This window comes from Oncorhynchus masou, chromosome 28, assembly GCF_036934945.1.
Source record: "Oncorhynchus masou masou isolate Uvic2021 chromosome 28, UVic_Omas_1.1, whole genome shotgun sequence".
Taxonomy (NCBI): Eukaryota; Metazoa; Chordata; class Actinopteri; order Salmoniformes; family Salmonidae; genus Oncorhynchus; species Oncorhynchus masou.
Window position 1 is genome coordinate 50,353,352 of NC_088239.1, and position 576,716 is coordinate 50,930,067.

The window sequence follows — 576,716 nt, forward strand, 5'->3', positions numbered from 1 at the left end:
TCCAAACTGGCAGCGACTACAGGGCAAAACAGACCATAAGGACATGTCAAAATGCTCAACCATTTAAGGTTTAAAGACGCACTATGCAGAAATCACACCGCCATTTCCTGGTTGCAAAAATTCTAATAGTTTGTTTTGTCATATAAACTGAAATTAGGCAAACAAGTATAGTGAATATAGAATCATTGTACCATCTAAACTGCTGTGAAATATATTTTCCATAACCAAAACTATTGTATTTTCAGCTGTTTGAAGCTGGTATACAAAACCGAAAGTAAAAGATTCAAAAACACAACTTATGAGTTATATTGAGTTATATATAAGTTATATTGGTGCAGCATTCTCACTCACGGGTGCAACAAAAATATATTTTTACAAGGCACACCTCAAAATATGTTAATGAGACAGAAACAGCAGTGCTGTGCACCCACTAGTGGTCAAAAGGTTTTTTTGTACAGATGGAACGCTCCAAAGATACTGTACAGTACTGTATTCTGTGGGGTGGAATTACAGTGCCATTCGAAATACAGCAACACTTTCCCTGCCACAACATTTTCCCACAATGCACCACAATTTACAGTATGCTGCAGAAAAATGTTTCAGATTATTTTACTGTTGATAATACCCAAAATGTGCATATAATTTACAGTTTTCAGTTACAGTGTATGTGTAACCTCCTTGGACCATAACAATCCTCACTTGCTTGTCTGTATTGTACAGTAATGTGACAGTAACACATTCACACATCATACATACACCACAAAACCTTCAGACAGACTCAACAGGGGTGTTTCAGGAGAGGAATTTCTCTACCGACTCCAGCAGTTCAGTGGAGCAGTTTAAACTCTGCAGGCCCAGTAGCAAGTTCTTCTCTCGGGTCTGTGCTCCATGCTCCTCCCCCTTATAGTCCCCCGTCGTCTCTGACGAGGGGATGATGATGATCTGGGAAACATTAGAGTGTCTGTGTTTGTTGTGGATCAGGGTCCTGGGGATCCTAGGGGGTGAGGCTGGCTCCACCTCAAGGGCTGACTGGGGGACTCTGTCCTGAGTCTTCTCCTTGTCCTGCTCCTGCCACCCCTCTCCAGCCTCCTCTCTGGTCATAAGGAGGGGCACGGTGGCCATGTTGACAGATTCAGACACCAGGTCGTGGTCACAGCTGCTCAGTGAGCCCCTATCACACTATGAGAGCACCAAAATAAATGGGTTGTGAATTACATTTTTACCATCCTCATAATTTTCAAGTGGTGACTTCTCAACCATATAACATTTTGAAAAACTCCTGTCTAGGCCTCTTGTTCCGTTGCAAATGATTGCAAATTGCGTAAATAATATATAAATAAATACATAAATAATGTTAAACCACCTGTGAACCTGAGTGTACCAGGTACCAGCTGTTACTTAAATGTTGTATTACACTGTCAGCCTGACAGATTCGTCTCATGTTCAGAAAAAGCATTACAGCGCCCCCCAAACGTGTGTTTGAGTGACAGTTCGCCACAGAAACCGTGCAAAGTTCTACCCAGCCACCAACTCCTAGCTGGACCTCCAACCTTACCTTTTCCTGACTGTTGCTGTTCCTTATCTTGGCCCGCTGCTGGGATGACTGTCTGCACTCCTTCACCCTCAGAGCTCCAGAGGAGTGGCTGATTCTCAGAGACTGGCCCTGCTGGTCCATGGGGTCCAGCTCGACATCACTCCTCATCTGCTGTGGAGGTTACACACAATACGGGTCCAAGTCAGCCAGGTCATCCAGGTCCAAGTCATCCAGGTCCAAGTCAGCCAGGTCCAAGTCATCCAGGTCATCCAGGTCCAAGTCAGCTAGGTCCATGTCATCCAGGTCCAAGTCAGCCAGGTTCAAGTCATCCAGGTCCAAGTCATCCAGGTCATCCAGGTCCAAGTCAGCCAGGTCCAAGTCATCCAGGTCATCCATGTTCAAGTCAACCAAGTCATCCAGGTCCAAGTCATCCAGGTCATCTAGGTCCAAGTCAGCCAGGTCCAAGTCATCCAGGTCCAAGTCAGCCAGGTCCAAGTCATCCAGGTCCAAGTCATCCAGGTCCAAGTCATCCAGGTTCAAGTCATCCAGGTCCAAGTCAGCCAGGTCCAAGTCATCCAGGTCATCCAGGTCTAAGTCATCCAGGTCCAAGTCAGCCAGGTCATCCAGGTTCAAGTCAACCAAGTCATCCAGGTCCAAGTCATCCAGGTCATCTAGGTCCAAGTCAGCCAGGTCCAAGTCATCCAGGTCCAAGTCATCCAGGTCCAAGTCAGCCAGGTCCAAGTCAGCCAGGTCCAAGTCATCCAGGTCTAAGTCATCCAGGTCCAAGTCAGCCAGGTCCAAGTCATCCAGGTCCAAGTCATCCAGGTCCAAGTCATCCAGGTCCAAGTCATCCAGGTCCAAGTCAACCAAGTCAGCCAGGTTCAAGTCATCCAGGTCCAAGTCAGCCAGGTCCAAGTCAGCCAGGTCCAAGTCAACCAAGTCAGCCAGGTACAAGTCAGCCAGGTCCAAGTCAGCCAGGTCCAAGTCATCCAAGTCCAAGTCATCCAAGTCCAAGTCAGCCAGGTCCAAGTCAGCCAGGTCCAAGTCATCCAGGTCATCCAGGTCCAAGTCATCCAGGTCCAAGTCAGCCAGGTTATCCAGGTCCAAGTCAGCCAGGTCCAAGTCATCCAGGTCCAAGTCAACCAAGTCATCCAGGTCCAAGTCAGCCAGGTCCAAGTCAGCCAGGTCCAAGTCATCCAGGTCCAAGTCAACCAAGTCATCCAGGTCCAAGTCAGCCAGGTACAAGTCAGCCAGGTCCAAGTCATCCAGGTCCAAGTCAACCAAGTCATCCAGGTCCAAGTCAGCCAGGTACAAGTCAGCCAGGTCCAAGTAAGCCAGGTCCAAGTTAGCCAGGTCCAAGTCAGCCAGGTCCAAGTCAACCAAGTCAGCCAGGTCCAAGTCAGCCAGGTCCAAGTCATCCAAGTCCAAGTCATCCAAGTCCAAGTCAGCCAGGTCCAAGTCAGCCAGGTCAAAGTCATCCAGGTCATCCAGGTTCAAGTCATCCAGTTTAAAGTCAGCCAGGTTATCCAGGTCCAAGTCAGCCAGGTCCAAGTCATCCAGGTCCAAGTCAACCAAGTCATCCAGGTCCAAGTCAGCCAGGTCCAAGTCAGCCAGGTCCAAGTCAACCAAGTCATCCAGGTCCAAGTCAGCCAGGTACAAGTCAGCCAGGTCCAAGTCATCCAGGTCCAAGTCAACCAAGTCATCCAGGTCCAAGTCAACCAAGTCATCCAGTTCCAAGTCAGCCAGGTACAAGTCAGCCAGGTCCAAGTCAGCCAGGTCCAAGTCAGCCAGGTTCAAGTCACCCTAGTCAGCCAGGTCCAAGTCAGCCAGGTCCAAGTCAGCCAGGTTTTTTTTGGGGGGGGGTCCTTTGTGTTTGGACAGAACTGTAGGAGGTCCAGGATATAGACCTCCTGCTGTTCAGCTGTGATTGTGCAGATTTAACACTTCCAGTCTAAAGTGGAACCGGCAGGTACAATAGTGCTGATTTTGCCAAGGCACCCTCCCCAGACCAGTGGACCACTGGACACACAGCTCTGAAGGGGCTCAGAAGGACACCCATTTCCCCTACAGACCTCTCCCGATGGGTCCACAACATCAAACACACACCGCATCAGAGCATCATACCCAGAGCTCCTGGTGTGCTGCTGGATGCATGTGTGTGTTAGCCAGTTAGTCAAGAGCCCTGGGGTGTGTCAGGGAGTTGTCTTGGCACCAAGAAGGCATTTTGGTCTTTTTCCTCACTCAACAGCTGAGCTCTAATTCAGCATGTAAACACAAAGTAAAGTTATTGTGTGTTACGCCAATGACGCATAATACACGTCATAATGCTGGAATCCATAGTGGTGAAACTGCCACGTCTGTTTTCTATATTACAACAACAAAGACGTTACTTCAAACTAAAGCACTGTTTTTCTCCTCAGACATCATTACACGCGATATAGAACAGCAGACTGTACAACCTTTTCTTTTTACCATGAAGCTGGATGTTCATCTCAAAACAAAAACAGTAACAAATGTGCCTGGGGCAGCCAATGGCGCTATTTCACCTTTCGCAGCTTTAATCAGTTTAGGAGAATACATCTTAATACTGCTCCATTAAATGGTATTTGTCTTGTGATATTGTTTACATAGTAACGCAGTGAAAAGATCTCACACGCGATGGTTTAGTCCAGTTCTCTCTAGAGCAGGTATTCCCAAACTGGGGTACGTGTACCCCCAGGGGTACGTGCAATGCTGCCGGGGGTAGGCCAAATAAAAATGTGAAAGATTTTTTTCCTTTTTTTCCCTTCACATTTTCTAACAGTACATTTATATTTTCCAACGGGGCTATATTTGGATGAGGTTTTTTTAATCGCCTGAGAAGCCTCGTTTCACTGCCAAAAATCTAATTAAACCATCTAGTGTTCAGCGAAATAACAACACACTGTAAAATACAGGTAGCCTAGTCAAATAATTAACATCCAATCACAATCACCCACCGTTACTTTCTCGCGGGAAACCTTCACTCATGCGCCGATATTTAGAAACGAAACGTGACAATTTGAAAAATAAGCCACAGGAGTTTTTTGAGCGAGAAAAAAAGAGGACTTTTGAGGAGTAAGACATGTATAAAAGAAACAGATACCATTAATATGATTGGCTAGAAGCATCTTATATGTTGAGCGACCGAGTGGCTGGGACAGGCAAGCACCATTCTATTGTGGAGTACTTCATTCTTCCTGCTGCCGTGGATATGGCTGGGACAATGCTGGGGGGAAAGGCCAAAAAAACTATACAGACAATGCCTTCATCAAACAAACACTGTTTCACGACACATCAGTGACATGGCAGGAGATGTTTTGAAACAATTTCTGCTTCGCATACAAGCCAGTGAATTGTATGCGCTTACAGGATGAGTCAACAGACGTGGCGGACCTGGCACAGCTCCTGGTGTATGTCCCTTTATGTTTATGGGGGGTCAATTATGGAAGACATCCTCTTTTGAAAACCACTGGAAATATTTTTTAAGTACTGGACAGCTTTGTGACATCAAATGGACTTTGGTGGTCAAGATGTGTTGGTATCTGAACTGATGGCACAAAAGCCATGACAGGGAGACATAGTGAAGTGGTAACGCACATGCAAGCAGTTGCTCCCGACGCCACTTGGGTACATTGCAGCATCCACCGAGAGGCTCTTGCTGCCAAGGGAATTCCTGACAGCTTGAAAGACATTTTGGACACTACAGTGAAAATTGTTAACTTTATTAAAGCAAGGCCCCTGAACTATGTTCCTCACTATGCAATGATATGGGCAGCGATCATGTAACGCTTTTACAACATACAGAAGTGCGCTGGTTATCGAGGGGCAAAGTATTGACAGATTTTTTTGAATTGAGAGACGAGCTTAAAGTTTTCTTTAATGACCATCATTTTCACTTGTCTGACCGCTTGTATGATGACGAGTTTCTCACATGACTGGCCAGTCTGGGTGATGTTTTGTCTCACCTGAATGATCTGAATCTAGGATTACAGGGACTCTGCAACTGCAACTATTCAACGTGAGGGACAAAATTGAGGCTATGACTAAGAAGTTGGAGCTCTTTTCTGTCTGCATTAACAAGGACAACACACAGGTCTTTCCATCATTGTATGATTTGTTTGTGTGCAAATGAACTCAAGCTTATGGACAATGTCAAATGTGATATACACTGCAGTGAAGCACCCGAGTGAGCTGGGTGTGCAATTACGCAGGTAATTTCCCGAAGGAGACGACACAAACAACTGGATTTGTTATCGGTTTCATGCCCCACCACCAGTCCACTTACCGATATCTGAACAAGAGAGCCTCATCGAAATTGCAACAAGCAGTTCTGTGAAAATGTAATTTAATCAGAAGCCACTGCCAGATTTCTGGATAGGGCTGCGCTCAGAGTATCCTGCCTTGGCAAATTGCGCTAAGACACTGATGCCCTTTGCAACCACGTACCTATATGAGAGTGGCTTCTCGGCCCTCACTAGCATGAAAACAAAATACAGGCACAGACTGTGTGGAAAAGGATTTAAGATTGAGACTCTCTCCAATACAACCCAACATTGCAGAGTTATGTGTATACTTTCAAGCACACCCTTCTCATTAACTTGTGGTGAGTTATTCACAATTTTTGTGAATAAGTTTTATATGTAAGATGGCTAAATAAAGAGCTAAATTATTGATTATTATTTGTGCCCTGGTCCTATAAGAGCTCTTTGTCACTTCCCATGAGCCGGGTTGTGACAAAAACTCACACGCATTCTTATGTTTAATAAGATAGTGTGTTTGTGGCTGGCTTACAATGATGGCAAGAAATAACATTTGAGAATGATCTGACCCTGGTGCTAGAGGGGGTACAGCTGGAGGTTGAATGTTTGAAGGGGTACAGGACTATAAAACGTTTGGGAACCACTGCTCTAGAGCACTGTGCTTTACAATGTTTTTCTTTTTTGTGATCAACATTTTAATACATTTTCTCAGAAACATACTTACAAAATAACAGATTGTATTACAGAAAGCAGTACATTGTTGCATTTGATTGTTTCTGTTTTTGTAGACTTGACTCCAGCCTTTGTGTATGCCTGGCAACATGAGACATCTATTCTCTATACTCTACCTCTACCCCCAACCCCTCCACTCCTACCACCCACTCCTCTACCTCTACCCTCAACTCCTCTACTCCTACCACCCACTCCTATACCCTCAACCCCTCCACACCTACCACCCACTCCTATACCTCTACCCTCAACTCCTCTACTCCTACCACCCACTCCTATACCCTCAACCCCTCCACTCCTACCACCCACTCATATACCTCTACCCTGAACCCCTCCAATCCTACCACCCACTCCCCTATCTCCACCCTCAACCCCACCACTCCTACCACCTACTCCTCTAACTCTACCCGCCACTCCTCTAAACTAAACCACTCTACCTCTACCCTCCACCCCTCTACCTCTACCCTCAACCCCTCTACCCCTACCACCCACTCCTCTACCACTACCCTCAACCCCTCCACTCCAACCACCCATTCCTCTACACTAAACCACTCTACCTCTATCCTCAACCCCTCCACTCCTACCACCCACTCCCCTATCTCCACCCTCAACCCCACCACTCCTACCACCTACTCCTCTAACTCTACCCGCCACTCCTCTAAACTAAACCACTCTACCTCTACCCTCCACCCCTCTACCTCTACCTCTCAACCCCTCTACCCCTACCACCCACTCCTCTACCTCTACCCTCAACCCCTCCACTCTTCTACCTCTACCCTCAACCCCTCCACTCCTACCACCCACTCCTCTACCTCTAGCCTCAACCCCTCCACTCCTACCACCTACTCCTCTACCTCTACCCTCAACCCCTCCACTCCTACCACCCACTCCTCTACCTCTACCCTCAACCCCTCCACTCTTCTACCTCTACCCTCAACCCCTCCACTCCTACCACCCACTCCTCTACCTCTACCCTCAACCCATCCACTCTTACCACCCACTCCTCTACCTCTAGCCTCAACCCCTCCACTCCTACCACCCACTCCTCTACCTCTACCCTCAACCCCTCCACTCCTACCACCCACTCCTCTACATCTACCCTCAACCCCTCCACTCCTACCACACACTCCTCTACCTCTAGCCTCAACCCCTCCCACCCACTCCTCTACACTAAACCACTCTACCTCTATCCTCAACCCCTCCACTCCTACCACCCACTCCTCTACCTCTACCCTCAACCCCTCCACTCCTACCACCCACTCCTCTACCTCTACCCTCAACCCCTCCACTCCTACCACCCACTCCTCTACCCCTACCCCTCAACCCCTCCACTCCTACCACCCACTCCTCTACCACCCACTCCTCTACCTCTAAACTCAACTCCTCCACTCATACCACCCAATCCTCTACCTCTACCCTCAACCCCTCTACTCCTACCACCCACTCCTCTACCTCTACCCTCAAACCCTCCACTCTTACCACCCACTCCTCTACACTAAACCACTCTACCTCTATCCTCAACCCCTCCACTCCTACCACCCACTCCTCTACCTCTACCCTGAAACCCCTCCACTCCTACCACCCACTCCTCTATCTCTACCCTCAACCCCTCCACTCCTACCACCCACTCCTCTACCTCTACCCTCAACCTCTCCACTCCTACCACCCACTCCTCTAACTCTACCCTCAACCCCTCCACTCCTACCACCCACTCCTCTACCTCTATCCTCAACCCCTCCAATCCTACCACCCACTCCTCTATCTCTACCCTCAACCCCTCCACTCCTACCACCCACTCCTCTACCTCTACCCTCAACCCCTCCACTCCTACCACCCACTCCTCTAACTCTACCCTCAACCCCTCCAGTCCTACCACCCACTCCTCTACCTTTACCCTCAACCCCTCCACTCTTACCACCCACTCCTCTACCTCTAGCCTCAACCCCTCCACTCCTACCACCCACTCCTCTACCTCTAGCCTCAACCCCTCCACTCCTACCACCCACTCCTCTACTTCTACCCTGAAAACCCTCCACTCCTACCACCCACTTCTCTACCTCTACCCTCAACCCCTCCACTCCGACCACCCACTCCTCTACATCTACCCTCAACCCCTCCACTCCTACCACGCACTCCTCTACCTCAATCCTCAACCCCTCACACCCACTCCTCTACACTAAACCACTCTACCTCTATCCTCAACCCCTCCACTCCTACCACCCACTCCTCTACCTCTACCCTCAACCCCTCCACTCCTACCACCCACTCCTCTACCTCTACCCTCAACCCCTCCACTCCTACCACTCACTCCTCTACCCCTACCCCTCAACCCCTCCACTATTACCACCCACTTCTCTACCTCTACCCTCAACCCCTCCACTCTTACCACCCACTCCTCTACCTCTAGCCTCAACCCCTCCACTCCTACCACCCACTCCTCTACCTCTAAACTCAACCACTCCACCCCTACCACCCACTCCTCTACCTCTACCCTCAAATCTTCCACTCCTACCACCCACTCCTCTACCTCTACCCTCAACTCCTCTACTCCTACCACCCACTCCTATACCCTCAACCCCTCCACTCCTACCACCCACTCCTATACCTCTACCCTCAACTCCTCTACTCCTACCACCCACTCCTATACCCTCAACCCCTCCACTCCTACCACCCACTCATATACCTCTACCCTGAACCCCTCCAATCCTAACACCCACTCCCTTATCTCCACCCTCAACCCCACCACTCCTACCACCTACTCCTCTAACTCTACCCGCCACTCCTCTAAACTAAACCACTCTACCTCTACCCTCCACCCCTCTACCTCTACCCTCAACCCCTCTACCCCTACCACCCACTCCTCTACCTCTACCCTCAACCCCTCCACTCTTCTAACACTACCCTCAACCCCTCCACTCCTACCACCCACTCCTCTACCTCTACCCTCAACCCCTCCACTCTTACCACCCACTCCTCTACCTCTAGCCTCAACCCCTCCACTCCTACCACCTACTCCTCTACCTCTACCCTCAACCCCTCCACTCCTACCACCCACTCCTCTACCTCTACCCTCAACCCCTCCACTCTTCTACCTCTACCCTCAACCCCTCCACTCCTACCACCCACTCCTCTACCTCTACCCTCAACCCCTCCACTCCTACCACCCACTCCTCTACCTCTACCCTGAAACCCCTCCACTCCTACCACCCACTCCTCTACCTCTACCCTCAACCCCTCCACTCCTACCACCCACTCCTCTACATCTACCCTCAACCCCTCCACTCCTACCACACACTCCTCTACCTCTAGCCTCAACCCCTCCCACCCACTCCTCTACACTAAACCACTCTACCTCTATCCTCAACCCCTCCACTCCTACCACCCACTCCTCTACCTCTACCCTCAACCCCTCCACTCCTACCACCCACTCCTCTACCTCTACCCTCAACCCCTCCACTCCTACCACCCACTCCTCTACCCCTACCCCTCAACCCCTCCACTCCTACCACCCACTCCTCTACCACCCACTGCTCTACCTCTAAACTCAACCCCTCCACTCATACCACCCAATCCTCTACCTCTACCCTCAACCCCTCTACTCCTACCACCCAATCCTCTACCTCTACCCTCAAACCCTCCACTCTTACCACCCACTCCTCTACACTAAACCACTCTACCTCTATCCTCAACCCCTCCACTCCTACCACCCACTCCTCTATCTCTACCCTCAACCCCTTCACTCCTACCACCCACTCCTCTAACTCTACCCTCAACCCCTCCACTCCTACCACCCACTCCTCTACCTCTACCCTCAACCCCTCCACTACTACCACCCACTCCTCTACCTCTACCCTCAACCCCTCCACTCTTACCACCCACTCCTCTACCTCTACCCTCAACCTCTCCACTCCTACCACCCACTCCTCTACCTCTACCCTGAAACCCCTCCACTCCTAGCACCCACTCCCCTACCTCTATCCTCAACCCCTCCAATCCTACCACCCACTCCTCTATCTCTACCCTCAACCCCTCCACTCCTACCACCCACTCCTCTAACTCTACCCTCAACCCCTCCACTCCTACCACCCACTCCTCTACCTCTACCCTCAACCCCTCCACTACTACCACCCACTCCTCTACCTCTACTCTCAACCCCTCCACTCTTACCACCCACTCCTCTACCTCTAGCCTCAACCCCTCCACTCCTACCACTCACTCCTCTACCCCTACCCCTCAACCCCTCCACTATTACCACCCACTTCTCTACCTCTACCCTCAACCCCTCCACTCTTACCACCCACTCCTCTACCTCTAGCCTCAACCCCTCCACTCCTACCACCCACTCCTCTACCTCTAAACTCAACCACTCCACCCCTACCACCCACTCCTCTACCTCTACCCTCAAATCTTCCACTCCTACCACCCACTCCTCTACCTCTACCCTCAACTCCTCTACTCCTACCACCCACTCCTATACCCTCAACCCCTCCACTCCTACCACCCACTCCTATACCTCTACCCTCAACTCCTCTACTCCTACCACCCACTCCTATACCCTCAACCCCTCCACTCCTACCACCCACTCATATACCTCTACCCTGAACCCCTCCAATCCTAACACCCACTCCCTTATCTCCACCCTCAACCCCACCACTCCTACCACCTACTCCTCTAACTCTACCCGCCACTCCTCTAAACTAAACCACTCTACCTCTACCCTCCACCCCTCTACCTCTACCCTCAACCCCTCTACCCCTACCACCCACTCCTCTACCTCTACCCTCAACCCCTCCACTCTTCTAACACTACCCTCAACCCCTCCACTCCTACCACCCACTCCTCTACCTCTACCCTCAACCCCTCCACTCTTACCACCCACTCCTCTACCTCTAGCCTCAACCCCTCCACTCCTACCACCTACTCCTCTACCTCTACCCTCAACCCCTCCACTCCTACCACCCACTCCTCTACCTCTACCCTCAACCCCTCCACTCTTCTACCTCTACCCTCAACCCCTCCACTCCTACCACCCACTCCTCTACCTCTACCCTCAACCCCTCCACTCCTACCACCCACTCCTCTACCTCTACCCTGAAACCCCTCCACTCCTACCACCCACTCCTCTACCTCTACCCTCAACCCCTCCACTCCTACCACCCACTCCTCTACATCTACCCTCAACCCCTCCACTCCTACCACACACTCCTCTACCTCTAGCCTCAACCCCTCCCACCCACTCCTCTACACTAAACCACTCTACCTCTATCCTCAACCCCTCCACTCCTACCACCCACTCCTCTACCTCTACCCTCAACCCCTCCACTCCTACCACCCACTCCTCTACCTCTACCCTCAACCCCTCCACTCCTACCACCCACTCCTCTACCCCTACCCCTCAACCCCTCCACTCCTACCACCCACTCCTCTACCACCCACTGCTCTACCTCTAAACTCAACCCCTCCACTCATACCACCCAATCCTCTACCTCTACCCTCAACCCCTCTACTCCTACCACCCAATCCTCTACCTCTACCCTCAAACCCTCCACTCTTACCACCCACTCCTCTACACTAAACCACTCTACCTCTATCCTCAACCCCTCCACTCCTACCACCCACTCCTCTATCTCTACCCTCAACCCCTTCACTCCTACCACCCACTCCTCTAACTCTACCCTCAACCCCTCCACTCCTACCACCCACTCCTCTACCTCTACCCTCAACCCCTCCACTACTACCACCCACTCCTCTACCTCTACCCTCAACCCCTCCACTCTTACCACCCACTCCTCTACCTCTACCCTCAACCTCTCCACTCCTACCACCCACTCCTCTACCTCTACCCTGAAACCCCTCCACTCCTAGCACCCACTCCCCTACCTCTATCCTCAACCCCTCCAATCCTACCACCCACTCCTCTATCTCTACCCTCAACCCCTCCACTCCTACCACCCACTCCTCTAACTCTACCCTCAACCCCTCCACTCCTACCACCCACTCCTCTACCTCTACCCTCAACCCCTCCACTACTACCACCCACTCCTCTACCTCTACTCTCAACCCCTCCACTCTTACCACCCACTCCTCTACCTCTAGCCTCAACCCCTCCACTCCTACCACCCACTCCTCTACCTCTAGCCTCAACCCCTCCACTCTTACCACCCACTCCTCTACTTCTACCCTGAAAACCCTCCACTCCTACCACCCACTTCTCTACCTCTACCCTCAACCCCTCCACTCCGACCACCCACTCCTCTACATCTACCCTCAACCCCTCCACTCCTACCACCCACTCCTCTACCTCTAAACTCAACCACTCCACCCCTACCACCCACTCCTCTACCTCTACCCTCAACTCTTCCACTCCTACCACCCACTCCTCTACCTCTACCCTCAACTCCTCTACTCCTACCACCCACTCCTATACCCTCAACCCCTCCACTCCTACCACCCACTGCTATACCTCTACCCTCAACTCCTCTACTCCTACCACCCACTCCTATACCCTCAACCCCTCCACTCCTACCACCCACTCATATACCTCTACCCTGAACCCCTCCACTCCTACCACCCACTCCTCTACCACCCACTCCTCTACCTCTAAACTCAACCCCTCCACTCATACCACCCACTCCTCTACCTCTACCCTCAACCCCTCTACTCCTACCACCCACTCCTCTACCTCTACCCTCAACCCTTCCAATCCTACCACCCACTCCTCTACCTCTAACCTCAACTCCTCCACTCCGACCACCCACTCCTCTACCTCTACCCTCACCTCTTCCACTCCTACCACCCACTCCTCTACCTCTACCCTCAACTCCTCTACTCCTACCACCCACTCCTCTACCACCCACTCCTCTACCTCTACCCTCAAACCCTCCACTCTTACCACCCACTCCTCTACACTAAACCACTCTAACTCTATCCTCAACCCCTCCACTCCTACCACCCACTCCTCTATCTCTACCCTCAACCCCTCCACTCCTACCACCCACTCCTCTACCTCTACCCTCAACCTCTCCACTCCTACCACCCACTCCTCTACCTCTACCCTGAAACCCCTCCACTCCTACCACCCACTCCTCTACCTCTATCCTCAACCCCTCCAATCCTACCACCCACTCCTCTATCTCTACCCTCAACCCCTCCACTCCTACCACCCACTCCTCTACCTCTACCCTCAACCCCTCCACTCCTACCACCCACTCCTCTACCTCTACCCTCAACCCCTCCACTCCTACCACCCACTCCTCTACCTCTACCCTCAACCCCTCCACTCCTACCACCCACTCCTCTACCTCTACCCTCAACCCCTCCACTCCTACCACCCACTCCCCTACCTCTACCCTCAACCTCTCCACTCCTACCACCCACTCCTCTACCTCTACCCTGAAACCCCTCCACTCCTACCACCCACTCCTCTACCTCTATCCTCAACCCCTCCAATCCTACCACCCACTCCTCTATCTCTACCCTCAACCCCTCCACTCCTACCACCCACTCCTCTACCTCTACCCTCAACCCCTCCACTCCTACCACCCACTCCTCTACCTCTACCCTCAACCCCTCCACTCCTACCACCCACTCCTCTACCTCTACCCTCAACCCCTCCACTCCTACCACCCACTCCTCTACCTCTACCCTCAACCCCTCCACTCCTACCACCCACTCCCCTACCTCTACCCTCAACCCCTCCACTACTACCACCCACTCCTCTACCTCTACTCTCAACCCCTCCACTCTTACCACCCACTCCTCTACCTCTAGCCTCAACCCCTCCACTCCTACCACCCACTCCTCTACCTCTAGCCTCAACCCCTCCACTCTTACCACCCACTCCTCTACTTCTACCCTGAAAACCCTCCACTCCTACCACCCACTTCTCTACCTCTACCCTCAACCCCTCCACTCCGACCACCCACTCCTCTACATCTACCCTCAACCCCTCCACTCCTACCACCCACTCCTCTACCTCTAAACTCAACCACTCCACCCCTACCACCCACTCCTCTACCTCTACCCTCAACTCTTCCACTCCTACCACCCACTCCTCTACCTCTACCCTCAACTCCTCTACTCCTACCACCACTCCTATACCCTCAACCCCTCCACTCCTACCACCCACTGCTATACCTCTACCCTCAACTCCTCTACTCCTACCACCCACTCCTATACCCTCAACCCCTCCACTCCTACCACCCACTCATATACCTCTACCCTGAACCCCTCCACTCCTACCACCCACTCCTCTACCACCCACTCCTCTACCTCTAAACTCAACCCCTCCACTCATACCACCCACTCCTCTACCTCTACCCTCAACCCCTCTACTCCTACCACCCACTCCTCTACCTCTACCCTCAACCCTTCCAATCCTACCACCCACTCCTCTACCTCTAACCTCAACTCCTCCACTCCGACCACCCACTCCTCTACCTCTACCCTCACCTCTTCCACTCCTACCACCCACTCCTCTACCTCTACCCTCAACTCCTCTACTCCTACCACCCACTCCTCTACCACCCACTCCTCTACCTCTACCCTCAAACCCTCCACTCTTACCACCCACTCCTCTACACTAAACCACTCTAACTCTATCCTCAACCCCTCCACTCCTACCACCCACTCCTCTATCTCTACCCTCAACCCCTCCACTCCTACCACCCACTCCTCTACCTCTACCCTCAACCTCTCCACTCCTACCACCCACTCCTCTACCTCTACCCTGAAACCCCTCCACTCCTACCACCCACTCCTCTACCTCTATCCTCAACCCCTCCAATCCTACCACCCACTCCTCTATCTCTACCCTCAACCCCTCCACTCCTACCACCCACTCCTCTACCTCTACCCTCAACCCCTCCACTCCTACCACCCACTCCTCTACCTCTACCCTCAACCCCTCCACTCCTACCACCCACTCCTCTACCTCTACCCTCAACCCCTCCACTCCTACCACCCACTCCTCTACCTCTACCCTCAACCCCTCCACTCCTACCACCCACTCCCCTACCTCTACCCTCAACCTCTCCACTCCTACCACCCACTCCTCTACCTCTACCCTGAAACCCCTCCACTCCTACCACCCACTCCTCTACCTCTATCCTCAACCCCTCCAATCCTACCACCCACTCCTCTATCTCTACCCTCAACCCCTCCACTCCTACCACCCACTCCTCTACCTCTACCCTCAACCCCTCCACTCCTACCACCCACTCCTCTACCTCTACCCTCAACCCCTCCACTCCTACCACCCACTCCTCTACCTCTACCCTCAACCCCTCCACTCCTACCACCCACTCCTCTACCTCTACCCTCAACCCCTCCACTCTTACCACCCACTCCTCTACCTCTAGCCTCAACCCCTCCACTCCTACCACGCACTCCTCTACCTCTACCCTGAAAACCCTCCACTCCTACCACCCACTTCTCTACCTCTACCCTCAACCCCTCCACTCCGACCACCCACTCCTCTACCTCTAAACTCAACCACTCCACTCCTACCACCCACTCCTCTACCTCTACCCTCAACTCTTCCACTCCTACCACCCACTCCTCTACCTCTACCCTCAACTCCTCTACTCCTACCACCCACTCCTATACCCTCAACCCCTCTACTCCTACCACCTACTCCTATACCCTCAACCCCTCCACTCCTACCACCCACTCATATACCTCTACCCTGAACCCCTCCACTCCTACCACCCACTCCTCTACCCCTACCCCTCAACCCATCCACTCCTACCACCCACTCCTCTACCACCCACTCCTCTACCTCTAAACTCAACCCCTCCACTCATACCACCCACTCCTCTACCTCTATCCTCAACCCCTCTACTCCTACCACCCACTCCTCTACCTCTACCCTCAAACCCTCCACTCTTACCACCCACTCCTCTACACTAAACCACTCTACCTCTATCCTCAACCCCTCCACTCCTACCACCCACTCCTCTATCTCTACCCTCAACCCCTCCACTCCTACCACCCACTCCTCTACCTCTACCCTCAACCTATCCACTCCTACCACCCACTCCTCTACCTCTACCCTGAAACCCCTCCACTCCTACCACCCATTACTCTACCTCTATCCTCAACGCCTCCAATCCTACCACCCACTCCTCTATCTCTACCCTCAACCCCTCCACTCCTACCACCCACTCCTCTACCTCTACCCTCAACCCCTCCACTCCTACCACCCACTCCTCTACCTCTACCCTCAACCCCTCCACTCCTACCACCCACTCCCCTACCTCTACCCTCAACCTCTCCACTCCTACCACCCACTCCTCTACCTCTACCCTGAAACCCCTCCACTCCTACCACCCACTCCTCTACCTCTATCCTCAACGCCTCCAATCCTACCACCCACTCCTCTATCTCTACCCTCAACCCCTCCACTCCTACCACCCAATCCTCTACCTCTACCCTCAACCCCTCCACTCCTACCACCCACTCCTCTACCTCTACCCTCAACCCCTCCACTCTTCTACCTCTACCCTCAACCCCTCCACTCCTACCACCCACTCCTCTACCTCTACCCTCAACCCCTCCACTCTTACCACCCACTCCTCTACCTCTAGCCTCAACCCCTCCACTCCTACCACGCACTCCTCTATCTCTACCCTGAAACCCCTCCACTCCTACCACCCACTCCTCTACCTCTACGCTCAACCCCTCCACTCCTACCACCCACTCCTCTACCTCTACCCTCAACCCCTCCACTCTTACCACCCACTCCTCTACATCTACCCTCAACCCCTCCACTCCTACCACACACTCCTCTACCTCTAGCCTCAACCCCTCCACGCACTCCTCTACCTCTACCCTGAAACCCCTCCACTCCTACCACCCACTCCTCTACCTCTACCCTCAACCTCTCCACTCCTACCACCCACTCCTCTACCTCTACCCTCAACCCCTTCACTCAACCCCTCCACTCCTACCACTCACTCCTCTACCTCTATCCTCAACCCCTCCATTCCTACCACCCACTCCTCTATCTCTACCCTCAACCTCTCCACTCCTACCACCCACTCCTCTACCTCTACCCTCAACCCCTCCACTCAACCCCTCCACTCCTACCACCCACTCCTCTACCTCTACCCTCAACCCCTCCACTCCTACCACCCACTCCTCTACCTCTACCCTCAACCCCTCCACTCCTACCACCCACTCCTCTACCTCTACCCTCAACCCCTCCACTCCTACCACCCACTCCTCTACCTCTACCCTGAAACCCCTCCACTCCTACCACACACTCCTCTACCTCAACCCTCAACCCCTCCACTCCTACCACCCACTCCTCTACCTCTACCCTCAACCCCTCCACTCAACCCCTCCACTCCTACCACCCACTCCTCTACCTCTAACCTCAACCCCTCCACTCCTACCACCCACTCCTCTACCTCTAACCTCAACCCCTCCACTCCTACCACCCACTCCTCTACCTCTACCCTCAACCCCTCCACTCCTACAACGCACTCCTCTACCTCTACCCTGAAACCCCTCCACTCCTACCACACACTCCTCTACCTCAACCCTCAACCCCTCCACTCCTACCACCCACTCCTCTACATCTACCCTCAACCCCTCCACTCAACCCCTCCACTCCTACCACCCACTCCTCTACCTCTAACCTCAACCCCTCCACTCCTACCACCCACTCCTCTACCTCTAACCTCAACCCCTCCACTCCTACCACCCACTCCTCTACCTCTACCCTCAACCCCTCCACTCCTACAACGCACTCCTCTACCTCTACCCTGAAACCCCTCCACTCCTACCACCCACTCCTCTACCTCTACCCTCAACCCCTCCACTCCTACCACCCACTCCTCTGCCTCTACCCTGAAACCCCTCCACTCCTACCACACACTCCTCTACCTCAACCCTCAACCCCTCCACTCCTACCACCCACTCCTCTACCTCTACCCTCAACCCCTCCACTCAACCCCTCCACTACTACCACCCACTCCTCTACCTCTAACCTCAACCCCTCCACTCCTACCACCCACTCCTCTACCTCTAACCTCAACCCCTCCACTCCTACCACCCACTCCTCTACCTCTAGCCTCAACCCCTCCACTCCGACCACCCACTCCTCTACCTCTAAACTCAACCACTCCACTCCTACCACCCACTCCTCTACCTCTACCCTCAACTCTTCCACTCCTACCACCCACTCCTCTACCTCTACCCTCAACTCCTCTACTCCTACCACCCACTCCTATACCCTCAACCCCTCTACTCCTACCACCTACTCCTATACCCTCAACCCCTCCACTCCTACCACCCACTCATATACCTCTACCCTGAACCCCTCCACTCCTACCACCCACTCCTCTACCCCTACCCCTCAACCCCTCCACTCCTACCACCCACTCCTCTACCACCTACTCCTCTACCTCTAAACTCAACCCCTCCACTCATACCACCCACTCCTCTACCTCTATCCTCAACCCCTCTACTCCTACCACCCACTCCTCTACCTCTACCCTCAAACCCTCCACTCTTACCACCCACTCCTCTACACTAAACCACTCTACCTCTATCCTCAACCCCTCCACTCCTACCACCCACTCCTCTATCTCTATCCTCAACCCCTCCACTCCTACCACCCACTCCTCTACCTCTACCCTCAACCTATCCACTCCTACCACCCACTCCTCTACCTCTACCCTGAAACCCCTCCACTCCTACCACCCATTACTCTACCTCTATCCTCAACGCCTCCAATCCTACCACCCACTCCTCTATCTCTACCCTCAACCCCTCCACTCCTACCACCCAATCCTCTACCTCTACCCTCAACCCCTCCACTCCTACCACCCACTCCTCTACCTCTACCCTCAACCCCTCCACTCTTCTACCTCTACCCTCAACCCCTCCACTCTTACCACCCACTCCTCTACATCTACCCTCAACCCCTCCACTCCTACCACACACTCCTCTACCTCTAGCCTCAACCCCTCCACGCACTCCTCTACCTCTACCCTGTAACCCCTCCACTCCTACCACCCACTCCTCTACCTCTACCCTCAACCTCTCCACTCCTACCACCCACTCCTCTACCTCTACCCTCAACCCCTTCACTCAACCCCTCCACTCCTACCACTCACTCATCTACCTCTACCCTCAAACCCTCCACTCCTACCACCCACTCCTCTACACTAAACCACTCTACCTCTATACTCAACCCCTCCATTCCTACCACCCACTCCTCTATCTCTACCCTCAACCTCTCCACTCCTACCACCCACTCCTCTACCTCTACCCTCAACCCCTCCACTCAACCCCTCCACTCCTACCACCCACTCCTCTACCTCTACCCTCAACCCCTCCACTCCTACCACCCACTCCTCTACCTCTACCCTCAACCCCTCCACTCCTACCACCCACTCCTCTACCTCTACCCTGAAACCCCTCCACTCCTACCACACACTCCTCTACCTCAACCCTCAACCCCTCCACTCCTACCACCCACTCCTCTACCTCTACCCTCAACCCCTCCACTCAACCCCTCCACTCCTACCACCCACTCCTCTACCTCTAACCTCAACCCCTCCACTCCTACCACCTACCACCCACTCTCTACCTCTAACCTCAACCCCTCCACTCCTACCACCCACTCCTCTACCTCTACCCTCAACCCCTCCACTCCTACAACGCACTCCTCTACCTCTACCCTGAAACCCCTCCACTCCTACCACACACTCCTCTACCTCAACCCTCAACCCCTCCACTCCTACCACCCACTCCTCTACCTCTACCCTCAACCCCTCCACTCAACCCCTCCACTCCTACCACCCACTCCTCTACCTCTAACCTCAACCCCTCCACTCCTACCACCCACTCCTCTACCTCTAACCTCAACCCCTCCACTCCTACCACCCACTCCTCTACCTCTAACCTCAACCCCTCCACTCCTACCACCCACTCCTCTACCTCTACCCTCAACCCCTCCACTCAACCCCTCCACTCCTACCACCCACTCATATACCTCTACCCTGAACCCCTCCACTCCTACCACCCACTCCTCTACCCCTACCCCTCAACCCCTCCACTCCTACCACCCACTCCTCTACCACCCACTCCTCTACCTCTAAACTCAACCCCTCCACTCATACCACCCACTCCTCTACCTCTATCCTCAACCCCTCTACTCCTACCACCCACTCCTCTACCTCTACCCTCAAACCCTCCACTCTTACCACCCACTCCTCTACACTAAACCACTCTACCTCTATCCTCAACCCCTCCACTCCTACCACCCACTCCTCTATATCTACCCTCAACCCCTCCACTCCTACCACCCACTCCTCTACCTCTACCCTCAACCTATCCACTCCTACCACCCACTCCTCTACCTCTACCCTGAAACCCCTCCACTCCTACCACCCATTACTCTACCTCTATCCTCAACGCCTCCAATCCTACCACCCACTCCTCTATCTCTACCCTCAACCCCTCCACTCCTACCACCCAATCCTCTACCTCTACCCTCAACCCCTCCACTCCTACCACCCACTCCTCTACCTCTACCCTCAACCCCTCCACTCTTCTACCTCTACCCTCAACCCCCACCTCCCCTCCACTCTAACACCCACTCCTCTACCTCTACCCTCAACCCCTCCACTCCTACCACGCACTCCTCTATCTCTACCCTGAAACCCCTCCACTCCTACCACCCACTCCTCTACCTCTACGCTCAACCCCTCCACTCCTACCACCCACTCCTCTACCTCTAACCTCAACCCCTCCACTCCTACCACCCACTCCTCTACCTCTACCCTCAACCCCTCCACTCCTACAACGCACTCCTCTACCTCTACCCTGAAACCCCTCCACTCCTACCACACACTCCTCTACCTCAACCCTCAACCCCTCCACTCCTACCACCCACTCCTCTACCTCTACCCTCAACCCCTCCACTCAACCCCTCCACTCCTACCACCCACTCCTCTACCTCTAACCTCAACCCCTCCACTCCTACCACCCACTCCTCTACCTCTAACCTCAACCCCTCCACTCCTACCACCCACTCCTCTACCTCTAACCTCAACCCCTCCACTCCTACCACCCACTCCTCTACCTCTACCCTCAACCCCTCCACTCAACCCCTCCACTCCTACCACCCACTCATATACCTCTACCCTGAACCCCTCCACTCCTACCACCCACTCCTCTACCCCTACCCCCTCAACCCCTCCACTCCTACCACCCACTCCTCTACCACCCACTCCTCTACCTCTAAACTCAACCCCTCCACTCATACCACCCACTCCTCTACCTCTATCCTCAACCCCTCTACTCCTACCACCCACTCCTCTACCTCTACCCTCAAACCCTCCACTCTTACCACCCACTCCTCTACACTAAACCACTCTACCTCTATCCTCAACCCCCACTCCACTCCTACCACCCACTCCTCTATATCTACCCTCAACCCCTCCACTCCTACCACCCACTCCTCTACCTCTACCCTCAACCTATCCACTCCTACCACCCACTCCTCTACCTCTACCCTGAAACCCCTCCACTCCTACCACCCATTACTCTACCTCTATCCTCAACGCCTCCAATCCTACCACCCACTCCTCTATCTCTACCCTCAACCCCTCCACTCCTACCACCCAATCCTCTACCTCTACCCTCAACCCCTCCACTCCTACCACCCACTCCTCTACCTCTACCCTCAACCCCTCCACTCTTCTACCTCTACCCTCAACCCCTCCACTCCTAACACCCACTCCTCTACCTCTACCCTCAACCCCTCCACTCCTACCACGCACTCCTCTATCTCTACCCTGAAACCCCTCCACTCCTACCACCCACTCCTCTACCTCTACGCTCAACCCCTCCACTCCTACCACCCACTCCTCTACCTCTACCCTCAACCCCTCCACTCTTACCACCCACTCCTCTACATCTACCCTCAACCCCTCCACTCCTACCACACACTCCTCTACCTCTAGCCTCAACCCCTCCACGCCACTCCTCCTACCTCTACCCTGTAACCCCTCCACTCCTACCACCCACTCCTCTACCTCTACCCTCAACCTCTCCACTCCTACCACCCACTCCTCTACCTCTACCCTCAACCCCCTTCACTCAACCCCTCCACTCCTACCACTCACTCATCTACCTCTACCCTCAAACCCTCCACTCCTACCACCCACTCCTCTACACTAAACCACTCTACCTCTATCCTCAACCCCTCCACTTCCTACCACCCACTCCTCTATCTCTACCCTCAACCTCTCCACTCCTACCACCCACTCCTCTACCTCTACCCTCAACCCCTCAACCCCTCCACTCCTACCACCCACTCCTCTACCTCTACCCTCAACCCCTCCACTCCTACCACCCACTCCTCTACCTCTACCCTCAACCCCTCCACTCCTACCACCCACTCCTCTACCTCTACCCTCAACCCCTCCACTCCTACCACCCACTCCTCTACCTCAACCCTCAACCCCTCCACTCCTACCACCCACTCCTCTACCTCTACCCTCAACCCCTCCACTCAACCCCTCCACTCCTACCACCCACTCCTCTACCTCTAACCTCAACCCCTCCACTCCTACCACTCCTCTACTCCTACCACCCACTCCTCTACCTCTAACCTCAACCCCTCCACTCCCTACCACCCACTCCTCTACCTCTACCCTCAACCCCTCCACTCCTACAACGCACTCCTCTACCTCTACCCTGAAACCCCTCCACTCCTACCACACACTCCTCTACCTCAACCCTCAACCCCTCCACTCCTACCACCCACTCCTCTACCTCTACCCTCAACCCCTCCACTCAACCCCTCCACTCCTACCACCCACTCCTCTACCTCTAACCTCAACCCCTCCACTCCTACCACCCACTCCTCTACCTCTAACCTCAACCCCTCCACTCCTACCACCCACTCCTCTACCTCTAACCTCAACCCCTCCACTCCTACCACCCACTCCTCTACCTCTACCCTCAACCCCTCCACTCCTACAACGCACTCCTCTACCTCTACCCTGAAACACCTCCACTCCTACCACCCACTCCTCTACCTCTACCCTCAACCCCTCCACTCCTACCACCCACTCCTCTGCCTCTACCCTGAAACCCCTCCACTCCTACCACACACTCCTCTACCTCAACCCTCAACCCCTCCACTCCTACCACCCACTCCTCTACCTCTACCCTCAACCCCTCCACTCAACCCCTCCACTACTACCACCCACTCCTCTACCTCTAACCTCAACCCCTCCACTCCTACCACCCACTCCTCTACCTCTAACCTCAACCCCTCCACTCCTACCACCCACTCCTCTACCTCTAGCCTCAACCCCTCCACTCCGACCACCCACTCCTCTACCTCTAAACTCAACCACTCCACTCCTACCACCCACTCCTCTACCTCTACCCTGAAAACCCTCCACTCCTACCACCCACTTCTCTACCTCTACCCTCAACCCCTCCACTCCGACCACCCACTCCTCTACCTCTAAACTCAACCACTCCACTCCTACCACCCACTCCTCTACCTCTACCCTCAACTCTTCCACTCCTACCACCCACTCCTCTACCTCTACCCTCAACTCCTCTACTCCTAACACCCACTCCTCTACCTCTACCCTCAACCCCTCCACTCCTACCACCCACTCCTCTACCTCTACGCTCAACCCCTCCACTCCTACCACCCACTCCTCTACCTCTACCCTCAACCCCTCCACTCTTACCACCCACTCCTCTACATCTACCCTCAACCCCTCCACTCCTACCACACACTCCTCTACCTCTACCCTGAAACACCTCCACTCCTACCACCCACTCCTCTACCTCTACCCTCAACCCCTCCACTCCTACCACCCACTCCTCTGCCTCTACCCTGAAACCCCTCCACTCCTACCACACACTCCTCTACCTCAACCCTCAACCCCTCCACTCCTACCACCCACTCCTCTACCTCTACCCTCAACCCCTCCACTCAACCCCTCCACTACTACCGCCCACTCCTCTACCTCTAACCTCAACCCCTCCACTCCTACCACCCACTCCTCTACCTCTAACCTCAACCCCTCCACTCCTACCACCCACTCCTCTACCTCTAGCCTCAACCCCTCCACTCCGACCACCCACTCCTCTACCTCTAAACTCAACCCCTCCACTCCTACCACCCACTCCTCTACCTCTACCCTGAAAACCCTCCACTCCTACCACCCACTTCTCTACCTCTACCCTCAACCCCTCCACTCCGACCACCCACTCCTCTACCTCTAAACTCAACCACTCCACTCCTACCACCCACTCCTCTACCTCTACCCTCAACTCTTCCACTCCTACCACCCACTCCTCTACCTCTACCCTCAACTCCTCTACTCCTAACACCCACTCCTCTACCTCTACCCTCAACCCCTCCACTCCTACCACCCACTCCTCTACCTCTACGCTCAACCCCTCCACTCCTACCACCCACTCCTCTACCTCTACCCTCAACCCCTCCACTCTTACCACCCACTCCTCTACATCTACCCTCAACCCCTCCACTCCTACCACACACTCCTCTACCTCTAGCCTCAACCCCTCCACGCACTCCTCTACCTCTACCCTGTAACCCCTCCACTCCTACCACCCACTCCTCTACCTCTACCCTCAACCTCTCCACTCCTACCACCCACTCCTCTACCTCTACCCTCAACCCCTTCACTCAACCCCTCCACTCCTACCACTCACTCATCTACCTCTACCCTCAAACCCTCCACTCCTACCACCCACTCCTCTACACTAAACCACTCTACCTCTATCCTCAACCCCTCCATTCCTACCACCCACTCCTCTATCTCTACCCTCAACCTCTCCACTCCTACCACCCACTCCTCTACCTCTACCCTCAACCCCTCCACTCAACCCCTCCACTCCTACCACCCACTCCTCTACCTCTACCCTCAACCCCTCCACTCCTACCACCCACTCCTCTACCTCTACCCTCAACCCCTCCACTCCTACCACCCACTCCTCTACCTCTACCCTGAAACCCCTCCACTCCTACCACACACTCCTCTACCTCAACCCTCAACCCCTCCACTCCTACCACCCACTCCTCTACCTCTACCCTCAACCCCTCCACTCAACCCCTCCACTCCTACCACCCACTCCTCTACCTCTAACCTCAACCCCTCCACTCCTACCACCCACTCCTCTACCTCTAACCTCAACCCCTCCACTCCTACCACCCACTCCTCTACCTCTACCCTCAACCCCTCCACTCCTACAACCCACTCCTCTACCTCTACCCTGAAACCCCTCCACTCCTACCACACACTCCTCTACCTCAACCCTCAACCCCTCCACTCCTACCACCCACTCCTCTACCTCTACCCTCAACCCCTCCACTCAACCCCTCCACTCCTACCACCCACTCCTCTACCTCTAACCTCAACCCCTCCACTCCTACCACCCACTCCTCTACCTCTAACCTCAACCCCTCCACTCCTACCACCCACTCCTCTACCTCTAACCTCAACCCCTCCACTCCTACCACCCACTCCTCTACCTCTACCCTCAACCCCTCCACTCCTACAACCCACTCCTCTACCTCTACCCTGAAACCCCTCCACTCCTACCACCACTCCTCTACCTCTACCCTCAACCCCTCCACTCCTACCACCCACTCCTCTGCCTCTACCCTGAAACCCCTCCACTCCTACCACACACTCCTCTACCTCAACCCTCAACCCTCCACTCCTACCACCCACTCCTCTACCTCTACCCTCAACCCCTCCACTCAACCCTCCACTACTACCACCCACTCCTCTACCTCTAACCTCAACCCCTCCACTCCTACCACCCACTCCTCTACCTCTAACCTCAACCCCTCCACTCCTACCACCCACTCCTCTACCTCTAGCCTCAACCCCTCCACTCCGACCACCCACTCCTCTACCTCTAAACTCAACCACTCCACTCCTACCACCCACTCCTCTACCTCTACCCTGAAAACCCTCCACTCCTACCACCCACTTCTCTACCTCTACCCTCAACCCCTCCACTCCGACCACCCACTCCTCTACCTCTAAACTCAACCACTCCTACCACCCACTCCTACCACCCACTCTACCTCTACCTCTACCCTCAACTCTTCCACTCCTACCACCCACTCCTCTACCTCTACCCTCAACTCCTCTACTCCTACCACCCACTCCTATACCCTCAACCCCTCTACTCCTACCACCTACTCCTATACCCTCAACCCCTCCACTCCTACCACCCACTCATATACCTCTACCCTGAACCCCTCCACTCCTACCACCCACTCCTCTACCCCTACCCCTCAACCCCTCCACTCCTACCACCCACTCCTCTACCACCCACTCCTCTACCTCTAAACTCAACCCCTCCACTCATACCACCCACTCCTCTACCTCTATCCTCAACCCCTCTACTCCTACCACCCACTCCTCTACCTCTACCCTCAAACCCTCCACTCTTACCACCCACTCCTCTACACTAAACCACTCTACCTCTATCCTCAACCCCTCCACTCCTACCACCCACTCCTCTATCTCTACCCTCAACCCCTCCACTCCTACCACCCACTCCTCTACCTCTACCCTCAACCTATCCACTCCTACCACCCACTCCTCTACCTCTACCCTGAAACCCCTCCACTCCTACCACCCATTACTCTACCTCTATCCTCAACGCCTCCAATCCTACCACCCACTCCTCTATCTCTACCCTCAACCCCTCCACTCCTACCACCCAATCCTCTACCTCTACCATCAACCCCTCCACTCCTACCACCCACTCCTCTACCTCTACCCTCAACCCCTCCACTCTTCTACCTCTACCCTCAACCCCTCCACTCCTACCACCCACTCCTCTACCTCTACCCTCAACCCCTCCACTCTTACCACCCACTCCTCTACCTCTAGCCTCAACCCCTCCACTCCTACCACGCACTCCTCTATCTCTACCCTGAAACCCCTCTACTCCTACCACCCACTCCTCTACCTCTACCCTCAACCCCTCCACTCCTACCACCCACTCCTCTACCTCTACCCTCAACCCCTCCACTCCTACCACCCACTCCTCTACATCTACCCTCAACCCCTCCACTCCTACCACACACTCCTCTACCTCTAGCCTCAACCCCTCCACGCACTCCTCTACCTCTACCCTGAAACCCCTCCACTCCTACCACCCACTCCTCTACCTCTACCCTCAACCTCTCCACTCCTACCACCCACTCCTCTACCTCTACCCTCAACCCCTTCACTCAACCCCTCCACTCCTACCACTCACTCATCTACCTCTACCCTCAAACCCTCCACTCCTACCACCCACTCCTCTACACTAAACCACTCTACCTCTATCCTCAACCCCTCCATTCCTACCACCCACTCCTCTATCTCTACCCTCAACCTCTCCACTCCTACCACCCACTCCTCTACCCTCAACCCCTCCACTCAACCCCTCCACTCCTACCACCCACTCCTCTACCTCTACCCTCAACCCCTCCACTCCTACCACCCACTCCTCTACCTCTACCTCTACCCTCAACCCCTCCACTCCTACCACCCACTCCTCTACCTCTACCCTCAACCCCTCCACTCCTACCACACACTCCTCTACCTCAACCCTCAACCCCTCCACTCCTACCACCCACTCCTCTACCTCTACCCTCAACCCCTCCACTCAACCCCTCCACTCCTACCACCCACTCCTCTACCTCTAACCTCAACCCCTCCACTCCTACCACCCACTCCTCTACCTCTAACCTCAACCCCTCCACTCCTACCACCCACTCCTCTACCTCTACCCTCAACCCCTCCACTCCTACAACGCACTCCTCTACCTCTACCCTGAAACCCCTCCACTCCTACCACCCACTCCTCTACCTCTACCCTCAACCCCTCCACTCCTACCACCCACCCACTCCTCTACCTCTACCCTCAACCCCTCCACTTCTACCTCTCACTCCTCTACCTCTACCCTCCACCCCTCTATCCCTACCCACCATCCCTCTACCCCTACCCTCCACCCCTCTCCTCTACCTCTACCCTCCACCCCTCTATCCCTACCCACCATCCCTCTACCCCTACCCTCCACCCCTCTCCTCTACCCCTACCCTCCACCCCTCTCCTACACTCCACCTCTAAACTCCACCCCTCTCCTACACTCCTCTACCCCTCCCCTCCACCCCTACCCTCCACCCCTCTCCTACACTCCTCTACCCCTACCCTCTACCCCTCCACCCCTACCCCTACCCTCCGCCCCTCTACCTTACACCACTCTACCCTCTACCCCTACCACCTCTCTACCCCCCAACCCTACCCTCCAACCGTTCAGAAGCACACTAACTCACTGTGTCTCCGGTGGACATAGATGACACTCTATGGAACTTTGTCCTGGAGGTGGAGGACTGTCTGCTGAGCATGGAGTCCCTGAAGGAGGACTCACTGTTGGACACAGAGATCAAGTCCTTCCTAGGGGTCTGGGCCAGGCAGTGCAGACAGGGAACCTTCTCTGCCAGAGTGTCTCTGTATGGGAGAGTCAACAAAAAAGAAAGGAAAGGACAGGGTAAAAGGAGGAGAGAGGCAAGAGGAAGGAGGGATACAACATCAAGCGTATTGTACACCAAATCTCCCTATTGTCATCACCAAAGTCAGATGTAACAAGTCAGTTGTTATACAGTGCATTCGGAAAGTTTTCAGACCCCTTGACTTTTCCCACATTTTGTTACATCACAGCCTTATTTCAAAATTGATTACATAAATGTTTTCCCTCATTAATCTACACGCAATACCACATAATGACAAAGCGACAACACGTTTTTAGAAATTGTTGCAAATGAAAAACAAAACAAAAAACAGAAATACCTTATTTTTGTAAGTATTCAGACCCTTTGCTAGAAGACTCGAAATTGAGCTCAGGTGCATCCTGTCTCCATTGATCATCTTTGTGATGTCTCTATGACTTGATTGGAGTCCACCTGTGATAAATTCAATTGATTGGACATGATTTGGAAAGGCACACAACTGTCTATATAAGGTCCCACAGTTGATGTCAGTGCATGTCAGAGCAAAAACCAAGCCACGAGGTCGAAGGAATTGTCCTTAGAGCTCCGAGACATGATTGTGTCGAGGCACAGATCTGGGGAAGGGTACCAAAACATTTATGCAGCATGGAAGGTCCCAAAGAACCCAGTGGCCTCCATCATTCTTAAATGGAAGAAGTTTGGAACCACAAAGACTCTTCCTAGAGCTGGCCCGCCTGGCCAAACTGAGCAATCAGGGGAGAAGGGCTTTGGTCAGGGACGTGACCAAGAACCCGATGGTCACTCTAACAGAGCTACTCTGTGGAGATGAGAGAACCTTCCAAAAGGACAACCATCTCTGCAGCACTCCATCAATCAGGTTTTTATGGTAGAGTGGCCAGATGGAAGCCACTCCTCAGTAGACAGCCTGCTTGAAGTTTGCCAAAAGGCACCTAAAGGACTCTCAGACCATGAGAAATAAGATTCTCTGGTCTGATGAAACCAAAATTGAGCCATCCCTTTGGTGAAGCGTGCTGGAGGCAGCATCATGCTGTGGGGGTGTTTTTCAGTGGCAGGGACTGGGAGACTAGTCAGGATCGAGGGAAACATGAACAGAGCCAAGTACAGAGATTCTTGATGAAAACCTGCTCCAGAGCGGTCAGGACCTCAGACTGGGGTGAAGGTTCACCTTACAGCAGAACAATGCATGAGTAGCTTCGGGACAAGTCTCTGAATGTCCTCTGAGTGGCCCATTCAGAGCCCGGACTTGAACACGTTCAAACATCTCTGGAGAGACCTGAAAATAGCTTGTGAGGATCTGCAGAGAAGAAAGGGAGAACCTCCCCAAATACAGGTGTGCCGAGCTTGTAGCATCATACCCAAGAAGAATCGAGGCTGTAATCGTTGCCAAAGGTGCTTCAACATAGTACTGATTAAAGGGTCTGAATACTTATGTATATGTGATGTTTCAGTTTATTTGTAAACCTTTTTTACCTGTTTTTGCTTTGTAATTATGGGGTATTGTGTGTAGGTTAATGAGGGGGCGGGGGACTATTTAATCCACTTTAGAATAAGGCTGTAACGTAACAAAATGTGGAAAGAGTCGTAGGGGTCTGAGTACTTTCATAATGCCCTGTAGGAGCCCAATCTGGACGGCCAAGCCCAATCACACCAAAGGATCCCTAGGGCAAGTTGACAAAACAACCGTAGGTTATGAACAGTTAGGAAAGTACTTAAAATGGTGTTTTGAGTTCTAACCTAGGGGAGGGACACATTAAGACCACTATACTCACCGGTATTTGGAGTGGATGATGGCATAGATGAAGGGGTTATAGATGGCTGAGGCTTTGGCTATGACAGCAGGGACGGCCTTAGAGTAGGGACTGAGGGCACTTCCATAGCTGAAAGGAGAGGTAACATTTAGAGGACACTATAAGCCTCACAGATAAAGTAATCGAACCCCCTCAGGTCTTACGGACATTTGGCAGTAACTTGTTCTGCTCTGCTTCCACCCTCTAAATAGAAGACTGGAGTCTGAACTCTGTGTTTGTTCAGTATGTCAGCAGATGGTCAGTCATGCGTCAGTCCACGCCTGTCTGTGCCTTGGTCAGTCAGTGGGTGTCTGTTTGCACTGCCTGCCTAGTTGGCTCCTGTGCAGCCTGTTCGTATGGCTCGGCAGTGACCCAAAGGTGTTGTGGAGTGAGCAGGAGGAATCATATGCTTGATTATCCCTCCTCTCCGACAGACTGCACTCCATCACTTCACATCCACTCTCTTCACCTCTACTCTCGCTGCAGTACGTACAGTACGTTCCCCACACAAAACTCAAAAAAACATCTATTTAAACTGTCTCTGACCCTGACAGCGTTTGAAAACTCTCCAAACAGACTCTCACCTCGTCAACCCATAGGTGCCTGCCGTTCCGAACCAATCCAAGCCTCACTTTAAAATAATTTGTGGGAGTCGGAAAGAATGTATCCCATATTCTTCTGCATTAACCAAAGATCTGCAGTAACTACAGTCCAATCCTCAACTTCATATCTGAATCAACAGTCAGAAAAACATTTTCAAGACCCCTGATCCTTCATAATATCCAGATCACAAGCCCTCTAACTATTGCTCAAGTATCTCCACAACTAGATCTGGGCTGCATAAAGCATCTCAGAGGAGAAGTGCTGATGTAGGATTAAGTTTCAAGTTTTAATTTACACATTCATTAGCTATTTAGCAGTCTTATGGCATGAGGACAGAAGCTGTTCAGAAGCCTGTTGGTGTCAGACTTGATGCACCGGTACTGCTTGCTTGCCATGAGGAAGCAGAGTGAACAGTCTATGGCTTGGTTGGTTGGAGTCTAACGATCGATGTGGATGGGGGCTTGCTCGCCCCCTCGTTTCCTGTAGTCCACGATCGGCTCCTTGGTCTTACTGACGTTGAGGAGAGGTTGTGGTTCCCGGGCCCACACTTCGAGGTCAGCGATGTCCCTTTAGGCTGTCTCATCGTCGCTGATGATCAGGCCTACCACAGTTGTGTTGCCAGAACTTCCAGACCCAGTGACCTAAACTTGGTGACGAGCTTGGAGAGGACAATGGTGTTGAACACTGAGCTGCAGTCAATGGATAGCATTCTCACATATACGTATTCCTCTTATCTAGGTGGGTGAGGGTAGTGTGGAGTGCAATTGAGATTGTGTCGTCTATGGATCTGTCGGGGCGATATGCAAATTAAGTGGGTCATGGGTGTCTTGAATGAGGGAGTTGATATGTGCATAACCAGCCTCTCAAAGTACTTCATGATTACAAATGGGAGTGCTACAGGGCGGTAGTCATTGTGGCATGAAGCCTTAGAGTTCTTGGGAACAGGAATGATGGTGGTCATGGGGATAACAGACTGGGACAAGGAGAGGTTGAAAATTACTGTGAATATACTTGCCAGCTGTTCTGCGCATGCTCTGAGAACAAACCCTGGAATACCATAGGGCCAGCGGCCTTGCGGGTATAGACCTGAATAAAGACTTTACTCACGTAAGCCTCAGAGAGCAAGATCACCCTATCTTCTGGGTTGGTGGTGGCTCTCACACCCGACACATGTTATTGTCAAAGGGTGCATATATTTGTCTGGTAGAGCGGCATCGTTGGGCAGATCATGGCTGGGTCTTCCTTTGTAATCCACAATGGACTGTAGTCCCTGCCACGCTCGGCGGGTGTCGGAGCCTGTGTAATATGATTTCACCTTATTTCTATATTGTCCTTTTGCTCATTTGATGACTCTGCCGTAGCCTCAGGGTTGTCTGCCGTGGCCTCAGGATTGTCTGCGAAAGCCCTGTGCGCGGTAGCCCTATACGTTAGTTTAGCTCCAACCTCAGTGTTAATCCAGGGCTTTTGATTGGGTAACCAGCAAACCTTAACTGTGGGGAGAACGTCGCTTATGCATTTTCTAACGAAGCTGGTGATGGAGGTGGTTAGCTCATTGATGTTATCGGCAGAGTCCTGAAACACAGTCCTGGATCATAATCTCTGATTCTGGAGACCATTTCTCAGTGGAGCGAGTCACAAGTAATTCCTGTTTGAGATTCTGCTTGCAGACAGGAAGCAGGAGTACGGAGCCAATATCTGATTTGCCGAATGGTGGACAAGAGAGGGCCTTGTATGCTTGCTTGTAGGTAGAATAACAGTGGTCTAGGACTTTATCGCCATTAGTCGTGAGGGAGACGTGTTGATGGAAGTTGGGCATCACGTGTCTTAAGGACACAGAATTAATATCACCCATAACCAGAAAAGCAGCTTCTGGATGTTTTCCTGCTTGGTTATACTGTAGCCTCGTACAGTTTATTAAGTGCCAGCCTGTTATTTTTCTTGTCCTGAGGTGGAATGCACACAACAGTCATGATAACAGCTGACAACTCCCTCGGGAGGTTAAACGGTCAGCATTTGACCATCAGGTATTCCAAGACGGGTGAACAATGGGCACTTCCACCACGCTCGAGTCAGCACACCAGTTGTTGTTGATAAAGAGGCAAACCCCCTCCCACCTCGATTTCCCTGACTCCTCTTCCTGTCGTCACGGTAAATGAAGAATCCATCGAGTTGGATAGCCATGGGAGGGTGTCCGAGAGCCATGTTTCAGAAAAGCAGAGTCCCCTTGGTAGCAAATCCGCGATTGGTGGTTATCCATCTTATTATCAAGTGACTGTACATTGGCCAGTAGAATGGGCAGAGGAGGTGGCCAGTTCACCCTTCACCTTAATCTCTCCAGGATCCCCCCTCTTGCCTCTGTAACGTCTGCATTTCCTCTTGGCCCGTAAATTGGGTCGGAATTAGAGAAAGAGCCCAGGGCAGATGAGTTGAAGTTGAAGCCGGAATTGAGGTAAGTAACTGCAGATCTGATGTTCAAAAGTTCTTGTCGGGTCGTAAGAAATGAAAAAATTGAGTAAAAATGAACAACAAAAGAATCACAAAACAGCAAAGTTGGATTGGCGCTTGCAAAACGTCCGCCATCCAGGACAGGGCCATCTTTCATCAGATACCCCAGTCCATGTAATCGTATTCATAATTATCAAAAAACAGGCAAAACTGATCCTAGATCAGCCCTCCTACTGAGACACTTTGTGAATATGGGAACTGAACCCCATTCAAATTCATATGTAACACCATAGTTACCCAGCCCAGGCGATGAGGGTGACGCAGGCGTAGGGAGACCAGGACATCACATACACGATGATGACTACAAAGGCAATCTTGGCCAGCTTCCACTCAGTCTTGATGGACTGCTGCTGGATCAGGGTGGACTTCCTTACCTGACTGCCCAGCTTCTCCATGTCTCTGTGGGTATCGGAGAGGGGATGTTCAGGGTGTCAAAGGAAGATAGACAACCAGAGGTCCCCATCATCTGGATCTGTGTTTTGATGGTGTGTGTGTGCATATGAGTGTGTGCTTGTGTCCGTGCATGTGTGTGTGTATATATAAGTACAGTATACAGTTGAAGTCAGAAGTTTACATACACCTTAGTCAAATACATTTAAACTCAGTTTCTCACAATTCCTGACATTTAATCTGAGTAAAGATTTCCTGTCTTTAACTTCCTGACTGATGTCTTGAGATTTTATTTCAATATATCCACATAGGTTTCCCGCCTCATGATGCCATCTATTTTGTGAAGTGCACCATTCCCTCCTGCAGCAAAGCACCCCCACAACATGATGCTGCCACACCCGTGCTTCACGGTTGGGATGGTGTTCTTCGGCTTACAAGCCTCCCCCTTTTTCCTCCAAACATAACGATGGTCATTATGGCCAAACAGTTCTATTTTTGTTTCATCAGACCAGAGGGAAAAAAGTGTGATATTTGTCCCCATGTACAGTTGCAAATCAGTCTGGCTTTTTTTATGGCGGTTTTTGGAGCAGTGGCTACTTCCTTGCTAAGCAGCCATTCAGATTATGTCGACATAGGACTCGTTTTACTGTGGATATAGATACTTTTGGACCTGTTTCCTCCAGCATCTTCAGAAAATCCTTTTCTGTCGTTCTGGGATTGATTTGCACTTTTCGCACCAAAGTATGTTCATCTCTAGGAGACAAAATGCATCTCCTTTCTGAGCGGTATGACGGCTGCGTGGTCCCATGGTGTTTATACTGGCGTACTATTGTTTATACAGATGAACGTGGAACCTTCAGGCATTTGGAAATTGCCCCCAAGGATGAACCAGACTTGTGGAGGTCTAAAAAAAAAATTCTGAGGTATTGGCTGATTTCTTTTGGTTTTCCCATGATGTCAAGCAACGAGGCACTGAGTTTGAAGGTAGGCCATGAAATACACCCACAGGTACACCTCCAATTGACTCAAATGATGTCAATTAGCCTATCAGAAGCTTCTAAAGCCATGACATAATTTTCTCGAATTTTCCAAGCTGTTTAAAGGCACAGTCAACTTAGTGTATGTAAACCTTGCTTAGCAAGGAAGTAGCCACTGCTCCAAAACCGCCATAAAAAAAGCCAGACTGATTTGCAACTGTACATGGGGACATGACCCACTGGAATTGTGATACAGTAAATTATAACTAATCTGTCTGTAAACAATTGTTGGAAAAATTACTTGCGCCATGCACAAATTTGATGTCCTAACCGACTTGCCAAAACTATAGTTTGTAACAATAAATTTGTGGAGTGGTTGAAAAACAAGTTTAATATGCTCCAACCTAAGTGTATGTAATCTTCCGACTTCAACTGTATGTCTATGTGTGTGAATGTACCAACTCACCTACTACCGGTGCGTATGGCCAGGAACATGCAGAGGTAGCAGTAAGAGATGATACCCAGAGGGATGAAGAACACAAAGACGCATAGCATAAGAGTGTAGCTCCTATTGGCTGGTGTGGAGGTCACATAATCCCACGTACAGGAGGTCATCAGGCCCTCCGGGATATAGGAACCTGGATAGGAACAATGGTTTAGTTTGAAAGATCACATAAACGGTTGCTAGCCTGGTCCCAGATCTGTTTGGGCTCTTGCCAAATCCACTGGTGTCATTGTCTAGCAAAACATGGTATGACAATTCCATAAGGAGTTGGCAAGAGAGTAGAAACAGTCAGAAAACTGGCAGTCCCAAAATGACAGTATTAGTGGAGGGAACTCACTCCACCCCAGGAGAGGCGCCAGGCTCCAGGCCAGCGAGTAGAGCCAGACTATGACAATGACGACAGAGGTGCGGCGTTTCGAGGTCCAGTGGAGGGCCTGCAGGGGCTTGGTGATGACAATGTAGCGGTCAATGGAGATAGCCAGCAGGTTGATCATGGAGGTGATCCCAAATAAGGCCCCACAGAAGGCGTACATCTTACAGCCTGAGCATAAATCATTTCACAGAGACAGATAACAGAAATCTTACAATCTGAGTAATCTCAGAGATGGAATTTCCACAGAATTACTTTGGTGAGTGTTTTTGTTTGGTTTGTACTGCATAATTCATCTCAAAATATCAAAGTAGCTGAAGCCTTCAATTATGACAATTGATCTGATGCGGTTATTTTACCAAATTTATGGAATGAAGGTAAAAGTACCTGTTTCTCCAAACACCCACTCCTTGTAGAGACAGTTGACAAAGAAAATGGGGGACTGTGTGACGGCCATGAGGAAGTCACTCACTGCCAGGTTCATGATGAAATAGTTGGGAGGAGTCCGAAGCTTCTTGTTGCTGAAATATAGAACAAATAAACATATGCAGTGTTTGTTTAAAAAATGTTTTATTGGTTGTTATTAGCTTACCGCTCATTTAAGCTTTTACCTTTCACTTTATCACTAAAGCTTAATCATTATCAAAGAATAGTTTCTATCCAGATAATGAAATCAAGATCAGGTCAGAAGGCAACGATGCGATGCTGTACTTTCCCGTTAGTTAAAAGTGAAACCACTGATTTAAAGAGAATTTCCCCTCTCTGATGCAAAAACTCAAGGCAAACATACAATTTTGGAGAACTCTCCCAATTTCTCTGCTCGGGAAGAAATAATGCCATTAAAATGGTCTTCCTCCCACAACTGCTCTACCCATACCAGAACATCCCAGTATTCATACCTAAATCCTTTCAGAAACAACTGGACTCAATTATCAATCCTTTCAACTGGGATTATAAAACACACAGGATAGCTAAAGAACACCTCTGTAAATCCAAGATGGAAGGAGGATTGACTCTCCCAAATTGTATATATTTTATTACTGGACCGCTAAACTCTGCGTTGTTACGTTTCTGTTGTATGACGTACCTCCGTCATCCAGCTGGCTTAGTATGGAGCGGGAGGAGTGTCACCCCTTCTCTATTGGTGCTGTGATTCTGTCTCCTGTCAATCAGGAGATGTCACTTTATTGTAACAATCCTATTATACATAGCACAGTCCAAATCTGGAAGCAAATTAAAGTCAACTCTGAGCATAGACCAATGTCATTCATGCTCCCTGTCACCAGGAATCCCTCCTTTGCCCCCTCTAACCTTGATAACACCTTTGAGCGATGGGGAGAGCTGGGGATAAGTACCATAGGGGATTTATATATAGAGTTGATGAGGGAAACTTAGAATCTTCCCAGAAGTAATTTTTTTTTCAGATACCTACAAATTAGAGACTATGTTAGAAAACACCTCCCAACATTTGGGAATGCTAAACCTTTCCATGTTTGACGGATGCATAAAAATATGCCCCACCTCAGATAAACTGATATCTAGTCTATATGATGCTTTTCAATCTGTTAGCACACCTTCTACAGATGCCATTAAGGCAAAATGGGAGGAAGAACTAGGGACTGACATTTGGGTGTCAGACTGGGAAGAGAGCTTGGAGTATATACACACACCTGCTCCATTAACTCCAGACATCGTCTCATACAATTCAAGGTATTACACAGATTACACTATTCCAAAACTAAACTGCATAGGATATTTCCTGATACATCCCCTACATGTGATAAATGTCAGGCTGCGCAGGGTACACTACTCCACTGCTTTGCCCTATGCTCTAGCTTGTATGGTTATTAGTGTGGAATTTTTAGGATCCTCTCTGAAGTTCTGGAGACTTCAATAGACCAAGACCCGCCTCTGATAATCCTGATTCCCTAAACGGATTAACCAACCCCCAAAAACAACTAATCTCTTATAGTCTCATTTCGGCAAAAAAACTAATCTTGTTTTTTTGGAAAAGGAGGGAAGCGCCCTCTACCAAATTATGGCTCAGTGAATTGGCAAACACTGTACACTTAGAAAGAATTAGATATATTCTGAACAATAAATTATCAACATTTAATCAAATCTGGCAGCCTTTCCTCTCCTACTTGGACCAGTCGACGCTGTGAATATGTACTTTTTAACGCACTCTCAATTGTAATATTTTAATCTACCTTTGGGCAGCATGTGCTGGCCTTGCCACCAGAGAAGTCGGGAGGGGAATAGGGGGGAATAAGTGGGGGGGTGACATCTGCTCTCTTTCTTTCTACCTGTTTTTCTACTTGTTTTGTATTATTTGTTTTGTACCCAGAACTCTGGGTCTTGTTGTTCCTGTCTGCTCTTTTATGTTTAGATACGGATTGTATACCTATACACCATTCTTGTGTGTGTTCAATAAAAATATTTGAAACCCTGTCTCAGGATAGGTGGTTGAAGATATCCCTCTAGTGGTGTGGGGTCTCCAGTATTTATGCTATAGTTTATGTGTTGGGGGGCTCTGGTCAGTCTGTTATAGCTGGAACATTTCTCCTGTCTTATCCGGTGTCCTGTGTGAATAAAATCTCTCTCACTCTCACACACTCACACACAGCCCAAGGACCATGCCTCATGACTACTTGGCTTGATGACTCCTTGCTGTCCGGCCATGGCAACCCACATTGTCCGCCTGGTCGTGCTGCTGCTCCAGTTTCAACTGTTCTGCCTGTGGCTATGGAACCCTGACCTGTTCACCGGACGTGCTACCTGTCCCAGACCTGCTGTTTTCAACTCTCTAGAGACAGCAGGAGCGGTAGAGATACTCTGAATGATCGGCTATGAAAAGCCAACTGGCATTTATTCCTGAGGTGCTGACTTGTTGCACCCTCTACAACCACTGTGATTATTATTATTTGGCCCTGCTGGTCATCTATGAACATTTGAACATCTGGGCCATGTTCTGTTATAATCTCCACCCAGCACAGCCAGAAGAGGACTGGCCACCCCTCATAGCCTTGTTCCTCTCTAGGTTTCTTTCTCGGTTCTGGCCTTTCTAGGGAGTTTTTCCACTTGCACTTGCTGTTTGGGGTTTTAGGCTGGGTTTCTGTACAGCACTTTGTGTCATCAGCTGATGTAAGAAGGGCTTTATAAATTCATTTGATTGATTGATTGAGACTCTCACTTTACCTCTCCGAAACCAACGTTTCCCACTTTCTGCCAACAATTGTAATTCAGTATGTAGAGTCTGAGTGGGTGAATTATCATTACATGCATGCATGACTGTTATTTTGATTACAGTTTCCCATTAATCCCACCACAAACACAATTCGGCATAAGTGATGTTCAGCGATCAGCCATCACCTGCTGACAGCCAGCCCCCTCCTCCTCCCTACCAGACCAATCCCTCGCGCTCTCGCCTTGCCTCGCTCAGAGTCCATGCATTCACTATTATCCCGTCCTAGCAGCATGGGTCATCCCCTACCTAGAAATACCTCAGATTTTCCAAGAAACTAGACAGGCTCACAGCATGAGGGGAAATCAGACCGGTCAGCCCAATACAAATACAGAGGGTCAATCAAAGAGAGTATTTCAATAAATGTCCCATGGCATGAAAACAATCCCTGATTTGGCTTGAGAATGTTTGAATGGGTGAGTGAGTGCCCTCTGCCCTCCCCACTGTGAACATGGCCTTATTTTGTACAAATCAAAGAGGACATGTGATCCAATCACCTCAATGGTCTCCATAGCCATCTTTCTCACAAAGGAACCCACGGCCTGTCGGTCACTCACACATTACTAACAGAGAGGACTTTGGTGTTTGGTGTTTAGAAAAGTAATAATGCTGTCAAGCCTACTCCTGCTCCCTCCCTCCGGCGCTCAACGTCGCCAGTCTTCTAACCACCGGCCATGACAACCCACATTGCTTACACCTGACAACCATCATTGCGCACCACTGCTCCCTATCGTTAGGCACACCTAGACTTTATCACCAAACGGATTACTCTCCCTTCATATAGCCCTCACCAACCTCAGTCATCAGGCAGTATTTGTCACACCCTGACCATAGTTTGCTTTGTATGTTTCTATGTTTTGTTTGGTCAGGGTGTGATCTGAGTGGGCATTCTATGTTGTGTGTCTAATTTGTTTGTTTCTGTGTTTGGCCTGATATGGTTCTCAATCAGAGGCAGGTGTTCGTCATTGTCTCTGATTGGGAACCATATTTAGGTAGCCTGTTTGGTGTTGGGTTTTGTGGGTGATTGTTTCCTGTGTTAGGGTTTGTGCCACGCGGGACTGTTTTCGGGTTTTCACTTTGTTGTTTTGGTTACGAGTTCATGTTCAGTTTTCTAAATAAAAAACCATGGACAACTACCGCGCTGCGGTCCGCCTCTCCTTCGACACAAGAAAACCGTTACAGTATTGGTTCTGTTATCATGTCCAGACACTGTGCTTGTTTTGTAACGCGTCGGTTTTGTTATTAAACTCACCAGCTGCAGCTGCTTCTTCACTCCTTGCTTCTTCTTTACAGAATACTGCCTCAGAAATGATGGAAGCAGCAGATAATTACACCATCTTCCAGACAGTCCAGGAACAGGGTCATCTAGTCCACAACCACCTTGACTACAGTGCTCTCTATTTTTTCCTATCAGATGGGAGCCCCCACTACCTAGAGGTCCAAGGTTGTCCCAATCATTTCCCTGCTGTGGAGTGGGCTATGGCCACCTGGGAGAGAGGAGGAGCTGGGTTCCTATGAGATGTTCTGTTCAGTGCAGTCTTCAACCATCCTCCAGAGGGCAGAGAGGGAGGTGAGCGACTTTTCCAACTCCGGCAGGGTGCCCAGACTGCTGCAGTGTATTCCATCACCTTTCGGACTGTGGCAGCCTTCGGCTGATGGAATGAGCAGGCTCTCCAAACTGTATTCCTCAGTTGACTGCGCAAAGAGGTCCAGACGGAGTTGGGATGACAACATATCCTTTGATGCTCTCATAGCAATGGCCATCCGTCTGGATAACCTTCTTCTGGAGCGTCGGTGTCCCCCTCGCCACTCACCTCCCTCCTTTGGTTGTCCTGAGGCAGAGCCTGAACCCATGGAGGTTGGGGCCACACACCTCTACGCGGTAAAGGGTAGCACCACGATCCTGGTTGTTGTGGATCGGTTTTCTAAGTCCTGTCGTCTCCTCCGTTTGCCCGGTCTCCCTACGGCCCTACAGACTGCCGTGGCCCTGTTTACTCACATCTTCCGGCACTACGGGGTGCCTGAAGAAATAGTTTCTGATCGGGGTCCCCAGTTCACGTCCCGGGCTTGGTGGGCGTTCATTGAGCATCTGGGGGTCTCGGTCAGCCTGACCTCTGGTTTTCACCCCGAGAGTAATGGGCAGGTGGAGAGGGTAAACGAGGATGTGGGTAGGTATCTGCGGTCGTATTGCCAGGACCGGCCAGGTGAGTGGGTGAGGTGCGTTCCATAGGGAAGAGATGGCCCAGAACTCACTTCGCAACTCCTCAACTAACCTTTCGCCCTTTCAGTGCGTGTTGGGGAATCAGCCGGTCCTGGTACCGTGGCATCTGAGCCAGACAGAGTCTCCTGTGGTGGAGAAATGGGCGAAGAGCTCGAAGGAGACCTGGGAAGCCGTCCACTGGTACCTGAAACGGGCCGAAGGGCGGCAGTAAGCGAGCGCTGACCGCCACCGCAGTGAGGCCCCAGTGTCGACCCAAAACCTGCCCCTCCGCCTGCCCTGCCGAAAGCTGGGTCGGCGGTTTGCGGGGCCATTTAAAGTCCTGAGGAGAATAAACGAGGTGTGTTATAGGTTACAGCTCCCCTTTATTACCGTATTAACCCCTCGTTTCATGTGTCTCTCCTCAGGCCGGTGGTAGCTAGTATGCTTTAAGAAGCTGAGGTGCGGGAGGTCCCTCCGCCCTCCCCTGGACATCGAGGGGGCCCCGGCGTACACAGTGCAATTCATACTGGATTCCAGGCGTCGGGTGAGGGGCCTGCAGTACCTCTTGGATTGGGAGGGGTACGGTCCGGAGGAGAGATGCTGGGTGCCGGTGGAGGACGTCTTGGACCCATCTCTGCTGAGTGAGTTTCACCGCCTCCATCCGGATCGCCCTGCACCTCATCCTCGAGGCCGGCGTTGGAGCGCTGCAGGAGCCGTGCGTCAGGGGGGGGGGGGTACTGTCACGACTTCCACTCCTCTCCCTGTTCGGGCGGTGCTTGGCGGTCGTCGTTGCCGGCCTACTTGCTGCCACCGATCCATTTTTCCTTTGTGTCTGTCTGTATTGTTTAAACCTGTGTCCTATTAGTTGATTTCGGTGGGTTTATTAACCTCCGCTGCCTGTTAGTCTTTGTGCGGGATTGTTTGCTGTGGTTACTGTGTTAGTTTTTTTTTCTTTCACACGGCAGTTGTACCGGTTTGGTATGTGTGTAGGGGTTTCTCCCCCGTGTGAATCGGTTATTTTCCCTGTGTGTGGCGACCTTGTTTGGGCATATCCCCCCCCCCCCCCATGTTGTTGTTGAGTTGGGACTTTCGGAATAAACTATACTGGGATTTCCTTGCTCTCCTGCTCCTGATTCCTGCACCTCCCTCCTTCAAGGAAGCACTTAACAGATGCCATGGCTTTAGAAGCTTCTGATAGGCTAATTGATATCACTTGAGTCAATTGGAGGTGTACCTGTGGATGTATTTCAAGGCCTACCTTCAAACGCAGTGCCTCGTTGCTTGATATCATGTGAAAATCAATAGAAATCAGCCGAGATCTCAGAAAAATAATTGTAGACCTCGACAAGTCTGGTTCATCCTTGGGAGCAATTTCCAAACGCCTGAAGGTATCATGTTCATCTGTACAAACAAAAGTATGCAAGTATAAACACCATGGGACCACGTAGTCATCAGACCGCTTACGAAGGAGACGCGTTCTGTCTCCTAGAGATGAACGAACTTTGGTGCAAAACAATCACAGAACAACAGCAATGAACATTGTGAAGATGCTGGAGGAAACAGGTACAAAATATCTATATCCACAGTAAAACGAGTCCTATATCGACATAACCTGAAAGGTCGCTTAGCAAGGAAGAAGCCACTGTTTCATAACCGCCATAAAAAAAGCCTGACTGCGGTTTGCAACTGCACCTGGGGACAAAGATCATACTTTTTGGGAGAAATGTCCTCTGGTCTGATGAAACAAAAATAGAACTGTTTGTCCATAATGATCATCCTTTTGTTTGGAGGGAAAATGGGGAGGCTTGCAATCCAAAGAACACCATCCCAACCGTACAGCATCATGTTGTGGGGGTGCTTTGCTGCAGGAGGGACTGGTGCACTTCACAAAATAGATGGCATCATGAGGATGGAAAATTATGTGGATATATTGAAGCAACATCTCAAGACATCAGTTAGGAAGTTAAAGTTTGGTCGCAAATGGGTCTTCCAAATGAACAATGACCCCAGGCATACTTCCAAAGTTGTGGCGAAATGGCTTAAGGACAACAAAGTCAAGGTATTGGAGTGGCCATCACAAAGCCCTGATCTCAATTCTATAGAACATTTGTGGGCAGAACTGAAAAAGTGTGTGCGAGCAAGGAGGCCTGCAAACCTGACTCAGTTACACAAGCTCTGTCAGAAGGAATGGGCCAAAATTCCCCCAACTTATTGTGGGAAGCTTGTGGAAGGCTACCCGTAACGTTTGATCCAAGTTAAATAGGCAATGTTACCAAATACTAATTGAGTGTATGTAAACTTCTGACCCACTGGGAATGTGATGAAAGAAATAAAAGCTGAAATAAATCACTCTACTATTATTCTGACATTTCACATTCTCCAAATAAAGTGGTGATCCTAACTGACCTGACCATTTTTACTGAGATTAAATGTCAGGAATTGTGAAATTGTGAAAAACTTTGTTTAAATGTATTTGGCTAAGGTGTATACAAACTTCCGACTTCAACTGTATGTGAGAATGCGATTCATTGACTACAGCTCAGCGTTCAACACCATACTCCACTCAAAGCTCATCAATAAACTAAGGACCCTGGGACTAAACACCTCCCTCTGCAACTGGGTCCTGGACTTACTGATGGGTCAGCCCCCAGGTGGTAAGGGTAGGTAACAACACATCCGCCACGTTGATCCTCAACACAGGGGCCCCTCGGGTGTGTGCTCAGTGCCCTCCTGTGCTTCCTGTTCCCTCATGACTGCACAACTTCAACACCATCAATAAGTTTGGTGATGACACAGCAGTGGTAGGCCTGATCACCGACAAGTCAGCCTATAGGGAGGTCAGAAACCTGGCCATGTGGTACCAGGACAACATCCTCTCTCTCTCTCAACGTGATCAGGACAAAAGAGATGATTGTGGAGTACAGGAAAAGGAGGACAGAGCACACCTCCATTCTCATTGACAGGGCTGTAGTGGACGAGATTAATAAGAGCTTCAGGTTCTTGGTGTCCACATCACCAACAAACTAACATGGTCCAAACACACCAAGACAGTCGTGAAGAGGGCACGACAAAACCTTTTCCCCCTCAGGAGACTGAAAAGATTTGGCATGGGTCCTCAGATCCTCAAAAGGATCTACAGCTGCACCATCGAGAGCATCCTGACTGGTTGCATCACTGCCTGGTATGGCAACTGCTTGGCTTCCGACCACAAGGCACTACAGAGGGTAGTGAGAACGGCCCAGTACATCACTGGGGCCAAGCTTCCTGCCACCTAGGACCTCTATACCAGGCGGTGTCAGAGGAAGGCCCTCAAAATTGTCTAAGACTCCAGCCACCATAGTCATAGACTGTTCTCTCTGCTACCGCATAGCAAGCGGTACCGGAGCGCCAAGTCTGGGTCCAAGAGGCTTCTAAACAGCTTCTACTCCCAAACCATAAGACTCCTGAACACCTAATCAAACGGCTACCCAGACTATTTGCATTGCCCCTCCCCCCTTTTACACCGCTACTACTCTCTGTCATCATCTGTGCATAGTTACTTTAATAACTCTACCTACATGTACATATTACCTCAACTAGCCGGTGCCCCTGCACATTGACTCTGTACTGGTATCTCCTATATATGGTCTCTCTATTGTTATTTTACTGCTGCTCCTTATTTACTTGATACTTCTATTTCTTATCCGTATTTTTTTAAACTGCATTAATGCATAGGGGCTCGTAATTAAGCATTTCACTGTTGTATTCGGATCATGTGACTAATACGATTTGATAGATATATTGTCCTTGTTCAGCCACAACTCTGAGAAACAGTATATTACAGTTCTTCAGGTCCCGTTGATAGGACGGGACCTGAAGTTCCAGTTTGTTCTCAAGTGATTGTACGTTCGCCAATAAAAGGCAGGGTGGAGGTGGTTTACGTTCTTGCCATTGTAGTTTGTCAGGTTGCCAGCAAGTCGGCTTCTCTTACGCCGCCTGTTTCTTTTCCTCGTCTCTGGGATTAGGGCCTAATCTGAGGTGAGCAGTAAATCCTGCGCCTCCGACTCGTTGTGGTAGAAATCTTCATCCACATAGATGTTAGTGATCACTGTTCTGACGTCCAGAAGCTGTTTTCCGTCATAGGATGCGAAACATTATGTAAAAAAAAAAAGACACAAAATAGCAGAATTGGTCAGGAGCCCGTAAAACAGCAGCTATCCATTCCAGCGCCATTCTGTCTGGAAGAGGAGGAAACGACGAGGTAATTCCTCCAAGGGTCCCAGCAACAATCTTTAACAACAACCAAAGCAAAAATTTAATCAAAACATATACATCACAATCAGGACGTTGGGGCTCTTTGGAAAAAAAAAAAAACACATTCTTAAACCAATTTTTTTGTCCTGTCCCCAGACAACGGGGCGGCAGGGTAGCCTAGTGGTTAGAGCGTTGGACTAGTAACCGGAAGGCCTGGTTAAATAAAGGTAAAAACAAAACAAAAACAGGGGACATCTGGAGAACATTTCCATTAGGTCCCTTAAGGGTTTTGGCGTGACGTTGCGTGATCATCCCAAGGGAATGTTCTCTGGGACTCTTTGTCTAATTCCCAGGACTTCATAGAGGACCATGTATGGATCTTTTTAGGATGTTAATTTTACTAATCCTTAGGACATCACATTATGGTCCCAAGGGAATGTTCTCTGGGGGACTTTTTTCTAGTTCCTGGTTTTGGGCAAATCCAATAAAACACATGACTGAGTACCACTCTCGATATTTTCAAGTATAGTGGTGGCTGCATCATGTTATGAGTATGCTTATAATTGTTAAGCTTCTGACGAGCGCTCAGGTAGAAATAGACAACATATTAGAATGGGATATCACCGTAGAGCTATCAACCGAACAAAGTGGATCACACATTTTTTAAGCATTCAAAGAAGTAGTCTGTGCATATGACTATCATAGGTATGTCATACCTAAGTGGAAGAGAAAAGATATCTGCGCTCTTAGATCAGATGCAAATTTCTGTCATTTATTAATGTGCTAAGCTTTCGGTCAAAGCAGTAGTAGACTTAGCTACTACCTCAGCTCTGTCAAAGGTCTGTGATGGCAGAAAGCTTAGCACATGAAATGACTGGAATTTGCATTTGAACTGAGAGTGCTGAGACTTTCTTCTTCACTGGTCTCTTCTGGAAGTCTAAACAGTATCCTGCGACGTCTCAACTCTGTCACCCCATCGAAGTTGATATTGAAAACGGTTAAGGTAAGGGTTAAAGTATTCTGTTAACTCATAGCCAAATAATGGATCAATTGGAGAGAAAAAAAAGACACTTAAAAACCCCAACCTCAAACAGACTTTAAAAAAGGAATGTCTATTGTCCATTAAATCTATTTTCCTACTGCATTGTCATTAAAAAAAGGTTAAAACATTTAAAAAGACAATCAGTGGGCTACATTAATATTTAAAATGACTAGTATACGCCCACATCATTCTTTTAGGGTACTCCCACATCATTGTCAGGGTACTCCCACATCATTCTGTTAGGGTACTCCCACATCATTCTGTTAGGGTACTCCCACACCATTCTGAAAAAGAAAAGCTGCTTTTTAACATACTTAATTACCATTTTGTGGAAGGAAAACTATTTCACTCATATTGTAATTCATTATAGGTCATATTTCATAGAAATCTTGAAACACTGGATAGTTACTTTAAGGTTAGGTAAGGGTTATGGTTAAGGTTAGGGTAACTGTAGGGGTTAAGGGTTAAAGTATGTACGTCCCAAGGATCCCGGCTAGCTCTAACCCTTACCGTCCTGCACCTGAGCTACTTTACCCGAGTAGTAGAATATGTACTGTAGATTTATGTCATGCCTATGAAGGGTCACAGTTCCAAGAGGAATGTATTCTCTCGTAGGTACGAGTCTTGCCTGGCTACATAAAATGTATGCACGCACGACTAAGTCGCTTTGGATAAAAGCGTCTGCTAAATGGTATATATTAAATTATTACCCAGCAAGGTTGGGGAGTAATTTACTACATGTAATCAGTTACATGTAATCGGATTAGAAAAAAAGGAATTAATCAATTATGTTCCCAGAAAAACATTATAATTAGATATTTTTGAAAAACTAGATTACTTCTTGGTTTACTTTTTAAATTCAGAAAGGATGCTTGTGAAAAACATGACACAATTCTGTTTTCTAAATAACCAGGTTTCCATCCAACCTTTATATGCCAGTAAAGTTCACATGGAAACAGCTAATCAATTTTATCGGTAAACATTCCAAATGTCTACAACTAAATATTCAAGACAAGGTGGGTTCCTTTTGTCTCGGTAAAATTAATTATACGAGAAATGGCGGCGGAAACGCCTTTATGCGCAAATATAGATATAATAACCTCCATATTGAAGTAAATTTGAGTCATTCTGATGATAAATTGTGTGGTCGTCCCACTACGACTCGGGAAAGCATACAGTTTATTAGGTTACAGATTAAATGCATTAAGATGAACGTCACAGGGTGGTGAAAGTGCGCGGTGAAGAGTTTGACGCTCCTTTCCAATAAATATTGAGGGTCTTAATCTGGTGACATAATCATCGATGCTTGGCTGCCGTTTTAATTTGTCAATCTCTCTCTTTTGTCCATAACAATCTCAACATGTAGGCTATACCCGCACTGTATTTGCGAGCTGTTGCATAGAACGCACGTGCCGAGACCAGAGTGGCACATTCTGTATATAACGCAACCCTTTTTGTGTTTAAAACCATCAGTTGAGTTGAGAATGCTGTGGAGGACCATTTAAATTCTATATATTTTATTCGGTACATGGGGGTTTAACTGCAAAAGTACATTTTTATGCACACTACGCTATCACGCAGAGCGTTCTATCCAAAACAAGTGCATTTGATGGAAGCACATCTCTGGTGGGAAAATGCGCATATTGTTTTTATGCACCTTTTTGAATATGTGCACGAAAATCTGTCTGCAAATGTAATTCCAAGCTAGATATAGACATTCAATTCATCATTGAAAAAAAGTGAAAGTTTAAAGTTTGTTCCACCTGAGCGAGTCTGACCAAAAGTCAGAGACCACTTTGATGACAGACCAAATGCGTTTATTGGATCCTTTTTGTCTTGTTCTGATGCCGCTAAAAGGGAAAGTAATCCGATTACTTTTGGGTAATCAAAGTTATGTAACTGATTACAATTTCAGACAGACCGCTGTGCCAATCGGGAGTTACCTAAGGCACTGCATGTCAATGCAAGAGGCGTCTCTACAGACCCTGATTCGATTCCAGGCTGTATCACAGCAATTTGCCCAGTGCCGTCCGGGTTAGGGTTTGACTTGCCAAGTTAAATAAAGGTAGAAAATAAAAATGACTATAACCAATGACATTTAGAAGGTCACCGACCCAACCCTGCTACCCAGACTCATTGCTCCGGCCAAATGCCACACCACGCCCTCAAACATTTATTTATTCTCCGCAATGAGTCTGGATTTTACTTCCTCCCCGATCATTCTAGAATTAGAACACATTCGGATCGTCTGATTAGTCCCAGAACCTGATGGGTTGGGACAGAGCCAGAACACACGTGGGTAAAGCGACGTTTTGAAAATGACCGGAAATAAAGCGTGTGACGCGACTTCCACTTTTGGACGTTAACTAGGCTGCATTAAGATATTAACTCCTCTCCACATTTACTGGATTGGTTGAACAGTGCAGAAAACATCCCAGGACAGTTTTATTTTTTCTTGTCAGGACCAGAAAGAAAAAAACACCTGTTATATTAGGTTAATTCGATTCCCAAACCTAATAAGGATAGTCTTTATACAGACAACATTAGTCTGTTGAATAATGATAGGAAATTATTTGCCCTTGTATTTGCTGAGATTGAAATAAGGCTTGCATCATATAATTGATGAAGAACAATCTGGTTTTATGCATGGTCGACACATTAGTAAAAACATCAGGCGGATCTTAGATATGATTGACTATAATGACCTCATCCTTGATGATAGTTTTCTTATGTTTGTTGATTTTTTTATATAAAGCTTTTGACACTGTAGAACATGAGTTTATGCTCAAATCAATGTTTTTGGGGGGTTTGGTGACTTTAAAAAAAAAAGCAGTCCAAACTTTATATAGTGGTTGTACTATTTCTGTAAAAATTAGCTCACGGGACATCCCAAAGATTTGACATTGGACATTCAGCATCAATTTTTATTGTTTACTCAAATTATTGCTCTTCATATCAAGAAAGGGGATTTAAGGTGTTTCAGCACTTGGCAATGAATTTAAACAATGTCAACTGGCTGATAATATCACCATATTTCTGAGAGACAGGAATGAGGTTTCTAAAGCAGGTTCCAGTATTGAAGTTTCTGGTTTGAAACAATTTTTAAAAAATCAGTCTTATTTCCACTCAAGGATTGTGTTTTACAGGAAGTACAGTGCCTTGCGAAAGTATTCGGCCCCCTTGAACTTTGCAACCTTTTGCCACATTTCAGGCTTCAAACATAAAGATACAAAACTGTATTTTTTTGTGAAGAATCAACAACAAGTGGGACACAATCATGAAGTGGAACGACATTTATTGGATATTTCAAACTTTTTTAACAAATCAAAAACTGAAAAGTTGGGCGTGCAAAATTATGTTTGGGTTATGTCTTGTTATCACTTGAATTATCCCCTAACATTGTAACGGACTTAGATAAGATTCTTCATAATTTTATTTGTCAGAACAAGCCTCACCATCTACGAAAATATATTCTCACTAATACCCAAGAACAAGGAGGTTTTAGATTGCAATACTCTAAATATTACTTTTGAAATAAATTGGATTCTGAAGTATATTAAGAACCAGAACAGTATTTGGAATGTCTTCTCTAAGTATTTATTTGACTCTGTTGGTGGTTTAGAATTTTTGCTTCAATGTCATTTTGATGTTGATACAATCCCAGTAAAATTGGCCAAATTCCATAAGCAGGCAATTTGAGCTTTTATGTTAGCATTTCCCCCTCACAGATACTTTCTATGGTATAGCAAAGATATACAATTTAAAAATAAGTATTTTCCATTACTGGTTTGAGAATTAAATTATTTTGGTTGGTGAGGATGGATATCTACTCTCATATGGGGAATTTCTTGATAAATTAAACATTTCAATAACCCCGAAAGAATATGCAATTGTTTTTGATGCGATTCCAAGTGTCACATTGTTCGTAATAATGATGGTCGTACCAAGGCGCAGCGCACTTCGAGTTCCACATATTTTAATGAAAGTGAAACTTACGCTAATACAAAACAAAATACAGAATAAATGAACCGTGATGACAATGTAATGCGAACAGGCAACTAAACATAAACAATATCCCATAACCCACAGGTGGAAAAAAATGCTACTTAAGTATGATCCCCAATTAGAGACAAAGATAACCAGCTGCCTCTAATTGGGAATCATACAAATCACCAACATAGAAAACCAAACCTAGAACCCCACATAGAAAATACAAACTAGAACAAAAGCCCCTAGTCACGCCCTGACCTACCCTACCATAGAAAATACAGGTTTTCTATAGTCAGGACGTGACAGTACACCCCCCCCCCCCAGGACGTACCTGACTGGGAAAGCGCACTTGAGGGAGAGTGCGAGGATCAGGAACAGGACGTACCTGACTGGGAAAGCGCACTTGAGGGAGAGTGCGATAATCAGGAGCAGGACGTACCTGACTGGGAAAGGGCACTTGAGGGAGAGTGCGAGGATCAGGAGCAGGACGTACCTGACTGGGAAAGCGCACTTGAGGGAGAGTGCGAGGATCAGGAACAGGACGTACCTGACTGGGAAAGCGCACTTGAGGGAGAGTGCAATAATCAGGAGCAGGACGTACCTGACTGGGAAAGGGCACTTGAGGGAGAGTGCGAGGATCAGGAGCAGGACGTACCTGACTGGGAAAGCGCACTTGAGGGAGAGTGCGAGGATCAGGAACAGGACGTACCTGACTGGGAAAGCGCACTTGAGGGAGAGTGCGATAATCAGGAGCAGGACGTACCTGACTGGGAAAGGGCACTTGAGGGAGAGTGCGAGGATCAGGAGCAGGACGTACCTGACTGGGAAAGCGCACTTGAGGGAGAGTGCGAGGATCAGGAGCAGGACGTACCTGACTGGGAAAGGGCACTTGAGGGAGAGTGCAAGGATCAGGCACAGGACGTACCTGACTGGGAAAGCGCACTTGAGGGAGAGTGCGAGGATCAGGAACAGGACGTACCTGACTGGGAAAGCGCACTTGAGGGAGAGTGCGAGGATCAGGAGCAGGACGTACCTGACTGGGAAAGCGCACTTGAGGGAGAGTGCGAGGATCAGGCACAGGACGTACCTGACTGAGAAAGCGCACTTGAGGGAGAGTGCGAGGATCAGGAGCAGGACGTACCTGACTGGGAAAGGGCACTTGAGGGAGAGTGCAAGGATCAGGCACAGGACGTACCTGACTGGGAAAGCGCACTTGAGGGAGAGTGCGAGGATCAGGAACAGGACGTACCTGACTGGGAAAGCGCACTTGAGGGAGAGTGCGAGGATCAGGAACAGGACGTACCTGACTGGGAAAGCGCACTTGAGGGAGAGTGCGAGGTTCAGGAACAGGACGTACCTGACTGGGAAAGCGCACTTGAGGGAGAGTGCGAGGATCAGGAGCAGGACGTACCTGACTGGGAAAGGGCACTTGAGGGAGAGTGCGAGGATCAGGAACAGGACGTACCTGACTGAGAAAGCGCACTTGAGGGAGAGTGCGAGGATCAGGAGCAGGACGTACCTGACTGGGAAAGGGCACTTGAGGGAGAGTGCAAGGATCAGGCACAGGACGTACCTGACTGGGAAAGCGCACTTGAGGGAGAGTGCGAGGATCAGGAACAGGACGTACCTGACTGGGAAAGGGCACTTGAGGGAGAGTGCGAGGATCAGGAGCAGGACGTACCTGACTGGGAAAGCGCACTTGAGGGAGAGTGCGAGGATCAGGAGCAGGACGTACCTGACTGGGAAAGCGCACTTGAGGGAGAGTGCAAGGATCAGGCACAGGACGTACCTGACTGGGAAAGGGCACTTGAGGGAGAGTGCGAGGATCAGGAACAGGACGTACCTGACTGGGAAAGGGCACTTGAGGGAGAGTGCGAGGATCAGGAACAGGACGTACCTGACTGGGAAAGGGCACTTGAGGGAGAGTGCTAGGATCAGGCACAGGACGTACCTGACTGGGAAAGGGCACTTGAGGGAGAGTGCGAGGATCAGGAACAGGACGTACCTGACTGGGAAAGGGCACTTGAGGGAGAGTGCGAGGATCAGGCACAGGACGTACCTGACTGGGAAAGCGCACTTGAGGAAGAGTGCTAGGATCAGGAACAGGACGTACCTGACTGGGAAAGCGCACTTGAGGGAGAGTGCGAGGATCAGGCACAGGACGTACTGGGCTGTGGAGGCGTACTGGAGACCTGGTGCATATAGCCTGCACCAATGGCACAGCAAGTGCGGGGAGCTGGCACAGGACGTACCGGGCTGGGAGGCGCACTGGAGACACGGTGCGTAGAACCGGCACACATTGTACCGGAATGATGACACTCTTCACACGGTGAGTATGAGGAGTTGGCACAGGACGTACTGGGCTGTGAAGGTGCACTGGAGACCTGGTGCGTATGGCCGGCATCAATTGTTCCAGAACTTTAACACACTTCTCAGAACAAGTTTTCTGTGGCCTTCCTTCCCGACTTCGTTGCTGTCCCTCCTTCAGTGATTCTGCCTGCTTCCATGGCTGGCTCTTGTCTCCTGCTATTATGTTGTCCCAAGACTAGGATGCCATTATCTCCCGGGCACACTGCTTGGTCCTTTGTTGATGGGATATTCTGTCACGTTGTTCGTAATAATGATGGTCGGACCAAGGTGCAGCGTACTTCGAGTTCCACATATTTGAATGAAAGTCAAACTTAAGCTAATACAAAACAAAATAAAGAATAAACGAACCATGATGACAATGTAGTGCGAACAGGCAACTAAACATAAACAATATCCCATGACCCACAGGTGGAAAAAATGCTACTTAAGTATGATCCCCAATTAGAGACAACGATAACCAGCTGCCTCTAATTGGGAATCATACAAATCTCCAACATAGAAAACCTAGAACCCCACATAGAAAATATAAACTAGAACAAAAACCCCTAGTCACGCCCTGACCTACTCTACCATAGAAAATACAGGTGTTCTATAGTCAGGACGTGACACCAAGGGGGTTGTATCTTTTTTAAATTCCTCTGTGGTTGATGTAAGTAACAGGTTTACATGAAAATATATTAATTGGCAATATTAACATCAAAGATAAATGTAGTAATAAACAGATGAGGAATATTGTTTGTTATACTACTATTCCCTCAGCCAGATTCTTTTGGTCAAATATCTATGGTGATATACCATAGATATTGGGGGAAAGCATGGAAAATTGCTAACAAATATTATATCAGTAACCAGGTAAAGGAAGTTTCATTTAAAAAGTTACATAGAATTTATCCTGTAAAACATGTTTGGAAAGATTCAAGCTGAATATTGATTATAATTGTGATTTCTGTGGAATGGAGGAGACCATTTTGCATGTGTTTTTTTGCCTGTGTTTTATAGTAGAATGTTTTTGGGATTGACATACAGAATTTTGTTCCAAAAGAAATATGACCGGTTGTACAATTTAATGATTTTGATATAATGATTTATTTCAGAAATTCTGACATTGATAAAGATGTAGTATATTTAATTCAACTGCTAATAATATTAGGTACATTTTCATATTCATAAACTCAAATGGTCTCAATCAAAACTATACTTTCTTCACTTTATAAATTAATTTAAACAATATGGCACTACTTTAACTAAAATGAAAAACAAAGGCAATTAAAACGTGTTGTATTATTAATGAATATGATTTGTTTGTTTAGGATTCCTGGCAAATAGTTTGCATGTGACTAATCCTCTTTTGTTCTATATTTGCTAATATTTTTTTTAAATCAAATCAAATCAAATTTTATTTGTCACATACACATGGTTAGCAGATGTTAATGCGAGTGTAGCGAAATGCTTGTGCTTCTAGTTCCGTCAATGCAGTAATAACCAACAAGTAATCTAACTAACAATTCCTAATCTACTGTCTTATACACAGTGTAAGGGGATAAAGAATATGTACATAAGGATATATGAGTGAGTGATGGTACAGAGCAGCATAGGCAAGATACAGTAGATGGTATCGAGTACAGTATATACATGTGAGATGAGTATGTAAACAAAGTGGCATAGTTAAAGTGGCTAGTGATACATGTATTACATAAGGATGCAGTCGATGATATAGAGTACAGTATATAGGTATGCATATGAGATGAATAATGTAGGGTAAGTAACATTATATAAGGTAGCATTGTTTAAAGTGGCTAGTGATATATTTACAACATTTCCCATCAATTCCCATTATTAAAGTGGCTGGAGTTGAGTCGGTGTCAGTGTGTAGGCAGCAGCCACTCAATGTTAGTGGTGGCTGTTTAACAGTCTGATGGCCTTGAGATAGAAGCTGTTTTTCAGTCTCTCGGTCCCAGCTTTGATGCACCTGTACTGACCTCGCCTTCTGGATGATAGCGGGGTGAACAGGCAGTGGCTCGGGTGGTAGATGTCCTTGATGATCTTTATGGCCTTCCTGTAACATCGGGTGGTGTAGGTGTCCTGGAGGGCAGGTAGTTTGCCCCCGATGATGCGTTGTGCAGACCTCACTACCCTCTGGAGAGCCTTACGGTTGAGGGCGGAGCAGTTGCCGTACCAGGCGGTGATACAGCCCGCCAGGATGCTCTCGATTGTGCCTCTGTAGAAGTTTGTGAGTGCTTTTGGTGACAAGCCGAATTTCTTCAGCCTCCTGAGGTTGAAGAGGCGCTGCTGCGCCTTCTTCACGATGCTGTCTGTGTGAGTGGACCAATTCAGTTTGTCTGTGATGTGTATGCCGAGGAACTTAAAACTTGCTACTCTCTCCACTACTGTTCCATCGATGATGGGATAGGGGGGTTCCCTCTGCTGTTTCCTGAAGTCCACAATCATCTCCTTAGTTTTGTTGACGTTGAGTGTGAGGTTATTTTCCTGACACCACACTCCGAGGGCCCTCACCTCCTCCCTGTAGGCCATCTCGTCGTTGTTGGTAATCAAGCCTACCGCTGTTGTGTCGTCCGCAAACTTGATGATTGAGTTGGAGGCGTGCGTGGCCACGCAGTCGTGGGTGAACAGGGAGTACAGGAGAGGGCTCAGAACGCACCCTTGTGGGGCCCCAGTGTTGAGGATCAGCGGGGAGGAGATGTTGTTACCTACCCTCACCACCTGGGGGCGGCCCGTCAGGAAGTCCAGTACCCAGTTGCACAGGGCGGGGTCGAGACCCAGGGTCTCGAGCTTGATGACGAGCTTGGAGGGTACTATGGTGTTGAATGCCAAGCTGTAGTCGATGAACAGCATTCTCACATAGGTATTCCTCTTGTCCAGATGGGTTAGGGCAGTGTGCAGTGTGGTTGAGATTGCATTGTCTGTGGACCTATTTGAGCGGTAAGCAAATTGGAGTGGGTCTAGGGAGTCAGGTAGGGTGGAGGTGATATGGTCCTTGACTAGTCTCTCAAAGCACTTCATGATGACGGAAGTGAGTGCTACGGGGCGGTAGTCGTTTAGCTCAGTTACCTTAGCTTTCTTGGGAACAGGAACGATGGTGGCCCTCTTGAAGCATGTGGGAACAGCAGACTGGTATAGGGATTGATTGAATATGTCCGTAAACACACCAGCCAGCTGGTCTGCGCATGCTCTGAGGGCGCGGCTGGGGATGCCGTCTGGGCCTGCAGCCTTGCGAGGGTTAACACGTTTAAATGTTTTACTCACCTCGGCTGCAGTGAAGGAGAGACCGCATTTTTCCGTTGCAGGCAGTGTCAGTGGCACTGTATTGTCCTCAAAGCGGGCAAAAAAGTTATTTAGTCTGCCTGGGAGCAAGACATCCTGGTCCGTGACTGGGCTGGATTTCTTCCTGTAGTCCGTGATTGACTGTAGACCCTGCCACATGCCTCTTGTGTCTGAGCCGTTGAATTGGGATTCTACTTTGTCTCTGTACTGACGTTTAGCTTGTTTGATAGCCTTACGGAGGGAATAGCTGCATTGATTGTATTCAGTCATGTTACCAGACACCTAGCCCTGATTGAAAGCAGTGGTTCGTGCTTTCAGTTTCACACGAATGCTGCCATCAATCCAAGGTTTCTGGTTAGGGAATGTTTTAATCGTTGCTATGGGAACGACATCTTCAACGCACGTTCTAATGAACTTGCACACCGAATCAGAGTATTCGTGAATGTTGTTATTTGACGCAATACGAAACATGTCCCAGTCCACGTGATGGAAGCAGTCTTGGAGTGTGGAGTCAGCTTGGTCGGACCAGCGTTGGACAGACCTCAGCGTGGGAGCTTCTTTTTTTAGCTTTTGTCTGTAGGCAGGTATCAGCAAAATGGAGTTGTGGTCTGCTTTTCCGAAAGGGGGGCGGGGCAGGGCCTTATATGCGTCGCGGAAGTTAGAGTAACAGTGATCCAAGGTTTTTCCGCCCCTGGTTGCGCAATCGATATGCTGATAAAATTTAGGGAGTCTTGTTTTCAGATTAGCCTTGTTAAAATCCCCAACAACGATGAATGCAGCCTCCGGATAAATGGTTTCCAGTTTGCAAAGAGTTAAATAAAGTTCGTTCACAGCCATCGATGTGTCTGCTTGGGGGGGGATATATACGGCTGTGATTATAATCAAAGAGAATTCTCTTGGTAGGTAATGCGGTCTATATTTGATTGTGAGGAATTCTAAATCAGGTGAACAGAAGGATTTGAGTTCCTGTATGTTTCTTTCATCGCACCATGCCTCGTTAGCCATAAGGCATACACCTCCACCCCTCTTCTTACCAGAAAGGTGTTTGATGCGTGGAGAACCCCGTTGGCTGCACCGCATCGGATAGCGTCTCTCCAGTGAGCCATGTTTCCGTGAAGCACAGAACGTTACAGTCTCTGACATAATTAATTATGTTTGGGTAAATTCCTCATTGGCTTGTTCATACTCTGATTGGTTATAGATGATCCAATCGCTGATGACTTTGGTTTGTACAATTCCTCTCATCACCACAAATGACATTAAAAGATGGCAGATTCAGACTGAAGTGTGTAGCGATCGATAGAGCAGCGGAAGAATTCCCTGTGAGTCGTCAGGCAAGTATGTATCCACACCAATTATAAAACACTTCCTGATTTGAGTTTAGGGATAAGAACTAGCTGGACAATGCGTGCCCACTGTCTGTCACCCACCATTAGCACGCTTCACTCTGTCGCTCCCAGCACCAGCGAAAATAAGTATTGGTGTCAGAGCAGTACCATGTCAAAACACGTAACACTCAAGAGCACACCACCACCACTCTTCATATTGTTCAATCAAACATGAAAAAACAACACCTGTCATCCTGCTGCAAGCGTTGAGATTCACTTTCACTCAGTTAGCCAATGATGAACCAGGTCCAGTGATTTATGAAAAGTGACTATTCTATTAGGAGGGGAATTCAGACCCATGTCACACGCATGTAAATGGTAGTCAATTCCCTTTTTATTGGGCTCCCGAGTGGCACAGCGGTCTGCATCTCAGTGCTAGAGGCCAATAGGGCAGCGCACAATTGGCCCAGCGTCGTCCGTGTTTGGCCAGGGTAGGCAATCATTGTAAATAAGAATTTGTTCTTAATATTTAAAAAACACCCTTTTTTTCAATTTTCGCCTAAAATAACATACCCAAATCTAACTGCCTGTAGCTCAGGCCCTGAAGGAAGGATATGCATATTCTTGGTACCATTTGAAAGGAAACACTTTGAAGTTTGTGGAAATGTGAATTGGATGTGGGAGAATATAACACAATAGATCTGGTAGAAGAAAATGCAAAGAAAAAAACAACCAGTATTTTTCTACCACCACCTTTGAAATGTAATGGAAAGGTCATAGTTCTAGCTATCACTCTGGTTGTAATTCTGACAGTGTCCACAAGATGGCATCAGTGTATGTGCAAAGAATGATTGACCTACAAGACTTTTAGTGTGAAGTCCCCATTGACATTTAGTCAAATCGTGAAGGAGACATTCACATTCATATTCCATTTTTCTGCAAGAATATTGTCAAATCTGTATACTTGGACTTTGATTTAGCTTTCCAAGTATTAGTAACCATATTATAAGCTCAACATTTGCAAAACAACCAGATTTCATAACTCTGAATACCCTTATAATTTTTGTCCAAAATGAAAAGGCATGCTGTCGTACAAGGTTATTACCTACATTTTATGCCATATACATGGTTTCCAGATACTTCCGTAAAGCCCAGCTCATTGGCTATCTAGCTAGCGTTGTTTGACCCCGATTGATGCTTATACAAAGATATAGCTGTTCAAGTGATGGCCGCCCGTGTCATCGGCATGCCATAAAGTTGTCGCTCTCTGACCAAATATGGTGTCTTATAGGCTATACTACACCCCTAATGATATAGTAAAGTCTTGTTACCTTCTAGGATCCATGAGGAATAGATATGAATGTGATTTGACTCATTCAAACAACGTTTAGGGTGAGATTTTCACAGATTCCTTCCTTTGCAAATTGAACGAGTGGAAATACAAAATCGATCGTGCAGGCTATATGTACCTTTTTAGGATATGAAAAATGATTTTATCTAACAAAACAACACTTTATGTTATCTCTGGGACCCTTTGGATGATAAATCAGAGCAAGATTTCAGAATGTAAGTACACATTTATCAAACCTTTCGCATTAAAAAAAGGGCTTTGTTGTTAGGAGCTCTCCTCAAACAATAGCATGACATTTTTTTGCAGTAATAGCTACTGTAAATAGGACAGTGCAGTTATATAAACAAGAATTGAAGCTTTCAGCCGATATAAGACACTGTGTATGTACCGATGTGTTGTTTCTCTATAATCTGCGATCTTGAAAATAACGCGCTGCATGATAAACAACTGTCCCGTTGACGGAACGCTGATCCTTGACTTGCCTAGTTCATTAAAAAAAAGCTTTCTCTCTATGCATATTGTCACCTTGAATGTAAGCATGAGGAAATGCATGTGCCAGACAGTTCTACATTTGGGGTGGAGATCCCAGAAATGTAGGTGTGGCAGTGGTGTCTACAGATACGCGTATTTTGACTTTAAATTAATTCCCTCATAATTACACCACCGTTACATGCAAGGAAAACATGAATAAGGTCGAGCAACCTATCAGTTCCAAGTGGACAAACATAAACTCAATTTTTTTCTGATAAAAATAACACCAATCTCCATGCACTGTATTTTGTAGATTTGTAACAGATATTGATAAAAGCTAAGTAAATAAGTAATCTGTTTGGATAAGGGGATTGTACACTGAATATTAACTTAACATGCAACATTTTCAAAGATTTTACTGAGTTACAGTTCATATAAGGAAATCAGTCAATTGGAAATAAATGCATTAGACCCTAATCTATGGACTTCACAATGACTGGGAATACAGATATGTATCTGTTGGTCACAGATATCTTTTTTTTTAAGTAGGGGTGTGGATCAGAAATCCAGTCCGTGTCTGGTGTGACCACCATTTGCCTTATTCAGTGCAACGCATCTCCTTCGCAGAGAGTTGATCAGGCTGTTGATTTTTTGCCTGTGGAATGTTGTCACACTCCTCTTTAATGGCTGCGCAAAGTTGCTGGATATTAGCGGGAACTAGAACACGCTGTCTGTCTTACATGTTGATCCATAACATCCCAAACATGCTCAATGAGTGATATATCGTGTGAGTATTCAGGCCATGGAAGAACTGGGACATTTTCAGCTTCCAGGAATTGTGTACAGATCCTTACAATATTGTGCATTATCCTGCTGAAACATGAGGTCAATGGCAGTGGATGAATGGCACGACAATGGGCCTCAGGATCTCGTCACGGTATCTCTGTTCATTTAAATTGCCCTAGATAAAATGCAATTGTTCGTTGTCCATAGCTCATGCCTGCCCATGCCATAACCCAACCTCCACCATGGGGCACTCTGTTCACAATTCTGACATCAGCTAACCGCTTGCGCACACGACGCCATACAGTGGGGCAAAAAAAGTATTTAGTCAGCCACCAATTGTGCAAGTTCTCCCACTTAAAAAGATGAGAGAGGCCTGTAATTTTCATCATAGGTACACTTCAACTATGACAGACAAAATGAGAAAAAAAATCCAGAAAATCACATTGTAGGATTTTTAATGAATTTATTTGCAAATTATGGTGGAAAATAAGCATTTGGTCACCTACAAACAAGCAAGATTTCTGGCTCTCACAGACCTGTAACTTCTTCTTTAAGAGGCTCCTCTGTCCTCCACTCGTTACCTGTATTAATGACACCTGTTTGAACTTGTTATCAGCATAAAAGACACCTGTCCACAACCTCAAACAGTCTCACTCCAAACTTCACTATGGCCAAGACCAAAGAGCTGTCAAAGGACACCAGAAACAAAATGGTAGATCTGCACCAGGCTGGGAAGCAGCTTGGTTTGAAGAAATCAACTGTGGGAGCAATTATTAGGAAATGGAAGACATACAAGACCACTGATAATATCCCTCGATCTGGGGCTCCACGCAAGATCTCACTCCGTGGGGTCAAAATGATCACAAGAACGGTGAGCAAAAATCCCAGAATCACACGGGGGGACCTAGTGAATGACCTGCAGAGAGCTGGGACCAAAGTAACAAAGCCTACCGTCAGTAACACACTATGCCGCCAGGGACTCAAATCCTGCAGTGCCAGACGTGTCCCCCTGCTTAAGCCAGTACATGTCCAGGCGCGTCTGAAGTTTGCTAGAGAGCATTTGGATGATCCAGAAGAAGATTGGGAGAATGCCATATGGTCAGATGAAACCAAAATAGAACTTTTTGGTAAAAACTCAACTCGTCGTGTTTGGAGGACAAAGAATGCCGAGTTGCATCCAAAGAACACCATACCTACTGTGAAGCATGAAACATCATGCTTTGGGGCTGTTTTTCTGCAAAGGGACCAGGACGACAGATCCATGTAAAGGAAAGAATGAATGGGGCCATGTATCGTGAGATTTTGAGTGAAAACCTCCTTCCATCAGCAAGGGCATTGAAGATGAAACGTAGCTGGGCCTTTCAGCATAACTATGATCCCAAACACACCACCCGGGCAACGAAGGAGTGGCTTCATAAGAAGCATTCCAAGGTCCTGGAGTGGCCTAGCCAGTCTCCAGATCTCAACCCCATAGAAAATCTTTGGAGGGAGTAGTCACCTGGTAGTCACCTGGAAGAATACATTTCAATTAACAAGTATGCCTTGTTAAAAGTTCATTTGTGGATTTTTTTCCCCTTCTTAATGTGTTAGAGCCAATCAGTTGTGTTGTGACAAGGTAGGGGTGGTATACAGAAGATGGTATTTTACCAAAAATGGCTAAGTCCATAATGGCAAGAACAGCTAAAATAAGCAAAGAAAAGTGACAGTCCATCATTACTTTAAAACATGAAGGTCAGTCAATCTTGAAAATGTCAAGAACTTTGAAAGTTTCTTCAAGTGCAGTTGCAAAACCATCAAGCGCTATGATGGAACTGTCTCTCATGAGGACTGCCACAGGAAAGGAAGACCCAAGAAGAAGAGATTTGCTTGGGCCAAGAAACACGAGCAATGGACATTAGACTAGTGGAAATCTGTCCTTTGATCTGATGAGTCCAAATTTGAGATTTTTGGTTCCAACCGCCGTGTCTTTTTGAGAGGTAGAGTAGGTGAACGGATGATCTCCGCATGTGTGGTTCTCACCGTGAAGCCAAGAAGTAAAGTGATGGAGTGCTGCATCAGATGACCTGGCCTCCAAAATCACCCAACCTCAACCCAATTGAGATGGTTTGAGATGAGTTGGACCGCAGAGTGACGGAAAAGCAGCCAACAAGTGCTCAGTATATTTTGGAACTCCTTCAAGACTGTTGGACAAGCATTCCTGGTGAAGCTGGTTGAGAGAATTCCAAGTGTGTAAAGTTGTCATCAAGGCAAAGGGTGGCTACTTTAAGAATCAAAAATCTAAAATATATTTAGATTTTTGATTACTACATGATTCCATGTGTGTTAATTCATAGTGTTGTTGTCTTCACTATTATTTAACAATGTAGAACATAGTAAAAATAAATAAAAACCCATGAATGAGTAGGTGTGTCCAAACTTTTGACTTGTTCTATAAATGACAATTGTTTTGGATCCATTTTACCTTATGAATGCTAGAAACAGATTTCAGCATAATGAAAAGCATGTAAGCATGACAGATATTTCAGCCTCTTTTCCACAGTTAAATATAAATAGTTTTTCATTCTAGGCCTACGGCTTCATAATTGTGGGGGGTGAAATTCAAAGACCCAAGCCAAGGCTGTATCTTATGGAAATCTGTGTGCACTGACCATAGCACGGAACCTACCGAGTTGATTTATACTGTCTAGAATGTTTTAATTATATTCCCAGGCTTTTCTTTTTTTCATATGAAATATCACTATTGGAAGCCACTGTCAGTAATACCCACATACATAATAATGGTCCCTTTCGTCTTAGTGTCCTTCAATTTGTAGCCAATTTTTTTTGCCTTACATCATTAGATTACTTTCTTTCTTCTATCATGTCCCAGATAGCAATGAGGAATCAGCCCAGAAGCGGCCCTCTCCTGAAGGGTGGAATTTTTTTAATTGGCCCGGAATCAGGTGTCGGACTCTGCCCAGAATCAAAATGAACGACTGCCCAGAATCGGCCCAAGTACATCGGGCCGTTTCCATCTACCGGAATGCAGCCGACTTTGCCAGGCATCTCACTAGCATCCCCCCAGAAGCAGCCCGATGCTAATTTAAATAAATGCATACAATATTACAAGATTTAGTCATTTTAAATATTACTATTTTACATTTTATGCATACAAATTATATCCATCCACCCCCTCCCAAAAATATGTCGGAGGAAACACTGTACACCTGGTGACCGTGTCAGCGTGCATGCACCTGGCCCGCCATTGGAGTCGCTACAGCACGATGGGACAAGGACATCCCGGCCGGCCAAACTCTCCCCTAACTCGGACGACGCTGGGCCAATTGTGTGTCGCCTCATGGGTCTCCTGGTTGCGGCTGGCATGAGTATCGAACTAGCATCTATAGCAACGCAGTTTGCACTGCGATGCGGTATCTGAGACCGCTGGGTCACTCGGGAGGCTCCCTCCACAAAGTTTTGAATGCCTTGCACAAAGTATCAAAATACTAATATACTACTTAAACAGGATTGTTAAAGAATTTAATTTAAATGTTTATTGTATTTTTTGATCACAGAAAATATGTGAAACTAAATAAATAATGAAATGTTATATAAAGCACCCAAGTAATACATTTGGGCCATATAACTCACAACGGAATTGGCCCAAGCTCAATCTCGCATTCTAGCCATAAGTAATAATGCTGAAGGCGGCCCAGACCCGGGCCACATGACGTCTGCCTAGTCTGACTCTCAGCCGCGTGCCCCGACTCTCAGCCGCGTGCCCCGACTCTCAGCCGAGTGCCCCGACTCTCAGCCGAGTGCCCCGACTCTCAGCCGAGTGCCCCGACTCTCAGCCGCGTGCCCCGACTCTCAGCCGAGTGCCCCGACTCTCAGCCGAGTGCCCCGACTCTCAGCCGAGTGCCCCGACTCTCAGCCGAATGCCCCGACTCTCAGCCGAGCGCCCCGACTCTCAGCCGCGCGCCCCGACTCTCAGCCGAGCGCCCCGACTCTCAGCCGAGCGCCCCGACTCTCAGCCGCGCGCCCCGACTCTCAGCCGCGCGCCCCGACTCTCAGCCGAGTGCCCCAACTCTCAGCCGCGTGCCCCGACCCTCAGCCGAGTGCCCCGACCCTCAGCCGAGTGCCCCGACTCTCAGCCGCGCGCCCCGACTCTCAGCCGAGAGCCCCGACTCTCAGCCGAGCGCCCCGACTCTCAGCCGCGCGCCCCGACTCTCAGCCGCGCGCCCCGACTCTCAGCCGCGCGCCCCGACTCTCAGCCGCGCGCCCCGACTCTCAGCCGAGAGCCCCGACTCTCAGCCGAGCGCCCCGACTCTCAGCCGCGTGCCCCGACTCTCAGCCGAGTGCCCCGACTCTCAGCCGCGCGCCCCGACTCTCAGCCGCGTACCCCGACTCTCAGCCGAGTGCCCCGACTCTCAGCCGGAATCGGCACACATCCGCTGTGCTAGCTGGGGTCTGTGTGGTTGTTCGTCAGAGTCGCCAGTAATAGTGGATAATATTAGGTGAATGTTTGAGACATGTAGTCTATTTGAGTCATTATGGAACCAAGATCACACATAGCAGTTTAATGTACTTGAGACCCTATTGAATGAAAACTCCACCAGAGAATCTGATTTTCAGCAGTTGAATTACGTTTATTCAGTGCATGCAAGGGAGCCACACCTGCACAGCCCATAACGTACTTGTATAAGGTAAGTCTGAGTACCAACTACTGAGAAGTGCTTTAAATCAAAATGTGAAAAAAATGCATTTCTTTCCTACGTCTGAATCGGGCCCTTGCTGAAGAGCTGAACACAAACTGTTTTGAGGAATTTAAACGGACAGGATGGCACAAAGAACAGGCATATGAGGACAAATCGGAGAGCTAGATCCAAAGGGTGTGAAAATCTGCGATGATGCCTATTCTCATGCCTGTTCCCACAAAAATCTTCAAATGTCCTCTTTAAATACCTTGCATGGTCAAATCTATCCTGGAAATAAACACTTCGTTATTACTTTGGTGAATCAAATAAGAGGTTTAGAGGAGAAAAAAAAGGAAACACTTCAGCCTGGGTGCCAGTCTGAAAGAGAGCAGAAACAGACTGGTACCCAGGCTAGAAACACTTGCCCTCTCCCCTCCAACAGGTGATTTTCCCTCCTTCATTCCCCTCTTCCCTCAGGTACTGTGGCCTACCTGAAGAAGGCGTACATCACCAGGGCGTTCCCACCGACCCCTACTGCTCCAATCACCACGACAAAGCAGGCCACGATGTAATGAGCGTGGTCTGGCACATCCACCTTCCGGAAGAAACCTCGGTCCATGTTGTCCATGCCTGACATGCCTGGGACAAAGAGAGAAGCAGACCTGACTCAGTCCATATGAACAACGTAATGGACAATACAACACTTTCACTAAACCACTTTCACCACAGAGCTCTCCCTCTCTTTCACAACATCTGTCTCTGTCTCGCTCTCTCTGTCTCTCGCTCTCTCTCAGTCTGTCTGTTTATTACATAACTGTCTTCCATGTTTTGCCTGGGCTCTATGATATCAGTAGTAAACATTGACTGTTTTCCATCCGATAGAGGATGGAACAAGGTAGTAAGACAACAGCTCTCAGAATTAATCCAAACATCATATCTGACCTCCCATCATCCTTCAGGTGAAATGTGTCCTGTGGTTCAGATCTGGATCCCTTCCAGGTAGAGCCTTGTGGCTGAGTTGCTGAGGTGTAGTCAACATACTATAGCTCTGCCCAGACAGGGGTTCCTTACTCATTAGTGTGAAAGCATTGATCGGCTGCAAGCCACTGCACAACAATAACAATCAAGAACCTTTAGTTATCATGGATCTAAGTGCTTGTGACAAGCAACCATTTGGAAAGAGAATTTAGGAGAGACTGCACATACTATGAGCAAAACTTCGTGTTTGGGCATTTTTGTCTTATAAAAGTTTGTTACTTTTGGTGATAAAATTATACAATATGTGAAATCATAGACTTATGAAGTCAAAGACTATTTACTTTAATGCAGCATTTTTTTGTCACTGTTAATTAATTATAATATTAATCACTGGGTTATGTCCATCCATAAAGCGAATGATTAAAGGAAGTGATTAAGTGGTGGCATTTTGTGATGATGAATATAGCCATGCAGACCCTGCAGTGTGTTGGCTTGGCTCTGGTTGACCGCAACCCCATTGAGGTACTGATTATAAGAGGATTTGTTTATTCATGTTAATGTGATCAAATCAAGACTGCCCACAGAGTCACGCAATGTAAAGCCATGTCTAGGGTTGGGGAGTAACAGATTACATGTAAGGGATTACAAAAAAACGGGAACTATGTTACCAGCAAAAAATATTTTAATCAGAGTACAGATACTTTTGAAAAACTAGATGATTACTTCGAGGATTACTTACTTTACTAAATTCCGAAAGGATGTTAGCGAGAGAGAAAAAAAATCATTGACACTTCTCTGTTTTCTCAATGACATTCAAATCACTATTGAAAAAAGGCTCAACTTTAAATTTATACCACCTGAGCGAGTCTGACCACAAGCCATAGACCACTTAGATGACACCAATGTGTTTGATGGATCGGGGAAAAGAGCAAGTTTCAGTCCAAGATATGTCTTCCAATGGTATTTGAATAAACGTTTGGAGGTCAGGATGACAGCAGTGGTGTAGTCTACGGCGATACGGATATCACTTACTATTGATATCTACATAGCGCATTGATGTGAATCACACTACTGCTCTTTCATTTAGCTATCTGCTCCTTACGGATTGTAGTTGTTGTGGAACGCTGTTCACAAATCTAACTGTGTATTTGAACCCAATAATGGTTTAACTCAAGAAGTTTAAACTGCCTACTAATCATTGTTTTTGAAACCAGTGGACAGCCAGTGAAAAATGCGCTCTTGCAACTGCTGCATAGTGCGGATCACAGCCAATGGAACAAAAGTGGGGTGTTCAATCTAATTTATGCTGATAAAAACAAAATCCATAGGCTTAATGGACACATGCTCAAACTCGCACACTTATGATAGATTTAAAGGAGCAATTTGTAGTTGCTACATACATTTTTGGACTTACAAATTATACATATAGAGTGGGGCAAAAAAGTATTTAGTCAGCCACCAATTGTGCAAGTTCTCCCACTTACAAAGATGAGAGGCCTGTAAATTTTCATCATAGGTACAAATCAAATCAAATCGAATCAAATTTATTTGTCACATACACATGGTTAGCAGATGTTAATGCGAGTGTAGCGAAATGCTTGTGCTTCTAGTTCCGAACTTACACTTCAACTATGACAGACAAAATGAGAAGGAAAAAAAATTGTAGGAATTTTAATGAATTTATTTGCAAATTATGGTGGAAAATAAGTATTTGGTCAATAACAAAAGTTTATCTCAATACTTTGTCATATAACCTTTGTTGGCAAGGTTTCACAAGGTTTTCACACACTGTTGCTGGTATTTTGGCCCATTCCTGCATGCAGATCTCCCCAGATGTTTTGGGGCTGTTGCTGGGCAACACAGACTTTCAACTCTCTCCAAAGATTTTGTATGGGGTTGAGATCTGGAGACTGGCTAGGCCACTCCAGGACCTTGAAATGCTTCTTAAGAAGCCACTCCTTTGTTGCCCGGGCGGTGTGTTTGGGATCATAGTCATACTGAATGACCCAGCCACGTTTCATCTTCAATGCCCTTGCTGATGGAAGGAGGTTTTCACTCAAAATCTCACGATACATGGCCCCATTCATTCTTTCCTTTACACGGATCAGTCGTCCTGGTCCCTTTGCAGAAAAACAGCGCCAGAGCATGATGTTTCCACCCCCATGCTTCGCAGTCGGTATGGTGTTCTTTGGATGCAACTCAGCATTCTTTGTCCTCCAAACACGACGAGTTGAGTTTTTACCAAAAAGTTATATTTTGGTTTCATCTGACCATATGACATTCTCCCAATCTTCTTCTGGATCATCCAAATGCTCTCTAGCAAACTTCAGACGGGCCTGGACATGTACTGGCTTAAGGGGAAAGTAATTTAAAAGTAACTGAATGTAATCAGATTACGTTACCGAGTTTGGGATATCCAAAAGATATATTACTCATGACAGTTTTGAAAAAGGTAACTGGTAATTGTAACGGATTACATTTAGAAAGCAACATACCCAACCCTGGCCATGCCCCCTCCCTTAATGTGTAGCCATTCAGCTAGTAGAGCAGAGTGGTGTGGGTGGGCACCATTCAACTGCTGTTTATCTGACTGACTGACGGAAGCCCCCTCATCAGTGTGGCTGTCCAAGAGTGTTTCACAGTAATCTCAAGAGGCAATAGTTATTTTACTAATAGCGCAATCGGCACCTTTTGTTTGTATTTTAGAAGCCATGTGTTTCAGAAGCTCTCCAAAGATGTGTGTTTGGGGAGGTGGGCAGATGTGTCATGCTCAAAGGGGGCACAGGGGCACGCGCCCCCTCAGATCTGTCCTGTTTATTAAAAATATTTTTGTTGTTGTTTCTCTGTAATATTACTATCCACCTAGCAATTTTATGAAGTTGGCTTAAGCTAGCCCAGATAGGTTCCCAATCTCCCAACTTCATAACTTACTACCAAGAAGCTATTTGAGGCTGTCAAATTAGAGTAGCTAGCTTGGCTAACTAGCTTAGCTGGCATGCCTGCTGGCAAGGTTGGTAGCAAGCAATTACTAAACAATTACTAACCAGGTGCCTCACAAGTCCTCAACTGGCAGCTTCATTAAATAGTACCTGCAAACAACCAGTCTCAACATCAACAGGGAAGAGGTGACCCCGGGATGCTGGCCTTCTAGGCAGAGTTGCAAAGAAAAGCCATATCTCAGACTGGCCAATAAAACTAGAAGATTAAGATGAACAAAAAAACACAGACACTGGACAGAGGAACTCTGCCTAGAAGGCCAGCATTCCGGAGTCGCCTCTTCACTGTTGACATTGAGACGGGTGTTTTACAGGTACTATTTAATGAAGCTGCCAGTTGAGGACTTGTGAGGCGTCTGTTTCTCAAACTAGACACTCTAATGTACTTGCCCTCTTACTCAGTTGTGCACCGGGGCCGCCCAATCCTCTTTCTATTCTGGTTAAAGCCAGTTTACGCTGTTCTGTGAAGGGAGTAGTACACAGCATTGTACGAGATCTTCAGTTTCTTGGCAATTTCTCACATGGAATAGCCTCCATTTCTCAAAACAAGAATAGACGAACGAGTTTCAGAAGAAAGTTATTTGTTTCTGGCCATTTTGAGCCTGTAATCAAACCCACAAATGCTGATGCTCCAGATACTCAACTAGTCTAAACTAGGCAGTTTTACTGCTTCTTTAATCAGTACAACAGTTTTCAGCTGTGCTAACATAATTGCAAAATGGTTTTCTAATGATCAATTAGCCTTAGCTAACACAACATGCCATTGGAACACAGGAGTGATGGTTGCTGATAATGGGCCTCTGTACGCCTACGTAGATATTCCATTAAAACTCAGCCATTTCCAGCTACAATAGTAATTTACAACATTAACAATGTCTACATTGTATTTCTGATCAATTTGACGTTATTTTAATGGACAAAAAATAGCTTTTCTTTCAAAAACAAGGACATTTCTAAGTGACCCCAAACTTTTGAACGGTAGTTTGTATATATATATATATACAATACCAGTCAATAGCTTGGACACACCAACTCATTCAAGGCTTTTCTTTATTTAGACTATTTTCTACATTGTAGAATAATGGTGAAGACATCAAAACTATGAATTAACACATATGGAATCATGTAGTATCAAAGAAAAGTGTTAAACAAATCAAAATAAGTCATTAAGATGGCGCTGGAGAAGAAGGCAGACGTTTTATGTGCCCCCAGCCGATTGTGTTTTTTTATGGTTAATTTATTTGCAACTTATTTTTTTACTTATTTTGTACATAATGTTGCCGCTACCATCTCTTATGACCGAAATGAAGTTCTAGACATCAGGACTGCGATTACTCACCACAGACGAGCAGAATCCTTTTTTTCATTTCATGACTCGACACGAATGATATACTGCTTCCTCGGGAACAGACCCCGATCCCTGTGACCTGCGTGAAGAGGAGGTTGAGAAGGTAGTGCTGAAGGTCGGGTTGCCTTCTGAGAATTCATAGGCGATCGAATAAACCCCCACTTCCCTCCATTCTGCTAGCAAACATGCAATCTTTGGAGAATAAAATCGACGAGTTACGCGGAAGATTAAACTACCAATGGGACATTAAAAACTGTAACATCTTAAGCTTCACGGAGTCGTGTCTGAACGACGACAATATCAACATATAGCTGGCTGGTTATACGAGTAGAAGAACAGCGGCGTCTGGTAAGACAAGGGGCGGCGGCCTTGGTATTTTTGTAAACAACCGCTGGTGCACGACATCTAAGGAAGTCGCGAGCTATTGATCGCCTGAGGTAGAGTTTCTCATAATAAGCTGTAGAACACACTACCAACCGAGAGAGTTTTCATCTGTATTCTTTGTAGCTGTTTACATATCACCACAGTCAGAGGCTGGCACTAAGACAGCATTGAATGAGCTGAATTCCGTCATAAGCAAACAAGAAAACGCTCACCCAGAGGAGGCACTCCTAGGAGCTTGGGACTTTAACGCAGGGAAACTTAAATCAGTTTGACCAAATTTCTATCAGCATGTGAAATATGCAACCAGAGGGAGAAAAAACTCTGGACCACCTATACTCCACACACAGCATACAAAGCTCTCCCTCACCCTCCATTTGGCAAATCTGACCATAATTCTATCCTCCTGATTCCTGCTTACTAGCTAAAATTAAAGCAGGAAGCAACAGTGACTAGAGCAATAAAAAAGTGGTCAGAGGAAGCAGATGCTAAGCTACAGGACTGTTTTGCTAGCACAGACTGGAATATGTTCTGGGATTCCTCCAGTGGCATTGAGGAGTACACCACATCAGTCATTGGCTTCATCAATAAGTGCATCGATGACATCATCCCCACAGTGACCATACATACAAAGCCCAACCAGAAGCCATGAATTACAGGCAGCAACCGCACTCAGCTAAAGGCTAGAGCTACCGCTTTCAAGTGACACGAGCCTACCAGATGAGCAAAACTATTTCTATGCTCGCTTCAAGGCAAAAACACTGAAACATGCATGAGAGCACCAGTTGTTCCGGAAGACTGTGTGATCACGCTCTCCGCAGCCGATGTGAGTAAGACCTTTAAACAGGTAAACATTCACAAGGCTGCAGGGCCAGACAGATTACCAGGAGGTGTACAGCGAGCATGCGCTGACCAACTGGAATGTGTCTTCACTTGTGTCTTCACATTTTCAACCTCTCTCTGTCCTAGTCTGTAATACCAAAATGTTTTAAGGAGATGACCAAAGTCCCTGTGCCCAATAACACTAAGGTAACCTGCCTAAATTACTACCTACCCGTAGCACTAACGTCTGTAGCCATGAAGTGCTTTGAAAGACTGGTCATGGCTCACATCAACACCATCATCCCAGAAACCCTAGACCCACTCCAATTTGCATACCACCCTAACAGATCCACAGAGGATTCGATCTATACTGCACTCCACACTGCCCTTTCCCACCTGGACAAAAGCAACACCAATGTGAGAATGCTATTCATTGACTAGAGCTCAGCTTTCAACACCATAGTGCCCTCAAAGCTCATCAATAAGCTACGGACCCTGGGATTTAACACCTCCCTCTGCAACTGGATCCTGGACTTCCCGATGGGCTGCCCCCAGGTTGTAAGGGTAGGTAACAACACATCCGACACACTGATCCTCAACACCCCTCCGGGGTGCGTGCTCATTTCCCTCCTGTACTCCCTGTTCACTCATGACTGCCGGCCAGGCACAACTCCAACAGCGTCATTAAATTTGCAACGAGACGGGTCAGCCTATAGGGAGGAGGTCAGAGACCTGGCCATGTGGTGCCAGGACAACAACCTCTCTCTCAATGTGATAAAGACAAAGGAGATGATTGTGGACTACAGGAAAAGGAGGACCGAGCACGCCCCCATTCTCATCGACAGGGCTGCAGCAGAGCAGGTTGAGAGCTTCAAGTTCCTTGGTCCACGTTACTAATAAACTAACATGGTCCTAGCACACCAAGACAGTCTTGAAAAGGGCAGGACAAAACCTATTTCACCTCAGGAGACTTGGCATGGCTCCTCAAAATGTTCTACAGCTTCACTATCGAGAGCATCCTGACTGGTTGCATCAATACCTGGTATCGCAACTGCTCGGTCTCCGACTGCAAGGCACTACAGAGGGTAGTACGAACGGACATTGGGGCTAAGCTTCCTGCCATCCACAACCTCTATACCAGGCGGAGTCAGAGGAAGGCCCTAAAAATTGCCAAAGACTCCAGCCACCCTAGTCATAGACTGTTCTATCTGCTACCACATGGCAAGCGGTACCAGAGTGCCAAGTCTAGGTCCAAGAGGCTTCTAAACAGCTTCTACCCCCAAGCCATAAGACTCCTAAACATCTAGTCAAAAGACTACCCAGACTATTTACAGTGCCCCCCACCTCCACCGAGCCCCTATTTACACCACTGCTACTCTCTTTTGTCATCTATGCATAGTCACTTTAATAACTCTACCTACATGTACATATTACCTCAACTATCCGGTGCCCCCGCACATTGACTCTGTATTGGTACCCCCCTGTATATGGTCTCGCTATTGTTATTTTACTGCTGATCTTTAATTACTTGTTACTTTTATCTCTTATTCTTATCCATATTTTTTGAAACTGCATTGTTGGTTAGGGACTCGTAAGTACGCATTTCACTGTAAGGTTGTATTCGGTGCATGTGACTAATACAATTAGATTTATTTGAAAATATATTTTAGTTTTTTGATTCTTCAAAGTAGCCACCCTTTGCATTGATGGCAGCTTTGCACACTCTTGGCATTCTCTAAACCAGCTACATGAGGTAGTCACCTGAAATGGATTACAATTAACAGGTGTGCCTTGTTAAAGTTAATTTGTGGAATTTCTTTCCTTCATCATGCATTTGAGACAATCAGTTGAGTTATGACAAGGTAGGGGTTGTATACAGAAGATAGCCATATTTGGTAAAAGACCAAGTCCATATTATGGAAAGAACAGCTCAAATGAGCAAAGAGAAACAACAGTCAAGAGAATTACTTTAAGTCATGAAGGTCAGTCAATCAGGAAAATGTTCAAAACTTTGAAAGTTTCTTCAAGTGCAGTCGCAAGACCATCAAGCACAATGATGAAACTGGCTCTCATGAGGACTGCCACAGGAAAGAAACACCAAAAGATACCTCTGCTGCAGAGGATAGTTAATTAGAGTTAACTGCACCTCAGATTGCAGCCCAAATAAATGCTTCACAGAGTGCAATTAATAGACACATCTCAACATCAACTGTTCAGAGGAGACTGCATGAATCAGGCCTTCAGGGTCGAATTTCTGCAACGAAACCACTACTAAAGGACACCAATAATAAGAAGAGACTTGCTTGGGCCAAAAAACATGAGCAATGGACATTAGACCGGTGGAAATCTGTCCTTTGGTCTGATGAGTCCAAATATGAGATTTTTGGTTCCAACCACTGTGTCTTTGTGAGACGCAGAGTAGGTGAATGGATGATCTCCGGATGTGTAGTCTCCACTGTGAAGTGTGGAGGAGGAGGTGTGATGGTGTATGGGTGCTTTGCTGGTGACAGCGTCAATTATTTTATTTAGAGTTCAAGGCACACTTAACCAGCATGGCTACCACAGAATTCTGCAGCGATACGCCATCCTTAGTGGGACTATCATTTGTTTTTCAACAGGACAATGACCCAACACACATCCAGGCTGCGTAAGGGCTATCTGACCAAGAAGGAGAGTGATGCAGTGCTGCATCAGATGACCTGGCCTCCACAATCACCCGACCTCAACCCAATTGAGATGGTTTGGGATGAGTTGGACCGCAGAGTGAAGGAAAAACAGCCAACAAGTGCTCAGCTTATGTGGGAACTCCTTCAAGCCTGTTGGAAAAGCGTTCCAGGTGAAGTTGGTTGAGAGAACGTCAAGAGTTTGCAATGCTGTCATCAATGCAAAAGGTAGCTACTTTGAAGAATCTAAAATCTATTTTGATTTGTTTAACACTTTTTTGGTTACTACATGATTCCATATGTGTTATTTCATCGTTTTGATGTCTTCACTATTATTCTACAATGTAGAAAATTAGACAAGTAAAGAAAAACTTCTGTGTCCAAACTTTTGACTGGTTCTGTATATTATTATTTTTGTATTTTTTTGTGTGAGCCTGCTTTGCATGTTATTTTAACATTAATTCGTGCCACACATCAGTTTGCAAACAATGTAAAAAACTAAATAATTGAGTTAACAAAGCCGCATGCAAAGATTGTCTCTTTTTTACTTTCTTGAGTAAGGTAGCTCCAAAATGCAGGTGTTTCAGCCTAGCTCAGTGACTGCTGTGGTGGTGGGTTAACCAGCAGATAATACAGAGCGTAGGGGTTGGTAATGTTCTCTCATTGCGCGGTGATTGGCTCAGTGATCTGTCCCTCATCGGGACACTATTTCACCGCAAAATCTATGTGGAGAGTTCGAAAATAGATTTACATTAGGAGTGCTCATTCAAGAAGGCTCAAGGTCATAAAATGATGTCAAATCATGTTATATCTACATAGCTTTAAGTGGACTGATCATGTCAACATGTTACTTTCAAAATCTTAGCTAGCAAGCTAAACAAGCAGTCATTGTCATGAATCAAGTTGACAATCTACTGGCAAATCCTTTTCAATCCTTGTCATATGAAGATAAATTATAGATACAATGTATTGGTGCTCATTGGCCATTGGACATAAACATTACACAACAAGTTGGAAATCACAAATTCAAAATTAGTGGTTTGGAAGGAATCAGTGGCTAACTTTCCAAAGCAATCCCTAGCCTGATATTCAGTGGACTGGGTGTGTGGTCCAAGTCTGGGTTTAAGGGTCTCATGTCCAAGCTCCCAGTTGTCTTGAAAGCACCATAAATCCAGGGAACGCCAGGCTTTGATGACAAAATGTGCCCACATGAAGTGTGCCTGTTCAAGTGAGCACAGAACATCAAGGTGAGTCCAAAAATGTCTTGTAGGCTGATGCATAATGGTGTAATATGCCAGGGAGATATGTATACTGTAGCTTAGAAAGTAATACTAAGTGTATGTTGTGTAGTAAGCTGTTAGTAGCCCATGTGCCTCACCCTAATAGTTTGGTCCCTTTCCCCCTCTTAACTTAGTCTACGGTTCTGACTTGGTGGTGCACATGTAACCTATAGCCTGTTTTAGAGAAATGTAATCATTGAATATTGTAAGAGCTTTCATTGTCTGCTTATATGCCCCCTGTATTTATCCTACGGCTCTGAATTGGTGTACAGGGAGAATACTCTTAAAAACGGCTCATGTTCTGAATTCTGTCGCAGTATATTTCAAAAGTGCTGAACAAATAGTTATATTGACTACATCCGTCCTAACTCTCTCATTAATGTCTTAATCAAAATTACAGATTATCTCTTATCTGCTCATCGTTCTCTTATGCCATAGTTTCTATGTCTCAAATTTTCCGTAGAAAACACGTTTGTTTAAGCAAGTCAATCATTCCATTTATGTTTTTTATATTTTACATTTTTTAAATTGAACCTTTATTTAACAATGCATGTCGCAGGCAGTGAAGGACGCTGAATTAACTGTTTCGCTGCCAAATCAAATTTTATTGGTCACATACACATGATTAGCAGATGTTAATGCGAGTGTAGCGAAATGCTTTTGTTTCTAGTTCCGACCATGCAGTAATATTTAACAAGTAATCTAACAATTTCACAACTACCTTATACACACAAGTGTAAAGGAATGAATAAGACATATGAGATGAGTAATGTAGGGTATGTAAACATTATATAAAGTGTAATTGTTTAAAGTGACTATTGATACATTTATTACATCCAATTGTTTTATTATTAAAGTGTCTAGAGATTTGAGTCAGTATGTTGGCAGCAGCCACTCAATGTTAGTGATGGCTGTTTTTCAGTCTCTCGGTCCCAGCTTTAACGCACCTGTACTGACCTCGCCTTCTGGATGGTAGCGGTGTGAACAAGCAGTGGCTCGAGTGGTTGATGTCGTTGATGATCTTTCTGGCCTTCCTGTGACATCAGGTGGTGTAGGTGTCCTGGAGGGCAGGTAGTTTGCCCAGGGTGATGCGTTGTGCAGACCTCACTACCCTCTGGAGAGCCTTACGGTAGTGGGTGGAGCAGTTGCCGTACCAGGCGGTACGGCAAAGTTTGTGAGTGTTTTCTGTCACAAGCCAATTTTCTTCAAGGGTTGAGGTTGAAGAGGTGCTGTTGCACCTTCTTCACCACGCTGTCCGTGTGGATGGACCATTTCAGTTTGACCGTGATGTGTACACTGAGGAACTTAAAACTTTCCACCTTCTCCATTGCTGCCCCTTCGATGTGGATATGGGGGGTGCTCCCTCTGCTGTTTCCTGAAGTTCACGATCATCTCCTTTGTTATGTTGACGTTGAGTGAGAGGTTATTTCCCTGACACCACACTCTAAGTGCCCTGACCTCTTCCCTGTAGGCTGTCTCGTCGTTGTTGGTAATCAAGCCTACCACTGTAGTGTCGTCTGCAAACTAGATGATTGAGTTGGAGGCGTGCATGGCCATGCAGTCGTGGGTGAACAGGGAGTACAGGAGAGGGCTGAAAACGCACTCTTGTGGGGCCCCAGTGTTGAGGATCAGCGGGGTAGAGATGTTGTTTCCTACCCTCACCACCTGGGGGCGGCCTGTCAGAAAGTCCAGGACCCAGTTGCACAGGGCGTGGTCGAGACCCAGGGTCTCGAGCTTGATGACAAGCTTGGAGGGTACTATGGTGTTAAATGCCGAGCTGTAGTCGATGAACAGCATTCTCACATAGGTATTCCTCTTGTCCAGATGGGTTAGGGCAGTGTGCAGTGTGATGGCGATTGCGTCGTCTGTGGACCTATTGGGCGGTAAGAAAATTGGAGTGGGTCTAGTGTGTCAGGTAGGGTGGAGGTGATATGATCTTGACTAGTCTCTCAAAGCACTTCAGGATGCCGGAAGTGAGTGCTACGGGGGCGATAGTCGTTTAGCTCAGTTATCTTAGCTTTCTTAGGAACAGGAACAATGGTGGCCCTCTTGAAGCATGGGGGAACAGCAGACTGGGATAGGGATTGATTGCATATGTCCGTAAACACACCAGCCAGCTGGTCTGCGCATGCTCCGAGGACGCGGCTCGGGATGCCGTCTGGGCTGGCAGCCTTGCGAGGATTAACACATTTAAATGGTGTACGGATGATGGCGCCAGAGGAGATGGCTGCCCCTTCTGCGGTGCCGTTGTTTTGGTTTGCCTACTGGGATCCGATCCATTGTCCTGGGTGGTGGTCCAAACATAGGATCCGCTTCGGGAAAGTTGTATTCCTGGTCGTAATGTTGGTAAGTTGACGTTGCTCTTAAATACAATAGTTCTTCCCGGCTGTATGTAATAAGACTTAAGATTTCCTGGGGTAGCAGTGTAAGAAATAATACATAAAAAAAACAAAATACTGCATAGTTTCCTAAAAACGCAAAGCGAGGCGACCGTCTCTGTCGGCGCCATTCTATTTGGGTAGAGGACTACTGAAAAAGACAAGGCTCTGCTGATATCCAGGTGTAACGGTGGTAAGGATTCACTCCATGGTGCTGAAAAGAAAGCTCTGCTGTTGGGACAGCTTTATGTAGGCCCAAACAGTTTCTGGGCACCGTTTGTCACAGTTTTCGTGCAATTAATGCATTGTTTAGTGTTGTGTTGTGTAGGGGCTTTGCTGGCATATTTCGCCCCACCAAGATTTACATGCCAAAATTGCTACTGCCTACACTACTATATACGCTCATCTGCCAGTTTATTAGGTACACCCATCACGTACCGGTTCGGACTTCTCTTTTGCCTCCAGAACATCCTGAATTCTTTAAGAATGGATTATACAAGTCTGAAACTTTATTTTCTCAATTGGTATTAAGGGACCTAATGTGTGCCAGGAAAACATTCCCCACACCGGGTACATCACCACCACCAGACTGTACCAGGCAGGATGATTCCATGGACTCATGCTTTACGCCAAATCCCGACTATGCCATCAGCATGACGCAACAGGAACCGGGATATGTCAGACCAGGTGATGTTTTTACACTTCAATTGTCCAGTGTTGGTGATCACGTGCTCATTGGAGCCGTTTCTTGTTTTTAGCTTATAGGAGTGGATCCCGGTGTGGTCTTCTGCTGAAATAGCCCATCCGTGACAAGGACAAGGATTTTGCGTTCCGAGATGCCATTCTGCACACCACTGTTATACTGTACCGTTATTTGTCTGTTTGTGGCCCGCATGTTAGCTGGTACGATTCTTACCATATTCCTTCAACCACAGGACTGCTGCTGACTGGATGTTTTTTTCACACTATTCTCAGTAAACTGTCGATACTGTCGTGCGTGAAATGCCCAGGAGGGGAGCCGTTTCTGAGATATTGGATCCGGCATGCCTGGCACTGACGATCATACTACGCTCAAAGTCACTTAGGTCACTTGTTTTGCCCATTCTAACATTCAATCCAACAGTAAGTGAATGCCACAATGCCTTATATAGCAAGCCACGCCCATGTGATTCACTGTCTTTAGCAGCGATCCATTTTCGTGAACGGGGTGGTGTACCTAATAACCTGTCCAGTGAGTTTTGGTAAACCAAAACATAAATATAGAAAAAAAGAGTTGCCTGGTAATGTGTATGTAAAATAGAAATTGTGTGAGCAATAATATCAGTGAAGACCACCACCTCTTCCAGGGAAATAGGAGACACTACATTTCCCTCAGCCAGAATAATTATCTCTAAACCAATTTTGGATGGGGTGAAATGCTAGTGCCTGGGAATACAATTTAAAGTTTGGTACAGGTAGTCCTCCTATTTCTTTCTCTCTTTGTAAGTGTGTTCATTTTATCCGGGATCGTTTACCTTGCCATACACAGTGAAACCGCACTATACATTTTATCCCAGTAGCCAGAAGGGGGAACCATGGGAAGCATTGAACTACAGAAATTAAGCCGTGGCAATATATACATTTTGACAATAGATATTCTGTCGTGGGTGTGGAGTCAGATGCAGGAGACAGAGAGTGCGAGGCTGTGCTATTTAATGTCCAAAAAAACGCAACATAGGGTGCTCACAACCAAAATATACGACCAGGAACAAACACACTCCTCTACATACAAAACAGAAGGTCACAATAATCAATCCCGCACAAAGAACCAGGCGGGCCGGCTGACTAATAAAGCCTCACTAATTATACCCAACTCAAAACAGGTGTACTCAATAAACACATAAGGAGGGGGAGGAAAGAATCAGTGGCAGCTCGTAGGCCGGCGACGACGACCGCCGAGCACCACCCGAACGGGAAGGGGAGCCACCGTAGGTCGGAGTCATGACATTATTAAAGCAACTTGGATATTATTCCATCTACTGAGTCAGATTGAATTGATTTGAGTGCTCTGTTGAAGTTTCTGGCAATGGTTTAATCTAAGGAAGGAAATATATCTACTCCCAAATATTTAAAATGGGAAACGATTGGGATTCCATAAGTAGAGAGGGAGTCCTCCATCAGGGTCTTGAGAGGCATAGGGCTGATTTGGTTGAATCCATTTTAAAAGTTAGGTATCTATGATCCTTAATGTGTTTGGGAGCTATTGAGATACATTGTCTAGATATTGCAAAATATTGTCTGTGTACAAATAAAGAGATTAAGTAGATTCTCAGGAAATGTGTGTTATTTCCTTCGATTCATGAATTGCCTGGGCCAGGGGTTCCATGGAGTATATATAAACAGAAACATATTCAAATTACAAGTCAACTGACCATTTTTTTTATATATTTACAATCAGCCACTTGCTGCTATTTTATTTACTTGCACAAAGTGTTGCTTTTTCTATATCTGCCCACATTGACTGAAAAACATAACATATTACAAAACCCCATCTGTTACAACACTGAACACAGTGAGTGATGGTCTGACTCAAGTGTGTCACATCAATTCAGGGATCCATGCTGTGCTCATTGATGTTGCAGCACATCTCTACACTCAGGTTGACGTCAGAGACACTTTCTATCACCTTAATACCTTCCTCCTGCTCCTCCTCCTCAAAACAAAACATTTAGCAAGCCAGTCTATATCCCAGGCTAAAGGTAAACCAAAACATTTAGCGAGCTGGTCTAAAACCCAGGCTAAAGGTAAACCAAAAACATTTAGCAAGCCAGTCTTAAACCCATGCTAAAGATAAAACCAAAACATTTAGCGAGCCAGTCTATATCCCAGGCTAAAGGTAAACCAAAACATTTAGCGAGCCGGTCTAAAACCCAGGCTAAATGTAAACCAAAACATTTAGCAAGCCAGTCTATATCCCAGGCTAAAGGTAAAACCAAAACATTTAGCAAGCCAGTCTAAAACCCAGGCTAAAGGTAAAACAAAACATTTGTTGAGCCAGTCTATATCCCAGGCTAAAGATAAACCAAAACATTTAGCAAGCCAGTCTAAAACCCAGGCTAAAGGTAAACCAAAACATTTAGCAAGCCAGTCTATATCCCAGGCTAAAGGTAAAACATTTAGCGAGCCAGTCTAAAACCCATGCTAAAGGTAAACCAAAACATTTAGCGAGCCAGTCTACATCACAGGCTAAAGGTAAACCAAAACATTTAGCGAGCCAGTCTATATCCCAGGCTAAAGGTAAACCAAAACATTTAGCGAGCCAGTCTAAAACCCAGGCTAAAGGTAAACCAAAACATTTAGCAAGCCAGTCTAAAACCCATGCTGAAGATAAAACCAAAACATTTAGCGAGCCAGTCTATATCCCAGGCTAAAGGTAAACCAAAACATTTAGCGAGCCGGTCAAAAACCCAGGCTAAAGGTAAACCAAAACATTTAGCGAGCCAGTCTATATCCCAGGCTAAAGGTAAACCAAAATATTTAGCAAGCCAGTCTAAAACCCAGGTTAAAGGTCAACCAAAACATTTAGCGAGCCAGTCTATAACCCATGCTAAAACCAAAACATTTAGCAAGCCAGTCTAAAACCCAGGCTAAAGGTAAACCTGTCACGACTCCTACCGAAGGTGGCTCCCCTTCCCGTTCTGGTGGCGCTTGGTGGTCGTCGTCACTGGCCTACTTGCTGCCACTGATTCTTTCCTCCCCCTCCTTGTCTGTTTATTGGTTACACCTGTTGTGTATTTGCTGATTAGTTGGGCGTTATTAGTCAGCCGGCCCGCCTGCTCTTTGTGCAGGATTGTTTTGTGTAACTTGTGTGCACGTCTGTGGGTTACATGTTTCCCATTTCGTGGGTTTTGATGGACAATTTAAGTCCCCGTGTTTGGGGCGTTTGTTTTGTTGTGCGCCCTGTGTTTTCGTGGGGTTGGCTTATGTTCGCCATTTTGTGCATTAAATTAGCACTACCCTGAACTCTCTGCTTCCTGCGCCTGACTTCTCACCCATTACACCCAGAACGTTACAAAACCAAAACATTTAGCGAGCCAGTCTAAAACCCAGGCTAAAAGTAAACAACAACAATTGAGTACTTCTTTGAAAGAAAGTCTGTATTTGTTTGAGGAAAATATTATGTTATACAATGTTTCATTCTGTTTCAATTGAATTGTGTTATAAAACATATTTTACGAACTTTCTGTTGCATGACAGTGGGCAGAGTATGTGTATTCTCACTGAAAGGCAAATAAAATAATGCAGTTGAAAGCAGAATGTACTGTGCTTTAAACATGACTTGTCATTTTACTGGGGTTGATGTTAAACTTGAAGCAAATTGATTAGATCAGTGGGAAACAAGCAGGAGTACTAGGACCCCTGGGTGTACTTGGTCTATACATAGGAGGTACTTGAGAAGACTCATGATATCATAGGCCGACTGGTAAAATGCACATGAGGGGATACTTCAGGGGTATTCTGGACAGAGCAAAATTAATTTGGTTGTACAGTAACTGAAAAAAGCTGAATATATCTATGATCCTAAATGCATTTGGGAGCAATTGAGATACATTGTCTAGATATAGTAAAATATTGTCTGCGTATAATGTGAAGTAGATCAGTAGATTTTAAGGAAATGTATGTTATTTCCTTCGCTTGAGCTGGGCTAGCGGTTCCACGGATAATAAAAATATCAAATGCGAAATTAGATCGCCCTGTCTGCTGCTTCTAGTGATTCCGAATGGAGCACAGCAGATATTTCAATTCTGTTCCAAGACAGACCAGAGATATGACCATTATAGATATCAAAAGTTTTTCTGCAACGAGAGATAACACAGCTCAAGGAGCTGTTGTTTCTGATGAAGCATTTAAGACATGTAATTATCCGCTCCCCCTCTATGGCACTCGAGGGCGCCAAGCAGCCCATCATTACGCACACCTGTCACCATCGTTATGCGCATCAGCGCTTCATGAGACTCACCTGGACTCTATTACTGTATCGATTGCCTCCCCTATATCTGTCACTTCCTCAGTTTCTTCCTCATGTCTGCCTTAATGTCATTGTATTCCCCGTCCAGACGCTGTCCGTGTTTTGTTTCATGTCCGTAATTGATTAAATGTCCACTCCCTGTACTTGCATCTGGTCTCGCAGAGTCTGTCCTTACAGTAATAGTTGGTGGAGGTTATCCGAAAATAAATGTTTTTTAACAAACCCGCTTTAGTCCGGGTGGGCCAATTTGGGTAATTATGTCTCGAGACAGGACAACAACATTTTGGAAAACAGTTTTATATCTGTGTTTATCATAGATAGGGGGTTATAGTGAGAACACAGGGTGGCATCCTTAACTTTTTTTAATAAAAGAGAAATTAGTGCTGTATTCACGTCTTTCCAAAATGTGAATGGCGATATTCATCATTTCGAACAATAGTGGACCTTATTTATTTAAAAAAATGAAATTTGCCTTTATGCATTGAGTTGAGAGAGATTTGGGCTCACAGCGATGTGACTTCTTCTGTTGTGAGAAGAGGAGTTCTTAATTATTTTACAAAGGACTTATTCTTGCTTGGTGTGGATTTACAATCAGAGATGTACAGTTTTTTATAGAAGCGGGATAATATTTGATTGATTCATTTGGGTTCTGACAGTAATTCCTCTGTTTTAGATTCAATAGTTACTATATCAGCTAACTGTTCATTACTGCGAAGTTTGTTGGCCAATAAACGACTAGGACGATTACCATGTAAGTAATGGCTAACTCGATGGATGGTAAATTCTTCTTTATGTCTGTCTCATCAATAAATTAAGTTCTGTCTTGATTTTGAAAAGAGTAACTGGTCTGAAAAGAGTGTGTTGAGAACACTCTAACACAGTTAATGACATTTCCATTTCAGATGTATTTTTTAATTGCAATTTATTCAACCAGGTGCAAATGCAGCTGCACAATTTTTTATAAAACTTCAGTGGCATCCCATAGAATCCAGGGGTCGACTGAATTTTGATTGATCATTATGAATTAATTTAGTTAAATTTCAAATTAATCAGAATGTAGGATTTTGTAGTAATGAAAGGTTGAAATGTCATCTTGTGGCTCTTTTAGTAGATTCTAAGATTTGAAGTTGGCAGCTGTTTGTGTGGTGATCAGACAAGCTCATATTAAGTCAGATTTCTATTTTCTTGATGAAAGAAAATACAGGTGTAGATAATTGTATGAAATCGATTTGCGAGAATGTTTCCTTTGCTTTAAGAAGATGTGCTTGCCGGGCATCAATGATGTTGTAATCAGAGAGTATACAGTATGCTGGAGAGCCTTGGTTGCATGTGGACTGTAGTTATTAGATTTGTCTCGCACGTCCAAAATGTTGTTCATGTCTGTCCGTATAACCAGATGGAATTCAGTTAATTATAACAATATGGTGTTCAGAGAATCAAAAAACGCAGGATCATATGAATTTGGAGCATACACATACAGGCTATAGTAGTAGGTGCAAAGGCGCACCGGTTTGAGTGTGTGAAGAAATGCAAGGCTGCTGGGTTTTTCACGCTCAACAGTTTCCTGTGTGTATCAAGAATGGTCGACCACCCAAAGGACATCCAGCCAACTTGACACAACTGTGGGAAGGAATTGGAGTCAACATGGACCAGCATCCCCGTGGAACGCTTTCGGCAGCTTGTAGTGTCCATGCCCCGACAAATTGAGGCTGTTCTGAAAAAAGGGGGTGCAACTCAATATAAGGAAGGTGTTCATAATGTTTTTTTGTACACTAACTGTATATATTTGTTTAGGACTTATGTTATTCATAAATAAATAAAGTGAAACACAATAAGTAAGCATTTACCCATTCAGACTTGTACATTTAAATTAGTAGACTTGATGACATATGTTGGGTAATAAAAGAAAAGGAGAAAAGTAGGCAAGATATAACAACTGGTATGCAAGCCTAAACAGTGGATGGATGGCTGTACTGTAGGAGTAATATCCCTTGAGCCATAATCCTCATTATTATTATTAGCAATATGGTTTAAATGACCATAAACATAAATGTACCCTAAATTTGTATTAAGCATTTAGGTGTTCTATACTACATTTTAAGTCGCGTAAAGGGAAGGGGACACTGATCAACAGGAAGAAGAAATGAGGAATTGTGTGGTAGCCCATATAGGACTGGCCATCTATCCTAAACAGTCGTACAATAAAAAGAGCAGGGGAATAGCTTCCAATTTATATTGCCATATTTAGGCCACATATGGATGCAATGTGCTGTATCCCCACAATGAAGCAGCCCCAGTCTGTATGACACTTCAATATATTGTTCATTAATTGACGTGGAGTCCTTATTGTCTAGATGTCCTGGATCATAGGCAATATAGTAAGAAGGAAGTCCAATGTTCTGCAATAATAGTATTAATAGTGTTCCTTTGACCCAAGTGAGGGGGTGTCCTCATCATTGTCTTATGCTGAGGGCAGCATCACAGCCATAGGCTAGGCTGTGTGGTTGTGCATGGATAGCATACCTTGATATTGAGCCAGTCAGATTGGGGTTAGCCTAGATCTGTCGGCTCGTTCCCATGTGTGTTGGGCTTGATGGGTTTCTCGAAGAAGAAATGTGAGCTTTATAATGGCCAGGGAATAGGGGAAATAGTCTAATTCAAATAATTCCAGACTTATTCAATGTATTTTTTTAGAAGGGATGCCCTGCAGTGTAGTGGATCAAAGAAAGTTTTACAGAATGAACATAGCTTTCAACTCGCAATACTGCAAACATTTTGAAGACAGATTTGATACGAGCTTCATCTTCAAATCACAAAATCCATCAATCAATCTATGTTAGCGGAGAGAAAATGACTGTGAACCAATCATAAATAAGTCAATTGCACATACCTGTTGCCCTAGTGATGTCCTCCTCCTCCTGTTGAGTGTGTTAGTGTGGACTGGTGGAGATGGGTGACTTTGGCTGCGCAGCATGTATAGGAAGTGCTGGAGAGAGCAGACAGACTGGAGGTTTAAATGTTGTGTAAGGTTCTAGACCCCAGCTTCTCTCTCTCTCTCTCTAATTCCTGGGTTAGATGGAGCCTGACGTTTGTTCAGGTACTCTGATGATAATCACCCAAAGTTACAGGAATCAACTGCTCTGCTCTCCACGACTCTGCTCTCACCTCAGCCTCCTCTCAGCCAGCCAGTCAGCCAGTCAGCCAGCCAGCAGAAAGATTAACAGTGAGAGAGCAGGAAAGCAGCCTCCCCCACCCCGACTCCTCCCCTGCTTCCCTCCCTCCCCTGTCACTCTGCCCTCTGTTCTCACGCTGGTCATGTGTTACATTGATTTCCAATGTGCTTTTGGCAATATTTCTCATTGTTGCATGTAACCTTTAAATCTTAATTAGTTTTGGATTAGATTAGTTATTCACTTACTACGTAGACTTTGACTGAATTCCATGATGAGGACATTTGTGAGGAGTGCAGGTCTTGGCAGTGCTGCCAAGGAGAGGGGGTAGTCTGATCATGTTAGGCACAGGGACTACATTTCAGCAGGGGTCATTAAACTCGTTTTTCAACCACTCCACGAATTTCTTGTTAACAAACTATAGTTTTGTCAAGTCGGTTAGGACATCTACTTTGTGCATGACACAAATAATTTTTCCAACAATTGTTTAAAGACAGATTATTTCACTTTTAATTCCCTGTATCACAATTCCAGTGGGTCAGATGTTTATATACACTAAGTTGCTGTGCCTTTAAACAGCTTGGAACATTCCAGAAAATAATGTCATGGCTTTAGAAGCTTCTGATCATAATTTGAGTCAATTGGAGGTGTACCTGTCTATGTATTTCAAGTCCTACCTTCAAACTCAGTGCCTCGTTTGCTTGACATCATGGGAAAATCAAAAGAAATCAGCCGAGACCTCAGAACAAAACTTGTAGGCCTCCATAAGTCTGGTTCATCCTTGGGAACAATTTCCAAATGCCTGAAGGTACCACGTTCATCTGTACAAACAATGGTACGCAAGTATAAACACCATGGGACAACGTAGCCGTCATTCCGCTCAGGAAGGAGACATATTCTGTCTCCTAGAGATGAACGAACTTTGGTGTGAAAAGTGCAAATCAATCCCAGAACAACAGCAAAGGACATTGTGAAGATCCTGGAGGAAACAGGTACAAAAGTATCTATATCCACAGTAAAACAAGTCCTATATCGACATAACCTGAATGGCCGCTCAGCGAGGCATAAGCCACTGCTCCAAAACTCCCATAAAAATGCCAGACTACGGTTTGTAACTGCACATGGGGACAAAGATCGTACTTTTGGGAGAAATGTCCTCTGGTCTGATGAAACAAAAATAGAACTGTTTGGCCATAATGACCATTGTTATGTTTGGAGGGAAAAGGGGAGGCTTGCAAGCCAAAGAACACCATCCCAACCATGAAGCACGGGGGTGGCAGCATCATGTTGTGTGGGTGCTTTGCTGCAGGAGGGACTGGTGCACTTCACAAAATAGATGGCATCATGAGGTAAGACAATTAGGTGGATATATTGAAGCAACATCTCAAGACATCAGTCAGTAAGTTAAAGCTTGGTTGCAAATGGGTCTTCTAAATGGACAATGACCCCAAGCATACTTCCAAAGTTGTGGAAAAATGGCTTAAGGACAACAAAGTCAAGGTATTGGAGTGGCCATCACAAAGCCCTGACCTCAACTCTATTTGTGGGCAGAACAGAACCTGACTCAGTCTCACCAGCTCTGTCAGGAGGAATGGGCCACAATTCACCCAACTTATTGTGGGAAGCTTGTGGAAGTCTACCCAAAACATTTGACCCAAGTTAAATAATTGAAATTCTCTCTATTATTCTGACATTTCACATTCTTAAAATAAAGTGGTGATCCTAACTGACCTAAGACCAGGAATTTGTACTGGCATTAAATGTCAGGAATTGTTTAAATGTATTTGGCTAAGGTGTATGTAAACCTTCGACTTCCCACTGTAAATCCTGTCTTAAACCTCCTTGCCATACCCAATATTCCTTGGTAACACAGTGATATAAAGTCATTTCAAGTGGCTTAAAAATACAGTGACTACAGTTTTAGATTATGCCACTTTTATTTATTTGTATTTATTTATTTAACCTTTATTTGACTTGGCAAGTCTGAACCTCTTGAAACTCTGGGGGCGCTATTTCATTTTTGGATGAAAAACGTTCCCGTTTTAAACAAGATATTTTGTCACAAAAAGATGCTTGACTATGCATATAATTGATAGCTTTGGAAAGAAAACACTCTGAATTTTCCAGAACTGCAAAGATATTGTCTGTGAGTGCCCCAGAACAGGAGCTACAGGCAAAACCAAGATGAAACGGCAACCAGGAAATGAGCAGGATTTTTGAGGCTCTGTTTTCCATTGTCTCCTTATATGGCTGTGAATGCGACAGGAATGAGCCTGCCCTATCTATCGATTCCCCAAGGTGTCTGCAGCATTGTGACGTATTTGTAGGCATATCATTGGAAGATTGACCATAAGAGACTACATTTTCCAGGTGTCCGCCCGGTGTCCTCTGTCGAAATTGGTGCGTCATTTTCAGCTGCTGGTATTTTTCCATGGGATTCTGAGACGAAAGCAGGCTTCCACGAACGGCATATCAATGAAGAGATATGTGAAAAAACACCTTGAGGATTGATTCTAAACAACGTTTGCCATGTTTCGGTCGATATTATAGAGTTAATTCGGAAAACGTTTGACGTTTTCGTGACTGAATTTTCGGTTCGTTTCGGTAGCCAAATGTGATGTACAAAACGGAGCGATTTCTCCTACACAAAGATTCTTTCAGGAAAAACTGAACATTTGCTATGTAACTGAGAGTCTCCTCATTGAAAACATCCAAAGTTCTTCAAAGGTAAATGATTTTATTTATTTGGTTATCTGGTTTTTGTGAAAATGTTGAGTGCTAAATGCTACGCAAAATGCTAAGCTAGCTTGCAATACTCTTACACAAATGCTTGATTTGCTATGGTTCAAAAGCATATTTTGAAAATCTGAGATGACAGTGTTGTTAAGAAAAGGCTAAGCTTGAGAGCAGGCATATTATTTTCATTTCATTTGCGATTTTCAGAAATCGTTAACGTTGCGTTATGCTAATGAGCCTGAGGCTGTATTCACGATCCCGGATCCGGGATGGGTAGTATCAAGAGTTAAGAACCAATTCTTATTTACACTGCACTGCCCACTTACCCAGCATGACACAGGATCACACAGTTCCAGACTGGTATCAGACTGACTGGGTCAAGCCAAGAATGGAGGAACAGGTGCAACAGAGAACTGCATTGGTCAATTACCTGAAGGCAGGACAGACAGGAGAGTATGTATTGAACGGCACCTGTAGCCCACTAAGGCTGTCTGGCTCTCAGCTAGATAGTATGAGCTATATAAGCATACATGTTGTATCATTGCGTTATGTAGGCTCAACAACATACTGTATCATTCCTAGACTCCATTCTCCATTATATAACTACTGTAAATGCGGAACACCACCGATAATTCACTTCTAAACAGCGCTGTTCTTCTCTCTAACTCTGCGTGCCTTAATCAGATCTGAGTGTACATAGAGCTCCAGGGCCCAAGGAAGGTGAGAGCAGTGTGGCCCAGCTTGGCTTCCTTCCAGAGGGGAGTAGGGACCGAAGCGCTCCAGCATGGGGATTCAGGGAGAATCAGCCCTTTTAAACCAGCATCAGGCCTGTTAAATGAGCAGCCATGTGTGAGGAAAGGTTAGTCCTGGGAGAGGAACAGATAAAAGCCTCCCCACTTTTATCAAGTCACGCCCAAGTGAGCAAGCAGCTGCCGTTCCACTCCCCAAGACCCTTTTCAGACCGCTTTGCTCAAAAACCAAAATACTAAACTCGATTATCCTGGGTTCACCACAGGTCAGAACTCGCTAAAGGGTGTAAAAAGAGTGCCTTCACCACTTGTAAAAGAGATAGCAAGTTCACGATGTACAGGGTTTGTCAGGACACAAGAGACTGTGGATAAAGAAAGGTGTTATTTAAACTCCACCCCTGAGGACAGTAAAAACGGCTGAATTCATTCCATTTTCGAGGGAATTTGATTTGTTGCAAATATAACATTTATCACCAGCTCCAGTGCTTTAGAATGTTCCATTCACAAAAATACCAATGCCACACTTTTTTCCACAAAATAGTTTTTTTCCCCACTGGATGACAACTACATTGCCTTCAGAAAGTATTCGTACCCCTTGACTTAGTACACATTTTGTTACGTTACAGCCCTATTCTAAAATGGACGATATTAGAAATGTTCCTTATCAATCTGCACACAGTGCCCCATAATGACAAAGAAAAACAGGTTTTTAATGAATAAGTATTCAGACCCTTTGCTATGACACTCAAAATTGAGCTCAGGTGCATCATGTTTCCATTGATCATCCTTGAGATGTTTACACAACTTCATTGGAGGCCAACTGTGGTAAATTCAATTGATTGGACATGATTTGGAAAGGAACACACCTGTCTATATAAGGGACCACAGGTGACAGTGGATGACAGAGCTAAAACCAAGCAATGAAGTCGAAGTAATTGTCCCTAGAGCTCAGAGACGGGATTGTGTTGAGGCACAGATCTGGGGAAGTGTGCCTAAAAATGTCTACAGCATTGAAGGTCCCCAAGAACCCAGTGGCCTCCATCATTCTTAAATAAAATAAGTTTGAAACCACCAAGACTCTTCCTAGAGCTGGCCGCCCGGCCAAACTGAGTAATTGGTGGATTAATCTTGGTAAGGGCCAAGAACTAGATGGCGCTGACAGAAATGGTCTCCTCTGTTCGAGTTCTTAGGAAACTATGCAGTATTATTATTATTATTAGTATTAGTATTATTTCTTACATTGTTACCACAGGAAATCGTCTAGGCCCCTTTTTTCTCAATTTCCGCCTGAATGACGTGTCCAAAGTGAACTGCCTGTTGCTCAGGCCCTGAAGCCAGGATATGCATATAATTGGTACCATTGGAAATAAAACACTTTGAAGTTTGTAGAAATGTTAAAATAATGTAAAAGAATATAACACAATAGATATGGTAGGAGAAAATCCAAAGAAAAACCAACCAGATTTTTTTTGGGGAGAGAGACCATGCTCTTACAATGGAAAGTATAAGGGCATACTGAATTCTAGCTACCAGGATGCAATTCCTATGGCTTCCACAGGGTGTCAGCAGTCTTATTCCAAAACTAATAAGAACTATCAGTTTTAGTACAGTTTTAGTACAGGGACACAGTCTTCTATCTCAAGGCCATCAGACTGTTAAACAGCCACCACTAACATTGAGTGGCTGCTGCCAACACACTGACACTGACTCAACTCCAGCCACTTTAATAATGGGAATTGATGGGAAATGATGTAAATATATCACTAGCCACTTTAAACAATGCTACCTTATATAATGTTACTTACCCTACATTATTCATCTCATATGCATACATATATACTGTACTCTATATCATCGACTGCATCCTTATGTAATACATGTATCACTAGCCACTTTAACTATGCCACTTTGTTTACATACTCATCTCATATGTATATACTGTACTCGATACCATCTACTGTATCTTGCCTATGCTGCTCTGTACCATCACTCATTCATATATCCTTATGTACATATTCTTTATCCCCTTACACTGTGTATAAGACAGTAGTTTAGGAATTGTTAGTTAGATTACATGTTGGTTATTACTGCATTGTCGGAACTAGAAGCACAAGCATTTCGCTACACTCGCATTAACATCTGCTAACCATGTGTATGTGACAAATAAAATTTGATTTGATTTTGATTTGATTTCTTGGAAATTCGTGTTTGGGCTCGCCTTGAAGACAAGATGCACCTGCTAAAACATGAACATGCTTCTTTCCGTAAGAAATATTATAGTTTGATTACATTTTAGAGTATCTGAGGAGTAAATAAAAATGTATTTTGACTTGTTGAAACAAAGTTTAGGGGTAGATTTTCGGATTCCTTTCTCTGCATGTTGAACGAGTGGATTACTCAAATCGATGGTGCAAAAACAGACTTTTTGGCATATAAAGAAAGATTCTATCTAACCAAACAACACTACATGTTAAAGCTAAGACCCTTTGGATGACAAATCAGAAGAAGATTTCCAAAAAGTAAGTGAATATTTAATTTATGAAACCTTTATGATTTTTTTTATGAAACTTGTGCCGATGGAAAAATATTTTGATGTGGGGCGCCGTCCTCAAACATGGCATGTTTTCGCTGTAATAGCTACTGTAAATCGGACAGTGCAGTTAGATTAACACAAACTTTCAACCGATATGAGACACTTGTATGTACCTAAATATTTAATATCCATAATTTTTATGAATATTTATTTGAATTGCTCGCCCTCCAGTTTCACCGGAGCTGTCCCGCTAGCGGGACGCCTATCCCTTTAAGTCTTATTACATACAACCGGGAAGAACTATTGGATATAAGAGCAACGTCAACTTACCAACATTACGACCAGGAATACGACTTTCCCGAAGTGGATCCTCACCACCCAGAACAATGGAGATAATTCCAGTAGGCGATCCAAAACAACGCCGCCGGAGAAGGGGCAGACAAAGCGGCCACCTGGCCAGGCTCCGTAGACGTGCACATCGCACACTGCTCCCAGGTATACTACTAGCCAATTTCCAGTCTCTTGACAACAAGGTAGATGAAATTCGAGCAAGGGTTGCCTTCCAGAGAGACATCAGAGATTGTAACATTCTCTGTTTCACAGAAACAGGGCTCTCTCGGGATATGTTGTCGGAATCGGTTCAGCCACCGGGCTTCTCCATGCATCGTGCCGACAGAGATAAACACCTCTCTGTGAAAAGGAAGGGCGGGGGTGTATGCTTTATGATTAATGACTCATGGTGTAATCATAGCAACATACAAGAATTCAAGTCCGTCTGCTTACCCAATCTAGAATTTCTTACAATGAAGTGCCAGTCATTTTACCTTCCAAGAGAATTCTCGTCAGTTATAGTCACAGATGTGTACATTCACCCTCAAGCAGACACCAAGACAGCCATCAAGGAACTTCACTGGACTATGTGCAAACTGGAAATCATACATCCTGAGGCTGCATTTATTGTAGCTGGGGATTTTAACAAAGCAAATTTGAGAACAAGTCTACCTAAATTCTTCCAGCATATTGATTGCGCTACGTGCATGTTCAATACCCTCGACCACTGCTTCTCTAACTTCCACGATGCATACAAAGCCCTCCCCCGCTCTCCCTTTGGCAAATTCGACCACGACATCATCTTGCTCCTTCCGTCAAAAACTCAGGATGTACCAGTGACGAGAACCATTCAATGATGGTGCGACCAATTGGAAACCACGCTTCAAGATTGTTTGATCACGCGGAATGAAATATGTCCCGGTCAGTCTCAGAGAACAACATCGCCCTATACGCTGACTCTGTGAGTGTGTTTATAAAGGAGTGCATTGGAGATGTTGCACCCACTATGACTATTAAAACCTACCCTTACCAGAAACCATGGATGGATGGCGGCATTCGCGCAAAACTGAAAGCGCGATCCACCGCATTTAACCATGGAAAGCAGCTTTTCCCTCCGCAAAGCAATCAAACAAGTGAAATGCCAGAACAGGGACAAAGTGGAGTAGCAATTCAATGGCTCAGACATGAGGAAATCATGGACTCCAAAAATAAATCCAGCCATGTCAAGGACACCGACGTCACGCTTCCAGACAAACTAAACACCTTCTTTTCCCTCTTTGAGGATAATACAGTGCCACCACCGTCGTGGTCCGCTATCAAGGACTGCAACCCCCCCCCCTCCCCCGTGGCTGATGTGAGTAAAGCATTTAAATGTGTTAACCCTCGCAAGGCTGCTGGCCCAGATGGCATCCCTAGCCGCGTCCTCAAAGCATGCTCAGACCAGCTGGCTGGTGTGTTTACGGACATATTCAATCGCTCCCTATAGCAGTCTGTTGTCCCCACATGCTTCAAGATGACTACCATTGTTCCTGTACCCAAGAAGGCAAAGACAACTGAACTAAATGACTACCGCCCCATAGCACTCACTTCTGTCATCATGAAGTGCTTTGAGAGACTAGTCAAGGATCATATCACCTCCACCTTACCGGCCACCCTAGACCCATTTCAGTATGCATACTGCCACAACAGGTCCAGAGACGATGCAATCGCCATCACACTGCACACTGCCCTATCCCATCTGGACAAATTGAACACCTATGTAAGAATGCTGTTCATTGACTACAGTTCAGCATTCAACACCATAGTACCCTCCAAGCTCATCATCAAGCTGGAGGCCCTGGGTCTCAACCCCGCCCTGTGCAATTGGGTCCTGGACTTTCTGACGGGCCGCCTCCAGGTGGTGAAGGTAGGAAACAACATCTCCACTTTGCTAACCCTCAACACTGGGGCCCCAACAAGGGTGCGTGCTCAGCCCCCTCCTGTACTCCCTGTTCACCCATGGCTGTGTGGCCATGCACGCCTCTAACTCAATCATCAAGTTTGCAGACGACACAACATTAGTGGGCCAGATTACCAACAACGACGAGACAGCCTACAGGGAGGAGGTGAGGGCACTCAGAGTGTGGTGTCGGGAAAACAAACTCTATCTCAATGTCAACAAAACAAAGGAGATGATCGTGGACTTCAGGAAACAGCAGAAGGAGCACCCCCCTATCCACATCGAAGGGGCAGCAGTGGAGAAGTTTTAAATTCCTCGGCGTACACATCACAGACAAACTGAAATGGTCCACTCACACAGACACTGTGGTGAAAAAGGCGCAAAAATGTCTCTTCAACCTCAGGAGGCTGAAGAAATTTGGCTTGTCACCCAACACCCTGACAAACTTTAACAGATGCACAATCGAGAGCATCCTGTCGGGCTGTATCACAGCCTGGTACGGCAACTGCACCACCCTCAACGCAAGGCTCTCCAGAGGGTGGTGCGGTCTGCACAACGCATCACCGGGGGCAGACTACCTGCCCTCCAGGACACCTACAGCACCCGATGTCACAGGAAGGCCAGAAAGATCATCAAGGACATCAACCACCCAGCCACTGCTTGTTCATACCGCTACCATCCAGAAGGCGAGGTCAGTACAGGTGCGTCAAAGCTGGGACCGAGAGACTGAAAAACAGCTTCTAACTCAAGGCCATCAGACTGCTAAACAGCAATCACTAACTCACAGAGGCTGCTGCCTACATTGAGACCGAATCACTGGCCACTTTAATAAATGGATCACTAGTCACTTCATACAATGCACCCAATTTGTAAGTCGCTCTGGATAAGAGCGTCTGCTAAATGACTTAAATGTAATGTAAATGTAAATAATGCCACTTTAATAATGTTTACATATCTTACATTACTCATATCACATGTACTGTATATAATACTGTATTTATTTTACCATTTATTGCACCTTACCTATGCCGCTCGGCCATCCCTCATCCATATACTTACATGTACATATTCTCATTCACCCCTTTAGATTTGCGTGTATTATGTAGTTGTTGGGTAATTGTTAGATTATTTGTTAGATATTACTGCACTGTCGGAACTAGAAGCACAAGCATTTCGCTACACTCGCATTAACATCTGCTAACCATGTGTATGTGACAAATAAAATTTGATTGGATTTGAACGCGATGGTCACTCTGACAGGGCTCCAGAGTTCCTCTGTGCAGATGGGAGAACCTTCCAGAAGGGCAACCATCTCTGCAGCACTCCACCAATCAGACCTTTATGGTAGAGTGGCCAGACAGAAGGCACTCCTCAGTAAAAGGCACGTGACAGCCCGCTTGGAGTTTTCCAAAAGGCACCTAAAGGACTCTCAGACCATGAGGAACAAGATTCTCTGGTCTGATGAAACCAAGATTGAACTCTTTGGCCTGAATGCCAAGCGTCCCGTCTGGAGAAAACCTGGCACCATCCCTACGGTGAAGCATGTTGGTGGCAGCATTATGCTGTGGAGATGTTTTTCAGCAGCAGGGACTGGGAGACTAGTCAGGATCCAGGGAAAGATGAACAGAGCAAAGTACAGAGATCCTTGATGAAAACCTGCTCCAGAGCACTCAGGACCTCAGACTGGGGGCGAAGGTTTACCTTCCAACAGGACAATGACCCTAAACACACAGCCAAGACAATGCAGGTGTGGCTTCGGGACAAGTCTCTGAATGTCCTTGAGTGGCCCAGCCAGAACCCAGACTGGAACCTGATCAAACATCTCTGGAGAGACCTGAAAATAACTGTCCAGGGACGCTCCCCATCCAACCTGATAGAGCTTGGGAGAAACTCCCCAAATACAGGTGTGCCAAGCTTGTAGTGTCATACCCAAGAAGACTCTAGGTTGTAATCACTGTTAAAGGTGCATCAACAAAGTACTGAGTAAAGGGTCTGAAAAATCACCTTTGGCTGTGATTACAGTTGTGAGTCTTTCTGGGTAAGTTTCTGAGCTTCTGAGCTTTGCACACCTCAATTGTACAATATTTGCACATTATTATTTTCCAAGGGGTGTGAATACTTTCTGAAGGCACTGTAACTGACACTACAAAATGCTTTTGTTTTTATAAGAAATATGAGTTTATCTGCAGCTCTGTTGATGGGTAGCTCTGTGGACCGGTTTATTTTAGGCCAAACACAGCCAGTCTATGGTTGTGATTACCAGCTGATCCACTGGCAGAGGTTTATCATTGCTGAAACAAAGCCAACTAGTGTTCCTGGACATAGCGGAGACAAGAAGCCCTGTCCGAACGCTGCATCATGAAAGGAGCTCTCCAGGCATCTTACACGCATTTCCCCCTACTGCTACAGCACTATGGGCTGTGAGTGTCTGGGTCTTTGGGCTCTACGGGCCCTGGTCAAAAGTATTGCACTATATAGGGAAAAGGGTGCCATTTCGAATGGCATTTAGACTAATTAGAGGTCAAGGACACAGCCAGAGGAAAGTCACATAAGACTGTATGGCCTGTAGCATTAGGTTGTTATGTTATCTTAATGGTGTGGGGCAGAATCGCAAATATAGCTTTGTTATATTTGCCATATCATCATAACCATTTTATATTGCTGTTGTTACCACCTCATGTTTTAGGTCCACAGATGGTGCTGTGATTACATCCATGATTACATGTGAATCTTACTGGTCACCCCAGCCACAAGTAACGCTGAATAAAAACGTGTTTTTTTTATCATTATAAAGTAACTGTATATCATTCATCCCTGATATCTGATTTCATGAAATAAATGCCTCATCTGTGCTAGTGACATATGCCATTGCAGCCTGCTTGGGACAGGTCTCCCTCCCTGCTGTCTCTGCTGTGGGTAACAGGCCATCTGATTGGTCTGTCACCCTCTGCTCTGGGGCCACTAGGTGTGAAAGACAGCTATAGCCCACACATACACATCATCTAGCCCACCACAGCAGAGGTCAAATAAATGCACTTTAACTTACTGACTTAGGTTGACGTTGTGTGTGCGTGTATGTGTGTGTGTGTGTGTGTGTGTGTGTGTGTGTGTGTGTGTGTGTGTGTGTGTGTGTGTGTGTGTGTGTGTGTGTGTGTGTGTGTGCGTGCATGCGTCCCTGCGTGGGTGCCTGTGTGCGTGCGTGTGTGTGAAAGTCACAAAGGAAAGGGTGTATGTGTGGGGGGGTGAATTCTAAGAGTAAGGCCATATTCTGAGAAGATGCAGCAAGATGTAAGCGCTTCTGAGAAAAGGCATTGTAACTTGGGTATGTTGTGGTGAGACTGTGTTTTAATTTGAGAACCACTGAGGGCAGGTCGGTGTGGGTGTAAAGTTTAGGGAAAGGGAACCTCAGATTTCTTTACCACATTTCCCAAATGTGTTGAAGGTGAGAAGCCGAACTGACAGGTAGGGCACTGCAAATGCCTGCAGAAGAAAGTCATTTGTAAGTCTACATTTTAACATTTACATTTTAGTAATTTATCCAGAGTGACTTACAGTTAGTGTATTCATCTTAAGATAGCTAGGTGGGACAACCACATATCTCAGTCATAGTAAGTACATTTTTCCTTGATAAAGTAGCTATCAGCAAAGTCAGTGCTAGTAGGAAAAGATCAAGTGTGAGTGTTAGTTTACGAAAGGCAAGAGTGATAGTGTAAGGTGTGCGCTGAGAGTTGGGAAGCAAGTTCAGGGAGCGAGTGTTTTGATAAATAAACGCAACTAAATACAAAACAAGAAACACAAACAACGCACAGACATGACACTGGAACAGAAACAAGGACGCCTGGGGAAGGAACCAAAGGGAGTGACATACAGTGCCTTGCGAAAGTATTCGGCCTTAAGTTAATACTTTGTAGCGCCACCTTTTGCTGCGATTACAGCTGTAAGTCGCTTGGGGTATGTCTCTATCAGTTTTGCACATCGAGAGACTGATTTTTTTTCCCATTCCTCCTTGCAACACAGCTCAAGCTCAGTGAGGTTGGATGGAGAGCATTTGTGAACAGCAGTTTTCAGTTCTTTCCACAGATTCTCGATTGGATTCAGGTCTGGACTTTGACTTGGCCATTCTAAAACCTGGATATGTTTATTTTTGAACCATTCCATTGTAGATTTTGCTTTATGTTTTGGATCATTGTCTTGTTGGTTGACAAATCTCCGTCCCAGTCTCAGGTCTTTTGCAGACTCCATCAGGTTCTTCCAGAATGGTCCTGTATTTGGCTCCATCCATCTTCCCATCAATTTTAACCATCTTCCCTGTCCCTGCTGAAGAAAAGCAGGCCCAAACCATGATGCTGCCACCACCATGTTTGACAGTGGGTATGTTGTGTTCAGGGTGATGTGCTGTGTTGCTTTTACGCCAAACATAACGTTTTGCATTGTTGCCAAAAAGTTCAATTTTGGTTTCATCTGACCAGAGCACCTTCTTCCACATGTTTGGTGTGTCTCCCAGGTGGCTTGTGGCAAACTTTAAACAACACTTCTTATGGATATCTTTAGGAAATGGCTTTCTTCTTGCCACTCTTCCATAAAGGCCAGATTTGTGCAATATACGACTGATTGTTGTCCTATGGAAAGAGTCTCCCACCTCAGCTTTAGATATCTGCAGTTCATCCAGAGTGATCATGGGCCTCTTGGCTGCATCTCTGATCAGTCTTCTCCTTGTATGAGCTGAAAGTTTAGAGGGACGGCCAGGTCTTGGTAGATTTGCAGTGGTCTGATACTCCTTCCATTTCAATATTATCGCTTGCACAGTGCTCCTTGGGATGTTTAAAGCTTGGGAAATCTTTTTGTATCCAAATCCAGCTTTAAACTTCTTCTCAACAGTATCTCGGACCTGCCTGGTGTGTTCCTTGTTCTTCATTATGCTCTCTGCGCTTTTAACGGACCTCTGAGACTATCACAGTGCAGGTGCATTTATACGGAGACTTGATTACACACAGGTGGATTGTATTTATCATCATTAGTCATTTAGGTCAACATTGGATCATTCAGAGATCCTCACTGAACTTCTGGAGAGAGTTTGCTGCACTGAAAGTAAAGGGGCTGAATAATTTTGCACGCCCAATTTTTCAGTTTTTGATTTGTTAAAAAAGTTTGAAATATCCAATAAATGTCGTTCCACTTGTTGTTGATTCTTCACAAAAAAATACAGTTTTATATCTTTATGTTTGAAGCCTGAAATGTGGCAAAAGGTCGCAAAGTTCAAGGGGGCCGAATACTTTCGCAAGGCACTTTATATAGGGCAGGTAGTCAAGGAGGTGATGGAGTCCAGGTGAGTCTGATGATGCGCAGGTGTGCGTAGCGATGGTGACAGGTGGGCGCCATACGAGCAGCTTGGTGACCTAGAGGCTGGAGAGGGAGCATATATTTATTGCTAACAATAGCAGATTAAAATACTTTTGGACAAGGAGTCTGTGTTAAAAGCTTAGAGGGTGCAGTACAATAAAATGTAATATTAATAATCCACAATTTATGTTCTAAAACCTTATATGCACATCATGGGCCTGGAACGCTCTCACAGGGATATTTGGTACCCACAGTAGGGTTGTTCCACCAATTAGATGCCTTTTGAGTAATGTGATTTCAGATCATTTTAACATTGTCGTAAAAAGTACATGTTCAACTTAATAAACAACAAGTTTTCCCATCTCAAAAGGTTAAATAAAACAATGACTATAGTGCCTATTAAGTGCCAAATATAGTAACAGTTGACTGTAACAGAGTTGACTGTAACAGGGTTGACGATTTCATCATTAAATAGTCATAAATCTAGGGATTTGAAAGGCAATTGAAAATAATCTTCACAAAAAAAGTTACAAGTTAAAACATCTCTGTCTATCTATGGGCAACACGGTCTGCAGTGTGGGAAAATGACCCATAAGTAAGCATTTCCCTGTTAGTCTACATCTGTTGTTTACGAAGCATGTGACAAGTCCAATTGGATTGACTTCCAACACAAAATAGCAGAACATGGCCAAAAATAATAGAACCAGCTCACCTGCTTTTACACTATGGCTTGACTATTAGATGTTTAATGTTCTTCTGAAAAAAATATTTAAAAAGGAATAGTTTCCCTCAGTTCGCGTAACAGGGTTGATCTTAAAATGAGGGACAGATGTAAATGAATAATCTTCAGAAATGACTAGGGCTTTACAATGACGGTGAAACCTTAAGTGGGTGAAAGCCCCCATGTAGTCTTTGTAATTGTATTTTAAAATCATCACTGTGTCTCTAATAAATCACTGTGTGTGTTTGTTTAAGGATCCGCCCCTTTAAAAAAAAACAATTCTAAAATGACATACCCAAATCTAACTGCCTGTAGCTCAGGACCTGAAGCAAGGATTTGCATATTCTTGATACCATTTGAAAGGAAAGGAAAGGAAGTTTGTGGAAATGTGAAATTAATGTAGGAGAATATAACACATTAGATCTGGCAAAAGAAAATACAAAGGAAAAACAATTGTTTTTTGTATCATCATCTTTGAAATGCAATAGAAAGGCCATAATGTTTTATTCCAGCCCAGGTGCAATTTAGATTTAGATAGATGGCAGCAGTGTATGTGCAAAGTTTTAGATTGATCCAATGAACCATTGCGTTTCTGTTTAAAATGTTGTATCAAGACTGCCCAAATGTGTCTAATTGCTTTATTAATAACTTTTCAAGTTCATAACTGTGCACTCTCCTCAAACAATATCATGATATTCTTTCACTGTAATAGCTACTGTAAATTGGACAGTGCAGTTAGATTAACAAGAATTTAAGCTTTCTGCAAATATCAGATATGTCTATGTACTGTGAAATTTTCTTGTTACTTACAACCTCATGCTAATCACATTAGCCTACATTAGTTCAACCGTCCCGCTGGGGACCCACCAATCCAGTAGAGGTGTTGATGAAAATAAAATATATTTTTATCATTCATTTCCCTGTGCCTTCTTTGGCCCTTGAAATACTCAGTCTGATGGTGTGGGTATTCTGAATTTTTTTTGAATATATTTACATATACAGCCCTAATTGGCTGATAGGATGGTCTAAAGCCCGCCCCCTTAACCAGATGAACAGTCATTGGTTTAATATAATCAGATCACATTGTGATGTCATGATGTGGGCCAAAAGATCCATCACACCTGAACAGGCTGAAATTCCAGGCATTTCTTTCAAACAGCTCTTACACAAAATGACATTATCATAATTTTCCCAATTTCAAACTGATGAGGGATCGGCAACATTGTAGTTACTCCACAAATGTAACCAAAATGACAGACTGAAAAAAGGAAGAATGTACAGAATAAAAATATTACAAAACATGCATCCTGTTTGCAATCAGGTAATAAAGTAAAACTGCAAAAAATGTGGCAAAGAAATTAACTTAATGTCCTGATTACAAAGCGTTATGTTTGGGGCAAATCCATCAACACATCACTGAGTACCACTCTTCATATTTTCAAGCATGCTGGTGGCTTCATCATGTCATGGGTATGCTTGTCATCAGCATGGACTAGGGACTTTTTTAGGGTGGATAAAAATATACAGAATAGAGCTAAGCACAGGCAAAATCCTAGAGAAAATGATTGCTTTCCAACAGACACTGGGGGACAAATTCACGTTTCAGCAGGACAATAACCTAAAACACAAGGTCAAATACACACTGGAGTTGCTTACCAAGACAACATTGAATGTTCCTAAGTGGCCTAGTTACAGTTTTGACTTAAATCGGCTTGAAAATCCATGGCAAGACTTGGAAATGGCTGTCTATCAATGATCAACAACCAACTTGACAGAGCTTTTTATTTTTTTATTTAACCTTTATTTAACCTTTATTTAACGAGGCAATCTTGAAGAATAATGTGCAAATGTACAATCCAGGTGTGCAAATCTCCCAGAAAGCCTCCCAGCTGTAATCGCTGTCAAGGTGATTCTAACGTACTTACTCAGGGGGTGTGAATACCTACGTAAATTAGATATTTCCGTATTTCATTTTCAATACATTTGCAAACATTTCTAAAAACATGTTTTCACTTTGTCATTATGGGGTATTGTATGTAGATGTGTGAGAGATTTTTTTTTAGATTTAATCCATTTTGAATCCTGGTCGACAGCACCCCCACCCCAAAACATCTTCTCTCAGCCACCTGTCACTCTATCCTTGTGACAAACACATCTTGGGCCAAATGAGACACTACCGACACTCAAGCTATGGATGGATAAATAAGTCTGCCAATGACGGGGCATTATCGGTAAGTTGAGCCGCTACAGTAGACCAGGGTCAAATACCTTCAAATATTTCAGGTGCGCTTGATTTAGCTGGACCAGAATGCACTTTTAGGACTATTCCAACGCTTCCATTACGCCAAGGAAGTGAAGTGCATATTTGAAAGAAAACAAATAGACCCACGACAAATATCAGCGCCTGAGTATGAGCATGAGTCATTGTTCTGTGAGCTTATTGCACCCTTGGTTCTCTCAGATGCTATTTCCTACTGCACCAGCTGTTTTTCCAGCCCAGCCCCAGAGGCAGTCTGAGAGAGTGCCACAGAGGATCACCCATCAGCAGTATCATCCGGGTCTTAAACATCTCTAAGGGGGCACGCTGCCCTGGGATACCAGGAGGATGAGAAGAAGAGGACTGATTCAAGGCTACACTTCTCACCACCCCCACACCACATTGTTCCTGTGACTCCCTACCTCGCTCTCTGTGTGTGTGCGTGCGTGTGTGCGTGCGCGTATGGATGCGTGTGTGTGTGAGTCAGACCTGGGTTCAAATACTATTTATGGCATTTCAATGACTTTGATAGACATTTGGAAGTAAGTATTTAAATATTGAAAATACTCAAATAGACGCATTTAACCCAGGTATTTTAAAATAGTATTTGAAGTAGTTGATTCGGGCCACATTATTTGAAAATACTCAAATACACAGAAAATAAGTATTTAAATAACAACTGTATTTGAATCCAGTTCTGGTGTGCGTGTGTGGGGAAGCACAGACCAGGGCTAGGCGATGGACCAGAGCAGAGAGAGAAAGAGAATAGGTTATTGATCGGGTGACACAGACTTTTAATTAGACTGACCAGGCAGTCATTGACAGATACTGAATAGCCTTCAGGACACAGGCTGCATTCACACAGGCATGCCAATTCTGATTTTTTTTTTCCACAAATTGGTCTTTTGACCAACCGCATCAGATTTTTTTCAGAGGTGATCTTATTGGTCAAAAGACCAATTAGGCTGCATTTACACAGACAGCCCAATTCTGAAATGTTTTCCACTAATTGGTCTTTTGACCAATCACATATTTTTCAGAGCTTATCTGATTGGTCAATAGACCAATTAGTTAAAAAATATATCCGAATTGGGCTGCCTGTGTAAATGCATCCATAGTGAATAAAAAGATCAGAATTGAAAAAGATCTGATGGATGTGAAAAGATCTGATGTGATTAGTCAAAAGACCAATTAGTTTAAAAAAAGATCAGAAATGGGCTGCCTGTATAAACGCAGCCATAGTCATTCTGATCATTCAGTCAGGAAGGTATGGTGGGGTAGAGAAACCAGTTGAAAGATTTTATGTGATTTAAAGGAATTACTTATTACTAAACCAATTACAACACATCCTTATTCAATATAGTCCTGGTTACATACATTATTATAATGAAGTAGAAATCCATGGTAGATTGTCATGTAAAATATGGTGATTTTCACTGTAGATACCATGAGAAGCGCTTGGCAGCAATCTCAAGTGGACAGCTTGTATTCAACAACTCAGTGGGGTTCTAATCAATATTCTGTCCTAGCAGAGCCAGAACCAGAGGGTTACTGGTGCACCCGCTCCGAATACTGGTCTATCATTAAGTGAAACATGTTATCTAATAGCAGTGGTGACCAAGCTGTCATTCATGTTAGGGACTGATACTGTGCTGTCAGTATAGATTAGTATGGATTTAGCTACAGCCAACGGCAACGCACAGCCAATTCATGACAGATTATCAATAAGGAAACTACCAATGACAGGAAGCACAGTCAGCAACAGGTTTAAAACTGATCGTTACTGAGACGTTTGGAATTCATAACTCAGGACACACATCTGTTCGAAGCAATTTACACTGACATTCTGGAGAACATATTAGCCAATTGTATCTATCACAGCAGCGTATACTAAGCATTTCAGACTGCTGTGCCTGGCTGAATAGTTCCGCACAATAATTTGAGGAAGTCAGCTAACTTCAACATTAACAGTCCATTTGCGTAACCATTCAACCATACTGCTACTGTTGCTGGTAAAGGAAACCCCGGGACGGAATCACTGTATGCACATAACTTCTACCCGAAGGACTCACGTAGCAGTATACCATCTGATCATCTTAATTCAACGATGGATCTCTATCGCCAAGCCATAGGAAAGGACACTGTAAAAGAAAGGAACCATTAACCTGAAACTTCTCAGTAGCATGTGCCTATTGTACACCAGAGAATAACACATAATGGTGAGTGGGTAAGGAGTCGTGAGGTCATGGGAGTGGATGGTGGTGAAAATGGAGGAAGAGTGCCCAAGTCTCAGCCTGGGAAAACCAGGGGTTGAAGAGAAACAGAAACAGAGAGAAGGGGAGAGAGAGAGAACGAAGCCAGAGCTATTGGGCTGGAGAACAGAGGAGCTCCTGAGGAGGGGAGGAAGGAGAGGTTTAGGAGGAGTGTCAGATGGGATCACCACAATGCAGTCTCTCTCTCTGTAGTTACACCCAGAGAGGATCATCATCATCATCATCATCATCAGTTTAAGCACTCTAGGGCAAACCCCATGACAGAGAGAGCAACAGACGTAAACCGTCCGCCCGCACAGCATACAGCCACAAACAAACAAAACAACTTTAGAATCAGCTCTGTCTCTCTGAGATTTAACACAGAATTCTCAGACACTATACCATTTCTCTGAATTTCTTCTCCCCGTGACATTCAAGCTTAAGGCTGTTTACTTAAAAAATATACACTGCTCAAAAAAATAAAGGGAACACTTAAACAACACAATGTAACTCCAAGTCAATCACACTTCTGTGAAATCAAAACTGTCCACTTAGGAAGCAACACTGATTGACAATACATTTCACATGCTGTTGTGCAAATGGAATAGACAACAGGTGGAAATTATAGGCAATCAGCAAGACAGGAGGTGACCACAGACCACTTCTCAGTTCCTATGCTTGCTACTGATGTTTTGGTCACTTTTGAATGCTGGCGGTGCTTTCACTATAGTGGTAGCATGAGACGGAGTCTACACCCCACACAAGTGGCTCAGGTAGTGCAGCTCATCCAGGATGGCACATCAATGCGAGCTGTGGCAAGAAGGTTTGCTGTGTCTGTCAGCTTAGTGTTCAGAGCATGGAGGCACTACCAGGAGACAGGCCAGTACATCAGGAGATGTGGAGGAGGCCGTAGGAGGGCAACAACCCAGCAGCAGGACCGCTACCTCCGCCTTTGTGCAAGGAGGAGCACTGCCAGAGCCCTGCAAAATTACCTCCAGCAGGCCACAAATGTGCATGTGTCTGCTCAAACGGTCAGAAACAGACTCCATGAGGGTGGTATGAGGGCCCAACGTCCACAGGTGGGGGTTGTGCTTACAGCCCAACACCGTGCAGGACCTTTGGCATTTGCCAGAGAACACCAAGATTGGCAAATTCGCCACTGGCGCCCTGTGCTCTTCACAGATGAAAACAGGTTCACACTGAGCACATGACAGACGTGACAGAGTCTGGAGACGCCGTCTGCTGCCTGCAACATCCTCCAGCATGACTAGTTTGGTGGTGGGTCAGTCATGGTGTGGGGTGGCATTTCTTTGGGGGGGCCGCACAGCCCTTCATGTGCTCGCCAGAGGTAGCCTGACTGCCATTAGGTACCGAGATGAGATCCTCAGACCCCTTGTGAGACCATATGCTGGTGCGGTTGGCCCTGGGTTCCTCCTAATGCAAGACAATGCTAGGCCTCATGTGGCTGGAGTGTCAGCAGTTCCTGCAAGAGGAAGGCATTGATGCTATGGACTGGCCCGCCTGTTCCCCAGACCTGAATCCAATTGAGCACATCTGGGACATCATGTCTCGCTCCATCCACCAACGCCACGTTGCACCACAGACTGTCCAGGAGCTGGCGGATGCTTTAGTCCAGGTCTGGGAGGAGATCCCTCAGGAGACCATCCGCCACCTCATCAGGAGCATGCCCAGGCGTTGTAGGGAGGTCATACAGGCACGTGGAGGCCACACACACTACTGAGCCTCATTTTGACTTGTTTTAAGGACATTACATCAAAGTAGGATCAGCCTGTAGTATGGTTTTCCACTTTCATTTTGAGTGTGACTCCAAATCCAGACCTCCATGAAAAATTTGATTTCCATTGATAATTTTTGTGTGATTTTGTTGTCAGCACATTCAACTATGTAAAGAAAAAAGTATTTAATAAGAATATTTCATTCATTCAGATCTAGGATGTGTTATTTTAGTGTTCCCTTTATTTTTTTGAGCAGTGTATATACGTTGTCTTTGCTCAAAAACTATACATATGTTATATATTTTCACCCTGATAAATACATTCTTATATCCTTGTGCTTGAGGGTGTGAATTGAATTCGTCAAGGGATAATAAAAAGCTGTGTATGCTCTTTGTGCAGTTGAGTAGTGAACACCCCAGGGCAAAGTCTTCAATAACCTATCCACCAACCGTTAATCTGGCATGTCTTCTCAAACAGCTATGACTGTATACACATTCACACATCTAGTCTTCTCTTGAGTTGGGCTTGGGGATTGAACATCTGAGCTTGTGGTTGTGTGAGCCTCCTGGAGGTCTCCCCAGCCTGGTGGGTCCTGTGGCAGCCCCACGCACCAGGCTGTCTCTCTGTCTCCTCCTTACAGGTGCTCCCGTCTGTCCAGAGCTGCTAGAGTCTCCCGTCTGTCCTGAGCCGCCAGAGCCGCCAGTCTGTCATGAGCCGCCAGTCTGTAGAGCCGCCAGTCTGTCATGAGCCACCAGAGCCGCCAGTCTGCCAGGAGCCGCCAGTCTTCCAGGAGCCGCCAGTCTTCCAGGACCCGCCAGTCTGCCAGGAGCTGCCAGAGCCGTCAGTCAGCCAGGAGCCGCCAGAGACGTCTGTTACGCCGGCGATGCCGGAATCGGCCTTCACTCCGGAGCTGCCGGAGTCGTCCTTCACCCTGGCGCTGCCGGGTCTCCCGCCTGTCCGGCGCTGCCGGAGTCTCCAGTCCATTCGGGACCCATTTCTAGGGTCCCCAGTCCGAGGTCGGCGGAGTGGGTCGCCATGATTAGGAGGCCACGGAGGCGGACAATGAGGTGGAGAAAGACTGGGGTGGGGTCCACGTCCCACGCCAGAGCCACCACCGCGGACAGATGCCCACCCAGACCCTCCCCTATAGGTTCAGGTTTTGCACCCCACACAAACTGGACACTAAAATACAAAAACGGAGTGACTACCATTTGCCTCATTCAGTGTGACATATCTCATTTGCATAGAGCAACTAACATAGACAATCACCCAAAAACAAACAGTGAAACCCAGGCTACCTAAGTATGATTCTCAATCAGAGACAACTAATGACACCTGCTTCTGATTGAGAACCATACTAGGCCGAAACATAGAAATCCCAAAATCATAGAAAAGCAAACATAGACTGCCCACCCCAACTCACGCCCTGACCATACTAATTAACGACAAAACAAAGGAAATAAAGGTCAGAACGTGACAGTACCCCCCCCCCCAAAGGTGCGGACTCCAGCCGCAAAACCTGAACCTATAGGGGAGGGTCTGGGTGGGCGTCTGTCCGCGGTGGCGGCTCTGGCGCAGGACGTGGACCCCACTTCAACACAGTCATTCTCCGCCTCATTGTCCGCCTCCGTGGAATCCTAAACACGGTGACCCTCGCCGCCGACCTCGGACTGGGGACCCTAGAAATGGGTCCCGAATGGACGGGAGATTCCGGCAGCGCCAGGGTGAAGGATGACTCTGGCAGCGCCGGGCAGGCGGAAGGCTCCGGCAGTGCCGGAAAGGAGGGAGGCTCCGGCAGCTCTGGACTGAGGGGCTCTGGAGCCTCTGGACTGACGGGATCTGACGCCTCTGGATTGAGGGGCGGAAGCTCGAGCAGCACTGGAGAGACGAGGCGCACTGTAGGCATGGTGCGGGGTGCCGGCACTGGTGGTACTGGGCCGAGGACACGCACCTCAGGGCGAGTGCGAGGAGGAGAAACAGGGAGTACTGGGCTCTGGACACACACAGGATGCCTGGTGCGGGGAGCTGCCACCGGAGGGCTGGTGCGTGGAGGTGGCACTGGATAGACCGGCCCGAGAAGGCATACTGGAGGTCTCGAGCACCGAGCCTGCCCAACCTTACCTGGTTGAATGCTCGCCGTAGCCCGCCCAGTGCGGCGAATTGGAATAGCCCGCACTGGGCTGTGCTGGCGAACCGGGGACACCATGCGTAAGGCTGGTGCCATATGTGCCGGCCCAAGGAGACGCACTGGAGACCAGATGCGTAGAGCCGGCTTCATGGCACCTGGCTCGATGCTCAACCTAGCCTGGCCGATACGAGGAGCTGGGATGTACCGCACCGGGCTATGCACCCGCACTGGGGACACCGTCCGCTCCACAGCATAACGCAGTGCCTGACCAGTACGACGCCCTCTCTCACTCCGGTGGGCACGGGAAGCTGGCGCAGGACTCCTACCTGCCTTGGCCACACTCCCCGTATGCCCCCCCAAGAAATTTTTGGGGCTGCCTCTCGGGCTTTCTTGCCAGCCGTGTTCCCTCGTATCGCCGGTTCCTCTCTCCGGCTGCCTCTGCTCTCCTAGCTGCCTCCACCTGTTCCCATGGGAGGCGATCCTTTCTCGCCAGGATCTCCTCCCATGTGTAGCAACCCTTGCCGTCCAAAACGTCCTCCCATGTCCATTCCTCCTTCTTGCGCTGCTCCTGCTGCCGCTGCCTGTTACCACGCCGCTCGGTCCTTGGTTGGTGGGTAATTCTGTCACGATCGTCGTATGAAGCGGACCAAAATGCAGCGTGGTATGTGTTCATGATGATTTTTAATAAAAGAAAGCACTGAACACTGAATACAAACTATACTAAAAAATAAACTAAATAACTACCGTGACGCTATAATGAGAACTGTGCTGACACAAGCAACTAACATAGACAATCACCCAAAAACAAACAGTGAAACCCAGGCTACCTAAGTATGATTCTCAATCAGAGACAACTAATGACACCTGCTTCTGATTGAGAACCATACTAGGCCGAAACATAGAAATCCCAAAATCATAGAAAACAAACATAGACTGCCCACCCCAACTCACGCCCTGACCATACTAAATAACGACAAAACAAAGGAAATAAAGGTCAGAACGTGACACCTAATGAATTTAAATTGACTGATTTCCTGATATGAACTGTAACTTAGTAAAATCTTTGAAATTATTGCATGTTGCATTTATATTTTTTGTTCAGTATATATACTGTATATATACACAGTACCAGTCAAAGGTTTGGACACACCTACTCATTCAAGGGTTTATCTTTATGTGGACTAGTGAAGACATAAGAATTATGAAATAACGCATATGGAATCATGTAGTAACCAAAAACGTGTTAAACAAATCAAAATATCTTATTCAAATAGACACGCTTTGCCTTGATGACAGCTTTGCACACTATTGGCATTCTCTCAAGCAGCTTCACCTGGAATGCTTTTACATCTTGAAGTAGTCAGACCCCTTCACTTTTTCCCCATTTTGTTACGTTACAGCCTTCTAAAATTGATTAAATGTTTGTTTTTTCCATCTCATCATTCTAATCAGAATACCCCATAATGACAAAGTGAAAACAGTTTATTTTTATTTTTGCAAATACTGAAATACCTTATTTGCATAAGTATTCAGACCCGTTGTAATGAGACTCGAAATTAAGCTCAGGTGCATCCTGTTTCCAATGATCATCCTTAAGATGTTCCTAGAACTTGGATTCCACCTGTGATAAATTCAATTGATTGAACATGATTTGGAAAGGTACACACCTGTCTACACAAGGTCCCACAGTTGACAGTGCATGTCAGAGCAAAAACCAAGCCATGAGGTCGAAGGAATTGTCCCTATAGCTCTGAGACATTTCTGCAGCATCATTCTTAAATGGAAGAAAGCGTCACGTCTGCAGGAAACCTGGCACCATCCCTACGGTGAAGCATGGTAGTGGCAGAATCATGATGTGGTGATGTTTTTGAGCAGCAGGGACTGGGAGACTAATCAGGATTGAGGGAAAGATGAACAGAGCACAGTACAGAGAGATACTTGATGAAATCCTGCTCCAGAGCACTCAGGACCTCAGACTGGGGCAAAGGTTCACCTTCCAACATGACAATGACTCTAAGCACACAGCCAAGACAACGCAGGAGTGGCTTCAGGACGAGTCTCTGAATGTTCTTGAGTGGCCCAGCCAGAGCCTGGACTTGAACCTGATCAAACAACTCTAGGGAGACCTGAACATAGCTGTGCAGCGATGCTCCCTGTCCAACCTGACAGAGCTTGAGAGGATCTGCAGTGAAGGACAGAAGAAACTCCCCAAATACAGGTGTGCCAAGCTTGTAGCGTCATACCTAAGAAGACTTGAGGCTGTAATCACTGCCAAAGGTGCTTCAACAAAGTACTGAGTAAAGGGTCTGAATACTTATGTTGTTTTGATATTTAATACATTTGCAAAAATGTATTAAAAAAAGTCAAGGGGTCTGAATACTTTCAGAATGCCCTGTATATATATATATATATATATATATATATATATATATATATATATATATATATACACATACATACATACACACACTTCCGTTCAAAAGTTTGGGGTCACTTAGAATTGTCCTTGTTTTTGTCCATTAAAATAACATCAAATTGATCAGAAATACAGTGTAGACATTGTTATTGTTGTAAATGACTATTGTAGCTGGAAACGGTTGATTTTTAATGGACTACCTACATAGGTGTACAGAGGCCCATTATCAGCAACCATCACTCCTGTGTTCCAATGGCACGTTGTGTTAGCTAATCCAAGTTTATTATTTTAAAGGCTAATTGATCATTAGAAAACCCTTTTGCAATTATGTTAGCACATCTGAAAACTGTTGTCCTGATTAAAGAAGAAATAAAACTGGCCTGTTTCTCAAACTAGACACTAATGTACTTGTCCTCTTGCTCAGTTGTGTACCGGGGCCACCCACTCCTCTTTCTATTCTGATTAGAGCCAGTTTGAGCTGTTCTGTGAAGGGAGTAGTACACAGCGTCGTACGAGATCTTCAGTTTCTTGGCAATTTCTCGTATGTAATTGCCTTCATTTCTCAGAATAAGAATAGACTGACGAGTTTCAGAAGAAAGGTCTTTGTTTCTGGCCATTTTGAGTCTGTAATAGAACGAACAAATGCTGATGCTCAACTAGTCTAAAGAAGTCTAAAGAAAATCTGCCGTTTCCTGCTTCAATAGCAATTTACAACATTAACAATGTCTACACTGTATTTCTGATCAATTCGATGTTATTTCAATGGACAAAAAAATAGCTTTTCTTTCAAAAACAAGGACATTTCTAAGTGACCCCAAACTTTTGAAATGTAGTGTATCTATATGGGGAATGGAAATTATGCAAACAGTTACATTAACAGATTGTGGGTTCTATCTGCAATATTAAAGCTGATCTAACCTCCTACAAAAAAACAAACAGTCTCGAGAATGTGTTGACAGTTCCTTTTCTTTCAGTGGTTCTCAAGAAAAGCTACAGTACAAGCAACTTGAGGTAAGACCATGAGAAGTGGACTGCAGCCACAATGCTTTACTGTTTTGTTCTGTGGTGTCCACAGGATCTCAGGCCTCTAGGAACAGCTCTCAGGGAAGCGATCTATCAAACCCACACTGGCTCACATCATACTGTCCTTGTAGCTTCTGATTGTCAGCATAATCATAATGAGTCGGAGAGAACATCTCAGCATCTTTGCCCAGGCTGTCAGTCTTTGTCTCTCTGTATGCCTCCCTCTCTTTATATCTCACCTAAATCTGTGTTCGACATTTGTATCCCCAGGTAACTGGAATGTGAGGTGAGATGGGAGTAGTGGGGTAAGATGGGGACACCACTTTGCTCACGGACCCCTGGAGCCCCCCCCCCCACCCCAGAACCAGACAGACTGTCTCCCTCTATCTGGGCTCAGTGATGGGAGAGCAAAGTGATTTAGAGCAGACCCATCATTACCGCTTGGTAAAACTGCACAGATAACATCGTATTATTAGCTTATCCAGCTGAAATACAGAACACCTTAATTAACTCTGGCAGTCTGCTTAACGACAGTAAATGACAAGGATCTCGCCATATACACACCTTGTTAACAGTGGACCTGGGATGTCATCGTGACTAAAACTGAAACGTCAGATCTCGGCTATTTATACTCCCCGGTTACAAGGAGAGGATGAGGAGAATGTTTTTCCAGCTGAGTACATGCTTTTGCCTTATATAAGTTGATCAGCGACCAATGCATTCTTTCTGTCATTTGCAAGTGTTCGGGTTGAGGTATTGTTAAGCTGGCAACACTACTTTGTACAGTATGAGTATTATACAGTATGAGTAGTAGGAGTATTGCACTGAGTATTGTACCGCATGAGTATTATACGGTGAGTATTGTACAGCATGAGTATTATACAGTGAGAGTATCATACACTGAGTATTGTACAGAGTGAGTATTGCACAGTGAGAGTATTATACACCTATAATTGCACATCCTGAGTATTGTACAGTGAGAGCATTATACACTGAGTGTTGTACAGCATAAGTATTGTACAGCGAGAGTATCATACACCGAGTATTGCACAGCGAGCATTACGCAGCGTGAGTATTATACACAGAGTATTGTACAGCGTGAGTATTGTGCAGCGAGAGTATTATTCGCTGAGTATTGTACAGTGTGAGTATTGTACCGTGAGAGTATTATACACTGAGTATTGTACCGTGAGAGTATTATACACTGAGTATTGTACAGTGTGAGTATTGTGCAGTGAGAGTATTATTCACTGAGCATTGTACAGCGTGAGTATTGTACAGTGAGAGTATTATACACCGAGTATTGTGCAGCGTGAGTATTGTGCAGTGAGTGTATTATACACTGAATATTGTGCAGTGTGAGTATTGTACTGTGAGAGTATTATACACTGTGTACTGTACAGTGTGAGTATTGTACAGTGAGAATATTATACAGTGAGTATTGTACCGCTTGAGTATTGTACAGTGAGTATTCCACAGCGTGAGTATTATACACTCAGTATTGTACAGCGTGAGTATTGTACAGTGAGAGTATTATACACTGAGTATTGTACAGCGTGAGTATTGTACAGTGAGAGTATTATACACTGAGTATTGTAGTGTGAGTATTGTATGGTGAGAGTATTATACATTGTGTACTGTACAGCGTGAGTATTGTACAGTGAGAATAGTATACAGTGAGTATTGTACAGCGTGAGTATTGTACAGTGAGTATTGCACAGTGCGAGTAGTATACACAGAGTATTGTACAGTGTAAATATTGTACAGTGAGAGTATTATACACTGAGTATTGTACCGCGTGAGTATTATACACTGAGTATTGTACAGCATGAGTATTGTACCTTGGGAGCATTGTACACAGAGTACTGTACAGTGAGAGTATTATACACTGAGTATTGTACCTTGTGAGTATTGTACAGTGAGAGTATTATACACAGAGTATTGTACAGCGTGAGTATTGTACAGTGAGAGTATTATACACAGAGTATTGTACAGCGAGCATTACGCAGCGTGAGTATTATACACAGAGCATTGTACAGCGTGAGTAATGTGCAGTGAGAGTATTATTCACTGAGTATTGTACAGTGTGATATATTGTACTGTGAGAGTATTATACACTGAGTATTGTACCGTGAGAGTATTATACACAGAGTATTGTACAGCGTGAGTATTGTACAGTGAGCGTATTATACACTGAGTATTGTACAGTGTGAGTATTGTACGGTGATAGTATTATACATTGTGTACTGTACAGCGTGAGTATTGTACAGTGTGAATATTATACAGTGAGTATTGTACAGCATGAGTATTGTACAGTGAGTACTGCACAGTGTGAGTTGTATACACTGAGTATTGTACAGCGTGAATATTGTACAGTGAGAGTATTATACACTGAGTATTGTACAGCGTGAGTATTGTACAGTGAGAGTATTATACACTGAGTATTGTAGTGTGAGTATTGTATGGTGAGAGTATTATACATTGTGTACTGTACAGCGTGAGTATTGTACAGTGAGAATAGTATACAGTGAGTATTGTACAGCGTGAGTATTGTACAGTGAGTATTGCACAGTGCGAGTAGTATACACAGAGTATTGTACAGCGTAAATATTGTACAGTGAGAGTATTATACACTGAGTATTGTACCGCGTGAGTATTATACACTGAGTATTGTACAGCATGAATATTGTACCTTGGGAGCATTGTACACAGAGTACTGTACAGTGAGAGTATTATACACTGAGTATTGTACCTTGTGAGTATTGTACAGTGAGAGTATTATACACAGAGTATTGTACAGCGTGAGTATTGTACAGTGAGAGTATTATACACAGAGTATTGTACAGCGAGCATTACGCAGCGTGAGTATTATACACAGAGCATTGTACAGCGTGAGTAATGTGCAGTGAGAGTATTATTCACTGAGTATTGTACAGTGTGATATATTGTACTGTGAGAGTATTATACACTGAGTATTGTACCGTGAGAGTATTATACACAGAGTATTGTACAGCGTGAGTATTATACACTGAGTATTGTACAGTGTGAGTATTGTACGGTGATAGTATTATACATTGTGTACTGTACAGCGTGAGTATTGTACAGTGTGAATATTATACAGTGAGTATTGTACAGCATGAGTATTGTACAGTGAGTACTGCACAGTGTGAGTTGTATACACTGAGTATTGTACAGCGTGAATATTGTACAGTGAGAGTATTATACACTGAGTATTGTACCACGTGAGTATTATACACTGAGTATTGTACAGCATGAGTAATGTACCTTGGGAGCATTGTACACAGAGTACTGTACAGTGAGAGTATAATACACTGAGCATTGTACAGTGCGAGTATTGTACAGTGAGAGAATTATACACTGAGTATTGTACAGCGTGAGTATTGTACAGTGAGTATTACACAGTGAGAGTACCATACACCGAGTATTGTACCGTGAGTATTACACAGTGTGATTATTATACACTGAGTATTGTACAGTGAGAGTATCATACACCGAGTATTGTATAGCGAGTATTGTACCGTGAGAGTATTACTCACCGAGTATTGTGCAGTGAGTATTGTAAGGTGAGATTATTACACACTGAGTATTGTACAGCGTGAGTATTGTAAATCATGAGTATTGTACAGCATGAGTATTGTACCTTGGGAGCATTGTACACAGAGTACTGTACAGTGAGAGTATTATACACTGAGTATTGTACAGCGTGAGTATCGTACAGTGAGAGTATTATACACCGAGTATTGTACAGTGAGAGTATTATACACTGAGCATTGTACAGTGAGTATTGTACAGCGGGTATTATACAGTGAGTATTACAGTGTGAATATTATGCACTGATTATTGTACAGTGTGAGTATTGTACAGCGTGAATATTGTACAGTGAGTAGCACAGGGGTATCTTCCTAACAAGCAAGGTTTCCGCTGTGAATCTGTTGTATAGAAAAAGGTACACGGCACGTTGCTAGACATGCTAGATGGAAATAGAGCACTCACAAAAAAAACGATGTTCTTTTCAGTAGGAGAAGGAGTAATTGTTCTGAGAATCTTAAGACCGTTTTCATCTGGAACGGCAGAAATGGCCTTAAGATTCTCAGAACAGAAAACAGAACATTTGCTCTTTCTCCTACTGAAAATATGATGATTTTTTTCAGCAATTTCTGACTGACATCTTTTTGAGTGGAAGATGTGTATGAACATTTCTAGGAAATGTTTATATGTCCTTCGCCATCACTTTCTATTGAGCGATTGTTCCCCTATGGCAGACAATATAACAAGGAGTGTATATATATATGTGTTTGTATGGAGGAGTCTGGCAGACTATTTCTGGCCCAGTAGGTGGTCAGTTGTTTGGGAAAATAATGTTTCAGTTTTTAGACTTTTTTCTCTGTTATGACAACACAAGAAAGGTAACTTTAGTGGTACACCTGTCAAGACAATATTACCACAATATTTCTCAATGTAAGACAATCAAATATAACATGCTATTTAAAATGTTTATGTTTGTAAAAAGGCATGTCAGGACATGTTATGGCATTTGTATATATTTCCACATCCATAAAATCTTCTGCATATTGCAATACATATACATCCTATATATTTCCTTTGACAGATATATGGTTACAATGCAAGTTGAAAGTTGTATTCGTCAGATGTACAGGATACACATGGTATACACTGTCCAAGGAAATGCTTACTTGCAGGTTCCTTCTCTACAATGGAACAACCATAAGAAATAATAATAGTTAAGAATATAAACATAAAGTAAACACAATGCATGTATTACGGGATTAAATACATAAAACAGCTGGATAGCAGTATCTGACAGTACAAAACCCTACACCCCACCTCAGTATCAGGCACAAAGAGATTCTAGAAGGCTGTTTCATGCCTCTACTGCCCATGAGATGGGAATCCCCCCCCCCCCAAAAAAAAATCAATACATTTTCAAAACAATGGAAATTCTTTACAGTAAAAAAACAATACATAATAAAATATTTGCAAGTTTAACCATCAATTGAGTGTTTGGGTTCATCCCAAGACATACAGTGAATATGAACATAATTATAAAACATGATATAGTCTGCTCATGGTCCCCCCTGTAAATGAGTCCCCTCTGTAAATGAGTGCCCAGGGAAACGAGGTTAGCAGCTGTCAGGGCCGGCATGTGTTGATGTTCTTGCCGGCGGCAGCATCCTCCACCAGAGACAGGTGGTAGTCAGTAGAGAGGGTGAGCTGAGAAATGCAGCCCACCAGGCCCCACAGGTACTGGCCATGGGTATACAAGCCAACCTCTTTCATTCCACCTGCAGGAACCACGGCATCATCATCATCATCATCATCATCCTTAATATTATTTTCAACATCAATATTACCACCATATCATTCCCACCACCACCCCTGCTATCTCCAACAGCACTACTGACCCAGGTACACCATGCTGTTGGTATTGAGCTGTCTCATGTTGCCTGGTGATCTCCCTGTACTGGTCTCATAGTGGTCCACTGTCAGGCTCCCATACTGGCCATCTCTGATAAAGACACAACCTCATTACATCACACCACCAGAAAACAGACTCCACCAAATCGCTGTGTAAATGCAGGTAACATAATTGTTTGTCAACACGTCAATAATTCAGAGCCAAAGAAAGGCTGGAATAGTGAGAGGTCACCTGACTGCCTTGACCTGATGCCATTGTCCATCACTAAAGGTTCCATTGATCATTACTATGGCAACACCACTTCCAAGGTTATAGCTGAATAGAAAGGGTCAACGTTAGAGAGAAGCATGATCTCCCTCTCTCTCTCACAAACACACTCTCTCTCTCTCTCTGACCTCTGGCATATAGCCTCCATTGTTTACGGGGCTACCTGTACCTGAAGATGAGAGCCCCGTCCTCCAAGCCCAGAGAAACAAAGTCACTGTTGGCTCTCACAGGAGTGTGGCCTCGCCATAGCAACAAGCCATCCTGAGCGGAGCTCCTAAAGCGCAGCAACACATTTGTCCTGCAGCCTGACACCCTGATACAGAGATAGTAGTCAAGAGTGAAGAGATAAAAGTATTATCCACTGACATGGTTAGTCGATACATAATGAAATATGCAAATAATCTGGAAAATCGAAGGGGCATACCTCTTTAAAATGTCCTTGTTGTTATAAACGAGGTAGCTTCGTCCAATAAACTGGGGAGTCTCAGTTGCCTCGGTTACTAAAGGATGTACAGTGTCTTCAGAAAGTATTTATACCCTTTGACTTTTTCCACATTTTGTTATGGTCACAGCCTTAATTAAAAAATTATAATTTTTTTTCTTCTTCTAATCCATCTACACACAATACCTCATAATGACAAAGTGAAAACATGTTTTTAGATTGTTTTTTGTAAATGTATTAAAGATGAAATACAGAAATATGTCATTTACATAAGTATTCACAACCCTCAGTCCAGAATCACCTTAGCGATTACAGCTGGGAGGTTTTTCTTCCAGTTCTGTCAAGTTGGTTGTTGATCATTGCTTGTTAATTTGGACTTATGTTATTGTCCTGCTGAAAGATGAATTAGTCTCCCAGTGTCTGTTGGAAAGCAGACAACCAGGAATTTGCCTGTGCTTAGCTCTATTCCGTTTCTGCTCAAAGGGATATTCAATGTTTTTGTAACTTTAAAAAAAAATTTACCCATCTAAAAATAGGTGCATTTCTTTGGGAGGCATAGGAAAACCTCCCTGGTCTTTGTGGTTGAATCTGTGTTTGAAATTCACTGCCCGACTGTGATACCTTACAAATATTTGTATGTGTGGGGTAGAGATGAGGTGGTCATTCAAAAATCATGTTAAACACTATTATTGCACACAGAGTCCATGCAACTTATGTGACTTAAGAAAATTCATACTCCTGAACTTATTTATATTGAATATGTACTGATATTTCAGCTTTTCATTTTTTATTCATTTATGAACACATCTAAAAACATAATTCCACTTTGACATTATGGTGTATTGTGTGGTTGCCAGTGACACAAAATCTCAATTTAAATCAACAAAAAAATTCATCCTGTAACAACAAAATGTGGGAAAATTCAAGGGGTGTGAATACTTCCTGAAGGCACAGTAAAGGGGAACATGTACTTACCCACAATTTCCACTAGATGGCACTACAACTTTTCACATGGACATTCAAATCAATAGGGTGTTTCCAATTAAAAGTAAACGCCACATGCTTTCACATGATGTTATACAGCTTATTGTTATAATATGTCATTGTAGAACCGGAGAAACATGACACACAGTGAGACTTACAGTTCATGCAGTAAGTTCCACATTCTGCTCAGCAATACCATGGTCAGAGAAGAGAGAGGGTGAGAGGTGGGTACACTAGAGATGTGTGCATGCAACATACACATGCATTATATAGTATAGCAGTGAGAGGTCTGACCTTGTAGACAGTGCTTTCCAGTGTATCCCAGGGGACAGTCACACTCATACAAGGCCTGTTTTGGGCGGCACGTGCCCCTGTTGGCACAGGGGGAGTCTACACAGGGGTGCAGGGAGTTCTCCATGTTTACCCCTTCAGAGAAGTCCTGGGGCAGACGGATGCTGCGCTCATTAAGAGTGATCTGATAGAGATGGGAAGGGCAGAGGAATATGGAACAGCCAATAAGGATACAGGAGGGTGGGAGACAAATAGTTAGGGCATAACTATGTAATGTATCCCCGGCAATCATTATGTACAATACTGTTATAGAACCACATAGCTTCAGTAAAATGTCACTAAGTGTATTTGACAGCGATGAGATTAGAAACCTTTACATTTCCTATGGGGGAGACATGCCCTGCAAACAATAATGAGTCGTTGGGACGTCCCCATGACGTCAGGAAATGGTTGCCTAAAGGCGTCAGGACGTTGTGTCATGGTCCGCTGGAGGATTTTGTCTAGTTCCCGGTTTGTCCCGTTTTAATTTAAAAACATTTTTTTAACCGAGGCCACACACACACACACACAACCTAGTTTCATTATACATCACCCCTTGTTACTGTTGCCAAGCCCATCAAGGCCCTGATTGGTGAACAACTGATCCAGTCACAGCTCTTTGTCTTTTGGCAATGCTGGGGACACAGAGTGCTTTCACATACAGTTCTCTCAACTTATATAGTTGACACATTTTGACATATATTATTACATTGTGCATGTATTTTTCATCCCAAGAATGTCTTAAAAGCGGCTAACCGGGAACTGTGAAAAGGTCCGCCAAAGAACGTTCACTTGGGACCGTCACCTGATGTTTAATTTGTAGTTCAGTTTATTCATTCAACCATTTAAAAAAACAAGCACACATACAACTAGAAAACGCCATACATGCACATGAGTTAAATCACGGAGGATAACACACAAAGTCTGGCACTTATTTCCATTGTGTTCCTCTTGAAACAAGATGGCTTGGCAAGATCGAACACGGTTGAACACAGTATGACAGCGAGATAATGAAACAAAAAAGAACATCTATTTCATCATTGCAGTTACATCATAGGGGTCATTCACACGGACACAGAAGACATCAAACAGTTGTTTTACTTTATTTTTAATGCTGCCCAGAGGGGGAAGTGATTTTTATGTGCAGAGGCAACCCCTTCCACTCCAGTATAGAAGACAGTGCCCTTCCCAGCATTACTCCTGAACCTTGATAAGCACACATTAGTGACACCTGATCTGGGGCCTCATTTATAAAACAGTGCAGAGGATTCACGTCAAAGGGTGGAGTACGGACGAAGCACAGAAAGGGCTTTTATGCACAAAAATATTCTGATTTATAACAGTGCGCGTCCAACGCCGGTTACCTTCATAAATCACAATCAAGTTGAAATTTGGCACATGTCAGCGAGCGTCTTGTCCCACCCTTTTGACACCCAAATCAAATCGTATTTTCTTTGTCACATACACATGGTTAGCAGATGTTAATGAGAGTGTAGCAAAATGTTTGTGCTTTTTAATTTAATTTTATTTATTTAACCTTTATTTAACCAGGTAGGCCAGTTGAGAACAAGTTCTCATTTACAACTGAAACCTGGCCAAGATAAAGCAAAGCAGTGTGTCACAGACAACACAGAGTTACACATGGAATAAACAGGTCAATAACACAATAGAAAAAAAAGAAAGTCTATATACATTGTGTGCAAAAGGCATGAGGAGGTAGGCAATAAATAGGCCATAGTAACAAAGAATTACAATTTAGCAGATTAACTCGAGTGATAAATGAGCAGATGATGATGTGCAAGTAGAGATACTGGTGGGCAAAAGAGCAGAAAAGTAAATAAAAACAGTAAGGGGATGAGGTAGGTAGATTGGGTGGGCTATTTACAGATGGACTATGTACAGCAGCAGCGATCGGTTGGCTGATGTTTAAAGTTGGTGAGGGAAATATAAGTCTCCAGATTCAGCAATTTTTGCAATTCGTTCCAGTCACTGGCAGCAGAGAACTGGAAGGAAAGGCGGCTAAATGAGGTGTTGGCTTTGGGGATAATCAGTGAGATATACCTGCTGGAACGTGTGCTATGGGTGGGTGTTGTTATTGTGACCAGTGAACTGAGATAAGGAGGAGCTTTAACTCGCATAGACTTATAGATGACCTGGAGCCATTGGGTCTGGCGACGAATATGTAATGAGGGCCTGCCGACTAGAGCATACAGGTCGCAGTGGTGGGTGGTATAAGGTGCTTTAGTAACAAAACAGATGACACCGCCATGCAGTAATATCTAACAAGTAATCTAACCTAACAATTTCACAACAACTACCTTATACACACAAGTGTAAAGGAATTAATAAGAATATGGACATAAAAATACATGAATGAGCGATGGCCGAACGGCATAGGCAAGATGCAGTAGATGGTATAGAGTACAGTATATACATATGATATTAGTAATGTAGGGTATGTAAGCATTATATGAAGTGGCATTGTTTAAAGTGGCTAGTGATACATGTATTACATCATTTTTTTCATTATTAAAGTGGCTGGAGTTGAGTCAGTATGTTGGCAGCAGCCAGTCTGTTAGTGATGGCTGTTTAACAGTCTGATGGCCTTGAGATAGAAGCTGTCTTTCAGTGTCTCGGCCCCTGCTTTAATGCACCTGTACTGACCTCACATTCTGGATGATAGTGGGGTGAACAGGAAGCGGCTCGGGTGGTCGTTGTCCTTGATGCTCTTTTTGGCCTTCCTGTGACATTGGGTGGTGTAGGTGTCTTGGAGGGCAGGTAGTTTGTTCCCGGTGATGTGTTGAGCAGACCTCACTCCCCTCTGGAGAGCCTTGCGGTTGTGGGAGGAGCAGTTGTCGTACCAGGCGGTGACACACCCCGACAGGATGCTCTCGATTGTGCATCTGTAAAAGTCTCCTCAGCCTCCTGAGTTTGAAGAGGCGCTGCTGCGTCTTCTTCACCACGCTGTCTGTGTGGGTGGACCCTCTGTTTGTCCATGATGTGTACGCCAAGGAACGTAAAACTTTCCACCCTCTCCACTACTGTCCAGTCGATGTGGATAGGGGGGTGCTCCCTCTGCTGTTTCCTGAAGTCCACGATCATCTCCTTTGTTTTGTTGACATTGAGTGTGAGGTTATTTTCCTGACACCACACTCCGAGGGTCCACACCTCCTCCCTGTAGGCCGTCTCGTCGTTGTTGGTAATCAAGCATACCACTGTAGTGTCGTCAGCAAACTTGATGATTGAGTTGGAGGCGTGCATGGCCACGCAGTCATGGGTGAACAGGGAGTACAGGAGAGGGCTGAGAACGCACCCTTGTGGGGCCCCAGTGTTGAGGATCAACGGGGTGGAGGTGTTGTTACCTACCCTCACCACCCGAGGGCGGCCTGTCAAGAAGTCCAGGACCAGGTTTGGCGAGTTTGGAAGGTACTATGGTGTTACATTCTGAGCTGTAGTCGATGAACAGCATTCTTACATACAGTGGGGCAAAAAAGTATTTAGTCAGCCACCAATTGTGCAAGTTCTCCCACTTAAAAAGATGAGGCCTGTAATTTTCATTCTAGGTACACTTCAACTATGACAGACAAAATGAGAATTTTTTTGTGCAAATTATGGTGGAAAATAAGTATTTGGTCAATAACAAAAGTTTCTCAATACTTTGTTATATACCCTTTGTTGGCAATGACAGAGGTCAAACGTTTTCTGTAAGTCTTCACAAGGTTCTCACACACTGTTGCTGGTACTTTGGCCCATTCCTCCATGCAGATCTCCTCTAGAGCAGTGATGTTTTGGGGCTGTTGCTGGGCAACACAGACATCATTGTTGGGCAACATCATTGTCATGCTGAAAGACCCAGCCACATTTCATTTTCAATGCCCTTGCTAATGGAAGGAGGTTTTCACTCAAAATCTCACGATACATGGCCCCATTCATTCTTTCCTTTACACGGATCAGTCGTCCTGGTCCCTTATCAGTGGTCTTGTATGTCTTCCATTTCCTAATAATTGCTCCCACAGTTGATTTCTTCAAACCAAGCTGCTTACCTATTGCAGATTCAGTCTTCCCAGCCTGGTGCAGGTCTACAATTTTGTTTCTGGTGTCCTTTGACAGCTCTTTGGTCTTGGCCATAGTGGAGTTTGGAGTGTGACTGTTTGAGGTTGTGGACAGGTGTCTTTTATACTGATAACAAGTTTAAACAGGTGCCATTAATACAGGTAACGAATGGAGGACAGAGGAGCCTCTTAAAGAAGAAGTTACAGGTCTGTGAGAGCCAGAAATCTTGCTTGTTTGTAGGTGACCAAATACTTATTTTCCACCATAATTTGCAAATAAATTCGTTAACAATCCTACAATGTGATTTTCTGGATTTTTTTCTCTCATTTTGTCTGTCATAGTCGAAGTGCACCTATGATGAAAATTACAGGCCTCTCATCTTTTTAAGTGGGAGAACTTGCACAATTGGTGGCTGACTAAATACTTTTTTGTCCTAACCCACTGCCCAGACGGGTTAGGGCAGTGTGCAGTGTGTTTGGGATTGCGTCGTCTGTGGACCCTTTGGGCCGGTAAGCAAATTGGAGTGGGTCTAGGGTGGCAGTGATATGGTCCTTGACTAGTCCCCCAAGCACTTCATGATGACGGAAGTGAGTGCTACAGGGCGATGGTAACTGAGCTAAATGACTTTTGTTTTCTTGGGAACAGGAACAATGGTGGCCCTCTTGAAGCATGTGGGAACAGCAGACTGAGATAAGAATTGATTGAATATGTCCGTAAACACACCAGCCAGCCAGCATAGTTGCCTATAAATAGTCAATGAAACGCCCTAATTAATATTCAAGACAATGATGGCAAATCACGACAGAAAGGCTAAAAAAAGACATTTCACCCAGTGTGAAATGGAAGTTCTTGTAGGAGAGGTTGAAGCAAGACAAAATATATTGTTTGGTGGACACAGTGTGGACATTACAAATGCCAAAAAGGCTTTAGATTGGCAGCATGTGGCGGACATTGTAAATGCTGCAGGCTCAGAAGGTCGTACCCTCTCAGAAATAAAAAAGTGGTCCGACATAAAAGTGGAGGCCAAAAGGCGCAGTCTTCTGAGTGGAGTAGTGACGGAGGTGGAGGGGGACACAACCATGCAAGACACACCGGATGATCCAGGTATGTAATGACAATTCCCTCCTTTCAAAAGAGTCAACCAAATGCATTCAAGTTGTGTTTAAACATATTTACACAAACAATTGTGACATTTTCTATTTATTTTTTTAGTCGCTGCGTGTTCCAGCGGGGGTCGGTGGCGCTGCAGCCGAGTGTTCCAGCGGGGGTCGGTGGCGCTGCAGCCGAGTGTTCCAGCGGGGGTCGGTGGCGCTGCAGCCGAGTGTTCCAGAGGGGGTCGGTGGCGCTGCAGCTGAGTGTTCCAGCGGGGGTCGGTGGCGCTGCAGCTGAGCGGAAGCCGAGTGTTCCAGCGGGGGTCGGTGGCGCTGCAGCCGAGTGTTCCAGCGGGGGTCGGTGGCGCTGCAGCTGAGTGGAAGCCGAGTGTTCCAACGGGCGCTGCAGCTGAGCGGAAGCCGAGTGTTCCAGCGGGGGTCGGTGGCGCTGCAGCCGAGTGTTCCAGCGGGCGCTGCAGCTGAGTGGAAGCCGAGTGTTCCAGCGGGGGTCGGTGGCGCTGCAGCTGAGTGGAAGCCGAGTGTTCCAGCGGGGGTCGGTGGCGCTGCAGCTGAGTGTTCCAACGGGCGCTGCAGCTGAGCGGAAGCCGAGTGTTCCAGCGGGGGTCGGTGGCGCTGCAGCCGAGTGTTCCAGTGGGCGCTGCAGCTGAGTGGAAGCCGAGTGTTCCAGCGGGGGTCGGTGGCGCTGCAGCTGAGCGGAAGCCGAGTGTTCCAGTGGGCGCTGCAGCTGAGCGGAAGCCGAGTGTTCCAGCTGGCGCTGCAGCTGAGCGGAAGCCGAGTGTTCCAGCGGGCGCTGCAGCTGAGCGGAAGCCAAGTTCGCCCAGCCCCGGCGTCTCTACTGCACTTCGTGTGTAACAACCCTCCAGCGGCCGTGTCCTCACATATGCAGTCCTGCAAACGCAGAGAGACTATAGACGCTATTAACGAGGTTGCCAAGGAGTTGCAGTGAGACAGGCACGGCTTGGTTTCTGCCGGTGCTTCTCTGTAAAGCTGGGCCCACTACAGCACAGAGATCCAAGAAAACAACGCTTGTTAAATCAGAACCGGCTCATAAGCCACTCATCATCGGCCAGTAAATCTGGCTGGTCTCTGAAAAATCACTCTCTCCGAATTCTTCCAACAGAGCCAAAGCAGCCATTGTGGGTCATTACACATTGTAATTGCATGCCTTTTAATACCCACCCATTTGATGGTCAAAGCTACCCAGTTGCGTAACACCTTCAGGTGTGGTAATTACCCTGATTTTAACTGACAATGACAGGGCCATTATCACATTGACAGTTCTGTGCAACAAACATGTGATAACAATAAATGAAAACTGTGTACTCGTATCTGCCCGACTGAGGCATCGAAACATGCCTCAGTTTAAATGTAATTTGTCCTACTGTTCACATTATTTATGAGAATACATTTAATAACGTGCAAGTATTGTTTAATAATTACAGATACAATTAACTATGATTCCCGATTAAACTGTCCAGCATATTTGAGGGGTTATTTTGCAAAAACAGATGTCTGTTTGTATTTATTATCCTAAATCATGTTTTTTGTGTGTACTCCAGGGAGCTCTTCATATATAATATGTGAGAGGTAATATTTAGATTTATTTTACACAATGGTATCAATTTCAAAGCATTTCTTGAGTGTCATCCTTCTGCCATCGGAGTCGCAGTTTCTAATTTTATGTGCGTACGTATGGGTCAAAGTGCCAGTGGAGGACCGCACATTCAAGTTTGTTTTTTATAAATCCCAAAGTTTGCTTAGAAAGTGGCATACACCTTATTTTCTTAATCAGTTAGAAATCTGGGCGCATAACCATAAATACTCCCGTAAACCAAACCCAGTCTAATCTGGGACACCCTAGCCTCAAAAGGCAGCCAATTGAGTTCTTGAAAGCAGCTCCTGCCTATGTGAGTATGTGGACTCCCCTTCAAGACTATCCTGATCAGCTTATTCTGGGCTATCTGGAGCTTCCCCTTCAGAAGCTTAGATAAGCCCCCCCCAAAACCAGGAAGTACAAGCGAGTCAAAATGGCATTGAATGAGGGCAGTGGCTAGCACTTTTATGGAGTCCTTTTCAAGCAGCTTGGACTTTCTACCCAAAAACTTAGTCCTGGCATTAACCTTCCCTAGCACTTAAGTGGGACTGCTTTAGTGGGAACGTACAGGGAACTAGACAAAGGTCCCCCAGAGAACGTTCCCTTGGGATCATTACGTAGTGTTCTTAGAACGTCACTGGGATAACGCCGCACCGAAACCCTTAAGGGACAAAATGGGAACGTCGCCGAATGTCCACAGGACATTCCGTTTACTGGGTGGTGTCATATATACCTACCAAACACTGGGGGCTCATTGGTCTGTGGTACCTTTTGGATACTGCCAGTGAAGTGGTGGAGCAAGGCAGCACCAGCATTGATCTTAGTCCTGGGGTTGGTGTGTTCTGGAACGCCCCCGATGTACAGAGGACCGCTGCACCTGATCTGAGTGAATGCTCCCTGAACAACAGGAGAGAGGAAGCCAAACCTACATTTACTTCAATCTACATTTACTTAAAACAACAATCAAAGATGACCAAATTCACATTTCAGAATTCTTCTAATTTACAGTTTGAATACATTATGATCAGTCTTTACAGAAATGTTCAGTGTATGTTTTCAGCAGGCTCCATGAAGGTCTGTACCTCACCCAGGCTGTGTGTGGGCATCTGGTTATCCACCTGCAGGATGCCCTCTCTGCCCGTCCTGGAGACACGCAGCTCATGCCACTCGTTCATTGTGAGCGTCTCTTCACTCCTGCACATGAACGGATACATCAACCTTACCAGTGCTTACCAGACACACCATTTCTCCTATTTGGTTACATTTATGTAATGCCTTGGTTCTGCACATAGATGGTCTTTACTCAGAATGTGCTCCACAACGTCAACATGTTGAAATATTTTTTTTTTTTATGTGCATGCTATCTCAAAAACAGGACTCTCCCACGACTAAGCAACCCTACTGTTATCCCTAACCTGATGGTGGCTGTCCCAGAGCCACAGTCGAAGCTGAACTCCAAGTATCCTCCCAGCAGACTGATTGACAGGAAGTCTCTACTGGCTGAGTCCTGGCTGTAGAGCAGAATGCCATCAGGAGCCGTCGGCCTGAAGGTCACCTCAAACTCCATCCAGGACAGGTAGTGTCTGGAGGACCGAGGCCAGGGGGCGCTGGCGTACGACAGCACAGACGCATTAAAGTACGGCACAACCAGCTGGAAGCCTGGGGGATACATGGAAGGGGTTACAGGTAAGGTGTGTGTAATTACAGTAAGTTCAAGATTTTAAAGAAATGTGGAGATGTGGTAGCTACTCACTCTCCTGGCATAGAGGACCCCTATAACCCAGTGCGCACAGACATATGTACCCATCTGCATGGCTGGCAAAGCAAGTTCCTTCATTGGCACAGGTGACCCCTTCACAGACACTGGCACTGCATTCACCTACAGGGTGAACCACATACACCATAGTGTACCAGTCATTTAAAAACAGTCCTACAGACATTCTGTCATACTAGAGGCATAGATAACAGATGTTTATGAAAGTGATCAAGAGAGCGAGGGAGAGAAAGACAGAACGAGAAAAGAGGAAGATATATATTGAAAGATAGAGTGTAAAAAAAGAAAGACAGAAAAAAAGACAGTCAGTCCACAAATGGACCAAAACAAAAATCCCCCCCCCCCCTTTTTCTCCATAATCTAATTTATTGAGTCAGCTCATTAGGGACTATTGTGTCTGACCACTTTGGCATCTCCCTGCTGGCATTCATCAAATCCTATTGAACTAGAACACAGACTTCCTTTCTGTCTCTCTGAATAATAGGAGTGATGAGGAGGAAGCCTTCCAGGCTGCCATAGAAACGCATCTCACCAACCCTAGGCCAATCTAACCAGACGCAGACCCACACATCAAAGCTTTGTCTGCTCAGTCTAAATGTGCACATGTTGTGCACAACAAGGACTGCTGTGTGTCACAATATCTACTGAACAACTGACTCAAGATGACAGGATATTCAGACATCAACAAGAAAGAAGGCAAATTGGCCAGTGACCAGGAAGTTGTTGGTTCCGACAGAAAATAAGACATGACAAGGGGCTTCAGAACAATTAGAAGTTTATAACCTACTGTCATTAAAAACTTGTATGTTAATCATTGATTGACATGTTACTTGCTATGACCTTCACGCAATAACATAAATAAGCAGGGATAAACTCACCAAACAGAGAGAGTAAATGAGGTGAGAGATTATGATGGAAACATTAATGTATTAGAATCCAGTGGCTTCAGTTCAATGACTCACCCACATCCGCCCCACTAAGAGCCCATCCCATTGGCCAAGGCCTCATGTCCGTCACCCTGCTGTTGATACTTAGCGTCTGGATACACCCCTGGAAACCCCGATTGGTCCCTGCTGTCCTGGCCAGCCAATAAGCATTAGGGGAGCCGCCCACGTAAAGAGGGGTTCTGAATGTGATCTTATTGTAGTCCCCCTGTAGGATCAGAGATTAGGAGATACACACCCGGACAGGGCCGGGCCGCACATAGGGTTATTACATTGTATAATGTGTATTTACCAGTAGTAGCAGAATGAATTGTCCTCACCTGTGAGTGTCCTGTGACAGGTGTGTCATTGTCCAGTCTTAGCCAGCCAATCGTACCCTCCCTACCGACAACGACACTGTGCCACTGGTCCAGTGCCACCCGACTCCCACTCACTATCTGAGCAGTGCCTGTGCCACAGTTAAACCTGCACACACAGATAGAGGTGAGGTGAGTCAGTCCACCCACCTAAAGTGGAGCTTCCCATGTATGAGAGCATTCACCCACCTAAAGTGGAGCTTCCCATGAATGAGAGCCAGCGAGGTGAAGTCACCACTACCATGTTCATTCTCCCCACAGAACAACAGAAGGCCATTCTCTGAGTCAGTCTGTGGGGTAACAAGACAGAGGTGAGCGTCCATTTGTTTTACATCCTTTAGAATACCATGGCCTTTTATTTGGGATGCACACAATAGCTTTACAGCTTATTTCTATGAAGGAACTGCAACACATTCAGAATGAAACAGACATCAACATTTTACCTTAAACTCAAGCATGATCTGAAAGGATTGATAGGAATTCTTCAGGGGCTCAAAGGCAACATGGGAGAAGCCGTAAAACTGTGGATATTTCACCACTACAACTGGAGGTCAAAGAAACCAAGAACAAAAATAAACAAATAAGCTCAAATTCAGTAGCAAAACAGAGAGACTAGTGTCCATCAACTAAGAAATAATAGTCCATTAGAGTGGTTCTCTTGTCTCACCCTGAGAGCAGGCGTCCCCTCCTCGGCCCAGGGCACAGTAACAGCGAGATCCCCCACTTTGGTAGTCATCTACACACACACTGTTGAGAGAACATACAGCGTCCTCACAGGCCAGGTCATACAGCCCCCTCACCTGTCCCTTCCACTGGGACCTGGGGCCGGGAGGGGTAGGGGAGAGGGGGCCAGCCGGGGTGGAGCGGGCCGGGAGTGGGGCTGAGCTAGGGGTCGGCAGAAGGCTATCCAGGCCTGGAGACGAGGGGAGGGCAACTGGGTTGGTGGTAAGGGTGTGGTTGGTGGGAATGGGTGTGGTTGAGGTGGATATTATAGTGGTTGCATTGTTAACAGTGATGATGGTGCCAGAATCAGCAGTGTTCTCTCTAGAAGACATTCCTCCTCCCCCTTTGTGTGAGATGGGACTCCATGTTCGGGACCTCGGCAGAGATCTTCGGTCTTCTTCTGGAGAGAAAAGTGGCTGGGGCAAAGACAGTAGGACACACAAAAAAGAAAAGATACTTGGACGTTTGGCAAATAGCTAGCGAGAAACATAGTGATTGTGAAGCCTGCATGACACTGTCTTTTACCTCCTGAATGAGGGCCCCATAATCAGAGTTCTTAACATCAGTCAAATCCACCAGATGAATGTTGTCGTTGTCAGGAGAACCCTGACCCAAGCTCCCGCTGCCCCCTTCCTGCACACCTAACACAAGAGACATGAATAAATGACAATCACGGACTTGGACGAGCAGTTGGTCAAATCATTAATGAAGAGTTGCCTCCCCACACTCACTGAAGGTCCATACTGGGTCAGTGATGGCACTGTGTGGGCTGGCTCCGTAGACATTGACTGCCTGGACAGCAAAATGGTACTGAGTGTCAGGATCCAGGCCTCTCACAACCACCGAGCTGCTGTTCACTGGATCCTTTAGGGACGTCCAATCAGAGTCCAGCTCTGGTCTGCATGGTATCACAGGTAGAGACAGACTCTGAGGTAACGGTATAAGTAACTGTGAATGCATTGGACTTGTTAAAATCAGCCATTACAATCTGACTGGGTAGTGTGTCAAAGACAGGCGGGTAAGGGATAGGTTAGGAACTCTCTTACACACGTTAGACAACATCCACGTGTGAGACAGGCGGTTCCAAAACACCCGCTTGCTTACAGTAATTGCGTGCTCATATTGCCATTGCTGAGACAGGTTGAAACATAGAATTGTGAAGGTCTGAACAACAGCCTGTCAGTGAAACTGAGCTCAGCAAAATCTAGACAAGTGAAGTATGTTTGCGTTGCCCTTGTCCACAAAGTCATGCTGACTACAGCCTTCATAAGTATTATACTGCCTTTGTCAACATCCTTCAACTCCGGTCACGTAGTTTCAAATGATAGTCAGTATCCATCCTCTATTCACAACAGATTCAAGCGAGAAATTCATTCAGATGCCCTCCAGTCATTTTAGCCCTCTAGTCATCTTGTTAAAAGGACAGAACAGTATCTAGCTGGATCCAGACACACATCGTCTCTCTCTCTTTTGTATACTGTATGTGTGTGGTCTGTCCCTGGCTCTGGATATCTGCTATCTGCCAGCTCTTTAGACGAGAGATGAATTACTCAATAAAAATCCTACGGTACTTCACAGCATCATTAACATTCCATGTTTGGTCTCAACACGGAAACAGGCTGCACGCAAACATTTACTCCGTTTGCTGTTCAAATGACTCCTTTTTGGAATGTCCATTCAAATCTATCGAAATGTTTGACTAATTGACTATTTCTGTAGTTCTTCTCTAAATCCTTGTACCCATAGAAAAAGAAAATGCACACAGCTCATCCCCCATTGAACTGTCAACCTCGCAAAGTATTGTGGTGTTTGTGTGTCTGACCTTAACCTTGTCAACCACTGTAAAATCCATTATCACGCTCAGCACTCCTGTAGATTTACAACATTGTTTTTCCTCCACTACTTTTGTTCATCAAAACCACACGTGTTGGCAACCTATCTGTAAGAGCAGTGGTTCCAGGAGATTGTTGAAAATAGCCACCGTATGTTTTGTACAACCTAATCTCCCGTGGACAGATTCTGCGTGTAGACCAAAGAATCAGCTGGGATTGAATGGGAGGTGTGAGATAACGAGCTGGAGTAGCTCCGGTCTTTGGGTTCTCGCCACTGTTTATACAGACGTATCAGGATTAGGGGGCGAAGACTGAGAGTTTCCTTTTGTGAGGGTGGATACTTCACAAACCGTCGGAACTGTCCATTTCTAAACACATATAGACCCACAAGTTAATGAGACAGCTGACCACATTTTGCAAGATTTTACTTAACCGAGATTATGCACAACCATAATATTTTCAGCGAAATGTGGTCTTCACGTTAATTCAAGGACACATTTAACCATTACAGACATTCAGGAAAAATAACAGCAATAAAGGAAAGAAGAAAGACAAGCGGTTGACTGGGACACACACTAATAAGCACTATAAAAAGAAGAAAAATAACTCTTACCTGATATAATACACAATGAAATGAAGGACAGGTGAGCTTCCCTTTCTTTCACTCTGTTTCCATGACAACTCGGTTTCAGTGTCCGAAATAGCCCTCACGGCTGGTTGTGAGGGGGCCGAGGGGGGCATGCACATCTCTGTTGAGGGTAGTGGTGGAGTGTGGAAAGATTTTAAAAAAACAATCAAAGATGTGAAATCTTTTCTCTGAAATTCCACGTCCTAGTTATTAAGTCAAGGCGTAGGCGCATTCAGGGGCAGTGGAGCAAAGGGGCATTCAGTAGGTTCCCGTGACGCATGAACCTCCCCTCAACCCCCAGCATCAAATTGTTGTTGTACAGTACAGCGAATGAACTGAAAATAACAATCCCAGAAGAGCCATTTGTAGTCAAAGTGCCACCTCCAACCATCCCACTCTTTTCTAAACATTCAGTAAATAATTCAGCCCCAGATTCATTGCTACACGCAGTAAGCGCACTGGTTCTCTCTCATTCAGGATGACAAGACTGGCCAAGGTGAGTCCCTCTCCTCCATCTACTTACCTGGTTGGAAGGTGCTGACTCTCCGTGGCACGCTGGGTCGTCCCTCTCCTGCCCATCCATACGCACCGACACTAAACACATACTGAGCTGCCATCTTCAAACTGCCAATTTCTACATCCTTACAGCCACAGGAAGATTAAAAATAAATATATATATATATATATATAGGAAGATAAACACTGAAGCTCTTTTTGTGCTCATTCTATCAGTAATCTCAGCTGAATGATATTAGTTGAACATGTAATGCAAAATACACTTACAAAAATGGTGTGCCCATTGAACTTTACCTGAAGGTAAAAATAAAGGATTTTCAGAGAGAAATTGTTGAAAGAATAACTTGGAAATATAATGTATTCAATATAGAAGAAGAAATAGCTCACTGCAGCCAACACGTCCAGACTGAGACGAACATTCACTGCTACTGCTGAACTTGCTGGACGGCCATTCCTCATCTCAGTGTAAAACACCTACAGCAGAATACACAAATACCGCATGTAGAATTATACATTATAAATATACATATCTGTATACATCTCAGGACACCTCAGATTAAATCACCTCTGGGATCATTTGTATTGTAAAACAAATCAAGGAAACCATGTGGTTGTCTGTAGAAAAAAGGCAAATGAGCTCTAAAGGACTGTGGGGAGTTGAGGACGGCAGAGGACAAAAAAAAGAGCCTATAACAGACAAACAGAACCAAGTCTAAGTTACTGTAGCCCACTGAACTGTATCAGATTTCTGGGCTGACCTAGATCATCATTTAACAATTTGGCCCATTACAATGACAAGCCATAGTCAAAGCTGAAACACTAACTGCATGTTGTTTTACGGTAGAACAATTAGTGTACAGCTGCCTGCTCAACCACGGCAAGGCATGGTTACTGCCACGCTGAACAATATGTCTGTCACACTATTAAATGCAGACAACAGAACTCCAAATGAGACAAAGAGCTGTAATAACTCAAAAATATCTCAAGTCTTGCAGTCTGTTCAATCGAATTAGCATCTTGCCACAACCAGCACCTCAAGGACTACAAGATGCCATATCAATGTGCGCACCTCGCTTTCCCTGCACATCAGCAGATTGTTCAAGACGCCAGCAGTACACTCACATGTCTAATAGGATTGAAGTGTTCCTTGTCCTTCTTACTTCCAAACATCCTCCCTGAGCCTATGCTGGTACTGCACAGTGTTGGCATTAACCCTCTAAGGGTAAACTCCTGTCCTGTACAGTTCCTTCAGGAAAGTATTCAGACCCCTTGAGGTTTTCCAAATTTGGTTACGTTACAGCCTCAGAAATCTACACACAATACCCCATAATGACAAAGTGAAAACAGGTCCTTAAGACATTTTTGCTCATTTATTAAAAATAAAATAAACAGACATTCCTTATTTACATAAATATTCAGACCCTTTGCTATGAGACTCAAAATAAATTGAGCTTATGTGCGTCATGTTTCCATTGATCATCCTTGAGATGTTTCTACAACTTGATTGTAGTCCACCTGTGGAAATAAATCCATTTTTTTGACATGATTTGGAAAGACACACACCTGTCTATATCAGGTCCCACAGTTGACGGTGCATGTCAGACCAAAAACCAATCCATGAGGTTGAAAGAATTGTCTGTAAATCAAATCAAATTTTATTGGTCACATACACACACTTAGCAGATGTTATTGTAGGTGTAGCGAAATGCTTGTGTTCCAACAGTGCAGTAGTGTCAAACAATACACAAATCTAAAAGTAAAAGAGTGGAATTAAGAAATATATAAATATTAGGTTGAGCAATGTCGGAGTGGCATTTACTAAAATACAGTTGAATAGAATACAGTATATACATGAGTAAAGCAGTATGTAAACATTATTAAAGTGGCCAGTGATTCCCTGTCTATGTATACAGGGCAGCAGCCTCTAAGGTGCATGGTTAAGTAACCGGGTGGTTACCGATGCCAATTTAACTGTCTGATGGCCTTGAGGTAGAAGCTGTTTTTCAGTCTCTCGGTCCCAGCTTTGATGTACCTGTACTGACCTTGCCTTCTGGATGATAGCGGAGTGAACTGGTGGAGGCTCAGGTTGTTGATATCCTTGATGATCTTTTTGGCCTTCCTGGGACATCAGGTGCTATAGGTGTCCTGGAGGGCAGGCAGTGTGCCCCCAGTGATGTGTTGGGCAGACCGCGCCACCCTCTGGAGAGCCCTGAGGTTGCGGGCGGTGCAGTTGCCATACCAGGCGGTGATACAGCCCGACAGGATGCTCTCAATTGTGTATCTGTAAAAGTTTCTGAAGGTCTTAGGGGCCAAGCCAAATTTCTTCAGCCACCTGAAGTTGAAGAGGCGCTGTTGCTCCTTCTTCACCACACCGTCTGTGTGGAAGAACCATTTCAGATTGTCAGTGATATGTACGCCAAGTAACTTGAATCTTTCCACCTTTTCCACTGCGGTCCCGTCGATGTGGATAAGGGTGTGCTCGCTCTGCTGTTTCCTGAAGTCCACTATCAGCTCCTTCATTTTGTTGACATTGATGGAGAGGTTATTTTCCTGGCTCCACTCCGCCAGGGCCCTCACCTCCCCCCTGTAGGCTGTCTCGTCATTGTTGGTAATCAGGCCTACTGATGCTGTGTCATCAGCAAACTTGATGATTGTGTTGGAGGTGTGCGTGACTATGCAGTCATGGGTGAACAGGGAGTACAGGAGTGGACTGAGCATGCACCCTTGTGGGGCCCCTGTGTTAAGGATCAGCGAAGTGGAGGTGTTGTTTCCTACCTTCACCACCTGAGGGTGGTGGCCCGTCAGGAAGTCCAAGACCCAGTTACACAGGGTGGAGTTCAGACCCAGGGCCCGAGCATAATGAGGAGCTTGGAGGGTACTGTGGAGTTGAAGGCTGAGCTATAGTCAGTGAATAGCATTCTGACATTGGTATTCCTCTTGTCCAGATGGGATAGGGCAGTGGGCAGTGCGCAGTGCGATGGCATCATCTGTGGATCTATTGGGGCGTTAAGCCATGGATAATGAGAGCCCACAGTCCTTGGGAGCGGGCCGAGTCGGTGGCACTGTGTTATCCTCAAAGCAGGCAAAGAAGGTGTTTAGCTTGTCTGGAAGCAAGACGTTGGTGTCCGCGACGTGACTGGTTTTCACTTTGTAAACCATGATTGTCTGTAGACTCTGCCACATACGTCTCGTGTCTGTAGAGCTCCAAGACCAGATTGTGTCGAGGCACAGATCTGGGGAACAGTACCGAAAAAGTTCTAAAGCATTGAAGGTCCCCAAGAACACAGTGGCCTCGATCGTTCTTAAATGGAATACGTTTGGAAACACCATGACTCTTCCTAGAGCTGGCCTTCTGGCCAAACTGAGCAATCGGGGGAGAAGGGCCATGGTCATGGAGGTGACCAAGAACCCAATGGTCAGTGACAGAGCTCTAGAGTTCCTCTGTGGAGATGGGAGAATCTTCCAGAAGGACAACCATCTCTGCAACATTCCACCAATCAGACCTTTATGGTAGAGTGGCCAGACAGAAGCCACTCCTCAGTAAAAGGCACATGACAGCCCACTTGGAATTTTCCAAAAGTCACCTAACGCACTCTCAGACCATGAAAAACAAGATTCTCTGATCTGATGAAACCAACATTGAACTCTAGTCAGGATTGAGGAAAAGATGTACAGAGCAAAGTACAGCGAGATCCTTGATGAAAACCTGCTCCAGAGTGCTCAGGACCTCAGATGGGGGCGAAGGTTCACCTTCCAAAAGGCCAACGACCCTAAGCACACAGCCAAGATAACACAGGAGTGGCTTCAGGACAAATCTCTGAATGTCCATGAGTGGCCCAGCCAGAATCCGATCGAACATCTCTGGCAAGACCTGAAAATAGCTGTGCAGTGATGCTCCCCATCCAACCTGAAAGATCTTGAGAGGATCTGCAGACAGCGGGAGAAACTCCCCAAATACAGGTGTGCCAAGCTTGGAGCATCATACCCAAGAAGATTCGAGGCTGTTATCGCTGCTAAAGGTACTTCAAAGTACTGATTAAAAGGTCTGAATACTTATGTAAATGTGATTTTTAGAGCTTTTTGCAAATGTATTATACATTTAAAAAAATGTTTTTGCTTTGTCATTATGGGGTATTGTGTGTAGATTGAGGGGAAAATTTTAATTTAATCAATTTTAGGATACGGCTGTAATGTTACAACACTTGGAAAAAGTCAAGGGGTTTGAATACTTTCTGAATGCACTGTATAATGTGCTTTAATTTCTAAATGGTAAATCAGATATGTATGAAAATACCCTCAAATAAAAAGGTGACATTATGTACAGTCGCCTCATGAAACATTTGATCTCAAATCCAAAAATTATGGAGAAAAAAAAGAATCTATTCAATAAAATATCTTTATCCTCATTAATGTGATGCTCTCAAACTTTTGCATAATTTCAGCCAGTAATTTTAAAAGTGGTGCTCACGAGCCAAAACGGGTCACCGTTTTTTGTGTACTACGCCATCCAATTGTGTACTACGTCATCCATTTCGTATGATACTGTACGTTACGTCCTGCAAAAAATATATACAAAAATGTATGAATCCAATTCGTACAATATGTTACAAATTTGTTGTGCTTAAGATACTGGACTGCAGCTTTAAGTGCATAAAGACACTTCATGACAGGCTTCCCTTCCTAAATCATATACACAAGACAAGTCACCTTGGTAGCTCTTTACACTCATAACACATATGCGGTTTGAAAATGGCAGATTTGGTCACTGATAAGCACCTAAATTGGACCGCAGTGGCTAACATGCTATACATGTCAGAGGTAAGAGTCTTCAGACTCTCCACTTGACAGCACTGTATGGGATTCAGCTGACAGGCATTCTAAAACGGCAGCATCAAGCACAACAAGAAGATGCCCCCATCCCTCCTGCTAATTGGGCTACTTTTGCATATTTTTCGTTGCTTGAGAGAGGGGAATGCTGTAAATCAGGAGAACTGGAAGCTATTGAGGATTGTAATAAATCCTGCTGTGATGTCATACAAGCAAACCACACACCCCTAAGTCCAAATGTGCACTTCATATTTCCATATTATAAAACAAATTCAATTACAGCATTAATGTTTATAATCGCATATGTTCAATGTACAGTTATAAGGATAAAATGGCGTCATACCCTGGGTTGTTCTGAACAGAATGAGCCTATGTTTGTCGTATTTAGAAGACAATTTGCTGTGGAACACTCCCCTGAATGCACTCATGAATCCATTCTATACGCACCAAAGTGCCTTGTGAAAACTTAACACTATAGGATTGTATTGTATAACTTAGCTAGTCATGTTGACAATAGAACAAGCTTTCAAATTATGCCCATCTGACCGAGATTGCAATATATAATGGACTGTTTTTGGATTGCGTAAACACCAGTATGGTGTGATGGTGGAGATGCAGGTCCAGTCAGTGTGCCCCCCCCCCCAACGCAAATACTGCTTACAGATATTTTTTATCAATAATTATGATTTAAAAAAAGTGGGTTTAAAAATTAAGTTAGTAAATCATTTTACATCAGAATTTTTTTTAAGCAGGGCAAATCTGAGGGGGCACGTGCCTTTGTGTCTTGGGCGTAACGGATCTTGATGCAGGACTATGTTCCAAACAAAAAAAATACAAGTGTGCTTGTATCTCATAGAGCCTTCAACCTCATAGTTGAAGGCTCTTTCCTTGAGTCATAAAAGTGCATTGAAATGATTTAGTAACTGTGCAGACTTTGGAGAGGTGTATGGCCTCTTGTGCAAATACTTTTCTTACGACTTACGTTGCACCTACCCCTCATTTACCATGAATATTGTTATTATGTTACTGCATGAATCCACAGTATTTTCAGATTTCTTTATCGGCAAATCCTGTGAAAAGTACAGTAAAAGTACAGTAAAATTCACATAAAAGCAAGTGTAATATTCGTATTCAGTCTTGTGTCAGGTGAAGGGATGTGTCCTCACCTTTTGGTCTGATAATTTACCCATAATCGACAAAGTGTTCCCGTTCAATTGCTACCGTGGTTATGCATAGGTTTCTCATATTTTCTTCTGTTTGAAACAATTCCATTTGGTACCATCCCACGAGTGTAAACGGTTAACAAACAATCTGCTAAAATACAGTAAAGACAGGCTTGTTTTTTGATCTCAAAAGGTAGCAGTGACGAGAAATCTGACAGAAATGAACACTCTCATAAAGACACAGTTACTTTGTAGGCTATCCCCTGGAGGGAAACTGACTGGGGGTTAAATGACTTTGACTAGATGACAAAATGACTACAGGATTTTACAAGCCGTCATGTGGATCTCTAAGCATGGATTATTAATTTAATCATCTCCTCCCAGGCTCAGGGCCTTGTCACAATTCGGTATTACAACGAAGAGTCTGAATATAAACTGTGACTAAAAGCAAACAACCCCTTTCTGATTTTCCCTTGGGAGAGTACATTTAAAACCCGCAGTAGCTAATGATGTGTGTGGGAAGCAAACTTTGCAGTTTCACATGACAATGGGGTTTCTGTCTACTAGAGATATACCAAGAGAGGAAGTTTGATTTGGAATAAATGAAAAACAAACAATTTTCTTCTGTTGGGAGAAGGGTAGGCAAGGGTCAGTCGCTCTCTCTTTATGAGAACTTGACTCATTCCAGAGGTGTACAAGTGAGACACTGTAGATCTTACCTTGTAACCTGTAACAGTACTGATGTGTCTCAAGGGTATCCACCACTTGACCCGGACTGCAGTGCAGTTGATCGTCTCCAGCTCAATGTCCAGAGGTGGATGGAGACGCTCTGCACAACCAAGAAAAACATGACTATTTTTAATACAGTAGTACCAAGTGAACAACGACAGTAACAGTTATAATTGTATTTAACAATTGTGTCCACTGGAAGTTGTACTATGGGATGTTTTCAAACCCATAGAGCTGCTGAGTTGACAGCATAGCTCACATCCCTATATTACCTAGCTATCTTCCGTGGCAGCTATATTTAAGCTATATACTGGGAAAAGAAGTTCATACATCAACATATGGGCTACAGGTACGAATAACCCCCGATAAACTGTAACGCCTTCCAAAAGTCACCGAAGTCCATGTGTCGCCTAAACATAACAATGCTGCAAGGATTTTAATTGGGTGAATTGGGCTACATCATAATAAAACAAATATTAAGCTACACAACAAGCACTTGTATAAAATGTCCACAATAAATTGTCAGAACTTCAACTTAATGCAGGTGAGGACATTAACTTACCTGATCCTCTGACGTACGTCTTTTTAACAGCAAAAGATATGCCCACCGCGTTCAGTAACACCAACACAGTAAAGCACATGCGTATATTTTGACTCAAGACATCCATAACTCAGAAAGAGTTAATCAACTGTAAACAACACAGAGCATAAAACTTTGAGGAATGCGTTTGAGCGAGTGTGCACTCCGTTGCAAACGGAAAATGTTTCCCGAGAATAGGTGTGTGTGTATGCGTAAGCGAGACGAGTTCAATCATCTCTCCGAGACGGTCAACATTCGGATGATGATACCAGACAGCCTTCTCCACAGCGTATCTGGACCATATCGGCGGGAATTATCTTCAGAGAGCCTACCAGTACAGTGGGCGTGTACTGTCCTCCAGTGACGTCCGCTACAGTTTTGACAGCGCCTTCTATCAGTGCAGCCAGGTAGAGAGCAGGTAGGTGTAGGCGCCACGCGGCTTAATTATGAGGATGAAGGAATGTTGACCAGATGTGACTGATCACAGGCTATCGAATAATAACAACAGGGGTTCATTCATTCACCAGTCAGAAGAGACAATGTTGGTCAATTGTGTTTGTCAGTATGTCCCTTTAAAAAAAATAAGTCTAACAGTAGAGGTATAACAGTATAACTGCAGTTTCAATATAATATACAAATGATACAGACAAAAAATATATATATTGCAAATGTATAAAAAATAAAAAACAGAAATACGTTATTTACATAAATATTCAGACCCTTCCCTATGAGACTCAAAATTGAGCTCAGGTGCATCCTGTTTCCATTGATCATCCTTGAGATGTTTCTACAACTTGATAGGAGTTCACCTGTGGTAAATTAAATTGATTGGACATGATTTGGAAAGGCACACACCTGCCTATATAAGGTCCCACAGTTGACAGCACATGTCAGAGCAAAAACCAAGCCATGATGTCGAAGGAATTGTATGGAGAGCGCTGAGACAGGATTGTGTTGAGGCACAGATCTGGGAAGGGTACCAAAACATTTCTGCAGCGTTGAAGGTCCAAGAACACAGCCTCAATCCCCTCTTATATGTAAAGTCCCCATATTTGGGGACCGCATTTGTTTTCATTTATTCAATTCAGTTTGGGATGAGAATGGTAGCCCCAACAGTATCTGCAAAAGCAGGGTGTCTGCGGAAAGCTGAATATCTTAATCGCAATTGATCCGTGGCTTCAAATCTTTTGTGACTTACTACCATATATGGGAATACGAATTTGTAAAGCCAGGCCGATGACCTCTTTCAAGATGGCTGCTACTTAAATTCCGGTTAGTGTTGTGAAGCATAAACAAAATAAACACGGAATACCTTGATACACACCGAAAGCCGGAGCTCCACAGATCACGAGGACATCTTATTGTCTGCCTGTGACCTACCGTTATTGATCCCTTCCCAAGAGAGTCAAAATGTTGGTTTTTACAAAACGTTTTCCCCAAACAGCAAACATCTTACAAGGTAAGCTTCGATTTGGTCTGTTTGAATTATAGCTGCATTGGGTTATCAAATGAATCCTTAGGTTGGTAGGAACAAATCTAGCCTATCGCCAATGTTATCTGATGATGTATGACTTAATGTCAACATCGCATGTTCACCAAGTGACTATCTTTGCACATGCATGATGCAAACTATTGCTACCTGGCTCAGATTTTTCTTCTCAGCCGACAAAGATTGCTTTCTAGAAAGACTGGATCCACTTTTAGATCTGTAAGTAAATTATGTATGACTTTATATAGCTAATTTACTCTATGTATTTTGTTTTCTTTATAAGTTGTCTGCTTTTTGTGCTTTGAATTTAGTTTACATCGGCCCATGCAACAAGTCATTTCAGCGTTATATAATTCCAAATTAGTTATTACAGTAAAGGGTTTTTGTCAATTTTGTCAACTGTAATTCTGTGTCTTACAACAATACATCCCTTTATTGTATTCGCCACAGAGTGGAGGATGCAGAGGATTTGGATGATGACTATTGGGAGCCAACAGGGGGAAGGAAGATGTCCTGGAAACCTGTCACCATGGGTGACATGCTCAACTACATTTCCTTGGTGATTTACATGGGACTGGTAAAGGTATCAAGACTAGTTGACAACTGGAGCAAGTCCCCACTCTATCGATTTGAGTTCCTCACCTCCATCATGAGTGAAAACCGATTCTTGGCCATCGACCGTACTCTTCACATGAGTGACAGACAAAAGCATCAGGAGAATGACCAGGAGGGGACTGTAGGGTATGATCGTCTTGCAAGAGTCAAGCCCCTTTATCATGACATGGTGGAGGCATGCAAAACATACTTCCAGCCTGCTCAAAATCGATCTATAGATGAGTACATGGATGCCTCAAAGGCTCCAATTGGCTTGAACCAATATATGAAAAATAAGCCAACCAAATGCTCTTTGTGCTAGCCGATTCTGCCTACACGTGGCAGTAGATTAAAAAGTTCCGCGTCTGCTCCTCCCCTCCGGCGTACAACGTCATACTGACCGCCGGTCCTGTGAATAATTCATTCACACCTGGACTCCATGACCTTCGTCTTTTCCTCCGCTTTGTGTCACTCTCCCATGTTCACTCACCAGTTGGTATTGTTATTGTGTATCGGCGAACTACCTTGTGTTAGTGTCGTGTTCTTGGTTTTGTTGTATTATTAAAACATTTCACTTGCTTCCGACTCACCACCCCATCATTACATCTATGAAGGCAAGGCGATCACACCAACTGGGAAGGGCCTTAGTTATGACTCTGTCATGCAGCCAATGTACTTCTCCTTACTTGGCAGTGGGTACAATCTCTTTGTGGACAATTTCTATACCAGTCCCATGCTTTTCATAGACCTCTTGAAAAAGAAAATAGGACGAATGGTGCCACAAGACCCTAACAGAATTGGTTTCCCCAAGACCAATGTAAACGACATGCCAAAGACAGCAGAGAGGAAGACTAAACGTTGGATCAAGACTAACAAGCTGCTTTTTGTGAAATGGAAGGACGATAGGTAAGTAACCATGCTCACCACACAGCATAAGGCATTCAATAATGACCATGTCTCAAGGAGAGTGAAATTCCTGTAGGGCATGGGTGAGCAATGTCCCCGATTCTGTGAAGGACTACACTTCCAGCATAGGGGGTGTCAACCCATCTGATGCTCTGATAGGCTAGTACCAGGTTCTCCACAAGACCAGGAAGTGGTAAGACCTTTTTTTTTACCACTTTGTGGACATTGCTATAGTAAATGCTCTCTTTCTCCACAAGCAGATGGCCAACGCAGATGGCCATAGCAAAAGGTCAAACCCCTTTTCAATTTGACCTTCAGAGAGCAGCTGGTGTTGGAAATGGCTGAATTGGGGGCCCAAAGCAACCTCACAACCATCACAAGCCCCCCCACACTCAAGGTGAGCGCCACTATCCAACACATGCCAAAAGACAAAGAACTGTAAGCATTGCACAAACACAGGGAAAAAAGGGGGAAATTACAAATCTTTTGTCCGAAATGGGGGCGGCAGGGTAGCCTAGTGGTTAGAGCGTTGGACTGGTAACCGAAAGGTTGCCAGTTCAAATCCCCGAGCTGACAAGGTACAAATCTGTCGTTCTGCCCCTGAACAGGCAGTTAACCCACTGTTCCTAGGCCGTCATTGAAAATAAGAATTTGTTCTTAACTGACTTGCCTAGTAAAATAAAGGTAAAATAAAAATGCCAGTTCGGTTTTTGTTTCCTGTCAGAGAGGGACTGCTTCAAAGATTATCATGACATGCACAAGCTATGGTGAAAGTGAAATTGAATCATATACACCTGGGATGTAAAGATGAACACAAATGCCCTTGGTAAATAGTTTCAGCTAATTTTTGCACCTTTTTTAGTGAAGGACACATGTGTAACGAAGTTTATTTGAGACATTAATATATATTTTTTTATGTATAGTACCAGTCAAAAGTTTGGCCACACCTACTCATTTCAGGGTTTTTCTTTATTTTTACATTGTAGAATAATAGTGAAGACATCAACACTATGAAATAACTCACATGGAATCATGTAGTAACCAAAAAAAGTTTTAAACAATCTTAATTATGTTTTATATTTGAGATAATTAAAAGTACCCACCCTTTGCCTTGACAGCTTTGCACACTTTTGACATTCCCTCAACCTTCAGGAGGTAGTCACCTGGAATGCATTTCAATTAATAGGTGTGCCTTAAGTTAATTTGTGGAATTTCGTTCCTTCTTAACGGGACGCCTATCCCGAAGAAGTTTTAATGCGTTTGAGCCAATCAGTTGCGACAAGGTAGGGCTGGTATACCAAAGATAGCCCTATTTGGAAAAAGACCAAGTCCATATTATTGCAAAAACAGCCCAAATAAGCAAAGAGAAACAACAGTCCATCATTACTTTAAGACATGAAGATCAGTCAATCAGGAAAATGTCAAGAACTTTGAAAGTTCCTTCAATTGCAGTCACAAAAACCATCAAGCTCTATGATGAAACTGGCTCTCATGAGGACCGCCACAGGAAAGGAAGACCCAGAGTTACCTCTGCTGCAGAGGATACGTTCATTAGAGTTACCAGCCTCAGAAATTTCAACCCAAATGCTTCAGAGTTCCAGTAACAGACACATCTCGACATCAACTGTTCAGAGGAGACTGTGAATCAGGCCTTCATGGTCAAATTGTTGCAAAGAAAACACTACTAAAGGACACCAATAAGAAGCAGAGACTTACTTGGGCCAAGTACACAAACAAAGGACATTCGACCGATGGGAATCTGTCCTTTGGTCTGATGAATCCAGATTTGAGGTTTTTGGTTCCAACTGCGTGTCTCTTTGTGAGACGCAGAGTAGGTGAACGGATTATCTCTGCATGTGTGGTTCCCAACCTTGGAGGATGTGGCATGATTGTATGGGGATGCTTTGCTGGTGACACTGTCTGTGATTTATTTAGAATTCAAGGCACATTTTTAACCAGCATGGATACCTTTCACGTCTATTCCCTCTCCGGCGCTCGACGTTGCCAGTTTACTCATCATTATGCACACATGCTACCATTGTTACACCCACCCGCTCCTCACCTGGACGCCATCACTTCTATGGTTACCTCCCCTATATTTGTCACTCCCTTGGGTTCATTCCCCAGGCAGTATTAGTTACGTTTTTCATGTCCAGGCGCTACTCTTGTTTTGTATTGTTCCATGTTTTATTTTATTATTAAATTCACCCGCTGTACTTGCTTCTCGACCCCCAGTGTCTACGTGACAGAATACTGCCTCAATAATTGGAAGCAACAGGGATTTTTCAGCTGGCACGACAGGCCCCAGCCCTCAGCTGGCTCGACCGGTTCCCTCGCCTCAACAGAAGCGACCGGTCCACTCCTGGCCCTCGGGACTGTCCCTCTAGTCGGCGGTGTCCTGCGACTGGAGCCGTGCTTCGTCGAGGGGTACTGTCACGTCTCACCCTCTCCAGCGCTCGATGTTGCCAGTTTACTTATCATTACGCACACCTGCCACCATTGTTACATGCACCTGCGCCTCATGAGATTCATCTGGTCTCCATCACTTTATGATTACCTCCTCTATATCTGCCACTCCCTTTGGTTCATTTCCCAGGCAGTATTAGTTGTCTCATGTCCAGATGCTAGTCTTGTTTTGTATTGTTCCATGTTTATTAAATTCCCTCCGTACTTGCTTCTCGACTCCCAGCGTTTGCGTTAACTACCACAGCATTCTGCAGCGATACGCCATCCCAACTGGTTTGAGCTTAGTCGGACTATCATTTTGTTTTTCAACAGGACAGTGACCCAAAACACACCTCCAGGAGAGTGATGGAGTGTTGCATCAGATGACCTGGCCTCCAGTGGCAGCCGAAGAACTCAGTGGCCTCCATCATTCTTAAATGGAAGAAGTTTACAACCACCAAGACTCTTCCTAGAGCTGGCCACCCGGCCAAACAGAGCAATCGGGAGAGAAGGGCCTTGGTCAGAGAGGTGACCAAGAACTCGATGGACACTCTGACAGAGCTCTAGAGTTCCACTGTGGAGTTGGGCGAACCTTCTAGAAGGTCAACCATATCTGCAGCACTCTACCAATCAGGCCTTTATGGTAGAGTGTCCAGATGGAAGCCATTCCACAGTAAAAGCACATGACAGCCCGCTTGGAGTTTCCCAAAAGGCACCTAAAGGATCCTGACTATGAGAAACAAGATTCTCTGGTCTGGATGAAACCAAGATTGTGACGCTTGGCATTCAGGCCAAGGAGTTCAATGTCTGGAAGAAACCTGCCACCATCCCTATGGTGAAGCATGGTGGTGGCATGTTTTTCAGTGGCAGGGACTATGACACCAGTCAGGGTTGAGGGAAACATGAACGAAGCAAAGTACAGAGCGATCCTTGATGAAATCCTGCTCCAGAGCGCTCAGGACGTCCGACTGGGGCGAACAGGACAACGACCCTAAGTACACAGCCAAGAGAACGCAGGAGTGGCTTCAGGACAAATCTCAATGTCCCGTCAGAGCCCGGACTTGAATCCGATCGATCATCTCTGGAGAAACCTGAAAATAGCTGTGCAGCAACGCTCCGCATCCAACCTGACCATGCTTAAGAGGATCTGCAGATAAGAATGGGAGAAACTCCCCGAATACAGGTGTGCCAAGCTTGTAGCGTCATACCGAAGAAGCGTCAAGACTGTTATCGCTGCCAAAGGTGCTTCAAAGTACTGACTAAACAATCTGAATTGTTATGTAAATGTAATATTTTTGTCATTATGGGCTATCTTGTGTAGATTAAGGAAAAAAAATTAATCCATTTTACAATAAGGCTGTAACGTAACAACATGTGGAAAATGTCAAGGGGTCTGAATACTTTCTGAATGCACTGTAGATGCAGAATTTCCACAAATCCACATACAGTATGTACAGTAACACTACAAACTACTTTATAAATGATGCATGTAAGAGAGTGCAAAGAACAATGTGCAGTTCTGGGATTATAGAGCAGAGTGGATGACCGTATCATCGTGGACCAGGTGGCTGGTTGGTGAAGGCAACAGAAGAAACTGTTCAGATGACGGAAGGTTTTGGTCGTCATTGACCAGAACCTTTGGATGAGGAAGGGGTTGACGATCTTTCGCTTCCTTGCCCTGAAGTCGTGCATGACCTCAATGGAGGGCAGGTGGCAGCCGAAGACTGTCTCAGCAGACCAGACAATCCATTTCAGTGATGGAGGAGGTGAGGATGGACTCAATGATGGTCGCTTAGAACTGAAACAGAACACACAGCAGTCAAAGGAGGACTAAGGACAAAACAATATCACGCATTCACCAAACATTGCACTGTGGGAAACAGATCTTGTTTTATAGTAATTGTCTGATTGGGAACTACCATTGTATATCAATTACAGAATCTTAAATTATTTCAATTTGTCATTGGAAGTTTTTGAATACAGTCAGTAATACAGGAGTCAAATCACATATGGAGTCTCATCAGATCAGATGTTTCCAGCAAGCCAGAGCCATCAGTGGAAAGAGCACAAGTCGAACAAACATGTGAGTGAAAACATAATACATGTATCATTCAACATAAGTTTCCACCTAAAACAATATTATGAGCTTAGTCCCAATTCATCTCTGCCCAGCTCCTCACTTCCTCACATCCTTCTCAAACCCCATTGGAGGAGTTCTGAGGCGTGGAACCTTGGGTTGTCTCCTCCAATGGGGTTTTATTAGGCACAATGGTCAGACCTTGCATCCCGAGCTATGTCTTTGAATTTGAGTGGTTACATTTCTCCAGCCAATCCCTCAGATCTTTATTGAAACCGGGGTGGGGAGGTGCTTTTGTTATTGTTTCAACTGCTGATTTCCACTTTAAGAAACACATGTTTAAACATACTTGTATGCTCATTTGACTGTTGGGAGTGCGGTGATATACCTTTAGCTCCCAGGTGCAGCAGAGCTGACAGACTATATAGATTAATTTTCAGCAACTGTCTTGACCACCCTCTCGCTGGCAGTTCTCCAGACAGATGTCTTGACCACCCTCTCTCTGGCAGTTCACCAGTCAGATGTCTTGACCACCCTCTCTCTGGCTGTTCTCCAGTCAGATGTCTTGACCACCCTCTCTCTGGCTGTTCTCCAGTCAGATATCTTGACCACCCTCTCTCTGGCTGTTCTCCAGACCGATGTCTTGACCACCCTCTCTCTGGCTGTTCTCCAGACAGATGTCTTGACCACCCTCTCTCTGGCTGTTCTCCAGTCAGATGTCTTGACCACCCTCTCTCTGGCTGTTCTCCAGACAGATGTAGCACTGGAAGGTGTCCCAGGCACTGTTTGTGGACACATCACCTCCCACAGTACCAGTAAAGATCTCCAGGTTCTTACAGAGGGGCATCAGCATAATCTATAGAGCGTACAGGAGATGGAATTAGATTTGTTATGCAGTCAAAGTCCCAATTTAAAATCATTGTACAATCCATACACGTTGGTGAAAAGGTAAGCAAAAGTAGGGCAGTTGGAGGAAGGTGGAGCGATCCATATGAGCTGAGTTGTGTAAGGCATAAGATGAGTTGGTTACTCTCTGGTCCAAACTTGGCGTCCTCTGCCTCATTGGTGTAGTGGTCCAAGGCGATGAAGTAGAAGCCTGACTCCACCTGGTCAAACGTGTTCTCTCTACACATACACTGACCTCTATCCTGAGAACTGGAGTGACCAAGCGGAAAATAAGACGTCAGGAAATGTCTGACGGTTCAATTGTTTTTAAATGTTTTAACATCTTAATGTTGCATTAAAATGGACTTTTATCTGAACTCTGGATAATAATTTAGCCAAATAAGTGATAAAACACACTATGATACTGGACTGAGCACAGCTGTAGGGCAATTCCACGGTACCAGTCATGCTTACACTCAGTTTCTTAACTTTTAAAAACCCACCTTTGTGGAGAGCTATCCTCCTGTAGGTGTTCACTTCATCCTTTAACTACACTAATGCATTGTTTAGCAATGACTATCACATACATTCATTAAAGAACCATCTTTCTAACCAATAGACCGCAGCTGGTCATCAACGTGACAAATGTCCTATGCACAATGCCTTCACAAATGGAATTCTCAGTATCACTAATGATTAGATTACAGGGATGATTGGTGGATGTCATGGTTACCTGCAGGAAGTCCCCAGAGTGCTGTGCCTAGTGGAGAGCCAAGGTAACCTACTTGGAACAGAATGGACTCCTGCATCTCCTGTCTCTGTCAGCTGAGCAGATAACAACTTCACCACCACATATTAGTGACAATGGACTTGCATGGCAAGAGGGATGGAGAGAGCGAAATGGTTTGAGGTCATTCTCAATCGTTATTTCAATCAGATTGTATCACAAAGTATGCGGTTTGTGCTTTGGTTCAGTCAGACCTCTTGACTCCCCTTCCTCAGTGAGGGTTTTCCCTGTCTGTTCTCTCCCTTCTGCCACCCAGTCATGTTGGTCTTCCAAGTCCTCCTCTACTCCTCGACTTAGGCACAATGCTCTTAGCTAAACCAGAGATGGTATAGAAACCTCCTTGGCTTTGGTTAAACCACATGGTTACCTTCCTAGCTACCTGACGTTAACCTAGCTTGCCTCATCAATAGCCTGCTTTAATAACAGAAGATGAAATGACTACTTACTTCAACTTCAAAATTGAAATCATAGTCGATTAGCTAGCTAGTTGGTTATTTAGGTTTTCTTTATTGTAAATTATTGTAATCAGTTGCAAGAGCAACGTTTATTTTGAAGAGATCTCGAAAATTGGTGTGGGGATGTGGTGTTTAGAACGCTGGCCTCCCCTCGCGGGACCCATCCTCTGCTCGCTCTACCACATTATTTTTCTTTCTCCACTCAAGTGTTTGCTCACACAATGTTTCATTATTATTATTTTTGAACGGGCGCAATCTTGTGCCCGCTGGACTTTTGAATCGTATTTGACACCATAATAATGCATTAAATTAAACATTAAGAAAATCTATAGTGCGTAGCTTTAGCACAGACTACCTCATGAAGCTGGTTGAGAAAATGCCAAGAGTGTACAAAGCTGTCATCAAGGCAAAGGGTGGCTACCTTGAAGAATATAAAATATATTTTGATTTGATTAACAGTTTATTGGTTACTACATGATTCCATGTGTGTTATTTCATAGTTTGATGTCTTCACTATTATTCTACAATGTAGAAAATAGTAAAAAATAAATAAAACCCTTTAAGTAGGTGTGTCCAAACCTTTGACTGGTACCTACTGTACAGTACATGTATATTTTACCTCGATTAACCTGTACCCCCAAACATTGACTCTACCGGTACCCCCTGTATATAGCCTCGCTACTGTTATTTTACTGCTGCTCTTTAATTTTAAATTTTGTAAAAAAAATGTTTCGCTAATCTTTTTTTACTTAACCAACAATGCAGTTAAGGAAAATAATGTAAGCATTTCACTGTAAGGTCTACACCGGTTGTATTGGGAGCATGTGACAAATACGATTTGATTTACTGTATATGGCGGCTTTTCAGGGATTGCAAAAGCCAGTACCTGGGGTTAAGTGAGGCTTTCCAGGTTCTCAAAGGCCATTTCACACATCCCACCTAGATCTGAAGGGTTTTGAGGACTTAAAGTACACCTAGTATTTAACACGTTGTAAAATTGCTGGTGCTCCAGACATACCCTGCGGCATCCTCTCACACCGGTTAGAATTCAGACAGAAAGCAGTCCTCTCTTTGTCAACTTCACTCAACAGAATTTGATCATATCCACTTCTGAGATCCAACAAGCTGAGCCATTTGATTCCATTCAAACTGGTCAGGGAATCTTCAATCCGTGGAACTGTGTATTGGTCTGGAACTACGTCTGAGTGTCCTGTAGTCCACACACATCCGTATGGTTCCGTTCTTCTTCCTCACCACCACAATCTGCAATGCATAGATCATTTCAGCATTCTTCAGGTTCTTTAGGAGTTTCTCACTTCTTCCACATCAGCTGGGGCCAGCTGTCGAGACCTCTCCCTAAACAGTGTGTCATCAGTGACTCTGATGGTATGGTGAGTGCTCTTAGAACAACCAATGTCAAACTCATGAGTTGAGAACGCATCTTGTCAGATACAACCTCTTCCATTCTTCAGATACACAGTTGAATCACCAAAGTCGAATGAAATAGGAGTCAGCTTCTCAGGTAAATTGCCCTTATCCCAGCAGGATCTACTACAGTACACATCTACAGGAAACAAGTAAGCAATGGGCATGCTACATTTTATGGTGAATTCCCGTGATGATACATTCCTGAATGCAAATGTTATTCTTTGAGACGACACAGCAGTACACGTCTGCGTTTCAGGTCTCACAAGAAGTTATCCTGGAAACTGGGATTCTTCTTCCCTATCCACCAGGAAGGTCTGGGTACAAGATGATCCAGGTAACTTCCGAATTCCAGTTACTCTTGCTAGTCCAACAGGGGGCAATGTTACAGGTTTTGTCTGCGAGAACCAAACTGTTCCTTTTTTTTCTGGTCTTTACCTCCTTTATCTTCTCAGGCTGTCATCAGCCTTCTCACCACAGAAGTCTTCGTACCAACCAGCATAGAGACGTCACCTTTTAAGGCCCGGGTCTGGACATACCAACACAAGTGCTTCAATGGTCTCTGCTACACCGACTACTGATCCTGTGAACTCCAACTTCAGCAACAAATACCCATTTTTGGTTGTTTTTTTTCTGAGCTAAGCCCCCAAATCTTCAAGTGTTTTAATGGCAGATGCGTCAAGTATTTGTTGTAAAAGGACCTGTAGAGTTGAGTAATCTGAGACCCACTACCTAGTAAAGCTTTAGCATAGACGCCTTCAAACTGTAAGGGAAAAATAGAGCTAGGGCCCATTAAACTGGTAAGTAGTATGTATTTTATCTATTCACATTTCTTTTTTTACTTGGTGGAACATACTGTATCATCACCGGGACTTTAGGACGCTCCTTTACTGGGTCCCTCTGTAGTTTCCCATCGACTGTTTCTGGCTGACGAGACACTTGTTGACTTTCTTCAGATTTTCCAGACCCTCAGTCTCATTTCAAGTATCCATACTCTCCACATATATAGCAGAAGATACCAGGTCTGCCTTAATCCTTGGTAGGACCTTGAGATGGATCAGTGTTCCTCCTTTTTGACAGAGGAATCTGACTTTTGAGAGAGCGTGTCATGCTTACTTGTGGCGACAACAGCAGACCTAAGACGAGTCATCTCAATTTTCAAACCATTCAGTACTTTTCTCAGCAGCTCCATTGCACTGTTAGCTTCTGTGGTTGCAGCAGTATTTGTAGTGACAGCTGGTGACATCACAATACTTGTCTAGAATCATGTCTTCCTTCTCCCTCACCTCGTGAAGCAGCTCAGAGAAGGCAGGTGGCGCACGCAGCTTGTACATAATCCATATGGTTTCTAATTGGCTAAACCAAATCCGGCCATTCGAGCTCGCATCAATGCAAAAGGTCAAACTAATTACGTGGATGGTACATTTGATAATTCAAGCAACAAAGACTCTCAATGACTGACAGGTTGTTTCTTTGAAGTTTGCACATTAAAGAAACAAGTATTTGATGCATTGCAAAACCACATAGGCTCAACAGCAAAGGCTGTAGGAAAAACGTGTTTCTAATGTGTCACGGTCCTCATAAAGAGGAGACCAAGGCGCAGCGTGGTAGGCAAACATAACTCTTTAATAAAAGAGAACACTGAACAGAACTAAACAAAACAGCAAAACGAACCATGAGGCAACATGGCTAGTGCAAAACAGGCAACTAAACATAGAATAACAACCCACAAAATACCCAAGGAATATGGCTACCTAAATATGGTTCCTAATCAGAGACAACGATAAACAGCTGCCTCTGATTGAGAACCAATCTAGGCAACCATAGACATATAAACACCTAGACTAGAAAAACCCAAGACATACAGAAACACCTAGACAATACAAAACTAAACAAACCACCCTTGTCACACCTTGACCTAACCAAATAATAAAGAAAACAAAGATAACTAAGGTCAGGGCATGACATAATGCATGGATTTAGCAGGGTATTACAGTTAGTAAATGTGGGAATAATGATTAATAAGTGGTAAATACACAATTGATAAATGCTTTAAAAAATGGTTTATTATGGACCGTTACCATGGGTAAATACATGACCAGTTACTCACTGCAACAACAATTTGACAAAGAGAACAGTCCCTGAGCTATATGCGTCTCTGCCAAGAAGATTCCCAGAAGGACATAATGTTTATTGGCACATATTGCGCCTCTATCAGACTTCACATCAACGTCTGGTATCAGGCTTTATCTGATTTCCCGTTATTGATCAATAATCTTTTACTGGTTTCTTTCACAACCCCAGGCTCCCATTGTAGTGACATTCATCCACTAACCCTCTAGACAGGAAGCCAGGTTGGAATTTGACTGTTGATGTTATTTCAGACACTTGTTTTCCATTCCAAAAAGTATCCTACTGCTACAGTTTGAAGTATTCATTATATCATTTGCCCCTGGTTTAAAGTCCTATACTGCCATCATACAGAACAGATTTATAACACCATATTTTATTGTCCAGGGCTTTGCCAGTGCCACTACTCTGGGTAATACCATTGATGTCTATCTATTTCAGAATGTACTGTAAATGAAAGCTTGGTTTTAAGTATCACTTCATTCTAAAATGATCTTTCCAACTCCTTACATACTTAATATAGGCCCACTAGTGACACATATTTACAACTAAACTGGATATGTACATTCAACACACTATATTCAATATTACAGAGGACATTTGAGATTAAAGTCTGCAGTAGATTCAAATTCACAAGGTCTATCAATAAAGGTTTTCGTTACCAAGGTTAGGGTGTAAGATCATTTGGTCGGTGGGTACATATTAAGCACCCGAAGATATTCATGGCCCTGGAATAAGAGATGGTGTTCTCAAATTGCACACTGAGGTTTTTTTTCTATTTTCAGTATTTGAATGACAAATGTAGGATCTGGAAGTCATAGCTCTAGGCAACTCAAACACATTCCATCTCTGTTATCCACACACTGACCCTGGCCTTAACTCCCTCCTAACCCCAAAGGTGATGGACCCTTTTTCAAATAAAGGCCAAGTTATGCATGGACACACACACACACACACACAATGTCACAAACACGAACATGCAAACAACACACATGCACACACTTGAATGGCATTGCTTACCATATAACACTTTAATAACATAAAAAGGGCAAAGTTCTCAGATGTTTCAGAAAAATATAGAGCAAACTTTTGCACAGTTCCTTTGTTCACATAACTGCTGGTAAAAGATATACACTGTTAGTGAAACTACCAGAACATTGTTATGTCTTGATGTTTACTCCCACCTAGTGGACCCAGGAGGCAAACACTTCCAAAGGGTCAGCTATACTGACGGACTGTTGGGCAGGGCAGTCGTTGGTGGTCTGTGGTGGGCCTCTACAGCTGTAAATAATGTCCTGACACGTGTCTGACCACTCCTGTGTCTCTGACCCCTCACCCCTGAATGCTTGGCTTTTCCACCTGGTGGAAGGTTGCTCTTGATCTCCCATCACCTCCCTCATATTAACTGAGAGAAGAGAGCTCACTACATCTCCCTGTAAAGATTTACAACATCGACCTTATGACACACAGACAGCTCCTTATACAGTACCAGTCAAAAGTTTAAGAACACCTACTCATTCAAGGGTTTTTCTTTATTTGTACTATTTTCTACATTGTAAAATAATAGTGAAGACATGAAAACAATGAAATAACACATATGGAATAATGTAGTAACCAAAACAGTGTTAAACATTTCAAAATATATTTTTTACTTGAGATTCTTAAAAGTAGCCACCCTTTGCCTTGCTGACAGCTTTGCACACTCTTGGCATTCTCTCAACCAGCTTCATGAGGTACTCACCTGGAATGCATTTAGCAGGTTTGCCTTGTTAAAAGTACATTTTTTGAATTTCTTTCCTTCTTAATGTGTTTGAGCCAATCAGTTGTGTTGTGACAAGGTAGGGGTAGTATACAGAATACAGCCCTATTTGGTAAAAGACCAAGTCCATATTATGGCAAGAACAGCTCAAATAAGAGAAACTACAGAACATCATTACTTTAAGTCATGAAGGTCAGTCAACATGGAACATTTCAAGAACTTTGAAGGTTTCTTCAAGTGCAGTCGCAAAAACCATCAAGCACTGTGATGAAACTGTCTCTCATTAGGACCCCCACAGGAAAGGAAGACCCAGAGTTACCTCTGCTGCAAATGATGGGTTTATTAGTTACCAGCCTCAGAAATTACAGCCCAAATAAATGCTTCAGAGTTCAAGTAACAGACACATCTCAACATCAACTGTTCAAAGGAGTGTATCAGGCCTTCATGGTCAAATTGCTGCAAAGAAAACACTACCAAAGGTCACCAATAATAAGAAGAGACTTGCTTGTGACAAGAAACATGAGCAATGAACATTAGACCGGTGGAAATCTGTCCTTTGGTCTGATGAGTCCAAATGTAGATTTTTGGTTCCAACCGCCATGTCTTTGTGAGACGCAGAGTAGGTGAACGGATGATCTCTGCATGTGTAGTTTCCACCGTGAAGCATGGAGGAGGAGGTGTGATGGTACTTTGTTGGTGACATGGCACACTTAACCAGCATGGCTACCACAGCATTCTGCAGCAATATGCCATCCCATCTGGTTTGCACTTAGTGGGACTATCATTCAACAGGACAATGACCAAACACACCTCCAGGCTGTGTAAAGGCTATTTGACCAAGAAGGATAGTGATGGAGTGCTGCATCAGATGATCTGGCTTCCGCAATCACCCGACCTCCTCCCAATTGAAATGGTTTGGGATGAGCTGGACTGCAGAGTGAAGGAAAAGCAGCCAACAAGTGCTCAGCACATGTGGGAACTCCTTCAACTGTTGGAAAAGCATTCCAGGTGAAGTTGGTTGAGAGAATGTCAAGATTGTGCAAAGCTGTCATCAAGGCAAAGGGTTGCTACTTTGAAGAATCTCAAATCTATTTTGATTTGTTTAACACTGTTTTGGTTACTACATGATTCCATGTGTTATTTCATAGTTTTGATCTTTACTATTATTCTACAATGCAGAATATAGTAAAAAATAAAGAAAAACCCTTGAATGAGTAGGTGTCCAAACTTTTGACTGGTAGAGTATTTAAAGGGGTACCACTCTCAAAAAGTGGATGGTACATTAGAGGTTAGGTTGTGTTGTTCATTTCTGACCTTAAAGGATATCATATGACTAAGTATTTTACGCTTGTGACACATGCCACACATGTCCTTCATAACTTTGTTTTACAGGTTTGTTGTAATCCTAAGTAACTATGTAAAACACTGTTTCAATCAGTTACACTAGAGTTTGGTCAAAACCAGGAAAATATGCTAATAAAGAAATGTTTTTGCTTGAGATGTAAGATAAGAGAGGACAGCTCTCTCATTCAGTACACACTGCTTGTTCTCATTCAGTACACACTGCTTGTTCTCATTCAGTACACACTAATTGTTCTCATTATTTCAGCTGATATCTCTTGATCATTGAGATGAGTTTCAAAAGGTGCCCTCACCATGCCTTGCCCTATAGTTTGCTCAGACTAACTGTATTTAGCCAATCATTGTAAATCTTCCCGAAACAAATACTATGGACTGTAGCTGTTGCTCATTTTGGACTTAAAACACACACACACACACACACACTTCGAGGCCCTCAGCAGACCAGCTGTTTCCAAGTTCACCTTAAACTGACCAAAGACACAGACATCCCCCTCAAGACCTCCATATGTTTGTTCAGGGGCAGGTGATGGTAGTAACAGGTTTGGCAATGTAACCTTCCTATTGAGGTCTGGTCGTACGGCTAATATGGACAGCTTCATGCGTGACTGGAGCTGGGCAAATGGCTTCACTAAAACGTCAAAGAAAAATATTTCTTTGTTGCAGGGGGACTCTTGCATGAAAGCGTATCACAAAGTATAGATTCTAAATGTCTTTGAATATGGTGAGATGGTGATAGGCAAAGAATAGGTTGTCAAAAGTCAAAAGAGAGCGCAGGTGCTTCAAGGTAACTGCACAAAGTCCAGCCATCAATTTGGTCCTGTAGGTGTGTCTTTGTCCATTGCTAATGTGGATATTAAAGGACGACGGGTGAGCAATTGATCAATCTCCAACACTTACATAGTCTGCACACCGCCTTTACATTGCTTCAAAGGAACGCCACCTCCACCGTGCAACGGTTAGCCATTCGATCAGCTTTATCTCTCGGTTTATTCAAAGATACATCAGCAACAATGGGACAAGGCTCACTCCCACCATCTGCTCTACTGTCAGGAGCATTGTCTCGTCTCTTTTATTCCCCAGCCCACATGCACTATGGTACAATATAGTGCAGGGGAGGACTGCTCTTCACAAGGCTGGTAACATGATGACCCTACAAAGGAGAGGTGAGTAAAATCCCCCCCCCCCTGCACTGAGACAGTCCAGTCCCCTCTCCACCTTTCTTGTGGTCTCCTGTCTCTGTCCCCCCCCCGCTCTGTGTCTTCTTGCCCCACGGCCACAACGATAAAGCCCCATCTGCTTAAAAGACTCAGGCCTTTCTCTCTCTGTAATGACCCCTTACAGCACATTCCCTTTGACACACACACAGATCACGTATCGCATTTGAAATATTGCTTTTTGGCATGCGGACAGTTGAAGGGATAGCTCTTTTCAGTTGTAATAGCAATGTGTAGAAATAGAAAATAATTGCGCTCCTCATCGGTTTCACCAACAGGGCCAGGTCTGTGTCTGTCTCTCCAAAGCTTTTGCCTCTGGGTGGTAGTGACACCAATCCCCTGGTGAAAACACACAACATTGACATGCAGAAGAAAAGCAGAAAGGAATGTATGAATACAGCATGTTGATCCTACCTGGGAGCTGCATAATTGACCCCTTGGTTGGCTGACCTACACCTGTCTTGGAAAATAAACAGAAATAACGATTTAGTGTTACAACATTCTCTTAAACACAAATACAGTATCTTAAATGTTCACAACATGCATCCAGATTACTCCAGTGCATGCAAATGAAGATGCTGTCAAGTATTTGTTGCCAGAGTATTCCCTCCACTCAGATCACTACGAAGCTCGCTCTCTCTTCATCTGCCTATTCATCCATCCATCCTTTCAGGACCACAGAGTAATCACAGGTCATTTTTATCATTGTATTGTTCAGCTGTTTCTACACGCCACATAACAGCTGTGTTGTAGGGTACATACAGGGACGCCCCTGATTAGATAGGACTACATAGGTTCAGGCAGCTAGCTCTGCACCGCAGACACCAACTGTTTGACACATGAGACCACAGTTCCAACCCTCTGTCAGTCTGGTCTTCTATCACAGGTCATTGGGGCAGTGGTTCGGGAAATTGACTGGTTACAAACAACGTATGGGCACCGGAGCGGTACAGAAGTACTGTAGCAGCTATAAGTACATCTATATCCTTAAGACATTCAAGGTTCAGAACTTCAGATCCACCCCGACTCGCCGTGAGTAATCTGTGACACCTGAACCTTGACCCCTGACTCTAATTCCCTGATCAGTTGGTCAGGTTCTCCTTGCGGTCAGAAAACATGTCTGATACAGTACAAGTGAGACTGCAAACTCACTGGTGATTGGCTGCTCTTAATCATGGTCTTTCCTCGGGTTATAGTCAGGGTCATCGTCCTTTTAGAGTATGCAGCGATCAGCCTGACGTCCCTGTTCAGATAAAGTAAACAGATGTGGTAATAAACCAAGCCTGCATCCCATTCATTTATCTAATTACCAGACTACATTGTGTTTGTTGTTCCTTTCATCAACAAATGTATTTAGATTGTCCAATGTTGGCGCCCTAATCCCCTTTAAGACCCAGACCCAGCTACTGCGGTTTAATTCCATGTCTAAATATTATCCCTGTGAAATTCCATTAAAGGGGTTTCATGTTTCCCAGTCTATTGTTTGCATGGGGCTGTAGTTGTTTGGTGTGGGAGTCCAGTAGCAAGCTAAATTAACCTGGCCTAGCGACTCTTATTACAACATCTAATTAGGCCACGTCTGATCCTTCCATTCCAGGTGATTTACTACAGTACAACTCGATGGCCTCCAGATTTATCGGAGCCACTTGGAGAGATGCCCATCAAAGCAGTAGGCACTATTTCCCCCTGTACTGAATTTCAGCATTGCTGTCTATATGTAGGCTGTCCCTAACAGTTACAGTCCCAAAAGTTACAGTTATTTTAATTGTTTCTTGGCAAACGTCATTATGAATGATGTCCAAGGCTGTGGCCACATTTAACCCTCTGCATGAGCATTCCATTGACCCATTTTGAACTTTCCATTGACCCATCATGAACATTCCATTGACCCATCATGAACATTCCATTGACCCATCATGAGCATTCCATTGACCCATCATGAGCATTCCATTGACCCATCATGAGCATTCCATTGACCCATCATGAGCATTCCATTGACCCATCATGAGCATTCCATTGACCCATCATGAGCATTCCATTGACCCATCATGAGCATTCCATTGACCCATCATGAGCATTCCATTGACCCATCATGAGCATTCCATTCGCCCATCAGGAGCATTCCGTTTGGCAGAACCCTAAGGGAAACGCAGGGAGAATCACACAAGGGCTGATCACACTGAGCTACAGTACTGTAAGGCTTCTGTCTCCACCCAGAACAACAGATCTGTATTGGAACAGCAGGTGCAGAAATGACATAGAAATACATACATTTCTCTCCTTTTCAAGTACCAAGTCTAGGCTCAAGTGAACCCCACATACTGTATATCCCCAGTATCCACCAACTTGTAAAGCCATACATGACCAAAGTTACTGCTGGTAATGTGAGAAGCTCATACTTGCAGATTTTTTTTTCATTAATCCCTCAGCTCTTTTCTTTTTAGGTAATTGTAATTTCACATAATTGTTGCTCACCTAATTTGAACGTGTAAAACAACATTCTCATCCTAGCGGCTGCCAGGATATACAGCAGGGAAGGACATCCAGCTGTAACAACACTGGCATTAGGGCATAATGTACCTTTCTGGTTGGGATCAAAGTGTGTTGAGGTTTCCCAATTTAGCCTATGAAGTATAGATAGGAATGACTGGTCCCACTGTTGTTCTGTGTCAGTGATTTTATGTGGACTAGTGACCCTTTTGGATTGGTGTCAGGTCTCCTCTTTACCCAGTCTCCTCACTGTGATAGTGAGACACATTTAGCCCTGTTATTAATAGATAAAAACTGACCCCAACTAGAGCACTAGCAATGATATACAGATGGGCAAATTAGTCTCAGAGTGTTACCACATTGGTGGTCATGGACTGTACTGCTGGCTGCAGAATGAGTAAATACAATTTTCTGCGAGTACTCAAAGATTTAGGGTAACCAGGTGCAGATCCACTTATCTAAAACAATATTGTTTTTCCTGCTGATATACAGTAGTACATTGCACCTGGAAGCATTGTTCATTTGCTGAAATATCTGATTTTGATGAATGTAACTGTAACAGTGACTGTAAGCAGCAGGTAGTCTTATTGACACCAGTGTTACTGTCATGACCTGGGGGAGTCAGCTGCTCACTCTGCTGAGAGAGAGACATAATATCCTCTGGGTATAAACTGACATGGAGGTTTGGAGGTGTGTGTGTAGGAGTTTGTGTGTGCCTGACATCCATCAGGTGCTCTCTGTGTCCAGTGTGAGCGAAGCGTTGGAGGAAGTATGGCGTTAGCGACTCTCTTTGCACTGCCACCGGATGGAAGCACACAGCCGATGGCCCCCACCCTGTTCTCAACACATGCTAGGCTGGATTAGAAAGGGGAACCAGAGCAGAGGTGAGCAGAAACAGGATCCGACCCCCTCTCCAATTTCTCGCCGGGGCCACTACCCCTCCCCCAAAAACATCCTCGGCACTTCCTCCTCCAATTAGTGCGACCTTGTTACATTCGGGACGGGTACGCATTGTGAAAGGTAAGACCGAGCCCCTCGCCTGTCCAACGCTTTTAGCCAGCAGCAGCAGGCTAGCAAGCCTGAAGGCTAGAGGTTATCATTAAAATAGCACTCCTCAGCTCTGTAAAGCGATAGTGTATAAAGCAGCGGGACAACAAGCAGCGTAATCATTTCCTTTCCCCAGGGGTGTTTTACTCTAAGCCCAGTGAGGCTACTCACTGCTGCTCAGCGCTCTCGCCCGTCCATGTTTGTTTAGTAACAGCAGTAGGAAGAGGGGCAGGCACGGCGACTCTCTTTGAATGGTCAAAGTCGTAAAGCCAACGTCGGTTCTAACACGGTGCCACCTTGGGGACCGTCCCACATGTCTCCTATGAGATGGTTCCTCATACTGACAGCTGCTGAAGGTCAGAGGTTAAGCCCATCACAGGTACCGTATCAGCCCAAAGGCATGCTGGCGGCCCATAGAGACCCTCTTAGGGCTGGCTGTGGCCTGAGTTAAAAGGCCCTGCTGGAACACTATCAGCTCTACCACAGACACGTGCCCTTGACTGCAGCCGCAGGCCGGTGTGTCTGACGGCCTGAGGAAGGCTTAGAGAGCCGGCACACAGCGGACCAAACAGTAGACAAACTCAGCACAGACGCCACTCATTGCCTCCCTGCCGTACAAACCCTGCAGAAACCTCCTGGGAGTCCTAGTTTGATTAATTGATTATGCATCAATAAACAGAGCTGCATTACATATGACCAGACTTGGGTTACATGGATAGGGTATATTACTGGTAACTTTCTGAGTTTACCAGTATACTACCGGAATTTTGGAAACTCTCAGGATTTTATTTTATAGAATTTCCATAACATATAAAGTATATAAAATAATAAATGAAGACAATTTTAACATTATCCTAAATATAACATCCCTGTTAGTGAGCATTTCTCCTTTACCAAGATAATCCTTCCCTTTGACAGGAGTGGCATATCAGAAGCTGATTAAACAGCATAATCGTGACACATGTGCACCTTGTGCTGGGGACAATAAAAGACCACTCTAAAATGTGTAGTTTTGTCACACAACACCACAGATGTTTCAAAGTTTGAGGGAGTGTGCAAATGGCATACTGACTGCAGGAATGTCCACCTGAGCCGTTGCAAGAGAATTGAATCTTAATTTCTCTACGATAAGTCACCTCCAGCATAATTTTAAAGAATTTGGCAGCACATCCAACCGGCCTCACAACCGCAGACCATGTGTATGGCATAGTGTGAGCGAGCAGATTGCTGATGTCAACATTGTGAACAGAATGCCCCATGGTGGCGGTGGTGTTATGGTATGGGAAGGCATAAGCTACGGACAACGAACACAATTAATTTTATCGGTGGCAATTTGAATGCACAAAACTACCGTGATTAGATCCTGAAGCCAATTTATTTTTTAAGGTATCTGTGACCTACAGATGCAAATACAGTGGGGAGAACAAGTATTTAATACACTGCCGATTTTGCAGGTTTCCCTACTTACAAAGCATGTAGAGGTCTGTATTTTTTTTATCATAGGTACACTTCAACTGTGAGAGACAGAATCTAAAACAAAAATCCAGAAAATCACATTGTATGATTTTTTTAAGTAATTAATTTGCATTTTATTGCCTGACATAAGTATTTGATCACCTACCAACCAGTAAGAATTCCGGCTCTCACAGACCTGTTCGTTTTTCTTTAAGAAGCCCTCCTGTTCTCCACTCATTACTTGTATTAACTGCACCTGTTTGAACTCGTTACTTGTATAAAAGACACCTGTCCACACACTCAATCAAACAGACTTCAACCTCTCCACAATGGCCAAGACCAGGGAGCTGTGTAAGGACATCAGGGTTAAATTGTAGACCTGCACAAGGCTGGGATGGGCTATAGGACAATAGGCAAGCAGCTTGGTGAGAAGGCAACAACTGTTGGCGCAATTATTAGAAAATGGAAGTTCAAGATGACGGTCAATCACCCTTGGTCTGGGGCTCCATGCAAGATCTCACCTTGTGGGGCATCAATGATCATGAGGAAGGTGAGGGATCAGCCCAGAACTACACGGCAGGACCTGGTCAATGACCTGAAGAGAGCTGGGACCACAGTCTCAAAGAAAATCATTAGTAACACACTCATTATTAACACACTACGCCGCCATGGATTAAAATCCTGCAGCGCACGCAAGGTCCCCCTGCTCAAGCCAGCGCATGTCCAGGCCCGTCAAAGGTTGCCAATGACCATCTTGATGATCCAGAGGAGGAATGGGAGAAGGTCATGTGGTCTGATGAGACACAAATAGAGCTTTTTGGTCTAAACTCCACTCGCCGTGTTTGGAGGAAGACGAAGAATGAGTACAACCCCAAGAACACCATCCCAACCGTGAAGCATGGTGGTGGAAACATCATTCTTTGGTGATGCTTTTCTGCAAAGGGGACAGGACGACTGCACCATATTGAGGGGAGGATGGATGGGTCCATGTATCGTGAGATCTTGGCCAACAACGTCCTTCCTTCAGTAAGAGCATTGAAGATGGGTCGTGGCTGGGTCTTCCAGCATGACAATGACCCGAATCACACAGCCAGGGCAACTAAGGAGTGGCTCCGTAAGAAGCATCTCAAGGTCCTTGAGTGGCCTAGCCAGTCTCCAGACCTGAACCCAATAGAAAATCTTTGGAGGGAGCTGAAAGTCCGTATTGCCCAGCGACAGCCCCAAAACCTGAAGGATCTGGAGAAGGTCTGTATGGAGGAGTGGGCCAAAATCCCTGCTGCAGTGTGTGCAAACCTGGTCAAGAACTACAGGAAACGTATGATCTCTGTAATTGCAAACAAAGGTTTCTGTACCAAATATTAAGTTCTGCTTTTCTGATGTATCAAATACTTATGTCATGCAATAAAATGCTAATTAATTACTTAAAAATCATACAATGTGATTTTCTGGATTTTTATTTTAGATTCCGTCTCTCACAGTTGAAGTGTACCTATGATAAAATTACAGACCTCTACATGCTTTGTAAGTAGGAAAACCTGCAAAATCGGCAGTGTATCAAATACTTGTTCTCCGCACTGTATGTATTCCAAGTCATGTGAAATCCATAGATTAGGGCCTAATGAATTGATTTAAATTGTTTGATTTCCTCATAAGAACTGTTACTCAGCAAAATCTTTGAAATTGTTTTGTGTTGCGTGTATATTGTTGTTCAGTATTTAGTTTCAGCATAACATATATTTTTTTTTACACACTTTTCTTTATTTTACGTTGTCAATATGTATTTTGTTGTCAACGTTTTAGTGCCAAACTGGTGGCAGTTGTGAAAAAAGTAAAAAGTTGGGGACTTGCAGAGTTAATTGGAAATTACGTAATTGTTGATTAGATGCTTTCATCATTAATTATGCTGTTTTCTCTTGAATGATATGGTCTATCTACTAGAAACTGTTGGACAATATGGACAGCGATATAAAGTTAGAATACCTATGAAAGATATTACGATTAGTTATGTAACCCTAGTCCAGACTCTACATCCACATTTCTGTCATTGTTATAGGACATGCTACTCCAAAAGGAAGGCACATCAATCAACCCCCTGTCATGCCCTGGCCATAGAGAGGCTTTTATTATCTACTTTGGTTAGGTCAGGGTGTGACTAGGGTGGGCATTCTAGTTTATTTATTTCTATGTTTTCTGTTTCTATGTTTTGGCCGGGTATGGTTCTCAATCAGGGACAGCTATCTATCGTTGTCTCTGATTGGGAATCATACTTAGGCAGCCTGTTTTGACACCTTAGTTGTGGGTAGTTGTCTTTGTTAGTGGCCTGTATAGCCCTAGGAAGCGTCTCGTTAGTTTTTGGTGTATCTTGTTTTGTTGGCGACATTCTTAATAAAGGATAATGTACGCTCACCACGCTGCACCTTGGTCCGGTCATTTCCCTGCCGACGTTCGTGACACACCCCTTGATTATAAACCACATTCAGCACACTCCACCACCTTAACCAATGACCTTAAAAAATGTCCATCAGAAGCCTATGCGCGCCATAGAATTTTTGCCTTGTATTAACCTCCTTTGATTCTCATGAGGTGATAATTCACCCTTGACCAATAATGAGCTGTTCCCAGACCTCCCCAGCATGCTGCTCTATAACAGTCAGACAGATCAATCACTGACCTTTATCTCCACTCTACAATCTTCCTAAGGCACAGCTAGAAGACAACTGGACAAAAAGTGAAAGTATGGGAATGGTGATCTTCACCCTCTTGGATCTCCTCTTGGATAAATGTGTCAATTGGATTCTTTGACACATTTCATCTACAGTATATCGCATTGGAAAATAGAGACAGTATTTCACGGAGTGGTGCGTAGGTTTTTAAAATGTGATCTCTCTATATGTTACATTTCTTCGTTTGAAGGATTTAACCTGCACTTCCTCACTTCTATTAATAACGGTGTCATAGTCCTGCCTGCAGTGTGATACTGTGTACACACACACACACACATACATCTCTCTCTCTGCAACACCTCAGCTGTTTCAGCAAAGCACAGATGATACTGGGTGGTATCTTACTGTAAGTGACCTAGACTGTTTCTCATAGAGTAACATGAGATACAGTAGATTGTGTCAGTAATACCTGTACACCATCTTGTGTGTATGATCAAAATAATAGGAGAGGACAGGTGGAGATGAAGCATTGTATGGCACAGTGAGCAGTAGTATAAGAATTGCCTACTGCTCTAACTGTTACATACTGCTCTCTCAACAGGAACCTGTTGGTTCCACGGGTTATCCAGGGTGGGTTCCTGTGGCAGCTGGGTATTAGTGGAGCCGAGACACTGCCCTCCAGGGTATTAGTGCCCAGGCACACCGCAGAGGATAGAGACTCAAATTCCACCCTTGTCCTGGCTGATCAAGAGTTCCAAAGGGGATTTAGAGACAGGGCCACTATGCAATGCCATGTGACTGTCCCACAGCCACATCAAACAAACACTGCCTGATACTATCTGGCTAGGGTGGGACCAGGTCAGGGTCGGCTCGCTCGGCAGCTCAGAGAGTAGGTGGAGGTACTGTCAGTGATCATGCCACGTTGTTTCACAAGCAAGTAGTTCAAATGAAGCCTACAAACTGCTGAAGCCCCCAAACTGTGCATTTGTTTTCATCACATGATATGGATGCAGGTCAATCCACCTGTCTCAACTGATTTAATCAAGTCAGCACCATCAAAGGCCTACTGAAGTTGGGACAGAAATGCACACTGCAGTGGCCTCGAGTTCTGTCACTGTATACAGTGTCACGGATCACATCAGAACATAAGGTCCACTCCATGGGTGTAGTGGGAGCGAGGGGTGTATGATGTGTGTGAATTCCATGTGCTAGCCTGATAATCCTGCGAACATGCCGACCTTTTAGACAAGCCCACATATCACTGGAGTGGTTACTGTGGTCAGGACCGTAAAACACACCAGACAAAACTCTCAAACAGGCCGATGAGTGGTTAACATGTCAGCCATGTGATAAACACAATGGTGGATCATACTAAAGCCTTCTAGGAATATCTTTAATGTATGTGTGTGACATGGTGATTGTTCATTGTGTATTTGATTCAAGCAGATCAACATTGGCATCATGAGTTATCAACCGACTACAGAGTTTAGTATGATGACCCCTGTAATTCCGCATTCCTCTGTCCTCTATGACACACACACACACGATGACACTCACCACCACACAACGAGACCCAAAGCTGTCCAAAAAAAAAGTCCCCAAACTCCCAGTGACTAGCACTATTTAACCCGGGGGTTGAGATTGAAAACTAAAAGGTCAACCAAGAGTCACCCTCCTCCTCAGACAGATAAGGCTGTTTGTGTGCTCTGAGGGGTTGGCATTCAAAATAAAGTGGTTTGCCCCGTCGCAGTGCACGCCTAATGAGAGAAGAAGGCACTTCCATCTCAGTGACTAGTCCCTTCTGCGAATGACACCCTCAGCCTGTGATGTGTTCTCACACAAAGGAGCTTTCTAAAACAGGGACTATGTTTGGAAGCCATTACTACCTCGTTTATGTTAGTATCAGAGGTCCAGAGAAATGGTATTATGGAGAGAGTCTTTGGTGTCACCCCAGTTTACCCCAGTGTGGTCCAGGGTCTACCTATCCAGTCCCCGAGTACCCCCAACAGCACACATTTTTGTTGTAGCCCCAGACAAACTCACCTGATTCAACTCACTGAGGTCTTGACGATTAATTGACAAGTTAAATAATGTGTGCTTGTCCGGGTCTACAAGAAAATTAATGCTGTTGGGGGTATTAGAGGACTGGAGTTGGGTAACACGGGACAAGTCCACATAACAAAACACACTCTGTCTGGGCCATGAGCTGGCCATGTTCAACTGGTCTGTGACATCAGAGAGCTCTGTGACACACTCCCTTGTAAACGCCGCTAAAAGGAAAAGACCAGTCATCACTGAAAGAGAGTGATTGCTTTTTATGATATGGATGGATTGGATCCCAGTGGAGTCATTACTGGATCTCTTTCGCTCAGTTCTCTGTGACAAGGTTTTGGTATTCCCTCCCTTCTAACCCCACTGGCTCTGTACACTGGCATCACCATCTCCAACCATAAACAGTGTTGTTACATGTACTCACGCCACTCATGCAAACTTTTGACACAATTTCCCAGTGCCAGCCAGAAGAAGTTTTTTGATATTTCCCAAAGATGTAATTCCCTGCGTGGTTGTTTAGTTATCACATCATAACAGCTCCTGAGCTCTGACCCTGGTCTCCTTAATGTGTCCCCCCCCCCCCCCCACCACCACCACCACAGGGGATAGCTATTCTCTCCAGTACATTCTCTTCCCCGCCTGTAGAATTCTCAGCCCCTCCCCTTAAAAAATGCTCTCAATGTCAGCACTTTAAATAAAATAAATATATTAAAGACCCAGGCTGTAGTTCAGGACCACTGTTGGCTTTATATGTTGGCTTTTTGTCCCCATCTGTTACTGGACATGACTATGACAGTACTGTGCTTGCTGGTAGCAGACAGTATGTTAATCCTTGTTGTCATTACTGTTGATATTCTCATTGACCGTAAAGTGGAAAAGGAGAATTATGCAATCCTGTTTATTCTTGTTTTTATGGTAGTGTTTATTTGTCATGGTCTGTTAGTAACCACTAGTAACCGCTGCTTCCATAAAAGATGAGTGATGCATCTAGGTGTCCATGGCCAATGGGCATCCTTCCTGGAGACACCAGCGCCAAGCTAAACATTTGGACAAACCCAGAGAATCAGAGAATCACAGAGGCACACACAGCTTCGACTGTCACTAACACCCAGAGGATAGAACAGGAAACCAACAGTTAAGTTAATTCCTTATGACAAGACCAAAATCAGAGAGGCTGGGCAGAGCACCAATTATGACTGGACCGCTTAAATATAACCCCACTCACATATCTCATATGGAGGAGCAAGAGATAGGACTTCACTACGGAATGAGTGCCTCCCTTCAAATGTCAACGGATTCACCCACGGCAGACACATGGTTCTTCTATCAGCCTGCAGTTAAATGGTTCCGCCATCATTTACTGTCAATATCACTACAAGTTGTAGTACTGTAACCTGACTATCAACCGTTCCTCTAGTGACATGACATGAATCAGTTAGTGACTCTGATGGCATCTAACAACCATTTGGATTAACAACAGAAACAAGTAGTGAATACAGATCATCTGGAGACAGGACACATTTTGTCGAGCTTGTGGATGGTAGACTAGACTGTTCAGGTCCGTTAAATTGATCCAGAGTGCAGATTAGTCCATGATTTCTCTCAGGGTCAGAGTAAGTACAGGCAGAATAGATCACATTTGACCCCTTCCCATGAAATCCTAGATGTCAAAGGTCCTAAACAACAGAGGAAAAGCAGGTCAATGGGGTTGTGCAAATCCTTTTAGCTAACACCAAGAGAGGAACAGAGGAGAGGTGATACTAGGAATGTAAAAATAGGAGAATCCGACCCATCCACCATTAATTCACTGTCGTTTTGTAAAAACAAAAACTAAATGCACATATCATACTGTAAACTCCCTTAGACTGCACCTGCACTTAGAAAGTACTGGCTGGTCAAGTGTTCTGTTGTACAGGACATCACCTCTCTTGGCTTTTAAAACATCAGACATTTTTACACAGACTGACAGACAGACACGACACTTAAAGGTTCACTGAGGAAAAATTGTTATGCTGTGTTTCAGGCATGATTATGAGATGCAACATAAGTGGAACACAGTCAGCCAGAGGTGTGCTTTAAAGGCATGGATTTAGACAATTGTATACCTCTCGACCGGTTATTGGAGCGCCCATTACTCACAGAATGTTACTGATCCAGTAACAATGAAGTGGATAGCTTCTGAAGAGAACATGACAGTGAGGAATCTACAGTATTGTGTACGTAGAAAGGAGTCAATAACAAGAGGAGGCAGATGGTAACCAAGGCAGACACACAAAGAAACATATTAGAGAATACATACATTAACATGTGATCCCAGTCCCGGAGCTAACAAATATGCCCCTTTTAATACCAATGAGTGATAAAAACGAGCTAAATCACATCACCAGTCACCTTAGATTGACAGTGTCAACCGTTGAATTTTCATCCCTTGTGTCACAGCCAGAATGTTGCCCTCTGTAATTTGCCTGTCAAACATAAATAAAATCCTTCTCTCGAAATGTTTTATTTTTGAATGTGTAAAATATCTGGGTGTATTCTAACTCATCAACACTGAAATGAGTTAAATTCATAAACAGTTGGGTGAAACCATAAAGAATGTAGCTATCCTGAAGATGAAAGAGATCTAGAGTGTAAATGAGGAGGGCTAATGGACCAGGCCTCTCAGGTACCACATCACAGAGGGTTTATAGCCACTCTATTGTGGGCCACACAGACCCCTGCAGGCAAAACGACACCAAACACGGGTTATTAAGTGACCATTTGCTCCAAGCTATAGTGTGCATCTGAATACTTCCCACTGGCCACAGACTTCAATTCAAAGTCTATTCTACTTTGTTCAACATAATGTCATTGAAATGACATGTAAACATCAGTTGATTCAACCAGTGTGTGCCCAGTGGTTATGTAATGGGTATTCTACAGCTGCTGCAGTGCAAACAATTTTGGAGAATTATATCTGTGCCATATGCATCAAATATTAAAGAACTTACATATTTACACCTTTACCCACAAATGCCCATCACACTTATTTCCAAGTCTGTCCTAGTAAATAAGTGTGGTGGGCATCCTAATTTGATCTATGAGTCGCTGGAACCCGACACCCAGTGCGCGCGGTAAAGATCAGTGTATTCAAGGAACATGTATAGCAAACGAACCTCTCCAAATCGCCTTCCACATTACTGAAATCTAACCCCAGGACATTAGGAGAGTGACATACTCCTAAAGAGATCCCAAAACTGCGACCCAGCAAATGGAGCGCCAGGGGTGTTTTGGAGATGTGAGTTTGCGTGGACTTCTGTTTGTACTTGCTGTTTGGTTGTGCAGAGGTCGAGAAAAGGAGGGCGGACTCTTCGAAACGTCAGCGTGCTCAAAGCTATAAATCTATCCAGGCGGTCTTCTGCGACTCGTACAGCGTGATGCGCAGACAGCTGCACATCTGTACTGACAGTGCCAGTCTGGAGAGAATATACAGAGCCCGCATGTGGACAACCATCTCACTCCTTGCACGGACACCACTTGGATATAATGGAGAATACACATTGCCCTCGTTTTTTATTAGAATACCAAGTCCATTGGGGATATGAAAACATCAAGTAAATCTTCTTAACTCTATGTTGGTCCGGTGGATGATTTGATTTTCTCTCATTGAAAAAGTTTAAGGTAACACGTAATAAACTGTCTCTCTAAAGCGGATTCGGTGCCGGTAAAGCAATTCGGCGTCGGTAAAGCTGATGTCTTCATTTGACTCCTTGCAGTTGATGATGGTGGATCTCTCTCGGATTTCCAATGTGGAAACCAGCATCCAATTAGTTTGCGATTGAGTGCCTGGATAGACAGCGCAGAGGCACTTTGGCCAGCTAGCCACTTAAGCGTGTAGCCTACCTGTGGGCAGACGCATGGTTGGGCGCTCTGTAGGCTGCAGAGTTCCATTAATTCTGAGTGGCATTTTTACTTATTATTATTATTTTTTTACATTGTCATTTAAATTGAACGCATCGGATCTTGTTTATGTGATCAGATAAAACTGTACAGTCTGAATATATAATTTGGATACAAGTACTTCATACTCACCACGGAACGTTAAATGCATCGCTGTGTGTTGGACTTTAATACGGATACAATTGCAGGTCTGCAAGGGCCAGATTTAAGGTAATCACATTCCATTCAGTCATTGATTGTGCAATATTATTTGTTTGTAAATGAGATGCACTTGTGTAGGCTGTGTAGGCTGTTAACCTACTATAGTATTGATGAAGGAATTTTGAGGATATCAGACCTATTCTGAATGTCGATCAGCCTACAAAGTAAGCATTCACAATGAATAAAACGTACAAAAAAAGGAAAATAAACATTCCAACACGCATTAACAGTGTGCCAAATGTTCTAGGTATTAGTTGCAAATCGGAAGTAATGTATTTAATGCATTAAGCCTATTCAATAAGTGCACCCTATAGACATACTTTAGCTGCAGCCAAATGCTCAATTAACAGTAGTCACAGAAGCAATAGGGATTCACCATCTGGCAAATTTCTACTGAACACAAGCCAATACTCTATGCATGGTGCGTCCATAAACGAATTTTGGAGTAGAGGCGCACCCTTTGCCTGTGACGGCCATCCATTTCAGTAACACGCACTCGTAAATGATCACTCAAATAGGTCAAAAATGTGTTGTAATCGAGGTGCTTTGGATCAGAATGTCCATCATATACAAAAACAATAATTAAAACTACATTATTGTAATATCAATATTTTGTATCATGTAGAAGCTATGGAGGTCCCTAAAAGTAATAGGATAGTTCAGTATGAAATCATATTTATAGATTATATCTAGACCATGTCAACCTAAAGACCATGGGCTAACAGTTTATATTTAGCCTACATATAGCGTTTATAACTTTCTAGCTATATTTGACCTTTTTGTTGAAAGATATACAATTTGATACAATGTAAATAATGGTCTCTGAAGTTTGTTAATTTGGATCCCCAATAGCTGTCCCAAAACACAATAGCCAACAAAACATCATATATACAGCAAGTTGGCTTGCTTCACTGTTGTTGAATGGGCATAACCTCTTGACATGAAGGATGGTTGCTATTGCCAAATGAATTTCGAAAGATGTCATCAAGACTCAAGACTGTTTTCTGCACTGTATCAAAGCAGGTCAACAATGTGCCAGTCAGGTACTACAGTATCTATTACGCCTTATTCCCATCCTTCATAGTATCAACATCAAATATTCATGCTTGTAATATTTTCTTGCAATTCAAAAGATGACCAAACTAAGCCCATTTTGGCACTATGTCCTATGTTTCCTGTGTCCACAGCCTACACATATCTTTAACATTTTAATCTAATTTGTAAATGTAGGATTATTTCAAAAGATGATCCACCTCACACACCTGTTTTGTTTTCTTGCAGCTTCCTTCATAGGAACTGAGTCTAAGATGAAGTTATGGGATGTTTTGGCCACGTGTTTGTTGCTCCTGAGCTCCGTCTCCACACGCCCCCTCTACCAAAACCTTCAGCCAGCCAAGAGAGCTCACTACTCGGATCGGTACAGTGATTCTCTGTCCCTGTCTGTGGAGCAACCAGAGCCAGAGTTCCAGTCAGAGTCTCACAGCCTGCAGGAAATCTCCATGGAGGATAAATGTAAGTCAAGACTCTGATAGTGTTTTATCACCTGCTGAAGTGTGAGTCAAATATACTTTCTTCTGATTAAAGCTACAATTCTTGGTTGCTACATCCATTTTTGGACTTGTGATATATACCCATTGATTATTGGAGAATATTACTTATGAATGCCTCATGAACTGTCATACCCCATCAGAGCCCCAAATACAGTTGAAGTCGGAAGTTTAAATACACATACATACACATTAAAACTCATTTTTCAACCACTTCACAAATTTCTTGTTAACAAACTATAGTTTTGGCAAGTCGGTTAGGACATCTACTTTGTGCCTGACACAAGTAAGTTTTCCAGCAATTGTTTACAGACAGATTATTTGATTATTAATTCACTGTATCACAATTCCAGTGGGTCAGACGTTTACATACACTAAGTTGACTGTGCCTTTAAAAAGCTTTGAAAATTCCAGAAAATTATGTTATGGCTTTTTGAAGCTTCTGATAGACTAATTGATATCATTTGAGTCAATTGGAGGTGTACCTGTGGATGTATTTCAAGGCCTACCTTCAAACTCAGTGCCTCTCTGCTTGACATCATGGGAAAATCAAAAGAAATCAGCCAAAATCTCAGAAAAATAATTGCAGACCTCCACCAGTCTGTTTCATCCTTGGGAGCAATTTCCGAACACCTGAAGGTACCACGTTCATCTGTACAAACAAAAGTACACAAGTATAAACACCATGGGACCATGCTGCCATCATACCGCTCAGGAAGGAGACACATTCTGTCTCCTAGAGATGAACGTACTTTGGTGCGAAAAGTGCAAATCAATCCCAGAACAGCAGCAAAGGACCTTGTGAAGATGCTGAAGGAAACCGGTCCAAAAGTATCGATATCCACAGTAAAACGAGTCCTATATTGACATAACCTGAAAGTTTGGTCAGCAAGGAAGAAGCCACTGCTCCAAAACCAACAATAAAAAGCCAGGTTACGGTTTGCAACTGCACATGGGGACAAAAATCATACTTTATGTAGAAATGTCCTCTGGTCTGATGAAACAAAAATAGAACTGTTTGGCAATAATGACCATCCTTATGTTTGGAGGAAAAAGGGGCAGGCTTGCAAACCTGAAGAACACCATCCCAACCGTGAAGCACGGGGGTGGCAGCATCATGTTGTGGGGGTGCTTTGCTGCAGGAGGGGATGGTGCACCTCACAAAATAGATGGCATCATGAGGGTGGAAAAGTATGTGGATATATTGAAGTAATATCTCAAGACTTCAGTCAGGAAGTTAAATCTTGGTCACAAATGGGTCTTCCAAATGGACAATGACCCCAAGCATACTTTCAAAGTTGTGGCAGAAAGGCTTAAGGACAACAAAGTCAAGGTATTGGAGTGGCCATCACAAAGCCCTGACCTCAATCCTATAGGTCATTTGTGAGCAGAACTGAAAAAAATGTGTGCGAGCCTTCAAACCTGACTCAGTTACACCAGCTCTGTCAGGAGGAATGGACCAAAATTCACCCAACTATTTGTGGGAAGCTTGTGGAAGGCTACCCATAATGTTTGACCCAAGTTAAACAATTTAAAGGCAATGCTACTAAATACTAATTGAGTGTATGTTAACTTCTGACCCACTGGGAATGTGAGGAAAGAAATAAAAGCTGAATGAAATCATTCTCTACTATTATTCTGACATTTCACATTCTTAAAATAAAGTGGTGATCCTAACTGACATAAGACAGGGAATTTATACTTGAATAAATGTCAGGAATTGTGAAAAACTGAGTTTAAATGTATTTGGCTAAGGTGTATGTAAACTTCTGACTTCTACTATATAAGCTTGTTTTACATTGTTTACAATGTAAATGTAAAACACTGTATAGCCACAAAACATGGTGAAACTATCATATTTATATATTGGATGGTCAGTCCTTGTATCCATTGCTCTGTATATTAATTTGAGAGTGCCTACATTTCTCCAGGCCAATCCCTGAGCTTTTTACTAAAACAGAGGCGGGGTGACTGCCTTGTTGTTAATTCAATTAAGGACTCTCGCTTTAAGATCAGACCGTGTTCTAGAAAAGGATTCTCTAACAGAAGACTAAAGTGGCTTGATGAGGCCCTGTTGCAAAACCATAGCAATAAAGTGACTGCAGTACTGAGTAGTCAACTGGTTCTCAGTTCCTTGAAGTGTGTATGGGTTTGAAGAGGGTGACAAACATGACCGCTGGAAAATGCACATTCAACATACCATTTATGGTTTGGTACCCAGTTTGTTCAAAGACCTGATTATCAAAACAAACGGGGTTATACTCCGCCCAAACATTTAACACAAACCTCAGAGAGGATACATATGTTTATGTGATGGCCATAGGTTGCCATGTGTTCCGTAGGTCACATACAGGATTATGTGTTTTAAATTGAGTTCCTCCTTTGGTAGGAACAGGCTCTCCTTGGGTTCACACTTGCGTTAAAGTCTTGCAAGCCATGAACTTTTGCTATGGATCATATTGTAGCAACTAGCAAGGCAAGCTTATCCCATATAAAGGGACAGCAGTCAATGTAATTGAGGGTTGATTGTTTGAGCTTCAGTTGATTTTTACAGGGACAGTGCACATTAATCAACATTTCAGTAAAAGTGATGGTTTAGCCAGCCGGCTAATTTTCAACCGCAGTTGCTGGGCAGGTTATTAAAAATAATTACAATAACAGTACAATACAATACAGACAAACAGTGAGCACATGCAGAGCCGCATAGGACAATCAACACGTAGCACGCAGACAGAACAACATAACACAAAAAGCAACAAAACAAAATCCATAAAAGCAACATTGTTTCCACACCTCACAAGCTACAGACATCATGGAAGTACAGTTTTGCTACCTTTGTAGTCAAACAATTTTGTCTGAATCGGAAATTAGCTAGGTTGAATTTGGTTATTTGAGTTACCTTTTTCACCTACTTTTTAATTGTTGAAGGGCACTTCAACTGAGGCGCCCATGGGGCCAGACTAGTCATTGATAAATCCTGCTGACTACCTACTTCAGAGCAGTTTGTCTAACAGTAGGTTTAATTAAACACTTCTCTCTACTGCTGTGGACAGCATCACGCTGATGGTAAAAACATATACTGCTGTGGGCAGCATCACGCTGATGGTAAAAACATCTACTGCTGTGGGCAGCATCACGCTGATGGTAAAAACATGTACTGCTGTGGGCAGCATCACGCTGATGGCAAAAACATATATTGCTGTAGGCAGCATCACGCTGATGGTAAAAACATCTACTGCTGTGGGCAGCATCACGCTGATGGCAAAAACATCTACTGTGGGCAGCATCACACTGATGGTAAAAACATCTACTACTGTGGGCAGCATCACGCTGATGGCAAAAACTTCTACTGCTGTGGGCAGCATCACGCTGATGGCAAAAACATATACTGCTGTGGGCAGCATCACGCTGATGGTAAAAACATCTACTGCTGTGGGCAGCATCACGCTGATGGTAAAAACATGTACTGCTGTGGGCAGCATCACGCTGATGGCAAAAACATATATTGCTGTAGGCAGCATCACGCTGATGGTAAAAACATCTACTGCTGTGGGCAGCATCACGCTGATGGCAAAAACATCTACTACTGTGGGCAGCATCACACTGATGGTAAAAACATCTACTGCTGTGGGCAGCATCACACTGATGGTAAAAACATCTACTGCTGTGGGCAGCATCACACTGATGGTAAAAACATCTACTGCTGTGGGCAGCATCACACTGATGGTAAAAACATCTACTGCTGTGGGCAGCATCACACTGATGGCAAAAACATCTACTACTGTGGGCAGCATCACACTGATGGTAAAAACATCTACTGCTGTGGGCAGCATCACACTGATGGTAAAAACATCTACTGCTGTGGGCAGCATCACGCTGATGGTAAAAACATCCATGCGGCAGAAGGAGCAAGAAATAGTGAGCGCGGCTCCTCAGTTCCAAACAGAGGCTAGAGTTGACATTCCCTTTGCTTGTTTATCTTCACTCCCGTCTCTTTGGGACTGCAGGACCTGTGCCCTCTCCCTGTCAAGAAAACATAGCGTGTTGTGTTTTATCCCTAACCAAGTTAGAGTAAAGGAACATGGAAACAGATGCAGATCACAGGAGAAAGACTGGACAATACGGCAGAGTCAAAACCAACAAGGGCAAAATATTGTGTTTAGGCTCGTTTAAGCATCTTCGAGGGCAAGGAATTCCATTTGTTTAAAAGAACATAACAGTCTTGACTTTACACAGTAGTAAACTGTGCAGCGCTCTAGATAAGGCATGGAACATTTAGAACAGATAAATGTTTTTCCCCTCACCTCATATTCAGTTAGCGGCGGTGAGTGACATCACCTCAGCCTGTTCTGTAACTTAAGACCGTTAACAATGCACCAAGGTGTAAACAACCCTGGAACTCAATGGGAGGTTTGGCCTTTTGTTTCGGGTGCGATGTCTGTGGTAAGCGATGAATCTTGTACCAGTTCCAAGAAACCTTTGGAGCCAAGTGTCTCTGCAGCTGATCCACTGCCTCTAGAGATACTTGTGTCTGGCTTCTGGTGCATGCTCCACTAGGCAAGAAAACTATGTGAAGTGAAGTATTTAATACAAAAATCTTTTTCTATGCCTTGTCAGGACTTCACTTTGTTCTCAGTGGAGCGTTACACCCGAAATCATAACAAACGTGATTCTGGAGAACATTTGAAACAGGTGCACGGGGAGAGCCGGGAGGTGTTGCTGTCGTTTGGGCTGTGGAACAATTGTGTCTGACAGCTGGTGTAGAATAGGTGCTATCCCTGTCTGTCTGTCTACTCTATCGTCCATCAGCTGATAGCCACACAATAGAAGGTGCTTAAATCAAAGGGCACAGGGTGTCTAAACAGATTGGTCCCTGGCTCACCCGATACCACCGCGACGGCCCAATCAGCCGTGGAGCTGGGTGGATCAGATGACCTGCACGCTGGCAGTGGGACAGGTGAGACAGGTGACTCCCAACGGCAAGAAGAGGCTGGGCTACTGACACCTCTACCTGGCAGATAGACACACTACACAACCTACCTGGGTGCCCTGTGCCCGCCACACACAGGCCAGTCCACTGAGGCCTGGAGTAAATCATGCCAAGGCTAGCTTTAAGGGCATTCCTTCTCTACTAACCCCACCTTCACTGAACGAACACACACGCACAAAAGCTAGCCACAAACACACATTAAAACATAAAAAAACATCATACACCTGACATTCATATTGGGTAATATGATTAGTGTCATACTAATTGAGTCATTCAACAATAATGTTTTCTGTGATCTTCTGAGTGAGTTGCCAGACGTTTAAGCGATGCTGAGAAGGAGGAGGGAGTTTACACTATAATGGAATCACCGTGTATTACATGAGGATCAAAGGGCTCTCTGGGGTTTTGTTTCCCTCTGCAGATGGCGGAGGGCTTCCTGCATGTTTTGAATTTGAAATAGAATAAGTGCTGAAGAGAGATGAAATGGTCTCTCTCCATATCACAATCCATATGATTCCCTTCTAGCGGTGCTTTGAAGCTCTGATTCAGTATTTTAAAAAGGGAAAGAGAAGGTGGTCTGTTCCAAGAAGTATAACGAGAATTACTGAAACAATCTTCTGTATGGAACTGTCAACTGTTACAGTTATTGAAGCATCGCTACCTTGTCACAGGGAAACTATATTGATTTAACATTCAAATTGTTGCCATCACTATTTTTACTTCTATTGTTTATTACTACAGTATATGTTGTCACTTTAATGCGTTGACTTTACTATTGCATTAATCAGTCATTTCCTCTATGCATCCTCTCTCTTACAGATGACATCACAGGCCCATATCCGGACCAGTTTGATGACGTAATGGATTTTATCAAGGCTACCATTGGCAGACTGAGGAGATCATCCGAGCCCGCCGGCGGCTCAAGGGAAAGGAGGGAGCAGAGAGAGCAGGAGAGACAGAGAGGAACAGCAAACACGGACCGAGGAGGAGGAGGGGGGAGAGGAGAGGGGAGAGGAGGACGGGCAAGAGGACGCGCGGAGAAGAAGAAGGGTCGGGGGCGAGGGGGCAAAGGGAGGAGCAGTGAAAGAGGGGAGCAGCGGACGAAGCCGGTTGAAGGCCGTGGCTGCTTGCTAAAAGAGGTCCATCTCAACGTGACAGACTTAGGTCTGGGCTACCAGACCAAAGAGGAGCTGATCTTCCGATACTGCAGCGGCCCCTGTTCAGACGCAGAGACCAACTATGACAAGATCCTCAACAACCTCACCCACAACAAGAAGCTGGTCAAGGACATACCTTCCCGCACCTGCTGTCGACCAATTGCCTTTGACGACGACCTGTCGTTCCTGGATGACAACAACGAGGACTACCACATTCTGCAGAAGCATTCCGCCCGCAAGTGTGGTTGTGTTTGACTCTGGGAGAGATGAAACGAGAGAGAAAGGCAAAGTGCTGACAGACAGAAATGAAGCGGGCAGTGGCATAAAGCCTCTCAGAGGCTGGCACTGCCTTTTCAAGGGAAGGAACACAGTGGAAAATAACAGAACGTGAGACGGATAGTCCACTCCAGTGGTGTCTTAGGACCCATGGCCAGTGTTAGCGTGTCCTGTCCTTCTCCTGTGAAGCTGCAAAGGGGTGAACAGGGATGGTGTAGTCCCCAAACCTCCAGTGATTTAAGCTGATCCAGAGCCCAAGTCAGGTCACAGTGGAGTAGGGACTCCTCTATGTTCTAATGCCAGTTGATGACTGACATTAAATTACATTGGAATTCAGTGTAACAGCCCATTAAAGATACATTGTCAATTCAGCTCAGTATTCACTTCATGGTTGGACCCCGTCCTTGGAGGTCTACATGGATACTGTCTCATTTACCTGTTGAACCATGCTGTTAGACTCAAAGACTTGCCTGCAATGGAGTTGGTGAGACAGAACCAGACAGAAGAAATCTGGATATTGAAAGCTGGTCTGTTCCTCAAAATGTCAGATTCTCCTGGGAGCATCTATTTTCCCAGGAACGTAGTCAGCTCCTGAGGCTCACAGTGAGAACAGACTTCGTCCTGATGAGTATTTTTTAGCTGCAGTCCAGTGTGTTCTGGTTCCACTGCACAGACTGGAGCTTAAAGTTTACATTCACAATGAACGGGAGAAAAAAAAAGTAGAGAGGACTCTTCAACCTGTTGACTGGCTTAGTCCTACAGCAGAGACTGTCTGGTGCTACACACCAATGTAAAATCCCAAATATTTCAAATTATATATGAGATGTATTTATTAAGATTTAACTAATTTATTGTTATTTATTGCAGTCCATTTTTATGATTTTCCTTATTTATTTGAGCTTTGTTTTGTCCTGGATAGTGCCAAAGCAGAGCATGTGTTTTCTAAGGGAAATCAGATTGTGCTGAAACAACTGGGTTCAAGGTGCAGCCATAACCAATCAAACTCATCCTTTTGTTTCCAAACGCTGTACAGTTTGTATCTGAATTCCATGGTAGATAATCCTAAACCCACTGCCGATTCCAAAACATCATGGATTTATGAGAATAACATAAGGTATCAGGTTTAGGGGGGGAAAGCAGAGAGAAAGACAGCCTGGAGTGGACCAATTTCAACCTTTTTCTAAACAAAAAAAATCTTATCTCTGCTTTCCGATCATTTTGAAGGATGCCAGGTTTGAGCGTCTTTGACAGTGTTCCTCATTCGTCACTAATGGAAAGCAGAGAGGCCTGGGACGTTAGGGGCTGAGGGCTTGGGAGAGACCAGTCAGCTGCTCCTCACTCCTGACTCTATCAAAGTAAAGGGGAAAACAGACTTCGGGCAAAACCATGGCATGTTTACAAGGAGCATACAAACTCTGCATTCTCGTTGTTGTTTTTTTAGGACAGAATAAAGTCGTACTGCCGGTGGTTATCCCAGACAGCTGTGCAGCCTTCCCTACAATGATACTCCCCACATTCAAAGAAGACTACATTGAATTATAGACAGAATAACAAAAGGACCTCAGGAGGTACAGGACAGGTTGGTTATGGGCAGCCTTCAGGACCACTGCTTTCAACGCACTTTCATTCTCTTTCAATCACACCATTTGCAAAGTAATATTTAACTGACCGCTTTACAAAAGACCACAAGAAAATCTCTTGATATCATAATGAAAACACTTGAGGGACTAGACTGTGGAAAATGGACCCAGTGTCCTTTGGCCATCACAGTGCAGAAGTTGATGGTATGCATGTATGCTTGGCTGCCAGGGTCTTATATCTCAACCCTTCAGCCTGGTCCTAGCTCTACACCAAGTCTGGGCAAAGGCTTTGTAGTTGTTACTGTCCCAGTAGGCTTTAGCGTTCCTGGGAGTGTCTCTGTCTCTGTTGTCTCTGCTCTGACACAGGTCTTTCTCACTGATCTGGGGTTAGTTTGAAAACGATCCTCTAACATGCAGCTTAGCCCACTACTCCCACTGGCAAAGGCACCCTGGTGTTTAAAACCATTTAAGGGAGATCTGGCTCTGTCACTCTTAGCCAAGCCGACATACATGTCTTAGGGCCAGACAGTACAACAAAGAGACGGACATAGATTGTGACATTACTAAAGGGGAGAGAGGGGAGCACTGGGGTAACCAGGCATGCTCAGTGTGAGCACTATACAGCATACCATCAATCCTCACCCAAAACAACTACTTAACAGAAAAGAACCCAAACAGAGGAATCTTCAAGGCATATTACTACAGTGCTATGCCCTTGTCCATATAGAATAGCTTTTGAGTGAAACCCAGAGAAAGGGAGCCCCAGAACAGGCCTTGATGTTAGCATGGATTATGGACCAGAGTATCTGTGCTCACCCAACAGAAACCAAGCCAGCTTTAGCCCCATAATCTCCCCCGGCACACAGAACAAATCCACGGCATCAAGATGAATTTAGGCCAAACACTGTCGGAGAAAGATCGACCCCTTTAATCACAGGATGCTTTCATCAATTGGATCATCATCCCCTTTAATAACTGATTTCTGTGTAAGCCTTTCCAGCAGCCTCTTGGGCCCTTACCTTTCTGTATGTTACTTTTAAGTGTGTGAACGAACTGTGGCTGACCACTCCCCCTCTGTCCTCACATATGGTTGTTTCCTCAACTGTCAGTGTTCCTTTTCCTGTGTGTTCATAACGCTGGCAGTTATTTTGTGAAGGTGTGTGTAAAAGCAGAGGAATCTGCAGTGCCAACACCAGGCAGAGAGGATTGCATTTTTTTGTTTTCAGACCCATGTTTTGTGTTATAATCGCCTGCGAAAGAAAAGGTGTAATGTTTTGTGTTACTGAACCAAAGCCCTCAACAAACTTTATTTTTGTACAATTACTCATTTTATAACTTTTTACAGAATTAAACTCATTTTTATCAAAATGTCTGTCTGATGGCTATTGAATACTAAATGCTTGTTGCTTCAGTGAGCTGTAGAATCTGAAAAAGATTGCCAGGTTCTCGCCAGCCAGAAAGGTCTTTCATAACATAAGTAGTCTCTCCCCGACATACATTTGTGGAGAAAATAAAGAGAAAAGGAGACTTTTCTAAGACTGTAAGCAAGGCGAGTGCAATAGTATTTCTCATTGTGGAATAATGTATCATGTTGGAGGTTGTCATCAGCAATCAAAGTTAGGGCGGGTCAGGGGAGAGGGTTGTAGGTGTGTGTAGGGAGTCGTAGGACCGGATTAGAGAGAGGAGATAGAGGCTCTCTAGTGCTTTACTCGTGTTGTGCATTCCTGAACGCTGGCCCAGGGTTGTACGCTAAACAAAAGCTTGCTGTAAAGCGACACCATGCTGTAAATCGAGGCACTCAGCGGGAATGTTTCCACCGTGCAGAGAAGATATGTAAACGCTGATGAGAAAATGGCACAGTTGGCCAGGCGGAGTGAGTCAGTCAACTTCTGCCGGTGTGTATACACCTCAAGGTTGATGTACCTCAATTTTTTTTTTCTCCAGTGGATAAAACGAAAGCACTGATTATGTACACACAACCGTCCTGTGAGGATCAAGACTTCACGCCTGGACTACCGGCCAAAACATGCCCCTCTCTTGAGCTATTGACGGCAAGGAGATGGGGACAAACTTGAGACTAAAACAGAGGAGAGATTTGATCCTCTGACTCCTCCATGACTTATACGGGCCGTAGTGCCAAACAGAGCCCCAACACACCCGTTGCCCACTACTAAAGGAGGCAGATGATCACACTGGGCATGGGTGGACTGTGATATCACCCATAGCTCGCCTGCATTCTAACATTGTGGCATTCCCGGGCCGGTAACAGACACTGCTGGAGCCAGTGGCTGGTGACGTCAGCATTTGAAATAGTAGTGCTGGGCAGGAGGATTGGGGCTTGGCTAAAGCCACGCTCCTTTGGGAGATGTTACGGCTTTCAGGACGTTTGAGGCTTTTTCATGGCGATCTGGCCGCAGCCCAGATAATGAGCAGCTTTCGAGGATTTGTGTTAAGAACACGTTTTCTAGTCCAGATCTCTTGGGATGATTGTTTGTGCAGGCCAAAGCGCAGCACACCCTTTGCTATTTCATTCACTAAGAAGGAAAGACAAATCGAACCCTTTCCATGCCTGTCTTCAGTCACACCAGTGAAAGACAACTGACACGTTCTAAAGGCACTATAGTAGAACTTGTTGAAACGGAATGGTCTTTTCAATCCCACACAACTGTTTGGTGGGTTAACCAGAGGCTACATTCCAGGGGATTGTAATGAACACGGACATGTGATCCATGAACTGTATGGCATAGCTTTTTCTGTCACACTAACGTAATTATAGACACTACAGGTTGTACAAGAGATTTAGGACAACACTGCTGACTGTCGTCACTATCTAGTTTCCGGGTGAGGTGAAAGGAAGTGATTCAAGTATATTTAAAAAATGTCTAGCTATGCAGCAGCTTGTTACCCATATAGTTCTATTGGGTATGTATAACAGATATATTGCCTGCTGATATGGACAGAAACATAACCTTCTAGTCAATTCATACCCCCCAAACTATTCTCCAACATGATGGATCGTAATTTACACCACATGGCATGGGGTTGTCTTGGTATTTCCGAACGCAATCATTCATTTTCATGCAAAATGTTCACTTTTCCCATCAATATTTAGGAATGTTTGAGTCCTGCAAGTGAAACTGCGCACTAGAAATAACATCTAAATAAATATTTATTTGAAGGAGTGACTCACTGAAGGAAACACATGCACGTCCTTCAGTCCATGACTAAGACTGAGTGGACGTCCAAGAGGGTGAATTCTCTGATAGAATCCACCTTGATCTATCTGGTTTCTAAGTGGAGCATAATGCATCACAATAAAATCTTGATCTGGGTTGATCTTGGACTCTACAGGTCCAAAGACAAAGCTATGAGCATCAAAGAGATGAGGTAAAATGAGGTAAAAGTACTGCGAGTGTGACTTGGATGGGCTGTCCTTTTTATTACTGTTTCCCAGGAGATCATAAACGGCACTACATTTGATTCAAGTACAGTAAAGTACAAAAACATGCACATATCCAAACACACCAGTGCACACTCGCACAAACACACACAAAGGGGTTGCTGCGGCTCAGATCTTGCGTTTCTTCCACTCTGGTTCCTTGTCAGCCTCTTCATCAGACTCTTCCTCCTCTTGAAAAATGGCATCTGGTTGGGTCCTGGCAGAAGACAGGGAGAAGGGGAGACAACTTACTACACATCTTTTACTTTGATACAGTACAATACAACCATCCTTATTCAATCCAAATAAGAGGGTCGAATTCAGGGTCAACCCTCAACAGACAATGGAAACAGATGCGGGAGATGGAAGGGACAAGATAAAGAGAGAACGGAGAAGTAGTGAAAGGACATAAACCAGTGCGGCAGGACAGGATGAGATTAAACATTCCTCTATTTTCATCACTGTCTATTCTGAGCAGTGATTAAAAAACAACATCTGTCCTGTGTGAGTTACGGAGGGGATGTAACACACTCAGTGAAACGTGCACAGACTTACGCAGAAAAGACACACACAAGGTTAGACTATAGGAAGGAGTACGGGAATTAAGAATATGCTCTTCCAAAACATTCACTAGTTCCAGCACCTCCTAAAACACCTGCAATATGCCTCCTACTCTGTGACTCTTTCCTAAGGATGTTTTATAGACAACACCCACTCTTCCAGAACTTTCATCCAGGTCATTCAATGATCAGGTGAGGGAGTTGTAATGCAATATCCACTCTGTTCTGTCTCATGTGTGTTCCAGATACCAGAGGGAACCCATTAAAACAGCCCAACAAAGGGAGTAACCAGTTAATTTGATCATGAATGTCACAGTACCCAAGTGCTACAATGCGACTCATTAGTGTCAACACTCCAATTAGCCGTGGTAATGAGTGATCTTCCAATACTGGGTGGATCGGCTGAACCAGGCCCCCCAGATGAGAGGCTACAGGTAGGGCTACAGGGATCAGGGGGTGTACTTAGGCCAGACTAGATCAGATTGTACTTAGTCCCCTCCTGTACTCCCTGTTCACCCATGACCGTGTGGCCAAACATGACTCCAACACCATAATTAAGTTTGCTGAAGAAACAACAGTGGGAGGCCTGATCACCGACAACGATGAGACGGCCTATAGGTAGGTCAGAGAACTGGCGGCAGTGTGGTGCCAAGACAACAACCTCTCCCTCAACGTGAGCAAGACAAAGGAGCTGATCGTGGACTACAGGAAAAGGTGGGCCGAACAGGCCCCCATTAACATCAACAGGGCTGTAGTGGAGCGGGTCGAGAATTTCAAGTTCCTTGGTGTACATATCATGGTCCAAACATACCAAGACAGTCGTGAAGAGGGCACGACAAAACCTTTTCCCCCTCAGGAGACTGAAAAGATTTGGCATGGGTCCTCAGATCCTCAAAAGGTTCTACAGCTCCACCATCGAAAGCATCCTGACCGGTTGCATCACCACCTGGTATGGCAACTGCTCGGCATCTGACCATAAGGCGCTACAGAGGGTAGTGCGAACGGCCCAGTACATCACTGGAGCCAAGCATCCTGCCATCCAGGACATACATAATAGATGGTGTCAGAGGAAGGCCCATAAAATTGGCAAAGACTCCAGTCACCCAAGTTATAGACTGTTTTCTCTGCTACCGCACGGCAAGCAGTACCAGAGCGCCAAGTCTAGGACCAAAAGGCTCTTCAACAGCTTCTACCCCCAGGACAATTTACATTGACCCCCCCCCCCCCCCTTGTAAACTGCTGCTACCCGCTGTTTGTTACCTGTGCAGTCACTTCACCCCCACCTACAGTCATGGCCAAAAGTTTTGAGAATGACACAAATATTCATTTTCACAAAGTCTGCTGCTTCAGTGTCTTTAGATATTTTTGTCAGATGTTATTATGGAATACTGAAGTATAATTACAAGCATTTCATAAGTGTCAACAGCTTTTATTGACAATTACATGAAGTTGATGCAAAGAGAATATTTGCAGTGTTGAACCTTCTTTTTCAAGACCTCTGCAAATCGCCCTGGCATGCTGTCAATTAACTTCTCGGCCACATCCTGACTGATGGCAGCCCATTGTTGCATAATCAATGCTTGGAGTTTGTCAGAATTTGCAGGGTTTTGTTTGTCCACCAGCCTCTTGAGGATTGACCACAAGTTCTCAATGGGATTAAGGTCTGGGGAGTTTCCTGACCATGGACCCAAAATATCGATGTTTTGTTCCCAAAGCCACTTAGTTATCACTTTTGCCTGATGGCAAGATGCTCTATCATGCTGGAAAAGGTATTGTTTGTCACCAAACTGTTCCTGGATGGTTGGGAGAAGTTGCTCTCAGGGGATGTGTTGGTACCATTTATTCATGGCTGTGTTCTTAGGCAAAATTGTGAGTGAGCCCACTCCCTTGGCTGAGAAGCAACCCCACACATGAATGGTCTCAGGATGCTTTACCATTGGCTTGACACAGGACTGATGGTAGTGCTCACCTTGTCTTCTCCAGAAAAGCTTTTTTCCGGATGCCCAAAACAATCGGAGAGGGGATTCATCAGAGAAAATGACTTTACCCCAGTCCTCAGCAGTTCAATCCCTGTACCTTTTGCAGAATGTCAGTCGGTCCCTGATGTTTTTCCTGGAGAGAAGTGGCTTCTTTGCTGCCCTTCTTGACACCAGGCCATCCTCTAAAAGTCTTCGCCTTACTGTTCGTGCAGATGCAATCACACCTGCCTGCTGCCATTCCTGAGCAAGCTCTGTACTGGTGGTGCACCGATCCTGCAGCTGAATCAACTTTAGGAGACGGTCCTGGCGCTTGCCGGACTTTCTTGGGCGCCCTGAAGCCTTCTTCACAACAATTGAACCGCTCTCCTTGAAGTTCTTGATGATCAGAAAAATGGTTGATTTAGGTGCAATCTTACTGGCAGCAATATCCTTGCCTGTGAAGCACTTTTTGTGCAAAGCAATGATGTGTTTCCTTGCAGGTAATCATGATTGACAGTGGAAGAACAATGATTCCAAGCACCACCCTCCTTTTGAAGCTTCCAATCGTCTGTTATTCGAACTCAATCAGCATGACAGAGTGATCTCCAGCCTTGTCAACACTCACACCTGTGTTAACGAGAGAATCACTGACATGATGTCAGCTGGTCCTTTTGTGGCAGGGCTGAAATGCAGTGGAAAGGTTTTTTGGGGATTCAGTTCATTTGCATGGTAAAGAGGGATTTTGCAATTAATTGCAATTCATCTGATCACTCTTCATAACATTCTGGGGTATATGCAAATTGCCATCATACAAACTGAGGCAGCAGACTTTGTGAAAATTTATATTTGTGTCATTCAAAACTTTTGGCCACGAGTGTACATGTACAGATTGCCTCAACTAGCCTGTACCCCTGCACACTGACTTGGTACACTGGTGCCCCCTGTATATAACCTTGTTATTCTTATTGTGTTCATTTTTATTACTACTTTTCATTTTAACCTACTTGGTAAATATTTTCTTCTTCTTGAACTACACTGTTGGTTAAGGGCTTGTAAGTAAGCATTTCACGGTAAAGTCTATACTTGTTGTATTTGGCGCATGTGGCAAATAGAGTTTGATTTGATATTATGGCACCTTGGAGTGTCTTACCCTACTGACAACAACACTAAATACTTGCTAAGCACACATACAGGTAACTGCCAAAATAAAAGGAAACACTTGAGTAAATGAGGGATACAAAGTATATTGAAAGCAGGTGCTTCCACACTGGTGAGTTAATTAAGAAATTAACATCCCGTCATGCTTAGGGTCATCGTGCTTAGGGTACTGTATACAAATGTCCAGTTGCCCATTATTTTGGCTACCATGGCCAAAAGAGATCAGTGACTTTGAAAGAGGGATCTCAAAGGAACATAGGGGGTTTAAAGTGTGTGTGTGTCTCAGTCACCAGATCTCAACCCAATTGAACACTTATGGGGGATTCTGGAGTGGCGCCTGAGACAGCGGTTTCCACCACCATCAACCATCATTTTCACCCCATTCTGGAACTTTGAGGATTTATGACAAAGAAATCCTACTAATTACTAGAGGGGCTATGGTCACATCCCTCCAATAGAGTTCCAGACACTTTTAGAATCTATGCCAAGGTGCATTGAAGCTGGTCTGGCTCGTGGTGGCTCATCGCCCTATTAGGTTGGTGTTAGCTTTATTTTGGCAGTTACCTGTACCTGTATGGATGACGATGAAGAGGATGATGATAATGATGGTAACATCTCCATCACTCATCTCTGCACCTGTCCACTGGTGAGGTGATAAGCTATTGACAGACAATCTATTGGGATTGTGTCGCTATAATTAGACTGATGCATAATGCATGTGAACACCCAAACAAGCAGACACCAGGGCCAAGAGAGGTGTGACTGTTGCTGTTACTCCCAGAGGGCCAAACCGGGGCCAGGCTACACTCCAACCTCACTCCCAGAGGGCCAAACCGGGGCCAGGCTACACTCCAACCTCACTCCCAGAGGGCCAAACCGGGGCCAGGCTACACTCCAACCTCCATCCAGAGGGCCAAACCAGGGCCAGGCTACACTCCAACCTCACTCCCAGAGGGCCAAACCAGGGCCAGGCTACACTCCAACCTCTAGAGCAATAGCATCAACACGGGGAAAACTCTCTCAGGGGAGTGACCTATTCTTACGCCTGGTCATTTTAGACTTTGATCATTCAATTGAGTTAAAAGGTTATATAAGGTAAAACTGTCAACCTCAATAAGTTCATTCACTCATTTACTGTTCCAACTAAAATACGGTGAGCTTATCTCCTGCCAAACACCCTGCCATGAATTACATTGATATGGGCCTGTTCACACCATCAAGAGATCCGATACGTCTACAGAATGTGGAAGTTCTCCTTCAACACCTTTAGATCCTCAGCCAAGAATAGACCCGTTCTTTAGCCAGCGTGTCTGTGGACACTGAGGTGAAACACAAGCCCTCTCAGGTAGCTGATTGGTTGTTGGTGGGCCTCCAGGCCTAGGCTGCAGCTCTTTAAACATTCACGTGTCACCAAGCCAGCCAGGCAGGAAGGCTGGATCCTTAGCACAGCCACACTGCCATAAACTACACCCAGTGCAGACTCACCTTACTGTCTGTCCGCGTCATCCCAGGGGTGTGTGTGTGTGTGTGTGTGTGTGTACGTGTGGCCAGTCTTACTTGGTGTAGGCAGGGGCGACCCAGTAGGGGTTTTCGGAGGCCTCCTTGGCGTGTCGGAGGATGGCCTGGCGAGGATTGCTATCGTCTGTTTTGTCCAGAGCAATGTTCTTCACAATAAAGGAGGACAGAGTACCTCCATGGGCTGCCACGCGACCACCACGACCTGAGAGGAGACGACAACCACTGGATTAGGAACTCATGCACAAGCACAGACAGACAGGCCCACTGGCAAAAGCATACACACCACCAAATATAGATGACAAAAAAAAGTTGACCACAAATTTAGTGACATGCAAGGAAACACATTCCTCTTGCGCCAAAACATACACACATGAGAACGTTGGGAAAAACATCCTCATCTCCGTAAGAGGGTATTTATGTTGTGTTTAAACATGGACTGGCACACACACACACACACACACACACACACACACACACACACACACACACACACACACACACACACACACACACACACACACACACACACACACACACACACACACACACACACACACACACACACACACACACACACACACACACACAGGCCCAGCTGAAAGAGGAGACTCCAGTGATATCCTGTCTCAGTGGGTTGGTGTCAGAGGTAGCTGTTAGGGGAGGGTTGAAGGAGGTCCTCTTGCAAGCAACCAGCCAAAATCCCAAACATTGCACAGTACTTTTAAAAGGTAGGTTAATCAGGATGATAAACAAATGACAGTGAATTAGCCAACAAGTCTTTCTCTCTCTACCTCTTTCTTCCACTTTCTCCGTCTCGAGGAAGAAGATATGGGACGTTTCAAGAGGAAAACTGGGGTGTAACCTTTCTCATAGCATCACAGCTAAACAGACAGCTGGGAGATATTAGTCAAGAAAGGTTGTGCCCGCACCTCAGTTTATTTAGGGAGAGTCAGGTAGAGCGTAGAGGTTGACTGTATGCAGCGTGGACATAGGAGTTCACCTTAGTGCAGCAGTATGACTAGGCAGTTAGGGAAATGATACAGTGACCAAACGTATTAGGAGTGAAAATCCCACAGGGGCTTAGAGTGAAAAGTATTTGTCACAGTGTGAAAATCTATACTGCTGTGTGACCCCGAACTGCTGCTGTATTACTGTAGAAAATATAATGTAGTGTATGAGTGGCTTTGGATGAATGTGTCTGCCATCTGGTAAGCAAAGATTGATCGAGTCAATTCATTTCAAGAGGAAAACACTTCCAACAGTCAAGCCTCTGGATGCACCTGCCTTGGGTAAGAAGTGTTCCTACCATAACACTAGTAGACAGCTATAGTGGCATTATTGGTCGTGTAACATTAATAACAGTAGACATATGGAGTGGTATATGACTGCCAAAATAAAGGAAACCCCCAACATAAAGTGTCTTAATAGAGCGTTGGGCCACAACAGCTTCAATGAGCCTTGGCAAAGATTCTCTAAGTGTCTGGAACGATGTGACACCAGTCTCCCACAAGAAATTCCATCATTTGGTGTGTTTACGATGGTGGAAACCGCCATCTCAGGCACCTCATAATGACAAACATGTTTTTATTTTTTGTACATTTATTGAAAATGAAATACAAAAATATACGTTTTCAGACCCCTGTCAATAATTTGTACAAGCACCTTTGGCTGTGATTACAGCTGTGAGTCTATTTGGGAAAGTCTCTAAATGTCAACTTAGTGCATGTAAACGTCTGACCCACTGGAATTGGGATACAGTGAATTATAAGTGAAAAAATCTGTCTGTAAACAAGTGTTGGTAAAATGACTTGTGTCATGCACGAAGTAGATGTCCTTACCGACTTGCCAAAACTATAGTTTGTTAACAAGAAATTTGTGGAATGGTTGAAAACCTAGTTTTAATGACTCCAACCTAAATGTATGTAAACTTCCGACTTCAACTGTGTGTGTATATATATATACACTGCTCAAAAAAATAAAGGGAACACATAAACAACACAATGTAACTCCAAGTCAATCACACTTCTGTGAAATCAAACTGTCCACTTAGGAAGCAACACTGATTGACAATAAATGTCAAATGCTGTTGTGCAAATGGAATAGACAACAGGTGGAAATTATAGGCAATTAGCAAGACACCCCAATAAAGGAGTGGTTCTGCAGGTGGTGACCACAGACCACTTCTCAGTTCCTATGCTTCCTGGCTGATGTTTTGGTCACTTTTGAATGCTGGCGGTGCTTTCACTCTAGTGGTAGCATGAGACGGAGTCGACAACCCACACAAGTGGCTCAGGTAGTGCAGCTCATCCAGGATGGCACATCAATGCGAGCTGTGGCAAGAAGGTTTGCTGTGTCTGTCAGTGTGTGTTCAGAGCATGGAGACGCTACCAGGAGACATGCCAGTACATCAGGAGACGTGGAGGAGGCCGTAGGAGGGCAACAACCCAGCAGCAGGACCGCTACCTCCGCCTTTGTGCAAGGAGCACGGCCAGAGCCCTGCAAAATGACCTCCAGCAGGCCACAAATGTGCATGTGTCTGCTCAAATGGTCAGAAACAGACTCCATGAGGGTGGTATGAGGGCCCGACGTCCACAGGTGGGGGTTGTGCTTACAGCCCAACACCGTGCAGGACGTTTGGCATTTGCCAGAGAACACCAAGATTGGCAAATTCGTCACTGGCGCCCTGTGCTCTTCACAGATGAAAGCAGGTTCACACTGAGCACATGACAGACGTGACAGAGTCTGGAGATGCCGTGGAGAACGTTCTCCTGCCTGCAACATCCTCCAGCATGACCGGTTTGGCGGTGGGTCAGTCATGGTGTGGGGTGGCATTTCTTTGGGGGGGCCGCACAGCCCTCCATGTGCTCGCCAGAGGTAGCCTGACTGCCATTAGGTACCGAGATGAGATCCTCAGACCCCTTGTGAGACCATATGCTGGTGCGGTTGGCCCTGGGTTCCTCCTAATGCAAGACAATGCTAGACCTCATGTGGCTGGAGTGTGTCTGCAGTTCCTGCAAGAGGAAGGCATTGATGCTATGGACTGGCCCGCCCGTTCCCCAGACCTGAATCCAATTGAGCACATCTGGGACATCATGCCTCGCTCTATCCACCAACGCCACGTTTCACCACAGACTGTCCAGGAGTTGGCGGATGCTTTAGTCCAGGTCTGGGAAGAGATCCCTCAGGAGACCATCCGCCACCTCATCAGGAGCATGCCCAGGCGTTGTAGGGAGGTCATACAGGCACGTGGAGGCCACACACACTACTGAGCCTCATTTTGACTTGTTTTAAGGGCATTACATCAAAGTTGGATCAGACTGGAGTGTGGTTTTCCACTTTAATTTTGAGTGTGACTCCAAATCCAGACCTCCATGGGTTGATAAATTTGATTTCCATTGATACTTTTTGTGTGATTTTGTTGTCAGCACATTCAACTATGTAAAGAAAAAAATATTTAATAAGAATATTTAATTAATTCAGATCTAGGATGTGTTATTTTAGTGTTCCTTTATTTTTTTGAGCAGTGAATATATATATTTTCTAATTTTCACTCTGTCATTTAGTTAGTTAGTATTGTGGAGTAACTACAATGCTGTTGAGCCATCCTCAGTTCTCATATAACAACCATTAAACTCTAGCTGTTTATCAGTCACCATTGGCCTCGTGGTGAAATCCCTGAGTGGTTTCCTTCCACTCCGGCAACTGAGTTAAGAATGACGCCTGTATCTTTGTAGTGACTGGGTGTATTGATACACAAACCAAAGTATAATTAATAACTTCACCATGCTCAAAGGGATATTCAAGGTCTGCTTTTTTCCTTTTTTTTAAAAAAACCCCATCTACCAATATGTACCCTTCTTTGTGAGGCATTGGAAAACCTCCCTGGTCTTTGTGGTTGAATCTGTGATTGAAATTCACCACTCGATTGACGGATCTTACAGATAATTATATTTGTGGGGTACAGAGATGGTGTAGTCATTCAAAAATCACGTTACCCTCTATTACTGAACACGGAATGAGTCCGTGCAACTTATGTGATTTGTTAAGCACATTTATTACTCCTGAACTTATTTAGGTGTGCCATAAGAGTGGTTGAATACTTATTTACTCAAGACATTTAAGCTTTACATTTTGTATTCATTTCTAAAATGTTCTACAAACAAAATGCCACGTTGACATTATGGGGTAATGTATGTAGATCAGTGACACAAGATCTAAATGTAATCCATTTTAAATTCAGGCATTATCACAACAAAATGCGAACAAGTAAAGGGGTGTGAATACTTTAAGGCGCTGTATAATATATGTGTGTGTATGTAGTGGAATCTTCCGCGTAACGTTACCTGGTCCAGTGACAGGGGGTTCAGGCTTGTGGGACTTCATAGGGTCCAGTCTGTCTTTTTCCAGCTGTTTCTTAGTGCTGCGCTGCCGGGCCTCGCGGAACATGGGAAGAGCATGGGCTGGCGGGAGAGAAGAAATTATAAAATATGAGAGAGCGAGAGAGAGAGAGAGAGAGAGAGAGAGAGAGGGGGGAGAAACAGAAAACGAGTAGAAAACGCATACATTAACAAACACTTCAACAAGCCTAAGTGCAGAGCATAGCGTAAAAGCCAAACACACCAAGTGACCTCTATTGAGGTCTATAGCACTCTGCCTACTGCCTTGTTGGACACCAACACCATCACGTCCATGTTTATATTTCACAGTTTGCTGAACACCACCACAATGCATGTCTTGGGCACTTTACAGTGTAAGTGTGTATTCTGTGTCTACACCTGAGTTATTGCGTGTCCCCAACAGTATGTGTACGCTTGTATAGCTGAGTAAGTACCCGTGTGTGTGTGTGTGTGTGTGTGTATGTGTGTGTTTCCTCAGGGGTTACAAAGGGACACAGAGTGGGCTAGATGAAGTGATTTTCCATTCAGGAGCCCCTGTTGTCACTGCTCAGTGTTAATTCTTCTCCTCCATGCTACATTAAGCAAAAAGGTTACTGTTAACAGATTTCCACTCTTTTCTCAATGGGCCATCACCACGCTTCCTGTCCCCTCTAATTTTCCAGCACTAGGGCACAAGTGCGTCACTCAGCGACCGCGGCCATCAGACACCGGCCAATAGTCTCTAAGCTTGTCGGGGTGGCGGTGAAATCACATGATGGATATTAGAGAAGGGTTCTGTCACCTAAACAATAAGCTGTGTTTCCCTCCTAGTCTATCACGGCACAGCCAGGTGTCTTGTCCTCCAGTTACTGTTCATCCATTACCTCAGTGGGAGTGAGAGTGTCTTCTGTATGAGGTTGAGAGAGCCACACGTCGTCCATGCACCGTGCAGCTGAGTGACTCGTGTGGAAATGACAGACTGGCTGGGTTAAAGAATGGTCAAGTGTGGTGGGTTGTAGGGAGGGGGGAGTATGTTGATTCAGGAGAGGGGTGAGTGGGAGTATGATACGGGAGTGTGTGTGTGTGTGTGTTAGCGGGGGTATCACGCTGCCGGGGGTGGGCGAGGTGGCTGTCCCTGGCGTGACTGGAACCCTGGTGGCTGACTGTGGCTGACGCGTGGCATCATGCCCTGTGGCTGTCTGTTCACTCACTCTCACCCCACGCCATCAGCTAATGGCAAAACTCGCTGATGCTGCCTCTGAAAGCTGTGTGTGTGTGTGTGTGTGTGTGTCAGGGTTTCCGTTAGCTGGTAATAGACGGCTTGTGCATGATAAAAATTTGAAAAGCAGATAAATACATTTGCAGCCGGCCAATTATCTGGGAGAAGGAAAAAAAATCCATTGCTAAACAATGCTATTTTTTACCTATTCATTAATGGAAATCCCAGTCAATGGAAATACATTTGACATGTCATGCTTATCTGTCTACAGGTTCATTTGCATAATTTTGTGGAATAAAAAAATGTGTACATTCGGTATGCATCTTATTTATCATATGCGCACAGCGTTACAGCCTTTGAGCGGAAAATCTGTCAAACAGCTCTTCGCTGCTGCTAAGCTCCTCAAACAGCTCTTCGCTGCTGCTAAGCTCCTCAAACAGCTCTTCGTTGCTGCTAAGCTGCTCAAACAGCTCTTCGTTGCTGCTAAGCTCCTCAAACAGCTCTTCGTTGCTGCTAAGCTCCTCAAACAGCTCTTCGCTGCTGCTAAGCTCCTCAAACAGCTCTTCACTGCTGCTAAGCTCCTCAAACAGCTCTTTGCTGCTGCTAAGCTCCTCAAACAGCTCTTCGCTGCTAAGCTAGCCATATTAGCAACCCATGCTAGTTCTTACATCTTTAGATCTCCCCTCTTTCTAGCGGATATTTTCATCTCTGTCACATGAAACCACTAGCATGTGCAACGAACATTCGTGCATAGCCTACTGAAGACATAATAGTTGATCCACTTTTTAAGCTAAATGTTGCATCAGCCTCATTGCTTTTTAACATTTATATATATATATATATATATATATATATATATATATATATATATATATATATATATATATATATATATATATATAGCCGAGGCCTACTGGTTCTACTCATTCGGAAATAGACTATTTCCTTCTCAACAAACTGACCAAAAGAATAGGTCAACTGTTCTACTATGAGGGAATAGTAGATTGACATAGGCTAGTGATTTTGCTGATTGTTACTGGTCTTGTTGTTTGAGAAAAGGTACAAGTGGACAGTTTTTCTAACATCTTCAATGTGTGCATCGGAATTCAGTAAGAAGAATGGTCAAATGTCCAGCGCTACATTTTCCTGACAGAAACCCTGGTGTGTGTGTGTGTGTGTGTATAGTGTTCCGATTGTCTAACAAGCTTTCACAAGCTCCCCCACTCCACATCATGCAGTGGCTTTCTGTGTTCTGGTGCAGTGCTTTTTAGACTAGGATGGCTGTCCTTCCTGGAACACAGTGACATATGGGAGGGAGCAGGCCACTGGTGACCAGATGGTTGTAGCTGTTTCAAGGTAGCTCGTACCGCTGTAGTACCCTTGAGAAAGGCACTTAAGCCAAATTGCACTGGTAATTGTCCACCTCGTAAACGGGACTAAATTGTATGCCTTGCACAACGACTTACTCTGAGGGAAAGAGGATCTATTATGCCTATATGACAGTGTTAGGGTTGACAGCTACCGTTGAACTTGAGTTATGACTACAAGGGGCTACTAGCTAGGAAAGAATTAAGTGATCATGGATGGTATATGGTAGGTGTGTTGTAGATCTCATACTAAATAATGCACAGGTGTGTGCTGAGGTACTTACGTGTGATGATGTAGTCTTGCGTCAGTGTCTCCGCTTGCCTCTCTTTCCTCTTGCTCTTCACCACACACAACTTAGCTCCCCTACACACAGAGAGATGGAGGAGACACCATAGAGTTCATAGTTCATTATGTGGGAGACACGGTCAGCTTTATACACCGTTCTCAAACGTGGGTGACTGTAGGTTAGATACAGTACCGGCCAGTCTCTTCTGATCTGCTCCTAACAGGATGGAGTCTAGACAACCCACTTCCGACTAGTGTTGTCGCGATACCAGAATATTGACTTCCATAGTGATACCAGGTTTAATATCATGATACTCGATACCAAAATGATACTCGATTTTTAAACATTGAACAATATGTTGATAAATTGTAGAACAACAAAATTAACAAATAGAACATCTTCCGTTCTATATTAAATTGCTTGAAAAATAAAACACCTTATTAAATAACAGAAGAATCTTACATCTTCCTTATGCAAAACCAAACCAGACAACAAAATCATTTAAAAAGTACATATAATCTAATTTGATACACGTTAAGCTGAAGTTGCTCAACTATGGCCTTAATATTGGGTCAAAGGACTTTCATTATACCCAAATCATTTAATGTATTATATGAATAGTTTGAGCCAAAACAACATAAAAAACACAGTTTGAAGCTTCTATTTATTTTTTCACCTTTATTTAACCAGGTAGGCCAGTTGAGAACAAGTTCTCATTTACAACTGCGACCTGGCCAAGATAAAGCAAAGCAGTACGACAAAAACAACCCAGAGTTACACAAACAAAAGTACAGTCAATAACACAATAGAAAAAATCTATGTACAATGAGTGCAATTATAGAAGATTAGGGAGGTAAGGCAACAAATAGGCCATAGAGGCGAAATAATTACAATTTATCATTAATACTGGAGTGATAGATGTGCAGATGATGATGTGCAAGTAGAGATACTGGGGTGCAAAAGAGCAAGAGGATAAGTAACAATATGGGGCTGAGGTAGTTGGGTGTGCCATTTACAGATTGGCTGTGTACAGGTACAGTGACTGGTAAGCTGCTCTGACAGCTGATGCTTAAAATTAGAGGGGGAGATAAAAGATACCAGCTTCAGTGATTTTTGCAAATCGTTCCAGTCACTGGCAGCAGAGAACTGGAAGGAAAGGCAGCCAAAGGAAGTGTTGGCTTTGGGGATGACCAGTGAACTATACCTGCAGGAGCGTGTGCCACGGGTGGGTGTTGCTATGGTGACCAGTGAGCTGAGATAAGGTGGGGCCTTACATAGCAAAGACTTAAAGATGACCTGGAGCCAGTGGGTTTGGCGACGAATATGTTGTGAGGGTCAGCCAACGAGAGCATACAAAACGAATAGCACTGTGATAGACTACATCCAGTTTGCTGAGTAGAGTGTTGGAGGATGTAACAAGGTTATCTATCGCATCATGAGTGAAGGAGGCTTTGTTGCGAAATAGGAAGCCGATTCTAGATTTAATTTTGGATTGGAGATGCTTAATGTGAGTCTGGAAGGAGAGTTCACAGTCTAACCAGGCACCTAGGTGTTTGTAGTTGTCCGCATATTCTAAGTCAGAACCGTCCAGAGTAGTTTATTTTATTTTTTATTTTACCTTTATTTAACTAGGCAAGTCAGTTAAGAACAAATTCTTATTTTCAATGACGGCCTAGGAACAGTGGGTTAACTGCCTGTTCAGGGGCAGAACGACAGATTTGTAACCTGTCAGCTCGGGGGTTTGAACTTGCAACCTTCGGGTTCCTAGTCCAATGCTCTAACCACTAGGCTACCCTGCCGCCCCGTGATGTTAGTCGGGCGGGAGGGTGTAGGCAGCAAAATAGCATGCACTTAGTTTTACTAACATTTAAAATCAGTTGAAGACTATGGAAGGAGTGTTGTATGGCATTGAAGCTTGTTTGGAGGTTTGTTAGCACAGTGTCCAAAGAAGGGCCAGATGTATACAGAATGGCGTCGTCTGCATAGAGGTGGATCAGAGAATCACCAGCAGCAAGAGCGATGTCATTGATATATACAGAGAAAAGAGTCGGCCCAAGAATTTAACCCTGAGGCACACCCCATAGAGACTGCCAGAGGTCCGGATGGGAGAACAGGCCCTCCGATTTGACACACTGAACTCTATCTGAGAAGTAGTTGGTGAACCAGGCGAGGCAGTCATTTGAGAAGCCAAGGCCATTGAGTCTGTTTGTTAACTTGGCTTTCAAAGATTTTCGAAAGGTAGAGCAGGATGAATATAGGTCTATAACAGTTTGGGTCTAGAGTGTCTCCTCCTATGAAGAAGGGGATGACCACGGACGCTTTCCAATCTTTGGGGATCTCAGACGATACGAAAGAGAGGTTGAATAGGCTAGTAATAGGGGTTGCAACAATTTCTAGATTGTCTAGCCCTGCTGATTCGTAGGGATCCAGATTTTGCAGCTCTTTCAGAACATCAGCTGTCTGGATTTGGGTAAAGGAGAAGCGCGGGGGGGGGGGGGCTCTTGATTTATTCCACATTTTGTTGTGTTACAGCCGGAATTCAAAACGTATTAAATATACACAAAAGTTTGGGGTCACTTAGTACTGTCCTTGTTTTCCATGAAAACATACATGAAATGAGTTGCAAAATTAATAGGAAATAGTCAACACGTTGACAAGGACACAAATAATGATTTTTAATAATAATTGTGTACTTCAAAATTTTGCTTTCGTCAAAGAATCCTCCATTTGCAGCAATTACAGCCTTGCAGACCTTTGGCATTCTAGTTGTTAATTTGTCGAGGTAATCTGAAGAGATTTCACCCTATGCTTCCTGAAGCACCTCCCACAAGTTGGATTGGCTTGATGGGCACTTCTTACGTATTATACAGTCATGCTCCCACAACAGCACAATAGGGTTGAGATCCGGTGACTGTGCTGGCCACTCCATTATAGGCAGAATACCAGCTGACTGCTTCTTCCCTAAATAATTAATGCACAGTTTGGAGCTGTGCTTTGGGTCATTGTCCTGTTGTAGGAGGAAATTGGCTCCAACCGTCCACAGGACATGGCATGGAGTTACAAAGCGGAGTGATAGCTTCTCCTTCTTCAAGATCCCTTTAACCCTGTACAAATCTCCCACTTTACCACCATCAAAGCACCCCCAGACCATCACAGATGGCGTCAAGAACTCATTGAGCATCTTTTAATTTTTTCTGGGTCTCACGAAAGTTCTTCTTTGTGATCGCAAAACTTAGATTTGTCTGTCCATAAAGTTTTTTTCCAATCTTCCTCTGTCCGGTGTCTGTGTTCTTTTCCCCATTTTGATCTTTTATTTTTATTGGCCAGTCTGAGATGTGGCTTTTTCTTTGCAACTCTGCCTCGCTGGCCAGCATGTTTCAGTTTTCAGCTGCGCTAACATAATTGCAAAAGGGATTTCTAATGATCAATTAGCCTTTTAAGATGATAAACTTGGATTAGCTAACAAAACGTGCCATTGGAACACAGGAGTGATGGTTGCTGATAATGGGCCTCTGTACACCTATGTAGATATTCCATTAAAAATCTGCCGTTTCCAGCTACAATAGTCATTTACAACATTAACAACGTCTACACGGTAATTCTGATCAATTTGATGTTATTTTAATGGACTATAAAAATATTTTCTTTCAAATACAAGGACATTTCTAAGTGACCCCAAACTTTGGAATGGTGGTGTATGTTTTTTCTCACACATCTCCACACAATATCCCATCATTAAAAAAAAAATGTTTGCAAATGAAATACAGAAATGACTCATTTGCATAAGTATTCACACCCTTGAGTCAATATGTTGTAGAAGCACCTTTGGCAGCTATTACTGCTGTGACTATTTCTGGGTACGTCTCTAAAAGCTTGGATTGTGCAACATTTGCCCATTATTCTTTTCAAAATTCTTCAAGCTCTGTAAAATTGGTTGTTGATCATTGTTAGACAACCATTTTCAGGTAGATTTAAGTCAAAAATGTAATTTGGCCACACAGTAACATTCACTGTCTTCTTGGTAAGCAACTCCAGTGTAGATTTGGCCTTTTAGGTTACTGTCCTGCTGAAAGGTGAATTAATCACCCAGTGTCGGGTGGAAGGCAGACAACCAGATTATCCTATAGGATTTTGCTTGTGCTTAGATCCATTTATTTTTTATCCTGAAAAACTCCCAATTCGTTAATGATTACAAGCATACCCATAACATGATGCAGCCACCACTATCCTTGAAAATATGGAGAATGGTACTCAGTAATGTGTTGTATTGGATTTACCCCAAACATAACACTTTGTATTTAGGACAAAAAGTGAATTGCTTTTCCAATTTTTTTGCAGTATTACGTTAGTGCCTTGTTGCAAACAGGATGCATGTTTTTGAATGTATATTTATTCTGTACGGGCTTCTTTCTTGTCACTGTCAATTAGGTTAGTATTGTGGAGTAACTACAATGTTTTGATCCATCCTCAGTTTTCTCCTATCACAGCCATTAAACAAACTATTTTAAAGTCACCATTGGCCTCAGGGTGAAATAAAAGGGATATACAATGTCTGCTTTTTTTTTTTTACCCATCTACCAATAGGTGCCCTTGTTTGCGAGGCATTGGAAACCTCCCTGGTCTTTGTGGTTGAATCTGTGTTTGAAATTCACTGCTCGACTAAGGGACCTTAAAGATAATTGTATGTGTGGGGTACAGAGATTAGGTAAAAATCCTGTTAAACACTATTATTGCATGCAACTTATTACTTGACTTGTTAAGCACATTTTCACTCCTGAACTTATTTAGGCTTGCTATAAGAAAGGGATTGAATATTTCAGCTTTTTTTTTGTGTGTAGGCCAGTGAAAAAAATTCTAAATTTAATCAATTTTAAATTCAGGCTGTAAAACAACAAAATGTGGAAAAAGTCAATGGGTGTGAACCTTCTCAAGGCACTGTAGTTACTAGTAGAATAACGTTACAATGCAAATGTCATGTGTGAATATATATATATATTTTTAAGTCGTTTTGGAACTAAAACTCCCTTGCACTGGATGGCTTTGTAACACTTTTTGCATAGTTGTTTGGGTGGGCTGGGCCTCATCTGCTCTGCAAGGAAAGAATTCCCATATTTCGCATCAGGAGCCATTTTTGTCAACAAGCTGTGGGCATGGAGGTATGTTTTCGTTAGAAGAAGCCATGCTGTCGGCATTTTCTCTCCCCTCGCTTGCTTCCCCAAAAGTGGCTCTCGCTGTGTCAGCTGCATGCACAAGCGCAAGTAGCCTGGCTAGCTTACTACTGCCCCCTTGAGAAGACTAAGACAAATTACTAGACAGACTCAATCCTTTCAATCCGTACATGACGTGGGACTTCACATATGACAGAACTACGGAAAGTAACAAAAATTCTAGCGCCGACCCGTTTGTCATGTTCTAGTATCAAAAAAGCACCGACGTTTCAGTATACCGTGCAACACTACTTCAGACCAATTATCAAATATGCACACTATCATTTCTCAATGGGAGTTTGTACAGTGAAGTCAGAAAAAGACTGATGTACAGGACAGCTAAAAACTCGTCATGTAAAAACACAACTTCCATCCGCAGCTACCGTAAAGGTAAGCATTCTCAGCGCAGCGTACCTGTGACTCTTGACAGGGTCGTAGTAGACCTTAGCCAGTCCGTTTCCAGTCCCCACCATAATCTGATTCAGCTTGGGATGCCAGAGACACCGCACCACACCCTGAGAAAGACACAAAGAGAAACAGACAGGAGATGAGCTTTTCAGAAACATGGTGAACATTCGATTGTAACATGAGATTAAAATAATTCTTAGTGATAACCGCTGGAGCGGACACAGGCAGGTTTTTAACTGTCGGAGTGGTCTCTGCATTAGCTGACTATATTTGGTCGTCAGGACGCGGCCTGGATCCTTCAGTCTGTGTATGACAGATGGCTCGCTGCCAAGGGCAAATGTGACCACGCTCATCCTGAGTGTGTGTGTGTGTGGTGTTTGTGTGTATGCAAAAGTGTTTAGCAGTGATGAAGCACCTACGAATGCATGTGTGTAGAGACTTCCAGTCGATAGGTTGAAATTCTGAGATTTACAAAGCAGATGTGTGGCAGCTAACACAGTAGCGGCTGGACGTTGGGATTTTTCTAAATGTAGAGCAGAATCCTCAGGCTATTTTGAGCTCTCTTCATCCCTCTCTTGAAGATCCTATTTGTAACAGCGGGGCCAAAACAGGGGCCCAAACAGAGGAATGGAAGAGGATGCATTGCTCTCACGCATAGGGATGGCACAATTAGCGTACAACCGTGTAACCGACGGTTGTAGACGAAAACCTTAATGAAAATAAAATATCCTTCATAACAGTAAAATGTCAAGTGTTCCATGAGCTGAAATAAAAAGACCCCAGAAATGTTTCAAAAGCACAAAAAGCTTATTTCTCTCAAACTTTCTGCACAAATGTGTTTACATCCATGTTAGTGAGCATTTCTCCTTTGCCAAGATAATCCTTCCACTTGCATAACATTACACAGGTGCATCTTGTGCTGGGGACAATAAAGGGCCACTTTAAAATGTGCAGTTTTGTAACACAACACAATGACACAGATGTCTCAAGTTTTGGGGACGTGTACAATTGGCCTGCTGACTGCAGGAATGTCCACTAGTGCTATTGCAAGATAATAGAATCTTAATTTCTATTCCATAAGCCGTCTCCAATGTTGTTTTAGAGAATTTGGCAGTACATCCAACCGGCCTCACAATCGCAGACCACATGTAACCACCCCAGCCCAGGACCACCACATCCGGCTTCTTCACCTGTGGGATAATCTGAGACCAGTCAACTGGACAACAGACAAAACTGTGGGTTTGCACATCAACCAAAGAATTTCTGAACAAACAGAAACCATCTCAGGGAAGCTCATCTGTGTGCTCGTCGTCCTCCCCAGGGTCTTAAAATGACTGCAGTTCGGCGTCGTAACCGACTTTAGTGGGAAGATGCTTACTTTCGATGGCCACTGGCATGCTAGAGAAGTGTGTTCTCCACAGATGAATGTATGGCGTCGGTGGGGCTATGGTATGGGCAGGCATAAGTTACGGACAACGAACACAATTGCATTTTATCGATGGCAATTTGAATGCACAGAGATACCGTTGACATCCTGAGGCCCATTGTCGTGCCATTCATCCGCTGCCATCACCTCATGTTTCAGCTTGATAAAGGTTCTGTACACAATTACTGAAAAATGGCCCAGTTCTTCCATGGCCTGCATACTCACCAGACATGTCACCCATTGAGCATGTTTGGGATGCTCTGGGTCAATGTGTATGACAGCGTGTTCCAGTTCCTGCCAACATCCAGCAACTTCGCACTGCCATTGAAGAGGAGTGGGACAACATTCCATAGGCAACAATCAACAGCCTAATCAACTCTATGCGAAAGAGAGGTCACGCTGCATGAGGAAAACGGTGGTCACACAAGATACTGACTGGTTTTCTGATCCACACACCAACCTTTTTCATAAGGTATCTGTGACCAACAGATGCATATCTGTATCCCCAGTCGTGAAATCAATAGATTAGGGCCTAATGAATATATTTCAAATTACTGATTTTCTGATATGAACTGCAACTCAGTAAAATCTTTGAAATTGTTGCATGTTGCATTTATATTTGTACTCAATGTACATAGACCGTGGTCATTTGTCTGGCCAATTACCGTCATCCAAAATTTCATGACCGTCAGAGCCCTACAAAGTGCAATTTCCTCTATGCATGACTGTGCGTGTGACAGAGAGGGAGGAATAATGATGATTTTTTTTAGTTCACAAAGGATAGAGTTTTGTATTAAAATAAATCATGAAAACGGTTTATGAATGATGCTGGGCAGTGGGCAGTACTACAAGCAGAGACCATGGATGGAGTATTAGTGTGGATGTGGAAATCAGTGGCCCAGTGGGGGATGGGACAGGATGGGGACGGTTAGGACTAGGGGTGGTGTGCTGTGGGGAGAGTCTGTGACAGGTTGAAAGCTGCTTAACGCCCAGCTGTTCAGATTCCCACCGGGCTCCAGTTGGTAAGGGGACCAACACACAGCAACCAAAACACACACATACTATTAGGAACTCACCTACTCCCGCAATACCTATGCATTACACATCATGCACTTACATAAACACAGTCAGCCAAACAGCCCCTCACCACAACATGCCAGATCCTCAAACACTTGCCTCGCAGACCCCCGAGGCACCTCCAGCAGCTCTGTGGTGAAGGGTGAGTGAGTGTAGCGGACATGTCAGGGTTAATCTACCCCACTGACCATGTGGCAAAGTAAATGATGATTCAGAAAGATCTAGAAAATGCTCCCAATCAGAACTTTAAGAAATGTGAAATGTGTAAACATGCTGCACAAACGTATCTGGACAGAACTGTGTCAGTGTGTGTGTGTGTATAGCGTAATGAACCAAAGCGCCCCTTGTGGAGATGCTTCAATGACAATCAATGGGCAGTGTGTAAAACAGCCTATCACGGTCGCTATGGTACCGGAGCACATCAATCACATCACATGCATAGCATTGAGGAATTCCGTTCCACTCCAGTGGAGCTCAATCACAGTTCAGAGACTTGACCCAGCAGCATCCCAACACAGGCAAGAACCAAGTAGAACCAAGCCTAGCAGAGCTCAGCCCAACACAGGCAAGACCAGCAGAACAAGTCCGATCCAACCCAACTGACTCAGCCCAGCCAGGTATGGCCCAGCCCAAGCCAGCAGAGCTATGCGGTAGCCTCGCTGAGCAGTAGAGGGTTCCAATGTGGATATTCAGAGCCGTGTGTTTACAGTGTGGGGAATATACTGTTTACACTCCTACTCCACACAAGATTGTAAGGACACATCCATACAAAGCCTAACTATCACCCCCCTTTTCCCCGTGCCACAGCTAACTTACCCACAGCAGACAGAAATATAGCGTTGGTGCCATCAAATGGGAAAATCTCTAAGAAAGTATCCGAGTTTGCCTGAGCACCCCATAACTGAAATCAGAATGACCTCCAGATAGGCCCTTGTGGAGGAGCAACGTACTGAGCCACAAAGAGGAGAACCAGCATGGACATTGTCCCACCTTCCACCCTCCTCACACTAAAGATGAAAGCATCTCTATCAAAGAGCAGGAGAGGAAGGCTACTGTTCGAGAGCCATCAAGCGTGAGAAGTGAAGTGTTGCGAGTGCAGACATCAACACACAGATGTGACACACACTATGAGAATGTGAGGCTGGGACAACGCCTCACCGACACACAACACCCAGTCACCAAAAATAAATACCCATTACACCCACGGGGTCTTTGCCATTTCTCCCCAGAGGAATCTACCGTAGGGTTCCTGGGACTGCTACATCCACCAGTACTCTCACTGATAGGCATTTCTCAGAGGTATTTCCCACTGTACCTCAGCTGGAGTGAGTCTGTGAGTCCTCACCTGGTTCATGCCCGTTGTCAACGACAGAGATAAGCTTAGAGTGGCTGGAGTATTTACCTAACCCAGGCTAAAAACTCCTCCACGCCATAGCACAGCCTATGCCCCTGGTCCAGGGGTTATGAAGACTGTTTAGTCGGAGATGATTGGTAGCCCTGCCTTTCACTCGACCGTCTGGTACACCGCTTCATATAGACAGCACTTAAATTCTTAACCCATCTCAGAGCGGGGACGGCTGGTGTAAACACAGTAAACAGCTCATTGGTCTGGTCCCTCGAGTGCACGTCGCCCCAGAAATAACTACATCTGCTGCAAAGACAAACGTTTAACACCTCAGAGCTTTGCTTATCTGATTTGGAATGGGGTAGGTACTAAATATACATGGGTACATGCACTTAAGCGTTGTGTCTCTCTCTCTCTCTCTGTAGGCTGTGCCAGGCCGACTGTCAAACATACATGGAGAGGAGACGGCAGCCGGCTGGCAGGTAGGGTGCAGCGCGACCGCTGTAAACCTCCAGAGGATAGGAGAACCTGGCTGTCCAGCCTGGACCAGAGGGATATTGAGTTAGCCTCTGTCAGAACTCAGTGTTTTGACTACACATGCACTCTGATAAATCCACTGGAGGGCCGAGGTGGGCGGAAGAGAGAGAGAGAGAGAGAGAGAGAGAGAGAGCAAGGAGAGGTGGAAAGGGATTGGTAGAAGAGAGGAGAATGGAAAAAGAGCTGCGCTGTGCATACTTTACTGTACCACATGACACAGAGAGAACATTCTTTCAACCTGAGGCTGGCGGTGTGGTTTCAATTCTCCACAGACAGAGCTCTCTCTCTCTCACAGCAGCCTTCTGATCTGGATCCCCATCTACCCTGGTGAAGGGAGCTATTCTGATCAGCTAATGCCAGACAGACGCTGCAGTGGAGTGTCGGTGAGAAGAGTGTCTGGAGCTGCTGTATCTCCAGAAGATCATTTTTACACCTACGTGCCCTTTGCCTTGGCAACAAGTAGCATGTACAGAAGGTTCCCTACATGCTAGATTGCAGAGTACATTACTTCACATGTACATTAATATGGGTATGTGAATGGACTATACAATGTTTTGCTGGTTAGACCAGTTAATTCTCTATCCAATGTTTAATGAATCAATTGGAAAAGCATCTTCTGCCAACACTTGACGAGGTTGATTGGCAGAGAGTAGGGTTACATTACGCCTCTCTTTCCTGGCTTGGCTCGGCCCCAAACCGTGTTCCTGACTCTTTTCTCCTGGCTTGGATGGGTTGAGCTGGGTTTTCCAGTTGTCCCTGCACTGAAAGATGATCGTGCTACTGGCAAACCACAGAGTTGGAGGAAACATCAGTATTCTGCTCTCATTCAGAGATAGCACAGGTGGCCATGTTTAGACCCACAGCCATAACTCAAGGCAGATGCTTAAAGAGAAAAGGCTAACACTGTTGAAATGTAGCAAGGATACATGTAGGCTAATTCTGATGTTCAGACACACATGCATGGCTTGAATTAAATGACGTGATACAAAGGTGAAACAAAGCTTAAGGACACTTGTTCCATGAATTGTTCATAATGAAATCTACATATCAACAGGGACACGTATTGGAGGGGCTGTGTGGGCTTCTATAATAACACACATTTTCAACCAGCAGGACTGTTAAAACAGAACTTGGCCATCAAAAAACCCTCACTGCTACTTACACAAGGCAACAGAACCAGTAGACACCAGGCCTGAGTGACTAAGTTTAGCGTTCAGCAGTATCAGAACTTACTAAGAGTTCAGCAGTATCTACAGTATACGAACTTACTAATAGAGTTCAGCAGTATCTAAAGTATCAGAACTTACTAATAGAGTTCAGCAGTATCTACAGTATCAGAACTTACTAATAGAGTTCAGCAGTATCTACAGTATCAGAACTTACTAAGAGTTCAGCAGTATCTACAGTATCATAACTTACTAATAGAGTTCAGCAGTATCTACAGTATCATAACTTACTAATAGAGTTCAGCAGTATCTACAGTATCAGAACTTACTAATAGAGTTCAGCAGTATCTAAAGTATCAGAACTTACTAATAGAGTTCAGCAGTATCTACAGTATCATAACTTACTAATAGAGTTCAGCAGTATCTACAGTATCATAACTTACTAATAGAGTTCAGCAGTATCTAAAGTATCAGAACTTACTAATAGAGTTCAGCAGTATCTACAGTATCAGAACGTACTAATAGAGTTCAGGAGTATCTACAGTATCATAACTTACTAATAGAGTTCAGCAGTATCTACAGTATCAGAACTTACTAAGAGTTCAGCAGTATCTACAGTATCAGAACTTACTAATAGAGTTCAACAGTATCAGAACTTACTAATAGAGTTCAGCAGTATCTACAGTATCAGAACTTACTAATAGAGTTCAGCAGTATCTACAGTATCAGAACTTATTAATAGAGTTCAGCAGTGTGCACTATTCCCCAGGATAACCCTCCCACCCTGCCTTTACAGTCACAGTAGTGGTTGTAAAGTAGCTCTAACCCCTGCTGGGGATAATTCATCTTGGGTTAAATGGGAAATTACCTTAAACCCCGTAATCTGAACAGACAAGATTTATTTCCTGCCCAAATGAGAGCTTACACTGATGTAGGAGAGTTTTAAGATGGAACACAAGGACAAACCCCGTAATAATTGGTTGAAGGGGCAACATTCATTTATGTAGATTGCAACAGAGGCAGTATTGCAGACTTCCCTAGAAAGTCCCTGAAATGTCATTTCCTCTCAGGGACTTTCTAGGGAAGTCTGCAATACTGCCTCTGTTGCAATCGACATAAATGAATGTTGCCCCTTCAACCAATTATTACGGTTTGATTATCAATGTACATGTTTTTATTATAATGTCTGTGAACCAACACAATTAAATGAAACCTGAGGATACGATGTAGTCATTCTGGTCAGTTATTATTAGTGTTGCAGTCAGAGTTAAATGATGTTTCTCACCGCGTTGGTGACATCTATCTCATAAACCTTCTGGAAGGAGGCTCTGTCAAAGAACACCAGCTTCCCGTTGCCCTCGTCCTTCTTCACCGACGTCCCCGTCACCAGCAGCTTGTCATCAGGGCTGAAACAGCAGTCTGTCCTGTTCAGGACAGTCACACACCACACTTCAGCCAGCTGATACTAGACAAGCACATTTTTTTTTTTAAAGTCATGTCCTTCAGTTGTTCTCAGGAACTGTACCCTGCACATGTAGGTAGTACCAACCAGTTATATTAAAGTCATCACAGGAAATCCCATAAAGGGTGTTCAAATCACCAATGATTAATCAAGGGAATAACGACAGGAGTACTCACATGGAGAAGAAGGCGGAAAGCCCTGTAGCCACATTCAGAGGCTTCTTGAAGTTACGGATGTCCCAGGTCTTTAGAGTGTCATCACCTGGCAGAACAAATGGAAGTTATTCAAGAGGTATTGTAATTATTTCACGGTGCACTGATGTACAACTCTCTCCTGTGTTACGTACCCTATGTCACACAGTCTGGTCAGTCATGTACAGTAAAATACTGTTTGTTCTTAACTCAACAGTGACCTTACAGGGAACTATAATGGTTAAGGAACACTGGCACCCTGATGAGAGTCAACACAGGCATGATCTAAGGCTGAGGCATCGCGGGCCAAGCATACAGCCCACTCAGAGGGACGTACGACTAGAACAGAACACACGCCAAGACGGAGGAAACCCCTCTGCTTCTGTGTATGGAAGATCTGCATGTGTGCTGCACAGCTTCGCTGATGGTGACAGACTGGCTGTCTTTATTTGCACTTTGGGGAAGAGATGAGCTCTTTCCCCGCTGAAACAACAGACTTGTGGATGCGTGTTCAGACATGACATCTCCCCTGAAAGCACGGGGTCAGGGCTGGGGCAGAGGGACTCGCTCCAACGTATACACACACAGGCACAGAGCTACAGTACAGTGTTGTTGAACGCACAGTCAGGCAACACTGATGTCAATGTTATACTGGTGGTGTACTGTAGTAAGGAGGAAATGGGTAAGTAGTGAGGCAGGCTGATAGATCCCACCTCCTCGAGAGGCCAGTGTTGTCCCGTCGTAGGAGAAGGTGAGACAGGAGGTGTCTGTTCCTGGGGCGTGGGCCTGGCGACAGTGGAACTTGGTGTGGACCTGAGGGTGAAGAGGATAGAGGTCAAAAGGTATGACAAGTAAAGGTGACCCAACATTCACATAGACATCGTATCCGACTGAACATCCCAGGACATCGTCTCAGTGGCAGAAGTGTTGTAGCAAATGCATGTTCCCTAGACTGTCAATCACCTTTGGTGAACTTCTAAACGTTCTTCGAGAAGTTTTCTGTCACCAACGGATGTTGAACTCTTACCACTCCAGTAACATAAAGACTTATTCATGCTCCATCTCTTCAAGACAACATACGGTTTCAATTTGCTCCTAAAACACCGTACCCTCAAAACCACCATGTTGTACGATACGCTCAGACCTTTGCAGACGGTACAGACACAGTGTGTGATTTTAGACTCTGGGGGTTTACCTTGGCAAGCTGAGCTGCCCGACTACTAGTCTTTTATTTTTCTCCATTTAAATCCGAAACACATAATCATAACTCAAGACGTATGTCCCACACCACAATACATAGCAGATAATCCACTTTGTCCTAACCCTTTTCAGGCATTTAGGTTGGAAAGCTTACAAGACTTTACACGTGACTGGGGTCAGTTATAGTGACGTCAATAACGCTGTAAACACCATGTGTCAGGGGCGTCATAAATTTGCACAGACATATCAATACTAAAACATGGTTGACATTGCAGCATGTGACGTGATCAACACGTGCCGCTCGCACCATGGAAGCCACATGATTTTTCAGCCCAGAGTCAAATCTATTGAGGGCTCTGAAACGGCCTGACAGTGCCAATGCTGGCTAAAACACCCTCACTGGTTAAAAAAGCTGATACAACAGAATTTCACTCTGAGTAGTGCTTTTATAGATCATCTATTGAAAAGCTGTTTATGAGTCTGGGGGGGGGGGGGAGGTTGACGTGTAGTATATTTAAGATACAGATTGTTTAGATAAAAGCCAATCAGACTGACAAGTGGCCATGTGAAGTCAAGTTCATCCACCAACATTCATCTCAGCTCCCTAACCATGTCCACGCTGAAGCAGACTGCAGCAATCCAAGATAGCCTCCCATCCAACGTGGTTCATGTGTGCTCCACTACATCAGCTCCTGTTGCGGCAGAGGCGCTGTGTGTCAAGGTCCACAGGTCTAGACTATTGGCATTGCCCCAATGTGCCTTCAGCATGGAATGGCAAGGAGAGTTATAGCTTTTGCTCCACAGCACTAAACCAAAGCCACTCAGACCGATGAGAAACAACACAGAGGAGGAACACATTTGCACAACCCAGCACACACAGAGTAAAAAAAAAAAAAAGTAGATTACCAGAATAGAACGATATATTATAAACTGGGTGGTTGGAGCCCTGAATGTTGCTTTATCAGATCGTGTACCATGGGTATGACAAAATAGTACTTTGTGCTGTTCTAATAATGTCGGTAACCAGTTTATAATAGCATTAAGGCACCTCGGGGGGTTGGTGGTATATGGTCAATATACCACGGCTAAGGGCTGTATCCAGGCACTCCTTAGCTGTGGTATATTGGCCATATACCACACCTCCTCGGGCCTTATTGCTTAATTACTGTATATCATAGCAAATCTCGGCTTTACCTGTGCTGAGTACAACCAGACTACCCACATAAATCACAACCAGACAGCTTTCAGCACTGACGAAAAGGACTTCCCAGCACTCAAACATACACAACCTGGATTTATGTATGTAAACCTTCAACTCCAAACGATAACCAAATACATCAATGGTAAATTAAATATAGCAACAAAGGAATTTCAGTCAGAGAGCGAGAGAAGGAATTTGAAATGGAGGGATGGTGGGATAAAGTAGAGGGAAAAGATAAGAGAGCTAGAGAAAGAAATAACAATATTGCCAGAAAAGGAGACAGAGGAATGAAACAGGTGGTGCTGTATTGACGAGAGAGGGAACAGGGTCATAAGCACCATAGTAAGTGGAGGGAAGTTATTAAGCTGGGAAAGAAATAGAACGCTGCTGTATACTTTCAGCTTCAGATAACACACACATCATCCACTCACTGCGTTTTATCACTCAACGTCTCTCTCCGTCTATTCCAGTCCTCTCTACCATTTGGCCTCAACCACTTCTTTTCTTTTATCTCTCAAGTATCTCATATTCTCTGGGGCAAATGGTTTTTGAAGAGTGATTGCTAAAAAGCCTCACTTGTATATGTTTTTTTTTTCATGTTCAAAGGTTTAGAATGTTAAATGAACAACAGGGGAAAAATCTCAACACAGAGAGAGGTATGACCAGAACAATATCTGGAAGCCCAGTACTCTTTTTAACCTACAAATAATTCATTTTGCATACCAGAAAAAGTACATTAGCCTTTCAAGCTGTAATGAATGTGAAAACCAAGCACTAAGTTCATATTTTGGGTCAAATGATCTCATTTACGAGATCCTAGATATTCTTGCAAATTAAGAAGTCCTTACTTTTGCTAAACAGAGCAATGTGACCCCTGGTTGAGCTATGGGAACTGGGGTCGTTATTCTCCCAGCCCAAAACACAGACATGAGGTAAGCCTTGTTACAGGGAGATTTGATTACTGTTGACATGACATATTCATCCCTTTTCCTGCACCGCTCTCCTCAGTAGAGGAATGGGAAAGGTGAGGGTAGCGACATAGTTACAGCTTCAACCAGGAAAGGGTCTTCTGAGAACTGGGAACCCTGCTGAGATACAGCAGAGCACCAAATTATTCTCATTTCACTCCTCAGGCTGGAGAAAGAAGCTTTCTAATAGTGATCTAGAATTTTTACAATTATTTTACCTTTATTTAACTAGGCAAGTCAGTTAATTAAGAACAAATTCTTATTTTCAATGATGGCCTAGGAACAGAATCACACTGACTTATAGGTATCTCACCTAAGGCATGGGGAGTATCAACTGTCATTGTACCAATCAATCACACAATGCATTTGTGTTATTTCAATCCAATCCTATACTATGTATTTGCCGACTACGTTCTTACAGGTTTTAATATGTGTTCATTTCCTGACGCTGGTTTGCTTCCAGTGTTAAGCCTAGCTTCCTGTTCTGCACCAGGTTGTGAAATTCGACTCTTCGTTTGAAGCCTGTCTCAGATTTCTCGCTCTCCCCTTCCTCAGTATGGAGCAATAGGTGGCCCCTCTCTATGAATCCCTGTCCCACACACACACACTAAATTATATGCATGGATGAAAACAGATTGGGCTCAGAGCCTACAACTAGAGGTTGACCGATTAATCGGCATGGCTGATTAATTAGGGCCGATTTCAAGTTTTCGGCAATGTAATCGGACTATAGCCAAATACATTGCACTCTGCGAGGAGCCTGCGTGGCAGGTTCACCACCTGTTACACAAGTGCAGCAATAAGCCAAGGTAAGTTGCTAGCTAGGATTAAACTTATCTTATAAAAAACAATCAATCTTAACATAATCACCAGTTAACTACACATGGTTGATGATAATACTAATTTAACTTGCTTGTCCTGTGTTGCAAATAATCAATGCGGTGCCCATTAATTTATCATCGAATCACAGCCTACGTCGCCAAACGGGTGATAATTTAACAAGCACATTTGTGAAAAAAGCAGTTGTTGCACCAATGTACCGAACCATAAACATCAATGCGTTTCTTAAAATCAATACAAGTATATATATTTTTAAACCTGCATATTTAGTTAAAAGAAATTCATGTTAGCAGGCAATATTAACTAATTATGCGTTCAGTATTAACTTCTCTTGCGTTCCGTGAAAGCAGAGTCAGGGTATATGCAGCAGTTTGAGCTGCCTGGCTCATTGCGAACTGTGTGAAGACCGTTTCTTCCTAACAAAGACCGTAATTAATTTGCCACGATTTACATTATTATGACATAACATTGAATGTTGTGCAATGTAACAGCAATATTTAGACGTAGGGTTGCCATCCGTTCAATAAAATACGGAACGGTTCCATATTTCACTGAAAGAATAAATGTTTTGTTTTCAAAATGATAGTTTCCGGATTTTACCATATTAATGACATACGGCATGTATTTCTGTGTGTTTATTATATTATAATTAAGTCTATGATTTGATATTTGATAGAGCAGTCTGACTGAGCGGTGGTTGGCAGCAGCAGATTCGTAAGCATTCATTCAAACAGCACTTTCCTGCGTTTGCCAGCTACTCTTCGCAATGCTTGAAGCACAGCGCTGTTTATGACTTCAAGCCTATCAACTCCCGAGATTAGGCTGGCAATACTATAGTGCCTATAAGAACATCCAATAGTCAAAGGTATATGGAATACAAATGGTATAGAGAGACATAGTCCTATAATTTCTCTAATAACTACAACCTAAAACTTCTTAACTGGGAATATTGAAGACTCATGTTAAAAGGAACCACCAGCTTTCATATGTTCTCATGTTCTGAGAAAGGAACTTAAATGTTAGCTTTTTTACATGGCACATATACTTTCTCCTCCAACACTGTGTTTTTGCATTATTTAAACCAAATTTAACATGTTTCCTAAATTGATTTTATTTATGTAGTATAATAAGTTAAAATAAGTGTTCATTCAGTATTGTTGTAATTGTCATTATTACAAATATATATATTAAAATCGACCAATTAATCGGTATCGGCTTTTTTTTGGTCCTCCAATAATCGGTATCGGCGCTGAAAATCATAATTCGGTCAACCTCTACCTACATCGCTGATCCCTGGGACGTCACCTGAGATTTCACACATTTTCATCAAGGGTTGGGGGTGTTGTGGTGTATGACCAGGCCCAGGGTCAGGCCACAGGAGATAGGTTAGGCTAGGTTTCATCTAGAGGTCGACCGATTAATCGGAGGGGCCGATTTAAACTTTTCATAACAATCGGAAATCGGTATTTTTGGACACCGATAAGGCCGATAAAAAAAAAAAAAACACCTTTATTTAACTAGGCAAGTCAGTTAAGAACACATTCTTTTTTTCAATGACGGCCTAGGAACGGTGGGTTAACTGCCTTGTTCAGGGGCAGAACGACAGATTTTTACCTTGTCAGCTCGGGGATTCAATCTTGCAACCTTACGGTTAACAAGTCCAACGCTCTAACCACCTACCTCTCATTGCACTCCACGAGGAGCCTGCCTGTAACACGAATGCAGTAAGAAGCTCAGGTAAGTTGTAAGCTAGCATGAAACTTATCTTATAAAAACAATCAACAATCATAATCACTAGTTAACTACACATGGTTGATGATATTACTAGTTTATCTAGCGTGTCCTGCGTTGCATATAATCAATATGGTGGGCATTCTCGGAAAAAGGACTGTCGTTGCTCCAACGTGTACCTAACCATAACCATCAACGCCTTTCTTAAAATCAATACACAGAAGTATATATTTTTTAAACCTGCATATTATGCTAAACAAAATCCAGGTTAGCAGGCAATATTAACCAGGTGTAATTGTGTCACTTCTCTTGCGTTCATTGCGCGCAGAGTCAGGGTATATGCGATAATAATAAACGTTTTGTTTTCTAAATTATAGTTTCCGGATTCGACCATATTACTGACCAAAGGCTCATATTTCTGTGTGTTATTATGTTATAATTAAGTCTTAAATTTGATAAAGCAGTCTGACTGAGCGATGGTAGGCAGCAGCAGGCTCGTAAGCACTCATTCAAACAGCACTTTCGTGCGTTTTGGCAGCAGCTCTTCGCTGTGCTGCAAGCATTGAGCTGTTTATGACTTCAAGCCTATCAACTCCCGAGATTAGGCTGGTGTAACCGATGTGAAATGGCTAGCTAGTTAGCGGGGTGCGCGCTAATATCGTTTCAAACGTCACCCGCTCTGAGACTTGGAGTGGATGTTCACCTTGCAAGGGCCGCAGCTTTTGTGGAGCGATAGGTAACGCTGCTTCGAGGGTGGCTGTTGTCGATGTGTTCCTTGTTTGAGCCCATGTAGGGGCGAGGAGAGGGACGGAAGCTATACTGTTACACTGGCAATACTAAAGTGCCTATAAGAACATCCAATAGTCAAAGGTATATGAAATACAAATGGAATAGAGAGAAATAGTCCTATAATTCCTATAATGACTACAACCTAAAACTTTTTACCTGGGAATATTGAAGACTCATGTTAAAAGGAACCACCAGCTATCATATGTTCTCATGTTCTGAGCAAGGAACTTAAACGTTAGCTTTCTTGCATGGCATATATTGCACTTTTACTTTCTTCTCCAACACTTTGTTCTTAAACCAAATTGAACATGTTTCATTATTTACTTGAGGCTAAATTGATTTTATTGATGTATTATATTAAGTTCAAATAAGTGTTCATTCAGTATTGTTGTAATTGTCATTATTACAATTTTATTTTATATTTTAAAAAATTGTTCCTCCAATAAATCGGTATCGGCGTCATAATCGGTCGACCTAGTTTCATCCTTGGAAGAGTCTGATAAAGATCTACCACAAGCACAACTGTTCCTAACCATGTTATCAGAGTAGCGTTATATCAATATTACAACCGCCACACCCAACACACACAATGACACACTACTTCACACACCTGAGCCACCTTGTGAGGACCTCTGTCTAGTCAGCCTTACAATCAGGCTCTGAACTCTTGCTGGTTGTGAGGATCAAGCTGCCCAACTCCATCCCTGAACAGCTGCTTTGATCCTTCATGGAAATCAACAAGTTCTACTCTCTCTCTGTGTGTTTTAGAGAAAGATGTCAGTGTGTTTTCTGAGCCAATCTCCTCTACCTTATCTCCCCATCTCCTCCATAAAACATTTTTCTAAGTCATAAAGCCTGAGCCAAAATGCAGGGAATGAAATCTCTTCACTTTAGGATGTAGAAACAGGTTAAGAACCATATTGGAGGCTGTCAGTGGCATTCCTTTGCCACAAGGCAAATCTCCCAGTTCCCTGACTGGCTGGCTGCCAGTCTACCAGTCCCAGCTGTGATGGAGGCTGTGGTATTGTGGTATTGTGTCTGTAGGAGGCAGGATGCATTCAGCCAGCCAGACAGGCCCAGCTGGGGCAGTTTGTTCACACTCCAAAGGGTTCCCTGAAGACAGGATCGTAAAGAACGCTGAGTAGCTGCTCCAGCTTTCTGTCAGGGCCTGGGCTTCTCCTTGAAACATTTTCATTGGGCCTGTGTTTTTAGACCTCTGCAGGCAGTTCCTAGCCAAAGTCCCTGGCCCAATCTTTTATGGCCCCGGGATTTACTGGTTTACAGTGACACTGTGCAGAGTCACATTGCTGCTGCGTTGAGGTCCCATTAGGCCGGTGACTGCAAATGATGTGTTGGCCAGCTCTGGTCCATTTACCCAGGCAGGTATACAAGTGTGTGATTAGAATAAAAACAGGATGGAGGTTTATCACCAAATTTGACTTCATGCCGTCACAATATGCATATGAACAGTATGGATTGAACACATTAATATCACAAAGGACTGTATGTTCCTCCTCATTATGGTGTGCAGAACTTCGCACAGACGTTTCGTAACGGCTCTGTACTACACTAACACTGACCACTGCTTGATTGAAACCACCCCTCGAGTGGACACACTTTGTACTCTGGAGGGCTTGGAGGAGAACACTGACGACATAACATTCCGTACGTCTCTGTGGGAATGTTCTGGAACCGAGGCCAGCGTCTCCACGCACCGCTTTCACCCGTACGTCACCCATTCTTAGTGTGAAAGGCTTCCCAGCAGCACCCTAAAGTACCACTGCACATTACCTGGCAACCTTGGACATGAAACTGGGTGATTCTGGCACAAATGCAGTAATAACAGCAAGCCACGCAATCACTGCCGACCCTACAGCAGCAAGGCTGAGACCTTTCTTGACTCCATCACAGGATCAATCAATCCCACGTCAGGGTTCAGGAGCCTGATCTGTCATCCTCAATAATCCTTCTTCAGTCCGAGCACTAGATCAAGGTCGGCTGGATAATTGATATTGTCTGTCGACATTTTCTGCCCATGAGTAATAGAAGTGATTCGGCAAGAGACGGACTTGATCCTAACCTCTTCAGAGTGAAGAGGAGTAGCAGTGAAAGGGCATCAGCAGTGAGTTGCTAGGAAGTGGGTCTAAATCTATGCGAGTGATAAGAGTCAAATTGATTACGTTTTGTCATAATGTTTTCTGGGGTCCTCTATTTAAATCACAAACATGTCCTTGTCCCAGGGCTAGGGTTCTTACAAATGTGTAACGGTAAAGGGCATTCAGTGAAAACTTGCCCCTCCAGCCCAGGTGGCCAGGGAACACACAGTGTTATTGTAAGCTGCTATGGGATGCTGGGTAAATATTTAGTCTGGGAGAAGAACCAGTAATAAATTAGAGAGCTTTTACTCAATCTCTCTGAGCCTGCTGTTATAGCCATGCAGGGGTGGGGGGGGGGGGGGGCAAGTCTCTGGGATCTGTTAGGGCTGGCAGGACAGGAATATAGCAACAGAAAACTCACGAGCATCACTCAATTCACAGACTCTCTGGCAGACGTGAGAAAATGAGTGAGAAAATGTGAAACTGAAAGCATGTCTGCTACAGATAAAATCAAAGGTTCATGGATCGTAATAATACAAAAAAAGTATTGTTACATTTGTGAATATAAAATGTTATAACCTCTAAACAAATATCGTCCTCTGTCTGAGCTCTGTTTCCCAACTCACTGCACAGAGAGCCTGCAGATATCAGGCCTGCCTGTCACTGTCTCACAGACGTCTCCTCACACTAAGTAACAGTCACATCACAACCACACTACTATTCATACATTGAGCTACTCAACCCTGTCCACAGAAAGGTCCTCAGCGGAAACGGAGGGATCGGGGGAGCTGCTGGAGACATAAGGGGAAACCCATACGCTCTGTATCATCTCCAAACATTCCTTAAGCCAATTTCAACGGTCCAGGATTTAGCTGTTAGCAAGGCAGACGAGCATGAATGACGGTCAACATTTGGATTAATGTCGTCCTGATTTTGTTTTGGTTAAGCGTAAATAGAAGGGGAAAACAAAGCAAAAGCTAACATGGGAAGAATAAATAAAGAGATGATGAAAGTCCAGCTTCAGCCTTGTATAGTAGAGTACCTTGTGAATAGTCTACTCTAGTGGGATAACAAGACTTGTGAAATCTGGCAACAAACACTAAGGAAATGGACATAACTAGGAGGAAATCAAACTGGAGTGATGTCCTGACATTCTGACACCTCCTCAAACTTAAAGAGATTGCCTCAGTAGGCCTCTTGCCAGGGCCAGAGTGCTCTCTCTCTTTTTCCCCCTCTCGGGGGTCAGGTCTGTCTGTGACAGCTGTAAGTGAGGCTGTGAGCGATTGACTGCCAAACCTGCTCTTTCCACCAATCCCTCCACCGGAAGCTGCGGCTTCTTCCCACCACAGACCAGAGACGTGTCACCCACCGGCCGCAAAAGCCCCCAACAAAGGTAGGATCATGGGTAGACAGTCAGGCAGGACATGGAGAGTCCGGGAAGAGGAGAAGTGAAGATGTGACTGACCGTCTGAGCCGGGGAAGAAAGGCCTGTTTCTCCTCAGTCTGTAGCCAGGCAAGAAATTCTACTCCATGAGAGACACTCGACTGAAGCAGATTGAGACATATCCGAGTGCTGAATGCAGGTCATTTTCCTCCATTGTGAAGGGCTCTATAAAATCTGTTGTATTTTTTGGCTGATTCAGTTATTTTCTCTCAAATTCCATTTCATCAGTTTCCGTTTCCCCCTCTTTTTGTCAGGGTTTCACTCTCAAAATCACAGCGTTTTAATAGACAAACAATGCTCAAACGACATCAAGAGACCACTTTTGAGTGGGGAACTATATAAAAAATAACTTTTGGGTGTAGTTACCCTTTAATTCCAGTGGGCACCTAGCAAGAGGCCGTTTAGCAGAGTTTCTGTTGAGCACAAACAAACACCCACTGGATTGATGCAAATAATCATCATATCCTTCTCCCAGGTAAGCATAGGCTACTTTGTAGTTCATGACTGTTTTCATTCGCATCATCGCTAACGGCTACAAAAAGTGGTAGACGTGCACACAACTCACAGACAGGGGCATGCTCGTTGCCTCTTGAAAGTTGCAGGGAATATGAATCACTGATGCATTCTGTTCATGCTTATGATAAACTTGGACAAATGTATTAATTTAAGACATTTTGTCGATTGCCTACTAAGTTCAATAAATATTTGAATATTGTTGAATTTCGTTTTAATGTGATTCCGTCCGCGTTCTCCGCATTGCAGATTTGATAAGGTCCTAACTGTGATGCTTTGTCACGTATCTCCAGAGAAAAACTGAACAGTCAGGCAAATGTGAAGAACGCTTCCCAGGATCCAAAATACACAATTAACCGTGCAGTCGGGATCAGAGAGACGGATGGAATGCACACTTTGATTACTTCATTAAGTAATAGTGGAAAAGTACAGAAGAGAGTGGATTTGATTAGGCCTCCCAGCAACCTCCATGTCTGCCCACTCAATCATCACACCCCACCACAGATAAACTCTTATTACATCACTGGCTATTTTTCACTTGGCTAAGTTCAGGATGACGGATAGCCTGTGGAGCTTTTGCTTAGGTTATATACTTTACTACAGCCACAGCTGAGTTATGCCAGAATCAGGCAGCAGTATTGTCTAATAGCGGACTGTTGACCAAAACATGCAGGGTATTTCTGAGGTTAAAACCCCAGGTGGAATATGTTACTCTTCTGTTGTTGTGCAGTTCACATGCACTCGAAAATTCAGTTCGCCATGAATAACATTAGGCAAAACTCTAGGGCCACCCAAATAGAGTTTTATAGCAAGTCTACTAAGCTATGAGTCGATTTACTGTTTCAGTGGAAGCATCCTCCATCTAGCTAGTAATTCACAGTATCCTCTCCGCCAAGCTGTTCACACCATTAGTTGAACCCTCAAATGTGACATTATCACTCTAGGAATTCACATAAGGTGTAGTAGCACTTATTTCTCAATGCCAGAAACGCATATAGTAGTCACTTAGATCACCCCAAGAAAACATTCCCAAATTACAAACTCTTAAATCAAAATGTTATTATATTAAGTTGTTCTAAAAGCTGGGTTTGAGGTTCTCCCCAAATCAACTCTAACTTCAGAAGGAATCCCACTATCTGAAATAGAACAATTATTTGAAATGCCCTCACTTGCACGAGGTTAACGTGGTTTTAGCCACAAGCACAAAATCGGTAAGTGTTACCAAAATCTGATATTTGTAAAAATGTGGGACATTTGTGAGAATGAGTAAGGCGAATTGGGCGTCTACTCGTCAATTTGCAGGGTAATGCAAATTGGAAAGAGTGCTTCAGCAAGAAGTTGCTTCTCAAAGTGAATGCTGTCCCTACCATCAATGTCACTTCTAAAGCATCTCAAACAGCCAGCAGCACCAGCAGAGACTGAGCATGATCATGGGTTTCGGTCAGCATGGACGTCAATCAGGTAAGTAAAAGTCAAAGAGCTAACTTGCTACCTCTCTGCTAATGTTAGCGAGCGCATTTAGCTCACATCTTCCATGTAAATAACACAAATAAAATGAGCCAACTATAAACATGTCTGCCAGCTCTTTGTAGCCAACTACTGATGCTGTCATACTATAAACAGTACAATCTTAAGGGAAAACATAGTTTTGGCCGCGATGGTGGTCACTGTTACTGTATAAAGCAAGTTTTCAATGTGTTTTTGGGGGCTGCGAGTTGCGGTAATTCTGTATTTCTGTGGCTTCGGGGGAGTTTCTACATAGCCTTCTGAGTGTGGGCTAAACTGAAATTTGACACTTGATGCTCGGAGGGGTGGATTTTGCTCAATGGGAAAGTTTATTTTTTGGATCTTACGATCAATGTTGTCACAGTTGCTTCTTGTTGAAGAGGCAGCTACTAACGTTAGCTTGCTATAGCTAGCTATCCTCTTCCTCCATTTCTGAATGAATTTGTGCTATTTCTTTCTCGCTAGAAAAATAAGCAAGCTAGATTTTTAAGTTCCTCCACCGTGTGACTCACAGAAATTAAGATCTTGTGTTCGGGGCATTCCGGCAGTCTTTGTGGTTTTACTATGCAGGGAGCATAAATTATACAATTGCAAACTAACAAAGAATGTTTCAAATTAGAACCCATGTATATTAGTTAATATACAGTACCAACTGCATTAGTATCTGTTAGGGTCCATTATCTGCTACCTGGAATTTAAAGCAGCAGACCACCCCTTTAGCCAAGGAGCTGATCGAGGACTATAGGAGAAAGAAGTGAGAGCACGCTCCCATCCACATCGACGGGGTGTTGTGGAGCGGGTCGAGAGCGTCGAGTTTCTTGGCGTCCACATCACTAAGGACTTAACATGGATCACCCCCCCCCCCACACAGTAGAGGTCGACCGATCGGACTGGCCAATTAATTAGGGCCGATTTCAAGTTTTCATAACAATCGGAAATCTGTAATTTAGGACGCATATAATTAATTTAAAAATAAAAAATAAATAATTTTATCTTTATTTAATTAGGCAAGTCAGTTAAGAACACATTCTTATTTTCAATGACAGCCTAGGAACAGTGGGTTAAACTGCCTTGTTCAGGGGCAGAAAGACCGATTTTTACCTTGTCAGCTCAGGGGTTCAATCTTGCAACCTTACGGTTAATTAGTCCAACGCTCTAACCACCTGCCTCACGAGGAGACTGCCTGTTACGCGAATGCAGTAAGAAGCCAAGGTAAGTTGCTAGCTAGCATTTATCATAATCAATCATAATCACTAGTTATAACTACACATGGTTGATGATATTACTAGTTTATCTAGCGTGTCTTGCGTTGCATTTAACCGATGCAATGCGCATTCGCGAAAAAGGACTTTCGTTGCTCCAACGTGTACCTAACCATAAACACCAATGCCTTTCTTAAAATCAATACACAGAAGTATATATATATATATATTTATTATTATTTAAAAATTTTGTGTGTGAATTGTACCCCTTTTTCTCCCCAATTTCGTGGTATCCAATTGTTTAGTAGCTACTATCTTGTCCCATCGCTACAACTCCCATACGGGCTCAGGAGAGACGAAGGTTGAAAGTCATGCGTCCTCCGATACACAACCCAACCAAGCAGCACTGCTTCTTAACACAGTGCCATCCAACCCGGAAGCCAGCGGCACCAATGTGTCGGAGGAAACACCGTGCACCTGGCAACCTTGGTTAGCGCGCACTGCGCCCGGCCTGCCACAGGAGTCGCTGGTGCGCGATGAGACAATGATGAGGGTCTCAGCGATGAGACCCTCCCTAACCCGGACGATGCTAGGCCAATTGTGCGTCGACCCACGGACCTCCTGGTCGCGGCCGGTTACGACAGAGCCTGGGCGTGAACCCAGAGACTCTGGTGGCACAGCTGGCGCTGCAGTCCAACACTTTGTTTTTGCATTATTTAAACCAAATTGAACATGTTTCATTATTTATTTGAGGCTAAATTGATTTTATTGATGTATTATATTAAGTTAAAATAAGTGTTCATTCAGTATTGTTGTAATTGTCATTATTACAAATAAATGGTAAAAATCGGCCGATTAATCGCTATCAGCTTTTTTTTGGTCCTCCAATAATTGGTATCGGCATTGAAAAATCATAATCGGTCGACAGCTACCGCACAGTCATGAAAAGGGCACGGCAGTGCCTCTTCCCCCTGAGGAGGCTGAAAAGATTTGGCATGGGCCCTCAGATCCACAAAAAGTTATACAGCTGAACGATCAAGAGAATCTTGACTGGCTGCATCACCGCTTCGTATGGCAAAGCAGCGCCCTTGACTGCAAAGCGCTACAAAGGTGGTGCTCACAACCCAGTTTATCTCTGGGGCCGAGCTCCCTGCCATCCAGGACCTCTATATCAGGCGATGTCAGAGGAAGGCCGGAAAATTTGCCAAAGACTCCAGCCTGTTCACTCTGATACTGTCCAGCAAACAATACCCGGAGTATCGGCTCTCGGACCAACAGGCTCCGAGACAGCTTCTACCCCCAAGCCATAAAACTGCTAAATAGTCAATTAAAGGTACCCAAACAATCTCCATTGACTATCTTGCACAGACCCTACGCACACTCACTAGAATTGAAATACACATCATATACAGTTGAAGTCGGAAGTTTACATACACCTTAGCAAAATACATTTAAACTCAGTTTTTCACAATTCCTGACATTTACTCCTAGTAAAATTCCCTGTCTCAGGTCAGTTAGGATCACCACTTTATTTTAAGAATGTGAAATGTCAGAAAATTAGTAGAGTGAATTATTTATTTCAGCATTTATTTCTTTCATCACAAGTTTACATACACTCAATCAGTATTGGGTAGCATTGCCGTTAAATGGCTTACCTTGGGTCAAACGTTTCAGGTAGCCTTCCACAAGCTTCCCACAACAAGTTGGGTGCATTTTGGCCCATTCCTCCTGACAGAGCTGGTGTAACTGAGTCGGGTTTGTAGCTCTCCTTGCTCGCACACTTTTTCAGTTCTGCCAACAAATTTCCTATAGGATTGAGGTCAGTGCTTTGTGATGGCCACTCCAATACCTTGACTTTGTTGTCCTTAATCCATTTTGCCACAACTTTTGAAGTATGCTTGGGATCATTGATTATCAATTAGTCTGGAGCTAGCCCTTGCTAGGCCATCTCCCAACTAGCCAAAGAGGTCCATCAGCCACTTGGGGTACAATACTTACTTTGCCAATTGTCCTAGACCCCTTTTACTGCCGACACGGAGCCCCGATGACCCATCATGACTGGACTACTGAAGTAATTCGCCCGAGTGTGTTTTTCAACTTGCTCCTCCGATGCAACGTCCCCTGAATGCCCATCTGCTATCCGCGGCCCGCTACCTGTCTAGAGCCAATCGGAGCCTATCGGACTGGGACATGCTTAACACCCCGGCCATCCTACATTCTAAGCTTGATGCCCTCAATCTTACACAAATTATCATGGAACCTACCAGGTACAACCCCAAATCCGGAAACTCGGGCACCCTCATAGATATCATCCTAACCAACCTGCCCTCCAAATACACCTCTGCTGTCTTCAACCAGGATCTCAGCGATCACTGCCTCATTGCCTGCATCCGTAATGGGTCCGCAGTCAAACGACCACCCCCCATCACTGTCAAACGCTCCCTAAAACACTTCAGAGAGCAGGCCTTTCTATTCGACCTGGCCCGGGTATCCTGGAAGGATATTGACGTCACTCCCTCAGTAGAGGATGCCTGGTTATTCTTTAAAAGTGCTATCCTGATAATCTTAAATAAGCATGCCCAACTCAAAAAAGATTAGAACCAGGAACAGATATAGCCCTTGCTTCACTCCAGACCGAACTGCCCTTGACCAGCACAAAAACATCTTGTGGCGTACTGCATTAGCATCAAATAGCCCCCACGATATACAACTTTTCAGGGAAGTTAGGAACCAATATACACAGGCAGTTAGGAAAGGAAAGGCTAGCTTTTTCAAACATAAATTTGCATCCTGTAGCACAAACTCCAAAAAGTTCTGGTACACTGAGAAGTCCATGGACAACAAGAGCACCTCCCCCCAGTTGCCCACTGCACTGAGGATAGGAAACACTGTCCACCGATAAATCCGCGATAATTGAGAATTTCAATAAGCATTTTTCTATGGCTGGCCATGCTTTCCACCTGGCTACCCATACCCCAGTCAACAGCCCTGCACCCCCCACAGCAACTTGCCCAAGCCTCCCCATTTCTCCTTCACCCAAATCCAGATAGCTGATGTTCTGAAAGAGCTGCAAAATCTGGACCCCTACAAATCAGCTGGGCTAGACAATCTAGACCCTCTCTTTCTAAAATTATCCTCTAAAATCATTGCAACTCCTATTACTAGCCTGTTCAACCTCTCTTTCGTATCGTCCGAGATCCCCAAAGATTGAAAAGCTGCCGCGGTCATCCCCCTCTTCAAAGGGGGAGACACTCTAGACCCAAACTGCTACAGACCTATATCTATCCTACCCTGCCTTTCTAACGTCTTCAAAAGCCAAGTTAACAAACAGATCATTGACCATTTTGAATCCCAACGTACCTTCTCTGCTATGCAATTCCGAACTGGTCATGGGTGCACCTCAGCCACGCACAAGGTCCTAAACGATATCATAAACGCCATCGATAAGAGACAATACTGTGCAGCTGTATTCATCAAACTGGCCAAGGACGTTCGACTCTGTCAATCACCACATTCTTATCGGCCGACTCAACTGCCTTGGTTTCTCAAATGACTGCCTCACCTGGTTCACCAACTACTTCTCAGAGAGTTCAGTGTGTCAAATCAGAGGGCCTGTTGTCCGGACCTCTGGCAGTCTCGATGAGGGTGCCACAGGGTTCAAGCCTCGGGCAGACTAATTTCTCTGAATACATCAATGATGTTGCTCATGCTACTGGAGATTCTCTGATCCACCTCTATGCAGATGACACCATTCTGTCTACTTCTGGGCGTTCTTGGACACTGTGTTAACTAACCTCCAGATGAGCTTCAATGCCATAGAACCCTTCTTCCATGGCCAACGGCTCTTAAATGCAAGTAAAACTAAATGCATGCTCTTCAACCGATCACTGCCCACACCTGCCCGCCCGTCCAACATCACTACTCTGGACGGTTCGGACTTGTGGACAACTACAAATATCTAGGTGTCTAGCTCGACTGTAAAATCTCCTTCCAGACTCACATTAAGCATCTCCAATTCAAAATTAACCCAGAATAAGCTTCATATTTCGCAACAAAGCATCCTTCACTCATGCTGCCAAACATACCCTCGTAAAACTGACTATCCTACCAATCCTTGATTTCGGCGATGTCATTTACAAAAAACACTGAAGCTGGAGACTCATATCTCCCTCACTAGCGTTAAGCACCAGCTGTCAGAGCAGCTCACAGATCACAGCATCTGTACATAGCCCATCTGTAAATAGCCCATCCAACTACCTCATCCCCATACAGTTATTTATTTTATTTATTTTTCTCCTTTGCGCCCATTTCTCTACTTGCACACTCACCTTCTCCACATTCATCACTCCTGTGTTTAATTGCTATATTGTAATTATTTCGCCACTATGGCCTATTTATTGCCTTACCTCCCATATCCTACCTCATTTGCACACACTGTATAGAGACTTTTTCTATTGTATTATTGACTATATGTTTGTTTATTCCATGAGTAACTCTGTGTTGCTGTTTGTGTCGCACTGCTTTGCTTTATCTTGGCCAGGTCGCAGTTGTAAATGAGAACTTGTTCTCAACTAGCCTACCTGGTTAAATAAAGGTGAAATTAAAACATTTTAAAAAATTGTCCATTTGGAGGACCCATTTGCGACCAAGCTTTAACTTCCTGACTGATGTCTTGAGATATATCCACATAAATGTCCTCCTCATGATGCCATCTATTTTGTGAAGTGCACCAGAAAAGTACCCTCACAACATGATGCTGCCACTCCTGTGCTTCACGGTTGGGATGGTGTTCTTCGGCTAGCAAGCCTCCCCCTTTTTCCTCCAAACATAAGGATGATCATTATGGCCAAACAGTTATATTTTTGTTTCATCAGACCAGAGGACATTTTTCCAAAAATTACGATTTTTGTCCCCATGTGCAGTTGCAAACCATAGTCTAGCTTTTTATGGCGGTTTTGGAGCAGTGGCTTCTTCCTTGCTGAGCGGCCTTTGAGGTTATGTCGATATAGGACTCGTTTTACTGTGGATATAGATACTTTTGTACCTGTTTCCTCCAGCATCTTCACAAGGTCCTTTGCTGCTGTTCTGGGATTGATTTGGACTTTTCAAACCAAAGCACGTACATCTCTAGGAGACAGAACGCGTCTCCTTCCTGAGCGGTATGACGGCTGCGTGGTCCCATGGTGTTTATACTGGCGTACTATTGTTTGTACAGATGAACGTGGAACCTTCAGGCGTTTAGAAATTGCTCCCAAGGATGAACCAGACGTATGGAGGCCTACAATTATTTTTCTGAGGACTTGACTGATTTCTTTTGATTTTCCCATAATGTCAAGCAGAGAGGCACTGAGGTTGAAGGTAGGCCTCGAAATACATCCACAGTTACATATCAAATTGACTCAAATTATGTCAATTAGCCTATCAGAAGCTTCTAAAGCCATGACATCATTTTCTGGAATTTTCCAAGCTGTTTAAACGGCACAGTCAACTAGTGTATGTAAACTTCTGACCCACTGGAATTGTGATACAGTGAATTATAAGTGAAATAATCCACCTGTAAACAATTGTTGGGAAAATGACTTGTGTCATGAACACAGTAGATGTCCTAACGAACTTGCCAAAACTAGAGTTTTAATGATTCCAACCTAAGTGTATGTAAACTTCCGACTTCAATTGTACACACTCGCTCACACACACACTGAACTGTCATTCTTACACAAAACCCTCCCACATTCACAAACACTACATACACACACAAGCATACCGACACAACAAAAACACATACATACCCACACTTTTACACTATTCAGTTCCTGCTTCTACTCTGTTCTTTATTTTACTCATTATTATCTATCCAGATGCCTAGTCGTTTTACCCTGTCTTCATGTACATATCCACCTTGTACATTGATCTGGTACTCCCTGTACTGTATATAGCTCCATTATTGTGCATTTTATTCCTCATGTTAGTCACTATTCCATTGTGCATTATTATTTTATAAACTCTGCTGCATTGGAATGGGGGGGGGGGGGGTAGAGGTAATGTAAACGGTTACCCCCACCCCAGTGACCGAAAACAATAAATGTCTGCCTAACAACTAACAATCCTCCATCTCAGCAATGAGGATCAAACCTAACCATCTGTCCCACTAACATACGACACATTCTTATTCAACCATGTCCCCCCACCACACACGTAGAGAGACCTCTCCATCCGCATACCACACATCCCTCATCCTATATCACACCAGATACAAGACAGATGCGAAAAAACAGACAGGATGGTTTGAATTAAGGCTATTTATCAAACACAAACGCCACTTTCCCACCTATGGCTTTATTTACTGCTGGGTCCTGCTTAGTGTTGGGGACCTTTTGAACTCTGACCCCATCCCCTGGCCTCCTGCTCAGAGTCCTTCATGTGTGACTAACAGTGTGTGCATAACCTAGTGTGAAACAATGGTGAGGTAGTGTGTGTGTGTTCGTGCGTGTGGTCGTTTATGCGTGTGCGAGTCAGCGCGTGAGACAGAGAGACTCACGCTGAGGTTCCTGTCCCAGATCTGGATGGTTCCGTCCTGGCAGCCGGCTGCCACCAGCTTCCCGTCTCGGCTGTAGGTGCAACATGTGGGCGTGACTTTCTTCCCCTGCAAGGAGCGGGGTTTGAAGCACATCTTGTGCTTCTTGTTAGAGCTCAGGTCCCATGTTCGAACAGTACTGAGAACACAGTGAGAAAGAGTAGAGGTTTATGAACCAACACACAAGATGCTCAAACGACACATGATATTAACATTCAGTGTATTCGGAACGTATTCAGTCCCCTTGAATTTTTCCACATTGTGTAACTTTACAGCCTTATTCTAAAATGGATTAAATAAATAAATCATCCTCATCAATCTACACACAATACCCCATAAGGACTAAGTGGAAACAGGTTTTTAGAAACTGTTCAACATGAATTAAAAACAAAAACACCTTATTTATGTAAGTATTCAGACCCTTTGCTATGTGACTTCGAAATTGAGCTCAGGTGCATCCATTTTCCATTGATCATCCTTGAGATGTTTCTACAACTTGGATTGGAGTCCACCAGTGGTAAATTAAATTGATTGGAAATTATTTGGTAAGGCACACACCTGTCTATATAAGGTCCCACGGTTGACAGTGCATGTCAGAGCAAAACCAAGCCATGAGGTCGAAGAAATTGTCTGTAGAGCGAGGAGACAGGATTGTGTTGAGGCACAGAACTGGGGAAGGGTACCAAGACATTTCTACAGCATTGAAGGTCCCCAAGAACACAGTGGCCTCCATCATTCTTAAATGGAAGAATTTTGGAACCACCAAGACTCTTGCTAGAGCTGGCAGCACGGCGAAACTGCTCAATCAGGGGAGAAGGGCCTTGGTCTGGGAAGTGACCAAGTACCTGATGGTCATTCTGACAGCGCTCCAAAGTTCCTCTGCTGAGATGGGAGAACCTTCCAGAAGGACAACAATTAAGCCTTTATGCTAGAGTTTGACAAAAGGCTCCTAAAGAACTCAGACCATGAGAAACAAGATTCTTTGGTCAATTGAACTCTTTGGCCTGAATGGTAAGAGTCACGTCAGGAGGAAACCTCGCACCATCCCTACAGTGAAGCGTGGTGGTGGCAGCATTATGCTGTGGGAATGTTTTTCAGCACCAGGGACTGAGAGAATAGTCAGGATCGAGGGGGAAGAAGAACGGAGAAAAGTACAGAGAGATCCTTGATGAAAACCTGCTCCAGAGCTTGAGAGGATCTGCAGAGAAGAATGGGAGAACCTCCCCAAATACAGGTGTGCCAAGCTTGAGGTGTCATACTCAAGAAGAATCAAGGCTGTAATCGCTGCCAAAGGTGCTGAGTAAAGGAAAGGGTCTGAATACTTGTGGTATTTCAGTTTCCTAAAATTTCTCATTATGGGGTGTTGTGTGTTGATTGACGAGGGGAAAATAATAAATGTAATCCATCAAAGAATAAGGCTGTAACGTAACAAACCGTGGAAAAAGTCAAGGGGTCTGAATACTTTCCAGGATGCACTGTATCAGCAGTAGCCCGAACCTCTGTGCACAATATCCCCGACTAGAAATTCCTCAAATCCATTAACAATCACAACATACCACCGTTCCATTATCATCCAAGTATTCTGAGAGCTCTCCCATTACAACGCCACAATTCCTATCAGCCAGTAACTCGCATCATATAGATGTTCCCTAGTCTCTGAGCCTTCTTCCCATACGCCTCCATATAGTATCAGCCAGATATGTGTTGAAGGATGAGAGGTTATGGAACGGAGCAGAGAGACGGAACACTAGATCAGCCTGACAGGCGTGTCTGAAGCCTCCATGAAGTCCTGATTTTACTCCCTACATCTGCTCAACACATTATTGAACCGTGCTGCAGACAGACGGCGCAGGATGGGAAGAATTAAAAAACAAACATACATATTTCTAACACCGATATGTACACAAACACAGCTGAGCTGGTTGTATACGGTTGAGTCAATTCTAAGTGTTGAACCAAATATTGACTTGGCTACTAGGAGAGGAGTGATACAGGGACAGGGTGGTAAAAGTCAATGGAGGCATATTGAGGGAGGTTGCATATATTCTCTGTAATTCCTTGAAAAGGTGATTTAAAAAAACAAAATTCTAAACAAGGGCATGGTCTCTGTTAAAAAAAATTATACTTTTTGACGAATAACGGGTTCCACACGTTCCTGCGTAGTTTGGGAAACATATTACTAATATTTTGTTATATTCTTATTATAAAATATATGTATGTTGACTGATCAGGTCCTGCTTGAACTAATTAATAACGCATTTCTTTGTGATGTTGTATATTCAATGGGTTTATTAAAATACCCACATCTGCACACCCCTACTCCCACCCGTCACCGGTGCCGGGCTGCACACCCCTACTCCCACCCGTCACCGGTGCCGGGCTGCACACCCCTACTCCCACCCGTCACCGGTGCCGGGCTGCACAACACTATGTATAAAAGAAGTATGCTGGTAAAGTGGTGAGAAAAAAAATGACTGTTTGAAAGGGTGTCATATAAACATAGCCAGATTTTTTTCTACAGGTAACAAACCATAAATTTGATCTGAAATATGTATACGTGTCAGACAGCCTCAAAGCAGGCATTCTGCAGCTTTTAAAACATACCAAAGTGGACACTGGACAGTCATGTGACTGGGACCACCAAGGCCTGTAGGGTCAGAGGGGAAAGGAAGTGTAACCTTTAACCTCACCAACACGGTTGGTTTCCCATCCTAAGGATGCCTTAAGGAGGTAAGTTCCACACGCCTCCTTACCACCTCACTCAACATTATAACCTTCACCTCACTTAACACAGACGCTCAGTAGTTCACCCTTCTAAAGAGGTTGAGGAGATAGACAAGAGGAGGGGGGAGGAAAAGGGAGGATGAGAGAAAATAGAGCGAGAAATAGAGATGGAGCAGAGACTGAGGGGACAGTAGAGAGGGGAAAGGAGGATGGGGAAGTGGAAGCCGACTAGCACAAACATGAGTCAGAGGGCAGACACTAGAGGCGCCTGGTGCCATGTGTCAGCCAAGCAGACCAGCCGTGCCAATGTATGTCTCTCTGACCCACTGCCTGTTTCAACAGGCCTGACCCTTGGGGGTCACAGGGTCAGGAGAGGAGCATAAACACGCAGAGCTGCTACTAACAGCAAGGCATGGATTCTTCCACGGCTCGCTACACACTACAACAGTCAGACACACACTCAACTGTGTTTAGATAAGTTTGACAAGGTGACACAGATGCCAGCCAAAGAAGGATCATCTGAGGGAGTATTGGCAGTTGTTTAATAAACCTCACAAATTTACAAGTGTTTAATAATGCTGCTAGCACAAAGTGCTTTCAGGCTGATCCTCATACTAGCAACACAGTGACCAAGTTTAGTGCGTGATGTGAATTTGTATGTGAATGTTGTGTGTGTGTGTGTGTGTGTGTGTGTGTGTGTGTGTGTGTGTGTGTGTGTGTGTATGCATTGCGTACGTGTCGTGGGTGACAGGAGTGTGCAGGGTGACAGATCGTTCCACCTGCTCGCTCACAGACGTCTCTATTCTGTCTACATAGGAGCCTAGGTGTCTGTCCAGACACTAAAGACAGCAGAACTTTTCACGTAGCAGCACACAACACCAGGAATTCAATTCATCTCAGCCAGCCTCTTTCCAAAACATGGCCTTGATGGCTGACAGGGCAGGAGCAGAGGCCACCGCCACCCCACCACGGCTGGGCCAATCCTGGGTCTCTCACACATCTCAGCAGCTAGGGAAGGATGCTCTACCACATATTAGATGGGAAGTTGTAGGGATTCAAGGAATGGCCGCAAAGTAATGCAAAACCTAGTGGATTGTAAACTACAGGTGCACTCAAGTTATTTAGGAGCTGTTTCTTCTAATAAATTATTTTGGTGACCCTCTAACATCACCCGCTTTAGAAGAGTGCTACGTTCTTGTGTGATGAACGAACAACTTAGCAACCATCTCACAAGTCGCAACTCAATTCTTTTCAATGAAGTGACAAAACATTCACGTACAGAATAATAAAGAAACCAAAACACGGAGGGGCACACAAAGTATCACGCCACCCGTTCTTTCCCTTCCCCAACAAGCCTGTTTTCGCCTCAATCGGCACTCCCTTTTTCCTGTGTAAGCGCTTAAAGACCCAGAGGGGTGTTTATGATAAAAGACGAGAGCCATACAGCCTCAGTCATGCATGTGTGGTTTACTAGGTAACACAGCCGTTCACACATCAACCCGGGGTTTAGGCCCCCCCCCTCCTCTCTGCCTTCAGATGCTATCTGTGGGACAGTCTTTAGGTCTGCCAGGGCCGGGTGGCTGGGATTATGGGAAAGCTCCCCAGATGGAGGGATAAGGAGGAGAGGAATAAAGGACAGTCTGATCAAAGCGCAGGGGCCTCTGTGTGTCAGGCTGTGTTAGAATGGCTGGGGGCCCGGGGATGGGGCCCGGCTGTGAGGCCCGCTGAGGCTCTGTTATAATCACTGATAGGGATTAGAGGGGAAAATGGAAGCTACTCCATCTCAGAGGATGTACAAGATAAGAAGGGGATAGAAACTGCTGGAAGTGGAGCAGTCAAGACACATAGACAAACACAGGAGGTTAAACCAGACATCCAGGTGAGGCCGGGAAAGATGTTGACTTATTGCCTCCTTCGTGCACAAACATAGTATACAGAATAAAATATACAGCACATTGCTATTATATGATATTCCTGTCATAGCAGCGGGAAGTTGGGGGAGCACCCCTTGAAAAATCAGAGTGCACTAGTAAAGCTCTTTGGTCTTGGCCATAGTGGAGTTTGGAGTGTGACTGTTTGAGGTTGTGGACAGATGTCTTTTATACTGATAACAAGTTCAAACAGGCGCCATTAATACAGGTAACGAGTGGAGGACAGAGGAGCCTCTTAAAGAAGAAGTTACAGGTCTGTGAGAGCCAGAAATCTTGCTTGTTTGTAGGTGACCAAATACTTATTTTCCACCATAATTTGCAAATGAATTAATTAAAAATCCTACTATGTGATTTTCAGGATTTTTTTTTCTCATTTTGTCTGTCATAGTTGAAGTGTACCTATGATGAAAATTACAGGCCTCTCATCTTTTTAAGTGGGAGAACTTGCACAATTGGTGGCTGACTAAATACTTTTTTGCCCCACTGTAATTACCAGACTCAAGTTACAAATGCTGGTAAACTCTCAAATACATTTGGTTTAAATATGCTCCACAAAAGAAGTGCACTGGGCCTTTACTAGTCCTGCATTAATGGACCGATATAGACGTCTTCAGTCTGGGCAAAGAAAACGCAGCTCCCCCACCACCATCCTACTTCCTGTGGCTGATTCCTGTGTGTACAGTGGATTTGAAATCCACCTCAATAGTGAGATAAAAAGGCTTATCAATATTGTCAGCTTGGTTTAATGGCTCCTCATTAAGCTCAATAAGTAGGGCAGTGCATCTGCATCCAAAGACCAAATGATAAAGTGACTGAAGCTCATCCAGGTTGATTGGTTGAAAAGTAAGCCATTAGCCTAGATCCCATTGGAGTAGCACAGGAGGAAATTACCGTGAAAGTCTCTTTTCGCTCCAATAAAACAGGAGTAGCCTCACCATAGCAGCAGGTCGAGGTTATAGAGTTCAACATCCAATCCATTCTGTGCTGTGAGGCAACAGTCTGTACTTGAAAGTGTCTGGCCGTGGTATGTATAGTGAACAAAAAAGTGTTGGTCCATGTTTCATGAGCTGAGATAAAAGATCCCAGAAATTTTCCAAACGCACAAAAAGCTTATTTCTCAGATTTTGTGCCAAATGTGTTTACATCCATGTTAGTGAGCATTTCTCCTTTGTCAACATAATCCATCCACCTGACACATGTTGCATATCAAGAAGCTGAATAAACAGCATTCATTACACAGGTGCACCTTGTGCTGGGTACAAGGCCTACTACAACGTGCAGTTTTGTCACACAACACAACGCCACTGATGTTTTGAGGGCGCATGCAATTGGCATTAGAGGTCGACCGATTAATCGGAATGGCCAATTTAAAGTTTTCAACAATGGGAAATATTTATTTTTTTGGCAGAAAAAAATAAATCAATAAATCTAAGGTCTTGGCTGATTTCTTTTGATTTTCCCATGATGTCAAGCAAAGAGGCACTGAGTTTGAAGGTAGGCTTTGAAATACATCCACAGGTACACCTCCAATTGACTCAAATTATATAAATTACCCTATCAGAAGCTTCTAAAGCCATGACATCATTTTCTGGAATTTTCCAAGCTGTTTAAAGGCACAGTCAACTAGTGTATGTAAACTTCTGACCCACTGGAATTGTGATACAGTGAATTATAAGTGAAATAATCCATCTGTAAACAATTGTTGGAAAAATTACTTGTGTCATGAACAAAGTAGAAGTCCTAACCGACTTACCAAAACTATAGTTTGTTAACAAAAAATTTGTGGAGTGGTTGAAAAACAAGTTTTAATGACTTCAACCTAAGTGTATGTAAACTTCCGACTTCAACTGTATGTTTCAATTGACTGGATTCCTTTATTGAACTGTAACTCGAAATTGTTGCATCTTGCGTTCATATTTTTCTTCATTGAATTACATTCCAGGGCAGCAGGATATGGAACACTAGCTCCGTAAGGCAGGCGGGGTGCCGGGCTCTGGGAGACGTGGTGTTAGAGACGCGCTGGACTGTGGATGAACCTGGTGTGTCTGAGTGTCTCAATGACCAGAGAGGATGAGAAGTTCTCTCAGACCCCTGGGACATCGGTCTGTTCTCACTCCACATCTCCGTATTGCCATGGAGATCACAATTAACAGCCCTGTGATCCTGCACAAGTCCTCCAAAAAGCCCAAATTAGGGTATCTCCAAGCTCCATACTTTGGGCTGAGAGCGTAGGGTTACATATAGAAAAATGGGAAAAATACTCAGTTGACAAGCACAGTATGCCAGAAATGAACAATTAAGAGATAGTGGGATGATCTCAAGAGCAGGGAGGAGTATCAGTTTACATCGAGACGGGACATAAAACACTTCGAGAGAGCTCAACTCAGAGGCTGCTGCAGTGCGAGAAACCCCACAGCAAAGATTTACGGGGTTCGCTCAATTCACACATCCTTTATCATGGTTATTATACTGGTATGGCCCGAGAGCATGAAGCAGATTAATAATGGTGTCCATTTCCAGAAAGATCATGTACAATGGTGATTCCTTAATGTGCCATCTACACTGAGTGTACAAAACATTAAGAAACCCTTTGTATTATTGAGTTGAAGGCACGCCCCTCCCTCAGTGTAGATCATTTACTGTATGGAGTGGTGCATGGAATGGTGGGGTGTACTGTATGATAAAGACAGCAGACAGGTGAACCTCCAGGACAGGGGCTAACAGAGACATCGCCTCTCCTCTGGGGCCAATCTGAATCCACATCCCAGTCCTGTCCTGCAGCCCAGCATGGAGGTTATCCCTGGCATCCAGTAAAACAATCCTCACAGTTATTAGGGTTATTGTTTGCGTGTGTGCGTGTGTGTGTGTCTCCATCCCTATTAATCTGTGTCAAAACATGTCTTACTTAGTAAAACCCATAGCTCAATCTTGGCTAGAAATACTCCCACAGAGGAACAAAGTCTTTACACTTTCCAGGGGCAAACTATTTGGCCTGAAACATATTATTCTCCTTGAGGCTTTCAAACAGGTGTTCTTTCAGCAGAGAATTTGTTTAAGTAACACCGCACTTAGCAGGTATTTGGGCCCTATGCTTCAAATATGAGTAATCACTTTGCGTTTAGGTAGCGTGCTATTTGGCATGTATGCCAATTTAATCTCAAACAAGAGTGAGAATGTTGAAAGGGGCTTCAATACGGTCTAACTCCAACTGCTGCTCCACGGGGCTACTTTATCGGGAAACGACATCTCTCGTCACATTCCTCTGATAGAAATATGTTGGGATAGTTTAGTCACACTTAAAGAAGACCGCCACAGCCATGGGAAGAGGAATCCACAGAATGTGACAACCAGAGAATATGCTGTAGATCTTAGGCCTAATAACCCACGTAAAAACATACTATAGTATACTATGATATAAATACTGAGTATTCACTGTAGTGTTTTTGCAGAGTGTTCTGTAGTATTCACTGTAGAAAGTCCATGAAAACACTAGTGAATACTGTAATATTTACTGTAGTATTTACAGTTAATAAATACTACAGTTTACAGTAAAATAAAACTCTAGAATATACTGTAGGGTTAAGGGAAAGGAGATACCTAGTCAGTAACCGAATGCAGTCAACCGAAATGTGTCTTCCGCATTTAGCTAAACCCCTCAGAAAGGTGTGGGGGGGCTGCCTTAAAGGAAAACTCCACCTCCAAAAATATTTTGGTATTTGTTTCATAAGTCCATTGCTAATATAGTTGCAAAACATTTTGCATGTTAGCAATCAAGCTTTCAAGATCTGTAACTTTCAAAATACAGAAATCTGGCTATATAATCTGTATATAATATTACATTGTATTGCATTACACACTTAAACTTATTCCACCAATCCCTTGGTCAAAAGTTGTTTGTGTTGTTAGTAATATTCATTTATTTAGACAGCTGGCTGTGGAACCCCCTTTGAGAAACCCTGCTGTAAGGAACGCAATATATAGTCTACAGTGCCTTCGGAAAGTATTCAGACCCCTTGACGTTTTCCACATTTTGTTACGTTACAGCCTTATTCTAAAATGGATTAAATCGTTTTTATCCCTCATCAATCCACACACAATACCCCCATAATGACAAGGCAAAAATTGGTTTTGCAAACATTTTTGCAAATTAATTCAAAATAAAATATCACGTTTACATAAGTACTCAGACCCTTTACTCAGTACTTTGTTGAAGCACCTTTGGTAGAGATAACAGCCATGAGCCTTCTTGGGTATGATGCTACAAGCTTGGCACACCTGTATTTGGGAGCTTCTTTCATTCTTCTCTGCAGATCCTCTCAGGCTCTGTCAGGTTGGATTTGGAGCTTCGCTGCACAGCTATTTTCAGGTCTCTCCAGAGATGTTTGATCAGGTTCAAGTCCAGGCTCTGACTGGGCCACTCAAGGACATTCAGAGACCTATCCCAATTCCACTCCTGCATTGTCATGGTTGTGTGCTTAGGACCATTGTCATGTTGGAAGGTGAACCTTCACCCCCGTCTGAGGTCATGAGCGCACTGGAGCAGATTTTTATAAAGGATCTCTCTGTACTTCACTCTGTTCATCTTTCCCTCAATCTTGACTAGTCTCCCAGTCCCTGCCACTGAAAAACATCCCCACAGCATGATGCTGCCACCACCATGCTTCACAGTAGGGATGGTGCCAGGTTTTTTCCAGACGTGATGCTTAGCATTCAGGCCAAAGAGTTCAGTCTTGGTTTCAGCAGACCATAGAATATTTTTCTCATGGTCTGAGAGTCTTTAGGTGCCTTTTTGAAAACTGAGTGGGCTGTCATGGGCCTTTTACTGAGGAGTAGTCTTTCTGGCCACTCTACCATAAAAGGCCCGATTGGTGGAGTGCTGCAGATGGATGTCCTTCTGGACATCTGGCGAACTCTGGCGAACTCCAGGAACTCTGGCGCTCAATCAGAGTGACAAATTGGGTTCTTGGTCACCTCTCTGACCAAGGGCCTTCTTCCCCGATTGCTCAGTTCTAGGAAGAGTCTTGGTGGTTCCAAAATTCGTCCATTTAAGAATGATGGCCACTGAGTTCTTGGGGACCTTCAATGTTGCACAACATTTTTGGTACCCTTGCACCTTTTATTATTTATTTATTCTATTTAACTAGGCAAGTCAGTTAAGAACAAATTCTTATTTTCAATGACGGCCAAGGAACAGTGGGTTAACTGCCTTGTTCAGGGCCAGAACAACTGATTTCTACCTTGTCAGCTCGGGGATTCGTGTGTAGATTGATGAGGGACATTTTCTATTTTATCCATTTTAGAATAAGGCTGTAACGTAACAAAATGTGGACAAAGTTAAGGTAGCTGAATACTTTCCGAATGGACTGTATACTTGGCATGTAGGTTTTCCACTAATGAGTGGCACAAATGGGGATATGGGGGAGGAGAATGGGCAGGGTATATGTTAATTAATAAATACTGTGGTGTTTTGCTACAGTGTTTGTTTTGCAGATAATACTGTAGTATTTAGTATCGTATTTTTCAACAAGTACTACACATGATTGAGAGACACTCCAGTGCGTAGTATAGTATTCTACAGTTTACTAAAGAATTCTATAGTAATTTGTTGTATTTTTTTAGTGTGGGTAAAGAAGGGCTCTACGGTGCGACCATTTGACTCGCATTATGCGCCTAAATAGTTTGCTGTGAGACCTGGAGTTTTAATTTAGGTGCACCAGTGCGAACACAAAAAAATCCCCTAGATGATAATTGTTGCAATGATTACTTCACTGTACCGCAGCCCGAGTGCCATGTAGAATACACTGAGTGCAGATACATGACCATCATGCTTGCACCATTGCTAAAGAAAACGGCTTGTTATCTTAAATATGTGTCATTGTGCTTCTAAATATTTCAACATAGGGGCACACGTGCTCCTTGTAAAAAAAGGTCAGCGTAGAGCCCTGAAAGAGCTAGTACATTAAAGCATCGAAAGCAGCACATCAAAAGCGGCTTCAGAACAATAGAGGGAGAGAGAGAGAGACTATTAAATCTGGGTGGTAACACTGGTCTATTGTCAGGAAGACAGTCGAACGGCACCAGGCGGTACGGCTGGCCCTCCTCTGGTCTTCAGAAATAGAAGCCCTGGGTCCTGGTTTATCAGGCCCATTGTCAGACAGAGCCACACACACAGCAGCCAAGACATCCAGGCTCCCCACTGAGACCACTGAACAGGAGTGCAGGAGTGGGGAGGAGAGAGACAACATTTCCAATTTAGTCATTCAGCAGGCGCTAATATCCAGGGCGACTTACAGTAGTGAGCGCATACATTTTCATACAACCCCTTCAGAATCACTGGGCCTTTAGATAACTGCCTGAGGTGAAAAGCCAGGCTACAGCCCAGCTCCCTGTGCTGTGAGGTCTACTGGGTGTACCTCCCACACTGATCATCATTACCCAATGACGACGCATGAACGGTTTCTTACTGTCAGCAGCACTTCATTGAGACTAACACTTCACCGTACGCCTTATTCAGTCCCTTCCAGTTCTGACCTCAGTTACTCATAGTGAACCTCACCTAGCTCACAAGAGGCAGTCATAAAAAGTCCCAAACATCCCCTTTCACAACATCCGCCCGACAATCATCCGTTCCCCGAGGCCTTAGAGTGAGACATGTGATTGAGGGAGACCGAGGGGAGGGATGGAGGGCAGGAGAGGGAGTAAGACTTTGAAAGAAGAGGGACCTCCTGAAAGCAGGCCGCTGGACATTCCCTTCCTCTCCTGGTCCCTGTGGCCCAGGGAGCTGAAGTGACCCGCTTTGGACTCTCCCGCTGGGGACCCTTCACATCTACAGCTGGCCGTGGCTGCAAATGGCTCTCTGTCCACTGCTCTGATCTGCTCTACTCCCAGAACTGGGCTGGCAACCCCCAGTGCTAACGTGCCACGTGAGGATTCCCAGGACCCAAAGTAAAGCTAAATAAAGCAGCTAGCCCCAGCGCCACATCTGGGAGGGAGAAGAGACGGTCAGAGGTGAACACTGGTCCCAGCCCCTACCCTCCTCAGCCTTGTTTTCAGTCCTGATCATGGTGTTGGGTTTCTGCTCCGCTGCCTGTCACACTCACTTAGACTCATCACTGGGGTTCTCTCCTTCTCGCTCTCTCACACATATACACACATACATAAACATGTTCAGAGAAACACACATGGACCCCGCCCCTAAACATAGAAACACTACAGCCCCTGTGATAAACTCTATGGGGAAACCAATTGGCTAGAGGAACACATAACAAACAGAGGGCTTGTGAAAGTGTAGTAGGTTACATGGATAATTCTGTATTGTATTACCATTGTATTCTGAAAACAGAGATTTTCACCAATGAAAGCTCCAGGAGGTGACTCCACACTGTGAGAGAGGTGAGGACAGACCAAGGGTCCCAGAGGCGTAGCTTAGCCTAGAGGACTCCCTGCTGGTGACAAGTGAGATGATGGGAAACTAAACCCAGCAAAAAAGAAACATCCCTTTTTCAGGACCCTGTCTTTCAAAGATCATTTGTAAAAATCCAAATAACTTCACAGATCTTCATTGTAAAGAGTTTAAACACTGTTTCCCATGCTTGTTCAATGAACCATAAACAATTCATGAACATGCACCTGTGGAATGGTTGTTAAGACACTAACAGCTTACAGACGGTTGGCAATTAAGGTTACAGTTATGAAAACTTAGGACACTAAAGAGGCCTTTCTACTGACTGAAAAACACCAAAAGAAAGATACAGAGGATCCCTACTCATCTGCGTGAACGTGCCTTAGGCATGCTGCAAGGAGGCATAAGGACTGCAGATGTGGCCAGGGCAATAAATTGCAATGTCCGTACTGTGAGGCGCATGAGACAGCGGTACAGTGAGACAGGACAGAGAGCTGATCGTCCTCGCAGTGGAAGACCACGTGTAACAACTCCTGCACAGGATTGGTACATCCGAACATCACACCTGCGGGACAGGTACAGGATGGCAACAACAACTGCCCGAGGTACACCTGGAATGCACAATATCTCCATCAGTGCTCAGTCTGTCCGCAATAGGCTGAGAGAGGCTGGACTAAGGGCTTGTAGGCCTGTTGTAAGGCAGGTCCTCACCAGACATCACCGGCAACAATGTCGCCTATGGGCACAAAGCCACCGTCGCTGGACCAGACAGGACTGGCAAAAAGTGCTCTTCTCTGACGAGTCGCGCTTTTGTCTCACCAGAGGTGATGGTCAGATTCGCGTTTATCGTCGAAGGAATGAGCGTTACTCCGAGGACTGTACTCTGGTTCGGGATCGATTTGGAGGTGGAGGATCCGTCATGGTCTGGGGCGGTGTGTCACAGCATCATCGGACTGTGCTTGTCGTCATTGCAGGCAATCTCAATGCTGTGCGTTACAGGGAAGACATCCTCTTCCTCCTCCTGACATGACCCTCCAGCATGACAATGCCACCAACCATACTACTCGTTCCGTGCATGATTTCCTGCAAGAGAGGAATGTCAATGTTCTGCCATGGCCAGCGAAGAGCCCGGATCTCAATCCTATTGAGCACTTCTGGGACCTGTTGGTTCGGAGGGTGAGGGCTAGGGCCATTACCCACAGAAATGTCTGGGAACTTGCCTTGGTGGAAGAGTGGGGTAACATCTCACAGCAAGAACTGGTGCAGTCCATGAGGAGGAGATGCACTGCTGTACTTAATGCAGCTGGTAGCCACACCAGATACTGACTGTTACTTTTGATTTTGACCCCCCCTTTGTTCAGGGACACATTATTAAATTTGTTAGTCACACGTCTGTGGAACTTGTTCAGTTTGTCTCTCAGTTGTTGAATCTTATGTTCATACAAATATTTACACATGTTAAGTTTGCTGAAAATAAACGCAGTTGACAGTGAGGACGTTTCTATTTTTGCTGAGTTTATATTGTCAGCAATGATAAACCAGCATTTTTGGAAGCTCAAACTTATACGGCCTAGTAACTGTTGAATTGGAAATAAGACTTCAGAGAGGGCCATATTGATGCCCAGGTGATCTCAAGGAAAATGAGTCTTAAAGGGATATGTTAATTTGCAATCCTCCAGCTGATCCTGGATAAACCACTGTACCCCAGCTCAAATAAAGACTCTAGTGATCATACACCGGCATTGCTGTCCTTACATTTCGGTGAGATTATCCGACTAGTTTATTCCCTGTAAGAATCGTTTAGTGTCTTCTTCTCTGGTGGGGGTCCTGATCCACATAATCCTGCTGTTAGGAAGATTAGTCACCAAGTAGGCATGAGTTGCACGGTGCCATTCTGAGAAAGCAGTGAGACATGGCAGTGCACCCTTATTCAGCCCATTACTGCCTTTTTCAAACCAATCAAGCCACTCATCCCAGCTCTGATAGAGCCCTCCAGCTGTAGGAGACAGCCTAGTGCCGTGTTCATTTAAATCAAATACAATTGTAATGGTCGGGTAACAGCAGCTGTTATTGCGGGGATAGCGAAATGCTTTGAAAGTTCCTAGCTCCAGCAGTTAAAAAACAACAACATTTAACCAGGAAGGCTAGTTGAGAACAAGTTCTCATTTACAACTGCGACCTGGCCAAGATAAGGCAAAGCAGTGCAACACAAACAATAACACAGTGTTACACATGGAATAAACAAACATACTGTCAATAATACAATAGACAAAGTCTATATACAGTGTGTGCAAATGAGGTAGGATAAGGGAGGTAAAGGCAATAAATAGGCCATAGTGGCAAAATAATTACAATATAGCAATTAAACACTGGAGTGATAGATGTGCAAAAGGTGAATGTGCAAGTAGAGATACTGGGATGAATAGGAGCAAAATAAATTAAATAACAGTATGGGGATGAGGTAGTCGGATGGGCAATTTACAGATGGGCTATGTACAGATGCAGTGATCCGTGAGCTGCTCTGACAGCTGGTGCTTAAGGTTAGTGGAGGGGGATTTGAGCCTCCAGCTTCAGTGATTTTTGCAATTAGTTCCAGTCATTGGCCGCAGAGAACTGGAAGGAAAGGCGGCCAAAGGAGGAATTGGCTTTGGGGGTGACCAGTGAAATATACCTACTGGTGCGTGCGCTACGGATAGGTGCTGCTATGGTGATCAGTGAGCTGAGATAAGGCGGGGCTTTACCTAGCAAAGACTTATAGATGACCTGGAGCCAGTGGGTTTGGCGACAAATATTAAGCGAGGGCCAGCCAACGAGAGCATACAGGTTGCAGTGGTGGGTAGTATATGGGGCTTTGATGACTAAACGGATGGCACTGTGATAGACTGCATCCAATTTGCTGAGTAGAATGTTGTAGGCTATTTTGTAAATGACATCGCAGAAGTCAAGGATCGGTAGGATTTTCTGTTTTACGAGGGTATGTTTGGCAGCATGAGTGAAGGATGCTTTGTTGCGAAATAGGAAGACAAATCTATATTTCATTTTAGATTGGAGAGGTTTAATGTGAGTCTGGAAGGAGAGTTTACAGTCTAACCAGACACCTAGGTATTTGTAGTTGTCCACAAGTCAGAAGCATCTAGAGTAGTGATGCTGGACAGGCGGGCAGGTGCGGGCAGCGATCGGTTGAAGAGCATGCATTTAGTTTTACTTGCATTTAAGAGCAGTTGGATGCCATGGAAGGAGAGTTGTATGGCATTGAAGCTCGTCTGGAGGTTAGTTAACACAGTGTCCAAAGAAGGACCAGAAGTATACAGAATGGTGTCAGCTGCGTAGAGGTGGATCAGAGACTCACCAGCAGCAAGAGCGACATCATGATGTATACAGAGAAGAGTCGGCCCAAGACTCTTATTACCAGTGCAGTAATAACTAAAAATGGCAAACAATACATGCAACCCCAAAAATGTAAATAAAGGAATTAAGAAATACTGAAATAGAACGAGCGATGTTAGAGTACGGGATATAAATATATACTGCATATATATGATGGTGTGCATTGACATTATTGACAGTATATGAATAGAAAAGGTGTGTACAGCAGTAGATATATACGATGAGCCTAGACTAGAATACAGTTATACATATGAAGTGGGTAAAACAGTATGCAAATATTATTAAAGTGACCAGTTTTCAATGACTATGTACATAGGGCAGGGTTGAGTACTGGGTGTTAGCCAGCTTGCAATGGTGTAAAGTACTTAAGTAAAAATACTTTAAAGTACTACTTAAGTAGTTTTGGGGGGTATATGTACTTTACTATTTATATTTTTGCCAACTTTTACTGCACTACATTCCTAAAGAAAATAATGTACTTACTACTCCATACATTTTCCCTGACACCCAAAAGTACTTGTTACATTTTGACAGGAAAATGGTCCAATTCACACACTTGTTCAAGAGAACATCCCTGGTCATTCCTACTGCCTTATTTTCCACCATATGCAAATAAATTAATAAAAATCCTACAATGTGATTTTCTGGATTTTTCTTCTTCTCATTTTGTCTGTCATAGTTGTCATACATACTATGTCTGTCATAGTTTGTCTGTCATACAGGCCTCTCATCTTTTTAAGTGGGAGAACTTGCACAATTCGTGGTTGACTAAATACTTTTTTGCCCCACTGTATCTTCACTCAAGTATGACAAATGAGTACTTTTCCACCACTGCCAGCTTGTAATAGTGCGTTTGTCTGTCCCTGTGAACCTCAGATTCACCGGCACAGAGAAACGCACACGCACATACAACTCACCCGTCGTTGGAACAGGTCATAAACTCGTCCTTAATCTTGGGGTGCCAACAGCCGCTGTTCAGCATGGCAGTGTGACCCTGAAATAAAAAGACAGAAACGTAGTTAAATGGCTATAATTTGACCCAATCAGCACTGAGGAATCTGGATTTAAACAAGTAACCACCAAACATCTATTTTACGGAGTGGCACGTCGTGCATAGCAGCCTGATCTCACTGCTCCTAGCAGCCCTTGGTCCTTCTCCAGAGAAAAGAGACGGACCTACAGGGAAGGAGAACCCCCCTGACACTGAGCCACTGACCCCTAAACACCAGAGCCAGCCGGGCCCAGTGGAGCTCCCTCTGCCTCAAAACTGAGAGCTCATAGGACTGTGACCTCCAGCAGGGTTCTCCTCTGGTAAAAAAAGCACTCACAGAAATAGCCATAACAAATAACATCTTCAAAGAGCGACTGCCCAGAGAGAGGCCCTCTTGCACCAAGAGGGCAGGGGATTTCTCCGACGTGCAGCCGAGAGTTCAGACATGACATATCTCAACCTGACAGAAAGGACAGGAGTTGAGCAAAATGACATCAGTGTGTGAATATTGGAGCGGTCTGCCTGTTAGCCCTTTTACCATGGGACTGGACACGGCCCGGCTTCCACTGTACTATGTTCCCCTTTACCACGATTTATCAAACCGTCATTCTCTCTCATTTATAGCATTTAAATGCTATATCTCCCCATACTGTAAAATACAAGGACTACGTTGAATATTCACAGATGGAGAACAAAAAAGTATTTCAACCTATACATGTAATGCTTAGGGTACAGTCCACAAATGGTGTTGTATGTTTAGCGCTTATATGGTTTTGTAAATGACTGAATTACTTCCACGTTCTGGCAAAAGGCATCAAAACAAACGGTCGTTCACAGTCTTTTAATTGGACTGGAGGAACTACCGTTGCTATGCACCTTTGATTCCCCTCCTCCCCAACAGAACAGGAGAGGACAGCCAACTGACAAAGCCTGATTAGAACCAGACTGACACACATGGGATAAACAAAACATATAGTCAATAATACAGTTGAAGAAAATCTATATACAGTGTGTGCAAATGAGGTAAGAAAGGGAGGTAAAGGCAATAAATAGGACATGGTGTCAAAGTAATTACAATATACCAAATAGACACTAGAGTGATTGATGTGCAGAAGATGAATGTGCAAGAAGAGATACAGGGGTGCAAAGGAGATAGATAAATAAATAAATAACAGTATGGGGATGAGGTAGTTGGATGGGCTATTTACAAATGGGCTATGTACAGGTGCAGTGATCTGTGAGCTGCTCTGACAGCTGGTGCTTAAAGCTAGTGAGGGAGGTAAGAGTCTCCAGCTTCAGTGATTTTTGCAATTCATTCCAGACATTGGCAGCAGAGAACTGGAAGGAAAGGCGGCCAAAGGAGGAATTGGCAGTGGAGGTGACTAGAGAGATATACCTGATGGAGTGCGTGCTACGGGTGGGTGCTGCTATGTTGACCAGTCAGCTGAGATAAGGCGGGGCCTTACCTATCAGAGACTTGTAGATGACCTGAAGCCAGTGGGTTTGGCGACGAGTATGAAGCGAGGGCCAGCGTACAGGTCGCAGTGGTGGGTAGTATATGGGGCTTTGGTGACAAAACGGATGGCAGTGTGATAGACCGCATCCAATTTGTTGACTTGCTCTAGCGACTCCTGTGGCGGGCCGGGCACATGCATGCTGACACGGTCGACAGGTGTACATCTTGGCCATGTTCTGTTATAATCTCCACCCGGCACAGCCAGAAGAGGACTGGCCACCCCACATAGCCTGGTTCCTCTCTAGGTTTCTTCCTAGGTTTTGGCCTTTTTAGGGAGTTTTTCATAGCCACCGTGCTTCTACACCTGCATTGCTTACTGTTTGGGGTTTTAGGCTGGGTTTCTGTACAGCACTTTGAGATATCAGCTGATGTACGAAGGGCTATATAAATAAATTTGATTTGATACGGCGTTTCCGCCGACACATTTGTGCGGCTGCCTTCCGGGTTAAGCGAGCAGTGTGTCAAGCAGCAGTGCAGCATGGCGGGTCGTGTTTTGGGGGACACACGACACTCGACACTCGACCTTTGCCTCTCCCAAGTCCGTAAGGGAGTTGCAGCGATGAGACAAAACTGTAACTACCAACTGGACACCACAAAATTGGAGTGAAACACGAAAAAAAAAATGTTTTATTTTTTTATCATGGCTCTCTTGTCCCTCTGCAGCAGACATGATGAGCAGTATGTTTAGAACATCGAATCGCCATAAAATCACAGTATTGAATCGCAATACATATAGAATCGTGAAAATTGCAATGCATATCGTATCGCTAACCAAAGTATCATGATAATTCCCAGCCCTCTCTCTCTAACACACTGTGTGTGTGTGTGTGTGTGTGTGAGTGAGTGAGTGAGTGAGTGAGTGAGAGCATATGGGTGGGTGCTGTGCAAGAGACAGAGAGCAGAAGAGAGTGAGGGAGAAAGAGAGAGACTAGTGTGTGTGTGTGTGTGAGTGTGAGTGTGAGTGTGAGTGTGAGTGTGTGTGTGTGTGTGTGTGTGTGTGTGTGTGTGTGTGTGTGTGTGTGTGTGTGTGTGTGTGTGAGTGTGTGTGTGTGTGGTGGTGATGTAGGGATGTGAGAGAATTAGTTTTGGACACAATACATTTGCTGGGTCACCTTCAGCAGAGCTGCAGAGCTTCACTACCAAAAAACCCTGCTGCCAGCAACAGCCCCAATGGAGCATTGGATCCACAGGAATGTAGAGAGACAGAGCGACACCCTACAATAGTTCTCCTACTGGGGAAGTCATCTCTATCACATCATTCTCACAGGTGTCTCAGCCACCATGCAGAACATGCTCTGCGAATGGAAATTAGCAACGGCCTTTTCGACAGCAAAAACTGTTCACCCAAGACGCATTGAACGAACGCGACCTTGGTCAGTGGTCGGTCACCACGGCATGATCTAGTTGTGAATGTCATCGTGACCCTCTCCTACTCCACTCTGACTGCTCCCAGCTGGAAGTACAGTACACATCATTACTCCCATACACAAACTAACCTGCAGCTGCAGAACATACAGTGCAGGGGTCATCCCTGACACAAAGCTAAGGCCCAGGCCCGAATGCTTGTTTGAGTGGCCACCGACAGGGGGGCTGGAAGGCCATAGTGTACGATGACTATACCTCTTCCCTTCTCAGTAACAGAGGAAGCACATATCAGAGAGTAGGTTGTGGATGAGTGTGTACCTTGGTGTTAGCCATGTCCACGATGTACTGGTCTCCCTTGGGACACTCCATGACCGGGAACCCGTCGCGGTCCAACACCTTGGCCTGGGCATTCCCAGAGACCACCAGGATGACATCACCAGTGATGCTGTATTGCAGGGACCTGATCTGGTGGCTGAGAGGGGACACAATGGGAGAGGATGAGAAAGGCAAAGCTTTTATACTTATCATTCCTGTGGCTACCATGGGTCATTCCTGAAATGCGTGCGGTAAGTGTCTTTGTGGGAGTTTCTGTTGAATTGGTGAGAGACATCTGCTAGGTCTAAACGTGTACAGCATCAGAGCTACAGCAATGTCATAAAACAGCTTTAAATCCTGAAGCAGTTTTAGACTAAAACCCATTACCATAGGAACCGTGACAACGCACATCACAGAGTTAGCGGAAACAGTCAGACGTTTGGCCCATTTGATTTGGACCAGACAGACCAACAGTGGAGATGTCTAGGTCTGGGCCTCTCTCTGTCTTGTCCCTCAGACTCAACACAATGAACAGTCTGTTAGACTGGGACAGAAGAATGTAACACACACCGAAGCTAACCTTGGCTGCACTACACATAGTTGGGTTTCTTCTTTACAGCAAGAAAAGGAGTGGAGATTTTCAAATATGAGCCAAAAGATTGGGATTTAGCTACACCGGCAACCCATCCACAATGCCAATCTATGCGCTGAACTGTTACCTCCTACTCCACGCACACCACACGTGTCACGCAAACACACACACATAACCACTCTCCCAAAGTGCAGATAGCAATTCAGGTCAATATCAAACTGCATTAACCCAGCAGGGGGTAGAGGGGCCAGCCAGGTTTCGTGCAGGGAGCCGAACGCTTAGGGAGTGGGACCATAGTGAAATAAAACTGGGTTAACATCTCTGTTCCTACCTCCAGGGTCTGGAGCACAAACAGCCATCACTACATTTCCTTCGGAGGAAGAGTCAACAAGACTGAACCAATCAAGGTTCCTCATTAAGTGGAAATAACCCCTCGTTTTTAACTCTAGCGATGGAGAAACAGTGGGCTTTACACGGCTCTCCAAATACGGCCTAGTGTGTCAGTGACCGCAGAGACTATTGGACGGCTCTGTAATCAGGCTAAATGTGGCGTGGAGTTCGGCTAATAAGATTCAGGGAAAGCCCGCTCCAGCTCAGCCCATTGGTTCTCAAAACCCCTGAGAGAATGTATTCATTGATGGGTTCCACGAAACAAACATTAAATACACACAGTGATACACATGTACACAAACACATACACAAGCTCTTCCTCTCATCTGCATCCGAGTATACAGTATTTAGGTTAGGTCCATTTAATTAAAGGGAGAAGATCCATTCCTCTGACATGAGGTAGTACAGTTAACATGAGGTGCGCTGAAGCAACACAACAACATGTTTGTGCATGTGTATGAGCATTTTGATAGCATGGTTTCCTTCGCTGGTAATTGCCATTTTTTGGGCCAATAAAATCAATTAAAAGCCGATAAATACAATTGTAGCTGGACAAATTGTCCCGGGGTGCATATCATGCATATCAGACTCACTAGAATATATTGAAAGAACGGGTTCAGAATATTAGGGATAAATTAAATTACATTCATATTCGTCTCCGTTTCAGCACCAATTGGTAGACTTACAAATACTCTGATCTTGTCAATTATTTAGGGTTGGGAAAGTATTTATGAACCATAAAAAAAGGCTTAGAGAGCCTTTACACACTAAATATATTGGTGAATAAAAAAATACAGTGGTTTGATTCATCCTGAAAGTTGCCATATATCAAGATCGATCGATGCGATATTGGAACAGTGTTTCCGCTGCAGTCATTTAACTGTGGCACTGCGCCGCGGCACAATCCTTGCCTCCATGGCAAAAAATATATGTAACATGAAAAAATCTGTCGTGGCATACTTTGAACACGCTAGAACAGGCCACAAATCAGACAACCCATAGTAGAATAGTTTATCTATTTACATAGTCGGCTTGTTGTTGTGTGTCTATGTAAGATATTCCTCTCGAGGCGCAATTAAGTTACCAGTGCCATAGGGAGGGAAACCTGCATTCTGACAAGCAGTCAATGCACAACAATTCCTCTAATTGTGGGGAAAATAGCCGTTTAAAATGGCCTTTGTTAAAAAGGCGATTCCAGCTTTCCATTCCTACTTAATTTATTTGTCAACTCCTAAATATGCTCTAACTGCAGTGTCATGGTTAAGCACCATACACCTCTGCAAATCCCTGTGAGTGGGGCTAACTAACGGGTCAATTGTAGAGTAACTTTGATTTAAAACGTCACCCTATGAAGTGGTTTCTTGGAGAAGTACAAACAGGGAACGTGTTACCCCGGGTGGTGGTTTACCCCAAGTTACCGAAACATATAGGCTTACACTATAATCACAGTGTTTATGCAAGATTTTTGGGACATAAAATTCATCAATAGGATGCTAACTAGTTAAAAGATTAAATTTGGGATCTAACTAGTGATTAGCCCAACAGGGTAAATCCAGACAGGCAACCCCATGCTTCAGCCTATGCTGCATCAGTTGGGCTACAGGTGGTAATGCTTATTGCTAATAGCATACCTAATAATACGGACCGAAATATGGGAAATTGCCACATTCAGCTCTTCGACCCATAGTCATGTTGGAAGATTAGAGTACACAGAATTATAATAGGGAGAATAGCGTACAATAGTAGGCAACATCCATGTCTATTGCCTGCACTAACCACGGAACTGTGTGATGACACGGCCAATTAATTATTGCACCATGCATCGGGTTCAAACTGTTACGACTTGGTCTGCTCTCCGCTACATAACCATTTAATCACCCTACATGTTTTGTTACTAATGATCCTCAGCAACAACCACACGGCCGTGACGCCGTTTACAGAGGAAGCAAACGAAGGTAATCGAAACATGTCATTAAATGGAATGATGTAGGCTATAGCAACTGAATAGAACTAACAGTAAATTGGCAGTTGAATATATGTGGTTATTAGGCATATTGACAGTCGATACTGATAGAAGCTAATACTTAACATGATACAAATAGGAAACAGAGGAAGTCTGGGTAGCCTATAATTAACAGTGGCCATCAGTGCAAGTTCAAATGCTGTACAATTTAAATTTAAAACTTTAAGTTGATATGCTTCAGGTTGCTGCCATATGAGCGGTTTCACATTTGTCTCCAGCGATTATAAGATAAAATAGATTTAAAAGTGTAATTTATATTTACAATTCCCTTAGCCAAACAGATTACTCATTTATCAATAGCTCTTTTCAAGTTATACATGTAAAAAACATTAGCCCGGGACTATCCCGCAGAATAAAAATCAGCCCACAGAGAAATGCACGAGATTGAACTGGTCGATCTCAAAGGTATTCCTGGTAGATTTGCAAACTTTTCTGTAAAAATAAAAATGTAAAAATCTTTTTTTTTTCCTGTCTTGGGCTGTTGGCCGTAAGTGTACCCGATTCAGCTGCCCTGCGCGCCGGGAAGTCAACTGTTTTGAACCATTTCATGTGTCTGAAGGTACAAAGCTACAGCAAAGTTGATTCTGTGAGATTTCAAAATATTTAAAACCATGACTAGAGAAGACTCTCAATGAATACAGCAAAGAGCTGTGTTTATGTTGAAGTTTTTACTCAGCACTGTCAACACTTTGTATCGCTGCAGCAGTAATGAATGAGTAGGAAAGTGTTTCTATAGGCTTGCGTTGTTAATATTAGAGGCTTGGGGCTTTTTTAATATCAAGGAATATTCACTTCCTTTGTTCATTGGAGTAACAACATGAATTTGTGCATGAGGCAGAAATAATGCAGTGCGACTCGAGTTTTGCCATCAATTGGAAGACGATGTCCCTTTTTGGTCAGTGTCAGCGGAGGAAAGGGAGTGCGGAGGGATGTTGAGACTGACCCTGAGTCTACTCCTCTCTCCCTCTGCTGAGACTGACCATAAGATGCAGGCACCATCAGCCTGGTAAAATAAATAAATGCTAATTATTTAAATCCATGCTCACTCAGGTGTGCCTCACAGGTGAATGCTATGATCCCTTATTGATGTCACCTGTTAAATCCATTCAATCAGCGTAGATGAATGGGCGGAGACTGGTTAAAGAAGGATTTTTAAGCCTCAAGACAATTGAGACATGGATTGTATATGTGTGCCATTCAGAGGGTGAATGGGCAAGAGTAAAAATTCAAGTGCCTTTGAACAGGGTATGGTAGTAGGTGCCAGTGTGTCAAGTACTGCAACGCTGCGGGGGTTTTTCACACTCAGCAGTTTCCCCTGTGCATTAAGAATGGTCCACCACCCAAAAGACATCTAGCCAACTTGACACAACTGTGGGAAGCATTGGAATCAACATGGGCCAGCATACCTGTGGAATGCTTAATACCATGTCGAGTCCATGCCCCGATGATTTGAGGCTGTTCTGAGAACAAAAGGGGGTGCAACTCAGTGTAAATTAAAGTGCATGGAGAATGGTGTTTATTTCTACCTACAAAAATTCAGTCCATGTTTTTTCCACTTGGAACCGGTAGGTTCACTAGACTTTACTCATGGTTTCCTCACGTGTAAAGGTGTTGGAATTAAGTCAAGGTCAGAATATGGCATATCTGTAGACACCACCACACCTTCATTTATTCCATCTCCACCCCAAACAAATAGCTGGTGAATAATTTCTTTTCTCATGCTTAAATTCAAGGTCAGAACAGAGAGAAAAGTGCATAGAAAGGGAATCATGTTCCATTTACGTTTGGTTAACTCGGGTCTGAATTCCCCCCACAGTGATAAGCCTACAAGGGGATACGTTTTACTATTGTAGTGGACAAATATGAGAAGAACGTTGGCGTGGCCAAATGCAGGCAACTGTGCAACTCGCTATTCAGGTAGGATGCTATTTTTTTTAAACTTGTTTTTTTTTCATATGAAAAACGTAAACAAAATATCATTATTGTATATCATTGTTATTATTGTAGGCCTATTTAATGATCTAAACCAGCTCCTTAAGAATGCCGAATGTGTTTTGTTTCATTCTGTTGAGACATTTTGGTTGGCTAAGTGAAGTTCGATCTGTCTTTATAATTGTGTGCCCCATATTTAGTTTAAGGTTTAAGTAGGCTTGTTGTAAAATTAATATTATTAGCCTATTGCTATCATTTGTTGGTTACGGTAGGCACCAGCCTTTCTTAGTAATTGCTGCAATTGCGACCAGAGTTACTCCTATTATCTACCAATATAATGCTTATCTTAATAAAGAAAAAATATTTGGATAACAAAATTCAAGAATTAGCCTCCTTCTGTACACCTATATCTGTATAGCAGACACAGTAGCCTATCTGGCAAGGATAAAGACATGCATGTCGGTGTGGGGCATGCCGCCGGCACATCTATCTCTGGGGCTAGGCCTACGTTTCTCTTTCTTCATATATATTAATATCATACAGTGGACTCCTAAGCCTATAAGGTGTATGCATGCAATGCCCTGATGCATTTATCACTCAAATCTCCGACAGCTGAACCGTGATGTGGACAACTATTGTTTAAGGAAAGTAAAAACCAATAAGACAACTGGCTGTAAAGTTTTGCATACGCTACATATCACAAACAAGGAAGTGTTTTTGTCATTTGTTATAAGCTTCTTTTTTTTAAAGGTATAAATGGCTCATTTGGCCAATATCCCTCGTTTATTGATGGCTCTGGCTGCACGGGTGGACGGCCTAATGGGTTACGCTCCCAATGCACTCCGTTTGATAGGCATGTGTATGTTCTAGTCTAGGTGGTGGACACACCATTCGCAGGGCTGTATTGTTCTGAAGGAATTCAGAGCTGCATCCATCCCAGCAAAGTCCCAGAAGCGCACGTCAAAGTCGTATCCCCCGGTGACCAGACGGGCTCCAGAGGGGTCCAATGCCAAGGCTGACACCTGAGGAGGGAGGGAGGGAGCAAACAGAGGTTACTTTCACCTGCCAGGGACCTTAACCACTTAACTAACACCTAGTTGCTACTGGGTTAACAGCACACCACCTAACCAGCCAGCTTAGTGCACAATGGACACAATCTTGGCTGAGGGTCCGAGTAGTTTGTCTGGATGTGCATTGCCTAGCCTTTTAACGCTAGAACTGCCATAGGCCAACGGCCACTGACATTTGATTTAGTAAATAAAATAAATCAATCCCCCCAAAAAGCTTTGTCCTGCTGCTTCCCTGACTTTTTCTAAATGTTTGTATTTTACACAAGCTCATTTGTCAGAATTTTGAAACCACATGTAGTGCCCTTTACTCCGTTTTTAAAAAACTTAACCCGCAAGACAATGTGCTGTAGAATGTTGGTACCCAGCCAGGCACTTCACAATTGAATTTAAATTAGGCCCAACTAAATGTTAAGGAGGGTGAAGAGGTTGATTTCATTTAGAAAGACAACAGTGTAATGATGAGTTTGTGTAATGGCTATTTATCAGCGTTGGAGCTCATGTTAATAATTTGACCGTGCGCCTTGTGAGTTGATACCATTCTCTTTGACATTTGACTTTGTAAAAAGAAGCTGTTACGGGACTGTTTTATTTACTGTAACTCTATTACTATTACTGTAAGGGAAATGAAAACATGCTGTGTTGCAGTAGGCCTTTTAGAGTAAAGGTTATGTTTCGTATTATTCTATCTAACTTTATAGAGTGGGGTTCAAACGTAGCCAGTCAGCCTGCACAGCCGGCCATCGAAACTACACACTATACCCACATTTCACACATAAGAGTTAACCTATAGACAGGATTACATTTTTCAATATTCTGATGAGTGACAACATTAGGCCTATCAGTTGTCAAATTGAACATGAAGAGATGGGCGCATCTTGCAATTTACAGAGGCAGGGAAAGGATCATCACTTTATTGAATCGTCCTTCAGAGTCACATGCAGGTAAAACACTTTGATTTCTATATAGTATCTGAAAGAAGATATTCTGGCATTTACATTACACTTACTTTGTCAAATAACTCTCATAATTCAAAAAGTACAGCTCTATTTCCAAGAATATCAGTGCTGTCCATGTATTCATCACATGACCACACTCGCAGCAGCATTTATCTGGCTACTGGGCAAAAACGAGTAACATACTAAACTTAAAAATCTAATATGCTGTTTATTTATGCAATTTATCCATTACAATTGTTCATGCACTGACACTTTTGTTTAGGAATAAAGCAAATCATTTAACCTGGCTGACTACTAGAAATACTAATTATACTATTTAATTATTATATTATTTCATTAATTATACTATTTAATTATACTATACTATTTACTCTATTACTAATCAAATCTACAAATAAAGTTGATCAAATGTTTTTGTGTGCGTGTCTGTGTGTGTGATTGTTTGTGTGTATGTGTGCATGTGATTGTTTGTGTGTATGTGTGCATGTGTCCGTGTGACTGGTCTAAGTCTAAGGTCATTGTAGAAATATACAAAACATATTCTTGACTCAAAACAAATGTGTTTTTTTTATTTTATTGATCAATTTCCACAAATAATTATTTATGAAATTAATCCTTTATAATATATATATATATATATATATATATATATATATATATATACACATACACAGTTGAAGTCGGAGGTTTACATACACCTTAGCCGAATTCATTTAAACTCAGTCTTTCACAATTCCTGACATGAAATCCTAATAAAAATTCCATTTTAGGAAAGTTAATAAGATAACCACTTTATTTTAAGAATGTGAAATGTAAGAATAATAGTAGAGAGAGTGATTTCTTTCAGCATTTATTTCTTTCATCACATTCCCTGAGGGTTAAAAGTTTACATACACTCAATTAGTATTTGGTAGCACTACCTTTGAATTGCTTAACTTGGGTCAAACGGTTCCGGTAGCCTTCCACAAGCTTCCCACAATAAGTTGGGTGTATTTTGGGCCATTCTTCCTGTGCAGTTGCAAACCGTAGCCTGGCTTTTTTACGGCGGTTTTGGAGCAGTGGCTTCTTCCTTGATGAGCAGCCTTTCAGATTGTGTTGATATAGGACTCGTTTTACCGTTTCCTCCAGTATCTTCACAATGTCCTTTGTTGTTGCTCTGGGATTGATTTGCACTTTTTGCACCAAAGTACGTTCATCACAGAATGCGTCTCCATCCTGAGCGGTATGACAGCTGTGTGGTCCCATAGTGTTTATAATTGCGTACTATTGCTTGGACAGATGAGCGTGGTACATTCAGGCATTTGGAAATTGCTCCCAACGATGAACCACACTTGTGGAGATCTTGTGGAGAGTTTTTGGCTGATTTCTTTTGATTTTCCCATGATGTCAAGCAAAGAGGCACTAAGTTTGAAGGTAGGCCTTGAAATACATCCACAGGTACACCTCCAATTGACTCAGATGATGTCAATTAGCCTATCAGAAGCTTCTAAAGCCATGACATAATTTTCTGGAATTTGCCAAACTGTTTAAAAGCAGTCATCTTAGTGTATGTAAACATCTTACCCACTGGAATTTTGATACAGTGTATCATAAGTAAAATAATTTGACTGTAAACAATTGTTGGAAAAATTACTTGTGTCATGCACACAGTAGATGTCCTAACCGACTTGCCAAAACTATATAATAGTTTGTTAACAAGAAGTGTGTGGAGTGGTTGAAAAACTAGTTTTAATGACTCCAACCTAAGTGTATGTAAACTTCCGACTTCAACTGTATGTATGTATGTATGTATGTATGTATGTATGTATGTATGTATATACACACACATATTGGTCAAATGTTTTAGAACATCTACTCATTCAAGCGGTTTTCTTTATTTTTACTATTTTCTACATAGTAGAATAATAGTGAAGACATGAAAACTATGAACACACATGGAATCATGTAGAAACCAAAAAAACTGTTAAACAAATCAAAATATTTTATATTTGAGATTCTTCAAAGTAGCCACCCTTTGCCTTTATGACAGCTCTGTACACTCTTGGCATTCTTTCAAACAGCTTCATGAGGAATGCTTTTCCAACAGTCATGAAGGATTTCCTACATATGCTAAGCACTTGTTGGCTGTTTTTCCTTCACCTTGCGGTCCAACTCATCCCAAACCATCTCAATTGGGTTGAGGTCAGGTGATTGTGGAGGCCAGGTCATCTGATGCAGCACTCCATCACTCTCCTTCTTGGTCAAATAGCCCTTACACAACCTGGAGGTGTGTTGGGTCACTGTCCTGTTGAAAAACAAATGATAATCCCACTAAGTGCAAACCAGATGGGATGGCATATCGCTGCAGAATTCTGTGGTAGCCATGCTGGTTAAGTGTGCCATGAATTCCAAATAAATCTCTGACAGTGTCAACAGCAAAGCACCCCCACACCTCCTCCATGCTTCACGGTGGGAAACACACGTGCTGCGATCATCTGTTCCCCTACGATAGGAGGTTGGAACCAAAATCTCAAATTTGGACTCATCAGACCAAAGGACAGATTTCCACCGGTCTAATGTCCATTACTCGCATTTCTTGGTCCAAGCAAGTCTCTTCTTATTACTGGTGTCCTTTAGTTGTGGTTTCTTTGGAGCAATTCGACCATGAAGACCTGATTCACGCAGTCCCCTCTGAACAGGTCATGTTGAGATGTGTCTGTTAATTGAACTCTGTGAAGCATTTATTTGGGTTGCAATCTGAGGTGCAGTTAACTCTAACTTATCCTTCTGGTCTTAAAGTAATGATGGACTGTCGTTTCTCTTTGCTTATTTGAGCTGTTCTTGCCATAATATGGACTTGGTATTTTACCAAATAGGGCCATCTCTGTATACCCCCCAATACATTGTCACAAGACAACTGATTGGCTCAAATGCATAAAGAAATTCCACAAATTAACTTTTAACAAGGCACAGCTGTTAATTGAAATGCCTTCCAGGTGACTACCTCATGAAAGCTGGTTGAGTGAATGCCAAGAGTGTGGAAAGCTGTCATTAAGGCTAAGGGTGGCTACTATATAAAATATATTTTGATTTGTTAACACTTTTTTGGTAACTACATGATTCCATATGTTATTTCATAGTTTTGATGTCTTCACTATTATTCTACAATGTAGAGAATAGCAAAAAATATAGAAAAACCCTTGAATGAGTAGGTGTGTCCAAACTTTTGACTACTACTGTACAGTCGTGGCCAAACGTTGAGAATGACACAAATATTAATTTCCACAAAGTTTGCTGCTTCAGTGTGTCTAGATATTTTTGTCAGATGTTACTATGGAATACTGAAGTATAATTACAAGCATTTCATAAGTGTCAACGGCTTTTATTGACAATTTCATGAAGTTCATGCAAAGAGTCAATATTTGCAGTGTTGAACCTTCTTTTTCAAGACCTCTACAATCCGCCCTGGCATGCTGTCAATTAACTTCTCGGCCACATCCTGACTGATGGCAGCCCATTGTTGCATAATCAATGCTTGGAGTTTGTCAGAATTTGCGGTCTTTTGTCTGTCCACCCGCCTCTTGAGGATTGACCACAAGTTCTCAATGGGATTAATGTCTAGGGAGTTTCCTGGCCATGGACCCAAAATATCGATGTTTTGTTCCCCGAGCCACTTAATTATCACTTTTGCCTTATGGCAAGGGGCTCCATCATGATGGAAAAGGCATTGTTCGTCACCAAACTGTTCCTGGATGGTTGGGAGAAGTTGCTCTCGGAGGATGTGTTGGTACCATTCTTTATTCATGGCTGTGTTCTTAGGCAAAATTGTGAGTGAGCTCACTCCCTTGGCTGAGAAGCAACCCCATGAATGGTCTCAGGATGCTTTACTGTTGGCATGACACAGGACTGATGGTAGTACTCACCCTTGTCTTCTCCAGACAAGCTTTTTTCCGGATTCCCCAAACAATCGGAGAGGGGATTCATCAGAGAAAATGACTTTACCCCAGTCCTCAGCAGTTCAATCCCTGTACCTTTTGCAGAATGTCAGTCGGTCCCTGATGTTTTTCCTGGAGAGAAGTGGCTTCTTTGCTGCCCTACTTGACACCAGGCCATCCTCCAAAAGTCTTCGCCTTACTGTTCGTGCAGATGCACTCACACCTGCTAGCTGCCATTCCTGAGCAAGCTCTGTACTGGTGGTGCACCGATCCTGCAGCTGAATCAACTTTAGGAGACGGTCCTGGCGCTTGCTGGACTTTCTTGGGCACCCTGAAGCCTTCTTCACAACAATTGAACCGCTCTCCTTGAAGTTCTTGATGATCCGATAAATGGTTGATTTAGGTGCAATCTTACTGGCAGCAATATCCTTTCCTGTGAAGCCCTTTTTGTGCAAAGCAATGATGATGGCACATATTTCCTTGCAGGTAACCATGGTTGACAGAGGAAGAACAATAATTCCAAGCACCACCCTCCTTTGAAGCTTCCAGTCTGTTATTTGAACTCAATCAGCATGACAGTGATCTCCAGCCTTGTCCTCGTCAACACTCACACCTGTGTTAATGAGATAATCACTGACATGATGTTAGCTGGTCCTTTTGTGGCAGGGCTGAAATGCAGTGGAAATGTTTTTTTGGGGGGGATTCAGTTCATTTGCATGGCAAAGAGGGACTTTGCAATTAATTGCAATTCATCTGATCACTCTGCATAACATTCTGGAGTATATGCAATTTGCCATCAAACAAACTGAGGCAGCAGACTTTGTGAAAATTAATATTTGTGTCATTCTCAAAACATTTGGCCATGACTGTACATACAACAACAAAATATATGGGTGATTGGAAATGATGCAGACAATTACAATGATGGAAGCGACAATCTATCTGCAATATTAAAGCTGTTCTACCCCATAAACAAATAATATATGTTTATAATAGTTTATGCACTATTTATCAAGCATTGGTGCTTATGCTTGCTGCACCTTGCGGTTGATATGCATCTGATGCATATGCTAAAGGAGACGCCCGGCAATGTTCTCTAGTGGGTACTGATAGACAAAGGCCAGGCAGTTCTATTGTTAATGAGTCCTAGGAGGGAAATATAAAATGAGTAACAATGAGCAGTTTGGAATCCACTTTGGAAAGGTTATAGAACACCGCAGTTAATAAACATAGAGGGGGGGGGGGGTTATAGAGAGGAAAGTTGGAAAATACGTACTGTTTTGGTGCCATGCTGCAGAGTAATCTCATGAGTGTCTGGAATCTTCTTCACTGGATTCTGAGAGAGAGCGAGAGAGAGGGACAGGAAGGTGACCTGTCATACATGTGTTGATGAAGGTGGAGTGGCACTCTGTCATACACAATATTTCAGCTTTAGTGGGCTGTGTGATATGCTACAGGCTGGTTCTCCCACAGCAGCGTCCACTAGCTACACCTACACCCAATGGGAGGGCTGCGTTTGGCCTGAGGGCCGTGTTATTACCAGAGGCCGAAATGTCACAGGCCACCATCCATCACATAGCCCCACGGCGGCCTCAAATCACACCTGCTCTGAGAACGCTGGGTGTCTGGCCTATATCACCCATAACATACACACAGCAAAGAGACTTTTACTACTCAGAGAGAAAGAGGGGGAGATGAGGGAGAACACTTTTTTAAGGAGAAAACCATCTGGCCAAGTGTCTTTGGGCGGTGCATTTCGGTGGCCTACATACTTTAAAATGATGTCTTTTTGTTATGGTTTATCAGGAGGTGGTGTGAGAAAGCCAACTCTTGCTTTCCCAAGCAGTACACCAAGATTGCACTGGATCGACTCACAATACATTATTGTGTAAAGGGGAATGATAAAGCAAGTCTCGTGAAATGCTAAGAGTGTACTGGCCTCCAGTGGTATAACATAGTAAGAACACACCATGTAAATTAAATATGTGGCTTCGGGACTGTAAAAAATGTTCAGTGTTACAGACTGAAATGTATAAAGATCATAATTATGAACCTATTTGGTCTGCTTATGTCAATTGTTTATTGTTGCAGACAGAAATGTATGTACTCATGTAAAGGTTTAGCAACAGTATGGGAGCAGATGTTTTTAGCCTCAAGCAAATCTACTGTAAAATGTTTAGTTGTTTCCTTGTGTCATAAGTGGAAACAGACTTACATCATCTTCATCATCCTCCATATCATCATCATCATCGTCGTCTTCATCGTCAGCTGTGCTTCCTCTGTACCCTGGTGGTAGTGGTGGCCCCACCAAGTCCTCATCATCCTCCTGACCAGTCAGTTGTTTGGGCACTGGGGGGCCAATAAGCTCTGAGTCAGAGTCTGCGTCACTATTGCCGCTGCCACTACTGCTCTCCTCCTTCTTCCTGTTGGGTAGTATGTAATAGAGACCCATTGGTTTCAATAATCTAGCCAATTCTGCATACTGGTAATAACACTCTATTTGAAATGACCCTCCCACACAGTTAATATAACTCAGAGCATATGAAAGTCATTGGTCAGTTAAGATGGATGGGATTGTTTGTGTTACCTTGGTGCAGGGGCTCTGTCTCTCTGGTTGGAGCTTGATGCCTTGGCTGTATGGGAGCTGTCCCCAGTTTCCTCTTTCTGCCTCTCCTCTGGAGACACAGCTGAGGTTAGACACTTAAAACACACATACACTGAGTTAAAGGGCACGTAGCTATTTGTCACTAACCTAATACTTGTTGACTCCTCTCGATTGCTGTTCTTCGGGTCTGCTCAAAGATGGCATCCAGGTCAAAGGTGCGAGCTTTCTTTCCTGGAGTGAAGAGCGGAACGCTGGTGTGAAAATGCTGTACTCACCTATTAAAATACATTTCTGGTGAACATGTTGTTGACGTCAGGTTGATATGAAGGCCAATGGAAGTAACACTTACCAAAGCCAGAGAATCCCATGACAGAGGCCATATCTCCATCACTCTGGTCAGACGCTAAAAGACAAGAAAAGGATTCAATCACACTAGCTGCTTCATTCATTCACTACTTTCTCTCAATATGAAAAAATCACTACCATTGGAAACATTAAGTATTGACATTGTCACACCAAGAACTAACCAAAAATCACAGACTGTATACATAATTTACTGATAGACTTGACTACACTCCAGAGTGGCTATTGTATTTCACAAGCTCGCTCACATATGCACTCACCCACGTACATGTACATATGATGCGCAAACACATACGACACGAAATCTATTACATTGCAAAATTTAAATACTTTGCTAACCATACCCCCTATCGCACATGCAACTATTGTTCTTGAGTGCCTTTGTATTATATTTTCATTCCCATATTTTCATTGAATTTCTATTTGATCGTTATTGCTTATTTTTGTTTACATATATTATACTGTTGTCGCATTGTTGAGGTGAACCTGCAAGTAAGCGTGTCATTGTAGTGTGTCTGTGTACATGTGTATCCTGTGCATGTGACGCATACATTTGACTACCTAGCTCATTACAAACTGCACGAGGATACAAACTTATGTTGGGTTGAGCTACTTTGCAGTTGGACCCGTTTAATTACGAAAACATTTCGGCGTGCTTTGTTCATTGAAAGAATAGTTGTAGCCAGAGATGCTGATGTAGCTAACGTCAGCTAGCTAGCTACCAAACAAGCTAGCTAGCTAGCAGCAGCAACAACAGGATGATTTCTCTCACATTCGTTATATTGAATAATCATGCTTGCTGCGAACATTGCCCCCTGCAACCATGTATTCGCTTAATTATAAAATTGAGCCCCCCAAAAAACAGCTAATAACGTAACATTTACCGTTGCCCGTTGTGTTAGGATCCATGTTTTTTTTAAGTTTACTTGAACTGTGACCCGGAAGCTGCTTCAATATTTCAACAAAAGCGCCAATACTGCCAAGTCGTTGTCATTTCCAGCAATTGATAATATTGTCACTTCCAGTCATTGACCATTTGTGCAGATTCTGTATCTTACAAACAAAAAAAGAGGCATTCTTACCCTTTCTAGTACTATCAAAGTCTTCATAAAAATATATGTTGATCTATGCCACAAAGCAAAGACTACATTCAAACTCTATTTCATTTTTTTTCCTGAGTGGAAATCAACATGTTTTTTTATTTTAACTTTATTTAACTTGGCAGATCAGTTAAGAACACATTCTTATTATTTTCAATGACAGCCTAGGAACAGTGGGTTAACTGTCTTGTTCAGGAGCAGAACGACAGATTTTTACCTTGTCAGCTCAGGCTTCGATCGTGCAACCTTTCGGTTACTAGTCCAACACTCGAACCACTAGGCTACCTGCCGCCCACATCAGCTGGTTATATAAAGTTCACAAAAAAATAAATACATACGCAGGTATTTAAACCCCAAAACAAAAATGTCATATACACACACTGGATCTCCAAAAATAGACATGACAAACTCATACAATACAAAGATATGGCATGAGTACCAATATGATGATGCTGATTCTCTGGTACAAGCTGGTACCAAGAGGATGCATGACAAGACACACAGTACTGACTACCCTCCACATGCTCCCGTGAACAGTTGAGACGCTTTCAAGTAATATCACAGTGTATAAGCACATAAATGGTTTTAATGTTGTGTTGTGATCTTTCCCTTGTGACCCTCTGCTCCCCTTGTCCCTCAAGATAGTCATCCTCGTCCCTGCATGCCGATGGGGATGCTCGAAGTCAATCAGATGGCCCCTTCCGAGGCCACAATGCTTTCAATGGCAGCCCAGTCCAGTTTGCTGAGGATGCTGCCAGTGCTCTCTGACAGGGTATCAAGTCTGTCCAGCCCCGCTCCCCCAGCTCTAGCCACCACACCACCCTGGCCCTCTGAGTTCTCCAGCCCCAGCAACCTGCAGATCTCTGGAGGGGGGTTCCATGGGCTCACTACCTCCTCCTCCCTCTCTTCAGTCTCTCTCTGCTCCCTTGCTCCTCCACCTCTCCGTCCAGATGACGACTGGATCACTTCTCTTCTCCACTCTACAGGGCGAAACAGGGTATAACTTTAATCTGTATTACCTAAACACAGGGTTGGGTAGGTTACTTTCTAAATGTAATCCGTTACAGTTATCTGTCCAAAAGTTGTAATCAGTAACATAATTTATGGATTACCTAAACTCAGTAACGTAATCTGATTACATTCAGTTACTTTTAGATGACTTTCCCTTTAAGAGAGGCATTAGAATAAGACAAAAATGTATGTTACCAATTGAATAACAACTATTGCAGGATAAATCAATGTTAAAGTTTACATAGCAGGCGATATATTGATGTAAAACTTCATTTCAGAGGTTGGCTATGTAGGCTTCTTATAAACCATTGCTTTCTACTACATATAATAATATAATTTAATTGTATCTTTACATTAAAAACCAAAGTCTATCAGAATTCCAGTCATTCCAATAAATGTTATGCTCCTTGATCTTCAAGAATAGGACTTAGAAATATGGAAGTATAGATTAGCCAAATTGTTTTACCTGAGCATAACACCAAAACGAAGGACTTATTAGCCAGCCCTACTGTGTTGTTTATGATGTTTTTTATTTTTTTTATTTCACCTTTATTTAACCAGGTAGGCTAGTTGAGAACAAGTTCTCATTTGCAACTGTGACCTGGCCAAGATAAAGCATAGCAGTGTGAACAGACAACACAGAGTAAACAATTAACAAGTCAATAACACAGTCGAAAAAAAAGAGTGTCTGTATACATTGTGTGCAAAAAGCATGAGGAGGTGGGCGAATAATTACATTTTTGCAGATTAACACTGGAGTGATAAATGATCAGATGGTCATGTACAGGTAGAGATATTGGTGTGCAAAAGAGCAGAGAAGTAAATAAATAAAAACAGTATGGGGATGAGGTAGGTAAAAATGGGTTGGCTATTTACCGATAGACTATGTACAGCTGCAGCGATCGGTTAGCTGCTCAGATAGCAGATGTTTGAAGTTGGTGAGGGAGATAAAAGTCTCCAACTTCAGCAATTTTTGCAATTCGTTCCAGTCACAGGCAGCAGAGAACTGGAACGAAAGGCGGCCAAATGAGGTGTTGGCTTTAGGGATGATCAGTGAGATACACCTGCTGGAGCGCGTGCTACGGGTGGGTGTTGCCATCGTGACCAGTGAACTGAGATAAGGCGGAGCTTTACCTAACATGGACTTGTAGATGACCTGGAGCCAGTGCGTCTGGCGACGAATATGTAGCGAGAGCCAGCCGACTAGAGCATACGTTGTTGTCATGGAGGACTGATTGGGCTTATTGAGTTGAGTTGAAAAATAAATGCTGCGCTCATGGAATGGCATGCTTTGAGCACTACTGAAAAGAGCTATTTACATGTGAAAAATGAATGCCATATGATGCATTTGCTATAGGCCTATTGTTGACCTTTTTGTTGGTGACACATTGATATCTCAATGATATCAAATCAAACTTTATTTGCCACATGCTCTGAATACAAGTGTAGACTTTCCCGTGAAATGCTTACTTACAAGCCCTTAACCAACTGTGCAGTTCAAGAAGGTAAATATTTTATTCAAGTAGGTTAAAATAAAAAGTAACACAATAACAATAACAAGGTTATATACAGGGGGCACCAGTACCAAGTCAGTGTGCAGGGGTACATGCTAGTTGAGGTAATCTGTACATGTAGGAGGGGGCGAAGTGACTATGCATAGGTAACAAACAAACAGAGAGTAGCAGCAATGTATAAGAGGGGATGGGGAGTCAATGTAAATTGACCGGTGGCGATTTTTATGAATTGTTCAGCAGTCTAATGGCTTGGGGGTAGAAGCTGTTGAGGAGCCTTTCAGTCCTAGACTTAGCACTCCGGTACCGCTTGCCGTGCGGTAGCAGAGAAAACAGCTGTTTAAATGGCAAATCCACAGATGAAACAATAACAAAACTGTCGCTCCGCCTCTGTTTTGGTAAAAAGCTGAGGGATGGGCTTGGAGAAATGTAACAACTCTCAGATTAATAGACAGAACTATGGATACAAGGACTGACCGTCCATGACATCAAAATGATTATTTTAATCATGTTATGAGGCCATACAAACATTGGAAAAACACAAGCTTATATTGTGGGTTCTCATGGAGTGTAACATGTGAACTAAGCTCAGGAGGCATTTACAAGTTATATTCTTCAAGAATCAATGGATATACAGTATCAGTCAAAATGTGGGACACACCTGCTCTTTCAAGGGTTTTTATTTTTTCTACATTGTAGAATAATAGTGAAGACATCAAAACTATGAAATAACATGTGGAAAAAAACAAAAACAAGTGTTAAACAAATAACAGATTCTTCAAAGTTGCCACCCTTTGCCTTGATGACAGCTTTGCACACTCGTGGCATTCTCTCAACTAGCTTCATGAGGTAGTCACCTGGAATGCATTTCAATTAACAGGTGTGCCTTGTTAAAAGTTAATTTGTGAATTTGTTAATTTGTGAATTTCTTTCCTTTTTAATGCATTTGAGGCAATCAGTTGCGTTGTGACAAAGTAGGAGGGTATACAGTAGATAGCCCTATTTGGTAAAAGACCAAGTCCATATTATGGCAAGAACCGCTCAAATAAGCAAAGAGAAATGACAGTCCATCATTACTTTAAGACATGAACGTTAGTCAATGAGGAACATTTCAAGAACGTTGAAAGTTTCTTCAAGTGCAGTCTCAAAAACCATTAAGTGTTATGATGAAACTGTCTCTCATGAGGACCGCCACAGGAAAGGAAGATGCAGAGTTACCTCTGCTACAGATTAAGTTCATTAGAGTTACCAGCCTCAGAAATTGCAGCCCAAATAAATGCTTCACAGAGTTCAAGTAACAGACACATCTCAATATCAACTGTTCTGAGGAGACTTGCTGCAAAGAAACCACTAAAGGACTTGCTTGGGCCAAGAAACACAAGCAATGGACATTAGACTGGTGGAAATCTGTCCTTTGGTCTGATGAGTCCAAATTTTAGATTTTTGGTTCCAACCACCTTGTCTTTGTGAGATGCAGAGTAGGTGAATGGATGATCTCCGCATGTGTGGTTCCCACCGTGAAGCATGGAGGTGGTGGTGTGATGGTGTTTTGCTGGTGACACTATCTAATGATTTATTTAGAATTCAAGGAACACTTAACCAGCATGGCTACCATAGCATTCTGCAGCGATACGCCATACCATCTGGTTTGCACTTGGGACTCTCATTTGTTTTTTTAACAGGAAAATGACCCAACACACCTCCAGGCTATGTAAGAGCTATTTGACCAAGACCTGGCCTCCACAATCACCCGACCTCAACCCAATTAAGATGGTTTGGGATAAGTTGGACAGCAGAGTGAAGGAAAAGGAGCCAACAAGTACTCAGCATATGTGGGAATTCCTTCAAGACAGTTGGAAAAGCATTCCAGGTGAAGCTGATTGAGAGAATGCAAAGCTGTCAAAGGCAAAAGGTAGCTACTTTGAATAATCTGAAATATAAAAAACACTTTTTGTTACCTCATGATTCCACATGTGTATTTCATGTTTTGATGTCTTCACTATTATTTGAAAATGTAGAAAATAGTAAAAATAATGAAAATCCCTTGAATGAGTAGGTGTGTCCAAACTTTTGACTGGTACGGACTGAATGACTGTCTGTGTGTATGACATTTATAAATCCAAAAATGGATGAAGCAACTACAGATTGCCCCTTTAAGTCTATCATAAGTATGTGAGTTTGAGCATGTGTCCATTAAGCCTATGGATTTTTTTAAATCATCAGCATGAATTAGATTGAACACCCCACTTTTATTCCATTGGCTGGGATCCGCACTATGCAGCAGTTGCAAGAGCACATTTTTCACTGGCTGTCCACTAGTTTCAAAAACAATGACTGATAGGCAGCTTAAACTTCTTGAGTTCAACCATTATTGGATTCAAATAGACAGTTAGATTTGTGAACAGCCATCAACAACAACCACAATCCGTAAGGAGCAGATAGCTAAATGAAAGAGCAGCAGTGTGATTCACATCAATGCGCTATGTAGATATCAATAGTAAGTGATATCCGTATCGCCGTAGACTACACCACTGCTGTCATCCTTAACTCCAGGCGATTATTCAAGTTGGATAATCTTTGGGTGCCGACAGCAGTTGCACCATTGGAAGACAGCTCAGACTGTAGCCTACAAAAGCCTATTCCTTTTTTTCAATGCTGATTTGAATGTCATTGAGTAAGCAGAGAAATGTTGCCGATTTTTGCTCTCTCTCAAACATCCTTTCTGAATTTAAAAGTAATCATCTAGTTTTTCAAAAGTATCTGTAATCTGTTTACAATATTTTGGCCGGTAACGGATTACAGTTACCGGGTTTTTGTAATCCCTTACATGTAATATGGTCACATGTAATCCGTTACTCCCCAACCCTGCCTAAACATGGCTACTAAGATTACTCAACAGCTTGGCAGTGTCTCACCTTGCTGGCTGGGTGTCATCGGCCCAGTCCAAGTCCTGCCCCTCAGGTCTGTGATCATACCCCGCCGGGTCACCTGGGAGAGACGATCCCCTGGCAGAAAACTCGCTAACGCCCAGGAAACAGACACACTGGTCAGTCACTGCATCTGGCAACATTCTAAATGCTATGGATCCCAGGTCATCACATATCAATACATTTTGTTAGCGTAAACCCCTAGATATTCTTAGAACACCAAAATCAAAAGAGATTGTTAGTGGATGGTAGAAGCCTTAACCTGGTCTGTGCAGTCCCAATCTGGAAGTCAGTGTCTCCTGCCCCCCTGATGACGCAGGCCGTCTTTCTGAACGTGGTGTCACCCCTGGAGAGGAGAGGGAGCGGGCTCTCCCAGTCTGGGGTTTGGTACTGGTCCTCTTCCTCCCCCCAACAGAGAGACTACGACCTCTGGGACGTCACAGAACGACAAGGATCATCCTCTATCCCTCTCATTATAGTCTTAGACACATTTGTTGAAAACTGTTCTTAAAAACCAAATTGTTCTTAAAAACCACCCAGATGTGAATACCCTACGAGGTGTACCTGGGGCTGCTGCGGGTGCTGCCGACAGTCTGAGCTGTAAGGGGTCGTGTGGAAGAGGGTCGTGAGGAGGTGGAGGGTAGGTTCAGGGTGCGGTTGGTGTTAGTGGGCAGGGTCAGTGGGGTGGTGAGGAGGTCTGTGATCAGACTACAGGCATCGCGGGCCCGCTGATTGTGATGCTCCAGCAGAACCGTCCTAAAGGTCCAAATACACAACATATCAACACACATACACGCCTCTAGTACTTGGAACACTTGCATGTACATTACCGTATAGGCCAGTTTTATTGCTTCTTTAATCAGGACAACAGTTTTCAGATGTGCTAACATAATTGCAAAAGGGTTTTCTAATGATCAATTAGCCTTTAAAATCTGTGTTCGTGCTCATACTTGTCTTTCTCTTCCTTGATTTTCTTATTGATGTTTATATCTTTGGACGTTGGTTTCTGTGAAGAGAAATGGTGTCTGAATGAAGGCACTGAAAAAATAATCAGAACACAGAATGTAAATGCGAGTCAGAAGCCTCTCACCAGTGTGACTGGGGCCGAGAAGGGTTTGCGTTCCTTCTCCCTCTTCTCCTCCCTCTGTCTGCGGTACTCAACCAGTTTCTCCCTCTGTTTCCTTCTCATCCAAACCCTCAGCTCTCGCCTCTCCTCCTCTGCTCGCATGCCCCTCTGTCCCGCCCTGCCGCTCTGTTGCTGGTCCAGCCTGCTGTCAATCACAAACACATCACTGCTGAGAACCAGTCAAAAGTCCTCGAGATGGTGACAATCAGAGGAGGAGTAGGTTTCGAGCTGTTCATCATGCAGGTTCCTACCTGTTGAGGCGGGCAGCTTGGGTGTGCGACAGCCCCAGGGCCGTGGGGGAGATGCCTCCCCCCCTCACCAACTCCGTCAAGATGTCTGCCACATCACTCAGCCCACTGAGACCCAGAGTCTCCTCTGCCCATCTGAGGAAGACCAGAAAGGCAGGAGGAGAATAATATGTGATAGTTCAAACCACAATCACATCTATGGAATAATGCTCACACAGAGGGTAACCAACAGTGATCATTTAACATGTTCCTAAATAGATGACCGATATCAGTTTTCACATACTTACGTTCCAGGTGCTCCATCCACAGTGTCTGTTAAATCTGCAAGAGGAACACAATCAACATACAGTTTACTAAATAGGATGATACAGATCTGAATGCTGCTGCAAGGGGGTGAGTTGTGCAGCTGTCCAGTGTCTCTTCCAAGTATGTCGACCTGAAACACAAACTAGCACAAACCAGAGACATGCAAGTACCAGGTGTACCATTACAAGGTGAGCGTGCCTGTATGTGGGATGTAGCAGCTTTATTTATTTTTTTATTTTTTATTGTTCCTTTATTTAGGCAAGTCAGTTAATGAACAAATTCTTATTTTCAATGACGGCCTAGGAACAGTGGGTTAACTGCCTTGTTCAGGGGCAGAAGGACACGTGTCCACTCGCAGTCTTTATCGGTTACAGCACAAGTGTGTATGCAGAGTTAGGTAACAGCACCGAGTCCCAGCCAGGTGTGTGTGACAGTGTGTGTTGACACGGCTCTTACCTTGACCCATGTTCCACACACGCTGCTCTGGTTCTGGTCTGACGGGAGACAACCACAGGCCTGCAACCGCAGACAAGACAGAGATGCCATTCAACCACAGACTGATCCCCAGTTGATATACTGTAGACCTCAGGTAAGACAGCCTGGTTAGAGGCACAAAGCAGGGGATGTGTGGTGCTTGGGTAGACAGACACTAAAGTTACAACTGTGGTAAGCCAGTAAGAGGAGTATTAGATGGTAGCCTGGTAACTAGAAACGGCACAACAGACCACTACCACCTGCCGAACCACTAGGGACACATAAGAACTGCAATCACACTAACACCATCATGGCTCACCATTATCTACTAGGGAGATATTTCCATTGGATCCAATGGCCAATAATGTATCAACAATGCCGTGACAAGGTAAGCTAATAGCGATCTGTTGACACGTGTTAAGAACTGTTTTACGAGCACAACTATATTCCCACAGTGGGAATGCTTGCTGCAGAGGGCTGCTATACCTGTGGGTGTGGGCTGGTGCAGGGTCGAGGTGCTCTGGACGGCATGAGCGTAAGGAGAAAGAGAGGAGGGCTGTTTCACACCCCAAGGAGCAGAGCTGACTATGACACTATCAGGTCCTTCCTCCTGCTCCTCCTCTTCCTGTCGAAGTCCCGCTAGCTCAGGGTCATGGTGCACGGACAGACGTGATCGCCACCCTGCTCAAAAGGAGAGGATACACACATATACAGAGTCAGGGGGGGTATGGCAGAACTGTTGTTGTTGTCTGGTGTCAAGACGTTTGGTCTGGTGTCAAGACGTTTGGTCTGGTGTCAAGACGTTTGGTCTGGTGTCAAGACGTTTGGTCTGGTGTCAAGACGTTTGGTCTGGTGTCAAGCCTGGCGCACGCTTCCAAGTCGTAACAGTTAGCGCATACATTATGGCAACATTTGGTTATGTTTGAGCACACAAGTCGAAGTTCGGTAGCTGAAGTCCACGCCCCTTCTTCTGTGACTGGTCAAAAGTACTACTCTGAGTAGGAGTGGGAACTACAGACGGGGTTCCTCAATGAAACGTGTGTTGACATTCTAAGAGAGAAAACTAGTTTCCATGCACATTTTTGAAAGGAGTATGCGAGCACAGGCGTCCGCGTCGCCTGGCCCGAATTCTGCTAGGAGACGCCTTCACTGTGGATCTGACCTTCTGGTGAGACGGCCAGAGTCACTGTCTTGTTCACTGGTGTTCTTCCCTCCACCCTTTCAGGAGCCATGGCAGGACCCAGAGTCTCAATGGTGCTCACCAGCTAAGAGAGGGAAAACGTCATATTACACATACGGACTATCAGTAGACTCATTGACTTGCCAATCATCAGGCCGACAAGTAGACAGGCAGGATGAGGTGCAGAAATGTAAATCCCAAAGCTACGTTACCAGTCTGGTATTGGCAAACTCTCTCTCCATGTGATCTGCAATGTTCTGCAAGGCAGCTAGCTGGGCGTCCATCTCAGACAGACGGGCAGCCACCTGGATCACTGGGGCCCTGGATGGAGCTCCGCGATGGGTCTCCAGGGAGCGGCCTGGGGCTCTCCTCTCCTGCAGCAGACTGCGAGTCACTGGGTCTCCACTGGGCTCAGGGTGGGCAGGTGGAAGGGACGCTACAGAGAAGCCTGGAGGAGACACAGGACATATTACAGACAAGAGACAATATACGGCGCTCAACTCTGTTGTTTTAGCAGAGTGAATCGATTACATTGACTCAGACCACTTGGCTGAGCTTGGGGTTGGTCGTCCTCTGTGCTGGTGTCTGCAGTGAGTTCCGAAGGGGCTGAGTTGGTGACAGAGGCTGCCAGCAGGTGGAGCTGTGCTGAGGTGGGGGGAGAGGGCTGAGACGGAGTGACGTCATGGTCCCGCACCGTAGGGCGGGGGCACGATGGCAACTCCTGCAGCAGGGCCCCATCCTCCAGATCTATCACATTTATGAACTGACGACCCTGTGCATCCGGAGAGGCAGGGAGAGAGAGATAAGACCATTAAGTAGCATTTCATAAAATGCCTGAAACAGTAAAGATGATCTGCACCGGTGTACTGAACGTTCCACTCGATTCTGTCATTAAATAGTCCTCTCACCATGTTTCTCTCGGGTTTCTCCCCCGATGTCTCTGTGTCGTGGACAGGAGGGTCCCTAGGGAACCGCAGATTCAGGAACAATTCAGGAGGGAGAGCAGCAGGTCCAGAAGCAGCAGAAGTGACAGTAGGTTGGGCAGAAATGCCTGTATCTGAGTGAGGAGAAGCTGGGTCTGTGTTGGTGCAGGCATCGTGGCTCTCAGGAGGCCTCTTGTGTGTAGAGGCAAAGGCATGGAGCTCAGCTGCAGTAGACAGTGCCTTGTCCACCAATCCCTGACCAGTCAGCACGGAGTCAAATGTCCCAAGAGGGAAGACATAGCCCTCCCCAAGAACAGGCTCTGCAGGCTCGTCTAGCGGGAGTATGATGGAGTCCTCCGGTCTAAATGTGACCTCTGCTTTCTCTCCCTCTCTCCTCAACCTCTCCACTCGTCTCTTCTGCCTCCTGCTGGAGTTGGTGCTGGTGGAGGGTGTTGCAGGGGTAGGGTTCTGTGCCTGTGGGTCCACTCTGAGGAGTTGGAGTCTGGCCTCTGCCCCCCTCTGTCTCCCTGCAGCCCAGCCCATCAGCTCCCCCAGAGGGATGAGATGTGGCACGCGGGCCGGAGGGGTGGCTTCGGGCAGCATCATCCTAGGAGGGTCTGGGTCCCTCTGGAGTAGCTGTAGTCTGGGGTTGTGGCCCATGGCTGCTGGGGTGACAGTCAGGGGCCTGGAGGAGTGTGGGAGGGGTATGAGAGCGAAGGTCGTAGGGGGGCGTGGGTCAGGGTGGAAGCGGAGGAGGGGGAGGCCGTGGACAGGGGGAGGTCTGTGGGATGGGAGGGTAGGAGGCAGGTGACGGGGCTCAGCCCCTCTGGACCTCTCCACCCTTGTCTCTGGATTCTGGAGCGGGGGAAGTGTGTTCCTGGGGGCCTGGTTGGAGGGATAGTGGGCATACTGTGTCAGATTGAGGTGTGATGGTGGCGCGGTGGACTCTCTCTCTGCCTCCCTCGATCTCTCCTCTGCCCTCCTCAGAGCGGCTGGGTCATACTGGCTGGGGTTCAGGTGGGGGGGCACGGCAGTGCTGGGTCTCCTCTCAGACGGGGGTCCCCAGGCCTCACGTACAGGGGCCGTTTTACCATGCTGCTGGAGGGACAGCAGGGGAGGGTGCAGCTGAAGCAGCTTCAGTCCTGAGCTGTAGGGAGCAGAAACCTGTGAACTACCACCAAAGGGCAGTAGCAGAGGGGCACTGCAGGTGGGGTCCACAGTGGTCTGAAGCCCATGAGAGGATGAGATCAATGTCCTGGTCTGCCCCTGGATATCTCTCAACGGCTCAGGGTGGACGGCCAATGGCTGCATTTCGTGGATGGGGGGTTGGTCTGTGGGTCTGTGTCCCCCAGACAGAGGCTCCGAGGCTAGAGGGGCCTGAACCGAGCACTGGGTCTGAGGCATAGGGGACATGTTGTTCTTGGAGGGGGTCAGATTCAGGTGAGGGAGGAGAGTGTTAGGGTGGGACAGAGGCGTATTGGGGTGTGGATAGGGCACATTGGACTGGGCCGGGAGTGTGTTGTTCTGTAAAACTGGGAGGTTGACAAACGACGCTCCGACCACCTGCATCAAACTCATGAAGTTGATCTGCTGCAACTGAAGAGAGAAACACGAAGCAATAGTGGATTAGTCCATGGCTACATACATACATTTATGTCTTTTCCTCTGCCTTGTCTGATGTTCAAATTTATATCCACCTGGACCAGTCTGAATAGCTCATCCTGCAAGAGCTGTCTGACAGGGTCTGTCTGGGCAGGCAGGATCTGGTTGGGAGCAGAGGCAGGGGCAGGGGTCGTATTGGTGCTCTCCTGGGGCAGTCCCCCGTTAGGGGCAGAGTCTGCTGCCTGAGCCCCAGCCTGAGGCCCTGACCCAGGAAGGGGTTGGAAGCTGGCATTGGGAGGGCCGTCTGATCCTGAACCCTCACTCAGAGTTCTGAGGTGGAGAAAACAGACCAGGTAAATGTCACAAATGCAGATTTGAAGGGTAGTGAATCAAAGTACCTCTATAATATTTTATATGGAACTAAAAGGAATACAAAACAATATACAGTGTGTTTTTGTTTGTGTTTTTGTTTGGGCTCACTTACATATTTCTTGTCACTTCTTCAGTAATATCTGATGGTCTTCTCAGGGAGCCATGAGACAGCAGATTCTCTGCCTCCTCCTCTCTAGAACACACACACATTCATGTAAACATAAACATGATGTGAAATGACTTTTCCAAAGAGACATAAAACAAGCCCTCTAGTAACTGGCTGCTGCTTTGGTTACAATCCACAGTGTCGGTCACGTAGAAATAGAATGAATAGAATCCATTTCTATGGTCTGTCATACCAAACTGTAGCTTCTGTTTACTATCACCACGGTAACAGTAGCCTACCAACTCACCTCGACCAACCAGCCACGGTTTGGCTCTGGAGTCAATTAGAAAATGAGAACAACAACAAAAAAATCACTTATCCCTATGTTTCCCACACCCAGAACTCACTGAGAGCTGACAATGTCCTCTTCCCTCTCTGAGCACCGTAGATCTGCCAGCGTTAATGCCTGGGGAGAAGAAAGGATAGACAAACTTAGTGACCAGGTGCCAACCAAACAATTAATCTAGCAACATAGAGAACGCTCATGGTGTGATTGGCAGTGCCCACCTGGCCTGGTGGGCTCAGTGTTGGACGGAGGCTCTTGATGTGGACAGAGATGTTGAGGATGGAGAGAGAGGCTGATGACCTCAAGGCCTCGTCAGCATTGCTGTCCTCTCCTTTTTCAGCAGAAAGGTCACACTTGTTGTCTGGGAAGTCTGCCACCCCACTCTCAGGGTTTAAGTTCACTCCCACAGGGTCAGAAAGCTGTGAGGTCTCTTGGGATGTCACTCGTTCCACCCCCTCAGTCTGTGAGCCACTGTAGAACATAAATATATTAAGATCCTCTCTGAGCCATAAGAAAACGATAAAACACTCATACACACACTCACTAGGACAGTTCGCAGTGTTGGGGATCCTGGTCTGGCAGAGTAATGGGTGTGCCAGCTGATGCAGGGTAACCTGTATCCACACTGCTCTCCCTCTCCAGCTTCCAGCCCACCTCAGGCTGCAACACTGGAGCCACTGTCCACTGCCTCTCTGGAACCTGGGGGTGGAGGGGAGAAAGGAGAGAGTGTTTACGGGCATATTCAATCTCTCCCTATCCCAGTCTGCTGTCCCCACATGCTTCAAGACGGCCAGCATTGATCCTGTTCCCGAGAAAGCTAGACCCACTTCAATTTGCCTACCGCCCCAATAGATCAAAAGATGATGCAATCGCCGTCACTCTGCACACTGCCTTATCCCATCTGGCCAAGAGGAATACCTATGCTGTTCATCGACTATAGCTCAGCATTCAACACCATAGTACCACCCAAGCTCATCATTAAGCTCGAGGCCTTTGGTCTGAACCCCGCCTTGTGCAACTGGTTCCTGGACTTCCTGATGGGCCACCCCCAGGTGGTGAAGGTAGGAAACATCCCCTTCACTCCGCTGATCCTCAACACTGGGGCTCCACAAGGGTGCGTGCTCAGTCCACTCCTGTACTCCCTGTTCACCTATGACTGCGTGGCCAAGCACGCCTCCAACTCAATCATTAAGTTTGCAGATGACAACAGTAGTAGGCTTGATTACCAACGATGACGAGACAGCATACAGAGTTGAGGTGAGGGAGTGTGATGCCTGGTAAACAACCTCTCACTCAACGTCAACAAAACAAAGGAGATGATCGTGGACTTCAGGAAACAGTAGATGGTGCACCCTCCTATCCACATCGGGACTGCAGTGGAGAAGCTTCAAGTTCCATGGCGTACACATCACTGACAAACTGAAATGGACCACACACACAGACAGTGTGGTGAAGAAGGTGCAACAGAGCCTCTTCAACCTCACGAGGCTAAAGAAATTTGTCTTGTCACCTAAAACCCTCACAAACTTTTACAGATGCACAATTGAAAGCATCCTGTCGGGCTTTATCACCTGGTACGGCAACTGCACCGCCCGCAACCGCAAGGCTCTCCAGAGGGTAGCGCGGTCTGCCCAACGCATTACCGGGGGCTAACTACCTGCCCTCCAGGACACCTACACCACCCGATGTCACAGGAAGGCCATAAAGATCATCAAGGACAACAGCCACCTGAGTCACTGCCTGTTCACCCCGCTATCATCCAGAAGGCGAGGTCAGTACAGGTGCATCAAAGCTGGGACAGAGAGAAATGAAAAACAGCTTCTATCTCAAGGCCATCGGACTGTTAAACAGCCATCACTAGCACATTAGAGGCTGCTGCCTATAGGCATAGACTAGGAATCACTGGCCACTTAAAGGAATGGAACACTAGTCACTTAATGTTTACATATCTGGCATTACAAAATGTCATATGTATATAGTGTATTCTATACTATTCTACTGCTCTGACATCGCTCGTCCATATATGTATATAATCTTAATTCATTCCTACTTACATTTGTGTGTATATGTTGTGTACTTTATTAGATATTACTGCACTGTCGGAGCTAGAAGCACAAGCATTTCGCTACACCCGCAATAACATCTGCTAATCACGTGTATGTGACCAATAACATTTGATTTGAGATAATGAGAAGAAAGGAAACCTGTCAGAGAATTCTGGTCTATGCCAAGTCTGGTGGTTCTCATCACTCATGGCACACAGCCCACGCACATCTTATATCTGGTTAATAAACAGTTCATAGAACACTATGTACTCACCTGTAAGTTTGCGCTGTAGTGGTCCATGCCTAGCAAGGCGGCGGTGTACCTGTGCTCCAACATGCTGAGGGCCGTGAGCACCGCAGGAGCCGAGGCTTTGACCCGAATAACCACCCCACCTCCAGCTACCTCTCCTCCGCCCGCCTCCCTCTCCTTCATCCGACTGGGTTGTCCCAGCAACACCCTCTTATCAGCCCAGCGCACCATCCACTCCAGCAGCCTGCCCAGCCCTGGGAACTGGGCCTCCAGCTTGGGCTCCAGCTCCTGCTGCAGTTCTACAGCCTCCACGGAGCACAGGGGCCCAAACGCCCCGCCCTCCGATGGTTGCTCCCAGGGAACAGAACTCTGACCGGGGCTTGACTTCGAGCCAAGGCGGCTTCTTTGAGGTGCGGGTTCTGGAGCTGGGCTGGCTGACCCGGCCTGCAGACTGAAGCCAAACAACCCCTGCTGCCTGCCAGTCCTGAGCCCAGGAAGGGACAGGACACTGACAGACATGCTGGGTCTGGGTGTAGGGGCCTCACTGTGGAGAAACAAAGGGTTGGTAACGAGTACTGGTTTGTAGCAGTGTCCTGCTCTGAACACGGGGGCGTCACTGCCCCCCTGCCTCCTGGTCGCTTGGCGCCCATCTCTCTGGCGACGGCGGAGAGTGGTGAGGACATCGAAGGTGAGGGAGTGCAGCTCCCTCTCTCTCAGCTGGCTACAGAAGCCCTTCAGCAGGGGAGGGTCACAGCCTGCGTCTGGGTCAGGACCGTCCTTCTCCAACACGTAGCTAAGGAAGAGCTCCAGGAAACGCAGGTACTCTGCATCCTCCAACTCAAACTCCCAGGTCCCCACCACGGGCAGGGTCAGAGAGGGGCTGTCCTCCCCCACAGCAGGGTCCTGGGCTGGGCCCGTGCAGCTCTGGTCTTCCTCCTGGGTGCTCCCACCCTCAACTACTTCTACTTGACTTCCAGGCTTGTCTGCTCGGTCCTGCACCCTCACTCTCTTGCTGATGCTGAAAACAAAAATAGTTTACACCACAAATTCCGCCAAAGAGAAACTTTTGTCCAATCAACTTGCCTGACGTTGCCACAATGGCCATAAAAGGACAAGGCTTCAAAGTAATGATTGATTTCAGAACAAATAGTTCTGACAGATACAAATTTCATCAAGAAAGCCTGAGTCTACCTGTGAGGAGGCCTGCTGTGCAGGTCAGGAGAGAGAGCCACGGAGTTCTCGGCCGTGTCTCCATCGCTGTACACCAGGGGGCGCCCACAGTCCGTCAGGGTGCTGTTACTCAGACTGGCCCCCAGGGAGAATCTCTCCAGCAGGGCTACAGCCCCCTGCCCTCCTCCCCCTGTCCTGCTCCTCCTCCCTCTCCCATAGGTAGAGCTCCAGGGGAGCCAGGTGCCTGGCCAGACGCTTCAGGTCCTTCCTCCTCTGTCTGAGCCGCTCCTGCACCAGAATCATCATCACCTCCTCTCCCTCCTCCTCATCCCTCTTCTCACCGTTCTGTCCTGAGGCTAGAAGAGAGAAAGAGAAGGTCAAGGAGCGAATGAAGATTAGTAAGAAACATTAACATTACCTTATGCCAAGACAGTGGTTTTGATTCCCGGGACCACCCAGACGTAAAATGTATGAACGCATGACAAAGTCAGTTTTGATAAAAGTGTCTGCTAAATTACATATATTATTTTTGACCCTCTTTACGTTCTGCTGGGCAGAAAGGTGAAGAGCAATGACATTAGTAGATAGTAGTTACCTGGGACAGTGCAGTGCCTCAGTCTCCGCAGGAGTGAGTTGTACTTCTCTCTCAGAGGGACCCTGACTGACTCCTCCTCCTCAGGGAAGGCCTGCACCAGAGTCTCTGCCACCTGGAGGAAGACAACAGCCTGGGGTAAGAGACGTGATTCCACTCTACTTTATACCTCTCCTGTGTGGGACGCGGAAAAACACAATGAACCGAATAGGAATGTTGTGAATGAGGTGACTGCCGGCTCAGGTTTACCAGGGGTACAGGGGGTAGTTCCGAGACCAAGCTGAGGAGGGTGTCCTGGAGGACCTCCTCAGCATTGAGGAATCGGGAGAAGGGAAGGAAACGACAGGCCCAGTGGAGAGCCCCCTCGCAGGCTGCGGTCACCTCGCTGTCATCTGCTGGGACCTACAGGATGAAATACACACATAAACAAGTTGTTAACAGATCATTGATTATAGAGGATCTCACACACCACACACACACACACACACACACACACTGAAGAAGATATACCAAGCAACACAGGAAAAAGGCCTTTGTGTGGTACCTGGGGATCTCTCCCATGGTTCCTTGCAGCCTGATACTTCCTGCAAGACATTGAGAGCTGGTCTCTGACATTCAGCATCCAACACAGGCCACACAACTCCCTGAAGCAGACTGGAGGGAAAAGGCTCGGAATTAGGCCATGCTTCAATGGATGAATGTAGTTCAATGGTGTGACAAACAGTCAAAAAAAGTATCTTACTGATAGTTTGTATAGTGACAGGGTCCATGGTTCCGTCCCCACTGGGTCCCAGTCTGAAGAATCCACTGCGGGTCACAAACTTCATCAGAGCCTCTGGGAAGGCCTTGGTCACACACTGCTGCTGAGAGTACTTCTGACGGATCTAAAGACCGACCACCAAGTTCGTCACCCACGAGACTCAGCATAACACTCCAAATCATTTCATTTCACTCAAAAACATAGTCACATTCATACAATCTATTCTATAAAACAGGATAGGAGGGGGGTTAGAGGGTGTGGGGACAGAGGGCTGGAGACAGGGGTAAGAACAGGATAGGAGGGGAGGTTAGAGGGTGTGGGGACAGAGGGCTGGAGACAGGGGTAAGAACAGGATAGGAGGGGAGTTAGAGGGTGTGGGGACAGAGGGCTGGAGACAGGGGTAAGAACAGGATAGGAGGGGAGGTTAGAGGGTGTGGGGACAGAGAGCTGGTGACAGGGGTAAGAACAGGATAGGAGGGGGGTTAGAGGGTGTGGGGACAGAGGGCTGGTGACAGGGGTAAGAACAGGATAGGAGGGGAGGTTAGAGGGTGTGGGGACAGAGGGCTGGAGACAGGGGTAAGAACAGGATAGGAGGGGAGGTTAGAGGGTGTGAGGACAGAGGGCTGGAGACAGGGGTAAGAACAGGATAGGAGGGGGGTTAGAGGGTGTGGGGACAGAGGGCTGGAGGCAGGGGTAAGAACAGGATAGGAGGGGAGGTTAGAGGGTGTGGGGACAGAGGGCTGGTGACAGGGGTAAGAACAGGATAGGAGGGGGGGTTACAGGATGTGGGGACAGAGGGCTGGTGACAGGGGTAAGAACAGGATAGGAGGGGGGGTTACAGGATGTGGGGACAGAGGGCTGGTGACAGGGGTAAGAACAGGATAGGAGGGGGGTTAGAGGGTGTGGGGACAGAGGGCTGGTGACAGGGGTAAGAACAGAATAGGAGGGGGTTAGAGGGTGTGGGGACAGAGGGCTGGAGACAGGGGTAAGAACAGGTTAGGGGGGGGGACAGAGGGCTTAGAGGGTGTGGGGGACAGTGTGCTGGAGACAGGGGTAAGAACAGGATGGGGGGGTTACAGGATGTGGGGACAGAGGGCTGGAGACAGGGGTAAGAACAGAATAGGAGGGGGGTTAGAGGGTGTGGGGACAGTGTGCTGGAGACAGGGGTAAGAACAGGATGGGGGGGTTACAGGGTGTGGGGACAGAGGGCTGGAGGCAGGGGTAAGAACAGAATAGGACGGGGGTTAGAGGGTGTGGGGACAGAGGGCTGGAGACAGGGGTAAGAACAGGTTAGGGGGGGTTAGAGGGTGTGGGGGACAGTGTGCTGGAGACAGGGGTAAGAACAGGATGGGGGGGTTACAGGATGTGGGGACAGAGGGCTGGAGGCAGGGGTAAGAACAGAATAGGAGGGGGGTTAGAGGGTGTGGGGACAGAGGGCTGGAGACAGGGGTAAGAACAGGATAGGAGAGGGGTTAGAGGGTGCGGGGGACAGAGGGCTGGAGGCAGGGGTAAGAACAGGATAGGAGGGGGTTTAGAGGGTGCGGGGGACAGAGGGCTGGAGACAGGGGTAAGAACAGGATAGGAGGGGTTTAGAGGGTGCGGGGGACAGAGGGCTGGAGACAGGGGTAAGAACAGGATAGGAGGGGTTTAGAGGGTGTGGGGACAGAGGGCTGGAGACAGGGGTAAGAACAGGATAGCAGGGGGGAAGAGGGCTAGAGACAGGGATAAGAACAGGATAGGAGGGGGGTTAGAGGATGCGGGGGACAGAGGGTTGGAGACAGGGGTAAGAACAGGATAGGAGGGTTCAGTACCTTGTGTAGGAGAAATGGAAGAAATACCTTGTCTAGGCGATGTCGGGAGCGTCGCAGGTGGCTGATGTACCACTGGGCAGCTGGACGGGAGCAGCGGGCAGACCTCAGGAGCAGCAGCACCCTCTGGAGGACCCCTGACAACCTGTGACGGGACGCCCCCTCCAACAGCTGCCCAAATCCCCCTGACGGATCCTAGGTAACAATGAAATAAATCAGACTCTCGGGGGACAATCAAGGTGGAACAACATGGTTGTGGAACGGAATTGCAGAATCTAAGGACAAGATGAGGGAAATGATCTCTGAGTAATTGAAGACCACAGGAAGATTAGGTGGAGCGCGCCCACAGGACTGGAAAACCCACCACCGGCCCAGGTGATAGGCCCAGGCTGATGTTGGTCAAGTTCCCGAGGTTCAAGGACAAGGTAGCTGTTCTGGAAAGAGCCAGGAACTTGAGAGAAACGTATATCTTCCTCAACGAGGACTATCCTGAAGCTGTTCCCCAGAAGAGGAAAGAACTGATCCCAGCCATGAAAGCTGCCAGAGCGTGTGGGGACATTGCTTACATCTGCTATGACAGGCTCATTGTCCACCCTCCCTCCCACAAGCCTGGAGGGGATGAGAGCCAAACCTATGGGTTCATAGCTTCAACCACATGCACACAAATTGATAAATGGACTGCTAAATGTAAAAAAAAATTTTTTTTTTTTTATCTTGCTTTGTTTGCTCTTTTCAGTATTACGTCTACCTCTGATAAGCTACCCAGGAAAGGGCTGAAAATAGCCCATATTATATATGCAGCCTTAGAAAGGTTCATGAAATCAATAACTTGCTAACATCAGAGAACACTCATATATTAGCCATTTGAGACTCATTCAGATAATTCCTTTGATGATACAGCAGTAGCAATACAATGATATAACATATATAGAAGAGAGAAATGCTTATGGGGGAGGTGTTGCTGTATGTATGTATGTATATATATATTCAGAGCCATATCCCTGTAATTCTTAGAGAAGATCTTATGTCAAGTGTTACTGAAGCGTTGTGGTTGCAGGTTCACTTGCCGGTGCCTGTAATCTGGTTCAGGTTAATAATCAATCAACCAGGGTGTTTTCAAACACTACAGGAACAAGATCATCCATATGTATCGATCACATTTGTACTAATGCTGTAGAACTTTGTTCTAAAGCTGTATCTGTACCCATTGGATGCAGTGATCACAATATAGTGGGTATATCCAGGAAAGCCAAAGTTCCAACAGCTGGGCCTAAAATAGTGTATAAGAGATCATACAAAATATTTATCTGTGACTCATGTGGATGACGTTAAAAAATATTTGTTGGTCTGATGTGATTAATGAGGAGCATCAAGATGCTGCACTTGATGAATTTATGAAATTGCTTCTTCCAATTATTGATAAGCATGCACCTGATAAGAAGCTGACTGTTAGAACTCTTACGGCTCCATGGATGGATGAGGAATTGACAAACTGTATGGTTGAAGGAGATGGGGCAAAAGGAGTGGCTCATAAGTCTGGCTGCACATCTAACTGGTTGACTTACTGCAAATTGAAAAATGATGTGATTAAACTCAACACAAAGAAGAAGAAATTGTATTATGAAGCCAAGATCAATGATATAAAGAGCGATGGAAAAAACTTTAAATGAAATTATGGGCAGAAAGACATATTCAACTCAGTCTTTCATCCAATCAGTTGGCTTATTCATTACAAAAACATTTCATGTTGCCAATTATTGTAATGATTATTTCAGTGGCAAAGTGGGCAAACTTAGGCAGGAAATGCCAACAACGAACAGTGAGCAATTATATTCATGCATGCATATATATATATATATATATATAGAAAGAAAAGCATTGGAAGCTTGAATTTTGTAAAGTTAGTAGGAGAGGTGGATTTTCTGTTGTTATCAATCAATAATGACAAACCTCCTGGCATTGACAACTTAGATGGAAAGCTACTGAGAATGATAGCTGACTCGATCTGTCATATTTTTCATCTGAGCCTAGAGGAGTCTTTGTCCTCAGGCCTGGAGGGAAGACAAAGTAATTCCGCTACCCAAGAGTGGTAAAGCGACCTTTACTGGTTCTAACAGCAGACCTGTAGGCTTGCTGCCAGCTCTTAGCAAACTGTTGGAAAGAATTGTGCTTGACCAAATACAATGCTATTTCTCTGTAAACAAATTAAACAACAGACTTTTGGCCTACTTATAGAGAAGGGCACTCAACACGTACTGCACTGACACAAATGACTGATGATTGGTTGAAAGAAATTAAGAAGAAGAAGACTGTGGGAGCTGTACTGTTAGATTTCAGTGCAGCCTTTGATATTATTGACCATAACCTGTTGTTGAAAAAACTTGTGTTATGACTTTTCAACCTCTGCCATATCTTGGATTCAGAGCTATCTATCTAATAGATGTCAAAGGGTTTTATTTAATGGAAGCTTCTCTAATGTCAAACATGTAAAGTGTGGTGTACCGCAGGGCAGCTCTCTAGGCCCTCTACTATTTTCTATTTTTACCAATGACCTGCCACTGGCATTAAACAAAGCATGTGTGTCCATGTATGTTGATGATTCAATCATGTATGCATCAGCAACCACAGCAAATAAAGTCACTGAAACCCTTAACAAAGACTTGCAGTCTGTTTTGGAATGGGTGGCCAGTAATAAACTGGTCCTAAACATCTCTAACACTAAGAGCATTGTATTTGGTACAAATCATTCCCTAAGTTCTAGACCTCAGCTGAATCTGGTAATGAATGGTGTGGCTGTTGAACAAGTTGAGGAGACTAAATTACTTGGCGTTACCTTAGATTGTAAACTGTCATGGTCAAAACATATAGATTCAATGGTTGTAATGATGGGGAGAGGTCTGTCCTTAATAAAGAGATGCTCTGCTTTTTTGACACCACACTCCACAAAGCAAGTCCTGCAGGCTCTAGTTTTGTCTAATCTTGATTATTGTCTAGTCGTGTGGTCCAGTGCTGCAAGAAAAGACCAAGTTAGCTGCAGCTGGCCCAGAACAGAGCGGCACATTTTGCTCTTGATTGTAATCAGAGGGCTGATATAAATACTATACATGCAAGTCTCTCTTGGCTAAGAGTTGAGGAGAGACTGACTGCATCACTTATTTTTATAAGAAACATTAATGTGTTAAATCCCAAGTTGTTTGCATAGTCAACTTACACACAGCTCTGACACACAGACTTATTCCACTAGACATCTATTCACAGTCCCCAAATCCAAAACAAATTCAACAACATACAGTATTATATAGAGCCCTTATTGCATGGAACATCCTTCCATCTCATGTTTCACAAATAAACAGCAAACATGGTTTCAAAAAACAGATAAAGCAACACCTCACAGCACCTTTCCCCTATTTGACCTTGATAGTTTGCGTGTATGAATGTATGTATGTGGTTCTGTCCTTGAGCTGTTCTTGTGTAATGATGTTCTGTACTATGTCATTCTGTATTGTTTCATGTTTTGTGTGGTCCCCAGGAAGAGTAGCTGCTGCTTTTGCAACAGCTAAATGGGGATCCTAATAACATACCAGATATATAGATAGGTGTTATTCTAATGGTTCCATTTCTAGATATTTCTAGATTTTAAGTTTGGAATAGTGGTGGAACATTGTCTCAGTCCCCCTCCCTTCAAATTGGGTGTGGTTGTACTCCAGGGTTCTCCCCAAAGAATGTAAGAGAGGCACAGGAAATGGCAGTTAACATCTCTGAGTCCAAAGGCTCTGGGCATCCCCCCCGGGCCTTACTCAGCAGCACCATCTTGTTACAACTTTCCCGGGGAAACGCTGTGCTCTGTAGTACCTGTGTGTTGGGTGCAGGCTGGGGGCAGTAGAGTGGCGGCGCAGGCAGGTACAGGCCTATAGGCACCAGAGCAGGAAGGCAGGAGGACAGGTCTTTGGCTGAGTCCAGTAGAGCCCCCAGGGGCTGGGACAACACATCTACCCCAGCCATGACTGATGCCTTCAGGATCTCCTGCACGGAACCCTGCAACAACTCCACGTCCTCACCTTCCAGAGAGTCTGAAAGAGAGAGAGAGAGATGAGAATGATAAAGGCGAGGAAAATAGAAAAGTGCATATGAGCGATAGACGGAGATGCAGAGGCAAACTGTACTGTCGAATGGAGTAGCAGAGGTCCACCGTCAGGCACACCACACCTGTGAAGCTCTTGTAGTTCTCCTCGTCTCCTTGGGTCTCCTCTGACCTGGCCTTCCTGCCCAGTAGAGACTCCAGCTGACCTTGAAAGAGGCTCACAGGCTCAAGGGCTGCTGGGAGATGTAGTTCTCGCCACCTGAGCCTGAGGTGGCAACAGACAACCATCAGAAACTCACAACATCTCATTGACTTAATCATCACAATCCACATACACGTCTGTGTTGATGAGCTGGCAGCTCTAACACGTACAGACAAACACACACTGACCCGGTGAAGTCGCAGTGCTCTGTGGAGTAGGTGGTGTAGGCCAGGCCCAGGGAGACTGCAGCCTTCCAGTCCCCCAGACGATGAGCCAGCCAGGTGGCCTCCGGCAGCAGCCCCCCCTGTAGCAGCAGGTCCAGGGCATAGCCCACCGTCCACACCTCTGACAGCTGCTGACCCCGCACAGCCCCCGCCACACCCTCCTGGCACAGGGGCACAAGGCGCCCTACACCTGGGGCTGGAGAGAGTGGACACACAGACATAGGAATAAACACACTGTCCAACACACTGGCCTGTATGGACCAATAATGTGTGTGTGTGTGTGTGTGTGTGTGTGTGTGTGTGTGTGTGTGTGTGTGTATGTGTGTGTGTGTGTGTGTGTGTGTGTGTGTGTGTGTGTGTGTGTGTGTGTGTGTGTGTGTGTGTGTGTGTGTGTGTTTTGATTACCATGGGGGAGGTGTAAGGGAGGCAGTACATCCACACTGTGAGGGGGCAGGATGAGAAGGGGCTGGTTGGTGAAATATGAGGCCATGAACCTTCCCAGAGTCTGAACTACAGCACAGGCTGCCTCCCTGTGGACCTCTCCAGGCAGCCAGAAGCCAGGAAGAGCCTCCTCTACAACCAACAGATAAATAAAGTCAATGTCAACAAGTAACAAAACATGACTTTTAAAACTGATACAGGTACAGTCTCTTGGCATGATATTGAGACAATTTTTATGAGTTTTGCATTTTAGCGCTATGTAAAGCCAAAAGTATAATTATGGGGGGGGGGGGGGGGGGTAATCTCTTCCAATGAACCTGGATTGACCAAGATCCATACACACCAGCGTTGTGGGCACTATCGTCCTCATGTGGTCCAGCCTGATGGAGTAGCAGACGGGCCATGTGGTCCCCCAGACCCTGGGCCTCTTTCAGACGGTACTGGAACAACAGTCCATACAGCAGGGACAGCAACAGACGTGTCTCCAAGAACGCACTCCGAGGCCCATCTGGGGAACAGGAGGTGACACCTTTAGATTCAAACTGTCCCCCAAAACCACACATATCAACTAAACTATCCTTCTCACCTCTCTCTCTCTCTGCCCACAGCTCAGCTCTCCAAGTCTGAGTACTCTCTGAGTAGGAACCAAACAGGAAGTGCTGTTCCCCTGGGGACCCAAAAGAAGGTTGCACATTTGAATCATCACTTATATACAGTACCACTTCAATGTACAGAAACCAGACAACCTCCAAATTTATAGTGCTCACACAGGCTCCCGTTCATCCTACCTATGTAGCTCAGCAGAGTGGGCCCTTCCTCCAGCCTTTCTCCCATCCCCTGTAGAGCTGTCTGGATCTGGGACAGGATGACAGACACACGACCCTGCTCCTCCTCACAGTCCGTACCGCTCCTACGGTACTTCAGCTCCTCCCAGTACTGCAGGGTGTGCCTGTATACTGCACGCCATGCTCCCCGCAATCTGCCGAGTCATAATGTCCGAGGGATATGAGAGAGAGATCAGACTAAAGAGCCAAAAATGACACTACGTTAAAAATCAATCACACGCCCACTCTCATGAATACACACATGCACAAGAGATTGACTCTACCTGCTAGAGGGCCCTTGGGAGAGAGGCAGATCCTGTTGTGATGGCCCTCTTCCCTCCTCCTGCAGGAATAGCACACAGTAGACATCTGTGTGGGCACATTTCTGCTGGAGGCTGTAGGTGTGGTCCATACTGTGGGAGGTCAGCTGCAGGAGGAGCACAGCTGTGGACAGGGTCTGGGAGGAGGGCTCAGAGCTAGCCTTGCCAGTTTGAGAGAGGTCAGGGGGCGAGGAGAGGAGCAGGCCCAATAGCTGTTGAGTTAGCTCCACAACCAAACCCAGGCAACTCCTCCCCCCTGTGTGAGGGGCACCCCAGGGGAGGAAAGAGAGAAGGGTTCTGAGGAGGTGGAGGAGGCGGGAGGAGAAGGGAATGGTGCTGTTCTTTCTCTTTCCCGTGTGGGAGCTGGGGATGGAAATTAGACGGAGGAGAGCAGCAAAGCGAACCGCACAGCGGACTGTGTACTTCAGCAGACACTCTCTCTGCTCCACAACGCCACCTAATGACACACCCAGAGCCCAAGCTGTCAGCAAGCTGCCGTGGACCCCCCGGAGCTCAGGAGGGAGGGCTGGGGGACTCCTCTCTGAGTCCGCAGAGCTAGCATCAGGGTCAGGGCGAGAACTGGGGTCAAGATCAGCCAGGGTGTCTGAGAGGGCATGGAGGGTGTCGAACATGGAGGCAAACTCCAGCCGACCGTGGTCCTCCACATGTGAACCAGCGGGCGGTCCTTCAAGATCAGAGTCATCCTCAAACAAAGCCTAAGGAAACACACAAATTAACATTTACTATGACAAAGAGAAGAGAACATTGAGTGTGTGTGTGAGAGAATCAGCTGATGGACAGACCTGAACTCTCTGGATCAGCTCCCTGGTGTCCCCCAGTTCTCCCTGGTCCTGCAGGAAGAGGGGCAGGGTGGGTGTAGCTGTGGCTGTTGGGGTAGGTACAGGTGTGGGCCTGGCTCTCAGCTCCTGCAGACTGCTACTAGGATTCAGACAGGATATGGACTCCAGCCACGCCCTGGCATGGGGCTGGGAAAAGAGAAGGTAGACAGCAGAAAAAAAAGAGCAAACAACAAGAGAAATATACGGGGCAGTTGATCTTAGCTATTGACCGAATTAGTATTGAGCATTTCAGCAACTACACAAGAGCAAAACAATGAAATGCACTGGAGCCAATTACATATAACTCCCTACCCTCTCCTGACCCCTCACCTGTGTTCGCTCCAGTGCCCGGCTGGCACTCTCCAGGCCCTGGCTGGTGTCGTGCAGCAGAGCCCTGAGGAGGGTGGCGGGGGAGGGCTGCTCAGGGACCCGCAACACTGTGGCCATGTAGCCATCAGACACAATGAGGTAGGGCAGCCGCGGGTGCCAGGTCACCGAGTAGCGCTGTCTCAGGACATCCCGTACAGACAGGCTGGAGCTGGACAGAGGGTCAACCCCAGCCCCTCCGACAGAGACTGGAGGTCTGAGGATAGATGAGGGGTGATAGTTAGAGGGGAAAGTGAGGGGAGAGATTAATATAGGGTGGGAAAAAGCATCACCATTCATGAGTATATTATAGTAGTATATTAAAATGCTTTTCAAGGGGACAGGCATGTACAGTGCATTCAGAAAGTATTCAGACCCCTTGACTTTTTCCACATTTTGTGACATTAAAGCCCAATTCGAAAATTGATTAAATCGTTTTTCCCCTTCATCCATCTGCACACAATACCCCATAATGACAAAGCAAAAATGTTTTTTTTTATTTAAAAAAAACTGAAATATCACATTTACATAAGTATTCAGACCCTTTACTCAGTACTTTGTTGAAGCCCCTTTGGAAGCAATTATAGCCTCAAGTCATTTTGGTTATGACGCTATAAGCTTGGCACACCTGTATTTGGTGAGTTTCTCCCATTCTTCTCCGCAGATCCTCTCAAGCTCTGTCAGGTTGGATCTGGAGCGTCTCTGCACAGCTATTTTCAGGTCTCTCCGGAGAAGTTCAACCAGGTTCAAGTCCGGGCTCTGGCTGGGCAACTCAAGGACATTCAGAGACCTGTCCAGAAGCCACTCCTGCGTTGTCTTGCCGGTGTTCTTAGGGTGGTTGTCCTATTGGAAGGTAAAGCTTCACCACAATTTGAGGTCCTGAGCGCTCTGGAGCAGGTTTTCATCAAGGATCTCTCAGTGCTTTGCTCCGTTCATCTTTCCCTCGGTCCTGACTAGTCTCCCAGTCTCTGCTGCTGAAAAACATCCCCACAGCTTGATGCTGCCACCACCACTTCACCGTAAAGGCCTGATGGTGGAGTGCTGCAGAGATGGTTGTTCTCCTGGAAGGTTCTCCCATCTCCACAGAGGAGCTCTGCCAGAGTGATCACCTCCCTGACCAAGGCCCTTCTCCCCCGATTGCTCAGTTTGGCCGGACAGTCAGCTCTAGGAAGAGTCTTGGTGGTTCCAAACTTCTTCCATTTAAGAATGATGGAGGCCACTGTGTTCTTGGGAACCTTCAATGCTGCAGACATTTTTTGGTACCCTTCCCCAGATCTGTGCCTCGACATAATCCTGTATCGGAGCTCTATGGACAATTCCTTCGACCCCATGGCTTGGTTTTTGCTCTTACATGCACTGTCAACTGTGGGACATTATATAGACAGGTGTGTGCCTTTCGAAATCATGTCCAATCAATTGAATTTACCACAGGTGGACTACAATCAAGTTGTATAAACATCTCAAGGATGATAAATGAGAACAGGATGCACCTGAGCTCAATTTCGAGTCTCATAGCAAAGGGTCTGAATACTTATGTAAATAAGATATCAGTTTATTTTATTATATATCTGCAAACATTTCTAAAAACCCGTTTTCGCTTTGTCATTATAGGGTATTGTGTGTAGATTGATGAGGTATATTTTTATTTAATGCATTTTAGAATAAGGCTGTAAAGTAACCAAATGTGGAAAAATTCAAGGGGTCTGAATACTTTCCGAATACACTGTACCAACTATGTAGAAATAATCATCAGAAATGTCAGTGATTTGTTTTGTGTTTCAAGTGCCATCAAGCTAATGAGAAAGTGAATTATGTTTAGGAGACAGTGCAAGTGTGCTGTGTGGAGTATCAAGACCAACACGTGTTAACCCCTCAAATACTGACATGAGAAAAAGGACACAATGACCATGTTGGAAGAGGAGAGCGAAGAAATAGAGAAAGAGGATGACTACAGATGAGAGAGAAGAAGAAAGGAAAAGGATATAAAATATATATATATATATATATATATATATATATATATATATATATATATATATATATATATATATATATATATATATATATATATAAAAAATAATCTAGAGTGTGTTCAAAATCAGTTTGACATTCAATGGCTATGGATGGACTGATTGATGAGAGAGTATCACACTGATGGTATATTTCCTGTTGGAGAACTTATGGAACACTTGAACAAATCCAAATTGGTCAGGGTGGCTACAATATGTAGGATTATCAAAACTGACCCTTCCATTTGAAATGGGTTGCTTATATTAATGGAATCATTCTCATGTTTACCTGTAAGTGACTAGCGGATGCAGGGGCAAGAAGTGAGCAGGGCCAAAGTCCACACTGCACCCTGAGGTAGACAGAGAGAGCAGCCCCCCCAGACGAGCCAGCATGAGGAAGGAGCCCCTCTTCAGCACACAGGCCAGGTAGAGCCCTCCCGCAGCCCAGCTCACACTGCCCACCCAGTACGACCTGCGAGATATAAAGGGTGTCATCTTTATCATCTAAAACACAAACAGTGTCTACAGTACATACTCCCTGTTATAGTCGTGTACCTACCTCACGTATTTAGAAGGAATGACGAGTTTCTTGCTGCCACATCCCCCCAATCCACTGGAGACAATCACAAAGTTCTGAGTGCTGACAAAGAGAACCTGCGTAGCCCTTGGGTCTCTTTGGTTCAGGACTACAGCTAACAGCAGGCCATCAGGGGAGAAGGCTGGCACCAGTGACCCCCTGGACCTCACCGGACGACAGGGTGGTGTGAGGCAGGCCATGGGGTATGTCTTAGTGACCCAGCGTACACTGTACCCCACAGGACTGACGGAAAAACATACATCCCAATCAAAGATGTTCCAGATGAGCAACGTGAGAACAAAGATCTTTGATTGTAATTATGACAATAAAAAGGTATATAGAGGAGTGTAAATGCTCGAGCGGCAGTATTGACCCCTTGACCCTGAGAAGTTGTTCACAGTCCACTCACCTGCTCCTCTGACCCTCCTCCCATTGGATCTTTAGGAAAGTGACACTTAGCTCCACCTCCGAGGTGAAAACAAAAGCTGACAAGCAGATATCGCCCACTGCCTGGCAGTAAAACAAGGAAAAGACCAGAAGAAATGATAAGAGCATGACAAACGTTCCTTAGGGAAACTAGTCAGACTTTTCCAACTGGATCATGTCTATCCCTGTGGACAGAGTAGTCCTTCTCACCTCCCCTCTGACGAAGATGCTGTGTTGAGATGCCTCCTTGTCCTTTGGGGATGGCAGAGCAGTGTTTCCAGGGTGCTGTATCTGTGCCCAGCGTCCTCTAGCAGTACCATCCCGTACCCCTGCCAGGTCACGCACGTCCACACACTCCCACAGGAACACCTGCCCTGTCACAGTCAACAGCAGCACCCGCATCCCATCCCCTGAAACTACCAGAGACAGGCACACGCCAGACCCTGCGTACATACCCACACATACGCAGTAAGTACATGGAGCTGTGTTGGCAAGCTTGAACATGGCTTATTGTAACAATGGCTTGAGCACATACAGACCTTGTGCTGCAGTGACGAGCTGAGCTTCTGTCGGGACTGCTGCCACGGTCTTCAAGGAGTCTTTGTCCCTGCTCCATAAAAACATCTCTCCTGAGACCAGCAATCCGGCAAGCCACACACCTACAAACAGAAATGAATCATGGGAATTTATTTATTTCACCTTTATTTAACCAACAAGTTCTCATTTACAACTGCGACCTGGCCAAGATGGAGCAAAGCAGTGCGACACAAGCAACACAGAGTTACACGTGGGATAAACAAACGTACAGTCAATAACAGTGTGTGCAAATGTAGTAAGATTTGGGAGGTGAGGCAATAAATAGGCCATAGTGGCAAAATAATTACAATTTAGCAATGAGGATTACTGCCGTGTTTCTATGGAATCAAATGGTTTTGAAATGTAAAGGCCACTGAAAGTGTACCGTTCTGGGATGCGGCCATGGTTACCACCCTGGGGAGCAGGGGCTGCAACTTGGGGGTCTTCTTCTTGGTGTGTCCAGACACCATGTTGATCTCACTGATCCGCTTGTCATCTAGCAGGAAAACAGACTCCTTCTCCTGGACAAATCAACCGTTTGATACAGTCACTAACTGCACAGACACTACCGTTTTCAATACTCGTCCATTTCATGTTCAAGCTGTGCAATCAAATGATTTGCATTATCTAGTGATGGATGTCAATATCTCTGTGTGGATGATTGACAGTTCAGTGTCCTCACCAATCCGAGCCAACAGAACCGTGGCCATGGTTTCTTCCGTTTGATGCTCGATGACAACACGACCTCCAGCTTCAGCTCCATCTTTAATCGATAACGTTAGCGTACTCCCTTGATAGGTATTGATGGGGAAATCATCATGCATCATCTTCAAGCATCTCAGGTCGAGTTGATGTTCTGTAATGGTAGGGACTTTCTAGCTAAACGAAATGCCGAGAAGCTATCAAATCAAATCAAAAGGTCAGATATCACACAAGTCAAATGGTAATAAAGTGATTTAGCTGGTAGCTAGCTAGCATGTATGCTACTTTGGCGTCAACAAACAACAAGGAAGTGTTGGCTGGCTGGCTGGCTGGCTGGCTAGCTAACGTTAGCTAGCTAATGCTAACACCGACCCAAAATATTTTCACTTAATCTAAACTGTAATCTCTAATGTCATTCAAATATTATTCTTGTTTACAATAACTGCAATAGTTCGACCTACAAAAATAATGAAAAATGTCATTTTAATACCATCATTTCGAAGAATTTCAAATTTCCCTCTGCTTTCTGTGTGGGGAGAGACATCCCCATGATCCTGACTCCTCCTGAGTAAAGCCACCGCGTTGCCTTGGAGCTAGGCAAAGCCAGATTTTTTTTTGTGTTTTTTTTGTGCCAAATGAAAATAGCTAGCCATCTACTGACATCCTGTGGCAAATATGGGTACTACGGCTGTAAAGCTGTGTTTGGATAGGTAGCGTTTATTATTTCCGTATTTTTGACCTTCCTACGTTTCCGTAGTTGCATCGTCTTTTCAGTGCATACGCCACTGCTGTCATTGTCCACGCACATCGATTATTTATTTAAAATGTTAATGTCTCAGATGTGGTAGCTAAATCGGTTTAGGTTTGTTACAGTAGTTGTTGCGTCTGGATTTGGTGATATCGTTTTGTTATCATTTTCCTGGCAAGGATGTCTTTCAGGAGGTTAACAAAGCTGGTGTGTGGGCTTGCTGGTGGAACAACAGTACTTGTGGCAATGGCTGAACCGAAAGGATATCCTTTTGAAAAAACGAAACATGACGAAAGTTCAAGAAAATGGACTGGTCTAGGTGTTCTCCAAGCAGCAGTGCCTCAGACGTGGTCACCAGGCCATGACCACACTGTGACTGCCAGTGGGAATGGCTGGGACAGTAACTGGGATAAGTAAGCTATAATTAGCCTAAATTAATTTCTCATGAGCACATCTCTCAGTAAAGGGAGTAAGATTGAACCAATCGATTCGTCGTCAATTGTAATTATGGGAATTTGTGTATGAAGTGAAACGATATGTTTCATAATTCCCTGATCTCTGCTTTTTCATGTGATTCATTTGTAAGGCGTGACCCCCTGTCACTCATAAATGGGAAGAAAAAGAAGGACAAAGAGACCACCAGTGAAGAACTGAACACAGAGGTGGAGAATAACAAACCCAAAGCGACTCGTCACATCTTCCTGATCCGCCACTCACAGTACAACCTGAATGGGAGTGTGGACAAGGAGAGGGTCCTAACCCCTCTAGGTATGTATATGAAGTGCATTGATTAGTGTTTTAGCCATTTTTAAAAAGTATCAGTGAGGAGGCTGAAGTAAATTGAATCCAATAAAGCACTGATTGATTGTTTGATTGATTTAAAGGCAGGGAGCAGGCTGAGTACACTGGTCAGCGATTGGCTGCCCTGGGGTTGAAGTATGATGTCATGGTCCACTCCACCATGACCCGTGCCACAGAGACTGCCAGCATCATCAGCAAGCATCTTCCAGGTCAGAGACAACAGAACACCACTCATTCAAAGCTCGAATCAAAAGTACAGTACCAGTCAAAAGTTTGGACACACCTACTCATTCAAGGGCTTTTCTTTATTTTTTTACTATTTCCTTCATTGTAGAATAATAGTGAAGACATCAAAACCATGAAACAACACATGGAATCGTGTAGTAACCAAAAAAGTGTTAAACAAATCAAAATCTTTTTTTGTATTTGAGATTCTTCAAAGTAGCCAACCTTTGCCTTGATGACAGATTTGCACACGCTTGGCATTGTCTCAACCAGCTTCATGGAATGCTTTTCCAACAGTCTTGAAGGAGTTTCCACATATGCTGAGCACTTGTTGGCTGCCATCTCAGTTGGTTTGAGGTCAGGTGATTGTGGAGGCCAGGTCATCTGACACAGCACTCATCACTCTCCTTCTTGGTCAAATAACCCTTACAAATTAAATCAAACTTTGTCACATGCACCGAATACAACATGTGTAGACTTTACCGTGAAACACTTACTTACAAGCTCTTAACCAACAGTGCAGTTCAAGAAGAGTTAGGAAAATATTTACCAAGTAGACTATAATAAAAAGTAATAATAAAAAGTAACACACTAAGAATAACAATAACGAGGCTATATACAGGGGGCACCAGTACTGAGTCAGTGTGCGGGGGTACCGGTTAGTTGAGGTAATTTGTACATGTAGGTGGGGGTGAAGTGACTATGCATGGATAATTAACAGTGAGTAGCAGCAGTGTACAAAAGATGTGGGGGTCAATGTAACTTGTCCAGTGGTGATTTTATTAATTGTTCAGCAGTCTTATGGCATGGGGGTAGAAGCTGTTGAGGAGCCTTCTGGTCCTAGACTTGGCGCTCCGGTACCGCTTGCTGTGCGGTAGCAGAGAAAACAGTCTAACTTGGGTGACTGGAGTCTCTCTCAATTTTATTGGCTTTCCTCTGACACCGTCTATTGTATAGGTCCTGGATGGCAGGAAGATTGGCCCCAGTGATGTACTGGGCCGTTCACACTACCCTCTGTAGCGCCTTACGTTCAGATGCCAAGCAGTTGCCATACCAGGTGGTGATGCAACCGGTCAGAGTGCTCTCGATGGTGCGGCTGTAGGAACCTTTGAGGATCTGGGGATCCATGCCAAGTCTTTTCAGTCTCCTAAGGGGGAAAAGGTTTTGTCGTGCCCTCTTCACGACTGTCTTGGTATGTTTGGACCATGCTAGTTCGTTGGTGATGTGGACACCAAGGAACTTAAAGCTCTCGACCCGCTTCTCTACAGCCCTGTTGATGTTAATGAGGGCCTGTTCGGCCAGCCTTTTCCTGTAGTCCACGATCAGCTCCTTTGTCTTGCTCACAATGGGGGAGAGGTTGTTGTCCTGGCACCACACTGCCAGGTCTCTGACCTCCTCCCTATAGGTCGTCTTATCGTTGTCGGTGATCAGGCCTACCACTGTTGTGTTGTCAACAAACTTAATGATGGTGTTGGAGTCGTGTTTGCCACACAGTCATGGGTGAACAGGGATTATCGGAGGGGGGCTAAGTACACACCCCTGAGGGACCCCAGTGTTAAGGATCAGCATGGCAGACGTGTTGTTGCCTACTCTTACCACCTGTGGGCAGCCTGTCAAGAAGTCCAGGATCCAGTTGCAGATGGAGTCCTTAGCTTAGTGATGAGCTTTGTGGGCAGTATGGTGTTGAATCCTGAGCTGTTGTCAATGAACAGCATTCTCACATAGGTGTTCCTTTTGTCCAGGTGGGAAAGGGCAATGTGGAGTGCGATGGAGATTGCGTCATCTGTGGATCTGTTGGGGCGGTATGCAAATTGGAGTGGGTCTAGGGTGTCCGGGAGGATGCTGTTGTGAGCCATGACCAGCCTTTCAAACCACTTCATGGCTACCGACCTGAGTGCCACGGGGCGGTAATCATTTAGGCAGGTTACCTTCGCTTTCTTGGGCACACGGACTATGGTTGTCTGCTTAAAACATGTAGATATTACAGACTCGGTTAGGGAGAGGTTGAAAATGTCAGTGGAGACACTTAACAGTTGGTCCGCGCATGCTTTGCGTACACGTCCTAGTAATCCGTCTGGCCCAGCGGCTTTGTGAATGTTGACCTATTTTAAAGGTTTTATTCACATCGGCTACCGAGAGCTTTATCACACAGTCATCCAGAACAGCTGGTGCTCTTGTGCATGCTTCAGTGTTGCTTGCCTCGAAGCGAGCATAAAAGGCATTTAGCTCGTCTGGTAGGCTCACGTCACTGGGAAGCTCGCGTCTGTGTTTCCCTTTGTAATCCGTAATAGTTTTTAAGCAATACCACATCAGACGAGCGTCAGAGCCGGTGTAGTAGGATTCAATCTTAATCCTGTATTGACGCTTGGCTTGTTCGATGGTTTGTCTGAGGGCATAGCGGGATTTCTTATAAACGTCTGGATTAGTCTCCCGCTCCTTGAAAGCGGCAGTCCTACCTTGGTCCGGATGTTGCCTGTAATCCATGGCTTCTGGTTGGGTTATGTACTTATGATGAAGCCGATGACTGATGTGGAGTCCTCCTTAATGCCATTTGATGAGTCCCGGAACATATTCCGGTCTGTGCTAGCAAAACAGTCCTGTAGTGTAGCATCCATGTCATCTGACCACTTCCGTATTGAGCAAGTCACTGGTACTTCCTGCTTTTTTGCTTGTTAGCAGGAATCAGGAGGATAGAATTAAGGTTAGATTTGCCAAATGGAGGGCGGGGGAGAGCTTTGTATGCATCTCTGTGTGTGGAGTAAAGGTGGTCTAGGATTTTTTTTCTCTGGTTGCACAGGCCAAGCACATAGAAATACAAACATAGAACAAAAACATAGAATACCCACCCACATCACACCCTGACCAAAGTAAAAATAGAAACATACAAAGCAATCTACAGTCAGGGCGTGACATTGGGAGAATGTAAAACGTCAGCCATGTCCTTTGTCATCGTGTTGTGGGTGGGTATTCTATGTTTTTGTTCTATGTTTGTATTTCTATGTGTTTGGCCTGGTAAAAAAACAAATGATAATCCCACTAAGCACAAACCAGATGGGATGGCGTATCGCTGCAGAGTGCTCTGGAAGTCATGCTGGTTAAGTGTGCCTTGAATTCTAAATTAATGACAGACCTTGTCACCAGCAAACCCCCCCACACCATCACACCACCTCCTCCATGCTTCACGGTGGGAACCACACATGCAGAGATCATCCATTCACCTCCTCTGCTTCTCACAAAGATACGGCGGTTGGAAACAAAAACCTCAAATTTGGACTCATCAGAACAAAGGACAGCTTTCCATCAGTTTTCATCAGTAATATCCATTGTTTGGGCCAAGAAACACAAGCAAGTCTCTTCTTATTGGTGTCCTTATAGTAGTGGTTTCTTTGCAGCAATTCAACCATGAAGGCCTGATTCAGTCTCCTCTGAACTGTTGATTTGTGTCTATTACTTGAACTCTGTGAAGCATTTATTTGGGCTGCAATTTCTGAGGCTGGTAACTCTAATATACTTATCCTCTGCAGCAGATGTAACTCTGGGTCTTCCTTTCCTGTTGAGGTCCACATGAGAGCCTGTTTCTTCATCAGCAATTGATGTTTTTTGCAACTGCACTTGAAAAAAACTTTAAAGGTTCTTGAAATGTTCCGTATTGACTGACCTTAAAGTAATGATGGACTGACGTTTATCTTTGCTTATTTGACCTGTTCTTGCCATAATATGGACTTGGTCTTTTACCAAATAGGGATATCTTCTATATACCCCCCTACCTTGTCACAACACAACTGATTGCCTCAAACACATTTTAAGAAGGAAAGAAATTCCACAAATTAACTTTAACAAGGCACACCTGTTAATTGAAATTCATGCCAGGTGACTACCTCATGAAGCTGGTTGAGGGAATGCCAAGAGTGCCTTGATGACAGCTTTGCACAAATGGTGGCTACTTTGAATAATCTAAAGTCTAAAATATTTTACTACATGATTCCATATGTGTTATTTCCTAGTTTTGATGTCTTCACTATTATTCTACAATGTAGAAAATAGTAAAAATAAAGAAAAACCCTTGAATGAGTAGGTGTGTCCAAACTTTTGACTGGTACTGTAATTCTAAGCCTCCAAACTGAACAGTACTAAACAACTTGTTTTGCTCTCTATCTCTCTGCATTAGAGGTGGACAAAGTGAGCTGTGACCTGCTAAGAGAGGGTGCTCCCATTGAGCCTGTGCCACCAATCTCCTGGAAACCTGACTGTGTGGTGAGTGATCTGCTATCCTTAGTCCTGGAGATGGATACAATTACCCACTTGCACTTATTTTTCTTGTGTGATATTCACTTAAAGGCTTAACCGATACAAACCATTTAGCACTTGAGCTTCAAAGCAATCTGTTAAAGTGCTGTACAAAATTGGCTGTCAAACTTTCCCTCACACACTGTACTGGTGCTTTGGTTTCTGCAGTATCATGAAGATGGAGCTCGAATCGAGGCAGCCTTCCGTCGCTACATCCACCGTGCAGACAGCAAGCAGACAGAGGATAGCTACGAGATCATTGTCTGCCACGCAAATGTTATTCGCTACTTTGTGTGCAGGTCAGTCAAGTCATCAACAACACGCTAATGGAGTTGCATAGCTCAGCTAATTCATAGTGAGTGATTTGTCCTCGGTGAGGTGAACAGATTACTGGACAGGTGTGGAAAAACATGATCTACTTGTCAATGTTCAACACTGATAATATATAGTCCCATGGTCCTGGTTTCCTGTAGTAATGCTTTAATTGGGACACATTTCTTTAGGCATTGATTGTGAGGTCAAATCTGTTGTGGAACTGTTTCTCTTGGTTGATCCAGGGCTCTGCAGTTTCCCCCAGAAGGTTGGCTGCGGCTGGGCCTGAATAACGGCAGCATCACCTGGATCACCATCAGACCCAGTGGCAGGGTGGGACTGAGGATGATGGGCGACTCAGGCTTTATGCCTCCTGAAAAACTCACCCGTACCTGACACTCCTTCCAACACTGCTGGCCCCATGTCACCGGACCTTCTGCTGCCACCATTTCTCCTCTAAGATGGTTTTGCCCACGTTGGGAATCATTCATTTGACTGCAGTTTTGTATGGAAAAATAATTTGTAATGTATTTTACAGACAGTGCCATTTCTTAGTAAATTGATTTGATAATGCTTTAATATGACATTTTATGAATAAACATGAGGGAATGTACCGACGACCTCATCCGTTTGTGTATAGGTATACATTAAAACAATAGATCATTTAAAACTCTTCATTTACCATGAATCAGCTAGTTAAGTCATTAACAATATAAAACCATTTTCATAAGAAAAAGCATCATTACATACGGTATCACTTTAGTATTGGGAGCAGTGTACACCATTAGGTAAATTCAAAGTGTAATCTGTAGCCATGCTATCCGGCAGAAGAGAATGCTTGCATTGAGGACATGCATTAGTGCAAATAAGGTAATAGTGGCTTGCATAGAAAAGCCAAGAGTTACATGAATGGAAACCAGCACAAAGGTAAAACAAGGACATGTAACCTGTTAAATGGCAATGTAGTGGTCTCCTGCCTGGGTTCGAAAGTCAGACTATAGACCTGATGTGGTGGTACAGGATGTTGGCCAACATTCCCTGTTGTGTTTTCAACAGCACATTCAGATTGTGGGACATGACATCCTGTTTGCTTGTGGTTCCCCTGTGTCAGGTTGGGGAGTGGAATAGGGTCCTGCAGAGGATGGTCTGGGAGTAACAGCTCTGGGTGTTGGGGCCTGGGCTGTGAAAGCTGAGCCTGCTGGGAGAACAGTTTGGTGTCCCAGTCAAGCTTCTCCTTTTTGGGCTTGGCCACCTGAAAAATACAAAACAGCAGTATTAACCACCTGAGAGTTATACAACAAAGCAGGATCAATGAGTTAGCCAGAAACTAACATTTGATTTAATGGTTTGTTTAAAAAAAAAGCTCAACTGTTTTTTCATTTGGTTAAATCAATTAGACCATGCCCATTTCAAACGCATCTTTCTACAAAATAAAAAATTACACCAAAATATTAAGACAAGTTAACTCCATAATCCTACTTTGTAGTATACCGCTCAAGAGTATCAAAGACAAGATACAGTTGATATCGGAAGTTTACATACACATAGGTTGGAGTCATTGAAACTCGTTTTTCAACCACTCCACATATTTCTTGTTAAACTATAATTTTGGCAAGTCGGTTAGGACAAACTGTATACTTTGCATGACAAGTAATATTCCCAACAATTGTTTACAGACAGATTATTTCACTATCACAATTACAGTGGGTCAGAAGTTTACATACACTGTGCCTTTAAACAGCTTGGAAAATTCCAGAAAATGATGTCATGGCTTTAGAAGCTTCTGATAGGCTACTTGACATCATTTGAGGTGTACCCGTGGGTGTATTTCAAGGCCTACCATCATGAGAAAATCTAAAGAAATCAGCCAAGACCTCAGAATTGTAGACCACAAGTCTGGTTCATCCTTGGGAGCAATTTCCAAACGCCTGAAGGTACCACATTCATCTGTACAAACAATAGTACGCAAGTAAACACCATGGGACCACGCAGCCGTCATACCACTCAGGAAGGAGAGGCGTTCTGTTTCCTAGAGATGAACGTACTGTGGTGCAAATCAATCCCAGAACAACAGCAAAGGACCTGTGAAGATGCTGGAGGAAACAGGTACAAAAGTATCTATATCCACAGTAAAACGAGTCCTATATCGACATAACCTGAAAGGCCGCTCAGCAAGGAAGAAGCCACTGCTCCAAAACCACCATAAAAAAGCCAGACTACGGTTTGCAACGGCACATGGGGACAAAGAAATATCCTCTGGTCTGATGAAACAAAATTAAAACTCTTAGGCCATAATGACCATCGTTATGTTTGGAGGAAAAAGGGGAGGCTTGCAAGCCAAAGAACACCATCCCAACAGTGAAGCACGGGTGTGGCAGCATCATGTTGTGTGGGTGCTTTGCTGCAGGAGGGAATGGTACACTTCACGAAATAGATGGCATCATGAGGGTGGATATATTGAAGCAACATCTCAAGACATCAGTCAGGAAGTTAAAGCTTGGTCGCAAATGGGTATTCCACATGGACAATGACCCCAGGCATACTTCCAAAGTTGTGGCAAAATGGCTTAAGGACAACAAAGTCAAGGTATTGGAGTGGCCATCACAAAGCCCTGACCTCAATCCTATAGAAAATGTGTGGGCAGAACTGAAAAAGTGTGCGCGAGCAAGGAGGCCGACAAACCTGACTCAGTTATACCAGCTCTGTCAGGAGGAATGGGACAAAATTCACCCAACTTATTGTGCGAAGCTTGTGGAAGGCTACCCGAAATGTTTGACCCAAGTTAATCAATTTAAAGGCAATACTACCAAATACTAATTGGGTGTATGTTAACGTCTGACCCACTGGGAATGTGATAAAAGAAATAAAAACTGAAATAAATCATTCTCTACTATTATTCTGACATTTCACATTCTTAAAATAAAGTGGTGATCCTAACTGACCTAAGACAGGGAACTTTTACTGTGATTAAATATCAGGAATAATGAAAAACTCTGTTTGAATGTATTTGGCTAAGGTGTACGTAAACTTCCGACTTTAACTGTATGTCTGCTGACACAGCATAAAGAAACAGAATAGGTATCTATCTCACCTTAGCCTCTGTGAAGAGGGATAGGCCAGAATGGTGGTCTTCCACTTAGTAATGCAAGGGTATCTCTCAAGGTCAATCTCCATGTTATTCATTGCAGACAGGACCTCACTGTCCAACTTGGTGGGAAATTCCCTGCAAGAAAGAGTCAAAGAACATTGGTTAGCATTTCCATTGGGCTACAAAGAAACATTTATTGTGCCTGTTTAAATTGCAACAGATCATTTTGACAGGTTGACTGATGTCCAGTAAATAAACAAAGACTAGACTTACCCATCCATAAACAGTTCCTGTCTTCGTCTTGTAGGGGTGTCAGTCATCAGAATTGTGTCCTTAGCGGTGTCTCCTTCCGTTGATTTGTAAGATGCGCTAGAGGATCCTGAGTCTCTCCTCCGGTCTCCACCATCTCTGAGACCATCTGGGCCCTCTGAGTCTGAGCCCTCGTCTGCAGTCAGATACTCCTCAGAGCTAGGGTTAGAGAGCTCCTCCACCTGCCTCTTCCCCCGACTCCTCTCCCAGGTCCTCCAGAAGCTACCGTCCCCCAGGTCCAGGCCTTCTCTCCAAGGTACAGAGGGAGCCAGACATGCCTTCTCTGAGTCCTCCACAGTGCCAGATGCTACCTTTAGACTGGCTCTCTCAAACTCTGGGAGGAGGTTACACACAGGTGACTGGGAACTGTTCTCCACTGGTGCGGAGGTCTTGTCATTCAGGATGTGGTTAGACAGGGCATGGCTCTGGTGGTTTTTCTGCTCCTCTGAAATGACAGAAAACACATGAATTTGAGATGACTTTGGGATTTCCCTGTATAATTTCAAGCATGAAATAATATGTTATAACATGTTTGTAAGGTTGTAGATTTTCTATGGAAGTGCTTACCTTTGGAGGGTGTTGATGTTTTAAATCCACCACCGGTCTCCTCTGTCCTCCCATATTCATCTCGGGGAAGCTCACTTCGGTCCTTCTTATCCAGATACTCTTCCAGCCTCTTCCATCCCTCCTCTGTAGACAGGTCAGTGAAGCTCTGAAGGAAGTCCCAGTACTCTGCCCAAGGATGCCCCATTCCATGTGCAATCTCCCTGTTGAGAGAGATCAGATCGATCAGAAAATATGCCAACTGTAGCCATTGCATTTTTCCTTGACATGACATTCATCGATCGTCAGCAAGTTTATGGTTACTTGATAAAAGGGTTACTTGATAAAAGTGTGCTTGTTTGCTCACTGCAGTCAAAAACTATATTTGCCTATGCTTTACATATACACTGAGTGCACAAAACAAAAGCGTCAAAAGCGTTCCACAGGGATGCTGGCCCATGTTGACTCCAATGCTTCCCAAAGTTGTGTCAAGTTGACTGGATGTCCTTTGTGCAGTGGACCATTTTTGATATACACAAGAAACTGTTGAGCATGATAAACCCAGCAGCGTTGCAGTTCTTGACACACTCAAACTTGTGTGCCTGGCACCTCATTCCCTGTTCAAAGGCACTTCAAAATCTTTTGTCTTGCCCATTCACCTACATACACAATCCATGTCTCAATTATTTCTCGGCTTAAAAATAATTTAACGCGTGTCCTCCCCTCCCCTGATTGAAGTTGATATAACAAGTGACATCAATTATGGATCACAGCTTTCCCCTGGATTCACCTGGTCAGTCTATATCATGGAATGAGCTGGTCCTAATGTTTTGTGCACTCAGTGTATTTTCACACTATAGGGTTGGAACAATATTATGAAAATTATGATAATGCCCTTTTAGTATAAGAGCTGCTTGAAAAGACTCCCTGAAATTTCACCCTGTTTTTCTGTGATGGTGGAACCATTTTAATTCAACACAATTACAGTAAGGTACTTAATTGTTACCTAGAAATAATTTAATATTGAGATAAAAACAGCTGCATTTGACCTTTAAAAAAGGGTCACAGGTCCACTGTTCATTCACTCACCTCCCCACACGCTCTGCACCCCTGTCAGGGTCAGATTTGAGAATACGGTGGAAATACTCTGCTCGATCCCTGGGTGGAGTTCTCCATAGTCTATGGAACTCATCTGCCTGGAAGACCAAAACAGAAAATGGGTTTAGAGACAAAGGCCTGAGCCTCTATAGATGGATTATTTCATTGTACAATACTCCAAGGTATTGAGATTACCTTTGAAGGACTGAGGGGACCCACATACGCTCTCACAGTCATGACTGGGTCTATGGGACTCCCAGCCACTCCTGATCCCAGCGAATGAAAATCCACCTCCAGTGGGCTTGGAGACCATGGCAAACCAATCACAGGCTGGAAGCTGTTGTCTGTATCTCTCAGCAAGGGAACATAGCACCGTTCTGTCAGAAAAGGGACAAAGTTAGCAATGTGTTCACAAGTTGGCTTTTACACATATAAAAAGGTGTTATAGCCATCATTGGCAAACATCTAAACGTACCCTCCAAATATTCCTTGATCTTCTTCTTTATGTCAGAGGTTTTGTTTTTCCTCTCACATATCACCTGTAAAGGCATTTATAAAGTCAAGCATTTAGTCCTCTAAATCGTCTCTTTTCTGGCATGACATTCAGGGGACAATACACCTTACTGAAGAGAAATGGAATGCTTTACTAAGAGAAGGGTTTTAGTGCAAATTAAGTGGTTCTTCATAGCTGTAATGTGGCTTACAGTAGAGGGTTTCTGGTTGTACTTGTTCTGCCGGTGTTTATCAGTGGCCGGATGAGAACACAGCACGTTGACCACGTCTGGACAGCCAAACTTACAGGCAAAGTGAAGAGGAGTTTCATTGCTCTAAAAGGGACATCACACACATTCAGTACATCTCATGAATACCTTACGTACACACTTTAACGCCAACAGACTATAATGACTGTGTGCATTGTGCTGACTACCAACCCCCATTGTATTACACAGTTACGGTTCATAGACTGCAAGTTCTCACTGCTTTGTCAGGTGTGTTGAGGTACAGGTCAACGAGGTAGCGGATGCGTTGGTGTAACATGGCCTCCTGGTCGTCGGGATACATGAGTCTCATGAAGTCTGGGCTCTCCAGAGTGTCCAGGAGGAGCTGGACCATCCCTGACTGGTTCTCTTTGGCCGCCACATGCAGGACATTATAATGGCATCCTTCCTATAAAAAAAACAGGAATACAGAGTTATTCCACACCAGAGAATGTGAAGTACTATTCTGCTCCCATGGAAATGACAGAAACAATAATTATCTCAAATGCATACATGCACGATGGTGGGGTTGTCTCCAGATCCGATGAGGTAGCGTGGGTTGGCCCAGACCAGCTTGCTGAAGGCTTCCTTGTCTCCCTTCTCTACTGCCTTTCTCAGCTTGGCTGTCAGGTCCTGGGTGCGGGGGCTGCGGAATTCATTAGCCCTCTCCAGGTTCACAGGTAAAGTCCCTGATGCGGTAGGGCTTCCTAGGAGGACAAGGGTGTCATTGTATGCATGCCGGTCAACCTTTTTCTTGCTAATTTTACATGACACAAAAGAGGTGAATAATCCATATAGTAGCTCTATATTAGATAAAGCTATGCTATGAAGCAGACACACCTGTGTGGACTACAGGTTGCAGTGCTCCCTGGGGCCCGTCTGGTGCAGTTGTGCTGGCTACAGCTGGGCAATGTTCATTGATGCCTTTTGAGAATTTCTCAGCTTCCTCTCGTGTTGAGAAGGACTTAAACCTGGACTCTTTCATTGTCATCATGGCTCTCAGAGCTTTCTTCCTGTCCACATATACATGTACTTTGTCTGGTGGGGAAAACATAGTCATTCACCACACATTGAACTCAGAGACAATCTCTCTCTATCTTGCACTATTCATAGGATAAAAAGAGGTCTTACCATCAGTGACCACTGACTCCTCCCAATGAGGACATACACCATAGTAAACAAGGGGAAATTCTGGTTCATCCAATTCCTCTGTCTCTTTGCACTCCTCTGCTGGTGATTTGAGTTCCAGGGTGTGGTCTGCTTCTACTGTATCTGTTAAGGGTCTATTAGACTCTGCATTGGAGGTACTACCTCCACCAGTCACCCCTCCATCCCCTCCCTGCTTTTCCAGGAGGGTTCTGGCCAGCTTCCTCTCAAAGATGGCTCTTGTAGTGGTGGTAAGGGGGCCACACTTCAGCCCTGCCCCGATAATCTCCTGTCGTAGCTGATCTGGGTTCAGGGTCTGCAGCCTGCTCATGACTTCCTCCATGTTGCTGTCACTACCTAGGATAAATAAATGTGGCATACCCAGAGAAGAGTCATGTTACAAATATACTACTACTACTCATTCGCATCAGAAATTACACTTTAACTCATCGTTCCTGGCCTTAAAACAGTAGATAACCAACAAATAAAATGGTACGTTGTGTCATAGGCTAAAGATAAAATGTTATTGAACCACTCTGGCCACGGTCTCTTCAAAATCACATGCATAATTGGCATAACGATGGTCTAAAACGGAATAATTACTACACGCCATTGTAGCCTACGTATATATATTTTGGGATGTGGAACGATTCCATGTGGAGAAAATTGTAACAATGTAGCTGGAGCACGTATTCTGTTTACCTACGCCTGTTATTTACCTATCGGGGCGCGAGCTCATTGGTCAATTCAAACAAAACGATGCCCCGCCTTTTCCAATATGACTCATAATACAAATAGTTGTACATTTGTAATAATGTATGATGTCATTACATTCAACGTGCTGCAGCTCTAGTGCATTTGCATTTACACAATCGATAGTTACATATGTATTATTTAGGCGACGATACGTACTTAGGATGGCCCAATTCTCACAATATCTGCCCCATAATCATTGGTTATGCGAAACTTATAGTGCTCGGGCTAGGCCATATATTCCCATTGAGGAATGTACTACAACAACTAACTTTTCCCTAGCCACCCTAGCTAATAGCAGCTAAGACCTGATTTAATGACGTGCCAGACATGTATTTAACTTAAATGGACTCGTAAACGTTCTCGAATACACTCAGATAATATCTTACTTCACAAACTCGTGCTTGTCGTCCTCCTGTGGTGTACTCATTACGTCAGTCAACGGAAACCGTTTAAGAACCGATAGCCTCAAAGATTTGTATAACTAAGATAGTCGTTTCCAATGGGAACAAGTGAGTCATAGTGGGCAGAACAAACAAGGAGGTGATCAGAGCCAAGCACGAGATAGCGAGATCCTATTGGCGCGTTCTAGCAAATATTTGCATATTTCCGTCTAGGGAACGCCTTTTCTGTGAAGTGCGCGTGTGCAATAACTAAATTCGCATTTGCACTCCTTCTAAACAACGCATTTTTACTTTGGCAAAGGGTAAAGTCTACAAAACATTGTCCACTCTGTTCGAAACAGATTATAGTTTTGGGAACAGAAAACTGTACTGAGATCAAATTGCAGAATGTCGGCCAAAATCCATCTCGTTCCATCTTCTCCCACTACCGGCCACTGGGCTTCCTTTCACTACCATATTTGGTAGTGATTGGAAATGCCATGCGGAAGCTTCACATTTTATACGTCCAGTTAAATATCTGTCTCATTGTTCTAGCTGTGATAGCACTGACCAAGCAAACAGATCAAACGAAACGGGGAGGGAGCTTATTCTTCTTCTTTTTATTGGCGGACTATATCCCAAAAGGTGTATTGCCGCAACCTACTGGGTGGGGTAAAAACGTAGATACTTTAACGAAAAAAAGTAAACGTACTCTACTTCATCAAATGTACTCAGATCCCTACACAAGCTCGGGGGCCTGACGCTTCAAACACACCTATAGTGTCATTGCGTTTTGGTACACCAAAATGACTTTATTTCCAATGAAAGGCTGTGTTTGCCTTGCACCATTGCGTTGCAGAGGCACTTGCAGGCGTTCAGTGTGGTGTTTTTGTGCAAAATAGTATGCAGCGTAATCTGGAAATGTATGCAACAAAAGTTCAAAATACACCTTCTGATACCATTTCTGTCCAGCCATCTATGCATACAGTTTGAAGCATATGGTCGATAAATCCAACGTTTGCACCACACCAAATGCAATGCTGCAAGGCAAACGCAGCGTTTCTTTGGAAATGAATGTACTTCTGGTGTACCAAAATTCAATGGCACTGTCGGTGTGTTAGACAGTATTCCCTGCAATGTTTCAGCCGTGAACATCCTGGAGAACCAAGAATCTTTCATCCGCTTTTACACTGATTTCCAGACCCTTAGATGTTTTGTATGTTTGACCTGTGCAATTATCACCTGCGCAATAAACGCAACAAAATCAACCTTCAAAATTAGATTGCTCAACTGACTGACATCCACAGACTGTTGGCCATCCAGTGCATTCATCATCTCTACTCGCTGCTTCGACAATTTTCACTGCCTCTGCATAGGAGACCTTCTCAACAGCCCTGATCCTTCCTAATTTGACCTTCACTCAGGGAACTCTGGAACGTGATTCCCATCACAATTGCAACACCGTGCATCCTCAGACTCTTCAACAATGATATTCCTTTTGCAAACACTTTACACGTGGTCAAACGTTTTATATTTATGACATTGAAGGGACTTTTGTACACAAACTCGCATCGCATATCTCATATATCCCAACTTTACATGGGTTGGGATAGCTTCTTCATCAAACATCAATAATAGAGAAAGGTTTTCCTCCTTTCCATTCACAGTGTGTGTTAAGCGATGTCAACTTTTCCGGTTCATCTTTAACCATGACGGCTTAATGTCCATCGAGACGCCAGATGACACCTTTTATCGGTTCCCTACTCCGATAATCATAACATTCCACTTAATGCATCGATTATTTGTACATCCACAGTTCTTTCTCCTTTTGGGGGGGGAGGACCTACCTGCATTTGACCAATAGAAACTCTCGTTTTCGTTGCAAAATATTTTCCATTTTGAGTAAACTGTTTCTGTTGCAAAATGTTTTGTAACAGAATCAGTGTAATGAATACAATTCTGATACTTTTTTCCACACCCATTGGCCCACACTCCAATCAGACAGATGTGTAATGTTCTAAAACTGTCATTGTGGAGTGCAGTATGATTTTATGAGAGGCAATGTTAGCCAGCAGGTGGCAATATACATTATGAAATAATCATATTCTCATATGATCCCAAATCCATGTGAGAGAATTCTTTTTTTATTTTAAGCTGAAAGTGGATTCTCAAGAAGACAGAACAAAAGATAAGAGGCACTATGGACACACATGTAGACCTAGTAGTTGTGTATGTTTATATAATGTATAGAAGTCCTCTCTCAGAGATAATGTAGGCTATAATACAGCTTCACCTCTCCACTACCTGAGACTAGGGGCTATTGTCTTCCTCCCCATAGGTTATTGAACTGGATGTGATGGTCTGAGAGAAGGCGCAATTTGACGATAATGCTTCTTCCCCCATTAGTCTCTGAATCTCACAGTCATAATGTCTCTCCTGACCCTTTTACAGATAGTTCTACCGGGGTCGCCCCTGACCCCTGCTGGAATTGAATTACCCCTGCACTCTTCCCCTTTCATCATGACAGAGCTGAGGGGAGCCAGTGGCATGTGGTGAGAGAGGAGATGCTACAGAGAAGTTCATTGGTTCATTCGCCTCTTTCCTTCCGCCTGCCAGGCACAGATGGTATTCTTTATTAGTGTCAGCGCCAGGTTCATTCTGCTCTGATGAGGACACTCGGTAGAGGGAGGGCCTGCCTGACATCCTCAGCGGTGACAGACAGCTAGCGGAAGTGGAAGAGTCCAGGGCAGCAGCCAAATGGCATGGCTGAGATAGGATGTAACTATATGGGAGTTGTGAGAGCACAGGGGGGCTTGGTTAATATTTTGAGAACATCTGTTGGTGAATAGGCCTGAGTCTAAACAAAAGTCTGCAAACATACTTTATCATGTTGATTATTCAAACCAAGCAGATCTTGTCTGCTGTATGAAATAAACGTGTTTTTTTAATATATATTTGAGCATGACCTTTATAACCAGAATTGACAAAAATGCCAGATTAGGATCCTGGTTTGGTTTATATTCATATACACTTTCATAACACCCATTTTTGAATGTGGAAATCTGACATGGTAATGCAGTGATTAGATTATCATCATTCTCTGATTGATTAATATAAGCACAAAGACATCTGTCTTAGCCTTTCAGGGTAAAAGTAATCACGTGGATGGTTTTCAATCTATAATTTAATTTTTCCTGCATTCCCTAAAATACTTTCACAGATTGCACAGGCAGCTTTCGCATGTTGTTTCTCTTTGTTATACTGTGTTTCCCAGACAAAATGTATCCATATTTGCATCCCTCAGTATGTCCCCTTTGACATGCTATTGTTTTTGCTAAGCGGCTTTCTGGATAAAAATGATCTCAGTCTCTCTTCTTGTTGTTTGTCTTCTCGGGGATAAAACAGCAATATATACAAGATGTTGATTTTTCACCGCTTTTTCAAGCATTAATTTAAAACCGAATTGTCTTTTTAAATAGACCATTTCAGCTCTGTGTGTGTGTGTGTGTGTGTGTGTGTGTGTGTGTGTGTGTGTGTGTGTGTGTGTGTGTGTGTGTGTGTGTGTGTGTGTGTGTGTGTGTGTGTGTGTGTGTGTGCTTGCGTGTGTGCTTGCGTGTGTGCTTGCGTGCGTGTGTGTACGTGCGTGCGTGCGTGTGTGTGTGTGTGTGCGTGTGTGTGTGTGTGTGTGTGTGTGTGTGTGTGTGTGTGTGTTAAATCTAGCTAGAGGTACATTGAACCCTTTTTGTCTGACAGAAATATATCCCAATTTTAATTTCTCAATCTCTTTGTACAGTTCCACTTCATGCTATCAGAAAATGTGTCCCTTCCTTTTTTGTTGTGGACTAATAGAAAATCATATGATTTACATTAGGAAGAATAACTGGAGTTTGCCAAAATAACATGGAAATAGACACAGTATTGTAAACATGTTGACATACCGTAGCAGAATATTGTTTGAGTGAAAGGGGGTAATTAATATGCTGCAAAAGTCTGTTTGAGAATCTAATGTAAATTTAAACACACGTTCAGACGAGTGACTGCTCTTTGAGTTTTACTGTTGAAATTCACTTAATGCTCTCCCTTGCTGGTTGTGCTTAGTTGCTAAATGAACGTCAATCTGCTTTGGAAAGTCATTTTTTTGCAAAGAAACATCAATTGAGAAGATGATTGAGAAAAGAAAACTGAAGAGGAAAAAAACCCACTGTGTTTTTTTCCACATGGATTGATTCAAAGGAAGGGTTTTAAAATTCATCCAAAGAGTAAATGTTCTATTTCTACACTAATTCTATTATACAAGGGTATTCTTACTGTATATCTATAGAAAAAAAGACTGACCTGGAGAATGTATTACAATCAGGGTGTATTGTTCCCTGTCTATGATTGACAACCAGCACCTGCAGTATTGTCAGTAACAATTGTAAACGGTGGTTCAACACAAATGAAGTAAGCCTAAAAGCATTTTTTTTCATTTTGCGTAAGGAGTCCTGATAGACTAAAAGCGGAGGGACCCTTTTCCAAATTATTCTGCTGTCACAAGCTCAAGGGGATCAAAGTAGTTTCCCTTTGATCAATCCGCTTATTTATAAATTAATTAGTGTGTTTTGCATTGTGTAAGGCTGGCACCAACAACAGTTACGAGGATAACATTTCTCCATGTATTGTATATCATATAGAACCAGGGTTGGCATGGTAACCTCATTTGCCATTGGAAGCCCTTTTTAAAATTGAAGAATGGCACTCAGGGGTATTGTCAAAACATATTTCAATATTCTTCATGAAAGCAGCTGTACATGTAGGTTTCAAATGGTAATTCACATGACATTGTGCATAATGAGGGTCCAATTTCCTTTTTTTTAAAGAACACGGCTGTCAAATTTACTTTAGGGCACAATTAAAGTTCAGATTTTAAGTATGTCTTTTTTAAGGTGTTTATTGGCTCACACAGCGTTATAAATATTCACTGAGGTGAGCAGTAAGCCTATCTGTGCTACAGAGTGAACTGTGATGTGCTTAATATGTGGATAAAATGACAGGGCTGTTTGAAGGCTAATTGAGCAACTGCAAATGAAATGATGATGTGGTCATGAGGTGTTTCTGCATGTCTGCGTAAATAGGAAATGAGGTCACAGATGCAGGATGGCTGGGTAGGGGGTAGGAAGCTTAAGGGCAGAGATGGGTGCAGCTGTTTTACCCTAAAAGCCAGCCAGTGGGAGTAGAGTCCCTTCTGAGAGCAGAGCACAGTATGAGCTGCAGGAGCATTGGCCTGGACACGCACACACAAGCAGACACACATGCACACACTTACTCACACAAACACGCACATACACACGCATGCAAGCACGCACATACACACACATACACAGACAGACACAAACGCACACACACACGCGCGCGTGCACACACGCACACACAGACACACTCACACACACACACACACACACACACACACACACACACACACACACACACACACACACACACACACACACACACACACACACACACACACACACACACGCACACAAATGCACAAATACACACACACAGGTACACCCTAGATCCCCCAGGCAGACTGCCCCTGCTGTGTTGCCATTAGACATTAGAGATGAAAGACAACTACCCAGATAATGCTTGCAAATACTATATATGCTAGGAAATACTGTTTGCAATAAATATAGCCCCATGTAGCCCCGATGTGAACAATCTAAAATGTTCATACTACAATTACTGTTGGAGCAATTTGGCTTGTGCCAGTGGTATTTCATTTGGAATCACCAGTACAGTCACAGTCAATTAGTTATCACACAACCTTGAAACCATCCCTACATACACAACATACCAGACAAAGAATACAGCACTCAAACCTTTTGGAAGTGTAATAAAATACATGTATAAAAGATTGAGGCACTTCAGGTTGAACTCAACGACCTCGTGAACAATCCAATCCAATCTGTTTATGATTGGCCTGTGGTGCATTTTGAGCTGATGCTCAATTCAGTCAAGCTCAAACACATGCACACACATGCACGCCTGCAAGTGTTCACACATTTTCTGATAGCATGAAGTGGAGTTCTGTATGACAAGATTGAGAAATTCAAATTGAGCTGTAATTCTGTCAGACAAAAAGGATTCAATGCACCTCTATCTAGGGGGGGGGGGGTTCCCTCGCACCATCAGAAAGTAATCATTTTCTAGCAACAAGCCCTAACAAGCAGCTATCAATAGTTACCATGGAGACTGTGTTTTGAATGAAAGCTGTGTCTGCTGTAAGGCCATATTGCTGATGAAATTATAATTTGCGATGGAAATTATGACTTGAATTCCCATTCAGGTGTGTAAGCTTGAAGTTTACTGTTTAGTCAAAGCTCCCATTCCACATATTACAATACTATCTATGTAGGCCAGCCTACCTACAGTAAATGTTGTATTTTGATCTCAGATTTTAAAGCCCTTTCAAAGTTGTCCGCGTGCTTCCCAGCCTAAACAGTTCGGTAGAGTTCATGCATATATTACAGAACATTTTGTGACATTTTTGTTAGTTTAGGACTTCAGTGAGTGTTTTTTTTTTCTGGTGTTCAGGCACAAAAACATTATCGAGAGGGAAGTCGAAGATCGGAGCCGAAGTCTACGCCCCTTAGCTGGTGATAGGTCAACATTAGTGATTGTAGTGTGTTTTTTCCCTGGTTTGCATTCGCTCTTCTGCTTCTGTTTTCTCCCTATAAATAATGCCTTGACTTACTTTTTCTATTACCCCAATAACATTTATAAACGTTGGTGAAGGTTTGGTATGGTGTGGCTATTATTAAGCTTTAGCTACTGCAGGCCTATGATATGAAGGCAGTGCGCTCTGGCGCTCCAACTGACTCTGACAGTTGAACTTCAGGTGAGGAAGTCTGTTTCAGCCCTACCAGAATTACTCCTATAATCTAACAATATAATGCTTATACACTACATTTTTATAGAAAATGTACAAATTAGCCTCCTTCTGTACATCTATTTCTGTGTAGCAGACACAGTAGCCATCTGACATAAAGAAATGCATATTGGTGTCGTAAGCGTGCCACGGGCATATCTCTATCTCTCTGGGGTTAGGCCTAAGCTTCTCTTCATTTATATAGTATATATATATATATATATATATATATATATATATATATATATATACACAATTGAAGTCGGAAGTTTACACACACCTTAGCCAAATACATTTAAACTCAGTTTTTCACAATTCCTGACATTTAATCCTACTAAAAATTCCCTTTCTTATGTCATATTCCCAATGATCCCCCATTATTTATACCCGTGTTCCCTGTCTGTTCGTTGCCAGTTTGTCTTGCTTCTTCAAACTTACCAGTGGTTTTCCTGTCAGCGCCGATCTTTTCCCAGCCTCTCTTTTCTCGTCCTCCTGGGTTTTGAACTTTTCCTGTCCCGACCGTGTACCCGCCCGCCTGACCTCTCTGTGCCTGTCCCTGAGCCTGCTTGCTGTCCTGTACCTTTTCTCCACCTCTGGATTACTGAACTCTGCCTGACCCTGAGTCTGCCTGCAGTCCTGTACCTTTGACTTACCCTGGATTATCGACCCCTGCCTGCCTTGACCTGTTTTTACTTGCCCCTGTTACTACAATAAACATTGTTACTTCAACAGTCTGCATCTGGGTCTTACCTTGATTCCTGAGAGTGTCTCTATCTCTGTAATGTGTCTGTGTCTATCTGTGTATCGTGTCTGTGTCTCTGCAAAGTCCATACCCTTGTCTGTACATTATGCCTTGAATCTATTCTACCGCGCCCAGAAATATGCTCCTTTTATTCTCTGTCCCCAACACACTAGACGACCAGTTTTGCTAGCCTCTTCTATTCCTCTGGTGATGTAGAGGTTAACCCAGGCCCTGTAGCCCCCAGTTCCACTCCTAATCCCCAGGCGCTCTCATTTGTTGACTTCAGTAACCGTAAAAACCTTGGTTTCATGCATGTTAACATCAGAAGCCAGGTCCTCCCTAAGTTATTTTGTTCTCACTGCTTTAGCATACTCCGCCAACCCTGATATCCTAGTCGTGTCTGAATCCTGGCTTAGGAAGGCCACCAAACTTCTGAAATGTCCATCCCCAACTACAACATTTTCCGCCAAGATAGAACTGCCAAAGAGGGTGGAGTTGCAATCTACTGCAAAGATAGCCTGCAGAGTTATGTCATGCTATCCAGGTCTGTGCCCAAACAGTTCGAACTTCTACTTTTAAAAATCCACCTTTCCATAAATATGTCTCTCACTTTTGCTGCTTGTTACAGACCCCACTCAGCCCCCAGCTGTGCCCTGGACACCATATGTGAATTAATTTCCCCCCATTTATCTTCAGAGTTTGTACAGCTAGGTGACCTAAACTGGGATATGTTTAACACCCCGGCCGTCCTACAATCTAAGCTAGATGCCCTCAATTTCACCCAAATTATCATGGAACCAACCAGGTACAACCCAAAATCCGTAAACACGGTTACCCTCATAGATATCATCCCGACCAACCTGCTCTCTAAATACACCTTCGCTGTCTTCAACCAGGATCTCAGCGATCACTGCCTCATTGCCTGCGTCTGTAATGGGTCTGTGGTCAAACGACCACCCCTCATCACTGTCAAATGCTCCCTAAAAACACTTCAGCAAGCAGGCCTTCTAATCGACCTGGCCCGGGTATCCTGGAAGGATATTGTCCTCATTCCGTCAGTAGAGGATGCCTAGAGGATGCCTAGAGGATGCCTAGAGGATGCTTTCCTCACCATCTTAAATAAGCATGCCACATTCAAAAAATGAAGAACCAGGAACAGATATAGGCCTTGGTTCACTCCAGACCTGACTGCCCTTGACCAGCACAAAAACATCCTGTGGCACACTGCATTAGCATCGAATAGCCCCCGCGATATGCAACTTTTCAAGGAAGGTATGAACCAATATACACAGGCTGTTAGGAAAGCAAAGGCTAGCTTTTTCAAACAGAAATTTGCATCCTGTAGTACAAACTCCAAAAAGTTCTGGGACACTGAAAAGTCCATGGACAATAAGAGCACCTCCTCCCAGCTGCCCATTGCACTGAGGCTAGGAAACACTGTCACCACCGATAAATCTACGATAATCGTGAATTTCAACACAAATTTTTCTACGGCTGGCCATGCCTTCCACCGGGCTACCCATACCCCAGTCAACAGCTCTGCACCCCCCACATCAACTTGCCCAAGCCTCCCAATTTCTCCTTCATCCAAATCCAGATAGCTGATGTTCTGAAAGAGCTGCAAAACCTGGACCAGTACAAATTAGCTGGGCTAGACAATCTGGACCCTCTTTTTGTAAAATTATCCAGAGCAATTGTTGCAACCCCTATTACTGGCCTGTTCAACCTCTCTTTTGTATTGTCTGAGATCCCCAAAGATTGGAAGCTGCCGCGGTCATCTCCCTCTTCAAAAGGGGAGACACCCTGGACCCCAAATGTTACAGACCTATATCTATCCTACTCTGCCTTTCTAAGGTCTTTGAAAGCCAAGTTAACAAACAGATCACTGACCATTTCAAATCCCACCGTACCTTCTCCGCTATGCAATCTGATTTCTGAGCTGGTCATGGGTGCACCTCAGCCATGATCAAGGTCCTAAACGACATCATAACCGCCATCGATAAGACAATACTGTGTAGCCGTATTTATCGACCTGGTCAAGGCGTTCGACTCTGTCAATCACTGCATTCTTATCGGCAGACTCAACAGCCTTGGCTTCTCAAATGACTGCCTCGCCTGGTTCACCAACTACTTCTCAAACAGAGTTCAGTGTGTCAAATCGGAGGGCCTGTTGTCCGGACCTCTGGCAGTCTAAATGGGGGTGCCACAGGGTTCAATTCTTGGGCCGACTGTTTTCTCTGTATACACCAATGATGTCGCTCTTGCTGCTGGTGATTCTCTGATCCACCTTTACGCAGACGATACCATTTTGTATATAATTATTTTTACTTTTTTTCATGGAAAAATAAAATCAATCATTCCAAACTATGCAGAGGCCAATTAATGAATGGAAAGAGACATCTGCTACAAAACACCAAAAAAGTTTAACAACTTTCGGAGATTGTCAAGCCAAGCCTTCAATACTGGGTAAGCCTACAAGGCACGAAGGATGTATTTTCTCTTTGTCGACATGTACATAGTCTATTTATTGTGGTGTTAAACACAAACCATGATGTTGATGTGCCCAAAGTCTGTATGTTTTTTTTATTGGTTGTGTGGTTTATTGGCACAGAAACCTGTTGGTGGAATTTCTTTTGCATATATTTTATAGAATTATAAATGGCATCAAAATGTTGAAAATCTGATTTCACCCCTGGCTGATAATTGTCTGCAGCCGGTTCTGATTGTAGTGTAATGAAACAGGCAGGGAGAGAGAGCTCGTCTGTGGTCTTTGGCGAACCCTTAACTTTCTGGCCATAGCCCTGCGTGGCATCGACTGTGACACAAAAGCATGCTGAAATAGCAAAGTCCATCCACATTTATAAACACAGCTATTGTTATTTGTGGTTGTAAACATTATTTTGAGTTAATTTGATGAGGGGGAGGATTTTCCATTTATTTTACAGTACAAGGGGAGGGTCATGTAAAAATATTTTTTACTTTGGGGAGGGGGGCGCACTTAATTTTTCATGACATTTGGATCTGTCCCTGAGATGTAAAATGTAAAATTGCCCAACTATCTCTTTGTCAAAATCTTCAAAGTTAATGACAGATTTCTTGAGTTATCTTAGATTAATTTGTACTATTTTGAGGAAGTGTATACTGTCTACAGGGTCTCAAAATGGACAAACATTACTAATGTAGCTTTTTTTTAAATAGCTAAGGTCTTTTAACGAAGTATGCAAGCACACTCGTTCGGTTTGGCTAGCTAAATCTAGGCGCCAGCTGAACTGAAGCATGCTGAAGCCTTAAGGCCAGCTGGAAAGCCTTTTAGTAGAGGCTTAATTTTTGTGGTAGCCTAATTGATGACACTCAAAACGGCTTATTTCAGACACCATCTATCTATTGGTGTAGGTTACATTTGTGTTCGATCATGTGCTAATCGGACAACCATGAGTAAATTAAACATATTTTAATCTCCTTTGTTGTAGAGTGAGACCCTGACAGAAGCCATGCAATACCCCTTTAAGTTTTTCCGCGAAATAACAACGTGCTCACCTAGACGCTTGCGGCGTCACCGTGGTTACCGCCTTCTGTTTCAAACGATTGGTTGAGCCGTGGGAATATTCAAATTTACTCTTAATTGATTGGTCGGATGCCCGGTTTGTGCAGTCGGGAAAATTCATTCCTTGCACTTCGACATCTTTCATTTCGGTCGGCTTTGGGGAGAGAAGAGGATATGGGAGACAAATTGAACTGAATATAGCTACAAACGAATTTATTTTCAATATCAACCCATTTGGCATTTCGAACATACTTTTTAAAAGTGGTTCTCATGGATATTTTCAGACCGATAATTCCCAGTCTCATCGGACTTCAGCAACGTCTCTTTGGAAAAGGAAATACGCCTTCCGAACAGGGGAACAAGCATCCAGCAGTGGCGAGCCAAAGATAAACAAGCCTTATGATAACACTGAACACTGTATGTAAGAAATAGTTTTTATGTCCTATTCTAATCTTCGTTGCATTACTTCATTTGACATAATCTCGCCAGGCTATCGATTCAGTTTAATGCATTGTTTGCGGTCATCAGCAGGTGCATTCATTTTACTAGGCTATGGTTAAGATTTGTAGACCTTAAGAATGATGGGAATGGGAGGGAAATCAATCTCCTTTTATGAAACGTGGTGCATTTATATTGCCTAGATTGTTCTACTTGGATCAAATAAAGGTGAATTAATTAAGTTAATCCATCAATGTCTTGTGCGCAATGAGACCAGTAGCCCACTAATATGCGTATGGTCCCAGCCCCAGTCTAGACTTGTTCATTATTTGTCCTGTAGTGTAGAATTACTTTTCTTTGGATTAACTGTTTTATGGAAACACTCTGCCCCCGAATGCGGCATCTATTGGACCTACTTCGAGAGACTGGGGCAGATTTGAGTAATACTAGAATATTAAATATATTGGACTGGGACACAGGGTGGACGGCTACTTTCATGTTTTTGATGGTCCGCTCTGTATTAAGGCATATCCAGATACCTAACTGCTAAGTTTATTCTTTAAATTTATGTTGAGTATTATAGACTAGCGTTTTCAGTTCCCCCTTTGTGCACATTTGGAACTAGTCATAGCTGCGGAGTGTACTGCTCCACCCCCTAAAAAATAATTTAAAATAAAAAAATGTTTATATATATTATTATTATTTTATTTTTTATTTTAATTTTTTACTCGTATTAGCAGACTAGTTGTTGCCCTGTTCTTTCTGGATTCCATTAGAATGACAATTGCAGAAAAAGGGACAAAACCCTAACCTCAAACATTTACATCGAAAGGTGTAAAGTTATGGATAAAGACACAAAATCTCCACATCAAATTCAATATTTTTCTTGGTCAAATAATATGGAAAACTACAATGTTTTGTGCAGTGTTAATCTACCGTCTTTACAAACCACAATGTAAATGTACATTACTGTATAGTACATAGGCTGGTCATCTAGGTTTGTACCTGTAGACTTTCCATCACCATGAAGAAAAACAATGTGCAATACAGTAATTGAGTACTCATGTGGCTCAGCTGGTAGAGCATGGCGCTCGCAATGCTAGGGTTGTCGGTTTGATTCCTGCGGGACCAGTATGAAAATGTATGCACTCACTACTGTAAGTTGCTCTGGATAAGAGCATCTACTAAAATGGAAGAGGAATGAATAAAGCATTTCAGTTTTCACAGAAATAAGTTGCAAAGTATTTCAAGAAACTGGAAAACATATATCAAGTAATTGTTTTTTTATTCCACAAGTATTAGCAGTAACTTTTTTTTGTACAGATAATTATCAGACTTTTCCCAAAGAATTGACCCACTGGGCCTTTTACTACTCCTGTATTAGCGGACCAATATAGAGGTCTTCAGCACGGCACCCCCAAACTACTTCCGTCCGTTATGGAACCAGTCACTGATTGAAAGCTCCAAACGGGTCTAGTCTGGCATGAAGTTCCACTCTGTCTCTGAGGTGAGCAGAATGTTTTTTTTGGCAGATGTACAGCCTGCAATAAAGGAGGACTTATGTGTCAGAAACACAGTGGTTACAGGAAATGCTTTGAAGTATATTATTGGCCCTTCAAAGCTGCATCCGAGGGCTATCTTCCTCGTCTATTGGCAAAGCCGGAGGAGGAATCCTCACACCTCATTGCACCTAGAGGCAGAGCTGAAGGTTGGCCGCAGTAAAGGGCCATGGATAATATGCCGAGGTGTGAAATTCTATCCTGCATGCTTTCCTGGTGGTGTCAGATCATTTATTGGGTAGAGAGCAGTCACATCTTCTTCCCGTCTGAGGTTTAGCAATAAAAGAGCGGCATCATGGCAAATTAACAACTTACTCTACTATCTGACTTTTCTGGCAATGACAAAACTAAAACATTTTTTTATTGAAGACATCTTTAAAAGCACATTTTAACCAGACTAAGTCTGAAATGCAAAGTTTTCAGTTTATGTTCTCAGTGTCGTCTTTTGAAGCCCATCAGGCCATATGTATGATGGACAGTACTTGACTTGGACTTAAATAGGTGCCGGTACTCATTTTGTTTCTATTTAGGTGCAGGAGATCCACAATACTTTTGAGCTAATATTCTATAAGCTTTAGCTGTAGGACATTTGAGGTGCCGGTCCTTTGCTCCAGTGAGCTCCTGTCCAAGTCGAGCACTGATGATGAATAGTCCTGAGAACTCATTCCATCCGTCTCCATGTCTCTTGCCTCAGTACCTGAAAGGCCTCTGTCTGTATAAATGTTATACCATAAAGCATCTGAAACTAAATTAGGGAGGACCTGCTCCCTCTCCTGCCCACTCACATAATTTAGCATCATTATGGGATTGCCTCTGAATATATTTAAATCATGAAATAAACATTATGGCCTTTTGAGTAGAGCGAATGTAATTAAACTAAATGAAAAATGCTCTGACTTACCCTCCCCCACATCCCCACTAAGGAAATTGCTTTATTCACACATCTTGAGTTGACATTCAATCCGTTTGACTGGGCTCTACTTTAATAATTCTGTCAAGTCTGCAGTTTGAATAGCAGTGGCAAAAAACATGTTACTTTCAGCTGCCACTCTGTGTGTAGTGCTGTATGTTTAATATATGACTGAGCATAAAGTCAATGTAATTACTCTGAAATTGCTTTGGCTTTGCCTGTAATGTCTGTATTGGTTTTGACAGACAACATCCTTCATTTTGGGGAACATTTGGGTTGGAGGATGGAAAGTGTCCTTGTGTTTATTATACTGGAGTGATATAACCCAGGCCTAGTGGGGATGTCAGACATTTTACTGAGTAGCCTAGTAGCAAAACTGATATATCGGCATACTCTGCTCTAATTAACATTCTAGATATTGGCTTGGCTTGTGCTTTTTCTTGATCTGAGAAACAGCTAAAACACGTAGCTTTTTATGGCTTGGCCAGCCTGTAGTCAGTGTATCAGAGGCTAGCGGGTAGAATTACAAACAGTCATGTGTACTTCTCCCTGGGGTTTTCAACAGATCACCTCACGCCCATCAGCATTTTATCTCCTGATCCATGATGGGGATTTGTCATCTGCTGGCTTGTTTCTCTCTGTTCTCCATGCAGTCTCCATGCAGGTCACCATAGGAGTAGCTCTTTTGAAGGTTCTGCGTTGGCCCCCCGGTCCACTCGTCTAGCCACCCAAGTTTTCAGGTTTTAATGTCACGTGCACAAGTACAGTGAAATGCATTTCTTGCAAAAACCCAACAATGCAGTAATCAATAACAGTACTAAAAATAACTTAAGGTAGAATAAAAAAAACAAGAAATAAGAAGAACACGATAAAGTAAGTAAGTATACTACATACAGGGTCAGTTTCAGTGCCATATTTACAATGTGCAGGGATAATGGATGGATAGTATGTTATGGCTCTTTGTTGCATGTTATGCTCTGCTAGGTTTCAAACCTATGCGGTTTGTGCATATTTAGCCTGGAGTTCTATGAATATCTTCGCTGCTATCATTTCACCAAGAGATTTGGAAATGATTTTGGAGTGTGTAGGTGACATGCACACCCCAAATTTCTCCACCGGCTGAAAGAAAGAAAGAGTGATGACAAAAAAAAGACATTGAAAATAATTCTGCACCACCACAGGTAGGGGCTACACAAATATCACATTGTATTATATATCCCGTAGTTACTCTGCAGGAGGCTATATTGCCTACTGTGTGCAGCAGGTCCACCCACTCTCAAGTGCCGGTGAACTGCAAGATAGAATTGATATGTTCAACCAGTCTTTCCCTTTATGCAGTCCTTTGCGCTTCATATCCAACACAGGCTATTAGGCCTCGTCATGGGGCAAAACAAAATGGCTATTATTACCAAGATGGTTTGTTGATGTTAACCTAATATTGGGAATTTGTGTTTCCTGCCCAGTGACTGTTTGCTCTTTTTGTGTTTGTGAGATCGAGAGAGTCAGTGGAGGTAAAGTGACCTCAGAGAGTGCATGGACGGCCAATCACCCTGCTCTGCTTAAAAGGATATTGTCAAAGGCTTGGTTGCTAAGCTGTTTCTCCCATGCATCCATAGTAATCACCTTTTATCTCCTAACAATGTCATGTGTAATTATGAGCTAGCTGCCATCTTTTGAAATCTGCCTAATTGGTCTTTTTATTTTATTTTGATGGGATGAGGAGGCTAAAAGACAGGGGGTTAAGGGTGGGGGTTAGATTGGATCTCTGGGGTCATTGGGGAGGGGGAGCTCTGGGGGCTGTCGTTGCTGTGCTTGCCATTTGAAACAGCCCATTGTTTTGTGTACATTATGGTGCTCAGAAACCTCAAAGAATACACATACTGCCTGATTGCACGCGAAGCAATGTTATCTGCCCTTACTGGGAAGGCAGCAGGCAGAGGTCATTTTGGATTAGTCCAGGGACTAAAGTCCTCTTTCTCCAAGAACAGTTTGGTTTTTCCATGCCGCCCTGTGAGGACCAGAACTTATCATTAAGTGTGGAAAAGGAGTTCTCTCCAGTGTGATTACCCTGCAGGGAGCATTTTGCCAATCTTTTCTCATGACTTCTCTGTTTTTATTAAAATGTTTAATGACTTGAAGGAATCAGTGACCCTTAACAGCATAATGAATGGCCTTGCCTGCTCTGACAGGAGGGGGGGGGGGTATGGAGGAGTTTGGCAGTGAAAGGCACTGTAGCCAAAGCTATACTGTAGGAACATTTTTCCATCAGGCAGGCATAGCTGCCACTTCGTCTCTAGAGGGTGGGTGAGCAAAACAAACAGTTAGGATCTTGATGGAAAAATTGATTATTAAACCCTAAGGACATACAGAGACTAGTTAAAGGATTTGTTCTTGGCCAGATTGAGAGCATAAACTCAATCAAAGTACTTGTAAAGCCCAGTAACAATGATTGCTTGAGATGGTCTGAGAATATTCACGAGAGGTCTAACTTGACTTTAGTCTGCCCTGTCTGCGGTATAAGCCAGTCCAGTCTAGTCTGGTTCTGTAGACTCTTCACCAACCATGCTAATCTGTAGAGAGAGACAGAAGAACATCTGTCACTATGTTTTGACTAGAAAAGCTTCCATCTCTCCCATGTGCTCTAACTGATTAAAGACAAAGACAGGCCTTTTGATTATTGCCTGGGTTCATCTTTTTGGGTTTCCACTCCCAGCAGGTGAGACTGGCAGTCAGTGGGCGGATCATAGACGCAAAGCATCTGTAGATCAAAACGGATAGTTATTGCTCTGACGTTGTGTATATGTTTTAACCCTAGCTAGCTTTTGAACAGTGCTCATTACAATGACTTGGGATTTTCTTTGTTTGTCAAAGCTTCGTCTGTCAGAAAGCTTGAGTACCCGCAGCATAATATGAATGTTTTTGTAAGGCATGGACCATTTCTCAAGTTGATTCATTGTAAACAAACATCTGTTATGACTGTAGTTGTTGGGCTGTGGTCTGATAGCTTAAGGTGTGTTTTGATTAGATCCAGGCATCTTGTCAGTGCCCTCAGTGAGCAGTCCTCTCTCTCTCTCTCTGCCCATTTGTCAGCCCACCCACACCCATTAAAACCTGTCAGACACTGTTCAGGGTAAAAGAGCAGGCTTTATGGGAAGCACAAAGTCTAACATGTCATACAGAGGAACTGTATTTTGTCGTGAAAGCATTTATTCCAAATTCAAGGCCATCCCAATGTGGTAGTCCACAATTAATAAACATTTTTTGCATTATGATGACATTTACATGCAGAGCACACAGCGGGCATATCAACGTAAATATTATTGTTGGTTATTAATAGAGGCAGACTAAATAATGATCTCTGATGCAGCCAATACGAAGTGTCAGTGGTGTGGGACGGGAAGCCCAGGAATGGGGCATTTTGTTGATGAACATCTGTATGGACAACAGACGGGAGAGATCTGTCTGTGCACTCTGCCTCACTAACTGTGTGTGTGTGTGTGTGTGTGTGTGTGTGTATATATATATCACACACACACTCGAAGTCAAGGTTGGCCAATGTTCCCCAGGGTTATCCAGTCGGTGTGTGGGATGAGGATAAGATAAGGCCCTGTTTACTTTTCATGCTCCCTCGGCTATTGCCAGGCTCCATGCCCAAAGCACGAGCAGTGATTTTTACCTTGGCACCTGTGCAAGGACAGGGTTGAGGGAGCCCAAGGCTCTGTACCAAGGCTCCCTACTGTGAGAACCGTTAATGATGCCCTGACAGAACTGAACGAGTTCATGGGATTTATGATTAGCCTACATGGGCTGTATGTTCAGGTTACCTACTCCCCCCAAGTTGACAATGTGTCTGTGGTAAAATATTTTTTTTTCTTTCATTCTAGTGGAGAATTGTATTTTTGGTTTGCGATATTTTCTTTTTGCTTTTGCATGTACTTGGCCAAGGTCTAAAGAAACGTTTAACTGAATTTGAATACTCTACTGAGTCTAGGCTTCTCATACCCTCCCGCTCTCAAAATGCATCTGCCAGAAGTCTCTCGAGGGATATTCATATCGACCCATTGTATTTATTTTCCATACATTTTCGAGCAAGTGCATGCATTGTATAGAAATAACAATCCTCCAAACCCTGCTTAACACCGTTGTAATACCTTTTTATAGAAGCTAATCTCAATGGAAATGAGGCTCATTGTTGTCGGCCTCAGGCCTTGTGCATATGCTCATTGTGTGGAGCAGAGCTGTTCTGGGTTGTTTGGATGTCCTGCAGTTCAACCTTGTTTTCTTTTTTTGTTAAAAAAAAAAATAGCGCATAAGAGGAAAAAAATCTGTCTCTCTCAAACCATGTTCTGATACCAATTATGGAAACTATTATAGAATTTAAACAGGATGGCTCTTATCGGCTAATCCGGGAGTAATAGATTCCATTAAAAATGCATGAGGGGGTGCAGAGATGAAACCGGCAGCTGCAGTAGCAGTGCTGTCTGTCAGTCTGTTTTAGACTCAGACCAGACTGCTTGCCCTGTCTCCCTGGCTCCATCGCTTTGGCAGGATCCTGCGTCCATTTAGAGGAGGCCTTTGAGAGTCAGTAGATAGTCTTTAAGTGTGACTGCAAGCTATCAGTCTGGCATTGCAGGTCATTGATGGAACTTGTTGTTAATACTTTAGGGCTCACTTTTGGCATGGATTATTCACAAAACCTCCTGCATTTTCAGTGCTTTTAAAGCAATCATTTTATACCCATTTTTACTGTCATCCCCAAACAGAACCTGTGGTTTTGCAGGTCTTTGTGACCACATCACTAATGGTGAGTCTTATCCAATGTTTTTTTTACCAGTGTACTGTAACACCGTTGATGCAGGGTGCATACATTTCAGGTTGTAAAGAGCCTGTAGGTGGCTGACCGCTCTTTGCAAGGTTATAGCTCTGCTATTCAGAGTGATGACGCTGTAAGGAGGCCACTCAGTGTAGAGACATAAAGTTAAATTAGGTCAACGTTACTGTATGACGTTTGTGTACCTCCTGTGTCTGTGTTTGCATTTGGACCTGTCAGGGATTTCACAGTGGTTAGGGAAGGAAAGACGTTAGCACAGCACTCAAATGAATCCAACTAGAGAGTGAAAAGGGCTCTCAGCCTAAACCCTTTTTTCATGATAATCTAATTATTAACTGAGGATTCTAAGAACTGCAAAGACAAGCTGAGGGGATTGGGGGAGGAATGGGGTGGAGGGAGGGGGGTTAGCGAGTTTTTTTGTTTTTTTTGTCTGTGCGTTTTAGTATTGAAAGGAAGGGTCACAGGGCAATGTTACTCTGCTCCAGTCAAGGCCCTGGAGGCCGTTCAGAGGAGAGAAGCGTCTGGAAGGTCAGGCAGATCACCGCCTTTTTATCTGCGTAATTTCCATGTAAAAGGACCCATGAGCACCAACGTGAAGTTCATAAGAGGATATCAAATTGGGTGTCAAGTGAAGGCTGTCTATATTTTGAGGAAATTATACATAGATACATTTTTCAACCATTTTCCAACTTAAAAATGAGGCAATGGCTTTAATTTCTAGTCAAACAGATAGGAAAGGGGCTCTTAGAAAACATCTACCATGAAAAAGTCTTAGAAGGGTTGGCTGGAAACGTCATGAAAAATGATGTGCGCCCATCGATGGGGCGGAAGCTGTGATTTGTTATGATTCTGAATGGTCAGATTGCTAGCAACAATGACAGGAAGCTGCCACGTGGGGAATCGTAGGTGGCTCATTTCATTAAGTTTTTATTATGTTCTTGATACCATGTCTTGTTTTAAGGTGTTTTGACTGATTTTATGTCTGCCAATATGGCAAAAATACGCTAGCTAGTTAACAACAGCAACAATGTATTTGATAGACAAGTGCTCGTTTTGCAAATGTATTTGGAGACTAAATATAATATACATGTCGGCAACAATCTAAGCCAACCCTGTCTGTTTTGCCCCATAGTTGCACACATGTCGGTTTTGTTTCTAAACAACCAATCCATCTATTAGAAATGCATCAAAACACAATAATGTTGAAGCGACGACCCCTGCCAACCAGGGTGACTGTTAGGAAAATGTGACACCTGACAACGTGACAGGGAATATTGAAATTGACTGGCTATTTGAGACATTTTCTGGACCCATATGCATTGGGTTCATAAGAAATTAGGGCGTCTACCACCGGTGCTCAGAATGACAGAAATCACATGTCGATTCTGGTAATCCAATAAAACGTCATTTTCAAACATTTGCCAAAATGCAATTCGCGGGAAAACTAAGAAAAGGGGGGGGATCTAAAGATGCAACAACTAGGAAAGGTTGTTAATATGACTAGGACAGATTGTTAATATGAATAGGATAGGCTTCTGGACAACTAAATAAAGTTTACATGAAAACCAATAGAACGGGAGAGAAATGGCATAGCGGTGGGTCCAATAGTGGAGTAAATGGGGGGGGAAATAAATTTGCCAAAATTATATAATTACTCCTTTTATTACAGAAATAAATGAAATCATTCAAAATACTTCACCGGAAGCATGGATTAGCACAGAGGAATTGAGGATCATTAGATTCTTTAAAAATAGCTGTGGATTGTTTCAAATCACAAGCTCGTATGCGTATTTGGGAAGCATGTGTGGCAATAGGCCTAGCTGATTATTGAGTTGCAACTGTACGTGAAAAGCATCAAATATCTGTGAGTATAATTTCAAATTTTGACAAGAGGAGTGTGTGTGGCGACGATATAGGTCAGTCTTTCTCCAGAACGGCTCAGCTGTCTCCCGCCAATTATTTTGCTTTCAGTGTGTGAATTGTTTGCCCTTTTATTTTTTTTATTTTTTTTATAAATTCCCCATAATATAAACTCAGCAAAAAAAAGAAACGTCCTCTCGCTGTCAACAGCGTTTATTTTCAGCAAACTTAACATGTGTAAATATTTGTATGAACATAACAAGATTAAACAACTGAGACAAACTGAACAAGTTCCACAGACATGTGACTAACAGAAATGGAATAATGTGTCCCTGAACAAAGGAGGGGGGAGGTGAAAAATCTAAATTAACAGTCAGTATCTGTGGCCACCAGCTGCATTAAGTACTGCAGTGCATTTCCTACTCATGGACAGCACCAGATTTGCCAGTTGCCGGTGATGTCTGGTGAGGACCTGCCTTACAACAGGCCTACATGCCCTCAGTCCATCCTCTCTCAGCCTATTGCGAACAGTCTGAGCACTGATGGAAGGAATGTGTGTTCCTGGTGTAACTCGTGCAGTTGTTGTTGCCATCCTGTACCTGTCCCACAGGTGTGAAGTTCGGATGTATCGATCCTGTGCAGGTGTTGTTACACGTGGTCTGCCACTGTGAGTACGATCAGCTGTCTTTCCTGTCTCCCTGTAGCACTGTCTTAGGCGTCTCACAGTACGGACATTGCAATTTATTGCCCTGGCCACATATGCAGTTCTCATGCCTCCTTGCATCATGCCTAAGGCATGTTCAGGCAGATGAGCAGGGATCCTGGGCATTTTTCTTTTGGTGTTTTTCAGAGGCAGTAGAAAGGCCTCTTTAGTGTCCTAAGTTTTCATAATTGTGTTCTTAATTGCCTACCATCTGTAAGCTGTTAGTGTCTTAATGACTGTTCCACAGGTGCATGTTCATTAATTGTTTATGGTTCATTGAGCAAGCATGGGAAACAGTGTTTAAACCCTTTACATTGAAGATCTGTGAAGTTATTTGGATTTTTACGAATTATCTTTGAACGACAGTGTCCTGAAAAAGGGATGTTTCTTTTTTTTTTGCGGAGTTTGTCACAAGTAGTAAATCTACTGTTAATCCCTGTCATTTGGTTGCATTCATTTCTGTTAATACATGTTATTACAGTAATTTACAATTCTCATTCTGAGTCAACATTGTTTGCAAAGTTCACAACCTGCTGCACTTCTGCCAGTTTTGGTTTATTTCATAACCATACTTTAGAGCGTCTGCTAAATGACTTAAATGTAAATGTAAATGTTATGAGATTTTTCATTTTTTTCCCCGTTGTCTTTTGTTTGGAGTACACCATGTGAGGAGTGATCAATGAGCATGCCTGGTTTCTCTGTCCTGTCAATGTTGAGGGAGCGCACGTGCCTGAGGATGCATAGAAGTACCTGTCCTGCTTGGAAATGTAGTAGAGTGTTTTTTTTAACATCCATTGCAAATGATAATATATTAGTAAGCTATTTGAAAAAATCTTTCTAGCAATCTCCCTCTTGATAATCACCAATCCTCAGTGTGAAAGAACAATGGAAGTTATAGGCCAATGCAGATGTAGACTTTTGGCAATGAGTTCCATGACCCCCTTTTTCTCTAGCCACCAATGGATCTCGGCGTGTCAATGTGTGCATATGGATCTCGGCGTGTCAATGTGTGCATATGGATCTCGGCGTGTCAATGTGTGCATATGGCACAGTCACATTAGTTGACTTAACTTTTACATTTGATCATTTTAATTCAATGATTTTGAGAAATGAAAATATTATTATTGAAATAACTGTTCCATGAAAATGCGCAGAATGGTAGAAATGGTAGGATAAAGCTTCCCCAAACTTGAAACTCGTGCTGCATATGAAGTGTTTTTTAAAAATGAATTGCCTCCATGTTTCCATGGTGATATTTTGCCAATAGGCTACATTAAAGCAAGGTAAGACATGCCGAATAATATTCAATAAAACATTCAAACAATTAAGTATGTTTCCAAAATGCATACTGCCTCCAGCTCACATTGTAAAGTGGACCGATAAGCCTGACGGTCAAATGTATTTACATCAATCAATGAAAATAATTATATTGCAATGGGATTTTTTTCTCCTGGTCATTTTGGCCAGGAACAGTTTCATTGACAGCTAACGAAAACCCTGCTGCCAACTAATATCAGCACTTTTCTAATTAGTTTTGGATACTTTTTTTGCCTTCTGTAAGTTTTAAGAAGCATTGCCTTGTGCCTTGTAATTCCATGACCAAGAAATCCATGTATCTTAAGATATTTTCACATTTTTCTCCTTCATGGGGAGACAGGATAATGAATGTTCACAGAAGTAAGTAAAGGTAGACCTGCCAATTACTTCTTCTTTTTACTGATCTCAATGTTTGTTTCTGCATTATTAAGTGATTAAAATGTGTAGTTCTGTTACCAAATCAGTAACATAATTACAGACAAAACAGTCATGGAATTAATGCAATTGAATTGGCTACAATGGGGAAATCCTAGTATTCGCAGTGGGGTCACCTGCTACTGTCCTACCTTCCACTGGCATTCTGTTATGACATGTTCAGTTCATAACTGATATCTTTCTGTTGTATGGTCGTCAAAGCGAGAGTGTGAAAACCATCTGGACAATTCCTCCCTCTCTCCAGTTAATGATAACTCTCCTGGCTCTTGCTGATACCTGCCCATGAGCCCCCCCCCCCCGGCTTTGATTTCCATGTCCACAGACGTAATATTTTTTTTTACCATTCCGGACCGGCCTTGATTTCGCGTCAGACATTGATTTTTGGTCTGGATCGGCCTTGAGTAAGCATAGGCCTCCATGATTGGTGACCGAACCAATCATAGACGTCTATGTTTTACATGTTTGGACAGTACTGTACGTGAAGCACAGTAGAGAGGTCCCACAGTTGACAGTGCATGTCAGAGCAAAAACCTAGCCATGAGGTTGCAGGGATTGTCTGTTGAGCTCCAATACGGGATTGTGTCGAGGCACAGATCTGGGGAAGAGTACCAAAACAATTCTGCAGCATTGAAGGTCGCCAAGAACACAGTGGCCTCCATCATTCTTAAATGGAAGAAGCTTGGAACCACCAAGGCTCTTCCTATAGCTGGCCGCCCGGCCTGACTGAGCAATCGGGGGAGAAGGGCCTTGGTCAGGGAGGTGATCAAGAACCCGATGGTCACTCTGACAGAGCTCCAGAGTTCCTCTGTGAAGATGGGAAAACCCTCCAGAAGGACAAACATCTCTGCAGCACTCCACCAATCAGGCCTTTATGGTAGAGTGGCCAGATGGAAGCCACTCCTTAGTAAAAGGCATATGACAGTTCACTTGGAGTTTGCCTAAAGGACTCTTAGACCATGAGGAACAAGATTATTAGCCTGGTTCCTCTCTAGGTTTCTTCCTAGGTTTTGGCCTTTCTAGAGTTTTTCCTAGCCACTGTGCTTCTACACCTGCATTGCTTGCTGTTTGGGGTTTTAGGCTGGGTTTCTGTACAGCACTTTGAGATATCAGCTGATGTACGAAGGGCTATATAAATAATTTTGATTTGATTATCTTGTTTGAGGAAACCAATATTGAACTCTTTGGCCTGAATACCAAGTGTCACGTTTGGACGTGACACTTTTTAAAGGTTAACTAGGCAAGTCAGTTAAGAATTAGTTCTTATTTACAATGATGGCCTACTTGTAAAGCCCCCTCGGCTAAACCCTACCCTAACCCGGACGATGCTGGGCCAATTGTGCGCCGCCCTCTGGGTCTCCCGATCACTGCCGGTTGTGATACAGCACGGGATTGAACTTGGGTCTATCGTGATGCCTAGTAGCACTGCGATTCAGTGCCTGAGACGCGGGAGACCGAGTGGCTTCAGGACAAGTCTCTGAATGTACTTGAGTGGCCAAGCCGGAGCCTGGTTTTGAACCCGGTCTTACATCTCTGGAGAGACCTGAAAATAGCTGTGCAGCGACGCTCCCCATCCAACCTGACAGAGCTTGAGATGATCTGCATAAAAGAATGGGAGAAACTCCCCAAATACAGATGTGCCAAGCTTGCAGCATCATACCCAAGAAGACTCAAGGCTGTAATTGCTGCCAATTGTGCTTCAACAAAGTAAAGGGTCTGAATACTAATGCAAATGTGATGGTTTCGTTTTTTAAAATTTTAATAAATGTTTAAATCTTATTTTTGCTTTGTCATTCTGGGGTATTTTGTGCAGATTTTTTTTAAAATGTATCTTTATTTAACTAGCCAAGTCAGTTAAGAACAAATTCTTATTTTCAATGACGGCCTAGGAACAGTGGGTTAACTGCCTGTTCAGGGGCAGAACGACAGATTTGTACCTTGTCAGCTCGGGGGTTTGAACTTGCAACCCTCCGGTTACTGGTCCACCGCTCTATCCACTAGGCTACCCTGTAGCCATAACACAGTGTGGGGAAAAAGTCAAGGGGTGGGATTTCTGTTTTAAGGCACTGTACATATATGACTGGTTCAGATTTGGACTGGTTGGCCCTGACTAACACATTTGATTTTGTTTGGGGAAGGAACTCATTAGAATAATAGCCAGTATGTAAAACAATACCTATATATGCAAATTATGATCTTGCATATTTCTAACTTTGTGTACCTATTCAGCATACATCACCATGAAGAGAATGGCATTCATATCCATAATTCTACATTTCTGTGTAGTACAGATCAGGGACCCATGATATATAATTCTGCACCAAATTCCGTTACCGTAATTCTGTTACCGAGTGTAAATCCACTTCACTTACTGTAGTTCAATAACCAACATTTTTTTTTCAAACTCAAGGTGTCATGTCATAGCTGACACCCCGTTCTTTCCGAAGACATATTTGAATATTACATTGGAGCAGATATTTAAGAGCTTTGGGAAAACGTGAACGCATAAAAAAAACTGAGGGAGATTTTACCGTAATTCTGCTATAAACGTTGCGTCTATGCAGTTCTTTTAGTGAATGTGTTTTTGTGAAATGTTTTGTGTAAATTGTTCAAAGTAGTCCTTGTGCATGGAGTTGTATGGTTTGTTAACCTTGGAATCAAATTTTTTTGGGGGGGCCTTTATTTTAAAGTAAAACATATCTAAATGGCCTTTCACACTTTCTAAGGTTGTTTATTTCAACACGTTCTTGTTTGAGGGAGAATCTATCCTGCACGACGTTTCATAAAATGTTTCCATTAATTGTCCAAACCATAGTCTTTGACACTCTAAGGTTAATCCGTATGAGATCATACATCAGTATTCTTCTTCCAGTGTCAATGCATAGCCAGCTTTCTTACTGCAACAGAGTAGGTACTGGTACCTCAAATGATCTACTGTTTGAGTTCCTGCACCTCTTAGGGCGCTTTCACGTATCCTTTTATGATCCTGGAGCATTTGGTACCATGATCTGTTCAATAAAGCATGTGTGAAATGCAAACGAACTCTGGCTGAAACTAATCCTGGACCTGCGGGAGTAGCGGATCCAAGACCCAGAGTACAAGGTATTGTGACTCGACAGTGTGAGTGGCGTGGAACATTTTTTTTTGCCTGTTGTAAACATGCTAGCTCGCTAACGTAATGTGCATCTTGCTAACAGCAACCTGAAACGATTTTAAGGTATTGTGAAAGCATAATTTATTCTGTAGAATTCTCACGGACACTTCCGGAAGCCGAACCAGGGTGCTGAATTTCACATGTGAAAACACCCTAAAGAACATTAGGTCAAAGCCATTGTTGAGTTCCTGCACCTAAATAAACAGTACCGGCACTTTTTTTCAGTACAAGTCAAGCGCTGACCTCCTCCATAGGGGTGTTTCACAAATGACAGCCAGCCACCAAGTCAACCCACTCTTCATCAGTCGCTAACTGACTCTCATACTGTTGATCAATGCAAAAATCAGGGAGGAAGCTAAGGAGGATACTCTCTTCTGCCAGGTTCCTAGATAAACAGCCATGGCTTGACCCAAAAGGACAATTGTCTGGTGTTTAGATAAGCAAACTAATTTTGAGGAATATACCTGGCTCATAATGCTAACTGATGTGTTTACGGTCTGTCAAGCAAACTATTAGGCTAAGTCACTTTGACTGACTGTGTGATTCTGAAAACTGAAAATATTTTTGCCTGGTGTAAGACATTTTCAGCCTGACAAATGATTTCAGTAAGTCTAAGGCAAACTTTCTAGATAAGAGAGATCAGGTTTATGTGCCTTATCAATTGCTCTCTCAGGGGTAGGCTACTCTGAAGGATAGACTACATGTCCTTGGGGGACCATCTGGATCCAGTAAGAATATAAGAGGATCATTTTTAGACCTCTGTTCATTTAAACCATGACAGCCATCTAGCTCCCCATCACTACCCTTCTCCCTCTCAAAGTGACCTTGTTATCTCCCAATAAACAATCCTCTTTCTTCCCGAGCCCCGGACAAAAGGCAATAACTTGTAAAATGAGACATTTTATTTTCCAATGCCATTCCCGCAGACCCCCCCCCCCCCAAAAAAAGCCCTTAGCCCATCATTGATGGAGCGGCCAATTTGTCTGCCAAAACGTCCTTATCAGGGGAAACCTTGGGAGACAAAAGATGGAGTGCAGAGCCAGGGGTCTTATCAATGTGGCATACCCTCAGCGGACCTGCATCACGCCTGATAACGCCTCTTATCGCAGCCACTGATGTCACCCCAAAGTGGCAAGGATTTACTGTCCTTGCCACTCAAACTTTGTCCCCTTTTTTTATTTTATTTTTATTTTTTTTATCCATCACTGTGGAGACCTTGCAGACAAAAATAATAGGGAGCATAAAGCTCCCAGGCGATTGGTTGGCAGAACAAGAGGAGGAGCTGAGTATATGTATGGGATTAAGCTGAGGTTTTTAAGTCAAATCAGGAGCTGAGGTACATATTGGCTAGTGTTAAACTGCATGGTTCATTTGAGAAAAATCTGGTCAGCACTCAGCAGTTGTTTGAGGTTTTGTGAATGTCGGCAATGCTAACAAGAAAAAAATAAAGCAGGTGGGGAATTGGATAGATGACCATGACCATGCTTGAAATCCCAATTGGGTCATAGTCACAAGGCTTGAGTAGAGCTGTGTCGATGAAGCTATCATTGTACCTTGACAGTTGTCTTCTTGCTGGCAGATGGCTGCCTGATTGACAGTTAGCAGAGACTTCAGATATCTTGGGGTTTAGTTAGAGTTTTAACAATGTGAGCTGTTGAGTTTCATGTATTTTTTTTAATGCATGCTCATCTACAGTAAGGAGAACTGATGGGGATATCACTGAGCAAGTAGGAGCTGGAAAAAAGGTCTGACGGGCAATGGAAGGAGCCCTTTATCTCAATGGCACTGGTACTCTCTGAACTCACTTTTTGATCTGTCTGTACTCTGTCCTTTTTTAAAGGCAGTCTAATTGAGAATGCAAAAGTACTTTTAGAGCCCTAAAATAACTGTTTATTTTACTTTTACATTTTGTTGGGAGGAAAACAACATTCTGCCAGTTATGCATGCCACTTCCTTTTTCTAGCTTCCTTTTTAATTTAGCTTAAATAAAGCAGCGGCCTCTCTGTGAATAATGCCTGCCTTGATGCATTTTTAATCGGGAGGAAATTGGGAGAGTAATGGCAGTTATTCTGATACCCGTCTCTCTCATTTTTCGACAGTAAAGTAGTGGAGGCATTTCCCTGGAGATTTCTCTTTCTCTGTGCCTTTTCTCCTCAACCCTCTTTTGACAAATGCGTGGTAATGGAAGGGTTGTTGTGAAATTGGTATTCTTTTCAAAATGGAGTCTGACCATAGAGAGGCTTTTAGCTTGTCAGCTGAGTGTGATCAGATGAGAGAGCGAGAGAGAGGCTGTGCTGGGTGGTTTGAAGTGGGGCTGTCACATTGTGAGAGGAGAGGCAGGTGGGGGAGGAGGAGAGGACGAAAGGGGTGAGAGAGTTAGGGGGGGGTCTCTTCAGGCACCTGACTAGAATGAAAGCCACTCTGTTCCTCCTTTCTTTTGGGGTGGAGGTAATCATGTTTCTGTAGCCAGTCACTGAGCTCTCTATCCTGTGGCTGACTCACTTAAGCTGGCCTGTGGACATTGAGGGAGAAATGAAAACAAGCCAAAGAATTGTAAAAGAAAAGAGGAAGACCGGGAGAATAAGGAAATGAAGCCGCTCTGAGACAGCTGTGTGCAAGACATTCACTTGAATTGAAACTTCAGGGGTGCTGTTTTTTGGATAGAAGTAAAAGATTTGCTGACCATACAGTACCATTTAGATGTTGTTGCCGGTATATAGGCCTATTCACCTATCTATAGAGAGTAGGATATAGTACTCTGCTTAAGTCTAGTATTCAAAATGACTATAATCAAAGATACTGGGGTAAAACATTTCTTAATCATACACACACACCTACACTCCCCTTCCATATTTAGACAATGAAGCTAAAATTGTGAATTTGGCTAATATATTTCAGCATTTTGGATTTGATCAAATATTTCACCTTTTTGTTTGAAGGTATTTTCATGTGTATCTGTTTTACCATTTGGAAATGATAGCACTTAATTCAACTAGTCCCCACCCCATGTGAAGAGGTCATAGGTATTTGGACAAATTCACTATTAGTGCATCAAAGTAGTTAAAAGTTCAGTATTTGGTCCCATATTCCTTGCACACAATGACCCTCAAGCTTGTGTGGCGAGAATCTCGTTGGATGCATTTGCAGTTATGTTTTTGCCCAATAGTAACTGAATGGTGAATGAAGACTGGGAGTAAGTTTCTTTCTAAGTGAGTAGATAAGATGTATCTGAACACTTCTAAGTTACTTCCTGATAATGCCGTGATTGAGAAAAAAAATCGTGACTGAATGAATCATGAATATTTATGAGTGAGATGCTGTTTAGAGGCTACACCTCTCACATTGACCAATAACGGAGGAGGTTAGCGTTTCTTTGTGGGTATGATCACTGTGCCTCTGTAACCATCTCATCATTAGTCACGATTTTTATTCATGATTATCTATAATCATGGTAGCATCCACATAGATGTCGAAGTGTTCAGAACATCTTTCTTACTTACAATAAAAAATGACTACAAAATGGCACAATCCAGAACAAACCGGCAAAATGCATCCAACAAGTTTGTAGTTACAAGCTTGATATAGTCATTTAGTGCAAGGAATATCAGACAAAATACAAACATTTCTGACTACTTTAATACACTAAGTAAATTTGTCCAAGCACTTAAGCTTTATCCCCCCCCCCACCCCCTCCATTTGAAGAAGTCGTAAGTGCTTTCATTTCTAAATGGTAAATCGGATATGTAAGAAAATACCCTCAACATTCTGTACTGTTGCCTAATATGGAACATGCTATCTCAAATTCTGGGGCATAGAGCCAAATATATATTTTTTGCTTCTGTAGTGCCTTCAGAAAGTATTCATACCACTTGACTTATTACACATTTTGCTGTTGCAGCCTGAATTCAAAATTGATTATATTGTTTTCTCACCCCATAATGACATTGAAAACATGTTTTTAGACATTTTTGCAAATGTATTGAGAAATAAATACAGATCTAATTTACATAAGTATTCACTCCCCTGAGTCAATACATGGTAGAAGCACCTTTGACGGAGTCTTTTTGGGGAAATTGTTGCACACCTGGATTGTACAATACTTGGCAATTATTCTTTTGAACATTCTTCAAGCTCTATCAACTTGATTGTTGACTTTATTTTTTAAATTTAACTAGGCAAGTCAGTTAAGAATCAATTCTTATTTACAATGACAACCCACTGTTCCCTGGTAGGTTAACTGCCTTGTTCAGGGGCAGAACGACAGATTTTTACCATGTCAGCTCGGGGATTCGATCCAGCAACCTTTCGGTTACTGGCCCTTACACTCTATACACTATGCTAGCTTGTGCTAGATGACAAATTTCAGGTCTTGGCATAGATTTAAGTGAAAACCGTAACTAGGCCACTCAGGAACATTCAATATCATCTTGGTAAGCGACTCCAGTGTAGATTTGGCCTTGTGTTTTAGGTTATATTCTGGCTGAAAGTTGAATTTGTCTCCCAGTGTCTGTTGGAAAGCTGACTGAACCAGCTTTTCTTCTAGGATTTTGCCTGTGCTTATGGCTGTTACATTTTTTTTTTTTTTTTTTTTTACAAAAACAACTCTAGTCCTTGCCGATGATAAGAATACTAATAGCATGATGCAGCCACCACCATTCCTGAAAATATGAAGTGGTACTCGGTGATGTGTTGGATTTGCCCCAAACAGTGCTTTGTATTTAGGACAAAAATGAACTTCCTTTGCCACATTTTCTACAGTTTTGCTTGTTGCAAACAGTGTGTTTTGGAATATTTTTCTTTCTTTTCACTCTGTCATTTAGGTGAGTATTGTGGAGTAACTTCAATGTTGTTGATCCATCCTCAGTTTTCTGAAATCACAGCCATTCAACTCTGTAACTGTTTTAAAATCACCATTGTCCTCATGGTGAAATCCCTAAGCAGTTTCCTTCCCCTCCGGCAACTGAGTTAAGAAAGGACGCCTGTATCTTTGTAGTGACTGGGTGTATTGATTCACCATCCACAGTATAATGAATAACTTCACAATGCTCAAAGGGATATTCAGTGTCAGCTTTTTTATTTGTCCACATCCTCACTTGTCTTTGGTTGAATCTGTGCTTGAAATTCACTACTCAATTTGAGGGACCTTACAATTATTTGTATGTGTGGGATACAGTCACTCAAAAATCATTTAACCACTTGAACACAAAATGAGTCCATGCAACTAATTATGCACTTTGTGAAGCCCATTTTTATTCCTGAACTTATTTAGGCATGCAATAACAAAGGGCTTGAGTACTTAAGCCATTTCAATTTTTTGGATTCATTTCTAAAATGTTCTACAAACAAAATTCCACTTTGACATTATGGGATATTGTGTGTAGATCATGGGCACTCAATGTAATACATTTGAAGTTCGGGCTGTAGGCTATAACACAACAAAATGTGGAAAAAGTAAAGGGGTTTGAATACTTTCTGAATGCACTATACATATGGAGGGGAGTGTATCCTTGTGTGTGCCGAAGCCATTTGGGCGAGAGGGTTGCTTTTGGCTTTTCACTCCTGATCTATATCAGCATCAATTCATAGAGACATTCTAGACTTCCTGAACTCCAGGCTGGGTAGTGACTGGGTAAAGGATACAGCAACAACAGGCCTTGTAAATGCGCGGTGTTATTTGCGGCAGAGTAAGATGGAGAGCAGAAAAGACCCATCATAGCATCTGAGCAGAGTGGGGGGAAGTTGACTTGATGTTAAGTGATATTACATTTTTAGATGTGTAGCCTCTGTAGTTCAAAGGGGTGGGTGGGGGGGTGGGGGGGGGTTGCTGAGTTAGAATATGGTGTTACAGACCCGAGTGGGAACACTTTTTTTAAATTTAGGGCTTAAAAGGAAAGAGAGTGAGCACGGGAAACTCCTGAGGGGCTAAACATCCATCAGCATGGTAGCAGTTTGCTTTCAGGGCTTTGACTTAAGATTAGATAAAAGGTTTTGCATTCAGTTCAACTGCCAGCTGCTTATAATTTAATACATGATAAAAAGTCTAACTGGCGTGTTTTTTTTTTTTCTTCTTTTCTCTCGGTCTCTCTCAGGATCCCCCAAGGTCCGAGCGGCTGTAGATCCCAGAAAGCAGCAGCCATGTTAGCCTGCCTACAGAGACGGCAGCAGAACCTCTCATCTCAGCGTCTGGTCTGCACCCCCAAGATCCTGGATGCTCCGCAGCAGCAACCCAGCACACGACAAAGTGAGTGTCTCTGCTCTCAGCAGCGCAGGACAAATCAAATCAAATGTGTATTTGTCACATGCGCCAAATACAACAGGTTACCTTACAGTGAAATGCTTTCTTACAAACTCTTAACCAACGATGCTTTAAAAAAAGTGTTAAGTGAAAAATAGAAAATAAAAGTAAAAAATAATTAAAACAGCAGCAGTAAAATAACAATAGCAAGGCTGTATACAGGGGGTACCAGTACAGAGTCAATTTGCGGGGGCATTGGTTAGTTGAGGTAATTGTGGTAATATGTACAGCAGCAGCGTAAAAGATGGGTCTGGGTAGCTCTTGGATTAGCTGATTTATGGCTTGGGGGTAGAAGCTGTCAAGAAGCCTTTTGGACCTCGACTTGGCGCTCGCTACCGCTTGCCGTGTGGTAGCAGAGACCACAGTCTATGACTAGGGTGGCGGGAGTCTTTGACAATTTTTAGGGCCTTCCTCTGACACCACCTGGTATAGAGGTCCTGGATGGCAGGAAGCTTGGCCCCAGTGAAGTACTGGGCCGTACGCACTACCCTCTGTAGTGCCTTGCGGTTAGAGGCAGGGCAGTTGCCATACCAGGCAGTGATGCAAACAGTCAGGATGCTCTCGATGGTGCAGCTGTAGAACCTTTTCAGGATCTGAAGACCCATGCCAAATCTTTTCAATCTCATGAGGGGGAATAGGCTTTGTCGTGCCCTCTTCACGACTGTCTTAGTGAGTTTGGACCATGATAGTCTGTTGGTGATGTGGACACCAAGGAACTTGAAGCTCTCAACCTGTTCCACTACAACCCCGTCGATGAGAATGGGTGCGTGCTCGGCCCTCCTTTTCCTGTAGTCCACAATCATCTCCTTTTGACAACAGCCTCTGACTCTACATTTCACTACATAGACCCATTTTGTTTAATTTGTGGCGCTGTGTTTGTATCTCTGTGTAGTGACAGTCAGATTTAGCGAAAGAAATCCCTGTATAAGATTTTTAGGGGGAAAGTAAAGTTTCACTTTACATACACAACTGTAGTTTAGTTCAGAGAAGTAGAGTGTTGCACCCGGGTAAACCAGACTCTCCTGTAGCAACCATTTGTACCACAGAGCCTCCATCTGATGGAGTTGATTGGCTTCAATTATGCCACTCGTCTCTATGCTGCATCGGAGGTGTGGAGTTCTGCCTGCAGGGCTACGGAGCAGGAGACCACAGGGCTGTTCTGTGGTGAGGAAGGGCAAGTTCACCTTGGCCTATCTACCGCTGCCTGCCTGGCTGTCTGGCCTGCTGAAGAGAACCGTGCAGGGTTGATATCTCCCACTCAGATCTGTGTGGATCCTCTGTGTCTTATCACAGGTAGTCATCTTGCACTCTTTCATTTCATTCTTAAGAGCACTGATCAATGATGGAGCGGAACGCTGTTATGTTGGCTGGCCCGGTTGTTGTTGCTGATGATGATTTTGCCCTGCCAAGGGCATACTAGCACACAACCCCCCACCCACACACCTTCTCCTAGTCAGCCCTGAACGTTTGCCAATATAACTATTTTACACTTCTTACCTTATTATATGCCTCTTTCACACGTACTTGCACGCTCTGCCATTTTAACTCTAAACACAGTGCTTACAGTTTATTATTCAGGTGTTCTCTGCTATTTATGCTGCTTTTTGCAGCATTATATGGCTGGTACACAGTCAAAGAAAACCCTGTTGTCATGGCCACTCTCGCTCTGAGACCTAAATGACAGAGGGGAGAGTGGGGTATGTTGAGGTATTTTTACATTCAGCATCGCTATGTCAAGGAAAATATATTATTATTTCTAACAAATACAGTACCAGTCAAAAGTTTGGACACCTATTCATTCAAGGGTTTTTGTTTAGTTTGACTATTTTCTACATTGTAGAATAATAGTGGAGACATCAAACTATGAAATAGCACATATGGAATCATGCAATAACCAAAACATATTTGAGATTCTTCCAAGTAGCCACCCTTTGACTTGACAGCTTTGCACACTCTTGGCATTCTCTCAACCAGCTTCATGAGGTAGTCAGCTGGAATGCTTTTTCCAACAGTCTTCAAGGAGTTCCCACATATGCTGAGCACTTGTTGGCTGCTTTTCCTTTACTCTGCGGTCCAACTCATCCCGAACCATCTCAATTGGGTTGGGGTTGGGTGATTGTGGAGGCCAGATCATCTGTTCACCTACTCTGCGTTTCACAAAGACACGCGGTTGGAACCAAAAATCTCAAATTTGGACTCATCAGACCAAAGAACAGATTTCCACCAGTCTAATGTCCATTGCTCATGTTTCTTGGCCCAAACAAGTCTCTTTTTCTTATTGGTGCCCTTTAGTAGTGGTTTCTTTGCAGCAATTCGACCATGAAGGCCTGATGAAGGCCTGATTCACGCAACAGTTGATATTGAGATGTGTCTTTTACTTGAACTCAGGGACGCATTTATTTGGGCTGCAATTTCTGAGGCTTGTAACTCTAATGAACTTATCCTCTGCAGCAAAGGTAACTCTGGGTCTTCCTTTCCTGTGGCAGTCCTCATTAGAGCTAGTTTCATCATAGCGCTTGATGGTTTTTGCGACTGCACTTGAAGAAACTTTCAAAGTTCTTGAAATGTTCCTGTTTGACTGGCCTTCGTGTCTTAAAGTAATGATAGACTGTCGTTTGTCTTTGCTTATTTGACCTGTTCTTGCCATAATATGGACTTGCTCTTTTACTAAATAGGGATATCTTTTGTATACCACCCCTACCTTGTCACAACACAGCTGATTGGCTCAAACACATTAAGAAGGAAAGAAATTCCACAAATGTACTTTTAACAAGGCACACCTGTTAATTGAAATGCATTCCAGCTAGTTGAGAGAATGCCAAGAGTGTGCAAGAGTGTGTCATCGAGGCAAAGGGTGGCTACTTTGAAGAATCTCACATATAAAATATATTTAGATTTGTTTAACATTTTTTTGGGTTGCTACATATGTGTTGATACATGATTCCAATCTTTTACTGTATGCCTTCATTCAGACTTCTCTGCTCAATATCACTTACCCTTATTCCTGGAACAGGGCTTTCGTTTTGTTGTGCCAATTCGTAAGCAAGGTTTCTGCATTTGAGGCTACTAAGGGGGCTAGACCCCCTGCTTGTTTTACGGGGCATGATGATGTCTGCTCTGTAACAATAAAAAATTCACTGTTTTGAGTTCATATGCATGACACACAATACTATGCATATTATACATAAAACGGACAATGTCATCCATTATTTGTATGGGTTATGGTGGCCATTAGCTCAATTTATCCTAAGGCAAACATTTAGACTATTGTCCCACACAGCTTCAAGGATGCACTTTCTAGGTTTTCTATGCTAGGTTTAGGACCTCATATTGTAGCTTATAGAGACCCCAACTGATGTATAAAACAATCTACTTTGGGTTTAGATACAAGCATCATGAAACCTATAACATATAAAATTCATTTGACTTTGTGAAAATCTGTTTACCACTTTTCCCCAAGTGGTCTCCATGAAATGACCTCTTCCTAAATATTTGGTCACATGATTCATTGTGTGTATTGTTTCCTACAAACAAAGGGTGGCTCAACTAAACCTTTGGCTCAACTTACCCCGCTCTCCCCTATGTAACACAAGCGAGAGATGACCTCATTCCCTAACCAAATGAGGATCTTCCTTTTGAACTTGGATCAAAGAAAATGCTTGCTCAAGCACATGTGTTAATCAGTTGATAAGTGATTGCAAGCCATGTTATCCATGTCATAAACAGAGATTTCAAAAGACCGTGTTTATTATTCCCACTGCCAGTGCACATTATTATCACATTTAATGAGAGTATATGTTGTGGCAGTTGTCGGCTGATGAAACCAGCACAGGGCATTCTGAGTTTACATATCATATTTCCATGATTCAATTGCGAGATAATGTTTAATCACTGTGTTTTATACTGCTCTGTCAGACTTCTGTGGGAGTTTATGACATACATTTATGGGAAACCGCATATCACGCCGTGCCTATCCCCAGATAGCATAATAACATATTCCATTTTTATTTGTGTTATAAATTGCCTATGGAAAATGCATAAATCGTCTGAGTGATTAACCTCTTGGCCGATGAGTAATTGTGTGGAGACTTTCAGACTAAATGGAAGCTGATGGATTTGTAATGTATATTGTATTTCTCTAGCTTCACTTCCCAGATTTGGGCCATGAAAACAAATCCTGTGTATGCCTCAGCTTTCCTTCACATTGAAACCTTCCACTAATGCTCTCTGGGAGACTAGCAGTCTCATATCCCCATGTCCCTCATCTCTCTCCCGGGGTGAAACACCCCTTTTTGTCTCTCATTATTAAATATTAATTGGGAATCAGTAGAGCACTTGTCTGCTAAATGCTGGAACAGAAGGACCTAGTTTGCCTCAGGCAGAACCACGGGCGCCTTTCACATCCTGTTTACCTGCAGGAATCATTCCTCCCTCCCGGAGCTGTGTGTGTGTGTGTGTGTGTGTGTCAGTGGCGTACTACAGCTAATTTCCGACAATTCTACACATTTTGCAATGAGGCTGAGAAGATGTTAGTTTTACAGCTTTTCTTTGTCACTGCTTCTGACGTGTTCATATGCTATCGGGGGGTGGGGGGCAGTGGTGTGTGTGTGTGTGTCTGTGTGGAGCAGCATCCACCCCCCCCCCCCCCCTTCCCTCCAGCACTAACCTGACATTTCAAGCACATCCATATGAAACAAACTGCTCTACTGATTGGAGCCTGCTGGTTGGACTTGATTAGACCCAGAATAGTTCTCTAAAAGGTTTTTGAGTTGATGTTTTTCCCATTGGGATTCTGTGTTGAAAGAGTGGTTTTCACACAGATTTTTGTTGAAAAGCTTTCGCAGAGGATTGAGGTTGCAGGTTTAGACATCCATTAGAATGGTTTGTCGGTCTGTGGTTTGGTTTCACAGAGGAATCCCTGACAATGACAACCCATCTCTTAAATATGAGGAAGTGTGTATGTGTGACTGAGTGCGACGGTTTATGTGATGAAAGTTAATGAGTGCTCTGCTCTACTCTGCTCTTGGCCTGAACGGCAGATCAGAGCCGGGAATGCTTTTTCCCACGCTGCCGGCCTGTCTTTCTGCTCTTTTAGAGCAGCGCACTGCTTTCCCCGGGGCTGCTGAGCAGAGTGGCACAGAGACAAATGGGGAGTGACACTCGCGTAAAGAGTTACCCGCCTGTGTCTCTTCAAGCACAAATAACTAAGTGTTCACCACTGAGGTTATTCTGTTCCACGACCAACACCCCTCATGAAGAGATTACAGAGAGCGAGAGAGAGAAAGCGAGGGATGGGATGTTAATGGGTTGAATGAGTGCAGTTTCTCTTCATGTGTGTATGAGAGCGGGCGGCCTTATGTCCCACCCGGGACGAAGAGGACTAACTAATGAGAGCGAGGGAGCGGTAGGCTGAATGGAGTGCTAGGCTCTGTGTGTGTGTGTATATCAGTGCTTGTCTTTCTCTCGTTCTGTGTCTTGGGGCTGATGAGCCTCTGGTTTGCCAGGGTCAGGAGCTCAGGAATAGTAACCTCGGTGGAGTTGAGTATGTAGGTCTGCACACAGAGGACTGGAACACAGGGGCTCTGTCCAGCCTCTCTACTCTCACTCCGGATCTATGTGAGGAGGCCTCCGCCTCGACCCAGCTAACCTCCTCAGACTCCATTAATATTAATGCATGTTAATATGGATACAGAGGTGAAGAGCGCTGCAGGCGCTGCATCTCAATACCTCTGCTTTATAAGGGCGCCGACCTGTGCACAGCTAGACACCATTCAGATGCTCTACCGTAAGATCCAGACGGTGCCCGAGATCCCCACTCCCCTTATGGATATTGAATGCATGCATGAGGTTTCTGACTTCATTTTCATTCACAGCAGTTACTGTATGCCTCGGTCAAATTGAAAGAAAAGTAAAGTAACCATGTGGAGCTGTATGGTGTACTGTACTGTACTGTATTGTACTGTATTGTGTGGGACGTGAGGCAGGTCCAGCTAGTCGATACCAAGCGTCCTGGCACTGCCTGAGCAGCAGGGGGGGTAGTCAATTACAGTGCCTTGGCGCTAGGAGCTGAATGGAGTCAGGGTCAATTAATTACATGGGCCCTAATGAGTGTGCTTATTAGGGCCAACTGTGCTCGTACCAGAAGTTGTCATGGCAACGCAGCGGCCTAGGTTTTTAATGTGTTAATCAGCCACTTTGTCAAGGAGAGTCTGTGGTTGTGTAGGGCAGGTAGGTACGGTTAGTGTATAGTGGTGTTGATATTATTAATGTTTGGATCGCCATCGTGAAACACTGGTGTGTAACACGATGTTTGGCAATGAGTGTGTGTGTTTGTTTGCTGGTGATTTCTGAGAACTGCACTAATTAACCTCCGTGAGTGCTGCTGTGTGGCGCGTCCCCAGTGAGGATTATTCATTTATCATGTTTATCAAACAAACATTTTAATCTTACAGGCATTTAACACCAAATACCTTTCGCACAACCTAGACTTTTGGGCTTCTTGCCCTGTTTTTCAAATTAGTCTGCTAAGGATCTTTTTGTGATAGTTGCGCAAGGACAATCACCAAGCATAGGACTACATTACTGGTTTTCGTGATCATTGTAATGGAGGGAGATGTAAAGGTAATTTTGTTCGGTTCCTTCTGTTGGTCTGGTGTTTTGTGAGAACCAGAAGAGCAGCAGTTGTTTTCTGTGGAACTGGAAATTCAATGAGCCACTCCGACTGCAGTTTTTAGCCCTGGCTCAGGGGCTTGTTTTGCCTGTTAATCAGTGATTAACTCAAACCGCTCCAAAACAACGAGGTCTCCACTCTGATCTGTGGGGTATTGCATTAAGCTTGACCATGGGAAAAAAGATTAGCCAGCTTCCCGCGACTGAAAGCGGGGTGTGGGATTGTACGGCGGTGGATTCAGTGCAGGGTTACGAAAGACTGTGGCATGGTGAAGAGTACTTAACGCTGTACATCATCTCATTGACAGTTTATGTTTGACATATTGTAAAACCTTAACTATTAGGCCTACGTACATTAATGCATGGAAATGTATACACACACACAAACTCCACAGACACACACACAACTCCTCACATACAGATACACGGGATCAGGCTGCTGAAAATTGTTACTTTGATTTCCAGAATGTGCCTGTGGTTAATTCTGGATGGAGAAATTCTAGAGAAACTAGAGGAATAGACTCTGACATCAGACGAGACTGTAGCTCGCTCTCTGGCATAGCTTCTCTTCGGATCCTAAACACTGAGTTCACACTGAGGCAGTTCCTGGTGCACAGCAGCACAGCAATCCACATAATTCTCGGTTTCCACTTTCATTTGGAACACCCTAACTGCTGTGATATGCCATTCGTGCCACTGCCAATGGTATTCAATTGATAAGTGACTTTAATATTTGAGCGGGTGAGTTTCAAACCAGCCGAGGCCTGTGTGTTGCCACATGAGCCCGTTACTGTGGTGGCATGGCCACACTGCGTCTTTGTGCCGCTGACAGGGCTATAATCTGTGGATTTATGGAGCGAGACGCCCTTTGAAGATGAGTTAGCATTCCGAGTGTTTTGAAGTGTTTACGGAAAACCAAGCCAATCTGGAGGGATCAGGGCAAAACATTGACTCCATACCAAACAAGGATGGCACCAACGGCACTCCGTGATTGGTTGCACAATATCTATCTCGCTGTGGTAATTGGGCGCGAGAGATGATTCGGAGCAGAATAGATTGCTCTTTGCGTGGTACAGTACTTCTGAATGATGCTGGTGTGTTGTGATGGAGGATGCCGACGATGCCTTGAAGTGGGTTTCTGTAATTAACCAATAAGTCCTGTATATATGGTCCATAAAGCGGTGAATTGGGAGCATAAACAGTGTGCGGGGCTTCCTGTTCTTCCCAAGTATTATTTTATTAGCTCAGCACCTGCATTTTGAAGGACGTGTGTATGACCACAAACGTTTGTATATGGCCGATATACCACGGCTAAGTGCTGTTCTTCGCGTCGTGCCTGGATACGGCCCTTAGCCGTGGTATATTGGCCATATGCCACAACCACTGAGGTGCCTTATTGCCTTTATAAACTGGTTACCAACCTAAATAGAACAATGAACAAGTATGTTTGCGTCATATCCGTGGTAGATTTGCTGACATAGCCTACACATGGCTGAAATGCTGTTTCAGCCAGTCAGCATCCAGGACTCAAACTACTGGGTTTATAATAGATATTATATCGCTGAAGTAGGTCAACTCATTAACGTAGAGTAGATTAGTGGTTTCAGGTGAGCACGAAAGCACTAATCTGCCCTAGTTCTAACTGTCGAACTCTCTCCCTGTTTTTGACCAGAAGGCAGTTAAAAGCAGCTCATTCTTTATACACTCCTGGGTCCTTGTTCAGTGTGACACACAGTATCAAAACATTCTGCAACGGGGGACAAATAACATCTCTGCCAGGCAGTAACTCCCCGTTTTCAAAAAGTATTCTCCTTACTGAATTTGTTTTTCACCTTAATGAGAGACTTGATGCTCATGCAGGATCACAGGGTTGTTTCGACGTCTAGAGGTTGAGTCGGCATCTGTTTAACACTCCCAGATGTCCTTGTTTTCTTTACCACTGGTGTATAGTGATACATAAATAACTAGTGTTTCTCTCTGTTGTATTTCTCTGTGGAATTCACTCCGGCTGCTGCTGGCACTGCTGCGGTGCGGTTCTGTTCTGTTCCCTTGGCTCCACTGCTGCGGTGCGGTTCTGTTCTGTTCCCTTGGCTCCACTGCTGCGGTGCGGTTCTGTTCTGTTCCCTTGGCTCCACTGGGAGATGCTTGGATGGATAAAACACTCCACCTCTCCTCTTTCCTCCATTTTAAACACCCAATTGTATTTCCTTTTATGAGATGGATCTTGTAGATTGAATCATTTTCACAGTTGGAGGCTCATTGTGGGCCTGAAATGAAATTAACTCTCCAATCAATTCCGAACGGGCACAACAAGTGAGTTCTCCCTTGCACGGCTGAAGTGCCTCTTCAAATGGGTTTTGTTATTGAAAACGAAATGAAGTGTTTTGTTTTTCACGCTCCCTTTGTCGCCTCTCTCGGCCTTGTTCTGTGTGCTGTGGCAGTGATTTTCGCTGACGATAGAGTAGGTTAATTTCAACACTTTTGGTTTTCATGTCAGGAATTCCATAAGTGTCGTTCAGAGGGGCGGTGGTAATTTCTGTCAGGTGATTTATTGCTTTTAAATGGAGCGCCTTTTGCGCGTCTCCTTTGTCGCTGTGAGCTAAGCAGCCATGAAATTGCCTGAATAATGGCGTTTTAAATCCAATCTTGGTTTGTCCCCTCAGCGTTCCCGTAGACCATTCAATAGCCTTCCCTGTGGAGATTGCTCTTTCTCAGTGTGTCCTGACTTCTCAGTTTAAGCTCCAGGCTTTTACGTCGCAGGTAATACAGGTCTGTAAGAGGCTAGCTGAATTTTTACTTTACAGGTAGGCAGCCTTGGAAGATTTGAAAGCGATCGTCATCTTCAAGTCACATTAGAGATGGTTGGATATAGGGCTACATGGTAGAACATGAGTGTTTCTTTTCAATCAGTGAAATTAGAAGATGGAATTACAAGGAATAAAAACATGATTCTCCTCGTCATTTTTTTTCAAGGATATTGGCTGTCAGACTGTATGAGAAACCACAACAGCTTTACATTTCTGTTTTCGATTGGCCAACAATATAAGCACATGAGCACAGCTGTAATTTCTTCCCTTCCAGTCCCATCCGCTCCAGCTTTTAACTCGGGTACATCTGACGGTAGTTTCATGGCCAAATGTCACCAAATGAATCCCACTTGAGCCGCTGCGACAAAATTGGCTTTCTCTCTCTCTCCCCCCTGCCTCCTGCTCCACTCCCTGATTTCCCAGGGTAATCCGATTCTGGGTTGAAATAAGTCCAAATTAATTTTATAAAGCACTGATCAAACAGTGCCGTAGGTGTTTCCCTCCCCCAAATGAGTTTATAAGAGATGCAGATGTCGACTGTTCATCTTCCTAAAGAGAGGGGGGTGAAACTGGAGAGTGTGAAAGGGAAATGGAGGAGATATTACAATAAGTGTGTGTTTATTGGTCTATTGGTATCAGCTCTGCTCCTTGGACATTGTGTTCTCTGTTCTGACATGCTTTGTTTATTTGTTTGAATATTTATCACGAGGAGTGTTTTTGCAAAACAGCTTTTGTGGAAAGGTCAATTGATTGTTTTTATTTTAGTCCCAGCTGGCAAGTATCATCAAGCCTGCCCTTGTACTCTATAACCAGGCACATAGTGTGAGAGAACTCTTATGGAAGTATAACCATTTCTTTGTGTGTTTGTGTTGCAGGTGAGCTGGTCTCCATGAATGTCCCTCGGTATCCATCCCCTGCAGAGCTAGATGCCTTTGCCCAGAAGACGGCCAGCAGCCCCCTGTCCATCAAGATCTTCCCATCCAACATCAGAGTGCCGCAGCACAAACAGCTGAACAGGACGGTCAACGGCCTGGACACCACATGCACCCAGCACTACAGTCCCTACTCAGGAGGCTACCAGGGCCTACTGGGTGTTGTAAAGGCCTCCGTCTCCGTGGTCAAAGGCGTACTGAAAAACTCTGAGGGCAAGAGGACTAAACATTCCCCCGCCCAAACTGCAGTGGCACCATACAACCTTTTCTGTAACAACAGACACGGGCAGCAGAAGAGCTACCGCATAGGCTCCTGCAAGCCTCATGACGGGCCAAATGTGTCTGTACCCTCTAATATCATTGGGTCTGTGTCAGTCATTCCCACCCCGGTAGGGCAGACTCTGGCCCCTCAGCCGGATCTGGACGTCCAGAGCCTGCTGAGGCAGATGAACAGACACACCCACAGCCAGGCCCTGCAGCACGGGGGAGGGGCCCAGCCAAGCCCTTCCCTTCAGGCTGTGGCTGCTGTAGCCTGTTCAGATTCTGGCTTTACGCTGGGAGTAGCGCCCCAGAGCAGTCTGGCATATTCGGGGGCTGTGCTGCCCACCCAGAGTGCAGACATGGCCAAGGCTGGCTACCTGGACAGAGTGGATTATAGCACATGGCAGCACAAACAACAACAGCAGCACTATCAACAGGGGGCGCTAAGGATATACAACAATGCTCGGATGGGCAGCGGGGGAGGTGCCGTGGTCAGCCGCTCTCCAGAGACTTGTCTCCCTTTGGCCTGCTCGGCACAGCTCTCCTATAGGCCTCATCCCCTCAGTGCAGGCACTAACGTGGCAGGAGCAGGGATAGGGCAGGACCGGGTTAGCTCCTCCCCTCTGAACTGTGCTGCCATGCATGGGGAGTTCTCTGTGGGCCAGTACTTCGCCCCTCCCTGGAACAGTGTTCTGGTCACTCCGGACAGCGACTGTTACAACCCTCAGGAGCTGGTGCCTGGTTCCTCTATTGTCCGGCCCAGAGACATGGGGCTCTCCCACCCTCACCCAAACCATCACCCCAACCGCCAGCTCCACCCCCACCCCCAGGCCTATGCCACAGACCAAAGCCTGGGCCTCTGTTTTGGGATGCCCAGCACCAGCCTGTGCCACGCCTCTGTGCTGAGCAGCAGCCTGCAGTCTCTGGAGTGCCTGATCAGTGAGATCCACCCACCCTGCATTAAGGAGCGCATGCTGGGACGGGGTTATGAGGCGGTGGGGATGCCCCAGCTACTGGACCACAACCTACAGCACACCCACATTCAGCTGCCTGTGTTCCGATAAGACGGGACATATCCACACAGGGCATACAGTGCCTTCGGAAAGTATTTAGACCCCTTGACTTTTTCCACATTTTGTTACGTTACAGCCTTATTCTAAAATGGATTTTTTTTTAAATAGCAACATTTTTAAAAAATGTTTCCAAATGTATAAAACTTTTAAAACAATATCTTATTTATCTAAGTATTCAGACCCTTTGGTATGAGACACGAAATTAAGCTCAGGTGCATCCTGTTTCCATTGATCGTCCTTGATGTTTCTACAACTTGATTGTAGTATATTGTGGTAAATCCACCCGTGGTAAATTCAATTGATTTGGAAAGGCACACACCTGTCTATATAAGGTTGACAGGACATGTCAGAGAAAAAAACAAGCCATGAGGTCAAAGTAATTGTCCGTAGAGTTCTGAGACAGGATTGTGTCGAGGGAAGGTTACCAAAAAATGCTTACAGCATTGAAGGTCCCCAAGACCACAGTGGCCTCCTTTGTTCTTAAATGGAAGAAGTCTGGAACCACCAAGACTCTTCCTAGAGCTGGCCAAACTGAGCAATCAGGGGAGAAGAGCCTTGATCATGGAGGTGACCAACAACCCGATGGTCACTCTGATTGAGCTCTGTGGGGATGGGAAAACTTCCAGAAGGACAATCATCTCTGCAGCACTCCACCAATCAGTCCTTTATGGTCAATTGGTTAGACAGAAGCCACTCCTCAGTAAAAGGTACATGACAGCCTGCTTGGAGTTTACCAAAATACACCTAAAGGACTCTCAGACCATGTGAAACAAGATTCTCTGGTCTGATGAAACCAAGATTGAACTCTTGAATACCAAGTGTCACGTTTGGAGGAAACCTGGCACCATCCCTATGGTGAAGCATGGTGGTAGCAGCATCATGCGGTGGAGATGTTTTTCAGTGGCAGGGACTGGGAGACTAGTCAGGATCGAGGGAAAGATAAACGGAGCAAAGTACAGAGAGATCCTTGATGAAAACCTGCTCCAGAGCACACAGCCAAGACAATGCAGGAGTGGCTTCGGGACAAGTCTTTGAATGTCCATGAGTGGCCCAGCCAGAGCCCCAACTTGAACCTGATCGAACATCTCTGGAGAGACCTGAAAATAGCTGTGCAGCGACGCTCCCCATCCAACCTGACAGAGCTTGATAGGATCTGCAGAGAAGAATGGGAGAAACTCCCCAAATACAGGTGTGTCAAGCTTTTAGCGTCATACCCAAGGAGACTCAAAGCTGTAATCGCTGCCAAAGGATGTGTGTCCAATGTGTCGGAGAAACACTGTACACCTGGCGACCGTGTCAGAGTGCATGCGTCCGTCCCGCCACAGGAGTTGTGAGAGCTCGATGGGACAAGGACATCCCTTCCTGCCAAACCCTCCCCTAACCCAGATGACGCTGGGCTAATTGTACGTTGCCTCATGGGTCTCCCGGTCTCGGCCGGCTGCGACAACCCTGTATCGAACCAGGATCTGTAGTAACGCAGCTAGCACAGCAATGCAGTGCCATAGACCGCTGCGCCACTCGGGAGGCCTATTTGCTAAACATTATAAAGAGCAGTTTTTGCTTTGTCATTATGGGGTATTGTGTGTAGCTTGATGAGGGGGGAAACAACAATTTAATCAATTTTAGAGTAAGGCTGTAACAACTATGTGGAAAAAGTCAAGGGGTCTGAATACTTTCTGAAAGCACTGTTTACTGTATAACAGGAAATATACTGTATAACAGGAAATATACTGTATAACAGGAAATATACTGTATAACAGGAAATATACTGTATAACAGGAAATATACTGTATAACAGGAAATATACTGTATAACAGGAAATATACTGTATAACAGGAAATATACTGTATAACAGGAAATATACTGTATAACAGGAACTCTATGGATGCAGCGTTTCATTTTGAAGCGACCACCTCAGAATGAGAAATGTACAGTACCTTTTATTTAGTGTGTATGTGTGGGTTGTATTGGTAGAGGGCTATGTGGTTTGGATGTGACCAAGTGTTTTAAACCTTTTAAAGGGTAATGATAATCATGACCTAAAGGGTCATCTCATTTGACATCTTAATGTTTTCATTTCGGAGGGTTTGTTATCCAATCATATCAGTTCACATCTTCTGGAAGTTCCTCAGAAGATTCCAGTGCTGTGCACTATGTCAGAATGGTGTTTTGGGTCTTATTTTTCCATCTATCCATTGTTTAATTTTTAAACCATTTCAAAATGTTGTAAATTCAAGTATGGCGAAAAGGTGACGTACAGGCAATCCTCCTAATGCCCTTTTTACAAAGTGCCAAACTGGAACATTTTCTACATAGGGGATACAAGGGCACAGCTCCAGGGCTCAAGACTGTCATGCTTTAACCCTTACACTTAATTGACCAATAAAGGTCACTGATTATAATGCACTGCTGTAAGAATGGAAAAGAATAGGTTAGACATGGGGAAAGGTGTCTGGGATCTGTTATTTTAAAATAAACACTTGAATATTTTTTGTTGTTTGTATTTTTGTTTGGCATAACCTGTGTTGGCTGCTAATGGAGCATAATGTATTTTATATAATGATTGACCTTGTTTTTGTTAATTTTTTTTGTCTGATCTTTGATTGATTACTGACTGTCTGTTGCTAGGCTGCATGTCACAGGCCAGATATCTGCAAGCCATCACCGTTAATGTTTGATCATTTAATTTATTGGCATGACAGATAATTATGTTTTACCCAAAACAACACAGACTTTGAGGACAGGATGTGCCATTTTGATTATCTAATTTGTTCACATCTTGCTATTTTCTTAGCTTTTGTTGACTATCATCATTCATCCTTTAGGTCTGAATGACAAAAATACTACCTTAATCATCAGGAGTCCCTCAGAGTTTCCCGGTGACAGGAGAACTGTGAAAGTATGACTCAAATTCTGTGGAAGACCATTTGATTTACAAATTAGTCGAGTTCACTGGATAGGTGTCCTGTTTTCACAATCACTGGAGAACAGGCATTCCTTATACAGTCACTGCTTTTCTGTCAATGTTTTCTTTCTAAAGATTAGATGTATTTATTTGATTAGTGGTTTATTTGATGGCCTGAGAAGTATGGCTACATAAAGAATCTTTGTCAGCACTGTCTAAGATAATTGCTTTTTATTTTCTTCAACCAGTTAGGATTTATGTTGGTGAACAACATAAGTAACCGACTCAATGACTATGAAGTGCAATTATAATATTGAACAGTGAGGCCTCTACAAACATGTTGAAATTACAACATTTACACGAGTACATGTACGACCCCAGACTCCCATACCCAATCCCCTATTCTTAATTAAGATTGTCAAATAAAACATCTAAACCCAGCACTTTGTTTCAGTTTTTTTTGTGCACAAGTTGAAGTACTGCAGGCAAAGGAGGCGGTTCAACTCAACTGCATTCAGATACTTATTTTCCACCATAATTTGCAAATAAATTCATAAACAATCCTACAATGTGAATTTCTGGATTTTTCCCCCCTCATTTTGTCTGTCATAGTTGAAGTGTACCTATGATGAACATTACAGGCCTCTCATCTTTTTAAGTGGGAGAACTTACACAATTGGTGGCTGACTAAATACTTTTTTGCCCCACTGTATATTTGACATTCTTCAAAGTAGCCGCCCTTTGCTTTGATGACAGCTTTGCACTCTCTTGGCATTCTCTCAACCAGCTTCACGAGGAATGCTTTTCCAACAGTCTTGAAGGACTTCCCACATATGCTGAGCACTTGTTGGCTGAGCACTTTTCCTTCACTCTGCAGGCCAACTCATCCCAATCCGTCTCCATTGGATTGAGCTCGGATGGTTGTGGAGGCCAGGACATTGATGCAGCACTCAATCACTCTCTTTCTTGGTCAAATAGCTCTTACACAGCCTGGAGGTGTGTTTTGGGTCATTGTCCTGTTAAAAAACAAATGATAATCCCACTAAGCGCAAACCAGATGGGATGGCGTGTCGCAGCAGAAAGCTGTGGTAGTCATGCTAGTTAAGTGTTTCTTGAATACTAAATAAATCAGACAGTGTCACCTGCAAAGCACCATCACACCACCTCCTCCATGCTTCACGTTGGGAACCATACATGCGGAGAACACCCATTCACCTACTCTGCGTCTCACAAAGACACAGCGTTTAGAACCTAAAATCTCAAATTTGGACCAGACCAAAAGACAGATTTCCACCGGTCTAATGTCCATTGCTCGTGTTTCTTGGCCCAAGCAAGTCTCTTCTTATTGGTGCTCTTTAGTATTGGTTTCTTTGCAGCAATTCGACCATGAAGGCCTGATTCACGCAGTCTCCTCTGAACAGTTGATGTTGAGTTGTGTCTCTTACTTGAACTCTGAAGCATTTATGTGGGTTGCAATCTGAGGTGCAGTTAACTCTAATGAACGTATCATCTGCAGCTTGAAATGTTCCGGATTGACTGACCTTCATGTCTTAAAGTAATGATGGACTGTCGTTTCTCTTACTTGAGCTATTCTTGCCATAATATGGACTTGGTCTTTTACCAAATAGGGCTATCTTTTATATACCCCCCTACCTTGTCACAACACAACTGATTGGCTAAAATTTCACAAATTAACTTTTAACAAGGCACACCTGATAAATGAAATGCGTTCCAGTGGACTACCTCATGAAGCTGGTTGAGAGAATGCCAAGAGTGTGCAAAGCTGTCATCAAGGCAAAGGTTGGCTACTTTGAAGAATCTCAAATATAAAATCTATTTACATTTGTTTAACACTTTTTTTGGTTACTACATGATTCCATATGTGTTATTTCATAGTTTTGATGTCTTCACTATTATTCTACAATGTAGAAGATAGTAAAAATAAAGAAAAACCCTGGAATGAGTAGGTGTGTCCAAACTTTTGACTGGTACTGTATATGGAAATACGATTCCATAAGCCTTCCCTCACTCCTCTCCCTGCAGTGATGCATTTGTGTGTGAAAAATGCATGCTCTCCTCAGGATAAATGCGCAAGAATATATTACTTTTAATAATGTATATTATCCCATTCTTCAGAAATGGCCTAGCCAACTCTGAGCTGTTGAATATTTAGCCTGGAGCCGGAGGTTCTGTGTCTTCAGCACTGGTTTTGCATCATTACCAAAATGTCAGCTCACAAAAGATCTGATGATGTCAGTTAGTTTGGCCATTTTTATTAATGCAAACATCAGGAGAAGGGTTAAACGTCATTGTGGAGAAAAACTGAAATAGAAAGAAAAGCACTTCTGCTTACACGGTGATGACCCGTTATTCAGGGCAGGTGGGGCAGAGCCTGTTTTGCTTGTTATTTTGGCATTAATACATATCAGTTTGCAAACAATGTAAATATATATATATATATATATATTATTGAGTTAATAAAGCTGCATAACAAACATGGTCTCTTTTTGGTTTTCTTGAGTAAGGCAGCTCCAAAATGCAGATGTTCCAGCCTAGCTCGGTGCTTTCTGTGGCGGTGGGGCAAGCCAGCAGAAAATACGGAGCGTTGCACTGTGATTGGCTCAGTGTTCTGTCACTCATGGGGACACTATGTCACCGCCAAGTCTAAGGGTAGAGCTCGAAAATTAAATTCTCTTGAGTGCTGCCATTGTTACATTGCTAAATGTTACATTAGAAGTGTCCATCCAAGAAGGCTCAAGGTCATTGGACACAGATAAAATGATGTCAAATCACGTTATATCTACAGTAGCTTTGATCATACAACATCATACTTTCAAAATCTTAGCTAGCAGTCATCATCATGAATCAAGTTGACAATCTACTGGCAAATTATTTTTAATCCTTGTCATATGAAGAGAAATAATGAAGAGAAATGTTAGATAAAATGTATCGGTGCTCATCAGCCATTGGACATAAAGGCTTACACAACAAGTTGGAAATCACAAATTCAACAATGAGTGGTCTCCTATTCAGTGGAGTGACTGTGTGTTCACAAATCTAAGATTAAGGGTCTCTTTTCGTAGTTTAAAATTATAAACATTCAACATTGGCCATACTGTCAATGAAGCATGATTTGTGCTGCGCTCAAAACAACTATTAACTTGGAATGGTAAAATCAGACTTTAGACAGTTCAAGACAACTGGGAACTCGGGAAAAAGGAGCTACGACTGGGAAAATACGTTTTGAACTTTCATCCAACTCGAAATTGTAAATCGGGAACTCTGGCCTCTTTCTGGAGCAAACACCCGAAGATCACTGACGTCATCATGATTCAACCCCCCCGAGTTCCCAGTTGTCTTGAAAGCACCATAAATCCAGAGAATGCCAGACTTTAATGACAAAGTTTCACCACTTAATTTGGCTTACTGTTCTGACTTGGCGGTGCACATGTAGCCTATAACCTGTTTTTGAGAAATGTGTTCATCGATAATTGTAAGAGCTTTCATTGTCTGCTTATATGTCCCCTTTATTTATCCTACAGTTCTGACTTGGTGTACAGGGAGAACACCTTAAGAATGGCCCATGTTCTGAATTCTGTCGTTGTACATTTCAAACGTGCTGATAGTTATATTGAAAACATCCGTCCGAGCTCGCTCATAAATGTCTTATCGGAATTATGGATTACCTCTTATACGCTTGTTGTCTCCTTATGCCATACTTTGTTCATCTCAATTGTCAGTAGAAACCACATTTGTTTAAGCAAGTCAACCATGTCATCTATTTTTTTTAAAGGCAGTAAATTATGCTGAATGATCTGTTTCACTGCTAGACAGGCTCCACTGATAGCCAGGTGTAGCAGTGGTGTAGTGCAATTAATGTATTGTTTAGTGTTGTGTTGTGTAGTTGCATGCATTCCACATTTTTTTGCCCCACCAAGATTTACATGCTAAAATTGCCATTGTGCTTACTTATACTGTAAAGTATTCACACACCCATGACTTATACCACATTTTGTTGTTACAGCCCAAATTCAAAATAAAAACATTCTTACCAATCTACACACAATACCACATAATGACAAAGTGAAAACATGTTATTTTTTATATTTGCAAATTTAATAAAAATTAAATACAGAAATCTCATTTACATAAGTATTCACACCCCTGAATCAATACTTCGTAGAAGCACATTTGGCGGCGATTACAGCTTTGAGTCGTCTTGGGTATGTATCAGCTCTGCACATCTGGATTTGGGGATTTTCTCCCATTCTTCATTGCAGATTTTCTCAGGCTTTGTTAAATTAGATTGTAAGCAGATTTTCAATGGAATTAGCTGGGCCACTCAAGGACTTTCACATTCTTGTTCTGAAGCCATTCCAGCGTTGCCTTGGCTGTATGTTTGCGGTCATTGTCCTGTTGGAACGCAAATCTTGGACATCTATGGACAGTTCCCTGGACTTCATGGTATGGCTTCTGCTCTGACAACTGTGGACCCTCATATAGACAGGTGTGTTTCTTTCTTAATCCTGTCCAAACAATTTAATTGGCCACAGGTGGTCCAATCAACTTGTATGGACAGCTCAAGGATGATCAAAGGTAATTGGATGCACCGGAGCTCAATTTGGAGTGTAGTAGCAAAGGGGTGTGAATACTTATGTAAATTAGATATTTATGTGTTTAATTTTCAATAAATTTGCACAAATCTCAAAAAACATGTTTTCACTTTGTCATTATGGGGTATTGTGTGTTGATGGGTGAGAGAAAAATATATAATACATTTTGAATTCAGACTAACACAAAAAAATGTGGAATTAGTCAAGGAGTATGAATCATTTCTGAAGGCACTGTATGTAAAAAAAAGCTCATTCATGTTAGGCGCACAAACGGGGCCGCGATAAATCAGATCGGGACCGCATGTTTGACACTACTGCTGTAAATAGGGGCTGTTGATTTAGCTTTGTTTCTTCAGTGTTTAGGTGCTGAGTAGACCTGTCGTAAAGGTGGAGCTGTCGGTGAGGCCCCGTCTCTGGTCTTATTGTCTGCCCTGCCGGGAGGCTTCCCTTCCTGTTCCTCCCAGGCTGTCTGTCTGTCTATCCTGGCTGTCTGTGTCCTGGCTCCTGGCTGGGCTTTGAGGCAGCTGTGCTGATAAACCTGCAGGATTAAGAGGCCTGTTCAACCTGCACAGCACACGCTCACAAAGGATTAGAGGGACAGGAGCCACTCTGTCCTTTAGCACTATCACAGTCCCTCAGGGGCAGAGAGGGGAGATAATGGGGGTCGGTGAAAAGGGGAAGGCTCTCTCATTAGAGCGGTCACCCCATTACATTGACTGCATAAAACTATTGGTAATAAAGATGCTATGTAAATGTAGAGGGTGAAAGTGTTCCAGTATGTTATCAAATACATGCCCTTTTATTTACAGCACATAAAGTATGTACAATTTTTTTATGTTGTGTGTAAATAAACAGAAGGTGACCTCTATTGGATAAAAGTTGCAACTGCATCCCATGAGAAGGACACAGTCAATGAATTCATATTTATTTGGTAAATGTCCCCCCCATGAGGTTGACAAGTGAATTGCTTCTTATGACAGGTAGACAGGAGCTGGTTTTATCCATTGGCTTTTGGTATAAAGTGATGAAGGACACCGTGACTCAATACACAGTACTTCAATTCACATTTTAATGTTTAAAATGCAATATAAATTAGGTTCATCATTTGAAATCTACAGGGCGTTCAGAGATTTGATGTGAGCAATGCACATAACCATATTCCAGGTATATATACAGTACAAACCCAAGCATGTTTCTTGCAAATTAATAAATATATGTATTGACTTTGTTATTTTGATTGGCTCAAAACCATGTCAATTAGCAAATACATTACAATTTCTGAAATAACCTTTCTGAAAAAAAAATGCTTTCAAAATAGTATGAAGTATGACAACCCAATAGTGAAGGAAACTGACATGTAAATGTATGTGCCAAGTACTGTTTGGCATTGTGTTGACAAAATTGAAGGAACTGAAAATATGGATTCCACTAATGGAAACTCTTACAGACTGAAATCGTTAACACAAAAAGACATGAAAGAAGTGCAACCCTACACAACTAAACGTTCAGTTGTTCAAACAAGCATGCAAAAGTCACGCAAACAAAACATATCTCATAGACAACTTAAGAACACCTATGTGAGAATGCTACTCATTGACTACGGCTCAGCGTTCAACACCATAGTGCCCCTCAAAGCTCATCAATAAGCTAAGGACCCTGGGAGTAAACACCTCCCTCTGCAACTGGATCCTAGAATGCCTGATGGGTAACCCTCCAGGTGGTAAGGGTAGGTAACAACATATCCGCCATGCTGATCCTCAACACAGGGGCCCCTCAGGGGTGCATGCTCGGTCCACTCCTGTACTCCCTGTTCACTCATGACTGCACGGCCAGGCACAACTCTAACACCATCATTAAGTTTGCCGATGACACAACAGTGGTAGGCCTGATCAGCGACAACGATGAGACAGCCTATAGGGAAGTCAGAGATCTGGCCGTGGTGCCAGGTCAACAACCTCTCCCTCAACGTGATCAAGACAAAGGAGATGATTGTGGACTACAGGAAAAAGAGGACCGAGCACACACCCCATTCTCATCGACGGGACTGCAGTGGAGCAGGTTGAGAGCTTCAAGTTCCTCGGTGCTCACATCACCAACAAACTATCATGGTCCAAGCACACCAAGACAGTGAAGAGGGCACGACAAAACCTATTCCCCCTCAGGAGACTGAAAAGATTTGGCATGGGCCCTCAGATCGTCAAAAGGTTCTACAGCTGCACCATCGAGAGCATCCTGACTGGTTGCATCACTGCCTGGTATGGCAACTGCTCGGCCTCCGACCACAAGGCACTACAGAGGGTAGTGTGTACGGCCCAGTACATCCCTGGGACCAAGCTCCACCCCCCCCCACCCCCCCTTTACACGGCTGCTTCTCTCTGTTGTCATCTATGCATAGTCACTTTAACAACTCTACCTACCTGTACATATTACCTCAACTAACCGATGAGCACATACCTACATTCACATTGACTCTGTACCGGTACACCCCTGTATATAGTCTCGCTATTGTTATTTTACTGCTGCTCTTTAATTACTTGTTACTTTTATTTCTTATTCTTATCCATATATTTTTTTTAAACTGCATTGTTGGTTAGGGGCTCGTAAGTAAGCATTTCACTGTAAGGTCTACACCTGTTGTATCTGGTGCATGTGACTAGTAAAATGTGATTTGAAGTCACTAAAACCACTAATGGTGGTTATAATCTTTAAAGGCATGGGATAGTTGACTTCCCAGTAGCTACCAGGCAGTGAGGGCATTATCTCACATTTCTTGGCAGAGTTACAGTAGGAATTATGAGTCATGTGCAATGCGAATCAATAGCAGGAATATTCTGCCCTCCCACAGAGAAAGAGATGCTGTATTAAAATACCACTGACCAGATCTCAGGATATCACTTCTGAATGTCTCTTACCTGTGGTGAATCATGTGTAACAGCATCAGACCGCACCAAGAGCTGTGCTAGACCTGTACGAATTCAAAAACACTCAACACGGAATATGCCACTTTCTGTCCAGCAGCAACTCATCAGGGGCCAAAATATCAACATTCAATAGGGAGGGATTTAAAAGGAGGGACAGAAAAGTAATAATAAAAATGGTGCCACGGATGAAAACGTCTTCTTTGAAATAGAATCCTCAACCCTCAAAGGATGGAATGTCCCATCACCTGAGAGAAAGGACGAAAAACACAAGGCAAAGAAAGTAACAAGCAGGATGCTGCTGCAGTCCGGTTTGGGGGACAACATCACACGCTATAGTCCAGCTCTGCATTCAGCGTTGTGCACATCTCATAGATGGCATCCACAGTGGCTGTGAAATTGACGGGGAACTAGCGTACACTAGCCATGCAGTCCTCCTCTGTGACCTCTTGACCTTTTGACAGGGCCTTGATAAAGTCTGACTTGTAGGGTGCTGCAAGCAACACCGCCTGGAGTGGACAGGGAGAAATACAGCTGTGTGTGTGTACTCAAATACGTGTATATTTGAGTACATGTTATTTAAATACTTATTTTCTGTGTATTTGAGTATTTTCAAATGATATGGCCTGAATCAACTACTTATATTGGAAGTATTTTAAAGTATTATCAAATAATTTCACACTTTACGTGACATCCAATGTCATAACACAATATGACCAATATTACATCTAAGCTGCAGGTTTCGAAGAAATATCAGCCCGCGCAGAGAAGCACGAGATTGAACTTCACTTAATATTGTATTGTTTTCCCCTTTAGTTAACACTATCAATGTTTTGCTCTACTGTGGGAATTTTGGTTGAATCAACGCAATATTAGCCACTTTCAATGTAACATACCAAAGCAAAAATAACTGTGCAAGACATGTTCATGTGGGCAGAGTGTACTGGAGTAGGATTCTATTGCAGTGACAGGCACTACTCAGGCCCCTACTCTACACAGAACGGTGCACCATAACCAATCAGAGCTGCAGTAGGCCTATAAACAGCCATTTCCATATATGGATCTGTGACATTCACTTTGAACTGGATTGTGTTTATAGCATGAGCCGTCACGAGTAGATGAGCTTGTTTTCATATCAAAGTGAGAGCTGCATGTAGGCACCTGTGCACATTTGTTCATATCCTTTGCTAGTTAGTGGGTTATTAGCCCAGTTATAGCTAATTTCTAGTCAGCAATGGGGGAGTGATTGCTTTCTTCAAGAGCACAAAATATGTGCCTTTCAAGCCATCTTTGAAAAACTAGTCCGGTAAAGGGGTAGTGTTGTATTTTGAGACGGTCTTGAATAAGCTAAATAGACAATAGGTAGAGGGTAGCATAATTTGTCTGATTCTCTCTAATAATGGTATAGTAATAATAAAAATGTTTGAAATGTAAATGAGGTTTCTTGCATCAAACATCACATTTTCAGTCACCTCCTTGTCTGAAGGATAAACAGGTCAATGTCAAGCCCTGCATGTTCTCATGGAATTTCTCATGGAATGTAGGCCAACATTGAACACCACACATTGGCTGCTTCTGTAGGCTGAATGATAAAACAGCTATTTCCATGTTAAAATGTTATGGCATTTTCTCCATTGTTTTTGATGGTAGGCCACTCTGGTAGGCCTACATTATGATCAAATAGCCACAGTAGCCTACTTGGCCACTGTGCGTTGGGCCAGTAACCCGAAAGGTTGCTGGTTCGAATCCCCAAGCTGACAAGGTAAAAATCTGTCGTTCTGCCCCTGAGCAAGGCAGTTAACCCACTGTTCCCTGGGCACCGAAGAGGTGGATGTCGATTATGGCAGCCCTCTGATTCAGAGGGGTTGGGTTAAATGTGGAAGACATATTTCAGTTGAATGCATTGAATGTTATTTTTGCATTTTCTGAAATTGACTGTATTAAATTATCATTGTAATAGCACACACATTGATGTCAGACATGCACCTACCCAAATGCTCTGTTCCGGATAACAGGGATGAATGCTGGAGCAGATTTCAGGAGCAGGACAAGACACACTCTGTGACTGACGACTGACGACTGACATAAGGGCATGTACGTGATAATCATATAAACCAGACAGTCATATGATGGTCATAATCCTTGACAGTGTCATAAAGTGTATTTTCTTGGTCCAAGTGACACAGGATGGTCATAATGCTATATATGATTTCAAACAACAAAGGACTTAAGAAACAAACTTTCAAATGAAAGGAAACTTCTTGGCAGGGAGAAAATACTTTAAAGAAATGTGAGTTTTAACACCCTTATGTAGGTGTCATAACCAGCCACAAAATAATGCAATATAAGTCACAACAGGTGTAAATATAATGGGTCATGACAGTGTTATGACCATATTATGTCAGTTATGAAATTATGACATGGTTATGACCTTGTCAGAAAGTGTTATGATGCTGGGTGTCAAGTAAAGGGTTACCATAATTTCCTATAAATAGCCTACTTTCAAATATTAGTTTACATTTGAGTAATTTAGCAGACGCTCTTATCTAGAGCGACTTAGTAGTTAGTGCATTCATCTTAAGATAGCTCGGTGGGACAACAACATAATACAACTGCGTTAAGTACATTTTTCTCAATAAAGAAGTTATCGGCAAAGTCAGTACTAGTAGGAAAATATGTGCCTTTTTGTGTGTGTGTGTGGGTAAGACAGATGTATTATTTAAAATACACTCTTCTTTAAAGAGACAGGGTTTCAGATGTTTTCGGAAGATTGTATATTTTCAAATACCTGGGTTAATGCATGGGAGTGTATTTGAGTCAGTGTATTTGAGTATTTTCAAATACTTTCCAAGTGTATTTCCAAATATATTCCCATATTCAACTACTTTCCTTTTCAAATAAAACTTTTCTAAATACTTACTTCCAAATGTCTTTGAAAGTAATACCCTAACTTTTATTTGAACTTAGGTCTGTTACATAGTACTGTCATGCATAGGTGTAATAGGTGGCAGGGAAGTCAGGCGCAGGAGAGTCAAATGGAGTGTAAAATGGAGTCTTTTAATAAAGTTCACGGAGTATGCTCCATAACACTAAATGTACATAAAGAAACATGGGTACGAGGACCCGACGCGCACCTATACAACAATCACACTACACTGACAATAAAACAATATTTGACAAAGACATGAGGGGAAACAGAGGGTTAAATACACAACAAGTAATGAATGGGATTGAAAACAGGTGTGTGGGAAGACAAGACAAAACCAATGGAAAATGAAAAAAGGATCAATGATGGCTAGAAGACCGGTGACGGCGAACGCCGAGCACCGCCCGAACAAGGAGAGGCAACGACTTCGGCAGAAGTCGTGACAAGTACACCTTCACTGAGCAGTTCCTACACATTCAAATTCAATTATGTAGTTTTCAGTTATTATATTCATAAATGTTTTGCTTTGGGTGAATGAAGTTCAATATGAAAGCAATACACTCAGAGGTGCTTGAGAACCAGGGTTAAGTAGAAAACCCGGTCAAGGGTCAAAGGACGTCAAGACTATGCTACCACATGACTTTAGGTCACATGGTCTTACCTTAAAGATCTTCTGCACGAGACAGCCTTGGTATTTCTTCAGGGCCTGGTCGTAGGCTTTGGTGATGTTAACACGGATGAGGTTAGGGTTGTTCTCGTCTTTCTCTCCGTCTGCCAAGCTCTGCAGCAGGATCTGGATGAAACAGAGACCTCTGTGGGAGAGGACAATCAGCTTAACTCACCTGATTTCAGTCCCACCATTATTCATGAAGTGTAGGTCTCTATCTAGGCATAAGCACACAATTTCACGGCCTTTAGGCAGTACAAACCTCGAATACATTCAGATGTGATGGTTCTGAGCTCACCTCTTCAGCCACATTAGGGCCAAGGTGGCTCCCATTTTGGCCCACTCTGTGCCATGCGTCTCCTTCTCTGCCTCCACTATCTGCTGTAGAGTTGCATACTTGGCAGGGTCCTTGTCAAACACACCTTGGATTTTCTGGAAGGAAAATATTACCATCCAAATGTTAAGGCTTAGGCATTAGTTAAAGACGTAAGTTGCAGTAGAGTTACACACAAGGCACAATTACAGTGTGTGGAAAACATGCTTACTGTTATATTGCCACTGATGTCTGATTTGATAGGAGCAAATACTTTTGACCCCAGGCAGTCTGGAAAGAAGGAGAGGAATGAAACATTGAATTGAAATGCAATCAAGCAGTTGTGAGTATATGCAGACTCAGCATTTTGGACGTAGCTGGACACCTTCTTGGGGGGAGGAAAGATTATAAATTGAATTTTTCTCCCACAATGCTTATGGGAATTCTATGATTGTTTCTTGTTGGGCAATCAATAGAGAAAAGGGTCCATTCATATAATCTGAAGTCACAAGGAGGTCAATGCAGTGTGTAGTGTGGGAGGAAAGAGAGGGGCTACAGCAGCTCCATACAAACCCACATTCACATGGTTCCTCTTGCGCTGGGGTTTCACTCTTTTGGTTTCACTACCTTAATACAATACTTAATTAAAATCAGATTTGTAAACCTTATGCCTAGACTATTTATTGAAATGACCAAGATATCAAAACAACATTGTGCAAGGTTGTTACAACAGACAATAGCCCATTTAAATCCCAAGATGAGCCTATGATTGAACCATCCACAAAGATACTTGCGGCTCATACAAAATTCCATTATGGTACTTTATTAGTATGAGTGATGGTAATCTTTGCAAGTCTGACATTGACCAAGTAATTATAACGCTGTACTCACTCCACATAATTTGTTATTATTCACCTAGGTCAATGGCTCCCGAGTGGCGCAGCATTCTAATTCACTACATCTCAGTGCTCGAGGCGTCACTACAGACACCCTGGTTCGGATCCAGGCTGTATCACAATTGGCCGTGATTGGGAGTCCCTGGTGGACATTCCTGCAGTCAGCGTGCCAATTGCACACTCCCTCAAAACTTGACATATATATTGTGTTGTGGGACAAAACTGCACATTTTAGAGTGGCCTTTAGTGCCCAGCACAAGGTGCACCTGTGTAATGATCATGCCGTTTAATCAGCTTTGTCGATATGCCACACCTGTCACGTGGCAAAGGAGACATTCTCACTTACAGGGATGTAAACAAATTGGTGCACAAAATTAGAGAAATGTGCTTTTTGTGTGTATCAAACATTTCTGCTATCCTCTATTTCAGCTTATGAAACTAACACTTTACATGTTGCATTTATATTTCAGTTTATTATTGATGACTGGGGGCTCTGTTTTGAAACCTCCATCTTGGGACTCCCCGTCCATTGTATAAAATATTTTGGAAGCCATAGAAATGCATTCATTCATGTCTACATTTGTTTTTGTCACATTTATTCTACTACAGCCACCTTAATGCATACTTTTATATATGAACTAAACAAAACTGTTTTTACTTAGTATAACTTCTATAAAGTATAACTTCTATAAAGTTCTAATGTTATTGCTGCCACTACTTAAATAGCAGTAGCGTGCCGTGGTTCTGGGGCCTGGGCCTTCAGTGAAGTCCTACACAGTCCCACCCGAATTAATCCACCTCTTATTACCATCATTATGATGCCATGGCTCTAGACACTATAGGTTTAGACAGAAACGCAGTATAACCAGGCGTTGCGTCACCTTGAAATTGTCATTTTTATTCAGAGAATTGCAGGGGAAGAGTACAATACCTTTTCATTGTGCAGCTTCGTTGCCCTGCGCGCTTGTTCGTTGAGCCGTAGATCCACTCGGGTGTCCCCAAAAGTTTTCAAAAGCACCATTGCTTGTAAGTGCCCAGCCGTACCTTGGTGTCTCGTTGCTGCCTTGGTTAGACAACTCAGGTTTGCAAAGCCAGTGTGGCTCCAAACACCAAATCGATCACTTGCAAATAATAGGCACTCCCAGCCGTACAGTTTGCAGTGCTTCTCAGAGCCTGTGAGTCATTGATAGCGCCCATAATTGAAAGTGGCAAACAAACCCCTTTCCCGCCTGTGACAGGCTTTGTAGCGTCGGCGTCTACCTCTCCTGACAATGTCTAACTTTTCTTGAAAAGTTTGTCTTGAGAATGGCGTTATAATTATATCCTCGACGAAATCGATATCTTCTCCTTCCGCCATTGTGGGTTGAAAAAACAGCTTAGTAGTACGCAAATTAATTTGTTGATCAATTTCAGTTTCCTAGTTCTGAGACCTGCCCATATAGGACCTGCCTCTCAATATTGGTAATCCAATCAAAAGACGTGCACGCACTACGCCTGCTAGCTGGCTCCTGTGTAACACTGGAGCCAGCCAGCAGGCGTACAATAGCCAACTCTAAAGCTGATTGGTTGACACTAAATTTTAATTTCCATTCACTTTAAGCTCCAAGCTCCCGCACTGTTGATTCTGAAGGCCTGAGGGCAGACCCCTGGCAACACATGATGCCTGAATATGATTGGATAAAATATCTAACATAAAGACCAGCCCTCCAAATCTCAACCTGGGGCTTGAAGCAGTGCAACCAAGAGGAACGCTATGAAATGAAGAGTGTAACTCTTACTCTTGGGAATAATTTAATACATATTTGTGAGAAAATATATTTAAAAAAATATATATTCTGATGATGTTTAGGCCAGCAGAGAAGGCCTTGCTGGCACTGACGGCCCACCACTGTTAAATAGCCTATATTAAACATTTAAATTAAATACTGTAGAGCTCCATTCATTCCTATGGAATACTGCCAATATGGCCGGCTGGTGGCTTCAAACCCTCTTATTGGCCATTACATAGTATCAGCAATCCGAGGTTTATATACATAACTCGATTTTACTCTTCCGAGTAGGTTAGCAAGTCAGAAATTCCGACATGACATGAACGTGGCATATCAAACCTGTGTTTTGACTAAATAACAATGTAAGTTTAGTTTATTTCAAAATGTCGTTAGACAACCATGGATAGTGAGACAGAAAGAGAATGAAACGATGATATTTTCTAGATAAAGGTATCGTTGAAGGCGAGCTTGAGCGACTACAATTTCATGAAGAACAAGGATAGTCAGGTGGTCTACTCACCAAAAAGAAGGTGGAAGATATGCCACTGACTCCAGAAACAACTTTGTATTCACTGCGTTGTCGGCTGGAAGCTTTCCGAATTGGTTATCCATTAATAGTGCTATCGTTTTCTGAAATAATACGACTAACCTGAATGATCACAATTGCTTTCTTCCGTGTTCACTGTGCAAGGCAACTGAACTGTATACTTTGGCAAGGGACACCAAGTTGGCGTGGGAGTGCTTCTCACTTTACATCCATTCAAGAGTTTAATTTTTTAAAACATGTTTGAATGAAATACGCGAATGGCATGTCACGTTTAGACACGGAACACACCTGTGATTTATTCAATGGGCAACGCTACTGTACAAAACATTACTCTGATAAAATTATCAATAAAGGAAAAAAAAATGGAACAATTAAATCGGAAGGATATGACAGAACAGAACAAACTGTCGCCTAATAGTTGAGGTAGGCCTATTCATTATTTATAGATTGAGTAATATAAAGCAAACTAGTAGTCGAGTTATAAATTCAAGTTTATTACTTTAAAAGGCAGTTCTTTATTTCAATCACAATGTAAGTAACTGTATGACTGTTGTCTGGCTCATAACACGCAATGGCACACAATTGATCATCACTCCCCACATCCCTGGACAACACATTACTGTATGGCCCATAATACATATAAAAAGGACACATGTTTTTAACATCTTAAAACCCTATTAGATGCACATGTTTTACCACTTGCAGCACAATAAAGACAATGTAAATCATGGGACACACACACACATAGGCTGGGTTTAGCACGCACACACACACAGTGAGAGAGATCACAAGCACATCTGATTGCCTGTGGATATATTGAAATCCAAATGCTGTATAGAAGACATCACCAATATGAAAACTTGCATGCCTTAAAACAGCACAGAATATGAGGGAACTTTACCTGTTAAACATTTTAAGAAAATAAAATGTTGACAATTTGTCAAGTGTGAGATTGTATTCATACATAGAATATAGAGAAGGGTTGTATGAATTAAGAATAGATGGTTCGTACATTTTTATACTTATCTTTTTTACAAAACAATTTATAGAATTTGGGTCGGCTGTTTTGAGTATCCCTTTGGGATAAACGTCATAAAAAAACACACTACACTATATATATATATGTGTGTGTGTGTGTGTGAGGTATGGCTACATTGGAGGTATGATCCTTTTTTTGCTATACCTTTTGAGCTCAAACAACTACGAAAAGAAACTGAACAATGGAAAACTGACTTGGGCGTTGTCCTCACCTTTATGGCTTTGGCATGAAACATAAAAATGGCATTCATGGCAAAATACATTGAGGAAAATGTTGTAATGGACGCATCATGGCTCAGTATTCCACTAAGCTACAATCAGGCCCATAATTGTTGGCACCCTTGATAAAGATCAGCAAAAAATACTGTATCAAATGAATACAAATACTGAGCTATATTGTTGGCTCAAAAATAGAATAAGTCAAAATTATTGGCACCCCAGTTTTCAATAGTCTATCGCCTCCCCTTGTGAGGATAAAGACACAGCCTTTTGCTAAAATGTATTATGAGATTGGAGAACACGTTGGGAGGGATCTTAGAGCATTCCTCGTGCTCTTATGGAGTGCCCTCTTCAATTTAAACCACTGGGTGTTCAAGTCTGGAGAATGAGATGGCCATTGGAAAATGTTGATTTTGTGGTCAATTAACAATTTCTACGTGGATTTTCATTAGTGCTTAGGGTTATTGTCTTGCTGGAAGATCCACTTGCAGCCAAGTGTCAGCCTCCTGGCATTGGCAACCAGGTTTTTGGTTAAAATGTCCTGGTACTGGGTAAAGTTCATGCTGCTGTTGACCTTAACACGGGCCCCAGGACCAGTGGAAGCAAAATAGTCCCATAACATCAAAGATCCACCAATCCAATGTGCCAATGCCGTTTATCAAACTCCAGGTAGTGCTATGGTCAGATGTATTTATTGTAGTATTTTTTTGTTCATCATTATCAAGGGTGCCAATAATTATGGATCTGACTATGTTTAAGATCCCAATGTGTTTGGCCTTGAATAAGAAGTTAAAAGCGAACTGTTTGAAAGCATTGGACAGCCAACTGTCCTTGTTGCATAGCAGAGAGCACCAAGAACAAGCACTCCCAGCAACCACAAATGTTCAGCCACCTGAAATTGATCCAAGGCTGTTTAAAATGTGTAATGTTGCAAAATAGTAATGAATGTCTCCTTTTGAGGTAATCCCAGATAGATATACTCATACTGCTCGAGTATGATGACCTGTCTAACAGACAACCCGATGGACAAATCCCTTGGGTGACCCACATTTCGCAAGGTACACTTTCTGTAAACGTTCTTCACTAGAAAATTTACTAAGACGAATTGAGTACTTTAAATAAAAATGGTGGCATACAAATAACAATGGTAACACTGATAAACACTAACTTGAAATTAGTACTGATAATATATATCTCTCAAATATCTAAAAAGGGATGTTAGTCCTTGGGTTTAAAAAAAACATCAGTTGCTGTTCTCTTTGGTTGTCACAGTGACGAGTTGCTTGGCAGCCTTGGCAATGTCATAGGCACACTGGATGACCTGCTGCGTGACCAGCTGCATGTCGGAGGGGCAAGGGTTGTGGGGCGAGGCCTTCTGGCACTCCCCATGGAGCCGGCTGGCACTAGAGGTGAGCAGCCGCAGAGACCCTCGCACTGTGTCTGAGCATGGCCTCTGAGTAAAGGAGAGAGGAGGCAGGAGGTACTGTTGGCAAAACATATGCCATTAACGATCCTATTATCACAGCAATTTAAGGAGTGGATTTACTGCCATTGTGTGTGTGTGATTGCATAAACCTTTCTCGACCACCCTGAAGAAAAGAGTGCAACATCTAACAACAGAATACCAGCTGAGCTAAGATGCAGGACATTCATTTCCCATCCATGTTTACCAAACAAAAAACCCTCTGGCTCTTGCATACAAAGGAGGAGTGTCTCAGTTGGTCATCCCAGCTTACCTTTGGAAACAGGATGGCCATCTCTCTCACAGCCACATGGATCCTTTCTGAGCACGGTACAAAGCTGAGGGGGGAGGAGGAAGAAAACAGCAAATAATCGAGTGATCCTTTTTCCAACATAGGTGTTAGTAGATAACTGGCCCAGTTTTTTCTCTTCTCAGTAAGACAGTTAAACAAATATGTTGAATACTTAAGAATGTTTCCAGAAGCTTGCAAAGCCATTGATCCCCTTACTACATAAAGACACTTCTTAAAGAACAAAATCAGCAAGCCATGTCCTGGTGGAGGTTTATTAGTGGACAAGTGAGAGAATGAGCAGCCCTGGTTATGTCTACCATGGAGCAGACCAAATAGAATATACTGAAGGGTCTTCATTAATAGCAACCATGTGCTCCATTTGAGGAAATTGAACACTAGTACTGCATGGGTAATTCTTGAATTATGGTGGTAAATGGTGCCAAAGTCAAGGGACAGCCTGTAAAAACACTTTAAAATGACAAAAACATGACAAATATGTTTTATTTAACTTATTTATTATTCAATACTGTAAATACCGTTGAAACTATTTAAAGTTTTTTTTTATAAATTGTAATATTTGAAGCTACTTTTAAGTAAATACCTGCAGTTAACTTGTGCAATAAGTTAGGAGATTCAGCAGATTGCGTTCTTCATTTCACCCGTCACATATTATGAAGCTTACCGTAGTTCCCCAGAACAGTTGAGCGGGTCACGTGTTTGTTTGTAAAATGGCACCACGGGAGAAAGAGGGAGCAGGTGAGTCCAGATGTGTAATGATATTGAAAGTCAAGTGTTTTCTTGCTTCAATAGAATGATCAAGAACATGAAAGTATAGTTTTACTTCTCAGAAAATAGATTAGTGCAAAACATTCGCAGGACAATAGCTTCATTTTTAGATTGCGACAGAAGTGCAACGCTATTTGGCAAGTAAATGAGCTTATAACGAAAAAATAAAGGTATTTTATGCAAAGACGATGCATGGACATCATGTTTCTAATTTGTATCCTAGAAAGAATGTAGCCAGCTACATGTCCTATTGTTTTAATTAAAGTTACTATTTCATTTGATTATAGCAAGAACAGCTCAAATAAAGCAAAGAGAAACGACAGCATCATTACTTTAAGACATGAAGGTCAGTCAATCCGGAACCTTTCAAGAACTTTGAAAGAATCTTTAAGTGCAGTCACAAAAACCATCAAGTGCTATGATGAAACAGGCTCTCATGAGGACCGCCACAGGAAAGGAAGAACCAGAGTTACCTCTGCTGCAGAGGATAAGTTCATTAGAGTTACCTGCACCTCAGATTGCAGCCCAAATAAATGCTTCAGAGTTCAAGTAACAGACACATCTTAACAACAACTGTCCAGAGGAGACTGAGTGAATCAGGCCTTCATGGTTGAATTTCTGCAAAGAAACCACTACTAAAAAGGACACAAATAAGGAGAAGAGAGACTTGCTTGGGCCATGAAACATGAGCAATGGACATTAGACTGGTGGAAATCTGTCCTTTGGTCTGGTGAGTCCAAATGTAATATTTTTGGGACTATCATTTGTTTTTCAACAGGACAATGACCCAAAACACACCTCCAGGCCGTGTAAGGGCTATTTGGCCAAGAAGGAGAGTGATGGAGTGCTGCATCAAGAGACCTGGCCTCCACAATCACCCAACCTTAACCCAATTGAGATGGTTTGGGATGAGTTGGACTACAGAGTGAAGTCAGCCAACAAGTGCTCAGCATGTGGGAACTCCTTCAAGACTGTTCGAAAAGCATTCCTCATGAAGCTGGTTGAGAGGATGCCAAGACTATGCAAATCTGTCAAATGGAAGGTCATCAATTCTTTAAAGACGATTTCTTAAAAACTTCTCATTGGTGTTACCATCATTGGTGTTACCATCATTGGTGTTACTACTCTTACTGGTGGCACAATGTTATCATAATGGTAGAAATGATTTAAAGTCATTAAGTCACCCTATAGGTTCATTTAGAATGGGAAGATGTATCCAAATACATTTCAATTAAGAAAAAGAAGCCCAAATGCCAACGTAATTCAAGAACCACCCATATTTTCCCCCGTAGACTATATGATGAAGTGGAGTCTGTTACGCCCTGAAAACATCATCAACAATGAATCATTGTTTGAAACCAACACATGGCTTAGAAATCAGATAATGGAATGCATCATAACTTTCCACCATTTCAATCAATAACAATGTCTCCGTTATAACCCAGTAGACTGAGGACGCATACAAATTGGCAGGGTGAAATTCTTCAGCAGTGTTCTGTAGTCACCATCTGGAGTGGGGTTTGGCACACAAGCGAAAAAGCAAACACGACACAGCTTTAGTCAAACGGGTGCCAATAGTGAAGGTTTGTGTTAAAGACAACAGTTTGAATTCAAGTGGATTGTATAAACACTGAATGAATAGCCAGTGTGAATCTGTATTTAATAAAAACAGAACCCCCACCCCAAACAGACTAAAATCTAAGAATTGCCTGTGCCTGTGTGTTGACATGTAAATGCCCCATAGGCCTGTACAGTGCATTCAGAAAGTATTCAGACCCCTTGACTTTTTCCACATTGTTACATTACAGCCTTATTTCATAATTAAATTGTCCCCCCAAGAAAAAACAGGTTTTTACTAATTTTAGCAAATATATTAAGAAAAAAATAAAAATGTAGAATTCAAGGCATACTTAACCAGCATGGCTACCACAGCATTCTGCAGCAATACACCATCCCATCTGGTTTGTGCTTAGTGGGATTATCATTTGTTTTTCAACAGGGCAATGACGCAACACACCTCCAGGCTGCGTAAGGGCTATTTGTCCAAGAAGGAGAGTGATGGGGTGCTGCATCAGATGAGCTGGCCTCCACAATCACCCGACCTCAACCCAAATGAGATGGTTTGGGATCAGTTGGACCGCAGAGTGAAGGAAAAGCAGCCAACAAGTGCTCAGCATGTGGGAACTCCTTCAAGACTGTTGTTTAAGCATTCCAGGTAAAGCTGGTTGAAAGAATTCCAAAAGAGTGTGCAAACCTGTCATCAAGGCAAAGGGTGGCTTCTAAGAATCTAAATTACAAAATATATTTTGATTTGCTTAACAGTTTTTTGGTTAGTACATGATTCCATAACTGTTATTTCATAGTTGAGATGTCTTCATTATTTTTCTACAATGTAGAAAATAGTAAAAAGAAAAGAAAAACCCTTGAATGAGTAGGTGTGTCCAAACTTTTGACGGGTACTGTATTTATTCAGACCCTTTACTCAGTACTTTGTTGACGCACATTTGGCAGCGTTTACAGCTTCAAGTCTTCCTGGGTATGACGACACAAGCTTGGCTATTTTCAGGTCTCTCCAGAGATGTTCGATAAGTCCGGGCCACAAGATCATTCAGAGACTTGTCCCGAAGCCACTCTTGCATTGTCTTGGCTGAGAGCTTAGGGTTGTTGTCCTGTTGGAAGGTGAACCTTCGCCCCCAGTCTGAGGTCCTGAGCGCTCTGGAGCAGGTTTTCATCAAGGATCTCTGTACTTTGCTCTGTTCATCTTTCCCTGGTTCTCAGTCCCTGCCGCTGAAAAACATCCCCACAGCATGATGCTGCCTCCACCATGCATCACGGTAGGGATGGTGCCAGGTTTCCACCAGATGTGACGCTTGGCAATCAGGCCAAAGAGTTCAATCTTAGTTTAATCAGACCAGGGAATCTTGTTTCTCGTAGTCTGATAGTACCTTTTGGCAAAATTAAAGCTGCCTGTCGTGTGCCTTTTACTGAGGAGTGGCTTCCGTCTGGGGACTCATAAATACCTGTTTGGTGGAGTACTGCAGAGATGGGAGAACCTTCCAGAACGACAACCATCTACACAGAGGAACTCTGGAGCTCTGTCAGAGTAACCATCGGGTTCTTGGTCCCCTCCCTGACCAAGGCCCTTCTCCCTTCATTGCTCAGTTTGGCCAGCTCTAGGGAAGAGTCTTGGTGGTTCCAAAGATGGACTCCAATGATTTATAGAAACATCAAGGATGATCAATGGAATCAGGATGACCCTGAGCCCAATTTCGAGTCTCATAGCAAAGGGTCTAAATACGTATGTAAATAAGGTTTATTTTTTTATTTGTAATAAATGTGGAAAAATAATTTTTTCAGTGTTTTCACTTTGTCATTATGGGATATTGTGTGTAGATTGATGACGAAAATGCTTTATTTGACAAATTTTAGAATAATGCTGCAATGTAACAAAATGTGGAAAAGGGGAAGGGGTCTGAATACTTTACGAATGCACTGTATCTGGCATTACAAAGGGGAATCTGAGACATCGTCCTCTTTGTTTCCTGCCAGCTACGTTTGACACACGCCCCCGCCCCTCAGCACACAGACTGAAGAGAAGGTGGCAGTGCCTGGGAGACAGGGACCGAGGCCAGAGTACCACGAGCCAGGGGGGGCCTGGAGAGAGGAAGCAGGGGCCCCCTCAGCACTCTCAGAACAGGGCAGCAGGGTAGATAGACAGCCCTGGGAAGCCCTGTCAGAGCAGTGCACCAGGCTGTAGAGACAAGTCCGTCCGCGGCCGGCCCCCTTACAGCAGGGCAGCAAGTCAGAGAAGCGGCCTAGACTTCCTGGCCTGGAGCTAGCCCACACCATGAGGAAGAAAGTCAGACAGGAAGACACAAGGACAGGAAGGACAGAGTGGGAATACAGGACAGTAAAAACCAAACTCAGGAGAAGAACAGAAAGAAAAACAGGATACATCCTCTGAATATCATAATTACTGAAGGTTGAAAGATGGATAGGTGAAGGAACAATATATGAGCAGCACCATTTCCCGTATTTAGAACCGATAGGGCAAGTTTCACACAAACCTTTAAGCCAAGAGACCTTTTCTCTAACTGCTGATTGTAGTTTTCTGTGTTCCCCTGACCTTACCTCTCACGTTTGTTCTCCTGCGCGGCCCTCAGCAGCTCCTGAATATTCTTGGTGATCTGCTCCGTCTTACAAATGACGTCCTCTGTGCAGGGCAGGGTGGAGTCAGCCTCAGTCTCATCCTCCCCCTGCTCTGCTGTACTGCTATCCCCGAGCCAACTGCTGTTCCTGCCCATACTGTATGGGGAGAGGAGAGGTTCTACGGTTAGGCACACTCTCACTTGTGGATCACTTTGTATATGAGCGACTGCTAAAATGTTTCCACATTTTACATACAGAAGTCAGAAATATACAATATTTTTCTACTAGAAACATTTTAAATCAAAAGTCCTACCCAGACTCCTCCAGTCCTGTGTGGTTTGGTGTGTTGTCATAGTCACTCTCCAGCATGCGGCTCTGTCCCTCCAGGCTACAACCCTACAATGGGATGAATGATCAAGTAAGATGATGCTCGTCTCTTAGTTTAGTTTGCAGACAACCTTTGAATCTGGTGAGAGAACAGCCGCACAAACGCTACCACAGTCTGAACGTGCTTGATGAAGCAGACGGATCAGAATCATGCTCTCTGAACCTAAAAAGCCATTTCATATTAAACCAGACCTCAACTGGTTTCAAAGCAGAGAGGAAAACGAGGTAGTACGTTGGAACCAGGGACCAGCTCTGTGGCATTAAGCAGTCAATGAGATCAATATTCCTGTGGTACGGTTAAGGGCTTCAGTACAGATGGTTGTCCACCCCCTATGGCTTGTAAACACGGTTCACACTACAATGAACCATGACATTCTGTATTCCTCATCGGTTTCAACAACCCTGTAGCCTTCTGACAGGATGTATGGAAACACTACAGTGTACATGTCGTGTTTCGGGGCCTTTGAAAACACACAGACACCAATGTATAGCGCTGGCATTTCTAAAACCAGAGAGTTTCTTCAGGTATTCGACACGGCAGTGCTGTCTGTGGGAATAAGGGTTAGTGAAGAACGGCAGCAGAGTGGTGCATGCAGCCAGCCATACCATGCAGAAAGGACAGGCAGTGAGGTACAGCAGCAGTTGAAGGATAGAGTATGAGGAGATGGTACAGGAGGAGAGGAAGTGGCAAGGCAGAAGGGATAGCACCCCTTCCCTGGGGCAGCTGCCCCCATCCTCTCAGAGGGAAGATTCGGTACTTAACCCTTCGAGCTCGCTCGTCCCGCGACCAGGACAGGGAGGAGGGGAAGGTAGGGAGGGAGGACGAGGCGTTCCCCAAAGGACCCCTCCCAATCTAGAAAGGGTTCAAACCAAGTTCACATAAAGGGAGTTGACTGTATTCTACAGGAGGAGGGGGCGGGGGTAAATGCACAAACAAAAACTGAATTGCCACAAACCAAACCAAATATGCTTAAAAATAATTACCACAAATCAAAAACTCTGAAGGCAACGGTCCACAGTGAACGGCATAGAACAGTCCAGGAGGGAGCGGTGTGACCTCTGAACTTACGTTTGTAGGGAGGGGCTGGACGGTGAGGCTGTCGTCCCGGCGAGGAGGCACGCCCCTGTGGGGATACTGCCTCATGGCCGAGCCCGTTTCATACATGGACATGGGGCGGCCCCCGGGGAGAGGGGGGCGGCCGGAGAGGTCCCGGGGGTGCTGCTGGCCACTGGGTGTCTGCCATCTCAGGGAGGACTTCTCAGTCTGCAGGGAGTTCAGCTGGAAGGGACAGAAGTTCAGAATATCAGCATTATTTCTGTGTAATAGCCTAAAAAAAAGGCCTTTGTGTGAAACCTAAGGTGATAATACCATGGAGGATATGAGTATATCAGTGCAGGTTTGGATGGAGAAAAATCTCTCTATCCAGACTCTCCATGACCAGGCAGCTGCACTTCCACTGTGTTTTCACTTCCTTTTCTGTAAATAGCCCTGGTCTGGTCACAAACGACACTCCCAGACTATTGTTCTCAACTTCTCATGAGAAAAACAACAAACCAGCTGCTTCCTTGAATGAGCTAAAGGTTCCTGTCATATATGGATTACAATCTGAACGTGTTCAACCAAATACCCAAATACCTATTTGCACCGACAACATAAGAAACATGAGGACCACCAACACAACAAGGGAGCAGTTCTTGTGGGTCTGCAAACATCTGAATCTGCGCAAAGCTACTAGACTTACTGTGGGATCGGTGGGTTGTTATAATGCCAAAGTCATAAAACGTACCTTGCTCTGCATCAACTGGAGCTCCTCACTCAGGTGACAGTTGACCTTGAGTAGCTGCTGTATCTTGGCCTCGGAGGCCGTGAGGGCGCTCCTCACCTCCATGAACTCATGCAACGTAATGGGGCCATCAGACAAGTCCGACGACTCGGAGCTCTGAAGGATGGGGAAGCATGGTGGGATGGAGATTTTAAAAGATGCACATTCAGCACCATTCCATTTGATTAAAATCTGTTCATACACACCCTGAGGAAGACGACGACAGAGCAGCAACAGCGCGACTTTAGATCATTAAAAAGCAATTGCAAAAGCCACAAAATACACCTTAATGGTTCTCTTTAAATACAGTATGTAAATACCATGGAAGTCATCTTACTTTGGAGAACGTTACAACAAAGCAACCAAAAAAAAAAAAAAGGTAGGCTCCCTCTCCCTCAATCGGATACTGTATGCACATCAACAACGAATTAGCTCAAATCTAGTGAGGGATAAACCGTTTCGAACTTTTTCAGCATGTGGTCCTAGTTGGCAGTCCAAATTGCACTGATACGATTAGAAATAGTAGCCTACTCGTCCAGGCTGACGAAGGAAGTAGGTTTGCAGGGTGCGACAGCTCCTTTGAACTAAAAATACAAAATGTGTTTTAGCCACTGTAGTTACGGACACTGACTGTAACATAATATAATACATACTGAACTTGTGCACACATTTATTTACATCCCTGTTAGTGAGCATTTCTCCTAATCCATCCACCTAAAAAGTGTGGCATATCAAGGAGCTGAGTAAACAGCATGATTATTACACTGGTGCACCTTATGGTGGGGACAATAAAAGGTGACTAAAATGTGCAGTTGTCACACAACATAATGCCACAGATGTCTCAAGTTGAGGGAGCGTGCAATTGGAATGCTAACTGCCGGAATGTCCACCAGAGCTGTTGCCAGAGAATTTAATGTTAATTTCTCTGCTATAAACCACTTCCGTCGTTTTATAGATTGAAATTGGCAGTACGTCCAACCGGCCTCACAACTGCAGACCAAGTGTATGGCGTCGTGTGGGCGAGCGGTTTGCTGATGTCAACGTTGTGAACAGAGTGCCCAATGGTGGCAGTGGGGTTATGGTATGGGCAGGCATAAGCTACCGACAACGAACACAATTGCATTTTATCCATGGAAATTTGAATGTAGAGATACCGTGACAAGATTGTGAGGCCCATTATGGTGCCATTTATCCGCTGCCATCTCCTCATGTTTCAGCATGATAATGAACAGCCCCACACCACAAGGATCTGTACACAACTCCTGGAAGCTGAAAATGTTCCAGTTGTTCCATGGTCTGTATACCCACCAGACATGTCACCCATTGAGCATGTTTGGGATGCTCTGGGTCAATGTGTATGACAGCATGTTCCAGTTCTTGCCAATATTCAGCAACTTCGCACAGCCATTGAAGAGGAGTGGGACAACATTCCACAGGCCACATCAACTTTATCCGAAGGAGATGGTGGTCACACCATATACTGACTGATCTTTCTGATCTTGAAACTGGTCCAATTCATGTAATTTCAAAGTTTTGCAGGGAAAATCTTTTCGCTGTTTTAGTTAGGCTAATGTATTTTCTCCCCGGTCCCTACACATCCTCGCTCAGAGCAGAAATGGAAAATAACTTTACTGATGTCAACTAGATTAGGCTAATTATTATTGATGCATTCTATATTTTTTTTTTTTTTTTTTGGTCTTCTAGAGCAACAAGTAAAGACAGAAGAGAAGCTGCATATAGGCTTGTCTAATTATTGAAAAGTTGGCTAACACATAGCCTACCAAATGTCAGAAATGATATGGGGTGAAAGTAGCCTGAGTAGGCAGAGATGACTAGCTGGGACCATGACGTGTTCGGACAATAGTGGTTTTTATTTATTTCACCTTTATTTAACCAGGTAGGCTAGTTGAGAACAAGTTCTCATTTGCAACTGCGACCTGGCCAAGATAAAGCATAGCAGTGTGAACAGACAACACAGAGTTACACATGGAGTAAACAATAAACAAGTCAATAACACAGTAGAAAAAAAAGAGTCTATATGCATTGTGTGCAAAAGGCATGAGGAGGTAGGCAAATAATTACAATTTTGCAGATTAATACTGGAGTGATAAATGATCAGATGGTCATGTACAGGTAGAGATATTGGTGTGCAAAAGAGCAGAAAAGTAAATAAATCAAAACAGTATGGGGATGAGGTAGGTAAAATTGGGTGGGCTATTTATCGATAAGACTATGTACAGCTGCAGCGATCGGTTAGCTGCTCAGATAGCAGATGTTTGAAGTTGGTGAGGGAGATAAAAGTCTCCAACTTCAGCGATTTTTGCAATTCGTTCCAGTCACAGGCAGCAGAGAACTGGAACGAAAGGCGGCCAAATGAGGTGTTGGCTTTAGGGATGATCAGTGAGATACACCTGCTGGAGCGCGTGCTACGGGTGGGTGTTGCCATCGTGACCAGTGAACTGAGATAAGGCGGAGCTTTACCTAGCATGGACTTGTAGATGACCTGGAACCAGTGGGTCTGGCGACGAATATGTAGCGAGGGCCAGCCGACTAGAGCATACAAGTCGCAGTGGTGGGTGGTATAAGGTGCTTTAGTGACAAAACAGATGGCACTGTGATAAACTGCATCCAGTTTGCTGAGTAGAGTGTTGGAAGCTATTTTGTAGATGACGTCGCCGAAGTCGAGGATCGGTAGGATAGTCAGTTTTACTAGGGTAAGTTTGGCGACGTGAGTGAAGGAGGCTTTGTTGCGGAATAGAAAGCCGACTCTTGATTTGATTTTCGATTGGAGATGTTTGATATGAGTCTGGAAGGAGAGTTTACAGTCTAGCCAGACACCTAGGTACTTATAGATGTCCACATATTCAAGTTCGGAACCATCCAGGGTGGTGATACTAGTCAGGCGTGCGGGTGCAGGCAGCGAACGGTTGAAAAGCATGCATTTGGTTTTACTAGCGTTTAAGAGCAGTTGGAGGCCACGGAAGGAGTGTTGTATGGCATTGAAGCTTGTTTGGAGGTTAGATAGCACAGTGTCCAAGGACGGGCCGGAAGTATATAGAATGGTGTCGTCTGCGTAGAGGTGGATCAGGGAATCGCCTGCAGCAAGAGCAACATCATTGATATATACAGAGAAAAGAGTCGGCCCGAGAATTGAACCCTGTGGCACCCCCATAGAGACTGCCAGAGGACAGGACAGCATGCCCTCCGATTTGACACACCACACTCTGTCTGCAAAGTAGTTGGTGAACCAGGCAAGGCAGTCATCAGAAAAACCAAGGCTACTGAGTGTGCCGATAAGAATATGGTGATTGACAGAGTCGAAAGCCTTGGCAAGGTCGATGAAGACGGCTGCACAGTACTGTCTTTTATCGATGGCCGTTATGATATTGTTTAGTACCTTGAGCGTGGCTGAGGTGCACCCGTGACCGGCTCGGAAACCAGATTGCACAGCGGAGAAGGTACGGTGTGATTCGAGATGGTCAGTGACCTGTTTGTTGACTTGGCTTTCGAAGACCTTAGATAGGCAGGGCAGGATGGATATAGGTCTGTAACAGTTTGGGTCCAGGGTGTCTCCCCCTTTGAAGAGGGGGATGTCTGCGGCAGCATTCCAATCCTTGGGGATCTCAGACGATATGAAAGAGAGGTTGAACAGGCTGGTAATAGGCGTTGCGACAATGGCGGTGGATAGTTTCAGAAATAGAGGGTCCAGATTGTCAAGCCCAGCTGATTTGTACGGGTCCAGGTTTTGAAGCTCTTTCAGAACATCTGCTATCTGGATTTGGCTAAAGGAGAACCTGGAGAGGCTTGGGCAAGTAGCTGCGGGGGCGGAGCTGTTGGCCGAGGTTGGAGTAGCCAGGCGGAAGGCATGGCCAGCCGTTGAGAAATGCTTGTTGAAGTTTTCGATAATCATGGATTTATTGGTGGTGACCGTGTTACCTAGCCTCAGTGCAGTGGGCAGCTGGGAGGAGGTGCTCTTGTTCTCCATGGACTTCACAGTGTCCCAGAACTTTTTGGAGTTGGAGCTACAGGATGCAAATTTCTGCCTGAAGAAGCTGCCCTCAGCTTTCCTGACTGAATGCGTGTATTGGTTCCTGACTTCCCTGAACAGTTGCATATCGCGGGGACTATTCGATGCTATTGCAGTCCGCCACAGGATGTTTTTGTGCTGGTCGAGGGCAGTCAGGTCTGGAGTGAATCAAGGGCTATATCTGTTCTTAGTTCTGCATTTTTTGAACAGAGCATGCTTATCTAAAATGGTGAGGAAGTTACTTTTAAAGAATGACCAGGCATCCTCAACTGACGGGATGAGGTCAATGTCCTTCCAGGATACCCGGGCCAGGTCGATTAGAAAGGCCTGCTCACAGAAGTGTTTTAGGGAGCGTTTGACAGTGATGAGGGGTGGTCGTTTGACTGCGGCTCCGTAGCGGATACAGGCAATGAGGCAGTGATCGCTGAGATCCTGGTTGAAGACGGCGGAGGTGTATTTGGAGGGCCAGTTGGTCAGTGTACGCAATCAATCAATCATTATAGGCTACAAGTGAACCTAGTGACAATTAGAAGCCATTTTTAAAACAGCTCACAAAATGTTGGTTTTTGTAACAAACTGAATTTGATATTTTTTGAATGATATGTCTTTGTTTCATATCTGCAAAGTAGTTAAAATAGTGTCCGTTTCACATAATGGCTATGCCAATACTATGTTAATGGTAATGAAAAACTAAACGAAAAACAACAAATATGCTGTTACCTTGGTCCTGCCATCTTTCCCATTCTTCCCAGGGGCTGGTTCCCGCTCTGGATCTTCATCTGACGCCACACTGTCATAATCTGGCTGGTCTTCATTATCCTGGTTATCACTCCCGTGACAGCTGCTGATTCCCTTCAAGATGAGCTCTATGTCCTCTGAGGAGAGAGAGCAACGGTCAGGGTAGTGGACCACGCCACAACCATGCCATGGTGGGTAGAGTAATGAGCTTTGTTCCAAAGTGCCAAATGTAAGTAAAGTAGCTTCAGGTTACTGTACTAAACCTCTGGGACTTTTACAGGAGTTCCCCCGTTGCCGACGTTTGGCGTCAGTTAATATGTCAATGACGAGTGTTGCAAATTCATGTGCGTTGAACCTCGCTAGCTTCTGCCGGCCCTGCAAAACAAGACAACATTATGAAGTGGCTGTTTTGGAAGTTAAGACTCTTCGATCAAATGCATAAAACTCACCTAATGGCTTGGGAAAGAGACCCACCAATTTGACATAACAGTGAATTGCATTTGTAGTTGACTTGCCTGGTTTCTGGTGGATGAGTACTCAGGGTTGACAGGGAGGAAAGGCACCACAGTTGTGTCTGTTACCAGGGTGCCGTGGTTCTGAGTCACCAGCCACACTGATACAGCAAAGACGAACCATAAATATACATCACTTGTTTCATATTAATAATAATCTATTAAAACACACATAGTGATACCTTTATCAAACACTTATAAGCAATCACAATTTCTGCTAAACCTACTGGGTCAGTCTTGAATTGCAGTGGCATTTGGGCATGGCATTTTAGAAGAAAATAAATAATTTAAATGTATTTGGGTATGTCTTTCCATTCAAAATCAACTGATATGGCAGCTTAATTACTTTAAATAACATTGTCCCACCAGTAGGAGCTAGTAACACTAACGATGATAATACCAAATGAGACATTTTAGGTTATTGAACATTTTCTTAAAATGGAGGCCCACAGATGCCCAAATCTAAGGTCCCTTCACTAAATGATAACAATGTGAGCAAAATGATTAATGGTATTTCTCTTCATTCAACCTGAGTAACACCAAGTGACACTTTTGGACTCAGACATATCAAAGTATCAACAGAATCCTCAAATGTATGACATAAAAGATAAATGATTAGCTAATCACACTTCTTTAATATAGACCCCTCACCCAATAACAGTTTGCTGCTGGAGGGAATGCTCAAGGTCCTTGAAGATCTTTAATGAGTGATTTAAGGCAGTAACACCAATGACATAATACTGAGGGACAGCCATTACTCATTTGTTATAGAAATATACAATACATTAACTACTTTTGTTCACCTTTTAGCATTCAAAATAATAGATCTCTAAATCCCCAAAACATGTCATTATAACGCTACACGTCACTACTGTGACAACCCATTTGCTTACCCTATGTCCTTTAAATAAAATTTTGCAGTAAAAAAAAAATACGTTCATTATGTTTTATCCTTGATAAACAGTTAAAAATAAACAAACATGTGATGTGTAACTATTTGTCATTGTAAAGTGTTTGTTTTTAATGGTTGCATAGGCAAGTGCCACAAAATGCCACCTCAATTCAAGAACGACCTTACTACAAACAATCAAATGTCACTGTATCTGTTCACCTGCATCAGTTTCTCTTCTGTCCACTTCATCATAAACGTCCATGGCAAGCTCTTCAAACTGATGGTTAGTGAGCTGAAATCACAAGCCACAGTAAAATCACATCACTGGTATGTCAAAAGGACCATAATAAAACAAAAAGTTTCATTTCACTCACAGACTGGAGTTTTTTCTTTGCAGCTTTTGCAAATTCTGACAAATCCAGACTGCTGTGGACAAAAATAATAAATAAAATAATATATAAATTACACACACACACTACCAGTCAACAGTTTGGACACACCTCGTCATTCAAGGGTTTTTCTTTATTTTTTTTATACATTGTAGAATAATAGTGAAGATATCAAAACTATGAAATAACACATATAGAATTGTATATAGTAACCAAAGAAGTGTTAAACAAATCAAAATACATTTGAGATTCTTCAAAGTAGACACCCTTTGCCTTGATGACAGCTTTGCACACTTGGCATTCTCTCAACCAACCAACTTTTGACTGGTGCTGGTACACACACACACTCTATATCTCATCAGTTTATATAGCAAATGCAAGACAATAAATTATAGCCAACAGTTGACATACTTATACATTTATTTACCATTAACATATGAAAGCAAAGGGAGATAAACAATGGTGTGGTAAAGGAATTATGTTTTAACCTCAGTTACTCAGTTACACACAGATGCATTTCATTTTGGCTTGTCAGACTGAGGTTCTTGTAAAATGTCACAAAGATGCCTGAACAGCATCCTATTACTCCCTAAGCAAGCAATGGTGTTGGGTTCAGTCCTTACCGGTCAGCCATTTGTGGAATTATGAAGTGCTGTCCGTTTCTATGATCTAGTAGGCAAACACAGTCAGATTAGAACAAACAAACATCATTGTTCAATTCATCAATGAATCACCATCTCCTTATAACCCCCCCCCCCCTCTCTGCAATCTTACCTGGCCTTCTCCCACAGAGGTAAAATGCCAAGCAGTCAGTGAGTTCATACTGGATCTCTACCAGTCTGTCTGCCAGCTCCTGATGCCCTGCTTGTCTGAGCGGAAAAGGAATAAAAGGTCATGAGTCTTCTCCACATCAATATTAGTGGCGGTGAGGTCAATTTCTGTTTACTGTAAATGCCAACTATAGCACTATTTATTTCTAAGAATGCTCTACAATAAAGCCAAGGGTGGTAAAGTTGTATTTTATTCAGTGAGTTGACACATCTGTAATCATGTAGATTCTTCTAATAAACTTTAGTACTAGGCAGCCTCATAAACCGTTCTCTGTGAAAGAGTTGTGCAACCATCAGGGGTAATGGATTGCTCCCGTGCAGTATAAAAGAGTATGAAGCCTGCTTTACCTTGCGTAGTCAATAGGGGTCTTACCCCCCATGTCTAGGGCATCGGGATCCGCCCCATACACAGCTAGCAACTCTGCCTGCGACACCTGGCCTGCCTTAGCTGCTACATGCAGCGGAGTGTTTCCTTTTTCCTGAAGAACAAACAGGCCACCACCCCAAAACAATATGACACCGGACACTGTGTGGGCACTGTTGTAATAATGTGCAGGCTCATAATCATTCCATTATGTACTGATACATTTCAGGCATTTTTTTTACATACCGGGTGGAAGAAGTTGGCCTGGGCTCCCAAAGACAACAGTCTCAGGCACGTCTCCAGGTTCCCAGTCCGAACACTGGAGTGGAGTTGCTTGAGGCAACACCAAAGAGAGGTTTGGTTAGCTAACAGCTCCCCCCAAAAATTTGGGGGATAAATTGGCAAATGAATGAGCTCAATGGCAACGAAGCGTGCAATCCAGGGGATGTTCTAGCTGCAATCTCTCACCTTACTGAGGTCCTTCGTAGTGACACTGTCATCCTCTCGACAGGGCATTCGATGGACATAAGCCAGCATCTGATATTTGGCCTTGATGAACTCCGTTTTATGGGGACTGGAAATGGAACAGACACACACTAATAAACCTCTGAGACTGTCCTCCCCCCAATGGCACTTTAATACAACAGAGAGTCCCACACTGATGGTGATAGATCACGGCGAGACTAGATGCCTATATTTTGTCATGATATTGTTGAAATTTCCATTGTTTAACCTTCAACAAAAAGTTTGAAATGTGTTCCACTCACTGGACTCTGTCCTGGGGGTTGGCCTTGCGTTTCCCACTCGAGATAGACGAGGGATCCAGAAGGCAGTGCTCCCAGATGGAGTTGGACCCATTGCTATACAATGTCTGAACCATCTATAAAAGAAGCAAACAATAAAACCAATTGGTAGGGGAAAAACAACATTTGAAGAAGTCGACTGTTCTCCGATGGTAAAAGCAAAGATACCACAATAGAAAATGACTCAAGTAAAAGTCACCCTGTAAAATTCTACTTGAGTAAAATATACTTTTATTAAGAAAACTAGACAGCAAACCAGGGGCACACTCCAACACTCAGACATAATTTACAAACGAAGCATGTGTGTTTAGTGAGTCTGCCAGATCAGAGGCAGTAGCAATGACCAGGGATGGACAATCTGGACCCTTTCTTTCTAAAATTATCTGCCAAAATTGTTGCCACCCCTATTACTAGCCTGTTCAACCTCTCTTTCGTGTCATCTGAGATTCCCAAAGATTGGAAAGCAGCTGCGGTCATCCCCCTCTTCAAAGGGGGGGGACACTCTTGACCCAAACTGCTACAGACCTATATCTATCCTACCATGCCTTTCTAAGGTCTTCGAAAGCCAAGTCAACAAACAGATTACCGACCATTTCGAATCTCACCATACCTTTTCTGCTATGCAATCTGGTTTCAGAGCTGGTCATGGGTGCACCTCAGCCACGCTCAAGGTCCTAAACGATATCTTAACCGCCATCGATAAGAAACATTACTGTGCAGCCGTATTCATTCATCTGGCCATGGCTTTCGACTCTGTCAATCACCACATCCTCATCGGCAGACTCGACAGCCTTGGTTTCTCAAATTATTGCCTCGCCTGGTTCACCAACTACTTCTCTGATAGAGTTCAGTGTGTCAAATCGGAGGGTCTGCTGTCCGGACCTCTGGCAGTCTCTATGGGGGTGCCACAGGGTTCAATTCTTGGACCGACTCTCTTCTCTGTATACATCAATGAGGTCGCTCTTGCTGCTGGTGAGTCTCTGATCCACCTCTACACAGACGACACCATTCTGTATACTTCTGGCCCTTCTTTGGACACTGTGTTAACAACCCTCCAGGCAAGCTTCAATGCCATACAACTCTCCTTCCGTGGCCTCCAATTGCTCTTAAATACAAGTAAAATGAAATGCATGCTCTTCAACCGATCGCTACCTGCACCTGCCCGCCTGTCCAACATCACTACTCTGGACAGCTCTGACTTAGAATATGTGGACAACTACAAATACTTAGGTGTCTGGTTAGACTGTAAACTCTCCTTCCAGACCCATATCAAACATCTCCAATCCAAAGTTAAATCTAGAATTGGCTTCCTATTTCGCAACAAAGCATCCTTCACTCATGCTGCCAAACATACCCTTATAAAACTGACCATCCTACCAATCCTCGACTTTGGCGCTGTCATTTACAAAATAGCCTCCAATACCCTACTCAACAAATTGGATGCAGTCTATCACAGTGCAATCCGTTTTGTCACCAAAGCCCCATATACTACCCACCATTGCGACCTGTACGCTCTCGTTGGCTGGCCCTCGCTTCATACTCGTCGCCAAACCCACTGGCTCCATGTCATCTACAAGACCCTGCTAGGTAAAGTCCCCCCTTATCTCAGCTCGCTGGTCACCATAGCATCTCCCACCTGTAGCACACGCTCCAGCAGGTATATATCTCTCTAGTCACCCCCAAAACCAATTCTTTCTTTGGCCGCCTCTCCTTCCAGTTCTCTGCTGCCAATGACTGGAACAAACTACAAAAATCTCTGAAACTGGAAACACTTGTCTCCCTCACTAGCTTTAAGCACCACTTGTCAGAGCAGCTCACAGATTACTGCACCTGTACATAGTCCACCTATAATTCAGCCCAAACAACGACCTCTTTCCCTACTGTATTCAATTTATTTATTTATTTTGCTCCTTTGCACCCCATTATTTTTATTTCTACTTTGCACATTCATCCATTGCAAATCTACCATTCCAGTGTTTTACTTGATGTATTGTATTTACTTTGCCACCATGGCCTTTTTTTGCCTTTACCTCCCTTATCTCACCTCATTTGCTCACATCGTATATAGACTTGTTTATACTGTATTATTGACTGTATGTTTGTTTTGCTACATGTGTAACTCTGTGTCGTTGTATGTGTCGAACTGCTTTCCTTTATCTTAGCCAGGTCGCAGTTGTAAATGAGAACTTGTTCTCAACTTGCCTACCTGGTTAAATAAAGGTGAAATAAAAATAAATAAATGTTCTCATGATAGTGTGTGAATTGGACCATTTTCTGTCCTGCTAAGCATTCAAAATGTAACGAGTACTTTAGGGTATCAAGGAAAATGTTTGGATTAAAATGAGCATTATCTTCTTAAGGAATGTAGTGAATTAGAATGTGTCAAAAATATAAATAGTAAAGTACACATACCCAAAATAACAACTTAAGTAAAATCACTTTAAAGACTACCAAAGTACTTTACACCACTGACTGTTCTTGTGTCAGTACTACTGTGTGAGTTTGTGTGAGGTGCCCACCTGTAGCTGGGAGGGGGGCCATGGTGTATGGGTCAGGTGTCGGACTTGGGAACTGTGTCGTCCCAGACCCCGGTGGATGCTGCAGCACTCATCACAGACCAGCACACCCCTGTTCACTGAGCCCCAACATGGGCCTGGAAAACACACACACACACAAGATTAGACTCAATATTACTACAAAGGCTCCAAGTCCACACACAAACACCATAAAGACTAAAAGAGTCATGCATCCAGTGCACCAGCCTGTTCTCAGAGCATTTCATATTATTCCGTACGTAAATCCGAGACGTTCCATTTAGTATGATATGTTACGTTTGGTATGGTTACATAAAACAGATGGTTACTTAAGGCAAAAACTGAAAGTATGTTGGTTGGTCAGGGTGGATGTATAACATGAACATCGAGCTACCCAAAGGTTGCAAGTTCAAATCTCATCTGGGACAACTTTAGCATGTACCTAACGCATTAATCTAACTCCTAACCTTAACCCTACCCCTAGTTAGCAACCTAGCAAGAATTCATAGCATATACGTTTTGCAAATTCGTAACATATTAAGTTTGCAAATCTGTTACATAAAACTTTAGCAAATTCATATTTTTTTATTTAAATAGGAAAGTCAGTTAAGAACAAATTCTTATTAACAATGACAGCCTACCTAATTGTGTGCCACCCTATGTGATACATCCTGGATTCGAACCAGGGACTGTAGTGCCTTAGACCGCTGCCAGTGCCTTAGACCGCTGCGCTATTCGGGAGCCCAACATATTGTATGTTTGAAAAGGCATAACATAAAATATTAATTGTAATTCATAACATACGAAATGGGTTACGCTGAAAGATATTCACAAATTAATACATACCATACGAAACGTAACATATCACACCAAAAACGGATTTCCGTACATAATAAAACGAAGTGCTCTGAAACCAGGTTGAGTGTACAAATCATTCTTCATGCATACTTGTTTTATGATTTCAGCCAGACAGCAACTCCCTAGCTACAAATGTCATAGCTAACTATTTTACACAATATAAACGAGATATACCCCAACTAACGTTAGCTTGCAAGCTAAAACAAAAAAGAATGACTCTTGTAAAGTCTAGCTAGCCATAAGCTAACCAGCTAGCTAGGAACAATAAAGTTGAGAGCTGCTAGTTAGCAACAGACAGCTAAGGCTACTGTAGCTGACTTCCCCATTCTTCTTTGTTAACGTAGATATCAGTCATAGCAGCACGTATGTAGCTATTTGCAAGCAACGCGATGCAGTGTTAGAACTAACGTTTCAAGACTGTGAATCCCATTGAAAGTGAAATTCAAGCAAACAAAGAGTAAAGGGCTTGGGCTATCATTCCATGAAATACAATTGCTAGCATAAGATAGCTTGCTTGCTAAATTCATAAGGCTAGCCAGCCATCGCTTAGCTTACCCGGGGCGCTACAATCAGCGCAGACCTGACAGTCTCTGTTGTTGCGCAGACGCTTTGACATCCCGTAAGCGCGCAAACTAGTTGGTTGTATAGAGAAAGCCCTTTAAACTATCCGGTTCAACAGAAACTCATGAGACACACTATGCTAGTATCTAATGTAGCTACAACGACGAGGTCAGAGAATTTGATAAGGGAATATGCTAACTGTCTATGCTATCTCATTATCATCAAGATCCCCTCTCCAAAGAGCCCTCCCTGGCTGCCTCCCGTTATCTGACGTCAACAACAGAAAGCGAGAGGCATCTGGGTTGTCATTGAAAACGCAAACACCAAAATTCTATATATGTTTACCTCATATTGTGGTACTACTAATTTATTTTTGATACACCGCGTGATTATAGCCTATTGTATTTGTCAAATGTTCACATTGATTACAATGGAGGTAGTGGTACGTTGAAGCTATTTGTAGGCCTGGCTAGATCTTAATTTTCACTAGCTGTAATTTTGACAATATTGGTAAACCTAATGCAGATTAGGTATACTCTCCTAATATATTAGGTGGAGATAATCACAGATTACACTGCAAAATAAAACAGTGGACAGTTAGAATACCTTGGAACAGTGGAATATCTTTCAACCCACACATTTAACCCCTTGTGTTGTGTGAATGGGTGAGTGAGAGAGCGTGCGCGTGTACCTGCCTGTGTGTGTAGCCTACCTGTGTGCGTCCGTGCATTCTTTATCAACCATAGACTGCAAATACAAGCCCTATCATCAAGAATTGGCTGTGTACTGCACCGTGTCGCTTTAAAGGGGGCGTTCGGTCGCATATTCCCAATCTGCCAGAGTGTAAATTGAAGAGAGGGACTCATTTGAAGCAAATAGCTGGCCTTGTGCGATTGAATCAACAGCAACAGCGGGGCGCAATGGGAGGTAAATTAGGTTTTTCGATTTGAATAGGCTATGTTATAAAATATCAAAATTGTCTTGAATGCCTCACCAACTTTCAATGATATCGTTATGTTTTTTCATTCCAGAGGCCGAGACGCGTCAGAAATTGCTGCGCAATGTGAAGAAAGAGGTTAGTGCCTTCAGTATTTGCAATGTTTTTAACGACAAATTATTAGAAGCAACCGTTGGTCATGGATCTCTGGCAGCCGTTCTGTTGTATTTGGATGCCCAAAATAAGATTGCAAATTGGAGACACCGGGAAGTCTGGTGTATATGCTTTAATAAAATTGATCACAAGGATACATGTAGCCTAATAGGATATTATATTCTTTGGATCGTGATTTTATTATAAAGGATGCGTTCAGGGGCGACTTGGATTGAAATACGTGTATATATACAGATACATAGCAATTATTTGGTATCAGTAGGCAGGCCGAGGCAATAACGCCACGATCAAAGTAGCAGTAATGGATCTGTTATCTCTGCATGACGTGAATACGTGTGCATGTCACAGTGCAGAGCCAAGAGCAGCATCATTAGGATTATTGATAACCGCTCTCTTACGTGTGTTTTTCTTTTATCTAAATGCTAATGCTGTAATGGAGGGCAACTCGATTCACTGGGCATGCTCATATCTCGGATAGCCTATTACCCCTCTCTCTTTTATATGAAAAAAACACGTAATCAATTGATCAGATGATATCTTGCTTCATCCTGTGTCTGGAAATTAGGCCTAAAAGATGTGGTCACACTTTATTTGGATAGTCCAGATAGTGGTCACACTTTATTTGGATAGTCCAGATAGTGGTCACACTTTATTTGGATAGTCCAGATAGTGGTCACACTTTATTTGGATAGTCCAGATAGTGGTCACACTTTATTTGGATAGTCCAGATAGTGGTCACACTTTATTTGGATAGTCCAGATAGTGGTCACACTTTATTTGGATAGTCCAGATAGTGGTCACACTTTATTTGGATAGTCCAGATAGTGGTCACACTTTATTTGGATAGTCCAGATAGTGGTCACACTTTGTTTGGATAGTCCAGATAGTGGTCACACTTTGTTTGGATAGTCCAGATAGTGGTCACACTTTATTTGGATAGTCCAGATAGTGGTCACACTTTATTTGGATGGTCCAGATAGTGGTCACACTTCATTTGGATAGTCCAGATGCTCTACAGATGGTTGCAATATCAACAAACTATCTGTTGATAAGAAACTGCTTGCTATGGTTATGGTTAGGGTTATGTTTAGAATAAGGGTTAAGTTTAGGGTTAGTGTTATGGCTGGGGTTAGGATTAGTAGATAGTAAGTTGAAATGTTACTGATAGTCTGTAGACAGTCCATCTGTAGATGCTCTACAAACTATCCAATTAAAGTGATAAGGATGTTGTTCTTGTGACATAAAGTCACGCTTTATTATTTGGGGACTCCTCGCAGTTATCTGTTAGCTACAGCCAGACCATTCTTCAAAGGAAAATTGTCTGGCTTATGGTATAGTTGGGCTGCAGCACTACAGAAACCTGAAAGGGAGAGAAGAGACCAACTCCCTGTCTGGCTTATTTTCTTTGTAGCTGCATGCTGGTGTGTCCTCTGTTCAAGCTCCATTTATGAGATGTTATTTTATTTTGCCCTGAAAAGTAAAAGAGCATTATTAGCAGCATATTGTATCGTGTTCTAATTTGTATGGATAGCCCTGTCCATCTTTGTGCCATTTTTTTAGATGACGGAAAAACAGTCTCTCTCTCGCACGCACGCATGCACACATGAACACGCAAGCAAACAGGCAGTCACACGCATGCACACATGAACACGCAAGCAAACAGGCAGTCACACACATGCACACATGAACAGGCAAGCAAACAGGCAGTCACACGCATGCACACATGAACACGCAAGCAAACAGGCAGTCACACGCATGCACACATGAACACGCAAGCAAACAGGCAGTCACACGCATGCACACATGAACACGCAAGCAAACAGGCAGTCACACGCATGCACACATGAACACGCAAGCAAACAGGCAGTCACACGCATGCACACATGAACACGCAAGCAAACAGGCAGTCACACGCATGCACACATGAACACGCAAGCAAACAGGCAGTCACACGCATGCACACATGAACACGCAAGCAAACAGGCAGTCACACACATGCACACAGGCACATGCAAGAGAAACACTCTTATTCTGCCAAGTTATTGGCAGCAATTCTTCTCGTCTCATGAAGGCAACCATTGGTCACATGCCCCCTAGGATGGTAGACAGGAGTGTGAGGGTTGCATGTGGAGGCCACATCACAAAAGGGACATGACTAGCACCAGGTCATGCAGCAAGGAAGAGGGTCCTAGTTGGTGATAGTAAATATATACTGTATCTCAAACCCAGACTTTTTTTCTTCCGTTTTTAGTAGATTTGATTCAATTTCTATCCATTTCCTCACAATTTCTCTGCACTGTATAATGTCATAATCTGGGAATTGGTCACACCAAATTTCACTATTGTGTTTTATTTTGTGGTTGTATGAGAAATACAAAAAATAACATAGGCATCTTCATCAAACAACTTAACTTTCTCAGAGTTATTTAACTGGAAAATCATTGAAAATATTCACTTTAGTCGCACTTTTTACCCTGGTCAAGCGCTGTCTTGTCTGAAGTGATAAACATCTCCCACCCTTGTCTGTATTTAGTCTGTCACTCAGGATCTGCACACTCAGGATCTGCATTCCCACCCTCCCTCCGCTTACCAGTGATTATCTATTGTTGCAAAATCGCTCCCCATCCTTGCCTCCTTCTGCACTTTGATTTCTTCTCTTTCTGTGCCTACTCTTGTCAGACCCTGTCTCTTTAAGTGCCTGTCATATCAAATCCCACCTCACCTTTTATGTCTCTCTCTCTTGTTCTCAGGTGAAACAGATCATGGAGGAGTCAGTGACTCGGAAGTTTGTGCATGCAGACAGCAGCCATATCATATCCTTCTGTGGTGAGTGTGTTCATGTCGTAATATATTACTTATTGAATTTACAGTTCATATGGCTCATTGGAGTTTTGACTTGCTCATTTTGAGTTTTTATGGTTTGTTAACCCCCAATTAAAGGCCCAGTGAAGTCAAAACTGTGATAGTCTTGTGTTTTATATATATTTCCACATAATGAGGTTGGAATAATATTGTGAAAATTATGATATTCCCTTCTAGGGAAGCTGTTTAAAAAGATGACCTGAAATTTCACCCTGTTTTAGTGGGATTGAGTTTTGGCCTGCCTGGTGACATCACCAGAGGGTAAATTAGTTAATAGACCAATAAGAAATAGAGTTCCAAACCTCTACCAATAAGTTTGTTTTCAGTTTTCCCCTCCGAGCAAAATTCTTGCTTGAGAAATGACTCTTTGCTAAGAAGCTATTTTTGTTTCTTTTTGACCATTTCAATTTCTAAACAATCACAGTGAGGTACTTAATTATTACAAGCCCACTGAAGGACTTTAGTGCCACATGGCAGTGCTGTGCTCTTGTGACTGGATGGGAGGGAGGGTGCATGCCATAGTTGATGGGCAAGCCTAGCTGCATAGCTGGTCTGGGTAGATCGAAGTGTTGATTTAAATGAATGACTGCTTGGCTAACAGTATGTGTAACAGATACTTACCTGCTTGGTTTCTCATCTTTGACCGAAGACCATTAATATTGTAATAAGAGCCAGAGTAGAGTGGATAGAAATAAGTAAGAGATCGTGGCAAGAAATATATTATATTTTTTGGTGAGATGAAAGTAACCTTATCTCCAAAGAGCACCTACCAAAAGGTAGGTGGGACTTCTGGGCCACCCAATTGCAACCAATGATTACTTGGGTAAGAGGACAGACCGTGATAGTAAGAACCCATGGTCAAAGCATACGCTCCAGTTTTGGAGGAAAGTTTTAAAAAGTCTCCATCTGCCTATGGGCATATCATCTCTAACTGGTACTGCAGATCTTACAGATATTTCCCCATTATCACTCGATTCAGGTTTCCAAAGGTGGTCATTACTTCCTTTGCAATATGTACCGCAAGTCTTGAAGAACAACCAAATTAAATCATTCGGTGAACTAAGTTCAGACTTCCATCTGCCAAAGTCAGATTTCTTTAGCTATTTACAGCTAAGAGACTATTTACTGAAACACCACAAATGGGTAAAAATGAAGGGTGAGCCCTCTCTCATAGAAAAACATTTATCAATACTCAGAAAAGGGCAACTGGTAGTTAACAAATGACAAAACCATACCAATCTATTGCAGTCACGACATAGAGCAATACTCTGCAAAGTACAAGTGGGAATCTCCTCAGTGGTTGGGAAAGGGTACGGGGGCTGGACACGCAGCGACCCAGACCACGCTGCTGATTGGAGATCACACATACTGACTCAAGGTAGTTTGGGGAATGGGTAGGGGAGCTAGACAATAATAATGATGACGCCGACAATTATGTTTACACTACCTCTATTAGGAATTGCTATGCTTGAAAATATAGTACAAATATAAGTTAATAACAACATGAAAAAGAAAGAGTACCTTTCTCTCTCATCGAAGAGTCAAGCAGTGCTGCTATTCTCCGTCAACTAAAGAATCACAGTTGGTTTGAACTAGTGCTTTGTAATCTCTTCACAATTGTCCTCCACCCCATCACTCTGGTGTCACAGCCTCACATTTCACACTTGTGATGTGACACATAGGATTATTGTTACATTAAGAGCACAGCAGTAAGATTATGGAGTCAAAAGTAGGTGGATTATTGCTGGTTGAATTGTATTGAGGTAAATGCCATAGGTATTATGTTAATTTCACATAAAAAATCTGAGTCGGAACATGTTTTTTTTTAAATTAATTTGTCTCATGACTACATTGACATTTACAGAGCAAGTGACATTGGGCATCGTCCTGTGGAGTTGAAATGTCAAGCCTGGCCACCTCCTACTACTCCAAAGTGTGTACGGTCACGTTCTCACCCGAACACAGCTTGATTTTAGGTTGGCACTGGCCACAGCCATAGATGTGGGTCCATCTGTGTTAAATTTAACTGACAGTAGACACTATGCAAAGGTGTTGATACTACACCTCTACACATCCACGGATATCCTAGCAACAGTAAACATCGTTTGTCAGTTTTTAGTCTATTTCTGGTCCTGCTGAGAGCCACCTGCACCTTCCCTCTAACCCGTCTCTGCTTCCCTGCAGTAGCACTCAGACTGTCCAAGGGTTTTCACTGGTTGCGCCTGAAAATCTAATTAGCAAACTCTGCATGTGGTTTACTTGTTGTTGACAGTGTATGCAATCATGTGTATGTATGCAATCATAGCTTAATGAATATCGCTTTGGGGAAAGTTGGTTTTGAAACCAAACTGTGTGTACTGTTGGTGTCTGTATATTCAATACTATGTGTTTCCGTGTGTCTACAGCTGTAGTGGAGGCATGTGTGCTCCATGGGCTGAAGAGGCGAGCAGCGGGCCTCCTTTGCAGTAATAAGGTAGCAGCACTCTTCATGAAGGTAGGGAAGAGCTTCACCCCGGCGGAGGAACTCTGTCAGAAGGTCCAGGAACTAGAGCAGCTCATTGAGACCAAGTAAAGACATTGATCTTGACTAGTCATTACTCCTAAGCCCCCCCCCCCCTCCACACACACACACACACCAATATGCCATAACTGAATACAACATGTGTATCAAACACTTCTCTCTGTATTCTCCAGCAGACAGGCTCAACTAAATAATGGCAGTGTCCAGAAGCAACCCGGATTGACCAACCTCCCCCCTCAGGGCTTGAGGAACCTGTGGATCCGCACTGCTCTCATGGAGAAGCTTCTGGACAAGATTGTCATGTACCTAGTGGAGAACAGCAGGTTACCAATCAATCAACAGATCAGATTCCAGCTGAAAGTCTGACATTGTGTTTGATCTTACAAATACCAACAGTCGTAGCTGCTCAATATGTATACTACAGATGTCCTATCTTAATTTGATCACTCTTTTGTCACATTGTTTCCCCCTGCGCATCAGTAAATTTCAAATGGGGCTTGTGATTTACATACATTCACTGAAAATCCTCAGTTGTCTTTATCTCCATGTGGGAACAGTCCAGTCATTTCAGAGCAGTGCCAGCCATCAAAATCATTCTCCCTCTCTCGCTCGCTCAAACTAAAAGCACCAGACACGCCTCCCGGGTGGCGCAGTGGTCTAAGGCACTGCATCGCAGTGGTAGCTGTGCCACCAGAGATTCTGGGTTCGAGCCCAGGCTCTGTTGCAGCCGGCCGCGACCGGGATGCCCATGGGGCGTCGTCCGGTTTAGGGAGGGTTTGGCCGGCAGGGATATCCTTGTCTCATCGCGCACTAGCGACTCCTGTGGCGAGCCGGGCGCAGTGCATGCTGACCAGGTCGCCAGGTGTACAGTGTTTCCTCTGACATATTGGTGCGGCTGGCTTCCGGGTTGAATGGGCATTGTGTAAAGAAGCAGTGCGGCTTGGTTGGGTTGTGTTTCAGAGGACGCTTGGCTCTCGACCTTCGCCTCTCCCGAGTCCGTACGGGAGTTGCAGCGAATAAATGTCCTATTGTTACTGTAGACCTATAGGTCCTATTACTGCAACATTAAAATGTACATAAGTTTACACATCATACACATAAACAACTGCCGTTTTATATAGCTTAACACAAGATAGATATTGGTCTATGACACGGTGTGGTCTATGACACGGTCTGAAATGTAGCCCTACAGTAGGCTACATTATAGCCTACTGTAGCCTATCAAAACAAATACACCTAAATTATAGCCTACTGTAGCCTATCAAAATTAATACACCTAAACTACAGCCTACTGTAGCCTATCAAACTTAATACGCCTCAACCAGAGCCTATTGTAGCCTATAAAAACTAATTGCACACATAGGCTTATAATATCAGATGTAAAGACGAGATGAAATTGAGAATAGTGAGGTATCCTACGGAATGGAGTGAAATGGTGCAGATTTTAAAACCCCCAACACCCCCCAGATCAACAGTATGTATATAATATATATATTCTCTTTTCTCATACACACATTCATACATATATTTATTTATAGGGGACAATGCACATTAATCAATATTATAATAATGCAACAACCATTTAAATGTGGCGGGGTTAGCCAAAAGATCATTTGCACCCGTGGGTGCCAGTGCAGCTAAGGACAATTACTCAGCCACAATATACATACTCACTAAAACAACACAACATACCAATACATCACATCCAATAATATATCATTCTAACAACAACAACAATAACACTATCATCAGCTGTCCTCTTACATATGAGGAACCACAGATAACTCAGGTGTACAGGTTTGGATAGATTTAGCCATGCTTTTGACCAGCATGTGAGGCAATATCTCATATGTGAGAAGATCATCGCATTCATATACAGTGAGGGGAAAATAGGATTTGATCCCCTGCTGATTTTGTACGTTTGCCCACTGACAAAGAAATTATCAGTCTATAATTGTAATGGTAGGTTTATTTGAACAGTGAGAGAAAGAATAACAACAAAAAAATCCAGAAAAACTCATGTCAAAAATGTTATAAATTGATTTGCATTTTAATGAGGGAAATAAGTATTTGACCCCCTCTCAATCAGAAAGATTTCTGGCTCCCAGGTGTCTTTTATACAGGTAATGAGCTGAGATTAGGAGCACACTCTTAAAGGAAGTGCTCCTAATCTCAGTTTGTTACCTGTATAAAAGACACCTGTCCACAGAAGCAATCAATCAGATTCCAAACTCTTCACCATGGCCAAGACCAAAGAGCTCTCCAAGGATGTCAGGGACAAGATTGTAGACCTACACAAGCCTGGAATGGGCTACAAGACCATCGCCAAGCAGCTTGGTGAGAAGGTGACAACAGTTGGTGCGTTTATTCGCAAATGGAAGAAACACAAAAATCAAATCAAATTTATTTATATAGCCCTTCGTACATCAGCTGATATCTCAAAGTGCTGTACAGAAACCCAGCCTAAAACCCCAAACAGCAAGCAATGCAGGTGTAGAAGCACGGTGGCTAGGAAAAACTCCCTAGAAAGGCCAAAACCTAGGAAGAAACCTAGAGAGGAACCAGGTTATGTGGGGTGACCAGTCCTCTTCTGGCTGTGCCGGGTGGAGATTATAACAGAACATGGCCAAGATGTTCAAAAGTTCATAAATGACCAGCATGGTCGAATAATAATAAGGCAGAACAGTTGAAACTGGAGCAGCAGCACGGCCAGGTGGACTGGGGACAGCAAGGAGTCATCATGTCAGGTAGTCCTGGGGCATGGTCCTAGGGCTCAGGTCCTCCGAGAGAGAGAAAGAGAGAGAGAAGGAGAGAATTAGAGAACGCACACTTAGATTCACACAGGAAACCGAATAGGACAGGAGAAGTACTCCATATATAACAAACTGACCCTAGCCCCCCGACACAAACTACTGCAGCATAAATACTCAAAAGAACTGTCAATCTCCCTCGGCCTGGGGCTCCATGCAAGATCTCACCTCGTGGAGTTGCGTTGATCATGAGAACGGTGAGGAATCAGCCCAGAACTACACGGGAGGATCTTGTCAATGATCTCAAGGCAGCTGGGACCAAAGTCACCAAGAAAACAATTGGTAACACAGTATGCAGTGAAGGACTGAAATCCTGCAGCGTCCGCAAGGTCCCCCTGCTCAAGAAAGCACATATACATGCCCGTCTGAAGTTTGCCAATGAACATCTGAATGATTCAGAGGACAACTGGGTGTAAGTGTTGTGGTCAGATGAGACCAAAATGGAGCTCTTTGGCATCAACTCAACTCGCCCTGTTTGGAGTAGGAGGAAGGCTGCCTATGACCCCAAGAACACTATCCCCACCGTCAAACATGGAGGTGGAAACATTATGCTTTGGGGGTGTTTTTCTGCTAAAGGGACAGGACAACCTCACCGCATCAAAGTGACAATGGACAGGGCCATGTACCGTCAAATCTTGGGTGAGAACCTCCTTCCCTCAGCCAGGACATTGAAAATAGGTCGTGGATGGGTATTCCAGCATGACAATGACCCAAAACGCAAGACCAAGGCAACAAAGGAATGGCTCAAGAAGAAGCACATTAAGGTCCTGGAGTGGCCTAGCCAGCCTCCAGACCTTAATCCCATAGAAAATATGTGGAGGGAGCTGAAGGTTTGAGTTGCCCAACATCAGCCTCGAAACCTTAATGACTTGGAGAAGATCTGCAAAGAGGAGTGGGGCAAAATCCCTCCTGAGATGTGTGCAAACCTGGTGGCAAACTACAAGAAACATCTGACCTCTGTGATTGCAAACAAGGGTTTTGCCACCAAGTACTAAGTCATGTTTTGCAGAGGAGTCAAATACTTATTTTCCTCATTCAAATGCAAATCAATTTATAACATTTTTGACATGCGTTTTTCTGGATTTTTTGTTGTTGTTATTCTGTCTCTCACTGTTCAAATATACCTACCATTAAAATTATAGACTGATAATTTCTTTGTCAGTGGGCAAACGTACAAAATCAGCAGGGGATCAAATACATTTTTCCCTCACTGTATGTATGTAGTTACGTATATCTTTGTATGAGAATAGAAAATGTACACTACCGTTCAAAAGTTTGGGGTCACTTTGAAATGTCCTTGTTTTCCATGAAAATATACATGGTAATGAGTTGCAAAAGGAATAGGAAATATAGTCAAGACGCTGACAAGGTTATAAATAATGATTTGTAATTGAAATAATAATTGTGTCCTTCAAACTTTGCTTTCGTCAAAGAATCCTCAATTTGCAGCAATTACAGGCTTGCAGACCTTTGGCATTCTTGTTGTCAATTGGTTGAGGTAATCTGAAAAGATTTCACCCCTTGCTTCCTGAAGCACCTCCCACAAGTTGGATGGCTTGATGGGCACTTCTTGCGTACCATACGGTCAAGCTGCTCCCACAACAGCTCAATAGCGTTGAGATCTGTGACTGTGCTGGCCACTCCATTATAGACAGAATACCAGCTGACTACTTCTTCCCTAAATAGTTATTGCATAGTTTGGAGCTGTGTTTTGGGTCATTGTCCTGTTGTAGGAGGAAATTGGCACCAATTAAGCACCGTCCCAGGGTATGGCATGGCGTTGCAAAATGGAGTGATAGCCTTCCTTCTTCAAGATCCCTTTTACCCTGTACAAATCTCCCACTTTACCACCACCAAAGCACCCCCAGACCATCACGTTGACTCTACCATGCTTTACAGATGGCGTCAAGTACTCCTCTTGCTCACTTGTGCACCGGGGCCTCCCACTCCTCTTTCTCTTCTGGTTAGAGCCAGTTTGCGCTGTTCTGTGAAGGGAGTAGTACACAGCATTGTACAAGATCTTCAGTTTCTTGGCAATTTCTTGCATGAAATAGCCTTCATTTCTCAGAACAAAAGTAGACTGACGAGTTTCAGAAGAAAGGTCTTTGTTTCTGGCCATTTTGAGCCTGTAATCGAACCCACAAATGCTGATGCTCCAGATACACAACTAGTCTAAAGAAGGCCAGTTTTATTGCTACTTTAATCAGGACAACAGTTTTCATCTGTGCTAACATAATTGCAAAAGGGTTTTCAAATGATCAATTAGCCTTTTAAAATTATAAACTTTGATTAGCTAACACAACCTGCCATTGGAACACAGAAGTGATGGTTGCTGATAATGGGCCTCTGTACGCCTATGTGGATATTTCATAAAGAATCTGCCGTTTCCAGCTACAATAGTCATTTACAGCACTAACAATGTCTACACTGTATTTCTGATCAATTTGATGTTATTTTAATGGACAAAAAGTGTGCTTTTCTATCAAAAACAAGGACATTTCTAAGTGACCTCAAACTTTTGAGCGGTAGTGTATATATATGTATGAGTGTGTGTGTGTGTGTGTGTGTGTGTGTGGGTGTGTGTGTGTTTCACACACACATACATATATGAATGCTATGATCTTATATATATATACATACATACATACATACATACATACATACATACATACATACATACATACATACATACATACATACAGTGCCTTGCGAAAGTATTCGGCCCCCTTGAACTTTGCGACCTTTTGCCACATTTCAGGCTTCAAACATAAAGATATAAAACTGTATTTTTTTGTGAAGAATCAACAACAAGTGGGACACAATCATGAAGTGGAACGACATTTAAATGGATATTTCAAACTTTTTTAACAAATCAATAACTGAATAATTGGGCGTGCAAAATTATTCAGCCCCTTTACTTTCAGTGCAGCAAACTCTCTCCAGAAGTTCAGTGAGGATCTCTGAATGATCCAATGTTGACCTAAATGACTAATGATGATAAATACAATCCACCTGTGTGTAATCAAGTCTCCGTATAAATGCACCTGCACTGTGATAGTCTCAGAGGTCTGTTAAAAGCGCAGAGAGCATCATGAAGAACAAGAAACACACCAGGCAGGTCTGAGATACTGTTGTGAAGAAGTTTAAAGCCGGATTTGGATACAAAAAGATTTCCCAAGCTTTAAACATCCCAAGGAGCACTGTGCAAGCGATAATATTGAAATGGAAGGAGTATCAGACCACTGCAAATCTACCAAGACCTGGCCGTCCCTCTAAACTTTCAGCTCATACAAGGAGAAGACTGATCAGAGATGCAGCCAAGAGGCCCATGATCACTCTGGATGAACTGCAGAGATCTACAGCTGAGGTGGGAGACTCTGTCCATAGGACAACAATCAGTCGTATATTGCACAAATCTGGCCTTTATGGAAGAGTGGCAAGAAGAAAGCCATTTCTTAAAGATATCCATAAAAAGTGTTGTTTAAAGTTTGCCACAAGCCACCTGGGAGACACACCAAACATGTGGAAGAAGGTGCTCTGGTCAGATGAAACCAAAATTGAACTTTTTGGCAACAATGCAAAACGTTATGTTTGGCGTAAAAGCAACACAGCTCATCACCGTGAACACACCATCCCCACTGTCAAACATGGTGGTGGCAGCATCATGGTTTGGGCCTGCTTTTCTTCAGCAGGGACAGGGAAGATGGTTAAAATTGATGGGAAGATGGATGGAGCCAAATACAGGACTATTCTGGAAGAAAACCTGATGGAGTCTGCAAAAGACCTGAGACTGGGACGGAGATTTGTCTTCCAACAAGACAATGATCCAAAACATAAAGCAAAATCTACAATGGAATGGTTCAAAAATAAACATATCCAGGTGTTAGAATGGCCAAGTCAAAGTCCAGACCTGAATCCAGTCGAGAATCTGTGGAAAGAACTGAAAACTGCTGTTCACAAATGCTCTCCATCCAACCTCACTGAGCTCGAGCTGTTTTGCAAGGAGGAATGGGAAAAATTTCAGTCTCTCGATGTGCAAAACTGATAGAGACATACCCCATGCGACTTACAGCTGTAATCGCAGCAAAAGGTGGCGCTACAAAGTATTAACTTAAGGGGGCTGAATAATTTTGCACGCCCAATTTTTCAGTTTTTGATTTGTTAAAAAAGTTTGAAATATCCAATAAATGTCGTTCCACTTCATGATTGTGTCCCACTTGTTGTTGATTCTTCACAAAAAAAATACAGTTTTATATCTTTGTTTGAAGCCTGAAATGTGGCAAAAAGTTGCAAAGTTCAAGGGGGCCGAATACTTTCGCAAGGCACTGTGTGTATATATATATATATATATATACGCACATGTATTCTCTGGGTTCCTAAATTCTTGGGGGTTTTACAATCTGAGTCACTCTTTCATCCACCATTGCACTCCATTCCGTAGAATACCTCACTATTCTCAATTTCATCGCGTCTTTACATATGATATTATAAGCCTATGTGTGCAATTAGTTTTGATAGGCTACAGAAGGCTGTGGTTAAGGTGTAGCCTACTGTAGGGCAGCATTATGACTTGCCTTGAACATATAAAACAGTTGATTGAAAAAATGATTTTACCTAACAAAAAATATATCTACCTCTACAAAAATGTCAATTTATTATAATCCACATAAGAATTCACACGAGATGCGCTGTAGCCTGCACATAGCCTACATAGACTCCAGTCTAAGGTACAAAGTGGGTACGGTACTGCATTGTATTCCAGCTGCCCCCTGGCGCCATTCTAAATATTTCTTCAGATATTCAAATCCTCCTGCTGCAAGATTATTTTCCTGCTGCAATTTAATGGGTCAAATTAAGATCTGACATCTGTACTTCTAGTCGCTTTTCAGTGAACATGCAGCAATGGTTCTTCTTGCACCATTTTGAGGAAACATGATTTTCTCTTTTCCAGTACGTTCTATGACAGTGAGGCCATTCTAATGGATCCTGTGGATGGACCAATCCTTGCCTCTCTGTTAGGTATTGATGGAACCTCTTCTTATGGCCTCTCTTGCCAGGATGTGGCCGGACAGATCTCTGATAAGATAAGAAATAGCACACTGAATGGCACATTACAGTGAATGTGACTCCCTCTGAGATAGTCTGTAGGTTAACATGACATTGGAGACTAGTGCTTTACAGTAGAAATTGCCTTATTTCAGATAAGGCCATAATTCTGTGGTTTTGAAGTTAAACATACTGGTAACTAACTCCAAATTGACTTTGCACTCACACTTATTAAAGACAAGTGCATGTACCTTCTACTGTGAGGGTAACATTGACATTGCTGGTAACACTAACTTTCACTCTGGATGATGATGGTTCAGTACAGTGCTTTAGAAGTTAGAAATAGTGACTACACCTTTCTACATGAAAACTGTTGTGGGTCTCAGTGTTGTCTTGCCCTTATGCCTTGCAGTCGGCCCCTGTGCTCTGGAGTACACTAAGGTGAAGACAGCCGACCACTTCTGGACAGATCCCTCTGCTGATGAGCTCGTCCAGAGACACCGCATCCACAGTGGCCACTGTCGCCAGGACTCCCCCTCCAGGCGACCTGCCCTGGTCAGTGTGTGGATTATGTGTTTAAACGAATGATGTGTGTGTATAATATATGATGCATAAAAAATGGTCCAATGGTCTCGAATACAATGATATTTTCTAATAGATCCAGAAGAGGCAGTCTAGCGGCAGTATGGAGGACAGGCCCATCCTGTGGGCTCGGGACTACGTTGAGTCCCTCCATCAGAACAACAGGGCTACACTGCTGTTTGGCAAGAACAACGTCCTGGTGCAGCCGGTGTGTATGTGTGTGTGTGTCTCTCTCTCTGTGTGTTAAAGGACTTGGCATTGCTTTTCATCACTGTTTAAACAGCAAGGAATGCTTTCTACAAATCTCCTGTCTTGGTCTACAGAGGGATGACATGGAGGCTATCCCAGGGTACCTGTCTCTCCACCAGACTGCAGATCTCATGACCCTGAAATGGACCCCCAACCAGCTCATGAATGGCACTGTGGCAGATGACACTGAAAAAAGGTGATGTAATATCAAATCACAGCAAAGAAACCTATTCTGACACTCATAGGTGTCTACAAAGGACATGCCAATTTATATAATTGGATATTGTTTAAATCTCAGCAATTTCTCATATTGATTTTCCCAGTGTTTACTGGGACTTTGCCATGACTATTCGCCTGGAGGAGATTGTTTATCTGCACTGCCATCAGCAAGGTACAAGAGGAACCTATTTTAATTATGTAGGCATATATCTTTGTATCCATGTGTTTGTGTGTGTCTTCTTGACCTTGAATTCACGTTTTTTCCCAGTGGACAGTGGTGGAACAGTGGTTCTGGTGAGTCAGGATGGGATCCAGAGGCCTCCGCTGCGGTTCCCCCGGGGAGGGCACCTGCTCCAGTTCCTGACCTGCCTGGAGACAGGCCTGCTGCCACACGGACAACTCGACCCCCCTCTGTGGTCCCAGAGGGGAAAGGTCAGCATGGAACATAGAAATGTCCTAACATGCACCAGATATAACCCTCACATTTGGAATTCATGACAATGATTCAGATCTCAATTAATGTTTACTGTAGCTATTATGTCCACATCCACTAAACCAATTGAAACGTGATGGTATGATCGTTGTTTCTTGTAGCATTAGAAACAACTAATCTATAGCAGAGTGGATGTTGTTGGACTGAGGGTAACTCTGATCTCTGTGTTAGTACTGTACACTGCTGCCAGAGGGATACTTTTACACTGCCACTGTAATTTCATTGATCCTATCCACCAATTTAGCCTCTAAGTAGATAATATCAACCCTGACCTGCCAAAGCAAAGGGAACCCCATGAGGAAGTTTTTAGAGGGGTTGTGATGATAAAAGTGGTAATCGTAGTAGAGCTGAGACTATAATTTACAGGCTGCTGTAGAATATAGCATTGTTAAGGTTGTAGTATATTACCCTGTGGAGCAGGGAAAGACTATACAACCTAGGAGTGGCACAGAGAGTCTAGGAGTGAGTGGGGTCTTAATACGTCCTCAAACCACCATGAAGGAAAGTTGCAGACCAAAGACAAGGACCCCCCAAAAATTATACAAATGTAATTTTCCTACTACTGTACCACTGGCTTTGCTGTTAACTACTTTATTGAGGGAAAGTGTACTTGTTACGATTGTGACATGTTGTTGTCTCACCTAGCTATCTTAAGATGAGTGCACTAACTGTACGTCATTCTGGATAAGACTGCTAAATTACTAAAAATTGTTGTTGTTTTTTAAACAGAAAAGGAAAAGATGACTGACTTGAGATTGGCTGGATCATTAATTATATCTAGCCTAGTCTTGCATCACAATTCAATGATAGGGATCTGAGTTTTAGGGTATCAACTTTAATCACTCTTGCGAATCATCATAATAACAACATGTTAATGTCTTATACTGAGTGCACTACCTTCCCTTGCCCACAGGGAAAGGTTTTCCCTAAGTTGCGGAAGAGGAGTCCGCAGGGGTCTGTGGAGTCTGTGTCGGATAAAGAGGAGGACGAGGCCACTGACTATGTCTTCCGGATCCTGCTCCCTGGTACTCCGTCAGACTTTGGTATTTCACTTGGGATCTCCTTATTCTATGTCGATTTTCTGTTGAAATTTGTACATAATATACTTTTTCATGATTTATTTTTCTCTCACCGTTCGTTTTGTTGACCATTGCCCTTCCCTCAGCCCCTCTCTGTCCAGCCCCTGTGCCTGTAGCCCTGTGAACACCTTACATTGGTTACCCTGGATTTGAGACCATGCATGGGCATGAAGTTGTCTTTGTCACACCTCTATCTTCTGGCTTGGTTTGTCAATGTTTCCATGTTTAAAAAAATACATATACACTACCGGTCAAAATTTTAAGAACACCTACTCATTCAAGGGTTTTTCTGTATTTTTACTCTTGTCTACAATGTAGAATAATAGTGAAGACATCAAAACTATGAAATAACACATATGGAATCATGTAGTAACCAAAAAAGTATATTTTATATTTGAGATTATTCAAATAGCCACCCTTTGCCTTGATGACAGCTTTGCAAACTCTTGGCATTCTCTCAATCAGCTTCATGGAATTTCAATTAACAGGTGTTCTTAAAAGTACATTTGTGGAATTTCTTTCCTTCTTAATGCATTTGAGCCAATCAGTTGTGTTGTGACAAAGTAGGGGTGTATACAGAAGATGGCTTATTTGGTAAAAGACCAAGTCCATATTATGGCAAGAACAGCTCAAATAAGCAAAGAGAAACGACAGTCCTTCATTACTTTAAGACATGAAGGACAGTCAATCCGGAACATTTCAAGAACTTTGAACGTTTCTTCAAGTGCAGTCGCAAAAACCATCAAGCGCTATGATGAAATTGGCTCTCATGAGGACCGCCACAGGAAAGGAAGACCCAAAGTTAACTCTGCCACAGAGGATAAGTTCATTAGAGTTACCAGCCTCAGAAATTGCAGCCCAAATAAATGCTTCACAGAGTTCAAGTAACAGACACATCTCAACATCAACTGTTCAGAGCATGAATCAGGCCTTCATGGTCGAATTGCTGCAAAGAAACCACTACTAAAGGACACCAATAATAAGAAGAGAATTGCTTGGGCCAAGAAACACGAACAATAGACATTAGATTGGTGGAAATCTGTCCTTTGGTCTGATGAATCAAAATGTGAGATTTTTGGTCCCAACCACAATGTCTTTGTCCGCATGTGTGGTTCCCACCGTGAAGCATGGAGAAGGTGGTGTGATGGTGACACTGTCTGATTTTATTTCGAATTCAAGGCACACCTAACCAGCATGGCTACCACAGAATTCTGCAGCGGTACACCATCCCATCTGGTTTGCTCTTAGTGGGTCTATAATTTGTTTTTCAACAGGACAATGACCCAACAAACCTCCAGGCTGCGTAAGGGCTATTTGGCCAAGGAGAGTGATGGAGTGCTGCATCAGATGACCTGGCCTCAACCAAATTGAGATGGTTTGGGATGAGTCGGACCTCAGAATAAAGGAAAAGTAGCCAACAAGTGCTCAGAATATGTGGGAACTCCTTCAAGACTGTTGGTTAAGCATTCAGGGGTGAAGCTGGTTGAGAGAATGCCAATAGTGTGCAAAGCTGTCATCAAGGCAAAGGGTGGCTATTTGAATAATCTCAAATATAAATATATTTTGATTTGTTTAACACTTTTATGGTTACTACATGATTCCATATGTGTTATTTCATAGTTTTGATATATTCACTATTATTATACAATGTAGAAAATAGTAAAAATTAAGAAACCTTTGAATGAGTAAGTGTTGTAAAACTTTTGACCGGTAGTGTATATTATTAAAGAAAATCACCCAAATCCTCCATCAGTTCTAGATGATCATGTTGCTCATGACAATGATGAATGATACCATTGATCCTGTTTGGTGTCTAGTGGCTCCAGAGCTGATGGACCAGGCGGTGAACATGTGGCACCCCACCCCCAGGAAGTCCTCCTGTTTCTCCTGCTCTCAGAACGGATCCCCTGTTGGCTCACTATCCAACGGCTGCAACCAGGACAGGGCTCCCCTGAAACTCCTCTGTGACACCATGAAGTACCAGATCATTTCCCGTGCTTTCTATGGCTGTGAGTACATGCATCATGAATTCCTTTAGGAAAGACTGATTCAAATGCTATAGTCTTCGTGTTATGGCTGGATTGATAACCATGCGTGTTTCTTCACTTCTTCATTGAAGGGCTTGCCTACTGCCGTCACCTGTCCACCGTTCGTATCCACCTCTCTGCCCTGGTCAACTCTACCATCATTGACCCTAACGTGCCTCATGATGCCCGAGGAGGGCTGACTGTGGATGTCTGGAGCAGCTTCCTCCAGGATTGCTCTGTAAGATATACTGTACAATCTGCTCTAAACATACTGTACACACAACCACAACCTGCAGTGACTGTGCATGCTCTTTATGACTTAGCTAACAGGTCACAGCTTGAATGTATCTGCATTCACCAACATCAACATTCCACTGCAACCGATGATCGTACTGAACTTGTATGTTTCTGTATTGAGTCAATATGTAATCACGTTCACAACGTTTTCTCAGGCGTATGATGAGCATGAGCTTCTGCGGTTGGTGTACTATGGTGGTGTGGCCCCTACAATACGCAAGGAGGTCTGGCCATTCCTGCTGGGACACTACCACTTCGATATGACCCAGAAACGTAGGCTGGAGGTGAGTACTGTTATTATACTGTTATATTGCCATGAGGTAAAACTACTAACTTTGGAATCCAAGTAGGGAGGTGGGTCATGTGTAATACCATTACATATCAGTGACCCTGTGTGTTCATCTGTGTGTGTGTGTGTGTGTGTGTGTGTGTGTAGGTGGATAAGCAGGTGCGGGCCTACTATGAGCAGACTATGAAGGAGTGGCTGGGCTGTGAGGCCATCGTCAAGCAGAGGGAGGGGGAGAAGCATGCTGAAGCCATAGCCAAGTGCAATTCTGTGGAAAGACCAGGACCAGTGCAGCGAGACTCCACCATCAGCACTGATGTAAGGGGGTCCTACCTGTCCCATTTGATGAGGGTAATACATGATAGAGTTAGTGACTCGTTGGCATATGGTTAACATACTGTACTAACATATGATTCTTCATGGTGTTCTCTTCCTGGATGGCATTTGACCCCATATCCTACACCAGTCCTCACAGAGCACCAGTTCAGAGAAACAGATTGCCCAGAGTGACTCCAGCAGTAGCACACAGGTACAGGAGGCTTTCTTTCTGGGGCATAATACATCACCACATAACATTATAGTTTCCCTTAATACTGAATACTTGTGAAGTTGTGCCTTACAATAGTAGGGAGACTTTATAATGCTGGGTATTCACTGTCTGTTGTCCGGTGTTGCAGGCATTTGGGTCTGTGGAGGAGGTGGATCCGATAGAATCCGAGATGAAGCCAGAGGAAGGCAAAGAGGTGTCCAAAATTCCATTGAAAGACTGCCCAGATGTGGCCAACCGAAATGTTACCTCAGAATCTGGAGACCCACCCAAAAAAATCTCTGTTGGCTCAGGTCTTCCAGAACAGCCCCAAAGCACAAACAACAACAGCCCTGCAACAAAACTTCCTGCAACTGATTTAACTGTCAAAACAGTTGCCACTCAGCCATCACCAGAGCCATCAGAGCCCCAGGGAGCTGCATCTAGGCCAGTGGCAGAGACCCAAGCTGGGTCAAAGCTAACCGAGGATCTCCCTGTCTCAAGATCAACAGAGGAACCAAAGGTCACGATAACAATTGATGACAAGGCAGGGGAGGAGCGTCCTAAGGCTCCAACACAAGAGTCCAAAGCCCCAGAGAGTAAAGAGGTTGAATGCTCTGAATCGGTAGAAATCATACAAATCCCAGAGAGGGTTAAAGAAAGGGGTTCTGACAAAGAAGACGTGAAGTCCTTAGGAAATACTGAAACTGAAAACAAAGTTGCAGGAAATGGGTTGTCTGAAGTTTACACCACAAAAGACCCAAAGCTGCCTGTGAGAGCTGCGTACGCAACTGAGAATACTGATATTCTCAAACTAGAAACGGAGGTTTCTAATGTATATATTCCAGCTCCACCACTAGGCGAGGCCACAGTTAATAAAACACTAGAGAGCAAAGCCTCAGTGTCAGAACCATCCTGTGCCACAGAACCATCTTTAACAGAAGGAAACAAAGCTTCAACAATAGCAGTGGAGGCTGATATTGCTGAAAAAGAGGACCCAAACTTCTCTGACATTGAAGAAATCACAGAATCTGAATTACAAAAAATTAAAACCCCTCAAACCAGCGAAGCTTGTGTTTGTGAGAAAGACATGGGTAGTACTGAAGAAAAGGTTTCAGAAATAGCCGAAACCAAAACATTAGACACTGTGGAGGCCAGTGTCCCTGAGAAAAGCAATACCAAAGCTGCAGAAATGACAGTTGCCATAGATTCAGAGAAACATGCCCCTTGCATGCCAGTACTGAAGCCACCTCAGCTAGAGGCCAGGGCCAGTGTTACAGTGACAGCCCACTCTATGCGTTCTCCTGATACACTAGATTCTGATGACTCGCCCTCTGCCTTAGAGATGGAGGACATTCCCACGGCCTGGGCAAGACCCTTGTCTGGCCTGATGGCTCCCCCTGCTGCCCCCTTCTTGGCCCTGGGGAGAGTTGTTTCAGGGGAACCTGTCCTGCATGCAAGCTCCAACACCAGTCTTGATGGAACTGAGCCAACCCTGTCTGAGGAGGAGCCTGAGATGGAGAGTCTCTACCCCCAGTCTGACTTTTTGGTTGTGACAGGTGAACTCAAACCTGAGGTTTCACCAGTGGTAGTGTCCCCTGCAGGGACCACCTACTCTGTAAGTACTCCAAATGAGTTACCTGTGTGCACTGTAATGCATGTTGCAGATTTTAGGGGTTGATTGGCTAAGAGTTGGTTCAACATACAATACACTTATCCCACCAGACATGCCACCAGGGGTCTTTTCAGTCCCCAAATCCAGAATAAATTCAAGAAAACGTACAGTATTATATAGAGCCCTCATTGCATGGAACTTCCTTCCATCTCATATTGCTCAAATAAACAGCAAACCTGGTTTAAAAAATCAGATAAAGAAACATCATGCGGCACAACGCCGCTCCCCTATTTGACCTAGATAGTTTGTGTGTATGCATTGATATGTAGGCTACGTGTGCCTTTTTATAAAATGTATGTAGTTCTGTACTTCAGCTGTTCTTTTCTATTGATTCTCTGCATTATATCATTTTGTATTATGTTTCATGTTTTATGTGAACCCCAGGAAGTGTAGCTGCTGCTTTTGCAACAGCTAATGGGGATCCTAATAAAATACCCAACTACAAACAGAGCTGTCACAATGCTGGAATGAATCATGAAACAGTAGCCATTTGAACATGAACCGCTTTAACTAACCTTAGTCCCTTTTGTCACTCTGTGCAGCAAGATCAGCTGGACTTGTACTTGCTCAACCTGCATCGCATTGATAAGGACGTGAGACGCTGTGACAGAACCTACTGGTACTTCACCCCTGCTAATCTGGAGAAACTACGCAACATAATGTGCAGTTATGTGTGGCAGCATCTGGAGATTGGCTATGTCCAGGGCATGTGTGATCTGCTGGCTCCTTTACTGGTCATTCTGGATGACGGTCAGTCTGCATGAGCAATAGCTCTCCTTGAACTGCATTATTCACAGCCATGAGTAAGATAAGATTAATAATTTGCCGTTGATGTGTGTCTCAGAGGTCATGGCTTTCAGCTGCTTCTCTGAGTTGATGAAGAGGATGAATCAGAACTTCCCCCATGGAGGGGCCATGGACTCACACTTTGCCAACATGCGCTCCCTCATCCAGGTACCATACACGTGCATGTACATACTCAATCACACATGCACATTATTATAAGTACAGTGATATTACATTGTAGTAAAAGATAGGCACTTGCCATCCCCCCCCCCCCCCCACTAGATCCTTGATTCAGAGCTCTTTGAACTGATGCAGATGAATGGAGACTACACTCACTTCTACTTCTGCTACCGCTGGTTCCTGCTAGACTTCAAAAGAGGTACTGGCATCTGCATGGGCGTGTTCGACCGCATACACTATCTGTATGGTGATGGAATCAAACAGAAAGGGGGGATTTCACATTGGAACCTGAGGAAATAGTTTATGCTGATGATGTTAAAACTTAAATTAATCGCGTTCAAGGTATACAATATGAAGGACCTGTATAGATTTTGGAAAATGTCATTGTCAATATTTTTATTTCATTAACATGACTCTTCTGCAGGCAGGTCACATCTGACAGTCCTACTCGGTATATAACCTGATGTGTCATTCTTCCTCCAGAGATGTTGTATGATGATGTGTTCTCCGTGTGGGAGAGCATCTGGGCGGCCACATATACCTCCTCCACTCATTTTGTCCTCTTCATCGCTCTGGCACTGGTGGAGATATACCGAGACATCATCCTGGAGAACAACATGGACTTCACTGACATCATCAAGTTCTTCAACGGTGAGGCTAAACGAGGACGTTAGATGTTGTTATGCAATGGAATATTTGATCATTCAGTTGTTTCATTCATTTCATTGTCACTGAGTGTTTGCTTGCTAAATGTATGATCTGAAGGTACCAACTGCCTTTACTGTGCTTGCTGACAAAGGCAAAAGCCTAGCTACCTCCATAGACTACACTCATATGTAAATCAGCACAAGCAGCTAGGCTCGAGTGACACGGTGTGTTTTTGATTTGATTTCCCTCTTCAGAAATGGCTGAGCATCACAACATCCCGCAGGTCCTAACGATGGCTCGAGACTTGGTCCTCAAAGTGCAGACTCTCATAGAAAACAAGTGATCCAGCATGTGTCTTTTCCTCCCCTTTCACTCAGTGTCCAAAATTGTGAAAATTGTGAGAAAGTCACATAAAATTAATGTATTCTGAAATCGTAACTTGTATTTGTGTGAAAGCTAAACCAACAATTGACAAAAGCAGACATAGTGGTCAGTATTTTAAAATCACGCTTCACAATCATTATTTTTATTCCTGAAATCGTCAGGTGAACCATACTGAAGCTGTTGTCACACTACAATAATTGCACAATGCAGTATTTCTGTCTGTCCCTAAAAGCACTTTCCTATGTTCAGGTAATTAACATTATAATCAATAAGTTTATGAAAAAAATGTAATTGTTCACTTGGTGAATGTACCATTTTAAAAACAAAAACTCTTTGCATATTGCTTCAGAATGTTTTTGTATTTGTTTTGCCTTAAATTTAGCTATCTTGTGCAGGGATATTCTCAATATGATAACCAAATGAGATCTTGTTTGTACATTTCCTTCATACACTTCCCATCAGTTAGAACCATTCACAGAGTAAAGGTGCAGCCAAAAAGCTTGCACCTCTCCAACATCGCAGGAACACTTGCTGAAACCCCTGGCTGTATCTCAAACATATTGTCCCCCATGTATTCCAGTGTTTTTGTATTAAGTGCTTAAATCTGTCTTATCTTCTCCTTATCGGCTAAATGTCTGCGTGTATTGCTGTTGTACTGTAATGGTAACTGTACAATTATTTGAAACACACATAGGCTAATATTCAAAAGTATCTGTGAGTATAACAATGTAGCTATACTGTGTAATATCAGATATACACACACGTAGGCCACTGTACATGTGATTTGTTGCTTGACGACAATAGATAAATATACCGACAAACATATGAGAAAAATACTCTTATTTTTTCAATGTATTCTTGAATTGTTTATTGTTGTTATTACTTTGCTGTGTATTAAACAATCAGTATATTTTGGATTCAACATTGTGCAAAGTTTGGTTTAATTCGTTTCACTCTCTGTGCGGTCTTTTGTGTAAAATTGTTTGCCTGTAGCCAAAGTGTGCTGTTGCTTTAACAATGTGTCGCTTGTTTATTACGCCATCAAAGTACGCAATGGTGTCTGGCTAAACAGATCATATGGTTCAAGGGAAGTCAAGAGAACTGTGCAGAAGATAATTTTGCTTGCAATAAATTCAATAATTAATCGTTATCTTTATTCTTTCAGTATTTGTTATTCTCATACGGTCTATGGTTATTCCGCATTGAAGATGAATAGTGTTGGAGAGGGCTGCACTGACCTAAAACGGGAATATGACCAGTGCTTTAACCGTTGGTTTGCTGAGAAATTCTTGAAGGGAGATCGAAGCGGTGATCCCTGTACCGAAATGTTCAAGAAATATCAGCATTGTGTCCAGGTAATATACATGATATCAAACACGGACGTATGTTAGCTATCTGCCTATTCATCATCACCACGCATTGATAACTGCTGTACCACGTACTGTTAGCTAACCAAAATGATGCAACACCAATGTGTCAGCTGTCAGGCCACAGAAGCCTATTCTTCACAGGACTGAAACACAGGGCATCTATTTCCAATATATGAATGTAAATATACTCACTTCATGATAGCCTATTGTCCTCTCAATCCATCGTCTTTTTAAACGTCAGATGCATGTATCTAATCTAATGTTACAGCTACATATGATGTGCTTGTATTTGCAGAAGGCCATAAAAGAAAAGGACATTCCCATTGATGGTGTAGAATTCATGGGCCCAAATAAAGAGAAAGGTGACAGATGAGATGGATCTCCCCAACAACGTTGCCTTGTGACTCACTGGCATCACTTACTGGGAATGCAATGGAACATGAACAGGGTGTCCACCAATTTAGCTTGAATTGGGTTTTGTTTGAGGTCGCTGTCCTCGTGTGGAGACTTAAGAGCATTCATATGAAGGATCCAAAGTGCTGAATGACAATTGGGATTGGATTTTGGGTATTGATTACAAAAGGAACCTATGAATCCAGACATTTGGGTCAGACCAATAAACATCCATTTTTTTATTCTTATTTTACCTTTATTTAACCAGGCAAGTCAGTTAAGAACAAATTCTTATTTTCAATGACGGCCTGGGAACAGTGGGTTAACTGCCAGTTCAGGTGCAGAACGACACATTTGTACCTTTGTCAGCTCGGGGTTTGAACTCGCAACCTTCTGGTTACTAGTCCAACGCTCTAACCACTAGGCTACCCTGCCGCCCCAAGATGGATATAATGTGGTGGGCACTTCAGATGATCATTTTAAAATGATTATGATGCTTTGCAAAGGGAGTTTTATTGAACTTTTTAAATTCTGGAATTGTCAATGTCTATTAGTGTCCTGGTATAATGTCCCGCAAGACAACTGAAGAGGGCATCAATGTGGATGCATTGGACTTGGTTCATACTGTACAAGATTAGAAGTTTTGTGGGTCTCTTTGCTCCAAGTTAAACAATTTTACTGGAATGTGTTTAGTTCAGTGATGCAATGTAATGTTATTAACATATACATTGACAAAGCAATAAATAGAATAAACATGTTTCATTACCACCAATTCATATTTTCAGCTCTGAGGATGGACCAGAAATGACAAAAGGTATAGCATGAAACCCAATCTGCAACGTGACAACCCATTGAGTGCAGGTGTTTGGTTTGAAAAACAAAATTATCTTGAATTCAGCCACCACAGGTTACAAAAACATTGAAAGGGGAAGGAATGAACTGATTAAAAAGTTTGACATTTATTTAAAATAAAACAAATTGAAGGATTTCGGGTTTACCAGCAGATTACAATCAAACAGTTTCCAAAAGGTATTCAGACACTTGGAGGTCCACACTTACAATTCATTTAAAAATAGACATTGCAGGCAGATGTTCACATTTAGTTTTTGTTGAGAGTCACACTCAGGGCAGTGTTCATCACAAATGGATCATGTTCATACATGACCTAGAGCAGCAAGACCAGTAAATTGACAAGTTAACAAATGGTCTCACCAGACATCAGCTCAATACAGTGCGCTGACACAGGGAACTGAAGTTTACATCAATCAACAGGAAAAGAAATCAACCATATTAAGGCCAACAAGAAGGCAGGGCTGACTGACCATGGAATGCACATAGCAAGCAAAAGGGGGACAATTATTTGTGTGTGTCAGGGAGGAGAACTGGTATAAACAAAACATAATTAAACTACCCCTAATCATCAGTGCCCTCTTGTGAATGGCTGGCTGGTCTACCGATAGTGGCGTGGGGGTGGGCTGTGGTGTGTTACTGGGTGTCGCCTCGCTGGGGGGCTATGGCGGGACACATGGCGCCGTGGAGGTGACTGGTAGCGCTGTGGAGGGGACCCTCTGCTTTTGTAAGGAGGTGGTGAGTAGCCACGCCCCCGGGGGGATCTGGAGCGGGACGGCGAGCGACCATAACTGGCACCATGTTCTCCGTGGACACGAATGTTTGCCATCTCCCCCTGAAGGACATACAGAGCAAATGACTGAGGAGACAATCTTTCGTCATGGGCTTGAATAAGCTTGTAACTCGCAAATGCACTCCTATTTGAGATGTTTTGCTGTGGCGAGGTGTACTCACCTGATGGGAGCGGAACTCAGTCCTGTCCAGTCTGCGCAGGGCATACTCCATGTCCTCCCGACGGACAAACTCCACCACCCCTTCACCATCCCGCTGCACGTCGGCAAAACACACATCCCCTGCCTCACGCATGTGGTCTTTAAGATCCTGCCAGCTCCCTGATGGGGGCAAGCCTGGGAGGGGAGACAGCACATTGTCATACAAGAAGCTGCTAAGTCTGCATAATGCTTAGTGGAGTGGCCTTTTCAACTACAGATTCTTATAGCCCTGTTTCAAGTGGCATATCTCCAATTCACATTTGTGTCTACATTTTCATGCAAAGCTTTGAGGGAAACCATAAGTATGCAAATACTGTCAGTCTCTCAACTAATATTTTCCCTTGATTTGAAAGAAAAAAAGTTGCATATGATCTGACTGCCAGATTGAAACCTAAGAAATAGGAATGTCTAGCTATATAAGAGGACATACAACACAGATACAATAGAGAACTACCAATGGGTAAAACAAAAATGAATGATAAAACATACACCTACCAGTCACTATGGCCGGTGTTTGGGTATATGCAGTCAACATGATCAGTTAGAGCTTTTACTGTTTTGTTCCTGTTTGTTTTGGGCAGCTGACTTGACCTCCACTTAGTCCCTTTGACCTCCAGTCCGCCAAGAGAGAGAGACAAAAACAACTGCCTACGACTCAGAACGTCCACCTACCAGTCACTATCACCCGGAACTCAGATCTCCGAGTTGGAGGCCCAAACCTCCCCTTAGGACCCCCTCCTTCGCCTCTTTCTCCGCCTCCCATAGGGCCACTAAATTTGGCACCAGAGGAGCGAGGGTATTCTACACGAAGCTTGGAGTCACCGAATCCATATCCATTCCTTCCATAGACAGCATCTTCTGCATCCCTAAGAGAAGAGAGCACAGAACTCCTTACTTACTTGCCTAAGGGATATACACTTGTCAACGCCTTCTCCATCCATTCACTGAGGTCAGTCCCAGGCGATGTTACTAAATCAGGAGAACACCTTGCCAAACAGCCAGGTATTGTGATTGGACGTGTACACACACTAGATCATTCCAGGAACTCACCGTGGATCTTCGAAGCGAACAAAAGCAAAAGGGATGGTTCCCCTGTTATTCTTTAGTTCGATATCCCGAATTTTTCCATATTTGAAGAAGAGATCCTCTATGTCCCTCTCCTGGACATCCATTGGAAGATTTCCCACGTAGATCCTTCCATCAGTCATTGTTGGTATTGGATAGGCCCTGCTAAAATAAACCGAAGGCACCTGCAGGCTTCAAACTCATTGATCCATTCCAAGAACAAAGGTGGAGGTGAGCCGTATCCTAAATCCCAATCCATCCTCTTCTAATGCTTTAAATATACCCTCAGAAATCTAGAATCCGTATCCTAATCTTAGTCCCAATCCACATTTGTCCATTCTCTTCTAATGCTTTAATTAGGAAAAATCTAGAATCTTTGTGGAGCAGGAGTAGTAGTAGCAGTAACGTTACATGTTGAGTTCAAGACAATCTGCACAGCACCTTGGACCAGTCTGAAAGCTTTAAAACACAGGATAATGATGAATGCCTTAGACTCAAACCATATAGCCATCAGAAGTCGTTTGAACATACACTAATTAGTGGCTAGCTAGCAAGTACTACTGACCTTCCCTCAAAGTGACGTAGCCTATAATTTACAAACCACTTCGATAGCTAGCCTTCGTAGCAAAGAGGCGGGCTACAGTTAGCTAAACAGACAGCAAAGAGGGCTGGCACTTCAAGGTGTGTTTCATGTATTTAATAACATTCCACACTGATTCCGCTCCATGCATTACCATGAGCCCGTCTTCCTCAAATGTGCCACCAGCCTCCTGTGACAAAGTGATTGACTAGGTAACGTTCGATACAGTAGTTAGTTAGCAAACGTTAGCCCTCTGATTCCATCCTTGCTAGCTAGGCTAACGTTAGCTAGTTAACGCTGTCTACTATGCTCTTCCGTTTTAAAGTGTAAATAGCAACAGGTACATCGCTCGGTTATGAATGTTTATGAGTAGCAAATTATTTGCTATAAAATTTCAGACATACCTCACTGTAATTTATGTAAAATACGGGCGGGATCACTATCTAGCAGTCTCTTCCTCAATGCAGGAAGTCAGCTCGGGCGGTAGTTTGATCTCTACGTCAGAAATACTAATGCTAAAGTCTACTCTCCTCTTCAATTTTAAAGTGTAAATAGCAACAGGTACATTGATCGTGAGTAGCGAATTATTTACTATAAAAAAATTGACATACCTCAAGTGTAATTTATGTACAATACTGGAACGCTATCAAGCAGTGCTTCAACAATGCAGGAAATTAGCTCGAGCTGTCGCTGGATATCTACGTCAGAAATACTAAAGCTGAAGTCTACTCTCCTCTTCAATTTTAAAGTGTAAATAGCAACAGGTATTTTGGTCGTTTATGTGTAGCGAATTACTTGCTATACATTTTTATTTTATTTTCAGACATACCTCAGTGTAATTTATGAAAGATACTCTATCTAGCAGTCGCTTCCTCAATGCAGGAAGTCAGCTCGAGCAGTCGCGTCAGAAATGCGAACGCTAAAGTCTACTCTCCTCTTCAATGTTAAAGCGTAAATAGCAAGAGCTACTTTGATCGGTTATGAATGTTTATGTGAGCTGTTTATGTTTTGCATGTTACTGTTTAATTTAAAAAAAATTGAGCTATCGCTGGTTCTTTACGTCAGAAATACGCGCCCACTTTTGAGACAGAAAAATATTTGCATAGGCTTATCAATACAATCTTCCCTTTGGAGGCAAGGCACAATCTAATTTCAACAGTCTGACCCTGTGACTTTGTTTGGTAACCTGAGGGTTGGATGGGGCTAGCGGATAAATCACTCCAAATTAATTTACAGTTAGAACTTATGGATGCAAGGAGTCAACAAGATTGTCAAAAATGTCAGATAATTTACCCAATGTCATGTTCATCTCACTGACTGGTTTACTCAAGACTTTTTGTATGTTTCCATTTTTCTGTCAATTTTTCTGATATAGCTTCCTTCCATTAATACCGTAGCCACCACCAGAGTGAGCTCCAGTGATGGCATGTAAGAGCGAGTTGAGGTTCTGCTGCATTGTGAAACATTGAACCATAGAGATGAGGAGGGAGGCCAACAGAAGAAGGTGCCAAAACATTTCAGTGTCACCGCTGTCATGCTGTGGGACACATCTAATCTGACATCTAAATGCTTCCACGACAGAGATGTGTGCATGTGGATGGGAGGTCTGATTTTTCAGGAACAGGCAGAGGGACAACTCTCAGAACAGAGCATTTAAAGAGTATTACAGCCCTATCAGGTCAATCTCATTTCATTTGTATCAATAAGGTTTATGTGATTTGTCTCTCTTGATAAAGGATTTTTAAATAACATTGCAGCCTTTTTGTTATCACAGTTGTTGTAGAGGGTGCATATGATGTATAACATGAAATCAAATCAAATTTATTTATTTATATAGCCCTTCTTACATCAGCTGATATCTCAAAGTGCTGTACAGAAACCCAGCCTAAAACCCAAAACAGCAAGCAATGCAGGTGTAGAAGCACGGTGGTTAGGAAAAACACCCTAAAAAGGCCAAAACCTGAGAGGAACCAGGCTATGTGGGGTGTCCAGTCCTCTGCTGGCTGTGCCGGGTGGATTTTTACAACAGAAAATGGCTAAGATGTTCAAATGATCATAAATGACCAGCATGGTCAAATAATAATAATCACAGTAGTTGTCGAGGGTGCAACAGGGGAGCACCTCAAGAGTAATGTCAGTTGGCTTTTCATAGACGATCATTGAGAGTATCTCTATCTGCTCCTGCTGTCTCTAGAGAGTTGAAAACAACAGTTCTGGGACAGGTAGCACGTCCGGTGAACAGGTCAGGGTTCCATAGCTGCAGGCAGAACAGTTGAAATTGGAGCAGCAGCAAGGCCAGGTGGACTGGGGACAGCAAGGAGTTATCATGCCAGGTAGTCCGGAGGCATGGTCCTAGGGCTCAGGTCCTCTGAGAGAGAGAAAGAGAGAATTAGAGAGAGCATACTTAAATTCACACAGGACACCGGATAAGACAGGAGAAGTACTCCAGATATAACAGACTGACCCTAGCCCCCCGACACATAAACTACTGCAGCATAAATACTGGAGGCTGAGACAGGAGGGGTCAGGAGACACTGTGGCCCCATCTGATGACACCCCCAGACAGGGCCAAACAGGCAGGATATAACCCCATGAGCCTTGATGTATAACAGTGTCTTGCAGGCATGGTATTCACTAGATAAAGGTAACACCAACATAAAGTGTCTTAATAGAGCGTTGGGCCACCTCGAGCCACAACAGCTTCAATGCACCTTGGCATAGATTCTAAAAGTGTCTGGAACTCTATTGGAGGGATGTGATGCAATTCTTCCACAAGAAATTCCATCATTTGATGGTGGTGGAAAACGCTGTCTCAGGCACCGCTCCAGAATCCCCCAAAAGTGTTCAATTGGGTTGAAATATGGTGATTGAGGCGGCCACGGCATATGCTTTACATAGTTTTCATGCTCATCAAACCATTCAGTAACCACTCGTGCCCTGTGGATGGGGTATTGTGATCATATTGGGGTATAGCCATGATAGCCAAAATAATGGCCTGCCCAGCATTTTTATACATGCCCCTGAAGATCGAGATTTGTAGCAATATATATACTTAATTATTATTTCTAATGCAGTTATGCACACATGCTCTTTCCATGATGCAGACTTTCCAAGTGAATTCAGGTGAACGCTATGATCCCTTATTGATGTCTTTGTAAATGAAGGGGAGAAGGATTTTTAAGCCTTGAGGCATGGATTGTGTATGTGTGCCATTCAGAGGGTGAATGGGAAAGACAAAAGATTTAAGTGCCTTTGAACGGGGTATGGTAGTAGGTGCCAGGCGCACCGATTTGAGTTAAGATCTGCAACGCTGCTGGGTTTTTCATACAGAACAGTTTCCTGCGTGTATCAAGAATAGTCCATCACCTGAAGGACATCCAGCCAACTGTGGGAAGAATTTGAGTCAACATGGCCCAGAATCCCTATGGAATACTTTCAACACTTTGTAGAGTCTATGCCCTGACGATTTGAGACTGTTCTGAGGGCAAAAGGAGGGAGGGGGTGCAACTCAATATAATGTTTTGTACACTCAGTGTATATCCATATAGAGATCTCAAGTACTTTATGTCAGATACTGTGAGTTTTAACCCTTCACTTCTGCTCTGTGCTATTCTTAGAAAGGGCCACAATGCTGAGGGATTCCTCTGGAAGAGAGCTCTACTTATTCTGAGCAGTAAAGCATTTATCATTTAAGCATTCAGCATTTAACACCATAGTACCCTTCAAACTCGTCATCAAGCTCGAGTCCCTGGATCTCGACCCCGCCCTGTGCAACTGGGTCCTGGACTTCCTGACGGGCCGCCCCCCAGGTGGTGAGGGTAGGTAACAACATCTCTACACCCGCTGATCCTCAACACTGGGGCCCCACAAGGGTGCGTTCTCAGCCCTCTCTTGTACTCCCTGTTCACCCACGACTGCGTGGCCATGCACGCCTCCAACTCAATCATCAAGTTTGCAGACAACACTACAGTGGTAATAACCTCACACACAACAAAACAAAGGAGATGATTTTGGACTTCAGGAAACAGCAGAGGGAGCACCCCCCTATCCACATCGACGGGACAGTAGTGGAGAGGGTAGAAAGTTTTTAGTTCCTCGGGCGTACAAATCACGGACAAACTTAAATTGTCCACCCACACAGACATCGTGGTGAAGAAGGTGCAGCAGTGCCTCTTCAACCTCAGGAGGCTGAAGAAATTTGGCTTGTCACCAAAACCTTTTACAGATGCACAATCGAGAGCATCATGTCGGGCTGTATCACCACTTGGTACGGCAACTGCTCCGCCCATAACCGTAAGGCTCTCCAGAGGGTAGTGAGGTCTGCACAATGCATCACCTGGGGCAAACTACCTGCCCTCCAGGACACCTACACCACCCGATGTCACAGGAAGGCCAAAAAGATCATCAGGAACAACAACCACCCGAGCCGCTGCCTGTTCACCCCACTATCATCCAGAAGGCGAGGTCAGTACAGGTGCATCAAAGCAGGGACCGAGAGACTGAAAAACAGCTTATATCTCAAGGCCATCAGACTGTTAAATAGCCATCACTAACATTGAGTGGCTGCTGCCAACATACTGACTCAACTCCAGCCACTTTAATAATGGAAAAAGTGATGTAATACATGTATCACTAGTCACTTTAAACAATGCCACTTCATATAATGTTTACATACCCTACATTACTCATCTCATATGTATATACTGTACTCTATTCCATCCACTGCATCTTGCCTATGCCATTCTATTCCATCACTCATTCATATATTTTTTTATTTACATATTCTTATTCATTCTTTTACACTTGTGTATAAGGTAGTTGTGAAATTGTTAGGTTAGATTACTTGTTGGATATTACTGCATTGTCGAAACGAGAAGCACAAGCATTTCGCTATGCTCGCATTAACATCTGCTAACCATGTGTATGTGACAAATAAAATGTTATTTGATTTAAAGACACTGAGAAAAGTCTCCTAGAAGGGAGGCTATTTCAGCCAGTAAAGAAACTTGAGTTATTGAGCATGTTGGCTCCTAGCCTATACCGGCTGTAACTGACTACCGAGGGTGGTTCTGTGCCCACCACATCAAAAAGTGCATTAAGTGTGAGTTGACAGTATATAAGCCATGTAAAACTTGTCAGTGTTTGTTGAAGCAGAACCCTTCCATTTATGTATTAGAGAATTATTAATCCTGGAATAACTGTCTGAGATTCCTTGAGTTGTCTCATCTTAATTCAATCTTCAAGCCTACGCATGATGGGATGTTAATTGCTTAATCAACTCAGGAACCACACCTGTGTGGAAGAACCTGCTTTCAATATACTTTGTGTCCCTCATCTACACAAGTGTTCCATTATTTTGGCAGTTGCCTGTATATATTTACAACGCCATGATTCACACATGACAAATGTGTGTTCAACAAACATATGGCTACGGTACAATAATAATAAAAATATTTAAAAAAGACACCTTCAAGATTCCCTTTGAGGCATATAGTATAGGTAACACACAGTGAAGCTCAGTGCCGATTAAGATGAGGGAGGACAATTTTCTTTCGTGAGCAATGGCCTAATTTCTATTATAGCATATTGGATGACTCTCATTCATATTCCTTTCACCCAGTTCAATGTACATAATACTCGAATTTTCCCTATACCCATCATGAGGTTGCTACAACCTAGCCTATGAATGAAAGTTTACAATGTAGGTGCACACTCTTGCCTGCATCGAGCTGATATAGGGTGTAATCATTAGTCCAACAGTTGCAAACGAGAGCTTCTATTGGACAAATTCAGGTATGTGTATCCCCGTGTTGTTCCGTTTAAGAAACATTTTTCAACAGAATCGGCGGAATGAATACACCCCTGATCACGCGTAAACAGAGTTCACTCTCATAACAGCCACGTTATCTTCCGTTGTGGACTTCAATGCACAACAAATCAGCTGTATGTGACCAGGCGAAATAACCTTTCCAAGTCAAACCTCCAAAAACAGCCCACATCGTTGTCATCGTATTAGCTAAACTAATGTCATAGTCAGCATAGTTAATATATCTAACGCTACAATCGTGCAGTAACGTTAGTGTACAGTCAGTACGCAGTTACACCGGTGGCCCTGGTGGCAGTAATACCAAAAGCTTACCTTGACTTGAATGAGTTCCAGTGTTCCAGCGCCTCGATTGGGAGGCGCGTGGGGCGGGGAAAAATTGGCCCAATGACGTCCAAGTTAGGGTTTGGCCAGGCTAGGCCGTCATTGTAAAATAAGAATGTGTTCTTAACTGACTTGCTTGGTTAAATAAAAATAATGGCTTCCGGGTTGGATGGACGCTGTGTGGCTTGGTTGTGTTTCGGAGGATGCATGGCTTTCGACCTTTGTCTCTCCCGAACACGTACGGGGTTGTAGCGCTGATACAAGATAGTAATTACTAACAATGGGATACCAGGAAATTGGGGAGAAAAGGGGGGTAAAAAAACCAATACTGTGCAGCCGTATTCATTGACCTGGCCAAGGCTTTTGACTCTGTCAATCACCGCAGACTCGACAGCCTTGGTTTCTCAAAAGATTGCCTCTGCTGGTTCACCAAGTACTTCTCTGATAGACTTCAGTGTGTCAAATCGGATGGTCTGTTGTCCGGGCCTCTGGCAGTCTCTATGGGGGTGCCACAGGGTTCAATTCTTGGACTGACTCTTCTCTGTATACATCAATGATGTCGCTCTTGCTGCTGGTGAGTTTCTGATCCACCTCTACGCAGACAACACCATTCTATATACTTCTGGCCTTACTTCTTCTTTGGACACTGTGTTAACAACCTTCCAGGCGAGCTTCAATCCCATACAACTCTCATTCTGTGGCCTCCAATTGCTCTTAAATACAAGAAAAACTAAATGCATGCTCTTCAACCGATCGCTGCCTGCACCTGCCCGCCTGTCCAACATCACTACTCTGGACGGCTCTGACTATGTTCACAACTACAAATACCTAGGAGTCTGGTTAGACTGTAAACTCTCCTTCCAGACTCACATCAAACATCTCCAATCCAAAGTTAAATCTAGAATTGGCTTCCTATTTTGCAAAACAAAGCATCCTTCTCTCATGCTGCCAAACATACCCTTGTAAAACTGACCATCCTATCAATCCTCGACTTCGGCGATGTCATTTACAAAATACCCTCCAATACCCTACTCAGTAAATTGGATGCAGTGCCATCCGTTTTGTCACCAAAGCCCCATATACTACCCACCACTGCGACCTGTACGCTCTCGTTGGCTGGCTCTCGCTTCATATTCGTTTCCAAACCCACTGCCTCCAGGTCATCTACAAGACCCTGCTAGGTAAAGTCTTCCCTTATCTCAGCTCGCTGGTCACCATAGCAGCGCCCTCCTGTAGCACGTGCTCCAGCAGGTATATCTCTCTGGTCACCCTCAAAACCAATTTTTACTTTGGCCGCCTCTCCTTCCAGTTCTCTGCTGCCAATGACTGGAACAAACTACAAAAATATGGGCACCGGACTGGACACCCTCGCTGCGGGCCCCGGACTGGGCACCCTCGCTGCGGGCCGTCTCTGGAGGCTCCGGACTGGAGGCCGTCTCTGGAGGCTGCGGACTGGAGGCCGTCTCTGGAGTTTGCGGACTGGAGGCCGTCTCTGGAGGTTGCGGACTGGAGGCCGTCTCTGGAGGCTGCGGACTGGAGACCGTCTCTGGAAGGTGTGGACTGGAGGCTGTCATTGGAGGCTTCGTGCCATGGATCCTCACTGGAGGCTTCATGCCATGGATCATCACGGGAGGCTTCGTGCCATGGATCATCACGGGAGGCTTCGTGCCATGGATCATCACTGGAGGCTTCATGCCATGGATCATCACGGGAGGCTTTGTGCCATGGATCATCACTGGAGGCTTCATGCCATGGATCATCACGGGAGGTTTCGTGCCATGGTTCATCACTGGAGGCTTCGTGCCATGGATCATCGCTGGAGGCTTCGTGCCATGGATCATCACTGGAGGCTTCGTGCCATGGATCATCACTGGAGGTTTCGTGCCATGGATCATCACTGGAGGCTTCGTGCCATGGATCATCACTGGAGGCTTCGTGCCATGGATCATCACTGGAGTGGAGAGACATACAGGAGGCCTGGCTCTGGGAGCAGGCACATGACTCACCAGGCTGGGGAGACATACAGGAGGCTTAGTTCTTGGCAGAGGCACCGGATACACTGGGCTGTGGAGGGGCACTGGCAGTCTCGAGCGCAGAGCTTGCACAACCCGTTCTGGCTGGATGCCCGCTTCCAGCCGGCAAATGCGGGATGCTGGCACAGAGTACACCGGCCTGTGAATGCTCAACCGAGACACTGTGCGCATCACCCCATAGCACGGTGCCTGACCAGTCACATGCTCGCCACGGTAAGCACAAGATTTTGGTGGGCTGCCTCTCGGGCTTCCTTGCAAGCCGTGTTCCCTCATAATGCTGCCGCTCTGCTTTAGCTGCTGCCTTCGCCTTCCTCTCTGCTTCTACCTGCTCCCAGTGCAGGCGATCCTTCCCGGCCAGGATATCCTCCCACGTCCAGGATCCCTTGCCATTCAAAATGTCCTCCCACGTCCATTCCTCCTTACCACGCTGCTTGGTCCGTTTGTGGTGGGAAGTTCTGTCACGGCCGTTAAAAGAAGAGGACCAAGGTGCGGCGTTGTGAGCGTACATTTTCTCTTTATTTGGAAAATGCAGAACAAAACAATAAACACTACAAAAAACAAACCGTGAAGCTAAAGGCTATGTGCCCTAAACAAAGTCAACTTCCCACAAAGACAGGTGGAAAAAATGGCTACCTAAGTATGGTTCTCAATCAGAGACAACGATAGACAGCTGTCCCTGATTGAGAACCCTACCCGGCCAAAACATAGAAATACAAATAAAAGAGTATAAAATACCCCCCCCCCCCAACTCACACCCTTACCAAACCAAAATAGAGACATAAACAGGATCTCTAAGGTCAGGGTCTGACATTTTCATCCTAAATCACCCAAGACAGGGGGAATGGAAACATGTTGTGTGCAACAGGGAGGGGCATTCAAATGATGCAAGCTTATATAACACATTTGTCTAACTTGTTATTTGTAGTCCATCTATCTATGGGTAACAGGGATGATACGTTATTTGCCGCGCTCTCACCACAAAACACAGGAAAATGTCAAAAAGAGTAAAACCAGCTCCCCTTATTTTACACTATGATTTGACTATTAGATATTCAATGTTTCTTTTGAAACAAATATTTAAAAATGAATCGTTTCACCATATTAAAACGAGAGTTCAGTTCACGTAACAGGGTTCACCTTAAAATGAGGGACACCAATTTATTAATCGCTAATTACAAATAAATAATAATCATCAGAAAATGACTGTCAAAGCAATGAAATAACTAGGGCTTACCAATTGTGGTGAAAACTTGGGGAAATGTTGGGGTTAAGTGGGTTACAATCTTCCTAGAAGTCAGAAACACATGATGTAGGACATGTCAAAATGCAGATTTTTGGCACTTTAGCAAGTTCCATGTGTTTTATATTATAATTTAATTAATTTAATTTAACAGTCTTTTAAAATTCTATATTGGTGCACAATTTCTATTTAAAAAATCACTGGAACGCAAAAGGCACTCTATTGGCGGAATGACCCATCTGTGCAACAGGTTTGAAGAATTCTGTTAATCTGGGTTAAATGGTGACATACAGAAATGGGACTCATAAATATGCAAAGTGAAGATGAGATCCTACACTAGGGCTGTTACGGTGGGCGGTCACGAGTCATGATGACAGTCAAATTCCACGTGACCATTTAGTCACAGTAATTAGGCTTCTCCAAGCGCTGATGCTGCTGATGGTCATTGGCAGCCTACCAAAACCTGCAAACTGCCTGGTACTCTGCACTCTATTGTCCCTCTAATCACTCTGACATCAATGCAAATGTAATCGAAAATCTAATCAAACACTTTCACGAGAGCCCATGAGCTCGTGTTGGTCAACATTTCTATAGGCTATGCAATTGCGTGAAAACAGAGTGACGGCGTCTATTAAAAATCAAATCAAATGTATTTATATAGCACTTCTTACATCAGCTGATATCTCAAAGTGCTGTACAGAAAAAGAGTATCGCATCAGCTTTCTATTGGCTAGGCCTACTATATTTATTTCTCAACTTTCCTAAAAGTAGCACATGGTTTCTCTTTACAACAGGAGTATAGCCTACCTGGCTGGGATGAAAATGAACCACGTGAAAAGCGTCCTCCATTAGCTCTTTAAGTGCATAGGTGTCATACATTTTTTTCACTGCCCCTGTTTCTAGACAGGTGTTGTTTTCTAGTTTCCCGGTTCTGACTGTTCTGCCTGCCTGTGGTCCTGTACCTTTGCCCCACTACTCTGGATTACTGACCTCTGCCTGACCTGACCCCGAGCCCGCTAATTAAGAACAAATTCTTATTTACAATGACGGCCTACCCCGCCCAATCCCAGACAACGCTGGGGCAATTGTGCGCCGCCCAATGGGACTCCCAATCATAGCCGGATGTGATGCAGCCTGTATTCAAACCAGGTACTGCAGTTACACCTCTTGTACTGAGATGTAGTGTCTTAGACCACTGCACCACTCTGGAGCCCTAAAGCATGTTCATATTCATAAACCTAAAAAGTCATATTATATATACAGTGGGGCAAAAAAGTATTTAGTCAGCCACCAATTGTGCAAGTTCTCCCACTTAAAAAGATGAAAGAGGCCTGTAATTTTCATCATAGGTACACTTCAACTATGACAGACAAAATGAGGAAAAAAATCCAGAAAATCACATTGTAGGATTTGTAATGAATTTATTTGCAAATTATGGTGGAAAATAAGTATTTGGTCACCCCTACAAACAAGCAAGATTTCTGGCTGTAACTTCTTCTTTAAGAGGCTCCTCTGTCCTCCACTCGTTATCAGTATAAAAGACACCTGTCCACAACCTCAAACAGTCACACTCCAAACTCCACTATGGCCAAGACCAAAGAGCTGTCAAAGGACACCAGAAACCAAATTGTAGACCTGCACCAGGCTGGGAAGACTGAATCTGCAATAGTTAAGCAGCTTGGTTTGAAGAAATCAACTGTGGGAGCAATTATTAGGAAATGGAAGACATACAAGACCACTGATAATCTCCCTCGATCTGCGGCTCCACACAAGATCTCACCCCGTGGGGTCAAAATGATCACAAGAACGGTGAGCAAAAATCCCAGAACCACATGGGGGGACCTAGTGAATGACCTGCAGAGAGCTGGGACCAAAGTAACAAAGCCTACCATCAGTAACACACTATGCCACCAGGGACTCAAATCCTGCAGTGCCAGACGTGTCCCCCTGCTTAAGCCAGTACATGTCCAGGCCCATCTGAAGTTTGCTAGAGAGTATTTGGATGATCCAGAAGAAGATTGGGAGAATGTCATATGGTCAGATGAAACCAAAATAGAACTTTTTGGTAAAAACTCAACTCGTCGTGTTTGGAGGACAAAGAATGCTGAGTTGCATTCAAAGAACACCATAATTACTGTGAAGCATGGGGGTGGAAACATCATGCTTTGGGGCTGTTTTTATGCAAAGGGACCAGGACGACTGATCCGTGTAAAGGAAAGAATGAATGGGGCCATGTATCGTGAGATTTTGAGTGAAAACCTCCTTCCATCAGCAAGGGCATTGAAGATGACAATGATCCCAAACACACCGCCTGGGCAATGAAGGAGTGGCTTCATAAGAAGCATTTCAAGATCCTGGAGCTGCCTAGCCAGTCTCCAGATCTCAACCCCATAGAAAATCTTTGGAGGGAGTTGAAAGTCTGTGTTGCCCCGCAACAGCCCCAAAACATCACTGCTCTAGAGGAGATCTGCATAGAGGAATGGGCCAAAATACCAGCAACAGTGTGTGAAAACCTTGTGAAGACTTACAGAAAACGTTTGACCTCTGTCATTGCCAACAAAGGGTATATAACAAAGTATTGAGATAAACTTTTGTTATTTTCCACCATAATTTGCATATAAATAAATAAAAAATCCTACAATGTGATTTTCTGGATTTTTTCTCTCTCATTTTGTCTGTCATAGTTGAAGTGTACCTATGATGAAAATTACAGTGCCTCTCTCATCTTTTTAAGTGGGAGAACTTGCACAATTGGTGGCTGACTAAATACTTTTTTGCCCCACTGTATATATGTGTGTGTGTGTGTGTGTGTATTTATATATATTGTCACCTTTATTTAACCAGGTAGGCAAGTATGGAACATGTTCTCATTTACAATTGCAACCTGGCCAAGATAAACCAAAGCAGTTCGACACATACAACAACACAGAGTTACACATGGAGTAAAACAAACATACAGTCAATAATACAGTAGAAAAATAAGTCTACATACAATGTGAGCAAGTGAGGTGAGATAAGGGAGGTAAAGGCAAAAAAAAGTAAGTAAATACAATATCGCAAGTAAAACACTGGAATGGTAGATTTGCAGTGGAAGAATGTGCAAAGTGGAGATAGAAATAATGGGGTGCAAAGGAGCAAAATATGTAAATACAGTAGGGGGAGAGGTAGTTGTTTGGGCTAATTTATAGATGGGATATGTATAGGTGCAGTAATCCGTGAACTGCTCTGACAGCTGGTGCTTAAAGCTAGTGAGGGAGATAGTTGTTTCCAGTTTCAGAGATTTTTGTAGTTCGTTCCAGTCATTGGCAGCAGAGAACTGGAAGGAGAGGCGGCCAAAGGAAGAGCTGGTTTTGGGGGGTGACCAGAGAGATATACCTGCCGGAGCGCGTGCTACGGGTGGGTGCTGCTATGGTGACCAGCGAGCTGAGATAAGGGGGGACTTTACCTAGCAGGGTCTTGTTGATGACCTGGAGCCAGTGTGTTTGGCAATGAGTATGAAGTGAGGGTCAGCCAACGAGAGCGTACAGGTCACAGTGGTGGGTAGTATATGGGGCTTTGGAGACAAAATGGATGGCACTGTGATAGACTGCATCCAATTTATTGAGTAGGGTATTGGAGGCTATTTTGTAAATGACATCGCCGAAGTCGAGGATTGGTAGGATGGTCAGTTTTACAAGGGTATGCTTGGCAGCATGATTGAAGGATCCTTTGTTGCAAAATAGGAAGCCAATTCTAGATTTAACTTTGAATTGGAGATGTTTGATGTGAGTCTGGAAGGAGAGTTTACAGTCTAACCAGACACAGTCTAAGTCAGAACCGTACAGAGTAGTGATGTTGGACGGGCGGGCAGGTGCAGGCAGCAATCGGTTGAAGAGCATGCATTTAGTTTTACTTGTATTTAAGCGCAATTGGAGGCCACGGAAGGAGAGTTGTATGGGATTGAAGCTCGTCTGGAGGGTTGTTAACACAGTGTCCAAAGAAGGGCCAGAAGTATACAGAATGGTGTCGTCTGCGTAGAGGTGGATCAGAGACTCACCAGCAGCAAGAGCGACATCATTGATGTATACAGAGAACAGAGTCGGTCCAAGAATTTAACCCTGTGGCACCCCCATAGAGACTGCCAGAGGCCCGGACAACAGGCCCTTCGATTTGACACACTGAACTCTATCAGAGAAGTAGTTGGTGAACCAGGCGAGGCAATCATTTGAGAAACCAAGGCTATTGAGTGTGCCGATGAGGATGTGGTGATTGACAGAGTCGAAAGCCTTGGCCAGGTGAATGAATACGGCTGCACAGTACTATTTCTTATCGATGGCAGTTAAGATATCGTTTAGGACCTTGAGTATGGCTGAGGTGCACCCATGACCAGCTCTGAAACCAAATTGCATAGCGGAGAAGGTATGGTGGGATTTGAAATGGTCGGTAAACTGTTTGTTGACTTGGCCTTCGAAGACCTTAGAAAGGCAGGGTAGGATAGATATATGTATGTAGCAGTTTGGGTCAAGAGTGTCCCCCCCTTTGAAGAGGGGAATGACCGCAGCTGCTTTCCAATCTTTGGGAATCTCAGATGACATGAAAGAGAGGTTGAACAGGCTAGCAATGGGGATTGTAACAATTTCAGCAGATAATCTTAGAAAGAAAGGGTCCAGATTGTCTAGCCCGGCTGATTTGTAGGGGTCCAGATTTTGCAGCTCTTTCAGAAAATCAGCTGAATGAATTTGGGAGAAGGAGAAATGGGGAATGCTTAGGCGAGTTGCTGTGGGGGGTGCAGTGCTGTTGACCGGGGTAGGGGTAGCCAGGTGGAAAGCATGGCCAGCCGTAGAAAAATGCTTATTGAAATTCTCAATTATAGTTGGTTTATCGGTGGTGACAGTGTTTCCTATCCTCAGTGCAGTGGGCAGCTGGGAGGAGGTGTTCTTATTCTCCTTGGATTTTACAGTGTCCCAGAACCTTTTTGAGTTTGTGTTGCAGGAAGCAAATTTCTGCTTGAAAAAGCTAGCCTTGGCTTTTCTAACTGCCTTGGTTTCTAGCTTCCCTGAAAAGTTGCATATCACGGTGGCTATTCGATGCTAATTCAGAATGCCATAGGAGGTTTTTGTGTTGGTTAAGGGCAGTCAGGTCTGGAGAGAACCAAGGGCTATATCTGTTCCTGGTTCTAAATTTCTTGAATGGTGCATGCTTATTTAAGATGGTCAGGAAGTAATTTTCTTTAAATAACCAGGCATCCTCTACTGATGGGATGAGATCAATATCCTTCCAGGATATCCCGGCCGGGTCGATTAGAAAGGCCTGCTTCAGGGAGCGTTTGACAGTGATGAGTGGAAGTCGTTTGACCGCTGACCCATTACGGATGCAGGCAATGAGGCAGTGATTGCTGAAATATTGGTTGAAAACAGCAGAGATGTACAGTGCCTTGCAAAAGTATTCGGCCCCCTTGAACTTTGCGATCTTTTGCCACATTTCAGGCTTCAAACATAAAGATATAAAAATGTATTTTTTTGTGAAGAATCAACAACAAGTGGGACACAATCATGAAGTGGAACAACATTTATTAGATATTTCAAACTTTTTTAACAAATCAAAAACTGAAAAATTGGGCGTGCAAAATTATTCAGCCCCTTTACTTTCAGTGCAGCAAACTCTCTCCAGAAGTATTTAGATCTATTTAGATGGCAAGTTGGTTAGGATGATATCTATGAGGGTGCCTGTGTTTATGGCTTTGGGGTGCTACCTGGTAGGTTCATTGATAATTTGTGTGAGATTGAGGGCATCAAGCTAAGATTGTAGGATGGCTGGGGGGTTAAGCATGTTCCAGTTTAGGTCGCCTAGCAGCACGAGCTCTGAAGATAAATGGGGGGCAATCAGTTCACATATGGTGTCCAGAGCACAGCTGGGGGCAGAGGGTGGTCTATAGCAGGCGGCAGCGGGGAGAGACTTGTTTTTAGAGAGGTGGATTTTTAAAAATAGAAGTTCAAATTGTTTGGATACAGACCTGAATAGTAGGACAGAACTCTGCCGGCTATCTTTGCAGTAGATTGCAACACCGCCCCCTTTGGCCGTCCTATCGTGTCTGAAAATGTTGTAGTTAGGGGTGGAGATTTCGGAATTTTAGGTAGTCTTCCTAAACCAAGGATTCAGACACGGCTAGAACATCCGGGTTGGCAGAGTGTGCTAAAGCAGTGAATAAAACAAACTTAGGGAGGAGGCTTCTCATGTTAACATGCATGAAACCAAGGCTATTACGGTTACAGAAGTCATCAAAAGAGAGCGCCTGGGGAATAGGAGTGGAGCTAGGCACTGCAGGGCCTGGATTCACCTCGACATCACCAGAGGAACAGAGGAGGAGTAGGATAAGGGTACGGCTAAAGCTATGAGAAATGGTCGTCTAGAACGTCCGGAACAGAGAGTAAAAGGAGGTTTCTGGGGACGATAAAATAGCTTCAAGGTATAATGTACAGACAAAGGTATGGTAGGATGTGAATACAGTGGAGGTAAACCTAGGTATTGAGTGATGATGAGAGAGATATTGTCTCTAGAAACATCATTGAATCCAGGTGAAGGTGATGTCATCGCATGTGTGGGTGGTGGAACTGAAAGGTTGGATAAGGTATAATGAGCAGGGCTAGAGGCTCTACAGTGAAATAAGCCAATAAACACTAACCAGAACAGCAATGTACAAGGCATATCGTCACAAAGATAGCAGCTAGCTAGCTGCGAGATTCAGGTGTAAATGTCCAGAGGTTGAGGTTGAAATCCGGGGATATGGAGAGAAAAATAGGTCCGGTATGTTCTGGTCTGAGTCGTGTTGTACAAAACGTTTTGAGCTAAAGGATAGCTTATGACCACAAACCGTGGTTAGCTTAATACTAACGTTAGCCATTAAACTGGCTAGCTTCTGGCATAGCTTCTGGCATAGCTTCTGGCTAGCTTTTGGCTAGCTTCTATTGTGGATTTCAGATTTGAGGTAAATTATACTTTTTTTTTAAATTGGCGAGGCGGTTGCAGGAGAGTGTTCTGAAGTTGAGTTTTTGGAAAAGAAAATATATAGAAGATATGTTAAGAAAGATGTAAATATATATATACACGGGACACGACAAGACGAGGACAAAGGACGTCTGACTGCTATGCCATCTTGGTATGTATATATATATATATGTGTGTGTGTGTGTGTGGTGTGTGTATGTATGTATGTATGTATATGTAACTTTGTGTCAGTTACCTTTCAAAGTTGAAATGAAAAAGAAATGCAAACAAAGTTCTTGTTTCATACAATTGTGTACTCAAAACATTTAATAAAAAAGGAGCGACAAATACAAACCCCTACCTGCTTAAACAAGACTGACAGCTGAACCGAGTCTCAAGGGTGCAAATTGATATGTTTTGCTTTGCTTGCTTTCTGTATCTTGACCTTTATAAATCTTCATCATCATTGTCTATGGAAGTGGAACATTTTTCCTCTAAATGTTTGCTATGCAAACATCCCACTGGTCACACACTGGTTAAATCAACGTTGTTTCCACATCATTTTAATGTGGAATAGATATTGAATTGACATCTGAACAAATCTGTCGGGGGAGTGGGTGCCCACGATGAACATCATGTTCAGGAAGCCCCACAAGACTGCCAGCAATACATTACTCATCATCCTCTTCCGCTTCGGTGAGAACTACAGATTAAAAAGTGCCTTTCTTGATGGACACAATTACTTCTTCTACCCATCCCCTTTCCTTTGCTCCCAGGTCAAAGACTACCAGCCTGGGGCATGTTTCAACATCATATGTAACCACATGGGCTTTGATGGGCATGAGGTGGCAAAGCTTCTCTCAGTAGACACTGCCAATGTCACCATCCTACAAGACCCATCAGAGCTGTTTGAGTCATCGTTCCTATTTAACTAGGCAAGTCAGTTAAGAACAAATTCTTATTTATTGAGACTCCCAATCACGTCCGGTTGTGATACAGCCTGGAATCAAACCAGGTTCTGTAGTGATGCCTCTAGCACCGAGATGCAGTGCCTTAGATCGCTGTGTCACTCGGGAGCCCAGGGAGCTACACCCCAGAGAGCTACAACTAATTCTACCTCAGGAACCTGCTCTTCTTTGACTTTGGATTTGAGCTGAGGGCCAAGGCCCTGGAGTGGAACGGGGATGACAGGAGGCTCTGCCAGCACTTTAACTCTACATTCTGGGCCAAGGTGGAGGCGTACCAGCAGATACGGATGGAGCAGGATGTGAGAGAGCTGAGGATGAGGCATGCAGAGATGGCTGCCATGTGCATTGAGGGTGGGATGATTCGGTACAGCGATCTGCTTCCCTGGCAGCCAGTCTGAGAGAACTCCATCCTGGGTTACAACTTGAGGAAAAATATTGGCTCCAAATACAGGGAACTCTGTTGGAAAATGCTCACACCTGAAATACAGTGCCTGTCAGAGCTAGGGTTCAATCTGTGGCTCACACGATTATGGGGTTGCTTAAAGCACACTATATCCAAGCTACAAACTGTTTTATGGAACAGCTTGGATTAAACAACTTGGCTGAGCACATAAATATAAATGACTTACTCCTAATGCAATGTTGTCTTATTGCATTGATGTATGTATAACAGCCATGAGCTGATTACAGACATCTAAGATGTTTAATTTATTCTTAGAATTGTTTATATTTTTGTCAAAATCTGAAAACTACTCTCAGAGTTTGGCTCTTGAAGCCTGCATGACACCCTTTTCCCCTCCTCTCATACTGAAGATGCCAAATGTGTGTTATTTAGTAGATTAAGGCATATAAATGAGTGTGCAAATCGTCATTCACAGTCCTAATGAAGGTCGATGTTCATTAAAACAGGGCTCAACAGGGTTCAAGTGCTTTATTCGGATAATCCCCTTTTCTCTCCATGACAGTTAGACATTGATCAGCATTATTTTCAAAATGAGTCACGCTTCCCCGAGCCACTGAACCAGCCAGCATAGTAGCTAGCCTGCTGTAGTTAATGATGTAGAGATTCAGTGCTTTTGCAATACATTATTTTATCCCACTAATGAGAGAAAGGACACAAAGCCCACAGAACTGTCTAATGAGCAATGACAGACAGAAGTTCTGCACATATTGCAGTGTCACACCAAGCCAGTGCTGAACTAGAGTAATTGAAAGTCATTCTGTCTGACAAATTTCCAATCTCACTGCAGCTGTTGATACTGATAGAGCTGTGGCTGGAAATTAGGTATAAAATCAAATTATGGGACAATTCCGTTAGTGGTTTGGTTGTCATATCATCATGATATCAGATGCTGTATAAAGGAGCAGTGTATTTGTTGGCTGCTAGGGGGCAGTATAGCACCTTCGTAATGAAGCTTCTTAAAAACCATACAGAATCTGTATCAGTAAAACCATTTCCAACTGTTTTATTGCATAATAAAACAATACACACAAATTGTAACATTTATGTTCATATTAGCGGGTGGGGAAAATGTGCAACCATGACATGCATGGTGAATCTAACTAAAAGAGGGTCTCTTATCCCACTTATAAGCCTTGTCTCATACGCAAATGTAAATCCAGGACAATCAAATTAGTATGATATGTTCCGTTAGGTATGGTTACATAAGACAGATGGTTACAAAAGTAGGGTGGATGGGTATGCTCATAACACGAACGTCTAGCAACCCAAAGTTTGCGAATTCAAATCTCATCATGGACAACTTTAGCATTTTAGATAATTAGCTACTTTGCAACTACTTAGCATGTTAGCTAAACCTTCCCCTAAGCCTAGACTTAACCATTTAACCTAATTCTTAAACTTAGCCCTAACCTTAACCCTACCCCCTAACCCTAACCCCTAGCCTAGCTAACATTAGCCAGCTAGCTGACTTTCGCCACCAAGCTAGAATTCGTAACATATCATACATTTAGCAAATTTAACATATAGTACATTTAGCAAATTTGTAACATATAATACCAATTGTAATTCATAACATATCATACAGAATAATACATACCATACAAAATGCAACATATCATACTAAATTGAACTGATTTACATACAGAATAATACGAAATGCTCTGACACTAGGCTGCACTTATCTGTACTGGTTCAGTCTGATAATCCTAAGTGAATAGTCTGATAAAGTACTATGGAATGTTGTGAAGGGCAGTAGACCCTGGCCTCTGTAGTGACTTCTGTAGTGAGACTCTAGGTACCCTAGTGGTTAGAGTGTTAGGCCAGTAACCGAAAGGTTGCTGGATTGAATCCCTGAGTTGACATGGTAAAAGAAAATCTGTCATTCTGCCCCTGAACAAGGCAGTTAATCCACTGTTCCCTGGTAGGCTGTCATTGTAAATAAGAATTTGTTCTTTAACTGACTTGCCCAGTTGAAGTCAGAAGTTTACATACACCTTAGCCAAATACATTTAAACTCAGTTTTTCACAATTCCTGACGTTTAATCCTAGTGAGAATTAACTGCCTTAGTCCAGTTAGGATCAACACTTTATTTTAAGAATGGGAAATGTCAGAATAATAGTATAGAGAATGATTTCTTTCAGCTTTTATTTCTTTCAACACATTCCCAGTTGGTCAGAAGTTTACATACACTCAATTAGTATTTGGTAGCATTGCCTTTAAATTGCTTAACTTGGGTCAAGCATTATGGGTAGCCTTCCACAAGCTTCCCACAATAAGTTGGGTGAATTTTCGCCCATTCCTCCTGACAGAGCTGGTGTAACTGAGTCAATTTTTAGGCCTCCTTGCTCGCACACGCCTTTTCAGTTCTGCCCACACATTTTCTCTGGGATTGAGGTCAGGGCTTTGTGTTGGCCACTCCAATACCTTTGTATTGTCCTTAAGCCATTTTGCCACAACTTTGGAAGTATGCTTGGGGTCATTGTCCATTTGGAAGACCCATTTGCGACCAAGCTTTAACTTCCTGACTGATGTCTTGAGATGTTGAATGACGTCAGCGTGGTCCCATGGTGTTTATACTTGCGTACTATTGTTTATACAGATGAAAGTGGTACCTTCAGGCGTTTGGAAATTGCTCCCAAGGATGAACCAGACTTGTGGAGGTCTACAATTTTTTTTCTGAGGTCTTGGCTGATTTCTTTTGATTTTCCCATGATGTCAAGCAAAGAGGGACTGAGTTTGAAGGTTAGGGACATACATCCACCGGTACTTCTCCAACTGACGCAAATGATGTCAATTAGCATATCAGAAGCTTCTAAAGCCATGACATCATTTTCTGGAATTTTCCAATCTGTATAAGGCACAGTAAACTTCTGACGCACTGGAATTGTGATACAGTGAATTATAAGTGAAATAATCTGTCTGTAAATAATTGTTGGAAAAATTACTTGTGTCATGCACACAGTAGATGTCCTAACAGACTTGCCAAACTATAGTTTGTTAACAAGAAATTTGCGGAGTGGTTGAAAAACGAGTTTTAATGACTCCAACCTAAGTGTATGTAAACTTCCGACATCAACTATAAACAAAACAATAAAATCTCCTGGACTCTATGGTATTGCCACAAGGAAGTTGGGAGAAGAGAACCTATTTTGTGAGCTGGTTACCATGGAAACTTGCACAGTGGCCAGCCCAGCATAGTTATTTTATGATCAAAATGTACATTGCTGGTTAACTGGGATTCATACATGCTCAAAACACAGACAAGGTAATAATCATGACTGCATGGGTTTGCATTAACGCCTTAAGCCATGAAGAAGCTGTGTCTAAATGACCACGGTGGGCATTGAGTGTTTGTAAGGTGCTTCTACATTTTGCCAACACAAAAGAGGTCCCTAAAGACCTCTTCAAAAGGGGCATTAAATATCTGAAAGAATTTAAAACAAATGAATGACCATGGATAATGGATTAGGATATAAATTAGAAACCAACATGTTCTGATAATGCTTTTATTTTGTTTGACATATCATTTGTGCCCATAACATCTTAATAGTTAATACACTTTAAAATGTGGATTATGCATGAATTTGACTACATCTGTCACTGTCAGGCATAGCGTGTGTGCCTCCACTCTTAACATGTTACCTGCTTCCACTCTTAACATGTTACCTGCTTCCACTCTTAACATGTTACCTGCTTCCACTCTTAACATGCTACCTGCTTCCACTCTTAACATGCTACCTGCTTCCACTCTTAACATGTTACCTGAACAAAGGCTGACCTCCAGCCAACTTCCTTTGTTTTTGGATTATATCAGGAAGAAAACTAATGGAGGACATGGATCAACAGACAGCCCTGGAAAGACCTTCCTAATTGCCCACATCGATCAGTTACGCACAGCGCACAATTTGCTGCAAATGATCAAATCTAAAAGGGGACACTCAAAATAATTGCACTTATTTTACATTTATTAAGAGTTATTTGTTTCAAATATGTCTCTGAAGCTTCCTTTTCTGCCTGCATTCGTTGTGCATCAGAGTTTTTTTTCCTGCAGGAAATCATCTGGATTCTTGGTTTTGCAACAAATTACTATTCCCATGTTTTCCCTGGACGACATGACTCACGGATTCATTTTCTTTTGGTTAATAGATGCTCCTTAAAGAGCTGTGAAGCTGAACTTAGTGGATCAAGCTGGGGAGGTGGATAAAACATAATTTGATGCATTCAGTGAGGTTGTCAGGGTGAGGCTGTTGAGTGGGTGAGAGAGCGAGAGAGCGAGAGCCCACAATGTTTACTCTCTGTAATATTCAGCATGGCATTCTAGTGTCAGATATCACTCCTGCATCTCTGGGTTCAGATCTATTACAGAACCCTGGTACTCATATCAATTCCGTTTGCACTCATATCCCACCTCATTCCTGTATTCATACCCTTTCCCTCTAGTCTCTAGTGCTCATATCTATTCCCTGCATTCATATCTAATTATACAATCTCTGTCAATATCTATCTCTGTGGTTTTGTGTATACTGCATCCATGGACCTTGATATTCATACACCTCTTTCTGTTTGAAGAGTGGAAGTTCTTCTGCCTCCCAACAGATGTCAAACACCATAAGCAAATCTCATTTTGTTAATGGTAGTTAGGTAAATATGAATCTTATCAGGAGAAGCATATTCCACTCCTGACCTTCAGTTGGAACATGCAGGTAAAACAGAGCTGTTGATGGGTGGCTGTGATCCTTCGCTCAGAGAAGAGAGACAGGGAACGCATGCAGGTTGGGTGACACAGACAAGAAGATTCCTTGACAGAGTCCCTTACAAGTCTAAATAAAACCTGAAAGAAAATGTATATGCCAAGCCACAGTGAAATGTATGCTGATGCTAGGTGTTCACTGTAGAGATAAAGATCAAAAGGGATGCGTTGATGAGGTGTTCGCATAATTAAATTGAACACTATTAGTGCTATATTGTCTTTCTGTAGGATTATTTTATTGGTGGTAATAAAGAAATCATGCTCGGGCTCCAAAAAAGTATTGTCTTTGTTGGTTGGTGGCACTGAAATTTAAGTGCTTTGCAATTATTAACTTTCTCATGTTTAACAACACAGCCATCTTCTGCCATGGAGGAGATTCAATTTGTTGACAGTTTGAATCCCGGGTGGGCAAAATACTGTTTGTTAATATCTTGTAAAATGGAACATCTCCTTATGCAAGATTTTCTCGCCCGGCTCTGTGAAACATACTGTATTTTGTCACATATTCATTGAACAAAAAAAGGAATTCAGAATGTAGATGAATAGAAAATCTTACAGCAATCCCCATTGAGATAGAATGGAAAACTTGCCTTTTTATCCCTGTGGGAGCACCATTGCCGCAGTCTTTTAACATCACATGCTGTCTAATTAAACTCTATGAAATGGCAGGACCGCTGCTGTTTGCCATTCTATAGGCCACCAGGATGAATTTCTATAAAAACTACAGTGGACCAGACATCTGAGAACTTCCAGGGCAATCTCAACCTCTTATCAAAGGTTATTGGAGGGAAATCTGTGCTGACTTGGTTTGGGGGGTCATTGAGTGGAAAACCATGGAAAACCTGCTCTCACACATTGCTCTTGCAGTTCCCACACATTACCTAAGCAGAGGCTCCTCTTCACAGCTCTGAAGTAGATTAGCAATTATTTGTGTGCAGGCAATAAGTGAAACAAACCAATTCAGCATTTGATTATTTTGCCCATGAATATGAACTTTTTCTGGGCACATAAAAAAAAAGTTGACAACTTGGCTGTGAATTTCCATTGTCTATAGATTATGTTTCTGCAGCTCCCCTCATAATACAGAGTTTTCTTGTGACGCAATGGGTCTGTGTGGTTGGGAGAGATTGTCACGACTTCCACCAAAGTCGGTCCCTCTCATTGTTCGGGCGGTGTTTGGAGGTCGACGTCACCGACCTTCTAGCCATCATTGATCCATTTTTTTTATTTTCCATTGGTTTTGTCTTGTCTTCCTACCCACCTGGTTCCAATCCCATCAATTACATGTTGTGTATTTAACCCTCTGTTTCCCCTCATGTCCTTGTCGGAGATTGTTTGTTGTATGTAGGTGTTTATTGTTATTCTGGTGGGCGACGGGTTTTGCACCCTCTTTGTTATTTTGTATACTTTAGTTTTCGTAGGTTTTGATGTTTATTAAAACAGCTCCGTTTTTACCAAGTTCATTCTCTTACGCCTGACTTCCCTGCCACCAGCACGCACCACATTTCACTGATTAGCTGTTGTGCTCTGAATGACAGGGATCAAAGAGACCCTAGCACATCTGATAACATGAAAAACAACACCCAGACAATCAATACCCAGAACCTGCTTCATGTCACGAACGAGCAATGTCATCAACCTACTGTGCACAATCACAGGAGGCTGCTGAGGGGAGGACGGCTCATAATAATGGCTCGAACGGAGCGAATGGAATGGTATTAAACACCTGGAAACCATGAGTTTGATGTATTTGATACCATGCCACTCACTCCACTCCAGCCATTACCACGAGCCCGTCCTCCCCAATTAAGGTGCCACCAATCTCCTGTGGTGCACAACTCACGTTATATGGATTATTGAGTGAATGATGGCTTGATTTCTATACCTGACCTATTAAAGCTTGATCTATTTGCTTCATGTCTTGCTAATGGTGAGGAGGGGTAATTAAATATTTGTGTCTCTTACCCACGCTTTGCCCTACATCCCACCCCCACCCCCCTTTGCATCAGTGATTAGGACACACCACCTCACTCTGCTTGCTATTCCACTCACAAACACATTTTCTGACTTTCACTCTAGATAAACAAACCCCAGCGCCCATCTCATTCTATAATTCACTGCTGTTGATGCTCTTCAGTTAACATCTGCCTCTCCCTCCTCTTTCTCTCTCCATCAAGGCATAAGGTGAGACCCAGATGCAGATGGTTGGAGTCTCACAATGTTTCTAAATCCAAAAAGGGGTAGGCAAGAGAATGGTCGTGTACAGGCAAAAGGTCAAAACCAGTCAGGGCAGGTAGGATGATCAGGCAGGCGGGAAAGTAGTCCAGAGTCAGGCAGGGGTCAAAACCGGGAGGACTAGCAAAAGAGAATAGAAAAGGAGTACAGGGAAAAACACACTGGTTGACGTGACTAAACATACAAGACGAACTGGCACAGAGAGACAGGAAACACAGGGATAAATACACTGGGGGAAATAAGTGACACCTGGAGGGGTTGGAGACAATCACAGGGACAGGTGAAACAGATCAGGACGTGACACTCTCATTCACGCTCTCTCCCCTCTTTATCTTCCTTCCCTTCCTCTCTCTCCTCTTTCTCTCTCTCTCTCTCTCTCTCTCTCTCTCAAGTGAAATAGATAATAAACAAATGTGAAATGAACAATGAAAAATGAACAGTAAACATTACATTCACAAAAGTTCTAATCATTCTCTCTCTCGCATGCTCTCTCTCTCTTTCTCTCTCCCCCCTATTCTCTCTGGCTTTAAATATTTTCTTTGTTCTCAATCTTGTGACAGTTCCAGCCAACAGCAACCTATCCAGTGGACTTTTACAGCCTGATAAACATAAGAGTGAGATTTAAGGGTTTTCATATTTGTCACCTCGCTTTTCCACTGAGCTTTTGTTTTCCCCAGTCCCCCAGGGCTAGTTAAGATGAGAGAATAGAGGAATGGCTTCTGTTGTTTCTAGGCAGCAGAGCCGCAGGTTCTGTGATGCTGGCAATGGAATCTCTATCTGAAGGAAGATCCAGAGGATGTCTGGGGGGAAGTGGACAGTGTTTTAGACCTCTTAATACTGTCTTTGATTTAGATTTCCTTAATGAGCATGTTACTACATTTACTGATGTACGTAAGCGGCAATGTCCATTTTTTTTGTCCGAAGTGCATCATTTGTAAAAAGTATCAGAATGTTGTATAGCAGTATAGCAGCTGTATAGCAGCAATAGGTGTGCTTATGCAACTTGCATAATTGTCGTATTGCTTGGCCATAAACTATTGATTTGATTTGATTTTTGATTTGATTTGCTTGAGAGCAGATGAAAATCCGAAATTCAGTGAGATTGTCAAAGGTTACATTAGAAACACCAAGTAGTTGAAATGCTCTAGCACTTAAGCAGATGTTACCAAGGCATGTCTTCACCTGCCTAGGTGTTTGGCAGTGCAAAGACTGTCTTGGCACAACCAGGCAGTGAAACTGCTCTCCTGAGCACATGATGCATAAATGAATGACATACTGCAGGATACAATTTTTATCAGGCCAGAATGGATGTAAAACATGCAACACTCAAGAAACATGTCAAGTGATTAACATTGGAAAATGTACACAGAAATGTAACCTATTGAGGGACCTTAAAGCAGATGACCCCCAATTCGGCATCTGAATGTAATGCGCTACACAGGGTAGTGCGTACGGCCCAGTACACCACTGTGGTCAAGCTTCCTGACATCCAGGACCTGTATACTAGGCGTGTCAGAGGGTGGCTTAAAAAATGGTCAAAGACTCTATAGTCACTGAAGTCATAGACTGTTCTCTCTGCTACCGCACGGCAAATGGTACCAGAGCACCAAGTGTAGGATTAAAAGGCTCCTTAACAGCTTCTACCCCCAAGCCATAAGACTGCTGAACAATTAATCAAATGGCCATCTGGACTATTTATATTGACCCCCCTCCCCCTGTTTTTACACTGCTGCTACTCACTGTTTATTATCTATGCATAGTCACTTTACAAATTACCTCGACTTACCTGTACACCCACGCATTGACTCGGCACCGGTACCCCCTGTATATAGCCTCGTTATTGTTATGTAATTTTCTTATGTTACGTTTTGATTTGATTTGATTTTTTTCTCTCACTTTAGCTGATTTAGTAAATATTTCCTAAATCTATTTCTTGAACTGCGCTGTTGGTTAAGGGCTTGGAAGTAAGCATTTCATGGTAAGGTGTATTTGGCGCATGTGACAAATAAAAATTTGATTTGATTTGTAACTGAAGAAAATATAAACGTAACATGTAAAGATCACAGTAATTTTCCATAGCACAAAGGCTTATTTCTCTCATAGTACAAAGGCTTATATCCCTGTTAGTGAGCATTTCTACTTTGCCAAGATAATCTATCCACCTGACAGGTGTGGCATATCAAGAAGTTAATTTAACGGCATTATAATTACACAGGTGCACCTTGTGCTGGGGTCAATAAAAGGACACACTAAAATGTACAGTTTTGTCACACAACACAATGCCAAAGATGTATCTAGTTTTGAGAGAGTGTGCAATTGGCATGCTGACTGCAGGAATATCCACCATAACTGTTGCCAGAGAGTTTAATGTTAATTTCTCTACTATAAGCCTTATAACCGCAGACCACTTGTACGGCGTCATGTGGGCGAGCGGTTTGATTATGTCAACGTTGTGAACAGAGTGGGGTTATGGTATGGGCAGGCATAAGCTACGGAAAGTGAACACAATGGCATTTTATCCATGTCAATTTGAATGCACAGAGATAACGTGGCGAGATCCTGAGGCCCATTGTCGTACCATTCATCCGCCGCCATCACCTCATGTTTCAGCATGATAATGCACAGCCTCATGTCGCAAGGATCTATACACTTTTCTTGGAAGCTCAAAATGTTCTTCCATGGCCTGCATACTCACAAGACATATCATCCATTGAAATTGTTTGGGAGGCTCTGGATCGACGTGTACGACAGCATGTTCCAGTTCCCGCCAATGTCCAGCAACTTTGCACAGCCATTGAAGAGGAGTGGGACAACATTCCACAAGCCACAATCAACATTCTGATCAACTCTATGCGAAGTAGATGTGTCGCGCTGCATGAGGCAAATGGTGGTCATACCAGATACTGACTGGGTTTCTGATTCTCACTCTTACAATTTTCCTGTAACTAACAGATGCATATCTGTATTCCCAGTCATGTGAAATCTTAAAGAAAAACTAACAGGTCTGTGAGAGCCGGAATTCTTACTGGTTGGTAGGTGATCAAATACTTATGTCATGCAATAAAATGCAAATGAATTACTTAAAAATCATACAATGTGATTTTCTGGATTTTTGTTTTAGATTCCGTCTCTCACAGTTGAAGTGTACCTATGATAAAAAAATGTCAGACCTCGACATGCTTTGTAAGTAGGAAAACCTGCAAAATCGGCAGTGTATCAAATACTTGTTCTCCCCACTGTATATAATGTCTTGCCTGAAACGAGCAACCGGTTAAATGCCCAAACCCTACCAATGGGATAATCCTAATGCAATTATTTAGGTATTTAGTCAATCACGCTATAATCAATAAACTAGTTCTCAATAGTTGTCATTTCAATGGACAATAGATAAAACATTTCAACATCTGAGGACATAATATGACAGAGATTCAAAGAATAGCCTGACGAAATTAAATATCCCTCAACAGAGAGCATTCTAATGAGTGAGCACACACACCTGCTATACTATCGTGACCTGTATGTGTGCTCTCCAATCGAGTCCAGAGTCCACAAAACAGCAGTGGTGAGTGTAGGCCTTGCCTATAAGTCGGTGATATGATACAATGTAAATTATAATGACAACAAAAAATGTTGTTAAACTTTGAACTCGCATATGATATTGTGTATAACATGTAGCAGTAGGAATATCAGCTTAAAATCGTAACATGAACACACATTAGCACACATTTTTTATCGATTTCAACTTAACCAAATGTAAATCAAAACTAGACTGAAATTACGTCTGTGCCCTGTGTGTTGACAGGCCTAGGAGATCAAATCTCAGAAGTTATATTTGACAAATAGTCTTAGATTTTCCACAGTTTTTGTTTTTTAGAAATGTAACAGTAGGCCAATGCAAATCTCTGCTGCTTTGGGCTATTGGAGGATGACACCATTACCAGGGGATTGTCCAATCAGATGAAGTCCACAAATCAAGAGCCAGACCAAAATACAGGCAAACTCTCAACTCTCATGGACCTTGGGGAATGCAATCCCCTTTGTTCTTCACCCATTACATTCTATATTTGGCTGACTGCACTGAGGAGAGCTGGAGAGAAAAATGGAGAGAGGAGAGAATGCCCTGTTGTCATATCTAATTCTCATGGATTATCAGACTGTGGATTTACAGCAGTATTTCAATTGGCCTGTCATATTGCATATGGCTTAGTGGACATGTCATTACATTACTATAGGTGTCAGTGAGGCAATAGTGTTGGTGTGTGACCTTGTTGTGTTGTCTCATGACCTCAGTGGTCCAGTCAGGGTGCCAGTTTAGAACCAAGGTTGGTTTCTTTCAGTCGATGTACAGTAGTAGTACTTCTAGCAGTAATGTTCCAGTTTATATCAATTTCAGTGTTACTGAAGTTTGGTCTTAATACAATATCAGCACGTTTCGATATTCCATTCACCTGGTTTAATGAAGATGATTGCGATGAATGACGATGAAACAGTTCAGTCAAAATACCCTGATCTAACTAGAATAAAGAGCAAACATTGAGAATGTCTCTCAGTTGTCATGTTGTAGTTACTGCAGAGAAGCACAGTAATTTAATAATGTATGCCATGATACTTGATGATGACGAGTAAACTACATTCCAGGATTAAAATGACCTTTGAATGGTGCCGGAGGAGATGGCTGCCGTTTTATGGCCTCTTAACCATTTGTGCTATTGTGTGTGTTTTTTCACATTATTTGTAACTTATTTTGTGCATAATGTTTCTGCCACTGTCTCTTATGACTGAAAATAGCTTCTGAATATCAGGGCAGTGAATACTCACCTAGTACTGGACAAAGATTTTTATTTAACGAGGTGGACGCAAAGGATTTACTTCAGTCACCCGACAAGGCCTTCATCCCCGTCATTCGCAGGAGTAAGAGACAGAGATATGGAGGACGTAGGTCGTGATGCCTTGTAAGGATCCGACGGCGAGTGGATAATCTGCCTCTACCATCAGTCCTATTAGCCAATGTGCAATCATTGGATAAAAAAATAGTTGAGCTACGATCACGAATAGTCTACCAACAGGACATTAAAAACCGTAATATCTTATGTTTCACCGAGTCGTGGCTGAACAACGACATTGATAAAATACAGCTGGCGGTCTTTACGCTGCATTGGCAAGATAGAACAGCTGCCTCAGGTAAGACAAGGGGTGGCAGTTTGTGTATATTTGTAAACAACACCTGGTGAATGAAATCTAATATTAAGGAATTCTCAAGGTTTTGCTCAACTGAGGTAGAGTATCTCGTGATAAGCTGTACACACTATTTACCAAGAGAGTTTTCAGTCTATATTTTTCGTAGCTGTCCATTTACTACCACAAACCAATGCTGGCACTAAGTCCGTACTCAATGAACTGTATAAGGCCATAAGCAAACAGGAAATCACTCATTTAGAGGCGCCGCTCCTAGTGGCCGGGGACTTTAATGCAGGGAAAATGAAATCCATTTCACCTAACTTCTACCAGCATGTTAAATGTGCGACCAGAGGAAAAAAAACTCGAGACCACATTTACTCCACACACAGAGACACATACAAAGCTTTCCCTCGCCTCCATTTAGCAAATCTGACCATAATTCTATTCTTCAGATTCCTGCTTATAAAAACTAAAGCAGGACGCAACAGTGACTTGATCAATAAAGAAGTGGTCAGATGACGCAGATGCTAAGCTACAGAACTGTTTTGCTAGCACAGACTGGAATATGTTCTGGAATATACCACATCAGTCAATGGCTTCATCACTAAGTACATCAATGACGTCGTCCCCACAGTGACTGTATGTACATACCCCAACCAGAAGCCATGGATTACAGGCAACATTCACACTGAGCTGAAAGGTAGAGCTGCCGCTTTCAAGGAGCGGGACTCTAACCCGGACACTTATAAGAAATCCCGCTATGCCCTCCGACGAACCATCAAATAGGCAAAGCGTCAATACAGGACTAAGATTGAATCATACTACACCGGCTCTGACGCTCGTCGGATGTGGCAGGGCTTGCAAACCATTACAGATTACAAATGGAAGCACAGCCACAAGCTGCCCAGTGACACGAGCCTACCAGATGAGCTAAATTACTTCTATGCTCGCTTCGAGTCAAGCATCACTGAAGCATGCATGAGAGCATCAGCTGTTCTGAACGACTGTGTGTTCACGCTCTCTGTAGCCAATGTGAGTAAGACCTTTAAGCAGGTCAACATTCACAAGGCCGAGGGTGCCGAACAGATTACCAGGAAGTGTACTCCCAGCATGTGCCGACCAACTGACAAGTGTATTCACTGACATTTTCAACCTGTCCCTGACTGAGTCTGTAATGCCAACATGTTTCAAGCAGACCACCATAGTCCCTGTGCCCAAGAACACTAAGGTAACCTGCCTAAATGACTACCGACCCGTAGCACTCACGACTGTAGCCATGAAGTGCTTTGCAAGGCTGGTCATGTCTCACATCAACACCATTATCCCAGAAACCATAGACCCACTCCAATTTGCGTACTGCCCCAACAGATCCACAGATGATGCAATCTCTTTTGCACTCCACACTGCCCTTTCCTACCTGGACAAAAGGAACACCTACGTGAGAATGCTATTCATTGACTACAGCTCAGCGTTCAACACCATAGTGCCCTCAAAGCTCATCATTAAGCTAAGGACCCTGGGACTGAACAACTCCCTCTGCACCTGGATCCTGGACTTCCTGACGGGCTGCCCCAAGGTGGTGAGGGTAGGTAACAACACATCTGCCACGCTGAACCTCAACACAGGGGCCCCTCAGAGGTGCGTGCTCAGTCCCCTCCTGTACTCTCTGTTCACCCATGACTGTGTGGCCAGGCACGACTCCAACACCATCATTAAGTTGGCCGATGACACAACAGTGGTAGGTCTGATCACCGACAATGATGAGACAGCCTATAGGGAGGAGGTCAGAGACCTGGCAGTGTGGTGCCAGGATAACAACCTCTCCATCAACGTGATCAAGACAAAAGAGATGATTTTGGACTACAGGAAAAGGAGGACCGAGCACACTCCCATTCACATCGATGGGGTTGGAATGGAGCAGGTTGAGAGCTTCAAGTTCCTCTGTGTCCACATCACCAACAAACTATCATGGTCCAAACACACCAAGACAGTCGTGAAGAGGGCACAACAAAGCCTATTCCCCCTCAGGAGACTGAAAAGATTTGGCATGGGTCCTCAGATCCTCAAAAGGTTCTACAGCTGTACCATCGAGAGCACTGGTTGCATCACTGCCTGCTATGGCAACTGCTCAGCCTCCGACCGTGAGCCACTATAGAGGGTAGTGTGTACGGCTCATTACATCACTGGGGCCAAGCTTCCTGCCGTCCAGGGCCTCTATACCAGGCAGGGTCAGAGGAAGGCCCTAAAAATTATCAACAACTCCAGTCACCCTAGTCATAGACTGTTCAGTCTTCTACCACACAGCAAGCAGTATCAGAGCGCCAAGTCGAGGTCCAAAAGGCTTCTTAACAGCTTCTACCCTAAGCCATAAAACTCCTGAACAGCTAATCAAATAGCTACCTAGACTATTTGCATTGTTCTGTACAGGTACCCCCTGTGTAGTGTATATAGCCTCGCTGCTTTTATTTTACTGCTGCTCTTTAACCATTACATTTTTTATCTTATCTATTTTTTACTTAACACTTTTTCTTAAAACTGCATTGTTGGTTAAGGGCTTGTTAGTCAGAATTTCACTGTAAGGTCCACACCTATTGTATTCATCACATGTGACAAAAGCAATTTGATTTGATTTGATTGAGGATGACAGTGGCACAAATGCACTGTATTTTGTGTTCTCCCTCACGATCAGTAGTGCCCACTGAATCAGCGGACAACTGTAGTACCCATTCAACAATAGTATAATAATAGGGACCAGAAAAACACTGGCAGCATATAAAACTATTCAGGGATTGTGAAAGATTCAGGAGATAGAACAGAGGGAGGAGTAATGGTGTCTAAAAGGCAAATGGGTTCCCCATCGGTTTAGATGGAGGTGGGCAGCCAGGCAGAGGTTGTAGAGGTGCAACCAGGCAAGCAGGAGCTGCACACACACAGCTTTGCAGTGAGTTCGTGAGAGAGGTTGATAGCCTACAGAATAAAAACGTACCATTTCCTGTCCGCCCATTACAAGGAAACGCTCTTCCAGTTTGCTAGAGGCCAATTATAAAGGGTGTTTGACCTCTCGCATAGTCAAAGACAAATCCTCATTGCTAACACACACCACATGTAATTCACATGTCTGGTCAAAGGTGGCGTGAGGCAGGTGATGTAACGCCTTATTGACCTCTAGGTGCTGCACAAGATTCAGTGGAAATGTACAGATATAGTGCCTTCAATTTATTTCTGCCTTAATTTCAATGGTGTTTTGTTGTTGTTCTTTCCAAGGTGGCAAAGTGCAAGTTGAAATGGTGGGTTAGATAACCATAACATATCAGACTGTGTGGGTGTTACTGACTACAACAAGAAATAATTCTCAACCAAGAACACTATTTATTTTCTAAACTCTACCCAGCCAGACAGTTTAGTGGCTATTTACTGCATCTGAGCAGACAGAGTAAATATATACCGTCTGTACGGTTGAGGTGAGACGTGCAGGACTGGCTCAGTTCCACTGAGACTCAGTGCTAACATCTTGCCTGTGAGACGGCTTCTTTGTCTATTGAGTAGAATACCTTGTATTCTAAATGAAGTCTTACCTTCTGAATCATGCAAGTCCGAGACATTAGCGGAATAAATAAAAAACACAATGTGGTATGCATTCAGAACTCAACATGCTCAAAACAATCGCATGAAGATGAAATACTGTATTCTGCATGTGGAAGCGTGTCTTGTGACAATCACATATTATAAGATCTGCATATACATTCAATCTATGTAGTATCTTTCCTAATCACTGCCTGTCAATGTTGGTCTAATCTGATTGCCCTGACACCTTACTGCATGTTCTAGGTGTCGATCCAGCATCTTGTAAACTGTGGGCAGAGTAGGCAGTCTATTCTTGGCCATGTTTCAAAGCATCTTAGATGCAGCAGCCTTCCGGTTATATTATCTGCGGTGTGATTTATATATTTAAAAGTGACGGGGTGGGGACTTGGTTCCCCTATACTCGGAGTCCTAAGCTGCTTGGGGTTGTGTTGAAGACTTGTGCTATGGACTGGAGAATAATTTGGGGAGGTATTTATAACAACCTGCAGATGCCCTTGTAGGTACTGCAGGCAGCTAAGAAAGGTTTTATTATGAGTGGGAGTAGAGCGCTCCTATGGAACGGTGTACCAATCACTGCAGTGCTTCTTCTTCCAGGGTTCTGTTCAGAGGAAGGAGTCCCAGTTGTCCTCCTTGTGAACTGCAACATGTGCAAATGCCTTGTTTGATGAATGGAGCATATATAGTATCAATCATGGGGGACACCGGAGGGGATAGAAGCATCAAAGCAGGATTGTTGATACAGTAAGACACATTAGTAATTACTAGATGTTTTCTCACGCAGGAACTTCAGTCCATGATATCCCACAAAACAACAGATATGGGAAACATTCTCATAATGGAGAACGTAAGAGCTGAACAATTGCAATGATGAGTATTTTCCAATAACGTTGTAGTTATGGAACAGTGCACAGTGCTATGAAAAACTGAGACTAACTTAATATTTTCCCTATGGTTTCTATACACAATGCAGTTGTTTGTCAAGTTATCAATATCAAATCAAATTGTATTGGTCACATGTGCTGAATACAACAGGTATAGGCTTTACAGTGAAATGCACATTTACGAGCCCATTCCCAACAGTGCAGAGTTAAAAATTAAGTGCTAATATTTGCAAAGAAACATGAATATTTTACCCATACCTACATGTACATACTGTATTACCTCAATTACAAGGAGTAACAGTACTGAGTCAATGTGCAGGGGCACAAGGTAGTTGAGGTAACAGAGGTAATACATTATGTGCATGTAGGTAGAGGTACAGGTTAATAGGCAATCAGGATAGATAATAAACAGAGTAGCAGTAGTGTATGTAAAGTGTGTCTATGTGCGAGTGTGTGTGTGTGGCATCAATATGCATGTGTGTGAGCAGATGTAGTGTGTGTGTGTGTGTGAATGTGTGTCTGCGTGTGAGTTGGAGTATGTGTGAGTGTGTGGGTAGAGTCTAGTGAGTGTGCCTAGATCCAGTGCAAAACAATGAAGATAAATAAATAAATAATTAAGGGGTTTAATGTAAATAGTCTGGGTAGCCATTTGATTAACTGTTCAGCAGTCTTATGGCTTGGGGGTAGGAGCTGTTCAGGTGCCGTGTGGTAGCAGAGAGAAATGTTTATTACTTGGGTGGCTGGAGTCTTTGACAATTTTTAGGGCCTTACTCTGTCATCACCTGGTATAGAGGTCCTGGATGACAGGGAGTTCGGCCCCAGTGATGTACTGGGCCGTACGCATTACCCTCTGTAGCGCCTTGCGGTCGGACGCCGAGCAGTTGCCATGTCAAACGGTGATGCAGTCAGTCAAGATGCTCTCAATGGTGCAGCTGTAGAACTTTTTGAGGACAAATCTTTTCAGCCTCCTGAGGGTGAAGAGGCATTGTCATGCCCTCTTCACAACTGTGGTGGTGTTTTTGGACCATGACAGTTCCTTAGTGATGTGGACACCGGGGAACTTGAAGCTCTCGACCCTCTCTTCTACAGATTCGTCGATGTGAATGGGGGTATTTTTGTCGAAAAGCTCCTTTGTCTTTCCCACGTTGAGGGAGAGGTTGTTGTCCTGGCACCACACTGCCAGGTCTCTGACCTCCTCCCTATAGGCTGTCTCATCATTGTCGGTGATCAAGGGTGAACAGGGAGTACAGGATCCAGTTGCATAGTGTTGAGCTTGGAGGGCACTATGGTGTTGAACGCTAAGTTGTAGTCAATGAACAGCATTCTCACGTAGGTGTTTCTTTTGTCCAAGTGGAAAATGGCAGTGTGCAGTGCAATAGAGATTGCGTCATCTCTGGATGTGTCGGGGTGGTATACGAATTGGAGTGGGTCCAGGGTTTCTGGGATGATGGTGTTGATGTGAGCCATGACTAGCCTTTCAACGCATTTCATTGCTACAGATGTGAGCTCAACGGGGCGATAGTCATTTAGACATGTTACCTTGGCATTCTTAGGCACAGGGACTATGGTGGTTTGCTTGAAACATGTAGGTATTACAGACTGGGTCAGGTAGAGGTTGAAAATGTCAGTAAAGACACTAGCCAGCTGGTCAGCGCATGCTTTGAGTACGCATCCTGGTAATCCATCTGGCCCTGCGGACTTGTGAATGTTAACCTGTTTAAAGATCTTACTCACATCGGCTAAGGAGAGCGTGATCACACAGTCAGCCCAAACAGCTGTTGCTCACCTGTCTTATCCGGTGTCCTGTGTGAATTTAAGTATGCTCTCTCTAATTCTCTCTCTCTTTTTCTCTCTTTCTTTCTCTCTTTCTCTCTTTCTCTCTCTCGGAGGACCTGAGCCCTAGGACCATGCCTCAGGACTACCTGGCCTGATGACTCCTTGCTGTCCCCAGTCCACCTGGCCGTGCTGCTGCTCCAGTTTCAACTGTTCTGCCTGCAGCTATGGAACCCTACCTGTCTCAGACCCGCTGTTTTCAACTCTCTAGAGACAGCAGGAGCGGTAAAGATACTCAGAATGATCGGCTATGAAAAGCCAACTGACATTTACTCCTGAGGTGCTGACCTGTTGCACCCTCGACAACCACTGTGATTATTATTATCATTTGACCCTGCTGGTCATCTATGAACATTTGAACATCTTGGCCATGTTCTGTTATAATCTCCGCCTGGCACAGCCAGAAGAAGACTGGCCACCCCTCATAGCCTGGTTTTTTCCTAGGTTCTGGACTTTCTAGGGAGTTTTTCCTAGCCACGTGCTTCTACATCTGCATTGCTTGCTGTTTGGGGTTTTAGGCTGGGTTTCTGTACATCACTTTGTGACATCAGCTGATGTAAGAAGGGCTTTATAAATAAATTTGATTGATGTGGTAAACTCCTCAATGTTATCGGATGAATCCAAGAACATATTCCAGTCTGTGCTAGCGAAACAGTCCTGTAGCTTAGCATCTGCTTCATTGGATCACTTCGGGATTGAGCGTGTCAATGGTATATCCTGTTTGCTTCTAAGCATGAATCCTGAAGATAGAGTTATGGTCCAATTTGCCAAACGTGGGGTGGGGGAAAGCTTTGTATGCATCTCTGTGTGTGGAGCAAAGATGATCTAGAGTCTTCATCCCTCTAGTTGCATAGTTGACATAATGGTAGAAATGGATTTCAATTTTCCTACATTAAAATCACCAACCACTAGGAGTGCCGCCGCTCGATGAGCTTTTTCTTGTTTGCTTATGGCCCTATACAGCTCGTTGAGTGCGGTCCCAGTGTCAGCATTTGTTTGTGGTGATAAGTAGATAGCTACGGAAAATACAGATGAAAACTCTCTTGGTAAATAGTATAGTCTACAGCTTATCATGAGGAAGTCTAACTCGGGCGAGCAGAACCCCGAGATTTCATAACAATAGAGATCGCGCACCACTGTTATTAATATAGAGGCACACACCTCCATTGCGCCATCTTCGCTTTCTATGAGTGTAGTGGATTTGGGCCGTATCCAGCATAATCAATATGTCTTTCGCCTCCTCAATGAAGTAGAAGTCCTCGTCCAAATCGAGGTTAGTGATAGCTGTTCTGATGTCCACAATTTGTTTGGGTCATTTTTAAATTCAAACTCCTGAGTCAATACATGTTAGAGTCACCTTTGTCAGCGATTACAGCTGTGAGTATTTCTGGGTAAGTCTCTTTGCACACCTGGGTTGTACAATATTGGCACATAATTATGTTTGGAATTCTTCACGCTCTGTCAAGTTGGTTGCTGATCATCGCTTGACAGCCATTTCCAAGTCTTGCTATAGATTTTCAGGAACATTCACAATGTTGTCTTGGTAAGCAAGCCCAGTGTATATTTGAACTTGTGTTTTAAGTTATTGGCCTGCTGAAAGGTGAATTTGTCTCCCAGTGTTTGTTGGAAAGCAGACTGAACCAGGTTTCTGATCTCAGGAATGTGAGATTCTGTCCACCCTTCTCTCTGCTTCTCACAACCAGCAGGAGTCCCTGACTGTGCTGTCATATCCAAACATTGACAACAACAAAAAAATCACAACAACAAAAAAATCACTGAGAATACATTACATAGGATGAAGATGAAGAAACAAGTAGTATGGCCGCAGCTCAAAACTACTTGTCAGACACAGAGAACTGATACTAGAAACTCGTTGTTGGGGTGAGTTTGGCGTGGGGGGTCCGTGGGTGGCTTTTGACTATTTCTTTGGATTCCTCATTGTTGTAAAAAAAGTTTTGTTCGATCTTATGTTAGGTAGGCCTACGATATTTACTGAATATTATATGAATCCTATAAATTAAAATGGATAATTTGAGTGCAATCAACAAGTAGCTTAATTTCTCAGAGATCAAACTATATACGGAACAAATTGAACGCAACATGCAACAATTTCTAAGATTTTACTGAGTTACAGTTCATATTAGGAAATTTAAATAAATTCATTAGGCCTAATCTATGAATTTCAGATGACTGGCGATACAGATATGCATCTGTTGATCACAGATACTTTGAAAAAAAGGTTGGGGTATGGACCAGAAAACCAGTCAGTATCTGGTGTGACCACCATTTGCCTCATGCAGCGCGACACATCTCCTTTGCATAGAGTTGATGAGCCTATGGATTGTGGCCTGTAGAATGTTGTCCCACTCCACTTCAATGGCTGTGCGAAGTGGCTTGATATTAGCGGGAACTAGAACACGCTGTCGTACACGTCAATCCAGAACATCCCAAACAATCTCAATGGGTGACATGCCTTGTGAGTACACAGGTCATTGAAGAACTGAGACATTTTCAGCTTCCAGGAATTGTGTACAGATCCTTGTGATATGGGGCCGTATATTATCATGCTAAAACATGAGGTGATAGCAGCAGATGAATGGCACGACAATGGGCCTCAGGATCTCATCACAGTATCTCTGTGCATTCAAATTGCCATAAATAAAATGCAATTGTATTTGTTGTCTGTAGATTATGCCTGCACATTCCTCACCACCATAATGTGGCACTCTCTTCACAACGTTGACATCAGCAAACTGCTCGCCCACATGACACCATACACGTGGTCTGAGGCTGGTTGGATTCTTTAAAACAACGTTGGAGGCGATTTATGGTAGAGAAATTAACATTCAATTCTCTGGCAACAGCTCTGGGGGACATTCATGCAGTCAGCATGCCAATTGCATGCTCCCTCAAAACTTGAGACACTTGTGGCATTGTGTTGTGTGACAAAACTGCCCATTTTAAAGTGGCCTTTTATTGCCCCCAGCACAAAGTGCACCTGTGTAATGATCATGCTGTTTAATCAGCTTCTTGATATGCCACACCTGTCAGATGGATGGATTATCTTGGCAAAGGAGAAACGCTCACTAACAGGGATGTAAACAAATTTGTACATAACATTTGAGAGAAATAAACCTTTTTTGAATATAGAATGTTTCTTTTAGCTCATGAAACATGGGACCAACACTTTACATGTTGCGTTTATATTTTTGTCAAGTGTATTTCAACAAAATAATGTTGCAGGAATACTACTCTTATCTCTTTCTAACGACAAACAATTTGAGAACAATCTAAGATGGTGGGTGTTGAAATCCTCTTTCTTCTTCGTTTTGAGGTGAAACGACCCTGTAATGAGTTAACATCATGCCATAAGCTTGCTGTCGTAGGGTGTTGTTGGACTTGCTCTCTTGCATTCATATAAGATTTTCATTAATCAATTGCATAGTTCAATTAATTAAAGGAAGGTAACAGAAAGGTCAAAATTAAATTCAGGATGTTATTGTAATATTTAGTTCCTGATTAAGAATCATTTTGGTCTCATGTCTTGGGCACTTATTTGTACTCTGTGTTGTTTGATTGGCTGATAAGCATGTGTAGATGGTTGCATAAGCTCATTATTTGTTTGTGAGGTAGGAACAATAAATCTCTTGAAAATCACTAAAGAATAATGGCCTGATGATCAAATTGTTTTCATTACCAGCATCATGTCTATTTAACAGTCCCTTTGTGCTGGCTTTTATATGTTAATGTTCAAATAACTCAATTAGTCATATCGATCTTCAGATCGCACAGTAAATCCTTATGCATTGCAACATGATTTACATGGTTAAATTAGTCTCCATCTGTGCCCAGTGCTTTACCATTAGCCTACTTGAGTATCTGAGTAGAACGGGTCCTGTTTCGCCTCTCTGAGGAGATCAGGTGATTTAACAGAGTCAATATTTCCAAAGGTTACTCCACATTCCTTAGCTCACTCAGTCCTTGGATGTGGATAAGGATTCTGTCCAAATTTTAAAGGATTTCTTGTCAGTAACAAATGCTCTGCCTAACGACTGCCATTTCAAACTAATTAAATGGCTACCGGAAAGACAGGACCAGCTTATCAAAGACATGTTCATTGTTGCAGCAAATAAACCGCTGGTCAGGGTAAGGGAGGAAAGAATATATTTTCCCACCATTAGATTTTTCTGTAGTATATGCAGTTAACGTATTCCTGGCATAACTTGAGTGATGAGTGATAGATTGACGCCGGAGGGAATGGCATCCGTTTTCCTGACCAAGTGTGATATTTAGTGTATTTTTTTGCACTAATCTTAACTTTAAAAAAAAAAAAGTTTTTTAAAAATCCCACTTTGTAACACATTTTTTTTTGGGGGGGGGAAAAGGTCAAGGTGTGTGAATTCGTCCTAAAAGGTAGTGTGCTTTCATCAACATGACTGAATGGTTCAGATGTGGCAGCTGCAAGGTATGTGTCTGCTGAATAGAAAGGTACAACAAGACAAATTTAGGCTACACATACAAACATACCTTTTATTGCTCACATAGTCTGTCCTTTATATGTTTTATTCAGTGAATAAAAATATTTCAGTGAAAGGATTTTCTAAATATTTTGTTGCTTACCCTGGCTTTGTTTAGGCTGAAGAAGTCCCTGTCACCTTGTTTCATGGTCACAATCCAGGGCTAAACACATTCTCAGAATAGCTCTTGAGGAGAGGAGACATGACAACAAACAATGGCAAACACGTTATCCTCTTCAGAACATCACAGTGCTATTCACAGGGCCCCAAGGGCAATTGTTTCTGGAGCTCAGAAGCTCAAGGTGGCATTGACCCATTACTGTAGTTAAGGTCTCTAAGAACCTGTCTAAAATGAATAATTTTAACCAGGAATAATGACTTAAAAAAAAAGAAGCTACTGCATATTCTGATCTGATGGAGGTGCTAGGCTATTTCTTGACTCATCCTTAATTCTTTTATGTGACAGTCCGAGCCAGTTGCATCAGTTGGTCTTATCACATGCTAGGTCAGGCGTTAGCCAATTCAGACTTCGGGATCAGAATTTACACCTGTTGAACCAATCAGAAATAAGACTAGTCGTAGCTAAATCCGTCGTAAGCGATGCACGGTCATAAGATTTGATGCAATAGTCGTGTGTGGTCAACTATAATTTCAGCACTGTTTTGATTGAGACAGTGTCATCGCTCTGCTTTGAAACCAGCTAGGGGACTTATCTTGATAAATCAATCAGTGTCAGATGTTTGTTTCTATTGCATCTCTGTTTGGATATTTGGTTACAATATAGGCTGGGGAAATGTTAGCTGAATTGAGGTGAGTGCTCATAGTGATAATCTTTAGTCTACCAAGTTCGCTCATTTATTAGCACTGCTCAGAACATTTTGTTACATTTTACATAGCCTAGTATAACAAGTGGATTTCTTTGCTCTCCTCTCGCTTAGTAATCTAGCCTATATCCCAACCAAAAGTTCCCCAACTTGCCTGATAATCAATCAATGTGATTTTGTTTCACTGTATCTCCGTCTGTATATTTGATCTCTGGCTGGGAAAATAAGTGGAGGTGGTAGCCAATCTACTAGTTCGCTAATCTATCACTGATCAGACATGTTTAGCATGCTATAATTAAGAAATAAGGCATGAGTGGGTGTGGTATATGGCCACAGCTAAGGGCTGTTGTTATGCATGACGTGATATGGAGTGCCTGGATACAGCCCTTAGCCGTGGTGTATTGGCCATACACCACAAACCCCCGAGGTGCCTTACGGCTATTATAAACTGGTTACCAACATAGTTAGAGCAGTGAAAATAAATGTTTTGACCTACCCGTGGTTTACAGTCTCATATACCACAGCTGTCAGCCAATCAGCATTCAGGGCTTGAACCACCCAGTTTACAACGTATCATAAATCAAGTGTATAATTTTGCTATTGACTCATGCATAGTCAACTCGAAAAGTCTGGAGGTTGTGAAATATGAACACAAGACATATATAGATTGATATTATTTTCTGTGTGTATCATGATGAATATAGTCCCAATTTGAATCCCTACGCCTGCTCTCTACTAGGTATAATGCTCTCTACTAGGTATAACAGGTGTAATTTCTAGGTCCGGCGTAGAACGCATTTTTGTTGGATGTTAAGTTATGACCCCCTTTAGGACCAATGATGTATACAAACCCTGGATTGCTGATGCTATGTTTTGGCAAAGATTATGGATTTACTGACAAGATGCTTGTCTCTCCGCCCTAACAATGGGAGTCGTTGTCCACAATGGAGCACGACGTGCTGTCTAGCTCCCGTCTATCCTTTCTTTGGATTGGTGGATACATTTAATTATTTTAATACGTCTTTGAATATTCAATGAGGATTGTTGACGTCAACCACATGTACACAATGGAGAGATGCTATTCTACTAGCCTCCAACCATGATTATGCATAGTCATCACAGGACAATATAAAGTGTTTTTTCTCAGAGTTGTGTGGATGTCATGGGTCCTACTTATATCAGTACACTCGTAACAACCTAATCATTATGAAACTTCTATTCAATCAAATAAACCTCGCGTAGCAAATAAGCCATACATATTTTTGTTGTTGACCAAATTCGACACTCATTGACCACCATTCAAAAACTCATTGCTTGGTGGGTGAGAAAACGAAGAATAAAAACGCTACCTGCTGGAGGGAGACAGATTTTCAGCTGAGTTGGGCCTCTCTTTACCTCTTCCTCTCTGATTTTGGCCAATGAGAGGCTTTGATGCCACTGCTTTCTAAATATAGCATAATCAAATTATAAATCAAATCAAATCAAATCAAATTTTATTTGTCACATACACATGGTTAGCAGATGTTAATGCGAGTGTAGCGAAATGCTTGTGCTTCTAGTTCCGACAATGCAGTAATAACCAACAAGAAATCTAACTAACAATTCCTAAACTACTGTCTTATACACAGTGTAAGGGGATAAAGAATATGTACATAAGGATATATGAATGAGTGATGGTACAGAGCAGCATAGGCAAGATACAGTAGATGGTATCGAGTACAGTATATACATATGAGATGAGTATGTAAACAAAGTGGCTAGTGATACATGTATTACATAAGGATGCAGTCGATGATATAGAGTACAGTATTTACGTATGCATATGAGATGAATAATGTAGGGTAAGTAACATTATATAAGGTAGCATTGTTTAAAGTGGCTAGTGATATATTTACATCATTTCCCATCAATTCCCATTATTAAAGTGGCTGGAGTTGAGTCAGTGTCAGTGTGTTGGCAGCAGCCACTCAATGTTAGTGGTGGCTGTTTAACAGTCTGATGGCCTTGAGATAGAAGCTGTTTTTCAGTCTCTCGGTCCCAGCTTTGATGCACCTGTACTGACCTCGCCTTCTGGATGATAGCGTGGTGAACAGGCAGTGGCTCGGGTGGTTGATGTACTTGATGATCTTTATGGCCTTCCTGTAACATCGGGTGGTGTAGGTGTCCTGGAGGGCAGGTAGTTTGCCCCTGGTGATGCGTTGTGCAGACCTCACTACCCTCTGGAGAGCCTTACGGTTGAGGGCGGAGCAGTTGCCGTACCAGGCGGTGATACAGCCCGCCAGGATGCTCTCGATTGTGCATCTGTAGAAGTTTGTGAGTGCTTTTGGTGACAAGCCGAATTTCTTCAGCCTCCTGAGGTTGAAGAGGCGCTGCTGCGCCTTCTTCACGATGCTGTCTGTGTGAGTGGACCAATTCAGTTTGTCTGTGATGTGTATGCCGAGGAACTTAAAACTTGCTACTCTCTCCACTACTGTTCCATCGATGTGGATAGGGGGGTGTTCCCTCTGCTGTTTCCTGAAGTCCACAATCATCTCCTTAGTTTTGTTGACGTTGAGTGTGAGGTTATTTTCTTGACACCACACTCCGAGGGCCCTCACCTGCTCCCTGTAGGCCGTCTCGTCGTTGTTGGTAATCAAGCCTACCACTGTTGTGTCGTCCGCAAACTTGATGATTGAGTTGGAGGCGTGCGTGGCCACGCAGTCGTGGGTGAACAGGGAGTACAGGAGAGGGCTCAGAACGCACCCTTGTGGGGCCCCAGTGTTGAGGATCAGCGGGGAGGAGATGTTGTTACCTACCCTCACCACCTGGGGGTGGCCCGTCAGGAAGTCCAGTACCCAGTTGCACAGGGCGGGGTCGAGACCCAGTGTCTCGAGCTTGATGACGAGCTTGGAGGGTACTATGGTGTTGAATGCCGAGCTGTAGTCGATGAACAGCATTCTCACATAGGTATTCCTCTTGTCCAGATGGGTTAGGGCAGTGTGCAGTGTGGTTGAGATTGCGTCGTCTGTGGACCTATTTGGGCGGTAAGCAAATTGGAGTGGGTCTAGGGTGTCAGGTAGGGTGGAGGTGATATGGTCCTTGACTAGTCTCTCAAAGCACTTCATGATGACGGAAGTGAGTGCTACGGGGCGGTAGTCGTTTAGCTCAGTTACCTTAGCTTTCTTGGAAACAGGAACAATGGTGGCCCTCTTGAAGCATGTGGGAACAGCAGACTGGTATAGGGATTGATTGAATATGTCCGTAAACACACCAGCCAGCTGGTCTGCGCATGCTCTGAGGGTGCGGCTGGGGATGCCATCTGGGCCTGCAGCCTTGCGAGGGTTAACACGTTTAAATGTTTTACTCACCTCGGCTGCAGTGAAGGAGAGACCGCATGTTTCAGTTGCAGGCCGTGTCAGTGGCACTGTATTGTCCTCAAAGCGGGCAAATACTACTAACTATAAGATTTCACATTCCTTATAACTGTAAAATACACATTTGTGTGTTTAGTGCATATTTTCTAAAGGTCTCTCTTAATCAAAACATCTGCCCCCACCGCTGTGAACGTCACACAGAGCTTTAACCTTTCATCTCATTGTATTTTTATTTAACCTTTACTTTTTCAGGAAGTCATACTGAGACCAAGGACTATTTTACAGATGTGGTACAGAAATTATAAATACAAAATATAAGCAAAGAAAAACACAGTCATAAAAAACAAACACATTCCTCAGTAATATCTATAGGGATCCCGAGTGGCACAGCGGTCTATGGCACTGCATCTCAGTGCTAGAGGTGTCACTACAGACACCCTGGTTCAAATCCAGGCTGTATCACAACTGCCCGTGATTGGGAGTCCCATAGGGTAGCGCACAACTGGCCCAGTGTCGTCTGGGTTTGGCCGGTGTAGGCCGTCATTGTAAATAAGAACGTGTTCTTAACTGACTTGCCTAGTTAAATAAAGGTTACACAATAAGGTCCTCAATCAGCTTGCCCCAGAGGCAACAAAACTTAACATTTTGAAGATTGTTCAACAAATAAGGTGCAAGGTAATTCAGCTTTTAGTTAACTCAGTAGAGACCAAATGCATTTCCAGAGTTAACCATCCCTGAGACCGGGTATGGTAACGTTTAATAAGGATGTTAAGTACAGTGAAAGTCTTTGTAAAAGAGCTTTATACATGAAACATAGCAATGTATCAACCCACCTGACATCAAAGAGGGTCAACCAACTTTCTGGTTGAGAATGCAGTACTTAAAGCGCAGTGCTCAATGATTAACTACATCTAACAGCTTTAATGAAGTGTCAGCTGCTTTCATATTTAATGAACTAAATTATAAACGCAACATGCAACAACTTCAAAGATTTTTACTGAGTCACAGTCTATATAAGAAAATCTGTCAAATTGATAAATTCATTAGGCCCTGATCTGTGGATTTCACATGACGGTGAATACAGATATGCATCTATAGGTCACAGATACCTTAAAAAAAGGTAGGGGCGTATATCAGAAAACCAGTCAGTATCTGGTGTGACCACCATTTTGCTCATACAGCGCAACACATCTCCTTCGCATAGAGTTGATCAAGCTGTTGATTGTGGCCTGTGGAATGTTGTCCCACTCCTCTTCAATGGATGTGCGAAGTTACTGGATATTGGCGGGAACTGGTACACGCTGTCGTAGATGTTAATCCAGAGCATCCCAAACGTGCTCAATGACATGTCTGGTGACTATGCAGGAGATGGAAGAACTGGGACATTTTCAGCTCCTTGTGACATGGGGCCGTGCATAATCATGCTGGAACATGAGGTGATAGCGGCAGATGAATGTCACGACCATGGGCTTCAGGATCTCGTCACGTTATCTCTGTGCATTAAAATTTCCATGAACAAAATGCAATCCTGTTGTCTGTAGCTTATGCCTGCCCATAATATAACCCCACCGCCACCATGGGGCACTCTGTTTACAACATTGACATCAGCAAACCGCTTGCCAACACAACGCCATACACATGGTCTGCGGTTGTGAGGCCAGTTGGACAAACTCTCTAAAACAATGTTGGAGGCAGCTTATGGTAGAGAAATTAAACACTGGAATGGTAGATTTGCAGTGGAAGAAAGTGCTAAGTAGAGATAGAAATAATGGGGTGCAAAGGAGCAAAATAAATAAATACAGTAGGGGGATAGGTAGTTGTTTGGGCTAAATTATAGATGGGCTATGTACAGGTGCAGTAATCTGTGAGCTGCTCTGACAGCTGATGTTTAAAGCTAGTGAGGGAGATAAGTGTTTCCAGTTCAGAGGTTTTTGTAGTTTGTTCCAGTCATTGGCAGCAGAGAACTGGAAGGAGAGGCGGCCAAAGGAAGAATTGGTTTTGGGGGTGACCAGAGAGATATACCTGCTGGAGCGCGTGCTACAGGTGGATGCTGCTATGGTGACCAGCGAGCTGAGATAAGAGGGGACTTTACCAAGCAGGGTCTTGTAGATGGCCTGGAGCCAGTGGGTTTGGCGACGAGTATGAAGCAAGGGCCAGCCAATGAGAGCATACAGGTCGCAGTGATGGGTAGTATATGGGGCTTTGGTGACAAAACAGATGGCACTGTGATAGACTGCATCCAATTTATTGAGTAGGGTATTGGAGGCTATTTTGTAAATTACATCGCTGAAGTCGAGGATCGGTAGGATGGTCAGTTTTACAAGGGTTTGTTTGGCAGCATGAGTGAAGGATGCTTTGTTGCGAAATAGGAAGCCAATTCAAGATTTAACTTTGGATTGGAGATGTTTGATATGAGTCTGGAAGGAGAGTTTACAGTCTAACCAGACACCTATGTATTTGTAGTTGTCTACATATTCCACATAAGTCAGAACCGTCCAGAGTTGTGATGTTGGACGGGCAGGTGCAGGCAGCGATCGATTGAAGAGCATGCATTTAGTTTTACTTGAGGCCACGGATGGAGAGTTGTATGGCATTGAAGCTCGTCTGGAGGGTTGTTAACACAGTGTCCAAAGAAGGGCCAGAAGTATACAGAATGGTGTCATCTGCGTAGAGATGGATCAGAGACTCACCAGCAGCAAGAGTGACATCATTGATGTATACAGAGAAGAGAGTCGGTCCAAGAATTGAACCCCGTGGCAGCCCCATGGAGACTGCCAGAGGCCCGGAAAACAGGCCCTCTGATTTGACACACTGAACTCTATCAGGTAAGTAGTTGGTGAACCAGGCGAGGCAATAATTTGAGAAACCAAGGCTATCAAGTCTGCCGATGAGGATGTGGTGATTGACAGAGTCTAAAGCCTTGGCCAGGTCAATGAATACGGCTGCACAGTAATGTTTCTTATCGATGGCGGTTAAGATATTGTTTAGGACCTTGAGCGTGGCTGAGGTGCACCCATGACCAGCTCTGAAACCAGATTGCATAGCGGAGAAGGTATGGTGGAATTCAAAATGGTTGTAATCTGTTTGTTGACTTGGCATTCGATGACCTTAGAAAGGCAAGGTAGGATAGATATAGGTCTGTAGCAGTTTGGGTTAAGAGTGTCCCCCCCCCTTTGAAGAGGGGGATGACCGCAGCTGCTTTCCAATCTTTGGGAATCTCAGACAACACGAAAGAGAGGTTGAACAGGCTAGTAATAGGGGTTGCAACAATTTCGGCAGATAATTTTAGAAAGAAAGGGTCCAGATTGTCTTATTCTTAACTAACTTAACTTAGATTCTTAACTAACTCATCAATATGCTTTTTAAAAGACAGGTGGGTTTTGAAATCATTTGAGTCAGATTAAAATCAATGCATATACTCTTAAACTGATCTGAGACCGGGGATAGCTAATCCAGAATTAAATCCCCTAAAATAACCAACTACTTGGTGTAGCTTCTGTTGCAGGTTTGGGTCTACCGTGAGGGGCAGGAGGGTCCCAGGGCTGTCCTAGGGACGCGAGTAGAGAGGGCAACCAAACTAGCCTGGGAGGGAGGTTGTGGGACCCGAGGGTAGTAGTTGGTGCTGTGTAGAGCTGGGCTGAGTTGAGGTGGGCCTGGTCTGATAGAGATGTGCTGTGATGGGCCGGATCTAGTAGTGCTGTGCTGTGATGGGCTGGGTTTGGTTGTGCTGTGCGGGCCTAGTCTGGTAACATGGGAGGGAGGCTGTGGGAGAATTGAAGTGGGTGGTGTGGAGGGCAGTGTAGCCAGCGACGCTCCTGAGTGGGGCCTCTGTGACTGCGTATGGCTTGGGCTAGGCTCAGTGTATCTGCATGCAGTTCCTGGGAGAGAAGTGGTGGAGCATGGTATGGGTGGCAGCGTTTCTGGCTGATCTCCAGTCTCTGTGAGGTGCCACCAGATGTAGGTCTAAAGGAGCATCTTATCTGTCTCAGGGTTTGTCTCAGGTGGCTGGTCTGCTGCTCCTGTGGGGTGAGGACGACTGGCCACCCAGAGCAACATCCTGGCAAAGGTGGGAACAGCCATTTGATCAAATGTACATTATCATACAGACAGTCCAGACTAAAGGTGGGATGGTGGGCCAACTTTACATTTGGCCATTCAGCACATTACCGGGAGAGGCTAGCATTTTTTGCTGACAACACAACAGTGGTAGGCCTGATCACCAACAATGATGAGACAGCCTATAGGGAGGATGTCAGAGAACTGGCAGTGTGGTGCCAGAACAACAACCTCTCCAATCAATGTGAGCAAGACAAAGGAGCTGATCGTGGACTACAGGAAAAGGTGGGCCGAACAGGCCCCGTTATCATCAACGGGGCTGTAGTGGAGCGGGGCGAGAGTTTCAAGTTCCTTGGTGTCCACATCCCCAACGAACTATCATGGTCCAAACACACCAAGACAGTCGTGAAGAGGGCACGACAAAACCTTTTCTATCTCAGGAGACTGAAAAGATTTGGCATGCATAGACTGGACAGCCGGGACGTAGGCATCTGACACAGACTTGCCATGTGAATCTACTAAAGAAATGGAATGCACGTGATGTATTCTACTCTATTTGCCCGGAGAAAGCTACCATAGAGACCGAGCCAGCGGAGGTGCCAATGGGGGTGCAGCTGAGCCAAGCCCAGAAGCAGGAGCTGAGGGAATTGGTTGGCCGAAACCAGGATGTGTTCATCAGTGAACTAGGACACACCGATCTGGTACAACACCGCATCATCACCGATCAGCATTTGTAGATGGTGCTCTCCCACAGACTCTCACTAAGGCAACCATTTGTTTGACCGGGTGGAATGGAAATACCTTTTTTACACTCTAAATAAATGTGGCTTTGGCTCCAAATTCATTACTTGAATAAGACTTCTGTACTCATCCCCTCAAGCCTCTGAGTGTTATTAGTCCTGACAATCAGATAGCTTCCCTTTGCAACGATCGACACGCCAGGGTTGCCCTTTAAGTCCATTACTGTTTGCCCTCACCATAGACCTCCTTGCAGTAGCACTCCGCTCCAACCCCTCATCAAAGGTATAGTCAGATACGGACACAAACACAAACTGTCTTTCATATGTAGATGATTTATTATTTTACACATCCAACCTTTCTGTTTCTGTTCCTGCTGCCCTTGCCACTTTCACATCCTTTGGTCACTTATCAGGGTATAAACTGAATCTCAGTAAAAGCAAATTGATGCACATTGTGGCTGCAAAAAAATTCCCTTTACATAACTTGACATTTTAAAATTGCTCACAGTAGTTTTCTTTATCTCTGGGTTACACGTCACAAACATATTTGAAAACCTTTTTCAGGCCAACTTTGCTCCTCTTTTAACCCTTACTGAGGACAATTTGGAACGCTGGTCTTTGCTACACCTCTCCTTCGTCGCAATAATTAATTATTTTAAAATTAATGCTCTCCATAAATTCTTATCTCTATCAGTGCCTACCGAATTTTCTTCCCAATACATTTTTCAAAAAGATTCTAATTCTACCTTTTTATATGGGACAAAACAGATTTTGCAGAGGCCCAAACCAGATGGCGGTCTCGCGCTACCGGATTTCAGATTCTATTATTGGGCCGCTAACCTTAGGATCATTCAGTACTGGTTGCAGAGCAGAGAGATATTCCCTCTTAGCACAGTTGGCTAAGGGCTTGTAAGTAAGCATTTCACGGTAAGGTCTACACTTGTTGTATTCGGCGCATGTGACAAATACGATTTGATTTAGCCTCTTGATGGTGGCAGGGTGAAAACCCCTCGGGAGCAGGGTGGAAATTACAATCCTAGCATCTGGGAAGGTGGTAGAGGCCCTCTCATCACCCTCCCAAGTGATGTGGCCACCTTTTCCTGTTGAGCATGCAGGTCATTGGTTCCAGTTTTGTACAATGATAAGGCTCGGTGAGCTGGGCCACGGTCAGAAGCTCTAAGGCTCTCTCAGATGTGGGACACCACAACTTTGCCACCACTCAATTTTTTTAAAGTTCATACTAATTATTATATTTTTCATTGGAGTCCATCATCAAAACAATGTCAGGCGTCTTATCAGGCCTGTGGAGGATGGCTGGAGTGGGAGCAATCACAGGCCGTGAGACTGGGGTGGAGGGGGTCAGCAGGGTTGGTGAATTGGTTGGTTGGCTTGGTTGATAGGTTTTTACAGGTGGTGGCTGACCAATTCCTGCTTTAGCTCCTTCTGCAGATCCTGGAGATAGCTTATATTGACTGTACTCTGCGCACTTACAACCTGAGGGACTAATTGTCCTCCTCAAAGCACCTGGTAGCAGATGGCAACTCCCAGATTTTATCCCTATGCTGACTCACCAGGCTGATCTCCTCCTCTCTGAGATGCTGTGATACTGCAGGTGTCACATGTGAGAGTGGCATGCAGAGGGCTATATGTGCTGCAGGCGGGGAAGGAGAAGGACACTGGGGACTACATCCTGGGATACAAAGGAAATTGAGCCTGTTGTAGGCAATTTTGGTGGAGAGGTTTTGAGTTTGGCAACAAGAGGTTTATTTGGATTAAAGTACTGGACAAATGTATCCAACTGGCCTCCGAACCTTGAACCATCACAGTGCCATTATTATAAATATAAATTTTACATTTTGGGGTGGAATCAATGTACAATTGCCTCATTTGTTCTGTTTTCTGACATGTTAAGTTCATTGTTGGGCTTTTGGAGAGCGGTGTGCCCAGCATTTTATTTCCTTGTTTGCTTTTAGGAGGAAGTCTGACCTATAAGTCTCTGGTGTTTCTCTTAGCAATTTATTTTTGAGTAGATTTTCTTCTTGACTCACTTGTAAAATATCCAGGATAAGTGATGGCAAGTGGAAACAATGCTTAGAGAATGCATCCATCTTCATCTCCATGGTGACCTCTTTAAACAATGCACTCTGCTCTAGAATGATGTGCATCTTGATGAAAGCACTTATTTAAAAAATATATTGGGACAAATTTACTTACATGTGTATTAAAGTAGTCAAATGTTAAGTATTTGGTCCCATATTCATAGCACACAATGACTAAATCAAGAAACCAAACAATGTACCAGGCCAGCTGTGATTTACAACCTGTTTGCAATATTTGTTGGACTAAAAAGAAATGTATTGGTGAATTAGTTATATTAATCATGCATTGAACTGCATCCATCTATTCTGCCAATGCCTTAATGTACATAACTTCTTATAAAGTTAGTTTCTCTTTCGTATCTTTAAAATAGTTAATGCTGTCAGTTACACTTTTAAAGAGGCCCTGACCACACTGATTGGCACTTATGTTTTTCTGTTACTCATTCGAAAAGAGGTTTGTATCCTGACCGATTCCGCGTTTAGTTAATTTGTCACGGTTCATGAATCCACTGCCTCCCTCTCTCTTTCTCTTTCTCTCTCTCTCTCTTTCTCTCTCTCTCTCTCTCCCGTGTTTGTGTGGGCGTGGTTCCCAATCTCGGCCTGATTGTCTGCGCCAGCTGGAACCACTTATCTTCCCTTTATATGTTCTGTAACCAGTGTTTCTTGTTGTCAGATCGTTGTTTCTTCCCTGAGGTTGTGTCGTGTGTCCGTACTCTTCTCTCGCCGCCCTTGTGTGGTTTATCTGCTGTGCTCCTTCCTACCCATCCGGACACACTCCCCTGGATTTCTCAGCTCGCTATCATCGAAAGATGCGCCCTAGTCCCTGGGTCGGATTCCGTCTGAGTACAGTCTGTCTGTCCTGTTGCTGCTGTAAACTGTATTCATTAAACCATCGTTGCTTGCATCTTGCATCCACCTCTGTATTGTCACAGAACGATCTGACCAGACCATGGATGCAGCGAGTTCCCACGAGTCTGACCGAATTCATTTCCCGCAGTATCACGAGAATGGATCAACAAGAGGAGAACATCTCCAGCACAGGTCGGGCAGTACAAGCCCTTGCGACGCAGGTATCCCAGCTGACCCAACAATTGCAACATCTGAGGGGTTCCGCTGCGCCACCTACACCGGCAGTTCAACCCGCCCCGCCAGAGCCGGATTCCCAGCTAGAGCCACGGCTACCGACACCAGAGGGTTATTCAGGTGATCCTGACTATTGCAGAGCTTTTCTTACGAGATGTTCCATGCATTTCTCGTTGCAGCCACGGACCTTCAACCGTGAACAGTCTAAGGTAGCATTCGTACTCACACTGCTATCAGGCAAAGCGGCTCTTTGGGGAACGGCGGTGTGGGCGAACCAGGACCCATGCTGCACCTCTTTCCAGACACTCTCCGAGGAGATGAGAAGGGTCTTCGGTCGGGCCGTGGCGGGTAGGGAGGCGGCCAGACTACTCGCTGACCTTCGCCAAGGAGACCGTTCAGTATCGGAATACTCCATCCAATTCCGCACTCTGGCCGCAGAGTGTCAGTGGAACGAGGAGGCGCAGTGGGACATGTTCCTGCATGGGCTGGAGGACCGGATCCAGAAGGAGATTTATGTTTGGACCTTCCCAGGAGTTTAAATGGACTAGTGGAACTAGCCTTGAGGGTTGACGCTCGTCTGAGTCATATTGGCCGCCGAGCATGCCCTAACAGACCGTATAACGACACGGAGGGCTGGCATGCCAGCGGCGGGAACACGGCCAGTTCAGCCTCCGCTCACGAACCCATGCAGCTGGGGAGAGCTCGCCTCTCCCGGGAAGAGAGGGAGAGGCGGAGATCCCAAGGACTCTGTCTCTACTGTGGTAGAGCGGGCCACTTTATCCACTCCTGCCCGGTAAAAGATCAGGCCCGGTAGTAAGCATGAGGCTACTATCGGGTGGTGTCACCACAGAGAAGACCTCATCATCTACTCTCCTCCCGGTAAGACTAAGATGGGCCACCCACACGCACGACACCCAAGCCTTACTGGACTCAGGAGCAGAGGGTAACTTCATGGACTTCAAGCTCGCTCACAAACTCCAGATTCCTATCACCTCACTCACGCACAAGATATCCGTCAACGCTCTCAATGGTCAAGAACTCCCCAACATTTCTCACACCACTGAACCTATCACACTCATCACTTCTGGCAATCACACTGAGACACTATCATTCCTACTCATGGACTCACCCCTTGCACCATTAGTTCTCGGCCACCCTTGGCTCACCCAACACAACCCCAGAGTTGACTGGGGTCATAACTCTATATCCATGTGGAGTAACAAGTGTCTTGAGTCCTGTTTAGTGTCTGCTTGTTCGTCTGTGTCTGATTCTGTGTTTCTAGAGGAGGCAGTGGATTTGTCTAACGTGCCCGTTGAATACCTCGACCTGAAGGAGGTGTTCAGTAAGTCCCGTGCTGCTTCTCTTCCTCCGCATCGTCCCTATGACTGTGCAATAGAATTATTGCCAGGTGAGTCTCCGCCTAAAGGCAAGTTATATTCACTCTCTGTTCCTGAGAGGGAGGCTATGGAGAGATTCATCTCTGATTCTCTGGCATCTGGATTCATTCGTCCTTCCTCTTCTCCAGCGGGGGCGGGGTTCTTCTTTGTGGGGAAGAAGGACGGATCTCTGCGTCCTTGCATTGATTACCGTGGGTTGAATAACATCACAGTGAAGAATACCTATCCCTTACCATTGATGTCCTCAGCCTTTGAAAGGTTACAGAGAGCATCCGTGTTCACTAAGTTGGATTTACGTAATGCATATCATTTGGTTCGCATAAGGGGGGGGACGAATGGAAGACCGCGTTTAACACCCCCAGAGGGCACTTCGAATATTTGGTCATGCCTTTTGGGCTATCCAACTCCCCAGCGGTTTTCCAGGCACTCGTCAATGACGTGCTGAGAGATATGATTGATCAGTTCATATGTTTACCTGGATGACATACTGATTTTTTCTTCTTCTCTCCAGGAACACGTTCAGCACGTCAGACGAGTGCTTCAGAGGTTGTTGGAGAATGGACTTTTTGTCAAGGCGGAGAAATGCATTTTTCATGCACAATCCGTTCCATTCCTAGGTTACATCGTCTCGACTGAAGGTATTCGCATGGATCCTGACAATGTTAAGGCTGTGGTGGATTGGCCAAGCCCAGATTCCCGTAAGGCCCTACAGAGGTTTCTGGGATTCGCCAATTTCTACCGGCGTTTCGTTCGCAACTTTAGCCAGATAGTCGCTCCTCTTACCGCCTTAACCTCCCCCAGAGTGACATTCAGGTGGTCCGATACAGCCGAGGCTGCATTCGCCAAACTCAAGAGCCGCTTTGTTTCGGCTCCCATCCTCATAGCTCCCGATCCCTCACGTCAGTTCGTGGTGGAGGTGGACGCTTCAGAGGTGGGGGTAGGTGCGGTACTTTCCCAACGTTCCTCTTCTGACGACAAGATGCACCCTTGCGCGTTCCTTTCCCATCGGTTATCACCTGCGGAACGCAACTACGACATTGGCAACAGAGAGTTGTTGGCAGTGAAGTTAGCACTGGAGGAGTGGCGCCATTGGTTAGAGGGTTCGGGGGTACCTTTTATAGTTTGGACCGATCACAAAAATTTGGAATATATCAGAACCGCCAAGCGACTCAACTCCCGGCAGGCGCGGTGGGCACTCTTTTTCGGACGTTTTGACTTCTCTCTCTCGTATCGCCCGGGTTCCAAGAATGTCAAACCCGATTCCCTTTCTCGCATTTTTGACCATTCCGAACGCCCATCCACTCCCGAGTGCATCCTACCCGGGACCCTAGTGGTCTCCACACTCACATGGGAGGTTGAATCGAGGGTCAAAACGGCCTTAGGGGTAACGCCTCCGCCCGGTTGCCCGCCTAATCGGTTGTTTGTGCCGGAGGGGTGTCGGTCCGATGTTATTCGGTGGGGGCATTGCTCCAACGTAGCGTGTCATCCAGGAGTCAGCCGCACTAGCTTTTTGGTTAAGCAACGCTTTTGGTAGCCACTGATGGCTCGTGACATTCACAGTTTTGTCTTGGCTTGCTCGGTTTGTGCCACTGGGAAGACTTCTAATCGACCCCCAGATGGGTTACTCCAACCGCTGTCGGTCCCTTCGAGACCCTGGTCCCACATCGCGCTAGATTTTGTTACCGCCCTCCCGCCTTCCCAGGGCAAGATGGTTGTTTTGACCGTGGTGGACCGGTTCTCGAAGGCGGCTCATTTTATTTTCTTGCCTAAATTACCATCTGCCAAGGAGACAGCGGTAACTGTCGTGGATCACGTCTTTCGCTTACATGGCCTGCCGATGGACGTAGTTTCTGACAGGGGGCCCCAATTTGTGTCCAAGTTTTGGCAAGAGTTTTGTAGGTTACTGGGAGCGAGTGTCAGCCTGTCTTCAGGGTTTCATCCCCAGAGCAACGGTCAAACGGAGAGGGCCAACCAAGATTTGGAGAGAGTGTTGTGATGTTTGGTTTCTAAGAATCCCTCTTCCTGGAGTCAACAACTCTCTATGGTTGAGTACGCTCACAATTCGTTGCCAGTGGCAGCCACGGGTCTCTCTCCGTTTGAGTGTAGTTTAGGTTACCAGCCACCTATCTTTCCCAGTACGGAGTCCGAGGTCACTGTTCCCTCCGCTCACGCTTTCATCCAGAGGTGCCGTCACGCATGGAGCAGAGCCCGTGAGACTCTTCTCCGGGTGGGGGCGCGCACCAAGGCTAAGGCCGATCGCCACCGGTCGAAGCCTCCGGTATACGTCGTTGGCCAAAGAGTGTGGCTTTCTACTAAGAACATTCCACTCTGATCCGCTTCGAACAAGCTTGCCCCCAAATTTATCGGCCCGTTCAAAGTCACCAGGATCATTAGTCCGGTGGCGGTCCTGCTCAAGCTTCCTCCGGCGTATAGGAGAATTCATCCTACCTTTCATGTGTCTAAAATAAAACCTGTGTTTCAGGCACGCATTAACCCGCCGGTCCCGGTTCCCCCGCCGCCACGACTTGTTGATGGGGAACCCACCTTTTCTGTCAATCGTATTTTGGACTCTAGAAGGAGGGGACGCGGATTCCAGTACCTGGTGGACTGGGAGGGTTACGGCCCGGAGGAGAGAAGTTGGGTGCCTGCTAGGGACATTCTGGATCCCTCCCTTATCGATGATTTCAATCGACAGGTAAATTCGCCTGGGAACGCCAAGAGGCGTTCCTAGGGGGGGGGGGGGGGGTATTGTCACGGTTCATGAATCCACTGCCTCCCTCTCTCTTTCTCTTTCTCTCTCTCTCTCTTACCCATCCGGACACACTCCCCTGGATTTCTCAGCTCGCTATCATCGAAAGATGCGCCCTAGTCCCTGGGTCGGATTCCGTCTGAGTACAGTCTGTCTGTCCTGTTACTGCTGTAAACTGTATTCATTAAACCATCGTTGCTTGCATCTTGCATCCGCCTCTGTATTGTCACATAATTATGTTTGTCCCCCATGACAAACTCTAGATGTGGAAGAGGTATACCGTATTTACCATGAAAAAGCAAGGTATTTTTTACAAAAACTATGCATGGCCATCATATTTCTGTTTTCATAGAAAGAATATAGCCAGCTACATTTCCTATTGTTTCCTTAAAGTTAATCTAGCATTTTATTGCAGAAGAGTAGGCTGGCTACACTGAGAAAAGAACCAGAGAAAGGTAACTATACATCAGTGCTGTCTGCTGATAGAATGTCCTTCCCCGAATTCTCATCCAATGCCTTTTATATATTTTTCCTGCGTGGAAAAACAAATCAATTTAGGGGTCTTATTAACACAGAATTAACTTGCCAGTTATCTAAGTACGTGGCTGCATTTACAAGGTGATGGGGCATCATCACAGCTTTCTGCCATGTTTGAGAAGTCAAAGAACCTTTGGATGAGTTATCTGTACAGGTGCCACTGCTATCTTTTGATTTCCTTGCATTTTTTTCTCGTCTCAGTTCATCTGCCAGTCTGCTCCTCCCCTATCTTCTAGGAGCAGGCAGGCAGGCCTATTGCCCTAGAGACTCGAGACCCCATGTAGACACAACGTGTACACATACTGCTCCAGAGCCAGTACTGTTTATTTGCACAATGTCTCTAGTTCACATTCACTTGTAAATGTCCGACCTCACCCAAAATGAAACTCGGTAGCTCATATATATTTATAAAGTGTTATGAGTTGGACTACCTGTCTTTGCAATTAAAAAAAAAAATCATTTGTGCTCATTTGCATATTGAGCTAGCAGCCGCCATGGAAATTCGCTGTTACTTTTGCAAATGTTATTAGTATTCTGGGCTTTTTATTGCATTTTTAGTGCCCCCTTGTGTACTAAAACGGTAATACCGTGAATCCTGGAATGAGAGAAGAACAGTATGACAATATGAAAATCTGGATACTGGCCAACCCTATGTGGAAGCCTAAATCACTTCCTCAAAATCTCCAGAATGAATCTAAGATAACTCAACAAATCTGTAGTTAATTTTTAGGTTTTTACAGAGGATGATTTAGTTGCACAATTTTACATCTGACTGTGGTGTTTGTTGCAGTATTTCTAAAAATAAATGCTCTACATGTTGTCTTATGTAAATAGTTGGAGTTGCTGGGCAGGTCTATTTCACTATCTATTCTATTGGATTGAGAGCAATCACCGCAGCTGTTCACTCCATGTTCGTGGGCAAATGGACATCAAATCAAAACTCAACCTTCATATTTACCCATTGTGAGAAAAGGATATTCCAAACTCCATTTTAGATGAAACTGACTTAATTACCAAAATAATCCTGCTTACACTTTGTAGTCAATTTTGACAATAGAAAAAACTATTTCTGACTTATATTGATGCCACATAGGCTGTTTTCAAAGGGATTCTTCACTTTTTAAAGGCATTCATTTTTTTAAAGATACTCTCTGTCACGCCCTGACCTTAGATCCGTTGTATTTCTCTATTTGGTTAGGTCAGGGTGTGATGTGGGGTGGGCATTCTATGTTTTGTATTTCTTTGTTTTAGCCGGGTATGGTTCTCAATCAGGGACAGCTGTCTGTCGTTGACTCTGATTGGGAACCATACTTAGGCAGCCCTTTTTCCCACCTGTCTTTGTGGGTAGTTAACTTTGTTTGTGGCACTTAGTCCTGTAAGATTCACGGTCGTTTGTATTGTTTTTGTTGGAGACATTATAATAAAATGTACGCTCACCACGCTGCGCTTTGGTCTACTTCCAACGACACCCGTGACACTCTCTCAACGTTTTGAATGTTCACACCTCCATTCCATGTGCTCTTTTGCTTGTTCACTTGAATGCTTGTTTCCCTATCAAGGCATGAATTCTTCAGAAATCCCTCAAATTCTTCCTCCCTCTGTTGGTTTTGTGTTTGTTTATTTACAGTGGAAGTTGGAAGTTTACATACACCTTAGCCAAATACATTCAAACTCAGTTTTCCACAATTCCTGACATTTAATCAGAGTAAAAAGTCCCTGTCATGGCGCAGTGGTTAAGGGCGCTGTACTGCAGCACCAGCTGTGCCACCAGAGACCCTGGGTTTGCGCCCAGGCTCTGTTGCAACTGGCTGTGACCGGGAGGTCTGTGGGGCGACGCACAATTGGCCTAGTGTCGTCCGAGTTAGGGAGGGCTTGGCCGGTAGGGATATCCTTGTCTCATCGCGCTCAAGCGACTCCTGTGGTGGGCCAGGCACAGTGCACGCTAACCAAGGTTGCCAGGTGCATGGTGTTTCCTCCGGCACATTGATGCGGCTGGCTTCTGGGTTGGATGCGCGCTGTGTTAAGAAGCAGTGCGGCTTGGTTGGGTTGTGTATCGGAGGATGCATGACTTTCAAAATTCGTCTCTCCCGAGCCCGTACGGGAGTTGTAGCGATGAGACAAGATAGTAGCTACTTAAACAATGGGATACCATGAAATTGGGGAGAAAAAGTGGGTAAAATTTATAAATATATATATATATATATATATATATATATATATATAAAAAGTCCCTGTCTTAGGTTAGTTAGGATCACCACTTTATTTTAAGAATGTGAAATGTCAGGATAATAGTAGAGAATGATTGATTTATTTCAGCTTTTATTTCTTTCATCACATTCCTGGTGGGTCAGAAGTTTACATACTCAATTAGTATTTGGTAGCATTGCAACTTGTGTCAAACGTTTTGGGAAGCCTTCCTTCCACAAGCATCTCACAATAAGTTGGGTGAATTTTGGCCCATTCCTCCTGACAGAGTTGGTGTATCTGAGTCAAGTTTGTAGGCCTCCTTGCTCGCACACGCTTTTTCAGTTCTGCCCACAAATTTTCTATAGGATTGAGGTCATTGCTTTTTGATGGCCACTCCAACACCTTGACTTTCTTGTCCTTAAGCCATTTTCCCATGACTTTGGAAGTATGCTTGGGGTCATTGTCCATTTGGATGACCCATATGCCTACCAAGCTTTAACTTCCTGACTGATGTCTTGAGATGTTGCTGCAATATATCCACATACTTTTCCATCCTCATGATGCCATCTATTTTGTGAAGTGCACGAGACCCTCCTGCAGCAAAGCACCCCCACAACATGATGCTGCCACCCCCATGCTTCACGGTTGGGATGGTGTTCTTTGGCTTGCAAGCCTCCCCCTTTTTCCTCCAAACATAACATTTACATTACATTTACATTTAAGTCATTTAGCAGACGCTCTTATCCAGAGCGACTTACAAATTGGTGAATTCACCTTCTGACATCCAGTGGAACAGCCACTTACAATAGTGCATCTAAATCATTTAAGGGGGGGGGTGAGAAGGATTACTTATCCTATCCTAGGTATTCCTTGAAGAGGTGGGGTTTCAGGTGTCTCCGGAAGGTGGTGATTGACTCTGCTGTCCTGGCGTCGTGAGGGAGTTTGTTCCACCATTGGGGGGCCAGAGCAGCGAACAGTTTTGACTGGGCTGAGCGGGAACTGTACTTCCTCAGTGGTAGGGAGGCGAGCAGGCCAGAGGTGGATGAACGCAGTGCCCTTGTTTGGGTGTAGGGCCTGATCAGAGCCTGGAGGTACTGCGGTGCCGTTCCCCTCACAGCTCCGTAGGCAAGCACCATGGTCTTGTAGCGGATGCGAGCTTCAACTGGAAGCCAGTGGAGAGAGCGGAGGAGCGGGGTGACGTGAGAGAACTTGGGAAGGTTGAACACCAGACGGGCTGCGGCGTTCTGGATGAGTTGTAGGGGTTTAATGGCACAGGCAGGGAGCCCAGCCAACAGCGAGTTGCAGTAATCCAGACGGGAGATGACAAGTGCCTGGATTAGGACCTGCGCCGCTTCCTGTGTGAGGCAGGGTCGTACTCTGCGGATGTTGTAGAGCATGAACCTACAGGAACGGGCCACCGCCATGATGTTGGTTGAGAACGACAGGGTGTTGTCCAGGATCACGCCAAGGTTCTTAGCGCTCTGGGAGGAGGACACAATGGAGTTGTCAACCGTGATGGCGAGATCATGGAACGGGCAGTCCTTCCCGGGAGGAAGAGCAGCTCCGTCTTGCCGAGGTTCAGCTTGAGGTGGTGATCCGTCATCCACACTGATATGTCTGCCAGACATGCAGAGATGCGATTCGCCACCTGGTCATCAGAAGGGGAAAGGAGAAGATTAATTGTGTGTCGTCTGCATAGCAATGATAGGAGAGACCATGTGAGGTTATGACAGAGTCAAGTGACTTGGTGTATAGCGAGAATAGGAGAGGGCCTAGAACAGAGCCCTGGGGACACCAGTGGTGAGAGCGCGTGGTGAGGAGACAGATTCTCGCCACGCCACCTGGTAGGAGCGACCTGTCAGGTAGGACGCAATCCAAGCGTGGGCCGCGCCGGAGATGCCCAACTCGGAGAGGGTGGAGAGGAGGATCTGATGGTTCACAGTATCGAAGGCAGCCGATAGGTCTAGAAGGATGAGAGCAGAGGAGAGAGAGTTAGCTTTAGCAGTGCGGAGCGCCTCCGTGATACAGAGAAGAGCAGTCTCAGTTGAATGACTAGTCTTGAAACCTGACTGATTTGGATCAAGAAGGTCATTCTGAGAGAGATAGCGGGAGAGCTGGCCAAGGACGGCATGTGCAAGAGTTTTGGAGAGAAAAGAAAGAAGGGATACTGGTCTGTAGTTGTTGACATCGGAGGGATCGAGTGTAGGTTTTTTCAGAAGGGGTGCAACTCTCGCTCTCTTGAAGACGGAAGGGACGTAGCAAGCGGTCAGGGATGAGTTGATGAGCGAGGTGAGGTAAGGGAGAAGGTCTCCGGAAATGGTCTGGAGAAGAGAGGAGGCGATAGGGTCAAGCGGGCAGGTTGTTGGGCGGCCGGCCGTCACAAGAAGCGAGATTTCATCTGGAGAGAGAGGGGAGAAAGAGGTCAGAGCACAGGGTAGGGCAGTGTGAGCAGAACCAGTGGTGTCATTTGACTTAGCAAACGAGGATCGGATGTCGTCGACCTTCTTTTCAAAATGGTTGACGAAGTCATCTGCAGAGAGGGAGGAGGGGGGAGGGGGAGGAGGATTCAGGAGGGAGGAGAAGGTGGCAAAGAGCTTCCTAGAGTTAGAGGCAGATGCTTGGAATTTAGAGTGGTAGAAAGTGGCTTTAGCAGCAGAGACAGAGGAGGAAAATGTAGAGAGGAGGGGGAGTGAAAGGATGCCAGGTCCGCAGGGAGGCGAGTTTTCCTCCATTTCCGCTCGGCTGCCCGGAGCTCTGTTCTGTGAGCTCGCAATGAGTCGTCGAGCCACGGAGCGGGAGGGGAGGACCGAGCCGGCCTGGAGGATAGGGGACATAGAGAGTCAAAGGATGCAGAAAGGGAAGAGAGGAGGGTTGAGGAGGCAGAATCAGGAGATAGGTTGGAGAAGGTATGAGCAGAGGGAAGAGATGATAGGATGGAAGAGGAGAGAGTAGCGGGGGAGAGAGAGCGAAGGTTGGGACGGCGCGATACCATCCGAGTAGGGGCAGCGTGGGAAGTGTTGGATGAGAGCGAGAGGGAAAAGGATACAAGGTAGTGGTCGGAGACTTGGAGGGGAGTTGCAATGAGGTTAGTGGAAGAACAGCATCTAGTAAAGATGATGGTCATTATGGCCAAAAAGTTATATTTTTGTTTCATCAGACCAGAGGACATGTCTCCAAAAAGTACGATATTTGTCCCCAGTTGCAAACCGTAGTCTGGCTTTTTTATGGTGGTTTTGGAGCAGTGGCTTCTTCCAGCATCTTCACAAGGTCCTTTGCTGTTGATCTGGGATTGATTTGCACTTTTTGCACCAAAGTACGTTCATCTCTAGGAGACAGAACGCGTCTCCTTTTTCTGAGCAGTATGACGGCTGCGTGGTCCCATGGTATTTATACTTGAGTACTATTGTTTTTACAGATGAACGTGGTACCTGCAGACTTTTGGAAATTGCTCCCAAGGATGAACCAGACTTTTGGAGGTCTACAATTTTTTTCTGAGGTCTTGGCTGATTTCTTTTGATTTTCCCATGATGTCAAGCAAAGAGGCACTGAGTTTGAAGGTAGTCCTTGACATACATCTACAGGTACTCCTCCAATTGACTCAAATGATGTCAATTAGCCCATCAGAAGCTTCTGAAGCCATGACATCATTTTCTGGAATTTTCCAAGCTGTTTAAAGGCACTGTCAACTTAGTGTATGTAAACTTCTGACCCACTGGAATTGTGATAAAGTGAATTGTAAGTGAAATAATCTGTCTGTAAACAATTGTTGGAAAAATTACTTGTGTCACGCACAAAGGAGATGTCCTAACCGACTTGCCAAGACTAGTTTGTTAACAAGAAATTTGTGGAGTGGTTGAAAAATTAGTTTTAATGACTCCAACCTAAGTGTATGTAAACTTCCGACTTCAACTGTATATCCTAATTCTTGTTGGTGTCCTTTTTGGGTTTATCGTCCCCCAATCCCATTCCTGCCTTGTCTTGCCTGATGATTCACCAGATTAGCCTTGCCAAAACCAAATTGAATCGATCACTCCAAAATCTCTGACTTCCGACTTCAGTGCGTTCAAGTAAAGGAAAGGGAAAGCAGGATACCCAGTTGTTCAATTGAATGTATTCAACTGAAATGTGTCTTCCGCATTCAACCCAGCTCCTCAGAATCAGAGGTGCAGGTGGCTGCCTTAAGGGACATCCACATCATCGGCGTTCGGGGAATGAAGACAACTGTGAAAAAGACAAGCTCTAAATGGGAAAAATGGTTTTGAACGGTCATCCAACTCCAATTTCCAAGTCGGGAACTCGAGCCTCTTTCTCGAGCTCCAACTTCCCGACCTTAAGATCACTGACGTCATGATTTGACTTCTTTTTTTCCTCAGAGTTCCCAGTTCTCTTCAAAGCACCATGTGTCAGTGGCTGATAAATTTGGATAAGCAAGGAGTTGATGGACAGTCAGAAGAGCAAATAAACTGGTAGGAGGGACAGCCCAGCTTCAAGTGGTGTCAGATTTGACATCCAACGTCACACAGGTGGAAAAGATACTGCTCAATACAAGCCATTTAGGGGGTCATCACCAGTTACCACACCAGTTACCACAGCCACAAAGTCATAAACCCTGCCTATTTCTGACACAGAACGCGCTGCAATTCCTGCCTCTCCCATCTCGTCAATGGTTTATAGAAGCAGGTACCCACGTGCCATCTCCTCATTGGTTATACCCACGTGATTGAAAGACGAACTCTTGCCGGTTGTCGTGGTAATACTATGAAAGTTTATATGCCAATCACCATATGGATAATTGTGGATTAATTGTCGAAGTAGAGGACCTTGTGCATTTCAGGTAAAATAACCTAATGTTTATATACCAGGACAAATTAGCTCGCAACAGCAAGCTAGCTAAATAGGACAAATTAGCTAGCAAGTGCAAACTAACTAGCAAACTAACTAGCTAAATTGCCATAAATATGTAATGCTTTACGACCTGTCCCCAAATTAATGTCTTTGGTTCAGAGTTTGTTTTGATATTTTAACCTGCGTGTCGTGATCGCGTTTGGTGTACGGGGACAAAATAAATTTGCACACGATGGTGCACACGCGCAGCCGGTTTGGGTTCCGTGTTAAGCTATTTACTGTATTACAAAGGTAATATTGTAAAGTAACATTGAGTTGTTTAGTTGACAACGCACTCAAATGTTGACAACGCACTCAAATGTACTTACTTTCAGTAATCTTGCTCAGTAATCTCCTTTAAATGTTGATATTTACTGCTTCCGGCGCCGACAGAGATGGCCGCCTCGCTTCGCGTTCCTAGGAAACTATGCAGTTTTTTTTTTTTTTTTTACGTGTTATTTCTTACATTTGTACCCCAGGTCATCTTAGGTTTCATTACATACAGCCGAGAAGAACTACTGAATATAAGATCAGCGTCAACTCACCATCAGTATGACCAAGAATATGACTTTCGCGAAGCGGATCCTGTGTTCTGCCTTTCAACCAGGACAACGCAATGGATCCCAGCCGGCAACCCAAAAAAACGATTTCATAAAAGAGGGAAACGAGGCGGTCTTCTGGCCAGACTACGGAGACGGGCACATCGTGCACAACTCCCTAGCATTCTTCTCGCCAATGTCCAGTCTCTTGACAACAAGGTTGATGAAATCCGAGCAAGGGTAGCATTCCAGAGGGACATCAGAGACTGTAACGTTCTTTGCTTCACAGAAACATGGCTCACCGGAGAGACGCTATCGGAGGCGGTGCAGCCAGCGGGTTTCTCCACGCATCGCGCCGACAGAAACAAACACCTTTCTGGTAAGAAGAGGGGCGGGGGCGTATGCCTTATGGCTAACGAGACGTGGTGTGATCACAGAAACATACAGGAACTCAAATCCTTCTGTTCACCTGATTTAGAATTCCTCACAATCAAATGTAGACCGCATTATCTACCAAGAGAATTCTCTTCGATTATAATCACAGCCGTATATATTCCCCCCCAAGCAGACACATCGATGGCTCTGAACAAACTTTATTTGACTCTTTGCAAACTGGAATCCATACATCCTGAGGCTGCATTCATTGTAGCTGGGGATTTTAACAAGGCTAATCTGAAAACAAGACTCCCTAAATTGTATCAGCATATCGATTGCGCCACCAGGGCTGGCAAAACCTTGGATCATTGTTATTCTAACTTCCGCGACGCATATAAGGCCCTGCCCCACCCTCCTTTCGGAAAAGCTGACCACGACTCCATTTAGCTGATCCCTGCCTGCAGACAGAAACTAAAACAAGAAGCTCCCACGCTGAGGTCTGTCCAACGCTGGTCCGACCAAGCTGATTCCACATGCCAAGACTGCTTCCATCACGTGGACTGGAACATGTTTCGTATTGCGTCAGACAATAACATTGACGAATACGCTGATTCGGTGTGCGAGTTCATTAGAACGTGCGTTGAAGATGTCGTTCCCATAGCAACGATTAAAACATTCCCTAACCAGAAACCGTGGATTGATGGCAGCATTCGTGTGAAACTGAAAGTGCGAACCACTGCTTTTAATCAGGACAAGGTGACTGGTAACATGACTGAATACAAACAGTGCAGCTATTCCCTCCGCAAGGCTATCAAACAAGCTAAGCGTCAGTATAGAGACAAAGTAGAATCTCAATTCAACGGCTCAGACACAAGAGGTATGTGGCAGGGTCTACAGTCAATAACGGACTACAAGAAGAAATCCAGCCCAGTCACGGACCAGGATGTCTTGCTCCCAGGCAGACTAAATAACTTTTTTGCCCGCTTTGAGGACAATACAGTGCCACTGACACGGCCTGCAACGAAAACATGCGGTCTCTCCTTCACTGCAGCCGAGGTGAGTAAAACATTTAAATGTGTTAACCCTCGCAAGGCTGCAGGCCCAGATGGCAACCCCAGCCGCGCCCTCAGAGCATGCGCAGACCAGCTGGCTGGTGTGTTTACGGACATATTCAATCAATCCCTATACCAGTCTGCTGTTCCCACATGCTTCAAGAGGGCCACCATTGTTCCTGTTTCCAAGAAAGCTAAGGTAACTGAGCTAAACGACTACCACCCCGTAGCACTCACTTCCGTCATCATGAAGTGCTTTGAGAGACTAGTCAAGGACCATATCACCTCCACCCTACCTGACACCCTAGACCCACTCCAATTTGCTTACCGCCCAAATAGGTCCACAGACGACGCAATCTCAACCACACTGCACACTGCCCTAACCCATCTGGACAAGAGGAATACCTATGTGAGAATGCTGTTCATTGACTACAGCTCGACATTTAACACCATAGTACCCTCCAAGCTCGTCATCAAGCTCGAGACCCTGGGTCTTGACCCCGCCCTGTGCAACTGGGTACTGGACTTCCTGACGGGACGCCCCCAGGTGGTGAGGGTAGGCAACAACATCTCCACCCCGCTGATCCTCAACACTGGGGCCCCACAAGGGTGCGTTCTGAGCCCTCTCCTGTACTCCCTGTTCACCCACGACTGCGCGGCCATGCACGCCTCCAACTCAATCATCAAGTTTGCGGATGACAGGGAGGAGGTGAGGGCCTACAGGGAGGAGGTGAGGGCCCTCGGAGTGTGGGGTCAGGACAATAACCTCACACTCAACGTCAACAAAACTAAGGACATAAATGTGTACTTCAGGAGACAGCAGAGGGAACACCCCCCTATCCACATCGATGGAACAGTAGTGGAGAGGGTAGTAAGTTTTAAGTTCCTCGGCATACACATCACAGACAAACTGAATTGGTCCACTCACACAGACAGCATTGTGAAGAAGGCGCAGCAGCGCCTCTTCAACCTCAGGAGGCTGAAGAAATTCGGCTTGTCACCAAAAGCACTCACAAACTTCTACAGATGCACAATCGAGAACATCCTGGCGGGCTGTATCACCGCCTGGTACGGCAACTGCTCCGCCCACAACCGTAAGGCTCTCCAGAGGGTAGTGAGGTCTGCACAACGCATCACCGGGGGCAAACTACCTGCCCTCCAGAACACCTACACCACCAGATGTTACAGGAAGGCCATAAAGATCATCAAGGACAACACCCACCCTAGCCACTGCCTGTTCACCCCGCTATCATCCAGAAGGCGAGGTCAGTACAGGTGCATCAAAGCTGGGACCGAGAGACTGAAAAACAGCTTCTATCTCAAGGCCATCAGACTGTTAAACAGCCACCACTAACATTGAGTGGCTGCTGCCAACACACTGACTCAACTCCAGCCACTTTAATAATGGGAATTGATGGGAAATGATGTAAAATATATCACTAGCCACTTTAAACAATGCTACCTAATATAATGTTTACATACCCTACATTATTCATCTCATATGTATACGTATATACTGTACTCTATATCATCTACTGCATCTTTATGTAATACATGTATCACTACCCACTTTAACTATGCCACTTTGTTTACATACTCATCTCATATGTATATACTGTACTCAATACCATCTACTGTATCTTGCCTATGCGGCTCTGCACCATCACTCATTCATATCTTTATGTACATATTCTTTATCCCCTTACACTGTGTATAAGAAATTAGTTTTGGAATTGTTAGTTAGATTACTTGTTGGTTATTACTGCATTGTCGGAACTAGAAGCACAAGCATTTCGCTACACTCGCATTAACATCTGCTAACCATGTGTATGTGACAAATAAAATTTGATTTTGATTTGATTTGGATAGTTCCATCTGAGCCACTGGCTTAATCCCATTCTTTAACTTATCTTTGAGTTGGACAGCAGTGGGGTCAAACTGTAGAACCCAGTTCCTACATTTGAATATAAAAATATAAATTTTTTCAAACAAAACTACACTACATTTTATCTCGGGGACCCTCAGGATGACAAATCAGAGCAAGATTACTGAAAGTAAGTACATTATTTACCTTCAGAGGTGAATGTATCGAACCAGTTGCCATGATAAGTGTTTTGTTGTTGTGCGCTACCCTCAAACAAAAGCATGATATTTTTTGACATAATAGCTTCGGTAAATTGGACACTACAGTTAGATTATCAATAATTTAAGCTTTCTGCCCATATAAGACATGTCTATGTCGTGGAATTGGCTGTTGTTTAGAGTGTCACATTATTGCATATTGAGCAACAACTGTCCCGGTTTAGGGACACCAATCCCATAGAGGATAGAAAAAATAAATAATTCCCCCCCACTTCTTCAACCGAAGTTACGCGCTTTGGTTTGCCTATGTTGAAATTTGGTTACCATGATGACATAATCCTGTGGTTGAAATTCCACCCTCAGAACAACAGTTTGCGATGATGACTTTATTCGAATCCAATTTATTTTCCATGTAGGTCCACGTCACACAATACATACGTTGATTCAACCAGTATGTTCCCAGTGGGGTGATTTCTTACTTTGTGTTCAAAACACTTCCGTTCATGCAATTTAATGTATGCCTCCAGTTGACTTTGTGGAATGACCTTCACTCTTTGAACCTATAAACAGAGTACAGTACATATTGTGTGTACAGAAAAGACACAAAAGCAAGAATTAAAGATCCCAACCTTGAACGTCTGCATCATATTAGTATTCTATGTTGTACTATTGAGACTGATTAGTATTGAAAGATCAATGAATGTGTAGACCTGTCTAAAACAATACTTACACTTTTACGACTTGAATAGTTGGTTTAGCCCTCCGCTTTCAACCTCTCAGTTCTATAACTATTTTAACAGGATTGGTTTGCACAGAGACGGTTCTTTGATAAAGAATCACGTGTAGGCTACTCCCTCTGTGCTGCCATCAACATTGATGTTTCCTTGAAAGAGTAAAAAGGTTCAGAGGAGCTGCTAGAGTAAATGAAGGAAACACATAGAGGACCTTCAACAGGGCTAATGGCTAACCTAAGGAAAACAAAACTAATAATGTAAACATGCTCCTCAGAAGTCATTATCAGCAGTTTCCTTTTGTTGACATATTGACATGGTGCTACAATCTAGACTAAGTAGTAAGCAGATGTAATGGTCTCAATGTTTATACAATAGTCTCAATGTTCATATTCTGCATATTGCTCTCAGCTATTGAATGGAGGGTCATTCTTGAGAATTTGTGAGAAATCCCATAATTGGGGATAGAATAGCCTGTGTCTGTAAGTAAGGAGAACAAAAGGAGTATCCCACTGTGCATTTAATGGCACCGAACTGGCCCAGCTCACATAAAAGAATATGATACATGTCCTGGAGTGCTTTCACTAGCGCTAGCTGACTTTTGCATTCACACGTGAGAAAAATAGGGGTTAAAGGATTTCTGTCCCATAGGATGGTCCCTGATCCATCATGTGTTGGAGTTGCCCTATGAAAAAGTTCTGCCTGTTAGAATATGTGGTGAAATAAAAGAGAATATTTAACTACCACATCCGTGAATGTGAATTACATAATAGAAAAAGTCTCAATTATGCATGTGGATAATGTGTTTTATGCTTATACTGAATATCAATATGTGAAACTGGATGTCAACTTTACATAATATGTAAAGGGAATACATGTGAAAGCGTGTGCAGGATGTGCTGTGTAGAGGGGATGGTTGGTTGTGTTGTGTCCAGAGGAACAGAAGTGTGTCTGTCTCAGTCTGTCTGAGAATGCTGGCTGCTAGTTCTCTGTTCTTCAGCCGGTCGATGGTTGGGAATCTCAGTCCTACCTCTGTTTTCTTCTGGCTCCTGATGCTTTGAAGAGGTCCTGGACATTGTCCAGAATACTGAGCATGAGTTGGTCTGCAGTGACAGGTTGACTGTAATGGCCTGTCTCACACACGCACACGCACACGCACACGCACACGCACACACACACGCACACACACACACACACACACACACACACACACACACACACACACACACACACACACACACACACACACACACACACACACACACACACACACACACACACACACACACACACACACAGAGAGAGAGAGGGAGAGAGAGCCCTGCTTCCTCAGAGTTGCTAAAGTGCCTGCTTATTACTGATTAGCCAGATGCCCCTAACCCTTGAATTCAAGGGTGGAATATACATATTCCGATGTAAATATCATAGCCATCATCATCATGGTCTTATTTGAAAAATAGATTATTTAATATCAATTTGATATCCTGAAAAAATAAAGGATAAATAAAATAATCATAATCAACAGCAGCAACAAGAAAGGTATAGCAACATCATCGTATACGATTTTACTGAGTTACAGTTCATATAAGGAAATCAGTCAATTGAAATAAATTCATTAGGTCCTAATCTATGGATTTCACATGACTGGGTAGGGGCGCAGCCATGGGTGGGCCTGGGAGGGCATAGGTTCACCCACTGGAGAGCCAGGCCCAGCCAATCAGAATACGTTTTTCACCACACAATGGCTTTATTACAGGCAGAAATACTCCTCAGTTTCATCAACTGTCCGGGTGGCTGGTCTCAGACAATCCCACAGGAGAAGAAGCCAGATGTGGATGTCCTGGGCTGGCGTGGTTACATGTGGTCTGCGATTGTGATGCTGGTTGGACTTACTGCCAAATTCCCTAAAACGACTTTAATCATTAAATTCTCTGGCAACAGCTCTGAAGGACATTCCTACAGTCAGCATGCCAATTGCATGCTCCCTCAACTTGAGATATCTGTGGCAGTATGTTGTGTGACAAAACTGCACATTTTAGAGTTGCCTTTTATTGTCGCCAGCGTAAGGTGCACCTGTGTGATCATACTGTTTAAATCAGCTTGTTGATATGGATTATCTTGGTAAGGGAGAAATGCTCACTAAGAGAGATGTAAACACATCTGTGCACACAATTTGAGATAAAGAAAACATGGGAAGTTTTGTTTAAGCGCATGAAACATGCAATCAACACTTCACATGTTGTGTTAATATTTTTGTTCAGTATATATTAATAACAGTTCAATCATTCAGGAGCCAGATATTTCTCTTGGGGAACAGGTTTCCTTTTCAGTACTAACCAATTTGCCTTTTCAAAAGAGTTAATCCATATCAAATATTTCCTGCTCTTAGTACCTTGCCACTGTCACGCCTTGGTCTTAGTATTTTTGTGTTTTCGTTTATTAGTTGGTCAGGCCAGGGTGTGACATGGGTTTATGTTGTTGTATTTTCGTATTGGGGCTTGTAGTATTTGGGATTGCGGCTGAGTAGGGGTGTTGTATAGGCTTGGCTGCCTGAGGCGGTTCTCAATCAGAGTCAGGTGATTCTCATTGTCTCTGATTGGGAACCGTATTTACGTAGCCAGGGTTTCACTGTGTATTTCGTGGGTGATTGTTCCTGTCTCTGTGTTAGTGTTCACCAGACAGGCTGTATAGGTTTTTCACGTTCCGTTTGTTGTTTTTTTGTATTTATAAGTTATTTCGTGTATCGTCATTTGTTCCATTAAAAACATGAGTAACCAACACGCTGCATTTCGGTCCGACTTTCTTTCGACAACCGAAGAATGTCGTTACAGCCACCCATCTGCTAGAATTATACATTCGTACCACCCCTATTTTGACCAAGTCTCTCCTCCTCATAGTTAGATTATTTCTTCCTCCTGCTCTCTCTAATCACAGTTTATATGTAGATCTGATGGCCCAGTGGGAGGAGAGGCTGTGAATTTAAGGCCTATCCATAAATCAATCCCTTTTTTGTAAAGTTGCAGAGGTCATTGGATTGGAATGGTGTCTCATTGTGAATTCCAGTCAGGATGACTTGGAGCTCCCATAAGGATGGTGTCAGTTGTATGGGATGGAAAGGTTACCCTTCCCCTTTACTGTCGGCATCATAACGACTTGTGTGCTCTTGGGCATTCCCAATGAGCTGTCACACTCCATTGTCTCTCTCTGTGAAATACAAAGCCTTTCCTTTGCATGAATGATTAACATGCACATACAGAAAAAAAAGATAGTAGCACATAGCTTCAGTACAGATGGTAAGAATGGAGCTGAAATGTTTTTTACTGTATTTAGGTGGTAATAATACACTGAACAAAAATAGAAACGCAACATGCAACAATTTCAACTATTCTATATTGAGTTACAGTTCAAAAAAGGAAATCAAGACGATTTTAATAAATCGAATCTATTGATTTCACATGACTAGGAATACAGATAGGCATCTTTTGGTCACAGATACCTTAAAAACGGTAGGGGCGTTGATCAGGAAACCAGTCAGTATCTGGTGTGACCACCATTTGCCTCATGCTGTTCGACACATCTCCTCCGCATTGAGTTGATCAGGCTGTTGATTGTTGATTGTGGCCTGTGGAATGTTGTCCCACTCCTATTCAATGGCTGTGCGAAGTTGTTGGATATTGGTGGAAACTGGAACACGATGTAGTACATGTTGATCCAGAGCATCCCAAACATGCTCAATGGGTGACATGTCTGGTGAGTATGCAGACCATGGAAGAACTGGGACATTTTCAGCTTCCAGGAATTATGCACAGAACCTTGCAACATTGGACCGTGCATTATCATGCTGAAATGTGAGGTGATGGCGGCGGATGGATGGCACGACAATGGACCTCAGGATCTCGTCACGGTAGCTTTGTGTATTCAAATTGCCATCGATAAAATTAAATTGTGTTTGTTGTCCGTAGCTGATGCCTGCCCATAATATAACCCCACCGCCCCCACCCCCCACATTCTTTTCTCTGATGGACATTCTTGCATTCAGCATGCCAATTGCACACTCAACTTGAGACATCTGTGGCATTGTGTTGTGACAAAACTGCACATTTTAGAGTGGCCTTTTATTGGCACCAGCACAAGGTGCACCTGTGTAATTATCGTGCCGTTTAATCAGCTTCTTGATATGCCACACTTGTCAGGTGGATGGATTATCTTGGCAAAGGAGAACTGCTCACGAACAGGGATGTAAACAAATGTGTGCACAATATGTGAGAAAAATAAGCTTCTTGTGCGTGTGGACATTTTCTGGGATATTTTTTTCAGCTCATAAAAGTGGACATAAGAAGTGGACATATGAAGATAGTCAACAGTATTATCGTTAGTGGTTTTCTGTGGTCACCAAAGCTGAAATGGTCTCTCCTTAGAGGACTTCATCACTTTGAGAATTAATCTGTTTGGCTATCAGTTTTTCAACTCTACTCAGAAGGGGGAATACTGGCTACATCGATTCCAGTCAGTCAAAGCCCTGCCTGTTTGTTTGGGGATCTTGTGAGAGTCTTTGGATAATTACTAGAGCTTCATTCAACTGATCATCAGTCGTCTAGATACTAGAGGCATTTCCCCCTTTCATTTATATGTTTTAAGTCAGTTTGTGAAGATAAATTAGTTGAGAGAAATGTGCTTTGTGGCACTGTTTGTCGTCAGATATGTAGGCCTATTTGAGCTGTGATCTTTTTAAACCACAAAATTGGGATTTTTCACTAATGTGCTGATTTAGAGACTTGGGGGAAAGAGAGTAAAATCATGATATTGGCAGGTGATTCATCCGCACTGTCAGTGGTGGGTGTAGCTGGTTCATGGAAGTCGGGCGCAGGAGAGCAGAGATGAATGGACAAAGCACTTTACTTAGGCAATCATAAATACAGAACGCGATCGCATCACAACACAAATGCCCAAAGAACAAGTGAGGCAGCACAAAGTACAAAACCCAAGTACAACGTACCGGCTGCCACAAAGCACGGGTATAAAACAAAACCCGGCGCAAACCAGCTGGAAGGGTACCAACCTTGACAATAAACAATACCCCACACAGACATGGAGGGAACAGATGGTTAAATACACATGTTAATTAGTAGGAGATGTAAACCAGGTGTGCAGGATGACAAGACAAAACAAATGGAAAATGAAAGTTGGATCGGCGATGGCTAGAAGACCGGTGACATCGCACGCCGAACTCCGCCCGAACAAGGAGAGGAACCGACTTCGGCGGAAGTCGTGACACGCACTACTTAGACAATTGTCTTCTAAAGCCCTTCCGTACTTATTTATAATTGGTAGCCATTAAGAATTGTACTCTTTAAAGTTGGAGCTAAAGAAAGAAATAAGGACCATATCTGAGATAAGTGTCATGTCAAACAGGTGCCCTCAGGAGGGGAAGAGATAAAATGGAAGATGAAACTATGGAGAATTTAAAAAAAGATTGTTTTCATCCTGTTCTGAGCTCATCTTATCATAACTACCTGAAAGATGTGCAGTTGAATCATGATTTTGACATGCCGAGTCCCTTTGAATTCCCACCATCTTTGGTTCATGTGATAGGAAATGCCATGCAACAATCTGAAACATGAAGAACTGTCTAAGATAGAACACTCCATTTGATCTTGATATTATGTTGTCTTTCAAAGTGGTTGTTTGGAGCATTGCTTTACATGTAGATAATCTTCTTTTAGTTTGAGTCCTACCACTTACAGTACATTCAGAAAGAATTCCGACCCCTTTTTTCCCACATTTTGTTACGTTACAGCCTTACTCTAAAATTAATATGATCGTTCCCCCCCCCCCATCAATCTACACACAATACCCCACAATGACAAAGCAAAACCAGGTTTTTAGACATTTTTGTAATAAAAATAAAATATCCCATTTACATAAGTATTCAGACCCTTTACTCAGCACTTTGTTGAAGCACCTTTGGCAGCGATTACAGCCTCAAATCTTCTTGGGCATGACACTACAAGCTTGGCACACCTGTTTTTGGAAGTTGCTCTGATTCTTCTCTGCAGATCCTCTCAAGCTCTGTCAGGTTGGATGGGGAGCGTTGCTGCACAGCTATTTTCAGGTCTCCCCAGAGATGTTCGATCGGGTTCACGTCCGGGCTCTGGTTGGGACACTCAAGAACGTTCAGAGACTTGTCCCAAAGCCACTCCTGAGTTGTCTTGACTGTGTGCTTAGGGTTGTTATCCTGTTGGAAGGTGAACCTACGCCTCAGTCTGAGGTCCGGCTCTGGAGCAGGTTTTCATCAAGGATATCTCTGTACTTTGCTCTGTTCATCTTTCCCTCGATCCTGATTAGTCTTTCAGTCCTTGCCACTGAAAAACCTCCCCACAGCATGATGTGGCACCACCATGCTTCACCATAAGGATGGTGCCAGGTTTCCTCCATACGTAACGCTTGGCATTCAGGACAAAGAGTTCAATCTTGGTTTCATCAGACCAGAGAATCTTGTTTCTCATGGTCTGAGAGTCATGTGCCTTTTACTGAGGAGTGGCTTCCGTCTGGCCACTACCATAAAGGCCTAATTGGTGGAGTGCTGCAGAGATGGTTGTCCTTCTGGAAGATTCTCCCATCTCCACAGAGGAACTCTGGAGCTTTGTCAGACTGACCATCGGGTTCTTGGTCACCTCCATGACCAAGGTTCTTCACCCCCGATTGCTTAGCTTGGCCGGGCGGCCAGCTCTAGATGAGTCTTGGTGGTTTCAAACTTCTTCCCTTTAAGAATGATGGAGGCCATTGTGTTCTTGGGGACCTTCAATGCTGCAGACATTTTTTGGTACCCTTCCCCAAATCTGTGCCTCACAACAATCCTTTCTCGGAGCTCTATGGAAAATTCCTTTTTGCTTTGAGAAAAATAAAGAAACATGCACACTGCTCTTGATAGTATCACTGCTCCTTAATAAGCTTTACGTATTGGCCTCACAGCCTTCAGTTGTATTCTTGTTGTTTTTTTTTGCTCTGACATGCACTGTCAGCTGTGAGACCTTATACAGACAGGTGTGTGCCTTTCGAAATCATGTCCAGTCAATTGAATTTACCACAGGTGGACTCCAATCAAGTTGTAGAAACATCTCAAGGATGATCAATGGAAACAGGATGCACCTGAGCTCAATGTTGAGTCTGATAGCAAAGGGTCTGAATACTTTTTTAAAAATGTACTTGTTTTTTCTTTGACATTGACTTTTGTGTGTAGACTTAGGAAAAATGACAATTTAATCAATTTTAGAATAAGGATGTAACGTAACAACGTGGAAAAAGTAAAGAGGACTGAATACTTTCTGAATGCACTGTATGTACACTGAGCAAAAATATATATGCAACATGTAAGATGTTGGTCCCATGTTTCATGAGATTAAATAAAAACCTTTATTTATCTCACATTTTGTGCACAAATTTGTTTACATCCCTTTTAGCGTTTCTCCTTTGCCAAGATAATCTATCCACCTGACAGGTGTGGCATATCAAGAAACTGATTAAACAGTATGATCATCACACAGGTGCACCTTGTGCTGGGGCCAATAAAAGGCCACACTAAAATGTGCAGTTTTGTCACACAACACAATGCCACAGATGTTTCAAGTTTTGACGGAGCTTGCAATTGGCATGCTGATTGCAGGAATGTCCACCAGAGCTTTTGCCAGAGAATTGAATGTTAATTTCTCTACCATAAGCTGCTTCCAACGGGGTCTGCGGCCTCACGTGTTTGGTGCCTTGTGGGCGAGCGGTTTGCTTATGTCAACGTTGTGAACAGAGTGCCCCATGGTGACGGTGGGTTATGGTATGGGCAGGCATAAGCTACGGATATCGAATACAATTGCATTTTATCAATGGCAATTTGAATGCACAGAAAGACTATGACAAGATCCTGAGACCCATTGTGAGAACCATGTTTTTTTAAAGGTATCTGTAACCAGCAGATGCATATCCGTATTCCCAAGTCATGTGAAATCCATAGATTAGGGCCTAATGAATTTATTTCAACCGACTGATTCCTTATATGAACTGTAATAGTACCTTAGTAAACGAATATCAAGGTATTCAGCGGTGTATATCAAACACCTATGTTGCTAGCGTACATACTCTATTTCAAATACGATCATAATTTTTAATGATCGAGTTACATGTAACACCATCTTATAATGTATGTCTGATTTAGTGTCTGGATGGTAATATTTTCTGAGACATTGAATGCACAAGTAAAATGTACTTCAGATTAAAAGACTCATGGTGTTGGATATCTCTCACGTGTTTGTTCCTCTCCAATGAGTCCTATTTCATATCTTCAATTCTAAGGAGTCCAAGCTGAGAATGTTTGCTTCATTACAGAAACACACCTCATACCTGCTGTTTTCTCAGGGTTGAAACATCCCAAACCTCACCGTCAAATGTTCTGCTTTGACTGACTGATACAGTGTGGGGCATACATGTGTCAAACTGCAACACAGGATGTGTCTTTAGCTTTTGTGTTATGAACAGGATGACTTTTTAAGCTAATTGCCCGTAGTCCTTTATGAACTGCCGAAATGCTACTGTTCATCATGCATCTCTGCAGTAGTCACACATTCAAATCAATTGAATTAAATACAAAACCTGTCTAATGTACAGGACTCTGTCAAGATTATTTTGCAATAAATTACTGACTCATTCTGTAGGTGAACTCATGATGCATTGTATTGTAATGTATTGTTTTGTACATATCACCTGACATACAGTGCCTTCAGAAAGTATTCATACCACTTTACTTTTTCCACATTTACTTTGTGTTACAAAGTAGTATTACGATGGATTCATTTGTAATTTTTTTGTTGACAATCAACACAAAATACTCTAATGCCAAAGTGGAAGAAAAATTTCAACATTTTGTAAAATATTAATTCAAAATAAAACATTAATATATCTTGATTACATAGTCAGTACATGTTAGAATCACCTTTGGCAATGATTACAGCTGCAAGTCTTTCTGGGTAAGTCTCTAAGAGCTTTCCACACCTTTGTTCCACACCTTTCCACATACTTTAAAATACTTCAAACTGACAAATTGGTTGTTGATTATTGCTAGACAACTATTTCCAATTCTTGCCATAGATTTTCAAGTAGATTTAAGGAAACTTTAATTCGGCCACTTAGGAAGATTGACTGTCTTCTTAGTAAGCAACTCCAGTGGAGATTTGGTTTTGTGTTTTTGATTATTGTCCTGCTGAAAACTGTATTCATCTCCCAGTGTCTGGTGGAAAGCAGACGGAACCAGGTTTTCCTCTAGGATTTTGCCAGTGCTTAGATCCATTCTGTTATTTTTTTGTATTTTTAAAACTCCCCAGTTCTTAACAATTACAAGCATGACATAACATGATACAGCAGCCACTATGCTTGGAAATATAGAGAGTGGTTCTCAGTAATGTGTTGTATTGGATTTTCCCCAAACATTACTGCTTGCATTCAGGACAAAAAGTTAATTGCTTTGCCACATTTTTTGCAGTATTAATTTGGTGCAGTGTTGCAAACAGCATGTTTTAGAATATTCTTTATTCTGTAGAGGTTTCCTTCTTTTCACTCTGTCAATTAGGTTAGTGTTGTGGAATAACTACAATGTTGTTGATCCATCTTCAGTTTTCCCCCATCACAGCCTGTAACGGTTTTCTGTAGGCGAAGGAGAGTCGGACCAAAATGCTGCGTGTAGATTGCGATCCATGTTTAATGAAAACGTAAAACACGAATCAATACAAATACTCCAAAACAAAAAGAACGTAACGAAAACCGAAACAGCCTATAGTAGTGTAAACTAACATAGAGACAGGAACAAGGACACTAAGGACAATCACCCACGAAACACACAAAGAATATGGCTACCTAAATATGGTTCCCAATCAGAGACAACGATAATCACCTGACTCTGATTGAGAACCGCCTCAGGCAGCCAATGACTATGCTATACACCCCACACAACCCCAAGACGAAACACACCACAAATAAACCCATGTCACACCCTGGCCTGACCCAATAAATGAAGATAAACATAATAAATATAGACCAGGGCGTGACACAGCCATTAAACTCTTAACCGTTTAAAGTCTTCATTGGTCTCATGGTGAAATCCCTGAGTGGTTTCCATCCTCTCCGGCAACTGAGTTAGGAAGGAAGCCTGTATCTTTGTAGTGACTGGGTGTATTGACACACCATCTAAAGTGTAATTAATAACTTCACCATGCTCAAAGGGATGTTCAATGTCTGCTTTTTTTAACCCATCTACCAATAGGTGCCCTTCTTTGCAAGGCATTAGAAAACATTCCTGGTCTTTGTGGTTGAATCTGTGTTTTAAATTCACTGCTCGACTGAAGGACCTTACAATTATCTGTATGTGTGGGGTACAGAGATGTACATTCAAAAATCATTTTAATCACTATTATTGCACACAGAGTGAATCCATGCAACTTATTATGTGACTTGTTAAGCACATTTTTAATTCTGAACTTATTTTGACTTGCCATAACAAAGGGGTTGAATAATTATTGACTCAAGACATTTCTGCTTATTTTTGTTAAAAAAATCAAAAAACATAATTCCACTTTTTACGGGTTGTGTGTTCACAAAAAAAAATGTAATCAATTTTAAATTCAGGCTGTAACATAAGAAAATGAGGAAGAAGTGAAGAGGTGTGAATACGTTTTGAAGGCACTGTCCTGTAGCTATCCCAAAGCTACAGTATGTCATTAACACTTGTAACCAAGGGGATGGTTGTCTGCGGATGTGGAATTTTCTCACTGTATTTTCTCCATATACCCTGTCTGTTGGACTAGCAATATTTACGGGCTGGGCTGCATGTACCATGGTGCAGTGCAGTGTTGAGTGTTCATTTCAGGGCTACAAAGCCACAGAGGAGACAAAGGCGCTGCAGGATGTCTGGCTCTGAAGCTGAATGACAAAGAATCAGCAGGGGCGACACTGCTCAGATGGAGGAGTGACAGGATTTTTTTATTTTAGGAAGGAAGGTTGACTGAGGGGAATATAGACGGGGGGGGGGCTTGTAAGGCTCAGAGTTATTTGTGTTACACAGTGGATTTTAATGCATCATGTCACATGGGATACTTTGACCAATCCTTGTGCTTGGCTGTCGTTCCTCTATCCTTTTGTCTCCTTCTCCCAATTGTTTCGCTAGTCTACAGTAAGCTCATCAAACTTTTTCTCTCTCTCTCTATCTCTCTCCGTCAGGCTCTCTTTGCTCCGTTATTAATCTCTTATCATTCTAAAGCCAAACACCAGCATCTGTTTAACTGGGATCAGAACAGCCCACGTGATCCTTCTTCAAATATCCTGATTCCCTGTCCAACTATATATGCAATATTTCCTCATCACCCCCCCCCCCTCCTCTGCCCCCATGTGTTTCAGTTCAGTGTCAATAAGAAAATAACATAAAACATGCTGCAAGATCAAAAAGCTGAAAGATGTTCAAGGGGCTGGACAGGATTTGACCGTTATCTAGAAGCAGAGCAAGGTCTCTTTTCAATAAATGGTCTGCACCACAGTACACGTAACAGCTTTATACATTGCTTTTGCATTATTTATCCAGCTCAGGCCTGAGCCATTATTCAGGGACTCTCCATCCCTCAACCACTCTCTTTGTTTGTCCAGAGAAAGAGTGAGTGAGTGAGAGAGCGAGATGGAGGTGAAATGAAGTGCATTTTTTGAGGGGAATATATCTTAAAACACTGCCTTTCTCTACATGATAGAAAAACCAATGCATTACTAAGAATACATTTCCACTCAATTCCCTTCAATTCAATAAGATAAGTCAAAAGCATGAACTGACAGAAATCATTCTCACGATTTCTTGGGATTTCCACAGCTTTAAGGAATATGATATTTCAAGCATGTCTGGCTCAGACTGTAAGAACTGTAATTCTACAAAAGGACCATTTCCCATTCACCTCGCTACCTTCCAGCCTTCTGCTAAAGAGAGAGATGGAGAACAGAGGATTGATAGATGAGAGCATCCTGAATTCATTCCAATGTAATCACAGAGGTGGCTATGCAAGAGGGACAGCCATGGAGCCACACACCTTTAACAGCCTGCTGGCCTCTGTCTTAAGGATCAGGTTGCTATAGGTTGTTCTTGTCTTTCTGTGGGACACCCTGTGAGTAAATATTTCATCAGGTTTCAGGTCAGAGCTCTTCATCCTGCTGCTGGAGCCCCACCGCTCTGTTTGTGTCGGGCTGTTGGGGGGCATCAGTGGGGCCGAGTCACGATAACCCAGATCCTCTGCTCACAGTTAATAAGATTTGACTGAACCTGTCCCTGCGCAGCTGGCAGCCATACGTTCCTCTCACACCCTCCCATCAAGCATGTAATTGGTAGGGACACAGAAACACCACTCTTCCCTCTGCATTGTGACCAGGTGACCCCTCGCCACTCATGTCCCTTATGTGCTGCTAATTAAATCTACTTCCACTGATATCGTCTTTAACAGCTGACAAACGGAGGGCAAGGGGTCTAGTTTTTTTTCTGATATTACCTGCTTTACAAGAACATCTTACGCTACATTGTAGATTTGCATATTTCTGCAGAGCAGGGGGCAGGAAGAAAGCTGCAGGTGGATCACACACACACACACACACACACACACACACACACACACACACACACACACACACACACACACACACACACACACACACACACACACACACACACACACACACACACACACACACACACACGTTGGAAATGAAAAAAAGGAAGACCAAATGGAAGAATCAAGTAAAGCTCAAATGGTTTGGAATGCAAATGTATTTCTGTTATCTACTTGATTATATTCGGAAGTGAGGGCCCCTTGGACACAGCAAAGAAAATAATGACCACAGCCTCTTATTCCTTCCTTTGTCATGCAAATCTCTCTTTTTTTGAAATCCCATTTTTTTCAAACTACAGCACAGGGACATTGGCTGGATCACTGGAGGGGAGGTAGTCTTTCTTCACACACTCAGCCTCAGGGCCTGGCTGGACCAGAGAACTCCGAGGGTATGCTTCCCCGGGAGACAAGAGTAATTGTTTCTTGATGGGCATATGTGTGATCATGCACAATGCTTAAATGAGTTGAGTATATGCACATAGTAATTTACCACTGGTTAGAGTTATATCATGTGACCAGTTTGGCAGCAGAGCATAGTATGAGTACGTTTTCATGAGTGAGTTAAGTTTTAAGTGAGTGTAAAATGCACTGTAACTCGTCATCTGTATCAATTAGCTCGGCGGTCTTCATCCATGAATTATATATTGCATCCCTCAGACAATGGAACCACTTCTGACTGACCACTTCTGATTGAAAATGACAGCTGAGGTCAAGCTATTGAGTGCTGACTGGGTCCCATTGGGCATTGATATTCATGTAATTTGAGGGGCCAAGTCTATGGACAGGCTTAGGATGTCCATATTGATCACAGCTACAGGATAACAGACACTTTGCATAATAAAGAAGGCCTCTCTGAACTGAAGAAGGACTTCTCCCACAAGTTCTGAAAATGTTGACAAGCAAGCTGTCATTTCCCTAATTAATCAAATCAAACCTCAAATCACAGCTCTAATTAAGAGATCGCTACCTGTCTGTGAGTGATTAGCTACTCTCTATTGTTATCTTGCTTTATGCTAGCAAGCACTCACTATGACTATGTATTGGTTTCTATCCAATAATGGTGCAATAAAATAAAATAGGTTTAAGGTGGACATTTTACATAGTGAGTGGTAGGTGGTGTAATGTGGGGGAGGTTTGCTTTGCGCTGACACAGAGTGGGAGGTAATGGAGACTACAGAGGAGACCATGATCAGTGAGGGCAGGAAGGAGAGAGTGGAGAGAATAGGAGCAGCCATTAGAGGTGAGCTGAGCGGGAATGCATGGTGCTCTCCACACCCACGCCATTCTGCTACAGGATAAACAAGAGAGAGGGAGAGAGAGAGAGAGAGAGAGAGAGAGATTGAAAGATCAAGAGGTACAGCAGATTTCATTTGAAAGGGAGAACAATGGGGGAAAAAAAATGCAATAAGAATTCAAATCAAGCACAAAGTAAAGCGAAGAACATCAGCCCCCAAGCATCTGCTTCCTATGAAACAAAATCAAAGCAGGCCTCCCCAAAATCCTGAAAGCTGCCAGAGATAATTTGACTGTGCAGCATTGTATCACAGTTTGTTTTCCATTTGGTGTCAAAAGGTGAAATGTTTGCCAAGCATCAAGCTACTTTGTACTCTGGGATATTAGTTCTGAGGTGTCATTTTGGTATGTAACAATGCTATACCACGTACTGTATTTGTTGATATCATGCTCCCATCAGCCTTCTGCAAGTCAACTGTCATTTTCCAGTACACCGGATTTGCAGATTCTGTGGTTCAGGGCTCTGGGGCAGGGAGGCCAATGCAAGATATTCACCTGAAATTCCATTGACCTCCTCCTTCATTGCAGCTAATCTAATTAACACAAATCAGTGTAATATATATACCAACCCTGCATGCCCGGAGTTGATACTGTACTCCCTGCAGTACTCCCCAATCTGAAGTCAGCTGCCAGTACCAGCTGCTAGTTAGCGTCTAGCAACTTCCCATCATACATGCGGTGACACCAGTCTGTGAGGCAACACAGGCTGTCAACAGGTCAATTTCTGCCCCACCACTGTCACATTAGTTGTTGAACAGTATGTTTTCATAATCACAAACAGTGACATGGCAGCTCTGAAGTGTTCGTGTGCAGGATTGGCAGCTGAGCACAGACACTTGGACAGCTGTAATCACATGACCTTTGTGGTTTCCTCCCTGTCTCTACCTGCAGCACACTTGGGATCATTCTGACCAGAGTGTATAAGGAGTACTACGTTTAATATTTCATAATGACACATATTACCCACCTAACTAACTCAGGATTCTACACGCCGTTGTCAGTGATGCTAAGGAACATTTTATGGTTTTAATGAACTTTCACAAATGCCTCTAATATATGCCTTGGCCTATTCAGTATTTTGTCCTTTTCCTCCATCTGTCCTTCTCCTCCTTCGAGTATGCAATGATGAATGTACGGTGTGTGAATTTCAGAATCATTCAGAGCTCCTCTGTTGATTTAGATTAAGTGAATGTATGTGCATTTCAGCACAACGTAGAGCGCATATGGTGGTTTGGAATTCAGGACCATGGACAGCAGCCCTGGGCACACTGCATGGTCAGAGAACTTCAGAAACAAATAACCACTGAACCTGGATGTAGATGGGGGGTAGCTGACATTGAAAAATATCCCAATGCCCCAGGGCAGTGATTGGGGACATTGCCCTGTGTAGGGTGCCGTCTTTCGGGTGGGACGTTAAATGGGTGTCTCAACTCTCTGAGGTAATTTAAGATCCCACTGCACTTATCGCAAGAGTAGGGGTGTTAACCCTGGTGTCCTGGCTAAATTCCCAATTTGAAGCTCAAACCATCACGGTCACCTAATAATCCCCAGTTTACAATTGGCTCATTCATCCCCCTCCTCTCCCCTGTAACTATTCCCCAGGTCGTTGCTGCAAATGAGAATGTGTTCTCAGTCAACATACCTGGTAAAATAACGAATAAATAAATGATGGTACTGCATGGCCAGTGTGTCTACAGGCCACATAGGTGACAACCTTGTTGAATCTCACCTTCACGATTTGTTGAATTCTCTAATGGGTATGGAGAAAACGGAATTGAAACCTTTTTTATTAAAAAAAGGCATGCAAATGTTCAACACTCAGATGTAACCGGTGCCATTGAACTTTGATCTTATTCATATTACTTATCACCACTAAATACAACCACTGAGAGTTCACACTAAATATCCACAAAGATTTGCAGTCTTTTGACTCTGACACATTACATTAATGCTCTATGATTCTACAACATATCTGAGGAGTTCACTCTGTCTTCTGTCAACGACGGACTGTTGGAAACCACTCGCATTCAAGGTCAAGGTGTGCCTTTTTAAAATGCATCATTATTTCAGCCTTTCATCTGTTTCACAGTAAACAGGGCCACGCAGTATAATATACAGTTGAGTCACACAAGGAATCCAGCTGTTCCCCTCTATTAAGGCTCGACTGCAAAGACAGTGAATTTAAATGTGTGCTAGAGTGCTCCAGGGTGTTTGGGGGGAAATCAGGAGGGAGAAGAAGAGCATAGGAAAAACGGAAAATTAAATTTCCTGCTGAGGTGTATAGAAGCTGTTTGGTAGTGTGCAAACTTTTGTGGAAACTCCAACCAGGAGTTGAGAATTCTAATCAATGTAGCACACAGCTTGCAGTCATGGTGAAGCTTTGAGAACACCAGATAATTACAAAATATAAACATCCCACTACCTCACTAACTCAGTAGGCTACCGTCACTCTTAGCTGTGAATTCTGATGTGATATTGAAATGATTGCCTGGATTGTGTAAGGCTAGTCCTGTTGTTGTGCTGCTGTTTACAGCAGCTCCACAGGACAGTCAACAATTCTAGCTAAAGCAATTTCTAGCTAATGCTAATCTACGCCTAGTTACAGTATAGTTGAATTAAAATAGATCATTCTGAGTTGGTACTCATTCAATTTTCAACAGAGAACAGTCATATCACAACCTACCCTTGACATATTCAAAATGCATACCTCAACTTCTCTAGTGTGTCTCATTGGTCTCAAGGTACACACAGCTGTTCTATGCTTGAGGAGCCAAAAGCCCAAAACACATGAAACTGCAAGCCAGCTGACAGCTACATTACTCCACTCTGGGGTAGTCACATCAGCGATCAATGAATTAGAAGGTAAATGACTTACATTAGATAACTGTTCTAATGCCCGTAGTTTAGCAGGCTAATCCACCACCAGTTTACACCGACAGGCAGAAAGAATGACATTATGAGATAGTCTGTCTTTCATTATGGGGGCAAAGAGAGTAGAGTGACAAATATTTCTCTCATTTAAACTACTATTGTTTATGGTCTAATCCACCCATGCAGCCTCTTAGAGGTACCCTCTCACTTTAACAAAGCAAGAGGCTAGCTTTAAAGCCATGGTGTATAGCGATGACATCAATGACATTTGACAGCAAGACATGACTGACACTCAGAGGTCCCTCTTGCTTCGTTTCCCAATGTGCTAACATGAAGCAACAAAAGCAGCCAAGTTAGGTTGTGCTGTGTGATGCACAAACAAAATGAAATCTATGTTGTTTCTTGCTTCTTGCCCATCAGCTCCCTACACCTTGGAGTTTGTCCTCTCACACTGATGGCTCAAGAGAGAGAGAGATTGGTTCATTTAACAAGATATTTTCTCAGTAGTCTCACAATTGATGCTATCCGTCCTACACACACTATGCCCCACACTTGTCTTACTATCCCAGTGTCACCATTATTCCATACACCCTCAAGTAGCGCCATTATTTCATACGCCCTCAAGTAGCTCCATGCATCCTCATGTCTGCCCATAAAGAGTGAGAAGTGAGAAGAAACATGCATCTGTCTCACCCCTCTCGTTGTGCCACTGTGATTTTACTGTGGTAGTTGTGAAACTCATACCTACCCCAAGTGATTCTACTGTATTAGTATGCATCCCGCATTCTTCCAGAACAGATACATAAAGGTGTGCACACGTTCAAAGCTGTTGGGAGAGAGCTTGCTGACAGATACTGTAGAACAACATGCTGTGAGTCGACCATTTCACTCGTTTTTTTTTCATCAACTCTACAAAGACATTCTGATCCAAGCCGTCTAACTTTTGAAAAGTTCTCTAAAGTGTCTATATAAACAATTTCCGATTCAAAAATATTTCATCTATTTTTGTTTGTAAAAGAAATAGGATTATCAAGTCACGCACACTGTAGGATGTATAGGTGCATTGGGTGTGCAATTTTTGCATAAGACACTGTAGTCTGTCATTTCATACCGATACAGTAAATGATATATGAAGATAAACCTCACTGGGTTTGAAAAGTATCAAGATTGACTTTAATGTTGTGACTTCAGCATGCCTGGGAATTTTGATTGGGAGAGCCTATTCAAACATGGATGAATCTGGAGTATAGGATGGTGAATTTATATCAGCAAGCTGTGCTCCCGTACTGATGAGACCCATGATACTGACTGTCTGCTTCGATGATGCAGGTTGTTCTTCATAATCGGACGGAAAATCGGATCTGGCAGCCATCAACATGGTCTGCTAGATAGTGTTTGCATATCCCCTCGCTGAGGTCCTGCATTACCAAGATAAAAAAATCCAGATAAAAGAAAATAATTGCAAAGGAGAAAAACTGCATCAGCGGTTAAAGAAGGAGAGAGAGAGAGAGAGAGAGAGATGCTCTGTGTTGAGGATGTGTTTATGACCATCAGTGACGCAGGATACAGGCATGCAGGATGGTTTGATAGGGGAAATCGTTTCATCGGAACCTGCTGGGAGATCAGCGTGACTCTCTGAATGACAAAGAGGAGCCGGAGCAATTGATTCCCGCTTGAATCAATATATAATATCATTCAGTCCCCAAACCAAATCTCAAGTGGTCTACCAAGTGGACCTGCCCTGTCCTCAAATGCATTTCTACTGTTGAAAGATAACTTGTATATTTAATAACCCTGATGCTTTAAAAAAAATGTTTATTTTCATGTCCAGAAGGCCTTATATGACATACAAGTTAAAAAAGCTATTTTTACTTGCAGCTGTATCATAACACCAGAGGATAAATATTCAATATTCAAACATACACTACCGTTCAAAAGTTTGGGGTCACTTAGAAATGTCCTTGTTTTTGTCCATTAAAATAACATCAAATTGATCAGAAATACAGTGTAGACATTGTTAATTTTGTAAATGACTATAGTAGCTGGAAACGGCTGAATATTCATTGAATACTGTATCTACAGAGGCCCATTATCAGCAACCATCACTTCTCTGTTCCAATGGCACGTTGTGTTAGCTAATCCAAGTTCATCATTTTAAAAGGCTAATTGATCATTAGGAAACCCTTTTGCAATTATGTTAGCACAGCTGAAAACTGTTCTGATTAAAGAAGCACAACAGTTTTCAGCTGTGCAAACATAATTGCAAACTGGTTTCCTAATGATCAATTAGCCTTTTAAAATGAAGCAGTATCTGGAGCATCAGCATCTGTGGTTTCAATTACAGGCTCAAAATGTCCAGAAACATATAACTTTCTTCTGAAACTGGCTATTCCATGCGAGAAATTGCCAAGAAACTGAAGATCTCTTACAACGATGTGTACTACTCCCTTCATAGAAAAGCGCAAACTGGCTCTAACCAGAATAGAAAGATGAGTGGGAGGCCCCCTGGTGCACAACTGAGCAAGAAGAAAAGTACATTAGAGTGTCTAGTTTGATAAACAAACGCCTCACAAGACCTCAACTGGCATCTTCATTAAATAGTATCCGCAGAACACCAGCCTCAACATCAACAGTTAAGAGGCAACTCCTGGACGCTGGCCTTCAAGGCAGAGTTGCAAAGAAAAAGCCATATCTCAGACTGGCCAATAAAAATAAAAGATTAAGATAGGCAAAAGAGCACAGACACTGGACAGAGGAAGATTGGAAAAGGGTGTTATGGACAGACAAATCTAAGTTTGAGTTATTCGGGTCACAAAGAAGAACATTCGTGAGATGCAGAAAAAATGAAAATATGGTGGAGTGCTTGATGCCATCTGTTAAGAATGGTGGAGGCAATGTGATGGTCTGGGGGTGCATTGGTGGTGGTAAAGTGGGAGAATTTGTACAGGGTAAAAGGGATCTTGAAGAAGGAAGGCTATCACTCCATTTGCAGCGCCATGCTATACCCAGTGGACGGTGCTTAATTGGAGCCAATTTCCTCCTACAACAGGACAATGACCCAAAGCACAGCTCCAAACTGTGCAATAACTATTTAAGGAAGAAGCAGTCAGCTGATATTCTGTGTATAACGGAGTGACCAGCACAGCCACCGGATCTCAACCCTATTGAGCTGTTGTGGGAGCAGCTTGACCGTATGGTACGTAAGAAGTGCCCATCAAGCCAATCCAACTTGTGGGAGGTGATTCAGGAAGCATAGGATGAAATCTATTCAGATTACCTCAACAAATTGACAACTGGAATGCCATTACTCTGGAAGGCTGTAATTGCTGCAAATGGAGGATTCTTTGACGAAAGCAAAGTTTGAAGGACAATTATTATTTCAATTAAAAATCATTATTTATAACCTTGCCAACATCTTGACTATATTTCTTATTCATTTTTCAACTCATTTCATGTATGTTTTCATGGAAAGCAAAGACATTTCTCAGTGGCCCCAAACTTTTGAAAGGTAGTGTATGCGCACACATGCATGCACACACACGTGCACTGAAAACCCACAAACCCATGAACAAACAGTTGAAGTCGGAAGTTTACATACTTAGGTTGGAGTCATAAAAACTCGTTTTCAAGTAATTTGCAAGTAATTTTTCGAACAATTGTTTACAGACAGATTATTTGATTTATAATTCATTGTATCACAATTCCAGTGGGTCAGAAGTTTACATACACTAAGTTGACTGTCACTTTAAACAGCTTGGAAAATTCCAGAAAATTATGTCATGGCTTCAGAAGCTTCTGATGGGCTAATTGACATAATTTGAGTCAATTGGAGGTATACCTGTGGATGCATTTCATGGCCTACCTTCAAGTGCCTATTTGCTTGACATCATGGGAAAATCAAAAGAATCAGCCAAGACCTCAGAAAAAAAATTATGGACCTCCACAAGTCTGGTTCATCATTGGGAGCAATTTTCAAATGCCTGAAGGTACCACGTTCATCTGTACAAACAATAGTACGCAAGTATAAACACCATGGGACCACCCAGCCGCCATACCGCTCAGGAAAGAGACGAGTTCTGTCTCCTAGAGATGAACGTACTTTGGTGCGAAAAGTGCAAATCAATCCCAGAGCAGAAGCAAAGGACCTTGTGAAGATGCTGCAGAAAGCAGGTACAAAAGTATCTATATCCACAATAAAAATAGTCCTATATCAACATAACCTGAAACACCGCTCAGCAAGGAAGAAGCCACTGCTCCAAAACCACCATAAAAAAGCCAGACTACGGTTTGCAACTGCACATGGGGACAAAGATCGTACTTTTTGGAGAAATGTCCTCTGGTCTGATGAAACAAAAATAGAACTGTTTGGCCATAATGACCATCATTATGTTTGGAGGAAAAAGGGGGACGCTTGCAAGCCGAAGACCACCATCCCAACCGTAAAGCACGGAGGTGGTAGCATCATGTTGTGGGGTTGCTTTGCTGCAGGAGGGATTGGTGCACTTCACAAAATAGATGGCATCATGAGGATGGAAAAGTATGTGGATATATTGAAGCAGCATCTCAAGACATCAGTCAGGAAGTTATATCTTGGTCGCAAATGGGTCTTCCAAATGGACAAGGACTCCAAGCATACTTCCAAAGTTGTGGCAAAATGGCTTAAGGACAACAAAGTCAAGGTATTGGAGTACCCATCACAAAGCCCTGACCTCAATGCTATAGACAATTTGTGGGCAGAACTGAAAAAGCATGTGAGAGCAAGGAGGCCTACAAACCTGATTCAGTTACACCAGCTCTGTCAGGTGTATTGGGCCAAAATTCACCCAACTTATTGTGGGAAGCTTGTGGAAGGCTTCCCGAACCATTTGACCCAAATTAAACAATTTAAAGGCAATGCTACCAAATACTAATTGAGTGCATGTAAACTTCTGACCCACTAGGAATGTGATGAATGAAATAAAAGCTGAAATAAATCATTCTGTCTACTATTATTCTGACATTTCACATTCTGACAGATCCTAACTGACCTAAAACAGGGAATTTTTACTCGGATTAAATGTCAGGAATGTGAAAAACTGAGTTGAAATGTAGTTGGATATGGTGTATGTAAACTTCCGACTTCAACTGTACATTATTATACAATCCTGTTCACTCATTGACCAAATAGAGAAGTTTACTAGTTTTGAGTCAAACCCTCTTCTTGAGTCTTGTGGATCAAAGGCAGGACTCAGAGTCAGTGCCGAAGACCAGTCCTACCCATCCTCTTTATTCTCTCACCCACCCTCTCCAACATCAACCCCCTCCCTCCCCCATCTCGGCGAAACCTGCTTTGAACAAGTGTGTTAGGTCTGCTGTTCTTCCCATTCCTTGACACCCCCTCACACTCCCCGGTCACCCCCCCCCATCCCGTCCCGTCCCTCTTCTCCAGCCTCACCCACTCCTCAGCTGGCAGGGAGAGGCATGCTCTGGATCAGTGCCCAGAGCGGATGGCCGTGGAGAGGCATAGCGTTGGGAGCATCCCCCCCCCCCTCGGCCCACAGCGCTGGTACTGCAGCTCGTGCTGTCAGGTCCTTTCAGTTCCTGTTCACTGCTGTGATGGCTGCCACGCTCCCCCTTCACCATCTTATACTCTAGAGAAATAAAACATTTCCATGGCCTGGACTACCCTCCATTACCACAACTGCATCACATCACATCTCCCCGAACTCTTCAGAATGCATTAGTGGCATGCAACCTGATGTTTATCCCTGTCTAACTGTTTCAATATGTCCTAGTCTCAATAGTATCCAGATTAATGGATGTATGAATGGAACGGATAGAGAACTTCTTACATTAGCACTTAGTGTGGCACCCACTTTTCTTGATGACTATTTCCTGAAATAGAGATGTCCCTTACAGAATGGAAACCTGTCACTTTGAGCACTTTGAGTAGAAAGGGAAGAAGAGCATGTCTTGAAAGGTTTACATTATTCTGTCTATATCCATTTCATAAATTCAGCATGAGTAGAAATATTTATCTCCTAAAAGTTTGGGGCCAGGCGGAAGGGAAATTCAATAACATTCAGTTCTCCATCAGAGAATTGGATTGGCCTCCAGCACCCCAAAGGGCTTTTCCTTCCTCTGCCTCACACCTGAAAATTGTTCTCTCCAATGACGCCTGAAATGTCCCTTCGGCCCTGTGATTAATTAAATACAGTGTATTGAAAAGCAATATCAAAGTGTACCTTTGTTGCTAAGATGGCTTCTTAGAAATATAGAGCCTGAGATTACTTTACCCGCTCTTAGGAAAACAAAGGCACTATCTAGACCCTAAAAGGTTTATTCGTCTCCATAGGAGAACTCTTCGGCGAATGCTTTTTGGTTCCAGGTAGAACCCTTTTAGTTCCAAGTAGAACCCTTTTTGGAACCCTTTTTTCCCAAGAGTGTGGGTGTTAATTCCAAAATAGCTACTTTTACTGGTCACAACTGGACTCAATTCTTACATTAACACATTGAGATCAGAGCAGAAATGGAGAAGCTGCTGCAACATTTTTTTTAAAGTAACCAACCTACTTGATAGTAGAATATATCCTGTTTTCGGCCAAATAAAACCACTGAAACGAGGTATAATGTCAAAGCAATCACACATGATACTGTTCTAGCCACATTGCAAGATACACTTCTGTAGTTGTAGCCTGGCAGTTAGCAGTGTAGTCCTAATTTAACACAGAGACATTCATGTAAACATATTCTCAGGAGAGTTATTTTGGGAAACTCAAATTACACTGAACCATTTGTCTCTCCATTTTTGCGACTATTATGACAGATATGAAAATGCAGGGCTGAAGGCTGAGTGGGTAGAGGAGATTAAACCATGCTGGGCACGGAATGAGAGGAGCATAATGAAGCTAAAATGTGTTTGACAATATGCTGGGATATCTAATGTCAGCTATGGGACACTGACACATTGGCAGATTTCACTTTGGACAGAAATAATATTTTCTAACTTTTGAAGAGAATCAAATCTCCAATAATATCTATTGTACCAGGCATCTTCTCTGATCTTAATAATTGTCTCATGATCACCTACAGTGGGGAGAACAAGTATTTGATACACTGCCGATTTTGCACGTTTTCCTACTTACAAAGCATGTAGAGGTCTGTCATTTTTTATCATAGGTACACTTCAACTGTGAAAGACGGAATCTAAAACAAAAATCCAGAAAATCACATTGTATGATTTTTAAGTAATTACTTTGCATTTTATTGCATGACAAGTATTTGATACATCAGAAAAGCAGAACTTAATATTTGGTACAGAAACCTTTGTTTGCAATTACAGAGATCATACGTTTCCTGTAGTTCTTGACCAGGTTTACACACACTGCAGCAGAGATTTTGGCCCACTCCTCCATACAGACCTTCTCCAGATCCTTCAGGTTTCGGGGCTGTCGCTGGGCAATACGGACTTTCAGCTCCCTCCAAAGATTTTCTATTGGGTTCAGGTCTGGAGACTGGCTAGGCCACTCCAGGACCTTGAGATGCTTCTTACGGAGCCACTCCTTAGTTGCCCTGGCTGTGTGTTTCAGGTCGTTGTCATGCTGGAAGACCCAGCTACGACCCATCTTCAATGCTCTTACTGAGGGGAGCAGGTTGTTGGCCAAGATCTCACGGTACATGGCCCCATCCATCCTCCCCTCAATATGGTGCAGTCGTCTTGTCCCCTTTGCAGAAAAGCATCCCCAAAGAATGATGTTTCCACCTCCATGCTTCATGGTTGGGATGGTGTTCTTGGGGTTGTACTCATCCTTCTTCTTCCTCCAAACACGGCGAGTGGAGTTTAGACCAAAAAGCTATATTTTTGTCTCATCAGACCACATGACCTTCTCCCATTCCTCCTCTGGGTCATCCAGATGGTCATTGGCAAACTTCAGATGGGCCTGGACATGCGCTGCCTTGAGCAGGGGGACCTTGCGTGCGCTGCAGGATTTTAATCCATGATGGTGTAGTGTGTTACTAATGGTTTTCTTTGAGACTGTGGTCACAGCTCTCTTCAGGTCATTGACCAGGTCCTGCCGTGTAGTTCTGGGCTGATCCTTCACCTTCCCCATGATCATTGATGATCCACAAGGTGAGATCTTGCACGGGGCCCAAGACCGAGGGTGATTGACCGTCATCTTGAACTCCTTCCATTTTCTAATAATTGTGCCAACAGTTGTTGCCTTCTCACCAAGCTGCTTGCCTATTGTCTTGTAGCCCATCCCAGCCTTGTGCAGGTCTACAATTTTATCCCTGATTTCCTTACATAGCTCTCTGGACTTGGCCATTGTGGAGAGGTTGGAGTCTGTTTGATTGAGTGTGTGTTGACATGTGTCTTACATACAGATAACGAGTTCAAACAGGTGCAGTTAATACAGGTAATGAGTGGAGAACAGGAGGGCTTCTTAAAGAAAAACTAACAGGTCTGTGAGAGCCGGAATTCTTACTGGTTGGTAAGTTTTCAAATACTTATGTCATGCAATAAAATGCAAATTAATAACTTAAAAATCATACAACATGTGATTTTCTGGATTTGTGTTTTATGATAAAAATGACAGACCTCTACATGCTTTGTAAGTACGAAAACCTGCAAAATCGGCAGTGTATCAAATACTTGTTCTCCCCACTGTATATCAATTAGGATCCTACTGGCTACAGCGTGTTACTGGTTCAGTGATGCATTCAGTATTTAAGGCATATCCTGCTAGCTAATGCTAATCTGATGTGTCAATCTTAATAACAGTCATCTAATTCGATAATGTGATATTCTAAAGATTTGCAATAACTGTGCAAAACAGCAGGAGGCAGAGGCGAAGGCGTTATTGCTCACAAATACTACTACACAGAAATCCAGCCTTCCACATTTGAATTACTGTGTCAGAGTGTCAGTCACGGTTATAACATGATTGAAGATTAGCCTACAGATGAGATATTCACTTTGAGATACATCAGAGTTTAAACACTGCATCTGTGTTTTCCAAGAGCAACATTTTTGGCGTCACCAACTACTTAATAAGATTCTTCTTAGTCGCTCTACAGTGTGCCAAAATACACCAGGGCCCCACGCTGTGGTGATATGATTATGATCTGTTCTTCTGCTAATTCAGCCAGTGACCGGGGTGTGCATGATGTTATGATTGCTGCTGGTCTTCCACACTGGGAGCATCTGCTTCATGTCAAGCTGCTATCTGAGAACCTTTAATGAGTCCCTGGGGCTCTGGCATTTCTGTGGGTGTGCACAGTAATGATACCTTGTGCACCAGTCCTCGCACGCACATCCGTCCCCCTCCCTCGTCCCCCCTTCCGTTCCCCCTGGGAGGAGATGGTAACTGTAGCGGAGATGGAGCGTGACTTTCTGCTGGAACATCGCCGTTCTCATCCCTACCTGTCAAAGGAGCAGAGGGAATGCGCCCGGGAATCAGTCAGGTAGCATTGGACCACAAAACAATTAAGATGCCAATCAAGCCCACACACAGAATGCCTCCACGCTCCAATGCATCAGGGAGAAGGAATCGTCAGATGGCATTTATCGCTGTCGGGCATGATTTGATCGCTTCCTTTTGATTACACCCACTCCGCTGAGCCACACATGTAGCCTCACACACACACCACACACACAAAAGATGTGTAAAAAGATGTATGACATTGACACACATGTTATGGATATATCAGAGGGGGCAGGTGGGAGGAGCTATAGGAGGACGGGCTCATTGTAAATTGAACGGTACCAAACATATGGAAACCACATGTTTGACTCCATTCCATTTATTCCATTCCAGCCATTACAATGAGTCTGTCCTCCTATAGCTCCTCCCACCAGCTTCCCCTGGTATGTGTATTTATATATGGGACTAAACACCTCCCTCTGCAACTGGATCCTGGACTTCCTGACGGGCCGCCTTCAGGTGGTAAGGGTAGGCAACAACACTGGGGCCACTCAGGAGTGTGTGCTTACTCCCCTCCCGTACCCTCTGGTCACCCATGACTCTATGGCCAAGCATGACTCAAACACCATCACTAAGTTTGCTGACGACACAACAGTGGTGGGCCTGATCACCAGCAACGAGGAGACAGCCTATAGGGAGGTGGTCAGAGACCTGGCAGTCCATCACTACTTTAAGACATGATAGTCTGTCATTGCGGAAAATTTCAAGAACTTTGAATGTTTCTTCAAGCGCAGTTGTAAAAACCATCAAGCGCTATGATGAAACTGGCTCTATGAGGACCGCCATAGGAAAGGAAGAGCCAGAGTTCATTAGAGTTACCAGCCTCAGAAATTGCAGCCCAAATAAATGCTTCACAGAGTTCAAGTAACAGACACATCTACACATCAACTGTTCAGAGGAGACTGCGTGAATCAGGCCTTCATTGTTGAATTGCTGCAAAGAAACCACTACTAAAAGGACACCAATAATAAGAAGAGACTTGCTTAGGTCTGATGAGTTCAAATTTGAGATTGTGATTCCAACCGCCGTGTCTTTGTGAGACGCAGAGCAGGTGATCTCCACATGTGTGGTTCCCACCGTGAAGCATGGTGGAGGAGGTGTGATGGTGTGGGGTTGCTTTGCTGGTGACACTTTCTGATTTTCTCAGAATTCAAGGCACACTTAACCAGCATGGCTACCACAGAATTCTGCAGCGATACACCATCCCATCTGGTTTGCGCTTAGTTGGACTCTCATTTGTTTTTCAACAGGACAATGACCCAAAACACACCTCCAGGCTGTGTACGGTTTATTTGACCAAGGAGAGTGATGGAGTGCTGCATCAGATGACCTGGCGTCCACAATCACCTGACCTCAACCCAATTGAGATGGTTGGGATGAGTTGAAACGCGGAATCAAAAAAAACATATATATATAGCCCTTTGTACATCAGCTGATATCTCAATGTGCTGTACAGAAACCCTGCATAAAACCCCAAACAGCAAGCAATGCAGGTGTAGAAGCAAGGTGGCTAGGAAAAACTCCCTAGAAAAGCCGAAACCTAGAGAGGAACCAGGCTATGTGGGGTGTCCAGTCCTCTTCAAATGTTCATAAATGTTCATAAATGACCAGCATGGTCAAACAATAATAATCACAGGCAGAACAGTTGAAACTGGAGCAGCAGCACAGCCAGGTGGACTGGGGACAGCAAGGAGTCATCATGTCAGGTAGTCCTGAGGCATGGTCCTAGGGCTCATGTCCTCCGAGAGAGAGAAAGAGAGAATTAGGGAGAGCATACTTAAATTCACACAGGACACCGGATAGGACAGGAGAAGTGCTCCAGATATAACAAACTGACCCTAGCCCCCCGACACAAACTACTGCAGCATAAATACTGGAGGCTGAGACAGGAGGGGTCAGGAGACACTGTGGCCCCATCCGATGACACCCCCGGACAGGGCCAAATAGCAGCCAACAAGTGCTTAGCATATGTGGGGACTCCTTCAAGACTGTTGGAAAAGCATCCCTCATGAAGCTAGTTGAGAGAATGCCAAAAGTGTGCAAAGCTGTCATCAATGCAAAGGGTGGCTATTCAAGAAAAAACCTTTAATGAGTAGGTGTCCCGAAACATTTAACTGGTACTGTATGTATGTATGTATGTATGTATGTATGTATGTATGTATGTATGTATGTATGTATGTATGTATGTATGTATGTATGTATGTATGTATGTATGTATGTGTGTGTGTATGTGTGTATGTGTGTGTGTGTGTGTGTGTGTGTGTGTGTGTGTGTGTGTGTGTGTGTGTGTGTGTGTGTGTGTGTGTGTGTATGTATGTATCCAGTTGAAGTCAGAAGTTTTCATACACCTTAGCCAAATACATTTAAACTCAGTTTTTCACAATCCCTGACATTTAACATGAATAAAACCTCCCTGTCTTAGGTCAGTTAGGATCATATTTTAAGAAAAAAAAGAAAGAAACATCCTCTCACTGTCAACTGCATTTATTTTCAGCAAACTTAACATATGTTCATACACATATTTACACAACAAGATTCAACAACGGAGACATGGAGACATAAATTGAACAATGCGTCCCTGAACAAGGGGGGGTCAAAATCAAAAGTGGTCATAGGCCTCACCCTCCGATCCAACAACAGTTTCCAGACATGCTCAATGGGATTGAGATCCGGGCTCTTCGCTGGCAGAACACTGACATTCCTGTCTTACAGGAAATCATGCACAGAAAGAGCAGTATGGCTGGTGGCATTGTCATGCTGGAGGGTCATGTCAGGATGTGCCTGCAGGAAGGGTACCACATGAGGGAGGAGGATGTCTTCCCTGTAACGCACAGCGTTGATATTGCCTGCAATGACAACAAGCTCAGTCCTATGATGCTGTGACACACCGCCCCAGACCATGACGAACCCTCCACCTCCAAATCGATCCCGCTCTAGAGTACAGGCCTCGGTGTAATGTTCATTCCTTCGATGATAAACGCAAGTCCCACGTGTGGTTCCCACCGTGAAGCATGGTGAAGGAGGTGTGATGGTGTGGGGGTGCTTTGCTGGTGACACTGTCTGTGATTTGTTCAGAATTCAAGGCACACTTGGGTCTGGGGTGCTCCAGAGTACAGGTGTAACGCTCATTTCTTCGATGATAAACAAAAATCCGACCATCACTCCTGGTGAGACAAAACGGTGACTCGTCAGTGAAGAGTTTTTGTCAGTCCTGTTTGGTCCAGCGACGGTAGGTTTGTGCCCATAGGTGACGTTGTTGCCGGTGATGTCTGGTGAGGACTTGCCTTACAACAGGCCTACAATCTCTCAGTCAAGCCTCTCTCAGCCTATTGCAGACAGACTGAGCACTGATGGAGGGATTGTGCATTCCTGGTGTAACTCGGGCAGTTGTTGTTCCCATCCTGTACTTGTCCTGCAGGTGTGATGTTCGGATGTACCGATCCTGTGCAATTGTTGTTACATGTGTTCTGCCACTGCGAGGACGATCTGCTGTACGTTCTGTCTCACTGTAGTGCTGTTTTAGGCATCTCACAGTACGGACATTGCAATTTATTGCCCTGGCCACATCTGCAGTCCTCATGCCTCCTTGCAGCATGCCTAAGGCACGTTCAAGCAGATGAGCAGGGGCCTTGGGCATCTTTCTTTTGATGTTTTTCAGAGTCAGTAGAAAGGCCTCTTTAGTGTCGTAAGTTTTCATAACCGTGACCTTAATTGCCTACCGTCTGTAAGCTGTTAGTGTCTTAACGACCGTTTCACAGGTGCATGTTCATTAATGAATTGTTTATGGTTAATTGAAAAAGCATGGGAAACAGTGTTTAAACTCTTTACAATGAAGATCTGCGAAGTTAATTGGATTTTTACTAATTATCTTTGAAAGACAGGGTCCTGAAAAAGGAAGGTTTCTTTTTATGCTGAGTTTTATATATATATATATATATATATATATATGCGTGTTCATAATGGTGGATATTTTATTTTACAAAAACTGTCAAACCAATGAAAGGAATTAATTCAGGCAGGTTAATGGACTGCTCAAGAGCAAGTTTATTCAGGAAATACAGCAAGTATCAATTCTGAGAGTAAGTCCAGAAAGTTAAATCCCAGTATCAAAATGATAATTGAAGTAGATCTTATTAAGTCCATTGTGAGTGATCAGAAAAGACAAGAGACCATGATAAATCCAAGGTAAAACAAGATTAAAGAAACCCAGAGTGATTCAACCAGGAACTAGAGTAACAAGCAAGAAAACCAAAACAACAGGCTTCTTCTGCTTCCTCTGTGTAGTGTGTTAGTAAGCTTGCCTGTTTGTGGTAGTATGTTAATGAACTGATCTCTCGCTCCCTGGGTCTGTAGTATGTTGTTGAGCTGGTTCCACCTCCTCTCTGGGAGTGTACTGTGTTGGTGCTGTGGTTCCTGCAGGGCCGAAAACTCTTCTGGCAGTGGACAGCCCTGCGTTCACTCGGCCCATCTGTTATTTACATGGCCTGCGGATACGTGTGACGGCCTTGGTCTCCTGTGGCCCTGCTTGCGCCAGTCACTCTCATAGTACGCCTTTCTCTGCACCAAATTAAAAATAAGCCCCACGTGCACACTAGCCTAAATTTGTGTTGCTATGCCACAGACACAGCCTCTGTTGCGGGCTGTCCTGTGCTATTAGAGAACCGAGAGCAGTCATGTGTGTTCCAGACACAGCTTCAGTAAAATGATAACGTCAATACTCCGACTGGCTCTAAACAACAGAGCCTCCACTAATAAACTTGCACCTGCTTCAGTGAGAAAACCCCTATTCCCACTCCAACTCCTGCTGCTATGATGAACGACAACATCTGCAACTCAACTCCTATTGGTGAATACTCCCGTCTATATCAGTTACAACTAATGGAGGATAATCAAGTTCATTAGATACAAGAGCTGTCTGTTATTGTGTACCTTGCCTTTTTGTGAGTCAGAAGGGATGATGAAACACATGAACACTGACTACGTACAAGACAGTCCCTGTTTGTATGTACAGGATGGAGGAGAATTGCACACTCAGTTGATGGTGGAAAATAAACAAAATATGATCTCCTTTTACATAATTGTTATGTTGTTTGTTTGTCCTGTTCCTCTCCTTGTTTTGCGTTACTTTTCTAAATCAACAGTTGAAATAAGGCTACACAAGATTTGTATTATTTTTTTAAAATCTGGTAGGCATTTTCAATTCCACGGTGTAGATTCACCTAATGAAGAAAACAAGAAGTCTTAACTAAATGCACAAATGGTTTGAATAGTTAATTTGATATCTGCTTTGATGTAGAGAAACCAACGCACAGGGTAACATTTTTCCCAGAGCTAAAGTCTGACCAGTTTTCTATTAAAACATGCTTTAACCTGTCTGAGCTCTCCAATCGTCCAGCCTACTCAAGAGAACAGAATAGTCTGAGGCTTTGTTTACAGGCTACCAAAGGTCACCTTGTGATATGAAGCTGTAGACTTTGATGACATTGATGGAGCAGTAAAGGCAATGACCCCTCCTGCTCTGTCACCAAAAATAAATCTCTACAGAAGCCAAAGGAATGGGTCAATACTGTATGTGTTTTATAAACTACAGCAAGTGCCTTGTTAAAGATGTATATTCAGGGTACTTCCAGATACTTCCGGAAACTTCGGGTTACAGGGTACTTTTTCTTGTAAAAATGTGTATGATCATCTAGTAATATGTCTGCTTTTAATATGTGATATATTATAAAATAGACAAAAACCATCGTCTATGAAGAGTCATTTTGAAAGCAATGTCTATGGGTTCGTGGTCTGGTATTGACCACAGGTTTTAAACTATTCTTAATTCCCACAACGACAAACCTTATTATTCCTCTCTTGTTGCTTAATTTCCTCAAGTGAGTGTATTGTTCATTTTATTTCTAAACATTCAATGTAAAGATAATGTGATCAGATGTTCATTTGTTCCATGAGGACCAGTATACATGTAAATGCTGCAGGAAATCAGACCTGCCTCGATGGTGGTAGATAATTGATTAGCCTGACGATGCACTCCAGGGCCTTGGTAAGGGCTCATTCTCAACCAGCTCAGCAGCACTGTATGTCTTCCAGATATACTGTATCTGTCTTATACAATGTCTCCCCTACTGGGTTTATTGTCCCCCCTTTTTATCTCCCTGGGCCATTGTGTGCTGCTCTGTGAGTACCTCGCAGACCTAAACTTAGTTTTAGGATGTCCCCGGAGCGTCATAAAACGGTTGCCTAAAGTCGTTAGGACGTTGTGTCATGGTTTTGTCTAGTTCCTGGTTAGTTCCCGGGACGTCCCCGAGGACATCTTTAGGATGTTCTAGCATGGTCCTGTGGAGGTTTTGTCTTGTTCCCGGTTTGTTCCAGGGACATCCAAAGTTTGATTTTAGGACATTCTCAGGACGTTGTGTCATGGTCATGTGGCGGTGTTTGTCTAGTTCCCGGTTTGTTCAGGTGATTTCCCAAAATATGTTTCTAGGACGTTCTTAGAACGATGTGTCATGGAGAGGTTTTTTTCTAGTTCCCTGTGTATTCGATTTCCCTGTCGAGTAGGATTTTTACTCCAGATTTAGTGCTGCGCATAATGAATGAATAGTTTCTGGAGGCGGTGCCAGCTCAGACTGACATCGGAATGGATATGAATTGGACATCTATGCCCAAACTTTGCTTGTGGAGATTTCTATAAGCTATGGCAGATGTGGGTAGCACACAACCTGTCATAGACGGTCCCCCATCTAACCCAAAGAAACAGCCACAGGTGAAAAGGGAAAATGATAGAGCCCGGGCCAAGATGAGTCGAAAGTGAACCTCATATTTGTTGCGTTTGCTATTTAGTTGTAAATACTGTGTGTGTACAGAATGCAAGTGTTGTAGCTACTATGGCTTACGTGATATTTAGTTGTAAATATGTATGCTATGGATTACTTGTAAATTGCTATATTGGATAGTCAGTGGACTTTGTCATCAATAAATATTGAAACAAGCATGCCATGGCTATAAAACAAATATACCCGGAATCAGGGGAGGCTGGAGGAAAAAAAATAAAAAGTCCGGATTTCAATCATCAGTAGCTTTAAAACAAAAGCGTGCCATGACTATAAAACATGTACGATTTGTTAAAGAGCTAATGAAGGAAAAAAAGAAACAAATTCAACAGCAAAAAATATTATTTTTTTCTCCCCTGATTCAGAATATAATTTTCATAGTCAAGGCACACTTTAAGAGATATTGAAGATTGATTTATGTTGGATATTTTGATTTCAATGTTTCCTCGGTTTTTGATGGTTGTTTTCAAGCCATGTTTGCAGCTAGCTAGCTAGTGTAGCTAGATTTTTAGCTAGCAGACTGTGCCATGCATTAGTTTGTTTTATTGGAATATAAAATGTTGCGTCGCTATTTAGTCGTAACTAGCGATAACTGTATCCTTGACCTCGTGTTACAGCCTGAATTTAGAATGGATTAAATTGAGATAGTGTTACTGGCCTACACAAAATATCCCATAATGTTAAAGTGGAATTATGTTTTTAGAAATGTTACAAACTAATAAAAAAAAGCTGAAATATCTTGAGTTCCTCGGGGCCGTAGCCCTCAAAGACCACCAAGTACTGCAGGGTGCCTCTGACCCGACGAGCATCCAACAGACGCCAGACAGTGTAGGACGGGCAACCACCGACAAGTCGAGGGGTAGGTGTGGGGGGAGAGAAGTCCTTATCAGCTTGAGATGGGAGACATGGATGGATGGAAAGACCCTGATAGACCTGGGAAGCTGAATATGATACAGTTGAAGTCATAAGTTTACATACACCTTAGCCAAATACATTTAAACTCAGTTTTTCACAATCCCTGACATTTAATCCCAGTAACAATTCCCTGTTTTAGGTCAGTTAGGATCACCACTTTATTTTAAGAATGTGAAATGTCAGAATAATAGTAGTGATATTTCAGTGGGCTCAGACGCGTGCATTCCAGCTGCATGGGCTCCTCTGCTGGGTTCAGGGTGTTTAGGAAACCAGAATACTGGGGTAGTGTCAAAAAAAGGGCTGTCTCATGTGTTCTCGGAGGCGGTTGTCAATCCTGATTGCCAGTGTTATCAGGGACTCGAGGTCCTCTCCCAGTTTCCTAAGAGGTCTGTTCATCCTTGATGGAGTTAGACAACCCCTGGTGGAAAGCGGTGACCAGTGCCTCCGTATTCCACCCACTCTCAGCAGCGAGGGTGCGGAACTCAATGGCGAAGTCAGCCACTGGTCTGGCCCCTTGGCGGATGTTGAACAGTCGGCTGGCCGCTTCTCGTCCGCCGACTGGGTGGTTGAGGACTTATCGCAGCTTGGCAGTGAAGGCTAATATGGAGCTGCAGGATAGTGGCTGCTGTTTCCACACTGCCGTTGCCCACGTCAGGACCTTGCCTGAGAGTAGAGAGATTATGTAGGCGATCATGGCACGATCGGGGTGGAATGAGGAGGACTGTAGCTTGAACACCAGAAAGCACTGGGTGAGGAAACCCTTGCATGCTCCCAGGTGGCCATCATACCGCTCATGGGCTGGGATCTTGGTCATTGACTCCTCCTGGGTTGGGGTTGGACTGTGGTTGGAGGGAGGCGGTAAGTGCCCGGAGGGTTTCTGATATCTGGAAGTGTTGTTCTTGCTGCCACCCCAGCAGTGCTCCTTGGTGCGTTACAACATTATTGATCTGGGTAATCTCTGCTTGGTCTATGTTGTTGGCTGAAACTTGCTGTGACATGGTGAGGTTGGACCCAGATGCAGAGAAGAGACCAGACAAGGAATCAGTTAAGGATAAACAACACTTCATTGAGAAACGGTAACGGAAGGATCACATTAACTTTGGGAAAACAACAAACACTTTGTCTAAGTGAGTTTGAGATTAATGCACACGGCACAAAATTCAAGCTTCAGCAAAGGACAACAGAAAACACACCTCTTTTAACATGGAAATCATAATGAGTAAATATGACACCTGAGTTTTGTTGATGTCTTTAGGACGGTCTTTGCCGCCCTCTGGTGACAGGTGAAGCCATGACAGGCACTGTATAAGACATCTGATTACCTAGCCAGCTACTTTACTTCACACTAGTGGCACAGAATAGCCATGATCCTTATTCGACTACAAAACTCTGGCTCGAAAATATATTTGAATAAATTATCCCCAAAATACCAATCTCTGCATCCTAAACTCAATGTATTTAATCTGGAAATATAAGACTGATGTTCATCAAAGGCAAATATGTCATAGTTGTCAAAATGGTTAAATTGTTTTCCAGATTAGGATTGATAGACAACATCACAAACGTGCTCCATTAATTTAGGTTAACGTCTGAGCTGGAGTCCTTCCACAATCACATATGTACTCATATAAGCGGTTTGCTTTCCTCCTCCAATCTATGAGGTTGGAACTCTATTGGCAACACTTGACTACAACCATCACATCCATCATCAAGCCTTGGAGAATGCGCAAGGCAACAAAATGTAGGTGTTAAATCAAATCAAAAAATTTGTCGGCCTCTTGGTTGTGGAAAAGATGGACAAAAATGAATGGGAATTTATTGGCACTGTACAAAACATATACACAATGTACAGTACCACTCAAATGTATGCCATTTCATTCAAAACTTATTGCAAATGTCATATGGCAAATACCAAGTGTCACACAGCAAAAATCCAATAGATGGCAAGCACGCTCCACGGTACATTTTCATATTACAAATGCACAAGTCAAAACCCAACAGTCAAATTTTGAAAATGTGAAAATATTTTTCAAAAACTTAACACCCCCTTGAAGTGCTTTTCGGGCCGTTTTCCGAAATCCTTCCAATTTTTTGGGGGTCGTCAATTATACATGTATAAATCCTGTTAAGGCTAGGCACAATACTGCCCCCTTTGGAGGAATTGCGTGCCCATAGTAAACAGAAAGAAAATCTGTCCAAAATTGCTAATATATGCATATAATAATTATTATTGAATAGAAAACACTCTAAAGCTTCTAAAACCGTTCGAATTATGTCTGTATGTAAAGCAGAACTCACAGGGCATCCATTCTCCCAAACTCTCTCTCGCATCAGGAAAGTTGGGCCAACTTTGACATCAGCTCCCCCACCCTTCCCAACCAGCTACGGATCTGGAATCAGTTTCTGTGTCTTCGGCGGGATGTGTTCTTTCAATAGAGTGAGTAATGGGGAAAATCCCGCGAGCTTTGACCCGTTGGCAGGCAAAATAGTGACGTGTCACGGGAAAATATCTTGTATACAGGTGATTCCTTTGTTCCAGGTCGTCTGAGAAGAGTTGCGTTCTTTCGGTCGAATCGCCAATTGTTTTGTACGTTAATGACATCCTAAAGCTTGATTCTGCACTTAGTTTGACCAGTTTAGTCGACATATAATATGTAATTTTGAAGTTTTGATGCGCAACTGTGCGGGATCAGAAGTCATTTTGGGTGCATTTCAGCTGAAGCTGTTAGCATATGCTAATACAGAGACACACAACTTGAAACCAAACGACGTATTGGGTAAGTTTGACTCCTTCCACTACATTCTGATCGAAGACCATCAAAGGTAAGGGAATATTTATGTTGTAATTTTGTATTTCTGTTGACTCCAACATAGCAGAGAAATATTGCTTACGTCTGAGCGCCGCCTCAGATTATTGCCTCGTGAACGAATTCTGTAACGTTAAAAATAAATGTAACACAGCGGTTGCATTAAGAAGCAGTGTATCTTTCTAACTATATGTAGAACATGTATATTTAGTCAAAGTTTATGATGTGTATTGCTGTTATCTAGCGTTATCTGGCAGAGCTATCTATAATTTTTTGAACATGGCTCAATGTAAATGGAGATTTATGGATATAAATGGCATATTATTGAAAAAAACATGAATGTACTGTGTAACATGTCCTATTACTGTCATCTGATGAAGATTTTCAAAAGGTTAGTGAATTATTTTTCTTTTAATCCTTTGTTTGTGATTGCATCTTTTGTTTGACAAAACGGCTACATATTGTATGTGTCTTTGTGGTGGTTTGCTATACATATGTGCTATGTTTTCGCCGTAAAACATTTTAGAAATCTGACTCGCTGGGTAGATGAACAAGGTGTGTATCTTTCATTTGAGCTATTGGACTTGTTAATGTGTGGAGGTTTCTAAGAATATTTTTGCATTCTGTGCGCCACCTTTTGAGTTGAGTGTGGGGGGGGGGGGTGCCCTTGGGGAACGTGGTAGTGTGATGTCGATAAGAACTGTATGAACATACTTTTGTCATATTTTTAAAAACTTTGCCAATTGCCATGTACGATCATAGGAAGTCGGTCCAAACCCAAAAGTCAGTGAACCATGTCCAAATGGCATTTATACTGCCCAAATGATATATAGCACTATGTTTAACCATGAATCAACCTAGATGGTCTATTTGTCATGAATGATGAGGGAGAAGTTGGACTCCATTGTTTAACGATTAAAAAAAATAAATCCAAAATGACCAGGGGCATCCCCTATTGGATGGGCACAGGTGGGGGTGTGCTCCTTACCCAACCGTGGACCCCTTGCACCCACCTAAAGGCAATAAAAAAACATTTTTAAAATGTGCTCCTGGTAACCCGTTTCAATCATCCTTTACCCTCACGAATTTGACATGCTCAAAAAAACTGCAGGAATGCAAAATTGACTGGCCCGATGAACTCAGGATGGCCGGGCAATGATTCTGGTTCCTCTCCATCGCTTGTTGGTGTTGATTTCAGATTGTCAATGTGGTGATGGTCTGTCACAGTTTAAACATACTGCAAATGGACAAAAGTCAGCCAGCAAGTCACCGTCCATCAGTCAATTAGATATCATTCTGACACCAAACTGATAAACTGACACCACACCCACTTTTTCAACTCATGTAGAAGCCAACTATCACACATTTCAGAGCAGGCCCAAAATTCACAGCACCTTCTGTTTAAACCATAATAAAAACATAAAACACGTAGTTACATTCTAGCTGCGGGTCCAGTTCTGACATTATGTGTAGGCCTAGCTGAGGCGACCCCGAATCCTAAGGTTCGGCTCGATAGGTCAATTTGGAGCCCGAGCAGCGACCTTAATTGGTGCTGAAAATCCACATTTTCCAGGCATTGCTACGGGGTCCTTGAATGAGCTATCAGACAAACGTTAGGGTCCGTCTCTATGGGCCGAGGCGGTTTCAATGCACAGGTAGACCTGTCATCGAAGACAGGTTCATAAGGCATTCATAACCCATATAGGCTTCAGGTTGAATTTATGGGAGCAGGCAATGTATTCCTATGGGGAGAGAAGTCATTGCAGACGGTTTGATGTAAACACCTTCTCACTGTTAAGGATTAATGCCACATGGTCAAGGTTAGGCTTGCACAGATCGGGAGGACCACAGAAACATTCCTGAGGTCAAATTGTGCTTCTAACCCTAACAGTTCTTCCGCTGTCACCCAAAAGCACTTGAAAATTAGGGCCAGGCTTCATTATGGGCCTACTTTTTTTCACGTTCGCTGCGCTCAGACCGAGCAAGCTACAGTCAAGTGGGGCATCTCATTGAACTCAGCACTGCCGAGAGATTATGGTAATGACATTGCAGGCTCTGTGTGTCTTTAAGCCCCGCACTGTGTCACTCCATCCTTGCTGTGTGTGTGTGTATGAGAGAGAGTTTTCTTTGACATCTGTTGGGAGAAATGACTGATTTACGGTTCATGAGGGTTGCCTAATCACCCATATGAAGTTTTGGAAAGATGTGACCTTTTAACCCTTTGAAACAGCCCCTATGATCACAATTTAAGGCACTTCTGGTTGACAAAGGAAGCTGAAAGTGAACACATATCCTCCTTGGGGTAGGCCCTTACAGAATTTTGAGTTAAGTTTTTACGTTAAGAACTGACTTATTTAGAGGGTTGAATGATTGAGTGTTATTTCAAGAAAAGTTCTGAAACCCACCTTAACGGATCCGTCTGAACATGCCACAACTGGATCTAACTTTTTGGAGAAAAAAAATAATTCTTTGAACATCACCAATTGTACATTGGACAATTTCTCTTAAATTACGATAGATACAGTGGGGCAAAAAAGTATTTAGTCAGCCACCAATTGTGCAAGTTATCCCACTTAAAAAGATGAGAGGCCTGTAATTGTCATCATAGGTACACTTCAACTATGAAAGACACAATTTGAAAAAAAATCCAGAAAATCACATTGTAGGATTTTTTTATGAATTTATTTGCAAATTATGGTGGAAAATAAGTACATGGTCAATAACAAAAGTTTCTCAATACTTTGTAATTTACCCTTTGTTGGCAATGACAGAGGTCAAATGTTTTCTGTCACTCTTCACACGGTTTTGGCCCATTCCTCCATGCAGATCTCCTCTAGAGCAGTGATGTTCTGGGGCTGTTGCTGGGCAACACGGACTTTCAACTCCCTCCAAAGATTTTCTATGGGTTTGAGATCTGGAGACTGGCTAGGCCACTCCAGGACCTTGAAATGCTTCTTACAAAGCCACTCCTTTGTTGCCAGGGCGGTGTGTTTGGGATCATTGTCATGCTGAAAGACCCAGCCACGTTTCATCTTCAATGCCCTTGCTGATTGAAGGAGGTTCACTCAAAATCTCATGATGCATGGCCCCATTATTTCTTTCCTTTACACGGATCAATCGTCCTGGTCCCTTTGCATAAAAAAAGCCCCAAAGCATGATGTTTCCACCCCCATGCTTCACAGTAGGTATGGTGTTCTTTGGATGCAACTCAGCATTCTTTGTCCTCCAAACACAACGAGTTGAGTTTTTACCAAAAAGTTCTATTTTGGTTTCATCTGACCATATGGCATTCTCCCAATCTTCTTCTGGATCATCCAAATGCTCTCTAGCAAACTTCAGACGGGCCTGGACATGTACTGGTTTAAGCAGGGGGACACATCTGGCACTGCAGGACTTGAGTCCCTGGGGGCGTAGTGTGTTACTGATGGTAGGCTTTGTTACTTTGGTCCCAGCTCTCTGCAGGTCATTCACTAGGTCCCCCCAGTGTGGTTCTGGGATTTTTCTTTGGTGGTTATGGGATTTTTTTTTCACCGTTCTTGTGATCATTTTGACCCCACGGGGTGAGATCTTGCGTGGAGCCCCAGATTGAGGGAGATTATCAGTGGTCTTGGATGTCTTCCATTTCCTAATAATTGCTTCCACAGTTGATTTCTTCAAACCAAGCTGCTTACCTATTGTAGATTCTTCCCAGCCTGGTGCAGGTCTACAATTTTGTTTCTGGTGTCCTTTGACAGCTCTTTGGTCTTGGCCATAATAGAGTTTGGAGTGTGACTGTTTGAGGTTGTGGACAGGTGTCTTTTATACTGATAACAAGTTCAAACAGGTGCCAATAATACAGGTAACGAGTGGAGGGCAGAGGAGCCTCTTAACTTCTTGCGACTCCAAACCCGTATCCGGGAGCGTAATCATAGCCTCAAGCTCATTACCATAACGCAACGTTTCCTATTCATGAAAATCGCAAATGAAATTAAATAAATATATTGAAACACAAGCTTAGCGTTTTGTTAACAACACTGTCATCTCAGATTTTCAAAACATGCTTTTCAACCAAAGCTACACAAGCATTTGTGTAAGAGTATTGATAGCCTAGCATAGCATTCAGCAGGCAACATTTTCACAAAAACAAGAAAAGCATTCCAATAAAATAATTTACCTTTGAAGAACTTCGGATGTTTTCAATGACGAGACTCTCAGTTAGATAGCAAATGTTCATTTTTTCCAAAAGGATTATTTGTGTAAGAGAAATAGCTGTTTTGTTCATCACGTTTGGCTAAGAAAAAAAAATGAAAATGCAGTCAACACAATGCCAAACGTTTTTCCAAATTAGCTCCATAATATCGACAGAAACATGGCAAACGTTGTTTAGAATCAATCAAGGTGTTTTTCACAATTCTATTCGATGAAAAATCATTTGTGGCAGTCGGTTTCTCATCAGAGGCAAACGGAAAAATACTGCAGCTGGAGATTACGCAATAATTGCGAAAGAGGACACCAAGAGACCACCTGGTGGATGTAGTCTCTTATGGTCAATCTTCCAATGATATGCGTACAAATACGTCACAATGCTGCAGACACCTTGGGGAAAACGTGGAAAACGTAAGCTGACTCCTAGCTCCTCCACAGCCATATAAAGAGTCATTGCCATGAGGCGGTTTAAAAAATTGATTGGAGTTTTATCTGGGGTTTTTCTGTAACATCAGTTCTGTGGCACTCACAGACAATATCTTTGCAGTTTTGGAAACATCAGAGTGTTTTCTTTGCAAAGCTGTCAATTATATGCATAGTTGAGCATCTTTTCGTGGCAAAATATCTTGTTTAAAATGGGAACGTTTTTCATCCAAAAATTAAAATAGCGCCCCCTAGTTAAGTTAAAGAAGTTACAGGTCTGTGAGAGCCAGAAATCTTGATTGTTTGTAGGTGACCAAATACTTATTTTCCACCATAATTTGCAAATAAATTCATAAAAAATCCTACAATGTGATTTTCGGGATTTTTTTTCCTCATTTTGTCTTTCATAATTTAAGTGTAACTATGATGTAAATTACAGGCCTCATCGTTTGAAGTGGGAGAACTTGCACAATTGGTGGCTGACTAAATACTTTTTGCCCCACTGTAAATGGCTGGTTCTTTTTTTTCCTTACACCGTAGGTTCACATGAAGCAGTCAAATTAGCGCTCTATTTTTGTTTGTTTTTGACCTTTAATCCCAGAAAAATGGCCTTCACTCAAAAAGCATTGAGGCCTCGACGCCATCTTGTTTCGGAGCTAACAGCCCATTAGTCCAAACCTATGATCACCAAGTTTCGTCTTCAAAGTCTTTTCCGTTTAGGAGAAATGGCCATGTCGTGATTGGTGATGTTTTGTACATTTGCAATAAGATTCCATTCGCCATCTGGTGGAATTTACCGGGACAGAGGAAAAATTACCAAAATGTGAAAATTTTATAAAACGGAAACCGAATGTCCGAGAGACTTTCTTCGATGACGTCCCGAAGATCTGGCCCCGGTGCATGGCCCGCTGGAGTCTGAATTTTACAAAGATTTGTGGACGTCTAGTAAGGGACCGTACATTTGCAATATGGAGTTTCTCATCGATCATACAGCAAATGACAAAAAGTGCCCTTCATGTATGTAAACCCCCCCAAAATCCATTATCTGAACTCATTACAATATAATACATGTTTATCACGCTTATATTTCAACACTACAATTATGTTCTGATAGATGAAATTCTATAGACAAAACATTCACCAAATATTATATATTTCAGCTACAGGAGACTCTACAATAACAGTCTCCAAATGTGGAGTGTCTACACATCGAAAAACGGCAAAGGACTAAACCTACATCCCAGAACTTCAGAGAGCAGTGTTGAAAAGACTGCAGAGCTCTCAATTGGGTCTACCAAGGAGAATGATCCTGTGATCAGATGAGAATGATCAGTGCACCAGGGCCTCCCACTCCTCTTTCTATTGTGGTTAGATCCAGTTTGCACTGTTCTGTGAAGGGAGCAGTACACACCTGTAATGAACACGAGGGGAGACAGAGAGCTGGTTTCAAGTGCAGGGCGCAGCAGGTGTTTGTAGCAAAGGACCACAGGAGGTAGGTAGCAGGGTCCAGGGGCAGGCAGAAGGTCATACACAGGCGGTCCAAAAGGGCAACAGTGCAGGCAAGGAAAAGGCTATTAACGCAGTCCAGGAGATCAGGCATTAGGTAGATAACAGGAAATCCGATAGGCTAAAGTACAGGCAGGGAATTGGCAAAAAGGCGTAGTTAGTGAGGCAGGCAAAAACTATCATACACGGGAGGCGTAAATCACAGGAATCCTGCACTCTGAACGACATGCATCACAAAACAAACAATGCCTCAAAGTGATGGGGTGCAAAGAACTGAACTAAATAGTGTGTGATAATGACATACAGGTGTGAACAGGTGATTAGAATTCAGGTGATTGGGATCTGGAGAGTGAGCTGCATTCAGGGGATCTAGGTGTTTGAGAGTGTGAGTTGGAAGCAGACGTTACAACAGCATTGTACGAGATCTTCAGTTTTGGCAATTTCTCGAATGGAATAGCCTTCATTTCTCAGAACAAGAATAGACTGATGAGATTCAGAAGAAAATCCTTTGTTTCTGGCTATTTTGAGCCTGTAATCGAACCCACAAATGCTGATGCTCCAGATACTCAACTAGTCTTTATTGCTTCTATAATTAGAACAGTTTTCAGCTGTGCTAACTTAATTGTAAAAGGTTTTTCTAATGATCAATTAGCCTTTTAAAAGCATAAACTTGGATTAGCTAACACAACGTGCAATTGTAACACAGGAGTGGCCTCTGTAAGCCTATGTAGACATTCCATAAAATAAAAATAGCAGTTTCCAGCTACAATAGTCATTTACAACATTAACAAAGAATTTCTGATCAATTTGATGTTATTTTAATGGACAAAAATGTGCTTTTCTTTCAAAAACAAGGACATTTCTGTCACGAATCCCGCTTCCTGAGTCTGTGTTTCTGTCCTGGAGTGTGTTTCCGGTGTCCTGGAACGCACCCTGTCTGGTTGCCGGGCAAATTAGCTTGTTGGGAGATCGATGTTCACCCGCACCTGTATCCCATCAGTAATCTGCACACCTGTCCTGATCATCACCTCTCCCCTTCAAAAGCTCTGACCTGACATCCATTCCTTGCCGGATCGTTAGCCATGGACAGTATGTCGTGCCATAGTATCAGCCTCAAGTTAGATAGAATTTGTTTTGTTGTTTTTTACGTATTGCTTGCCTTAAACTTACCTCCGTTTGTTCTGTCTTCAGTTACTCACCCGGATCATTTACCCCATTCCCGCCTGGTCGTCGGAGAATTCCGCTACCCCATTGGATCCACCTATTTACTCCCATCAACTCACCACCACTGCCCGCTACGCCACCTGGATATATCTACCCATTCATATTCACTTGTAAATAAATACTCACCTTCTTCCTACTCTCCTTGTCCTGGTCTACTTCTGGGTTCGATTTTGAAAGAACGTGACAATTTCTAAGTGACCCAAAACTTTTGAACGGTAGTGTATATTTCAAAATCCTGCTTATAGCTAATTATGGAAATTAAGATTACTACAAATTTTAATGTAGGCAGCTTCTCTTACCAGTATTGCCATTACAAAAAAAATATTTTGGCATGCAATTATTATTTTAGCAAACAATTGTAATTCATCCTATATTGTCCCAAACATCTTTACTCCCTAGCAACAGATGTGGGATACACACACACACACACACTCAACCCCTTTCCCCCACAAACAACCATACACTCAGATGCTCAACAGTTGCACCATCCCAGAGCCCAACTCAAGAAAGGCCTTGATTTACAAATGCATATACAGTTGCAGCTGTATGAGAAGGCCTATACAATTGAGCAAAAACGGGTAGAAATTGGGAGATTTGATTAACCATTGTCCTAGTTGATGGAGATCCGATATACCCCCTTCCCCTTAAACACCCATACGTGGTTCCCCGTTGTGACCATATTCCAAAGCATCTCTGTGCAGTCAGACCTTTGATGATTTTGTGCCACCAGGGCCACAACAATATGCCCCCTCCCTGAATGTCCGAGTGTGACCCCCTCCCCATGGGTTACTGCAGCTAGCGTTGCCAGCACTGCCACTGCCTGGGTGGAGGCACCCCACCGGAATCCCAACCGGCTAGGTACAAGGTCGTCAAGGTTCTCATTTGCAGCTTTGAGAATTCCCTTGTATATTATGCTCTCCCATCAGGGGGCTTTGTAGGACCAACCCTGCCAGGCAGGCTCAGAATCTTGAGGGGGCGGTGCTGCTTTAGTAGGTCTCTGACCACATTCATCTTTCTGATTTGGCTGCGTATAGTTTACTTAGTTGGCCCATAAACAGATAAGGACTTCTCCTTAGTGTATGGATCTCTCATGTAGGTGTCTAGGGTTGGGGACCATTACAGCATGATAGGACAGTAAGTAAATAAATATTAATACATTTAAAAATGTATATCCCATATCTGTACAAAATTGAGAGCTCTCATAACCCCTGCTCACAAACACACATGGGCTCTGGGATTTGCAACCCACATCCCTTTTCACTCACTTAAACTCCACACTTTACCAAACACAAAAACACACCCCAGCTTCCATCACAATACAAGCGCACATACTGTGCCTTCTATGTCCTCTGTATTTTCTCTCTCATGTTGACTCAGTACTTGTGTTCCAGTTCCTTATATTTGATTATGTATTATTTAACAAATTATCCTATCTTCTAATGCTGTCTTGAGAATATCTTACAAACATCCTATAGTGAACTACACAAAGGCCCAACAAAGAACGTTCCCTTTGGACCAGCACGTGAAGTCCTACCCTGCAAACAAAAATTCAACAAAATCCTCCAGGGGGACCATAATGCAATGTTCTGAGAATTTCCTAAAAACTTCCTTTGGGACGTTTCTGGTAAAAAAACGGGAACCAGACAAAGGTCCCCCACAGAATGTTCCCTTGGGACCATCATGCAACGTCCCCTTGATCATCATAAAATGTCCCCTTGTGGTCATTGAATGTCTCATGGATCATGTCCATTCAGAACCAAATAGGAACATTTTCGTAATGTTCCCTAATGGACATCAAAATACCTTATTATAAAGTTATACACAGACCAAACCGGAACATGTATTGAACGTTTTCTTATGGTCTTGAGGTTAATGCCATGTTTGAATATTCCTAGAATGTTCTCAGAACGTCAGTGGTATAATGTCTCGTCAAACCCTTAAAGGGACCTAATGTGAACGTCGCGTAATGTCCTTAGGGCATCCCCTTGTTTTCTGGTGTTTGTTTACATCCCTGTTAGTGAGCATTTCTCCTTTGCCAAGATAATCCATCCACCTGACAGGTGTGGCATATAAAAAAGCTGATTAAACAGCATGGTCCTTACACAGGTGCACCTTGTGCTTGGGGACAATAAAAGGCTACTCTAAAATGTGCAGTTTTGAGACACAAAACAATGGCACAGATGTCTCAAGTTTTGAGTGATCATGCAATTAGCATGCTGACTGCATGAATGTCCACCAGAACTGTTGCCAGAGAATTTAGTGTTCTTCAAATCAAATCAAATCAAATCAAATTTTATTTGTCACATACACATGGTTAGCAGATGTTAATGCGAGTGTAGCGAAATGCTTGTGCTTCTAGTTCCGACAATGCAGTAATAACCAACAAGTAATCTAACTAACAATTCCTAATCTGCTGTCTTATACACAGTGTAAGGGGATAAAGAATATGTACATAAGGATATATGAGTGAGTGATGGTACAGAGCAGCATAGGCAAGATACAGTAGATGGTATCGAGTACAGTATATACATGTGAGATGAATATGTAAACAAAGTGGCATAGTTAAAGTGGCTAGTGATACATGTATTACATAAGGATGCAGTCGATGATATAGAGTACAGTATATAGGTATGCATATGAGATGAATAATGTAGGGTAAGTAACATTATATAAGGTAGCATTGTTTAAAGTGGCTAGTGATATATTTACAACATTTCCCATCAGTTCCCATTATTAAAGTGGCTGGAGTTGAGTCAGTGTCAGTGTGTAGGCAGCAGCCACTCAATGTTAGTGGTGGCTGTTTAACAGTCTGATGGCCTTGAGATAGAAGCTGTTTTTCAGTCTCTCGGTCCCAGCTTTGATGCACCTGTACTGACCTCGCCTTCTGGATGATAGCGGGGTGAACAGGCAGTGGCTCGGGTGGTAGATGTCCTTGATGATCTTTATGGCCTTCCTGTAACATCGGGTGGTGTAGGTGTCCTGGAGGGCAGGTAGTTTGCCCCCGATGATGCGTTGTGCAGACCTCACTACCCTCTGGAGAGCCTTACGGTTGAGGGCGGAGCAGTTGCCGTACCAGGCGGTGATACAGCCCGCCAGGATGCTCTCGATTGTGCCTCTGTAGAAGTTTGTGAGTGCTTTTGGTGACAAGCCGAATTTCTTCAGCCTCCTGAGGTTGAAGAGGCGCTGCTGCGCCTTCTTCACGATGCTGTCTGTGTGAGTGGACCAATTCAGTTTGTCTGTGATGTGTATGCCGAGGAACTTAAAACTTGCTACTCTCTCCACTACTGTTCCATCGATGTGGATAGGGGGTGTTCCCTCTGCTGTTTCCTGAAGTCCACAATCATCTCCTTAGTTTTGTTGACGTTGAGTGTGAGGTTATTTTCCTGACACCACACTCCGAGGGCCCTCACCTCCTCCCTGTAGGCCGTCTCGTCGTTGTTGGTAATCAAGCCTACCACTGTTGTGTCGTCCGCAAACTTGATGATTGAGTTGGAGGCGTGCGTGGCCACGCAGTCGTGGGTGAACAGGGAGTACAGGAGAGGGCTCAGAACGCACCCTTGTGGGGCCCCAGTGTTGAGGATCAGCAGGGAGGAGATGTTGTTACCTACCCTCACCACCTGAGGGCGGCCCGTCAGGAAGTCCAGTACCCAGTTGCACAGGGCGGGGTCGAGACCCAGGGTCTCGAGCTTGATGACGAGCTTGGAGGGTACTATGGTGTTGAATGCCGAGCTGTAGTCGATGAACAGCATTCTCACATAGGTATTCCTCTTGTCCAGATGGGTTAGGGCAGTGTGCAGTGTGGTTGAGATTGCATCGTCTGTGGACCTATTTGAGCGGTAAGCAAATTGGAGTGGGTCTAGGGAGTCAGGTAGGGTGGAGGTGATATGGTCCTTGACTAGTCTCTCAAAGCACTTCATGATGACGGAAGTGAGTGCTACGGGCGGTAGTCGTTTAGCTCAGTTACCTTAGCTTTCTTGGGAACAGGAACGATGGTGGCCCTCTTGAAGCATGTGGGAACAGCAGACTGGTATAGGGATTGATTGAATATGTCCGTAAACACACCAGCCAGCTGGTCTGCGCATGCTCTGAGGGCGCGGCTGGGGATGCCGTCTGGGCCTGCAGCCTTGCGAGGGTTAACACGTTTAAATGTTTTACTCACCTCGGCTGCAGTGAAGGAGAGACCGCATTTTTCCGTTGCAGGCAGTGTCAGTGGCACTGTATTGTCCTTAAAGCGGGCAAAAAAGTTATTTAGTCTGCCTGGGAGCAAGACATCCTGGTCCGTGACTGGGCTGGATTTCTTCCTGTAGTCCGTGATTGACTGTAGACCCTGCCACATGCCTCTTGTGTCTGAGCCGTTGAATTGGGATTCTACTTTGTCTCTGTACTGACGCTTAGCTTGTTTGATAGCCTTACGGAGGGAATAGCTGCATTGTTTGTATTCAGTCACGATGCTGAATTCTCTACCATAAGCCGCCTCCAACATAATTTTAGACAATTTGGCAGTACGTCCAACTGGCATCCTGGGGTGCTCAAATTTGCGCTCAGTCAGAACTTCTGGGTCTACTCTATTCTCCCTCCCAATGAGTCTCTTGAGCCAGACAGCTTACATCCGCACGTGAGACTAGACCTGCTCTATCAGGTACAGGTGGTGTTAAATCAAAAAGCTTATTTTAATTCATTTATAAATATATCAATCATAACAGTCATTGAGGGGCAGAGTAGTAAGTAACTGAACAGTTTGTTTGGAACAATATATTTTTGAAACAGAAACATTTAACATTTAAACTATATATAATTATATACATATAATTAAATACAAATATGAATATATTATTATCACTAGTGTAGGTGTGCAATCAGGTGTACTGCTATCAATGACAGTGTCAAGGTTAATGTCCTATTGTGGGAAGGTCAAATGAGCAAGAACCAATGTTTGATCATTAACCAGTATCATAAGTCAGGCCCACAAGCTGAAATAAGAAACACGGTCTGCTAAAGAGTTGACGTTCAGTATGTTCCCAATACACAAAGTTACCTCTTTCTGGAAAAAAGCATAATAAGCATAACTGTCATTGGCAACAATAAATCACTCACATGCAGCCCCTTCACTTAGTCATTTTGGGTCACTAAAGGAAAAAAGTATGGATTGGCCACAGGAAGCTGTGGAAGTGATCACACATTTGAGAAACGTGATCATATAGCAACTGTTGAAGGAGGAAAAACATGTTTCAATTAAATGGCTCCAAAAGACAAGGACTCCAACTGAGCAATAAATTGGGTCAAATATTTGCCTGGCAGAATTTTCCACCCATGTAGGGACTCTGACACAAAAGCACTAACAAGACAATCTCAATAAATAACATCATCCCTATGGAAAAGCAATCCCTTTTCCTCTGATCTCTTTTGGGGTGGAGGCACAATCTTTCTGCAATAATATTGTAAACACTTTGTACTCTGTTAAAAGATTCAGCTCCTAGAAATGCAAAAAAATAATATGATCAATGTTGTTCAATGTCTTACTTATTCTCCATCTGTACATTGTTGTTCATGGACATGAAGCATTTAACGCATTTTAATGTCCTGCAGTTATTTCCTAGTGTTTAACAATTTTTGTAGATAGATCATTTATATTCTGATAAAACAGAGTTTAGAAATGCAGAAAAAAACACTTTGTTGTGAATTCATGGTGATTACCAGCGTACAACATGTCCACAATCCTCTAAGGGTTGTAATCAGGCTATGCTTGGACCACCCTTAACTTTCCTTGTTTAAAAACAGCAATTAAGTCGAAAACAAAAAGTACTTTATATTCTGACTGAATTTATTTACAACATTAATTAGGCAAACATTGATCAGTGTCTCTACCCCATACCAAAAGGTTAAGCCCGGAAATCTTGTTAACTGTACAACCAAGAGAGACAGTTTGTGATTTGGAAGTTTCTACAAACAGTAGGCCTGTCGGATAATAGAGGAACGACTGTTCTACTCAGCATATTACAGTTTCACTGATCCAGCGATGCTTTGATGTAGAGGTCTAAGCCTTTTCATATGTCAGCAATTTCATGCGGACATATTGTTTTAAGATGGTCATACCATGGGAAGGCATCATTTTTGTAGGTATATAAAAAAACATGTTTTCACGTTTTGATCCAAGCTGTATCACATCCGGACGTGATTGGGAGTCCCATAGGGCGGTGCACAATTGGACCAGCGTCGTCCGGGTTTGGCCGGGGTAGGCTGTCATTGTAAGTAAGAATTTGTTCTTAACTGACTTGCCTAGTTAAAAAAAGGTTAAATGTCAACAACAAAAAATGATGAAATATTGAATTTGGCCTTACCTCTATTAGCTCATAAAAACACATGCATACATGGCAAAATCAATAGTCCAAAAAATAAATCAAAAGGAAGTACAGTGCTGTATGTTTCCCTTATCTGAGAGATATCCAATTTGTAAGTCGCTCTGGATAAGAGCGTCTGCTAAATGACTTAAATGTAAATGTAAATATACAGTAGGAAAGCTCTGGAACAAAATAGATGTGTAATGGCCCTTATACCATTCACTTGAAAAAGCTCTATTCACTTCTATACATTTTTTCCTCACAAATATGTGTGACCTTCAGACAAGTTCGTGAATCCATTGTTGCGGTATGGGGTTGGGGGACCGACCGGCACCCCCGTGCCTTTGTCCTCAGAAGAGCCTCAATTTGTACGAACAAATATGAAAAATGTATGCACTTAATCTGGATAAGAGCCTCTGCTAAATGTTTAAAAGCGTTCCACATGTATGCTGACCCATGTTGACTCCAATGCTTCCCACAGTTGTGTCAAGTTGGCTGGATGTCCTTTGGGTGGTGGACCATTTTTTATACATATGAGAATCTGTTGAGTGTGAAAACCCCAGCAGCATTGCAGTTCTTGACACAAACCAGGCACTTAAATATTTTGTCTTGCACATTCACCATCTGAATGGCACACATGCACAATCCATGTCTCGATTGTCTCAAGGCTTAAAAATCCTTCTGTAACCTGTCTCCTCCCCTTCATCTACACTGATTGAAGTGGATAAGGGATAATAGCTTTCACCTGGATTCACCTAGTCAGTCTATGTCATGAAAAGAGCAGGTGTTCTTAATGTTTTGTTACTCAGTGTAGACTGCCCAGGTGAATCCAGGTGAAAGCTATGATCCCTTATTGATGTCAGCTGTTAAATCCACTTCAATCAGGGTAGATGAAGGGGAGAGACTGATTAAAGCGGGACATAATCACTGGCACCTGGTCAGGTTAGCATAAGGCTAAATGTTGCAGGTTATGTAATGGGAACAGCTAACATGTAGTGTTTTCACTTTCACTTGCAACAATGTCACTATGTCATTTTGAAACAGAGAAAAAGTTTAAACTTAAACATTTTCTAATGTACGCAAGTACGAACCCACAAAGTATTGTTTAATAAAACATGGTGACGACACCGATTTCCATGCGGGCGCGGACCTCTGGAAAACAATCTTCTTTTACCTCTGGCGATGTGCATCTACATGTGAGTGCTGCAGAGGATTGGTAAAGCAGGGACACGTGCAGGAAAATGGCAGCTTTATTTTCATCAGCCATAAGGACAGACTGACAATGGAACTGATTGACTTTATCCCTAGATCCCAAAACAACACCAGCCTCAAGGGCTTCTGAATATGATCCTTATCATCAGCCTTTTTATATTCTCACAAAGGATTTACGCCGACCATCCATTACAGTAAGTGCCCAGGAACCGTGTTACAAATATCAGGCTAAGTAGCTGTATGTTTCCTGTTAATGGCTAGAAGGGGAATGTCATGACATACTTACAGTCCTGATGTGAAGGGAAATAATCACTGTGACCATCTCTACAGTTCCTTTCAAGTTTGCAAAAATAATGCATTCCCCAGACAAGGGACATTGTAGCAAGTAACAATCTACTAAAGGATGACAGTAGAAACAGATCCAGTTGAATATAGCCTTCTAAACTATATGCTACACGAACAAAGCATTTCAAAAACTAGGTTACCCTCTAATGTCTACTGAATATTCAGGAATTTGCGTTTCCATACAATTACACAGCTGTAACACAAACAAATAAATAAATAAATCAAGGAAAGCAATGTAACGGCATCAGAGTTAATTTAGATGATATTAATTATGGACCTGGCAGACAAAGAGAACAAAGAGGATCACAAGTCAATATTTAATCAGTCGCTCTGGATTTTCCTGTGGAATAAAACAAATGTCCTCATCATTATTTCAATTTGTCTCTCTTCAGAAGCACTGCTACATCACACTCAGACAGTCCAGGGCCGCTCTACACATACAGATGTAGGATCATAATTTGATCACACTTTTGTAAATAATGTATACATTCAATGTGGAATTATAACTAATGTTAATTAACAGAACTCTATGCTGTCTGAAGAATAAAATGTTTATACATAGACCAAGAGGAAGTGTAAACAGACAACTTGTGACCACAGTGAAACTAACAACAGGAGAAATGTCTGGTCCCCATCCAGGGAGGGGAAAAACCGTTGGACTTGCAGTAGATTGCGTAACATGTGGTAACATAAGATAAACAATATGTGTGTGTTGAAATTGCATTGAAAAGTAGCTAAGTCATTGTCCAAGAGGAAGAAAGACAATGTCCAAGAAGAGGAGGGATATATTAAAAGCTATGACACTGACAATGACAATGACAATGTGATATATAAGCCAATGTACATGTGATTATGACAGAGCTCTCGGAAATAAACGCTACTGATTACTTTTAAGGCTGGTCTCTGTCCATTTTATGCAAATAAGGATCTTACAAATTCTTAGAAACGGACAGAGTGTTTTACTTGAATTGATTAATGAATTTATAGGAATCAAAATTCCTCAAACAGATCACACTTTTGTTGCTGAGAATTTTCATGTCCTGCACGAAATGCAAATGAGCTTTGTGATTTACATAAATTCACTGAAAACCTACACTAACACACAGTTATCATCGACCATCGACTAAACATTCAAAGCTTGTTGCTGCAGGATTATTTTGCTTTGACAATATCGGTCAAATTAAGATTAAGAAGGGAAATAAGACGGGAAATAAGTGTTACCATGACCCTGATGATCTATGAATTCCTTATGTTGGTCCTCCAGCAGCTGTTTTCTCCATTACATCTGCAACCACAGTTGTTTATTTATTAAATGTCCCCCCATTGACTTGAAGAAGGCATTTTGGGCACTCAAAGGTTTGAATGAAACATTTGAGAGCGATTATTGTAAATACATTCCCTTGTTTTTAAGATGGTCAGAGACCATTCAGTTCCTCTAATAGCTTGGTGAAAGTTAATAATAATCTGAAAGTATGTAGTAAAGTATCATCAACGTGCTGTCATTTATCTTACATTTCGGAAGCAATTCAATGAGGCCTCCTAACTTTCCTAGGTACACAGTATAATAGGCTAGCTGCTATGACACAATGCATTTAGAATGGAATTATCTGTTTCACTGCTTCTCAACATTCACAGGCAATTCATTTTTAATCCTTTAATCCCAAGCTTAAAAGTTGTACTTAATGGTAATAGCTTGTAAATGTCCCCTACAAAAGTGTTTAATTTGAAATAGCAGCTGAATTATAGACTGCAATGACAATATGTCAGTTGAGTTAGGGACACAAACTATTTGGTCAAGAAAATGCATTTTCTCATAATGTTATGAGACATAAGGGTGTACAGGAACAAAATGTGGACAAATGCTGATAATTGTAATGGTTGTCAATACATTTGCTCCAGAGATTATTGCCCCATAGGTGTGCTTCTACACCTGCATTGCTTGCTGATTGGGGTTTTAGGCTGGGATTCTGTACAGCACTTTGTAACATCAGCTAATGTAAGAAGGGCTTTATAAATACATTTGATTGATTGATTGATTGATTGATTGATTGATTGGTTGATTGATTGATAGGCTGGTAGAGCACTGTCCATGGTACTGACTTTGATTAAACAATAGTGGTAGACATTGCTCTCTACCATGGTAAGGATATATTTGGGTTGACATGAGGACATACAGAATCTCAGAAAATAGATATTTTGTAAATATATAAAATGTAAAATACACGAGTGAGTAATGGACCTCAGACCAAAAATCAGATTTATTTCGTAATTTTTCTTCCAAGAGATGGAAAATCTCAACGAGAAGCTAACTCACTAGGACAAGGACCTCATGGGAAGTACGCAGTGCTGTGTGGAGATCACACTGTAAAGAGTGTTGAAAGGAGAGGAGAAGAAAGGGAGGGAGGAGCACTGGAGAAAGAGGGGTGCTGAAATGAGGACATTCAATCTGCATTTTTGTCCAAATTTAGCTATTGACATAGCTTTTGTTCTGTTCAATGTTTTCAACCTATATACTGTAAATACCCCAATTCATGGTGTTAAGTTCAAAAGAATACAAGATACAAATTGCTGACACCATTCAAACCAATGAGGGTTCGGAACTACAAAGCCAATAATCTCAGACTCATTTTTTTGCAGATAAAACCCCATAGTCCCAAGCTCTCAAAATACTCACCAGAGGTGAAGATCACTAACCTTAATCCTAACCCTAGCTTCATGTCCACACCCCGGTTCAACCTTAAACCTAGCCATAACCCTAACCCTAGCTTCATGTCTACACCCCAGCTTAACTCTAACCCTAGCCATAACCCTAACCCTAGCTTCATGTCTACACCCCAGCTTAACTCTAACCCTAGCCATAACCCTAACCCTAGCTTCATGTCTACACCCCGGTTCAACCTTCAACCTAGCCATAACCCTAACCCTAGCTTCATGTCCACACCCCGGTTCAACCTTAAACCTAGCCATAACCCTAACCCTAGCTTCATGTCCACACCCCGGTTCAACCTTCAACCTAGCCATAACCCTAACCCTAGTTTCATGTCCACACCCCGGTTCAACCTTAAACCTAGCCATAACCCTAACCCTAGCTTTATGTCTACACCCCAGTTTAACTCTAACCCTAGCCATAACCCTAACCCCAGCTTCATGTCCACACCCCGGTTCAACCTTAAACCTAGCCATAACCCTAACCTTAGCTTCATGTCCACATCTTGGTTCAACCCTAAACCTAGCCTCAGCCTCAGCCCCAACACTAACCCTAACCCGAGCTTCATGGTTGGTTCTGGATGACCCACTCAGTGGCCTTGTGGTTTGAGTGTCTGCTCTGTGATTGGAAAATTGGGAGATTGATACCAGGCCGAGTCATACCAAAGACTGTAAAAATTGGACCCGGTGTGTCTTTGCTTTGCACTCAGCATTAGACTTAACCTTACTCTGTGAATGAGAGGATCAGTGGTAGCATTAGCATTAGAACACTTAATATACTGGAGGGGACTGGAGTTAACCATGAGGAGGGCCAATAAATAGAACCAGGACAGGAGGAGTCTATCACAAAGCCTGAACCCAGGAGGCAGGGGCTATAGCCCACTGCCCAGCGCCCTCCTCCACACCCGCTAACTCAGTTCATAATACTCAGGCCTGCAATTGATTGGAGCACCTCTGAGTTCTTAATAACCCCCCTCTGTGTCTGCCTCACTGACACCAGGGACAGGTGTGTTTACTGATTGGATTCAGGTACTGAATATAATTTTGTTAAGTTGTCATGGCAACGCATTTGAAGGCCACTGCTCAGAATGCATGTGTCATTATTGGTCTATGGTTGCCTTGCTACCCACTGACGTTAGTTTCTTCTCCGCAATGAGTCTGGATCTGAGTACTTCCCAGACGATTTCTAGAATGCAACAACATTCTAATTCTAAAATGATGGGTTGGGCCAGAACACATTTTTTATTTTACCCAGTAAGTTGACTGAGAACACATTCCCATTTACAGCAAGAATCTGAAGAATCTGGAACCACATACCAGCCAGTGTCTATGCCAGACGTTACCACGTTAAAATGCCTATTTACTCTATTCCATCTGACTGCGCAATCCCCTGTCTCATTAGCACAGCCAGGCAACTTATAAACTTGATCTACACTATAAAAAACATCTAGGCATTATCTCACATTTCTATTAGACTAACATTTAGTTTTCAACAGCGGAGATTTTCATTTGTATAAACCCTGCTTTATGTCTCTCATTTGTAACATTTGCAACATTGTTTCAATATTCAAATTAGATCTCCAGCTGTCCCATAGTTATGAATTTATCGGGAGTCGGGACGAGACAGACAGGCAGGCAGCATTTCTTTGCCAGTCAAATTCATGAATTAGCTGGCATAATATTTATGGATATATACTTCTATATATTTCTAGCTTCAGTTTGAAGGGATTGTGTTAACTGTGTCGTTGGCTAGCTCCTCTGAACAATGTCCTGACGAGTGAGAACATTTTCTATGCCGGGTGAAATCGCACCTCATTAGCTCATTGTTATGGATGTATCCAAATAAATTTCACTAGAAAACAGCTTAAACAATGCAAATATGGCTACTTTGCTGTTATTCTGGCTGCACTGCTTGACGTGACTGTACGTTAGCCATAGTTGGCTAGCTAGCCAAGGATTAGAACGTTGCCAGCCAGTATGGCAATGGTACATTTAGAACAAACGACTGTCCATAGATACAGAACAAGAAGACTGAACGACTGGGTCGCGTCTCTAGCAACTGAACCGATAGAACAAATGACCAGTCGGCTTGGGTAGCAACCTTAGATTTGTGTCGGGGATATATCTTGTGGAAGGATGAAATAGTATGAATAAATGTATCAAAATAATGTTTTTAATTAAGATATGTAAATTATTATTTGAACATGTTGGTAACCCGTTGTATAAAAGTGATGTGGCCCTTGAAGCCCGTGTTTGGATATATTGGCACGGTTTGCCAGCCCTTAAATTCGACTCGGGCCTAATAACACCCGTGTTAATCTATCCTCCACACACCGGCTTCTCTGGCATTATCACTTAAGTATTGCGCGATACTCTTCGGGTATAGTCTAAGGTTCACATAAGTGCGCCTGTAGGTAGTTTAAGAGAACAGAAGAAGGACTCAAAATATACAGACACTAAACACTCAAGCACAGCAGGCATACTGATGTATGAAACTGATTTGAATGTAGTTGTGTTTTCTCTTGCTAGGGAAACTGACTATGGTATACACCAGTTGTCTGACACAGTTCTGCCAGCCTGTCATGTTGTATCCTAAATATTGAACTAAAGAGTCTCCATACAGCTTAGCTATTTTGCCAATTAGGACTGGGCTAAAGAAAATAGAGCCCTTTCAGCAGATGGTCTTGCCTGCAGTATAAATACATTATAAGCTCATGATTTCAGAAACGGCAGAGAAAAACATTCAACGGCAGGACCATGTTAACTTAGTGAAAGAGAGAGGAGCATACAGGTAGATGCCAAAATAAAGGAAATAGTGAGAATAGTCTTAATAGTGAGTTGGGTCACCATGAGCCAGAACAGCTTTAATGCACCTTGGCATAGATTCTACAAGTGTCTGGAACTCTATTGGAGGGATGCTCCCATAAGTGTTCAATTGGATTGAGATCTGGTGACTGAGACGGTCATGGAATATGGTTTACATCATTGTGATGCTCATCAAACCAGTGACCTGTGGATGGGGGCATTGTCATCCTATGGGGGCATAGCCATGGTAGCCAAAATAATGGCCTGCCCAGCATTTTTCTACATGACCCTAACTATGATGGGATTACTTAATTAACTAAGGAACCACACCTGTGTGGAAGCACCTGCTTTCAATACACTTTGTATCCCTCATTTGCTCAAGATGTTTTGGCAGTTACCTGTGATAGATAGCCTTTGATATGGGGCTATCACAGTCCACATAAAATAACAATCAATTCCCCTCAAGTATAACATAATTGATGGATTCTGTTAGTATGCAGAGTTTAGTAGAGATGCGGATAGGCTGGATACACAAGCAGTTCAACATCTTGTCACATCTGCCTGACAGTTCAGATTGGAGGCTAAAAAGAGGTGCATCAATGCTATTATGCATTGACACTAGGAGTGTCCTGACATGCATACAAGAAGGTTTTAATTTAACTGGTCCGAGACTGTATCCCTTATAATAATAAAGCAAATGTTTTGTCTTCTACAACTACCAATTCATTCTAATCTAACAGGATAAATATTACATTGATTGGAAATCCAAAACAATGCTTTTTTTCTTTATTATTGGCCTTGCCATTTCAGCCAAGTTAGAACCCAGCCAAGACAGATAATGATGGAGTAGAGCGGCTGCTGGCAGACTGTCCAAACCCCCATGCTGGATGAGCAGGATAAACGGGTTGTTATCTGCTGTCTGCACTTTGTTGTCCTGGGAAAGCTCATGTTTTCCTCATTGGAATGCATTTAGCGAGATACCCCCTTCTATCAGCACCAACAATGGTAGACTATCGACTGTATACAAAAAGTGTCAAATGATAAAACAGGAACAGATGTAGGATCTTAATTTGATCACTATTCTGTTGCTGTGAATTTTCCTGGACAGCAGGAAATTCAAACTTGTCGTGTATTTGAATTTAACTTCCATTTTGAAATGTCAGACTTGGTTTGTGTTAACGGGAAATGTATCAACCCCTACAAAATGTGCATTAATTATAATCCACATAATAATTAACATTTCCTGTTGCTCCAGGATAATTGTATTGCTTTAGCAAACTACCTCAAATTAAGATGCTACATCTCTATGGTGTGAGACCTCCTTCTCATGCACAGAGCACAATCTTGAGGTAGTAAACGTGACTAGTTTCAGGAAACTAGGCATTCACAGGAGAGGCATTTGAATGTAAAAATGTTTGTTTTTTATCAAAATGTGTTTTTTTTTGGCAGAAATGTCTTCTGGGACATGTGAACTTTCATGTGCCTTAATACTAATACAATTAGTAAATGCTGATACAATTATTAAATTACGAGCCAAGTTGGTTTAACTACAGAAAAAGACAGGAGATAATGGATGGGCTGGACATGCTGAGAGATGAGTTCAGATTGGTCTGCCATGTAGCACGCTTCTGTCTGTAACATGAGCTGCTCAGTATATCCTTTCTAACATAGCTTTTTTGAAAGATATCCCGAAGAACTGCAGAAGTGTTGCTAATGCTCTCCACTTTCTGGAGGACCAAGTTTTGAAATCAGTGGAATGCCCAGTGGATGCAGAGTATGATAGCTAAGGAAATGGAGAAAATTCAGACGTTTGATTGCAAATATGCAGAGGGAGTCCAAGGGAAACCATGGCATCCGTTACAGAGGGGAATAATCATTCATCTGTGTATACAAGTAATGGAGTCTAGCTAGCTACATTTTCAGATGTGATATGTTTCTAATTTTGTCAGAAAGCCGTTTTCTTGCAAGTGAAAGCATACTGTTAGCTAGCTAATGTTAGCTGGTTGGCTCGCTAGCTAATGTTACATGTATGATCGGTGTAGTAATATTATTTGGATCTCAGAGCCATTTGCATTGCTGGTTATAGTGCTAGTTGGTTAGCTTTAGCTACCTGTAGATTCATGCAGGGTAGTAACATTATGAGTTGGGATTATGGTTAATTGTTTAGCTAGCTAGCTACATGTCTTAACAAAATAGATGTTGTCAGCTATGTGATATGGTCATTATTTGAACTGGTTAGCCAGTTAACTTAACGTTAGCTAACAAGCTAGAACCAAAACATTGTTTGGAATGTTACTTTTCGTTGCCTGGTTTGCTAGATTGACATATACTAAATTCATTTTTAAATGGATGGATTAATTGATGTGTTTATACTTTTCCATTACGACAACGACAAGTTTGATGTCCGACGACAATAGAATGTTCATGATGTCACTACGACAACCGTATACAGACATGTTGATAGACGCAGTATAAGCCAGCCTTTAGTCTTTAAATCTTTGGTTGTTTAGTACACTACTGTACTCACTGTTTAGCACATGCGAATCCTGAAAGAGATGGGTGGGGCTAAGGCTTAAGAGGGTGTGAACGATGCTGAATTGGTGTAGACAAAGAAGAGCTCCCCAGTAGGTGTATCAAATTATTCAAGGCCCATTTTCTTAAAAGTGAGGTTACAAGTTTATCAACTTTCAAAGCAGAATTACTTTCCCATTGTTCCTCAACCATAGTGTATTGTAGCACATACCATTTTCTAGCTCTGAGTCTCTACTTTTATTCAATGTAAAAAAACACCACTTCAAATTTTGCTACATAAGACTGAATCAAGCCGGTCGGTCACAAATGGTGTTCAAAACAGAGCAAGTATATTTGAGAAGATAAACTAAAAAAGAGCTGCAGTAACAAATCAAACCAAATCAAATGGTATTTATCAGACATTCGAAAACACCTTACACCACTTCACTTTACAGTGAAATGCTTACTTACAAGCCCTTAACCAACAATGCAGTTAAGAAAAATAAGTGTTAAGCAAAAAATAGATACATTGAAAATAAAAGTAACAAATAATTAAAGAACAGCAGTAAAATAACAATAGTGAGTCTATATACAGGGGGAACCGGTACAGAGTCAATGTGCGGGGGCACCGGTTAGTCAAAGTAATTTAGGTAATATGTACATGTAGGTAGCGTTAAAGTGACTGTGCATAGATAATAAAACAAAGTGCAGCAGCAGTGTAAAATAGGGGGGGGGGGGACAATGCAAATAGTCTGGATAGCCATTTAATTAGCTATTCAGGAGTCTATGGTTTGAGGGTAGAAGCTGTTATGAAGCCTTTTGGACCTAGACTTGGCGCTCAGGGAACCGCTTGCCATGCGGTAGCAGAGAGAACAATCTCTGACTAGGATGGCTGGCGTCTTTGACAATTTTTAGGGCCTTCCTCTGACACCGCCTGGTATATAGGTCCTGGATGTCAGGAAGCTTGGCCCCAGTGATGTACTGGGTCATACACACCACCCTCTGTGTTGAGGATCAGCGTGGCGGATGTGTTGTTACCTACCCTTACCACCTGGAGGTGGGCCCGTCAGGTAGTCCAGGACCCAGTTGCAGAGGGAGGTGTTTAGTCCCAGGGTCCTTAGTTTAGTGATTAGCTTTGAGGGCACTATGGTGTTGAACGCTGAGCTGTATTCAATGAATAGCATTCTCACATAGGTGTTCCTTTTGTCCAGGTGGGAAAGGGCAGTGTGGAGTGCAATAGAGATTCCTTCATCTGTGGATCTGTTGGGGCGGTATGAAAATTGGAATGGGTCTAAGGTTTCTGGGATAATGGTGTTGATGTGAGCCTTTCAAAGTCTTCATGGCTACAGACGTGAGTGCTACGGATCGGTAGACATTTAGGCAGGTTAACTTAGTGTTCTTAGGCACAGGGACTAAGGTGGTCTTCTTGAAACATGTTAGTATTACAGACTCTATTACAGGTTGACATGTCACTGAAGATACTTGCCAGTTGGTCAGCGCATGCTCAGAGGACACTTCCTGGTAATCCGTCTGGCCCTGCAGCCTTGTGAATGTTGACCTGTTTAAAGGTCTTTCACACAATCGCCGGGAACAGCTAATGTTCTCATGCATGTTTCAGTATTACTTGCCTTGAAGCGAGCATAGAAGTAGTTTAGCTCGTCTGTTAGGCTCGTGTCACCGGGCAGATCTTGGCTGTGCTTCCCTTTGTAGTATGTAATAGTTAGCAAGCCCTGCCATATCCAGTGCCGGAGCCGGTGTAGTACGATTCGATCTTAGTCCTGTATTGACGCTTTGCCTGTTTGATGGTTTATCAGAGGGCATAGAGGGAATTCTTATAAGCTTCCGGGTTAGAGTCCCGCTCCTTGAAAGCGGCAGCTCTACCCTTTAGCTCAGTGCGGATGTTGCCTGTAATCTATGGCTTCTGGTTGGGTTATGTATGTACAGTCACTGTGGGGATGACGTCATCAATGCACTTATTGATGAAGCCAATGACTGATGTGGTGTACTCCTCAATGCCATCGGAAGAATCCCGGAACATATTCCAGTCTGTGCTAGCAAAACAGTCCTGTCGCTTAACATCTGCTTCATCTGACCACTTTTTAATTGACCGAGTCACTGGTGCTTCCTGTTTAAGTTGTTGCTTGTAAGCAGGAATCAGGAGGATTGAATTATGGTCAGATTTGCCACATGAAGGGTGAGGGAAATTCCATTTAATGGGAGACATCCTGTGAAAAGCACCATGCATAAAGTAAATCCACTAATGAAATGGAAGAACTCTTAGTTACAATGAAATTGATTTCATATCGTCAAGGTAATACTCTGATATCTGCTAATCTCATGTACTGTTGTAGGATCTTAATTTGCGGCAGTTTGCTACAGCAGGAAAGTAAACATGTAGCAACAGGAAAGTATTATGTGGATTAGAATGAATGGACATTTCTGTAGGGGTTGATACATTTTTCAGTTGGGAAAATCAAGTATGACATTTCAAAGTAGAAATTACAAACATCAGAAGCATTTAAAAAAAACCTCAAATATACTACACGTTTTTAATGTCCTGTATTGCAGGAAAGTTCTCCTGTAACAGGGTGATCAAATTAAGATCCTACTTTTATTTAATGATTACTGGAAAAGATAATCTTTCAGTAATTATTAGTCAACCATGATGAATAATTTACTCCTTATTTCACAACCCTTCCTAAAACCAGATATGGCAAAAGACCATGCATCACTGAGTTCTAATTACTGAAGCCCAGCTGGAGCAAAACAAAAAATGCATGCATTTATCAAAGGCATATTACATTTATGTTTATGGGTGTAATGTAATGTACTTCAATTATTTCACTTTATTCTGACATCTTGTTTTGTCTCAGTGTGGACAAACAAATGTGTGTAAAGTAAAATTATGATCTAAACAGACTGGCAGATCTTGAGTAGGTGTAGTGCTTGTCAACAGCTATACTTGATCTGTGATCTTCAACAGCTATACTTGGTCTGTGATCTTCAACAGCTATCCTTGGTCTCTGACCAATACAAATGTTTTCTGTGGCTGAGATCGGACAGTGTCAGCAGTATTGGTCTACATTCAAAGCGGTTTTCTTGAAGGAGAGAAGTAATAGTTCTTCACTGGACACAGTGCAATACGTAGCCTACAATATAAAGTTGGTAATGCCGATGTTGAAAAGTGTCAAAGTGTAGGTGAGAAAAATTATTATCTTTGTAAAATAGCAAGTTAGAATTGACTTAGTTCTAATTGAATAAGTGTTTTGAAAATCAGTAAATAGCATTGCTGGCTACATATTCAACCTCTATACAGACCAAGGGCACTCTCACTGGCACTCCTGACCTTCAGAATTAATTAGCTGCGATCTGGAGGCAAAATGCTGGGAAATGCTGAGGAGGCAGCACCATTGAGTTTCTCCATTCCTCCACCACTCTTAGACCTTGTTATTTATGGAGGTAATTATAATGGTCGACCTTTCTGTCTGTAAATACCTGTAAGGTGTCTGCAGGGTGACGCAGAGCTGACATGAGCCAGAGCCCGGAGGCTAGCCTTTGTCTGTAATGAGATGCAATGCAAAAGTCAGCAGTGGTCGTCCAGGGGCTCCGAGAGATGGGGGCCTATCATATCAAGTTCATATGACTATTGAACTCTGTCAATACCACACACTTTGAGCAACATACTTGACTATAGAGAAAATGGTTGGAAAATAGACAATGACATTCAGTGACATTGAGATCAGAGCCATGTGGGTGGTGGAAGGGGTGATGGACTCTGGTGGACTACTAGTTTGGTGTCCTCATGTGTATGTATGGCCTACATCATGTTTACATTAAATCACACACACATTTAAGTTCCAATTCTGCGTTGGCAATGATAAGCCCCAACATCAAAACAGTGAAAAAGAACTGTAGCTGCTAAACCTTCTAGAAATCAAATACTTTTAGCTGCCAATGAGTTGGACTGGTGAAGACTTGCGATAATTTAATGCACAACAAAAATAGAATAGATGACCCCTTTGTCTTTGTCTTGCATCATGCCTTCAAGACTTCCCTTGCAACAGGCTGTGTGAGATCCATTATCGACACTCAATAGACATCCCTGTGAAAGCAGCTTCAGTTGCAACCTTAAATGCTGAAACAGACTATAGTCTGCTAAAGCTGACATTGATACACCATACACCAAAATGGTCATGAAAATATAATCCAAACTAATGAAGTGATGTTCAGGTCCTCATTGTGTGATACTTTTCAGTTTAGGCATTTATGAAGCTCATTACACTTCAACCTCCAAGGTACATAGACTTCCAGACTTTTCAGAAAGGTCTGGAACATGCTGTACTTTACAATACTTCAAAAATGAAGTAATTAAAACTCCCTCCAGCGACAGTTTCAACCATGTTTCTTACATGATTTCCCATAAAAGAGGACTTTAAAGCTGCAATAAGTAACTTTTGGGCAAACCCACCAAATTCACATATAAATGTGTGTTGTAGATCTGTCATTATCATTGAAAGCAAGTATTTTTTTTGTTTTACTTTCAGTTTTGTACACCAGCTTCAAACAGCTGAAAATACAATATTTTGGGGGTTTTGGAAAATATATTTGACAACGGTTTAGATGGCACAATGATTCTCTACTACACTATATTTGCTTGTTTTGTCACATAATTTTTGCAACCAGGAAATGACGGAGTGATATCTGCATAGTGCATCTTTAAAGCAAAAATATGTCACTTTTCAGGGTGGCCTGACCAAATTCACATAGAAATGTGAGTTACAGTATAGATCTTTCATTCACATTGAAAGCAAGTCTAAGAAGCAGTTGATATGTTCTATGTGTGCTATTTCTATGCTTCCCATTCATCAGTTTAGTTTTTGTTTCTTTTACTTTCTGTTTTGTGCACCAGCTTGAAACACCTGAAAATGCCATATTTTTGGTTATGGAAAAGATATTTCACAGTGGTTTAGGTGGTACAATGATTCTCAGGGGTTTCCAAAACTTTTCACTCAGGCCTCCCTTCCAGCATTGGGGAACATCCCGCGCCTCCCTGCTCATGTGTGCGCGTCACGTCTACAAGCACTGTTCTTGACTCATATCATTCACAGACCTTTTGTTGGCGGAGAGAACATTTTGCAGGTTTTAAAGCTTATTTCCTGCAATTGAACACATTTTGTCATGGTGCGCAGAGAAAATCTTGCCATTTTAAAGCTAATTTTCTTTAAATTCTACACATTTTGCATAATACATAATGTGTATTCATGTGATGTCTGAGGGACTCAAACATTACAACACAATCTATCGGCTAAAAAAACCTAGTTAAACATGTTAGCTGATATGGGCTAGTTGATCTATAAATAGCTTTCTAAGGTGGGAAATGCAGAGCGATTTCTGCATAGTGCAACTTTAATGGGTGTGGGTGTTCCCAAGTCCACAGTGACATGAGTGTCTCTATACATGAATATTCATCAGCCTGTGAGGTTGTGGCTGTGTACCTATGGCATTCTAGCACCCACCCATGTGTCAAACAAAGTCAGAAAAGTTGCTTGGAGAAAGGGTAAACACAGTGAAAGTAGGCTTGAAACCACACACGCCTTCCTTCTAAGTCACTGTATTGAATGAAGCTGACAAGCTGATGATTCTGGTAAATCCCCCATTTTCTTTTTAGCTCTTTACCTTCTGTTCCATATCAGACCACCTACTGGTAAATTGGTTTAGCCTGGTCTCTTGTGGCCCAAAGCAGTGCTGCTGTGCAATTGATACAGTATTTGCTACATGTATGTGGTCCAGGGAACCAGATAATCCTAGGCTTGTCACACATTCTACCCAATGTACTCTAGGATCAATAGACCACCCATGTGTGGAGATGTACTCAGGTTCCAAACAGCGTGTGGTCAGATTTCTAGGGAAAGAGGAAACCCTGCTGATAGAATACAATGTGGGTAGAACAGAACCACTGGGAACGAAGGCCTCCCAAAGGGATGACACATTCCAGATCTGTTTGTTTACGCTAAGAGATTATGAGATCATAGCATTACTGCCGGAGGTCAGTTTGAGGCATATCATTTGAGTGCATTAGAGTTCAGTACAGTATTGATATAGGAGGATCTCCAGGTACACAGCGAGGCACCATAGTAGATTATTAGTGAGGTGAAAGGTCATATGCTTTGACGTGAACACTCATAAGGGGGAGGTGAACTACACAATCGGGTCACCCAGACACATACTGTACATACTGTACCCTGTACGTAAGTACAGGCTGTTATTAGTGCTATTAGTCATGTCTACCCTGTACATATAGTACAGGCTGTTATTAGTGCTAATAGTCATGTCTACCCTGTACATACAGTACAGGCTGTTAGTGCTAATAGTCATGTCTACCCTGTACATACAGTACAAGTACAGGCTGTTATTAGTGCTAATAGTCATGTCTACCCTGTACATACAGCACAGGCTGTTATTAGTGCTAATAGTCATGTCTACCCTGTACATACAGGTGATGTTCTGTAAGAAACTAGATACAATATAACTTATTTACATTTGAACCCTTTTCAGTCTGAATGGATATGAATGGTTTGAGATCTTTGTTGTTGCTTATTTCATGTGAGAACTTCTAAGGGCCTGAAAGTTAAAATATTTTCCTTTCATCTCTCCGGACGGCACGACATTCTCAGGAGGATTGTCTATCTACCCGCTGGGAGCTGTTCATTTCATTGGATGACCCAGTTTTGACTGGTGTTGTAACTCTTGCTCGTTGCATCAAATTCATAAACAAGCCACTCCAAGAGAAGATAGACAGACTACATATTCTACATAGTTTAGTGCAGAAAACGGGGTAATTAACGACAACGACTATAATCCATTTGGCGCCTACTTGTCCGGTCTGTGTGTTTCTTTTACCCCTGCTATGTTAGGTTTGGTGTGGGGCAGACACAGCGAGGGAGAAAAGTACGCGATCAAGAGGAAGAGAACAATTTCCTCACAGGGTCTCCACCTGAAATACATGATCTAAGTAATTGATAGTTGGTATTAAGTTATAAAGTATGCCTTATTTACTTTGAAGAACTACTAAAATAGTGATTTTGTCAGACAGCATAGCCAGCAGCTCTATAGAGATGAGATGATGACTTGGAGTTAAGTAATAAAGTCATCAAATAAAACAAATGTTATATACGCAACTGAAATATATTATTACAGTAAAATAATGTAAATAAGTGATGGTTAATAAGTGATAAGCAGTCATGGGAAGTCACTACCATCATGGTACTTTTATTAAGGGTTTTCTTCTGTGTTGTTACAGCATTCAACCCATATAATACACTCAAAAATATTTGAAACTGAAATACAAAATTCGAACCGAAACCTACCTCACAAAGCTATAATAGCTCAGCACTAGTGGCCAGTCTCTTGCAGCCTACCTTCAGGTACCTGGACGCATTATGCCGCTATGTATGCCATTAAGAATATACGGAGAATAACAGCAGGCAAAAGAGATGGAATAGCAGTGAACTATTGATACGGTTTCCTAGCTGTGAGTATACATTCTATTAATGTATCTTTTGCATTATGTATGTTTTTCAGTCTCTCTATTATACTTTTTTGAGGTCGGTATTACAGATACTGTGTTGACTGTGACTTAAAAAAATTTTTTTTACAACCTCTTGTTTAGCTTTTAGTTAGGCAACTCCTCTGTTTCTCTGAGGTTTCTTTGAAATGCACTGATCGCATGTCCAGGATTGTATTTATCACGCTATGCTCTAAGTTGTGTCTAACTCATTCGGAGCCATCTGAAAGCTGTGCTATTGCTTACTCTCCTCCCCTTCCTCCACACTCTACTTAACCTGTCACAAGTCTCTGGTCTGAGTGATTAAGTGTCTCCTCATGCTACTAAATTCATTCCCAAACTATCGGTTTCACCCATTCCTCTCCTGCCCCCCCCCAGCATTGGTTCAGCATGGGTAAACCATCCACTTGAGTGGATGCCAAGAGATTTTCCCATTCAATATGCATTCCACATGGCACCCTCTTCCCTATATAGTGCACTAATTTTGACCAGAGCCCTATGGGCCCTGGTCAAACGTAGTGCACTATATAGGAAATAGGGTCTAATTTGGGATTCAGACCCAATCTGCTGTTTTCCAGCTTGCCTGCTGTGGTAACGAGTGGCGGATTGTTGATGGAATGAACCAACCAAAACGGCATTTACAGCAGATCGACCAAAGACTTGGCACTTACTTAGTTTACTTTTTATCTCCTCTTTTTCACAGCTGGCCATGAAGGTGCCTCTCTCTTTATTTTTGTATTTTAGCCCCTTTTTCAATCTTGTCTCATCACTGCAACTCCCCAACAGGCTCAGGGGGTCAGCCTGCTGGCACCTAGCCCACCACAAGGAGTTGCTAGAGCGTAATGTGCCAAGTAAAGGCCTTCCTGGGCAAACCCTCCACTAACCCGGACGACGCTGAGTCAATTGTGCGCCGCCCTATGGGACTCCCGATCAAGGCTGGTTGTGATACAGCCCGGCATCGAACCCGGATCTGTAGTGATGCCTCTAGTACTGCGATGCAATGCCTTAGACCACTGCGCCACTCGGGAGGCCCTGAAGGTGCTTCTTTCTTCCCTCACCCTTACTTGTGGGTCAGCTGCTGACACATTTATCATTCAGCAGGATCATACTGTATGAAGTGAATACAGTAGATTACCGCTGCATTGTGGGAAAATATTCAACTCCCTGAAAATATTTGATATATTTTGGACATTACCATAAAAATATGCTACGTAAAATACAGTAGCAGTGCACTTACTGTATTTGTGAATGTTCAAAATAGAATGCCACACAATGAGCACAAGGTCTACAAAATCAAAGCACGACCCCTAAAGTAAGAGAGAAATAGTTGTATATCGAATGGCTTGTAATTCCACCCCACAGAATAGAATACCGTACCGTATTTTTGGAGTGCCAAAAAAACATTGATCCCTAATGGGGGCAGGATATTATTGCTTCTGGCTCATTAACATATTTTGAGGTGTGCTTGTAAGAGGCTATATTTGTGACACCCGTTAGTGAGAGTGCTGTACCAATATAACTGATATGTGTTAATAGTGCCTTCAGAAAGTACTCACATCCCTTGACTTTTACCATGTTGTTGTGTTACAGCCTGAATTTAAAATATATTAAATTTAGAGTTTTTTTTGTCACTTTGACACAATACCCCATAATGTCAAAGTGGAATTGACTTTGACATTTTTACATAATGAAAACCTGAAATGTCTTTAGTAAATAAACATTCAACCCGTTGGTTATGTCAAGCCTAAATAAGTTCAGGAGTAAACATTTGCTTCACAACTCACCTACAGTAATAAGTTGCATGTACTCACTCTGTGTGCATGAGTGTTTAACATGATTTTTGTTTTATGACTAGCTCATCTCTGTACCCCACACATACAGATAATTGTAAGCTCCCTCAATCGAGCACTGAATTTTTAAACAGATTCAACCACAAAGACCAGGGAGGTTTGGTAAAAATTAAGATTGGTAAAAATTAAACATTTAAAAAGCAGACATTGAATATCCCTTAGAGCATGTTGATGTTATTAATTACACTTTGGATGGTGTATCAATACACCCAGTCACCTCAAAGATACTGGAGTCCTTCCTAACTCAGTTGCCAGAGAGGAAGGAATTTGCTCAGGGATTTCAACATGAGGCCAATTGTGACTTTAAAACAGTTACAGAGTTTAATGGCTGTGATTGGACAAAACTGAGGATGGATCACCAACATTGTAGTTCCATCACATTACTAACATAATTGACAGAATGAACAGAAGGAAGCCTGTACAGAATAAAGAATATGCCAAAACATTCATCCTGTTTGCCAAAGGCACTAAAGTAATACCACAAAAAAGTGGCAAAGCAATTCACTTTTTGTCCTGAATACAAAGTGTTATGTTTGGGGCAAATCCAATACAACACATTACTGATTACCACTCTCCATATTTTCAAGATTAATGGCTGCTGCATGCTTGTAATCGTTAAGGACTGGGGAGTTTTTCAGGATAAAAAAATAAAATAGAATTGAACTAAACACTGACAAAATCCTAGAGGAAAACCTGGTTCAGACTGCTTTCCACCAGACACTGGGAGATGAATTCACCTTTCAGCAGGACAATAACCTAAAACACAAGGCCAAATCTACACTGGAGTTACTTACCAAGAAGACAGTGAATCTCCTGAGTGGTCGAGCTACAGTTTTGGCTTAAATCTAGTTAAAAAGACTTGAAAATGGTTGTCTAGAAATGATCAAAAACCAATTTGACAGAGCTTGAAGAATTAAAAATAAATAAAAAATGGCAAATGTTGCACAATCCTGGTGTGGAGACTCCCAGAACGACTCCCAGCTCTAAGGGTGCTTCTACAAAGTATTGACTCAAGGGTGTGAATACTTATGAAAATGAGCTATTTCTGTGTTTCATTTTCAATAAATTTGAAAACACGTTTTCACTTTGTCATTATGGGGTATTGTGTGTAGATGGGTGAGAAAAGAAATCTATTTAATCTGTTTTGAATTCAGACTGAAACACAATTGGAGTGGTAGAACGTCTTAACCGTTTAATGGTTGAGTTTTTGACATGTCCTTTGGTCTGTTTTGCCTTGTACTGGCCCTGCAGAATACCCATACTTGCATTCTAAATAGCCGGCATTTTGGGTATGAGAGAAAATAACGTTTTACAGCATGCTTTAGCCTCATCATGCCCGAGAAACCCAGCTGCATGTCCAGCCCTTCTATTTAGCTTCACCTTGAGGTGATTTACTATTTTATTTTCAGGATATCCAGGACAAGAACACATACCAATTTGACAGAAACAAGTTTTATTGACAAATGTTCGTTTGAAACTATGTGAGCTTATTAAAGTGATTATAAATACTATGTTCTGGGATTTCCCATGATCTTTTATGCAGAAGTACCCCTTACCTTCTAACTAACTCGTGTGGCTTGGAAGCGTTATAGATAAAATAATATTACATCTATGTGTTCGTGAGTGTCTCAGTGTTTCATAGATGTAGCAAACCATTCCGACTCTACAGATGTTTTAGTAAAAAGACCCGATCCCGGAACCCTTCGGAATCTGCCCTTGTCTCAGAAAAACTGCTCTAGTTCAGCCCCGTTTATCACAGACTATTGGTATCTTCGGATGCAGAAGAAATAAATGAATCCAATAGTACAACCCAGAAGTCTGAAGCTCAAATACACAATGTTTAAAAAGGGGTTAGAAGTCCAAAATGCACCAGCGATACTGTGGGACTCAATGAGTTAATTGCAAGGATGTCATACTCATTTCAGCTTTTCATCTTGTACAATTTGCTGCACATTATTGAGGAAGAAAATCGTATTTTGAGACACACGTGTGTTTGACAACAGCTGATAATCAGGGGACGCGCTGCACCAAAATGAACACATGGCAGGAATCAACACACTGTAAAACCCAGGCATTTATTTGCTTAAAATCACAGAACACAACAGGCACTGGCCTCTATTCTATCGCTCAGTTCAGAAATGCATTCATTGATTTGTTGTAATATGTCAACACATTAACCTAGCAGCCAACCTGTTTGCACCAATCCCCATCTCCCCTCAATGAATTTACAAGCCCAATCTCCCCCCAATTAATTTAATTCATTCATATATCAATTCATTCATTCATTACAATTACCATAACACAATTACAGTAATGTACTGTAGGCCTACATTTGTTTTACCGTAATTTACAGGCAGACAGTTTCCTGTAAGTTATCATAGGAACAACAGGAAATTGTTTAGTGTACTCAGTTCTTTCAGTACTTTCTCTGGTATATATTCCTCTTGAAACCTAATAAACTGAGGAACTAAACTAAATGGAGCAAAATAAATCAAATGTCTAAAGGAGTGACTTTTTTTATTTATTTTACCAGGCAAGTCAGTTAAGAACAAAATCTTATTTTCAGTGACAGCCTAGGAACAGTGGGTTAACTGCCTTTTACATTGGCAGCTCAGGGATTCAATCTTGCAACCTTTCGGTTACTAGTCCAACACTCTAACCATTAGGCTACCTGCCGCTACCTGCCAGCTCAATGAAACGAATCAACTAATTCATGTCGAATCCTTATTTATTCTCTGTTTATCCTAATCTCTATGCAAACCCAGGCACAGACATGCATGTTATTAGTATAGAGTTTATATCAAAGGCATGGGCTAAATTCCCACAGCTGATAAAGGCAGTAGAAAGGATTTCATCTCCAGACAGGGTGCATCCTCTCTGTCTCTCGGCTTGCAATTCCATGACGTGATTAAGAGGAACAGGCGGTCGCAGATCCATTACACTGTAAGGAGCCTTCACAACTAGAGAGGTTGGAATTAGATTCACTGGAAAATAAAGAAATAAATACATGCAGAAAAACTGAAAAGCAATAAGACATTGTGGATGTTAATGGTGGCTGATGTTCTTTAAAAACACATTTTAAGATGAACCTCATATATTTATCTCTCAATATTATTACATGTTCCTTCATACAAGAAAAAAAGGGTGATCTATGTACATGTGAATAAGAACCAGTCTGCTTTTGAACAATCAATTTAACATCATCATCAAAGCCTCTGTGATTAGCTAGAACAAAAGCCATTAAAAAAAACTGTTCCAACCCTTTGTTTTATAACTACCCAGGCCCAGTGTGGGAAAGCATAGACAGGGATACACAGAATTGTGTTTCCGACTGTAATCTCATCCAACTGTTCTGGACATGATTCACCTATGGGAGCTGCATTGACTCCTCTCCCACTTAGGTCACGGCCACATCAGAGATGATGCAGCCTGGCTTAATGTGCTCCCCCCAGAGAAATAAAAGGTCCCCCTTTTACTAGCTGTGGAGAATCCATTTTTGTTTTGATGAGTGAGAAAGGAATGGGCATCCCTGTAGCATCCACTTTTGAACTTTACGTTTACTTTTTGAAGATGTCTGGAGATGTACAAAGTGCCCAAAGAAGATAAAACATCACCTGCTGCAAATGTTATACAGAGGCAATATACTGCTTCCACTTAATCCTCTCTTTTTGAGTAAAATGTATTCATTATGTTGCTTGAATACACAGAGCTGACACAATCGAATCTGTCACAGCATGGAAATTAGTTCAGGGTTTAGTCATATAAGTTAGAACATACATCTTATTTGATCCACAAGAGTGATGAAACCTCTGTTTTATGCACAGTAACAATCAATTAACATAAAACAGTCATATTACAAAACAAGAGCACAGCAGAAATGACTCCCATTCGCCGTTACTGTGTCATGATATGTGCATGAATGCAGCACCCTTCACATCTATGGAATTGGTTAAGTGAGATAATAAACCCTCCTTGTAATTACAGCCTCTGTCACAGCTGAATTTTTATCTCCGGGTTCTACACTCTCATCAGAGTAATTAGGGAGTGCCAGACTAATCTATTACAAACAGAGTCATGGATTAATTAGTATACATTTACCATTTAGCCACCTTTAATAGCTACAAGCAACTTGGGATTCGGCAGAGGGGGGCATCCATTGTTTGAATGAATCTTGATTCTGTAATTGTCTTTCAGTCAGCACAAAGACGAGAACAAAAAGAGCTCTCTCACAGTCCTCTCACAGTCAAAGGCTTAGATTGTTCAACGTGTTTCGAACCATGCCTGTCTTGAAAGTATTTGATTTCGATCCAATGTCAGAGAAATGCTTTCACTTTGTGTTGCTACTGCGTGGAAATCATAACCAAGTACCTCTCCATTGATTTGCAATCAATCTCTGTTCGAAATGAGAATCTTTGGCTTCCTTTGATAAACTGTGTCGAAGACTGCCTTTTCAAGGTCACCTTCTACTTCCTCTTCCCATTCTTCTTCCACGTGCCATCGTCATTATTATGGAAGTGTGTAAAGGGTTTGATTTGATACTCTGGCTGATTTTTTATTATGTGCATTGACAACACTCAACAAACATCCATGACACATATCTTACTAAATCCATTGTATTGTATAATTTAATCTCCTCTAGCCTCGTCTAAACCATTGTGTTTAACTCAGGCAAACAGGAACCTGTTCCAGTGATTTCCTTCCAATCTGCTGTTGCTACATTCATACACTATCAGAACCCAAAATATAAGCTTGTTTACTCCAATGCTAGTGAACAAAGTACATTTAAACAAACACTTTAGAGCCTCAAAGCATGGTTCAAACTAGAATGTTGATATGATGTATGGGCAGTTCCTCCATAGTTCTGTTAAGGAATTTGAGAGTGGTTACATTTCTCCAACCCGATCCATCAGCGTTTTACCGAAACAATAGCCAGGAAATCACTTTGTTATTGTTTCAACTGTTGATTGGCCCTTAAAGTTGATTTCCTCCGGCAATTTATCCTGTAGAGTCTGTAGTGCCAACCGCAGCCAGTTAAATTAGTTATCCTGTCCTGTGTTGTTTATTGACCGCATCGTTAGCTGACAGACCCAATGACACTGTGCTTCATTGGTCACGAGTCAATGAAAATAACTGCCCAGCACCTTGCTTGATAACTGTTGTTATTGTGCTCTGCTGAACCCATTTAACTTCATGTGTAAACACTCTGACTTATACTCTGGTTTTTCAGCTACCAACACCACCAGTGTCTAGAAATCTAGAACAATACTTTGCATAATACTTGACTTTTTTTAATGTGAGTACAGGAACAGAGGGTATAGTGTATAACATACAGCAGAGGGTCAGGGGTTCCCAAACTGGACAGGGCATGATATGATAATCTGCTGCCTCCTTATGCCCATTTTGACTGCATATTTGCACACCTGTAGATGAATTGACTAATTGGTTTTGTCCAATGGGCTAGTGGTGAAATGGTGCTGAGTGGTCAAGCTGTGTGGTGTGGTTGTCCATATAGCTGAACTGGCTAGTGGTGTGGTGGGGTTGTCCATGGTGCTGAACTGGCTTGTGGTGTGGTGTGGTTGTCCATGGTGCTGTACTGGCTAGTGGTGTGGTGGGGTTGTCCATGGTGCTGAACTGGCTCGTGGTGTGGTTGTCCATGGTGCTGAACTGGCTTGTGGTGTGGTGTGGTTGTCCATGGAGCTGAACTGGCTGGTGGTGTGGTGTGGTTGTCCATGGTGCTGAACTGGCTAGTGGTGTGGTGGGGGTTGTCCATGGTGCTGAACTGGCTAGTGGTGTGGTGGGAAGGTTTTTATATAGGCTATTCATGTTTAAATCCTCTAAATCAGTGTAAAATCCAATTAACTCAATGAATGAAACCATGCCACCCCACCCAGTAATAGATACAGTCCGTTCTCTTGGTTATTACATGCTTAAAGGAACACACACCCAGGAAAACCCATTAGCAATAAAAAGCAGCTACATTCAAAACATTTGTCATACATTTTGTATTCGCTTCACAGAGTTAGGCCTCAATAAATTAGTATGCCTCTATATTTTAAAATTGTGAAAGCTGGTATTTCAATTCTTAATCAATTAGGAATGATTTTCATTAAGGCAAAAGTCACTCAACACAGTCAATTAGTGATTTGCCTGGAGCCATATTCCTGGGCCTGATTGCGGTAGAATCTATTAGCATTTTAAGCCAAAGCATCTTGGTTCAACGCAATTAGATCCAACTAAATTCTGAAAACAACATTCATGTTATTTTGAGACACATAACTGCAATCAGTAATATTGGATGTTTCTTTGTGCCAATTGCAGATAAAAAAAAGTAAAGCAATATATATATATATATATATACACTGTAGAACTCTATTACAGACACTATAAAGGAAAAATGTCTGAAATGTTCTCCAGCACCACCCCAACATCAACATATGTGAAAATGGCACATTTATGTTTTGTGGAGATGTGTTTCCAAATCAAATCACATTTTGTTTGTCACATACACATGGTTAGCAGATGTTAATACGAGCGTAGCGAAATGCTTGTGCTTCTAGTTGCGACAATGCAGTAATATCCAACGAGTAATCTAACCTAACAATTTCACAACAATTACCTTATACACAAGTGTAAAGGAATGAATAAGAATATGTACAGTATAGTATATACATGATGAGTAATGTAGGATATGTAAACATATAAAAGTGGCATTGTTTACAGTGGCTAGTGATACATTACATCAGGATGGCATTCCAATGACATCGGTGTGCATCATGTGATTTGAACTAGTAGGCATTGCCTAATTGTTTACTAATTGGTTGATGATGTACCTATTATTATCTTGAGCATTGTTTTGTTACATCCAATAAACAGATACTTCCTAATACAAAGTATGCTTATATACTTCAATTTGGCCTCTGAATAGTCTTCCCCATTATGCTCTGCATTGTTGCTTTGTTTGTTTCCCCCTAATATGGCAACGTAGCCACTGCTGTCAGAGAACAACAGTCATTTTTAGCTTGGGAGAAAATAACTTCAGCCCTTCTTTAGTAATAAATGAAAACTTGCATTTGGCCTTTTTTAGCTTGATTAGTCCCAGGCAGCAGTAGGAACAGACAGCACCCCAAATAGGAACAACACAAGTTACTCTAGACACTATTTGTTCCCACTCTCAATATGTTGCTTTGAGTGTATTGCATAATGTAGCATTTGGTTTAGTAAACTTTAAATTATTGCAAAACTTTTTGGTGCTGTCAAAAAATGTGTACTTATATTTTGTTATTTAACCAGGTCGGCCAGTTGAGAACAAGTTCTCATTTACAACAGCGACCTGGCCAAGATAAAGAAAAGCAGTGCGACAAAAAACAGCTACACATGGGATGAAAAAAAAGTACAGTCAATTACACAATAGAAAAATCTATATACAGTGTGTGCAAATGGAGTAAGGAGGTAAGGCAAGAAATAGGCCATGAGTAGCAAAGTAATAACAATTTAGCAAATTAACACTGGAGTGATAGATGTACAGATGATGATGTGCAAGTAGAAATAGCAAAAAAAGTAAGTAAAAACAACATGGGGATGAGGTCGGTAGTTGGATGGGCGATTTACAGATGGGCTGTGTACAGCTGCAGCGATCGGTAAGCTCCCGTACATTACCTGTAAGTAGTGTTTAACCCCCATATTGGTTGACATTTATTTTGTATCAAATAAGGACTTTTAATTCATGTTATATTTTCAGGTGACAGTCACATATTGAAATGGTCACTCTGTACATTACAAGGGGTTCCAAAGAAGAGCTGACATTCTCATTTTAAGACACGTCCAACAGCCAGAAAGAACAAATCAGATTTGGGTGATATAAGTGAATTTAGATCTGATGATGTGGGCTTGAATGAATACAAGCTAGGGACCAGGAGGACAAGGAGGAGAGAGTGAAGAAAAGACATGTCATTGGAGAGATGTGCATCTCTGAGATACGGAGAGGCTTTTAAAGACCGCATTGATCTGCATTCATCAACATAAAGACAGCTACCCTCATTCTGATCTTTGGTGGTGTGAACAAACACCCTAAAGTATTTACCTCTAGCCAGCACCAGAAATGTCACTTCCAGCAAATATAATGTACAGGCAAAACTACTTATTTTGTTCCATATGTTTCATATACAGTATACACTGAGTACACAAAACATTAGGATCACCTCTCAAATATGGAGTTGCAACCACTTTCTTTTGCTTTCAGAACGTACAGTATAGGCAGGTAGCCTAGTGGTTAGCAATAACCAAAAGGTTGCTAGATCAAATCTCCGAGCTGACAAGGTAAAAATCTGTCGTTCTGCCCCTGAAAAAGGCAGTTAACTCACTGTTCCTAGGCCGTCATTGTAATTAAGAATTTGTTCCTAACTGACTTGCCTAGTTAAATAACAGTTAAATAAAAGAACAGCCTCAATTCGTCAGGGCATGGACTCTACAAGGTGTTGAAAGCATTCCACAGGGATGCTGGTCCATCTTGACTCCAAAGCTTCCCACAGTTGTGTCAAGTTGTCTGGATGTCCTTTGGATGGTGGACCATTCTTGATACACACAGGAAACTGTTGAGCGTGAAAAATAAAACACGGTCGCAGTTCTTGACACAGTCAAATCGATGCGCCTGGCACTTACCATCATACTTTCAAATGCACTTAATTATTTTGTTTAGCCAATTCACCCTCTGAATGGCACACATACGCAATCCATTTATCAATTGCTCAAGGCTTAAAAATCCATCTGTAACCTGTCTCCTTGCCTTCATATACACTGATTGAAGAAGATTTTACAGGTTACCTCAATAAGAGATCGTTGCTTTCCCCTAGATTCACCTGGTCAGGCTATGTCATGGAAAGAGTAGGTGTACCTAATGTTTGATACACTCAGTGTACACTACCGTTCAAAAGTTTGGGGTCACTTAGAAATGTCCTTGTTTTCCATGAAAACATACATGAAATGAGTTGCAAAATGAATAGGAAATAGTCAAGACGTATAAATAAATAATTTTTAATTGGAATAATAATTGTGTCCTTCAAACTTAACTTTTGTCAAAGAATCCTCCATTTGCAGCAATTCCAGCCTTGCAGACCTTTGGCATTCTAGTTGTCAATTTGTTGAGGTAATCTGAAGAGATTTCACCCCATGCTTGCTGAAGCACCTCCTACAAGTTGGATTGGCTTGATGGGCACTTCTTACGGTCAAGCTGCTCCCACAACAGCTCAACAGGGTTGAGATCCAGTGGCCGTGCTGGCCACTCCATTATAGAGAGAATACCAGCAGACTGCTTCTCCCCTAAATAGTTATTGCATAGTTTGGAGCTGTGCTATGGGTCATTGTCCTGTTATAGGAGGAAATTGTCTCAAATTCAGCACTATCCACAGGGTATGGCACGGCATTGCAAAATGGAGTGATAACCTTCCTCCTTCAATATCCCTTTTACTCTGTACAAATCTCCCACTTTACCACCACCATAGCACCCCCAGACCATCACATTGCTTCCACCATGCTTGACAGATGTGGTCAAGCTCTCCTCCAGCATCTTTTCATTTTTCCTGCGTCTCACGAATGTTCTTCTTTGTGATCCGAACACCTCAAACTTAGATTTGTCTGTCCATTTTTCCAATCTTCCTCTGTCCAGTGTCTGTGTTATTTTGCCCATCTTAATCTTTTCTTTTATTTGGCCAGTCTGAGAAATGGCTTTTTCTTTGCAACTCTGCCTAGAAGGCCAGCATCCCAGAGTCGCCTCTTCACCGATGACGTTGAGACTGGTGTTTTGCGGGTACTAACAAGAATAGACTGACGAGTTTCGGAAGAAAGTTCTGTAATTGAACCCACAAATGTTGATGCCCAAATACTCAACTAGTCTAAAGAAGGCAAGTTTTATTGCTTCTTTAATCAGGACAACAGTTTTCAGCTGTGCTAACATAATTGCAAAAGGGTTTTCTAATAATCAATTAGCCTTTTAAAATTATAAACTTGGATTAGCTAATACAGCGTGCCATTGGAACACAGGAGTGATGGTTGCTGATAATGGGCCTCTGGCTGTCACGCCTTGGTCTTAGTATTTTGTGTTTTAGTTAATTAGTTAGTCAGGCCAGGGTGTGACATGGGTTTATTGTTTGTTGTATTCTTAGTGGGTTTTTTTAGTTATTGGGATTGTAGCTGATTAGGGGTGTGTGTTACATAGGTTTGGCTGCCTGAGGCGGTTCTCAATCAGAGTCAGGTGATTCTCGTTGTCTCTGATTGGGAACCGTATTTAGGTAGCCTGGGTTTCGCTTTGTATTTTGTGGGTGATTGTTCCTGTCTCTGTGTAGTGTTCACCAGATAGGCTGTAATAGGTTTCACGTTCCGTTTGTTGTTTTTGTATTTATTCGTTATTTCATGTATAGTTCTGTTATTTGTTTCATTAAAGAACATGAGTAACCAACACGCTGCATTTCGGTCCGACTCTCTTTCGACAAACGAAGAACGTCGTTACACTGGCAGATTTTTTTATGAACTACCTACATACATTTACTGCTACAATAGTCATTTACAACATTATCAATGTCTACAGTGTATTTCTGATCAATTTGATGTTATTTTATTCGACAAAATGTTTTGCTTTTCTTTCAAAAACAAGGCCGTTTCTAAGTGCCCCCCAAACTTTTTAACGGTAGTGTATATTTGAAATATATGTGCTTGTCTGTGAAATGATGCCGTGGAAAATATTGAAAGGGGGATGATCCATGCACACATGAAAGGACTCTGGGTTGTCAATGGGATTTCAGCCACTTGCATGCTAAATTTTAATAAAGGAAGATGACAAGGAATCTTTGCTGCCAACCTCAATTATGAAAGACGGTCTTTTATCTCTTTCCTCACTAATTAGGATCAGTCCTTTACTTCGGATCCCTGCTTTTAGGCTTGTGGACATATGGTTTTCCCACTGTTGAGACTTCAGGATGAAAACACACTGGCTGGAAGAGTTTTACCATGAACGAGAGGCGTGGACGTTATAAAAATAGAGCAATGTGGAGGAATGTGGAGGATGATGAAAGGTTGGATTTGTATTTGGTGGTTGATCTGATGTCTTGATGGCTGGTGGATGGAGTTTCTGAATCTTAAAACGTTGAATGGCTTGGTGGCCCACACTCAACATGTACAGTAAATCCTAATCTTACTTATAAATCCGAATCTTACTAAGGGTAAGGATCACCACTGAGTTAACTGTGTTGCTTTGCACGTGCTCCATAATGCGCTAACTTACATTTTGTTGGTTCAATAACATTCATCCAAACCATATTTTTCTGTAATCAGACAGTTTCACTTTATTGTAGGGTTGTGCAGCCATTTATCTTATGAGCTATTTATTACCAGAGGACATCTTCAAATTGTAATACATTGAGTCGCAGTCAAAAAATGTCCATTTACTCTGGATCCATGTCACACTCAGCCAGGTGCTTGACAGACAGCTCTCTGGGAGCCCCAATAAATCTTTAACATAAACATTGTGTTAAAATCACCTCCCCACTCATCCATCGCACTCCACCGATAGGGGACACATCAAGGTGACAGTAAAATGGGATATGGTGTAGGTGGCATTCCAAACGATCCAGCTCACGGTTTTGATGGATATGACACAGCAGTGCGTTTCTATGGATATGACACAGCAGTGAGTTTCTATGAATATGACACAGCAGTGAGTTTCTATGGATATGACACAGCAGTGATTTTCTATGGATATGACAGAGCATTGAGTTTCTATGGATATGACACAGCAGTGAGCTTCTGTGGATATGACACAGCAATGAGCTTCTATGGATATGACACAGCAGTGAGCTTCTATGGATATGACACAGCAGTGATTTTCTATGGATATGACACAGCAGTGATTTTCTATGAATATGACACAGCAGTGAGTTTCTATGAATATGACACAGCAGTGAGTTTCTATGAATGTGACTCAGGAGTGAGTTTCTATGAAAATGACAAAGGAGTGAGTTTCTATGGCTATGACACAGCAGTGATTTTCTATAAATATGACACAGCAGTGATTTTCTATGAATATGACACAGCAGTGAGTTTCTATAAATATGACACAGCAGTGATTTTCTATGAATATGACACAGCAGTGAGTTTCTATGAATATGACACAGGAGTGAGTTTCTATGGATGTGACACAGCAGTGAGTTTCTATGAATATGACACAGGAGTGAGTTTCTATGAATATGACACAGCAGTGAGTTTCTATGGATGACACAGCAGTGAGTTTCTATGGATATGACACAGCAGTGCGTTTCTATGAATATGACACAGCAGTGATTTTCTATGAATATGACACAGCAGTGAGTTTCTATGAATATGACACAGCAGTGAGTTTTTATGAATATGACACAGCAGTGAGTTTCTATGAATATGACACAGCAGTGAGGTTCTATGAATATGACAAAGGAGTGATTTTCTATGAATATGACACAGCAGTGAGTTTCTATGGATGTGACACAGGAGTGAGTCTCTATGGATATGACACAGGAGTGAGTTTCTATGAATATGACACAGCAGTGAGTTTCTATGAATATGACACAGGAGTGAGTTTCTATGGATGACACAGCAGTGAGTTTCTATGGATATGACACAGCAGTGCGTTTCTATGGATATGACACAGCAGTGAGCTTCTATGGATATGACACAGCAGTGAGCTTCTATGGATATGACACAGCAGTGATTTTCTATGGATGTGACACAGCAGTGAGTTTCTATGGATATGACACAGCAGTGCGTTTCTATGGATATGACACAGAAATTGAGTTTTTATGGATATGACACAGCAGTGAGCTTCTGTGGATATGGCACAGCAATGAGTTTCTATGAATATGACACAGCAGTGAGTTTCTATGGATGACACAGGAGTGAGTTTCATGGATATGACACAGCAGTGTGTTTCTATGGATATGACACAGGAGTGAGTTTCTATGAATATGACACAGCAGTGAGTTTCTATGAATATGACAAAGGAGTGAGTTTCTATGAATATAACACAGCAGTGAGTTTCTATGGATGACACAGGAGTGAGTTTCGATGGATATGACACAGCAGTGTGTTTCTATGGATATGACACAGCAGTGAGTTTCTATGGATGACACAGGAGTGAGTTTCTATGGATATGACACAGCAGTGAGTTTCTATGGATATGACACTGCAGTGAGCTTCTATGGATATGACACAGCAGTGAGCTTCTACGGATATGACACAGCAGTGAGTTTCTACGGATATGACACAGCAGTGATTTTCTATGAATATGACACAGCAGTGAGTTTCTATGAATGTGATACAGGAGTGAGTTTCTATGGATGTGACACAGGAGTGAGTCTCTATGGATATGACACAGGAGTGAGTTTCTATGAATATGACACAGCAGTGAGTTTCTATGAATATGACACAGGAGTGAGATTCTATGGATATGACACACCAGTTATTTTCTAATCCAGACACAGCAGTGCCTTTCTATGAATATGACACAGCAGTGAGTTTCTATGAATATGACACATCAGTGAGTTTCTATGAATATGACACAGCAGTGAGCTACTATGGATATGACACAGCAGTGAGCTTCTATGGATATGACACAGCAGTGAGTTTCTATGGATATGACACAGCAGTGAGCCTCTATGGATATGACACAGCAGTGAGCTTCTATGGATATGACACAGCAGTGATTTTCTATGGATATGACACAGCAGTGAGTTTCTATGGATATGACACAGCAGTGCATTTCTATGGATATGACACAGAAATTGAGTTTTTATGGATATGACACAGCAGTGAGCTTCTGTGGATATGGCACAGCAATGAGCTTCTATGGATATGACACAGCAATGAGTTTCTATGAATGTGACACAGGAGTGAGTTTCTATGAATATGACACAGCAGTGAGTTTCTATGGATGACACAGGAGTGAGTTTCATGGATATGACACAGCAGTGATTTTCTATGGATATGACACAGCAGTGAGTTTCTATGAATATGACACAGCAGTGAGTTTCTATGAATATGACACAGCAGTGAGTTTCTATGAATATGACACAGCAGTGAGTTTCTATGAATATGACAAAGGAGTGAGTTTCTATGAACATGACACAGCAGTGAGTTTCTATGGATGACACAGGAGTGAGTTTCTATGGATATGACACAGCAGAGAGTTTCTAAGGATGTGACACAGCAATGCGTTTCTATGGATTTGACAAAGCAGTGCGTT

General features: G+C 43.8%; 14 protein-coding genes, 1 long non-coding RNA gene and 1 pseudogene across 26 annotated transcripts; 7 read left to right on the forward strand and 9 right to left on the reverse strand.

Annotated features, from left to right (window-relative positions):
- Window positions 1-792: 792 nt before the first annotated feature.
- opn4xa (opsin 4xa) lies at window positions 793-65,844 on the reverse strand. Its single transcript, XM_064943770.1, has 9 exons — window positions 65,700-65,844; window positions 36,623-36,756; window positions 36,203-36,406; window positions 35,827-35,998; window positions 34,231-34,392; window positions 30,868-30,975; window positions 28,904-29,078; window positions 1,544-1,702; window positions 793-1,179 (listed from the first exon to the last, which is right to left on the reverse strand). The coding sequence occupies exons 1-9, from the start codon at window positions 65,834-65,836 to the stop codon at window positions 793-795; spliced, it is 1,638 nt and encodes a 545-aa protein (XP_064799842.1). The 5' UTR covers window positions 65,837-65,844.
- Window positions 65,845-116,899: 51,055 nt separating this feature from the next.
- Window positions 116,900-131,320, reverse strand: LOC135518614 (pikachurin-like). The gene is made up of 17 exons (XM_064943771.1): window positions 131,161-131,320; window positions 130,955-131,070; window positions 130,374-130,845; window positions 130,150-130,250; window positions 129,896-129,996; window positions 129,671-129,815; window positions 129,369-129,558; window positions 128,386-128,511; window positions 128,048-128,291; window positions 127,715-127,826; window positions 127,401-127,529; window positions 119,838-120,018; window positions 118,542-118,617; window positions 118,287-118,430; window positions 118,082-118,165; window positions 117,837-117,940; window positions 116,900-117,716 (listed from the first exon to the last, which is right to left on the reverse strand). The coding sequence occupies exons 3-17, from the start codon at window positions 130,759-130,761 to the stop codon at window positions 117,565-117,567; spliced, it is 2,277 nt and encodes a 758-aa protein (XP_064799843.1). The 5' UTR covers window positions 130,762-130,845; window positions 130,955-131,070; window positions 131,161-131,320; the 3' UTR covers window positions 116,900-117,564.
- On the reverse strand, window positions 131,025-140,986 carry LOC135517010 (pikachurin-like). The gene is made up of 8 exons (XM_064941050.1): window positions 140,687-140,986; window positions 140,115-140,224; window positions 133,793-133,879; window positions 133,673-133,699; window positions 133,413-133,530; window positions 132,875-133,010; window positions 131,161-131,327; window positions 131,025-131,062 (listed from the first exon to the last, which is right to left on the reverse strand). Exons 1-8 carry the CDS (start codon window positions 140,790-140,792, stop codon window positions 131,025-131,027), a joined length of 789 nt encoding a protein of 262 aa, XP_064797122.1. The 5' UTR covers window positions 140,793-140,986.
- Window positions 140,987-173,374: 32,388 nt separating this feature from the next.
- Window positions 173,375-180,150, forward strand: gdnfa (glial cell derived neurotrophic factor a). Its single transcript, XM_064942420.1, has 2 exons — window positions 173,375-173,591; window positions 179,436-180,150. The coding sequence occupies exons 1-2, from the start codon at window positions 173,387-173,389 to the stop codon at window positions 180,026-180,028; spliced, it is 798 nt and encodes a 265-aa protein (XP_064798492.1). The 5' UTR covers window positions 173,375-173,386; the 3' UTR covers window positions 180,029-180,150.
- Window positions 180,151-185,042: 4,892 nt separating this feature from the next.
- LOC135517804 (WD repeat-containing protein 70) lies at window positions 185,043-264,880 on the reverse strand. Its single transcript, XM_064942419.1, has 18 exons — window positions 264,755-264,880; window positions 263,857-263,910; window positions 263,655-263,738; window positions 263,490-263,577; window positions 263,118-263,325; window positions 262,179-262,238; window positions 255,851-255,984; window positions 250,029-250,182; window positions 246,756-246,832; window positions 230,359-230,533; window positions 211,044-211,143; window positions 210,316-210,400; window positions 209,963-210,101; window positions 203,133-203,233; window positions 197,509-197,588; window positions 194,606-194,722; window positions 190,302-190,464; window positions 185,043-185,285 (listed from the first exon to the last, which is right to left on the reverse strand). Exons 1-18 carry the CDS (start codon window positions 264,777-264,779, stop codon window positions 185,198-185,200), a joined length of 1,932 nt encoding a protein of 643 aa, XP_064798491.1. The 5' UTR covers window positions 264,780-264,880; the 3' UTR covers window positions 185,043-185,197.
- Window positions 264,881-265,647: 767 nt separating this feature from the next.
- Window positions 265,648-295,906, reverse strand: cplane1 (ciliogenesis and planar polarity effector 1). Its single transcript, XM_064942417.1, is given in 45 exon segments — window positions 265,648-265,950; window positions 270,408-270,512; window positions 270,682-270,848; window positions 270,984-271,175; window positions 271,370-271,425; window positions 271,510-271,690; window positions 271,797-271,928; window positions 272,081-272,114; window positions 272,556-272,615; window positions 273,060-273,254; window positions 273,736-273,838; window positions 273,966-274,201; window positions 274,297-274,525; window positions 274,662-276,272; window positions 276,374-276,608; window positions 276,763-276,843; window positions 277,164-277,222; window positions 277,324-277,573; window positions 277,647-277,801; window positions 279,422-280,415; window positions 280,589-280,759; window positions 280,761-280,923; window positions 281,163-281,274; window positions 281,409-281,561; window positions 281,704-281,813; window positions 281,902-282,043; window positions 283,758-283,922; window positions 287,580-287,797; window positions 287,934-288,073; window positions 288,199-288,430; window positions 288,640-288,807; window positions 289,019-289,183; window positions 289,262-289,342; window positions 289,464-289,654; window positions 289,784-290,535; window positions 290,623-290,805; window positions 290,989-291,241; window positions 293,323-293,505; window positions 293,593-293,853; window positions 294,020-294,120; window positions 294,247-294,479; window positions 294,576-294,695; window positions 294,998-295,133; window positions 295,295-295,511; window positions 295,805-295,906. Coding segments are annotated over 44 exon segments (9,882 nt in total). The 5' UTR covers window positions 295,376-295,511; window positions 295,805-295,906; the 3' UTR covers window positions 265,648-265,657.
- A 159-nt stretch (window positions 295,907-296,065) lies between these two features.
- LOC135517807 (serine/threonine-protein phosphatase PGAM5, mitochondrial-like) lies at window positions 296,066-302,300 on the forward strand. The gene is made up of 6 exons (XM_064942422.1): window positions 296,066-296,475; window positions 296,649-296,830; window positions 296,947-297,072; window positions 301,257-301,342; window positions 301,544-301,674; window positions 301,933-302,300. The coding sequence occupies exons 1-6, from the start codon at window positions 296,243-296,245 to the stop codon at window positions 302,081-302,083; spliced, it is 909 nt and encodes a 302-aa protein (XP_064798494.1). The 5' UTR covers window positions 296,066-296,242; the 3' UTR covers window positions 302,084-302,300.
- Window positions 302,247-309,893, reverse strand: LOC135517806 (ankyrin repeat and LEM domain-containing protein 2-like). Its single transcript, XM_064942421.1, has 13 exons — window positions 309,772-309,893; window positions 308,615-308,986; window positions 308,324-308,521; window positions 307,997-308,190; window positions 307,704-307,892; window positions 307,430-307,552; window positions 307,201-307,264; window positions 306,921-307,102; window positions 306,717-306,823; window positions 305,652-305,851; window positions 305,049-305,529; window positions 304,779-304,910; window positions 302,247-302,939 (listed from the first exon to the last, which is right to left on the reverse strand). Exons 2-13 carry the CDS (start codon window positions 308,970-308,972, stop codon window positions 302,795-302,797), a joined length of 2,373 nt encoding a protein of 790 aa, XP_064798493.1. The 5' UTR covers window positions 308,973-308,986; window positions 309,772-309,893; the 3' UTR covers window positions 302,247-302,794.
- An 11,165-nt stretch (window positions 309,894-321,058) lies between these two features.
- LOC135517808 (protein FAM222A-like) lies at window positions 321,059-357,550 on the forward strand. 3 transcript variants are annotated; one of them, XM_064942423.1, is made up of 3 exons: window positions 321,059-321,385; window positions 342,258-342,409; window positions 352,815-357,550. In XM_064942423.1, coding segments are annotated over exons 1-3 (1,536 nt in total). In that variant the 5' UTR covers window positions 321,059-321,383; the 3' UTR covers window positions 354,197-357,550. The 3 variants fall into 3 exon arrangements, with proteins under 3 accessions (XP_064798495.1, XP_064798496.1, XP_064798497.1); XM_064942424.1 differs by having other exon boundaries at window positions 321,059-321,381; XM_064942425.1 differs by lacking the exon at window positions 321,059-321,385 and adding an exon at window positions 328,455-328,675.
- Window positions 357,551-365,051: 7,501 nt separating this feature from the next.
- LOC135518615 (glycolipid transfer protein-like) lies at window positions 365,052-371,930 on the reverse strand. 3 transcript variants are annotated; one of them, XM_064943772.1, is made up of 5 exons: window positions 371,745-371,930; window positions 368,780-368,852; window positions 368,533-368,666; window positions 368,229-368,379; window positions 365,052-365,150 (listed from the first exon to the last, which is right to left on the reverse strand). In XM_064943772.1, exons 1-5 carry the CDS (start codon window positions 371,822-371,824, stop codon window positions 365,052-365,054), a joined length of 537 nt encoding a protein of 178 aa, XP_064799844.1. In that variant the 5' UTR covers window positions 371,825-371,930. The 3 variants fall into 3 exon arrangements, 1 of the variants encoding a protein (XP_064799844.1); XR_010452185.1 differs by lacking the exons at window positions 365,052-365,150; window positions 368,229-368,379 and having other exon boundaries at window positions 368,637-368,666; window positions 368,780-368,838; window positions 371,733-371,822; XR_010452184.1 differs by lacking the exons at window positions 365,052-365,150; window positions 368,780-368,852; window positions 371,745-371,930 and having other exon boundaries at window positions 367,685-368,379; window positions 368,497-368,637.
- A 302-nt stretch (window positions 371,931-372,232) lies between these two features.
- Window positions 372,233-394,688, reverse strand: LOC135517811 (ARF GTPase-activating protein GIT2-like). Of its 5 annotated transcripts, none has more exons than XM_064942433.1 (21): window positions 394,418-394,688; window positions 392,990-393,123; window positions 390,435-390,547; window positions 390,136-390,241; window positions 389,914-390,000; window positions 389,652-389,782; window positions 389,248-389,342; window positions 389,097-389,142; window positions 388,459-388,510; window positions 388,304-388,376; window positions 387,196-387,293; window positions 386,944-387,055; window positions 386,663-386,817; window positions 381,880-382,032; window positions 381,162-381,371; window positions 380,856-380,945; window positions 380,019-380,101; window positions 379,688-379,861; window positions 379,194-379,391; window positions 374,753-374,816; window positions 372,233-374,469 (listed from the first exon to the last, which is right to left on the reverse strand). In XM_064942433.1, the coding sequence occupies exons 1-21, from the start codon at window positions 394,476-394,478 to the stop codon at window positions 374,260-374,262; spliced, it is 2,445 nt and encodes an 814-aa protein (XP_064798505.1). In that variant the 5' UTR covers window positions 394,479-394,688; the 3' UTR covers window positions 372,233-374,259. The 5 variants fall into 5 exon arrangements, with proteins under 5 accessions (XP_064798505.1, XP_064798502.1, XP_064798500.1 ...); XM_064942430.1 differs by lacking the exons at window positions 379,194-379,391; window positions 394,418-394,688 and adding exons at window positions 393,646-393,735; window positions 393,851-393,946; XM_064942428.1 differs by lacking the exon at window positions 379,194-379,391.
- Window positions 394,689-395,127: 439 nt separating this feature from the next.
- Window positions 395,128-419,126, forward strand: sgsm1b (small G protein signaling modulator 1b). Of its 2 annotated transcripts, XM_064942427.1 has the most exons (23): window positions 395,128-395,350; window positions 395,455-395,498; window positions 398,285-398,360; window positions 400,802-400,964; window positions 401,091-401,240; window positions 408,679-408,746; window positions 409,186-409,328; window positions 409,432-409,563; window positions 409,679-409,800; window positions 409,928-409,995; window positions 410,092-410,255; window positions 411,230-411,359; window positions 413,213-413,404; window positions 413,515-413,660; window positions 413,875-414,003; window positions 414,156-414,323; window positions 414,472-414,534; window positions 414,683-416,149; window positions 416,749-416,956; window positions 417,051-417,160; window positions 417,275-417,371; window positions 417,656-417,823; window positions 418,075-419,126. In XM_064942427.1, exons 1-23 carry the CDS (start codon window positions 395,344-395,346, stop codon window positions 418,161-418,163), a joined length of 4,104 nt encoding a protein of 1,367 aa, XP_064798499.1. In that variant the 5' UTR covers window positions 395,128-395,343; the 3' UTR covers window positions 418,164-419,126. The 2 variants fall into 2 exon arrangements, with proteins under 2 accessions (XP_064798499.1, XP_064798498.1); XM_064942426.1 differs by lacking the exon at window positions 395,128-395,350 and having other exon boundaries at window positions 395,427-395,498.
- A 15-nt stretch (window positions 419,127-419,141) lies between these two features.
- Window positions 419,142-420,739, forward strand: triap1 (TP53 regulated inhibitor of apoptosis 1). Its single transcript, XM_064942437.1, has 2 exons — window positions 419,142-419,559; window positions 419,870-420,739. Exons 1-2 carry the CDS (start codon window positions 419,413-419,415, stop codon window positions 419,945-419,947), a joined length of 225 nt encoding a protein of 74 aa, XP_064798509.1. The 5' UTR covers window positions 419,142-419,412; the 3' UTR covers window positions 419,948-420,739.
- A 165-nt stretch (window positions 420,740-420,904) lies between these two features.
- On the reverse strand, window positions 420,905-424,153 carry srsf9 (serine and arginine rich splicing factor 9). 3 transcript variants are annotated; one of them, XM_064942436.1, is made up of 5 exons: window positions 424,065-424,153; window positions 422,859-423,035; window positions 422,481-422,674; window positions 421,771-421,943; window positions 420,905-421,651 (listed from the first exon to the last, which is right to left on the reverse strand). In XM_064942436.1, exons 2-5 carry the CDS (start codon window positions 423,014-423,016, stop codon window positions 421,418-421,420), a joined length of 759 nt encoding a protein of 252 aa, XP_064798508.1. In that variant the 5' UTR covers window positions 423,017-423,035; window positions 424,065-424,153; the 3' UTR covers window positions 420,905-421,417. The 3 variants fall into 3 exon arrangements, with proteins under 3 accessions (XP_064798508.1, XP_064798507.1, XP_064798506.1); XM_064942435.1 differs by having other exon boundaries at window positions 422,859-423,038; XM_064942434.1 differs by having other exon boundaries at window positions 422,859-423,332; window positions 424,065-424,150.
- LOC135517814 (uncharacterized) lies at window positions 424,140-425,202 on the forward strand. The gene is made up of 2 exons (XR_010452081.1): window positions 424,140-424,217; window positions 424,829-425,202. It is a non-coding gene; the product is annotated as an uncharacterized LOC135517814 (long non-coding RNA).
- Window positions 425,203-440,463: 15,261 nt separating this feature from the next.
- Window positions 440,464-441,203, forward strand: LOC135517011 (galactosylceramide sulfotransferase-like; annotated as a pseudogene).
- Window positions 441,204-576,716: the final 135,513 nt, after the last annotated feature.

Coding starts and splice junctions, on each gene's coding strand:
- LOC135517804 (XM_064942419.1), bottom strand. CDS start 264,779: ATGGATCCTAACACAACGGGCAACG. Junction 263,739..263,856: donor CATGGGATTCTCTGGCTTTG/GTAAGTGTTACT, acceptor TCTTCACTCCAG/GAAAGAAAGCTCGCACCTTT. Junction 246,833..250,028: donor TGGACATGGCTAACACCAAG/GTACACACTCAT, acceptor TTTTTATTTCAG/GGTCACACTGCCATGCTGAA.
- triap1 (XM_064942437.1), top strand. CDS start 419,413: ATGAATAGTGTTGGAGAGGGCTGCACTGACCTAAAACGGGAATATGAC. Junction 419,560..419,869: donor AATATCAGCATTGTGTCCAG/GTAATATACATG, acceptor TTGTATTTGCAG/AAGGCCATAAAAGAAAAGGA.
- srsf9 (XM_064942436.1), bottom strand. CDS start 423,016: ATGACTGATGGAAGGATCTACGTGGGAAATCTTCCAATGGATGTCCAG. Junction 422,675..422,858: donor GTTCGCTTCGAAGATCCACG/GTGAGTTCCTGG, acceptor CTCTTCTCTTAG/GGATGCAGAAGATGCTGTCT. Junction 421,652..421,770: donor CTGAGTTCCGCTCCCATCAG/GTGAGTACACCT, acceptor TATGTCCTTCAG/GGGGAGATGGCAAACATTCG.
- LOC135518615 (XM_064943772.1), bottom strand. CDS start 371,824: ATGGATAACCAATTCGGAAAGCTTCCAGCCGACAACGCAGTGAATACA. Junction 368,853..371,744: donor GAGTCAGTGGCATATCTTCC/ACCTTCTTTTTG, acceptor TGTTTCATTCCT/CTCCTTCTTTCCAGACTGCC. Junction 365,151..368,228: donor TCGTGCAGAAGATCTTTAAG/GTAAGACCATGT, acceptor TGTCCACTCCAG/GCGGTGTTGCTTGCAGCACC.
- gdnfa (XM_064942420.1), top strand. CDS start 173,387: ATGAAGTTATGGGATGTTTTGGCCACGTGTTTGTTGCTCCTGAGCTCC. Junction 173,592..179,435: donor AATCTCCATGGAGGATAAAT/GTAAGTCAAGAC, acceptor TCTCTCTTACAG/ATGACATCACAGGCCCATAT.
- LOC135517811 (XM_064942433.1), bottom strand. CDS start 394,478: ATGTCAAAGCGTCTGCGCAACAACAGAGACTGTCAGGTCTGCGCTGAT. Junction 380,946..381,161: donor TCCAGCCCCTCCCTACAAAC/GTAAGTTCAGAG, acceptor AACCCTTTCTAG/ATTGGGAGGGGTCCTTTGGG. Junction 379,862..380,018: donor ACAGGACTGGAGGAGTCTGG/GTAGGACTTTTG, acceptor CTCCCCATACAG/TATGGGCAGGAACAGCAGTT.
- LOC135518614 (XM_064943771.1), bottom strand. CDS start 130,761: ATGTCTTCTAGAGAGAACACTGCTGATTCTGGCACCATCATCACTGTT. Junction 128,512..129,368: donor TCTTAGTGGGGCGGATGTGG/GTGAGTCATTGA, acceptor TTCACCCTGTAG/GTGAATGCAGTGCCAGTGTC. Junction 128,292..128,385: donor GGGTCCTCTATGCCAGGAGA/GTGAGTAGCTAC, acceptor TGTATCCCCCAG/GCTTCCAGCTGGTTGTGCCG.
- LOC135517808 (XM_064942423.1), top strand. Junction 342,410..352,814: donor GCAACCCAGCACACGACAAA/GTGAGTGTCTCT, acceptor TTTGTGTTGCAG/GTGAGCTGGTCTCCATGAAT.
- LOC135517010 (XM_064941050.1), bottom strand. CDS start 140,792: ATGGATGTCTTGAGTCAAAATATACGCATGTGCTTTACTGTGTTGGTG. Junction 133,700..133,792: donor GTCTGGACGTGTTGGCTGCA/GTGAGCTATTTC, acceptor TTTTACCTTCAG/GTAAAGTTCAATGGGCACAC. Junction 133,531..133,672: donor TCAATGGGCACACCATTTTT/GTAAGTGTATTT, acceptor TGTGGCTGTAAG/GATGTAGAAATTGGCAGTTT.
- LOC135517806 (XM_064942421.1), bottom strand. CDS start 308,972: ATGGAGGAAGTCATGAGCAGGCTGCAGACCCTGAACCCAGATCAGCTA. Junction 307,553..307,703: donor TCAACACACCTGACAAAGCA/GTGAGAACTTGC, acceptor TGTCCCTTTTAG/AGCAATGAAACTCCTCTTCA. Junction 302,940..304,778: donor CCCTCTTCACAGAGGCTAAG/GTGAGATAGATA, acceptor TGTATTTTTCAG/GTGGCCAAGCCCAAAAAGGA.
- opn4xa (XM_064943770.1), bottom strand. CDS start 65,836: ATGGACAACATGGACCGAGGTTTCTTCCGGAAGGTGGATGTGCCAGAC. Junction 35,999..36,202: donor GGCGCCTCTCCTGGGGTGGA/GTGAGTTCCCTC, acceptor GTTCCTATCCAG/GTTCCTATATCCCGGAGGGC. Junction 30,976..34,230: donor ACCCTCATCGCCTGGGCTGG/GTAACTATGGTG, acceptor CTCTCCTTTCAG/CTATGGAAGTGCCCTCAGTC.
- sgsm1b (XM_064942426.1), top strand. CDS start 395,427: ATGATATCGTTATGTTTTTTCATTCCAGAGGCCGAGACGCGTCAGAAA. Junction 409,329..409,431: donor CCTCCAGGCGACCTGCCCTG/GTCAGTGTGTGG, acceptor ATTTTCTAATAG/ATCCAGAAGAGGCAGTCTAG. Junction 409,801..409,927: donor GCAGATGACACTGAAAAAAG/GTGATGTAATAT, acceptor TGATTTTCCCAG/TGTTTACTGGGACTTTGCCA.
- LOC135517807 (XM_064942422.1), top strand. CDS start 296,243: ATGTCTTTCAGGAGGTTAACAAAGCTGGTGTGTGGGCTTGCTGGTGGA. Junction 297,073..301,256: donor CATCAGCAAGCATCTTCCAG/GTCAGAGACAAC, acceptor TCTCTGCATTAG/AGGTGGACAAAGTGAGCTGT. Junction 301,675..301,932: donor ATTCGCTACTTTGTGTGCAG/GTCAGTCAAGTC, acceptor TGGTTGATCCAG/GGCTCTGCAGTTTCCCCCAG.